The 527,981-nt window shown below is 40.9% G+C and overlaps 35 protein-coding genes across 68 annotated transcripts; 24 read left to right on the plus strand and 11 right to left on the minus strand.

Moving 5' to 3' along the window:
- Nucleotides 1-1,046: 1,046 nt before the first annotated feature.
- On the plus strand, nucleotides 1,047-19,168 carry xirp2b (xin actin binding repeat containing 2b). 2 transcript variants are annotated; one of them, XM_085765970.1, is made up of 9 exons: nucleotides 1,047-1,203; nucleotides 3,778-3,939; nucleotides 4,530-4,658; nucleotides 5,299-5,382; nucleotides 5,634-5,691; nucleotides 5,794-5,882; nucleotides 6,673-16,297; nucleotides 17,434-17,564; nucleotides 17,717-19,168. In XM_085765970.1, the coding sequence occupies exons 2-8, from the start codon at nucleotides 3,889-3,891 to the stop codon at nucleotides 17,523-17,525; spliced, it is 10,128 nt and encodes a 3,375-aa protein (XP_085622096.1). In that variant the 5' UTR covers nucleotides 1,047-1,203; nucleotides 3,778-3,888; the 3' UTR covers nucleotides 17,526-17,564; nucleotides 17,717-19,168. The 2 variants fall into 2 exon arrangements, with proteins under 2 accessions (XP_085622096.1, XP_085622097.1); XM_085765971.1 differs by lacking the exon at nucleotides 4,530-4,658.
- A 1,207-nt stretch (nucleotides 19,169-20,375) lies between these two features.
- b3galt1b (UDP-Gal:betaGlcNAc beta 1,3-galactosyltransferase, polypeptide 1b) lies at nucleotides 20,376-68,697 on the plus strand. The gene is made up of 2 exons (XM_085764356.1): nucleotides 20,376-20,487; nucleotides 66,041-68,697. The coding sequence occupies exon 2, from the start codon at nucleotides 66,276-66,278 to the stop codon at nucleotides 67,260-67,262; it is 987 nt and encodes a 328-aa protein (XP_085620482.1). The 5' UTR covers nucleotides 20,376-20,487; nucleotides 66,041-66,275; the 3' UTR covers nucleotides 67,263-68,697.
- Nucleotides 68,698-68,977: 280 nt separating this feature from the next.
- Nucleotides 68,978-92,826, minus strand: stk39 (serine threonine kinase 39). Of its 3 annotated transcripts, XM_085764354.1 has the most exons (19): nucleotides 92,419-92,766; nucleotides 90,551-90,663; nucleotides 90,160-90,268; nucleotides 89,469-89,607; nucleotides 88,886-88,941; nucleotides 87,728-87,837; nucleotides 87,362-87,463; nucleotides 86,872-87,005; nucleotides 86,677-86,725; nucleotides 86,105-86,170; nucleotides 83,988-84,059; nucleotides 82,939-83,061; nucleotides 82,329-82,358; nucleotides 81,826-81,882; nucleotides 81,030-81,091; nucleotides 75,156-75,208; nucleotides 74,886-74,954; nucleotides 74,445-74,509; nucleotides 69,753-70,538 (listed from the first exon to the last, which is right to left on the minus strand). In XM_085764354.1, exons 1-19 carry the CDS (start codon nucleotides 92,522-92,524, stop codon nucleotides 70,464-70,466), a joined length of 1,590 nt encoding a protein of 529 aa, XP_085620480.1. In that variant the 5' UTR covers nucleotides 92,525-92,766; the 3' UTR covers nucleotides 69,753-70,463. The 3 variants fall into 3 exon arrangements, with proteins under 3 accessions (XP_085620478.1, XP_085620479.1, XP_085620480.1); XM_085764352.1 differs by lacking the exon at nucleotides 83,988-84,059 and having other exon boundaries at nucleotides 68,978-70,538; nucleotides 92,419-92,826; XM_085764353.1 differs by lacking the exons at nucleotides 81,826-81,882; nucleotides 83,988-84,059 and having other exon boundaries at nucleotides 68,978-70,538; nucleotides 92,419-92,775.
- A 1,774-nt stretch (nucleotides 92,827-94,600) lies between these two features.
- Nucleotides 94,601-111,311, plus strand: cers6 (ceramide synthase 6). Its single transcript, XM_085765670.1, has 11 exons — nucleotides 94,601-95,036; nucleotides 95,877-95,982; nucleotides 96,087-96,217; nucleotides 101,895-101,952; nucleotides 104,139-104,189; nucleotides 104,317-104,409; nucleotides 106,803-106,931; nucleotides 107,208-107,314; nucleotides 108,813-108,969; nucleotides 109,149-109,172; nucleotides 110,349-111,311. Exons 1-11 carry the CDS (start codon nucleotides 94,867-94,869, stop codon nucleotides 110,505-110,507), a joined length of 1,185 nt encoding a protein of 394 aa, XP_085621796.1. The 5' UTR covers nucleotides 94,601-94,866; the 3' UTR covers nucleotides 110,508-111,311.
- A 1,057-nt stretch (nucleotides 111,312-112,368) lies between these two features.
- On the plus strand, nucleotides 112,369-118,401 carry nostrin (nitric oxide synthase trafficking). Of its 2 annotated transcripts, none has more exons than XM_085764650.1 (16): nucleotides 112,369-112,688; nucleotides 112,896-112,981; nucleotides 113,083-113,166; nucleotides 113,383-113,445; nucleotides 113,546-113,627; nucleotides 113,702-113,764; nucleotides 114,616-114,714; nucleotides 114,821-114,946; nucleotides 115,498-115,596; nucleotides 115,674-115,799; nucleotides 116,274-116,382; nucleotides 116,529-116,617; nucleotides 116,728-116,853; nucleotides 117,402-117,660; nucleotides 117,759-117,848; nucleotides 117,936-118,401. In XM_085764650.1, the coding sequence occupies exons 1-16, from the start codon at nucleotides 112,593-112,595 to the stop codon at nucleotides 118,070-118,072; spliced, it is 1,734 nt and encodes a 577-aa protein (XP_085620776.1). In that variant the 5' UTR covers nucleotides 112,369-112,592; the 3' UTR covers nucleotides 118,073-118,401. The 2 variants fall into 2 exon arrangements, with proteins under 2 accessions (XP_085620776.1, XP_085620777.1); XM_085764651.1 differs by having other exon boundaries at nucleotides 112,651-112,692; nucleotides 117,936-118,162.
- spc25 (SPC25 component of NDC80 kinetochore complex) lies at nucleotides 118,395-123,334 on the minus strand. The gene is made up of 7 exons (XM_085764652.1): nucleotides 123,218-123,334; nucleotides 121,939-122,113; nucleotides 121,473-121,538; nucleotides 121,064-121,210; nucleotides 120,803-120,928; nucleotides 120,170-120,265; nucleotides 118,395-118,968 (listed from the first exon to the last, which is right to left on the minus strand). The coding sequence occupies exons 2-7, from the start codon at nucleotides 122,090-122,092 to the stop codon at nucleotides 118,844-118,846; spliced, it is 714 nt and encodes a 237-aa protein (XP_085620778.1). The 5' UTR covers nucleotides 122,093-122,113; nucleotides 123,218-123,334; the 3' UTR covers nucleotides 118,395-118,843.
- Nucleotides 123,335-124,029: 695 nt separating this feature from the next.
- On the plus strand, nucleotides 124,030-126,005 carry LOC146964980 (glucose-6-phosphatase 2-like). Its single transcript, XM_085764379.1, has 5 exons — nucleotides 124,030-124,447; nucleotides 124,530-124,639; nucleotides 124,711-124,825; nucleotides 124,909-125,030; nucleotides 125,124-126,005. Exons 1-5 carry the CDS (start codon nucleotides 124,230-124,232, stop codon nucleotides 125,633-125,635), a joined length of 1,077 nt encoding a protein of 358 aa, XP_085620505.1. The 5' UTR covers nucleotides 124,030-124,229; the 3' UTR covers nucleotides 125,636-126,005.
- Nucleotides 126,006-126,561: 556 nt separating this feature from the next.
- abcb11a (ATP-binding cassette, sub-family B (MDR/TAP), member 11a) lies at nucleotides 126,562-135,107 on the minus strand. The gene is made up of 25 exons (XM_085764525.1): nucleotides 134,783-135,107; nucleotides 134,443-134,687; nucleotides 134,262-134,346; nucleotides 134,032-134,165; nucleotides 133,763-133,934; nucleotides 133,287-133,411; nucleotides 133,013-133,187; nucleotides 132,809-132,922; nucleotides 132,580-132,690; nucleotides 132,367-132,492; nucleotides 132,083-132,286; nucleotides 131,809-131,979; nucleotides 131,522-131,711; nucleotides 130,697-130,778; nucleotides 130,486-130,594; nucleotides 130,231-130,395; nucleotides 130,036-130,140; nucleotides 129,775-129,936; nucleotides 129,482-129,685; nucleotides 129,123-129,364; nucleotides 128,847-129,003; nucleotides 128,557-128,754; nucleotides 128,242-128,448; nucleotides 127,443-127,589; nucleotides 126,562-127,373 (listed from the first exon to the last, which is right to left on the minus strand). The coding sequence occupies exons 2-25, from the start codon at nucleotides 134,658-134,660 to the stop codon at nucleotides 127,173-127,175; spliced, it is 3,804 nt and encodes a 1,267-aa protein (XP_085620651.1). The 5' UTR covers nucleotides 134,661-134,687; nucleotides 134,783-135,107; the 3' UTR covers nucleotides 126,562-127,172.
- A 4,618-nt stretch (nucleotides 135,108-139,725) lies between these two features.
- On the plus strand, nucleotides 139,726-143,342 carry dhrs9 (dehydrogenase/reductase (SDR family) member 9). Its single transcript, XM_085764237.1, has 5 exons — nucleotides 139,726-139,811; nucleotides 141,086-141,402; nucleotides 141,484-141,742; nucleotides 141,829-141,992; nucleotides 142,179-143,342. The coding sequence occupies exons 2-5, from the start codon at nucleotides 141,090-141,092 to the stop codon at nucleotides 142,400-142,402; spliced, it is 960 nt and encodes a 319-aa protein (XP_085620363.1). The 5' UTR covers nucleotides 139,726-139,811; nucleotides 141,086-141,089; the 3' UTR covers nucleotides 142,403-143,342.
- rdh1 (retinol dehydrogenase 1) lies at nucleotides 142,890-148,549 on the plus strand. Its single transcript, XM_085764235.1, has 6 exons — nucleotides 142,890-143,057; nucleotides 144,240-144,275; nucleotides 144,409-144,739; nucleotides 146,014-146,272; nucleotides 147,047-147,210; nucleotides 147,299-148,549. Exons 1-6 carry the CDS (start codon nucleotides 143,055-143,057, stop codon nucleotides 147,523-147,525), a joined length of 1,020 nt encoding a protein of 339 aa, XP_085620361.1. The 5' UTR covers nucleotides 142,890-143,054; the 3' UTR covers nucleotides 147,526-148,549.
- On the minus strand, nucleotides 147,623-194,237 carry lrp2a (low density lipoprotein receptor-related protein 2a). 7 transcript variants are annotated; one of them, XM_085764229.1, is made up of 81 exons: nucleotides 193,913-194,237; nucleotides 189,037-189,144; nucleotides 188,431-188,553; nucleotides 187,937-188,053; nucleotides 187,416-187,526; nucleotides 187,197-187,310; nucleotides 186,957-187,073; nucleotides 186,217-186,360; nucleotides 185,992-186,111; nucleotides 185,336-185,464; nucleotides 184,701-184,870; nucleotides 183,143-183,366; nucleotides 182,480-182,686; nucleotides 182,126-182,328; nucleotides 181,778-181,918; nucleotides 181,413-181,616; nucleotides 180,626-180,818; nucleotides 179,798-179,923; nucleotides 179,497-179,627; nucleotides 179,171-179,308; nucleotides 178,800-179,081; nucleotides 178,431-178,670; nucleotides 177,976-178,095; nucleotides 177,329-177,445; nucleotides 176,786-177,166; nucleotides 176,421-176,435; nucleotides 175,777-176,025; nucleotides 174,949-175,160; nucleotides 174,644-174,828; nucleotides 174,314-174,542; nucleotides 173,983-174,160; nucleotides 173,639-173,767; nucleotides 172,637-172,803; nucleotides 172,248-172,391; nucleotides 171,947-172,056; nucleotides 171,390-171,567; nucleotides 171,067-171,280; nucleotides 170,719-170,958; nucleotides 170,364-170,552; nucleotides 169,078-170,010; nucleotides 168,813-168,978; nucleotides 168,320-168,478; nucleotides 167,910-168,199; nucleotides 167,603-167,803; nucleotides 167,351-167,377; nucleotides 167,209-167,244; nucleotides 166,863-167,105; nucleotides 166,649-166,774; nucleotides 165,830-165,949; nucleotides 165,069-165,200; nucleotides 164,212-164,413; nucleotides 163,813-164,108; nucleotides 162,587-163,253; nucleotides 160,835-161,005; nucleotides 160,513-160,736; nucleotides 160,156-160,333; nucleotides 159,414-159,610; nucleotides 159,011-159,256; nucleotides 158,665-158,793; nucleotides 156,224-156,343; nucleotides 155,445-155,561; nucleotides 154,942-155,058; nucleotides 154,699-154,836; nucleotides 154,475-154,597; nucleotides 154,209-154,337; nucleotides 153,796-153,927; nucleotides 153,541-153,672; nucleotides 153,273-153,416; nucleotides 153,011-153,176; nucleotides 152,792-152,920; nucleotides 152,448-152,671; nucleotides 152,142-152,321; nucleotides 151,767-151,886; nucleotides 151,488-151,578; nucleotides 151,254-151,321; nucleotides 150,418-150,535; nucleotides 150,198-150,318; nucleotides 149,896-150,006; nucleotides 149,033-149,152; nucleotides 148,863-148,931; nucleotides 147,623-148,763 (listed from the first exon to the last, which is right to left on the minus strand). In XM_085764229.1, the coding sequence occupies exons 1-81, from the start codon at nucleotides 194,184-194,186 to the stop codon at nucleotides 148,590-148,592; spliced, it is 14,259 nt and encodes a 4,752-aa protein (XP_085620355.1). In that variant the 5' UTR covers nucleotides 194,187-194,237; the 3' UTR covers nucleotides 147,623-148,589. The 7 variants fall into 7 exon arrangements, with proteins under 7 accessions (XP_085620355.1, XP_085620359.1, XP_085620356.1 ...); XM_085764233.1 differs by having other exon boundaries at nucleotides 148,863-148,934; nucleotides 193,913-194,227; XM_085764230.1 differs by lacking the exon at nucleotides 176,421-176,435 and having other exon boundaries at nucleotides 148,863-148,934; nucleotides 193,913-194,236.
- A 575-nt stretch (nucleotides 194,238-194,812) lies between these two features.
- On the plus strand, nucleotides 194,813-197,510 carry LOC146964985 (coiled-coil domain-containing protein 89). The gene is made up of 7 exons (XM_085764238.1): nucleotides 194,813-194,961; nucleotides 195,834-196,306; nucleotides 196,574-196,725; nucleotides 196,813-196,949; nucleotides 197,043-197,119; nucleotides 197,207-197,306; nucleotides 197,403-197,510. Exons 1-7 carry the CDS (start codon nucleotides 194,923-194,925, stop codon nucleotides 197,487-197,489), a joined length of 1,065 nt encoding a protein of 354 aa, XP_085620364.1. The 5' UTR covers nucleotides 194,813-194,922; the 3' UTR covers nucleotides 197,490-197,510.
- Nucleotides 197,511-197,634: 124 nt separating this feature from the next.
- LOC146964986 (ATP synthase F(1) complex catalytic subunit beta, mitochondrial-like) lies at nucleotides 197,635-200,869 on the minus strand. The gene is made up of 10 exons (XM_085764239.1): nucleotides 200,737-200,869; nucleotides 200,092-200,265; nucleotides 199,809-199,983; nucleotides 199,362-199,483; nucleotides 199,079-199,263; nucleotides 198,781-198,939; nucleotides 198,549-198,671; nucleotides 198,243-198,455; nucleotides 197,967-198,168; nucleotides 197,635-197,876 (listed from the first exon to the last, which is right to left on the minus strand). Exons 1-10 carry the CDS (start codon nucleotides 200,840-200,842, stop codon nucleotides 197,779-197,781), a joined length of 1,557 nt encoding a protein of 518 aa, XP_085620365.1. The 5' UTR covers nucleotides 200,843-200,869; the 3' UTR covers nucleotides 197,635-197,778.
- Nucleotides 200,870-205,744: 4,875 nt separating this feature from the next.
- Nucleotides 205,745-224,381, plus strand: col28a2a (collagen, type XXVIII, alpha 2a). Its single transcript, XM_085764240.1, has 35 exons — nucleotides 205,745-205,900; nucleotides 206,206-206,780; nucleotides 207,329-207,349; nucleotides 207,494-207,553; nucleotides 208,684-208,737; nucleotides 209,664-209,708; nucleotides 209,794-209,820; nucleotides 209,905-209,949; nucleotides 210,057-210,101; nucleotides 210,258-210,311; nucleotides 211,325-211,393; nucleotides 211,532-211,600; nucleotides 211,754-211,822; nucleotides 213,414-213,482; nucleotides 213,896-213,964; nucleotides 214,092-214,160; nucleotides 214,428-214,496; nucleotides 214,598-214,669; nucleotides 214,833-214,901; nucleotides 214,991-215,062; nucleotides 215,283-215,351; nucleotides 215,475-215,543; nucleotides 215,643-215,711; nucleotides 215,806-215,874; nucleotides 215,962-216,030; nucleotides 216,171-216,245; nucleotides 216,465-216,527; nucleotides 216,617-216,697; nucleotides 217,067-217,102; nucleotides 217,187-217,223; nucleotides 217,843-218,400; nucleotides 222,339-222,718; nucleotides 222,838-223,102; nucleotides 223,532-223,723; nucleotides 223,810-224,381. The coding sequence occupies exons 1-35, from the start codon at nucleotides 205,756-205,758 to the stop codon at nucleotides 223,815-223,817; spliced, it is 3,807 nt and encodes a 1,268-aa protein (XP_085620366.1). The 5' UTR covers nucleotides 205,745-205,755; the 3' UTR covers nucleotides 223,818-224,381.
- Nucleotides 224,382-226,934: 2,553 nt separating this feature from the next.
- On the plus strand, nucleotides 226,935-230,466 carry bbs5 (Bardet-Biedl syndrome 5). Its single transcript, XM_085765555.1, has 12 exons — nucleotides 226,935-227,085; nucleotides 227,264-227,346; nucleotides 227,438-227,503; nucleotides 227,935-227,984; nucleotides 228,273-228,400; nucleotides 228,502-228,637; nucleotides 228,851-228,946; nucleotides 229,247-229,309; nucleotides 229,420-229,554; nucleotides 229,727-229,810; nucleotides 230,030-230,053; nucleotides 230,132-230,466. Exons 1-12 carry the CDS (start codon nucleotides 227,024-227,026, stop codon nucleotides 230,231-230,233), a joined length of 1,029 nt encoding a protein of 342 aa, XP_085621681.1. The 5' UTR covers nucleotides 226,935-227,023; the 3' UTR covers nucleotides 230,234-230,466.
- A 592-nt stretch (nucleotides 230,467-231,058) lies between these two features.
- On the plus strand, nucleotides 231,059-233,929 carry klhl41a (kelch-like family member 41a). Its single transcript, XM_085765547.1, has 6 exons — nucleotides 231,059-232,226; nucleotides 232,306-232,463; nucleotides 232,568-232,675; nucleotides 232,774-232,959; nucleotides 233,434-233,580; nucleotides 233,697-233,929. The coding sequence occupies exons 1-6, from the start codon at nucleotides 231,141-231,143 to the stop codon at nucleotides 233,806-233,808; spliced, it is 1,797 nt and encodes a 598-aa protein (XP_085621673.1). The 5' UTR covers nucleotides 231,059-231,140; the 3' UTR covers nucleotides 233,809-233,929.
- An 809-nt stretch (nucleotides 233,930-234,738) lies between these two features.
- Nucleotides 234,739-242,077, minus strand: fastkd1 (FAST kinase domains 1). The gene is made up of 15 exons (XM_085765544.1): nucleotides 241,735-242,077; nucleotides 241,095-241,599; nucleotides 240,940-241,008; nucleotides 239,915-240,040; nucleotides 239,435-239,833; nucleotides 239,222-239,332; nucleotides 237,219-237,350; nucleotides 236,632-237,118; nucleotides 236,436-236,550; nucleotides 236,222-236,350; nucleotides 235,957-236,088; nucleotides 235,761-235,874; nucleotides 235,389-235,533; nucleotides 235,172-235,286; nucleotides 234,739-235,065 (listed from the first exon to the last, which is right to left on the minus strand). The coding sequence occupies exons 2-15, from the start codon at nucleotides 241,427-241,429 to the stop codon at nucleotides 234,970-234,972; spliced, it is 2,505 nt and encodes an 834-aa protein (XP_085621670.1). The 5' UTR covers nucleotides 241,430-241,599; nucleotides 241,735-242,077; the 3' UTR covers nucleotides 234,739-234,969.
- Nucleotides 242,078-242,703: 626 nt separating this feature from the next.
- ppig (peptidylprolyl isomerase G (cyclophilin G)) lies at nucleotides 242,704-248,161 on the plus strand. The gene is made up of 13 exons (XM_085765546.1): nucleotides 242,704-242,840; nucleotides 243,307-243,390; nucleotides 243,733-243,807; nucleotides 243,900-244,007; nucleotides 244,123-244,167; nucleotides 244,253-244,340; nucleotides 244,459-244,488; nucleotides 244,597-244,736; nucleotides 244,829-245,006; nucleotides 245,102-245,290; nucleotides 245,396-245,486; nucleotides 245,614-245,753; nucleotides 246,070-248,161. The coding sequence occupies exons 2-13, from the start codon at nucleotides 243,330-243,332 to the stop codon at nucleotides 247,043-247,045; spliced, it is 2,121 nt and encodes a 706-aa protein (XP_085621672.1). The 5' UTR covers nucleotides 242,704-242,840; nucleotides 243,307-243,329; the 3' UTR covers nucleotides 247,046-248,161.
- A 685-nt stretch (nucleotides 248,162-248,846) lies between these two features.
- On the minus strand, nucleotides 248,847-252,657 carry cfap210 (cilia and flagella associated protein 210). 2 transcript variants are annotated; one of them, XM_085765552.1, is made up of 9 exons: nucleotides 252,467-252,642; nucleotides 251,296-251,504; nucleotides 251,000-251,173; nucleotides 250,716-250,921; nucleotides 250,360-250,516; nucleotides 250,140-250,279; nucleotides 249,864-250,056; nucleotides 249,604-249,768; nucleotides 248,847-249,489 (listed from the first exon to the last, which is right to left on the minus strand). In XM_085765552.1, the coding sequence occupies exons 1-9, from the start codon at nucleotides 252,528-252,530 to the stop codon at nucleotides 249,133-249,135; spliced, it is 1,665 nt and encodes a 554-aa protein (XP_085621678.1). In that variant the 5' UTR covers nucleotides 252,531-252,642; the 3' UTR covers nucleotides 248,847-249,132. The 2 variants fall into 2 exon arrangements, with proteins under 2 accessions (XP_085621678.1, XP_085621677.1); XM_085765551.1 differs by having other exon boundaries at nucleotides 248,980-249,489; nucleotides 251,296-251,495; nucleotides 252,467-252,657.
- A 1,557-nt stretch (nucleotides 252,658-254,214) lies between these two features.
- Nucleotides 254,215-260,809, plus strand: phgdh (phosphoglycerate dehydrogenase). Its single transcript, XM_085765553.1, has 12 exons — nucleotides 254,215-254,489; nucleotides 255,631-255,782; nucleotides 255,878-255,943; nucleotides 256,039-256,093; nucleotides 256,287-256,385; nucleotides 256,495-256,627; nucleotides 256,754-256,902; nucleotides 257,295-257,447; nucleotides 258,852-258,990; nucleotides 259,203-259,330; nucleotides 259,418-259,640; nucleotides 260,388-260,809. The coding sequence occupies exons 1-12, from the start codon at nucleotides 254,352-254,354 to the stop codon at nucleotides 260,540-260,542; spliced, it is 1,590 nt and encodes a 529-aa protein (XP_085621679.1). The 5' UTR covers nucleotides 254,215-254,351; the 3' UTR covers nucleotides 260,543-260,809.
- A 594-nt stretch (nucleotides 260,810-261,403) lies between these two features.
- Nucleotides 261,404-266,158, plus strand: klhl23 (kelch-like family member 23). Of its 3 annotated transcripts, none has more exons than XM_085765548.1 (4): nucleotides 261,404-261,560; nucleotides 262,670-263,902; nucleotides 264,790-264,942; nucleotides 265,041-266,152. In XM_085765548.1, exons 2-4 carry the CDS (start codon nucleotides 262,678-262,680, stop codon nucleotides 265,349-265,351), a joined length of 1,689 nt encoding a protein of 562 aa, XP_085621674.1. In that variant the 5' UTR covers nucleotides 261,404-261,560; nucleotides 262,670-262,677; the 3' UTR covers nucleotides 265,352-266,152. The 3 variants fall into 3 exon arrangements, with proteins under 3 accessions (XP_085621674.1, XP_085621676.1, XP_085621675.1); XM_085765550.1 differs by lacking the exon at nucleotides 261,404-261,560 and adding an exon at nucleotides 261,944-262,104; XM_085765549.1 differs by lacking the exon at nucleotides 261,404-261,560 and adding an exon at nucleotides 262,310-262,448 and having other exon boundaries at nucleotides 265,041-266,158.
- Nucleotides 266,159-267,032: 874 nt separating this feature from the next.
- Nucleotides 267,033-272,134, plus strand: ssb (small RNA binding exonuclease protection factor La). Its single transcript, XM_085764323.1, has 12 exons — nucleotides 267,033-267,108; nucleotides 268,257-268,320; nucleotides 268,405-268,508; nucleotides 269,536-269,710; nucleotides 269,880-269,987; nucleotides 270,084-270,187; nucleotides 270,552-270,623; nucleotides 270,711-270,753; nucleotides 270,854-270,994; nucleotides 271,089-271,275; nucleotides 271,371-271,493; nucleotides 271,590-272,134. Exons 2-12 carry the CDS (start codon nucleotides 268,264-268,266, stop codon nucleotides 271,667-271,669), a joined length of 1,194 nt encoding a protein of 397 aa, XP_085620449.1. The 5' UTR covers nucleotides 267,033-267,108; nucleotides 268,257-268,263; the 3' UTR covers nucleotides 271,670-272,134.
- On the minus strand, nucleotides 271,690-273,952 carry mettl5 (methyltransferase 5, N6-adenosine). Its single transcript, XM_085764324.1, has 7 exons — nucleotides 273,762-273,952; nucleotides 273,556-273,670; nucleotides 273,070-273,254; nucleotides 272,481-272,563; nucleotides 272,349-272,400; nucleotides 272,225-272,274; nucleotides 271,690-271,806 (listed from the first exon to the last, which is right to left on the minus strand). Exons 1-7 carry the CDS (start codon nucleotides 273,859-273,861, stop codon nucleotides 271,765-271,767), a joined length of 627 nt encoding a protein of 208 aa, XP_085620450.1. The 5' UTR covers nucleotides 273,862-273,952; the 3' UTR covers nucleotides 271,690-271,764.
- Nucleotides 273,953-274,459: 507 nt separating this feature from the next.
- ubr3 (ubiquitin protein ligase E3 component n-recognin 3) lies at nucleotides 274,460-314,142 on the plus strand. 4 transcript variants are annotated; one of them, XM_085765382.1, is made up of 40 exons: nucleotides 274,516-275,224; nucleotides 276,671-276,810; nucleotides 277,144-277,296; nucleotides 277,669-277,824; nucleotides 279,979-280,019; nucleotides 280,162-280,228; nucleotides 280,311-280,441; nucleotides 280,623-280,851; nucleotides 281,987-282,166; nucleotides 283,106-283,239; nucleotides 283,401-283,487; nucleotides 283,572-283,637; nucleotides 283,731-283,820; nucleotides 283,918-284,046; nucleotides 284,200-284,252; nucleotides 284,361-284,494; nucleotides 284,847-284,932; nucleotides 285,017-285,158; nucleotides 286,240-286,336; nucleotides 287,350-287,491; nucleotides 287,766-287,870; nucleotides 287,946-288,116; nucleotides 289,313-289,345; nucleotides 290,170-290,615; nucleotides 292,027-292,115; nucleotides 294,052-294,201; nucleotides 295,184-295,317; nucleotides 295,786-295,896; nucleotides 296,193-296,393; nucleotides 297,386-297,522; nucleotides 301,173-301,258; nucleotides 304,458-304,563; nucleotides 306,332-306,432; nucleotides 307,576-307,700; nucleotides 309,688-309,795; nucleotides 310,036-310,161; nucleotides 310,305-310,484; nucleotides 311,133-311,342; nucleotides 311,483-311,622; nucleotides 312,112-314,142. In XM_085765382.1, exons 1-40 carry the CDS (start codon nucleotides 274,791-274,793, stop codon nucleotides 312,227-312,229), a joined length of 5,568 nt encoding a protein of 1,855 aa, XP_085621508.1. In that variant the 5' UTR covers nucleotides 274,516-274,790; the 3' UTR covers nucleotides 312,230-314,142. The 4 variants fall into 4 exon arrangements, with proteins under 4 accessions (XP_085621510.1, XP_085621508.1, XP_085621509.1 ...); XM_085765383.1 differs by having other exon boundaries at nucleotides 306,335-306,432; XM_085765384.1 differs by lacking the exon at nucleotides 289,313-289,345 and having other exon boundaries at nucleotides 274,460-275,224.
- A 1,377-nt stretch (nucleotides 314,143-315,519) lies between these two features.
- On the plus strand, nucleotides 315,520-379,885 carry myo3b (myosin IIIB). 8 transcript variants are annotated; one of them, XM_085765521.1, is made up of 37 exons: nucleotides 315,520-315,543; nucleotides 320,437-320,620; nucleotides 321,232-321,252; nucleotides 321,946-322,080; nucleotides 323,484-323,588; nucleotides 323,865-323,964; nucleotides 324,629-324,705; nucleotides 325,422-325,567; nucleotides 330,965-331,030; nucleotides 333,022-333,177; nucleotides 335,930-336,014; nucleotides 336,103-336,219; nucleotides 336,655-336,759; nucleotides 337,076-337,159; nucleotides 337,280-337,482; nucleotides 337,559-337,657; nucleotides 337,740-337,854; nucleotides 337,950-338,076; nucleotides 338,697-338,907; nucleotides 339,722-339,869; nucleotides 341,102-341,255; nucleotides 341,428-341,516; nucleotides 341,726-341,855; nucleotides 349,335-349,414; nucleotides 350,242-350,262; nucleotides 351,425-351,502; nucleotides 352,951-353,156; nucleotides 354,941-355,052; nucleotides 355,303-355,465; nucleotides 355,929-356,009; nucleotides 357,483-357,579; nucleotides 359,037-359,091; nucleotides 360,003-360,126; nucleotides 369,854-369,954; nucleotides 370,332-370,378; nucleotides 370,787-370,940; nucleotides 379,753-379,885. In XM_085765521.1, exons 2-36 carry the CDS (start codon nucleotides 320,474-320,476, stop codon nucleotides 370,917-370,919), a joined length of 3,918 nt encoding a protein of 1,305 aa, XP_085621647.1. In that variant the 5' UTR covers nucleotides 315,520-315,543; nucleotides 320,437-320,473; the 3' UTR covers nucleotides 370,920-370,940; nucleotides 379,753-379,885. The 8 variants fall into 8 exon arrangements, with proteins under 8 accessions (XP_085621647.1, XP_085621653.1, XP_085621651.1 ...); XM_085765522.1 differs by lacking the exon at nucleotides 315,520-315,543 and adding an exon at nucleotides 319,852-320,004; XM_085765527.1 differs by lacking the exon at nucleotides 355,929-356,009.
- Nucleotides 379,886-383,047: 3,162 nt separating this feature from the next.
- sp5a (Sp5 transcription factor a) lies at nucleotides 383,048-385,948 on the plus strand. The gene is made up of 2 exons (XM_085765269.1): nucleotides 383,048-384,018; nucleotides 384,417-385,948. The coding sequence occupies exons 1-2, from the start codon at nucleotides 383,968-383,970 to the stop codon at nucleotides 385,491-385,493; spliced, it is 1,128 nt and encodes a 375-aa protein (XP_085621395.1). The 5' UTR covers nucleotides 383,048-383,967; the 3' UTR covers nucleotides 385,494-385,948.
- A 9,715-nt stretch (nucleotides 385,949-395,663) lies between these two features.
- LOC146965000 (glutamate decarboxylase 1) lies at nucleotides 395,664-409,670 on the plus strand. 2 transcript variants are annotated; one of them, XM_085764659.1, is made up of 17 exons: nucleotides 395,664-396,069; nucleotides 396,914-397,153; nucleotides 398,857-398,919; nucleotides 400,046-400,201; nucleotides 400,619-400,861; nucleotides 401,021-401,111; nucleotides 404,813-404,925; nucleotides 405,495-405,610; nucleotides 405,721-405,800; nucleotides 405,887-405,941; nucleotides 406,375-406,491; nucleotides 406,644-406,708; nucleotides 408,049-408,127; nucleotides 408,221-408,370; nucleotides 408,471-408,578; nucleotides 408,902-408,991; nucleotides 409,162-409,670. In XM_085764659.1, the coding sequence occupies exons 2-17, from the start codon at nucleotides 397,033-397,035 to the stop codon at nucleotides 409,333-409,335; spliced, it is 1,821 nt and encodes a 606-aa protein (XP_085620785.1). In that variant the 5' UTR covers nucleotides 395,664-396,069; nucleotides 396,914-397,032; the 3' UTR covers nucleotides 409,336-409,670. The 2 variants fall into 2 exon arrangements, with proteins under 2 accessions (XP_085620785.1, XP_085620787.1); XM_085764661.1 differs by having other exon boundaries at nucleotides 396,021-396,069; nucleotides 397,019-397,153.
- A 7,584-nt stretch (nucleotides 409,671-417,254) lies between these two features.
- On the plus strand, nucleotides 417,255-422,920 carry LOC146965001 (Golgi reassembly-stacking protein 2-like). The gene is made up of 10 exons (XM_085765562.1): nucleotides 417,255-417,461; nucleotides 419,060-419,140; nucleotides 419,236-419,439; nucleotides 419,763-419,849; nucleotides 419,944-420,074; nucleotides 420,530-420,662; nucleotides 420,775-420,907; nucleotides 421,061-421,144; nucleotides 421,248-421,361; nucleotides 422,086-422,920. Exons 1-10 carry the CDS (start codon nucleotides 417,399-417,401, stop codon nucleotides 422,316-422,318), a joined length of 1,263 nt encoding a protein of 420 aa, XP_085621688.1. The 5' UTR covers nucleotides 417,255-417,398; the 3' UTR covers nucleotides 422,319-422,920.
- Nucleotides 422,921-423,119: 199 nt separating this feature from the next.
- tlk1a (tousled-like kinase 1a) lies at nucleotides 423,120-436,740 on the minus strand. 5 transcript variants are annotated; one of them, XM_085765557.1, is made up of 23 exons: nucleotides 436,711-436,729; nucleotides 436,641-436,679; nucleotides 431,583-431,704; nucleotides 431,400-431,471; nucleotides 430,162-430,200; nucleotides 429,564-429,639; nucleotides 429,419-429,462; nucleotides 429,117-429,212; nucleotides 428,939-429,025; nucleotides 428,728-428,820; nucleotides 428,436-428,546; nucleotides 428,212-428,348; nucleotides 427,393-427,581; nucleotides 427,213-427,279; nucleotides 426,619-426,716; nucleotides 426,313-426,394; nucleotides 426,110-426,201; nucleotides 425,883-425,972; nucleotides 425,606-425,775; nucleotides 425,387-425,522; nucleotides 424,821-424,932; nucleotides 424,627-424,734; nucleotides 423,120-424,201 (listed from the first exon to the last, which is right to left on the minus strand). In XM_085765557.1, the coding sequence occupies exons 3-23, from the start codon at nucleotides 431,697-431,699 to the stop codon at nucleotides 424,031-424,033; spliced, it is 2,187 nt and encodes a 728-aa protein (XP_085621683.1). In that variant the 5' UTR covers nucleotides 431,700-431,704; nucleotides 436,641-436,679; nucleotides 436,711-436,729; the 3' UTR covers nucleotides 423,120-424,030. The 5 variants fall into 5 exon arrangements, with proteins under 5 accessions (XP_085621683.1, XP_085621686.1, XP_085621684.1 ...); XM_085765560.1 differs by having other exon boundaries at nucleotides 436,651-436,740; XM_085765558.1 differs by having other exon boundaries at nucleotides 436,641-436,740.
- Nucleotides 436,741-437,521: 781 nt separating this feature from the next.
- mettl8 (methyltransferase 8, methylcytidine) lies at nucleotides 437,522-445,323 on the minus strand. 2 transcript variants are annotated; one of them, XM_085765566.1, is made up of 10 exons: nucleotides 445,151-445,323; nucleotides 442,457-442,604; nucleotides 442,052-442,143; nucleotides 441,617-441,954; nucleotides 441,408-441,457; nucleotides 440,383-440,443; nucleotides 438,611-438,750; nucleotides 438,151-438,257; nucleotides 437,988-438,053; nucleotides 437,522-437,884 (listed from the first exon to the last, which is right to left on the minus strand). In XM_085765566.1, the coding sequence occupies exons 2-10, from the start codon at nucleotides 442,597-442,599 to the stop codon at nucleotides 437,730-437,732; spliced, it is 1,152 nt and encodes a 383-aa protein (XP_085621692.1). In that variant the 5' UTR covers nucleotides 442,600-442,604; nucleotides 445,151-445,323; the 3' UTR covers nucleotides 437,522-437,729. The 2 variants fall into 2 exon arrangements, with proteins under 2 accessions (XP_085621692.1, XP_085621691.1); XM_085765565.1 differs by lacking the exon at nucleotides 445,151-445,323 and having other exon boundaries at nucleotides 442,457-442,731.
- Nucleotides 444,853-451,082, plus strand: dcaf17 (ddb1 and cul4 associated factor 17). Its single transcript, XM_085765564.1, has 14 exons — nucleotides 444,853-445,393; nucleotides 445,502-445,605; nucleotides 446,100-446,190; nucleotides 446,275-446,411; nucleotides 446,496-446,574; nucleotides 446,824-446,913; nucleotides 447,001-447,108; nucleotides 447,315-447,417; nucleotides 447,755-447,897; nucleotides 448,893-449,002; nucleotides 449,139-449,226; nucleotides 449,452-449,535; nucleotides 450,465-450,620; nucleotides 450,708-451,082. The coding sequence occupies exons 1-14, from the start codon at nucleotides 445,262-445,264 to the stop codon at nucleotides 450,813-450,815; spliced, it is 1,533 nt and encodes a 510-aa protein (XP_085621690.1). The 5' UTR covers nucleotides 444,853-445,261; the 3' UTR covers nucleotides 450,816-451,082.
- A 1,082-nt stretch (nucleotides 451,083-452,164) lies between these two features.
- cybrd1 (cytochrome b reductase 1) lies at nucleotides 452,165-454,471 on the plus strand. Its single transcript, XM_085765705.1, has 4 exons — nucleotides 452,165-452,446; nucleotides 453,194-453,402; nucleotides 453,561-453,715; nucleotides 453,819-454,471. The coding sequence occupies exons 1-4, from the start codon at nucleotides 452,260-452,262 to the stop codon at nucleotides 454,087-454,089; spliced, it is 822 nt and encodes a 273-aa protein (XP_085621831.1). The 5' UTR covers nucleotides 452,165-452,259; the 3' UTR covers nucleotides 454,090-454,471.
- Nucleotides 454,472-454,630: 159 nt separating this feature from the next.
- Nucleotides 454,631-476,748, plus strand: dync1i2a (dynein, cytoplasmic 1, intermediate chain 2a). 3 transcript variants are annotated; one of them, XM_085765702.1, is made up of 17 exons: nucleotides 454,631-454,707; nucleotides 455,776-455,893; nucleotides 459,890-460,007; nucleotides 461,340-461,427; nucleotides 462,511-462,600; nucleotides 462,931-463,046; nucleotides 467,615-467,701; nucleotides 467,922-468,084; nucleotides 468,187-468,286; nucleotides 469,104-469,229; nucleotides 471,899-472,045; nucleotides 472,143-472,256; nucleotides 472,867-473,000; nucleotides 474,080-474,224; nucleotides 475,114-475,254; nucleotides 475,421-475,546; nucleotides 475,803-476,748. In XM_085765702.1, exons 2-17 carry the CDS (start codon nucleotides 455,786-455,788, stop codon nucleotides 475,914-475,916), a joined length of 1,917 nt encoding a protein of 638 aa, XP_085621828.1. In that variant the 5' UTR covers nucleotides 454,631-454,707; nucleotides 455,776-455,785; the 3' UTR covers nucleotides 475,917-476,748. The 3 variants fall into 3 exon arrangements, with proteins under 3 accessions (XP_085621828.1, XP_085621829.1, XP_085621830.1); XM_085765703.1 differs by having other exon boundaries at nucleotides 462,511-462,570; XM_085765704.1 differs by lacking the exon at nucleotides 462,511-462,600.
- Nucleotides 476,698-496,027, minus strand: LOC146965007 (electrogenic aspartate/glutamate antiporter SLC25A12, mitochondrial-like). 3 transcript variants are annotated; one of them, XM_085765699.1, is made up of 18 exons: nucleotides 495,987-496,027; nucleotides 495,385-495,438; nucleotides 493,319-493,461; nucleotides 491,643-491,758; nucleotides 490,713-490,852; nucleotides 489,295-489,441; nucleotides 488,929-489,067; nucleotides 487,920-488,013; nucleotides 486,179-486,263; nucleotides 484,813-484,894; nucleotides 483,553-483,711; nucleotides 482,491-482,543; nucleotides 482,195-482,275; nucleotides 479,868-480,008; nucleotides 478,094-478,232; nucleotides 477,617-477,775; nucleotides 477,389-477,479; nucleotides 476,698-477,289 (listed from the first exon to the last, which is right to left on the minus strand). In XM_085765699.1, exons 1-18 carry the CDS (start codon nucleotides 495,996-495,998, stop codon nucleotides 477,082-477,084), a joined length of 2,043 nt encoding a protein of 680 aa, XP_085621825.1. In that variant the 5' UTR covers nucleotides 495,999-496,027; the 3' UTR covers nucleotides 476,698-477,081. The 3 variants fall into 3 exon arrangements, with proteins under 3 accessions (XP_085621825.1, XP_085621827.1, XP_085621826.1); XM_085765701.1 differs by having other exon boundaries at nucleotides 495,883-496,027; XM_085765700.1 differs by having other exon boundaries at nucleotides 495,777-496,027.
- Nucleotides 496,028-498,554: 2,527 nt separating this feature from the next.
- On the plus strand, nucleotides 498,555-511,918 carry hat1 (histone acetyltransferase 1). Its single transcript, XM_085765706.1, has 11 exons — nucleotides 498,555-498,617; nucleotides 499,719-499,790; nucleotides 499,911-499,986; nucleotides 501,608-501,728; nucleotides 506,043-506,219; nucleotides 506,388-506,509; nucleotides 507,099-507,203; nucleotides 507,581-507,687; nucleotides 508,281-508,432; nucleotides 509,294-509,410; nucleotides 511,209-511,918. Exons 1-11 carry the CDS (start codon nucleotides 498,611-498,613, stop codon nucleotides 511,377-511,379), a joined length of 1,227 nt encoding a protein of 408 aa, XP_085621832.1. The 5' UTR covers nucleotides 498,555-498,610; the 3' UTR covers nucleotides 511,380-511,918.
- The last annotated feature ends 16,063 nt before the right edge of the window (nucleotides 511,919-527,981 follow it).

Here is a 527,981-nt window from a genome sequence, read left to right on the forward strand (position 1 = left end):
CTCTCTGTGTGCCTTAACTCTGCTGTGACTCAGAGGGACCAGCATCAGGCTGAATAAAGAGCAGGGTCATGATGAAAAAGAACATGAGACTGCAAAACGCACACATATGTGTGTGTGTTTTTTTTACTTTTTTTTTTTTTTTTTACTAATCTTCAACCTTGACAGAAAAATAATTGCCTTTCATTACAAATAGCCCAGCTGCTTAAATATTAAAAGGCCCAGAGTAAATACGGCATCATATTAATCTATATTTGAAATAATCAGGAAAACAGGTCAACAGGATCTTTCCACTCCAGTGTGTGGGTTTAGTGGGAGCAGGAATCCTGGAGTGTCTCTTTAAAGCAGGTGGTATGCAGGTATGAGTTACACATGCTGCAGATGAACAGGGTTGTGTAGATGCCGGGCAGACATGTCTGCTCATCAAACACCCACCCAGCTTCCACGAGATACCAGAGTCAGGCTGGCGCCACTGTCTCCAGCTGGGCTAAACAAGATGAGCTGGCTTGCTCTTCCACACTCAGAGGTGTCTCTTGTCGTATTTACGCCCACCCCCCAACCTCCTCCCCTTAACCCTCCGTCTCTTCAACAAATAGCATTACATCACTGACCCCGTTTCAGACCCCATGCAAAGCGCAGCACATGGGCAATTACATTTCACCACCATTTACTGTCACTCGAGTTTGCACCTGCCCGACACCCACTTGCAGTACTTTTGGATTAACAGAGGCAGTGAATAATGAGAGATTCTCAGAGTATTTATTGTGGATTTGTATGTGCATAATTTGGCATATCATGACAGGCGGTGACAGCTGCTGGAGTGTGCAGTGCACTCTGATGGAGGGCGTGATGATGAAACCAGGGTGACCTGATTTATTGGTACACAAGCGTCTGCAGTGGAGTCACAGGAAGTATTTCCATATAGATTTTCTGGGGACTTGACATGGGAGGCACAGAGGCCTTACTCTCTAAAAAAAAACACCCCAGGCCCATCTTTCACAAGTGGGCGGAGGGTCTAAAATAAAATCAGCTGCCACTGTCTGCTCGTTGGACAGAGGTGGACACATACAACTGGAGCTGGTCTCCAACGCTGACTGGGATTTGCTTTTGGCTTGAAACGACCCTGCAGGCCGGGGGTGCAGTGGCCTCACTGTGGGATTCTACCTGCTGAGTTCTTTTTTCTTTTTTACAATTCACCATATCCTGGTAGGTAATTGTTAATTAGTGGAGCATTGTTTGTGTTTTTGTGTTGAGTGTAATTTTATGAAGAAAAAAAAAGGATATTTATGTTAATAATTCTGCATGTCAAGGAAATGGTGACACATTACAACATTTCTTTTTGAAACCTTCAGAGAAAGACATGGAAGACTAGCAGTGAATACTTGAGTGTACATTTAAATTCATTAACATTGTCATCCCACTGAGTGCACTTCAACTAAAAGAAAACAGGAATAAAATATAAATCTTATGTCCGTCCTGCGGGAAAATAAACTGTGACTGAAACACCAAATTAACTGATTTTTGGGGCCTGAGGAGAGATTGGATTTATTCTTCATTCATTTCAAATAGATGGAGTGGTGTTTGTGCAGAGGCCAGTTACCTCTAGGTGTTATCTCGCTCCACTTCCATGATGCCAGGAAAGCCATGAAATGAGTAATACTGAAGAGTAATTACAAATAAAGACATGAACATAAGGTTATCAATGCAGGGAATCTGAGAGCTGCTGGAAAGGAAAGCCTTGACCTCCCAGCTTTCCTCTTTATTTCACTGAGAAACACGACCCTTCATGGTTAAGTTTAAAATAGGCTTGATTTATTTTTGCAGGTACATGGCGCCTACATTACTTCACTTTCTTGTTATTTGAGCTCCCACCCCAACCTGACATGTCATGAGATAGCCTCAGACTGTTGACAGGTTTTTTGGGGCCGCAAATTTTAGTTCCTGCCACAATAGTTTAGAGTCCGTGAGTCTCTGCCCTTAAGACCTGAAATGGAGCATGCCACAGTGCACTGCAGTTTTCCAGTGGTGAAATTTTGCTGCTGCTGAAACACAAAATTTTAACCAAAAGATAAAAGTTACTAAATCTCTCTAATTTTAAAGAGTTGTGTAATGCTAAGTCCTTTCTCTGGTCTTTATGATTGGACTGGTTTTCATAGACATACCCATCATTCCCCTTAGGCTAAAATAGATCATTGTAGTTGACAGCTAAGCTACAAATCAAAAGTAGCCAGTAGGAAAAGTAAAGTAATACACAAGTGAAAAACTGCTATCAGCGCTGCAATAAACCAATAGCTGTTACTTTTTCCATGGTATTTCAACAGCATTGCAAGCACAAAAGGTTTATAAGGCCATGCTTTAGTTAATATTTCAATAGCTCATCACTTGCAGCTCTCTAACTCAAAGAACTGATTACAAATTTGGACTTTTTTGATCTTTTGATTTGGTGGTTCATTCACTCTGTAGTTTAATATTTGTTTCTGTCCCAGTGCTGCCAAAAATAATATTACAGATGTGAAATATCATCTCATGCTGGCAGTCTGATAGCTTCTGCTTAACGACATGAGCTGAATATACACGCAGTTTCAAAAAGGGTTAATTCACCACAGAGCAGAGCAGAGATGAAGATTTTCCTCTAAAGCTTTTAGTCTTCAGAGTAACAGATCGTGTTATAAGGTTTTGATGTTGTACTTTCCAAACATCAAACATTGTAGATTCATATTTCAGATGTGAGTACTGAAATTCACAAAAATGTTGTTTCAGCAGCAACCGGTCAGCTATCAAGTCAGTTTATTATCTCTGTGTTTGTAGCACATTAAAATCCTCTCTAGGTTAACGATAATGTTTTTTCGGTTCTGGACTGCTGAAGCTGCTCCAGACTGTAATGAAGTGTAATTATGCCTAAAATTGAAAGGCAAATCCAAATCACAAATAATCCCACTTCCTCCTTGATGATCACCTGAACCTTGATTGGAAAAATATTATTATTTTTATTATTATTATTTATATTTTATACTTTTGGGTGTTTTAGTTGACATTTTGATATCCGTAAGAATGATGATATTTCTTAGCATCAAGTGCCATCTCAGTATAGTTTTACAAACTGCCGGGAAATGCTGGCAAGAACAGGTTGTTTTGTTTTCATCTCTGAGCCTCTCTTCTGATTGGCTGGCTGCTGAATGACGGGCACGGGTACAGTATTATCAAAGCTCACCAGTAAATCAAAATGCTGATGGTCAGTCAGCCCTCAAGTGAGTTTCAGATGTTAAAGTTTGGCCCAGACTTACACAGCTCACACTGCTGTAAATTAACTAACCCTTTTTAATAAACCCAGCACATCCTGTGAGACAGTGAATGTCAGGAGACAGGTGTGTAACTGATTTAAATTATGTCCCTGTGGAGTATTTCAAGAGATACTATTCAGATGAATTTCACCTAGGGGATGAATAAAGTATATACCTCTCAACAAGAGCACTACCTGCACTGTTGTAGCACCTTGAAACAGATGTCATAAATTTGATAGGTGAATTCAAATGCTTTTATTAACAGACTGGCGCTACCCTGTGCTTTTAGTTTGAAAATCCTGTTATTGATAGCCTGCATAAAGATAGGTTAATATGATTCATATCAATCACATTATACTAAAACAGAACATAAAGGGCTCTGAGACACTTATAGCAGTCTACACCACTGCTAACTCCTAATAATTAGATGACATATACAGTACTAACACACATAGAAAAAGCATATTCTTTAACAGTTTATTGGATATTTGTGCTGCAGCTGCTGGCAGTGCAGGTTTAACAGAGGCAGGACTTCCTGAAAGCTTTAAACCAGAGGAACCGGATTCACTCTGTGGACTCAGAGGTCATCCCACTGACCAACTGTGAGGCCATGTACCAGGCAGCTGTCTCCACGCGCGCAGACAACACCATCCCCAGCAGGGTACTTAAGCTTGTGCATGGACATACAGTATATATTACAGCCACAACATGTAGCTTACAGTACCCACCAGGGCTGCCTGCACTGTAAAGAACAGTTGTGTAATTAGAGGGAAACTTTCTTACAATTTGTTTTAATGGTTTGTTTGCGAGCTCAGAGGGCTGAGGGTTGAACAGTAGCTGAGCTGTGGTATTTTCACCATTATTGTTGGTGTTGTCATACAGTTATTAGTGGAAGTGATGACAGTTTTGCAGCCGGGAAAAGGGGGTCAGCCATCTTGCACATATACATATATAAATAGAGAGGAAACATGAGACTACCCTCATAGGGCAGAGTATAAAGGGAGGCTGCAGAAAACATAAAATATTGTTGACTCTATTTTTGAATTTCAAACTATTTCATAAGCAGAATATTATGTGAGTTTGTGTTTGTTTGCAGAGAGGGGGGAAACAGACTGCATATAGCATTAGCTTCATGTTTTACAGTGACCTGTACTGCATGCATACAACGAAGAATAGCCCTGTGAAGCAGCCGTTTGATTTCAGGTCATGTAGGAAGTGAGAGGCAGCTAATGATATTTCCTGCTTCATTAGGTCATGGAGGAGTCGGAGGTCTGTTCCCTGCCTGGGGGACTTGCCAGTGTAAGGAAACAATTTCAGACTCAGGAAACATCAACATCACACAATGTAACCCAGTTCCATTTCCAGCAGAGAACTGTGCAGGTACACATTCGAACATGGGATATGCCCTTTAACAGGCTAATGCTGTGAGCATGAAAGAGATGATTGTGGCTAAATGACAGTAATGTTTCTCCTGGCCTGAGTCTGTTTTGTTTTGTTTTTCAGCATGGGGGCGGGGGCTCCTATTACATCTTATTGCACCAATAACATAGAGGGGTGCTTGCATTTATGTTACAGACATTGCTTGAGTTTTCTAACAGCTTTCATAAAAACCTCTAGGGTGCTTGTCTAACACTAATACTGTAGCTCCATTGGATAGAACTTACTAAAGTGATGAAGAATTCATTACTCTATGCTTGGTACAGTGTGAGTGATCAACTTGGCATATTCGTTCCTCTAAGTGTGATTAGTCATTTTAAACTGCAGCAGGCAATCTGGTCCAGCATCTTCTCTACATGGTGTTGAGGCGTGTACTATAAAGCTTTGGCTGGTGGAGTAAATTGGAATGAAGCAAACTCACATCTGTGGCTATGATGAGGCAAAGTGGGGGAAGGTCTGTGTGCGGTGAAATGACGCGGAAAGAGAGAGAGAGAGAGAGTCATTTGTGCGAGTGCCTGGTGTTTGTGGCAGGTAGCCCACACATTCCTGCTGCGTTTGACAACCACTGTCTTCATCTTCACAGGAAATGTCTAACTCAGAGGTGACAGTGTTGAGCAGCAGCATCGTCCCAGGCAGCCAGCAGCTAAACTTCAACCAAGAAACGATGGTACCCAACACATCCCTGTCGCTGTGTCTCTGCAGGCAGGCAGGCAGGCTTCGCTAATGAGCTAAACGCTTTAATTGCCTGTTGAGCAAAAAACTGTATCTGATTGCAATCAATCACATTTGTGTAATTAATGTTTGTTTAGTAGTCATTGACATGGCTGAGATTAGAAACATTACATTTGATAAGAACATGTGCAGTCTATGTGTAACGTCGCTCCATCCATTTCTTTTTACCCTATCCTTCACCAACAGGTGTCGTACAGCAACAACAACCTGGCATCCAGTTATGAAAACCATCAGAATGAAACAGGTACAGCAGTGTTTAGATATTCCTTATTCTCTGCCATATACACTGTAATTGCCTAACAAGTTTAAAGTGTCCCTTTCTACTATTGTCTTTTCCTGCTTTTAGAAGAGGAATTTCCCAGGTACACTACAAAAGAACTGAGGGATCGCTTTGAAAGAACAATAGAGGAGGCTGCTCCACACAAACCAATCAAGGTAAACATTTCTGCTTCACTTGACTCAGACATTTAATTTGGTTGAACTGTGAATCAAGACATATAAAAGTTATAATCCATAAGATTTTAGTCCTGGTTGATATGGTGGTTTGTGATTTAATATTACAGCAGGCACTGTGGAACAGTTGTTTTTTAACAGAACAACAACAGAAGAGCAAATAGTGTATCTGTTTACAGTGCAGCCAAATGTACACATTGTTTTACCAACTAAGGTTATCGAACATAATTGAAACTGAAACAGTGAAGATTGACCTTGCTGGGTGGGCCTGGAGGCGTGTAGTGCGCTTGCAACTTTTCATCTATCAGTTCACTGTCTGCTCTTTACTGTTTCATTTCCTCCTGTAATATCTTAAACTGATCCACTGTTCAAAAGGGTTAGGGTTATATGATAGCGGTAAGATTAAATCACAAGCAGTAACCCTGGATCACATACAGTACATGCATCGATTCCTCCCTTGTCGGCAGTTTAAATCCAACATGGGAATGGTCGACAATAAATGACCGCTGCGAAATGCATTGTCTATTTTCATGAAACTCTCAGGGATTATTACTTAAATCTATCCAGTGATTTATTTGTTCACAGTACGATTAACCTTGGATTGATATGTCATTTTCTATGTAAAGTTTTTCATCGTTTATGGCACCATTTTCACACTTTATCTGCAATAGTTTCAACAAGGTGAATCGTAATGCACATACTGTAAATGCCACAGTGTAATGTGATAGTTATAATTATTTACCCATGAATATCATTTTCGTTCCTTAAAAAGATTGGACGTGACATCAGTCAATCCAAGTGGTCCTCAAATATGACACAAAATAACAGAGTGACGAGTGAGATCTTTGAGGCATCCGCTGCTGAGGTCACAGAAGTCACAACAGCCGCAGAGATGGATTATGAGGACTTTCCACCCCCACCGGCTGATGATTCTGACTATCTCCCACCCCCACCCCCTGATTTACTACAAGAACCATTAGAGAGTCAAAATGTTCCAGTAAACGATTATTCACCTGAGCCTCCAGTCCCGGCAAACCCCTCCAAATACCCACTCAACAAAGAGGCTTACTTCAAGCAGAAGAGTATGAATGAGCTAAAACGCCTTTACAAGCACATTCATCCTGAAGTCCGCAGGAATATTGAGAAAGAGTACACTACAGTAGACTACAGTGACAGCACTGAAACTGAGACTAACCACTTGGAGAGCCAAGAGTACATGTATGAGGATGATGGTGCTAGTCCCGATGAGCTCTATGATGAAGAATATGTGGAATGGGAAGAGATTCTCCCAGGTGAGGTGCAGGCAATGCGTTGGATGTTTGAAAATAAACCTTTGGACACCATCAGAGATGAAACTCCTGAGGAAGATGACGACAGCAAGAGGATAACTCAACAGGAAGTAATTCTTGGAAAAGACGTGAGGCGCACAGCTTGGATGTTTGAGACCAAGCCGATGGATGCGCTGGGTCCACAAAACACCAACTCGACAGAATATAAGAACAAAATCAACAAATTCAACAAAGGAGATGTCCGCGCAGCTGCGTGGTTGTTTGAAAACCAAACTATGGACACTCTAAACAAAATGCATAAAGAGGAGGATTTAACAAAAGAGGTTGTGTTCACAGAAGAGGATGGAAATGCCACTATCTATATGATTGACAATCAGTACATGGAGAGCCTTGGGCACACTGAGACCATGGATGAGAGCCACCTGCTCAGTCTAAGGGCAGTGTTAGAGGAAATTAATGGAGAAGTGAAAACTATCACAAGTACATTTGACACTCAGTTTAAATGCATCATTATGGGACAGTCCAGCCAAATGCTGGAGATTAAGTCTGTGCGCAAAATTGAAACTGAACTGGAAAACTCCATCGCCTCACGTTGGCTTTTCGATACCCAACCTCTGGATATGACAGACAGAGAGCCTACAGCTTTGAAACTTGTGTGCAGCCTTTCCATGGAGGACAGCAATAAAGGAGACTGGGGCAGGTGGTTGTTTGAGATAAAGACATTGAATTCGCTCGATGAGTGGGAAAGCTCACAGATGGAGAGGAAAGAGATCATCGGAGCGGATGTGCGCAAGCACTGCTTAGTTTTTGAAACACAGCCAATGGATTCTCTGAAGGATGACTCCAATGCCAGACCTCAGTCTCTTGAAGAAATTATTGGAGGAAATGTTAGATCTGCAAGGCACTTTTTCGAAAGCAGCCCTCAAACAGCCAGAAAGAATTGCCCTGAGGTTGGAAAACTTAAAAAGGTAACAGTAAATGAAGACATAAAAGGAGATGTGAGGCACCAAAAGTGGCGCTTTGAGAGTCAACCTCTGGAGCACATTAGAGAGGAGAAGAAAGAAGTTACACGAACCGTTAATATTGAGGATGACCTCACACAGGAGGATGGCACAAGCTGCAGAGCTGATGTTCGGAAAAATTGCTGGGTATTTGAGACACAGTCAATGGATACTTTAAAAGATGATTCAAATACTCGCCCATTGACGAAAGAAGATATTATTTCAGGAAATGTGAGATCAGCCAGAAATTATTTTGAAACAGTTCCAGCCGAGGAGTTGAAAGAGCTTGCAGAGGTGGGAAAGCTGAAAAAAACAGTAGCACTTGATGAGGAAAAGGGTGACGTGAGACATCAGAAATGGCGATTTGAAAGCCAGCCTCTGGAGCAGATCAGAGAGGAAAAGAAGGAAGTCGTCCGAACAATCGACCTGGAAGAGATTGATAAAGTGGACGTCTCAAACTACAAGCACATATTTGAGAGCACTGATGTAAGCAGGTGGGATGAGTCTCAAAAGATTCTCATAGAGGGTGTAACATCTGGTTCTGTGAGTTCAAATAAAAACCTGTTTGAGTCTACGCCACTTTATGCCATGCAAGACAGCTCAGGCCACTTCCATGCGGTGAGAACAGTGCGGCGTGAGGAGGTCGTAAAGGGAGATGTGACAACCTGCAAGTGGATGTTTGAAACACGACCAATCGACCAGTTTGATGAAAGCATGAATGAATACCAAATTATCAAGGGTATCTCCAAACAAGAAATTGAATCTGGTGATGTGAAAACCGCAAAGTGGTTGTTTGAAACGCAGCCTCTTGATGCTATCAAGTACTTCAGCAACATCGAAGATGAAGAAAACGTGGAGATGCGCACAGCTACTGATGTCATGAAGGGTGATGTGAAGACCTGCAAGTGGTTATTTGAGACGAAGCCGATGGACGTCCTGTATGAAAAGGTGGAGCTGAAGGGTGACGATGAATCTGAAGAAGAAACACATAAGGGAGATGTCAAAACCTGCACGTGGCTCTTTGAAACACAAGCGCTTGATACTATCCACGACGAGACAGAGACCGTTCTGAAAACATGCACAGTGAATCAAGAGGACATTAGAGGAAAGGATGTCAGAACGGCTCGTTTTCTCTTTGAGACGGAGAAACTGGAGAACCTCACTGGGGAGGAGACAGACGCTTTCAAGTGTGTCACAGAGATAGACATCGCGTCTGGAGATGTGTCAAGAATGAAGTATATTTTTGAAAACCAAACATCCGATATCATGACTTCTACATCTGAGGAACTGATGCAAAAGCTCAAGAGAGTTCAGACTGAGGATATTCAAAAAGGGAATGTGGGGAACTGCAAGTGGCGCTTTGAGAACCAGTCTATTGATACGATACACGATAGCCAGGATGAATCCATGAGTAGCCGCACAGTGAGCGATGTGCAAGGAGGGGATGTAGATAAGAGCCGTTTCATTTTTGAGACATTCTCCTTGGACGAAATTCACGAGGAGTCCTCAGAGACAGAGAGAGAGCTGATGAAAATGCAAAAAATTGTCCGTGATGAAGATGAGAAAGGCGATGTGAGGAATTACACAATGATGTTTGAAACTCAGCCCCTTTATGCAATTCAGGACAAAGAGGGCCATTACCACGAGGTCACCACTGTCACCAGTGAGGAGGTCACACGAGGCGATGTAGTAGGAGCCCGTTGGTTGTTTGAAACCAAGCCTCTTGACGCCATCAAGGACACAGATGAAGTTTACATAATCAAATCTGTCACGCAGGAGGACATGCAAAAAGGAGATGTCACCTCCGCTAAGTGGAAATTTGAGACGCAGCCTCTCGATAGGATTGCTGAGGAAAAGAAGGTTTTGATTAAAACGGTTGAGGATATTCAAGGAGGCAATGTTAGGATGAATAAAAATCGTTTTGAGTCTGATGCCCTCGCAGAGGAATCTGTTAGAACGGTTAATGTGAGTGAAATCCAAAAAGGTGATGTTAGGACTGCGAAATGGAGATTTGAAACGCAGTCCATCGATCAAATAAGAAGCATGAGCTCTGAAAATCTGATTGAAATGGTTAAACAGGAGGAGGTTGCAAAGGGTGATGTTAAACATTCAGTCTGGCTCTTTGAGGAAAATCCTCTCGACCACATTAAAGAGGTTGATGAGGATGAGGATGCGGATGAGGATACAACCATCACTCAAGAGGAGATTCCCAAAGCAGATGTAAAGACAACAACATGGCTATTTGAGACAACACCATTTGACAACTTCAACGAGTCAAAAACAGAGAGGACTGAAATCTTGGGCAAAAGTGTCAAGGGAACGCTTGAGGAGCTTTATAGTCAGCAAATGGTGAATTCGAAAGGAATTCTCATCGAAGCTGATGAAATTGGCGATGTTAGGATGGCAAAATACCAGTTAATGAACAAGCAGGCTCCAGAGATACAGCGTGAGGAAGTCATCAGGGGGGATCTGCAGACTATTATGATGAACCTACTGAACAGACATGAAAGAAATGAGCGGCAGGTAGTCATAGATTCAGAGGAGAAGGGTAATATCACCTCAACGGTGCAGCAACTATTCAACCAAGAGAGAGACAGCAGTGTTGAAAGGGAGGAAATATTACGAGGTGATATTCAGGAAGCTATAAACAATCTTTTCAACAGTGATGGTTCAGCGAAACATGGGATACTAATCCAGGAGGATGAAAAAGGAGACGTACGGATGACACTATATTCCCTTCTCAATAAGCAGGAGAATGTCAATGTTGAAAAAGAAGACATAGTGAGAGGGGATATAAAGAGTGCTCTTCTAAGATTGTCCGGCTCAGACACAACTGATCAGACAGCGAGGATAAAGGTAGATGACATTGAGAAAGGAAATGTCAATTTTTACTCCACATGCATTGAATCTGGGGCACTAGATTACCTTAAACAACTTCATTCAGAACACGATGACGAGACTGCAGCTGACACAGCAGAGAAGGAGAAGATTGTCGGAGGTGACATCAAGGGCACCAAGCTCATCCTCTGTCATAATCAAACGCAAATCGAGCGTACAGTAGAGGATGTCATACCTGGTGACGTTCACAACACAGTTAAAGTCTTCATGTCTGAGCCAACGGTCTCATTAGAGGGGCTCCAAAAGGAGGAGATAGTCAAGGGTGATTTAAGAGCTGCTTTGAATTCATTGTCTGAATCAGTGAATCAGACAGTTGCTGTAGAGAAAGAGGAGGTGGTGAAAGGCAACATACCGAAAACCCTGCGGTGTCTGGAGAAGGCTCAGAAGTGCTACAAAGAGGTGGAGAAGCCAGATATCGTCCCAGGAAATATCAAAGGGGCTCTGAGATCTCTTGAGAAATCATCAACTTCCAGAGTTGGCACTGTTGTTGAGGATTTAGTTGCTGGAGATGTGAGGGCCACTTTAAAATCCCTGGAGCAGGCAAAGCACGCGGTGAGAGAAGTTGAAAAGGAAGAAATAGTGAAGGGTGATATTCACACTGCATTGCAAAACCTCCACGATGCCTCCAGTGAGAGGAAAATGTGTCAACAGGAAATAGATGTGCAGGGAGACGTCAGAGGAACAATTCAGCTCTTCATGGAGGCTCCACCGTCACCAAGGATGCAGAGGAGCCCGAGCCTTGAGCGTGACATCAAGGGTGATGTCAAGATGTCAATTAAGTCATTGTATGAGACACAGGAGCAGAGCCAGCTTGAGAAAGAAGAAGTGATAAAGGGTGATGTTAAAGGCACTATCAAATCACTGTTGGAGACAGCACAGCGTGAAACTCCTAAAGTTAGACACGGAGCATACAGAAGAGTTCGAGTCAAGCAGAGCCCTCCGGTTAAAAACCTCACTGTTGATGCGCAGAGGAACATACAAAAGATAAAAACAGCTAATTTGGTTGAAACATCAAAAGAAAATCACTCCGTCTGTAATGAAACCAACACTGTTGCAGTTAAGTCGTGCACCGTGAAGCAGTCTGCTCAGCAATCATCCACCGTGGTGCAACATAAAACTATCACCCAAAACCACGGCATCAAAACAGTGAAGACAGAGTTTCGTAATCTGAAGTCCAACCCAAAGGGAATGATAAAACGAGATAAAACCCAAGTGAAAACTGATGTTTACATCGTGAAACCACAAGGAGCGGAGACAGATTTGCCTCTTCCACCTCCACCTCCACCAGTGGTAGACACTGACTTTCTTCCTCCTCCCCCTCCCACTCCTCCTCCTCCTCCTGATTCTGACATTGATCACCTTCCTCCTCCGCCTCCACCGCTCACCGGCGAGCAGGACTTCCTCCCACCTCCTCCCTCTCAACAAGAACTGGAGACTATGCCAGCACAGACAATTCATACTTCACCAGCCCAGGCAAAAAAGATGACAGTGAAAAAAGTGAAAGCTCCGGCTCTACACCCGGTCCCGAAACTGGAGCCTAAAGTGGACCTGGTTCAAACAGTAAAGGTGGCGGTGGCGTCAGAGAAAGTGGTAGAAATGAGTCAAAACAAAGTGAAAACGACAACACACACATCAAAGAATATGTCACGTGAAATCCCTCCACCGCCTGAGTCACCACAACCAGCAAGGAAAGTTTACAGCTCTCCTGTGAAATTCACCCCTCCTTCCTCTCCTACTCCCAACACGAGAGGGAAAATGAGCAAATTTATTACTCCTCTGATAAAAGCAGAAGAAACCTATCGGAAGCTGAGGGAGGAAAACACACCCCCAACCACTCCGACTCCCCCGTACATACATGACTCATTTACGACGGCTGTTGAAATGATTTCCACTAAAGACACAGAGCAGTCAACAAGGAATATGTCAGCAATCACACAGCAGGGTAGTGAAAATATTCTTCATTCAAACTTACTACCGTGTGATTTATCCAAGCACGTTGTTAGTACCACCCAAGGCAATATCTGTACCAGTCATGAGACAAAGCTCAGCGATTCAATGATGATATCCAGTGCTACACAGCAAATTGTCTCTAATAAGACTTCCAAGGTTATCTCCAGTCAAAAGACTGCATCTGTGTCAGCTGTTCGACAACAGATGCAGACGACAACACAGAAAACTGTTTCTGTTTCCTCTGAACAGTCTGCTGCATCTGTCATTACTGACAAAGTCCAGATCTTAACAACTGATGCTGCAAAAGCAGAGGACATGACTGCTGATAGAAAGAAAGAATCTAAACATCAGAAAACGAAGGGCGTCAACAAATCTGAGGATAAAAAGAAAGACGAAATACATTCGGATAAAATCCCTATTCAAATCCTGAAAACTGAAACGGACGTCGCCACTGAGGAGAACGAAAAAACAAGCAAATCACAATCGGAACAGAACAGAAATACAAAGGATGATACAGCAACCGAATTTAGCAAAAGCCTTCCCATCCAGTCCTCTAAAAAGGAAAATGTCACTTCAGACAAAAATAAAAAGGAATCCAAATCGCCACAGCGTGATAACAAAAAGAAACACGATCATTCTCCTACCAAGAGCCAAGAGAAAGCGTCTGATAAGCCACAGCCAACAGAAAAGGAAACTGCCAATACAAATGGGAAACCAGGCAAATCAAACCAAAAGGGGAAAAAGAATAAACAGGAAAAGCAAGTAGAAGCAAAAATGTCCAGTGAGAGTGAGAAACAGAGTGTTACAAAAGATCTGAAGGTGGAAGTGATTGAAACTGCTGAGGTGAAAGTGATCAGTGAACCCAAAGAAGGAAAGACAGAGTTAAAACAAGGGATTAAGGAAGTTACTCCCGCTCCTGCTACTGCCTCGGCACCTGCTGTTCCCGAGATTATAACTGGCAGCCAAGTCGAAACTCCAACTCCCACGAAGAAGAAAAAGAAGTCCAAAAAGTCTAAAGGTGGTGCACAGTCAGGTCAAGCTAAAGATATTTCCACAGAATCGAAGACAGAAGCTACAGAAACCATTACAATAACATCTGGAAAATCCCATCAAACGCAGGAAACAATTTCAGTTTCTCAAATTCAAAAAAGTTTAAAAGAAGAGCACATTCAAGTCAAGAGAGAGGTCATTACCACAGAAGGCAAAGACCATCAGCAGCAGAAAGGAGCTCAAAAGCATGAGAAGGCATCTCACAAGAAGAAAGGAGTGGCAGCTATTCAGCAGAGCACAGAAGAAACAAGAGAAAAAAGTAGGAGCGTCCCCATTACAGTGACAGGCGAGTCAGAACAAACTCAGCTGGTCAAGTCCACAGCAGGGAGAACAGAGGACTCTCAGAGCCAAGAGGTCCAAGTGTCAATCTCTCACATCACAGAGACACAAAGAGTTTCAGAAAAAACTGATTCTGAATCTTTGAAGACTTTGCTCGACACAATCCCCAAGTGGCTCATAAGTCCAGAGAGAGAATGTGAACTGGCGGGATCTGCAGTGGAGAGCAACGTACAGAAGAATGAAGAAATGACCTCATGTGTGAGCGAACTCGTCGAAGCTGAACTAATGCATCAGGAGGATAATGAGACAGTGGAGAAGCACGAATGTGAGGCGGTTTCTGAGAAAAGCATCTCTGGTGGGGCCACAGCAAAGATATCTAAGATCAGTATTGGTTCAGCCAGAGTTGAGAACCAAGTAAAGAAAAAGTCCTCTAAAGAAAGAAGGAAGGATGAAGTGAGTCAGTCTAAGTCTGTTGATCTCCGGGCGCCTTCGCCATCCCTGAGGATGCGCTCTCCATCGCCAACATTTATTACCATCGAATCCACAAGAAGAACCGACTCCCCCCAGAGGGTGACTCCATCGCCTACCCTGCTGCACCGGCCGCCCACACCTCCCACACCACCACCACGCAGGTGTGACACCCCGACGTCGCGCCTCACTAGAATCACACCTTCTCCGACCTTTGACCGCGCTGAAAATTTGGCTCGACTCAAGGACACGACGGCAAAGCTCTCACGCGGAGTCACACCACCGCCACTTCTTACTCCCCAGCAGATCTCAGAGAAGAAATCGGAGATTGTGGAGTCGCCTGCATCATTCCATCGCCAAATCAAAATCTCGTCACAAGCTGCGGAGGCTTCGGGTTCGGGGACGTCGCTTGTGACAGAGAAATCCGAAAACAGTTTATCTGCGGAGGCTCATCAGACACATGTAGGAGAAGATCAAGCTAAAATATCTGAGAGTTCGAATGCAAATGAAATACAAAGTAAGTCGCCATTGTGTCAAGATGACCCAGATATTGTTGATGCTTTAGATGTTTCTGAGCTATCATCTACATCTGTCAAAGAAAAGAGAGAGTTTTTTGAAGAGGCGCGAAAGGCTGAAATTAATAAGACCTATGTGCGAAAGGAGCCCATTGCAATCCCTGAAAGACTGGGCCCAGACATGGAAGAGTGTGAGGAGGAAAATAAGAACAAAGAAACGGATGAAGTTCCCAAGGCAGACATGTCTAGTCTTGTAAACAAATTTGAATCACCAGAAGAGAAAATATATACCAGAAAAGAGCTTATCCCACTCGTGGAGCGGCTTCATGACGACGCTGAAAGCGCAGATTGTGACAAAGAGAAAGTAGACATCAGGGAACAGGGAATGCCAACTTTTGACATCCAGGCTATTAAAAATGTTTTTGAACTGGGTGAGCAGAGTTCCTCATTCAGAGAGGAGAAAAAGGATCAGGAGGAGCCCGTGTCAAGCCTGAGTGAAACAACAGCAGACACTTCAAAGAGGGAAAGTCCTCAAGAGACAAAGGGAGGCTCACGGCAGAGCACCCCCCTCCCTTTGCAGAAAAATGAGATAGAAACTGTGCCAGCAGAACCATCAGGCTTCTCTGAAACCAAATCAATCACAGAGAATTTCTCAAATGTTGATGAGTTTGGTAACAAGGTCACTGGAACAAGGACAACTGTCACCGAGCACTCTGAGAGTGTGTCAAGCCAGCCAGCTCCGTTTTCCTACGCAGATGCAGTCAAAAGAAAAGCTGCGGCAGTGAAGCAAACAGAAACATACGATGACGACGCCACCGAGAATCTGCTGAGGAATTTCCACAAAACGTGGACGGAGAGCGAGATGGTTTTCAAAAGTCTGGGCTACACCATCTCTGAAGAGTCGACATCACAAGTTGTGTTGCAGCAGACGGAGATTGTTTCATCTGGTAAAAACTGCACAGCATGAAACAACAAAACTAATGGCATGGACTGTGGACGGGTGTTATTTGAATAAAAACTAGTTTGTGCTGTGTTGCAAAAGCTGAATTTCTAATTACTGCATTATGTAGATTATGTAAGCTTTTCTGTAAAACAACAAGCGCTGGTACTAACAACATGTCTTTAGTCTTTAGCTGCTCTGTCAGGCCACACTTCTGCTTTTGGCTACAGTAAATGCAAATATGAACATTAATATACTTGCAATGTAATGCCAGCATACAGATGTACAGTATAATAAGGTATTGTGTAGGATTTTAACATGCTTACATTTACTTATTACTGTAGCACTAAACACAAAGTATGTTGGGGCTGATTGGGGACGTTGTGAAATAAATAATCTGACCTGAAAGTTGCAGTGGTGGAGAAGTGAAGTGAGAGATTCAAACTGCTAACATTGCTAAAATTAAAAGTAAAAGTCAGGCCAGGTTTTTAACAAAATCTTATCTTTGCACATTTGAGTTTGCATCAACTTCACTAACAGTGAACATGACATGCACTTGAAAGCTTTTTGAGGGGGAAAGGAAGAGAGTAAACTTTGAGTTTCTTCATTAATCTGAAGTTTTTGTATATTGATTGTGACAAGGATGATGTCATTCTCAACAGAATTGCCCTAATTGGTCTAATTGGTCATGATAAACACTGACCGTGCACTGTAGTTTCAAGAGGTTGTCAATTAGCTCAGAGAATGAAGCCAGCATGTAATGTATCTTTCCAATGGGGAAATTACAGTATACAGTCTGCAGGCTGGAGGTTTGCAAACACGGCCATGCTGCAGCTGAGAGATGCCTGTGCAGTGTGTTTGTGCATGAATGAAACAAAAACCTGAGGAATAATATCAACCATCCCCTCTGACGACCATTGTCAGGTTTAAATAAATGAATGAGCTTGTCACATCACCTTTTCAAATGCAAACATAAGCTATTGTATGGCTTTGTATTAGGAAGATTATCCATAATAAAAACTGGAAGAAAATCTGTTGCTCATTGTTGCATTGTGAGACAGCCCAAAAGAAAACGCTTTTCATACTGGATGAATGAAAAAAAAAAAAAATCCTCACAATTTACATTTTATCTCTTTCAAACAGGTGCGAGTCCCGAAGTCGGAGCTCTGCACAGTATGTTGGAGGAGAGCTTATCCGATGGATGCTCTGATAGTGGACAAAAAAAAGTACCATAAATCCTGTTTCTGCTGTGAGCACTGCAGAAATAAATTAAGGTAAATATGCCACTAATGTGGATTCTTTGAACATTGCAATAGTAATTAGTTAATGTCTTGCTGTTTTGGTGAAAGCATAATTGTTTTTTTTTTAAAGGCCTGTTTTATATGTGTTGCGGCTCTGAAAAGAAGATTACTCTCTTGTCTTACAGCCTAGGAAATTACGTCTCTCTCCATGGACACTTCTACTGTCCTCACCATTACAAACAACTCCTCAAGTCCAAAGGGAATAATGATAATGGATTTGGGCAGAAACCTCCCTCAGGAAGTGGTGGACCTTTCCCCTCAGATGAGAAACTTGAATGGAGATATTCCATGAGTAGCATAAGTTCGGTAGACAAAACCCACGGTAGTGAAAACAAAATTACAAAAACATTTGATGAAAGCAAACCACAGTCTAACAAAATGTCTGTAGTTTGGCCCCCACAGGCCGATCCCCCCAAGAAAGCTTTTAAAATAGAAGAAGACATTCAGCTAACTAAACCGCAGTGGCCCCCTCCAGACAATTCCCCCAAGTCACCAAAGCACCAACACAGAAAGGCCGTTCCCAGAAGTGTCCTTTGAAATCAATCCACCCAAAAACACACAGCTAAGTCAAATAAATCCAGAGAAGAGGCACGCAAGAAGGAATGGTAGAATGAAAATACTACCAAAGAGCTGTCCTGTTGGTTCATTTGAGGAAGTGCTCGGTTGAAAGTCAGTGAGTGAAAAAAGGAACGTGACAAGTGAGGATATAGAAAGAGCAAACTGTATATAATTGTAAATATTGTGGAAAAGCAGGTTGTAAGAGTATTAAAGAGAGATTTGGATTGATGTGGACAAAGTGTGGAAAATGGATGTAGACTCGAAGTAGCGTGCCTTGAACTGACCGGTTTTTCCCATGTGTCATTTTTCCATCCACTGCATTTTATACTACTTCCTTTACTTATTTGGCACAAAATGATTGGATTCATTTTAACCATGCTACAAAAAATGTTCCTTTAACTTGCCAAATTAAATTTAGCAAGTGAGAGGGACAATATGATGATTAAAATGAATATATTGTGGGGCCTAATAATAATTCTTAATCTACAGTTTTAGTTTACAGTTCAGAATAAAGTGACAACTGAATGTCTTGCTCACAAATCCCATTAAGTATAGTGATGTAGTGATTGTATAGCATAGTCACATATTGTACCCTCAAATGTAATTTGGCTGAGTTTCTTTTTCACCCCTTCAGTTTTATTCTAGCATTAATTGGTTCAGTTAGTTTTTTCCTACGGCATGTCAGTGCTGTTCTGCTGTTGTATTATTTTGTCAGGACATTTATTTTCAACATTTTTGCGTTTGTTTTTTTAGCACCTGGTGTGCAGACTACTAAAACCATCTTGGAAGTATTTTATTTATATTAAAAGTATATAATATAAACATGTGAATTGGTGATAATCATGTTTGTTTTGGACATTTGTATCCTATTTTAAACACCAACTATTTTGCAATATTTTGTAGATTAGACAGTTATACCTTGCTTTGTACAAGAAAACGCCTGATTCCGTCATGCTGTCAGGCTGGTTCACTCACTTTATTGCTGATCTAAGAGCAATAAAATGTTGAATTTCATCGTTTCCATTTGTCTCTTTGAAAGTCTATGGCCTACTTTAAGTCTGGCACCTGTGTTGCTGTTTGTGTCACTGAATCTCCATTGCATCCACATCAAACACACAGAAGAAGTACTGCCCCAGAGCTTGTCAGGTACACATCTCATAGACGCTGCCTACAGTAGACAGGGTCAGGTCAGCAGATCCCTTTCACACCGTCAGTATAATCTCCTTTAGAAGCTATCCCTACCTCAGGGGGATTTTGGAGCTCTATCTGCAGGCGTAGCCTACAGTAGACCAGACAACCACATCCATGTGAAGAAAAAAAAGAAAAGAAATGGAAATTGAGCATTAAAAGAAAGGCAGGTGAGCAACAATTTGGTTACATGAAGCCGTGTGATACGGCAGCACAGGACCGGAAGTCTTAAATAAAATTTTACAGCCAGTCTAAAATAAGCTTATGACCAAATGTGGCTACTCATCCTCTTACTGCCCCTCACTGTGTGGACTACTGCGACCTTAGCTTACAGTCTGCTGAGTGTGACCAACTTCACAACTGCAACACAGCAGATGCATTTTAATTTCAACATGGTCAAATTATAATCTTTACACATTAAATATGAATTATGAATGTAGGCAGATTATTGTGTGATTTTCCTTACATGTTACTTTAATTACCCAATATAGACCTACTGGAAGTGGACACATTTTAACAGTATTATATTACTGTATTTACAGTGTTTTAACTTTCTAGTTTCATCCTTAACATTTCTTTTTCTAAATCTCATAATGGCCTACTCATATTGTAAATGTTATTGGTAATCAACTTTTTTTTAGCAGTCTCACATCTTTAGTCTTGCATATAGTGAGTTTTAGAGGAAGAGACGAGACATTGCAACCTGAAAAAAAAAACAGCATAAAATCATATAAAAGAAACAGCAGAATACCTCAGTACCTGTGCAGCCGCTCAGTGCACACTCTTTGAACAGGTCTATTTTATCTGCGCGTAATTCTCCAGCAGGAGAGCGCAGGAGCGAAATGCGAGCTGCGGTGTGTGTGGAAACAGTTTTGCAGGAGTTAACTGAGATTCTCTCACAGCGTCAATCTACCTTGCTACTTCTGTCCGTATGCGCTCCGCACTTTCTCTCTTTGAGCGGATTGGTGAGGGATCTATCGGATTACACTCCGATTGGTCGCCGGTGTCACGTCAGACAGCTTGCACTACCATCATGCTGCTTCCTCCCCTCCCCAGTCGAAATAACTGTGCTGGAGAGGATGCTGGAGCAGAGCAGCAGCAGCGAAACATCAGGACCACAAGTCTGAGTGGGATGGAGACACTGAGTGCGGTAGGCATTTACAACAATGCTTTTTTTCTCTCTCTCTCTCTTTCCCGTGCGACGTGGCGTGTGTGGTGCATGGTTTAGCGTGGTTTGTGGTGTGGGGGAAGGTTCTACTTTTGGGTAATTTCTGCAGTGTTATTAGATTTCGCCTGTCCTTAGATAATAATCTGTCCTTCCTAATTTCCGTGCGCTTCCGTCCGTCCGGTTTTCGGGTTGTGGAGCTTTGATCTGTGCTTTAGCCCGTTCCGGTTTCACCTGTCTGGCTCTTTGGAGATGCGGCTACTTTGGCTCACTCACTGATCTCCGTCCTATTTGGCAAGGGCTGTCACCTCTGCACTTCTGCTCAGAAATGCGTAGGCTGTCCAGGACGATGGGTGGTGCAGATGGCCAAGTTACACTGTAGCCTATCAAACTTTAAACACATGTATTTATATAGACTATCTGAATGTGTGTGTTTTTCCCCTCCCTCATCTCTTGCATAGAGCTATACTACATCTAAGAGCATGTCTGAATTTCAAAGGGCAGTGTATATTCGATCTCTGATCAGCAATGAAGTAACACTCATAAGCTATGGATAACAGGAATATTTCTTTGGGTCAAGGGGCAGCCTGTAAAATAATTCTTTATCATTACAAGTATGATTCTATGATTGAATAGCTGCTAAATGATGGTGAGTGAGTCAGACTTGTGACAAGGGGTGTCCAGTTGCAACAGCAGCCTGAATCGAAGACTGAAAATGAAGCAGCTCCTCTGAGGTCTTAAAAATCTCTTGTGAGTGTAATAAGTTTTCAGTAGTCATAGAAACTGTGGGAGCATGTTTTTCTTGTCCTTACTATTCATTGTGGAAGGCCCCACAATTTTCTTTTTCCATTTCATTTCTGCTAGGGCAGAAAGAGCTACTGTGCTACTATTGTGCTGATATGTGAAAAAGATGAGTTAAAACATGCAGATGGATGGAAATCTGGAAATCTGCCTAAAGTGTTCAAATACAATGTACTTGTTCCTTTACTGTTAAAACTCATTTTAGTGAAACACATAATCCCCAAATTCACTTTTAGCACCTCCAAGATAAGTAATTACATAATTTCAGAATCAGAATCAGAATACTTTTTGATTTGATATATGTTTTAAATTTTACTTTATTTTTGTAAATTTGAGATACTATTTTACCTCCAGTGTAGCAAACACTGTGGTGGAGATCATCTAAAACGGTTCAAAGCCAAGATGAGCGAGTTGCCTTGAGGACCTGTGTTTCTTCTCTCTGTCATTACTAGGACATTTTAGATCATTATCTGGATCAAACACTAATCCTCTTTCTTGTTCAACCACATGATGGTTTCCATTACATGTCCATCTGCCAGGACAGTATGTAAAGATTTGTGCCATGAGTGCCTGTCTGTCTGAAAGCATCGTTTTTCATTTTGTTTGCTGCTGATCTTGCTCACACCATAACTGGGGCTCTGTGTCTGTGCCCTGCTTACTGTGACTGCTCTCACTAATCACATTTCTGCAAGGTGTAATTAGTCGAGGGAGTCTAAAGCCTTAATCCTTGGTTTAAGTGTACAGTATTGCTTAGTCAGTGTTGCCTCCAATGTTACACAGGGCTTACAATCGGCATTTATGTAAATTTTGTTTAAGTATCAGGGTCCTGAACACATTTTAAATAAATAACCACGACACAGGTCTGTGTGAAATCTAAATGGAAAAAATAGACAAACACATGTTATAAGTGAAACCTATGTGGAGTTTTACAAACATGATTTTTATTTTATTTTTTTTTAATTCATGTTTAAACATGGTTCTATTCTTGGCATCATGTTACACAGTGCACCCTCTATGTTTAGGGCTATAAATTATGACCATTGTATCAAGTCGAGATAATAGCACTATATTTACTTGCAAAACATCCTGGGCTCAGGCTTGTTAATAATAGGCTGACATGTGCACAGCTTCTTTCTGACTGTATTTCTGCCATTCTCACTCCCTCTCTAAAAGCTCAACACATTATTTACTCAGAAATGTATAACTCTTAAATAATGGCAATAGACCCATAGAAATGGCAGCAACTTCAACAGAACTTACTCTCTCCCCTCTCATAATGCAGCCTGCCCACAGTGGTTTTATCATTAATAATTAGAGCAGAGATCCATTAGAAACAGCTGAGGTTAAGCTGTATATCGCAATGCAAAATACTGACGGAGGAATTTTATTTGCTTTGTCAGGATTAAAGAACTTAGATGGCTACAAGAGCAGTGAAGAGATACAAGGGGCAATAGCCTTAACATCAGGACTCATAAGATGTGACCAAAACCCTCATGCATATAGTAGGTGTACAAAAGTCTGAGACCAGTTTCCTATTGTAAGTGAATGGGAAAATAACACAGGGTACAGATAGAATACAGTATATCCCAAGTCACATATACTAGGCCTATACTTGATGATAAAACTCTTCTCAGGTTGAACAGTGTACAGGTACAAAACAGCCAAATAATTCAACTTTACATATTCAAAAGAATCACAACCATGTTACCTGTAAACCTGTGTACTTGTTACAGGTAAGACAAAACCGACACAGTAGGAAAACAAAGGTACTGCATACAGCTCCAAATCCCGAGGGGGGGAACTCTGCCAGGTGTATGCTCATATAGCTGAGTGCAAACATCACTCAGCTGTGATGTTTGCCCCACAATATAATACAAGATTATTCAAGTGTGTGTGCTGGAATTTCCTTCACCTGTAAGTTCACCATAGTCCTGAGAGACGAGGTCTAATAATCGCACCGAGTAACTGAAAATACCTGTGAGATTGTACAGAACATGCAGCTTTTTGTTTAGTCATTCATCATTGAAGCAGCAGAGATGGTTTAGCATTCAAGACGTTACAGTATTTTAAGGTGATTTGCTGAGTGCAGCTCATCTCCCTGCCCACTGTGTGGTGGGCTCATGCAGAAACTGAGCAATTTAGTTGAAATGTTGTGGTTTGTGTCTATTATTTATGAGAACTGAGGTACAAGTGTCATTAATGACTGGAAATAAGCAGATTTTATTTAATTTCATGCCACAACCACAAGATGTTTGTGATTGCTATGGTGATTATCGGTGCATGCAGCAATGGTTACTTGCTTCAGTTATAACAATGATAATGATGGTCTGATCTCTCATGATACAATATTGATTACCAGGTATCATCACGGCAACGCTGTCCATTGTGTTTCTGAGTGTTTCTGTAGGTTCTCTGCCTTTTCTAGTAGTTTGATCTATGTCAGTTCATGGCTGTAGGACAGTGATGATGTGCTTCTATTACTGTTGTGTGTGAGAGTGTGAAAAAAGCACTACACTACTATAAAACCCCTTTAACAACTAAAATCTCTCCATAATACAGTCAATTACTACAGTATTCCCCCTTTTGCCTTTTTAGCACCGCGTTTGCAGTTGGACTGAAATCGTGGTGTATTGAAGAAGATTTCCTTGCAACATGTATCATATACGAAGCAATTGTCTTGCATCTTATAATCAGCCCATCTAATGTGCAAAGAGCAGCAGTAGATCACATGACTCAAGGGTTAACGGCGGCTTTTTCCATCAGATTTAATGTATCATAGATACTGAGAGCATGATCTGTCCACACTGGTTTTACGATCCTTGGTGACGTTCAATTATAAACTGTGTTGGCGCACCCTGCTATTTGGTAGCTAGCTCAGTATCTAAATTAGGGCTACAACTAAAGACTGATTAATTATTTTATTTTAAAAATGTTTTAAACTATGAATCTACCAGGGGTGGAAAGAGTACCAAAAAAATCTACTCAAGTAAAAGTACAGTTACCTTGATGAAATTTTACTCAAGTAAAAGTAAAAGTACTGGTGTAAAAATCTACTCAAGTAAAAGTAAAAAGTAGTTCATTTAAAATTTACTCAGAGTAAAAGTTACTTAGTTACTTTTTTTTTTTTTGGGGGGGGGGGGGTATAATGGCCAGAGATTGGCCTCACATTCTCCGTGCATGTCTCTGTGTTCCAAACTTGTCCCTTCTCCATCGATACACTGGTCTCCATCATCTTTTAGCTCCTGTGGCACCAACTTGATTCTGACCTTCTGACACTGCAGTTGTCCAGAGCCAATCAGATGGACAGTTACAGTTACTGGCACTAAGGTTGTCACGATCATGATCATGATACTAAAATTTTCAACTCAATATCGATATTAAAGAAAATATTCGATACTCAATACCATTTTCAATACGGATAAAAAAAGAAAAGAAAAATCTTTCTCTCCCTCTTTCACTCACACACACCTGTTTTTTTACTGTCTTTCCTGTCTGCTCTCAAGGAGGGGAGGAAGGAGGAGGGGGGGGGGGGGGGGGGGGGTTTACTGTAGGTTCTCTCTCTCTTGCCTCTTTACTGTAACTGCTCTGAAGCAGTGGGCTGCTTGTCTGTTCCTCTGAGCATGGCCATGGATCTGACTGGGCTCATTACATTTAACTCAACGGGGGGACCGCCGGTCCGGCCTTCAGCCCCGGTGTGTCTGGCACGGTCACCATAAACGTAGCCGAAATAGAATGGACATGCCTGATAACGTTGTCTTTAATCATTAACGTCAGCTTTTTTAACCGCTAGCTGTGGCTAATGGGCTAATATAAGACGACAAACATAGCGACGAGCCCTGTTATGCACAAACTCACGTAGCGGTGAGGGGAAAGAGGTGTGTAACCTGCCTGCATAGATGACCTGCCTGCTGCTGTGTGCGTCTGTGAAGGGGGAGAAATCGAGGGCTTGGGCTTGTACTCGATGGCGGCGTAGCTACTTTTGACAACCCACAGAGTTATATATTTTTTACTTTGTAACTTAAGCTATTTAAAATGTAACTAAGTACATTTCTTCCAACAATATGTACTCAAGTAAAAGTAAAAGTACTGATTTTAAAAATTACTCAAAAAAGTACAAGTACACAAAAAAGCTACTTAATTACAGTAACTTGAGTAAATGTAACTAGTTACTTTCCACCCCTGGAATCTACTGTCAAAAAATAAACAGACTGATTTTTCAGGGGACATCTTTATTCACATGTCAAACTAATGATGGAATATATTGTATGCTACAGGCAGGTTTAACATAATCTATGTTCTAAATTTGACTAGAATATATCAGATACGCTTGAACTTCTCTTCAGTGTTTTGCTCTTCTTGCTCTCTCCCTTTCACAGACACACTCCCCCACCCATCCATATGTGACGTAGATGAGGAGGTGTGTGCGTGTTTATGTCTGTGTGTAGGCCTTAAGTATGTGTGTGTTTGTATCTGGAACGAAGGGAACTGGGGCCAGAGAGCGAAAAAAAGAAAAAGAAAAAAGAAAAGCACTAAAGCAAGTTTATAAATGCATTTTAATAAACAATAACTGAAGATGAAGAGAGACGAATGGCTTCCCGGCACACTGTCTGCTTTGCAGCAGTTGCAGGTTTGTGTTTCTACATAAAGTTTTCCATAACAAACACAGGCGGAGAGAGTGAGTGAGAGAGAGCATGAGCATGGCTAAAATACTGCCCTTCACTTGTTCAATTATTAACATAATACAGTTATAACCAACATCAGGTTTCTGCTGCTTGTGGTCTCCTCTGTCTCTCCATGCAGTTCGTAAAATGGTTAAAGGTACAAGTTATATATTTTTTAATGTCAATGCCACATTCATAAAAAGTCCAGACGCCGAAACTACAGTTCTTATATAATGTTGCTGGTATCATGTCAGGATGACTATCAATAAATGTTTTCCTGTCTGTTTCCGCTGGGAAACGTTCATCATACTGTATGTAGGCGAGATGTACATACAAAAGTATGAGAGTGCTTCTTAATGCTTTTATGATGAAGAACTTAACATAATGAGTTCAAGATATCATATATACTATATATTTTATTTATATATTATACACCATATCACCCAGCCCTTATCTAAAATGGTATACAGTGTTACATTATGCTGTACTACAAGACTGTGTTACATTTCTAGGATAAGATCAACAGCTGCTATTGGCTCTTTGGACTGGCATCTTTATCAGTGATAAGAAACAAGCAGAGAGGCACTTGTTAGACTGATGATCAGATGGTGACCCGCTGTCTGATGAAACTGAAAGAGGGATTAAATGTTTAATGATAGTAGGACGTGTTGGATATTTGGAATGGATGGCTGTAACAGAGCTGTTGAACATGGAGGTTGTACAGTTTTTGCTGATTATGGAGAAAACCATGGTGTTGGGAATAAGGAAGACTTCAGTGTCTAATGTCCTATAAGACCTGGGGAAGGAGAGGTAAGGATAGGATTTACTGTATTGAGGATGGACACGTTGGCTTAACCTAATAGAAGAGGAATATAGAGTGATGTAGTTTTTACATATGCAGTGTTTGATTCTGGTCCATTTGCATGCAAGCCTCTTCCTCTCACCACTGAGAAACACTTGAAGAGTTTTTCCTCCAGGGAAGACTCACAAAATTGTGACTATTAGACCTTATTCACCTCAAATAATCAGATTGGCATTCAAAATGTGATAATCCGTTGTCTGTGTTTTGAGGGACCCCAGGCAGTCACAGCCCCCAGCCCAGTTTTTATTCAGGGGACCGACTGCAACATACTCAAACTGTCAGGATCTGCCCAGGAGAATAAATTATCAGTTAAATTTTCCTTAATTGTGACATATTTTATAACCAATGTTTTTGTCCTATTTACTTTATACAGGAATACAGAGACTGTAATATATTTTGGTGCTGTTTTAGCACCAAAATAGCGCTGTGTTTCAAGGCTTTCAGAACAATTATATTGTTAGAGCAGCATTTAGCCTCACATAAATGGCATCATCTTCTTTAATTTTAAAAATCTGGGACCTTATGTCTTGTGTACACCCTCTTCACCCTCTGAATATCTTCAGTTATCAATCAGCCTGATACAACAGACCAACTCTGAATTGAATTTGCAGTTACAATGCAATTTCAAATAGCAGCGTGAAACACTGGCTCGTCTAAACATTGACAGTTGTGTTGTAGCTATATACATTAATTCAAGTACTGATGTGAAAAACATAATCACAGAGTGCTGGACATTTTTCAGCTCTGTCCCATCTGTTCAAACACAAAGACTGAAGAAATGCATTTTACACTCTGACACTGTGGAACAATTCCACAGCCCATGACTGGTTTCAAGCTACCTTATTAGAGGAATGAGTGAACTAGGGCCTCTTGAAGTTTGACTTGATTTCCCCAGTGACCAGCAGACCAAACCATTTTTATTGCTGTGACAAAAAAGGCCCCAGACAAGTTCTGCAGAAGCCATGACCCTCAAATCGCAAAGACGAGAAGTTTGAGGCACACAGTGCTATAACACCAGTTCTGCTTCTGATATGAGATAAGTCTTGACTTGTATCATTTAATTCTAATTTGAATGCCACTACTTCTATGAAAAACAATGCTATTTTCAGAGCAGTAATTTGATCGGTGTGTATCTGCAGCTATTTTGGGCTGGGCAGAATTTGCTTATGGATATTTCCGGTGGACTCAGCACAGTGAGACAGGCTCCAGTCTACCATAACTGAGCTGCGTTGTAATCCTTTAACATATATATGCTCTCTGAGTGACAGTCTGTTTCAGCCAGCTGAGCAACGTCGTAGTCTTCAACAGCCTCCACACTCAACTCAAACCTGACTTTTTTTCCTCACAGTTCTGCATTTCAGAGTGCCTTAAAAGAAAGAGGAAGAAAAGAAAGACTAACAAATTGTTCTCTGAAAAATCTTTCTTTTTTTCTTCTTTTTTTTTTACAAACAAACTGCTCTCTAAAACTGTCTTCAATGCTTTAGCAGATTCACTGTGACATGTTGCTTTTCATACAGAATTGTTGTGATCCTGTAGGTAGTGTGCCTGAGGCAAAATGTACATGTGTGAGTGGGTGGTGGACAGATTTTTGACCACAATCTTTCCCTTCTCCTAACCATCATTTATTTACCATAACCTCCACCTTTTCCTGACCTCAACTACATCACCATTGGCATGTACAAAGACAGGAAATTGAAAAATGCCTCTATATTTTCCAATTCATTTTCTGCAGGGTTAAATCTGAGTTTGATAGGAGTTTTCACACGATTTTGGGAACACAGACATTACAGTTCTAGTCAGTAAAGTCAGTTTGTAGCAGGGACGTCTGGTTCTTGTTGCCTTGTATGGGATCAACACTGAATGTTTAGGAATGATCTAGTTATAATTACAGTGGGCTTCTATTAGTTTAGAAAGCTATAAAGGCAAAGTATCATCTGACACAGTGTGTGATTTGTTAAGTCATGGGGTAAATTAGCTCTCTGTTTGCCAGCACGAACAAGTCCCTCTGGAGTTATGTCCCCTCATATAAACTCCCACTGAAGCCCAAGTGCTGTAGACTCTCTCAGGGCTCACACAGTATTCAGTTAAATATGCAGCATGGCACACTAGTGTCCAAATCAGCCAGTTTAACACTTTCATTCATTATATTCTCCCGCTCAACCTGATCTCCAGAGCTCGTCCTGATCTTTTGCCGTAGCCTTTTCAGAGCAAAATTGTTTGCACACAGTTCTCATTTGTTAACATACTAGTATTCTTCCGGATTACGGCATTTCTTTATTCTCATTCAATAAACAGTCTCAACAAAATGTTCTCATATGCCATTTCCCACTGTTACATCTTTATCGTCACAGGGCAAAATAAAGGAAACACAGTGCACGCATATTGTTATATTGTTAAGTAAGCCACCATTTGATCTGTGCCTGTGCAACATATTGCATAAAAGAGTGTATAGCTTCATGTGGAGAGATCTAATTATTTTAAAAATGTTTTCCTGGTTTAGAAAGTACTCTAATGAAATGTTGTCCTGAAAGTAGGTATTTTACAGTTACACTTGCTACAGCAGATACTTGGGCATCTAATCTCATTATAGACAATGTGCATTAAGATGATATACAGTATTTCACCTGTTATTCTACCAGTGGTTGGACAAATGTATTACTGGCCATCTGTGAAAATAAAAAGTGTTAACAGCTATAATCAGAGGTGTGCTTATGTGTGTGTGGCAATTATGAAACAGGTGCAAAATGTTTTAGCTCAGTTGATGGGCAGTGAAACATGACAAACAAGTTACACAATGCAGGGCTGGTGCAAAATGTAGCAGGACCTCATGCATAATGCAAATGCCACATTTATATGGGCAAAACAGCAGAACAGCACAGAGATAGAGCTGAGTGTATGTGCTTACTTGCATGACAAATGACAGGAATAGATAAGCCCAGGTGCAACTAGAAAATGATCTAGTAGGTGAAGTCCATCAGACACTGGCAGTGCAGTGATCTGTGGAGCTGTTTGTCTTGACCTCAAGTCAAAAGCAGTTGCGTCTTAAAAACATCCATTTGCATTGCGGAAAGAGGTGGTGCCCTGCTGTATACATATTTATAGCTGTGTCATCCACTGCTCACTCTGCCAAAATGGCTAATAGACAAACAAAGCTGCCTATAAGAAGACAAAGTAGAACCTGTCAGGATAGGATCCATTTTCTTTGCCTGTTATGTGTGGTTGTCTGATGTGTGTCCCAATATTTACATTACTATAGCCACTGCTGCTGTTAAGCCTTGTGTCTATGCTGTGTGCTGCACTATGACCATAGTTGTCAACTACTGAATCCCCTTCACTTGATCCAGGGCAGTTATCACTGCTGAGAAGAGAAGCCTGTGTTCTCAGTGCTCTCTCTCCCTCCCTCTCAGAGCTACACAGTAACAGGACAGCCTGTGAAGGTGACACTGTAGCACCTTGGACGGAGCAAAGCACAGCCTGTCTGGAATTGATATTCCTCAAAACCCCCAGCCAATATCTGAAGTGGAGGCTTGGTTGTGCCTGCAGAAAATGTACAAGGCACAGGTGAGGAAGATGACAAGCATTTCAGTCTTGCAACATACAACGTGATGTGTTTTAAGTGCAACATTATTTCTGATTCTGATTTCTCTGTGTTGTTGTACAAGGGGATGAGTGTCTTGGATCTATAAATCTCAACAGCACTGGAGCTGTCAATGCTTGATGTAGATCTTTCAGTTGAAACTTGAGCTCCTTGTGCTCACTCTCACTTGTTATTTTCAGTGTGCATGTGCAGAGTTGTGGGAATTCATATAGGATTTTCTTTCGCAATATAAAAAGTCTTCCACCTTATCATTTCAGTAATTGCACATGCTGTGTTTCTGTATGACATAATGACGCTCTCAGAGTTTCTGTAGCAGTCTAACTTACAGTCTGGCAGTGTTTTCCTTCAGAGGAGAGAAAAAGTCAGCTTCTTTGCAGCTGGGTACTAGGCTACATCTGGTCAGTTACTGTACAGTATGTAAGTACGGAGATCCCACCAGCATCAGTTTTGCCTCTAAAGAATGAAGGGGCTCTCCAGCTGGACAGACTTAATAAGAAAACCTGATTGAAAGCAGCTGAGACAAGGGATGTTATTGATTTGTTGAGGAGATAGTAGTATTGTAATGTCAGGTGTCTGAGAAAGATAGTACTTAAACTTGAGTGTGAAAGAAAAAAGACAAAGCGGAAGTTGAAATAAATTAGACCAGCTGAAGGAAACCAGCATATTCTCTATTTGCCTCTTGGCGGTGTATTCATCAGCCAGTCAGCACACAACGAAGTGCAAAAAAACACTGAACAAGATTTTAACAAGAGATGACGGAGGAATTTGACAGAGGACGGTAAATAGACATGGTTCCAGTGGTTTATTTGCAGCAATATCAGCACAAGATTAAAGACCTTGTCTGGTCTGCTGAAAGCTGAACTGAAGCATTTGGATGAAAGAATTGCAGACAGAGTAAAAATGCGGCTTTTATTTTACCTCTAGTGTAAAGTAGCTCTAAAATATCCTGTGTAAATAGAATATTTCCGAGTTGAATGCAGCTTCGCAGCTATTACGGGGCATGATTGCCCGACCAGCCTGTGGTGTTATAAAAAGCTTTTCCTACAGGCCAGACTCTTGTACTATAGGCAGCAGAAAAACAACTTTGACAGATCACTGAACATATTCAGCACATTAAAATGTAAGAAAGAAAAAAAAAACACACACAAGTCTGAGGTCACTTGGGAAACGGCTTTAAAAGCTATTTGATAGGGAAAACCAAAAAGGAGCCAAAGTCAAAACTGTGCACATACAGTATTCCTTCGTGGACATCAGCACCCAGGAAGATTTACTACAGAGTTCCATCAAACATGACTGGACTGTAAATAATTGTGTGCATTTAAGATATATCAACTCCAGTAGGCTGGTTTGGGTTAGTTTATGGTTAGATAAACAGATAATCTACTGTCATATTTGTTTTTATGACTTTGTGCCATGCATGCTATATTAATAATATCAGCTACAGTCTTTGCGATAGGGTTAAGGTATGGGTGTAAGAGAGGTACTCCATATTTGTTTGTTCATGTTTTGGTCAGCATTGCAGGAGAAAACATCCATTATCCCTTAATTTTGCAACTATGGATGCCAGCAGCTTGTAATTTGTTTGAACTCTTGAGTGCAAGCCCATTGGGGAAAGCATTTTCAGTTTCCTGTCCACAACAGAATACAAATAGACCTGTTTTGCACAGTGCCACGTCTGTGTAAAAGCTCACTTCATTTTAGTCATTGTCTTATTAGAAGAACCCTTGCGATAGGCTGCAGTCTTTTAGGATGATAATTCAAACAATGCTAAGTACATTTAGTGCACATCCTCTCCATCTCTGCTTCAACTGACACAATTATTAAGTTTTCCATTTCTGAATATTCTGGTCTGCAGTGTTGTCATTTCTTCAACCTGCCTTTGTGTGTTGTTGAGAAGGAGAGAGTGCAGTTAAAGGTTTGATTGAAAATTGATTTTCAGTAGATGGGGAAATGTGGAATAGTACAGAGTAACGCTGTATATCCTGACACGGACATCTCAGTGTATCATGCCAATAGTTTCTGTCGCTGATTTGTTTCACCTCAATCACAAAATCCCAGCGTAGTTTCATACATATGTATTACATGCATAATATAAATATTGATATGTGTGTTAAGGTCCATATGTTTGCTAATATTACAGTGTGTGTATGTGTATGTGTGTGTGTGTGTGTAATGGTCAGCATGTATATGGCCTTCTTTAAAAGGAAAGTGCACACATCATGCTGCTATAAGTAGTAACAGCCATAGTGTGATACAAAACTTCCCAGATGATGTAATGGGACAGCAAGTTTGCCCAGCTCACCTATAATGAGCATCCACCTGCTTCAGCTTCCTCATTAGCATGGCCCTGTGTCTACCCGTGCGGTGACCAAGTCATTGTGTGTGTACCAAGCCAAGACATCAGCCCCTTGATGTCCCCAGGTATCCAGCTTTCAGACAATTGAAGAAAAGAAATGAAGAAAGTTGAAACCAAAGCTTTGTGCAATTAAAATACTACGAATGTTACACACACAAAAAAACCCACAAATAAAAACAACTTGAATTAACACTACAAATAATGCAGGGAAAATATTTCAGTCAATGTTAAGACATTTTTACTTACGCACCTCTCAATTTCATTAAATGGTAAATAATTCAATTAGATTCTGTAAGGATAATTTGATTGTTTTAAGGTGACGTTTAGGTGTTGGTGTCATGCATATTTAAAGACAATCAGGTTAGATACTCTACACAGGAAATTCAGAGCCCAAGCACAATGTAACTGCATTAGCAGGGTCATATAGTATGGGAACACCAAGCCTATTGCAACATGCTCCAAATGGAGAAGAGGTACAGTAGGGCGACTGAAGAAGCTCGGCAGAGGGGGAATTTTCCAACACAACAATGAGGAAGTTGTGGAAAGACAGTAAAAAAGGAAAAGAACAAAAAACAAAAGAAATATTACCTGGCCAAGTGAATTCAATGGAGCATCTTTGGAATATTTTAAAAGAGAAGGTAGAGCAGGGAAAACCCCTTCGGCAAAGAGCAGCTGAAAAGAATCACCTGCAAAGAACGGTAGAACGTCTCTCCATAGATTTGTTGAAGACTGGCGTCATTCATGCCCAGGAGGATTGAACCTGTCATCAAACATGAAGGCTGATAGTCGAAATATAGAAAAAGAAAATAGAATGAAATAATGGAATCTCATCATGAAAGGTAAAAACAGATAAAACTGTATTAAATGGACAGGTTATGTAATATTTTAGTCATATTGACAAGGGCTTGTATTCAGCGTCACTTTGTACTTTATTATACATTACTTTTTATTCCTAACAGCACAGTGCTATATATCTTCAGACATTACATTAGCATGTCACAACAATCCACCAGCTTCATTCAAGTGAAAGTCTGACAAAAGGAACAAGACGTACACATTCAACGTTCCTATGCCATCGCTTCTCGTGAGTGTCCTCTCTCTAATGATGTCTGACAGGGACAGGTTGAAAGATAAAGGTTAATCACTCTGTGTGTAAGTGCTCAAGGACCCAAATCCTTTCTGCAGAGGCGTCCTTTGTATTCTGAAGGAGTACCTGCAGCTCCTCGTTTCCCTCTGTAATTGCTTTGAAGAAGGGCAATGTTTCAGGACAAAATATAGATAAAGGATATTTTGTTGGGTTTGTGACGGCCTCCTCATTAAAGCCTTTTCTCTCAAGTATTCCCACTCTCTCATCTGTTTTGTTCATTCAGTAATTCCCCTAACAACAGGGGCTGCAAGTATAACTTATTATTTTTCTATATTTATTTATATACATGAAATAATAATTAAGCTATAGAATGTCATGAAATAAGATGTTCAGTATAAGATCTTAACAAAACAGCATTCTTAGCTTCAAACCTTTTCAAAATAAAGTTAGTAAATGATAAAGAAGAATAAAGTACACTGAAATCTCTTAATGCAAACAAGACATACATCTCTGTCGACTAAATTACCTACATGCAGAGGCAATCTCAGGTGTCAGTGAGAGGAAAAAGGTAAATTATTGGTCCTTTATCAGAGGTGGGTTTAGGACTCTCACTGCAATCCATCATTTGCGTCGCACAGCGCTCCAAACAAATGTGTTTTTACTGCTCACATTTTGTGCAGTGTGATGCACCCAATAATTGCTCTCTTTGATTTATTACGATTAAATGTAGTCTGTCATGAAAGTCTTTGTTTTGTTTGAACTGGAAAAAATACTAAAGTAGAACAGCGTTCAGTCGAGTGCTTTCTTTAGCCAAAGCTAAAGACTAAAGAATGTGATGTGTTTTTTCTTCCTAGTGACCTGACGTGACAAAACATGACATTTTAGTCTTTCGTTTTCATGGAAGAAAGCAACTACTACTGATTGCCATTTATTGTGGCTCTATTTATTGTCTTCAATACACAAGACAGCTCATTGGTTTTATAACCTGTTGTTAAGTGAGATAATAATATCAGAATCAAACAGCTCTACAGCTATATGCTGGTGTCAGATACACTTATACTTACTATTAATTATGTTCAACCCTGTGTGTAATGTGGATTCAGAATTTCCTCCCACCAGATCAGGATCATTATCTGGACTCATAGATCTCAACACCATAAATTTGTTTTACATCAAGGCCCATGTATCATTTCCAGAGGAACTGACAAAAATGCTGAAAAATGCCTTATACAGTACAAGAAAGTAGAAAAAAGAAAAAGAAAATCCCTCCTTTAAGTTGGCACCAAACTTGGTGAAGGGCTGTGCATTTCATTATCAACATGATTTTCAGCAACATGTTATTTGAACAAGCAAGTCGAAGTAAACAAATAACTGTAACTGTAGATCCATGTATATAGTACACTACAGTGTGTTTTTCTGAGATATGAAGCTCTCGGGGCATATTATTGCTCATGAGCTTTTGTCTTAATTGCAGTACAGCCTCGCAGAAACATGAATAAATTCATCCTAAACAAAGCATGAGCTGCATTTCTCTCTAATATTCCAACTTCTTTTGTTTTGTTTTTGTTGGTTTTGTTTTTATTTTGCAATCTGGACACACAGTTTGGAATAAAACATTTTGTGAGATGAAAGGGAGATATCGTGAAAGCATCCATTTACACCTCAAGGAACTGACTTAAAGCAAACCTGCCAGCCATCGCTCAGATTGTGATGTTGAAAAGTGCCATAAAAGATATTAAGTCTCCGGTTTGCACATTGCGGCGTACGCAGAGGAGCCTGTAGCTATATTTCCTATTTTTCACACTAATCAGCTGACAGGATGACACTGTATAGGTTTGGATGTTGCAAGACGGATTTTTCTTTTTTTCGTTTTTGAAGATCTTCTGCAGCGTCTTGCATATGCTGTACTCTCCAATTTGTCTCATGACTGAACTACATAAAATCTGCCAAGACATTATTACAGACAGTAACTATGATGAATCCAGTTCTGTAATTACTCTGCAGTTCTCTTTCATTCACCATCGACTGTCAGCACCAGTTATCATCTGCATAATGTGACACTGTTTTGGACAACGTATAGTGGCTCTATAGAGGATTGTGGAAGCATTAATTGTATAATCATAATTTACCAAAGCAATCTTTCATCACTTTGTGTCCGCCTCGCCTTGAATAACAGGGAAAATCTGAGAGTCTGACAGGTTAAAGATTTGGTTTATGATTTTGTTGAGGTCAAATTATCAGTGAAAAAGGCCACCACTCATCCGTAGGCAAAATACTTCTACTAAAAGAGGTGCTGGAGCTGAACTATGAAACTTAGAAAACAACAAAATAGCAACCGTGCACTCAAAACACAGTGCATATATCAATTTATTGCAAGCTTTCAGTCATTGTGACCTTCTTCAGGCATACAAGACAAGTGAATGTAGCTGAACATACTGTAGGGGTTATGTACAGCTGCATTCCCTCATGTACAGCTACATTCACTTGTCTTGTATGCCTCAAGAATGTCACAGTGACCGAAAGCTTGCAATAAATTGATATATGAACAGTGTTTTGAGTGTGTGGTTGCTATTTTGTTGATTTTTTTAGGTGAAATAGGTGAAATTATAAAAATGCATTATGCACTATGTGCATTTATACTCCAGGGATAATATTAAAAGTTATTGAAGCCATCTCTCTCTGCTCTGAGATTCATTTATAAAGATGTTGGCTTGGACAGCTCCATCTGCCTTTCAGTGATTGTTTTTGGCTTGTTTAATAAACCTACTAACACAGTAAACCTCCCTATTGGCAGATAATAGATTCAATAGAAATGGAACTAAAGCAAGTCTAACAACATGTGTAGCAGTCCGTTGTTTTGGCAGACTTCATTGGAGCATTTTATATTGTGGAGAGTTGGGGAAAAAAACAGTAGATCTAAAACTTACTCCTTTATGTTTTTTTTGTTTGTTTGTTTTTGATTCAGTCCAGGATGTGAAAGTGACAACATGTGGTTATGCATGGAGTTTACAGTATGTGCAGGACTGTTTCTTGGCGGGCAACCAGCTTTATCTCCAGGAAGTCACTTCAGCTGGACAAGAAATAGTCACACACACACACACACAACACCACATAAACCAAACCGTTTTTACATAGCTCACCCAAAAAAGGAGTTGGAGGACCACTTATTTGGGAGATGCCACTCCAAACACCGCATGTTTACTCCAACAGATCTTGTCCAGGTTTAATGCCTCTCTCCCCTGCAGGTGGAGGAAATTGATTTTGTTTTTAACAGCACCAACAACTGTGGGTGACAGACAGTGCTGGGAATGTATTCTCTTACTGAGCAGTTTGAATAGTACGGTCTATCTACACCAACAAAGTGGCCATGTTCCTTTTGGCAGTGACGATCTGACACCAACAGTGGCTTCATTTTTTAGGATGGTCCAGACAGGATTGTTCACAGAGCTGATGCTACCATCACAGATAATATGTACCTTGATCCAGCTGTGTGAGGAGGGAGGGATTGTTTGGTGTGAGGTAGAGTCTGTCTTTCATTGTAGCGAGCAGAAAGATAGAGCGCCAGAGAATATGGATTGAGTTGTGTTCATGTCTGGGCCAAGTGTTGTGTAGAGCTGGAGAGATGAGTGTAGAGGCTCAATAGCACAGTGACTGGACCTGAATCAACAAGGTCTCGTTTTTTCATAAATTTGTCCATTTGTGGTTAAGTTAGCCTAGGTACAGTAACACAACTTAGGGTAACCTACTGCCAATGGAGGATAAATAAATATGATACAGTATATTGTCACACTGCTGTTAAAGGTAGGGTTGGAGATCCTGGAAAACCGGTTCTAGCAGGCCACATTTTCAAAGTGGAAGTGAAAAGTCCAAGCCTCTTTCCTCAGACTTCTCTCTAAAGCCACGCCTCCAGAGCTCAGGAGCACGCAGCGCTTGTACAGCATTGGGTTCACATCAAGGTGAAGCCTCGCTACACATGGTAGTACCGCAGAAAGCCGCGTAGCTCAAATTAGGATTACCATGGGTCGCCTTCGCGGTACGACACTGCGCAGCATCGCAAACTTTCCCCATTGACCCAATCATGTCTTCTTCTGACTTCCTGCATGAGTATACAGCATCATATTACAGTAGCCTATACATTGTTTCACTAGTTAGGAAAACGTTTAAACAAACAACACCAATGGTGATGTAGGGTTGTGCCGATTGGCGATCCAATCGTCTATCGGCGATTGTATCACTCGGCGATGTCGTTTTCTTGGCGATTTTACACACTCGCTACTTTTTTATTGATCTAATGCGCAATCTGTTTGTTTTGTTTTAATGAAGCCGCTCCTCTCGCTGCTTCCAACAGATACTCTGTCATATGACAGTGTTTCACCAATCAAATGCAGCCACTGGCGACGTCCAATCAGACGGAGCCAGGTAGTCATATGACCGCACACAAAATCTCTGTGGTAAACAGGGTGGCCACTCCGCCTCAAATTTGAGGAAACACGTTTAGCTGGTGTTGTGGCTGTGACTAGGCTGCCGACGCCAGCCCTGTTACTGTATGTCACAGCCCGACGAGGTGTTCACTAATGCCACAAATAAATTACGTCCGCCAGAATAGATTTTTCGGCTTTCGGCAACACAATAGCGTTCCGTTCATTGATCATAGTGCTCTTTCTCCGTTGTTAGCCCTCACACACACAGAGAGAGAGAGAAGCGCGCATGCATGACAGCAGGGCACGGTAAAAGCGATACTCATACGCCGCCGCGCCCCCCCCCCCCCCCCCCCCCCCCCCCCCCAGTCGAACGAACACGTGGAACGGCCGCCGCCAACCCCCCCCCCGGACCCCGGCGATAGATAGGTCTATCGGCGATCTCCAGGGAGGGCGATTGGGACGATCTGAGAATGTCAAAATCGCCCAACACTTGTTGGGATTATCTTTTCCAGCCATGATAATATTATCACAACAGAATGTAATAGTGTCTGAGCTTGACAAGAACAGATTGACAGGTAAATTTGCTGTCAATTAAAACTGTGAAGAATAATAAATGGGTAAATAAGGGAGTAAACAGAGTGAAATAGAAATAAGCATGCTAATTGAATTTGATGCACCAACTCAGACTGTTATCTCGTTAAAATCCACAATGCATGCATTTGTGTCGAGTAACTCTTTTTATAAAAGAAAATGCCCATTCTATGAGAGACTGAAAAAGGTTTGTACCCACTTATGGTATATTCAGTATATCATGCTCTCAGTGCTGCAAAACTACAATACAACATAAAATACACAAAGTCCCAGAGTAAATTAAATACATAATTGGCCATAAATAGACAGTAGATGTTGGCAGATTGTCTGGTCATTGTGACTGACCCTGGCTTGAGAAACATCCAGACTGAGTGAGTACAGCCTGAATAGAAAACAATCTGCCAAACAATCTGTCCTCGAGGACTCAAGGAGAGTTGGAAACAGAGTGGTACTTCCTTTTTACACTAAACAGAATCCAAATTAACTTCAGCATTAATTACAAATATATATAGAAACCTGCTGTTTTGTCTCTTCTTGGGAACATTAGTTGCTCATTCTGTGATTACACATCTAGCTGCTGGATTGAATGCCTTCCTCTGAGCGAGGAGGCAGATTCTCACAATTTAATTCACTGTAAAATGTTCTAATAAATAGTTTTTGTAATAACTTTGTGCCGTTATTTGATTTCATTTTTATTTTGGACGGATCCTACCTGCCCCAAATTACTCTTTGCATAGTCACCAATTTCAAAGCCAGCATTTCATATTTATCAGCTGAATACATCCAACCATATGCCAGGTCAGAGTCACAGTGTCTCTAGAGGATCTTAAATTCTCTGTGCACAGTGGAAGTATATTTTAGCTGTCCCTGTGGGCAAGCTCAGATGTGCAGCCAAACTGCCAAATGAAAACAAATGGCTGTGTGTATTTTCAAGTTCAAAGAATGTTTCAGTCAATTCTGGCTCTTTAAAGGAATAGAAAGTACATTTAAGTGGAAATACACTAGTTTGTTGCCTTGACTCATCATCATCATCATGAAGTTAATGTTGATTGTGCTTTGTAAGGACTGAAATGACACCGACCATGTTTGTAATTATAAGGCTCAGTTTCACTATGCAACCCTGAGTATGAAATCTACTGGGAAAATGAAGGCTTGCACAAAAGTATTGCATCTGCTATTGTGAAGCCGAAACAGGAAGAGGATAGTGTAACCAGCCATAGATGATGGAACAACCAGAGTAACTGTAGAAGTTTACCTGGCAACAGGGAGAGAGCTCAGTTTTCACAGGAGGTGAAGACAAAGAAAATAACCCAAGGTCCAAAAAAAAAAAGCTTTCACCCAACGGAGAGAGCTCTGAGACCTGAGAGGTCTCAAAACCGATATTCAGTTGGCAGTGTTATTCTGCCTTTATCCGCACCGAGATCATTGTTTTTAATTGGGTTTCCTATGGTCGTGTCATTCATTGGACAGCTTGGCTGATAGTGGTAACCATGTTGCTAACACGTATTAAATGATGACAATTTTACTTCACCTCTCCACTGGCATCATTCTCTCTCATTCAAAGCGTTGATCATTTGATGTTTTGTATTGAAAGTAGGCTCCAAGGAAAATGGAAAGCAACTCTGTCTTTTTGGCATTGGGTGTGGAGGAGACACGTGCTTATTTAGAAACATGTTCATATCTTACATGGTCTGAGTTTTGATTTTCTGCACAGTGGTGTGCCTGTATTTGTTCTCTTTTTAAGCCACACAGCAGCATTGTCTTTCATTTCTGACATAAAACCACATTTCTCTGAACCTGAAGCATTGGCATTTGATGAATAGCACACTGTTATTCTGTTCTGCATGTTATTTCTCTTGGCAATGGTTCTGTGGGCCCCTCTTTTTTTTAAAGTCTGAAACTTTCTTTTGCCCTGCTGTGATGGATATAGATTTTATTCTTCCGTGCCAGCACACCCAGACTTATGGACTTTTTACATGGCAAAATATCAAAGATTTGTTTATTTGGAAGAAGGTGAGCAAAGGTGAAAGAGATACTGTACCCTCACTTTGCCAAAATGTTTATTGTAAAGCCAGCCACTATTGACACTGTAAATATACACAGCTTATGTGCTAAATAATCACACATCCTTTTACAAATACATGTAATACAACATTTACAAATAAATGCTATGCGTTTTATTTGAGGGAAAAGTCTGATGACTTAATTTCATGGCAAGTCATCTTATAGCTGCTTAGTCATTTCACTCAAAACAACAGACAGGCATTTTATGGTGACGCTAGAGGAAATGTTAGAGGATCACAAAAGACTTAACCATTTGTTTTCTGGGAAACATGAATGACTATAACACATTTCATTATCATCCATTAATGAAATGAGTCTGAATCACTACCAGGAAATGACAGTGAGCCTTAAAGGGGCTGATAGGCTGATAGAGCTGGAATAACTACTGTAAGCTAAGCCTGTGCATATTCTCATTCATCCAGGTCATAGTTATCTCAAAGAAATTTCAATCGAACGCAACTGGACTTGGTTATTTGTCTTGGAAGATGTTTCACCTGTCATCCAAGAGGCTTCATCAGTTCCTGCTCGCATCTGACCAGGCTGGGACTGGTCCCTGGTTACTGTAATCTAACCAGTCGGTGGCTAGCTCATAGCCTAGTACTAATATTGAACTATAAATTTATAGATTTACATACATTATAATGATCTTTAATTTATGAAATCCATTAAAATTAAATGGATTTATGCAGTTATGTTTTCATAGGTACTTAATGCCGGCTCCTTTTAGGTTCTCTCTCTCTAGCTTTGTCTCTGGATGTGGCTGTGGGTCAAAGCATTCAGTCATCATAAAGGGCATCCAGAGGTCATGTCACTGCAGACCTTTCACAGAGTTTAATGTGTGTTGCATTTGGAAACAGCTGTTGGCTCAGCATATTAACAATTTTTTTTGTGTGCTGTGTTTTCATGTCCTTGGTGCTAGAAATGTGGTATTATGGTAATTTACTCTCTATTTGCACGCCACTTAGCAGACTGAGGCTCCCAGCCAAAATGGCTTAGTGGACGCATATTATTACTGTGTATGCACTTTTGACTTAAAGCATAATAGCCACAATTCCCAACAGCTGACAGCACCAAATATCAGCAGCAGAAGGTTTATACATCAACTAGGCTGAAAATATAAATAAAGCGCAGAGATCTATTCATGGGTTCTGTCACTTTCAATTTGAGTTGAAGGCATTGTGTGCGTTTGTGCCTTTATATTTCAGGTGAAAGAAAATAGAATAGAACACATGGATTTGGTGCAACATTTACCACGTCTTTCTCCACTTTTCTTTTCATTCATCATCTTAGGCTACTGTGTCCACAGCACTTCAGATGGCGCACGTGTTCTCTCTGATGATGTGAACATAAATCACCTTCATTCGCTACATCACAGAGAATAAAGACAGTATTGATTTTACTTAAAATTGTGTAGCTTGCGGTTGTTTTTCATGACGGAAGTGACACACTGCATTTGCTGATATCAACTATAGAAATCAAAACTCTTATCTGTTTTATTTTTCTGAATATCCTTGGAGAATTAGTTTGAATGTTGGATCTCCGCTATGGAAGTCATCGTCTTTTTAAAAGCAGAAGAGCTCCTCAGCAGTTTCATTAATAAGGTTTTTGCCTTGAAAAAGTATACGTGGAAGGTTCTTCGTGACTATTAATCTCAATTTCTTAACAATATGTATAGTTTTGTATTTTATCTCTTGCAGTCATACATCTGAATTCTCCATTTACTTTCCACTCTCTGAAACAGTCTTTGTCACTTCACGTGGCACTGATGTAGCTACTGTGTCAGAGCAGGTGAAACTTTCTTTTTTTTTTTTTTTTTGGGGGGGGGTCTCTCTAGAGACACATGTTGGCTTTCGCCATCCTGCACCTGTAATAGGAGCCCTGGAGCTGCATATTTCCCATTAGCCCTCCCCATGCCCTGCTTCCAGTGGTGCTGAGTCTCTCAAACACTCCCTGTTGGCTCTCTGCGTCATGCTTGCACAAACACATGCCCTGGTTGCATGATGCAACACTTTAGAGGTACGTACCAGGATTTTTAGAGGGGTAGCAAGAAAAGCTGGATAATCACCATGTGTGTCCCACTTTTGATCTACCTTCTTTTTATCTACCTTCATTTGATGATCAATGGAGAGACTAAAGGTCTGAGTCTGTGACAGAGGGACTCATGGTGGCCAGCAGTAATTGTGTTTGCCTCTGTTTTAACTTGTATCATAAATTATCCAGAGTGCTGTGCTGATGAAAAGAGGCTAGAGGCTAGAAGAGGCAGATTTTTACAACTGGGACAAGCAGAGGAAATGGGCTTTTCCTTCAGTTCTGTGTGTTGACTCTGGATCCCAACATATTGAATTTGAATGCATATTTCATGACACAGCTTTGGGAGAGAGGCAGAAGGGGAGCGCGATGAATCGAAGAGAACCTGCGCTTTTTGAGAGGCGCACACACACAGAGAGACACGGCGCATTATCGCAAAAGAAACTTGCAGCTTGCATTTTCACGTGCTGTGTGATTGTGTCTGTGTGTGGGAGCATATGATAATACAAAAAAAAAAGAAAAACACTTCTGTGTGGCCTCTCTGTACATGTGTGGGTGCACAATGTGACATCAGACTCTGCATTCACACTTCATTTCTTTGTCTAGTTGTTTAACACAAGTGCAGCGCAATACAACTGGTCAAGAACATGTGTCACAGTGAAGTGTTTTAGAAGACGGTTTGGTGATCCTCTTCACATAGGATTCAGGCAGATGTGTCTATGGGGTTGAGGGGAAAGCTGCAGCCTGTCAGATAATGAGACAAAAATGCCAGATTCCCCTGCATAATGAATCATCATTAATGCTGATGTTACTACCGAAGGGAAAGGCAGCGGTGACAGAGAGGTTATGTTTGACTGTTTACATTTACTGTGGTTGTGCATTTGAAGCGATGACGAGAGGAAAATCTTTACGACGGTGTGCAGAGATGAGCAAACTCTAGTCTGTAGAATGGAAGCTTAATTACTTCCTGTCACGTGTGCCTGTCCCGCAGCTGCTTTAACACACATCTTCCAATACGTCAATGCCTGACTTTATAAACCACACATTAAGAGACCCCCTATTAACCTGGAGATGAGAGTCATTAGGAACATGTCTGGTACACTGAATAAATAACCTTTTTGCCTTTACTATTCCCAGCATGCATATAAAATGAATAACAGCCAGACAGGCAAAGTGAAGTTATCTGTAGCATACTGTGTTGAGCAAATGTTACACTACCTCACAGTGTTTTAAAACTGCACTGTGACATTAGACTGAAGCAACCTCTGCACCGTTAACGCCCACCATTATCAGTATCTTGCTTTATTCTTCCATTAAAGCCTCTAGGTCTTTCAATTTTAATCTATTTGTGTACCAGATGAGCAGCAGCCAAACAACTCCTGCACCAGGAAGCATCTGCCTTGTGGAAAAAGTGTTTTGAAAAATCACTGCCAACTTCAAAGATGATGTCTGATTCTCCCATATGACCGCAGGGGTGGGATCCATTTCATACACAGTGGAAAAGCACATGGTCCATTTTGCCACCCGAGCTGTGATGAGGCAGGTCGCACAGTGCTTTCACGGCCATCTGGACAAAATAACCCACCAACTCTTCAACAGTGGAGTACACAGAGGCTACGGATGTATATTGTTCATTTAGCATTGAATATAGAAATTAAATATAGATACAATATTACTGTAGAAGGATAAGGATATACCACTAATAAGAGGATTTGTTCATTTGAAAATGATTTGACCCTCTGGATAAGGTAAAACTTTCTGTACTCCATCGTCTATTGAGCGAAACAGTTTAAAAAAGAACGAATTGTGCAGTGGAGCTTAGCTTTAGCAGAGAACTGAAGTCACGCTTGCATTCATTTTTTTCACAGCAGACATTTTGATTTGCCCTATAGCAGGAAAAACCACAGGTGAAACAAATTTCGCTAACAACAGCTTAATTCCATAAAGTGACCCAGTAAGCTGTGACAGCTAGTGTGACAGAGAGAATGCGTGAACGGTGCCAAAACTGTGAAACTATAGCTCACCTAAATGGAAAACATGGCCATTATTGATGATATCAATTACACCTGTGCTTTTACCACTGCGTGACAAAAAGCTCTGTTATATTTATGTCGAACAATCACCAGCTCATTCATAAGCTCGGCCACAAGCTGGCTAATAAGGTGCAATCATATTCATACAGTGCACAGCGCAGCCATTACAACCTGACAAACCAGATTTCACTTCCCATTTCACTTCGGCCTCCTCCCGACACGGAGCTGTCGACTTGGTGCTCATCTGATTTAACTCTGACACAAAAAATTCGCAACGCTCGCCAATGTCCAGCCAGTTTGAGAGACACAGTGCAATTGACCTTTCATTCAGGAAACGCTGATTGCCAATGGGTTTCTTTTAGAGCTGCATGGTTAAAATACTACAAGCAGCAGAGATGGAGGGAGGGGGGAGGGAGGCTGCAGTTAGCGCAAAGGCAGCCACGGAGGTTAATGACAGTAAAGTGTTTGATTAGAAGCTGCACAATTAACAACTCTGTGGACTGCTGTCATTTACTCTGTTTATGGTCACAATCCTACCCCTGTTGATACCTTCAACTTTTTCCTGCCGCAGCTCCTCGCACCACATCATCTTCCTGATGAGCTGAGATTTTGGTTTTAGTTGACTTCACTAAGATTAAATGTGGTTGTTATGGAGGGATTAGTCCTCCCAGCAGAGCCCTTTCTACCAAATCTAACTGTGCCACCACTGCTATAAACCATCACAACAGTGGCATAAGCATCTATGAATGTTTATCTTATAGTGTTAAGTACTGGGATAGGGAGCTCTTTCATAATTTTGACATGGTTGTGGCATCATAATGGACACAAATCTATAGTACTATCATGATGTGGGGTGCTGGCATAGAAGTGTAATTTTAATCACATGTGCCATACTCACTGCTATAATGTATGATCATGACTTATCTCAGACAACAAGGTGGTCCATGTACTGTACGTTTGGCATTAATTCATTCTGTACACTCCCAGTCTTGTCATGGCACATCAACGCGTCCTGCAAGCATTAGCATTCAGGTGCATGTGGTTTCAAAAGATTCCTGCAGTATCTGTCCATGTGCATTCACAGTTGTGTATCTGAGGCCTTGTTTGGGAAGTTGTGAGCTCAGAGACTCGCTACTCACTACATTGTTTTGATGTTCTACAGCCCTACACTAACGATAATACAGCGATATTATTCATCATACAGCCAATGAGGACAGACACTTCTTGTCAATGCTTAAATTTCATTTGAGGAGATAAAAGCTGAGATACTTCAACAAATATTTTTTCGTTCTGTTCTGCATGTCTATAGCAAACTATTTTGTAAGGACGAAATACTTGACATTGCAGAGTTAGAAAAGCTCATTCAACTGACTCACACTGAACAGATTTTATTTCGTAAATACAGAGAATGTGCAGAGGTATTTGATTTCCAGGCTCTGACCTTCTCACTCTTCATAAGCAAACACCAAACTCTGTAGAAAAAAGAAAACATTCCTTAAGCTAATACACAATATGCACACTACAACTGTCTCCTACAGAGCAAGTCTGCAGGGATCCATGTTGGAGACCCCCCTTCCAAAACAATAACACATTCGAGAAATGCACCTCAATGAATTCATCTCCTAGCGTGCACGAAGCAATATGAAGGCGTCATAATGTACATGCAGCAGCAGCAGTGTGCATTCAGAAATTATCAGCCAGCAGAGGACAAGACATAAGAGATCAGCTTCAGTGCAGTAAAACAGCCAGCAGCACTGACAGTATTAAATCTTATTGATTTCCATGTTTGTGTTGCCAAGCACAGGAACACCAACGGAGCCAAGACAACACTTTAACTAACTATTATACTTAATTACTTAACTTTGCGAAGATGTGACATTAACAAGCCGCTGGCAGAATAGAAGTATTTTCGATTTGGCTTCAAGTGTAGCTATATTTAAGGCAGGCAGGCTGACATGACAAAAGGACATCAGCAAATGTTGACAGCAGGGGGAACATCATAAAACATTGTTGTTTCCAACTCAGACTCAGGCTGAGGCAACATGATGTGGCTGGTTAGCAACAGCTAGTTTTTGGGAAAGCTTAGTGACTGTTGTGGCGAGTTTTACATTCCCACTGACCTAGTATAGATATAGATATAGATATAGATATAGATATAGATATAGATATAGATACACTCTACTACTTGTGGAAAATTTGGTTATGCCTTATTACAAGGAGAATACTAATGTCAGTAAATTTCCACCACACACTAGATAATCAAAGTTTGCAGACAAGGTGCATCCTGTTGAAAATAATATCCATGACTAATCTAAATGTTTTGAACACCTGTTTTCCCACCTCATGAGATGTTTATTTGGTGGTTCTGTAGGAAACAGAGGAAATGATAGTTTCCGTCATTCAGCATCAGGGAAGATTGTGACTTTCACACTCTTTGCTCTGTTTTTTGATTGCAGTGGTGCAGTGACAGGCGCTATAGAAATGACCCATAATTCCCATCTACTGTAGCCCTCATTGTTCCTGTGGCGACTGCTTCCTGTTTCATCTTGTTCTGAAATGAAACTCGAAAGGCATTTGGGGAGTGACACTCTTTTTTTTTTTCTTTTGGACTGCATGCTGTTTTATTTCTAGTGCAAGTAAAAATGTTTGGCTTCAGCTATAAATTCAAAACATGGGAGACGTCATTAAGAGATTACTGGCTTTAGGTTGTTTGGGACATTTCTTTCTCAACAAGTTACAATCAGGTTGTCAAGGGGATCTTCACTCTGAGGATGATGCAGCTTCCTCATTTTGTCTACATTTCACATTTCACTCAGCTCATCCCTTTCTGTCGCACAAACCAACACAAAATCATCTTTACTCATCCAGTGCTGACGTTTTCATTTTGCATGTCTTCATTGCAGATGATTTTTGTGCAAAAGGAACATTTTAAGATGGCAAACTGATAGCTGGTTTTATGGCTTCTAGCAGTAAAAAAAGACGCATTTCTCTCTTTTTTTGCCTTTTAATCATGAGTAATTCACAAGCTCATTGAGTGCCTTCCAGTCTCCCACACATCAAAGCTCCAATAGGTATCTTGGAGATTACTGAAGTGTACTTTGCATTTCTGTTTTTTTATACGGGAAGCACTATTTCCTACATTGCTCACTACTTCTGAGGAGAGGTATGATGAGGAAAAACACCTTCAAATAGGTCAGCAGAGAGACCAATCAGCCGCATCACCATCTGTCCCTCTAATGACTACCTGGCTGCTCTGTGATGTGACACGGTTGGCTGGAGAGGCTCCTTAGCAAACATCTTCTCATTAAGTCTGTGCATTTCTTCTCAACTCTGTGCAACGGCTGGCACGTGATCAGGCCCAACACACAAAAATGTACATTTATTGTGTCCCTTCCTCAACCGGAAAGAAGGAGGTAATGACTTTTTAGTATGTATACAATTTAAAAAGGCACAGCATCTTTATTGCCTTCAGTTCATTTAATAAAATTGGAATACATTCCTGAACTGCAATCTCATTACCTTCAGATGACAATTTTTGCCAACACAGATTATGATCTGCTTCAAGATTTTTATTATCTGTTCTTTTCTTACAATGTTATTTTACCTATTAAATTAACCTATATCTATTTTATTGACTGATTGTGAGTCTGAGTTGTATTGACATGCAAGAAGAAAGTATTTTTTATCAGTTCTTATTATATAAGGTACACTACCTTACTACGCTAAACTATTAGCTGATGTATGTATATCTAATACACAACTGCTGCAATAAAACCTAGCTTTTTACACTTGTAATATTTTGTTTTGTTCAAGAAAAAAACGTTTAGGAGATTAAAGTTTAAGGTTCTTTCACATTGTGTGATGTAATAGCCTACTGGTGGGCGTTTCTATTATTTTGTCTACTCTCAAGGATAAAATGAGAAGGACGCAATGTTAGTAGAACGATTAAACAAGGCTTAATAAACAGAATGTGTCCTGCTGAAGAAATAATTCATGGCCTTGTCTATGGCAGCGGGCGATAAGAGCTTTTCATATATAGGTACAAAGGTTCACATTAAAAGCTGATAGATCTCAGTAAACCTTTCAGGCCGGTTATTAGACGATTCTGCTCCTTTCCTGTCAGTATTGCCATAGCAACACACCTTTAACTATAATGAACATAATGAAGATGTAGGCAGATCCAAGCATTTTATCTGAACATACTGTACTGACTAGATGATTTTGTTAAGATTTTTCCAAGCCACTTCGTCATGATGCTCCCAACTTTTTGGAGGCGATGACCAAAGTCTCTGCCTTGTCCTTGGCACTAACATGAATGCAGGGATAGGACATTAAGTTCTAAACGTAAAGTGAAAGAGAACAACTAAAAGTTGGACTTCTTTCCCCTGCAGTGTAACATTTATTCATGTCAGAGAAAAGGCCCAAAGTTTGGTCCTTGAGGACCTTGGAGTTGCAGAGGCTGATTATTCTGCTGCTGGCTGTTGAGGCCAAGAGAGACATCGAGGTCCTTCCTTGTTTTGTTGCGGGTTTCATCTGGGTGCTGCATTTTCTTCCCCCTACTTATTAGTAAAATATTTCTCTTGAATAATAAATTGCTTGTGGTGGTGGTTCCCACTGGGACAAATCCATTCATGGGGTCCAAAATCCATGGCAGCACTCCTGTGTATCAAAATATCAGACATATTTTAGATGCTAGCCCAGTAAGTCCTAGTTTACCTCTGCTGCATGACTGACAGTGTGTGACTGACTGGTGTTGCTGCACGATGGACGATTAGTTGTCGTGTTAGTTTGGTATTGAAATCCATTTTTTGTCCATGATAATGACTAGCATGCAAACGATACATGTTTGTTTCTGAGGTGGAAAAGTTTGAGTGAATAATTTTGCCGTTGATGGAAGACATGTCAAAGCTTAGCTGAGGCTGATAATGTCTGGGAGCCTATGTGCCAGGGCCGATGCCCGGATAGCTCCAATCCAATTTATCCGCTGGCTGTGTGCTAATGCCAGGAATCCAGGGCACTCTCTGTAACACTGAACACATCACTCAAAGTTGTGTTTGCCTGACATTTGAGAACTGCTTCGTACATGTGCAGTTGGCATTTTGTGTAAGATAATCTGCATAATAACTTCTATCCAGAAGCTCCGAAAAGCCTCACCTGTGTCATTATTTTCTTTATTTGAAGCAGGGGGTCCAGAGTTAAATCTTCAAAATCTTCAAAGGGTGTCAGTCATGTTTGGAATAAATTATAAGGCCTGCAAAACACCCCTCTCTACTCCACTTTATTCACTCAGATTCACAGGATAAAGCTGCTGTTATAGTGTGTTTTTCTTATTGTTAACTAATCTCATGCGTAGCCTAAAACCAATGATGTTGAGTAATTTCTTAAAACTACTAAGCAGTGTAAATGTTAATCAAAACATAAACAAATTCACATTTTGTGGCTTAGTTGGTAAATTTGGCATTTGTGGTAGAGAAAATGATAGGAAGTCTTGAGTCAAATGAAACTACAGTGCCCATGTCCACAGTAATGAAGGAACATGTCATTGTTAATGTGTTTTTTGATCATTTTTTGACTAAAACTGATGTGTCTGCCACAGAAGAATAGGCTACATCAGGCTCTGACTACACAGGGAAAACTAGTCAGTAGAATCAGTTCACTGCCGCAAGTGGACTAGACATGGACTACAGAGTACTGAGGGCTTATCATTTAATTGGTCAAACTACTCAGCATTTATCCAGTAGACAGTAAATAGGAATTAAAGGGTGAATAGCTTGCAAATATAGTTCCAAGTCCCCACAGTTATTCAAATAGCCTCGAGACTTTGTATAATATAATACCAGCTCACTATAGAAGCTCTGCAGCTCAGTTGGGGGAAAAAGTGCAATAAATGTTTGGAATGTGAAAGAAAATCTTACCTTAAAGCTACAGCAGTACGTGCACATGTCTGTTTAGGACTGAAATGCTTTGTCGCTCTGGAACAGACCAGTCAGTCAAGTAGAGTCCTCGTTATTCCATACTCTGTCATATGCATCAAACTCATTTAGGGGCCAGAGCTCTAAACCCCTGCTGTGGTTTACACACTTGTATATCAATTCATCGGGTCTTCACTTAATCCTGGAGTTTGATTGCATAAATCTGTTGTACTGTATATGGTGGTGACCTGCCATCTGGTTGGCAGCATTTCCTGCAGTACTGTCAGCCCTGTAGGGATAATTTGCTAAGACAATGTAACCTGTGGTCACAACTGTGGCATACAGAAGAGGACATGGTGTCTCATCAAAACATTTCAGAAAAAAATCTTCTTTTTTTCTGTTGGAGGGACAGTGACCAGGGCTGTAAAGAGGAATCAGAGGTTTAGAGTTTGATTGCTGCTCTGTGCAGTGTCACATCCTGTTTAATTTAGTGTCTTGGCCTCAGTAATGAGGGCCCTTCACATCATATTACTTGGGACAAGACACAGAAACACACAGGACAGGACTGGATCCACAGGACACAGGAAAAAAGGAGACACTGTCGTTACCATCCCGCTGACAGTATTTTCTTTAGAAGTGAGTCGCTTAGGTTTTCCACACTCTTCCTTGGAGATTATTCTTGAATATACCACAACAAAGGAAATACTTCAATTTCTTGTGGACTTGTTGAATGTCTTTTGAAATAAAGAGCCACACTTTTGAGGGAAAGTCCAGGGAAACTACAGCATCCCTCTGTACTTCTGTAACATCTTTGTAAACACTGCAAAATGCACTTCCACTATCTAAAACAGCAACTTAAAAGACTGCAAATAAGATATTTTTTCTTCTTTTTACTCAGGGATGCATGAACAAATAAATTCCATTTTGAGGGATAAAATGATCAATGAAAAGAAGGTTGTGCTTCCATTTTTTCAAGCACAGTAATGGCTGTTTGTTGCTTTGTCTGCCAGACACATTTAAGCTCAGTTTTTGAGTGTCTCTGCTCCCTGTGGGGTAGTTTACTGCGAGGAATCATTTGTTGGACAGCACATAGAAATATGCCTCTGGTCCAAACAGTAAATGGTCACTGCCGGAAACATTTATATGGAAAAATCACTCATTTCTGCGAGGAACGCCTGAAGAGTTCATGGACAATTCTGAGAAGATGAGTGTAGCGGAGAGACGGAAGTGTGGGAGAAAAAGTCAAACAAATTCTTTTTAAACCGTCAGGAGCAGCAGGAGCCTCAGACATGTGTATTGATGTTCGATTGAGAATAGAGATGAGCCTATACATGTATAGGATATCTAGGACTTAGGATACTTAACAGCTTTCCTAGAACCTATAGAGAGACATATATTAGCCACTGCTCTTAGGTTTACATGTAAGTGACTGTAACACTCCTGACAACTACCTAAACACCTAGGGCCCTAGTTTGCTGGCGCAGCGCAGGTGGCGCAAGGTAGCGCAGCCGGTCTAATGCAAGTTTCGACCAGCGCAGCCTAGCGCAAAGTCAGATTGGAAGATTGGCAGATCGCGCTGCGCTGAGATAGGCGTGGCCGCGCAGCAGGGGGAGGCGTCACAGATTCAGCTTGGCGCAGTGGAAGTTTTGTCCGAAAATGTCCCGCCGAGGTTGCGCTGAAAGCTCGCCACCTCCAACCAGGTCTAGTCTCAGCGCAGGGCGGAGCGCAGCAGGTGCAGTGGAAGTTTGGCTGACTGACGTGCAGTGCACACACGTCACCAAGACCTCACAGGCAGATCTCCACAGTTCCAGACACATTTCAATGCAATAAATATCCACAATAACCACTATTTAATGCAACTAACGGAATCAACACGTGAATTTATATCTATATAGATTGTCCCGTCACATCTGACGTCAGATCAAAGCAGAGATCAAAGGCTGTGGCACGCGCAATGGAAACTCCACCTGAATTAACACAGCAGGGACGAACTGGCACTGAAAAGCAGCTGTGGATGTCCCAAAAGCAGGACTGAGGGTGGATGACTGCATGTCGCTGCCGTGTTGAGATACCACTCTGCCCTTGTGATGATCGCTTTATTTATTTATTTATTTATTTATTTACTTATTAATTCATTAGCGGAGAGCGACCGCGTCGTCACGCAGCCGTAATGAAAAACAAAACACAAATCTTCATCTCTCTTAGTCCACCACAACAGCCTCGGTATCAGATAGTCAGTATATAGCCTACTACAGTATACTCAGCATCTCTATCACAGAAAAAAAAGAGAAAAAAAGAGACGGACAGAGAGAGAGAGAGAGAGAGAGAGAGAGAGAGAGAGGGAGAGAGAGAGAGGGAGAGAGAGAGCGCGAGTCCTTTACGCTGATTTAATCCACATGGTCTGTGTTTATGTTGTGATTAGTGTACACCTGTCATCTTGCTTACATAGGGTTTGAATAAATGTGAGTTTATTTATTAGTGTATTAGTTGTTTCTTACATTGGGCAGGGGTTCTCAGTATATCAGATCAAACCTGGTTAAGTATATTAGTAAACTCATTATTGGTCACTCTGAGCTCGGACCTCCGGACCAAAACAGCTGTTTCCTCCTGGGAGAGGTTCGGCCTCTGGCGTCGCTGTTTCCTCCGTCCATGTCCAAGTATAAAATGACAAACTTGCAGCGCGCATCACCCGCGCGCAGTTAAAGGTGAGGAGAGGAGCTCCTTTGATTGGTGAAGATCTGACTCGGCTGTGTCAAACCCACTCCACGCCTTTCTCTCCTCCTCCTGTCTCCCTCCCGCCCTCTCTCCTCCCTCTTCACCGTTTGCGCCGGTGGGAGGGACGAGGGGAGGGGCTGCGCTGGTCTAAGTCTGACTGCGCGGCCCAGCAAACTTGCGAAATGGACCTGGGCCACACCCCGTTGGCGTGGCGAAGCTGCGCTGATGCTAGACTTCACCTGGTCGACGAAACTAGGGCCCCTAAAGTATAGCAACCTCTTTCCCTTCATTACAGACCTCTAAATATGTTAATATCAATCACCTTTTCTCCTTTTTTTGGAGACATTACTTCAGCCAGAAGTTTTGAGACTATTGAGCTCTACACATTACACAATCTCTACATCTTTTTCTATCAGCAAAACTAGCACAGTCGTTACTGGTACCTAAAAGTATCTATCTATCTATCTATCTATCTATCTATCTATCTATCTATCTATCTATCTATCTATCTATCTATCTATCTATCTATCTATCTATCTATCTATCTATCTATCTATCTATCTATCTACTGTATCTATCTATCTATCTATCTATCTGGTACAATCAGATCAACATTCAGATTGTTAATTACATCATACACCGCTCAGCGGTAACATTCATAACATTATGACTATTATTGTGTTGCTCCCCCTTTTGCTGCCAAATACACAACAAATTGTGATGTGCACTGTGTATTCTGACACCTTTCTATCAGAACCAGCATTAACTTCTTCAGGAATTTGAGCAACAGTAGCTTGTCTGTTGGATCGGACCATACGGGCCAGCCTTTGCTCTCCACGTATATCAATGAGCCTTGGCAGCCCTGGACCCTGTTCCTGTGACCACATTTGATAGATACTGACCACTGCAGACTGGGAACACCCCACAAAAGCTGCAGTTTTTGAGATGTTCTGACCCAGTTTCTAGCCATCACAGTTTGGCCCTTGTCAAACTCGCTCAAATCCTTTCGCTTGCTAATTTTTCCTGCGTTTTACACATCAACTTTGAGGACAAAATGTTGCCTAATCCAAACACTAACAGGTGCCATGATAAAGTGTTATTCAGTGTTATTCACTTCACCTGTCAATGGTCATGATGCCTGATCGGTGTATACTCCAGTTTTGTCTTATTTCCGTTTTTACTATAGAGATACAGATTATGATTCTAAATTAGCGATCTCATGTTTTAATTAGCAGTTAATGAACAGATCAATTATCCACTGTTTTCAGCTGTACAGAGATACAGTATGTAGGCAATACCACATTTTAGTTCTTAGAGGGGTTGATCTGATTGATGCAGGCCAGTGGACTTCATCATTTCACGAAGCTTTCCTAACTCAAGCACTTTAATTAACTGTATCATTATTATGTGGGGATATTTCCATCGAATCAGCTATATGAAGGCCATGTGTAATAAATTGCATAATCCTTTTTTACACTCTTCAGAGTGTTATAAATTGAGAAATGAGTATTAGTCATCAGCTTGTTTTGTCACTTGGTAGACAGTTGCTGTGTTATGCTGGTAATAAGGAAGAAGTTTTATTTTATTTCTCACACTTCTTGACACTTTTCCAGCACTTCTGTCCAATAACTATCCATCAGGCCGGCAGCGTGGAATGATAATCCATGTCTGGGATATTTCACAGACTTCAGACTCTCAATCCAGGATTAATAAAGAAAAGTTTAAAAGTAGCTCTTGCAGGCTGTGATTGTTTTTCCAAAGTAGCTCATCAAAAAATTGCAGAGGTGGCTGATTGTCTCCTTAATGGGCATCAAGGTGGGCATTTTTATTCTGCGAGCATGCAGTTTGCAACACAAGGTGCCATTGGGGAAGGGCCGGGGAGAAAAAAAAAGAGTAGTGGATATCTGGCAGCGTCTGTTGAGGTATGAAGAATGCAGCCATCATCTCAGCAGGGTGCCAGCTTCCTGTTTGTCTGCAGATCTGCTTTGAAAACATCCAGCTCCCCCTACTTCAGGGCTAATACTTTTCAGACACATGTGATGGCAGCAAGGCGACACGGTCCACAACTGTAACAGAATCTAGATTGACTCTACCTGTCAACTACCAGTGAAACCGGCAAATTAATCTCTATGTTTCACCCCTAGTGACGTATTTACACACTCTGCTGTGCCCAGGATTAAAATTAACAACAACAGTTTTACCAGCAAGTCGTAAATAGGATCACCTCCTCTTCAAAACTGCATGTTCTGTTTGTCCTCAGGTGATGAACAATTGAATGTATTTTAATTAGGAACCCAATCCTGTTCAAAGTATAACATAACAAACACATAGCATGTTTATGGAGGAAGAGTCTTGGGTACGGATGATATTGCTTAATGTTTATTCCACCATGCAGTTTTTTAAATCTGTTTCTCCAGTTCGAGGATCAAAAGTTGGAGACATACAGTACTTAAAGTTGTTTGAATAAATTACACTGAGTTCTTAAAACATCAAATTTGCCCCTCAATGCCCTACAGTCTTTACATTACAGATTCCATGGATTTACATATTCTTGTTTTTGTCAGCGACTGTTATACTTCTGTGGCAGACATAATCAACAATTGTGATACTAGTAGTTTAATTGTAATGGTGTTGGTGTAACGGAGGGTCCGGGTGCACTCACTCACCCATAAAAGACGTGCAAACCCGATGCCAAGCGATCATTGATCTCTTGGCAAAACGGTTAGCATCGTCGCCGCCGTGCGGGAGACCAGGGTTCGAACCCCACCTGGGGCAGTCCGTACCGAAACACAACGCAGAGGGCCAGACATGGGCTACATTGGGATTTCAAACAACATTAGACGGCATTAGTTATAATTAGGTATACCTGATAAACTGGCAGTTCAAGCAATTTCCAATTAAAGAACAATACAAAAATGCAGGCATAACTATAAGCACTGTAAATATGTCCTGTCATGTCATTTATGTTACCATAATAGTATTAAAATTTGTATCAAAGGCAACAATGTTTTTTAACCGTCCTTAACCATGTGATGTGATCGAGTGCCCTAAATCATAACCACGACAAAAGCAGAAGTTGTAGCTTACAAATAAACATTTCCTGACAGTCCAGAAACACATTTAATGTTTCTTCTTTATGTTGATCTAAATTATGTTGTGTTTATATATATATATATATATATATATATATATATATATATATATATATATATATATACAGTATATATATATATAAATTATGATATTTACTCTGCAGGTCTGTCATGTCTTCTTGTGGTTGGCAAGTTATGACTGGACAATCACTGCTTAGTCACTTCTATCTAATTTCTTACATTTTACTGCACCCTCTAGTTAATTAAAATTAGCCATGCAGTGCCTTTATATTACAGTATATGATTATGAACTGCCATTTCCTCTTGATTTAAAGTATAATTGTGCTTGTGATAATGAAACCTGAATGACTCTCCACCATCAACCCCTGTGTAGGATTATTTTACACTTCACTTCCTCAAGGAAAAACTGTTTGTACCTATTATAAATCTAATCCTGCATTTTCTGGTACACTGTACAGCAGAAAGCGGTCTTCCACCCAAGCATATGTGTTGAAGAGCAGCATTCAGATAGCCTATCAACATTTATACATTGTATTCATTTTCTGTAAGACGTGGTGACACTCAAGGGAGTAAAGTGCGATTTTAGTTTTATGTTTTTCAATCTATCAAAAGTTTTCATTCAGCCTAATGTAGCTTTACTCATTTAATTGCTGTATAGATTTTTTCCCCCAGTGTTTGGTTTGATATTATAGCAGAATGCTATTCAGATCAAGCCCTAAGAATAAAATATGTAAATGACAATATTCCCCTAATGTTTCAGCCAGGGAGCAATATAAAGGACAGGAGTCTATGGAAAATGGAGAAACTGATCCTTTTCATCTGGTTTCAGATTTCACACCTCAGAGGCGAGCTCTCACTGATGCAGAACATTATTAAACTGCTAATGTGGGTAGGTTATGCTGTGTATAGCCACCATGTCTCTATCAGAAGATTGTAACCTCATGTTGTTGTGTCAAGGACTGGAAAAGAAGCAACATCTTGAGCCCGAGCGCCCCCTGGCCAGGGGGCAGCCTGAGGTGCGTGCAGTATAGACGATCTCTCCACACGCTAGGAAGCTCCAATACTAACATTTAGCATACCAAAATGATGGAGAGAAACTCAGCTAAAACTTTAAAAGCCCATGCCAAGCATTGTCACCTAAACACAACACAGCTCAAACCCCAAGCAATTATATGGGCATGTAACAAGAACGCAAAAACAACGCAGATCCACTTTTGTGCTTCTTCTCATTTCACCACCTCATGCTAACCTATGCTAACCAAACAAACGACATGTCATATGAAAGCAGAGACTCTGCTGATTACAAAAGTGCATCTTACCTTTGCGGTTTTGTGGTCAAAAGTTATATTCCAGCTCGAAAAAACGCTGCTAGTTTATTAGCTTGTTGTTTTGTCATGCATAGCCCTATGTGCATAGCAAACACCCTGGCTGTTTAGAAACATACCAAGGGGTGAAGTGAAGTGTGTCCTCTTGACGATCTTTGGGGTTGTTTCGGCACTGTCATTACTGCGCCGCATAACTGTGCAAACGGCGCGAAAACGACCCCCGCGAATCACACACAGGAAGTTGCGTTTGTTTATGTTTGCTCGACTTGGATTTTCAAAACAATGGCAAACGGAAAAAAGGAAAGAGTTTCAGCAGAAGAGGTTGGAGATGGTGGGGCCAATGTGACCCTGACCTAACCCTTGGCAAGGACAAAAACTGTTTTGTGGAGTGGCATGGTGCTAAAACCAAACCTGTCCCTAGGGGGCAGCACTGAAATGATGTCTGTATAGTATAAAGGCTGGGTGAATTTTCAAAATGACTCAAAAACAGTTGTATTTGGATGCAATGAATAACCATAGTTAACCATTAGTGATTTTGAATTAGTGAAATATAATTATATAATAAATATTTCCTGTCTGGTACCTGAGAAAGGTCAAATTCCGCCTGGACATAGGCCTGTGTTAAAACAGATGTAAAATTGCTTAGGTTCATTTTTTTTAGCATCTACTTTTACACAGTTAATGATCAGATATCACTTTACTACTTTCAAGGCCAATTAGGATAATATTCATCATTCAAAGGTAATTTTCCTAATGTGATTTTTGATTAGGCGGGGATACAAATTTTACATTTTCTACTGTGTTCCAAATGAATTTATGTTGATACAGTAACACATATCTTGATTCTGACACTTATGTAGAAATCTCACAAGTCTTAGCTTTCTTTTGAGACCAAGATTATTTATACAGCCATTGTAGTTGTGAAGATACTCTATTTAGTTTGAGTAAGTAATTCCGGACAGGAAGCAGCAAAAATAGGCCTCGTATGGAAGAGGTTAAATGAAAAATAATTTCATATTCATAGATATTGACAAGTTCAATGAAGGAAGTAAAGTTTGAAGAAGTTGTAACTTCAAGAAGTAACTTTCTAGTGATTATTTTATGTGTGTTTGTAAAAACCATCTCAGAAACCAAAGTATAACATTTTATTATGCCATGATATATCTGGAGGGTACATAAATATAGAGTAAGAAATGTATAATTTGTATAAGTAGAGACTATTTGTCAATTCTTCATTCAATATTCTTTTAAAAATGTAACGAATTCATATGAAATGTTATATAATCCTCCTTGTCATTTATTGGAGGTCGTTTTCATTTCATTTCAGCAGTTCTTATTGTAAAATGTCCTTTTTCTAAAGTCAATTGTTATTTCACAAAGACATTTTTCCTATGACTGTTCAATTTCATGATGATAGTTTGCAGTGCACCACAGAGTCTCGACAGACAAAGCAGCAGCCATTCATACAAGTGGGTGTTGCTTCAGTCTGAATTAGTGGACAAAAACTTTGGAGGTCACTGAATTGATTCCACTTTCATTTATACAACATCTTGGGTACCCATGGCAACTAGGGGAAATAGACCTACTGTATCAAAGAGTAACGGGCACAGCTCAGAAAAAAGTAAATAATGATGCACAGTAAGTGTCTCTCCAGTCTAATACGTGAAAGGGATGTGTGGCATTACTCAGAGGAAGTGTGTGTTTACTCAGTTGATATACTGACGCAATCTGTGCGTCTAGAACAACAGATCTTATGGTGCACAATGGTCTTTCTGGAGTGGAGCATTTGTGCAGACAGAGTGATGTGCAAGCTTTACAGCCTTGTTTGTGGGTAAGGGATCTGGCACTATAGTTGAGAAAATGTCTTTCCAACTGGGCTTTTTGTTTGATTTATGTTTTCTAATAGGGCACCGGCAAGATTGGTTCATAAAATGTAGACAGGTTCAAGTAAATGTTATGAAAAACATCTTTTAATAGCTCTGAAACTGTGCAGACGGTCACTTTCCTTTCTTCTTCAAGGTCACTTCAATCTCAGCTATAAGCTTGCAAATGTGGCCCTCAGCAACACAGTGCTGAGCAGGGGGATTTGAGACTTTGCCACTCGCTGTGTTTCAATTTTCGAATTTGCATATCATTTTTCCACACATCTACACTCCGTCAGGCGATCTAGTCATCAGTGTTTCATGTCACTCAAAGACATGCATGCTGTGGGCGCGACCCATGCTAAGATCTGCATCTTAAATAGAGACTCTGCGAACAAGAGTCAACAGGAATCCAAAATCTCATACATTGCATTGATCACCAAATGCTGCAGAGGTGTTTCCATGAAAACAGCATGGTGCAGCTACACTCTGGTCGTCATGCAGGGAGCAAATGCAAGGTGTGTGTCATTAAAAAGAATATTTTTAACTAAATTCATGCCAGTAGTGTGTTGTGTGATTAAATATATAACCAGCAATATTCAAAGTGTGTGTGTCAAATAAAAGCTACGGTAATCAATTCGAGTTTTTTTGGCACATGGCGCTCCCCAGTAAGCTTTGTATCGGGCAGTTAATTCAATCAGGTAATCTATTAGTTCAGAGAGGCTGCTATTGGTTAAACACTTAAGAGACCTGTCTATACATGGTCAGGGGCCCATGAATCAAAACATTTTTGTTGTGTGCAGAGGAGGGCATAATGGCTGTTTTTAGAAACCGGTCCTCCAAACAGTCAACCCAGAGGCTTAGAGAAAGAAATGTCACATCCTGATGAATGGCTGTCTTTGTGCTTTGTTCCCTCTGCAAGTTTACCTCTTGGTATATAATAAATCATGATAAATGAGGTCTCTGTTGGTAGCATGGGATAATTATGCCCCCGTTTAATTCCCTACCCTGCCGTGTTTTGTACTTTGCTTCATGTCCTGCAAGTCCAGTGCTCAGAGGTCTGACCATTTGCACCTGTCCCCCTCCTTACAGACTGCATTTTACCATATTTTACTATCCTTTCTGCTAGTCACCAGCCCAGTCCTGGTCACACGGAGCAGGGGATTTTATGACCGAGTCTCAGTGTGACATCCAGCATTATGGAGGCTGATTGGAATAATAGCTCTGCAAAGGTCTGGCAGCCAGCCTGCAGGTTCTCCCCAATGTTACAGCCAGCTAACCATATCGAGGCTTCAACACACACACACATACACACACACACACACACACATACACACACACACACAGACAGAGAGAACCAGAGGCTGTCTGAGTTTTACCAGGTGGTGGATATGAGTTGACAACAAAAGTCACTGCCAGGTGCACATTTAATGAGCCGTTTAACAAATTGGGGTCAAAAGAGCATTTTCCTTTTTTGTTTGATGGATTTCTGACAGATGGTTTACATATTTCAAGTTCAGTACTCCAAAACAAATGCATTGACCCAGTAGTGGAGGGTTGTTAAACATTATCATCTCGACAGCCATGCTGAGTCTAACCCATCTAGGTCGGAGTTACTTTTATCAACACCATTACACCAAAAACGCATTTGGAAAAAAATCTTTGCTGTATTTGATGGTTTTGAGGTCAGATGTTACTTGGGAAACTGTTTCTCAGTGAAGGGGCAGCAGAGCAGAAAGCATCGTTATGCCGAATCTTTTCCACAGTTCAACCTGAACATCAGTAAATGGCAACCCCTTTAGCACCCTCTCATGCCCCCTGTATTTTCTATATTATCTCAGTGCTTTAAAAGAGCTATTTGTGGGTTTTGCTACAGTATTTCCACATGGGCAAAGTTTGCATTAACAGCTCTACATCAGTCTAGAAGAAATGTTGCATACTTTTCATTCCCATTATTCGGGAACTGTCTCAAGCATGTAGCTGAGAAGCATGTAGCTGAGAAAAGAATTTCAGTAATTAATTGTTAAATTAAAAAACAAAATTTGTTAATTCCACGCTCATGTGATGTTGATCTAATAATAATTAGCATTAAATAACTATTAAATGATATGTGATGGAATCTAAACTCAAAATTTAAATTAATCTTTTGATGTGTTCATGCATGTTTTACCATTGATTTATCAATTTAACAACCCACCCTGGAAGAAAAAAAAATCTAAAGTGGTATCTAAAAATTGGCAAGTGTGTAGTTAGCATGCTTACCAGCTAACCACAGCCCTTTCCATCTCAGTTTACAGCAGTGAGTCACAGATAGATTCCCATCCTCCCTGAAGACATAGCACTTTTCAGAGAGTGTATTCTAACCTATTTTATTATCAAGACACAGATGGCTGAAGTTCTACAAGTGACATCTCCACCACCTTCAGAAAACTGACAAATATCCCCACAAGGACTGATGTGCTGTCACACAGTCCAGTGGCAAAGAGGCCCGTTTAATATCTCAATGTGTAAAACAAAACACACACACAAACATTTCATGTTGACTATTTATCGTGCGCTTTCTGTCACTTTGTTCAAGCTTCAATTTGTCAGCACATGAGAAACAGCTGTTTTCAGACAGCGGTGCAACAGGACATTAAGTAATCCACTTCAGTTTTGCTTCTACGCACAGAGCGTCCCCAGTTCATTCTGAACTTCTTCATGACAGACGTTCGCAAGCTGTAAAATGCATTTTCCTCTGTATCAGTCAGAGTCAGGGACACATTTAGTAGTCTGTTTAATCTGGTGGTGGAGACGCACATGAGACCCAGATGAGAAGTGTTTGTTCTGAAAAGCCACTGGAGGTTATGTTTTACAGACTGCCAGCCAAATGCACTGTCACATAAACTTTGCCTCAGTTGTGTCTCATAATTTTTATTTTTTTGCTTCCGGTGTGAAAACTGAGTTTTCAAAGTGACAATGTGGGACACAGTGATTGCTTGCTACCAGCTGGCCCTGGTTTCTGTGCACATCGCCATGTTGTACACATGTACACACAGCATGTGGCTTACGTTTGTGTAAGTTTTTTTTTTGTTACCGTGTTACTAATCTAAAAGCAAACAGCCATTGCTTGTTCCGTCCCTGTTATTCCGTCTCCCCTCCACCTGACCCTCCTCCCTCCTCTGCTATTATAACATATTGGCGTCTGTGTTTCTCTTGCACCTGAGTAAACTGTTGTTAATAACGATCGTTTGCTTTTCCAAATCCTATGAGATCTAACAGTAATTTCGCAGGAAGAGAGTTCGGATATTGTGAGCAAGTACTCTCAACATAAGAGTTTTACTGAAAGACTCGAGGGGAAAAATGGTTCAGCAGAAAATAGACTGAGAAGCAACACAATTTGTAAGACAGTCTCAAACTGATCATCTACTGCCAGAAAATCTATTCTGGAGCCAACACAAATAAACAGTATAGATGCTGTCACAATGTAAGATAGGACAGTATGTTTTTCATTAAAAGGTGTATGATTAGAGAAAAGCACTGTTCTAAGTGTGTGCATGTCTCTTGTTGCTAATGTCATGTCCTTTAGTCTAACAGGTTACCTTTGTGTACAATGTTGGTATATGCTGCAGGTAATTGCACTCCATGCGTCAATTCAAATCATGTTATTATGGCTTCATTTGTCTGCTCAAAGTGGATTTCGCTACTCTTCAGCTTTGAAGATCGATATGCAGACTTTTATTGCATTATGGCCATTCCCTTGTGAAGTGCATCGTCTGATCTGCCGTCACAGGATGAGGAAGAAAAGTCACTGGGTGCTTCAAAAGCCGGGATACATGATCTGCATGCTAACGTGCCACTGTAGGTGCTCAGCCACCTGTGCAAAGCCACAAACAAACGCTGCGCCGGTCTCCGTGCTGCAGAATGACTGTTCAAGAAACAGACATGCCAAATTTCTGTCAGCTCAGAGGCAGACAGTGCAGCAATGCAGCACTGAACAAACTGGGGGGAAGGAAAAAAAATAAAACACCCCAGGGGAGAAGCATATCATGGCACGGTGTTCCCTTTGTGCCACCATATCACACTGTCATGCAGAATGCTGCCAACCCCACAGCTCCTTTGTGCCACAGAACAAGAGCTTCTTCCCTTTTTTTTGGTTTGAGTTTAAAAGGGTATTTGTCTCCTCTTGTAAAATGTCAGCCTGCGCATGAGAACCATGTATCGAATGGTGACAATGTGTTTGCATTTTTTACATTGTGACTCAAAGCATTTAACTGAGTAATGATTTAACAGAAATAAGGAAAATGAACACATTAAAGTGCTGTATTTAAGTACAAATTTGAGGTACCACTTCCATTTCTATCAATCAAAGTTAAATATTATACTTTCTGCTACACAACACTTGATTGACTTCACTTGATTTACTTGATCATGAAGAAATTAAACCAACGATGTTCAGTCTTTAAAGGGACAACGAGGAGTTTGTTTTTTGTTATAAAAAAGTCTCATATTAATGTGGATGAATCTAGGTTACCAACACTTGTTAATGGGTCCATTTTCGATAAATATATCGTTTTGTCTTTATTGTTATTTTGTTATTATTATTAGCGGTCGGCTCGCCCAGCATTTCCGGACGCTGCCTGGTGGGTCTTGGGAATAACATATGGTCGGAACTATGACGGTATCTGATCGTCTTTGAACCTCCGACTTTCATTCTTGATTAATGAAAACATTCTTGGCAAATGTTTTCGCTTTCGTCCGTCTTGCGCCGGTCCTAGAATTTCACCGTGCGCGCGGAGGCTCATGGGAAATGTAGTGTGAAAACACTTTGCTTTCCAAAACTCCTCGTTGTCCCTTTAAAATTGCCTCCAATTTAATCAACTACAATAGTGAAGTAAAGACATTAAAGCAGAAGTAAGCGGAATATTTATGTTAATATAAGTCTTAAATAGTTATATCTTCCGACGGCAATCACTTATATAGAGTGTTGGGTCCGAAACACGGGTCTGTCAGTCACTCTGCTCTGCTGTAAGCTGAGGAGAAAAATTTCCTTGTATCCTACAACCTTTATCCAATGAGGAGAGAGAACGGCATAAAGGGGCAGTCCTCTCTGTGTGTGCAGCCAAGGGATGCGCGTGAATGTGGTGACGTAGGAACAAGGGAGGGGACTGCTAACTCCATCTGCTGACAGGAAGTTAGCCAAAACGACCGGATCACTTACTTCTGCTTTAAGTATAGACATTAATGTATCAGATATGAAAATATAATATATGATATAACTCACAGGGTCTGTTTTTCTCCATTGAAGCAAAAACCTTTTTAGAAGAAAATGCTGCAGTTTTTCGCAATGCTCTGAAGAAACCATCTGCAGGATGTTGCTGTTGTTGTTACTGTGTGTCCCTCATTTTTTATTAAAATAAACTTCATTATGAACATAACCATTGAATATTCAGTGTTGCTTATCACTCAGTGTTAGACCAAAAAAAAAAGAAAAAGAAAATGTGAATAATCACACAGCACATTTGGCCTGTTGCAAACCAGGGATGCAGTAATGTGCACAATCCTCACATCACAATTCATGTTGCCAGTGAATAATAACTAAACCTCTGCAATGAATAATATAAATGTGTCTGACAATGAGTCACTTCTGCTAAACGGCTAATGGCACCGCGGTCTTCCCCACATGTTTTCTCCAGTGATGAAACTTATTAGATATTGATTTCATCAGAGTCCTCTCCTTTCTATCTTTCTTTTTTTTCTTTCTATCTACTGGACTCACTCAGATGGAACAAATTAATTTTAGAAATTGAAATTGTGATTATATATTTTTTTGATCCCATCATCCAAATGATAAGTTTGATACAGAGAGTGCAATATTTTCCAGAGTGTTGGTTATTTATTGTGTACATGTAATATTATTCATGCAGCATTTCCTCATCCATTTAACTTGTAGCTGATAGTCAAGTGGATTTAATTCACGTTATATCCACTGACAACTGTATTGGTTTTTGAAAAAAAAAACTGTGATGGTTTCTTTCATGACTGACTCAAACACCTGTCTTATGTATACTGTATATACACCTGCTGTGTGTGTTTATATTCATGTCATTCCTCTCTCTCTCTCTTTCAGATATAAATGGAGAAGCTCCAGTGTCCCCAGGAGAAACTGGACATCCATACCACTTTAAAGTGCTTTGCATTGAAACAGAAACAGCATCACTTCTCTCTAAAGTAATCCATTACCGACAATTAATGTCAAACTGCACAGTGGCGCAGCTTAATGCTGCCTTGCTGGGTGAAACATTGCTAATGGAAAGAAAGCCTTACATGATCCAGCTCATCAAAATACACCTAAATGCAGCATAATGCCTTCAAAAGTGTCATGTTTATACCTGCTGACAGTGGTCTGCTGGGCGAGTGCTCTCTGGTACCTGAGTATATCTCGTCCGACGTCCACTTATGTCAGCCACATGTCTGTGTCCATACGGAAGACTGTGAAACCTCACAAGAACGTCACCTTCACCAACATCCGCACCCGCCCCCTCAACCCACACACCTTTGAATTTGTGATCAACGAGCCGAAGAAGTGCGAAAGCGTCACTCCCTTCCTGGTAATCCTCATCAGCACCACTCACAAGGAGTTTGACGCCCGCCAAGCCATCCGGGAGACGTGGGGGGATGAGAGCACCTTCAGCGACATCCGCATCCTCACCGTCTTTCTGCTGGGCATCAACACCGACGCTGTCCTCAACCAGATGGTGGAGCAGGAGAGTCAGATCTTTCATGATATAGTGGTGGAGAACTTTATTGATTCTTACCACAACCTCACCCTCAAGACCATGATGGGCATGCGCTGGGTGGCCACCTTCTGCCCCAAGGCGCAGTACGTCATGAAGACAGACAGTGACATCTTCGTCAACATGGACAATCTGATATACAAGCTCCTCAAGCCCACCACCAAGCCCAGAAGAAGGTATTTCACCGGCTATGTGATAAACGGTGGTCCTATTAGAGATATGCGCAGTAAGTGGTACATGTCCAGAGACTTGTACCCTGAGAACAAATACCCTCCCTTCTGCTCCGGCACAGGCTACGTGTTCTCAGCAGATGTAGCTGAGCTAATCTACAAGACTTCATTACACACAAGACTGTTGCACCTGGAGGATGTCTATGTGGGATTGTGTTTGCGTAAGCTGGGTATACACCCTTATCAGAACAGTGGTTTTAATCACTGGAAAATGGCCTACAGTCTTTGCAGGTACAGGCGGGTTATCACCGTCCACCAGATCTCCCCGGAGGAGATGCACCGCATTTGGAATGACATGTCCAGCAAGAAGCACCTGAGATGTTAGGGGACCACTGAACAACAACAAAACTTTTCTTTTCTTTTCTTTTTTTTTATTTGCCTTTTGTCCTTTTTCAGTCCTCATCATTTACACACTGATTAATGTAAAAAAAAAAAGCATTGAAGGCTGCTGCAAGTCTCTATTTCATGACAGATGTTTTCATTAACACCATCTCTGTCTTTTTCTGCTGATTACACCTCATGATTGTTAATGAATGCATGGGGCTTGTAGAGCGCCTATTCTCACGCATAATTAAAATGTGGTGTTGTTATTGACAGTAATTTTGTTCTTGTGTTCCAGCTCCAGTGCGACCACATTATTGTTTAGAAGCATTAAATCAGTGAGTGTCATCCATTTGAACAGCGTGGCCTAATGGGCAGGGACAGGTTCAAGCTCTCACACTTACAAACCTTCTCCCCCTACTGAAGTGTCCTTGAGCAAGACACTGAACCTCTACAGCTCCATGGCTGCTGACTCGGCACCCTGATATTATTAGCCAAAAGAGAAGTTCTGTGCAGGAAAGTATTAAGTAACAAATCACTACATCGCAGCTATAATGTTATACATTTTATTGTATACTATTCACAAATGAAAGAAGAGTTCCTAGGCAACAAGAATGCAAATATTAATCTTTTCCAGCAACAAATCAGCTTGTCTGTTGAGATAAAACTACATTTACACTCGCGCTGCTCTGCCCCTCTTTGCATCCTTCTTACAGTATAATGCAAAGTCAAATACAAAGCTTACAATTAGACTCTTTATATTATAAATTTCCAATCTCCTAGAGATATAACTGGTCATTTTCAATTGGTCATTTTGCCCCAGTATAGGTAATAATGAAACCACATGGCAGAAATCACCGGATGCTTCTTTAAAGACTTTGCCTGATGACGTTCTTGTTTACATATAGTCATCATAATCTCATTGCCTCTTCTGTCTGAAATACTCAGATGTATATTTTGGGTTGGTTTTTTTGTTGTTGTTTGTTTTCTTTTTCTTTTTCTTTTTTTTTTAGATGCACTTTGAAATTTTCAGACTTGAGGAAGACTAATTGAGTCTCTCAGCTTCGAGCTTCTCATTACTCCTGCTGCTTATGTTCGCTGTATGTCAGCAGCTCCTCCACACATCAAGAGAAACACAGTCGTGCAACTGTAGGTGAAACTATTACTGACTGGATGTATTATCATGTGTATCTGGCGTATCAGACTGAAGCACTGCTACTGACATCACGAAAAAAAAAGTTTTTGTTTCTCAGAAATTGAGGCTTTCAATAGCCACCAGTTTCCTTTTCTTTTCTTTTTTTCAGAGGTTTTGTAGTATTATAAGCTAATGTGACATTTACTGTGAAAGCATCTATCCCGCAAGGGGTTGTTGTTATATATTGTATGTTTTTTATATTAAAAAACAAATACTTGAATAATTAAAGTTATATTACTGCTTTTACTTGTTGCCTTTTTCAGTTCTCTAAGCTATCGTCATGTTGGTTTGTTCCTTATGGGATTATTAAAAATGATGTTATGTGTGTACATGTGACATATTTGGTCACACACATGTTAAATGACAGGTTGAGGATGAAGGATTAAATGCAGTATGTCTTGCACAACTAGAAGTCAGCAAGTCAACAAATTCACTCTCTAATGTCACTTGCACAGTGCGATCCAGCTAAAGTTTTCTAACATTAGCAACCTTAGTATTTAAGTTCATATTAAATACTCAACACCTTTTTTTTTTTAATAATAGCAATTCTTCTTTATTTGTTGCTCCTCGTCAGAAATTTGACATCAGCAGATTACAGAGAGGGAACAGGGGGTAATATGCTGAAATGGTACACGTACTGTACATAGAAAACACAATAAATTACTTCTTAAAATAAAGAATTTAGTAGAAGTTAATATTTACCACCTCAATACTGAAAAATAATTTCGAGCTACTGGACTTGTTTGAACAAACAAATGGCTCGTCACCCTTTCAATAGATGCCTTTTGGTTTCATCCTCAGATGCATTGTCATACAGTACATTTTAGTAACTACTATGTTTTTTTGGGAACAAAAAAAAATCTCTTTGTAGTGCAGCAGGACAGAGCAAGAAGATTTAACTGTTGTGTTTTTTTTGTTTATTAGCCTGGCATCTGAAAACACATTTACCAGAGCAGATTACATTATAAGTACAGGTTCCGTTATGTTGTATGAGTCTGGTGACGAAAGCACACGAGTTAACTTGTCTCCAGGGGCTAAGCATCAGCTTGTCAGGGGGAGCACACACTCAGCCCAAAAAAGTGCATTGTAGCCTGTCTCATTAAGATACTTCACGTGAACTGTGCCATTGCTGGAGTAATACATTTGTGAAATGGAAATCAGCAGGTCCTGCTCTTTGTGTGGTCTCACTCTTTGACTACTTTCTTAGGCACAGAAAAATGAACAAGGCACCTCTAGCATTTTTTGAAGCATTAACACTGTCGAGAGCAGCAAATTATACACAGTAACGTCCAGGTCTCGTTTTGTTTTTCTGCACACTCAAGCAAATGTTTCCCTTCTTGTCAATGTCAAACAGGTCTTGACACAGAAATACAACTCATTTTTCTTTTTAGACATTCATTATGTTATTATGAAAATGTGCTTGTCCCCATAAATTCACTAAGTCTTACATTCTGGGTGGGTTTGGTGAGGTGTGAGTCAAAGCAAATTTGTTTTTACTGTGGCAACAAAACAGCATGAGAGAAAAAAAATATATAATATATTTTCTCATTTCAATAAATAATGAGAGCTTTTGCTGAACACAGAGGTAATGAGATGTAAAATAAAAACGAGTGAAAGAAATAAAATAAATAAAACATTCAAAGCTACATCTTAATCATCTTCTTTCACCACCTGAGTACATCTTTAGGTTCCTGGGCTGTATCCTGATCCCGGTCTGTGCACTGGGCGGTGGAATGTTGTTAAGGTTAAAGGTCAGAGGGGGCAGTGAGCAGGGAGGTCTGTGCTAAGGGAGTGAAGGCGAGGGGGGGCGGAGGCATAGCTTGGACACGTGGGAGGTGAAAGGGAGTGAGGGAGCAGGGAGGAGGTGGAGGAGGTGGGGAGGTTGGGTGAGTTTTCGAGGGGGGGAGGTGTTGGGGGAAGATGTTGCAGGAGGTGGTGGTGGTGTGTTCCTCAGTCTGTCTGCCCTGAACTGTCTCCCTTGTCTCACCTGCTTCAGGCACGAAGAGAGCATCAGCTAACGCTCAGCTGTGCAAAGCCGATCAGCTTCACCTCGTCCGGGATCTCCGTGTCGTCGCAGTTGGACGCCTAAGCAAAAGGAGTAAAGACATCAAGAGCGTCAGCGGGAAGGAACAGGTTGCATCCTGATACTCGGATCTCCATCAGAGGGAACTGATGGTGTAAAATCTCATGAACAGCTGCAGGACAACACCCTGGATTAATCAGGCGATTGAAAATATGGCTCTTTATTTCACAAACCGAAGCTGCTTAGTATTATTCTCATAACTCTGAAAACAACATTCAGGCACAAAATCTATTCACTTAAGAAGAAAGTTATCCAGGTTCAGACAGACAGCTGTGTGCATAGGTTAAAAAGACGACCATAAGAATACACTGTCTGTAGGTGAGATGATCTCTCCCCATATCAATAACTCAGGTATTGGTTCACATCAAAAACTGATCGGACACTGCCGCCCTCTTCTGTCTTTTTCCTTTAAAAATATAAACACCACTATGTCCTAACTTTGACCCATTTTGGGGGGGGCAGGTAGAAATCACTATCTTTCAAAGTTGATAGGTCTGACTTGTTAGAAAACACAATTTAATCAATTACATCTCCAGCAGAGATATGTTAAGTTGGAGTTATGTTTCTGGTCAATATTAATTCTGGTCTGGTACGTCTCTGTCAGTATGTTGCCACAAACGACTGCTCCTACATTTCATCTATTATTAAATAATTTGATAATAAATGAAATGCCGATTACATTATTTAGGGGTGTGCAAATGTTAATTGTGTTCTTCTGAAAAGTTTAGAAAATGAAAAGTGATTTCATAAAGACTTTAAGTAAGAAAGTGGTTGGTCACATCTGGACAATAATAATCTGTTTTTAAATTAGGTCATTATTGGTGCCAATGCTGCTGCAGTGTTTGAGATAACAAATCCGCAGCAGTTCAGGAGAAAAGAAAAACTAAAATGGAAATGAAAAGATTCATTTGCAGTTGTAAAAATGGAATAAAACAACCATCCTCTCCATTTCTCTTTTGACCAGGGGCTGTTTTTCATGGTTTAGACAAGCGCTGTGGTTGTGATGCAACTAAAGCAAACCTACAGCATACAGTGGTATATTTAACAATAGTTAGTGTTAGTTTAACTTGTACAGAGTGAGAAAGTTTAGTGCAGAAGAACTTGAGTGACGTGTCTGGAGACCTGACATTAACCCCATGCAACAGCAGTTACATGATTTTGGAGCACTGAATCACAGTCATGCCTTTTCAGCGTCAGTGGCCGACCTTACTACTGCTCTTGTAGCTGAAGCGGACCAAAATCAACAGGGTTAACAAATCTGCTGGAAATGTTTCCTAGAAGAGTTGGCTCTATTACAGTGTTATATTAATGTTTTGGAATTAGATGTTAGCCAATCACATATGAGCGATATTATAAGGATTATGGTCATATTTAGGTGTCCGTATACTGTGTTGACCATGAATTCTACAATCCCTCGGATGAACAGCTCTCACTGACAAAACACAATATTTATTGCACAGACAGTTCAACCTTCCAGGAACTCATCTCATCCCAATTTCTACGCTGCTCAGATGCTATTCACTGGGGCCAGGTTAGAGGCAGTGAGCATTTAGATTTGTCAGTGTTCGCTGAAAACCTCAGAGACTTCTTTTTCATTCAGCTATTCTCACCTAGACTCAGTATGAATGGGTGACCTAACCTCCCGTCCTCCAACAATTCACACCTGATTGGAGACAGAAACTCCATCTCCCGGGGGTCTGAAAGCCCTGCAGCTATCTGATCAACACGGTGGGGCCGTTATTAAAACAGGTCACTTTTTGTGAGCTCACAGAGTCTATAGTGACCTCTTGTTCGGTGAAGCCATAAAGCTGCTCGAGTGCCACCCACGCTATAAACTGTCTGCGTAAAAAGATATGAATTGTTCCCTTAGTGAGGGTAATTATTCTCACTCACTGGGTTTTGTGACACTGCTGCTCATAACTCTTGGTTTAGAAAGAGGGGGGCTGAGCCACAGTGAGGATTTTACACTCCCTGCAGTAGAGTAGAGTTAATATATGGAAATGTAAGCATACGCATATATCTACATGCCCAAAACTGCCCTCACTCTGGCTCTCCAGAGATCCATCCACCTGCAACACTGAGAAGCTGCTGATAAAGCAAACATGGCAACAACAACAAAAAAGGTCAGTGTGTAGCTATAACACTGTGACCCAAATCACAGATGTTGTTTAGCCACAACAGAAATGTCAATAAAACAGAATTTACATATTTTTGTAAAATTCTGAGATTGCACTATTGATTTATTAATAAATGCCAGTGTTTCTCTAATAGCCAGGCAGAGGTGACTCCTTAAAGTGGCACATGCTGAATGTATCATGCAGTTACTCTCTGTCTGCTGTGATTTCAGATAAAGTAATTAAATGAGCCGGGATCACACGCAGACATTACTGTACTCAAAACAAGTGACCCACAGGTGAACCGTGCAACACGCAGATAAATAAACAGCTTCCAGCTGCTTTTGTTATGATTTAACAAGGTGCATCACCGAGCGACGCCTGCAGCAAGAAAACAGCGGTGGTGCTGTTGGTTGGAAACTGTCTTTGACCTTTAAGTGTTTTCTTCATGCTGGAGATGAAGAGAGGCTGTCGGGAATCATGACACTTATCTCCATGAATGGGGCACAAAACAAAGTCAGACAATACAAGAAACAACAATAAAAACTAACAAATGGAAGCTCTGGTGCGAGGCTCATTCTTTCTGATGCGGAGCTGCTCAGCCGTAAAACATTTCAATTACATTACTACTTTTAATATCGGTTTCCTGCGGGCAGTAGCTATGTAGCAGTATTACACAGGGGAAAACAAACAGCACAAAAATACACATTGGATCACACTCACTAGTGGCAGATACTCAATCCTGGGGCTAAATGTGATGTGAAAATCCATTTTTATCAATTTGTCAAAACTGTATGAACAAGAAGCTTGTTTATAACATAACACATATTAAATATGGATCAACACAATAGTCTATGTGAATCATTTGTATTTAAATTTGCAATGGCTATTATAAATTCAGTGTCACTTTATTCTGAGCACAAACAAAACAGTTGAAATTAAAGTATGTAACAGTGAAATGAAAACATATTATTCTAAAAGTTTTTTGTGTGTTTGTTTTTAGATTTTTTTAGTTTATTATTATAGTTCTCATATATTATTCATTAGTGCTTTATAAAGTATAAAGCTTGAACATCTCTACAGTTCAATGACAACTGATTCTCACCTAAGTACGTTGGGGTGGGGGAAGAAAATCTATGCAGCATCACAATATTTTATGTTGCAATATTGTGTCAATACACTAACACACAAGTATTGATCTTTGATTATGTAAATTGCAAATCCAAATCAATTACTAGAGTACTTTTTATGACTGTGGCCAGTCTGTTTGATAGTTCTGTTTTGCAAGACTAAAAATTATTTGAAGTGAGATCAGATAAACTAAGAAATTTATGTTGACAAAATTTTCTTTTTGGGATATATTTTGTAGTTACAAAGTCATAAATCACAAAGTATCACAATATGTTGTTGCAACAGTCAAGATCCCGCAAAATGTTTACAACTGCAATAGTATCATAGTGACAGTGAGTACATGCTGTGTGAAATATGGATAAAATTATGATGTGACATTGTGAACATTAAAAAACAAAGAATATTGGTATTTGATGAAAGTTCTGTGTTGGTAGTTCTTCAGCCATTTAGTAACATCTCGAATCTCCTTCACCTTCTCAACACTGTAATAAATTCTCAATGACAGACAGCCAGCCCATGTTGGAACAGTTTGGTTTGTTTGTGGCCTTTCTAATAACTCCAGCTGTCACACTACGAACTGGACCTTTCATCAGTAAGCTGTTTGCGGCTGGGCACGACAAACCCCTGAGGCTTTCGTCGGCTATCAATCATCTGGAAACTCACCAGCTTGAAGGTCAATACTTTGTAGGTAGTCGGGTCATCTACAATCTTCTGAAGGTTGGCAGCAACTGTAACAGTCACAAAAATAAACAAACAAGTTTTGTAACATGCACAGTGCATTTCAGGACATGTCAATAACACAAGAAAGCAATACTTTAGGAAATCAGTTCCTAAAGAAAGCAGCATTTAAGGTTATTGTTAGATTATCTTATCATGTAAAATCAGGTGCAATGTACTGTATTTAAGAAAAACAAGACATTTCTAGATTAAATTTGACTTATGTCAGGTTCTAGGGGCCAAATGAAATAAATGTCTGTCTGTGATTATAGCACTTTTAGTAACATCCTATCACTAACACACCATTAAGTAATGTTTTACAGTAAACGGCTTTGGGTAGGTATTCAAACAACACAATATTACGAGAACAGAGAGGTGTAACATTACCAACAACCACATCGTGTCCGTTGACCAGACCAGCCGAGAACAGTTCCTGGGAAACGCCATCAGCCGTGTCTGGTGAGGGAATAACATGACAAATATTGGGCCTGCAACAATCCACTTACCAGGTAATTGTGTTAGATATTGAATTAGATACTGTCATGAGCATCCCCATTCACACACACTGCCATTAGCCATTACACACATAACAACTCGCACAGCCTGAAGCTGTTATCACAAAGCGTATAGAGCACATTCAGATCAATTTAAGCTTACCTCGCCCTGGAGTGAATTCAAACCGGATGTCATTCAGCTCCTTTCTAGAGTTCCTGAAAGGAGAGACAAGTGGGTGTGTTTGCACATGGTAGTTAACAAAATGATGTTGTAGCTCCCTCATAAAAGCGGAAAATACATGACTGAATGGTTGTGTGCAGCAGACATGAAAATGACTTAAGTGACGTATAGGGGAAGTGAAGGTGGACAAGCAGCACAGATGGTGTGTGAACACTGGAGGAACAGCTTCACTGAGCTTGTCAAACATGGATGAAAATGAGGATGAAATTGATGTCTTAAAAACTAAATTAATTGATTTTTTTTTTTTTTTACTTTGAGCTTATTTACTAACATCAGCATTTATTTTGAGCAGCATTTGTGTTCACTTGCTAAACAATAGTCCAATATTCCCCTCACTTTTTTTTTTAGCTCAATTTTGTTCTCCACCATCTCCCTAGAGAAATCTCTGGCTATTTATCTGCTCAGTGCTGCGTTACACTCACCAACTGTTGGCTAAGTTTGTTGCTCAAAGCCAACCAGGCTTTTTAGAGATTTTCTTGCAGCAAACAATAACCAAACTGTAATGTTTTAGACAGGAGGTGAAAAACACTCAAGTAATTTTTGATTCATTGTTTAATATAAATGTAAATCTTCTTTCCACAAGTAAAAGAAAAATAATTAGATGCATGCTGTAGGTCATATAAAAATAATGAACATTCGAATGAATAAAATTTTGTCTGTTTGAAAACATGCTTTAAAAAACATACTGAGGCACAGTATGGACTTGTTCATTAAAATGTTTTGGGTTTTATTAACTCAAAACACAGTGCTTCAATTTGACGTGATACATATCCTCAACCCTCGAGTGCAGTAAAATGGATAATAAAATAAGCATGTATACATCCAGTTCATTCAATAGCATTAATAAAATGTGCCCTACAGCGACTTTGCAGAAACAACCTGCATTCATTTGCATCACATGCATTTGAAATCTGTCTTCGATATTTATGTGACAGAGGAGTTGCCCCCGAACAACTACAGTAGGAGAGTAATTACCTTCAACAAGGAGGTTATTGTTTCCTTTGTTTTGTTTTGTACCAATTATTGGCCAAATCTGGGTAAAGGGGGGTTGATTTGGTTGCTTTTTCTTTTCTTTTCCTCCCTTAAGAGGCTGTGGTTAAGTGGAGGATGGGGTGTAAGTTGAAGACCATCCTGGGTGACCCCCAACACCCTCTACACAAAACCCTCTCAGGTCAGAGGAGCAGCTGCAGTAAAAGGCTCATCTCCCTGACCTGCAGAACTGAAAGATTTAAGAGATCGTTTGTTCCTGCTGCAATCGTTTTATATAACACTTGTTAAAATGTTTTTTGTGATCATCTTTTTTGTGTCATTGTTGTGTGAGCTACTGGACTAACTTGAATTTCCCTGCTAGGGATGAATAAAGTATTCTCTATTCTCTATTCTATTCTATCTCTTAAGGTCGCCACACTGGGCATTTAGCACCATTTTCTCTCAATGTTCGAAGTAGTGTTGTGCATTGGCAGTGTTATGCATTTGTGGTCTTGTTAAACCAATAACAAGACTAGCACACAAATGAGGATTCAATATCAATGTGAGTCAACTTCAATTTCAGATTTACAGCCAAAACAAACCAAATAAAAAAAGCTTCTGATAGGTAGACTTGAACAACAACATCTCCATTCCCTGCAGCGGGGGCGGAGGGGACAAACTGCCAAGCCGGTCGAGTCAACATGTGTCAGAGGATCGTAACCTTGCCCAAATAAAATGTGCCTCAACTCTGCCTCCTCCATGGATAAACAACAGTGGGTAGGGAGCACCGTCTGACAGACTACCTCAGCGCCACGTGGGATGAGCCTTTATATAGAAGACTTTCACATGACACGTTAAAGTTAATATTACCTTGTTACTGTAAATAGGGCTCTGACGTCCTCATGTTTTCACAGTTGCATTAACATTTCACCCACCATCATCTACACCCTATGTGTTTGACATGCTGTGAGCTAACCAGCGCATGTGAAATGTATATAATCCCACTGGACGGCTGAATGGCAGCTTCATGACACATTATTTTTGACAGACTGTTTAAAAACAAGTCTATCATTCCATAGGAGCTCACAAAATATTTAGTGACATGAATAGGAAAGCGATCTCCAGAGCAATTCATTCAAATTGATTCCAGAGTTTTTGTCAGTAAATCATCATATTGTTGAGTTACTGACAGGAAGTGAGGAAAATGTTCAACACATGATGAGGCCAAGGCCAACAAACAACAGATGTCCTACAGTGTTATAACATACACTCATAGTGACTGACAGGCAGCCACTAAACAAGACTTCACAGTGATAATTGGAAAATGAGTCACTGCTATGATGATACTGTGAAAATAGCCAAAGCTCAAATCTTAACAGTGCACATGGGCTGGATGCACATAAAAGAGAATTCAGGCAATCACTTTTATGTAGTGGTTAAATATGAGGTTCAGATATCACACAGAAAACAGTGTGTTAGTAAAAAAAAAAAAAAAAAAAAAACGTTTTGAAAATGTCACAACTACACCTACCTGGTAAAGATTTTTTTTTTTTCTAATAATTTCTGAATGGCTTCCTGGAGCAAATTGTCTTACTTGGCTTTAATTATAAGGAAATTGAAATAGCATTCAGTGTGACTCTGCAGACAAATTAATTAATTCTAAATTATTGCTAGTGTACCCTGAAGCGTCCTTTAGGCAAAGCACATTAGGTCACCTGAATAATACATATTAAATGTTTACAATACTTACAATGTTAAATTCAATGATAAGGTTTCCGTTGAGTTTTTTCTTTCAAGGAAATGAATTCCTATGTTCCCTATAATGTCTACAAAATTAATGAATCATTTTAAGCCAACTTCCTTGGATTTTGATTTTAATTAGGGGGCTTTAAAATAGAGCATTACATAATTATGTTACTTGTAATTGATTCATCTCTCTTTTTTTTTTACTTTGGCTAGTCTATTATTCATTTAGTCTATATAAATGTGAGGAAATCTGTAAATGTTTCTGAGCCCAGCTGACAGCCTCGCAGTTCTGGTTTTGCCCGACTAAAATTCTTAAACCTAAAAATATATAATAGGCCAAACGGAGAGAGCTGCTGACAGACTAGTGACTAGTTAAAAAAAACACGTTGACATGGAGATGTCACCTCAGGACCCTGTTTAGTGAATCAGTTTGCATCTGTGCTATTTGAGCTATTTGAGCTTCAATGACAAAGCACCAACAGCCAAGTATATCATGCAAAGTCTTAACGTCCTCTTTAAACTACTGACAATGCCTTTCTCAGGAGTCCTGCCTTTATGAAAAAAGGAAAGGAAGAAAAAAGATTGAACAAGTTCCAAACAAAATGTTGACATAAATCCAATCATGCTGCTGCTTTTCCCTTGTCACTGCCACTGAGGGGATCGCATTACCATAAACTCATACTAATCAGCTGTAACTCATTTATTAGTAGAGAGCGGAGACCAATTAGCTGTTTATTTTGTTCTTTCAAATGTAATGACACTGATGGATTATTATTTTACCATTACTGTATTAAAACTATTACAAATTGTAAAAGCCATTGTAAATGTATCCATCATGGTATAATTTTGTACCTGAGAACAAACAGTCAGATCCAGGGTTATTTAACTGCTTCTTGTCGACAATGAGGACTAATGAGAAACTACTGGATTGCTCATTTTAGCCAGCCAGCTTTAAAATGGTAAATGGTCACTTCAGACAAATGACCTTGACTTAGTTAAAAACCACTCTCATTATTGGTGAATTTGAGCTATCTGAAAGAAAACCTCACTGATAATTCAGTTAACAGATCCTTATTTAAAATATAAAATATTTTAGACACATGAAAATCCATCAAAATGTACCATACATCTAATATTCCAGATAAATCCTTCATTTTAATCACCCTGCTTTAGAAATACTGCTTCTTATGCAGGTCTCATACTATTCGGGAGGACCATAAATATCTCTTCTGCCCCCAAAACATAGGAACACAGCCAAAGAAAAGCCCAAAATATGAATGCAGCAGCCTCTCATCGTATAATACCCTCCGTGCTGATTCACTTTAAAACATACCAGCCAAATCCTTCTCAACACAAAAAAAGTCAATTTTCTCCAAATGAAACATTCCCTAGGGAAAACATTGCTGCAAACCTGTTTGCTCGCTCTTATTCAAAAGAAAGCAAAATGCTGCTAAAACTTGATTCTAAGTCAGTGTTAACACCATCTGTTCAGATGGGGAGAGATTTGGCCTATTATAGAGCATTTGAAGGATACACTGTACACAAAGAGGAGCTTGATGTTATTCATCCTTTCAAAGGGTTCCTTATATCTCGCTGCTACATCAAATAAAATGTCAGCTTTCTGTCAAGTATATCTTTTATAGTTACGGAAAATATAAAACAAAATACAAAATTCTCATCGTCAACACATCTTCCCCTTTAATACTGAAAGGTCTAGGTAATCCACCAGGGCAGAGAGGAGCATCTAAACCTTTGGATTTCTGTGGATAAAAAAAATACTGTTAAGCTTTTGGACTTACATCTCAGAAAGCATCCACCACATGTGTATATCTCTAATACTGAATACTTGAGCTGAAAAACCAGAGAGAGGACCTGATGCAGCGGCCACATTAAACACAGTCAGCACAGTTCTCTGTAAAGGGCATTCATTCATGTAGTGCACGACTCTGCTTTAACACATTTTCACAAGCGTCTTCTTTAAGTTACCAGGACCATTCAAAGCTACATATGTCATAACTGTACAAATGATAACCAGATTAAATCGGTTTGTCGAATTGGGAGCTAGAAAACGCACAGACTGATCAAACATCACTAAACCCAAGAGCAAATTGTGAAACTGAGGAAAAGAAAAAGCCCAAACTGTCAAAACTCTCTGTCTGTTCCCTCTCTGTTGTCGCTGCCAGGTTAGAAAAATGACTCTTTACCATCCACATAAACAGTTTGCCACCTCCTGTTGTGTCCAGACCACTCTGCTTTGTTAGTCAGCACAGACGGAAATGGTTGTCTGTGCTATGCTGGACGCCTGGGGAGGAACCTTCAGATGCCTGTTCAACCAAGAGTATGCTCTGCAACCAGCTCATCTGGGAGCTACAGGCAGACTTTCAACTGGCCAAATACACACCATTGTCTGTCTGCTGCCATCTCTTAAACTACACCACCCCCACCCAGTTCTCTCTTTCTTCCCACTTGTGTGTTTGCATTCTGAGTAACAATGAGACGAGAAGTAAACTCCATACAAATACTGAGCAAGTCCAGTGCATTTTCTGATCATATCTACTGTAAAAGGTGCTAATTCTGTTGTTTTCAAACAGGGAGTATCCTATATTGATGGCATTACTCTGAATCTTTATCAATATGACGATGTGCTTAGAAACAGCACTGTGTGAAAGAGACAGGAGGTGCTACAAGTCCAAACAGTCTAAGGCAGAGGAGCAATTTGTGGATGGCAGCCAGAGACCCAGTGGAGCGTTAACACCCTCCTCCCTAAGACACAACCGGTGAGACAGAGTGAGATGACAGGGTCCACGGACCAAACCCCTCTGACGCAGATAAATATCGGTCATTATGTGTATTAGTAGGGTGCACGTTGAGCATAAAGTGGAGAGATGATGATGATGAATCCAGAAATGTAGCTGTACTCTGAAAAATCTGCTTCACATTTCTGCTTTTTTGCTCCATGGAAACAGAGAGATCTCAACACTGCTTTTTGACCCCTCCCCTCCCCGTGCTGCCTTTTCTTCTTAAAATTGCCTGATGTGCCAGCCTATGATGGAGGACATTATCTGAAAACATCAGTCTCACCTTAGCCGTAGTACCATGTTCACAGCACCTTGAATGTATGGTGTATCCACATATGGTTCAACCTGAATGAGAGAAGAGGAAAAAATCATCTGATGGTGAGTTGTTTTTCATCTTGTGTAAAAAAAAGATGCGAAGGTCGGGCAACAGAAATGAGCTTTGCAATAAACAAGAAGAAAAAAATAAACCACAGGTGCATATTTAGTGACCACACACTCGCCCACATGGGTGATAGTGTCAGAAAAATGTCTCCAATTTATTGCAGCAGCGGGGAAAAGTTATGAGGGGAAAAAGGAAAAGGGACGATACATTAAGGAGTATTGTGAAAGAATCTATCAACATTATCAATACCATATTACAAATTGGCTTTTTTTTTTTCTACAGCGAGAAATGGATTTTGGGGGTAAGAAACGACTGCTGAGTAGCTGTCAGAGTTAATTCCCGACAGGAGCACAAGACTACACCTCAAACTGCTTTGGCTCATTTTCAAAATGACAATAGCCTTAGAAAATGGGTTACAATGGCAGAGAGTCTTTAGATGAGATACACCCAGGCTATGAGCTGGCATTGTCAGGCAGACAGCCATTTACTCTGAGTTATTACTGCTGAGAGCATCCCTCCTGGAGAAGCAGCACACACACACACACACACACACACACACACAGATGCATCCACCCACGGACACACGCACACATGTACAGTTATGCACATGCATACACGTACACAAACACCAAGACAATCAGTGCGGCATCAAGGTCACTGAATCGTGACAAATGAGTGCTGCTGCTGAATCCCTCACCTCGGGATGCTGAATAGACAACCCTTCAATAGGAACATTGTTGGCATTCTCCTCATTCTAGGAGGAACAAAATGAGAGGCATAATTGCACAAATGCTATTACATCCTCGGTAAATATCAAAGAGCTCATCTTATAGAGACAACACAGGAAAGTCAATTCACAATAATCAACGAGAAGAAATTTAGTGGCCTCGTCTGACAGTTTAAAACAGGTGCTTGGCTGTTTTCATTTAAAAAAAATAATAATAATTTAAAAGAAAATGTTGGTGAAACAACATTCATAATTGAGTTCATGATTCTTAAACAAGCTTCAGCCTGAGTGGGCCAGTTAATTGCATTTCCAAAAATGCCCCTATGCCAAGTTATCAAATCGTACAGCAGCAGAGAGGATAAAGCCTGTGTGTGTTTATGTGTGTGTGTGTCCATGACAACTCGTTTGCACCAAAATGCTCAACTTTTTTACTGCATGTTAGAGTTTGTGTACGAGAGGGAGGACTAACTTACATCTTTGGCCTCATCTTTGACCCTTCGTGACTGGAGGGAAAAATCAAACACACATTTACATTTTCATACTCATGAGTGCAACACAACAATAATGATTTTTTTCCGAGATAATTTACAGGAAATTAACAACACATCCTAATGAGAATACTAGAAGCAACATTTTATTTTTTAAATCATTACTTTTGGTGACATATTATTTATTGCATCACACATTAAAGCGGGGTATCTTTATCAAAGAGCCCTTTGATCATAGCTGTCTACTTCCTCCTGCCTCAAATCCTTGCAGCTATCTTCCAGCTCATTAAAGCGACCTCATGACAGGCTCTCTCAGAGATAAGCCATCTGTTATCCAAAAAGCTAACTGATCAGGGAGGGAAGGAATGTACCGGGTCAAAGACATGAGGGGAAGTTACACAACGGTTTGATTTACAGCCTAGACATGACATGCAACAATAGCAACAAACACCTCCGTAACTGGTGAATTCTCAGTTTCTATACTCGAGAATAATCTCCAACAGGCATCACAAAAGTTGTTACTGATATACACATGTGAAGCGTTTGAAGAGTGAGTGCCCCCTGCTGTGGAGGGCCTCTGTGGCGTCTCACCTACCCTGCCCTGATTGACCGCCGCCTTGCCCTCCTCGCTGCCCTCGTCCAGCTCGTCATCGCTCCACTCCCAGTCGCCGTCCTCTGTCTTGTGCAAGTGGCCGCTGGAGCCCGGGACCCTCCTCACCTGGACCACGACAACACACAAGCCGGCACACTCAATATCAGTGACATCATTCAGATTTTTTTTTCCAATTGAATATGTAGGTGCATTGAGCTGTAACCATGAATCCATTCAGTTTTATGGTTTGTTAGATCACTCCTTGCTGACATGTGATGAAAAGCATTAAGCCACATTCAAGTCATTTAGCCAGTTGAATACGTCTGGTATGTCAATGTGTTGTTGCTATTACGAGAAAAAAGTCTTAGTTATTGAAAGATCCTTTTGATGTTGCAAAAAGGTTTTTTCACATTGTCATTTATAAGTAATTCATTTATTGCTACTGTAATTTATTGCTTAAAATGTCTTACAATTAACTAACATTGACAATTTTTATTGATAGATACTATGAATAAATTTCATCTGGACAGCAAAATCCTCCATACAAAAATATTTTCATCTCTGATGAAGACCATGAAAGAATATTTAATCTTATTTTTGTATTTCTTTTTTAAGTTATGTATACACTAGCTGCTCAGTGCTCCTATGGAAACCTTAAGGTTCAATAAAAGTATTACAATCCATTTAGAGGGCACAGCCGGGGCACAGCGCAGTGAGTAAAAGGAAAACATTGTAAATCATATGGAAAGGCAACATAAGAGAGATATCCAATGCCATTTAAACCTGGTTAAACACCAGTGGTAATATAACTGTGAATGTAACCAGCATAACAAAGCACATAATTATGGCCCTGGTAAAAGCCTGTAATTTGTTGCACTTCCACATCCTGGCAGAGCGTGTAAGACATGCAACACACGACTAGTCCAGCAGCGAGGTGAGGTGAGGCATAAGAGCACCACAGCGTTACAGAAGAGACAGCACACAGAAGTATAGGCCACTACCACCATTGTTCTCCTCAGCTCTAGACAAGGTCAAAGTTGAAGAAGCACTACCCTTCTGCTGGTGTCAGGTTTATTTTCCAAACCTGACATAGAACCAAGGCTCCCCCGCTTCTGTTCAGAGTCCTTGAGCAGAACAGACACAGATCAATGCACTCTGCAGCCATACATGATAACCTGACCAACATTCACACACACACACACACACACACACACACATATACACGAAAAGACGCCAAATACAGAACCACCCACTGTAAATGTACAGAAACACGTGGGAACAGAAACATCTGACAGAAACATCTCATATACGGATGTAAAAAATCAGCCATTGCACAGATAAAACCGCTTCACACTCGGGTAAAATGCTCTGCGTCTTGAAATCAGGCTTCAGAAAACGCCCATGCAGAACTCCAATCAGTATCCTATCATTGCTTGTGCAGTGGACCATACATTTGAACTCAATATCAATCCCCTTCTACTTCCCCACGGTTCATTATGTAACAAATCAATGAGAGCAGCCCGTTACCTTGGCTGTAAACCACTAATGTCTAATCTTTCAACAATATTCTTATCCAGCTGCTCTATTGTGGGTGTCAGTGTGCCCTCTGCTGGCTACTCAACGCTACATGTACTCTACAGAATGACTCTGCATGTAATCTGTTTTAGATTCATATTTCAAATAAGTCTTTTTGGTGACAGCTGAACAGAGAATCTGCCAACTGCTTTTCATTAGTGAGAGTATTTTCAAGGAGAAGCTACGTCCCCTGTTAAAGCCCATTTAAAACAGTAAAAAGTTTTATACCAGTTGCTTGGCTTAAAGTCTCATCTCCTAAATCCCCATAGTGTTTGTTTCCTTGGAGATGGATAGCATGTGTTAACCATGACCATAGAAAGTAAAAGAAAACTCTACAGAAACACAACATGAACGACCAGGAGCAGAAGGACAAAAGAAAGCTATTCACACTCTTCCAGTGCACAGAGGCTGACAGAGGTGGGCTGGTTGTATGAGGAGGAGTTGAATAGAAGGTTTGGACATACCTGTGCAAGATTTTAAGGTGAGTAAGGACACAGTAGTGTTCCTATAAAGTGGTCACAGCATCCTGAGATGACTCTCTCTGCAGTATTGCTTGTCTCTGCAAGCTCTGTTTGCTGAGCGTATAACGTAGACGATTCTTTGAGTCAAATCAGCAAAAAAAAAAAAAGGCCAAGGACACTGCCTCTGAACATTTCATCCACTCAGAGTATCGGGTGAATCAGGCTGTATAGGCTCTGCATGCGGTCTAATTTTACACTTTTAACAGGAATCCACGCGTAAAAACACATGAAAGAGCATTACACAAAGTGCCTGTATTTCCATTAATATTTATCATTTGGCAAACGTCTTGCTGTGAAATGCTGTAACGCTGCAGCTCATTTAAGGCCCATTTCGCATAATTTGTGTTGGAGCTGTACCGGCTAAACCTAATAGAGGAAATTCATGTAGCGTATTAGCAATGGGTGCCCTTTCAGTCAGAGTTATGTGTACTACAGTTACCACATTAACCATCAACAAACCTCAACAGCACACACTACTCCCACCATGGGTGCCCTCCTCTTTATTGATACCCTGCCGTGTTCGTGCGTAATGTTCACGTCATACACAGTAACGGCCCCGCTCTCCACCATGCCCTCCATTTGCTCCCAACTATGTCAGTGAATTTCCACCCCTCCGCTCAGCCACTGTGCCTTTCAGCAATAGCCCTCTGTTCCCATTTCTGTCCTGGCCATCCAGGCGGAGTGCTATGTGAAGCCAATATCAGCTGTGCCTGAAAATCACATTTCCTCCTAATGAACTGCAAACAACTGAGCAAGCAAAGTGAACAATATTGTGTTCATTTCTGACACCAAATGTTAACAATTCATTTAATCCGTCTAAGTTCGTCTTGAGTGTGCCACACGCAGAGAGCTGCGCACAACTTGAGTACATCTACACCATTTGACTCTGCAGTGGCCCTTATTTTTAAATCATATGCACAACATGACGGGGTTGAGGTGCTGCAGAGAGTCAGAGTGAATAGCTTGTGTTGACTGTAAATGCAACAATCAGTCAATCCCAGCCCTCTGCCATAATTTGTTAATGTTTAGTCAATAACAGAGTTATTTTACAGGTGGAGTTTGTGTAAACATACCTTCTTAGCTCGCTGAGAAATCTTTGGTGCACGACACAAGAGCTTTTCAACTAGATATTCTCTGTTCTGCAAGAGAAGAATCAAAATATGAATCACAGCATCATTGAAACACAGTGAACTAACATGATAGAAACATGGTAATGAGTCACAAAGAGCTCACAGAGAGCTTTAATGGCAGCCCTCAGAAAAAGTTGTAACGTTATTTTTCTTTACAACGGAAACAATACAGTGAGCTTCTCGCACGTGTTCGTACTGAAATTTACACGATACAAATAATTGCACTATCCTGAACATTTAGGAACACACTTTTAAATAATCACTATCTTTAAATACTGAAAATACTATGCTTTTAACTCTAAAACATCCAAAGACTCTGAATCAATGTGTCACAGAGGAATCAACTTCAACCAGATGAGGATGGAGAAATGAATTTGAGATTATGAGATTCCAAGAATATATGACCACAGTAAACAAATCAGAAAATATTAAGATATAGGGCATAACAGAGGCAGAGCAGAGATAACAAAACCAAACAAAGAGCATGAGTCAGACATGTGAGATGAAACAAATACCTTGGCCTTCTGGAAGAATTTACACTTCAAAAGCTCTGCGGCTGTCGGCCTGGAGATAAAGAAAAGTACCATTGTTGGAAAACATATCTCAGCACAGCACTCGCAGAATGTTAATAAGTTTTTTTTTATTGATCACAAATTGCATCAGCGCTCCTCACTGAAATATTTGGCTGATATATGGAAAGCAGAGCTAACCTTTTGGCAGGATCCTTCTGAAGGCACATAGTTATTAGCTTTCTAAACGATTTGCCGTATTTTTTTAGCATTTCCTTGTCCTCCACACCCGTCTCTAGAGTGGGTGGATCGTTCTGTAGGGTAAGCATTAAAACCTGTAAAGACAGGAAAAACAGTCAGAGCTGCTCACAAAACCCAAATAGTGTAGATGAGGAAAAGAAACTCAAAGCAGGAAACTGAAGCAGCAACGTTGTGAAAACTAAAAGTAACTAGTTCCTTTAGATTAAAGGTTGAGTCTTTTTATTAGTTGGGTGGTTAGAGCGAAAGCAAAAGTGAAAAATGTATTTTCTTGCAAATAAAGAGACAGACTTTAAGGGAATGGTTATTGAGACATTTATAGGACCCTGTTTTCTTCTTGTCTGTTCCAGTGCCAGTGAAAAATACAAGTGCCGCTCTGATTAGGACACCACACTGATCAAATAACACCCAAACACACATGCAGAGGACTCACCTTCATAGGAGGGTAGCGGTGATAGGGTGCAGAGCCCGTTGCTAACTCTATGGCTGTAATTCCAAAACTCCATATGTCTGCTTTGAAATCGTAGCCTCGTACCTGTGGACACAGAGTTACAATCATCTGTAACGTCACAGGATGACGCTCAAGTTTTACGCTCAAGTTTTAAGTTAATGTCATAATCCATGTGGTTAAACAAAGGACAACAGATTTATAATCAAATTAATTAGTTGTGGAATCATGTCAGATAACGCATTAGCACATGCCCCACGCAAGCAAACTCTGGCGAATGCATACTATACAGGACATTAAGTAGCCCTACTAAATGTTTACTATACCTTGTATGGACTGAGACACACTCACCTGTTCCATCACCTCTGGTGCCATCCAGCACGGTGTGCCAACAAAGGTCTTTCGTACTTTGTTTCTTGTCATATCCCCTCCTGTAGCCAGGAATGCGCTTACCCCAAAATCTAAAAGAAAATGATAAGTAACGCACCATTAAAACCTATTGTAATATGAAAAAATATGGGTTGCGATAATGTATGTTGTACTGAATTTGTCCTCTGGTAGGGCTTTTTTAATACGCTCAGATTCTGGGTTAAACCACTTTTCCACTGACCTGTTGCTGTGGGTAAAACATCTATGTCAAAACTGTCACATTATAAATGCAAAACCAAAAATATTGTATAAATTTTGGGTAAGCTAAGAAGGATATTTGCTGTAAACATCAGTCTGTTTGTGCTACTTAGATTCTTCTGATCTGTGTCTTTAGTGATACACTACTTTTTCACAGGAAATTGCTCCACCTGTTCAAGTAGCAAAAGCACAAGTGGTGTTAGTAATTTCATTAAGTCTGCCAGAAATTACAGTGATAACATGATGCTGAGTAGAGATTCTGACAGAGAAAATACATTATGCCCCATCTGGTGAAAAGAGCTGCTGGGAGTGTCAGTGAACTGCTAATTAAATGACTGCAAAAGCCTCAATCAGTAGCAGCAACTGCCAAATGAAATATTGTTAACACAGACATCACACAACCAATTCAGCTCACTGACTAATTGATAAAAGCAGTAATAGTTTATCTTTTTGTATCTGATTCCACTTCATAATGTATTCCTCCAAGTAGGTACAAGCATCTCATTTTTATACAGTGACGTGTTAAAATGTCTTACACAGAAAGCATCTGTTGTAAAATATGTAAAAAAAAATAAAAAATAAAATGTATGGTTTGCATCCAGTTATTAGTCCTCACTATTAGACTAAACTGGTAGATCAACTAGCTTTAAAAAGCAGCCAGTTTCAGTGTAGGGACTGAATAATTAGATATGGAGTTATTCATCAGGCTCATGTCAGTGCTGCTTGATATATGATGACAGAAAAGTGTAAACATGCATTACCATTCCTCTTCAACTGATACAATCTATGGATTATATGCCATAATCTCAGCGTTTAGTTTCAAACCAAAGGGAGGCTTAAGAAAGTTCAGCATTACAACTTGCGGCCCCATGTTCAACACACCTGCAATCTGAACAGATCCGTCCTCTCCCAGTAGTATGTTCCCAGCTTTCACATCCCTGAGGTCAACAAAACACAGAGTCACACACCAAAGTCATGTGGAGCAGCATTGATTCTTCCGTTCGTGTGAATCTGTCCCACCGCCCACCATTATCTGGCCCTCTGCCCAAAGGGGGCCGGCTCTCACTGACCTTGAAACCCCGGAAGTTTACACATCTGGAGGTCAATATATATAATTACGTGAACAGTTTTCATTTTCATTTTTTATACTTTTAAGCCAGTTTATAAAATCTTATCCAGGGCACCTGACAATGCAGTCATTACATTACTATATTATAAGTTTCTCAATTCTCATATTATCTAATATAATAATATAATAGTGAGTGGATGTGTGTCTAGTGAGTGGATGTGTGTTGTGTGTGTGGGTGCCACTGTGCTGAGCCCCCCCCTTTTCTAGTGCTTTTTGGGTGCTATATATTTTCCTGCTATGCTATGTATTCTCCTCTGTGGTATGTATACAATGACAATAAAGAAACTTTGAACTTTGAACTTAATTAAAAATAAAGTCACAACAGCAACGCGTTACCTGTGAATTTGTCCATTTCTGTGCAGATAGTCCAGGCCCTCTAGGACTTCTTTTAATATAGTTGCAATGATGGGCTCATCTAGAGCTCGGTTTTTGTCCTCGTCTTTGCTTGTGTGCTTAATAATGTCCAGCATAGAGCCTGAAAAATACACCACAGGAAGACAGAAACACTGGGTTCATTTGGCACATTTTACAGGCACAAGACAAATGAGCTGCACGGTGCAGTCATGATCAATATCTGCAAGTGCAATCTATTTCAGCATCTGATAATTGTTTGTTCAGCAGTTAACCATGACAGGTACATGGCAGCACAATGAAGTAACATCACTGCTTCTCTTTCTTCATGGGGGACACTCGATGAACAAAGGTGCATCATCAGACTGCAGATGTTATTTATAATGGCAGGAAACCAAGAGTGCGTTAAACCCTCTCAATAATTGATTATGATATACAGTTTGATTATTTTTTTATGCAGTTTGTTATGTATGACTGTGCTATTATTTTCATTAGCGACGATTGAAGTGTAAGTCAGTTGTAACTCAGGTAGGTGTTAACCTAGTTTCCAGCAGATCAAAGCACAGACATGAAAAAGGGCATTTACAGTGTATCATCATCACATTCACTGAGTGCCCATGCATTATTAAGACAGAGGCGGGATTAGGTTCCGCGCAGGTTGGGAGGTGAAGCTTACCTCCACTCAGAAGCTTCATGACTAACCAAAGTTCATCCTTGACCACAAACGAGGTGTAGTAGGTGACAACGTTGGGATGGTAGCACTGGCTCATTGCCTGAATTTCTTTCTGTTGTGGGGGAGAAATGACAGGACATGTCACTTTTTTTATAACTTGATTTTCAACAATAGAGAGGGTGGTATATTAACATACACGCTTATGCAGCAAATTATCCAATGAAACAACCTGCAAAGTGCGTTATAAACATATATTTCTCATTGATAAAAGATATCAATACCAGCGTGCATTAGAGGTGAAGTGGTAGTAGTAGTAGTAGTAGTAAGGCATGAGCGAGGTACAAAAACACTGCGCACACATGCTGTGAAAATAGCCCGTATTTATTGTACTCACCAACAGCTCATCCATGCTGGTCTGGCATTTTTCCAGGTTGATTCTCTTTATGGCCACACGCTCCTGTCTGGGGGTACAGAGGGCCGCCTGCACCACAGCTGTGGCCCCGCTGCCTGGAATCACAGCCACAACAGAGCAGTGACAAAGTAGACCGGAGCAAAGAGAGACACTCCACTCAGACACACAGAGCTGGAAGACAACTTTTATTTTGTTAAATGAAACATCACGGCTTTAGGCTTCGCGGCCTTTCTCTCTCCTCGTGTGTGTTTTCGTGTGTTTATGTTATGGGTATTCATCCTTCATGTGTGCTGGCTGAAACATTGGACACACACCATGGCATAAGCTGACTTGAAGTACGTACAGCGCCTTTTTTCTTCTTCCTCCTCTCTTTCTTCCACCCCCTCCACATGATGGCTTGTTTACTTGGTTCATTACAAATCAGGCTTCACGCTGGAGTAGTGATGTTGTTCACACCACCAAGCCGTGACACACAACATATTGCTCGCCAACTGTTAGCGGCAGATAAGGAGTGAAGAACGCGTGAGATTGGACTGTTCGCCAGTTGTTTATGAGATCAGAGGGGGGGGGTCTCACTAGGTCTCCACAGTCAGCAGCAAGCAGCTGTGGTGTTACCTCTTATCAACAGTGATACAACTTATCAGCTCATCTGCACAGTACAGGCGTTTGCCAAAATTTTCTGGCAGCTTCCTTTGGTGACTTACAATATATTTAAGATTTCCATTGTTGTTTTATTGAATAATTGATATAATGATTGACAACAACAATAAATTAAGTCTTTCTTGACTTGTGCAGATAAAGTTTAAAGAAGGTTTGAAGTTTTTTAAATGTCCAAAGGAAAAAAAAACGTTAAAAAACTCAAAAAAGAAGAAAGAAAAAAAAAACTACAACCAATATCCCGAGTCTGCATAGTAGTAGTGCAAGAAAACACACATTCAGTGGGTTTACCCTAATGATAACATGCACAATACAGTCACCATTGCTTAACAAGTGAGCATGTCTAAGTTCACTGTCTGTAATGTGTCAATCAGCATTTTCACAGAATATTTATCACCAACTCACTTGTTTTATTTAAACGTTGTTTGTGAGTTGTGGTTTGTTGGTTGGACATAATGGTCAAATTCAGAGTTTTTCCTGACAGTTAACTAAATGATTACTAGAGCAAAAATAAATCAATAGATTAATCAATAGTGAAAAGTGTTATAGTGGCAGTCCTGGTGGAAAGTAAGCCTCTTACTTTTTTAGTGTGAGTTATTCAAATTACCACATTGAATAGGCTATAAATAATAATAATAATAGCTGTGTGGTCATCAAAGTATTTTTCTGACACTGGTCAGTGGTCACTTTAAAAATGTGATCAGCTATCCAAATCCGTCTGTGTGTGTGTGACCACAGACAACACAACTAGCAGTGATGTCTCTCCACGACCACCACAGCATCTGTGATTTCAGTCATGTCTGATGAACTGTACACGTGCCATGAGCTGGCATCGCTGGAGTAGGTCTCTATTTATCCATCCGAGCCGCCGAAAAAACGCACTTGGGGAATGTGACATTTCCAACACCTCCCTCCCCAGCGCAGCGGCGGCGGCGGCGGCGGCAGCAGCAACCTGTATTTCAGCCTCACCTCAGCCTCGTCTGAGTCACTGACACATCTGCCGCTACAGACCGGTAGTCTCTAAAATGTGCCTGTTAACATCCGCATTGCAAAGCATTGCAGGAGGCTACTGCACACACACGAGAGAGGAGAAAAAAGCCGGTAGGCCCTCGTCGTCATTGCCAGCTGATAACCCCATGCCTCCCCATGACCACAGTGAGCGGCCAGGACGCAGCTCCCTCCCCGGTACTAACCTATGACTTCCTGCAGCTCGTACGACTCCCTGGTAATTGGCCAGCTGGTTGTCAGCGCCGGTTGCGGGTGGTGGACAGGAGCCGGAGATTCGCCTTGATCCGCCATGATGATGATGATGATGCGCTAGTTAGCAGCCTCACAGATACAGAGAGGGAGAGAGAGAGAGAGAGGGAGAGATGGGGGGGACGGGGAGGGAGGGAGAGAGAGAGATGAAGAGAGAGAGAGAGAGAGAGAGGGAGAGGGAGGGAGAGAGAGAGAGAGAGAGACAGAGAGAGAGAGAGAGAGTCAAATTTGACCTCACCTCCTCGGTACAAGTGTCAGCTGGCAGCTGCAGCAGCACAACTACCGCTAGCGATGAGCACAACCCGGAAAATAACGGACCACAGACACATGCGCGCATTCACGCGCATTCTCAAACGCATAGGCTACACACTATAGGCTACACGCGACACACAAGTTGACTACACACAGTGGCTGAAAATGAACAGGAAGACATTTATTGACATGACTAATATGAACTAGTGAGGCGGAGAGAGGCTTCAGTTCATATCTGACAGTGTTTTCGTGTGTGTGTAATAATGTAGCGACAGTATTAGATGACTGTGTGTTGGTTGGTTTATTATCATGTAAAACGACTTGACAGCTGCTTTGTGTGATACAGTGTGACACGAGTGGCTGGCGGCGCTTCAATGTGTCACATGCAGTCAGAGGTGCAGATGATGTTGTCAACGCTGTCCAGTAGATGGCGCCATCACATCTTCATCCAGACTGGTGACAGACGACTGGAGGACAAAGACAGCACACTGAAGAACTGCTCATATGAACATTATTTATCATAAACGATTATAGATCAGTATTTATCCCTATTATAAAGGTTAATTGTGGTTGTAATTTTCACAGTGATATGTTTTGAGAAGATATACATTTTATCTATCACGAATAAATCACATTGTCACATTTCATGAGAAGATAGGTAAGGATAATATTCCAGTTTCAGGGGCAATTGTGTGTTTTTTTGGACTATGATGAGAAATGACATCTCCAGCTGTAGGATGTTGTGACTGCAAATAATTGAGAGCATGATCAATAATTATATAATCACAGCTGCTTTCCCATGTGATTGATTTTAATTTATGGCCTATTTTTTGTCTTTTTTATGGCCTAATCTGTAAATATTCCTCTTGGTTTATCTTTCATAAAACTAGTGTGCCATTTATTATGTTGGCTAATACAATGGTCACATGGCATAAAGTCTGTAAATATATATATGTATAATGTTTAGTGCTCATGAACATTGGATTACTAGTTTACACCTAAACTAATGCAGTCCAGGAATTCTGCTTTATTATGCTATTTTTTGTACTTAGATTTTTGGAAAATGTTTCATTTGCAGCCATATTTATTTGCATTGTTTAATAGTAGGACATGTTTCTAACTTTTTACTGATATAAATGTACTGGAAAGAAAATTAGAAATATTTTTTTTTTCTATAGATTATAATTTAATGTTTTAAATACCAGGATTTTACATCTCTAGTTCTCTTGTTGTTTTTGTGTTGTTGTCGTGGATTATTGCTGTCATTTTGTTTTTACCTATTTTTATTTCATTTAATCTGTACAAGCACAGATTGTTAAATGGAGCGCCATGGAAATAAAGTTTATTATCATCATTATTCATATTATTACTGAGAGAAGCCTTGTGTTTCTTTGGCTTAAAAGGGGGCAGTGACAACTTCATTTATCAAGTGTTACAAAGTGAGATTAATATCTAGTGATTACTTCATCAAACCTGTCAGTAGGTGGCACAGTTTACCAAGCACACGCAGCCTTCAAGCCCATTCCTACATTGTTGCTATTTTATTTGTGCATAGTCTACATTCCCCTGTTTTACCAATATTGATTAACGATCAGTTGAGGTTTGACTGTAATAAATACTTATAGATAACAGGTGAAATGTTGTACAGCAGCAACAGTGACTGATTCCTGCCGCAATATAACAGCAGCATTTTTTCAATAACATAAACAAACGCAATAAACAAAACATCCTTTTCCACCACGATGGGAACCCACTCCCACTTTCAGGTTGGGCTGTGTTACTACTCTAAAAAGGGGGGGGTGGGGGGGGGGGGATGTGTGGTGGGGGAGGGAGGGGGGCTGATGCAAAATAAAAGTGTTTTACCTTGATCACACCGTGGTGTAGCCCGGCACAGCGTACACCGACCGTGCTGCATGACATTTCAACGCACCAATCAGTCGCGGAGGAGCTGATTGAGTCTACTTCCCTACAGTGGAATAGCTGAGGGGAAGCGGACGGACGGCGATCGCACACGGATATCTAATCATCAGCCCCAGTCCGCGCGGTCAGATCGCCGGCGAGAGACCTCCGAGATACAGCGGGCCATCGATTGATCTTCCAACCCCGGTCACAGTGTCTGCTTGCAGGGCGAGATGGCCGGTATTTTGGCGTGGTTTTGGAACGAGAGGTTCTGGCTCCCCCATAATGTAACCTGGGCTGACTTAAAAAACACAGATGAGGCTACGTTCCCGCAAGCCGAGGACCTCTATCTGGCGTGTCCTTTAGCGTTCTGCATCTTTATGATACGACTGGTTTTCGAAAGGTGGGTCTAAAGCACACATATATAATAGCGACGATAATGCTGATGATAATAATAACCCAGGTGGCCGCGATACTGCTTGTTATTATGTCGATGAAATTGTTCCGTTGGATGATGCAGCAGCAGCAGCACAGCCCCTCTGTCCATGGTCGTCAGTCTGTTACCTAAACAATGGCATCTTATCTGGTTAGCCCACAAATCACCGGGGCTGATCATCCTTCTTTCGGCAGGCCTGCAGCATTACGCGCTGTCTGCATTTGATGCATCTGTCAGTGCACACGCTGTGCAGCCAAGTTACCCTGTACCTGCCCCAACGCCGGCTACAGCTCTCTCAGCCCAAACCCAAATACCACTAAATCACTAAAGATGAAAACAGGGTGTTTTTTGTTGCCCTAGTTGCAATGGGTGCATGTTGAATCACTATACATTCGACTGTTATTGTACATGAGCAATACAGTAAGGCACAGAGTCATGATGGTCACAGCATCCTTCCTCAAGCATATGTGGGTCAGGAGTCTCTTTAGGGCATGTAGTGACTGAGGCCTTAAATTTCCCAATGAGTTGAACCCTTCTCAAGTAGTAATGTTGATTAAAAAGTGAATCTAATATTAGCCTATAGGTGTTGAGTCCATGTGGTGCTGTGTATATCTTATTCATGTCCCCATTTGGTAACTCAGATGTGCTGATGCACATGAGTAGGTGCAAATAACTGCTACTCACTGAGGATTTATGGCCATGGGGATGATTGAATGTCTCCCTAAATGTGACTAATGCCCCCTATAATTCACCTCAATGATGCTGCCTCTGTTTTGACAGAATGGTGTCCTGATCTTTTACTTGCAGGTTTATTGCAAAGCCATGTGCGATGGGCCTGAAGATCCAAGCCAACGGGCCACAGAAAGCACAACCCAACGCCATCCTGGAGAAGGTTTTCACTGCTATAACCAAGGTGGAGCATGGGTTCGCCTCGTTCTTGTTTACGTGCTGTCATACCTTTGTCTTTTGTGCTATGAATCAAAACTGCATCTAACACAAGAGAGTTTGTCTCGCCAGCACCCAGATGAGAAGAGGCTGGAGGGCCTGTCCAAGCAGCTCGACTGGGATGTGCGGACCATCCAGCGCTGGTTCAGACAGCGGCGCAACCAGGAGAAGCCCAGCACTCTCGCTCGATTCTGCGAAAGCATGTAAGGCAAATTACATTTAACACCACAACGCACACACCTAACTTACAGACTGTAGCTAAATCCAATCCATCACCCTGCCCATCATGTCTGCTTTATTGCTGTTTTGTATAATGTGGATTTATTGTTGGTTGGCAGTGCCATTCAAAGTGAAGACTGATTTAAATAGACTGCAGTGCATTAACACTTATCAATAACTAAACCATGACAGTAGTGAAAGCAGACACTGATGGTGCAGTTAAAGACAACTTTTCCCCAGCAGGTTCATTTTCATACTGTATGGAAATTAACGTTGCTCAGTGGCACACATCCCCAAACATGTTTTCCTGTAAATGGCAGCAGCAAACGACAGCTCATTTAGTTATTGCTTACTACAGTATATACACATGTGAAAAAGGGCCTCTTCACATTGATTAATGTGTCAGACCACTTGTCTAAACCCAAAAATATTCAGTTTGGAATCAAATAAAACAGTCATCACATCAGGAAGTTGTAATGTTGGTATTATTTGTTTTAAAAATGCCAGAAACTATTTATCAGAATAGTTAAACTGTTTTTTTATTTATTCAATTACTCATCAAGTGTTGATTGTTGCTCTTTAAATTATTTTTAATAATCACACATAAAATAAGCAGAAATGCCTCTATAGTCCAATACCTGCCATTTAAGCAGCTACTGCAGATGTGCTTTGTTTCCGTCTGATAACATGGCTCATGAAGATTGCAACATGAACGCTGGTGCTGCTGTGGGATAATAGTCAAATGTGTCCCAGTGCGAACCAACAAACCCACTCAGGCTGTAATAGAGAACTGGCTAATCTGCAGTGTGGAGGGTTTGCCATCAGGGAGATTGTAGTTACTTAGCAGTGTGATGTTAAAGGCCAATGAGCGAGTGTGGCTGTCAGAGCACAGTCATGTCTGACACCAGTAGAGCCAATCTGGCAGTTTGAGACACGGGGAGCCTCACATCTTCTGATCTGCCCGCGGCTGCTGTTCACTCAGGAGGACAGTGTCGGCTGATTAGACCACTGGACTCCTATTAGAAACTTTGGAGAGGAATCTGAAAATGCAAACCTGTTTCCTTGTTTTCACATGAGGAGAAGGTGGATCCGTGCTCCTCTCAGAACATGTATGGGCTTTCTGAACATGCATAAATAATAAGGCCTTCATTGCGCCAAAGCTGTTATCTCCATACAGCGCGATTGACTGCGGACGACATTGGGCTTTGCAACAGTTTGGCCAGGTTGTCTGTCTCAGTTGCTTACGATGCAATTCTCCAAACAGGGTTGGCTTCGGTCCTTTTAGCAGCGATTGTGCTCTAATTAGGCCCTCATGCACAGCTGTTGCAGACTGATAGCATTCTTTGTCTCTCAGTTGTCAGGATGGCTGATCTGTTGTCTGTTCTTTTCATTATGCTGACAATATGTAGCAGACACATTTGCTCAGGGAATAATGAAGACTCTGCATGGAGTTTGTTTACCAGCTATTGTTATTGCCTCTCTCTTTTCCCCAGATATACAGCAAAAAAAAAAACCACTCCAACAAGTACAAGTGTGTTTTTTTTGTGTGTGTGCTAGTAAACCCAACTCTACAGTAACCTCTGTCTCTCACAACAGAAACTGAAGTCTTTCCAAAGATTTCTTACAACAGATGTTCTGCAGTCGGAGAAAGAAACAGGTCTAGAAACAAACAGAAACAGGCTTGAGTAGTATTATTTCACCACAGACATATGAATTGTATTTGAAAGAGACCAAATTAAGATGGAGCAGTATTTGCAGTGTAGTTTTACCTGTGAATCCCTCCTCTCTTCAGTGTTCATTGGTTAGGACAGGCTGAGGCAGGATCACGCTTTGATGTCCTCAGTGGCCCCACTTGTCTCATCTCATCTTCATCTGTCCTTTCTCTTCTCCACTTTCACACTAAGAACAAAGAAAGTGTCACAAGCAGAAAATAATGCAATTCACAGCTTCTTAAGACAGAGACCGGGTATTTCCGTGAAAAGACTTTGTATCATTACATAGTTTTTTTTGTTTGTTTTTTTTGCTTTCTACCTTTGGTCTTTGATGTATGCTAGAATGTTTTGGGGAAATATGCTTATCCCATTTCTTGCTTTAGATGAGGAGATTGATACCACTCTTGTATCTGTGCAGTGAATTAGAAACTAGTGCCACCAGCACCTTAGCTTAGAGCAAAGTCTGCAAACAGCTGGCCTGGTTCTGTCCAAAGGTAACAAAATACATCTAACAACTCACTAATTAACACATTATATCTTACCTGTTTTAACCAAACCAAGAGAAGAAGTATAAAAGCAGTAAGCTGTGGCTGTGAGGAGTTATTTGCTGCAGTCTTTCTTGGCAGGGCTCGGTGACTTGCCTGATGTCACTGTGATGATAAGTCTGCCAAAAGTAATTATGCATGAGCAAGAAATAGCCGCGGATATATTGAGATATATTGCATAAAATATCAGAGTACTTGGCAAAATGTTTATCTAAGTTTTTTTCTGTAGTTTTCTTTTTTTTTTTTTTGAAGTGGCTGGTCATTGCAAAAAAAAAAAAAAAAAATCACATTCATAATTAAAAATGAACACCCACATTATGTGATGCTCTTTTGAATCATCCATTCCTCAAACCAGGTATAAAAACAAAGTCTGCAGTAGATTCTTAAAATGAATTCAGGTACTTAACCTCTGCAGAAATATTCTATTTATAGCAGCTGAGATCAGCAATATCCTCATTACTGCTCCTCCTCTGACCAATGTGTGTGATTTTCATACCTTTTCAACCAACAGACCTCCCTAGAAGAAGCTCAGCAGCAGACATCAAGCTGACAGTTAATAAGCATGTTTGTGCTCGACACATGCTTCCACTCATCCTGAGAGATGAGCCACATACACGTGTTCTTGAGAGACAGACACACCCCTGTTTTTCTTTTGAAAATTAGTCGCAGTCTTCTGGTAGGAACCACATCAGATAACTAGCTATTAAGAAGCTTTTTCATGTGGGCAATTGGAAGTCATCTGCCTAGTAATCAGACTGAATTATACAAATATACAAAGGTGAAAAGGATAGCTATTACTGCCTGAAGTGTAATAGAGGTGTTACTGCTGATTTAACAGCAAACGTGGAATATATATCACGGCTTTCTCACAACTGAATTTTGATTAAAGCCTCATGACTGATTATTGTTGAACCATCTGGAGGTAAACAGAAGCAGTCAGCTGGTGCTTAGACTACCCACCTGGAAAAGTGTCAGTGTTGAATTAAATAAGCCAGCATGGCCTTTTTTTATAATTTTATCCCAAAGCTAGGTGCTACACTCCGACTAAAGCCAACCCTGTTACTTAGTTTTTGATCGAATCAAAGCCGCCCCACTACAATTATTCCCTCCCTCAGGCAATGTCCTGTCTAAACAGGTACATTTAGCCTAATGGGAATCAGTGGATCTGTCTCAGTTTAAAACTCACAGTGTCATCAGATATCATGAATGATTCATGAATGTATAATCAAGCTGTTATGAAAGGATGGTGGGACTGTATGTGTCCTTATTTATACAACCTTATTCTTATCATGTCATATAAATCAGAGTTTGGTACCACAGTTACTAACCAGCATCAATTAATTACAACTATGTTTGACTAGTGGCTGATACATTGTGAGCAGAAAATAAACAATGACCTTTAAATAATTAAATGAAAAACAACCAGTCTTTACCGACATAACTCATAATTGCAAAAAAGCCATCTGTTCCTGACTTCAGAAAAAAATCTATTCACAGGAAGCTGTGTGAGTCACTGTGATTGTACATATATAGCAGCGATTCAGCAGCACTTGAAAAAGACTCTTGCGTGCTTGATGAAGCAGTTGCCATGCAACAGTTTTCACCGCATGCCAGGTAGACTTGTCCAGTTAATTTGGCTTTACAATACTGTTGATCAAGCATAAAAAAGCAGTTAATGACAGCCTCAACGGGCCACATGATAACATGTTAATCATTTCTCCTCTCAGAGTAACAACTGAATATCTGGAACAGGAATCCACATGATAGACTTGCTCTGTCAGATGTGACTAAACTGAGGAGCTGATATGGATTTTTCCTGCTCTCTTTTTAAGTGTTCATGTCGTGTTGTGCTTGGAGGCCGTGGCTGTCAAAATGTGTTTGATTTGAGGTCAGCTGGAAAACAAACGCACGGCACAACCTGCAGTGCCTCATCTCACATGACAAGCTGTACAGCTTCTGTCACAGCCACAGGAGCGAGTAGTGGCTGTTTTCCACACATGTCAGAGGGATCTGGCTGTGTTTTGTTCCTCTTCAACATTTTTACTTTATGAAACTATCACACTGTATCCAGATGTGTTTCTTATACACATACAGTATATCCCTTAGAGCATATGCTTCACTGGGAACAACATTAAATCTAATTGGTGACAAATTTGTCAAATTCTGTGACAGCTCGAGAATGCACAACAGGAGGTCTCTTATTCAAGCCTTGCAGTCAAAGTAGCTTTTGTTCCCTGCATAAAGATATTTGCTTTTGTCTGATGCAACTTACAGAGTTATGCAGAAAGGGACTTGCTAGTTAGCCAGTCTTAAATCCTTCCTCCCAGTTGCTGACTGCTATGAGTTGGATATATATATTCACATCTCCCTGCTCAGCAAGGCTTTGATCACTGAAGTGTCAGCTGAAGCAGATTCTTCTTTGCCTGTAAGCTCAGACCTCATGATCACTTTCCCTACTATTGTGTAGCTGTGGTTACTGTAAATGGTGTGCAGGGTTATATAAAGCACAGAGTAGGCTGGGCTGGGACTGGACACAGTGAGTGTCTCATCTTTCCCTCCGGACTTCACCAATGTGAAGTCGGTGATGTCCCATTTTTCGTGAGTCACACTAGACTGCAGATGTGGAAAAGTAAAGAGGACCTCACACCACTTTGTGTGCTGCAGTGTTCTGCAAATGACAGCAAGTAAAATCGTATTTAGAACATGTCATACCAGGTGGAAACACAATGTGAAACACTAAACATGGATGAACAAGGAAGTTGCAACCACAAAAAGTGTAGTGTAGTCAGAGGGTTCAGATTATTGTGGGACATATATATATTGCATGTCATCAGCATAGTTATGGTATGACACATTTTGTTTTTGAATGAGTTGACCCAGTCCCAAGAACTACAAATGAAACAACAGTGGGCCTAAAATAGTCATAAAACTATAAGTAGTATACAGTAAGTTGCATCAGCTTTCACATCCCCTGGTGATGTTTATGTTTTGGATTGTTCTGTATTGTTGGATTAGAGGATGTGGTGCAGCCCCATTATTTTCCAGTAATTGGTCTGAGGACATAGAAACACTTTTCTTCTCTCTCTAATCGTGTAAAGCTTTAGTTAGATTCCGGAAAAAATGCAAAAACAAAGAGGAAAAGAAAAAGCCAATTACACGGAGAAAATGTAAACTGCAAACACAGTGCTTGTCTGAGGGGTAATGTCGTTCACCATTGCAATGTGGAGTATCGCCATGGCCTCACAAAACCATTTAGGAGCACCCAAATATACCCCAGATACCATAAAGCAAATTATTCAGTTTGCAAAAAGAAGGATACGTTTGTGGATCAACCCATGGGAGAGAGAATTAAGTGTCATTGTATGTTATTGTATATATTGAACATTCTTCTTTATTTCTTTCAGGTGGAGGTTCACCTTCTATCTATACATATTTACCTACGGAGTGCGTTTCCTTAAAAAGGTGAGTTTTACTTAGACAATTGAGCAACAGCCTTCAACCAGTCATGACTGCTGAAGTTAGTGTGACTCATTGAGGTCTGAGGCCATTTTCTGCAGAATAGTGTGTGGACATCCACGGGCAGCATGAAAATCCTGTGGTTTATGAACAGGACGTCATGGGACTGGGAGACACAATGGAAGTTATGTTGCAAGGGACCAAGTTTACGAAGTGAATTTGCATTACAGCCCAGGACAAGTAGTGTTTTTTAAAGAATGGATCTCAGAAGGCTCTTTTGAAGTAAAGAGGAAACTACTGACAAATAAAGCACTTGTGCTAAAAAAAAAAAAAAACGGTGGTGGGTGGAGTCTATTTCTAGATGTCATGTTTTCCCATGTCAACAATTAATTGAAATGGCACATGATAGTGCCTGCTTGCTAAATCATAATGACTTCACAGAGATGAGTTTATTTTTATCTCCTGGCAGCTACTGTATATTGTAAACTTTACATAAATTACAAAAAGTGTCATTGTTCAGGAAATGAGTAAAAGTGCGGTGTAGGGCTAAGTTGCTGAATGGCTAAAGTAGCTCTCCTTATGCCAACAGTGACAGTGTTAACGGGTGCCCGGTGGTTAGAGAGCACGTCCCATGTAGGCATAGGCTATGCCTGAAGTGCTGATCGTTGGTTCAACTCCCGGCTCCAGTCTCTTTCCCTGCTTTCCTGTCTGTCCTATCAAATCTAGGCAACAAAAAAAAAAAAAACACCCAAATGAAGTGCATAATAAATTTGACTGAAAGATTTGAAAAAATCTTGATTGCATTGTAGTTAAATGACTTTAAGGCTTTGATATTGGTGACATTTGGTAGTACCAGATGTTTGAAAGTCACCGTGCTTTCCATTTAGCACATGGTTCATAAGATAGCAGGCAGTAACAGTATTGTATGTTTCTAAAAAATATTTAACATTATTTGCCTACTATGAGTAGCCTACTTACCAACCAACTCCAGTGCTGATGCCATTGCCTAGTATTTTACACAGCTCTTCCCCCGTGTGGGTTAGCAATTGCAGCTAACATTCTACAGTATGCTAAATTGCCTTGTATACATAATTGCAACTCCATATTAAACTTTATCACTTATAAAACACTCTTAACCTTCCAAATTTTGGCTAATATTCACTTGGTTCATCTTGTTAAAGTCCCCCCACGTTTCCATACTAAGTTTATTACAGGAGATGCTGGAAGTGTTAGCTATAGTTACTTACTTAGAGAAACCAGTAACCTTGTGCAAGTTCAGAAACGATGGTCATTTTTCCGAATGAGCCAGTTAAATACTGAAATCTGTGGCTGAGATGAATTAATATATTTCATGCATATATTCATGAAAATCCATAATTTAGCGTAATCACCAGAGCAATAGTTGAGATAGCAGAAAGAGGAAAATCTCTCAAAGAAACAAGTTGCATGACATAGCACTTTGTGAAAATAGTTCATTCCTTGGCAGTCCCTGCTGCTGGCTGCGTTCGCCGTGGGGTTTATTAATAGAGCAGGTCTGGAGATGTAAACTCACACAGAGCGATGGGTCACTGTTTGCTCATAACACAGTCTTTAGTATAACAGTTACCATTTCACTTTTCATCCTGATATCATGTCTTCACTCAGGCCTGAACCCCTGTGGCTCCTTGGTAATCCTGCTTCCCTTTTTACATTCAAATGTGCACCGTAAAATAAATATCTTATACATTCAGAGTTCAATAAACCACATTGATTTCGTTCAGAATCCATCAAGGGAATGATGCATTTTGCAGTGGTTACATTGATATCTGTGTGTTAAATATTGAACTCCAGCGGTATGTGTGGGAGCACAGTAGCACTGCTTTTATATTGTAGTTAATGAACCCTGCTCTTTTTATGTTTTATTGAAATGCTTTACAACTTTGTGTGAAATACACTTTTTCGGTTTGTTTTGGGTCATTGACAACATTGTCTTATTTTTATAAAACATAGCCTTCTGTCAGGGTCGGGATGAAATATTTCATTGTTTTTCATAGAGCTTTTGAACTGAACTAAAACAGTACTGTCTTATGTAATCAAGTCTTCTCATGTTTTATATTTCAAATATAAAATGCTATGAAATAATCTCACACTTGTTTCATAGCTATAGGTTAAAATGCTCTGATTTTAAGCTGCTGTCTTTGTTTTTTCCTCAGACTCCGTGGTTATGGAACACTAAAGAGTGCTGGTACAACTACCCCTACCAGGTGAAAGTCTTTTAACAAAGCCATTTTCATCCATCCTCAGTAATCATGATACAACTAGACAAATTGCATCACCAACACTCCTTCTCAAATATTTATTTTAACCCTGTTGCTTTGTTTGTTCATGCAGCCACTGACTGTGGACATCCATTATTACTATATACTGGAGCTGTCTTTCTACCTGTCCTTACTATTTTCGCAATTCACAGACATCAGGAGGAAGGTAAGAACAACTGCAAGTCACACCAAGACATCTCTAATAACATGGATCATTGAATGTTTGGTGAAAGATTCACTGCAGAGCAAAAAGTGACATTATTAGTCAATTTTAGACAACTTTGTTCTGTTCCTGCCACTGCAGTATAACAAGGCAATGGCATCATTATCCTTTTCTCACTGTCTCTTTTCCGTCACCATGACTCTGTAAGGTTTTTGCATATGAACATTTGCTTTCTGCCTCAGTGTATTCTCACTGGTGTGTGAAATAACAAAACATTGCGAGGCTGAAAAAGGATTAGCAGTTTGTCCAACATTCAGAAATTGGATTTGCTGTCAAACTTCATAAAAAACTTTTCTCAAACTCTCAGAAACCATTGGCCGGTTTAGAGATTGTTGATTTAATTGAACGTTTTTACGTAATCCACTTAGCAAAATTCTGTACTTTTATATGGGTGGCGCCATTTAATACACAGGTATATTATGGAAAAAAAATTGATATTCCAGTGGTAGGAAAACTAATAGAGAGGGCACTGTTTTTCTAATACTGAATAAATAGAACAAAATAATTCACATCCACTTGTTACATGTACTTATGTATTCATTCTGTATTATGTCCACCATACTATAAACAAGGTTTGAAAGGTCTGTGTTGGTCAGTGTTTGTAAGAGCTGAGGTTAAGTGTCAGTTTGTGCAAACATTCAAAATGGGAAACAACAAAAAGACCCAAATCTAACTTCAGCTCACATTCTTGTTTTATATAGGTGTCTATATAAATGGCGACACATGGTTAATTAAATATCAATTTGCATGCCTTCCAGCCATGCTCTTACTCCTGTCTCCTCTCCAGTCCAGCTCTGCCCTCTCCACAACACACTCCACTCACTGCACTCACAGCAGCAGCTCCCATGATGCCATGCTGTGTATGCCTTCACTCTGTCATCTTCTTTGTTGACTGTTGGCATGTTGTCTGTTTTTGTTTCTCCTTTCAGTTTTTTCATGCACAGTACTACACTGAGGAGGTCCTCTGCACCCCCTGCCAATTCCAGTATGTTCTCCCCTGCACACTCTTGCCTTGCTTTCATTCTGTATCTCGCACCATTTGCTCTTCCTTCTCATCCTCCTTCTCATTCTTTCACTAGTCTGGACTGGGTCTGGCTGCTTTGAGCCGAGACATTTCATTAGCTTAAGATGTGCTGGAAGAATGCTTCCCCATGCCACCTGTCTGCATCCGTAGTCACCTGGAGCTCCGCTCAAGCAAATCTCAAACCCAATGGTTCATACCAAGACGTGACCATATAATAATAGGACGGCTCATATATTTTTATAAAGTGATTGTTATAGTTAGAACAGCAGTGGGATATAATACCCAGGTACTGTAGTGCTGTACTTAACTTCCTATTGTAGCGATATATCATGCATACTTTATGCTTTCATTCCACTACAGTTCAGATTGAGGTATTATATCTTCAACTGCACTGATATTTATAGTAGGCTAGCTAGTTCCTTTACAAATTAGGATTTTACATACAAAACAAATGACAAGCTTATGAATAAAGATAATTATTAAAGACTATGTACTACGCCTGATCATTTACATCAATAAAATGCTGCTGATTTATTTTACACTAGTAATAATAATCTAACATAGAGTACAATATATAATAGTGTGACAGTGACTGGGGGCATTTTTCTGCGGTCCTATTAATACTTTAAGTAATAATCCAGTAATAGAAATGTTAATACTTTTTCAAAACATTTTCAATGCAGCGCTTCTGCTTGTGGTATTTTACTTCAGTAACTCATCTGCATGTTCCTCCTTGAGACAGTGATTTATTATTTGACAGAATGACACAGAGACAGTTTCAACAACATAGTGTGTTCAAGAAAGCTCAGACATTGAGGATGTACATGCTATTTCTATATGCAATGATTAATCATAGCCTTTCTTAGATATCTTTTCAATTGTGTTGCCAATCACAGTGACACATGATAACCGTGCCTCAACAAAACAGAGATCGCATTTTGAAAGACATGGGTCCACGCAATAATCACATGCGCAGCTACTAGCTTGAGCGAAGCACATTTCAAGGACATGAAAAAATAAACATGGAGTGCTTCTTCTGCTCCACTGTGTTGTACAATGCCTCCCAAAATTCAGCTGATATTATTCAGCAGTGGCAGCCTTGCCATTTTGAAAATACACAATTTTCATCAGCGTAAAAACACAAGGCCACTGTGTGCGCACACAGTAGTCAAGTCCCTTTTAGTTTGTCTTTTTTTTTGCACTTTACTAGAAGCTCCGGATATGTCCTGCATGCAGTGACTCAAACAGCCATGAAGCAGTATTCAAAGTGCCTTGTATAGTTGTGACATTTCCTTGGCAACTGTGTCCTCAGGATTTCCTGATCATGTTCCTGCACCACGTGGCAACAATCTCCCTCATCACCTTCTCCTACGTGAACAATATGGCACGAGTGGGGACTCTGGTCATGTGTCTCCACGATGCAGCTGACGTGCTGATAGAGGTGAGGATGGGCAGAAGAATTAAATGTTATACAGTAGATGGACAGATAGACACGTAGAGGGAAAGCTGACTGGATGTGTGGGTGGGTTGTTTTGACATCTTTATCTATATTTAAATCCAACTCTCATATGATGAGCATTGCATCAGTTTGTATCATACAGGTACATACATTGTTGCTGGAAACAAGAACTCTTTTAAATCTAATGCTGCCAGAAATGTTTGAAGCAGTTGTTTACAAGATAAAATGTGATTAATTGTATGTTTTTTCTCCCCTCAGGCTGCCAAAATGGCAAATTATGCCAAATGTCAGATTCTGTGCAACCTCCTGTTTGCAATGTTTGCAATTCTCTTCATAAGTTCCAGACTGGGAGTTTACCCCGTCTGGTAAGTGCAACTCTCCTGTGTACCATCATTAGCATCCTGCTGGTGGCTGGCTTTAGTTAACTCATGTTAACCCACCACCTACAGTACTGTTTGCACACACTGCAGTGCATAGAGACATGTAGGGTCTTAAAAGATCTGTGCAGTAGATGTCTGAGTTGTTTTGCACATGTTGGCACGCCGCAGTGTTTTTTTTATTAACTACGGTACTTTCTCTGTAACAGCTTGCAGTTCAGACACATCTCTGTGAATTTTGTTGCTAAGAAATTGTTACTATGGATACAGCAGCTTTTACTTCCCAAAGAAAGCCATACAAGTGGAGCGCAGATCATTATGCTTATTGCTTTATCATTGAAAACAGTGCCTAGAGTTTCAGCTGACACACATGACGATTATTTTGGTTGTGTTGCATGTTTTTTGGTTTTTAAATTCTTATTGCATTTATTAAACATTATAAATTGTAGCCAATCTTTCAGAAAGATGTCTGTGCCAGAGAACAGAGGCAGGTTTAAATATTTTAAAACATTTATTTTGGCCTTGTTTGGTCAGACATTTAAAAGTCTAACAGCAGCTGGTGAATTACAGTTATAATGGGCAATTCTGATGAGCAGAGTTAGCCTACTGCTAATCAGTTTTAGTCCTTTAAAGTGTGAATAACAGTCATCTTAAAGTCATCAGCAGCTGTGTTATCTTTTCCTTCAGGAGTGAAGGGAGATGTGATTTAGTTTCTAAATAAGGCGCAGTGTTGTTGGCTGCTTTTCCATGAGAAACCATTGATAATTGATCAGCACAAAAAAGCTATTTTGAGGCATCTAGATCCAAGTTTGTTGTCTTAAACAAGTAGGCCAGTCATGAAGAAGCATTTGAGAAACACAGAGGTTTTCGGATTAGTTTATGTAACCCCTGAGAAGATTTTCTTTTGTTTTTTTTAAGTCATCAATCTGCTGTTGTCTGCCTTTGTTGCCACTGTATCATATGATGATCCAGCACCACATTTTAGTCAGCACCCACCACAGCAGTAGTAAAGTTGTCATTACTGCAAAACTGTTGCCATGGCTCTCAGTATCTGGAGTATGATTCACTCACAGCCATTTGCAAGAATTGGCCCAGGGATAAATTTATCACATGTACTTTTGATCGTATGTCATCAAGCCAAGCACGGCATCGCTTTTTCTACTCCATTAGCCGTTTTTTATGAGAACGTCTAGACTTATTGCCGAACTATAAACAAAACACTATTTCAAATACACATCTATTTGTGCTATAAACACATCATTAAAGGTGCTCCACGAAAGACAAAGAGCTGGAGCAAGGCCCAAATCATTTCTTTTCCCTGGCTACTGTTGGCATTGCTTTTTTATATACAATATCCCCCCACCCCACCCCACCCTACCCTACCCCACCCCACCCTCAACTCAAAGTAAGTGCTTTTAATCCTTGTGTTTTCCTAATTAAAATGTGGAGTTAATTATTTCTCTCCCCTCCTCTGTGGCTATGAAAGGATTTTAAATACCACCTTGTTTGAGAGTTGGGAGATTGTAGGGCCCTACCCGTCCTGGTGGGTCTTCAACCTGCTTCTGATCCTGCTGCAGCTTCTTCACTCCTTCTGGTCCTACCTCATAGTGAAGACGGCGTGCCGAGCCATATCTAAAGGAAAGGTGAGTCACCACAAACACACACAAACTCACACCTCCTCTTTTGAGTCTCTCCACATAAATTCTTCCATTTGTACCTGTCCTTGTATAACAGTGTGTTTAGCTGCTGCTACATCTATAAATAGGTTTAAGTGTGTTTGACTTGTTCTTTCTGTTCTCTATGTTCACCTGCAAACCTCGAGGTGGGAAAGTGGAATCCTTTACATGTAAGTAGTAGAGTTCAATCAACATGGTGCACGTTGCATTTAGTCTGATGTCATGTCTCTAGCAGCCATGTATAATCATTTGCATTCCTCATTGTCCTGACTGTCAATCAGCCCTAACCTAATCAGTGTATGTTTAGCCACACTAGCAGCATGGCTTCATGGATGGCGATGTCAGTCAGTGGGATGCTCCATTGCTTTGGTGCAGACTAAAATATCTCAACAAATATTGGAGGGACTGCCATGACATCTGGGTCCCCTCAGGAGGAAATGTAATAACGTTAGTGATGTTCTGGCTTCTTCTGTGATGCCGATATCAGGCCTTTTTTTTTTAAATTCATAATAAAATACTTGCAAAATTGAAGACATTTCCACAAGCCTCAGCTGTAGTTTGTGCTTAGTGCTCTTTAGCCAGTGTTAGCATACTAACATGTTAAATAAGTAATGCTGACAGTTGCATTTAGCTTAGAGTTCAGCAGACTCTTAGTCTTGTTAAAATCTTCCATCTCATCAGTGTTTAATGGTGTTATCGGTAATTATTTGTCAATTTATTCATGAATCCTGAATTGCTTATTACACTTGGATAAATTGACACCTGGCGTGATAAATTATGTAATCTGTGGTGCTAAAAAGATTATGTGATGCTCGGAAAATGAATTGCCAAGAAGTCTGGTAAACAATTAATCATTTATACACACAAGGACTGCCAAACATTCACAGGTAGCAGCCTCAGAAATATGAGGATTATCTGCTGTTCTTGGTTTTATTTCAGTCTAAATGGAGCATCTATGGCTTTAAACCTGCTTGTAGGATAAATAAGATCTACCTCTGGAAAGATCAAATGGGCATTTCCTTTATTTTCTTATATTTTACAAACTAAACAGTTGAGCTACCGATCAGAAAAAAACTAATCAAGATTAATCAGCACTGTAAATAAACATTAGCTACAGCCCAAATAATGTTTTGTTTAGATGTCTCCATATTTAAAGTCTGCAAATTGCAAATTGATTTTATGGCTTTTGCAGCTTGTTGCTTCACATTGATTGGCAGAACAGTTCCCTGTTTGATATGCAAAAGCCAATTTGCGATGCCGCCATGCATGACTGCCACAGATAATGACACAGACAAGAATTTTAATGAGAAAAATCTCATCTGCGACCATCACTCTTCCTGCCGCAGGTGTCTAAAGACGATCGCAGCGACATCGAGTCCAGCTCTGATGAGGACGACAGCCCCCCACCCAATCAGAAGCACCACAACAGTGCCACCAACGGGACCAATAAAAGTCACGGGACCAACGGCTACCTGACAGGAGCCCCCTACCCTGACGAACACTGACTAAGCTGATATCACAACACTGGAGCCATGTTACAGACACCATCCATCAATTTGTGTGCTTGCGCGTGTGTGTGTGTATTTGAGTGTGTGTTGAAGACTTGAACAACATCGCCTGTCTGGTACTGGAAGTTCTTTCAAGATATAAGTGAATGCAGATTTGGTACCAGTTTGATTCTTTACTAATTTCCTCGCGCAGTTTAGTCATCTTCATCTATATATTTGCATCAAACTGCACTCAGTGAGTTATCAAAGCACTCCTATCGGTACAGCCCACTCTCTGTTTAGCCAATGAAAGCATTCCACTTTATGGTGTAAGCATGCTACTTTAACATACAGTAGTCTGGCATACTGGGGGTGTGTTATCCTTATGTTTAAGTCTTTCTATGTTATTTATTTTTTATAAATATGTTTGCAGATGGTAGTTGGACATCTACTCTACTTTGCTGTCATCTTGAACAACGACGCAGCTGTTATTTTTTTTCACACCACACATCACGACAAGTATTAGCAAAGTGCTGCAGACCTGGGTTTACTTTCAATGCTACACCCCCAAAGATTTGCCAATAAACGATGACTGAGTTTGTCTTCACTCACAAATGGATTGTAATGTGTGAAGTTTACTCACATTAAAAAAGAAAAAAACAAACGTTCTCCACTCAAACTGTATGAGATGTCAATAACAGTATTATGTGTGCGCATCAGATATGGCTAGATGCTGTATTCCCTATTAAAGCATTTTGTTAAGTATTCTGGTACATTTCTGGTAAGCATTTCATTAAAGGCCATTTGCTGTCTTACATGGCAGACTTGCGTTGTTTTAATTATTCAATAAAAAAAAAAAGTACATGAAGACTGCAAAAATGTGTGGGTATGTTTAATATGCTTAACCACAAAACCTATTTGTCAAACTGTGGTGGTGAATGATAATTTTAAAAAGAAGGAATTGCTTTTGGAAACAAACATTTAAGTGCTATAAATCATGATTCGACATTGATTATTCATGAATAAACATGTGACAATTTGCACTAGGTCTTTTTGCCATAATACTGTACATTTTTATGTGTAACGGCAACAAAAGCGATGGCATAAACAATGAAATTAATCATGGATAAATTCCATGTATGCTGCTTTGTTTTCAGGGTGTAGGCTGTCTCAAAAGACCTGAGCCATTGCTAATGTTATTAGAGGCACATTTTCCTACTATGATAAGCACAAAAGATGTGTTTTACAAATAAATGATCACATAAACAGTCCATTGACCTAGTCTAAAAGTTCATCACCAGTGGAACCATTTTGTTTTAAAGAAGCCTTTGTGCAGGGTTTACTGATCACTTTGTGGCCAGAATTGAACCAGGGGCATTGCAATTATGTTACACACCCTTAGGAGCGACTATAATGATCGGCCATAATTTTTTTCATAATTGATCTGAGAAAGGGGAACTTCAAGAGATGGATCCACAGATGATTATCTTGGTTCCCCTCAGTTCTATGTTGCATTTTAGCACCTTTCAACTTTTTGTTTATTTTCACAACTCTTGTGGTGTCATTTTCATCCACGTTTTTTTTTGTGTGAATTAGTTCATAAAAGAAAACATTATACACTACCTGCTCAGCATGCAACAGCAGACGGACTAGTCTAGCAACTGCCTGGTGAACACAGTTTCACATTGAAGAACTTAAGAACCAGATTTCCCCCCTCAGGACTAGACTGAGATGGAAACAAAGATAAAGTGTTAGATTTCCATTTATCTGACAGGCACCAAAAAGACAAATGCATGCTTCATGCTGGTCTGTGTTTTCTTTATGTGTAAATAAACAACTGTTTAAACTATTCATAAAGGGTTACCTATTACAAAGTGGCACTTGCGATTGCCTCACATAACTCCACAGCCAGGCTCTAAGTGACAGATAGGAGCATGAATGGACGTTTTGTTTTGTGTTTGTATCTTTCCCTGTTTTTACACCTGTGCCAGACCAACTTGCCATCCAGGTTCAGTTTATATTTGTAGTTCCTTTTTTTTTTGTTCCCTCACTCTGGAATTTTCCTTTGTGTAGCGCACCGACAAAAGCTCAGGTGATTTCCGCATGAGTGACTTTGGGAGGAGGGTGGTCAAAGTTCCAGGTGCAAAGTCAACAAACCACCACAGTCTTAAGATGAGGGATCCTATCAGCACCTGCTCTGTGAGTATGTCTGCTTTTTAAAAAAAAAAAAAAAAAGAAATCATTGCAATGGAATAAAAGTAATGTTTTATATAGAATTTTGTTGGATTAGAAAAGATCTGAAGCTTCAAGAAGCACATCAAACTCTGTATCTGTTTAAACTCAGTCGAATCAGACTGTTATTGCTCCAAGGCAGAAATCTCACTGAGCCTTTTCACTGTCTTTCAGTACAATCAACTGTATCAAAATGTGAAGCGATTTTCAAAAACTGGGGAGTACTTCTGCAAAGAACTGATGACAGTTTTTCAGCAAAGGTAGGTTGGGCACAGTTACGGCTTTCACACTCAGTTTTAATGACTACAGAAGTTATTGTTTGACTTAGTTATCGTCCCTTTGTGCAACCTTTTCCTGTCAGGGCTGAACTGGAACACACTTATGCTAAAGGACTGCGAAAACTTGCTGGCAAGCTGATCAAGGCCTCCAAAGAAATGTCAAACAAGTAAGGGACGGTAGTACATTTTTAATTGCCCACCTTTTTTTTTTGTCTGTTTGGTGTTTTATGTATCATCTCCCTGGGGGCTAAGTGCCATGTGTTGTACAGAAATAATGGTATCATGGCAAACAACATGCACTGAGCAGGTTAGACATGAGCAAAACATAGTGTCAAGCTAATTAGCCCACAGCTCTAACCTTTTCCTGCTGGCTCCCCACTCAGTTCCACCTACAGCGCCTGGTGTCATGTGTCAGATGAGATGTACTCAAGAGCCGACGCCCACAGGTAGTTTTCAGTCAGAGTACACCTCATAACTGTGTCTGACTGCAGATTACACACATATAAGGGAGACCTGGAGTTAAACATGGCGTTGTTCTCATTTCAGGTCATTAGGAAATGCATTTCAACAAGAAGCAACTCTGGAAATCCGACAAGTGTTGGACGAGCATAATAAGAGGAAGAGGCCTGTATGTCATTCATTCTTTATTTTTTAATCTCAGCTCCAGCCTCCATTCATGAAATGTTTCTAACCTTTCCTCAGCTTGACAGTGCAATTGAAAGAACAGGTAAACTTGTTACCGTCAACTGGACTGAGCAACTCAAGGTAAAGGATCTACTCCAAAATAAAACAAGTAGTTCAAATGGTATGGATTTAGATGTCGTGGAGCTGCTGTAGAGACAATATATATGATCATGTTAATCAATAGATCCTTAATCTAAAATAATATCACACACAACCTATAGAGTGCATCTGTGACTTTAGAAAGGTATCTGCATACAGCATCGCAAAGTATTTATCAGCTTTAATAATGCTTCATGTTGTATTAAAACAGTGACAAGACAATGCAGGTAGGATCTAAACACAAGGTCAACAACTCTTCTGCATGACAGGCAGTAAAGTCTGTCACAAAGGCATTACAATCAGCCATCACTGCACTTTCTGCTCATCATATTTCAGAAAGCACCATAATGTTCATGTCTTTATAACCTTTTCCTATAAAATGGTCAGACTGATCCTGAGCCATTGCGATATTTGAAGCAGTAGAAGTACTTAGCGTAAAGCATATCATCTATGCTGCCTTACAAAAGTGAGATAAGGTGGGATAAAGTGAAAATAAAGAAATGTCAAACATTAAATAGGTTAACAAGCAGTTGTAATTAAATAAACATCAAACTGTTACTCCTTCTGTATGTAGATAAGTGTGTGTCATTTTCTTGTGTAACAGCTTTTGAATCTGGCAGATCAAAGTTGGGATAAAAATAACCTAACTTCTATCAAACGTGCCATGAGTTTAAAAAACTTAAATCACCAGAGAAAACTTGACAAATCCAGAGAATACAAAATACTATTGAAATTAGCTCTATGGCTGTAGTTAAGTGTTGAATCTAATCTAATGTTTACCTATTTTTCTTATGCTATCATGAATGATTTCTTCTACTTCATTTCTACAACAGTTCAAGAAGAAATTGGTGGGACTGACGAGAGAACATGAGGCTCTATTCAACTTTGTCGAGAACAACAAACAGATTTGCACAGAAAAGGAAAAACAAAAGGTACGGTTCATCACTTGTATTTTTTAACACCCTGGGAGAGAATGGATGCCGTCTAAAAACATCAACCTGCTTACTAGAAATGCTTTTTTCCTGTTCTTGACAACAGATGCTTAACAGGCTGAGTAAATCAGCAGAGATGCAGGCGCGGGTGGATGAGGAGTACTTTAATATCAACATCGAGGGTCATCAGATGAGACTCAAGTGGGAAAACACACTGAAAAACTGCTACCAGGTGCTGGAGAACGCTTTGGTGGTTCCCGTTTTGTTGGAATTCAGCTGTTCCTCTTATCCAGAGTGGCTTTTTTTGTAAAGTGAAGAGCTACAGTAGGAGCACGGTGTGACTTGCTCAAGGACACCTCATTTATGACAAGAGCTGAACCAGTGAGCTTTTGTTTTTCAGAAAATGGTTTATAAGCACCAGGTCGCGCAAGTGCTCTGTTTGGTGCAGCAAATAATGTATTCTGCATAGCAAACTCATTCTATCCATACACGTATTTCTAATAGCTGCAAATATATAAACTTTGTTCAAGGACGTTTTCTGTAGGACACTGAGCTGCTGGTCTGTAATCTTTTAGTTGCTGTACAATCCGTGTCACAACGACCTTGTTTTCCCCGGTGTTCCTTATTCTAATTTCGCCTCAGGTTTGTAACAATAATCCAACAGGAGGTGATATAGTATCAGGGTATTACATGCTCCACAGCGTGAATGACAAGGCCCAGGATCTGGATAAGGATTGAATGTGCGTACAGAAAGTGTCATATTGCTACTTTCTGCTTTTTCAGATCATACAGGAGCTGGAGAAACAGCGTATTGAAGTTCTGTGCAACATTTTGAATAGATACAACCTCCACATGTCAAGTTGTGGGCAAACCCTCAAACATGTAAGTCATATTGACATTCATCTAAACTAAATCCAGTGATAGATATCCTAACTAATATATATATGTGCTTCTTTTAGGGCCAAAGACAGATAGAACAGTTGGTCCAAAGGGTGGATATGGAAAAAGACATCCAAATCCTGGTGGAGGAGAACAGAACAACAGCTGAAGATAACAAAGCTGAGTTTCTGATGGCCGACTATTTTGTGAGTTTGAAGTTTTACTCTCAGAATCTGCTTTTGCATTTTGAAGAGAAATTTGACTGCAGGCCACAGACTCACTCAGTGACTCAGACAGCCACAGACATACCCAGTCATCTCTGCATGGGGTGTCTCTTTGATGAGAGCGTGGAAGCTGCACGTAGCAAAAATGTACTTGTCATTCTGCGACATAGCCTGACACGACTGCTGGGTTTTTTAATTTTTTTTACTGCATTCTAATACCTTATATATTCACATGTTACAAATTCATGGCACTCAGGTCTAACTTGGAACAATGACAGTATAAGCTCAAGTGAATTCACCAGATGTAGTAAAGGTTATATAGTGCATGCAAAAATGCTGTGCAATGAGGACAATAAGATGTTATTAAAGTTTTCTTGAAATACTCTATCAACACTAATATCGCAGCCATTGGTGTGATTTTAATAAAGTCATATTATATGTTTTCTGGTAAATCAGGAGGAGGACAGCAAATCACTGATGGGAAAAGATCGAAGACGAGAGGCAATCAAACTCAAACTCCAGCGTCTGGAGGACAGCATCACAAAAACAAAGAAAGACTGTGAAGGTTAGCAGCCTATCCATTTAAATTAAATGATAATATTTCATGGAGATGGAAAATTTGTCTTTCAGTTTAACTTGTGATTCATAATAGACTATGAAATTAAAGTAATTCAATTTGTTTCTATTACACCTTTGGCATTTTTGTTGCAGGAATTCAAAAACTGATAAAAATGTACGCTGAAAATCCTTCATTCTCAAACCAAAAGAACCTAGAAGAAACTGAACAGCAGCTTGATGAGGTAAACAGTATTCAGGGCGGTAGAAGGGATAGAGACTGGTGTATACACAGGTGAATATTTACTCATCACAGGTCATTTGAATTAGATACGTTTCATCTTTTTTCCTGTAGAGTACTCTCAAACTGGAACTGCTCGAGGCAACTCACTACAAACTCTCTGCATCATTGTCTGAATTAGAGGGAAAACCCAGGTCCTTTCACCGATTTAGTGACAGCATTGTGAAATGGAAAGATAAGGTAAGACTGCATATGTGTCACCTTCAGGACAGGCCGTATGGGAATATTATGTGGTAGCTTATTTTGGTTAGAACTATGTGTTTGTGATTGTTGTGTCCCTGGTTTGTATTTGCACATCAAAAGTCCTGATGGGGATATAAATAATGAAGCTCTACTTCAGCATTAAAGCAGGTCTACTGGAACTATAGTGTGGTGGTGGACTGGTTGTTTTGGACAAATTGTGAGGAATCATCTGCTTATTGTGACAGTCTTTAAAACAAATTTTGTAACAGAGTTGTGGTAGTTCCCCTAAGTACCCCTCCATAAACACAACATAACTATTATTTTCTACTGTATAGGCTATATCTTCTTATTTTACATTACCTCTGGGTCTGTAATGTTACACATTTTTGCTAATTATCAGAATAGTTGCTGTTTCATTCCCTATCAATTTGTTTTTTCAGCTCTGACTGACACCAGCTGCACAATTTAGCTGTAGTATGTTTACTTTCTTAAGAGAAATAATGTAATGATGATCAATCCCAAAATCTATTATTATTTCTATTCAGGACTGCGAGCACAGCGTTGTTCAGCTGACCCGTCAAGTCAAACTCAGGAGGACACCGTTCAGATCCCGCCAGTCACTGAGAGCTTCCATCATTTACAAAGGGCCGGCTCAGTTTGTGACACAACAGTCTGTGGAGATGTCAGCAGGTGCCAGGGACCGGATCCCCTCCGCAGCTTCAACACATGAAACTGAAGCTATAGATTCACCCGACAGCGCTGTTAATGAAGCCTTATCTCACACAGATGATGACAAAAGACAGAGTAAGACATTTTAAGAGTGCACACAGATTTATTTTTGATAACTACATTTTCTGATATGAAAAATATGTTATGTTTTGAAAAATATCTATACTTTGCAGGTCAAACATCAGAGATGAGCAGTATAGGAAAATGCAAAGCCCTATACAGCTTCACACCTGAACAGGATGATGAACTGACATTGAAAGAAGGTAAATTGCAACTCAGTTACAGATTATTTCGAAGAGCAGCATTAGATTAGGTTTTAACTAATATAATGGTCTGTTTGTGTTTCACAGGCGATCTCCTAGACATTTACACAAAAGAGGAGAATGGATGGTGGTTTGGTAAACTTAATGGAAAGATAGGCCATTTCCCGTCAGCCTATGTCGAGGAGTTGCCTGTTTTGAACAGTGTCAAATCATCCGATGCCTGACAACAAAATCAGCAAAAATATAAATCACCCTGAATCAACAAGATTAGTAATTTCTGTGCTGCCAAACAATGAAATGCCAAGGGATGAAAGTCACTGATGGGATTTGTGGCTTTGGAATAGTTAATAAAAACAACAGCACTCAGTTCAACTGTCAAGATTAGATTTTTGTCATTTGTCACTTTTTTTTTTGTACTGTACTTTGTATTTGTATAGCTAATATTCATACCAAAGAACAAAGTCAAACACATTAAGATTTTAATGAAATTCATTTTCTGATATTATGTTATGACTAACATAAATTAAAATGGAGCTCAGGGAAATAAAACTGTAAACTGTGCATCAAATTGTTAATAAAATGAAAAAATATATACATATGTGTGAATGATTAATTATTAATTTATCTTTACTTTTGAAGAACATCTGGACACAGGTAGCAAAACTCATGGTTTGAAACAATGACAAATTCAATGTTAAGTAAAGCTCCAAACAAGCACATATAAGACATCAGTAATAATGCATTTAGATTAGAAATTTATTAATATAACATGCTAATTACTGCCAACAAAGTTGTATTGTAAATCCATAAGTCTGTATACATATTGGTCTTTACAATTAGTTCTGTCAGATAATGTGTTGGTTACAGGGCTGTGATTACACATTAAAAACTGCTGCTGTACATTTTAAATGATTAAGAGGAATATGAACAGAACCAACAGAACATGTCCTTCTTTCTTACATTAGTCCACACCGCAGCAAGAACTTCTTCCAACCTCAGCGGCGAGCCAGAGAGATAAACTCCTTCCTTATGCTTGCTAGGAATGCTGCTAAGTTATTGGTCTCCTGAAGTCGGCTTTCCAAGACTGGCAAACACTCAAGTGCAGGATCACTAGACACAACTGGGGAAATTAAAGATTTAGTCGCAATGCCTCTTGTGGGATATTTTTGTCAATAGCAAGTTTGAATCAACCAATCAATCTGTTTTTCTGTTTGTTTTAACTTCATTCCCTCACCCATTTGTTCAAACTGAAAATGTTAATGTTTACAAACAAGTGACAAATACATAGTTGTATTTTTAAGACTAAATTATTTCCTGAAGGTACTTAAGATTTTAGCAAATGTTTTTCAAAAAGGAGTAGATGCTAAATTTTTAAGGGCAGCTTTCAGTCATGGACTAATACACATCCGGTGCATTAATGGGTATTTACAGTAGAGTGTTCATTTTGATGAGAATGATGGCACACTGCAGGAACATTTTTTGACAACAGTGAATCTCTATGAAACAGAGAAATAAGCTACAACAGGCTTTAGATCAGAGATACTTCATGCACAGTTCCCAGCCTTAATGCGACTTGCCATGCTTTAATCTGCAACCCGCATGGCAGCAAATGATAAAGCAGGAACAGCTACAAACACTTGACCTATCCTGGCTCACACTATCCACTTCTATATTGCCAGTTTTGGCTCTATGGAGCACCACCATGGCACAAGAAAACTGTCACAGTTTTTAAAAAATTAAAGGAAAAGCAAGCAGAGGATACTTAGATCCAACCCTTTGTCCTATTATTACACCCAGCAAAAGAAGTAAAAGCATAACACGAGTGCCAGTTTCAGGTTGATGCAGTTGTCATTTTCATGTCCAGTGGCCACCTTGTTTAAATAGCAAATACACTTGCACCCAGCTGAGTGTCCGTGTGCATGTTGGTCATAAAACCAGGTGTGGTCAGGTGCATTGTTGTCCCATTGCCTGGGCAATTAAAAATGGTTATGCAACTGACCGACAAAAACTTGGTCTGAAGTCAGAGGAACAATATTTCACTGTTATTTTAAGGGTGCATTATCGAGGGCACATAGAAACTGTTTTTGATCTCAAAGTAAAAGTGGGTGTCCTACTGACTGTAGAAAAAATAGTAAAGGTAACTGGTTTAGATACATAAACAATATGTTTAACAACTGATTTGTTTCTCTGGTAGACAAAGGTAGACAAACTGTTGTCATAGGTTTGTTTGGGGAGCTAAATTTCATTACACTACATAAAAGATTTGTTAGTACGGGGCAATTTTGTGCGACAGTGTGAGTGTTTCTGCATTTTTAACTTACTTTGGTAAGATCCTCCGTCAATCCCCATCGTAACAACATAGGCGCTGTCCAGGTCTGATGGGTTGATATTCCGAAAAATAAACTGCAGCTTCTCACCTTTAAACGGGAAACAAACACATTGTGTAAATTCCTCAGTTATATTTACTTCAACTTAGAAGACAAGACAAATACATGAATTTATTAAAATGTAGTATAGCCATTTCTCCTATGTAATCTTTGCTAGTGCTCTACTATAGATTTGACGTGCAACAAAACTAGTCTGCACAGCATAAATTGCTGATCAGTTGTATTTCTAATTAAACCACCTTGTGTTGGTTTATCAGTGGGATTACGCCATGACTGAGCAGCCTGAGGCAGCTAAAAAAAAAAACTGAGCTATACAGGAATTGTACCTCATAAAGTTATCATATCAATTGTCATTAATGCATAACTACAGTACCAGACATAAGAAAGTATGTAAATGTACATATTAGTTTGGTTTCGTTTAGTTTATTTCGGTCAATACATATCATTAAAAGAAAAGTAACAAACCAGAAAGAAAAAAGTAAATAAAGAAAAATAACAATAATCAGAGTAAACAATAAGTAAACAGAAAAAGAAAATTTAAGAACATTTTATTAGTGTTTGACATACCTTTTACCAGTTGTGTTTTGCTGAGGATTGTTCTTATCTCCAACCCCAAATGATCCTGAAAGACGCCTCTGGCTTTCTGGAGATTTCTCAGTCTGTCCTTGTTTGCTTTATTTTGAGACTTGATTACTGAAAGAAAGGAAATTTACTAAAACAGCTGCATTCAACAGTAACAAATTAATTCTTTCATCTACAGTGTAGATGAAAGAATTAAAAAATGAGTGGTGTAGATTCTACACCAATTTAATTAAATTTTCAACTTACAGTCTTTTCTCTTGGCTTGGTCTTCTTTAAGTCTCTCTATCTTCTGAATAATGTCATCTTTCTGCATCTCCTTCTGCTGAATCTCAGATAACACTTCAGAAATGGCGTGTTGTTTCTCTTTCAGTGATGAATTTTTGTGTTCCGAGTCTGGGGAAACAAACATTGCAACAGTCCAAGTCTATCACATAAACAATGGAGCTTTTGAAGCTGCATTACAAACTTTCATCCCAAAAAACAAGTATAGGTCTATAAAACTAGATGAATTATTCAGCACAATACAGTTTAGCGCTGGTACAAAAATACAGAGGGTGTAGGGCTGATACCAACTGTATCAGTCGTGTTAAGTTTATATATAGCACACTATATAAGGCACAAATGCAGTGGTTTGCAGACAGATGCTGAAACTCACCTCTTTTGAATGTTTGCATCGTCTCAAACAGAATCTCATCATCCTTAGATTTCTTTAAACATGCATCTGCACCAAAGGAAAATATCGATAAATATCCAAACACAACAGCAACTCTTATATCAACTAAAACAACTGCATAAACTGATAGTCAAGGCCCTCAGCACTGATTTGCTGAGTCACACTCACTATCATAAAATACTTCAAACTTGTAAACACTTTCCTGTTAAATTGGAAACGAAGACACTTGTCACACTGACACTGTGGGCCTACCGTTTAGCCATAAATAGCATCCTTATTATGAATAAACAATGGCATACATTTACTCAGTGGTGTTTCTCCAGTTTTATGTAAGAACTTGGCCACTTGCAGCCATGCGTCACAGTGATTAAGAGGGCTGTCTGCACTCTTCCCTGTAACTGTGACCAACACCAAATTAAGCAATATAACACACATAAATTCAACTTACCAAGTGCTGTTTTGACAAATTGTCTATGGGACTGGCACAGCTCTGTGGTAGTATCCATTATCTCCCCAAATGTTTTAAGCTGTTTGTTGTGGATCTCCTCCATTGCACTGGTGAACCTGACACTCATGTTTGGATCAGTGATGGACGTCATCATGATGTTCAGATGTTAGACAATCTGTAATAAGAAACAAGAGACAGCACAATGCCAATGTGAACTTAGAAGAAAACACGGCTCTTTTTTGTGATTTCCCCCATTTAATGGCTGATAGGAACAGGCCAAAGTTTGAGCTTAGGTCCAGTGCCCCAAACTGCTGATCACAGCAGTTAGTGTAAATTAAAAGATGAGCGCATCTGGCTACAACAAAGTTAGGTGGTCAATAAATTATCTACTTCTACATTTGATTACATATAAACTTGCAAACATGTATGGTAACATTTATGCATAGGCAGCTTACCAGAAGGCAAATTACACCAAAAAAGAATTGGTAATTCAAGTTTCATCACAAAAAACAATACATCTCTTTAGCTTATTATTATAATGAAGTTGAAAAGCAAAAATAGTGAGCAATCATTAAGACATAAAGGTTAACTTCAAGATCAATCAATCAAGTTTATTTATAAAGCACATTTAAAATCAACCCAAGTTACAGCTAATGATTAGTTAATGCTGTCAGTTATTTTTCAAGCAAAACTGCCTAAATCTGGGGGGTTTAGAGATTCTCAAATGCGATACACTGCTACATTATCTCAGTCTTATACAAAAGTGAGGCCCAATACATTTCTCTACTCTACTCTATTTGGCTCTTGTGAGGCTGGTCAAAATCATATCAACAAACGGGATTCAGCACATCCGTCTCCATGACAATCGAACACGAACTCTGTCGTCTGAACAGTTGTGGTTCGGTTCACTAACGTTACGTCATGTCACGTCTCGCTCTGCAGAGGGTTAATGTTGTTAGTCTGGTTGCTTAGTATGACAACGACTGGGGCTGGTTTTGTTACGTTACTCCGCACTAATTAACTTACACAGTGGCGAGGTCACAGACAGCTGCAGTAACGTTACTCGTACAGAGCATCACTCAGTGACCTTTCAGTTCACAGCTTGACTAGCGTGAACCCAAAGTGGAAACATTAGCAGGTTGACGCTAACGTTAGCTTGGAAACATGAGCAGGTCGTTAGCCGGAGATAAGTTAACATGCGCCACGAATTAAACCAAGTGTACCACTGACTGACTTATGAGGGGAAAACACATCGTTTACATGTCGGCTCAATACTTACACCTCTCGCAGTGCTGTCTTTAAACGCCTCCTTTTGCTTTGTGTCCTGCAACTCACACGGTCGTTATTTTCAAAAATCGGCGGTATGAGCTGCAGGGGCGGGGTCCGCTACCGGAAATGGCGTCGGATTATTTTCTTCCGCTTACAAGTGAAGTCAACTGTCTAAAAACAGTCAGCTTTTGTAACTCATAGGCGCCGTGTTTTCCCTGCTTTCATTTGACTGTAAATTTGTTTCTTCTAAAAAGCAGCTACGTGTCTCCCAAACGTTAAAATACAAAAGATGAGCGTCTTATATGATCACAATGTTAAAAATTTATCCCCATGTCTTTATTTGAGACACCACCGTGTGGTGAGTTTTGGAAAGTTCAGGTGGGTCCATGAGGAGGCCTCATGTGAGACTGTGCATGGTCCCAACCAGCCAGGCACCTCAGCACCAAGTTGAAAGATAATTTGTAGCAGTATTATATCATTGCCAGTGTTATGTAAGCGGATGGTCGCAAGATGATTGTAGTTTAGTGGAAAGAAAAACAAAAAAAACTAATGATCGGCTCCAGTCAGTATGCTCAGCTGTGGATGCCAGATGGGCTGTGTTTTTCAGTTGCAATATTATGGGTAGCCCGTTTTGTTGCTACGTTCACAGAGAATGAGAATATTAATGAGGCTGAAAGGTTACGCAGGGCACTGTCCCTTTCAGTGTGTACAATGGCTAATATTTAACAATTGTAAAAGCAATGGTCTGTAAAAGATCTAATGGCTCCACAGTCTGGGTGTAAACAGTTTTTGTAACATGTCTTAAAATGCTGAGCCCTCATGACAAGGGAACACATTATTTTATTTCTCGTGAGTCCAAATAGAAGAGCTTGAAGTTGTTGCCATGGTTCTGCCGAATGATTTATGATGCCAGGTTGAGATATAAAGCTATCTGAGGTGCGAAGAGGGTTCACGGTGCTTTTACTGGTGCAGAAAGTGGCTGTTGCACTTGGTTAGAGAGGCACACAGAAAAGGAGCTTCAGATGGATTTTGTGCACAGCAGCGGGGTGCTGGTTATTCAGCACCTGCAAAGCAACTACAGGGAATGTCACGACTTCCTCAACTTCATGTCCACTGTGGGTGACCCTCGTAATATTTTCTCTGTTTATTTTCCTGTCTGGTTCCATCTGAGTCACAATGTTGGCACCAAGATGATATGGGTGGCCGTTATTGGAGACTGGTTCAATCTTATTTTCAAATGGTAAGCCAACTTTCAGGTTAATTTTTTAACATTTTGAGTGTTCTATGTGTTATCATTGATCTGGTGCCTGTTTTTTTTTTAGGATCCTGTTTGGCCAGCGACCTTACTGGTGGGTCCAAGAAACTCACTTCTACCACAACAATTCATTCCCACATTTGGAGCAGTTTTCCATCACGTGTGAAACAGGACCAGGTTTGTGTCATGTATGCAATATGTACTAACAAATATAAAAGTGGCGCTGATGCTGATGTTTCTGTCTGCAGGTAGTCCTTCTGGTCATGCTATGGGTTCATCTTGTGTGTGGTATGTGATGATTACATCTGCTCTCCACTTCACGGGGCCTTCATCCACTGCCACATCTGTCCAGAGTTTTCAGAGGTGGGCAGTCACATTGAACCATATCAAGTTTTTATGCACTTTTCATCATTAGTGGTCGCACATAAAAATGTCTATCCTTTCAGGTTTCGTCTTCTGAAGTCTGCTCTGTGGATGGTGTTTTGGGTCATTCAGATAAATGTTTGCATCTCCAGGGTTTTTATTGCAACACATTTCCCTCATCAGGTTATCCTCGGCCTTTTAGCAGGTGAGTTCCACCTTGTATTCACAACCAGACAGCGAGTTGTATGTTGCTGTAGTTTACATTAAACTTTTTTTTTTTTTTTTTTACATCTTTCAGGTATGCTGGTTGCTGAGGTGTTTGATCACATCCCATCAGTCTGCACTGCTAGTTTGAAAGTGTACCTCCAAACCAATGTTTTTCTTTTTTCTTTTGCTGTTTGCTTTTACCTACTCCTCAAACTGATGGACATTGACCTTCTGTGGTCAGTTACTAAAGCCAAGAAGTGGTGCACTAACCCGGACTGGATCCACCTCGACACCACCCCTTTTGCAGGTCTTTTTAGAAACCTTGGAGCCTTGTTTGGTCTGGGCCTGGCTGTAAACTCTGAGATGTTCACTCAGAGCTGTAAGGGCAAGAACGGCTACAAAACCAGATTTAAACTCATGTGTGTGACAGCAACTCTCACTTGTCTACAGCTGTACGATCTCATCAAAATCCCCACGCACACTGAGTTCCTGTTTTACATACTGTCCTTCTGCAAGAGTGCTTCAGTACCTCTTGGTGTGGTTGCTGTTATTCCTTACTGTGTTAATTTATTGATAGGAGATGACGACAGGAAGCTGGCTTAGATTATGGGGGAATTTTTAAAGATTCATCACGTTGCTTTTCAACTAGCATTTAAGGATAGAAAATGGGTTAATTCCTGTCACCAGACAAACAGATATACATGTATCACCTGTCAGACGGTCAACCAAAGTTATTGCACAGTCTAATAAGCACTGAAACTGCAATATATGTTGAAACAAGTTATCCTACTAGTTAAATGATAAAATATTTCACGTGGTCTATTTGCGATGTACATAACCAAGTATAAGTAGAGTACTTCTCTTTTTTGTGTTAGTTTTATATGTACAGTATAACCAATTGCATGAGTGTATATGTGAATCATAAATATGACATGGAAGATTGTTGTAAATAAACATATTAAGATTTTTATCAATCAAGAATTCAGTTTTCTTATTACATTATTGTCGTTTGGGTGAGAATTTTGCCCAAATTGTTTTTTCCTACAAATATGCTCAATATATATATATTTAGCAAAACCTTATCATGGTTATATGATGTAAAATATTTTTCAACATTTAGATTGTACTGTGATATAAAAACAATAACTCAAGATTATGGTAAAATAGCCAGTCTTGGAAAACATAACAGCAGCTCAACAACATATTCAGTTTTTTTGCCACATCCAATACTGTATGTGCTGTACATCAATGTATGTACATCCCGCTCTGTCCAAATCCCATGATTTTTACAGCTTGGCTTCCCAGGCAAATTCAGATATAAATCAGCCAAATGTAATGAGGTAGAACAAAGTCTCTGCTGTATTAGGCAGTTTAGTTAAAATCACCAGGAGAACCTATTTCCTCATCTTTTCCCACTGTCTCTCGTTGCTAAGCATTCAGTGGCACCTGAAGCCTGGCACTAAATGATGTAACTGTCCTAAGTGCCCAGGCTACTTGCTACTGTAAGCCATGTTTGAAGAAACATCTGTGTGTGGGTACTTTATTATCTTGGTGCTAAGAGCAAACCAACGTTGGACCACTCAGCAGACAAAACTGTAGCAACTAAGACCATAATCACATACGTTAAGTAAAATAATAAAATAAAAAAAGACAAACATTTGTTAACAAATCAGAAATTGGAAAGCAAATGCATTTTATTTACATATGTTTTTGTTCGAATAAGGACTTTTGACATGGATCCTTTGGATTTCTCAAAAATTGTATGGTACAATTTTCCACAAATTATGCAAAGAAAGAACAATTCAAGACAGTGATCTCAGTCCAACTATAGAAAAAACTCATAAACAAATAAAAACACAATAAATTCTTCCTCCACATTATTCACAATAAACCACATACCGGTAATTACAAAAAAACACATTATTCTTACCAGAAGATGAGAACAAATTGTGTTCTATATATTCTAACCGGGGAAAAGAGTATAATTTCTTTTCATTGTGTGAAGATGCAGGATGAATTTAGTGTCTGTGTCTGTGTCTTACTGTCTGTCTCAGTGTGAATTCATTAAATGACACAACATTGATCCAATGTACAGTAAAGCCTACACAATAATCATTGACAATATGCTCATGATAGGTGCCTAGCTGATAGAAGCACCTGTTGTAACCAGTTTGTAATAGGCACCCCTCTTGGCCATCAGTTTATCATGTGTGCCTTGCTCTATGACAACTCCCTGAGACATCACTGCAATGATGTCAGCGGTCTGGATAGTAGATAGCCGGTGAGCAATGACGATGCAGGTTCGTCCTTTTCTTGCCTCGTCCAAAGCAGATTGGACAGTCTGTGGAAAAAGAAAGCTTTGTCAAAACTTTGTTTTGTGTTTAACTTATTAGAAGTAGAAATGTATCACCTTTTCACTCTCTGTGTCCAGGGCAGAGGTTGCCTCGTCTAAGAGCAGGATCTTGGGGTTCCTGACAATGGCCCGGGCGATGGCAATACGTTGTTTCTGCCCTCTTGACAACTGGGATCCCTGAGCACCGACCTGAGTCTCATATTTCTATACGTTTGTAAATGTATAGAGAGAAGTGGAGAAAGCCAAAGGTCAAAAGGTCAGCCATTGTGAGCTTATGGAAGAATTTCATTGTGGTGCCAAATACAAGTCATCTGATAAAGTTTCCATGACACAGGCCATGCAAATATGCTCAGTATTCAGCTGACAGTTAAGATTAAATGTAATACTTTAACTAGAAAACAGCGGCTGACAGAATGACCTGACCTCAGGCTCCAAGTGATGTTCAGGAGCTTTTACAAGTGTCAGATGATCAGAATCAGGAGATTATGGAGACATCTACTGAGCATTACTAGGATATTCCACCAATGTTGGCTTTAAACTGACTCTGACTAAAACCTGAAACATCCAAAACAGCTACTAAATGCAGCTTTGGAGGTGAAAGTGTTGTCTGTTATATTGTTAGAGCAACTCATTATGAGTCAGCTCTATCAACTCTAATGGGTTATCATGGTCAAATTAGCTTCTTTTAAAATTATGCTTGCTTTAATTTGTATTTTTGGCTGTAGTCTCTGCATATGGGGCACCTGCTTAAATTGTGTTTTAAACTAAGAGATTGACTCACGAAATGAAATACATGCCAAGGTATTAATAGCAATTCTACCAAGAACAACTGATGAACTGAAGTACTTTTACTTACATCTGGTAGCGTCATCACAAAGTCATGAAGGTAGGCTTTCTTAGCAGCTTCTACAATCTCTTCCATGCTGACAATATGTGTGTTATCTCCATACTGTATGTTCTCTGCGATACTGCAGTCAAACAGCACTGGCTCTTGGGACACAATGCCAATCTGAGCTCTTAAGAAGGGCACATTGACCGTGTGAGATGGGCGACCATCAATCAACTGAAAATGAAAGATGACAAAATGAAAGATGACAGTGTGAATGTCTTTGAAATAAGATTAAACTTGTTCTGTGGTGACCACAATGGATTCTTACATTGATCTACTCACCACTTGACCCTCGTCTGGGTCGTAAAACCTTTCCAACAGTTGAACACTGGTGCTTTTCCCACAGCCACTGCTCCCAACAAACGCCAAAGTCTGACCAGGTTTCACAGACACAACCAAGTCATTCAAAACCTGGGTATCCGGCCGCGTTGGATAAGTGAACTTGCAGTGGAGGAATTCTATTTTACCTTTGAACATATCCTAAAGATGGATAACAAGTCTTAATCATTTCACCATAACAAAATTACATCATACTATGCACGATTCCATCTTATTCACTGAATTGAACAAACCCATTTCTCTCCGTCTTTAAGGGTTTTGCTGTTTGCAGGAACTCTGTCCAATAGTTTGAAAAACTGTGCAGCAGCAGTTTTGGCCTTGGCATAATCTGGGGTGAAGGAGGAAGCTTTGCCCAGTGCTGTCCCACTGATTACTATAGATGAAATCACTCTGGAGGAACACAAACAAATGATGTGATCGGTTGATGTTCGGTAATCACATCACAAAACACAAAATAGAAATCTGCAAAAGTCTGATTTCTCTAGAGGAAGAATCTTTTTTTTACCAACCTGAAAACAATCATGTATTGTAGCCCCTCAGAGCTAACCAAATACCCTCCATATCTAAATGAAGCAGCATATGCCATGAAGATAACACACTGAGCAAACCCAAAACAGATGCCATAGATGTTGGCTCTCTTTTTGGCAGATTTATATGGAGGCTCAAGTTTCTGCTCATATAATTCCACAAATGAGCTCTCTTTGGCAATGCCCGCAATTGTCCTGATGTTGGCAAGAGCTTCGCTGGATACCTGGGGGAGAGAGCGCAGATCTCGTGTAGTCTGTGACTTTTACAGAGACTTTGACAGATTTTAAGGGCTGTTAAGTTGTACAGTAAATGTTCACATAGTAGGGGAAGAGGAGCTTACCCGCCCTGCTGCTTCCATGGCCTTTTTGTCTTCATTTGCAAAACCTGTCAGCATTTTGGCTTGGAATACCCCAGATAACCCGATGAATGGCAGGAAGCACATAATTATCAAAGTTAACTTCCAGCTGTAGTAGAAGGCAATGATGAAAGATGCTCCAATGCTGGTCAAAGAGTTAACAATCATGCCAATCTGAGAGCCTGTTGCCTGCAAAAGTTACATCACATATGAAACAACTAGACCAGAACTATGTGTTAGAAATAATGTGACATAATGCCTGTAAATGTGCTCCTTACCCCCTGGACCATGGAGGCATCAGTAGCCAGTCTGGTGGTCAGAGCTCCTGGACTGTTTAGCGGGTCATCAAACCAGCCAATCTCTTGTCTCAACATGGCCTGGAAGCCCATTTTCCTCAGACGACGGGTCAGTAGCTCCCCAGACTTGGCAAAAGCAAAGCCCTGGGATATAAAATCTGAGTCAGTTTGAAATTGAGTCCTTTCTTATTCTTTTCATTCTTTGTCTGATTATACATATTAACTAAAAATGCTGATGCCCACCTGTAAAAACTGCGAGAAGAAACTAATCACAGCCACAAGGCAGAACAGAACACATATCCCATTGATTTGTTCTCTCTGTTCCTTCAAGTCACGGATGGCAAAAGTCTGCAAACACAATGTAAATCATTAAACAGGCTACCTAAACCAGTAACAATACAGACTAAATCCATCATAAGCCTTGGGAGGAGCTCTTACACCAAGAATTTGGCTGAATAAGATAGCATATATGGGGCTGACAGAGCCGTTGACACCGGCTCCCAGCGAGCCCGCCAGCATGTAAGGCCACTCTGGTTGGTTGTACTTAAGGATGCGTAGTACTGGGGCAGGCTCTACATGTTCATCTTCATTATCTTCACATTTCTGTTAAAAAAATATGCATTAGATTTATTTGCTTCCTACTGGACAAATGGCAATTAAGTTGATGCATTAGAAAACCAATGAGGGAAGTACATATTCCAGCGTGTTCCTCATGTTCGAAACGATCCCGAGGCTGCCTGGTAATGCATCAGGGACAGAATCATTTGACAATGTGCTCTGAGATCGCAGCCGAACAGTGCTCCTACAAGAGTGATATTAAGAGCATTACATTATTTTAATGTTGATATAATGTTTTTTTCCCTACATTTTCTGGTGCAGTCTCTTTCAGCTGGATTTACTGTACCTTTTACTGGATCTGATGCTATCACGGCTAAAGTGCCTCACTTTCAGATCAAAGTCGTCTTCCTGAGCTTCACTCACTCCATCTGGTGGAAAAAGATAACAAATCAATACAACTTTAATACGAGCACTGGAGCTTCCACTGCTCTCCAACACAGACACAGGAACAACGATCAAACGCACTCTGACGGACTGCCCAGTGCCTCCTGCTGAGTGCTTTGAAATGTGCTTTTTCAACCTATAGGGTGAATTGAACTGTGACAGGGAGGAATTAGCGAGTATAGTTAAGGTTAGGGAGTTTTGTCTTTCACAGAACCTGCGTTTACAGTACTTGTTTTCTTTCTTTCATACATAGAGACTCAACAGGTCTTTTCACAATAGGGATTTTTGATTTGTCATAGCAGAAAAATCACAAGTGTGATTATAATCACATTAATAATCTTGTATACTAGTTTTTGTCACTATTTACTAAAACACTGATAAAATAAATAAAAAATCTGTGCTTCTTTCAAAATGTCACAAATTAAAAGGCATACTATTATAGTCTTCAACAATGCCAGGTTTTGCCCTAACATGCCACAAAGCTGTGACTTTAGGTCATCCAGAAATGTTTAACTTTAACACCAAAACAAGTCTCACAGAGGACACATGTACAACACTAACTGACTCTGTCTGACAGAAAATGTTGTGCTGAGTTGTTATCTTTACTAACTGAACTTGTTCATACATTTCTGGTTGGTATTTTCTTCTTGTGTTTATGCTGACAGCCTGGCTAGAAAATGCTTGGAACATGGTTAAGTAAAACTAATGCACTCTGTATCAATCTTACCATTTTTTGTGCTGGATGTGCCTTGGTTCTGCAGGGTGACCAGGGTGAAGTAGACACCTCTCTTTTCCAGTAGCTCACTGTGTGTCCCTCTCTCAACAGCCTGTCCATGCTCAAAACCAATGATGACATCTGCATTTCTAATGGTGGACAGACGGTGGGCTATAGAAATCGTTGTCCTGCCCATGTGCACCTGCACATATTCCAGTTATTAGGGCCTCATTCCACAAAACAACAATGTGTTAATCAAGTAAAGAAATGTGTTGCGTTTCTGTAGCATAGTGACTCACCTTATCCAGAGCTTCCTGGACAACAGCTTCACTTTCATTGTCCAGCGCAGATGTGGCCATATCCAGCAGTAAGATCTTGGGGTTTCGGACCAGAGCTCGAGCAATGGCAATTCTCTGTTTCTGTCCTCCACTCATTTGTCCTCCACCTTCACCCACCATTGTATCAAATTTCTGGAAGATATGTCACTTATTGGCCTCCTGGTTGGTTTCATTGATTGAGTTTTGGCAGTTTCAGAATATCACCATAAAATATAGTCATAATATGTTAACATACCTGTGGCAGTTCCATTATAAAATTATAGGCATTAGCCCCTTTGGTTGCCTGGATGATTTCTTCCATTGTAACTCCAGGTCGACCAAAGCGGATGTTTTCAGCTATGGTTGTAGCAAACAGAACTGGCTCCTGCTCGACAATACCAATGAGAGAGCGGAGCCACTGGATGTTTAAAGTGCGGATGTCATGGCCATCCAAAGTCACCTGAGAAGGAGAATCATATATGTGAAAAAGCCTTCAAATGTCTACGGATGTTGTGTGTCGTTGTGCAGGTTCTTGGTTACCATTCCTCCTGCTGGGTCATAAAACCTCTGGATGAGCTGGACTGTGGTGCTCTTTCCTGCTCCGCTCGGACCAACGAAAGCAGTGGTTTCTCCTGCTTTAACCTGCATGCTCAGGTCATTTAAAATCTGAAAACATAGTTAGTTTTTCATCAGTCAGTTTAATCTAGAGAACTGAGACATGAACATTAAGAACTGCAAAGCAAAGACAATTACCGTGACTTCAGGCCGGGATGGGTAGAAAAAAGTGACATTATGGAACTCAATGTCACCTTTAACTTTGTCTAATTTGTGACCTTCTTGTGAGAAACAATCAATTTCTGGTTCCTGTGAATGCAACAGAACAGAACTTTATTCTAATGGTGAAGAATCTGTCTCTTATAACAGACGGTTTCCAATCTGGATTGTATCTGCAATAAAGTCTTGAATAGCATACTGATTTTACCCGATCAATTGTGTCAAAGATGGTCTTTGCAGCTGCACGACCTGAGGCAAAGGCTTCCAAACATGGTGAGGCTTGACCAAGGTTCATTGCTGCCATGAGTACTCCAAAAAACACCTGCAAACAAACACCGCACACACATGATCAAACAACTGCCACGGTCTCTGAAATATTGAGTATGGGTTAAATGCAGTGAAATGTACATACCTGAATAAGGCTACCAGGTGACAGTTCTTTGGTCTCGATGACCAATTTAGATCCGTACCAAAAGGCCAGAGCGTAACAAAGGAAAATGATGAACCAAAGGTATCCCTGAAACACTCCTATGATTGTGCCTTTTTTCACACCCCAGGTCTGAGCCTCCACAAGGTTTCGGTCATATCTGTCCAAAATTCACCAAGTTTTTAATCCCATTCCTAACACAGAGTTAGGAATTCCCGAATTCATTGTCAACTTGTGATGTTAGAAAATGAAAAAATACCTTTCAGCTTCTTTTCCTTCTCCACCAAACGCTGCCACTGTTCTGATGGATGACAGGACCTCATCAGCCACTGCTCCCGCCTTAGCGTAAGCCTTCAGCTCTTGTCCTGTCAGTCTGGCCACGGCCTTCAGGAAGGAATCAAAAAATACACAAAACATTAAAAAAACATGTAGGCTATTGCCCGTCCATAAAAAAGTCACACACTTTAATATTTCCTTGGACCACCTTGAGCTTTATATACAGCACACATTCGCTGTGGCATCGTTTCAATAAGCTTTTGCAATGTCACATCTTGTTTTTTTACAATTTGATTTCACCAAACATTTAAGTGACCACATTTCTTCCTTGAAGATGGTGGTTCACCACTATCCTTCCAGTTTTTAATAATGCTTTGAACAGTTCTTAACCTAATTTTAGTAGTAGTTTTTTTTGGACGGGCAGTGTATAATTCATTCATTAAAACATAACCTACGTACCACAGCCATCAGGCCAGCAGCTATACCAATCAGCGGGCTCACAGCTATGACCACCAAAGTCAGCTTCCACCCACCAATGAATCCAACCATGAACCCAAACACAAATGTGGAGAGCCTCTCAATGAAGATAGACACTTGGTCGGCGATTGCATTGTTGATCTTGTTGATATCACTGTGAAAGAAAGAAGTCAGCAGCACTTCTCACTGTAAAACATTCTCCAAGTCACATTGTCTCACTGATCTGCAGCAGAAACAGTTGTCCAACTCACTCTGAAATCCTTGTGTTCAGTTCACCAACAGAGTTGCAGTCAAACCATCCAATCTCCATTTGCATTACTTTTCGGAAATAAGTCTTCCGGATTCTCTGAGTTTGTCTTGCAGCCGCGTACACCCACAGAACAATCTGCATTGAGGTACAAAATTAACTCTGCGAAAAGATATAATGTACCACACTGTTGGGAGACATAGGGGTAGCTAACAATTAAATAAAAAATCTTACTTGAAAATAACTAAGACAAAGAACTCCTAATCCAATTCCAATATAATAATATGAAAACATGGTCATCTGTGCTTCAATGTCCACTCTGCCGAGAGAGTAAAGTAGTTACAACACAACAACAACAACAACAGCTCTAACACACTGTCACAACAATCACATCAACAATAAACTGATGACTCACCCACAGTAAAGTCCACTGCTGTTTTCAGCTGTTTCATAAATGGAGCCATTGATCCAATAAATGGTGTTGTTGCTGCAAGTCTTGTTTGGGTCTTTCAGTTCCTGAACCTCAAGCTCATAAGCCACAAATGTGTCTGTCATCTTGCCATAAACCAGAAGCATGAGAGGCGAAGCTGCACCATGAATGAGGGCGCACAAGCCCCCCACTACCATCATCATAGTGTCTTTCCAGGTGGCGAATCGAAACTACAACATGGAATTTGTGGATTAAAACGACAACGTGCAATAGTTGATGAAGATAATGAGTGGAATAATGTTGAATTGTATGGGTGGATGTTTACCAGTTGAAAGTATCCAACACTGAGTGTGTTTTCTTTTTCTTTGTCATCTCTGCAAAATGTTTAATTCACATCTTAAATAAATAGCTGTAGATATATATTGTTGTCTGAACCATAGAATATTATGGGTAAGGTCAAGTCTCTTAATACAAACTTACCCATCTTGATTTTCTGGAGGAGAAGCGTAAAATTATATTTAGATTTGCCTGTTTAGATTATGATCATATAAAACATTGTTGTATTAGTTTTATAGAAATAAGATCACTTAGCCTACCTTCTGGTTTTGTTGATTCCGTCATGTTTGTTTTCATATCCAGTTTGGCGACTGGTGGAAGAAAGGGTAGAAAAGGTATCTTACAAGTTAATTTTCAATTTGTAAGTTATCGATCAAGTTAAAAAATGGTGAATTCACTGACGCCACAGACAGGCACAAAAGCATGACACATTCTGTTAACTTGTGCCTGATAACTGTCCATACTGAGAGTTTAAACATGTACTATTTAAGGTTTGAGGAAAGAATGTATTTGTTCAGGTGAAAGATTTACATTTGTTCATCAGGCATGCAACATGGACATAAGATATATGGGAGAAAATTACAGCTTTTCTCAACTTACTGAACCAATGTCAAAAAATCGTAATCATCCTTACCGGATCCTGGTTGAGTATTAATGCAGCAACAGTTTGGAAGAAAAGCAAAAGTGTACTGTACCTGGAGCTCTCTCAATAAATCTCTGGTTTCCTCAGATTTCCACCAGCAACACTGAGGCTCATCAGAGAAAATTCCTATCTTGTTTGCAGGTAATATATGTGCCCCTCCTCAGCCATTATCTACACCTCCATTAGACTGATAAGGGTCGCACCACCAGTACAACCTTTACTAGTCTGCATTTGTAAGGCAAAATTCAAACACTTGGCCAAGTCAATACACACCGATTGTTATTTATCACACCATAACATCTTAGTTTTACCATTATACAATGAGACATTTGTGAAAAAAGAAAAAAAAAAAAGTGAATTTTTCAGCACTTCTCACACAAAATGTGAGAAAAAAAATTTGGCACAAAATTTAGCATGAATGTGTTGTTATCACAAGTGGCTGTAAAATGGGTGAATGACCGCAAGGCCATTAGTTATGGTCAGGTGCTGTCTCAATAACACTCCATCTTTACATCAAGCTGTGGATGTAAAAAGCTTGTTTCCAAGTAATTTGAATAGTTATGTGAAACATTCTTCATTATCCAATTTACTGTTTACTATGTACAGTATAAAGGCCCCAGTTAGATTAGATATGTGACACAATTTTACACCTCACTTTTTTAAGGGGTATACATTTCAGATTGTGGTGATTTCTTTCTCTTTTTTAAGCAAAGGTAGCCTACTATTACTTTTATTTGAAAAACAAGACACAGGGCAGTCTCCTACACGGCAGCTAAAAAAAACAGCGGGGCGATAGGTCTATTCAGTTTGAGGTTTGTTCTTCATCTATGTTGAAGAGTATGACCTGCCATTGTGACAAGATTCACAAAGTAGCCTACATTATGTTTGGGTTTAAGATCAATAAAAAGTCAACAAAAAAAAGTTTGGCACATGTATTTCATAACACCGTAATTTTTTTAAACAGCCAACATCATGGAGCGTTCTTACTATATGACTATAGAAACATTCGTATGAACATAAAGCAAATAAATAGCTTTCTAATAGTGGAAATGAAGAAACATTTACATTATAAGCAGCTGTTTGAGGGGGTTAATGCCCGCTAGAACAAGTAGTAATAGTGACCCGAGTTCGGAATTTGCTCCTTTTTTACAACCAGTTATTATTCACAACACAGATGATTGATAATACCACAGGAGGGAGGGAGGGGGCTCCAGTCAATGACACTCTGTGATAAAGAAAAAAAATCTGTCTGTTCTTCTACAGCTCATAAACCTCATAAGCTGAGGCCCGGGCTATCTGGCATGGAGAAGCCTGCACTCATTCGTGATAAAATGTGGGAGAGGACAGAATTCAAGTATATGAAACCATATCTCATTTTGGTGATACGTAACTGGCATTGTGGTAACTTTTGGCTGCAAAAAATAGTACACTATGTGTTTCACTAAAAGTGTTGTAGATTATATTTTAAACAATGATAAACCATCAACAGCTGTTTTCTTTGGTGTCAGAGAACCAAGTAGTGTTCCTTTATATGTAATCTGAGTTTTCTTTTTCTGTGTTTTGGTATCTGGTGGTTGGACAACCCATGCATGTTGGTCCATGCACATGTCCGCATTAGCACACGTGAGTCCGTCCAACATTCGTCTTCCACACGTCAGATGGCACAGTGCAGTAGCAGAGCCAGTCTATTGACAATATTCAATATTAGAAGTTCTCTGGCAGTAGGCAAAGAAGACCTTCCAGGTTTTCCTCCACTGAAGATGTGATATAGTGAATAAAGTTATTTGGCCTTTTTTAATTATAAACCCAAGTTTCAAATTAATTTTGTCATGTTTTAAATGCAATGACAATCAAGAATCAATCTAACATGCTGTTACTCATATTTCGAATCTGTTCAGCAAATCGGCTTGCTGCCAGTTTTGTTGTGGTTGATATGCCAGTGGTTGTGGCTGGAAGTTATGCTTCTTGTTTTGTGTTTAGTGAAACATTCACTGGACCTCCCTACACATTGTAAAGGGGTGTGCATGGCAGGTGAGGGTAGTGGCCAAACTAAGGCCAGAGGAGACATCTGCTCTGCTCTGAGATGCCAGTGGTCTAGTGCAACATCTAGTGGCAGTGAGGATTACTTACTTCTAAAGGAGTTGGTTACTTTGGGAATTACATAATTTTTTGCTGAAAATTAGGAAATTGTTAGTGGAGTTGACTTGACGGTAGCCTAGAGAGAAAAAGAAAAAGAAAAAAAATCATAATCCACCTACTGGTATCATCAAGTGATTCAAATTAAATGTATTATTACCAGCACCTCACATTTTGTATCCTGCAGGGTTGTGTGATCTTAGGTATAGACAGATCTAAAGAGATAAATTCTTACTTTACTGTTTGACTTTAGTATTTATTGTTTTTTTTTTTTACTATATCTTGTGTCCATGCTGCATGCCTGTTGAATAAATTTAAATCTTTCACCTGAACAAATACATTCTTTCCTCAAACCTTAAATAGCCTAATATATGTTTAAACTCTCAGTGTGGACAGTTATCAGGCACAAGTCAACAGAATGTGTCATGCTTTTGTGCCTGTCTGTGGCGTCATGGAATTCACCATTTATTAACCTGATCGATAACTTACAAATTGAAAATTAACTTGTAAGTTAACTTTTTTAGATTTAACTTTTGAGTTGTTTACATATTGAATCTGAAATGTAGCTCCATTCAGTCGCCAAACTGAATATGAAAACAAGCGTGACAGAATCAACAAAACCAGAAGGTAAGTGATCTTATTTCACATACGAAACTAATACAACAATGTTTTATATCATAATCTAAACAGTTAAATCTAAATGGGGGGTAATCGGAGGGTATTGGAGTGTAAAGGGTGGAGGTTAGAAGAGCGGAGGGACTTGTTGTTCTTCTATTCCTCCATTGTCCTTCTTTCTCTTCTTCTCCTCCATTTCTTTTTTCTGTTGTTCTTGTCTTTCTCTCCTCTCTCTCTTCTAATTCTGTTCTCTCTCCTCTTTCTCTTTTCTGCCTTGTTCTTTTCTTTTTATCTTCTCCCTCTTCTCATTTTTCTCTCTCCTCTCCTCTCCCTCTTCTCGTTTTTCTCTCTCTCATCCTTTTCTTTCTTCTCCTGCATATTCTGCTCCTTCATCTCCTCTTTGAGCCTCTTCTCTTTCTCCTTCTTCATCTTTGCTGTCTCCTTATCGGTTTTGGAGACCACTTCCTGAAGCTCAGTGTTTTCACTGGTCAGGCGCTGCATGTCCTCCTCCATCCTTCAGGTCTGTAACAGCCAGTGTCTCTCCTTGTTGAGCCAGCTCTCCTCCATGTCTATTCTCTTTTAGGGCAGCTCCTCTTTCTCTCTCTTCTCCTGTGCAAGTCTTTCCTGCAGGGCGTTGACTTTGGCCTCGCTGTCAGACTCAATATCCTGGAGCTTGGTCTTCGTCCTGGAGTTCCTGCGTGCACTCCCGGTTCTTTTCTTCCAGTGTTATATTTTCAATCCTAGCACTGGTGAAACTGGGAAAAGGGGACCTCCATCACTTTAATCTTCTCTTCCTTCTCTTGGAGCTCTGCCCTCTCCTCCTTGGCTGTCATTTGGTTGATTGTAAATAACACATGGCACAAGGCAGGCCATTGCTGAACTCCATCTTACATTCAGGGATTCTCGTGGTGTGGAGGAATAAATGGTCAGTTATCAAGCAGCAGCAGCAGAATTAGCTGCTACTTTTAGTCATCATAGGCCTACATCATTTATTGTTATGAAACACACACCTTCTCACCCACCGGGTTGGATCAAAGGAACAACCCGTATAGCTACTCTGAGTCATATGGTAAAACCCAAGCCTTGGGTCAAACCAACAGACTGTTGAGTTTTCTGTCTTGTGGTTACCCAACAATTTCAAGGAAACATTTAAAAAAAGAAAAGAAAAGAAAAGAAGCATGTGTAACATTAGGCCTATTTGCAATTAAAAAAACAACAACAACTAGGCCTATGTTTTCATGAATGTATCTGTAGGCTATGTTACTAAAAACCACTTGGTATGAGTACTTACACATTCATAGTTTGATCCTATTTATGTAGGTAGAAAAAACTAATTTCGCATAACTGAAATTATAGGCTAAATGTCTGCGGTCGAGTCACGTCTGACCTTTACCTTACTTACCACGGGACATCCGGCAGGTGGCGCTCCGCCCACGTCATGATCTCCACGGCAACAGAGCCAGAGGAGGCGGCCGACGGACGTTCCCGGAAGTGGGAACAGGTTTGGTCTTAACGCGGGGCAGGTTTACCGCCTCCTCCTCTCCGGGATGTTACCTCTTTTGGAGGTTCACCACCTGCAGTGAAAGACAGACACCAGTCCTCGCCGTGACCGCAGAAAACACACGTAAGTTTATTCTCCGTGCTCTAACCGAGGAGTTGAGCTCGGCTCGGCTCGGCTCGGCTCGGTCCAGATACGGACCTTCGTGAACTTTGTTGATCCTTTTCACCCGGGAGTGGGCGTTCATTGTCAACAGTCAGACTATTCACATGTTTTTTTTTTTCTTTTAAGAGAGAGACTTGTGTGGTTGGCCTCAGCAGAAAGCACAGACTTTATAGCTTGGTAATTCATCCCTCTTGTCAAATGAAGTTTATTCTTTCAAAGCCTGAGGCCACTTCAGACGTTCAGTCTGGGAGACCAATCTTCATAAAAACCGGTGTGAGAACTATGTGATCAGCTGATAAACCTGCTGCAGCTACTCCAAGGGTGGCCTACATTCCTGGTTTCCACGGGTGCATTCAAACCCACCCTATAGAGAAATGGTTTCAAACTGTGTCGAAGTTTACTAAAGTGAAATGCTATAGCTTACATTAATTGGACAGCACATCAAACACACATTAAAAAATAATAAACCACTGTAGCTATATGGAGAGATGAATGCTAATCACTCAAATATTTCTTGGATCTAATTCTTCAAATATTTTAGGATGTTTCTGAGATGGATGATCAATATGGGCATTATCTCTTACTGGTGTAAGTAAAACGTAAAAAAAAATATATAGGCTATAGGCTATATTACAAGGATCTGACTGAAACGTGTTCAACTCTCTAAGGACTAAAGCTGGGACCCACAAAACACTGGTCAGACCAATATTGGATGAATATTTGGATGCTTGCTTACAAAGATATATATATATATATATATATATATATATATATATATATATATATATATATATATATATATATATATATATATATATATATATTTTTTTTTTTTTTTTTTTTTTTTTTTAAAAGAGCAGATTAACAGTTAAAAAATTAAATTAAATAAAAACAAACAGGTAAGTAGAGGTTATAATCACTAAACCTGAAAGTTGCCTGATGTGGTCTCCAGTTCCTCCTTTCTCCTTTTGCATAAGCAATAATGTAACTTATATTCAAACACAGTCAATATTGGGGTTGAAATAAATACTTATATCCAAAGTGGACTCCCAATCTTGGAAAAATCTCCAGACAAATGGGCCTGTGCAGCATCATCAGTAAAAACAACATTTTATTGGTGGTTTTTGAGTGGCTTGGTCTTTTCAGAGGTTTTAGAGTAGCTGTCTTTTCCCTATTTTGTTGCTCTATTTGACTATTTGTTGTTCTCCAATCACATGTCTCCTCTTGTGCCCTAGGAAAATGTTCCTGTATATCCTTGGGCTGGTGGCTCTTTGGTTCATCTATCGCTGGTTCAAGGAACTCAAAAGGGTTTCCAACAAGGAAGATAAATATGTCTACATCACCGGCTGTGACTCCGGGTTCGGGAACCTCCTCGCAAGACACCTGGACAAGCTGGGCTTCCGCGTGGTCGCAGCCTGTTACACCGAGAAGGGCGAGGATGAGCTGAAGAAGAGCTCGTCCGACAGACTGACGACGATGCACCTGGACGTCACCAGCTCTGAAAGCGTCGCCAAAGTAACAGATATGATCAAGACTTTGGTCGGAGAGAAGGGTGAGTGGGTTTGTTTTATTACATTTTATTTGTTATTCTCACCATTAAGAGATCTTACAACACTTTGTGGATTTTCTTCAGGCCTGTGGGCTGTCGTGAACAACGCTGGAGTCGCTGTGCCATCCGGCCCCTCCGACTGGCTCACCATAGACGATCATAAATTCATGCTGGCTGTCAATCTGTTCGGAGTGATAGATGTGACACTGAGCGTCCTCCCTCTCATCAAGAAGGCCAAAGGCAGGGTTGTGAACGTTGCCAGCGTGTTTGGGCGAATCAGCCCGTTCGGCGGACCGTACTGCGTGTCCAAATACGGAGTGGAGTCCTTCAATGACAGTTTGCGGTGAGAGGTGACATCAACTTTTTCATTGCTGGATATAAACTGACACTGTGTGTTCCTAACTTTCAGCGGTTCACTTTGTGTTGCAGTTTGGACATGGCACCATTTGGAGTAAAGGTCCTCTGCATTGAGCCGGGGTTCTTCAGAACAAATGTGACTGATACAGGGATACTGAAGAATAACTTGAAGAACCTGTGGGACAAACTTCCTCAGGACATAAAGGATGACTACGGAGTAGGTTTCCTTGATAAAGGTGAGTTGCAGCAAAATCCAAGATGACGGTGTCTGTCCCTGACAGTAACTTGGTATTTTACCAAACATGGATCTTCTCACAGTAAATTATGCAGAAATTATTTGGAAGTAGAAACGTTATGTTAAAGAGTTGCCCTAATGGAAATGACTGCATATAAACCATGTGCGTTACATGTTTCTCTTTCAGGCTACAAACTGATGGATGAGAAGTTCAAGCTGTTCACGGACTCGGACCTGATGAAGGTGGTCGGCTGTATGGAGCATGCCGTCTCCGCCGTTCATCCTCGTACTCGCTACTCTCCAGGATGGGACGCAAAATTTATCTGGCTACCTCTTTCATACATGCCAACCTGCATCGTGGATCGCATTTTCCTTAGCGATAGCCCCAAACCCGAAATATCTGTGCTGTAATTTAGGTCAGATTCTTTATGCAAAGGTAACTTGTATGTCAGCATTAATAGTGTCACATGAACATATTCTGTATTATAAAATGTGGTTAACAGGCATCCAGACATCATGCCTGCCTAATCATTATAACATGTCAGTTGATGGCCCCTGATCACAGACAATTGAATTTGCCGCTAGTCATCTTGAACACAGTGTCACACCCCCTGTTAACTAGTAAAGTTTTTGTTCTCGATGGACTTTGGCTCCACCGCAGCGGTTTCAAACCTGCATGTCTGATCATTAACGTTCTTCTCTTCTTGATATCAAATACAGCACAGTGTTTTCTCTTCAACCTTTGGTCTACATTGTTGTGTTGTCAGAGTGCATTTGAGGTTAAAAAGGAAAAGGAAAAAAAAAAAACAGTTTTCAGACCAGGGGTCGCGTAACCTGGTGTAGTTTATTACGCAATCTCAGGCTGGTGAAACAGTTTGACCTGCTGTTACATCCACAATGGACCTTGACTCTGCAGACACACTGAAGTGAGTCCACAGAAACTTAAGCACAACTTCTCCTGGAGCGTCCAGTTGTTGACTGAGAAAGGATCGCCACTGCTTTACCTTATAGTATCTCATTTTCCTCAAGTCGCATCTAAAGGTTTCTCTGAAGAATTGTAGCCATGGTATGTGTGCAATATTATTATCATTATGCATGTTACATATTTTGAAATGGAATTAACTTTGGCTTTGATGTCTACGGGGATTACCCAAGTTCTGGTATATTTAAATTAACTTGTTATTTTAACCTGTTATTTTTCTTGATTCGACATAAATTTGTACCAGAAATGAACAGTGACAGACAAACATGGACAGATTGAGCGGCTTTGCAGTTGTGTACACCTAAATGAAATCTGATGCCATCTGGTGGTCAAGTAAAACAAATACATTAAAGGTTAAGTTCAACCAAATCTTTCTCACCTTACTTTGGTTCTACCTCGCCTGTGAGGTCTATCATTTTTACTACCGAGATGCAACACAATGGAGATAAATGAGTTTTTAATGGTGTTGAACGCAACACAAAGTGTAATTTCCTGGAATGACTTGAGCGGTTGATCTCTTTACCACTTTGCTAGTTGTGTTGCCTGTGGTCGGAAGAAGTATTTAGAAACTGCAGTACCCCATGGCAAGTTACTCTACAGCTAAAAAGATCCTGAAGTGATCAGGTAAAAAGGCCCTTTTGTAAAATATAATAATTTTTTATTATTTGATGAATATTGTTGATAGATTCATGTAAAACTGCATTTAGTCTTGGTTGAGGTGGAGTTCGTAGGAGCCAAAACCTGATGTTGAATTGCCCTGTCATTTCAGCTGATGGTCTGTAAATGCTTATTCAGTAATGAGGGGTAATGCAGAGTTTTCAACCTTGGGGTCGGGACCCCACATTGGGTCCCCTGAAATTCAAATGGGGTCACTTGAAATGTCTGGTATTTGATACTCAAAAAAATTACTGATAATTTTTTTTTTAAACTAATTATTATTCTTTTTAAAATTATGATTTAAAACACCACACACAATCTTAAACAACAGTATTCTATACTTTCACTTTCAATATAAATCGAGTTCAAATAAAATGCAGCATTATGAAAATATCTGAGCTGGCGCATCTTGATTGACGGCGTGGGGTCGCAGAAATGTGTGATGTCAAAATGGGGTCACAAGCCAAAAAAGGTTGAGAACCGCTGGTAGAAGTGTGTAGCCACATAGATGCCCTTTGTGTATTTACCTAACATGAATCTTCAGTGTGTGTGTGTGTGGAAGTCTAATGTTTTCAACTGAAGAAACTCACCTCAGGTCTCTCCACTCAGGTGTTTACTGACAATCTAATGACATCCTTACTAGAGGTGAGTAGATTTCTCTTTCTGTTGGCACGAATTGCAATACACACCCCTAGTTCCACCACTTTGATGTGATAAATTGCATTCAGATGTTTGTTTTAGTCAAATTGTGACTTAAAGGTGTGTTTGTGTGTTTTAGGTCATCCTGTCACACCTGGTCTTAACCTCTACTTTGCTTCTGCTCGCTCTCGCTGCCATCCGATGGCGCATCAGAGACTCCTACAAGGTTGGCGGCTTCAGCCAGAAGCACGTCTTCATCACAGGCTGTGACAGCGGCTTCGGCAATCTGCTGGCCAGGCAGCTGGACGGAAAAGGTTTCCACGTCATAGCCGCTTGTCTGACGGAGAAAGGTGCAGCAGATCTGGCAGCAGAAGCCTCTCCCAGACTGAAGACCCTCCTGCTGAATGTTACAGACAGTGAGAGCATCAAGAGGGCGGTGGAGTTTGTGAGACGAGAGGTCGGAGAGCGAGGTGAGCCGGGCGGACAGCAGGGGGTACGCACAGATAGGGTGCCAGTCAGAGTGAGGCACCGGAGGAGATAAGGCAACCTGGACCATCCCATCATCAACCCATCATCCTCCTACTGATAGCATGTAACAGCCAGAAACACAGTAAAGCTTCTGCAGTGCAGACATAAATCTGTAATACAGATTGATAAAAAGGTTTATCCTGACTTCATTCTAAACGTCTTAGGAGCTTTTTAAACCTCACTTAATTTGTAGACTGGATTTAACCTCCCTATTTCTCACTGTCTCAATCCTACGGTGGCCCAGACAGCTTCAGTCTGTAGTCCACAGTATTCTCTATATAACAACATTACACAAGCAAAGTCTTAGTCCATCACTCCATTAGGATCTTGGACAAACTTCATTTAGGCTCTCATTTGGTTTCTGCTGAGATTGGTGCCTTTCAACTTTTAATCATAAATCAAATTTTGTCACTTTTCAGAATCATACTTTATGTGGTTAAAGAGCCAAAATAAAAAGGGGAAACCGTAACAATGATAACTCAAGGACATAGGAAATGTGCAAGAAGATTCAGTGGAAATACTATGTTGAAATTTCTTTATTTGGATAAACCCTTTGAGATGTATCATCTCGTTTTCGAGGAGGTCCAATACCAATCATTTATATCTTAGTGGGACAGAAAATGTAGGTGAAAATACCTAAATTCCTGTGGCTGCAGCCTCTAATGAAACACTTTAATGTTTTTCTCATAGATGATAAATCATTGATCTTTTATGGGTTTTGACTGTTGTTCAACAGTTAATTGTGATAAGAACTTAAAGATTGATTATAAAGCTTATTAGTTACAGCCTAATGTAAATACCACGCTTAATTTACCGAGGGTGTGGGGCTCCACTTTGGAAAGATAAAGGAGCTCATTTGGATAAAATATACTGATTTTAAAAAAGCACAAGGAATCAAGGAGAGTCAAATTAAACATAACCATATTTCATGATAATACACTTGATTTACAGCTTTTGAGTAACTGAGCAATTCCCAACAGAAGATAGCAAATTATTCAAATATCTTTTCTTAATTAAAAAAAAAAACTTTTAACAAACCATTTTCATTCATTTTCATTTCATTTCTCACACACATGCACCTGAACATACAGAGACATCATTTCTGATATTTAAGAAGATGACATATATAAACACTCACTTATGAACAGAAGAGAAATAAAGATGAGATGCTGCTGTCAGTGGTAATAAGTAACTGCCATGTCTCTTTCCTCTCAAGGTCTGTGGGGGCTAGTCAATAATGCCGGCAGGTCCACACCCATCGGCCCGCCAGAATGGATGCAGTTGGAGGATTTTACAAAAGTTTTGGATGTGAATCTGATTGGAGTTATTGATGTGACTCTTCAGTTCCTGCCGCTGCTGAAGAAAGCCCAGGGCAGGGTGGTAAATGTGGCCAGTATCCTGGGCAGACTGTCTCTCACCGGTGGAGGATACTGCCTGTCCAAGTTTGGAGTGGAAGCCTTTTCTGACAGCCTCAGGTACAGGAGCATGGAATAATCCTAGGTTAAAATATTGCTGTAAAAGGGTTAGAAGAACCAAAGATAACCTGTAGAGCAGAGTAGATCCTACTCTACAAGGGGCAACTTCGTATAAATAAAAACTGCTGTCATTGTCACTTAAAACCTTTTAGAAAAATGAGTAATTAGAAGAGGTCAGAAATCAAACAGGCCAAATTACATTGTGTTTGCAAGGATGGAATAAAGGACTCCACCCTGATGAAAGAAAAACAGTCGATGTCTTAAGTCACAGAGAGTCCGTTAAAAATAATTTTCAGCTTTTCCTTTGGCTTTGACAGTGGTTTTACAAAACACACCATATTATTTACTGTAAGAATTTCCTTTTACACTAGTTTCACAGTGAATGTTAAGAAAGAAAGACTAACCATTTCTGAACTTAATTCAAATATAAAAACGTAATTATTAAAACAACAACAACAATCTTTGGTTTATCAAATACTTAAGAAATAAAATTAAAAAATATATATATATATATAGTTACTGCCTTTAGGTTGGCCCAGTGGTTCCCAACATAGGGGTCAGGCCCCTCTCTAGGATCCATTTGGGTGGCTAATAATTCTTCTGTGAAGTACTTGAGCAAACCTACGAGTAAATGTTATTTACATCTACTGTATTCATTCATATAAAAAATAGCAAATTTGTAAATAAACATCATGTAAAACTACTTTTAAAGGAAAAATGGAGTGTCTTTCTGATACTCCTCTCTAGACCTTAATATCTGCTTCTTCTGTCCAGGAGGGACATGCAGCACTTTGGTATCAAAGTGAGTATCATCGAGCCTGGTTTCTTCAAGACAGCAGTGACTCGACTGGATCTGATTGAAGCTGACCTGAGGAGGCTGTGGACTCGCCTCCCTCAAGACGTCAAAGCCTCATATGGAGCCACATATTTTGACGAATGTGAGTGGAAGAAGCATAGTTGATTTCATTCGGAATCAGTGTCGAGTGAATATCCTAAGATTCCTCTCTTCTCTTTCCTCCACAACAGATGTGAAAGCTCAAAGTTTCTCCATGGGGATCTTGTGCAGTGCAGATATCTCCAAGGTGACCAGGTGCATGGAGCACGCGCTGACCGCTTCTTTCCCTCGTATGCGTTATGGTGCAGGCTGGGATGCCAAGCTCTTTTGGATCCCTCTGTCCTACCTGCCTTCATTTGTTTCAGACTTTGTTGTCGGTGTGCTTCTCCCTTCGCCTAAAGACGAGAGGAACATCTAGCAGATAACTTCTGCCTCTGTAAATACAGTTTGTGTGATTGCTTTTTACTGTCAGCAAAGAAAATATATTATAAAATGAAACATATTGTGACGACTGCGTTACAAAATAGGAAATTTATTCATTCATCTCTCAGCAGCAGCAATTTAAACCACATGGGCAAGTTCTGGATGATCACAGGTACAGTTTTTATTTGTCCACATTATGATACAAAATAAATCATTTATGAAAAGAATTTATTCAGTGTTTGTTTTTATAAAACAATTCTACATCCTGCTTCCTCAGGTCACGTGTTGATCCTTAAAGATAATCGACTACATTAATTCATCTCCATGACACAGACATGGGCACGTTCAAGTATTGCTCCAAACTATTTTGGCCATTTAATCCAATATCATTACTTAAAGAAATGATCATGTTGATTCAAAGAAGTGAGGGAGCGTAGGTAGAGGTTAAGTACGGTGAGTATGCTTTGCACAAATAATTTAGCTCATGTATCTGTTTATACTGAAGCAGATGTGAGTTTAAGTCCAATTACTTTTGTCTTGATTTAATTTTCCAGCCCTGAAATGAGGTATATAAACATGAAAGATGAAGTAAATACATCTTCAGTTTTGTTCAGTGGAAAAAAACGTCATTATCCAACATATTTCTCTAATAACCCTTCGATCATACCAGCACTGTACATTCAGAATGCAGATCACCTTTTACATGTGTTACTGTGTTTATGTTGAACTATTCATAGGATCTATTTCAAAGATATTTCCTGACAAAATCTTACTGTTCAAATTTACAAATATACAACATATTTATTAACATTTCTATCAGCAGCTTCAGTGCAAAGATATACATATTGTACATCAGAATAAAGAAAAAAAACATTAACACAAGAATTGGCATAAGAAATGTCAGAAGGCATAGTCACAGAAGATGTCTTTCTTCATTCTATAGAAATGTATTTCTCTTTTCTAAAACAATTTGAGTTTTGTACACAGGCTGCATAAAAAAATAAATTCTGTGCAAAGTGTGTTTTTTTTTTTTCTCGATTCCCATCTGTGAGAGAGGGGTTATACGTCACTGTCCTCTTTAACGAGGTTGGCCGTGTCTTTGAAACTGTCCTCGGTTGGCGAAAAGGTGCTGGGACGATCCCTCTTGTGAGGTTTGGCAGGGGGGGCAAACGGAGAGGGTTCAGGGGCAGAAGAGCTGTCCCCACTGCTGCCTACAGGCTTTTCATCCTTCATCTGTCAAGTAAAGCAAAATATAAAGCAAAAGATTAAAAAAAAAAACTTCATTATTTTAAAACTCATACAGTAGGCTATCTAAAAAATGTCCAAACTCACCTCTGAGTATGAAGGGTTTTCAAACGTGGTGCTTGGCTTTAATTTTCGTTTGAATAAGTTCCACTTTGACTCCTGCAAACAACCACAGACAGTGAGGTCACACTTAACTCAAGTAACTCTTTTTCTGTTGTTTTAAAAGGGGTCCACAGTGTTTTAAAAGGGACACACACCTGAACAGGTTTGGTGCTGGTGACAGAGGAGGTGTTTACAATGCCCACATTGTGATCCCCACGATACGCCGGGTTCACAAAGTTGTTCTCCAGCTGTTCACCGCTCACGTTAACAGTGACCTGATTAAAAGGAGAACATTTCAGATGTCACACCAACTAACCGCGTTCTGCCACGTTCAGCAGAGCTCACCCGCTTAACTCTAACTGTGAGGGGCAAATGAAATATTGAGTCAATGATCAAGAGGCACTTTCACTACACAGTGTCCTTGTAGGTCTGGGAACGATTATCTTAAAAAAGAAAAACAATATTGGACCAATCAATAGATGTGTCTGTGTAGAATCAAAGAGGAGCTGAAAAGAGACAGTAGTCATTAGCAGCAAATAAATTTCCCTTTTGTTCATAAAATATTAGGAATGATGAAACCGGCCCACACACTTTGATGCTAACACTGAACAATCTTCTGTTCAATTCAAAAATTAAAAACCTCTGATTCTATTGTGAAATTGTATTTCTGACCATGGGAAACATACACACAACATTATATCTGGAAAAAAAAATCTATAAAAGTCAGTGAACTGTTTTGTTTGTTTTTTTTTACCCACAGTCTTTTCATTCACTATGTTTGTGATCAGCTCATGGTGTTCGTTGACCTCAGAGACCTGCTCACCTACAGACTCTGGTGAAATGGCTTAAAAATGACTTAAAACTAAAAAAGCATGATGGAAGTTTAAGCATGTGCAGTGTGTGATTTACAGGAATAATTGGTGTTATTTGGTGCCATGCAATTCATTGTGCAAAGGTCTGTCTGAATGGGCATGACAGAAAAACAAAACAGATAACTTATTAATTCAGGTGTGAGTACCTGTGTGGCATGAATGACAGCTGGAGCCCCGGACACCCCAGGAGCGGTGGCATATAATGGGTTCTCAAATGTGATTGGCTGCCTCCCAGCTTCCATGGCAAAGTTATCATCCTATGGGGATATTGATAGGAAAGTTTTAAAGTTAAGATTAAACCTAAAAAGACCATAATCATATGTTAATCATTCACAGTTGATGCTGAAACAAGCAGTTTAAAAAGCAAAACCAAACTAAATGCTGACAGCACATTTTTAATAACGGAGGAGATTATTAATTACTAATATAGGATCCTTCCTGGACTCACCATCTGCATGGCCGTGTCAATGAATGACACTCCAATGTGTGTCGGCCCGAGATCAACATTATCACCCGAACGAAACGTCACCCCATTCCCAGTCTCACCAGACTTCACCAGGCTGCTGAGGCTGGACAAAAACAAAAAAAAACCCACTCCAAACTTTGATCTAAACACTCAAGTGTGAGTTTCTGTAGAAGCAGGAGTCAAAAGACGAGAGCTGACGTACCTGGGTAGTTTGGGCATGGAGGGGATGAAGGATCCTGTTCGTTTGTAGTTGAGGAAAACCCCGACAGCCAAAGCTCCAGTGATCAGGATGATGATAGCAGCCAGTAAGACAGCAACAGCTAAACACACAAACATGGGAAATACTCAGTTGTGTGATTATGAGATACGAGGAACAAAGAGCTGTCCTCAAACATTCCCAGTGATATTATTGCTGACTTGTCTCACACTGTTAATGACCTCTGGATGACCTGTTGCTTAAGTTAAACAGTGATCAGCTGTTGTATTTATTGAGCAAAACTGTGTTGGCCAGTCAACATCTTCAGTTTGTGCTGATCCAGACTGTTTTCTACGCTGTTGCCTGGAACAGCCGCTGGTAAGATAAACAAGAAGACTGACTTCATCACTTTTGGCCTTGATCAATGTCAGTAAAGCTAGCAGATCATGACCGTTAGTGTGCAGCAGCTCCCACACGTCAACCAGTGCATGTGTGAAGGACTCCCTCAGATTGTTATTTAGTCACCTTTAAACTATAGAAAAAACCAAAGTAGACACGCACATCACTCCAACGAGGGCAGGTGCTGAGTGCAAACAATAAGCAAATTAAAGAAAACAAAGGTACTCGCAACTCTGCAGGACTCAGCGTATAAATGTACTGTGACGTACGTTTCGAGCAGTAAGGATATGCTCTTCGTCAGACTTCGTTGCGAGTACCTTTGTTTTCTTAAATCACCTTTAAACTATTCCATTCTGAAAAATCACGTAAGTCTTAAAGAGGATTTATGAACTCTGAATGAGAATCAATAAATCAAAGGATAGATAATCGAAGAAGCACCGTACCTGTTCCAGCTGGAGCTCCCCTTGATTTCCCCATCTCACAGAAGCTGCCCACATAACCGTATGGACATCTAAACAAAATAACCACAACAAATATTTAATACTTGGGTAAATCTTAATGGGAAAACAGCACATTACAAATATATACGTATATATAAACAAATTGATTAGAAATGATAAGGTTTGACTGATGGACAATCATTGGCTGGTGTACATGGCACCTGCAGCTACACTCACTTGCACTTGGGCAGACCACCTTCATCAGTGTAGCAGGTTCCACCATTCATGCATCTACATGCAAGGGGCATTGCAACAGGTGCCTCAATGGCTGCAGGAGCAGAAGCCGGCCATACACAGAGTCAGAATCAGAAACAACAACATCACAGTCTCACAAAACCATACAGGAGCAGCCAGGCACGTGGGGGAGAATGGGCTGATGAATGTAAAAGGATGATGCAACACAACAGGTAACACAAGACCATAGTCTGTACATGCAGCCAGACTGTCGTTGTTTACCTGCATCACATTTGTTGGAGTCAAAATCGGCCTGAGAGGAGCCCTGTGGGCAGGTGCAGGTGTACCCACCAGGCCTGAGGAGACAGAGGTGGCTGCACACGTTCTTACAGGGGTTCGGCACTGAAGACGACAAAACACAAGGAATTACAAACACTGATATATTTGGTTGAATGAGAAGAGCATTGTGACATTCTCAACCTGTTTTATCTGTCATATGTTGACTGTAACTCATTACAAGGACAAGATCCTCTTGAAAACAAGATATCGGTCCTTCCAGGTTAAATACAGGTTAGACTGAAAACTCATACAACATGTATGGTATTTGCTTTCTTAATTAACTTACAAACATGACAAGAATTCCTTCTGTGCTCTGACCTGACAGGTTGTGCCGGTGCTCCTGGTAAATGCGAACTTGAGTCAGCCAGGGGTTGATGGTGAGAACCTTGACTTTGTTTCCTTTCCCAAACTTATTCGTCTTCCACACTTCACCTTTCTCTTTTGTTGTCCAATACACATGCCCCTCAAAGACATCCAGACTGTAGGGATGTCCAATATCTGGAACAGGAAAAAAAAACAGTCCTTGGCTTTCATGCATCTCATACTCTTACTTGTTAATCGACAAATACATAAAAAGTCTGAATGTATCAGTGCCCTCTCTGCACTGTCTCTTAGTGTTCTGACCTCCTGATATGACGATCTTCCTGTCTGTGCCGTCAGGCTTCATCGATTCAATGATGTTTTCTTTTGAGTCGCACCAGTAGATCCTATTTCCATTCACATAGTCCAGTGCCAGTCCAGTAGGCCAGCCCAGATCCTCCTCCTTCACCAGCACCTCTCTGTGTTGACCGTCCATCCACGCTGACTCTATTCTGGGTTTCCTGCCCCAGTCTGTCCAGTACATCATTCTGCCATGCAGAAGAAATGACAAACATTTTTCACCATGAGATAAAGAATCTTTATGTAACTTAAAGGAATAAAGTTTGTCAGTGACAGATTTTCAATATTAGATTTCAAAAGCCTCCTACCCCAGTGATGGATTTACAACAATAGCAGCAGGCTGGTCAAGGTCATTGTGGATCAACCACTTCCTGTACCGCCCATCCAGTTTGGCCACTTCAATTCGATTGGTCCCTGAATCTGTCCAATAAATGTGCCTGAGAAAGGTTTGATGAGCACATCGTGAGCAGATAAGAGAAACTTTGAGAGACCTTTACAAATAAGAAATCATAATCCTGGTGAATTACCCGCCAACCCAGTCCACAGCAATGCCGTCAGGATTAGCGATGTATCTCAGGCTCAGATCCACCTCTTTCACTGGGTTGTTGCCGTGATCGTTGAATGTGGTCATATAGGCACGTTTGATGGAGCCGAACTGAGAGCCGCGACCCAGAACTGTCCAATACACAATACCTACGGCACATTTTGGGGATAAGGGTCATTCAAATCTGTTGTTTGTATATGAATGGTAACCACACACTATTAAAGACTTTACAGCAATGGTCTTACTGAGGCCTTGTCCTTCTGGATCCCACAGGTAGTCCAAGGCTTGAATGTGCTCGGCGTTGTCCACATAGTCTGAATACTCCTCGGACGACAGGTTGAAGCGTCGGATGCGAACGTTGTCCGGCAAAAGCAGCACCGGTGCATTTCCTGTATAGATATTGAGGTGTGGTGAAAGCTGTGAGTAATTTCAATTCAGGGTCTGGCTTTAATGAGAAATAAAAGAGAGCATTTGCAAAGAATTTTCTCTTTTGAACGAACGCCAAGCTCTTACCCTGGGCAGCACACTCAGTCCCATGTGGCTCACCAAACGAGTGAAAGCCCTCAGCACAGAAGCACTCGTAGCTGCCCTTTGTGTTCTTGCACTCCTGAGGACACGTCCCATACACTTCACACTCATCCACATCTTTACCCAAGAGGAGGAGAAATTGAAAAAAAAAATTGAGAGGAAAACATTAATTGAAGGTAGAAAACTACTTCTGTGTTGGTGTTTAAACTGAGTACATGACTGACTAACTCTCTTGTTTACCTTCACAGGTGTGTTTTTCTGTTGCTCTGGGCTTGTAGCCAGGCCTGCAGGAGCAGAGGAAGCCTCCCTCTGTCAGGTCAGTACAGTTGTGTTCACAGATGTTGTCACTGCACACGTGCCCACTGCCATGGTCTGACACCAGCAAATTAAAAAACACAAAATGAGAGTTAAACTTCATTAAGGCAACTGTATTATGTGCTGTTATTATTCTATCCGCTAGTTTGATGAGTTAAGTTGGCCAGGACAGCCAAAATAGCATCGCATGAAACTCACTAAATACACACCATGACTAGACTGGATTTTATTTTTCATTTTGCTGGTTACACTTAAATCATCGGCTGTTTGGGGAAATGAATATACTAAACAATACATTGGATTTTTTTTTTTTTACTAATAAACACTTTTCTACTTACGGCAGCCGAGCTCATCTGACTGGTCTCCACAGTCGTCATAATCATCACAGGCATACTCTAGAGGGATGCATTGTCCATTACTGCATTTGTACTCATTATCTGTGCAGGGGCCATGTGTGGGGCTTTGGCCTAGAGAAAGAGAGAGAGAGAGAGAGAGATACACCAACTTAAGAGAAGCTGTCGATGCATTTGATTATGCTCAGAAATAGTTTATATAGCTGCAGTTTAAGGAGGTAAGTGCAACACAGGGACGTCACCACACTCACAGTTTTCCTGTCTCTCATCAGAGCCGTCACCACAGTCGTCAACCGAGTTACACAGCTCATGGCTGTAGATGCAACGGTTGTTTTCACAGCGGAAACGGAACGGGGTCTCGCACTGGATGTCCACTGTGGATGAACAGAAACAGTCAGAGGGAGAGACATGTATACTCTCGAGAACTCGACAAAATGCAACAAGTGCTGGACTTGTGAGTGTTTATGTTACTCACAGCAGAGGTGAAGCTCCTCGTCTGAATTGTCTCCACAGTCATTGTCTCCATCACATTTCCACTGAGGCTGAACACATACGTGGTTTTTGCACTCAAACAGGAAGGGGGGGCAGTATGTGCCGTTGGGAAAGCGGGTCGCTGAAAGTCAAAGTCGTTCTGTCAAACTAAATCTGTGATTCACATCCAATCAGCCCAACCATAATGAAACTGCATTAGGTAAAACATTAGAGGAGTGCCACTCACGGCATGACATCTCATCGGTGTAGTCCAGGCAGTCCGCGTTGCCATCACATTGGAAACGCTCAGCGATACAGTGTCCACTACCACACTGGAAGTATCCAGGATGACAAGTCCGCAACTCTGCAACACAGCCAAACAATGATCATTTGGGACACATTTTACGATAAAGATACTTTTAGTTGAACAAAAGACAGTTAGACAGAGTTAGTCTCACATCACCTTATATCCCCAGAATGTCGTCTTTGCTCCTACATCATCCCTGAGTCTTTGGATAATATCGTTATTTCATAACAACATTTAGGTGATCTGCACTCTGCCAGTGCCACTTGGAACAAATCCTGCAGCTGCCCCAGATGAATAAACTCTTTGAGTAAATACCTACTGCTGGTCCTGTCTGTCTGCACTAGCCTTCAAAACTTGAAGTTTTATTGCTTCTTTGTTTAGTGCCGCCCTCTGTTACTGACAAACAGCCAGAGCCTGAGCCAAAACAAAGAACCTCCACTTACCACAGTCCCTTTCATCGGAGTTGTCCTCACAGTCGTTGTCATGGTCACAGACCCAACGGTCGGGAATGCAGCGCAGATTATCACAACGAAACTCGCTCTCTGTGCATGCGCGTGGAGCTGAGGGAAAACATCAAAACAAGGAATTTCAGTGCAGAATTAGAGAAACGTAAAACTCAATTATGTAGTTGTTTTATTAGAAACACGTTAGTCAGACACTTGAAGCCTCTCTTCTGTTCAATACATTTCTTAGACTTGCAAAACTATATTAGCATTACTTTCTTCAATATTATGACATAAAAAACACATGTGCAGCCAAGTTCACATCACCACAGCAACAAGAGCAGCAGCACCGCCATGATTTAACCTGAGTCGCCGTTTCTCCTTTGAGAAGCTACATTATCCCTATTAACTGGCATGTTCTCAGACGTGTTTAAATTCTCCAGGGCAAGGGGCGACAGACTCCCTTACTCCCTCTTTCTGACACTCTGAGGACAGCCTGTTTCTCCAGCAGCTGATAAGGCTACCTCTCTCAGCACTCCACTGTTGGTAGAAGTGTCGAGCCTCTTACAAAATCTTCCTGCTGTCTGATTAAATCATAGCATGACTAGTCTTTGTTATCCAAACTCCCTTTTTCGTTTGGGCAGCTTACATAAAACTGAGCAGATGTCCCATAATAAGCCTGCTTAAAAGACACTTAGGCCACATCAAAACAACTGTCAGTGCTCACACTGAACCCTCAAACACTACAGAGAGACTTTATCGGTGATAACAGCACTCACTGCAGCTGCGTTCGTCAGAGTTGTCCCCGCAGTCATCGTCCCCGTCACACCTCCATCTAAGTGGGACGCAGCGGTGGTTGTCACAGCGGAAGTCTCCATCAGGATCACAGGTCAATTCATCTGAAAAAGAGCCAGGCACATGAATAAAGATGCTCTTTTAAACCATTGTGTGCAATGGTATGGTTTTAACTTAATGTGAAACAGATTGGCTATGTGGCCTTTGCGTCCCTTTTTTCAGGAGGAAGAAAGGTTTGTAACAAAAAAATGAACCATACTTCTACCATAGCATTGCAAAATTCCTATGAGGCAAGACTCGAGAGGATGAGACTGTTTTTAGCAATTCCAGTTACACCTGATCCTACAATAAAATATTTGGGGAAAAAACAAGTTTAGGAGTATAATCTACTGTATATAAACTACTAATGCCTGGTTTCATAAACTCCTCATTAGACACTGATAAACTGACATAGTACACTACCAATTTTTTGCACTCAGGATTTAATTTTTTTAGGATCTTGTTATTTTTTTAGGCCATAAATGGCATTAACACAACACAATCCAACAGCACTGCAAACTACAACCTGACCATACACCACAGTTTTTACAAAAAGATTACATTAAGCAGGAAGGATTTGTAGCAGGACTAATAAGGTGACAATTTAGAGCATATTTAAAAAGTTCATATAGTTCAGCTCCATCTCTTGGCCAAAGTGAAGCCAATTCTCAGTCGGCAGGACCGCGAGAAGGCAATCCATGCATTCATCAGTTCAAGATTGGACTACTGCAATGCCCTTTACGTTGGCCTCGGCCAGTCTTCAATTTCACATCTCCAACTTGTACAGAACGCTGCTGCCCGATTTTTAACAAGCACGTCCAGACATGAACACATTACCCCTGTGCTGTCGTCACTCCACCGGCTTCCAGTTCATATTAGAATTGATTTCTGTTGTTTGTTTTTAACGCCATTAATGGCCTGGCTCCCTCCTGCTTGTCAGAGATTTTAACTATCTGCGATTGCGGCAGAGCTCTGCGTTCTTCGGGTCCGCCTCTGTTAGAGGTCCCAAGGTCGAGATACAAACAGTGGGGTGACCGTTCTTTTGCTGTCGCTGCTCCCAGACTGTGGAACAGTGATCTCAGCCTTTTTAAATCGAAGCTGAAGTCCCACTTTTTTAGGTTGGCATTCAATTCTGACGAGGGCACTCCTGTTTTTAGGTGTACTCATTTTGTCTGTTCTATTTTATGTACTTCTTTTATACCCTGCAGCACTGAAGCACTTTGGGTACCTTTCGGCTATTGTAAAGGGCCATACAAATCAAATTTGATTGATTGATTGATTGATTGATTGATTGATTGATTGATTGATTGGTTGATTGATTGATTGATTGATTGATTGATTGATTGATTGATTGATTGATTGATTGATTGATTGATTGATATACATTAGCTTGTTCTCACTAAGATATAACATAATAACCTTTAAATGTCCAATTGAAGAACAAAAACCCAATCACTGTTTTCTTCAACGCATCGTCAGAGATGAGGAAAGACAAGATGTTCCCGCAGATAAATGTATCGGTAACAGCTGCACAACAGTCGAGATTTAGGTCTTTTAACTAATAATGAAAATGTCAGTTTGATATGAAAGGCATCTTGTTTTTTTAATTAAACTGCAATAGCTGCTGAGGAGGGAGAGGAGGGAGAGGAGCATGCCTAAGACAGATGGGTGACCTCTCTCCAGTATGTGTCTGTGGAGGATAAGACTACAGGAGATGAGAAGCACAGAGGGGAGAGGAGTGGAGCAGAGCTGGTCTGAGCCGTCTCTACCACACAGTGCTGGGGGTCAGAGATAGCTGGTCCTGCCCTCGTAGCCCTCCACCTGGCTCATCTACAGCTACATTCTTACAGGAAGATTAGCACGGATCTCCCCTCCAGCGCGGGCATGGCACTAATGGAGTGAGAGCCTCTGATAAGACACGGGAGGGCTGCGGTGAGTGTGTTTGGATTGTAGCAAATTACAAAGAGGCTTGTATGAACCCTGCACCCCACGCAAGGACAGAGCAGCTACACACACACACACACACACACACCTACTCACATACATGTACCGCTGGACAGCTCATATATCTGTGGTGCTCTCCGAGAGTGGCAAATTGTGGGGGAGGGTGAGTGGTGAGACCCTCTCCATCAGCACCTCCCACTACCTCACTATGTAATGTTCCACAGGAGGCTGAGGAGGAGGCTAATTGCCCTTCACTCACTTTTTGAATACGTGTTTCCACACTGTAATTCTTTTTTAATCTCCTCCAGAGTCATCTAACCACCAGTAAACACCAAACATTACTAAATCAACCACTAGAGCTTTAACATGAGGTCTAATAGTGTGATAATAACAGTCTTCAAATTACAGGACCTCATTTGGATGTTTTGTCAGAGAGACTCACCACAGCCCTGCTCGTCGCTGTTGTCTCTGCAGTCGTTGTGGCCATTGCAAACGGACCACAGGGGCACACAGCGGTAGTTGGTCTTGCAGTCAAACTCTGTGTGGTTGTCACATCGATACGCTGGCCCCACTGTGGAGAAAACACAATTTTCAAAGACAGGCTATAAGGACAGAGGGTAGAGCAGTTTTTGAAATATCAAAATCCTTGGAGAGTCACACTCCATCCAGCTGCTGATTCGAGGTGCAGCTTCGACAGAGGTTAAGGTATGACTGTAATGCAAATTAGGAAAACAGGACATGTATCACAATGAAATATCAGGAAGTAGAGTAAACTGTATTTTACTTACTGCACTCCTCTAATGGTTCATCAGAGTTGTCACCGCAGTCATCATCCACATCGCATTTCCAGCTCTGGGGGATGCAGCGTCCGTTACGACACTTGAACTGTCCAGGGCGACAGGTCCTGGTGGAGCAGTGGGCGGGGTCTTCATCAGACTGATCACCACAGTCATCCTCACCGTCACACTGCCACGACTCTGGGATGCAACGCTTATTTGCACATTGCCACTGGTGGCTTTCGCACTCATGTGTAGCTAGAAAGAAAATAAATTCACAATGAAGCCAAGAGAAAGACTGAAATGTCAAAAAAGACACAATTTCTTGTAAAAAAAAAAAAAAAAAAAACTGTATGAGCGGCACAAAAGATAAAATAATATTTCACTGAATAACAATGCAAATGAGACAACCTACCGCACAACACGGGGTCTTCGTCTGAGCCGTCATGACAGTCCTGGTTGCTGTTGCAAAGGAAGTGTGGACTCGTGCAGTTTCCATCGTTGCACTGAAACTGTCCGAGTCTGCAGTGTCGATTCGGGCAGGTGGAGGGTTCATCTGAGCCATCTCTGCAGTCCCTCTGACCGTCACATTTCCACCAGATAGGAATACAACTGTTGAGGTAGGAATGAAGATGAGCAATTTGAATTGGTAGAGATGAGCACTCAGTTCCTCTCAGCACCTAACTGTGGGCATGTAGCATGTCGATCAATTCATTACCTCATGAATTTACAAACACACTTGCCAAGAAGATCTTGAGTCTCTACTGACCCCATCGCTGCATTGTCTATGCACAATACATGTCATCAAAGAAACAGCAGGTGGCGCTGTTCTTTCAGTGCAAAGAGAATGTACTGTATCTACTGTATTCTTCAGTGTTTTGAAGTGACATAAAAACTTAACAGTCCATGTAAATGCTGCTATCAGAATATTTTCACTTACACTAGTAAACAATAACAAAAAATATAATGCATTTATAATGCGATGTTGAAAGCAGCAATGTTTTTGTTTTTGACTGCAAAGCTAATTATGAGAAATGTCTTCCTAATTTTGAATGACAATATTAACAAAACCACTGCAGCTAACAATCTCCACAATAATAAAAAAAAACATATTTCTAAAATGATGCACATCACATACTGAAGAATAAGTGACAGACCGTTCATTGTTAGCACATCTGTACTGGGTGCTGGTGCACATGGGAAGGCATCGGGTCACGCCTCCTATCTGGACGGTCAGGAAATGATCGGGGCACTCGCAGGTGTATGCTCGCCCCCCGTGACGGATCAGGCACAGGTGAGAGCAGCCTCCATTGTTCACCGCACAGGGATTGTTTACTGTCAAAAGGACAATGACAGTCAGGAAATCTCAGTACAGCACCGCTGGGCAAACACAGGCCAGGCACTGTTCAGCTAATAGTAAATACCTGGACTTAAATCAACTTTGGTTGGACAAAAAAACTATTTGCTGGCAAAAGTTGGATTCTGACCATCAGATCCTGAGATGTTTGACTCACCAATAGGCTGTCTATAAGGATGGCAGACATGGATGTCGAATGGCCTGTGTGTGGTGTTTGTCAGGGCCTGACGACCTGAGCCGTCGTATTTGTTGCCTTTCTCCACCGTGCGTGTGTTCCAGTCAGTCCAGTACACGCTGTCCTCAAACACAGTCAGGGCGAATGGGTGTGGCAAATTTCCATCATACACTGTGTGTCTGTGTTGACCATCCAGGTCTGAGAACCTGAAGAAGAAGAAAAAAAAAAAAAAAGTCAAAGCCTCAAAGTGGTCACTGCACTATAGGCTGAAAGAGTGTGGTCATCTCTCAACTAATGTACTTACTCAATGTAGTTGAGATGGGCATCAGACCAGTAGAGCATGTCGTTGGTGTAGTCAATCGTGATCCCGTTGGGCCACTCTATCTTGGTGGTAATGATGGCTGCTTTGTTATTTCCATCCATTCCAACGCGCCCTATAAAGGCTTTGTCTCCCCAGTCTGTCCAGTATACATATCTAACAGAACCCAAAAAACATCACATTAGATCACATGGTATCTACATACTGTATATGTGAGAACATAATGTTTCCTCATGTGATATGTTATATATTATTATATAACGGTAATTATTAGACTTCAGTAGGTACTTCCATAAATTGTTAATCATTCCATAAATTATTGTCATCCAATAATAAATTAATAATAGCTGACTATTAACTCATTGAGTGCCAACCACGTAATTTCTCGTTTTTCGTTCCCATGCGTTGAGTGCCAAAAACGAAATTTTTCGTTTTTTGCTTTTTTTTTAAATTATGAAAATAGACACTTTAATACACATTATATGTAAATTTGGGGACTCTACGACGAGGAGAACTGAAATAGATGACGATCAAAGTCACATGACAGCTCATGATCTGGAAGTTTTTATCATAACTCAGCTTCTGCAAACGGAGTTCTGCATGCAGATGCAGCGCAGCTGCGCCGCAGCTGCTCTGCTCTCACCCGCGAGGCTGCAGCAGCTGGGAGCTGAACCAGGAAGCTCTCAGCCGACAGTCCCGCCCGGTCTTCATCTGGAGCAACACCGTGTCCTCCCCAAAGTCCTCCCGCGGTAAAATCTGATGGTCTCTGGGTCAAAGCAGACCGGCACCACCGACCCGTACCACAGAAGGACCGCGACCACCGGCGGGACCGGTGTTCGCGAGCCGCTGTGGCCGGCAGAGCCTCACGTTCCGCGGCGAGAGGCTGTGACACGGCACGGTGCGTCTGTGTTATTGTTGTTTAGTGGCGCCCCCCCCGCCCCCGATGGTGGTTTTGTGAATAGAACAACAATTGTTGTGTATATTTATCTTATACGAGCCCTTTGATCCAGAAATGCGAGTGTGAGAAGAGCGACAGGCACAAACAGCGCACCTTTCATAAAAGACGCTCTATCTCCTTTTCTAGAAAAAAAGGAGGGATTTTGGTGAAACCCAGCCATGTTTAGCTTGACTTTTCTCAGGAACGGAGGCACGTAGAAACAAACGGTTTGTGGCCATTTGAAGGATAAAGTTAAACCTTTCAAATGAGCCACAGTATGTGTTGGTGGCAATAATATAGAATACACTATGGCTCTAAAATAAAAAGTCAAATATGGTCTAATTTGCCGGTACACTTGACTAAAACTTTGGAAAGGAGCGCGGCACTCAATGAGTTAACTTCCTTCTTCCTTCGTTTCCTAGAAAGTTACTACATCTGAACTGCACAACAGTCTTTGACTTTTTACAGAACTTTGCATCTATTCTTCCTAAAAAAAATGTTGTTTTTTCAAACAATTTACATAGCTCTTTCCTTGGTAGCTATTGACAGATTTAAGACCAGAAAAATTAAGTGTTTCCATAAACATCAACAATGTCAAAATTGACAATATAAAGTCAAACATGAAGAATAATTCCAACTATGAGACTGCTTATTATTTCAACAATTGCTCTACATGCTCTAAATGTCTTCCAACATATACTGACACTGACATAATGAGATAAATAGAGAATATAGGCAATAACACCAGCCTTGCCAATATGTCAGTCTATTACCAGATTTGATTCATATACAGTACTCACCCATATTTGGGATGCAACACAATGGCTCTGGGGTTTTCAAAGCAATAAGTACTGTTGTCATCCACACAGTGTTCAGCAAGTTTCTTCACAAATCGGCCATCCAGTTCAGATACTTTGAGACAATCCAAGAAGCTGTCCACCCAGTACAGTTTCCTTGCTATCCAGTCCACTGCAAGGCCCTCTCCGTGTAAAACTCCATTGACCACCACCTCTCTGTTACTGCCGTTGAACGACATCCTCTCTATCACTCGGCGGCTCACGTCAATCCAATAGAGGCGCTTGTCAACACGATCAAAGTCCAGGGCCACCACACTGGTCAGGCCCTGCAGGATCAGAGAGTAGGCCTGCCCGTCCGTCGACAGGTTCCTCAGGTAGTAGCGGTTGCTGAAGATGAGGTAGGGTGAGATGTTGCTGTTCTGACGGCAGCTGCGGCCGTCTGGCTCTCGCAGGAATCCCGGTGCACACTTACACACGTACGAGCCGACGGTGTTCTCACAGACCTGGCTGCAAACGCTCGGGGTCTCTGCACACTCGTTGATGTCATCGCACGTCGCGCTGTCAGACATGAGGCGGTAGCCGGGACGACAGGTGCAGATGAAGCTGGTGGGTGTGTCGGTGCAGTTGTGATCACAGTGATGGATGGATGGGTCTGTGCACTCGTTGATACCTGCAGTCACAGAGGGATCAGAGCAACGATGATTTTTTAATATCATCAACACTTTGTCAGGATAAGATACTCATTAAAAAGATAGTAAGTGACATCATTTGTGTTTTTGTTTTTATTTTAACTATTAAATAGCTTTTTTTTCACATTTTCTGATTTTTCCGGTCGTGGGTGAGGGATCCCTCCTCTGTTGCTCAGCCTGAGGTTTATCCAGTTGTTAAGGGTTTTATTGGTTGTTTTTCCTCATGATGTTGTAATGATGCTATTGAGACAAGCTGCTTGTAAAAATGGACTATACAAATAAAATTGCCTTGCCTTGCCTTTTACTATACATATGGGATTCCCAGACATAATTATAATCCTAGTTTTTAATTTTGAATGTTATCTGTGCAGTAAAAATGCTCCATCTACAAAGTACATAAAATCTCCCCTGTCACTTCTTTGACATTTCCTCTAGAGGGAGCATGTACCAGCTGAGCAAACCCCAACTGCAGACACACACCACCTGCTGAAGGGGCAAAAGTTTATTTTTTTCCACAGCACAATTTCTCTTCGCACTCACCGCATCCTTTCTCATCACTGTTGTCGGAGCAGTCGTCGTTCCTGTCGCACACCTGGGCCAGGGAGATGCAGTGTCCATTGTCACATCTGAACTCTCCCGGGGGGCAGGTCGGTGCTGGCGTGTGGCACATGTGCTCCAGCTCATCAGACTCATCACCACAGTCGTTGTCCCCGTCGCAGACGAAGTCGTGCGACACGCAGCGGCCGTTCTGGCAGGTGAACTGGTGTTGCTGGCAGGCCGTGTAGGTGCAGCCCTGCTCGTCACTGCTGTCCCCGCAGTCATTACGTCGATCACACCTGAGTTTTTTAGAAGACAGGTCACAAAACATTAACTCCATTTCCAGAGACACTGATGGCAGATGACGTTATTCATGTCACCAAATAAAAACCTCTCTCAAACCTGTAGGAACTCCGTATGCAGAGGCCGTTGCTACAGGAGAACTCATTGACGCCACAGGATCTGCGTGTGCAGTTTTGATGCTCATCCAATGCATCTGCACAGTCTGCGTCTCCATCACACACCCAGTCGCGTGGGATGCATTTCCTCTGCGGTGGCTGGTTGTTCACACAGGTGAACTCTGAACTTGAGCATGTGCGATTGGCTGAAGAAAAATAACAACAACCAACAAAATCAATCAAAAATCAGGCAGGGGGGGATTTAAAAGAAGTTAAATAATGATAGTGATGACCAAATGTCAACCTGCATTTTTGGCAAGCCAAACATTCCAAACTGTATTTCAAAACACGCAGCCATGACCTCAAATTCTTTATCCATCTAGTCTGATTGATTCACATTGTTTGAAGTGAGTCTCCTACAGGGGCTCAGGCCGTACTGAAAACCATAGCTTCAGGCATCTTACTGTTAAAGCACACATTGGTGAGACATAAGAGTCTTGATCCTCCCTGAGCCAGGAAGCCAGAGAAAGGAGACATGCACAAAGTAACGAGTGAGGCAGGAGAAATCAGGAATGTCAGCTCCTTGGACTGGAGACCTTCTACAGGAGACTAAGATGCTGGAAAGTGACTGCCAATGTCTCCTCCATAACACTCCCCCAGTGGTGTGTATCCTAATCCATTACAGTCCTGAATAATGGCAGGATGAAGGAATCAGGAGGGGGGCAAAGTGGTAGGAAACAAGAGGATGTCCTACGAGGGGAGGAGATGAAGCACCGGGAAGATGCACAAGAGGATGGAAAAACACAGAGAAAATGAGGGAGAAGTGCAAAATAACAGAAGTGGCGATGAAAGGATGCATACCACAGTTGTGCCTCTGGTCTTCGTCACTCATGTCACCGCAGTCATTGTCACCATCACAGATCCAGGATGAGGCAATACACCTGCCATCGTCACAACGGAACTGGTCTGTGTTGCAGGTCCTGAGTTGTGTGGCTGCAGAGACAAAACATATAACATTAGACTGTTGACCATATCGCTGCACTGCCAACAGTCTAATGTCGACAATGAACAAACAAACAAATAAATTGTTGCCACTGTGTAATGTATGACAACTGACTTACATCCAATATTAATGCAAATCCTTAAAAAAAAAACTTTACCCTTTTGTAATTACCACTTATCTCAAGTACTTCCCCCCACTGCTTTGCAGCTGATAAAGAAGGCACAATACAACACTGGCAAAGCTTTCAAAATAGTCATGGCAGCCCCACATTCCCATGCATGGTGAGCTGTCTAAACAAAAGCCAAAGTGAGGCTCTGTAACCCCTGGTGGACAAAGGGAGGGGGAGGTGCTGTTTGTCAGAGGACACTGATGGGCGTCACCACAGAGGAATGCAACACACAATAGGAGGCCTGACTGACCACATCGTCAACAAAGAAATACACCAGTGACTCGCACTCCTCGCCGCATCACTCACAGCACTCACACCCAGCTCACAGATGCAGATTGGCCGACAGACACAGACACACAATAACCGAGCAGCTGATAATGGCATGCGGGGGGCGGACACACAAAGGCAACAGGCCCGTTTTTGGGGGTGAGAGAGTTGTGGGACACTCACTGCAGGAGAGGGGCTCATCAGAGCCGTCGGCACAGTCAGCGCCTCCATCACAGTACCAGTGGGAGGGGATGCAGCGTCCGCTGGAGCAACGGAACTCAGTCTGGGAACATGTGGATGCAGCTATGCAGAGGATGCAAAAAGGCATGAGGTCACTTGGAGGATGTGGGGACAAGGCAAACATCCTGACTCTTTTTTTCTCATATTCACACATCTATATTTATTCATCTGGGAGATGCTTTAGCAACTTACAAGTGAAGGTTCAACACTGAGGTTCAGTTATTTCTAATAAGTTGAGGCCAGTAAAATTTGCAAATTTAAGTTGAGTTAAAGACACTGCAATATGTAATGTTCAAAATTACTTCTGATTACAGACTGCTGTGGGGTAAATCCAAAATATTTTTAACTAAATGAATCCTGTTCTGATGAATGTGAGGGGCGATATGATGTAATGCTATTTCCTTTAACATACAAGACTATGTCCAAAATCTCTCTGCATTATCGATCCATTGATCTAACTCCCAGTGAAAGTTATTTGGTGTTAATTATGTCGGGAATACAGATTGAGTGAACAAAGGAGTGACACTGATGTACACTAGCAGGAATAACACAGGTGTTACTCGTAACATTAACGAAGGCTTTGTTCTGTGTGAGCCATTCACAAAAGCAGGACCCTGGCACACTACAACTGCATGCGACGATGATTACAGTTATTACTAACACCTGTGCAGTTTCTGGAATGATGTCTCCGAACAAAAAAATGCCTGTTCAGGCCCTAACTAAATTAGTATCAGAGAAACAGGAAAAACATAACGTTCTCACCACAATGTGTCGGGCTTTCGTCACTCATGTCCCCACAGTCATTATCTCCATCACACAGGTAGGAACGTGGGATACAGATGTTGGTGGACTGGCATTTTGTGTGCTCTGGCTGGCATGTTCTCTCCGCTGAGATGATTACAATTAGACCATATTCACTACAGGCAATCATTTTTCACCTGAAGATTTACCTCTGTTTAATTTATGACAAACTTACGGCAGTTTTGTTCATCCGAGGTGCCGTTGTCGTAGCAGTTGTTGATGCCATTGCAAACATAGTCCTTTGCAATACAGCGCCCATTGTTGCAGGTGAACTCCGTGTTGGGGTCACACGGCCTGAAGAGACAGCCCTCCTCGTCACTATTATCTCCACAGTCGTCATAGTGGTCGCAGCGATAGTGGTAGGGCACGCAACGCCCGTTGCCACAGGTGAACACCGTGGGCTCACAGGTGTGGAAGGCTGCCAATCAGAATCAAGAACAGGTCAGGAAAGAGAAAGCCACTAGAGAGCACGGTCAGGAGAAAGTGGGATGATGCATAGATGCAGCAGACACTCATTTTACCTGACAATGCAATAAAGGATGACAGCACCTGTGGGACTGCATGCAAAGATACAAGCACATTGATTCACGTGTTAGTGTTGATTTGTGTTGCACTTAGAGAGAGGGAGCATGTTAATGGAAATTTAATTGCAAACATACACACCAACAAAGTTGAAGTCAGGTTTAGAGCCTAAGAGAGAATTGATTAGAACAAAAAAGCTTAGTTAGTGTTAGTGAAGGTACAAGAAATAGACTTGGGTTTAATAGAAGAGAGAGGAGAGTTCTGGTTCAGATCACGCCTTCTATGAGAGCTACTGTCACTACTATCAATCAATAGAGAATTTTGGATGAATCAATTGAAAATAAAATGAAGTAGAAACACGGGTAAGCAACACAGCAAAGAGAAGGTCCCTACCACAGACTCTCTCCAACTCATCGCTGCCGTCTCCACAGTCGTTGTCATTGTCACATTTCCACTGAGCACGAATACAACGGCCGTTCATGCAGGTAAACTGGCCCGGCTGGCAGCGAGTCCCATTATCAGGGATACAGTGCTTGTTGTCCGCCAGGTACCAGCGACCCTCAGACGGACACTGACACTCAGCTCCATTGGGTCCTGACAAGATTTTAGCAGATTAGCAGTTTATACATTTAGGTGTATTTTTCAAATTACTGCACTAAAATAATATCATGTTGATTTGACAATGACAAACTGTGTGTACCTGGGGTACAGATGTGGCTGCAGCCTCCATTAAACTGCTGGCAGGGGCTGTCACACTGCTGCTGCTTCCTGCTGGCCAGAACATGGATGTCCATTGGCCGAGAAGGAAGGTTCTGGATCATGACCCTCATATCCGACCCATCGTGCTTGTTGGCGCGATAGATGCTGCGTGTGTTCCAGTCAGTCCAGTAGATGAACTGGCCAAACATGGTCATAGCGAAGGGGTATATGGCTGTGCTGACAATGACTTCCCGATTGGCCCCCGTGAGGGAGGATCGCTCAATCTTCTGCCTGATTGTAGAGCAAAAATATAAAACTGTTAGACAGCTTAAGAATATGAAGACGATATAATAAACACAACTAAGTACATATTTCGTGCATATTTCAGGAGTGGAATTTTTCTGATCTTACAAGCTGGCGTCCGCCCAATACAGCCTCTCTTCCTCATAGTCCAGGGTGAGTCCATTGGGCCACACAAGGCTGCTGTTTACAACCTCGGTTCGGAAATTTCCGCCTAAGGTGGCACGCTCAATCTTTGCATGGGTTCCCCAGTCTGTCCAATACATGTACCTATAAAACAAGGAAGCATTTTTTTCTCTAAGTTTCCTCTGTAAACTATTTTACACCTTTATTCAAAGTGGAGAGGACATAAGGTGACAGGAAAACAATGGGTAAGGGTTAGGGTTAGAGAGAGAGAGAGAGAGAGATGGAGATTGACATGTAACCAAGGTTTAGTGATGCCCCTCAGTTTTAAGAGGTTTTGGATAAAAGCATCTGTCATCTGAGTAAATGTAATTGTAAAGATCCCCGGCTGGTGGGTGCCCTTAACCATCCATGAGGTATTTAATTCTAAATCCCAGTTTAATCTAATGATCAAAGAGATTGTATGCTGTGTTAGTCTCACCCCCTGCAGGGATCCAACATGATGGCCCTTGGTCTAGACACATGGGCAATGATCGTCCTCTGAGAGCCGTCCACAGACATGGAGCTGATGCTCTGGTTAACATAGTCACTGTAGTAAATTCTTCTGTTTATCCAGTCATAAGCCACGCCATCAGGAGCCCCGAGATCTGGAAAAACAGAGAGCAGAGCACAAAACATTAGTAATATCGCTGATCTGACATCCATACAACACCTAACACAACTAAAAGTGCGAGTTCAACTCCTACCTGAAGCCACCACTACAGGTGCTGAGGTGGGAGCGGACAGGCTGATGTAGCTGATCTTGCTTGCTCCTGCACCTGAGCTCTGCGTGAAGTAGATCCTCCTATCTGTGAGGTCGAAATCCAGTGCCACCGAAGTCCGTGGCACATTGACCACAGGGAAAGGCAATGCGTGGTCGTCAGGGTCGAGGCGCAGGCTGCGCACGGTGCTTTCGGTCGTGTAGATGAGATAATCGTCCCTTGACACAACACAGTTTTCATTATCTGCTGCGAGATTCCCAAAAGCGCAGCTGCACTTCTTGTTCTGGTTGCTTGTGCCAGAACCTGGAAGGGCGAAGCAGAAATGGGCGCAGCCTCCGTTGGCCTCCATGCAGGGGTTGTAGTTGAGCTCCTGAGCAGCGACGGGTTGGGTGCGCTGGTTGAAGATGGTGACATCTCTAAGCATGTTGACGTTGTCTCTGATGACAACAGGCTGCTCTGTGCTACCAGGCTCTTTGCTCGCTTGAAAAACCTTCTTGAGGTTTCTGTCCACCCAAATGATGCTACTCTCAAACACTGTGATTCCGTAAGGCGTTGGGTAGCGGCTGCCATACCTGACTATCTCTGTCTCCCCTCCTTGAGGGTTCACTCGGGCAATCATATCCAGGGAGTCATCCACCCAGTAGACATAGCCGGTTTGCCAATCCAGAGCCAGACCTCGTGGAGTGATAATGCCAGATGATACTAAAACTGTGCGATTGGTTCCATCCAACAGCGCTCGCTCGATTTTTGGGTTCTGACCATAATCGGCCCAGAACAAGTACCTGTTCCTGGGGTCTACAACAATGTGGCGCGGCATGTCCACTTGAGTCTTCAGGAGCACCCTGCGGAAAGTGGTGTTCAGCCGGAGCACCTCCACGTACGTCTCAGTCAGGAAAGCATTGGTGAAATACAAGTTCCCTGAGGACAGAACCCAGGAAGCTTCGTGTCAGTGGCATCACATATTGGTACATCATCAAGAATATGAGATTATCAGTCACAAACTGTAAACTATGATAGATGATACAGATCTTTTGTCGTATCTTCAGTTACAGTGTTGCAGTTACACATAGGAAAGAAGCATACAGATTTTCCTGCCTGTAGATGTAGTATCTTTTTTTTTGTAATCATCTAGCTATTTAAATCTCCTCTCTTTTCACCAAACGTATGTGAATTTCAAGATGCATCACAGAGGGCACCACATGAACAGATATCATTTGCTGTTGTTTGTTGACGTAATTACACATTTGTAATTAAAACTAACACCAGCATACCTGCAGCCCAGTCCACAGCAATGCCTCGTATCCCGTTGCGTCCTATTCCAGATGTCACAATGCTACGTAATCCTGAGCCATCTGGCTTAATGCGTCTGACCCCGTTCTGAGTCGCCACGGTGCTGCTGAAGTCGCACCAGTAGATAAAGCCAGAGGCCATGTGTACATCAATGTGTAAAGCATTACGTCCTGAAAGAGGATAACAGGATAAAAGGTCATGAACTGTTGATTTTCAGTTGCTTAGTAAGTCAGTTATTCTGTTCACCATTGCAATTTCAGACAGAGTTAATCAGCATTTTAGAGCAACTGTAACTTTATCATTGCTAATAATACAGTATATAAGATAATCACTGACCTCTCCCAGCCACAGGCACCATGGCTTCAGAGTGGTCCGACCCTTCTAGACTGAAGCCCTTAATTGCAGACAAGGTAGAGATGACAACATAGGACTGGTAGGGAGCACAGGTCCTGTTGTCAGCATGGAGTTTAAAACCTGTGGCACACGCACACGTGAAGAGACCCTGCGGCCGGGGCAGGCACAGCTGCTCACACGCTCCAACATTGTTGGTGCAGCCGTTGGAAGTACCTGCAGAGGCTGAGGTCGTGGAGAGAACACAGTGAGACGAACTAACCAAACAACAGTGGACAGTGAACGAGAACTGTCTGTAACTTTTTTTGATGATGCTTTCCTTGCGTTACTCACTCTCTCTGTAATGCACTTTCAGAACCCTGAGACCAGAAACGTTGTCTCGCAGCACAACCTTGTTGGCACCTGTGGACTTGTCCACACGCTCTATGACCTCAAAGTCGCGGTCGGTGAAGTAGAGGTAGTTTTGATGGACAGCCACCCCCCAGGGGTGAGACAGGCCTGTCACTATGGTGATGCGGTTAGCCCCATCTGGATCACCACGTTCAATCTGTCCAGGCAGGAAGTAAAATTCATTACCTACAGTACATCAATATTAAGGTAAATATCATTGTATACTTGTGAAAACATTTGAGAATGAACCAAAGGTGAAGACCCACCATGCCGGTGCTTGTTACAGCCCAGTAAAGCTTATTTTCTTGGATGTCTATGGTGAGGAACTCAATGTGATCGAGGTTGTTGGTGAACAGTGTGACAGGGTTTAAGCCGTCCATGTCTGCAGATGCCACCTTGGCAGGAATGCCACTCTCTGTTCCCTGATCTGTCCAGTAGAGTTTGCTTCAAAGAAACACAAAATTGTTTTCAGTTGAGTCACGGATCTGCTGTCTCTGTTGGGTTATACAGTGGCTTTTCAAAAATTTTCAGTAAGTTAGAGAAGTTTCTCAGTGATGAGGTCATGAACCAAAATAAGTGAGTTGAAAATGAATTGCAATGTTTTCAAAGGAGAATGAAAATGGATCTTTTTATGAATCATTTGATTGTTGCTTGATTGTGCTTTATTGTACAGTGCTGGGGTCTGAGAGTGCAGCAGTGTGGTATTCAGTAACACTGGTCAAGTTCTCTCTAGAGGCAGAGCAGGTGGCGATGAGGGGGCTGTTAGGGCTCAGTAGCTGTGGGGATGAGGGACGGTGCCAGGACTGTGTTAAATGGGGCTTACCCACGTGCTGGGTCCAGTGCAATGCCAACAGGATTGCCAGCGCCAGTTGGAGAGCCGTTATTTGTAATTAGAGTTTTCCGGTACTGTACCTCCCCTCTCAACTTCAAAACCTGACCGGGCACAAACACAAACAGATGCATTTATTGTTCGGCATAAATTTGCTGTGACACACCGGTACACTTTATCCCATATTTTTGCTATTGTGACTAATAACAATAAAAGATTGATTGGAATGATGCCGTGGGAAGCCAGTAATTACTGTTAAAAACAACAACACAGGGCAAAGTATTATTTGCCTCACCTCAATCGACTGTGTGGCTGGATTGGTGTAGTACAGGTTCTCTGTTAACCAGTCCAAGGCGAGGCCGACGGGAGAGCCCAGGATGGCAGCAGGGGCAAACTCTGTCCTGTTAGTACCGTCGGATTTCACCCTATGGATCTCACCCTAGTGAGGAGAGGAAGACAGACTGATTTCAATATCATGTTTTGATGCATTTTTTACTGTTATTTCTTTTACCAAAAGTTTTTAATTAAGTTCTGACGTCCATAGTTACATGATATGTACCAGTATTTATTTTATTGTAGCACAAGTCTCTGCCCAACAAATAACTTCCCTGTCTACTGTCGCATGTTATGAAACTAGACTAAGAGCTAGGAAATGAGAAATAGTGTTTTTGGACACTAACTTACCGGGTGCTCCACCCAGTATATGGTCTGCTCTTTGTCATCAAAGTCAACATCATAGCCGTTCAGAAGCCCAGCAACAGGGACCATAGCATCATTACTCTTGTCATCTGGATTCAAGGAAATTCCATAAATGATACTGTCTCGTACAACCACCAGGAAAGGATCCTCAACTACAAGTAAGAGAGAGAAAACAGAAAGCAGTCAATAAACAGTGAAACAAGCAAACATGTGTTGTGTGTCATGTAATTTCTGATCAAAAGAATTTTGAATTTTCCTTAAGGCTCTAAATGATTTACTAGTTTAAAATGACAAACGTAATTCTGAAACTGAGCTCAGAAAGCATTTCTCCTGGATGTCAGCTTGGTAATCCAAAACTAACAGCTGCTTTCAGTGTATGATACGTGGTGCCATACACGAAGCACAAGATGACAGGCCTTTATCTATACAGAGGATTGACTGGTGAAAGTTGGTTCCACAATCTGATTTGCTTTGTCATCAGAGATTAGAATCGATGAATGGTTGTGGGGCATTTTCATTCTTGGATAATCGTTGGCCTCAGGGGGAGACTGTGTTCTGCTTGACTTGAATGGGCTGAAACCTGAGATGAGTTAAGCTGTTGACCTAAGGGGGACTCCTTGGACCTTGAATTAAAGGTCCCTTGTCTTCTTAAGACCTTGAAAGACACGCTCATATGATTCTCAATATTTATGACTGGAACAGCAGTTTATAACAGAATCTAAATGGGAGACTGTTGACAAGTGCCTGGATCGATGTATAATACGGGTTAAATGTTTTCAAAGATTTCTCTTCTTCGCAACATTGAAATGGCCACAAATAAAGCACCATTATGTCTGAGAAGGCAAGTTTTCTCTTTTACAACAACGGCCACAGCTCACAGGATGAAAACATAATGAGTGCATCAACTTATCACCCTGCATCTGACCTGACTTCCTTTCTCATCAAACTGAGTGATGAGTGTTTTCCTCCATTTGGCAGGATGCATACCTCTAGTGCAGGTGATTTGGTCAGCTGCCAGTGTCCAGCCTGAGGGGCAGGCACAGGAGTAATACCTTGGTCCCACGGCAGAAAGCAGGCAGATATGAGTACAGGCGCTCCTCAGGCACTGATTTTCACCTACAAATTGTCAAACCACACAGATACACACGAGGTCACATGCAATATCTGTAACAAGTATGAGAAAACAGTCTTCCCTGCTTCTGTGGGATTGTGCCTAAATGTATTTCCAAATTCAGTTGCATATTTATTTATCAACCAAATGTAGTCAGGTGGGCAAAACAGCGAATACTGATGGAGCAGAGATTGGTTCATGTTCGCTATCTTCGCCATACCTGCTGGCTGCCTGGCTGGGTGTGCTGCCACCAGACCCATGGGCTGAGGGAGGTTGAACAGCATCACTGTTTGGTTCTCCCCATGCCACTTATGGGCTCGCATCACTCGGTTGATGTATCTGTCGGTCCAATACACAAAATCCTCAAAAATGGTAATTGCGTGGGGGTGTTGCAGTACCTTTTCATAGAGAGCAGCAAAAGAAAAAAAGTGTGTCTTACACATACAATTCACAAGGAAATTGCTTGTGCTCTGTTAACCTTTAGATTTTTAACATAAATGCAGACAATTAAGAAAACTTTTAAGAATAAAATCTGCCTTCTATACACTCACCAGGTCACTTGCCAGGACTTGCTTTCGGTTGTTGCCATTATAATCGCAATAGTCAATGAAATCCAAGTAGGCATCAGCAAAGTACAGCAAATTGTTTGGGTAGTCTATGGTCAGACCGTTGGGCCAGTACAGCTTCTCGCTTACAATTACAGTCCTCAATTTTCCGTCCATGCTGGCCTTCTCAATGCGGGGGTTCCTCCCCCAGTCTGTCCAGAACATTAAGTGAGCACTGCAAAACAAACGGCCAACAGCTTAGTTGATGAAAAACAGAGACACATTGCACTATGAGACACACAAATATCAATGATTGATGATCTGAAAATCACTGACCTGTCTCTTGGGTCCAGCACCAGGGCTCGAGGATTGGTGACATTTTGACTAACTAATACAGTCCGATGGGTGCCATCCAGCTTAGACACTTCAATAGTCTCCAAGACATAGTCAGTCCAGTACAGGTTCCTGCCCACCCAGTCCACAGCAAGACTTTCAGTCACAGTCACTCCACTGTCAAACACCTGTTTGCAGGGGAATCATTCTTAGTCAAAGTTTACTTAGGATGCTGTCTACATGTATGGCTCAAAAAATGCATAATCACAAATATTTACATAGTATAACAAATGGAGCTGACAACTCACCACAGTTCTGTCGCTGCCATTTTTGTGAGCACTCCAGATTCTGTCCTGGCTGGTGTCTGACCAGTACACACGGTCAGTGACCGAGTCAAAATCTAGGGCCACAATGTTGCGTCCATCTCGAACCACTGAGCGAATGACGTTGGGCTGAGCCGTTATGTCATCTTGCACAATCTGATTTCGACTGGCCACGAGCAAAAAGGCCTGACGGGAATCTGTAAACAGACATCAAATCTCAGCTGCCTATTTTTCATGTCCTTTCTCATGCTAATAAGAACACTTATCAGCTTTCACATGTTTACCAAAACTATACAACAGGATTGTTAAATAGATCCTACTCGCATGGCAATCCTTGGGGAATGTGCTTTTGTCCAAAATAATGACCTATTGTATTGCAAAGCCTTTCAGCAGGTTATCTGTGTGGAAGAGGAGCTGATGTCAGGCACGCTCCTCATAAACAGTCCTTTGTTGGTGATTATGTCCTAATTATACCAGTGATGGCCAGTGAGTGACACATATGTTATTTGTCTTATCTAAAGAAATCAGAGCAGCAAAGAGAGACAAGGGAGAAGAAAGACAGTGTGTCAGTCTCGTCGTCTGGGGGCCTGGCTCCCCGCTTTAATAGCTCATTCCTGCCCCGCAGCCAGAACAGGAGAGAAAACTGATATATGTGCTGTATAGGCGAATCCTGTTGACATCCAAATCACAGTATGCACTAATAATGTACCTATTCCCTTTTTTATTGTATCACAAAATTATAGGTTCTTATTTACAACTACCAAGGGAGCAGGCATGTTCCCTGTACAAAAGGTCGACATAATCCCTCCTCACCTGAGGCCTTGCAGGTACGCTGATCTGCTTCCAAAGTGTAGCCATCCTGGCAGTGGCAGCGGAAAGAGCCTCTCTCATTAAAGCAGTGCTGGCTACAAAGTCCGGGGGGATTACATTCATCTATATCCTGGCAGGTTTTGGAGTCATTGCTCAGCTGATAACCCACAGGGCACGTGCACTGGGCCCCAAACGGCCCCTGGATGCAGCCGTGAGTGCAGCCTGCGTTGTTGTCGGAGCAGCTCTCCTGATCTAAGTTGAAAGCAGACAGAGCAGAATTCAATAACAAAAACTGGAGATCGCAAATTAAACCAAGCAAATGATGAATTCATACGATATACGTAAGTAGAGAAGCTGGAGATCATGTCACTAATATGCACGCTGCACAAATGATAATGAACGACAGCACTAACTACTTTTATTAAGTGTCCTTAGCATTGCTATGTAACTGCTTTTAATGCATATTTACATGACATTTCATGGTACAATAAGCACACACATTCTAATACCAACAAAATTTTCCTGTCGATTATGCTTTGAAACAAATCTATGGCTATTATAACAGTTAATAGAGACATTGTTCGTGTTGAAAATTTGATTAAAACTACTTGCAGCATTTCTACCAATGATTGAGAGTTTGTTCCTACCTGGCAAAGGCTCATCTGAAAGTTGTGAGAAAGGCAAGAAAGGAAAATCATATATCATTCCCAGGTTAATACAGGTCAAATCATCAGTCACACATGCATGATTCTAACACAGAGACAAACAGATAAAATCGAACACAAATTTTCTGTGAAACGAAGCCACTCCTGTTTATAGAGTACAAGAACTACAAAAATGTTGTTGCATAAAACAAAATCAGTTTGATCCTGTTTATCATGTGATGTGAAAATGTAATTGAATTTGAGGGGACCAACAAACTTGGAAATTTAATTAAATAATCAAGTCTTTCTGGTAAACAAAGACCATGTTCCATGCTGCCTCAGGTGACAAAAGCAGAGAACAGACTTACTGCAGAGAGGAGACTCGTCAGCACCGTTGGGGCAGTCGGGAGTGTTGTCACACACTGTGGTGAGGTTGATGCACACGCTGTGGCCAGGGCACTGCCACTGCCAGCTCGGACATCGGAAAGGTGGCGTGGGGCAATCCCGTTCGTCGCTCATGTCCCTGCAGTCGTTGTCCCCGTCACAGATCCAGCTACGTAACACGCAGTTTCCATTATCGCAGCGGAATAGTGAGGAAGGGCAGGTGCGAGGTGGACAGGCGTGGTGCTCGTCGCTGCCGTCCTCGCAGTCTGGGTGACCATCGCACGCCCAGGTGGAGGGGACACAGCTGCCATCCGACTGGCACTGGAACTCAGTCTCATGATGGCACATACCTGGAGGCCTTGTAGCTGAAATACATTAGTAAAACACCACAGACAAACAGAATGTAAGCATAGGCCAAAATGAATACAAATTCAAACATATTAGCAACCTCCTTGCACATGATAATTCAAGGCTGAGTTATGGTTCAGTAATTTAGCCTATGAGGAAGAATGCATTTTAATACTTACGACAGTTTTGCTCATCTGAGCGATCACTGCAATCAAAGACTCCATCACAGCGGTAGTAGGAGTTGATACACTGGTGACCACTGGAGCACTTGAACTCATTCACAGTGCAGTTGTAGACTGAAAAATCCAGTTGAGTATGTTAATGCTGATATTCCATATTTCTGCGGTGTATGTATGCTAAGCTCCACTGTTGTGCAACACAAGTAATGAGATCAATACGCTAAGAGGCTTAGCAAATGCTTGTTGAATTTTACAGAGCATTCAATTGACCTCTACAACTTTTTCAGCATGTTAAGCTAGTAAAAACAGAGAGCTGCTTAAAGTATGGATGACTGGACAAATGAATGGATTCCCCTTTGGGAAAAGAGCAGATGTGCACTGCGATATGTCACAATTAGAGACCCGGCTAAAGAAAGGTTTTCACTTTGGTCATGGGAATGTCTACATGGTCATGAGATCTGATGCAAATAGGGCTTATCAGCAATTTGAAGTGATTTTATTAGTTATTGAAATATGAACAGAGTAAAATATAAATAGTTTTTAAAATTAGATCAACTAACACATTTGTTTGAGAAAGAAACTTCAGAAGATGAGACCAGCGACTATATTATAACTACATATACAGGGAACACGACTGCGGTACTCACTGCATCCCTGCTCATCTGCTCCATCCACACAATCTCTGTCCCCATCACAGACGTAGTTGGGATCTATACAGCGGTGGTCTGGACACTGAAACTGTCCTGGATAGCATGTGTTTCCCAGATCTGTCAATACAAATGTTTGAATTAAGTCTTAATCAATTTTTTAAAGTGACTATTAGCTAGCTTTTATCACCATATTTTTATGATTCATGTAATTTCATCAATCAAAAACCCACTGAATTCATGCATACATGCTAAATACATATTTAATTCCCTCTGTGGACATTATGTGTTTTGTTTACTTCCAATCATATTTGCTTGTGGTTGGCTTCTTGAAACAGAGTTCTGTCAGTGTAATGAATCTGGGTTTCTGCCAATTCTGAGTTCAGATTTGCCAAAACAAGTCCTTAAGCTAATTCAATCAATTTTAAGCCATTGGCCTCTACACGGATACTCACGGCAGTCAGCCTCATCTGAACTGTCCCCACAGTCATTATCAGTGTCACAGCGCCAGGTATGTGGGATGCAGCGGCGGTTGGAACAGGTAAACTGATTGGCGGGGCACGTTCCAGGCACCTGTGTAGGACAGTTGTTCTCATCGCTGTTATCGAAACAGTCGTTGTGCCCATCACAGCGCCATCCTGCGGGCACACAGCGCTGATTGGCACAGGTGAATGCAGAGGGGGAGCAAGTGGTGTCTGAAAAAGAAAAGGAGATAATTTTACACATCATAGTACTGATGTGTATTCAGCCATGCCATAAAACTCTTTTTTGCTCTGGTCAAGTCAGGACAGTACAATCAAGTGGATTTACAAAAAGGCCATTACTGTTAATTCCACAGTTGACTTCGTCAGTGTTGTCATGGCAGTCGTCAACACCATCGCATCTGTAGCTGTTTGGGACACATTTGCCGTTGCCACAGGAGAAGGAGTTGGCTCCGCACTGCAGTGTGGGGGGCTCATTGGAGGGGTCCTCCACACACGTCTGTTGGTTGGGCGACAGCTTCATGCCATATGGGCAGCCACACACCCGCTGTGAGTCTGGGGCTGGGAAGCAAAAGTGGCTGCAGTCTCCGTTAGGATTTGTCTGCCTGTTGCAGAGGTTGGAACCTGAGAGAGGGAGCAGGGGGTAAATACCAGGAATATGACTAACAAGTGTAAAACTGATGAGTAGCATTATGAGAAGAGCAGTGACTGACCGATCTGAGAGTTGGAGTTGAAAGACTTGACGTGCATAATGTGGCTGATTCCTCTTCTGATAACCACCATCTCCCCACCATCAGTCTTGCGCACACGTACAATACCACCAAGACGCCAGTCAGTGAAATATGCGTAGCCTTCACGGGACACAAACAATAGAGCACAAACTCAGTTATTTTATCATACATCACCTCCTGGCAACAGTAAAGGCACTTTTGACATTTAGAAAGTCAATTTTAGTGCACTGAACTCCCTCCTTATTTAGATCAAAAACATTGTTCTGTACAGGAAGTTTATAACTTGTTGTTTATGCAAGAATTATCACCTTCAAAAATGGTGAGACCAAAGGGATGGGACATCTGTGTGATGCGGTCCAATGAAACCCTGTTCTTTCCATCAAAACTGCTGTGCTCAATTTTGTCAAAGAAGGCGTCCACCCAATAGAGACGCATTGAGCTGGGTGGAGAAAAAGGAGGAGGCAGGGGAAAGAAAAAATAAGCACTCACCCAACTACTCACATACAAGGTCATTTAAATATGAATTATGAATAAAAAAGAAACATTAAATAATCTTCTGTGTAATAAAGAAGGTGTTTTCGGCACATGGCTGTAGGACACTGGACTCACCTCCAGTCAATAGCTAGGCCATTTGGCCAGCCAAGAGTAGTGTTTACAATAGACAGGGCATGTGACCCGTCACCCCATGCCCTCATAATCTTGGCTGGTCGGTACCAGTCAGTCCAAAAGATATACCTGTCAAAGCAAAACAAACAAGGATCAGTGTCATATTTCATAGAAAATCTACCTACTCTGATTATTTTGAAATATCTACCACAAAAACCCTGTTTATTTAGATTTATTTTTGTATTCTTCTACTTTATAGAGCTTTTCAGTTTAAGCCAACTTCTTAGTGTTTGCTACAATACTGCCCTTCACGCTGAACTAATCTCAGCTGTTGGACACAGAGGCCTTATGACTTTGAGGCTGTTGGGAATAACAGCTTGTTCTAAATAAGGATTCCTTTTATCAGGTGGGGGCTTAATTTGAGGACATTTTATGAATGGCTGAGTACATCTTACAGTGTGTAGCCAGATTTCACTTCCATTAAAAGTAAAGAAACATACAAACGATTAATATCATAACCTCTTGTATATTTTCCATCGATATTCAAACGATATTCTAAAAAAATATTTTCACAGATTTAACTTCAGAGTATTCAGTATGCATTACATAGGTTGTAACCTAACCTAAAGCTCTTTTTCTCAGATATACTGGGGTAGTATCATGGTCTGATGATTACTAGTATTGCCCTATTCAATACACCTTAAAAGCACAGTTTTAAAGGTGGTGTGCATTGCCCACATAATCTACTTCTGAACAAGAGGGAAAGAAAATGTAAATATTTGTTTTGGAGCCACAGTCGAAAAACTACAATCATTTTCTTATTTTGTTTACCCGATGAGAGGGTGCACCACTATGGCCCTCGGGTTGTTGAGGTTACGTATGATGGCTCTCCTGGACTTATCAGCCAGCCTCATGACAGATATGCTCCTGTATCGTGGGTCAGTCCAGTAGAGGTTTTTTGAAATCCAGTCGTAAGCCAGGTCCTCCACTCCATCCACTCTATTGGCTGCCAGTACCTCCCTGCCTGTGCAGATCAAAGGAGTCAGACCACCGTTTACCACAGAGATGAAAGAGGAACACATTTAAATAAATAGGCTGTCAGCTTGCATTTTCACCATGCGGCCTGGGCAGAAAAAACGAGAGCAGCTCCAAAAACAACATCACTGATCAGAGCAGTGGTGTTTCTGCTTGTGGATTATCACATTAGTAACTGCTTTTCCTTATTAATGCAATAATTTAGAAACTAAATACCAAAACTGCTTGGTAAAACAACCCTCATTAGTCTGCTCTAGCCATTTCAGGTGTTTAGTTTGAGATGAACGTTGATTATGAGATCCATTTCCACTGTCAATTCACTCCCCCATTGTACCAGTCGGCCCCATCAGGCACTCCCTTAACTCCCTGTATAAGCCTGGCTGAATCACATGGTACAGCTCGCTGCTAGGAAAGAAATTATCCAAGGATGTAAGCACAGAGAAAAAATTGGAAACATTTTAACTGCTGATAGTTTGTCATACTCCAAAACATATTTTTCCTTGTACTAATATGCTGAAGAAACACTGTGATTACATAAGGATATTCTAAAAAGTTCTTCTACGCCAACAGACACGATGCTCACCAGTCCCATTCACTTTCTGTTTGTAGATAATATCTTTGGCTGTGTCTGAGAAGAAGATGGCATCATCTTCAGCACTAAAATCCACCCCAACGAAGTAGGAGGGTGATCCAGTGACAGGCAGGATGATGTCTTCCTGAGAGGAGAGGTTGAAGGGGATGCCTCTTACCGCCAGCTGGCTGGAGAAGAGCAGAAACTGCCTGACAGCTGCAAATAAGATATCAGAAGACCTTTTTAAACAATACCACGGCAAAGATATTAAGCCTCACAAAAACATCATGACAAAACAAAAATGGAGAGTTGATGATGAAACTATTGTTGGTTGCTTTACAGGTGAGTTAAATACAAAAATAACAAGGTCTGTTTACCCAAGCATCGCTTTCCATCAGCATGTAGGTCATAGCCAATGCGACATTTGCAGCGGTAACCCAGCCCTCCATTGTCACTCCTGTGACTCAGAACACAGATCTGCTCACATCCGCCTCTATCAACACCGCAAGGGTTCGACACTGGAGACAACACAAAAAATTCCCCTTAACTGACATACTTACAGGAAATAAATTACAGATTGTGACTGCAGCTTTGACTGTGGCTATTTGTTGCTGGATAAGTAAAATACACTGTAAACACTAAATGGCACAACTGTAGTATGAACAGTGTGGACTACGAGATGTGTGAGCAGTCAGTAAATGTGACTCAGTGATGGGGGGGCTTACCATGTGGCTGTTTAAGCTGATGAATCACTGCTACACCATGTGGAGTCTGGGATGAACTGTAAACAACCTGAGGATTGCTGTCAGTGAACTTGTTGGCTTTCATCACAGCCATCTTGGTCCAGTCCGTGAAATAGACATTGTGTTCAAACAGACTGATGCCGAAGGGATGTGGGATCACAGAACCTCCATGGACCACTGTTTTTCTGATAAAGAAATTGGTGATGACACTGATTTATTAGAATATGAACGCATTCATCCTTCTCCTTATTTACCCTGAAGGTTTATTCTTGGGATTTAGCTTTTATGATTGTAGCAAATTTATTTCTTTTGAGGAATAATGTACGACATATTTACCTGTGAAGGCCATCGTATGTTGCAGTTTCAATGTAGTCGTAGCGACTGTCAACCCAATAGATGCGTTTGGCCTCTATGTCCAGTGTGATACCAGCTGGCCAGCCCAGTTTATTGCCTATGATCCCATAACGGTTCGTGCCATCCATGAAAGCCCGCTCCAGGCCCGGTTGTCCATTGAGTGCCTCCCAATCAGAGAAGAACATGTACCTGTGAAAGAGGGGGAAACATTTAATCCAATAGGACTGTTACATGAGGACCGCAATATACAGCTGAAGCCAGGAATAACATTACATGTATTGACCTAAGGAAAAACATACAAGTCATCCCTTTTTTAATTAAGTATCCGATGCACCACATAATGTCTCCAGGTGGGTGGCACTGCAACTCACCGGGCAGCTGTACATTAATTTACGATATGTAATTCCTGTAGCCACCTGGCTCTCGTCCTCCCCCCTTGAACTATACTATTGGATTACAATGAGGGTCATCACTTACATTGCTCCTCACTAATCCACCCAGGGCAATCTCCTAATCTCACACACACACACACACACACACACACACACACAACCCCCCTATTTTTCCGTGCCGATGGAGCACAACAGATACTGTATGTGGAGATTGGGAATAGATGAATGGACAGAAGCTGGAAGATGTGTTTACCCGACAGTCGGGTCCACTGCCAGTCCTCTCGGGTTTCCGAGGTTTTCGGTGATGAGCGTGACCCGGTTACTTCCATCAAAGTCCACCATGTCGATCCTGTTGACGCTAGCCTCCACCACATACAGTTTATTGTTCACCCAGTCCACGGCCAGGTTCTCAGGGTAGTCAACTGATATGTTTAAAACCACCTGCACGTCGGAACCGTCCATATCCACAGAAAACACCTGTAGACAAAAGATGCCATTGTTGTCAGAAAATTAGCCCGTAGGTGGCCACTGCGTCCAGAAATAAAGGGAAAATATTAAAGGGCAGCTTTTTATCAAGTGTATCATTTTACAATACTTACATACATACATACATACAGTACATACATACATACATACAGGTAGATTGGAAGTGTTACTGGCTGCTGTAATTGCAATCCATATGACCTCCTTGATTGATTTCAGTGTTAGTCATGGGAGATAGATCCACAGTCCTTGTTTGGTGTTAAAATGACTTCCAAAGTTTATCTATCTTAAAATCTGCATCTTTTTTTTTAAAGCAAAAAACCTCTTTGAGAATGAGCAGTCCAAACAGGAACAGGAGAAACAATGACAAGGGACAAAAACTCTTTTACTGGACAAATGTGCATGATTAATGGTTTGAAATGTAAAAGTAACAATAAAAAAAACACATTTATTATAGCACATTTTGTTAAATCTGTAACCTAGTTTTCTGAACCTGCCTCTATACTGATACTGAGATGGCACTAGTTTCTCACACCGGATGCCTTGGCACCATGCAGTTGGTCAGAGGGGCACTACTCTTAGCAGCTCTGCTTCTCTTCTTTTGAAACAAGATCCAGAGGTCTAAAAAGCAGGATTTTCAACTGGCCTGTTTAAAGAGAAACTGAAGATGTGGAAATAGCCTGACTGTTTAACCTTTCCCATTACATTCACATGCCCTGTTTGTGCTCTCCCTACTTTTAATCTGACATGCTGCCATGGAGGTGGCTGATAGACATAGATGCTTAGTCAGAGATGTATCCTAGTCTTTCAGCCCAGTGGCTGCAGTTCAAACCATTGAGAGGCCAAGGCATAAACTGAACAAAGACTTTTTAGATGGCCAAAGAATGCATATAGATGGACAGTGCCACTGAAAACAAATACAGCATGATTACTTTGAACAAGATCGAGTTACAAAAATTGCACCCTGGTATGTGAACATCATACCAGCCTATCAGACAGGTTTCAAGATTAGGCCATTTGGATTCCATTCCACATCTACTTCCCGTTCATTATGACCCAGCCACAAAGGAGCCAATCCCATTATTATAGTATCCACATTGCTGATATTTTAAATGATAACACAGAGAATTTGGTCCTGGCCAGCTCCAGTCTACAAAAAGAAATTGTTCTACTCCCCATAAATTGTCACCATGGGACTGTGCACTGCTCTGAGGAGGTAATATTATTTGTCTTATTTGTTTATTTTATCTCCTTTAGCTGATGCTGTAACATTCAACTGTTGTGACTTACACAGTGATATATATATAGTATACACTGTTTAAAAATACCTTATTCTGAATGGTATCAGTCCAGAAGATCCTATGGAGATTATAATGGAAGTCCACTCCAACTGCAACCCCTCTGTGCTGTGAATGAATCAGAGTGCGCAGATTGTTGCCATGGATGTCACCTATTAGCAGGTCTCTGCCGTTAGAATATATTAAGGAGGGAACTCCGGCTGCAGGAGAAAAGAACATAAAAACAAGTCTCAAAACATGAAATAAAGAAATCCTCATCTTTGAAATGTTCAGAGCTTGATTTGTATTGAAACAGAGGTTTTGAAATACTCATGCTCAACTAAAAGATCACTGGGAAATTTACAGAATAATGAAGGTAGGGGGATTTCTAGCCATTATCATTTCACACTCTCTTTGCTAAAGCTAAAATCAAAGAGGTCAGCCTCTCAGTCAACACTCTTTCTATGTTCAGCAGGCAAGAGACTAACTAAAACAACATTTGGTACGCAGCAATGCACCACAAAGAGGCACAGACGCTCAGTGGAGCAGCCACAGAGGTCGGCAGAAAGGAAAGGGGGGGGTCTATGCTAATGGGCCTCATTCAGGTGATTTATTCTTACAATGAAAATCTGAGCATACTGTATGTAAAACACACTGTTCAGACAGAGAGAGAGAATGACACTCACTTGAGATGTCAGCTCTGCAGTATCGGTGCTGCTCCAGCGTGTAGCCCTCTCGGCAGCTGCAGCGATGGGAACCTAAGCGGTCTTCACACAGCTGGTCGCACACTCCCCACATCGAGCAGTCGTCAAAGTCTTCAGCATGAAATCAAAACCAAAGCAGATGAGGATTATAAAACAATTTGTTCTGTTTGAGTCATATTACACCTTCAAAAGTTTTTTTTAAAGAGACAACATAAAAGGACAAAGAGGTGCAAGTCAATGATACTTCCTGAACAGTCTGAACAGCGTGCCTCATTCTCTGGGTCCAGCAGATTTTATATGCCCAGCTGTAAACCTGATTTGAGTTGTTAAGTCTCTGGGCAAAGACTCTGGACACATTGCAAGTGTAAATGGAAACATGCACAAAGTATTTGGGCAGCCTATACTTTTCATGTCTTGTGATTGAGGACCTATTTTGTTCCACTCTTACGTAGAAAACCCCAAATAAAAGTTATTAAAGGACTGACCTACTGCCATAGTTAATGCTCAACAAAAGCATAAAACTTTTTATTACTTGGGAACGTGCCAAGCATCCCTATTTATCCTTGTCATTGTCTCCATATACAGAAATTCTCCAATATTGTGCTATGCTGCAGTTAAATTTTAGGAAGGTTAAATACCTATACATGAGCGACTATTGTTGCTGCTGACAACATATCCAGAAGGACAAGAACAGGTTCCTCCTTCAGGAGAGGCATGACAACGATGTTCACAGCTTAGAGAGGCACATCTCCAGATACCTGTTCCAACACACAAACCAGAATCACGAGGACAAGTGTGGCACAGGTTTTGTAATATATCAGATGTTCTAATATGTAACTGCCACTAGTTTTGTTGGTACTCACTGCAGTTGCGGCCAGCAGTGGTGTTAGTTTCATCCTCTCCATCGGGACAGTGAGCTGTTCCATCACACAGGTGATCCATGGGGATACACAGGCCGGAGGACGGACAGGGCCACTCTCCTGGGTAACACTCTCTCGGCACATTATCTGTAGAAAAACCCCAAAACCATCTTTGTCTGTGGTTGGCTCGCACATAGAAAAGAAAATCCAAAAAGCAGCTCAGCAGAGTTTTAAATGCGTCAGACTGTTGGGAAGTGAAATATATTCATTCAGTGGGCGAGGTGTGTATTAGGGACAGGCAGCCTCCACAGGAATGTGTAGCTGATCTTAAGAAAATTGTAACTGGGACTTCATTGTCAGGGAAATTACTGTCACTTTAAATCGATGCAGGGGAGTGGAGCTTGGAGGGGGTCACATGGGGGCTCAGAGGGCTTCTGCAGCCCATCCTCTAAAAACACACACTCTTCACAGCCGTGTGAAGGAATTCTAAAGCCCTTTGGGGGGCTGCGCAATCTTGTGTCACAAAGAGGCATTTGAATAACACACTTAAAGGAGCACAGGCATAGCGTCTTGCTATCCAGAACCGACCATGGTGACTGGAGATGAATCAGGCTCACGCAGAGAGCTCCAGTTGTAACCAATTCTGGTGTTGTTTAGCTGGCCAAATATCTAACATTACTGATTTCCAGCAGTGAAAATAAAGTACATTTATGAGAACTGGTTTGTAACGATCATATCCATACCACAGCCTTTCTCATCAGCGTTGTCCTCGCAATCATCCTCTCCATCACAAACCCAGACTTGATGGATACAGCGACCACTGGGGCAGGTGAAGTAATTCCCTCTACATGTAGGGTATGCTGCAGGTGAGATAAGACACTAAGTTACATGTTTATCTATCTGGGCAAAGATAAGTGTCATTAGACTCACAATGAGGTTAGATTAAAACAAAAAAAGAGGATATGGAGACAAGGCCTACATACTGCAATTTAGCTCGTCACTTCTGTCCCCACAGTCGTCATCATGGTCACACACATAGCGTTGAGGAATACACACTCCGTTACGACACTGAAACAGGCCCGTGTTGCAGTGCTGTGCTAAAGAAAACACAAAACAGTCGAAGTAGACAAAAAGAACCATTTAATTGTGTGTTTTTCTTTAGGCTTGAGAATGCCTGTTTTAGAAATTGACTGGTTTCTTACTGCAATTTGCCTCATCAGAGCCGTCACGACAGTCAAGTATCTGATCACATCGCTGTGTCCGGTTGTAACAGGCCCCATTAGCACATCTCAGTTGTGTACACTCAGGGTAATCTGAAAGATTAAATCATCATCAGGGAAATGCTCTGCATTCAAATCAGCCTGACAACCGTTTTCCTTTCAGCTCATGTGAAAAGCTCGGCGAATGGGAAGGATAAGAGACTCAAATTTAACGCCACCACCATAACAACAGCAGTCGCCACAGCATTCTTTATGCAATTGTGAGATTACCACAGTGTGTAGTGTTGTGAGTCTACCATGTCGGCACAATAATGGCATAGCAGCTGAACTTCAGCTTGACTAATCCACCAAGGAATCTGCAATCAACCTCTGACAACAAGAAGCATATTGTGGCCCATTCTGTCAGTCAGCGAGCCTCTTAATCTTAACAAATTGATTAAAATGCCACAGGAGCCTGAGATAAAAACTAAAAAAAAGGGGAAACCACCCCAGAGAAGACTTACGGCAGTTTCTCTCGTCAGATCCATCTGAGCAGTCCGCGAGACGGTCACATCGGTATTCTCCTGGGATGCACGCCCCATTACTGCAGCTGAACTGGCCGCTAGTGCATGTCCTTCCAGCTGAGGACAGGTTGGAGAATTGCTTAGCAGCACGTGAGAATCTTTGAGCCACACATGTATTATATGTAGTTGCAGTCTGATTTACTTAACCTAATATAACTTAACTCCGTAGCCTTTGAGAGGCTAATTTCTTGAAGATTTTTTTCAAAAATACAGACCTTAATAAGAGTAACAAAGTTTAATTTGTATCAAAATTGTGTTAAAAATGACTACAGTTGGTGTATTGTAATGGTGCAGTGCAACCCTAAAAATCAGCATCCATGTATTTCAGTTAAAACCAGTGATTTCATTGTTTCATCTCGGTGTGATATTGAGGTCTACGTGTCTATTAGAAATACAGAGGTTTGGGTGGTTAAATGACTGTAACATGTACTCACGACAGTGTTGCCTCTCATCTGAGCCATCCTCACAGTCCTCCTCATCATCGCACACCCACACATCTGGGATACACTCGCCGTCACTCAAGCATTGGAAATGACTGTCATCACATGTTACCTGAGCTGTGGGAACACACACAGAGCATTTCATTTTCTGAAAGAGTTGAAATCCTCTGTTGCTGAGTTAATATGCTCAGTTTCACTTTGCTTAACGCTATTTCAGCAACTTACTCATACTTAACCAACTCATTTCATGCTACTTTATATACTTAGTCCAACACAACTCTGAGGAAGAAATACCGGTACATATAATATACTAACTGAGACCTTCATAAAATATAATCAGTTAATCATTTATAATAAACTGTTATAGATTACAGACTTAAAGAGGAGTACTTATAATTTTGAGATTTAAAGTCTAATTAGCCAGTAATACACTTGTTTATTTTCTGAAGTAAAATTGAGTAATTCTAAGTAAATGATCTGAATGCTTTTTCTCCTCTGCTGTAATTCAGGTTGGAATGACACATACATAAAGTATCATAAATGCTCCAACCCTCTGAGATAATACATTGGCATAAAGGTGTGAAACAAGAAATAACTCACGACAGTCGTGCTCATCAGAGTCATCCACACAGTCTGATGTCCCGTCACAGTGCCAATCCCCTGGGATACAACGGCCTGTCCCACAGCGGAACTGCCCCAGTTCACATCCTACACACAGTGATCGTTTAGAGTAGTTCAGTACATTTCTAGCTTTTTTGTGCATTAAATTATTTTTTTCCAGATATAATTTTTCATTTTGCCATTTTAATGTTGATAAAAATAAATTTGTTGTGGTATTAGCACTTTGTACAAAAACCTGTCATTAAATAATTCTCTAAAAAGAGGTTTTATAAATTCTTGAATATTCTAGATTTAACTCAGAAATGAAAAAACATGGCATAAGGGGGCAGGGATGTCTTCCACTGACGAAGCATGTTGTTAAGTGCATTGACAAGCCTTGGAGACAAGCGTGCCAGCCATCCTCCCGACAGTTACACAACCTTTACCGCACTCATCCTGAGCCTCCTTTTGATGTTCTCACTGAGTGGCATCTGTAGAGATAAGGTACCACCACTCTACCTTCCCTGACATTTTCCAGGAGCGATTGATTCAGGCAGCATAGTTTAGTGGCAGAGCACTCCATCAGCCCCGTCCAAATAGGAATGTGCAAATTTGATTGTCTCTCTGACAGCCTGATTTATGGTGCATGCTGTTCCTGTCCGATCTGAAATGTAATTGGAATAAATAGTGGTACTGGGTGGTACCGCAACCATTTCAACCCAAATTTTTCATGAGAAGAGCTGTGAGGTGGTGATTGCTGGTGCATGCTTGGGGTCGGTGGTCTGTCTCTGCCCTGCCTTAGCCGGCACTTTGGAAACATTCTTCCCTCTTGTTCAAAATCAACAGCCTGTTGACAGACTGGGACAACATATCTGAAATCAAATCTGCTTGCTATAGCGATATAATTCCCACAGCACCTTGCAGCTAAGACTTAGAGATATATACAAAAGTGTAATCCCCACAGGTGTGTTTATCTGAGCAACTATGTAAGTAAACAGTAAAAAATGTATTGTCTATCTGTGCTGAGAGTCAAGGGTTTATCATCAAGAATGTCTGTCTCTGATAAATTAAAACCAACATACTGCTTTAGAGGCTCAATATTTAACTCCTGTGGGACCTATGAGGAAGAAAACTGTTTTTTCCTGCTCAGTTTACTAATGATAAAATTGCTCACAACCTGCTCAAAGGGAGCCTTTGTTGCAAGTCAGTGATCCCAGCATCATCTATACTATAGCATGGCAGCAGGGACAAGTGTTGCATACAGTATAACAATGGCTAAGAGATGTGCCCTATTAAACAGAAACACTATATTTCCCCTTAAAATGAACGGCTTGCTTAATACATTTAAGTATTGAATGACGGCAATATTGTATGGGTAATTACATATTAAATAGAAAGCTCTCAAATAAATATTATATCAGAATCAAAAATGTGAATAACAGCTTAACTAGTTAACGTCTGCTTTAGAAAAGACCAAGATGTTTATAGTTGCCATACATTCAGACCTGGGCTGACAACTTAAAACCATGCACGCCAAAGGAGAAACCAATCCGCTAGCTAGAGGCTTTCAAATGCAGGCAGTGTTCCCTGACAGTATTACTTCTGGGAAAGGTGACAGATACTCTGAAGCTGAACCTTTCAACAGCACTATCTTGTGTGGGGTTCCTCTTACATTCTGAGAAGGACATCGTCTTTGTAACTTTTCCTTAACCCTCAAATTTCTCTGTCCTCATCCTGACAAAGTTGTAAATTTGCCTGGGACCCGAACGGTGCAAATCTGTTAATAAAAATGTTTAGTCTAAAGGCGTGATGTCGAGTGCTTTTTTTTTTGTTAGTGTTTCCCCTCCACTTTCTTGCCTTGTCTTTTCTAATTAGCAACTTAAACCCACAGCAGGAGAGAGCGCTGCACTACCCATGTGGGAAGATAAGGACACCCTACTACAGACCAACAAAGAGGAGCAGTAGAGGAATTTTCATTAGAATGAACCCCCCCAAACGCCTTAAACCCCACTGTGAAATTACAATGGCACAAAAAAGGTGCCAGCAGGGATGCAGACTCATAACTGGAAGTGTCACCCTAAAAAAAAAGCCACTTTGTAGATGGACAGTGGAAAGCAGAGTACAGTAAAACTCGTTTCCTGAGATTAGTTAAACAAAAGTGAAACATAGGCTCGCCTCTCATGGCCACCCACGACGAAAACACCTGTACACTAACTGCCCAAACTCTCTGAACCTCCCTGTTGTCCCGTGGAGGGGAGATGTCTTCAGGCTTTCGTCAATATCGTCTTGTTTTGACGCAGCCCTCTGCAGTCACTGAGAACGGCTGCTGGCAGCATGAGACGTTGGACCCGTCCATGCAGTCAGAGCGAAGTGCTGCTGCCTATTTCATATGGAAATCAATGCGGCAGAATGCAGTCAATTGCCAAACAAGTGACTTTGGCTCTTACTTCTACAGACAAAACAGTGAAAAACCCAAGGGGCTTTGGCAGTGGCATGGGAGCAAAGGGAAGAAATAAATAGAGTGAGGGATAAAGCCTCGGTCTGGTTGGAATTGAGGAATACTCAGCATGATTATTTAGATCACGCTTTAACAAAGGCGTGACTGAAACAAATCATAAATTAAGTTGACACAGGCCCTGGACAACTTATTTTTCCTCTGTACAGTGAGTCACAGCGCACTACCTGGAAGTTGGAGGCTCAACTTCATCCTCAGTGTCTGTAACCTACACTGAGGGAGCTGCAGGAAAAAGAAAGGATTTGCGCTTGATTTGTGCCAACTGTGTTCTTGTTTCTAACGCTGTGTTACTGTTGCACAAGGATTTAGGCTTCGACACCGGAAAGAAGCCGGCATGTGTGAGCTTTAACATGCACATGTTGCCCAAGTTAGCGTGTCTTTAAGAATTTAACGTCTTTAACAGGCTAAAACTACGAAACAGTGTGGTCAAATCCGTGACAGAGCAGCGCTGCACCTGACCAAACTACAAGCATACTAACAAATATGCTGTGTGTTTCACTTATTCTTTTTGTTCTTTTAATCTTTAACATCATTAGAGTTCTTCCTGTGCACTTTACATGTTATTTGGACATCAGCAGTCAATGATTAAGAGAGAAAAACAACACAATTTACTGACAAAATATGTCTGGAACAGCAAAAAATGGCAGAGGCTAGTTAATATAATGTCAGTAGGTCGTTAACAAACCAGCACCATGAAATCCCTCCCGACTGTCACATTAGCTATTATTGCAAGTGTAAGCATTCTGCAGCAGTGTCAAGGATAAGGCCTGGATAATGTGTTACAGAAGGGTGAGGATGAGACAATTATCAAACTTCAGGATTTTTGTAGGGGATCAAGTAGAGATTAGTGACACCCTGCCCCCTCAGAGTAAAACTACATAAATAAACCATTACTAATCTTTTCAGTACTGTATATTCTTAAGTGTCACATCTTTTCATTTGATTTACATTTCACCGGATAGGAATTCAGGAAGCTCCCGACATGATTATATTGAGGTTTTCCTACAACATGTTATGTTATTATAACTTCAGGTTAAAGGTGAGTGGTTGAACATTATCATAACCTGTATGACTCCATATAATTTTAGGTAAGCATTTGACATTAGTGTTGGTTAATTACAACAGATTAGTGCTAATAATCAACAGGAATATGCTGACAAAGTCTACTTAGACACTTAGGTTTTAGCCAAGTCATCATCTTATTCATTTCAGTTGCCATCAGCAAATATCAGCTGCAAGTACTGAGACTGCTGCGATTCAAAGGAAATGCCAAGTGATTTTTTTTTTCTTTTACAGATGCCACAGTCTCAGCATCAACATGGTTATATTGTCTTTTTAGGCATGCAGAGTTCACCTTTTTTTGTTTTGTGTGTCTGTTAGCCAGTGCGGAAATAGGCCCAGGATGTTTCATAATAAATACATAAAGAAAGCTGTAGCTGCGACTCATTTCTCTTGAATACAGTTTCTTTTCTTTACTTCAAACTGCTCCTTAGGTAGAAATGGTTCCATTCTGCAGCACCTGCAGTGTAATTAGTTGCTTGATTCACACTAAGGAGCTTACGTACTAAGGGTTGAGCAAAAAGAAAGCAGATTACAATTTGAGAAGTAGGATCTAGTTGGGCTACAAACACAAGAGACAAACTCAAGACTGTCATGTAAAATAAGACCAGTATCCGAGCATTTTGTGTGTCTCTGTCTTACACTCGGGGCCGGGGGAGGGAATAAAGTTCTTCCTCGAGCTGCAATCAAGTTTGAATCAGCGGTCTACGGCGTAAAATCGAATGAGATTTGTACCAGTAGCTCTCAGTCCTCACAGATTGTCTGCAAGTCACATGCTCTTTTCTGTTACCTAGCAACAGTAAAGCTCAGGCAAAAGTTCCTCAAGAGAACTTCCAATCTGTCTGAGGAAGGCTTTGTGCTCAACCTTTAAAGTAATACTATGTGCTGAAACATCCAGCCCCACAGCCACAATTACTGTACCTAATGGACACTTTTAAAAAATCACTGGAAGCTACAGAGTCAGTCCATTAAAAAGGAGGCTTTTTGTGATGATCAACAAGGTTATTTTCATGTGTTCAGTTGATTCAGCATCTTTAATTTTCATCAGATCTTGAACCTTACTCACTGGATGGATATTTTGGTCTTAGCTTTGGAAAGAAAATACTATTTTAATTCAGAAAAAAAATCAGCTAACTGCACAGTAAGTGGTTTGTTTTGATTGAGCAACAAGTGCAATGGGTGAATCACTAGTAGCTCAACAGCTCTACAGTTCCCCCAATGAATCATTCAACTGCCAGGAAGAAAAAGAAAGAAAGTAGGAGGCATAAAAAAATAAATAAAATAAAAAATTAGACCACTTACCCTCAGAGTTGACCCATCTAACACCGCACATGAAGACGAGAATGAGTTTAAGTAGCAGTGCTCTCCACATTCTGGCTGGTCCGTCCAGCTCCGCTGTGCAGATGGAGGAGCTGTAGGGACTGGGACTGGGATGCTGTTGCTTTCCTCTGTCTGTCTTTCTTGGCCCGCTAGTTGATGAAAAGGGGCGTGCACAAAGGCCAGGACGGCCGCTCCCCCAACCCAGCCTCGGCCCTCTGAATAAATCCCCTTGGCCCTGGAACCTGCATAATGCCATGAGAGTCCGGCTGGTCCGGGGTGCCACTGATTTTTCACTCGCCCATGTCTTTCAGTGGTTGCTTGCTGTGGAGCTTTAAGAAAAATAAATAAATAATGACAGGAAAGCAAAATTTTTAAACTAACTAACGTTTTGAATGAAGGTGTCTAACAAGACCTATGTGTAGGCTACAACTAGCCTTGGTACATAACTTTACACACCCAGACAAGGTTTTATGTACACCTAATAATAATTGATAGCTTGTATAACGTGTTATCAAACGCATATTTTGTTATTAAAGTGTGTAATAAAAGGTTAAAATGTTGCCAACTGCTATAAAGTTGGATTCACCAGGTCCAATTGGTTCAATAGACCATGTGCCCGAAGATTTAGCCTAAATCGACGAAAAAGCTAGCTCTAAATTTGAAATGCTACCTTCTAAAAATGACATTTCGCCACACTTAAACTGAGTAGCTAATTATGTGCCATAATGACACAGGTTTAAAAGCTCTTGCACCGTGATAATTAGAGATGGGGTATTTATTTACCTCAGTGGTCAGTGGCTGATAGGAAGCCAAACACCGCCATCTTGAGGCCGAGCACCGGAACCGACATTCCTCCTCCTCGCGCCGTTGCTGTTGTTGCCATTAGCGACCGAGCAACTGAAGTTCAGAAAATACTTCCTACGAAGTAAAGAAGTGGAAGTGAGAAAGGAGTAAAAATAACAAGAACAACCGGGAATAAGCCGTCACCCATCATGTCGACCCCACCGAGAAACGCGGCAAACACGACAGAGGTAGGCTGCTGCTGTAGGCTACGATGTAAAAGTTAATGATGTCAGCAGTAAATCAGTGCGTGTCTACTCTCAGCCAATGAGTCACTAGAAATATGTTGAGTAGACATTTAATGTCACGTTTCATACTGTCACAACTGTCACAAGCATTTTAATCCAAGGTTACCTTGGATTAAAATGTTTTTGAAGACAAAATAGAACCATCTATCAACTGCCCAGTAAATGTAGCCTATATCAAGACACGCCAAACTATAGTTATTGTCTGGTTTGTCAGCCTCTCACATATTCATATTTTTTCTGAGATACTTCATCCTAAATTTGGGAGGTTTTGACTTTTGGCCAGTCAATCTGAATGTAGCCCATGTTGTAATTTGACCATCTTGGAAGGAATCAGTAACTTCATAAAACTCAGTGATACATACTGTAGCCTAAATGTTTCCCAATGACAGGGACTGCCTGCCTTGCCTACATTAAGCTAGGCTAATTATGCATAATTGTATACATAATATATTTTTTAACAAGTATCTTGTAACTTTTTATATTGTCTACCTCTTTTTACGTTTTACATATGATGCAAATATGTTGTGTATGATTTTTAAGGAGGGAGAGGGGCTTCCTGCAAAAGTGATTTGAGGTTATGCTTTTACTGTCCAGACCAAAGTGGATTGGTTAGGCTGTTAAACTGGCTTATTAGCTCATTTATGCTTTTTGTTTTGTTTTTTGTTGTTTTTTATGTAAAAACAGTCCTCTTGGTTCAAAGCTTTCTAAATATTGATATCAGTGTCACCCTAAAAAATATATATATCAAGCTCTAGTTTTATGCTGACAGAAATCCATGTCATGTTTTAACACTGGACATGTCCCCTTGTCACCAGCATATGGACATGATCCAGAAGTCAGTGGACAAACTTCTCAGCTTTTCTCCAGAGGATGCCACAGAGACAGAAATGCTGCGATCAAGGATAGATGAACAGTCGAATCTAATTCTCATGTTGAAAGAGAAAGCAGATGAGATGCTTTTGCGATGGCGAGCCCAGCAAAAAATTAACACAGAGCTGGAGAGTAGTTTAATGGATTGTCAGAAAGAACTGGATGACAAATTAAAGAAAGTAGAGTTATTAGAGGAGAGAACGGTGTATTTAGCCAATCTCAATAAAAGTATAATTACTTTCATGGAGGAATACAAAAATGAGAATGTCCAGTTAAAGATAGAAAACAAACAGCTACAGTCAGAAAATGATTCACTTTTCTCCCAAAAATTACAAGATAAAGAAGTGTGTGTGCAAAAACTGATGCAAGATATCAAACTTCTGACAGAGCATTATACAAATAAAGAAAATGAATATCGGTAAGTTTTGTTTTGTTACTATGATTGATCAATAGTGTCGATTTAGTGAATTCAAAGTTTTAAATTGATCACAGTAATTGCTTGACTCAGGTATCAATATAAAGTGCAGTGCAATCACTGGTTTAAGCTTAGTAAATCAGAGGATTCACTGTGTCTGTTGAATTGTAAATTTAATTCAATGTGAATGAAGTGCCTTAGGTACTATAGTTGTTGGCCATAATAGTTTACACTGATCATTATGAAACTGTGTTTTACATCAATGCATAGGGAGAAATTAGCTGGATACGAGTCAAACCTCCTGGAACAGAGAAATCAGCATCAAGCTAAGGAGGCATTGCTACTTGATCAATTACATGATGCACAGCAACAATTACATGATGCACAGCAACAGCAAAGAGATGCTGCATCTGAGTTCAAAAGTGGGTAGTCAACATTTTATCATTGTCTCAAGTGTTATGAAATACAATCACTTGTAAACTTTGTGGCCTTTTTTTCCTCTCAATTAGATATGAAGCTGAAGCTAGGAAAGGCAGAGGAAAAGCATGCCTTGAATGAGCTCAACGCAAGAAAAAACATAGCAAGCCTCACCAAAAAGAAGGACGAACTATTATCTCTGTCTATAGAGAGGGGGAGAGTTATACAGGTAGTCAAATAATTTGCTTTCTTCACTGAAAAGCACAGCTCTGCAGAGTATGAACCAGCAACTTCATGTTTGTACAAATGGTCTAATATACAGGAGAAACAAGGAGAAATCCAGCAGCTGGAGAGGAAATGGAGAGAAGAGAAAAAATCTCGGGCTGAAGCAGAGGATAGGTAAAATCATGCATCAACAGCCATCCTCATTGCACTGCTACGTATAACAAGTAAGAAGCATCTCATTTGTCCTCCACTTTGCCTCAGGTTTGAACGGGAAGCACAAGCTGTCAACGCAGATGTAAATGTGAAGTCTCTCCAGTGTGCCCTTGATGAATCCGCAAGGAAGTATGAGAAGCTTGTAAAGGTTTGTTGAAATCTACAGTATAGAGAAGTTAACTTGACAGTGGTCTCTATAGTTAAGTACACTGGCAATATGTTTTCCTTTCCAATCATTTCACAGGATTTCGAAGCCTTCAAAGAACACAGCGCCAGTCTCCTCGCACAAGAGAGGGAGCTGAATAAGAAAATTCGCCACATGATAGGCTAAACCAAAGTTAAACCAAACTTTGTCATTTTGTTCTTACGAAGGAATAGACAGTAAGAGAAATTATGTGTGTTTTGTATTAATAAAAATGCTCAAGAAGAGCTCAAAGAAAAAAGGAAAAACCATGACAAAAAAATAAATTATAATGTTTTTAATTTTCTTCTCCACCTTTCCAGAGAAATGGTACCACAACACAACATACTTAGCATGACATGTCAGAAGTTCCTCAAATAGAAATCGTACTGTACAAATATTTATCTCATAAAACCTTCCAACCTTGCAGATAAATCATTTATGAATGTTCTTCTGCTAGTTTCTCGGCCTTCTGGACCACTTCTTCAATTGGACCCACCATGTAGAAAGCCTGCTCTGGCAGGGCATCATATTCACCTGAAAGAGAGAAAAGAATAGCCATTTCCATCAAATCCCCATTAAATCCACCCCATTCAGTTGCATTTTAGCTTTTGTACAGAACCATACCTCCTAAAATGCTCTGGAAGCCACTGATCGTCTCCTTGAGAGGCACCAGCTTGCCCATGTGGCCAGTAAAGACCTCAGCTACCTGGAAGGGCTGCGACAAGAAACGCTGGATCTTGCGAGCACGAGCTACAGTCAGCTTGTCTTCCTCAGACAATTCATCCATACCCAGGATAGCAATGATATCCTGCAGTGATTTGTAGTCCTAAAAACGAAAAGTTTAACTGTTAAGCAAATTGTTGACAACCAAAATGTGTTAGTATCCAGCACAAGACTTACCTGAAGAATCTTTTGTACACCACGAGCAACATCATAGTGTTCACTCCCAACAATGTTGGGGTCCATGATACGGGACGTGGAATCCAGGGGGTCCACAGCAGGATAAATACCAAGCTCAGCAATGGCACGCGACAACACAGTTGTTGCATCCAAGTGAGCAAAGGTTGTGGCTGGAGCAGGGTCAGTTAAGTCATCAGCAGGTACATAGATGGCCTGTAACACGATTAACAATTTTAGCATGCGTAATACAGAAAAACAAAGGGTGTGCCACTGCCAATATGTGGTTAGGGTTTTGTGTCTTCTCACTTGTACAGAGGTGATGGAACCCTTCTTAGTGGTGGTAATTCTTTCCTGCATTGTACCCATATCAGTGGCCAGGGTAGGCTGGTACCCCACAGCAGAGGGGATACGACCCAACAGGGCAGACACCTGAGGAAAAATTACAAAACGTTCAGACACAAGATTAATATGCATACAAATCTATTTTGTTGATGAAACCTTCAAATAATGGAAAAAAAACTGGTCTGGTGCTGTGAACCTCTGATCCAGCCTGGGTGAACCTGAAGATGTTGTCAATGAAGAGCAGCACGTCCTGTCCCTCCTGATCGCGGAAGTATTCAGCAACAGTTAGACCAGTAAGAGCAACTCTGGCACGGGCACCTGGGGGCTCGTTCATCTGACCGTAGACCAGTGCCACCTAAGGATGCAAAGACCCAAAAACTTTAGCATGAATCAACACAGAATGAACAAGAATCTCATCAAAACTGAAAGATTTCATTTTACATTGTGGGCTATGCCATCCACTAACAAATAAGCATGTTTTTTTTAATTTTTACCTTTGAGGTGGTGTCTTTCAGGTTAATGACACCGGACTCAATCATTTCATGGTACAAGTCGTTTCCCTCACGGGTTCGCTCTCCCACTCCGGCAAACACGGAGTAACCACCATGAGCTTTGGCTACATTGTTGATCAGCTCCATAATTAATACAGTCTTGCCAACACCAGCGCCACCAAACAGACCTAAAGGAATACAAAATGTGAAATAATGAATTATCAATATAAACGCGTATGGAAATTGAGAGAGAGAAAAAAAAAAGGGTGTAATATGGTCCACCAACCAATCTTGCCACCCTTAGCATAGGGGGCCAGCAGATCTACCACTTTGATGCCAGTGACCAGGATCTCCTGCTCCACACTCATGTCTGTGAACTCAGGGGCTTCAGCGTGAATAGGAGCGGTCCTGTGAGATAACAAGGGTCATGATTAACTAAAAAGGCTATATTTTTCTTTTCAATAAATCCCAAGAAAAAAACTAAACCACCTAAGTAAATTCACCCCATCAAATATGTACTCCTTGCTGCAATTTGTCTCAAAACTGTTTTAGTAAATTACTTTTATTAAAAACTAATACTATATTTTTGCAGAGCATTGTTGTAAAATTACATCTCAAGCCAGAATGCTATACAGACTGACTAGAACAGTGTTGGTTTTGGTATATCAATGATTTTGTTAACGTTACAAAAAATATAGAATATATCCAGCACTGTGATCTTGTCAATACTTACTGTTTGGTGCTAATTGGCCCCCTCTCATCAATGGGTTCTCCAATGACATTCATGATCCTCCCCAAGGTCTCAGGGCCCACAGGGATCCTGATGGGGGCTCCAGTGTCCAGAACCTTTTGACCACGTACCAGACCCTCTGTACCGTCCATGGCAATAGTCCTGACTGTATTTTCACCTGGAGACAAAAACAAAAACATGAGAGACATTAAAGACAATGGTTTAGAGTTTAAGATGGGCAACCAAACACTTATTTGTTGAAAACCAAGGACTCAAACCAACTCACCCAAATGCTGTGCCACCTCCAGCACCAGCCTGCTGTCACGTCCGGCCACTTCCAGTGCATTGAGAATAGGAGGGAGGCCTTCATCAAACTGAACGTCCACCACAGCACCAATCACAGCCACTATGCGGCCATTGGCTATTGCAGCCTGAGCAGCTGGGGCGGCATAACCCCTGCCTGGAAGGACAATGACAAGAAAAAGACAACATTAAACTTAATTTCATAAAGACAGCAGCACCTGGATCTGAAATTTTTTATAAAATCTTGTGTCATTGGAAAGGACTATCCTATCATCTGGGTGTTTCATGTTAGCGCTAACTTTATGTTTCAATGTTTACTGTGACTCACAGACTACATTGTGTCAAACTCTTGACATGTACTGATTGGGAAAGGTCATTGGTTAGACAAGTAAACCGAGGCATGACTTAACGCTACAAGGTCCGACTGAAGGAACAATATGACCACATGACCTCTTACATTATCACTTAGCAGCTTTTATTGAAGAAAAATCCCTGTTGAATGTAGTTGTAAAGTTGAGGCCTGACCTACCTAGCTAGCATGCATGCATTTGTATTGCAGACAAGTCATGGGGCATGCAGTGTCACCTAATGCTGTCAGTCGAGCCATGTTTAAAAAGTATGCACTTACTCAAATTAAGGGCTGCATGTCTCGCACTGATCGTCTTTAAAGAGTTAATCCCAGGCTTAAAAGCCTGCAGAGCCCCGCTGCAGCAACGTCCCACTGCACCCAACATGGTTAAGATGGCTGAAGGTGAAGGCACACTGGCAAGCAGCGACTGGCGATGTTTTTATAGCAGAGCACAACCAACCAGCGCATGCGCACTGCACCGCGTCGTAGTGTTGTCCCCTCACAAACCACAGGAGGGCAGCAAACACCCACCTGCAGCTTTCCTCAGTAGATTTACTTCAGCGCCATCAAAATCTAGTAGGCCTACTTTGTAAACTGCAAAGAGGTGGGTGGACCCCATCATCGGCTATCAGGCAAAGCCAGCTGAAATGACAGACATGGACACGTGCAGCAAAGGACAGGAAGTCTCGGTCTTGAAGAGAGCAATCCATCCTGCAACAGCAGCAGCATGGTGCTCAAAGGTAACCCTGACCCTTTGTCACACAGCCAGTGGCGTGCACAGACTTTTTGAAGGGCAGGGGCGAAAAGGAAAAAAAGGGGCACCTAATAGCGCGTCCTCGCCACTGAAGAGGGCACTTTAGCACGCGTTTTGGTTTCCCTGAAGGCACTTTAACACGTGTTTTAGCTCCCAAGAGGCCACTTTAGCACATGTTTTGGCTCCTAGATGTGGCTCCTAGAGGGCACTTTCAGGGCTGCCAAGTTTCAGAAAATGACAAGAGTGAGACTGTAGCGACATGGTGCGTTTGGCCGGCGACCATAGGTCGGCGGCGAAAAAATGTTGGCCTTTTTTAACATTGATTTGGCCTGTTTTAATATCGATACCTTAAGACTAAAAAAACGTCGATTTGGCCTGTTTTAACACGTGTTTTGGCCCCCAAGAGGGCACTTTAGCACACGTTTTGGCTCCTAGAGAGCACTTTAGCACGCATTTTGGCTTCCAAGGGGGCACTTTAACACGTGTTTTGGCTCCCAAGAGGGCACTTTAGCACACGTTTTGGTTCCTAGATGTGGCTCCTAGAGGGCACTTTCAGGGCTGCCAAGTTTCAGAAAATGACAAGAGTCAGACTGTAGTGACATGGTGCGTTTGGCCGGCGACCACAGGTTGGCGGCGAAAAAAATTTGGCCTTTTTAAACGTTGATTTGGCCTGTTTTATAATATCAATACCTTAAGACTAAAAAACATCGATGTGGCCTGTTTTAACACGTGTTTTGGCTCCCAAGAGGGCACTTTAGCACACGTTTTGGCTTCCAAGGGCACTTTAACATGTGTTTTGGCTTCCAAGAGGGCACTTTAACATGTGTTTTGGCTCCTAGAGGGCACTTTAGCACACGTTTTGGCTACCATGAGGGCACTTTAGCACACGTTTTGGCTCCTAGAGGGCACTTAAGCACGCGTTTTGGCTCCCAAGAGGGCACTTAAGCACGCGTTTCAGCTCCTAGAGGGCACTTTAGCACGCATTGTGGCTCCTAGAGGGCTCTTTAGCACACGTTTTGGCTCCTAGAGGGCACTTTAGCACACGTTTTGGCTCCTAGAGGGCACTTTAGCACACGTTTTGGCCCCCATGAGGGCACTTGAGCGCACGTTTTAGCTCCTAGAGGGCACTTTAACACACGTTTTGCCCCCCATGAGGACACTTTAGCACGTGTTTTGGCTTCCAAGAGGGCACTTTAACGCGCGTTTTGGCTCCCAGGGGGCACTTTAGCACGCGTTTTTCAACAATTGGGCCACGAGGGGGGGCGACCGCCCCCCCTGCCCCCCCCCCTGTGCACGCCACTGCACACAGCAGTGGTTAAGAGTGAGAGTTGAGACAAGTGGGTTGTGGGACATGGAGGCATTTTGAACCAGCTCTATTATACAAACCAGTGAAGCCAAATACTAGGCTGTTGTCCTGCCATCTTCCCAAGAGCCTCAGCCAGTGTTTTGGTGAAGGACTTAGGTTGGCTGAGGTAGGACAAGTCATCCACTTAACCAGAAGTTCATTGGTTTGTATGTCTCCTAAATAATGAACCACAAACTGATGGCTGTTCTACCAGTGCATGAGTTTTCATGATCATGATGTAGCCTACAGTATGTGTGAGTCAAATGTGTGAAGCGGAAATTATTGCAAAGTGCACTCAGTGGTCTCTAAGAATAGGAAAGTGCTATGTAAGTGCTATCCTTTTACCATTGAATCCATATGTCCAGCAAATCCTAAATTACACTCTTGTGGACTGCAAAACAAGCCTTACACACAAAGCCATTGTACTATAATGCAAATCCAAGCATTAAAAGTTCTTTAAGTTTTGCTGGAGAGCAAATAGATAACCTTAAATACCCAGCCTGCCGTCATCTTATCTAGCCAAGGCCTGTACTGCAAAGCCAGAGGCCAGGCAGCTGTGAGCATTTGGTTTAGAAGTTACAAGATGACCGTGAATTGAGCCTCTACCGCCCCCCTGAGATCACTATGACAAACTTCAACATGGACCTTATGCTTTGGTTTAATTAACTCCCATCTCTCTATGACAGTTTATAGTGTCCAGGGAGGGTGCTGTGGATGAAGCCAAAGAGCACCAGACGCCTACTGGCAGCCAATGGCGAACAACATGGCTGAGATACTTGTAGGCAGATCAACTACCAGATTGCTTAAGGATATGGAATCCGAGGCCAGGCCCAACATCAAGCCATCAAAGACCTCTCTGGAGTTGCTAAAAAGGTCGCGCCAGTGGCAAGGGATTAAGATGAGAGGAAAACACCTAGGTTACAAAACAACAAGAGTATGTGAAGAATATGTGAAGGTGAGTAGACCAAAACCAACCAATTGAAACCCCTAAGGTGACATTGACACAACAACAGTAAGATCTCAAGGTACATCCAAAGAAGGCATCAAATCACCTAGTCCTGAATGGTTGATTGATCTGCCAATCTTTTTCCCATGCCATTTTATATGACCTATAAACCCGTCATTAGTGCTTTTACCACACTTAAACACAAATAATTGTCTTCTTCTGTAATCACTGGTAGACACAAACACAATGAGGAACATGAACAAACACACTCAATCAGTCATAAACCTGTGAAAGTCAACGTGCCTTAACAGTCATTTTAGACGTATAAATGTCGCTGCTATATAGAAACACTATGTTTGGTTGTCATTCATCATAAAACAATGTGACGGGTTGTATTTTGCCAAGCCATCATTCAGTGCAACATTCCTTTGTGTCAGAGAGTCTCCTCTAATTACTTCTTGCCTGGAGCTTTGGAATACAAAGCTTCTTCACCTCAAGCACAGCAGGCAAAAGGCTCCATGAATCCTTAGCCAGTCTGCACAGGACCAGACCTATCTTTAAACCACATCAGGAGGAGTATGCCAAAAGGTCACCTCTACTAGTGAATGGTCAGATGGTCATCTGTTAGGGTCTGGAAGGTGAAGTGCCACCTGCAGGTTTCAGTAATTTATTTTCTGAAAGATATATTGCCATGTCATGCATCTTCTCATTGAAACCCTCATAGGGCATAGGATATTTAAATTAAAACAAAATAAGTAACAGCAGAACATGCACTCATTGGTTTAGGTTATTGTGTAGCTGTCCCTATACTTGTACATTCATGATGTGTCATATTCCCTCTAAGAAACTTCATCTTTCCATCTCAAGTGTTTTCCACAATAATTGTCATCCTTACATTATTCAGATCCATTTCTTATCCAAACAAAACTTGCTCATAGAACTCTGTGGACCATTACAGAGATATTGCAGACCATTTGTCCTTTGCCAACCACAGTCTAGTGGGAATGCTGTGATAATTCATTTAATTCCTTTGTTTCCTAGTATCTCTACACTATTTCTCATGGTTTGGTCATTTGAAAATTAATTCAGATTTTTTTTTTTTTTTTTTTAGACCTTTAACCCCTTTTCCTCAGGCAGAACTGTTATGGTCATTCCTATGTCCAGGGTGTAGACCAAAGGTGACCAGGCATTTTCCATCAGGGTCTCTGGCCTTTAAAACATCCTACCTGAATTTGCTGGCATCAATGCACTTTTATATCACCTCTTTACATTCCTTTTAACCCAAATGTATTGCAATGTCACCTAAGTGCTATTTTATTACATTGTAACTTCACTCTAGTAATATTCAGATCATTTTCACACGTTCACAGTTGTTTCATTAACAAAATGACCTCTTATATCAGCTGTTAAAAGTGTATGCTAGCATTAAATCATATCAATCATATGTGAAGAAATTCCACTCTTCCTTTTTATATGCAATTAAATCATCAAAACAAACAGCTTTTAATCTATGTTATCTGAGCCTTCAAGTAAAGCTCAACCCCATCATAGACATGTTATCCTCCAGTGTAAATAATAAGCTGAACTGAATGGTCAATCTAATTGTAGTGTATTGTATGCAAAAAAAAAAAAAAAGTTAGTGCAGGTAGTGGTTAGGCTTTAAAATTTGAAACATGACACAAAATTATAATACACTATACTCTGAAGTAGATTGTACTACCCATGGTAATTAAAACACCACATTTAGTAAACACGCACAATGTTGTTTCACTGTTGCACCCACCCATATCTCCAGCCCCCCCACCCCCCACCCCACAATGCCCTGAGGGCAGAGCTGGAGTCTTGGCAAGGTTCCACAGGATCTGCCTCCCTATAAAGGAGAGGTGAGCTTCCTGGGGTCTCTCACTCTCGGCTCCCCAGAATGACTGACACTGCTGCTGCTGCTGCTGCTGCTGTTGCTGCTGCTACGGGATCAATGAGCTAACTGGAGCCCGCTGCACTCTGGTCCTCTGCTGCTCCTGCTGCCTTTTCCAACTCTATCTTTTGGGCTGCACTGAAATACTAGATTTGCAGTTTTTTCAGGGGAGGTTGGTAATTAGGATGTTTATTAATACATAATTTTGACATTCAACCTAAACTGTTGTACTGTTTACTGATGCAGCTAATCATAATCTGATGCATCAAGAACTTTTATGGATTGTAACACTGAATGATTTTGAATTGTTGTTGTTTTTCTCTGTAGCCGGGGCAAGGATGTTTCAACACTTGAAGTCGGTGCTGCTGGTCACAGCGCTGACCAGTGTATGGGCCCAAGACTTTTATGATGAGAGGAAAACGAGCAAAAAATTCAGGAGCAAACCTCTGTCACCTCTTTCTGCAAATATTCATGATGGACAAGGTAAGAATGACAATATCTCAGAAACAAAATGTTGCTTTTCCAGTCTTCATAGAGCTCATCATATTGCTAATATTTGTGTGCATGCTTTCCTTAATTTTGACTGACATATGTCTGATTGTGCAATTTTACTACATAAATTACTGCAAACCTCCTTTGTGTGAAGACTTAGATTTGTAAGAAGAAGAAAAAAGACAGCTTTTGACATCAATTGAGTAGTCATTTATTTATCCAGTTTAGTCATAAGACTTGTAAAATGTGTTACAATGGCAATTCAAAGTCTTTCGTCTCATTGTTTGTGCACACAGCAATGCTAGATGAGGCCTGTGGCTTGGAGCTCTCCTTTCTCTTGGACAGCTCTGAGAGTGCTAAGGACAACCATGATCAGGAAAAGCAGTTTGCTATGGACGTGGTGAAAATACTCCAGGGGTTCCAGCTGCCAAACGGCCGCTTCTTGAGTTTGAGGGTGGCTCTGCTGCAGTACAGCAGTCATGTCATCACAGAGCAAACCTTCAGAGACTGGAGGGGCGTAGAGAACTTCAGGACCCAGATAGCTCCCATTGTCTACATCGGACACGGCACCTACACCACCTACGCCATCACCAACATGACCAGGATCTACCTGGAGGAATCCAATCCCGGCAGCATCAAAGTGGCCGTGCTGCTTACAGATGGCATCTCTCACCCGAGGAACCCTGACATATTCTCCGCCGTCGCCGATGCCAAGAACCAAGGTATTAAATTCTTCACTCTGGGCATCACCCGGACAGCCAACGAGCCAGCCAACGTAGACCAGCTCCGTCTGCTCGCCAGCTCTCCCGCTGCCAAGTTCCTCCACAACTTACAGGACGAAGACATAGTCGGAAAAATCGTCACTGAGATTGTGAGTATAATACCTTGTCTTTCAGCGGACAGCATTGAGAAAGAAAAGGGATGCATTTGCTTTGAATGAGCATCTATTCAGGGTTTCAACATGGACAGGCTTGTTCAAGTATTTGTATAGAGATGGAATGATGACAATGCATCAGCGAGACAAATGAAAGAATGTGAATGACAGCTCTGGGTTTAAGCTTTTCTCCACAGCTTTACACCCCCCAAAAAACTAGTCAACATCTGTATGCGGTCTCATCCTGTCCATTGGGATTTCTTTTCATTTTTTGTCTCTTTTGGGAAAGACCATTTGTCTTGCTCTGTCACAAGATGCAACTTGTCATTCTTAAAGAATTTGAAAACTTGACGTATGTGCTGACATATTCAGGAATTGTCTATATCACCTTTTTCCTTCCATTTTTAAATATTGTTTATACTCCACTGCCTGGCCCCAACACATTCACATCTCTAAGCAATGGATGTACGAACATCATAAGCATCTGCAATATCTTATATGATGTAATCTAATTATATCAACTTTTGTTTTCTTTCTTTCTTCAGACTGGCTTGGCTGATGAAGGAGTGAGTATTATTACAAACAGACAACTTATTTATAGCTATTTGACATTTAATAATGTGTAATTGGGTGGAGGTGCTCACTTTGACTATATAGGATTACATTCATGACAGCCTAGCAAAATTAGATGTTCTTTTTTTTTGTTAAAGTGCCCTGTGGCGCAGAGATGTGCTTGCGAGAAAGGAGAGAGGGGACCCAGTGGGCCTGCGGTAAGTATTTAGCCTCAGACTTTTCAAAACATCCCACAACTAAAGAAATGATTTCCTTTGAAGTGTCACGGTGGTTTGTCAGAAAGAAGGATTCCTGAAATCTGGTTCCGACAAATCTGACATGAGCCTGATATTTTCAGCATGGTAATTGTGTAGTTTTCAACAATTGGATAATTGTTTGCTTTTCCCTGTCAGTATATAGCTTGCAGGCGTTTTCACAAGCAGAGTAAGTGGACAGGTGGTCCTGTCCCACATTCTTAAAGCATACCTATGGCAACAGGGAAAGGAGAGGAGACAGTGTGGTGTGTTAATCCCAGAGAAATATGTTTGTTGTGTGCCCTTTCTCAGCCAGTTACTGTGCATTTCTCATGTAACGTAAGATGTTCCCCATGGAAACCAGAGGCACCACATTTAACGCTCTTCTTTTCTTTAAAACTAGACCTTTGACCATAATAAATCCAACATCCAACCCCTAGCGCTGCAAGGTCAGTGACACAGTGATATGGGGTGTGGGAGTGCAGCATGGAGCACCAGACATTACACATCACTTCTGTGTGATGCTTGACAAAGAAGAAGAAGACGATCCCCTCTAGACATCCACTTGCACTTTTAGACGTATATGCAAACTTCCAGTCAGTCCCCCCTGTCTATCTCGGATGTCAGATGTCAGAGGTAATGTGAGGCTTTTCCAGCGACCTGGCAGATAATCACGTTGCTGACAGACAGCTGCGTGGTCATTAACCAGGTGCTTTTTCCTTAGAGAGATTCTTCAAATTCTTACGCTCAGACTAAGAGGCTCTCATAATTGCGCTCATTAGTTTAATGGTCACAAACTAGCGATTTCTGGCGGATAGCAACAGACACACGCTGTCCAGGTGCATCTCAAGACAACGACTCCTGGCTCTGTGGACAAGACGCCTCATGTCCACCTATGTCTTCAGCTGTCAAATCAATAAGCAAGCACACATATAAGACTCATTCAGAAATTAGCCCAGTGACTTTTTCCCCTCTGTTGCAAACAATCTCTGTCTAGGAAATAAAAGAAACTTGCAAACAGTGTACATGGACTGGAGGGCAAAAATCTTAGGAGAAGAAATTAATCTTAACACGTATTTTGTTTCATTCCTCAGGGGAAGAAAGGTCGCTCCGGAGACGATGGAGCCCCAGGCCTTAGAGGGCAAAAGGTGTGTGTTTTTTGATGGACATAATGTACTATGACTCTTTGACCTTGAGGGCTCTTTCAGGTGTTATATAATCCTTCCTGTGCTGCTCATCTAAAGTCTATATGTGTCTTTTGGAGGAAGTTGTTAGGGTTCTCACACTGGGACATCCAGTTTATGTAAACTATGAAGGTAATTGGTAATATTTTCAGCAACTGTCAAACAATGACTATTTATGTGGAAGCCCATTGTAAACAGTACAATTAGTTCATCTGGTCTTCTGTTTGTATGATTATCAATACATGCAGGTAATTTAAAACAGATTAATACATATTTAGTAATGACATTGTTAAATATTTGATTCTATATTTAAGACCACAATATTTCTGCTGAATTCTCAGTGATCTCCAATATTGATGCATTGATACAACCCCTATTACTGTTACATTGGCAACATATATGTATACGTACCTTCCCCTGAAGATAGGTGCGTGTTACTAAGTGGTAATCAAATCCTTTGAGACTGCTTTATAGGTGGTTTGACTGATCCATGAGTTCTGGTCAGGTTTTTAGTAGATATGCATATGTATCAGTCGCTGTCCTGCAATGTGCATAAGCCTCTACTTAAAAGTTCAACAAATAAACAGACCTTACTGAGAGTTACCTGAAAAGAGATCATAGTGTGTTTGTTGGCTTTGATTGAGTGTAACGTTGTACATCTTTGTTTCTACAATAGCTAAGAATGGACAAAATAAACACAGTTTTTCATTTTCATGTTCTGACATAACCTTAAGGCCAAAAAAAGGTCCCATATACCTTTTAAGGGAGAGGTGAGGAATGGTATTCAGTTGGTTGCAATCTGAAGCCTCACCACTAGAGGGTGTCTACTTAACTATTCTTCAGACAAAGTGATATCGATGTAATGAAACGGTGTTATCCTGTCACATCAGGGCGAAGCAGGATTAAGTGGACTACCTGGACGAGAGGGTGCTGAGGTATGTTGTACTTGTCTATGACCGAAATAAAGAAAATATTCATTCTTGTTTGTCCAACATCACATTTTTTTTATTTTAATTGCAGGGGAAACCTGGCTACAAAGGAGAGCAGGTATGGCATTTCAGGCTAATACAATGATTATATTTTATGTCACTGGATGCAGTTTAATCTGCAACACTTGTGATGTCTACATAGGGTGAGAGGGGTGAGTGCGGCACTCCAGGAATCAAAGGAGACAGGGTACGACTGCACAGCTGACACTAAACACACTGAAAATATATGCTCACAATTTGAGCATACTGTATTTAATGCTAATGTCTTTCTATTCCTGATGCATTGTGCTCCAGGGTCTTGAGGGTCCAGTTGGTGGAAGAGGACTCAGAGGTCTGCAGGTTAGTAATAATCCATGTGACTACAGGTCTTGTTTTTGGATATTTCAAGGCTTCATATTGTTTCTTCATACCGAGTGATACCGAAACTCACATACTCAATTAATGATCTGTTTCTGGGTGTTTCAACATTAATGGCTGCATGTTGTCTCTGCCCAGGGGTTACCAGGACCACATGGAGACCATGGACCAGAAGGCCCTCAGGGAAAGCAGGTCAGCCCCTTTTGAACCACTCTCACCTACCTCGTTGCGCACATCTGCTGTGACCTTTATGTTTCCTTTTAAATTAGTGTAAACTAGAGGTTGGAAGTTTTACTACCCCAGACTTAACCATACAGCAGAGAGGGCTGTTTGTCTGGTAATAGACCCCTACGTGAACATTTGGCAATGACCCAATAGTCTTCTCCATCATTACTGTTATTTTCTGGCACGGGGATGAACCACCAGCACTAAAAAATCACATTCTGCATAGGGCTTGTATCTTTTTTTCTGAAAACAGACTAGGAAGTGCCTACAGCACTGTCAGCCTCTCCAACAAGATCTGCAGTTAATAATCTACACAGAGAATCAGTGTATGCTCGATGTCTCACCATGTGAGGACATGTAGGCGGCATTTGCAAAGATTGACAGCAGTCTTGGTGGTCCCTGTGTGGTGAGACCTCTGTATTTCTATAATGTGTATTTATGTACAGTATGTACCTATTCTATTCTATTATTTCTATAGAAAAATGCATATTTAAATGTAAATTCTTACTTATTAATCCTGACAATCAAATCAGCACATGTGAGACAAGATCATTGTTAGAGAAATCATCCAGGTTAAATTCACATTCACAAATGGGATATAGAAACTATTGTGTTAAAACAGGTGAAAGGACTATGGTATATCACATGTCTTTATTGTCAGGCTCTTCATTTGTGTTTTTTTTACCTTTAGATAAAAGCTACTTCAACCTCAAGAATCTTTGATCTTCCAACAGTTATTTGTGTTTGATGTTTCTTAAACTCTGAGATGTTCTTGGAGCTTAAGATTTGCTCATATTTGTCCTGACATGCAAGTAGAGATCAAAAATCTCACCAACTTTACAGTAAACACAAAGGATTTAGTTCAAAGGATCATCTTATCCTTTCAGAGAAAGCCGGTTCAAGTCAAGACGTTTAAAAGATAAGTAATTTAAAGGACAATGCAAAATTAATGACGAGTGTTATTATGTTTGTGATCACAGGGTGAACGTGGCCCATCTGGGCCTCCAGGAATTCAGGGGGAAACTGGTATTGGGCTCCCTGGACCAAAAGTGGGTCTTTCTATGATTCAACCTATAATACTTTATTGTACTTGCTTTATTGTACTAACCCTAACTGTGATTATTTGAATGGTAGCCTACGTTTCTTTTCGCTGCTGTTATCCACTAATATACAACATCGATCTGCAGGGCGACATGGGGTTCCAGGGCAGATCAGGTCCTCCAGGTCCTCCAGGAGTGGGTGAACCTGGACTTCCTGTAAGTTTAGAGCAAACTGTGCTATGGCACATTTTTGGGTAGTTTTGTGTGTGTAATATTTGTGTCAGTGACTTGTGTGACATGTTAAGAAAGTCCATATACTTGAACACTGTTTGTTTGGGTGACATATTGCTACTTTGGCTTTGTTTACAGGGACCTCAAGGACCACAAGGTGTTCAAGGGGAAAAAGGACCCCATGGTGAAGGGTTCCCCGGACCAAAGGTATTATTTTGAGTGTGTCAAGACTTGAACACGCTGTACGTTGTTTTGCCACAGTTCTTAAGAAGAATAAAGTTAAGACCCCTCTATCACTTATACTGTTGACACGCCCTTTTGTAAGGTATTTAACCCCCTGTTTAGCTAAGGGATAAATGTGTGGAACCACACAGTGCTGCTGGAAATGCATTCAAAGCCTATTATAAAATAAAACGGAAGTCTGTGTTGATCATTTACAGGAAAGCAAAGAGCGGTGGGAATAACATGCTCAAAACCTACTTGCACAAATATTGCATGAATCAGATGTTAAGATTAAGATCTACTTTATATATCCCAGGCTCGGAAATTATTGTGTCACAGCAGCAAGCATAACATTAGAAAAATAAGACAATAAAATTGAAACAATTTTAGTAAAAATATATACATAACTTAAGAAAAAGTATTCATAAATGAGAAGAAATCTCAATATCCTAGGGGTTAGATCCTAAGGGGATACTGGCTACAAATGTGTATCGCTGCCATTTCTAGTAGACATAATTCTCAGGCCTGAAAATAACACAAAAGCGCTCTGACATTGCTGATGTTCGAGTGTATGTTTCAGTCTAGTTGTGTATGTAACAGGGGCATTCTGCAGTTCATGGTCTGCATCTGTCAAAAGCAGATCTCGCTCTGTTCTAACTGACTGACTTGCAGCTCAGGTGTTCATTCAAGCATTAATACTCTCTGTGATGATATGTAAAGCCTGTGAAAACTATATCTCTTACCACATGCTGCAACATGCTGTACTATGGAACATACACTTTGCAACACTCCATCTCTAAAGGGAGAAAGCTGGGATTCAACCGAGGGTTTAACATCTCATAAAAGACTGGGTGTAACTATAATGATAATATATGGCTTACAATGTAACATGTGCTTGGAGATTAATAGTGACAACAGATTTTACTGTACGGAAACAAAATATAACCACAATGAAGTGAGATTATGATACTTAAAAAAGAATAAAGACCCTCCCACGACAGAACTTGTGGGAAAATGTGACGATGGGAGGAGTTTATTTATGAGGTGGTAAGGATTAGTATGCACACTATTATTTGTTAAAGGAAGCTCATGGAAAAAGAATGCAGAAAATGTCCTCAGGCAATTACACATCTGTGCCACACTGGCTGTTATAACTTTCATCCCTCTGCCGACTTCTACCTCTTGTATGAGCGATATGTCATAGGTTATGAAATCCTCTCTCCTCCACTCACTAACATGAAGTTAATATGATCAGGTTTGGAATATCTGTTTCGTTTCACATAGATGTTGGTCATACTGCTCCTATCAGTACCGCCCAAAACTTTATTATTCCTTCGTAGTGGAAAAGGTCAATGAATCTTTCAGCCATGAAGGAAGGAGAAAAAAACAGTACCATTCCTGCAGAATAGGATCATTTGGTATCAATCATAAGAGGCGTACAGGAGCCAACATGCTCCTGTTCCATGGTGTCTTCAGTGAGAACAATGCAAATTTGGCTGTGGCCCAATCTCAAGTGGTGTTGTGATGTAACTGATAATAATGAAACTGACACTGATGGATTGATTTTGTTCCTCAGGGTGATCGGGGGCTCGCAGGACCAAGGGGACCAAGAGGACAGCAGGGAGTAGGAATCAAAGGAGAAAGGGTGGGTGATAGATTTATCATCTAAGAAAGAAAATTCACTTCAACATACACTTCACAGTTCCTCCCTGAGAGTTTTTCTCTGCTATGTTGGAAAAGTCTATATGAACACAATTTAATTCCTGACGTATTTCAGTTTGATATAATCAAACATCATCACCAACAACAACAACCTTCTAGCTCAGAGCAGTATGTGATGGGCTGTAGTTTAATAATCTAATTTAAATCTTAAGAGAACTTGGCTGTAATGCAAAAAGGTACAATGCAAGATCTGAGGTGTTAGGAGTGCACAGGTGGGAGATGATCAGAAGGTGGGGGATGGTCAGGTATCTGCAGTAACTGTTCTGTCATTCAGTTTCTATTGTCATATATAGAACAAATGTCTGTGCTGACTTGTCTATGCTGTTTTTCTTTCAGGGTGATCTGGGGCCTCAAGGTGTTCCAGGGCCAACTGGACCGACTGGAGCGGGCATACAGGGAGAAAAGGTCAGTAGGATATTGATAGATATACCTAAATGTTAATAAAGTCATGTATCTAATTTCTCTGTCACACCCCATGTGCAACTGTAACACATCCTGCATTGATAACCCTCCAATCTTAATTATTGCTTAGGGAACTGAGGGTCCAAGAGGGCCACCAGGAGTCAGGGGTCTTCCAGGAGAAGGTTTACCTGGACCTAAGGTTTGTTCACAGAGAGCACCACCTATTATAGACTAAGATTTTGATTCCATTTGATTTTTTATATTGATGTAAAATTGATCTTATGCACAGGTTTAATGTAATCAGGGTCTGATATTGTGTTTGATATCATAATCAATATAAATTAATGGTAAAGTGTTCTAACAACATGGCAAACAAGTCCAGGACACACAACCAGTTCCAAATAAATAATTGAAAAAGTACCTCAATTTGTAAGGTACCAAGTTAAAAAACTAATCCTGTTCCCAGGGAGACCAAGGATTGCCAGGAGAGCAGGGAGGTCCAGGAGACAGAGGCATTGGTGAGCCTGGTTCAAAGGTAAACCAGCTGTGATGAGAAACAATTTAATTGTGGTCCTGGTACCAGTGTTAATGTATTGAATCCATCAAAAATGAAATAACACTTTTCTGCTATTGCAGGGAGAGCCTGGATCAGCTGGTCTGGGTGGTCTGCCTGGTCTTCCTGGAGAGGATGGAGCTCCAGGGCAGAAGGTAGAGTGCATAATGCCAACTCTGTGAAAAACTTCCTATGTGTAACCCAGGTTCCTCCTATAATCTGAACCATAGCTCCCTTTCTTACTTCCACTGGCTTACAATGAAAAAGTACTTCCAGTATCTCTTCTCTATAGAGTCTCTTCTGCCTTTTCTCTCTTAGGGTGAGCCCGGTCTGCCAGGTTTAAGAGGTTCTGAGGGAGCACAAGGGATTGGCACTCAAGGAGAGAAGGTATGTTAGATGATGTCCTTGTGTGTACTTCACATTGTTTATCGGATCAAACATTAATCAGATGCTGTGTGGTCTTTACCTCCGCCCAGGGGGACCAGGGTCTGAGGGGTATCCGTGGGTTACATGGGCCTCCAGGTATTTCAGGACCCTCAGGACCAAAGGTAAGAATTAATGGAAGAAAAGGCTCTTGTTCCCAACCTCATTCCATTAATTCAACAATGAACATGCTGCTGTTGAAGATTTATGCCATACTAATCCAACCGGTGAACAGAGCCCAAAAAAAAAAAAAGTCATTTACAGGGTTTTGGCAGATAGAGTATTGTTACAATAGTGAAGAGCACCAATTGCATCGTAAATCTCTGGATGACCCTTTCTTGTCAGGGCGAACGTGGGATACCAGGCCAGCTGGGCATGCCAGGGCAGCCAGGACGCTCCATATCAGGTGCAAAGGTAAATAAACCCATCATCAGTGTTGGCAGGTAGTAGTACACTGCCAGTGAGTGTGATGCCATGTATTGCATCAAAATATTGTTGCTGCTAAGAATCACTGTGACTTTATTGTTTTGTCTCCAGGGTGATTTAGGTCCTGCTGGGCCTCCTGGTCCTGTTGGGGAAACAGGCCACGGACTACCTGGTCCAAAGGTAAACACGGCCATTTAAATTTTAGATAGATATAATATAAGTTTGTACAGGCTGCGTTATGTTGTGGGTTTTCATCACTGTGTTTGGTCTCTGAACTAGGGTGATCGTGGTTATCCAGGTTTACCAGGTCCATATGGTCCAAAGGGTGAAGGCATTCCTGGCCCTGTGGTTTGTATTACCGATTAGAAATCCTACCTTTCAGTAGTCAGTAACATCCTGTTCAAGCTGGTTCAGTCTCATCAAATCTCTGCACTTTTTTCAGGGTCCTCCAGGCATGCCAGGCTTATCAGGAGAACCTGGCCCAGAAGGAATAGGAATACCTGGTCCTAAGGTCATTGTCTACATGTTTTTTGTCTCTGTGTTTGTGTGCATATCGTGACATATCATAGTTCATTTCATAATATCATGTTTGTTCCAGGGTGACATTGGCTTCAGAGGATTGCCAGGTTTGCCCGGCCCACCAGGAGAGGGTTTACAAGGACCATCAGTAAGACATTACTAATCTGAATCAAAGCTAATAACTGAACAAATGATCCATTAACTAATTAATTAATTTGTAAGGTTGAAGATTGCACTATGCAAGTATCTGATCACTTACTAAATGCTCTTTTAAACATTTGTATTAAGGGTAGTGTTGGAAGACCCGGACCTCCTGGGCCAAGTGGACCTCAAGGAGAAGGTGTTCAAGGCCCAAAGGCAAATGTTACCATCATTATCTTCATGATGAAATTTAATTTGCATTTGTACTATTTTGTCTACAGCAACAGTAAAAGCTCTGTGATGCAATTATTAGGTGCTGTTACATGCTACAGAATTGCCTCACAACAGCTGCAGGACAAATCATAATTTATGATCTTTCAAAAGTTTGGATGTATCCCTCCTGTGTGCCTCAACTAAGAGTACCTATAATTTCAGGGAGAGCCAGGATCTCAAGGTATGACCGGGCCTAGAGGGCCTCAAGGAGAAGGGTTTCCTGGCTCTAAGGTGAGGAATTCAGATGTATTTTTTCCAGAATTTTATTGATATGTGATTAACTGGTCTCTGAATGATAACGTTCTCTTTCCTTGCCACAGGGTGATCGTGGATTACAGGGTGAGAGGGGTATGAAAGGTTTAAAGGGAGACTTGGGAGATCATGGAGTCCCTGGTGAATCAGTGAGTAAAACAGACATTTCATTCATTGGTCCTCATGTCAATAATCAGCCACCCCAGATAGTTCATAAGATGTTATCAAGAAGTTTTAAAACTTAGTCTGCATGGCAAAATCCAGAAGGTGTTATTCATGAGGGACTGTTGTCTTACGATGACTGTCTCAGTTCCACCTCCTTGTAAAAAGTATTGAGTAAATTGAAATTGAATGTTGCAAAGTCTCTTCAAGCATTGATACTTTTCATATTCTGGAGAAAGAAGTTGAAAGAAGTATGTGTCTAGTGTGCGTCAGAAGGTATGCAGCCAAAACAGATGAGTTGTTTGATACATTGGTAATAAAAAGTGACATTGTTTTCAACTTTTCTCCAATCCTAGGGGAGGCCAGGAGCTAAGGGAGAACCAGGCCTTACAGTGAGTTCCTCAGTCAAACAAACAGTTGAGTTTTCAGTAAAATGTTGTGATATTATACTAATGTTAATGTTCCATATTTTTCAGAGAGAAGACATCATTAAGCTGATCAAAGAAATCTGTGGTAGGAACACCAGTCAAGTTTATTTTATTAGTAGTGTTTTGAAGACACTCGTACACCTTTTTGTGACAGTTTAGGGTCCAGTCACTATGCCTCCAATTGATCATGTGCCCTGGCTACTTGGCCAAAGGGATGTTCCTTTGGGTGACTGGCAAGCGTGCATGACTATTACCTGGGAGGTGTCGGTTCAATCCCCGCCCGGGCCCTCTTCACCTTGCCTCATTTTGTAAGTCTGGTCTGAATTCTGGCAGAAGGATTTTGTGTAAGCTTCAGGTTTTTAAGCCTTGATGGCAGTGGTGGATGTTGTTGATGTGTCTGTGACTGTGTCTAAAATATCTTAACCAATGGATCAATTACCATAGAACTTTGTATTGTCATTCATGGGCCCCAGAGAATCAACCCTATCAACTTTAGTAACTCTCTGACTTTGCCACTGATAATTTGGTTTACAACCAAACTAATGACTAATTCTCATCTGCCTCAGCTGCATTTGTTCAGTGCTAATTACATCATTTTAGCAGCAAACAAGCTCATCTTAAGATGGTAAATATTGTGTAGACCCTCTCTAAGATAGAAAAGGCTTTGTACAAATGCTAAAACCTATGTACCTTGTTTCTTTCAGGATGTGGTGTCAAGTGCAAGGAAAGGCCCATGGAGCTTGTGTTTGTCATCGACAGTTCAGAAAGTGTCGGCCCTGAGAACTTTGAAATCATCAAAGACTTTGTCACACGGTTGGTGGACCGCACCACAGTTGGCCGCAATGCCACAAGAATCGGACTGGTTCTCTACAGTCTGGACGTCCATTTGGAGTTCAACTTGGTTCGTTACATGACCAAACAGGATGTCAAGCAGGCAATCAGGAAAATGCCTTACATGGGTGAGGGCACATACACTGGCACCGCCATCCGCAAGGCAACTCAGGAGGCTTTCTACAGCGCTCGGCCTGGAGTCAGAAAAGTAGCCATCGTCATCACTGACGGTCAGACCGACAAACGAGAGCCTGTCAAACTTGACTTAGCTGTGAGGGAGGCTCATGCTGCAAACATTGAGATGTACGCCCTTGGGATCGTCAATTCTTCCGATCCTACCCAGACTGAGTTCCTGCGAGAACTCAACCTCATTGCCTCTGACCCCGACACTGAACACATGTACCTTATTGATGACTTCAACACGCTACCAGGTGATAATCACAGTCCGATCTTATGAACATCATGCTTCAGCAGCATGTTTCATGAAAAAGTTTATAAATAGCTTATTATTAATAGTGGGGCGGATTAGCTAAACAATCGTTCACTTTGTGATAAAAGCATGAAATTTGGTGGATGTGTTGGTGAATATGTTTCAAACAAATCTGGATATTGGGCCACCTCAAAAGCGCCCCCTAGTGGCCGTGGCAGCCATTTGTTATGCGAATAAATGAATGATTAATATAAACTGCCCTTTTAATAATACCAACTGGTGATGTATTGTATATTGTTGGAAAGCCTGATTAGTCACCTTTACAACGAGGTGCAGCTTGTAAGGATCGTGCATTCATGGAATGAGCAACGGGGCTAAACGTGTGGGTAGCGCACCCCAAAAATGTGCATCCCCTGTGGGGCAGATTAGCTCAATAAATCACAAGAATTGTTTATTTTGTGGTAGAAGCACAACATTTGGTGGATGTGTTTGTGGATATGTTTCAAACATTTTTGGTTTTTAAGGACCCTTAAGATGTCTACTTAAGATTTTTGCTTGTTTCCTGGGTCAACTAATGTTCCATGGGGGTTTTTTGCCGGTCATTTTGAATTTATGTCCGCACGAATGGCGAAAACGCCAATTTTCATAACTCCTAAACCAGACATCATACAAAGACAAATGAACACACTTTTTCATATAATTATGACACCAGGAATCAAATGGAAAGGTCACTGAGATGGTAAAACCACTCTTTATCAGAGAAAAATGAACTCTCGTGTAGTATTTTAGTATAAATAAATTGGTCGCTCCAACACATATGGGTCATTCCATGAAATTGGTAACTTTGCAACTTTGAAAAGTTAAAATTTAAACTATATTTAATTGCTATGTTTTAAGTAGCCAGGAATCAAAGAAAGTTTAAAATTACAAGAAATTATGTATTGTCATCTCAGGCTGTGGAATTTAATATTTTATTATAGTTTTAATGTTTTCCTAATCTTGTCAACCCTGTTACCGACATAAACTTTACAATATACAGTATTTCTAATTAGAGATTATTGAGAATATTTTCTATATATAGTCTATATAGTCTATAATGGTAACAGTTGAAATTCAATTTTTTAAAACCATTTTTTATCAAATTAATGACAACAACAGGGTTGAAGTTATGGTAACAGGGTTGACAAGAGTAATAGATGACAGGACACACATTCTATTGTCACTGCAAAGGTAACAGGGTTGACAGTAACAGGGTTGACTATTTCAAGCTAATTTGCCCATTGCTAGCTGAAATAAATGCTAGCTAAAGGGCAAACTGTGTACTTTGAAAGGTAATTACCTGTAGATATCGATTATATTATGAGAAATAGAAAATTGTTTAGACTTATATGTTAAAAAGTGGTAACAGGGTTGACGTTATATGCTTGTCCCCCCCGGTCCAACCTTGAAAAAACATCAAAAATAGCACATAAGAGATGAGAGAAAGCTACTTATTACTGAGCTGTTAGCATCCTGGGTAAGAGATGATGCAAACTCCTGTCAATCATGTCAAATCTGGGATGTACCATTGTTTTTCAAGGGTTTTTTGGTTAGGGTAACAGGGTTGACATAAAATCAGGGGACACCGATAAATTGGTAAATATTTATAATAATTAATATAAATTATTACCAAAAATTTCATGGAATGACCCATATAGTTGTGTTGCTCATTGGGGTAGCGCACCCCAAAAATGTGCATCCCCTGTGGGGCAGATTAGCTCAATAAATCACAAGAATTGTTTATTTTGTGGTAGAAGCACAACATTTGGTGGATGTGTTTGTGGATATGTTTCAAACATTTTTGGTTTTTAAGGACCCTTAAGATGTCTACTTAAGATTTTTGCTTGTTTCCTGGGTCAACTAATGTTCCATGGGGGTTTTTTGCCGGTCATTTTGAATTTATGTCCGCACGAATGGCGAAAACGCCAATTTTCATAACGCCTAAACCAGACATCATACAAAGACAAATGAACACACTTTTTCATATAATTATGACACCAGGAATCAAATGGAAAGGTCACTGAGATGGTAAAACCACTCTTTATCAGAGAAAAATGAACTCTCGTGTAGTATTTTAGCATAAATTACTCAAAAAAAAGTTCGGAAATGTTTTTTCAGTCCATAATTTCTCCCTTTTAATAATTCCGGTTGGTGCTGTCTTTTAGACCGATGGAAAGCCTGATTAGTCACCTTTCCAACAAGGTACAACTTGTAAGGGTTGTGCATTCATGGAATGAGCAACACAACTATATGGGTCATTCCATGAAATTTTTGGTAATAATTTATATTAATTATTATAAATATTTACCAATTTATCGGTGTCCCCTGATTTTATGTCAACCCTGTTACCCTAACCAAAAAACCCTTGAAAAACAATGGTACATCCCAGATTTGACATGATTGACAGGAGTTTGCATCATCTCTTACCCAGGATGCTAACAGCTCAGTAATAAGTAGCTTTCTCTCATCTCTTATGTGCTATTTTTGATGTTTTTTCAAGGTTGGACCGGGGGGACAAGCATATAACGTCAACCCTGTTACCACTTTTTAACATATAAGTCTAAACAATTTTCTATTTCTCATAATATAATCGATATCTACAGGTAATTACCTTTCAAAGTACACAGTTTGCCCTTTAGCTAGCATTTATTTCAGCTAGCAATGGGCAAATTAGCTTGAAATAGTCAACCCTGTTACTGTCAACCCTGTTACCTTTGCAGTGACAATAGAATGTGTGTCCTGTCATCTATTACTCTTGTCAACCCTGTTACCATAACTTCAACCCTGTTGTTGTCATTAATTTGATAAAAAATGGTTTTAAAAAATTGAATTTCAACTGTTACCATTATAGACTATATAGACTATATATAGAAAATATTCTCAATAATCTCTAATTAGAAATACTGTATATTGTAAAGTTTATGTCGGTAACAGGGTTGACAAGATTAGGAAAACATTAAAACTATAATAAAATATTAAATTCCACAGCCTGAGATGACAATACATAATTTCTTGTAATTTTAAACTTTCTTTGATTCCTGGCTACTTAAAACATAGCAATTAAATATAGTTTAAATTTTAACTTTTCAAAGTTGCAAAGTTACCAATTTCATGGAATGACCCATATGTGTTGGAGCGACCAATTTATTTATACTAAAATACTACACGAGAGTTCATTTTTCTCTGATAAAGAGTGGTTTTACCATCTCAGTGACCTTTCCATTTGATTCCTGGTGTCATAATTATATGAAAAAGTGTGTTCATTTGTCTTTGTATGATGTCTGGTTTAGGAGTTATGAAAATTGGCGTTTTCGCCATTCGTGCGGACATAAATTCAAAATGACCGGCAAAAAACCCCCATGGAACATTAGTTGACCCAGGAAACAAGCAAAAATCTTAAGTAGACATCTTAAGGGTCCTTAAAAACCAAAAATGTTTGAAACATATCCACAAACACATCCACCAAATGTTGTGCTTCTACCACAAAATAAACAATTCTTGTGATTTATTGAGCTAATCTGCCCCACAGGGGATGCACATTTTTGGGGTGCGCTACCCACACGTTTAGCCCCGTTGCTCATTCCATGAATGCACGATCCTTACAAGCTGCACCTCGTTGTAAAGGTGACTAATCAGGCTTTCCAACAATATACAATACATCACCAGTTGGTATTATTAAAAGGGCAGTTTATATTAATCATTCATTTATTCGCATAACAAATGGCTGCCACGGCCACTAGGGGGCGCTTTTGAGGTGGCCCAATATCCAGATTTGTTTGAAACATATTCACCAACACATCCACCAAATTTCATGCTTTTATCACAAAGTGAACGATTGGTGTAAAATATTGAGCTAATCCGCCCCACTATAACCAATCTCTTGATTTCTTTTTTTTCCAGCATTGGAGTCTAAACTGGTCAATCAGTTCTGTGAAGATGAAAATGGTGCACTTATTTACAATCGTATCACAAATGGACACATGAACGGCAACAATGGTCATGGTGTTAATGGAAACAATGGCCATGTAGAGAATACAAATGGATATAATAGTAATACTTATGGAAACAATGGCTATGGTAATAATGGTAACACTTACGGTTATGGAAACAATGGATATGGCAATAATGGTAATTCTTATGGTTATGGAAACAATGGCTATGGGAACACTGGGAATGGAAACGATTACAAAGAGGAAGACCAAAATGAGAGACGCACCATCAATAGAGGCAGAGGGGACACGTTCACACTTCCCATCAGTGCTGATCCACTCCCCATTCAGGTCTTTACTAAAAACACTATTTTTGTTTTATTTAAGACTTTTAAGTAACTATTTTCTCTATTTTTGGTGCAGAATTCATCACCTCACTGATAAATTTTCATTTTGTCGTCTTAATCTAGGTAGTGGAAGATGATGATGGCGAGGATTTAGACATCAGAGCACACATTCGTGGCAGTAGCACTGTGGCAGTAGTCAACAAAACAACATTGGTATCAGCTGTGAGAGAAAGCTCTGTCTCCAGTGAGGCAGGCTCATCACCTTCATCATCTTCTTCAACTTCAGTCTCAACTTCAGTCTCATCTTCAACATCTTCGTCAACACGGGATTCAGTTTTATCCAACTCTAATCAGTTGCAGCGAGTGGTGAATCCTGTCCTACCTGAAGGTGAGTGCTGCATCCCAACTCAATACACAACTTAGTCAAATACAGACATGCTAGATATAGACAACTACGAGGGTGTCATTCTCTTTGTCTATTGTGCCATTGTACTTTGTACTTTATACTAAAACCCTGATTGGCTGTTTATGAGGCACACTTTGCAAAAACGAATGCAATCTAATACAACAGTCCTACAAAAGATCCCACCAACATGAAAGTGGTCAACCAGCCATTCTGAACAGGACTGTTTTGAGAGTATGAAAAGATCCTTGGGGTATTTTGACCAAAGCATGCCATGTCTTCAAGACACCTGGGAACTATTTTAATTTTTGAAAAGGGGGCATAATATGTCTCCTTTAACACAATGTTAATAATAACGTGACCAGTGAGTGTATATTATACAGTATAGATTAAAAACACAAATTTCTCCTTCAGAAGCCCCTGTTATTGATCCCCGCTGTAAGCTCATCCTGGATCAAGGCACCTGCAGAGACTACATCATCCGCTGGTACTATGACAAGCAGGCCAACGCCTGTGCACAGTTTTGGTATGGAGGTTGTGGTGGAAATGACAACCGTTTCGAAACAGAGGATGAATGCAAAGACAATTGTGTACTGTTCAGATCAGGTATGTTTTGAAGATTTTTTGTAAAGCAAAAATACATTTTCTCATTTTATTCACCTTTTCTGATTATTTTACTTTCCCGTTCACAGGTGAATAAAAAGGAGAAGAAGCAGATCAGAACAAGGACTTTTCTGCTCTCCTGTGTGCTAATTTGTTATTCAAATGTGATGCAATCTGTCACTCGTGTTCAGAAAATATAATGCACTTTTCTAACACTTAAATAGCAAAGCTGTGTTAAATAGTCCTGACAAACTAATCAAATCCTGAGAAACTGCCAAAACGTGACTCTTTAAGCCACTGAGCTCCAGAAAAAGTGACAATATACCTCAAAGAAAAAGGAGAAATGTGTTTAGTAGACCAGAAGAAATCCTTGATTCCGGGTTTGACCTATGCGGGGTTTAAACTCTCAACTTCAGGGAATGTGTTACAATTAATATGAACCTATACATCATTTACCATATAGATCATATACCTCTGTGAGCCATGAACTTTACATACACTGAATATATTTCTAGCAAGACAGCAGCAGAGTTGTTTGTTTACGTGGTGTCGATATAATTTGCTGAAATATGCTCTGAGTACCTTTGTGTACGCTCTGTCTGTTGTTGTTATAATAAATCAGTCCTTACCTGGAAGCTGTAATAAACAGCCATGCCTGTGTGGACACTGCCCCCAGGGGTGTGCTGTGAATGTCACGTTATGATGAAGATTTAGGCACTCTGCAGTCTATCCATCAAAGGCCAGTCTATTTTGGCTGTGTGTGTATATCTAGATACAAGTTTTGTATGTTTTGTAATAATAAAATGTAAAATAATGGTGATTGACTGTTTTTGCGTGTTTGTTAATCAAAGTAACAAAAAAGAAATTATGGAGAAAATATTTGTTGTTTTTTATGTGTGACAAATACTGTAATACAACTTAATTTTCTTTATCATGTGAAGTATACTGAGTATTGCCTTTGTATGTGAATTGTGCTATATAACCTACACCACTCCTTACTCCGTCCATGCGTAACATCTTAACGGTATTTTTGGCACGCCTGCCTTTAATAACACACTAATTAGGAGCCCCTTTGGATTTAATAGTTTGCTTCAGGGTATTCCTCTTCACATTCACAGGAAGAAGAAAGACAGCATGTTTCAAATTTTGTTTTATAGCACATTAGTGCCTGATAGACAGATGTTTCTCAAAGCAAACACCAGAAAGAAAAACTTCTTTGAGCAATATGGCCAGAGGCGGGGCTTTCATGGAAAATTAGAGAACTGTCCAGAAGAACAAGAGAGAAAAGAAAGAGGAGAGAGAACAGAGAAAGAAAAGAACAAGAGAAAAAAGAAAGGGAGGAGAGGAAGAGAAAAACTGAGAATGGAGGAAGAGAAGAATAACAAGCCCCTCCCCTAAAATCCCCTCGCCCCTTCTAACCACCCTCTACCCTTTACCCTGCAATACCCTGCCCTCTGCCATCCGATTACCCCAAACATAACACTGTAGTAGCCTATATGCTTTTGGTTTGAACGCACAGTGCAAAGTACAAAACCATAGCTTCAACACTGCCATCTACTGGGTGGAAATGTGTAGAGTGTGTGTGAATCATGAGCTGTTTGTGGATCTGAGTGGATTTCAAAAAGAATGTCTCAAAATTGCGTCAATGAGGAAATCGCATGTGCAAAATCCCCTCGAAAATGAGATGCTACATGTCAAGGGGCTATCCCTCAATAAATTCAATTCAATTCAAACACGCAAGGAATATTTGCAGATCAGCCTCTGTGCATTTACAGGTAGCCTATTGAGACAAATTTAACCCCATACATAGGTCACTTACCAGGTGATGCCAGTTTAGTCGGTGGATCGTGTTAAAGTAGCAGTTACCTGTTTTATCCAAACTTAAAGCAGAAGCAAGCGGAATGTTTGTGTTAATATAAATCTTAAATAGTTATCTTCCGACAGCAATATGGAGCGTTTGGTCCGAAACACGGGTCTGTCAGTCACTCTGCTCTGCTGTAAGCCGAGGAGAAAACTTTCCTTGTATCCTACAACCTTTATCCAATGAGGAGAGAGAACGGCATAAAGGGGCGGTCCCAAGGGGGCAGTTGCCGGTCTGAGAAATGAAGCTCACGTCCGCGTTCAAAAAACTGCAATCCCCTCGGCTGTCGCTGGGGGCTGGCTCCAGAAGGGAGCAACTCCAATTGAGCCCCATGTTAAAATAGCCGATTTTACAGCTTAAAAAAACATATTTACAGCCTGGTACATTTTATTTTTTTGGTCTTAACCGCCGCACATACTCTGAGGGGGGTGAATTTTTTTTAAAACTCTACCGTTTTACTATTATTAGGTTTAAAATTCTGGCCAATTAGGGCGCGGAAACGTTGAGTGACAGGTCCGGAGACCGCTGCTTCGAGGCCAGTGGGCGGGTTCTCGGACGGCTAACCGCCGCAGCTCTCCAAATATGGCAAGTAAAATCCAACATGACGCAGTTCAAACCCCCGTAGTAGCGGCACAAAACAGACTCCCCCAAACCGATGGGTGACGTCACGGGTGCTACGTCCATTCTTTTTACAGTCTATGGGCGGTCCTCTCTGTGTGTGCAGCAAAGGGATGCGCGTGCATGTAGTGACGTAGTGACGTAGGGACGAGCTAACTCCATCGGCTTGCCAAAACGACCGGATCGCTTACTTCTGCTTTAACATAGCCTACACAAATCAAAAAGATACTATAATACATCCATGACACAAATCTAGATTTTCAGGCAAGAAGCCAAATTTTCTGGAACTGTCTGCATATGTTAAACAATATATCTCCTCAATATGTTTGTGAAAATAAAAAAGCTGTTAAAACATATGATCAAGTTGTAAGCTTTACAAAATATTCATTTAAAAGGTTTTTTTTTTGTTATCACCCTTAAAGCCCCTGGCGTGTTTATGATTGTTTGTGTATCATTGTTTACACTTACCCTTTGTAGGCTATTCATCCGTGTGTGTAGGCCTACCTAATACAATACATCCATGATGAGGCCTACTCCTGTGCTGTTGTCAGCAGGAGCAGCGGGAAAAGAAAGAAAAAGAAGCAGTTCCTTATTGTGCCAGTGGACGGCAGCAGCGCTCTCCACCGGGCGCAGTCTGCCTGAAAGACGACGCAGATGAAGACCCGCCGCTGGTTGCCACGGTGATTGTGACGCTGGCTTCTTCAGATTAGCCAGCAGCAGCAGCAGCAGCAGCAGCAGAGATAGTAGATATTTAGCTGGAAGCTAAACCAGCAGCAGGAGATTAACGCTGCAAAACTAACAAAAGAAAGTGGTAACCTGCGATCATGGCGTCTGTTTTAGATGCTCTGTGGGAAGACAGAGATGTTAGATTCGACATCACCGCACAGTAAGTAACGCTGAATTAGTTTGGGATGATTTCACCATCGTAGAAACTGGTTAGCTCCTGTTAGCCTGTTGCTAACGTTAATACTTGGCTGTGGTTTGTGTTTAACCTTGAAAAAAGGGCATCTTTGGATGTTAGATTTGCAATATGGTAAATCACTTTCGTCCTCTTAATGTGACAGGCAGATGAAAACTCGTCCAGGAGAGGTGCTCATAGATTGTCTGGACTCCATAGAAGACACGAAAGGAAACAACGGAGACAGAGGTAAGTTGTTAGTTCACACTATCTGGGCAAAGTGTGTGTGGCTGGATTGTAAGACTGTTGATAATTGATGATCATCATTTTTTGTTTGTAGGACGGCTGTTAGTAACAAACCTGAGGATCATTTGGCACTCTCTGGCCCTGCCAAGAGTCAATCTGTGTGAGTACTCCTGCATGGTTAAATCCATTTATTGCCACAAGCTGATTATTTCTCCCCGGAAAGTGTTTGTATGAAATTATTCAAAGGTCAGCATTGTAGGTTTAATTGCTTTCGTGTGCATCCTTTTATATTAATAAACCAATTTGGTCAACTGTAGCTCATCACAGCTTTATTGTAGTAGTCTCCCCAGTCCCCATTACCATTCATTCATCACTGTCAATTAATACGTTTGAAGGTTCATATTCATAAGTTGTTATGTTACAGAATAACAATCTATTCAGAGTGCCTTTTATTTTAAGTGCTCACAGTAGCCAGTGCACAGCAACAAAATACAGTGTCATGATGATTGCAAGAGGTGATGTGTGAAACTATGTACAAAAATAATAATAATAATAAAAATACAGTGACTTAAATCTGCTTATTTGTTTTAGCTGTGGGTTACAACTCAATTATTAACATCACAACAAGGACAGCTAATTCAGTAAGTACATTATTACATTGTTTTTTCTTCTATGTTTCTGACTAGTAGTCAGAAAGACTATTACGAGTGTTGTTGTTGTTGTTGTTGTTGTTGTTGTTGTTCAATGTTTTCCATAATGATACTGCACCTCTTATATTAAAAAGGTTTGTATTTTGTCTTTTTTTTTTTTTAAGTGGAAAGATTTTGTAGACTATGCAAGAAAACAGCAAACAAAGGCTCTGCTGGTTCACTGTGGTAATTAATATATATAATGAGTAATAATTAAAGTCTTTCATATTTTTTTTCCAGAAATTGAGAGGCCAAACTGAAGCACTTTACATACTGACAAAGTCCAACAACACAAGATTTGAGTTCATTTTCACAAATGTGGTTCCGGGAAGTCCACGACTCTTTACTTCTGTCATTGCTGTACACAGGTAAAACAATGCAGAGGAAATCTTCTATTCTTTGTTTGTGTTCCATTGACAATATGACTTCATAATAGTAAATATTTTACATATGTTTTGTTTTGTTGCAGGGCATATGAGACGTCTAAAATGTACAGGGACCTGAAACTGCGAGCTGCTCTCATTCAAAATAAGCAGCTGAGGCTTTTACCCCGGGAGCAAGTTTATGATAAAATTAATGGAGTGTGGAATTTATCCAGTGATCAGGTATTGATGTTCTCCATGAAATGTGTCTGTTGTGTCATTTCCTAATGTACACATGAATGCAGTGCAGTGAGATATTTAAATGCAAAATATCAAATTACTCCTCCATTAAATTCATTAAATTGTTCTTGAGAAGACCACATCCAGTGCATGGAGTCAGAACAGCTGCAGCATGAGTAAATTGTATTGACTCCATGTTTGTTTTCTTTCTTTCAGGGTAATCTGGGGACTTTCTTTATCACAAATGTTCGGATTGTGTGGCATGCCAATATGAACGAGAGTTTCAATGTCAGCATTCCTTACCTCCAGATTGTAAGTGTAATACACTACATAACAATAATAATGATGATAAAGATGCTATCCTCTGGCTGCTTGACTTAACTAAATGAGCAAATTGCAGTGTTACAAACATATTTGCTGTTTTGACGGGTTGTAATTTACAGCATTCAGTTATTTGCAGTTTGAGTCCAAAATTTGTATATATCAACATGTGAAGTAATTAAAATTGAGGGTGATTGACTTCAGTCACCAATACCACTGAATCCTCACACATGACTTTTCTTCTAATGATTTGGTCTCTTTTGTTTTTTCAATCCCCTTTTCCCCCAAAAGTGGTCAATCAGAATAAGAGACTCAAAGTTTGGCTTGGCTTTGGTGATAGAGAGTTCACGTCAGGTAACATGTTTTGTTTGATGGGCTGATGAATATTTATTCTAGTAACAGCAGTTCCTTATCTGATTTGTTTTCTGGAAATCTAGACATATCCCCTGTCTTTTTGGTTTTAGAGTGGTGGCTATGTGCTGGGATTTAAGATTGACCCTGTGGATAAGCTTCAAGATGCACTGAAGGAAATCAACTCTCTGCATAAGGTCTACTCTGCCAACCCTATCTTTGGAGTGGACTATGAAATGGAAGAAAAGGTGGGAATATGAGACACTTCAACAGTGAACAAATAGACATCAAAAATAGTAACAGCTGATTTCTTCCACCTGGGTTACTATTAATATTTATGAATACTTCTCTATAGCTGCACTATCACTAGTCCAGTTGATCCTGTTGTCATAGCGTTGTTTGTCCCAACAATGATTGTAGCCCCAGCCGCTGGAAGAGCTCACAGTGGAGCAGCCTCCTGATGATGTGGAAATTGAGCCTGATGAGCAGACAGATGCCTTCACCGTGAGTGTTTCCACTGGCCACTGTCACACTCCTCTGGGTGTCAGTGGCTTAGTTTTCAGACTCTCAGAATAGCTGTTTGCTAATGCCCGTCAGCACAATGAACAAACATGAATTTTTGTTGCCTAGTGCTTATGTTTGTCGGAGTGGTGCTCTTCTGACAATAACCTATAACGGCTCATAAAATGTTTCAATGACTTGTTTGTGTTTGCTTTCTTTCAGGCCTACTTTGCTGATGGCAACAAGGTAAATTCTCACAACTAATGAGTTTAATTCTCAAGTATTTTGTACAGTTTGTGAAACTTGTTTATTGTCATTCCAAAGCAACAAGACCGGGAGCCGGTGTTCTCTGAGGAACTGGGCCTCGCCGTTGAGAAGCTGAAGGATGGCTTCACGCTTAATGGACTGTGGGAAGTCATGGGCTGAGATAAATGAAATGTACATTTACATGGTGTAACTATTCAAGAAATAATATATGTATTTATAGCTCAGGTTAAAAGTTGTATAGCTGATGCAAACATACTTTTTTATAAGAAGAGAACATTGTTACAGATTGATTGTGCGGTACGTTGTAAAAAGCATATTTTCTTTTAGCAAATAGATTGTGAAATTAAATGCAGTTTGTACTGTTATAAGTCAAATAAATGTATTTGAATAGATATTGGAGAGTACTTCTCATATATACAGAACCAAATGATCCCAGTAAAAAATAGTACAAGGTGCTAAACTATGTTAAAGATGTTAAAAGAGGACAAACTGTCACCTCCTGTGGTAGCAGCTGTTCAGTGACCCTGTCTGCTTGTTAGGTAACACCCCTTTAGTTGTACTCACACACTAATGCTGAATCACACAGGAAATAGTCATTACTATCAATGAATAGTGACTCACTCCACATGTAGAAGTTACTAGAATATACACACAGTAAAGCAACTGGTGCTGCTACCTTTGTGTGTGTTAAGAGAGCTGTGTTTTTTTTATTACATCCTTCGCTGTACTTTTTGTGTGAATTTATTGTCACAATGTTGCATAAATGGGAGTAAATGAAATGAAAAGATCAGAGGTTATTTTTGTTTGGCCGTAAAACAATGTCGGTACTAATCACTGGGGTGACAAGGCCATCACAGTTGTTTCTACTCTGTGACAGCTGTGTGAGCTCACCGACTTGGCCAACCTGAATTCTTCATGGATGGGATGGTTGGCTATATTTAGAGGGGCACAGTTATATTGAAGTGGCTTCAGACCTGACTCCCTATAGTTCTCTGTGTGTTCACCAGCTCGGACGGTCAGTCAAGAACTGCCTCACCTTCATTCACTTCCTGTCCTCAAAGAAAGAATGGATCCCCAAGGCATGAGGGAAGATCTCCGTCTTTTTCAGAGCACTTTGCTGCAGGATGGACTCAAGGAGCTTCTGAATGAGAATAAGTTGATTGACTGTATCCTAAAGGTTGGGGACAAAAGCATCCCCTGCCATCGGCTCATCCTGGCAGCATGTAGTCCTTATTTCCGGGAGCTTTACTTCGCAGAGGATGGCAAGGAAATGGACCAAACAGAGGTTACTCTGGAGAACCTGGACCCAAACCTTATGGAGTTGATTGTGAATTACATGTACTCGGCAGAAATTGACATCAACGACAATAATGTCCAAGATATTTTGGCTGTTGCCAATCGCTTCCAGATCCCCTCAGTGTTCACAGTGTGTGTGAATTACCTGCAGAAGAAGCTGTCCAGGAAAAACTGTCTTGCCATCTACAGGCTGGGACTGATGCTGAACTGTGCCAGACTGGCAATGGCAGCTCGCGATTACGTTGCGGATCGGTTTGAGACCATATCCAAAGATGAGGACTTTTTAGAGCTCGCTCCACCAGAACTATTCGCAGTTATCGGAGCAGATGGATTGAATGTAGAAAAAGAGGAGCTGGTGTTCGAGGTGCTCATGAAGTGGATCAGGAAAGACAAAGATAAGCGTGTAAAATCTTTAGGGGAGGCCTTTGACTGTATCCGCTTCCGTTTGCTCCCAGAGAAGTACTTCAAGGAAAAGGTAGAGAAAGACGACCTGATCAAGGCCGACCCTGAGCTCCTCAAGAAGCTCAAAGTCATCAAGGAGGCCTTTGCAGGGAAGCTGCCAGAAAGCAAAAAGGGACAAGGTGATGAGGAAGGAGAAGAGGGCAAGTTACCTGGCTACCTGAATGACACCCGCAGATATGGCATGTACGCCAGAGACATGCTGCTGATGATCAACGACACTGCTGCTGTGGCCTATGACGGCCCGGAAAATGAGTGCTTCCTCGCTGGGATGTCTGAGCAGATCCCCAGGAACCATGTCAGTCTGACATCAAAGAAGAACAACCTGTACGTGTTGGGAGGACTCTTTGTTGATGACGAGGACAAAGAACACCCACTGCAATGTTACTTCTACCAGGTAGGAGAAAGCTCTGTTGAATATCCAGAAAATGAATTTCCTCTCTTTGTTTTTGAACCTATTTTACTGTGCCCCTCAGTTGGACACTCTTGCTTCTGAATGGATCGCTCTGCCACCGATGCCCTCCCCCAGGTGTCTGTTCGCTATGGGGGAATGTGAAAATCTCATCTTTGTTGTAGCAGGAAAAGATTTGCAGTCTGATGAGTCACATGACACTGTTATGTGCTATGACACTGAGTGAGTTTGACACATCGACCATCTGGATATTAATTCCCTCGGTTCATATTGAAAGCGTTCATGTGGTTGAACACATTCTCTGTTTGCTTTATCTGCCCCTGTAGGAAAATGAAGTGGAGTGAGACAAAAAAGTTGCCCTTGAAAATCCATGGCCACTGTGTGGTCTCTGAGAACGGGCTGGTGTACTCTATCGGAGGCAAAACAGATGAAAAGTAAGACTGCGACGATGGAACATTTAATATGAACTCGAAATATGATTGTCATAGTTTGTCAACCCTACCTCTGACTCATTTTTGTCTTGATTGTAAAGTAAAACAACCAACAAGATGTTTGCATACAACCACAAGAGGTCAGAGTGGAAGGAGGTAGCCGCCATGAAGACACCCAGGTCCATGTTTGGAGCAGTTATCCACAAAGGGAAGATTATTGTGGCTGGAGGAGTCAATGAAGAAGGCCTCATCGGTACATGTGAGGCCTATGACTTCGGAACCAACAAGTATGTACCTTTATTTCTATGTTAACTATACACCAATTTACAAAGTATATTCTTGTTGTTTTTACTAAGACATACTTTCCATCAAATGTGTTTACTGTGATATTTTTTGTATATATCTCGTATCAGTTTTTTTTGTCAAATATCCATTAAATTTGGCAGTTGTTTAACTCTGAGGTTGCTAAAGTTTGAGCTTATGACCACTCATCACAGGTTATGACGAAGCAGTTCACACTTATAGATTTCTTCAGGATTTGTAGAGTCTTAAAGAGATGAAAGTTTCAATTTGTGCTTCATCAAAAACCTTTTTCTTTTCTTTTTTTTAATTTGTCTTTCATTAACTTATTTACAAACAGCAATATGGTGATGGCAGTGAGTTCCCATATTAAATCCATATTGAGAGAGAAGTCAATGAACAATTTAAGGACCAACTAATGCAGATATCATAATCATCAAGCTGAATATATCTTGTTGCAGGTGGTCACCCTTCACAGAGTTTCCCCAGGAGAGGAGTTCAGTTAACCTGGTGAGCAGTGGAGGGCTGCTGTACGTTGTGGGAGGCTTCGCCATAGTGGAGAATGAGAACAAGGAGTGTGCGCCCAGTGAAATCATTGACATTTGGCAGTATGTGTTACATTTGTTGCATTTTACAGTATAATTATGGGATTTCAGTTCCAGATTTCACTCTCCTTGCACTTTTTCAACTGTCTAACGCAGTAACATTTTAATTCTCTTACCAGGTATGAAGATGACAAGAAGCAGTGGAGTGGTATGATCAAGGAGATGCGTTACGCAGCTGGAGCCTCGTGTGTGTCCATGCGTCTGAACACAGCCAAAATGCCCAGACTGTGAGGACAGTTCATGTGTTCTCAAAGAGTTGTATCTACAACAGTGGTTCCCAACCTTTTTTGGCTCAGGACCCCATTTTGACATCACAAATTTCTAGCCGACCCGTTGATCAAGATGCGCCCGCTCAGATATTTTTATATGCTGCATTTTATTTGAACTCGACTTATATTCGAGAAAGTGAAAGTATAGAATACAGTAAGATTGTGTGAATAATAATTACTTTTTTTTTTATCAATTACTAGACATTTCAGGCGACCCCATTTTAATTCCAGGTGACCCCATGTGGGGTCCCGACCCCAAGGTTGAAAAACACTGATCTACGAGCTTCTATAAAGTAGCTGATTGTTTATCATTTTGTCATGAGACACGTCTCCTTTGCCTGTATTGAGTTTTTGTTTTAATAAAATGTATCTTGACAACAATTTGAATTTGGACCAGAAATTGTTGCTTCTTCAGATCCTATTCATGACACGTAAATCTTATTGAAGCCAACAGGTTTTAGGTTACACATTTAGATTTTCTTTTGTCAGTCTACAAATGTTTCTCTACCATGCAGCTACAATGTCGAGTTTGTAACTCATCGCCACTGCCCATAAGATATTCAAGTACAATAGTAAGGACCTGAAGCTCTGGGCATATGCCTGACGAACTTCAACATCTTCAATCACTATTCATTCCAACGTTCATGCGGAAAAGCTCTTCAATCAGTGAAAACATTTGAACAAGTACATATGTGAATTTCTATCACCGTACTAAGAGAACAGGCCTACCAGCTCATGTTCTGATCCACTAACATACACCTCAACTCCTGTTGATGGACGTCTCAACTTTATCATTTACAAACCACCACACCACACCATACCTTCAGTTGTAACACATCACACTGACACTGACAGTAAAGTCATTATTGTTAGATGTGTACAAAACATAATGCAACACTTTAGCTTTTATTCAAATAAAAAATATTTAATACAAAAGCACATGATATACAATCTCACTTAACATGAACGAGGTAGATTCATGTCAATTTTAGGCTCTATGACGAAAATATAAGGAGCACTTGAATCTTTGCAATCAGTCGCTCTGTTGAAAGAGTCTTTCAAACTAGGCTGGAAGCTCAGTGCCAAATGTAACATTTCCTATACCATTCAATAAATAATGTCTTCAAGAAGAAAGCTCTCTAAATATCTTCTTCTTCAGATATTCCTTCCAGGCATCGTGTGTTGAAAGCTCCATAGAGTTCCATTCAAAATGAGGGATCTGTTGTTAACAGCAAAAACACACGTATTATTTCACTGTCAGCATTTTTACATAAAATTACACTGACATTTATTAAGACACAAGACACAATACTGGGTCTTCCTACCTGAACAATGCGATATCCCAGAATTTCAAGGTGTCTTTTTCTCATCAGGGTTTCACCTTTTATGTGATGAGAGTTTTTACAGAAGCACTTTGAATCCAGGAAGTCCACAGCAACTCTGAGACATATGTAGAAACAAAACATCATTATACTTAATTTCTTAGTGGTCTGGTTATTCATTTTCAAAATTCAGGTTGTGTTTGTGTATTTGTGTGGCTACCGCTGAGCTCCGGGTGGCAGCTCATCCTTGATGTCTTCCAGTGAGCTCGTCCCCCAGTGAACCGTCCCCCTGTCTGAGATTTGCAGTGTGCTCGAGGAGCTGTAAGGCAGCGGCTGTAGGTGTGCGTCCAGAGTGCATTCAAAGTCTGAAAGGACAAAACGTGGTCATAACACACCTCTATCGTTTGCATCATGCCCCACTACACCATAATTTCATTAAACAGAAATGTCATGAATCTGTATGTTAGCAAACTGAAACAGATGTGAATAAATTATGGATAAAAACAAACCACTGTATGAGCATGAACATGCTGTCAGAATGGAATAGAAAAGGTTTGATAAAATATTAGTGAAATTATTCACCACTACTCACCTATGGTGTAAAAATACGGAGTGACAACTGCTACTCGGACACAGTTAATGCCACCTAGAACTTCACCCAGCATTTTGTGTATCTGCTGCTGTACAGAACTTGCAATGGTGTTCCCTGAAGAGAAATGACAGTCAATTGTATGAATTGATTTCATTCTAACACTTATAGACCCTTGGATATTTGTGCACCTCATTACCTTTCCTTTGCAGCTGCTGGCAGTAGCGCTCATGAAACCAGGGCACCTGGAACTCAGGACATTCGAGACATACGGCACGATTGAGCTCCATGAGGCGCAGCCTGGTCCGCATGTTGAGGGCGTCAGGTAGAGCTGGAAGTAGTAATGTGAACAGTTACATAAATATAATTCAGTTAAGTGTTTCCATCCCTAGGTGAATATTTTGCCACAGAAACAAGGGGGGACGTGTATTTTTAATCCAACTCTACACCAAATGGAGACTCACTTTCCAGCTGAGAATCTAGCTTTCCTAGAAAGTCGATACTGAAGATTTCTCTGACCAGTTCCTCCGGAAAACAGTCAGCCACGGCCAGGGAGTACGCCAGGAGAACTAGCAGATGTGGGTCGAAGGAGCCTGCACATACATGGAGAGATGTTATGCATTAATGTGATCTTAAAATAAGAGGAAAAAAAAGTCTAGAAACTGACTCTTCACTTACTGATGTGAGGAGTGAAGCGCTGAATACAAGCATCATACAACTCGTCTGCTTGTGCAGGATCATAATTCAGGACAGAAAATGGTAGCAGGGTGGCATATGTGGCTGAGTAGTGAATCTTAAAATGGATACAGGAAAATAATTGGTTAATATATTTAGTTATTCCAGGCTGAACATGTTGTGTTGTCTCTTGAAGCACCTTGTCAATGTCTTTAATGGCCACGCTGGCGATGCGGTCCATCAGAGGAGGGCAGAGGTGATTCATCCGGGTTAAGAAGAGGGACAACTCTGTTACACTGGTCCAGTTTATCTGGTCCATCATCCTCTGCAGCATCGCCAACGTCTCCTCCAGCAGCATTTCTTCGTACCACTCCCCTGAGATGTACTTGAGTTCCTCCAGCACCAAATCCAGGCGGTCGGCCGTTCGCAGCCTTTCGAGGCCGCAGCGGTTCAGAGTCTGCAGCAGGCGTACGTACTTACTGGGAGTGTTGTGGCGGTAGGACGGGTCGTTCCGTATCCACTTGGCGATGGCGAAGGAAATGGTGTTGAGGTCGTTGAGGTTGCACTGCGTCACCACGGACTCGACCCGAGACGTCACCGCCTCCTCGAGCCGCGGGCAGGGCAGCATGGACAGAACACGGGTCAGCATGGTCACCTCGTAGGGGAAGACGCTGCGCTGCAAAAAGCTGCAAAGTAATAGATAGATAGATAGAATGTGTAATGTGTAATCAGTCAGTCAATATCTTATTCAATCAATATGCGTGAAAGGCTCAAATAAACACTTACTTGACCAAAATGCCTCTTAGTTTGGTGAAGAGTTCAGGGTTCTGGTACTGCAGCAGATAAAGGGCCTGGGTGATTCGAGCCACCTCCACTGGTTTATACGCATGAAGGTTCCTCTGGATCACTGATCCGATTCTGGAAAATAGTTTAGTAATGATTACATTTCACTAAATATTTAACAAGGGATTTTGACATGGAGCATTTTCAATGTCAGGAATGAACTTCCAATCTCAGCCTTTAAGATGACACATGTGGAAAGTGCCCAGAAACTTATGGCACTTTTCCACTACACAGTCAGGGCACGGCACGGCTCAGTTTTAGTCAGGTGCAAATATGACTTGACCCTAAAAAAATTCTAACAAAAGGTTTCTCAGTTGTTTTTTATAGTATTAGATGTCCTTAATAACATACTAAAAGTTTACCAAAATTTGACCACTAGAAAGGTGTTATTTTCAAGATGGCGTCCAAGATGGATAGGAAGCCTGAGGAGACACCACAGGTGAATAGGGTCAAATTTTTAACTAACAGATATCACCATGAAACTTCCCAAGTTTATCACTTACATTAAGACAAATATTTTTTGTATTACAAGTTTTGTCAAATTGTATGCTGAGTAGTGAATCTTAAAATGGATACAGGGAAAAAAAACTACTCATACTACTCATACAATATTCAATTCAAGTTGGTCGTGTTTTTAGGAGTAAAATGTTGTATAAATCAGGCTATGAATGATATATCAACAATCCCCTCTGTAAAAACCTTCAGAATATAGAAAGGGATCAAACTGGAAGGTTTGGTGTCTGTAAGTGCTGCTGAAGTGGAGATTTCGGGCTCTTATACAACATTTTACTCCTAAAAACACGACCAACTTGAATTTTTAGGGCTGCTAGTATTTTCTCATTTACAGAGTGATAAAGAGAGATATCCAAAATCCCCTCTGTAAAAACTTCTGACTCTAGTGTGTCAACAAAATAAAACAAGAATTTTGAAAGTGGCTTTTATCCATTGTTCAGATTTCAGATATGCAAATTAGTGCATATTTAAAGAGATATTGCCTAATTTACATATTTAAACACACAATTTGACAAAACTTGTAATACAAAAAATATTTGTCTTAATGTAAGTGATAAACTTGGGAAGTTTCATAGTGATATCTGTTAGTTAAAAATTTTACCCTATTCACCTGTGGTGTCTCCTCAGGCTTCCTATCCATCTTGGACGCCATCTTGAAAATAACACCTTTTTAGTGGTCAAATTTTGGTAAACTTTTAGTATGTTATTAAGGACATCTAATACTATAAAAAACAGCTGAGAAACCTTTTGTTAGAATTTTTTTAGGGTTAGGTGTTTTTTTTTCATATATGCACCCGCCTATTTGGTGCTTTTCCATTACAGCCGAGTTCTTCATGGTACCTCCTCAGCGGGGGCAGGGTCGTCTCATCACGGCGGCTACGGCCGCGTTGTCTCGCTCTCTTTTTTCAATCCTCTCTCCAAACTCACTCGTCTGCACCCCGATTACAGACCACAGCGTGGTTTTCCACACAGCAGTCATTTAACTCACATGGAAGAGTAACAACAGTCTCAGCACAGATCAGTTTTTAGAATTAGCGGGTTTGATTCTTGTGTCGGAAGGAACGTGACTGACGGCATGTTCTAGTATCGCCAGAGACGTTCTAGGTATCGCTTCGGCTCGCTTGGAACCAGGGCTGAGGCGTTACCAAAAAAGTACCAGGTACCAGGTACTAGGGGCTAGTGGAAAAGCAAAAAAAAAAGAGTAGAGCCGCGCCATGCCGTGCCGTGCTAGTGGAAAACCGCCAATAGAAACATGAAGATCTCCCAATACATAAAAACAGGACAGCTCGATCTGCCGAAAAGAAGCTTTCAACCTCTACCTCAAAAATGTTTGTTTTGTTTTTCTGGTAATGCAATTTCTTGTAACTACTCAGCTGACATACTGGCAATGTTAATATATCTGCAATAAATTGATATATGAGATATAAACCCACTTGTTCAGTAAGCTAAGGTTCCTGCTATGAATTTCCTCCAGTGCTTCGGCTACAGCCAGAGCCTGGTGTGCATTGAGCTCATCCGCCAGCAGGAAGGCAGTGTTCTCCAACCTGGGAGAAAAGACACAACAAAGCAGACCAGTCAGACTCAAGGACAGATGTACAGAGCTAGATTTATATTAATGTTTTTCCTCCACTAATAAAGACACAGACCCTTCTCTGATCTCCGGACTGGCCATGGGAGCCAGAGCAACAAACAGTTTGCAGAAGGAGAAAGGATCGGTGCTTGAATCAATCAGCTCGATCAGTCTTTGTTTCACAGCCAGCCTGAAGTCACAGTTGTTGAACTGCAGGGACTGATACAGCCCCATGATAATGCTGATATTTTCCGCGTCCATCCTGGGAATATTACACAAGATGATCCGGTTGCACTTCTCCAGCAGAGGCCGGTGGCTGTACTTGATGTTGCGCAGGAACTGCACCACTCTCCGGGGATTGTTGTAGTGTGAGGGATCCATGTTGTCCAGGAGCTGATCCACCCTGCTAATGATGACGTCCCGCAGCCGAGGAGACACCAGGGACGAAATGCTAATCATCAGTGTAGTTAGGACCCTGAGAAAACAACACCACTGCATAAATGCACAATATAAAGATGCTATGCTTAAATGTGATCAAATCTGTATTATGACCAACCTGGCATCATCAATAGACGACAGTCTCTGATCCACAATACTGGTGATGCGTCCCATTAGAGGACTGTGTTGAAGGTGCTGATCACTTAGACAAATAGAAAACTTGGACAAGGATGCCATTGAAAATCTACAAGAAAATAGAAACAATTGTGAAGCAATTAGATTAACAATCAATAAATCTATTAATGCAAAGGTAAGTGACACGTTTGATACTGAATGATGAAATCCATGATGGTTTCAGCCTCTATGGTGTGAGGATTAGCTGCTTGTCTCTGTTTTGTATCACTGTGAATTTAATATTTTGGGGTTTAGCACCGACTTGGCTTTTGAGCTTTTATAGCTTTTAGCTCATTTTGTAATTTCACTATTCACAATCTCTTTTAGTCCAAAAAAAAAAAAAACCTACTCCATTCACTGAAAAAAGATTAACTACTAAGTACTGACTTATTAAAGCAGAAGTAAGCGATCCGGTCGTTTTCGCTAATGCTGCGTTCCAGGTAGGCTTTTGAAACCGTAAATTACAGCTTCAAGTCACAACTTACGACTTTGTAGCATTTCAGGCAACCCACTCGTGTTTTTCCGACCTATTTTACCTGTGAAAGTGCACTATAACGGCCACTCGTAACTTCCGACCCGTGAAGTCGCATCAGATCGAACTGGTATGACTTCACAGGTCGGAAAAACACGAGTTACGAGTTTCCTTGAACGCACCATAACAGTCCTCGTCCCTACGTCACCACATTCACGGCGTCCCTTGGCTGCACACACAGCCCTGCATGCCGTTCTCTCTCCTCATTGGATAAAAACTGTAGGATACGAGAAATGTTTTCTCCTCGGCTCAGAGCAGAGCAGAGTGACTGACAGACCCGTGTTTCGGTCCAAACACTCTATGTAAGTGATTGCTGACGGAAGATATAACTATTTAAGACTAATATTAACACAAATATATCACTTACTTCTGCTTTAATTAAATCGCATTTGTTTAAAAACAAATATGAAATAACAAAAAACAATTTAATGCCATACCCATCTATTCTTCTCCAGGCTTCTGAGACCAGCTGTTGAACAAGAGAGTCATGTGGATCCACGTTCAGCCTGAGGACAATGATTCAGTAAATTGTTGTTACAAGTCTATAATTGAACGTATTCTTTGAGTTGATGATGCCTGTGTTTTAATGTACCTGAGGAAACTGTAAAGCATGTCCACCAACATAAAATCATCCATGAGAGCTATTTTGTTCTCAGCCAAAACCCGGAGGGTCAAGAACTGTGGGTGACCCTTGATGAGCTGCACGGTCCTGAGCAGCTGAGGCTTTTCTCTCTGAAACTGCCACAGCATCCCCACGGCAGAGCTGACGTGGTTCACTGTGAGCTTGGCCTTGTTCTTGCCCACCACATCAAACACATGGTCCTCAGTCGGGCAAATCCGCAGCTGCTCCAGAACCTGGTCTCGGACCGCTGTCCCTCCATGAAGGAGCCTACGAAGGCTGGAGTTCACACCCCGGAGCCGAAACATAATCACAGACCAGTGCTCAGGATGAAGTGTGCCCTGAGGTCTTCATTGTCCACTGTCCACCTCAATGTCTAAATATCAAGCAGGTTCAGCCAACTAGTAGCCTATCACAGCCACCAAATGACAGTCCAGAGGTGGAAGGTGTTTGGAGCTCCTGTAGGAACCTCTGTCACCTAAGAAAACACACAAAAACACACATCAACTCAACTTGCATCCTAACTGCATGACTTTAAGTCTTGTTGTTTTAATGCATTGGAAAAGCAAACACCTGACATGTCAGTGAACGCAGCTCAGCGTGAGATGCTCACCTCAGACACTTTCATCTCTCCAGAAAGTTGCAGAGAAACAGTCAGAAACCTCAGAAACCTCCTGCGTCCTTCCTGTGGTGCTCCATCAGACAGCGGACAACCAGGAGCTCAGTTCAATTTTCTGACGCGGTTTTCACGTGGATGAAGAAACAGTCACTTGAAATGACTGAAATGACCGCACTGCCCTTGGAAGCCCGGGTCCTAGCTAGATTTCGGCAGATTATAGAGTTTAAACACTGTATATCTTAGAAAAAGAGAAGACTGCCACTAAAATCTCCCATTCAAAGTCAAAATTGCCTAGCATGTGCGCTGTAATGTTTCACTTCCGTAGCAAGTGACATAAGGAGAACTGGTACTTTGAAACCCTGGGTTTTGTCCTTCAGGCAAAAATTCATTCACCCCGGGAGATGAAGGCTAGGAGTTGGTCTGGTGTTCTTTGAAGTGTTTACTGAACATAAACTACCTTCTGTCATCTTGCTGCATCAATTTTGTAATTATAGATTTGTTTATTTCACCAACAAATACTAAAGTTATATAAAAAAGAAATAAAGAAAAGAATATATGAGATATATGAGAGACGGTGGGATTTTTTTTTTTTTTTTTAAAGCTACATGAGGTTTGTCCCCCCTTTGTGAAAAACAATACATTTGATATACTGTATGAATAAATATGAGCCAGGTCAAACTAAGTACTCAATCACCTATAATAACTAGAAGGAAAAAAATCACATTTGCACATAAAAACCATAGGGGTCCTCCCCGTGTTGACTATTGACCTATCACTATACTTTCATATTCAAGGATGTTGTAGTAGCTACTGTAAACATTGTGGCGCATCCATTATGCTTTCCTCGTTTTTTTTAATGACATGAAACCTCATGCTGAGAAAACGTCGTGTTCTTACAGACAAATCTCAGGGTGGTAAACTGCCCTTGTACCTGCTGCTGCGTGCACCGCTGCGTTGACTGGCGCACGAGCCTCGACATACGTTGACGTCCTCGCCGCGCCATCTTTGGAAACACTGAAGCTCAACACTGAATGAAACTTCGTCTTCGTCGTTTGTTACGAGCCGCCCGCTGCTGTGGAATAACATCCTCGTCTTTCCAGGTGATGTTGGGTCACACTGTGGACATTGTAGCGACGTGTGTGTGTAGTTAATGAACTGAAACGCTTCTCGTTGTTTGGCAGCGCTGCTCTATTATGCTATGTGACCGGGGGTTAGCCGAGCCTGCTAATGCTAACAGCAGGCCTGACGATGAGGAGATCGATACTGCTGCGTGAAACTGTAAAGGTTTATTACAGAGACCGCACGCTGTGCACACTGGGGCACATTAAAGACTTTATTTAAGCGTTTCGTTAATTAGATTAGATTAATTCACAAATTAACTAACGCTTGCTCGCGCAGTGGTGTTTATAATCCAGCTGTGTCTGTAACGTTTCTGGTACACTTGCTAAATTGATTGAAAACTCTACATCTTGATCACTTCTATGTGCAACAAATGGATTTCAGCAGGTTTGTAAGAAAGCTGGTTTCGCCCGTAACATGGGGGGATGTGTTGTTTCTCGTCTACAGGTGTGGGATCAGTGGAGGTGGTCATGGGGATCAAGGTTCAGCGCCCTCGGTGCTTCCTTGACATCGGGATCAGTAATGTGCTCGGTAAGAATCAAACCTCATCTTTCTGCTATGATGCATCAATGAGCTAGAGGTTAAATAGGTAGACTAATTTGATAGATATGCACTGTAGGTTTGCATTGCAATCCCCATCTTCATGAGGGTTGTAAGAGTTTATGATATTTGGTGTATCATCATTGGTATGAATTGGTGCTGCATACATTTGTTTGTGTAATACAATAGACTCTGCTCCAGAATGGTGGATCAGCATCCCTCTAATTTGTTTAAACGAAACCTGATCATTGAATGTACTGTCCTTGATACACTGACAATTCACCACAATTTGAAGTAAAAAAAAAATGAATTAAACTTGGTGTTTCTTCGCAGTTGGAAGAGTTATAGTGGAGTTGTTCTCCGACGTTTGTCCCAAAACATGTGAAAACTTCAGATGCCTCTGTACAGGTATTTGATGCATTTCCACTTCAATAATTTGGTAGCAGTCTTTTTTTTTGTTATTTTCAAACTTAAATCATAATTACTGTTGTTTCATCCAGGCGAGAAAGGAGTTGGTAAAGGAACTATGAAGCCCCTACACTACAAAGGATGTCTGTTCCATCGAGTTGTAAAAGACTTCATGATTCAAGGGGGAGACTTCAGTGAAGGTGAGTAAAAGAAAGTTGAAGGTTATGAATGGTGCATATAACTTAAAATGAATGTGATTGCAAGCATGTCCCAACCTCTTTTCCTGCTTCACCTCTTTGTTCTTTGATATCTTAGGCAATGGGAGAGGAGGTGAATCCATCTATGGAGGCTTTTTTGAAGGTACAGACCTCTGTCAGAGCTGTCAGTTGTTATCCAAACTAGTATTGGCTTCAAGCTGACGGTACATTCTTGTCCTTTTCCCCAGATGAAAGCTTTGCAATGAAACACAACAAGGAGTACCTGCTGTCTATGGCCAATAGGGGTAAAGATACAAATGGATCCCAGTTTTTCATGTAAGCATTAAGTCTACATTTATAACAATGTGGTATATACTTAGTTATTTTTATCACCGGCAAAGTCTCTAAATAATGATGTGCTTTTTTTCTTGAATGGCTTGCCGGGACACTTCAGAACAACAAAACCATCACCACATCTGGATGGGTAATTGCTGCTTGGTTTCATCTGAAAATCTATTTGATTGCACAGTGCACAATCTACACAATATATTGGCGTCCCTTAAACCCCACAGCACTTTCTTTTTTTTCTCAGTGTCCATGTGGTTTTTGGTCACGTGATCTCTGGCCAAGAGGTTGTTCAAACCATGGAGAACCAGAAAACGGATCCTAACAGCAGACCATACGCTGATGTGAAGGTTTTGAACTGTGGCGAGTTGATCCCCAAATCTAAAGGTTGGTTTGTGTGCAAAGCATTCGATTGTTTTCACAATTAGTTTCATTTTATGCATCTTGTAAAGCATTGCATGTAACTCTTTATCTCACAGCAAAGAAAGAAGCAAAAAAGAGAGAGCGAGCCTCCCCCAGTTCCAGCAGTAGCTCGAGTGACTCTGACAGCTCCTCAGATTCCTCCTCTGATTCTGAAGAATCTGAGAAAGAATCCAAGAAGCGCAAAAAGAAGGCGAAAAAGCTGAAAAAGAAACAGAAGAAGAAGGAAAAGAAAAGGTACCTTTTTTTTATTCATTGTTTTTACTTAAGATTTTCACTGAAACACCAACATGGTAGCTTGACTGTGAACTTGATGCTTTATGGTTTAACAGTTCAGAAGCCGAAAGTGGTGCTGAAGAGAAAGAACAAGAGGAGGTGGTCACGTCTACTGTACGACCTGAAGAAATACCGGCCATCCCAGAGAACAGATTCCTCATGAGGAGAAGTCCCCAGGCTGTCCAGAAGGCAAAGGAGGAGGCTGAAAAAGATAAGAGACCTAAAGAGGAAAGGCCAAGAGAGAGGTTAGTCTGCTTGAAAAGTGTGCATTATATTATCTGTCCTCTGTGTTATACTGCACATAATTGTCACCATCCATTAATTTTCGTCACTTCTTTTCCCCCTCCCAGCACTGGCACAACATATAACTCTCAGTCAGCATATCATAGAAGACTGGTGATGACACGATCAGGCAGAAAAATAAAAGGCAGAGGGCCGAGGGTAAGTGCAATAATGTGAAAGTAAAAGTTTGTCCCAGCATATACGAGACTGGAATATATCAGTCTCTGAAAAGATGCTTTCAAATGTATTTCGAGTAAGTGAATGATTTGTCCTCTCTCCCATCCAGAGATACCGCACTCCATCACGCTCTCGTTCAAGGTCCAGGGATCGTTTTCGACGCAGTGAAACTCCTCCACACTGGCGTCAGGAGCTGCAGCGACAGAGGATGAGGGCAGTCACTGGAGAGCGCTGGATTAAGGGCGACAGGTAAGATGCTCCAACTTTAATTTATAGAAGGATTATGAAAATACACTGTACGTGGTCCTCCTTTTTTGGAAAAGGAAGTTATAAGTAATGATGTTTGTCTGTAATCATGGATCATTTATCTCCTTGATTGGAGATAGTGAAAATATTCTGATTAATGAGCAAATTCAATACTTTTTTATTTCTTTCTTTTTTTTTTAACAGTTTTTTTATTGAACCTTTTATTACCCACATTATTGAATGTATCATGTTGCCTGATGTTGACTTATTCTGTCTGAAGTAATGTTTACTTAAAAACATTTTTCTGTATTTTTTAAAGAGGTGACATGAATGAGGGCAAAGACGAGGCGGCTAAAGCTCCGAGAAGAGAGAGGCGGTCCTCAAGCACGAAGCACGAAAAAACTGCTGAGGATAAAAAAGACAAGAAAGCTCGGTCACACAGATCCAAGAGCAGAGATGACGATGCTGCAGAGAAGGATGAGAAGCACAGCAAACACAAGGCAAAGAAACAAGATAAATCTAAAAGTCCCAGTAAAAGCAGGGAAAAAAGTAGGAGATCCAAAAGCAGAGATAAAGGTCATAAGCACAAAAGTGACGACAGGAGAGGCCGGTCAAGAAGCAAAGACCGTAGTGTTCCTAAGAAAGACAAGGAATCAGAATCCGATCATAGTAAAGATAGAAATAAACGTCAAGAGTCTGAGAAAAAGCATAACGAGGACACAAAGGGAAATGGTGAGAGGACTAGGACAAAGTCAAAAAGTAAAGAAAGATCAACTACAAAAGATGGACGCAGATCAAGTAGCAGAAACAGGGACAGAGGAGCAACTGCAGCATCAAAAGACAAAGAAGAAAAACGAGAAAAAGACAAGGAAAGGGGCAGGGAGCGCAGCAAGAGCCAGGAGAGACGGTGCAACAGCGACAGGGAGAGTAGGAGGCGGGGATCATCTAGGGATAAGGAACGTCGAACAAGAAGTCCAGACAGAAGTAAGACCAGGGACTCGCACAGAAGCAGGCGCTCCAGAAGCAAGAGTAACAAAAGAGACCACAGCAAAGATCGATCATCTCATAGAAAAGACAGCCAAAGGAGAAGACGTAGTAGCAGTTCTGATAGTGACAGAAATGAGAAAAGAAAGAGTCAGAGGAGCCCCGATTCCAAAAGAAGAGCTAATAGTACCTCTAGATCCAAAGACAGAAGAAGTCCAGCCAGACCAAGACCAGACAGTACAAAGGGCAAAGACAAAAACGATAGCAAGAGAAATAAATCGAGCTCTAGCTCCAGCTCTGACAGCGACTGAGCCTGTGATGATGTCCTAAAGAAATGGGTTGGGATTTCTGTCCCACTTTTATACCCATTACTCATGTAATATGCAGCAACAGCTTCCTATCTAGAGTGAGAGATATTCATGTTTCTCATTCATTGCAGAAACTGTGATAACCCTGATAAGAAACATGAAAGAGAAAAAGCAGTAAAACTATAAACGAGAGATAAGAGGGGAAGAGATATCGAGAGCAGAGAGGATTAAGCTTAGCAGGATACAAAAAAAAACTGTAAACATTGAAATCAAATCCACAGTTTCAAACTGCAGCGTCACATGATCCCCTCCTGAAGTGGGGACTGTATTTGGGCTCTGAATGTGGATTTGTTCCCCATTAACACTGTAACACTTGATCGGAGCTGTAGCTGCATAGACAGATTAGAGAAAAGGGTTTGTATCTGAAAAAGAAATTCACAGACAGTGTCCACTGCCCTGCAGTTACGATAAAAGGACCGGGTTTTCTTTTAATTGTACATGAACACAGGAAGTCAGTTTAAAACAGTTTCTTTTGTTGTTTCTTTGGTAAATTATATTTTGGCTTAACAGCTCAAATTTCTGACAATTTGTTTAAAAAAAAAATATGAAGAAAAAATAATTTCAGATTTTACTGCAACAGATCCGCTCCTTTTTAAAAGTCTTTTCCCCTCGGGAGGTTTTCTACTGAAATTTGTTTTCATATTATTTAATACAGTTGGTTTGTGGGGATAAAGACTGCTTCTAACTGGCAAAGTCTGATGTTTACCTGCCAAGTTATTTTTTACAAAAACTACAAATCTGGAAGATGACACTCAATTTCTTGAATGCATGCATATCCTAGATGGAAAATGAACATTGTGAGGTTTTTTTTTTTGTACATCCACAACCTTACTGTAATCCTGTTTTCTTTTGAGATAACTCTGGATTGTTTTTGAAAGAAGAAATGTCACTGTCATGCTGTAAGTACAACATAAAACCAATTTGTATAAACTGTTTTGTGGAAGTTGGTTTTAAGAGGAACTCATCTACAGTATTGATTCAATTAAAACGCTCAGTTTGGATTTTAATCGGTTGTTTTAATATTCTGTAAATGCTGTTATAATCAGAACACAAACAAAATCACAGTTTTATACATAACAGGCCTAAACATTATTAGCATCCAATATTATCGTGACAAACAGTGATTTATATTTTCATAGTAACTTAACACTGTTAACCAGGGTCCACGTTTTCAGCCCAGACAAGTCTCTTCTCTGGTTGGTGCAGCTGATGTGAAGCATCCACAGAAAACATTGTTGTGTGATTGGTTAGTTTTGTGAATTTCAACCTTGAGGGAGGTCTCTCTGAACATCACAGAAGTTTTTTTTGCAGTGTTGGTAATAAACTGTTGACTTCAACCTTCAGAAGCCTAACAACATACATACTGAATAAAATGAACAATTTAAAGAACATATCTAAAAGTTAGTGTCTGAAATCACTCAGTGTTTACTCCTGCAAAGGTAAATGTACTACATGAGTGTATATCACAAACAATAGTTGACTAAAAGGAAATTAAATACTGTTCAGCATCCATTACTTGGTGACTTAACCCTCACTATCAGTTAACCTTCACAAATGGAAACAAAATGTCTTTGTAACATTGTTTTCCCAGATCTTCTCCTTTGTGCAATGCATTGTGGGAGAATAGCATCTGACACATGTCTCTTTTTGTGTATTCTGACTGGTTTGAGTTGGGTTTTCTAATGTGTGGACGTCACATAAATCCCTGCTAAGAATTTGCCTGTAGCATAGATTTGGGACGCACTGTTCAGTCTCCACAATATGGACACATCATATTTTGTTTGTTTTGGGCATTTTTCTGCCTGAATATATTAAAACAAAGAGAGAGGGATGGTAACTACAGCCAACAAGGTCCCGGGCTGAACTTGAACCATTCTGGTTTATGGTGAGTGTGTTGGTAGTCAACAATGGAGCGATTTCAGACACAGACTTTGTGAAGCTATTTTAAGAATGTAATTAAAACATTCAGTATGTTCAAAGATGCTGAATTCAGGGAAACGTGTGGATAAAATCTTCCTGCTGGGGAAGAACTAAGACCACATAAACCCAAGTCTCCTCTTTGCTTCTTGAATATCTACAGCCTCATTGAGCTTTTTAATGTTCTGCGTGACACCAGAGGCATGTTTAGGCATCCGAGCGCCACTAGAGTTCTGAACTTGGTAACTGGACCTGACTCCGCTGAAAGGAGGACCGAGCCCTCCGCCAATCCCCTCCCTCACAGCTCTGCAAAGTGGATACACGTTCCTCTGAGCGTCCCCTGTCGCGCTGATGACATGCTGTGAGTACTGCTGAAACTGCTTCTCCTCCTCGGCCATGAGCTGTGCGTTCTGTGCCATGAACTCCTGTTCCTCTCTTCTCAGCTGCTGATCTCTGGCCATGTTTGTAGCCTGTGTATGAAAAAGCTTCAGTTATAACTGTCACAAATTCACCAGCACAGAACAAAGGGCTCATAACTGTGAATGCTCTGTCTGTAATGATGATGAGCTGTGGTGTTACCGTACCATTTGTGCAGCATGGAAGTCTCGTAGTTTTCTCTTGTCCTCTCTGATCCTCTGAGCCTTCAGCTGTTGTTTCTCAGAAAATATCCTGTCAGCCTCTTTCTTGGCCTTGAGCGTGTCCTGGGCAGTCTGCTGCGCTACTTTGTCCCTCTGCTCCTTCTCTTGTCTCTGGTGAAACAGTTTGTTATATTGAGAGATTTAATTTGCCACAGTAATTTGATTTGGTGAGGTGCCATCGATCGCAGAATCTGAACCTGAGTTACCATTATTTCTCGTTGAGCGGCAATGGACTTTGACATGGCCATCTTCTTCTCCTCCTCCTCCCACCGCTGTTGGGCCTGTATGGCTTCCCGCTCAGCGACAGCCCTCGCAATCCTCTGCTCCTCACTGACACTTTTATCCTCCTTTTCCACTATCAGTTTGTCCATGATCTTCTCTCTCTGCACCTGGGCCTCTCTGAAGAATAAAAACACTCAGCAATTTTAATCATTAACATTAGAGATGCCAAGGAAACTAAATGGAGATACTCTGGGTTTTACCTCAACAACTCAGCTTCTTTCTCTCTCCTTAACTTCATCATTTTTTGTTTGGCAGAGAGGAAAACTTTCCTTTGCTCCTCTTCAGCCTCCTGTTTTAGTGCATCTGCTGCTCTTATAACATCTCTATTTGCCAGATGTTCCTGCAAATACAGAGTACACAACAATAAACCTATATACCAGATAATAAGGATACAAATACCACGTAACTTTGCAACTCTACCAGGTGAGCTCGCATGACATTTCTCTTGTGCTCTGCTTGTCTTTCGTCCTCTCTTCTTTGCTCGTGCAGATAAAGTTCTCGAAGGCGGTGGATTTCCTCTCCTTCCTTCTTGCTCTCGGCCTTTTGACGCTCTCTCGCCAACTCATTTTCCTTAATCCTAAAGAAACATATGACAAAATATTCACACACAAGCCTATTTCTCAGGCTCTCACTGTTTGTAACAACCAGGAACAGTAAAGGCTTCAGCAGAAATTTAAATCATCCAGTTGATAAAAAACAAAAGCAATGCATATAATTGGAATAGAGAGACCAGTACAACTGTAGCCTGCTGAAATCTGGTCTGATGTGGGACTTACTTGTTTTTCAGGTCTTCTGCAACAGTCAGTCTCTCAAATTTCTTCTGACGTGCTTTCTCCTGCTCCTGCCTCCGAACATCGTCCTCTTTGCTCTTCACTTTATGCAGGAAATCTTTGTCCACATCTTTAGAGGCGCTCTTTATTCTCTGCTTCAGTTCAATCTGGGCCTCCCTCTCCTTCAGCACCTCTGTCAGCAAGAGCGCACGCTGTGGGCGTAGTAAAAAATAACTTGTTATATGACGGTATCAGTGTATAAAAAGCCTAACAGTAATGCTGACACCTACATGTAGTCGTTTGACTTGGTCTGTTTGATAATACAGCTGAGTCTTGGCTTTTTCAATAGCCTCTTTACGCGTCTGTTCTCGGTATTGGGCCTCTTCTATATCGATCAGTTTCCTTTTCTCCTCCTCGATCTGCTCCCGAATCTTCTTTGCCTCCAGCTTCTTTTGCCTTTGCCCCTTCAATAAATATGAAAACCAGAAGTAAGTTAAGCTTTGGTTTTCCTGCAGGATATTGTGTTTTTTGAAACCTCTTTAGCACATCTGGAAACAATACACAAAACCCAGCACAGGCAACTTACAGCAAGCGTATTGGACCACAGTTTCACCGCCTCTTTTGATTGCAGGTGCAGGGCCTCTCTCCGGCTGGCTGCCTCTCTCAGCCTCTCAGTCTCTTTATTGACCTGGTTCAGTTCGTCTTGAATCCTCAGCCATTCAGCCTTGGGTAAGACCTTGACTTGTCGGAGATCAGGTGGCTGGATCCTCCTGCTGGCTAACTCTGCTGAAGGTGCTGTTTAAAAAGGGAGGGAGTTAGCCACAGTATCTTATGGGAACTGAATAATTAAGCACCATGAAAGTTAATAATGCATGTAGATGAGGACTGTGAAGATGATGAAGACCCTTACAAAATGTAATATACATATGATTCCTTCAAAGTAAAAGGTGAACCTGTTGACATGTGCCAAAACTGGTTTATGTTTGTATAAGCAGGGCCATAGTTACCACTAAACACAGAGGATGTGTCCTCCATATGGTTTACATCCTCTCTGGCATTTTAATGACTGGAGCAGTTTACATTCTCTAGTTTTTAACCGAATCGTTTATTATTACAAGTCATAACTCATACATTTACATTGAGATGATACATAGCCAACAGAGTGACCCCCTCATCATCAACCTTTTTCATTTCATGTCTTTTCTCTAAATGAGTCTATCTGAGATAATATAATTGACCCTTTGATTACCAAAAAAGAAAAGACAGCCAATCATTATGTGCCACTGTATTAAGTTCTGTAATCTCTGCAAATTGTGTGTTAGCTATGATTCTTCAGTGTTTTCCCAGCTGTAGACTACAATTGTGCAAAACCTTTCCTCAAAAGCACGGCTTTTTGAAGTTGTAATCAGTTTATTAACTTAGTCTACATTTTAAATAGATCTGTTTTCACCAGAGAACATGTTTTAGGAGGCTAGTAAAATGCAAACCCAGGTCAGATGTGATTGAAACACTGGCCATGTCTTTGCCATAAGAGGTAATAACTAGATGTCAGATACTTCTAGAGAGGCCATTACAAACAAGAAACAGTTTACACGGTTGTGCAAGAAGGTTGTATGCCATGACATTTAAATGTTAAATGTTGTCAGAGCTACTCTGACATTTTCTAGTGAGTCAGTTGGTCATGTTTCCTGTGAGACAAATCAAACAGTTAAGTTATCTCTAGAAACCTCAAACCTTCAATAAGCTAGAGCTCTCACCACTTTTACTGGACCTTCTCCGTCGGCCGAGCTGAACCACCGACGCCATTTGTGTTTGGTACATTCGCTATGGTTTAAAGAAAGAAAAAGTGGCTGCTTTAACGAAAAAAAGCGGCCTGTCCAAGAAAGTTTTTGTGGAGCAAACGTTACACACACTACCGTGCCAGTCTGCGTGTGTTGCGCTGTATCCAGGCAACGGCTGGACCAATCTGAGGAACTTCCGGTGATTGACGACAGGTGCCGCTGTGGGTCAAGCGACAACTGTCGATTCACTCCTACGCACTAACATTACCAGAGATACTGGTAAATGTGTGTTTGTTTATTTGATACAATAAAAAAAAATTGAAATCTTACATCTTTATTTTATTCTAATAAAACAATATTCCTCCAAAAAAAATTCCTACAAGGGATTCAGGAGTCAGTACAAGTCACAATGATCAATGCTTTTTTAATTCTCAACTTCTTTTTTAAACTCACCCCTGTACCAATTGTCTGCATTATAATAGCTGTGGGTGTGATAGAGGTGTTTTAAGATGTAGCTAATGTAAAAATGTTGTGATTAAAATATTCAATTGAGTCTAATAAGATTTTCCAATTTAAAGGTTGAACAACCAAGATGATTTTGTTACATTATATTTTCACCTCCTCCGCCATTGGAAAAAAAACTAAGTTTTGACACAATAAATTTTTACTGCACTGGAAAGTCCTAACTTTAAATGTGGAAAAGTTCTCATGAAATCCGAAGGTCAGTAAATCATTTTAGATTGCACTGTTGAATCTATTGCAGGAAATCTGGGTCTTAGTATAACAAAGGGTTAACAAATAGGACAACATATGAAACTGGCCTGATGGGTCCCTTATGTCATTAAAATGAGTCTAAGTGCGCCACTGAAGAATCAACTTCTATAATTAAAGCATTAAAGTGGGTCCCACATTATGATCATCACTGTCTTGAGACCATGTCTTGACTTGAAGAGTGACTTGAATACTGAGCCAACTCTGATATAAGAGGACTGCATGTCATGTGCAGCCTAATAAGTCAGGTGATGCACAGTGTCTCTTGAATTAAGACTGAAAAAAAAGAAACTTGCCTGACCTTAAATGTTGAATGGTTGACAGACTGTTGTTTCTTTATGTCTGCTGTATTTTAACATCTAAGCTCTCAACTTCATTATAATTCCGATCATAAAATCATGTATTTTATGATTCCCAATACTTGTAATACTTCCCATTGTACTTTTAACTCCACTACATTAGTTTGACAGCTTGGGGTGCAGTTTACCTAAAGTTTTGACAGTAAAAGTTTTCCCACGCCCTGGCCAACTCAAAATTTTGTTGATATTTGCAAAAAAGAAATAAATACAATTCTTGCAGCAGATGGCAAAAAAAAAATTTGACTCTTCAAACTTTAATACACTAGGTCTATAGCTTTTTATTTCATGAGCCCCAGACAACTGGAAAAAAAAAAGTCTGCAAAGATGAGCAGGAGGAGCAAGTCTCCAGGTGACATAATTGAAACTGTAATAATATGAATTAGTTTGATGTTAATATACAAATTAACCAACTTTGTGTAGGCTACTTTTATACTCTTTTGCTGATGCTCATGTAGATTACTAATGTAACATTTTAACACACAAACAGTGAAAACTTCTTCCATGGCTGACATATCCAGCCGGCCTCCTGTCTGGATGCAGCTGCGTCAGAGACTGCACGGGGAGGCGGGTTTTCCTTAGAAAGGGGGCTGTCCCAGATCCGAGATAACCATTCAAAACCTACAGAGGGAAAAGCAACTCCCCATGTCCATCATCACCTCACCCCGGCATCTACCATTTACCACAAGTTAGCCCCACCGCGAAAGAGCCAAGCCGAAGAACAAACTGCCAAGATGGCCCCGATCTCCATCAAAAGTGTCCTGATCAGTGAGAGCGTGGACCCCCGCTGCAGGAGGCTGCTGGAGGAAAATGGCATCCGAGTGACGGAGAAGCAGAACATGAAGAAGGATGAATTACTGGCGGAGATAAAGGTAAAGGAGAGCAGCCCGTGTTGCACAATTGCTTTCACGTGCAGGTTGTCTTTTTCTTTTCATCTTGCGCAACATGCATTTTTTTTTAAATAGTCGCTTTAGTTTCGGTCTGTCTACAAGTTCCAGTGATTTTGTCGCTGCACTTGTCTTGGGGAAGAAGTGAAAAAGGCAGCGATGTGTTTCTTTTTCTTTTTCCTTATTTCTCACACAAAGTTTAATAAATGGTGTGTGCACTTCGATGCGACCCTCTGATTTCATGCTGTGTGTGTGTGTGTGTGTGTATGAATCGCATGTAAAGGGGTGCTTGCTGATTTTTGTGGTTTAGTACCGCCCCTTGTGAAGCTGATGCAACTCATCTCCGAGTTTACCGGCTCCCCCATCACAGCCACTTTACACACACCGGCAGCTATTATCACAGCCGGTGTGAGTGTGTCTATGTGTGTGAGTAACAGAAGCAAATATTTGCTTTCCACAGATTAGACTTGTCATATTGGAAACAATAGGGTTGCATTTCTCAAACAACCTAAATGGATAGTAGTGTGCAGTGTGCAGTTCTTCAAGGCCACATTATGTCATGCCTTTTGGTCCCTGAGGGCAAAAATGAAGCCCTCGTGGCCGCCACCACCTTCTTAACCTCATTTTTTCTGTGCTTTTACATTTCCAAAGTATACTTTATTGGTATGTAACCGACTGATTGAGTGATGAAGTTATCACCAGTCAGCTGAATGCCACATGACATAGAGATATCACCACTGGTCAGAACTGTTTCCCTACTAGTTATTGGTCTCTGAAAGGTCATTCGGTGCCAAGAAGCGGTGTTGCAAAGTAAGTGTCTTTTTGTGATTAGCTAAACTGACTTTTTCAACTGCGGAAGCAACTCTTTCGCACCCACAAAAAAGCACCTAACATCAAATCTAGCAACTCTTTCGATGCACATTTGCTACTTTCCATAGAAGAGCGTTGCAGGATTGCCCGATTTGGAGGAGGTCAGGCTTCCTCCCACAGAAGTCACTGCTCTTAAGGCTCTTTTCATGTCATGTTCATTCCTTACCAAAATCTTGGTATAAATCAAAGTCTCACAAAGTCACTGATGCTGTGAATCTGTGCAGAGAGTAACATTGTACCTTTCTCACCCTCCCAGGACTACGATGGCCTTGTGGTTAGATCTGCAACCAAGGTGACAGCTGATGTTATCAATGCTGCTGATAATCTCAGAATCATTGGGAGAGCCGGGACTGGGGTGGACAATGTGGACGTTGATGCTGCCACCAAAAAGGGTATAATTGTCATGAAGTAAGTCTTCACTCTTTGTTTTTGCATAAATTTGACTTGTACAGGTTCAGTGTAACTTACAGTATAGTCCAGTAACCGTCGACTCTTCTTTGCAGCACACCGAGCGGTAACACCATCAGTGCTGCAGAGCTGACATGTGCCTTACTGATGAGCCTCTCAAGGCAAGATGAGTCATGTCTTCATTTTGTTATATACGTTTATTCATTATGATTGCATGTTTGAAACTTAATAAATAAACATGTTTTCTTTTTTTCAGAAATGTGCCTCAAGCTGCAATGTCGATGAAGCAAGGGAACTGGGATCGCAAAAAGGTAAGCAGAGGGGTTTGGTTTGCCCCCGTCTGCTGTTCGAGGGACTGTTTGCAGTTGGCACACAAAGCAAATTTGCCATTGCATGGTCGACTCCATTGTTCATCCGGTCGGCACTAATCTGATGCGACACTCAGATCTGTGCAGTTTTGCATTTGGTGGTCAGGGTCTTTTGTTTTTGTTTCTAATTTTACAGTTCATGGGTGCAGAGCTGTACGGCAAAGTGCTCGGGATCGTTGGACTCGGGAGAATAGGAAAAGAAGTCGCCTCTCGAATGCAATCGTTCGGCATGAGGGTGAGTGAAGAGATTACAGGACAAGACCGTACTCGCACTTCTCAGGTTTTAATAGCTCTATGATGTTAAGATTTAATGATCATGTTTATAAATCATTTTTTCTCTTCAGACTATTGGCTATGATCCAATCACTCCACCTGAGGTGTCAGCCAGCTGGGGGGTGGAGCAGATGAGTCTGGAGAAGCTTTGGCCCCAGTGTGACTATATTACTGTCCACACTCCCTTAATGCCCTCTACTGTGGGTGAGTTGTGTTCAGATCCTGCCCACTGAGCAGCCTTATACATGAGATCCTGGCTGATCACATGACTGTTGCAGCTTGAACATGCACATTGTAGAACTTGCTTTTTTTTTTGCGTGTGTGTCCAAGGTCTACTTAATGATGAAACATTTGGAAAATGCAAGAAGGGAGTGAAAGTTGTGAACTGTGCTCGAGGGGGCATAATTGATGAGGACGCTCTCCTCAGAGCGTTGGAGTCTGGACAGTGTGGAGGAGCAGGACTGGACGTCTTTGTGGAGGCAAGTTTTGTCATCCGTCATCACACAGTAATCTGACTACAACCGACTGCAACAACGTCAGGCTGCTTTTATATATTAAAGGTTGTGTTGGAGATCTTATTCTGGATCATTCTTTCCTAAACTGCTCGAAATCCTCCTAACACTTGATTGTAAATAAAGGCTTTTTCACAAAAATGAAAAAAACACTTGCCTGGGGAACGAACAAGCTTTAAAAAACACCATCCAATCACGTACAATGTCACGTTGTAGTCAATTGGATCATGATGTGTCATGATCCAATGTGTGATTTTCCAGGATCTCCAACCCTACCTTTAAGAGGTGTCTTTACATCACTCTTGAATGACTATAATGGAGATGTCATAGTTTATATATGTGTTTATGTTTGGCCCCAGGAGCCACCTAAGAACCGCTCACTGGTGGACCATCCCAATGTGATCAGCTGTCCTCACCTGGGAGCCAGTACCAAGGAGGCCCAGGCTCGCTGTGGGGAGGACATCGCTCTGCAGATTGTGGACATGGTGAAGGGCAAGAATTTGGTTGGAGCAGTAAGTTGAAGTCGATGCTCAGTGTGATTTTTGTAAGATGTATGAATGCTTGAGGAAATACTTCGCAATTTGGGCACAGTCACGTGACATCCATCGCACACACTCTGTGTCAAAGCCTACGTATATCCAGGTGAGACTGTGTCCTGAAATGTGCTGTTTTCTGTTGCACTCAGTATCTTAGCATGTGTCACACCATCTCATAAGGTAATTATATTCATTCTGAACAACACACTGTAACTTGGGTATTAATGATTGTGATAATCCTCTCTCCTCTGCATGAGTTTTACTCAGTAAAAATGTCAGCAGGTCTTGACATTCATCTGTTTCCAAGGTCAGCAGTCAAACTTTCAATCTTAAAATCAGTGCCTCCCATATGAATCAGTTGTCTTCCATATGATTAACTCAGTGATTGCCATGGTTACAACTCTATTTGCCTTTTTATTAAAAGTGCTCATGTGAGATGACTTCTTCCAGCATCAACATATTGCAGGTGATCACTTATTCATGGGATATGTGTTTGAGCAGTCTTCCGAAATGCACTGAGTGCAATAGATTAATGGAACCTAAGTATTATTATTCATACATTCCCCTGTATTTTAATGCTGTACTTTAGTTCCACATATGGTCAGAACCATAAGTGGTGTTGGTGCATGAATGTGGGGCTCTCCCTTATGGAAGTGCAGGGGAGCTGCTTATATGAAACATGAAACATTTGATGTATAGTTTATTGTGGTTATAACAACAGTGGATCATTAGGGCTCTCTAAGGCTGCACAATGGATCACAATGCAATCTGAATCACAAACCAAATCACTGGAGTTGAATAAAATGTGACACAACATTGTTATGCATTTTTAGTGCTACGTATACTGTAAGTGTTGAGTTGCTATAGCGACACCCTCGCTATCAGATCATATTCTCAAGACATGAAGGGATGTGTTTGTTTGGAACAAGACCAACAAAAATCACAGCATCATATTTTTGAGTGAAAATGAATAGCAAATTGGAATTGTAATGTAATAATATATTTTTTCACATTGTGCGGCCCTAGATATCACAATAATCTGCGTGTTCTTATCTAGTTATGATTATATCCCTAAGAGGCATTTGTATCTGAAAATGAGTTCATTTATTGGCTTCACTCTAAAATATGATGATGAGTCGGCTAAATGTCAATATCCTGTTGGTTGTTGCTAGGCAACAGGCCCAGATAATCTTTAAACTAGCTTTTAAGAACCAAAAAATCCACACTGCATCAAACCATCAACAATGTAATCAATTCAACTAGCAATGAAGAAGAAGAAAAGTGGCTGAATTATGCAAAGTGCGGAAGAATCTGCATTTAAAATCTGATCACATTCAGTTCACTAACACTGAATCCATATATTTTCTTTTTTTTCTGTAGGTAAATGCTCAGGTTCTTGCCAGCACTTTCTCCCAGGAGTCTCAACCTCTGATTAAACTGGGAGAAGCCGTTGGAGCTGTTTTGCAGTCATGCACAAACTCTGAGAAACCTTTCAGCCAAGTTCAAATCACCACCCACGGTAAAACTACTGGTCGAACTAGTTTGCTTTCGAATTCATGCCACTGAATGGGGGAAGATGGGAGGTTATGTGGGGTCTTTCTCCCCCTAGTGGTGTAACAGTGAAAATGGCACAATATTTGATCCATTCTATGTATGTCTTGGCAGTTGACTATTTTGTTAATGTGTTTCACTAATGGCAGCTAATATTATGAACCGTTTTCTTTAAACCAGGTGATTGCATGAAATCCTCCACTGGTTACATGACGGCAGCGGTGCTGGTGGGTCTGATGAATCATGAATCTGGCTGCTGCCCCAACCTCATCAATGCACTGAGTCTTGCCAAGGAAACTGGAATCATGGTACTACCTCACCTCAATGTGTCAAATACATTTGTGTGTCTGTGTATCCTAACAGAATAATTTCACATATGTGACTTGAACTTTCAGGTAAACCAGGCCCACTGCGCCTCTGAAGGGGGAAGCGGTGGCGTGTGCCGGGTGGAGGCCAAGGCCAGTGGCTCCAGCTACAAAGCCAGTGGTTCAGTTCAAGGTGGTGTGCCAGTGCTGCTGGAGCTCAGTGACAGTGCCTTCAGACAACCAGTCTCTCTCACTGGGAACCTACTTTTCTTCAAAGCCTCTGCCGGCCCTCAGCTCCTGTCCTCAGTGGCCGGTGAGAAACTTTACGATGGTGCTTGAACACATTTGATTTGTTTAAGGGAAATACCTGAAGTCCAACTGAATAAGACTAGGGCTAATAGATAGAAACCATTTTGTTTCTTTGGCTTGTTTTGGATGGATTTTTAAGGAAAACCTGTTTGTTTTTTGAGTCGGTCATAAGTAGTAGCAAAGAAATGACACCATACACTGCAAAAACTCAAAATCTTTCCAAGAATATTTGTCTTATTTCTTGTCAAAATGTCTCATTTCTAGTCAAAACTAATCTCTTTCCACTTAAAATAATACTCATCACATTTAAAAAAGTAGCTTGTTTTTAGATCATTTTCACTTGTTTCAAACAAATTTTCACTTAAAATAAGTAGAAAAATCTGCCAGTGAACGCAAGTTTTTTTGTGCTTGTAATAAGAAAGAAAAACTTGCCCCACTATCAGATTATTTCAAGTGAAAAAATGTTTGAAAAAAGTCGAAAAGTGTCTAAAAACAAGCTACTTTTTAAAAATGTGATGAGTCTTATTTTAAGTATAATGAGATTGTTTTGACTAAAAATAAGACAAATATTCTTGGTAAGATTTTGAGTTTTTGCAGTGCATGACGATTGGATGCATGTTAAGATGATTGTTTATTGTAAGCAGGACTCAAAGGAAAACATGACCAACAAAACCTGACTAACAAGTGAATAACATTTTTGTCTGCTTTGAATTCACATCATATTTTCCCCCTTTGATTGTTCTTTGTTTAGGAGTGCTGGCCTCAGAGGGAGTGGAGATCGAGTCCTTCAGTGCTCCCTCAGACCGCTCTGGGGATCTGTGGTACTGCATGGGGGTGTCCTCTCTCCTGCGAGACCTCGGTGCCTTGAAGCCTTTGGTGAAGGAGGCAGCACAACTCGCCATTTAAACGACAGCAGCAAAGCGTGCACAGTGCTCGGCATAACGTTCAGTATCTGAAAAACATTACACGTTCCAGAGTGTCTAATATAACTGGTTTTTAGAGTTTACAGCTAACAACTTGTTGAGGAGTTGAACTCTTGTAGTTTGATACTTGTATTTTGATAACATTCCAGCGTTTAGACGGTTCATTTAGTGAAACGAAATTAAATGTTTAAATTGTTGTTCAGTTTCATAACAATATGTAAAATAAAATGCCCTTACTAAAAAAAGAAAAGGTGAAATAACGATTATTTTATTTTGTTAAATGAGATTTGACTCAGATTTTTTTTGAGAAGATTTATATCATTTCTAGAGTCCAGGTTTCAGGTTGACATTACATTGTACGGGGCAACACAATAGGCAAACATAATGGAGTAATAACGTAACTGACATCTGGTTCATAGGTTGTTTTGTTTTTTTAATGCAAAACAAGCTCATAAAATATGATGCATCATCCAATAAAAACACCCACCAGTAGGGACCCTAATCTAGCCAATACAACCAAGGTCAGTCATTTGGAAGTATTGTCCTCAAATGTTGCTCATTTCCAAATTTGATTTTGGTAATTTACTTGTAGTAGCTAGTTGTGTGTTAAGTTCTTCCTGCTTGAAATTCATGTTTATGGAGTCAATTTTGTTTTTCCACTCTGTAAAAATATAACAAACAGACACATTAGCAGCCGCATGTTCTCTCAGGAATCAATGGTATTATTTTACTATTATTACTCTACTATTTACATATTTTACTGTATATATAGTGTAGATGCATAGTGTGTAAGTAGGTGGAGCTAGTTACACACTTAGCCTATAGTTTAGTCTAGTGTTGTTGCTTTTTGTTCTTTAAACCAGAATAATAATTCTGACTCCTTTTATAATTATTTAAATGAAAACAGGAAAAGTTGAGATATCTCTTTGGTCACAGCCTTGCTCACAGTCAACTGAAGGGGGCTCAGCTAAACACCACCTTGTGGGGGTCGTCAGAAAAGGGTAAGGATTAATCTTTAACAAGCTATGTCTTTTATTTCATCAATTCAATCATGTTTTTGATGGTATAGCCTAGCCCTAGGCTAAAATCAGTTGAAGGCAGTAAAAGGTGAGTGTGTTTTTATCAGAAATTCCCAAGTAAAAGCATATTTCCTCCACGACTAAAAAAAACGAGAGTGAAGCAGCTCCTATAAGTCATATCTCTGAGATCATGTGCAGGAGTGAATATTGTGCACTGTGCAGTTAATCCCTTGGATTAGGTTAAAGCCGTCTTTACCGCACTGGAACTGGGTTCACAAACACCATGGCAACGACAAGAATTGGAGTGGAGGGTCGGGGGGTGGTGGTGGTGGTCTGTGAATAGTGAACAGTGCAATGGCTCCTTCTTGTGCAGCATGTAGGACGATGCTCATTTGTATAAGATTTGTATTCTGTCGCTGCTGCGTCTCCTCCTCCTCCTCCTCCTCCTCCTCCTCCTCCTCCTGCTGTCCCTGTTGGATTCACTAATGCGCCGAGCGTGAGCGCATCACGAGACGTGCGGATGGAGGTGAGTCTATATTTAGGCTCAAGGCGCTGGGTGATTCCCTGTGAATGGGTGTTTGGAGTTTGTTTTTTTTTCTCATCAAGGACCTGCTGGTGGGGAGAGGGAGAGAGCTGTAGCGGAGGAGGGGGAGGAGGAGGAGTAGGAGGAGGAGGAGGGGAGGGTGGTTGGAGGTGGGGGTGGGTTGCTGCTGCACACACACAAATACCAAAATAGGACAGAGCTGCCTGCGACTGTCCTGCAGGAGCTATATTGAGGTTTCATGTGTTTTTGGAGACGAGCGCGCAGCCATCCAGCAGGCGAGTGTCAGTGTTGATGAGCGCCGGTTATTCATGGATAGAGGATAAGCGGTAAGCCTGTAGTTTGGTGTAGTGTAGTAGCTGTAGTGTAGTGTATCTCCACTTGTAGTAAAGCGGTAGATAAAGGGATAATTGCGTCACTATAAGACTGTAATTAATTATAAATGGGAATGTGAGGTCACGATTTTGCTTTGCTCCCCCCCCAGCACAATAGGTGGATTACTGACATGTTTGCGTGTGTGTGTGTGTGTGTGTGTGTGTGTGTTTTCCAGATAGCATCATGTCACATAAAGAAGGTGAAGTCTACACGTATGACTTCTGTGACGGGGACCATGCAGCAGAGCTCCTGGATGCTCTCAGGCGGTTTTACATCAGCGGCCTCTTCACCGACGTCTCCCTCCAATGTGGCGAGTCCGGACAGGTGTTCCACTGCCACAGGGCGCTGCTGTCGGCCCGCAGCTCCTATTTTAAAGTCATGTTCACAGCTGACATGAGGGAGAGGTCAAACAGCGTCATCAAGCTGGCCGGGGTGGACTGCGCGGTCCTGGGCGCCCTGGTGAACTACGTGTACACGGCGCAGGTGCGCATCACCGAGGGCAACGTGCAGAGCCTGCTGGAGGCTGCGGACCTCCTGCAGTTCAACTCCGTCAAACAGGCCTGCGAGGAGTTTCTCATCCGCCTCCTGGACGTGGATAACTGCCTGGGGATGCACGCTTTTGCTCAGCTGCACCTCTGTCCCGGACTGGAGAGGGAGGCCCAGAGAGTGATGCTGAGCAGGTTCCCGGAGCTCGTGCAGCAGGAGGAGTTCCTGGAGCTGGACCATGAGAGGACGAGGTCGGTTCTGGCCGCTCAGACCCTCACCGTGCAGAGGGATGATGTGCTGATAGATGCTGTGGCCAAGTGGGTGACCCATGACTTGGATAGCCGTGTGCACCATGCTGCAGACTTGCTGCACTCCATCCACCTGGACCTGGATGAGAGTTACTTCAAAGCTACTTTAGAGGTGCACAGGCAACGCCTCGTGAGCTGTGAGGGGAAATTCAAGTCTATGATAATTCAAGCTTTAAGGTCCAATGGCAAAGAGGTATCTGCAAGTAGAAAAATGTCCTCCAGCATGTACATCATCGGAGGATACTACTGGCACCCTCTTTGTGAAGTGCACATCTGGGATCCTATCAGTGACACATGGGTGCAGGGGAAAGACATGCCTGATCACGCAAGGGAGAGTTACAGCGTCACTTTACTTGGGGCAAATATCTACGTGACAGGAGGCTACAGGACAAACACAGTCGAGGCCCTGGATACTGTTTCGATCTATAACTGCGACTATGATGAATGGACAGAGGGTTGCCCCATGGTGACAGCCAGGTACTACCACTGCTCTGTGGCCCTGCATGGCTGCATTTATGCCATTGGAGGCTACAGAGGAGGAGCTCCAGAGCGAGAGACTGAGTTTTATGATCCCTTGAAAAAGAAATGGTTTCCTGTGGCGAATATGATCCAAGGTATGCAAAATATTACAAATTCATCATAATCACAATCATTACGAATCAAGGTCCATGTAGCCTAGCTAGTTCTTATGGGGCATCTGATCACATCCAATCTACATTGATAGGTGGAGTTTGCCCTGGTACGACCTGAAACTGTAGATGTTCATGTTCTGAGATGTTCACTTATTTGTTGGTTTAAGAGCTAAAGTTCACTCTGATCTTTCTAATCTCCTGATGAAGAAAGAGTTACACTATGACTAAGAGCTCCCATTCCCGCCTCTAAATAGACCTTACAGTGAGATTGTCCCCAAAAAACTCTGATCTTATAGGCTCTTTTGTTGACCTAAGGAACAGCAGTTTGAAAAAAAATCTTTAAAACAAAGTTCACTCACTATTCTTCTCTCTGAGCAGTCAGACACGTCTCGGCTCCTTCATCAGCAGATGGAGTTTGCTCAGTTGCCATGGACTCTGAATTTAGATCTAGCAGCGGAAATGAAAAGTGGGTCAAAATGATGTATGTTCTTCATTATTTTCTTTTACAACTTAAGGCTAAGCTGCTAATTATTAGTTTCTCGAAGCACCACCACAGAGAATTATCATCCAACTTGACTGTTCTCCTCATGCCTATAGAGAGTTTTTAGCAGCTTTCAGCCCTCAATAGTTGGTGAATATAGTGGAGCATACATGTAGCAGATTAACTCAGGTGTTTGTGGTGAGCAAAGCAAAACAAATCACTAAAAGTACTGTGTTTGGTGAATGATTTGCTCACCATATCAACTTTAAAAGCTGATGACGTGGCAGTGATTATTGTGCTGCCCTCAAGCAAAATCAATTAATCCATGTTAATTTGCATACATTAGTTATTGATTAAATGACACACATAACCTCTGTCCCCTTCGAAGGTGTAGGAAATGCCACTGCTTCTGTAATGGGAGATAAAATCTATGTGACCGGAGGCCACTATGGATACAGAGGAAGCTGCACCTATGATAAAATCCAGGTCTACAGGACAGATGTCAATGAGTGGAGTATCGTCACAATAAGTCCCCATCCAGGTATGAGAAAGAAAAGAAAAAAAATCAAAATCAAAATGTGAAAAACAGTGATATCATCTGAATAAAGTTTTCTGATTCAAAATCTTCTGTATTTTCAGAGTACGGGCTGAGCTCCGTTTCCCTTAACAACAAGCTGTATTTGGTGGGCGGACAGACGACCATCGCAGACTGCTACGACACAGAGCGAGACGAGTGGAGACCAATATCAGTGATGAAGGAGAGGAGGATGGAATGTGGGGCTGGGATAATAAATGGATGTATTTATGTAACAGGGGGATATTCCTACTCCAAAGGGACTTATCTGCAGAGCATCGAGAAGTACGACCCAGAGCTGGACACGTGGGAGATAGTGGGGACTCTTCCCAGCCCGGCCAGATCACATGGGTGTGTTTGTGTTCACGGAGTTTAGTGTCAGAATCCGTATCACATATGTGTATTTCTTGTAATTTTGTGCCAAATGAATCAAATGGTGAAGTATTCTAGGTTTCTGCCTTTAGAGAATGACTAATTTGATAAACGGTGCACATACTGAAAACAAACATGTACACTGCACATACCTCAGGGCTGTCACAATTTATAATTTTTATGTAATTTTTTGTAGGTCATTGTTGTAATAGATTTAAAGGACAGACTGAAAAGAGGAAGAGCTTGACTACTTTGAGTATGATCGAAGTTCACATTAGAAATATGCAGAGCAGCTTAAACCAATGATGCACTTGGACACTCCAAACAAAAAAAAGCTTAGGCTATTCTCTTTTTTTCAATAAACTGCACCACATGGCTGCTGATGTTTTCTTACAGTGCAGTGCATTGAACTCTCAGGGCCACGGTAGTGTGATTATTTTTGAGAATGTATTACTGTATGTGGTGTTATAGGCTACTTTATTGTGTTCTATTGTTTCTAATAATTTGTCTACCCCATTTCCTGTATATCAATGATGGAAGGGGTCAAAACAAACACCTTTCCAAAGTAATTGCCAAGAGAAATAAACATTAAACCTTTTGTGAAGGGAGCATTTGAGAATTAGAATCCAAAAAAGTTAATTGTAATTTAATGGTGAGGCAAATTAATAACACTTGTCAACAATAAGCTAATTCAAAGTGTTTCACGTCACAAGCCACATTCACTTATTAAGACAATTTGTAGAAATCAGTGGTTTAGAATTATGACATAAATGAGAAGAAGATACAGTAATGTAAACACAGAATTAAACAAAGAATAATAATTAATGTGTTTCTGTTTTTTTGAGGGACGCTTGTACCCTATAGTGGGTTCAGTGCTGCATATGAGTCAAAGCTGTGGTACAGTGACACCCTGAGGAGGATGGCTGGTTAGAAATGACAGAAATACCACTGAGATGGAAGGACAGCACGTAGGCAACATCACATACTAGATTATTCTACAATGGCGTAAGCATCCTACAGTAAGTGCTGTTGAGGTATGCTGGGATCATGAACAAAAGCCAGTATACAGAGTTTTGGTCATGATCAATCAGTGTTAATCAATACAGCCGAAGGAGCCACAGATTTATCCAGATGGCTCTAAAGATCCTAAACCAGGTCGAACAGTTCAGTCTATACGTGACTGGAAAACATGTGAATGTGGAAGCAGTATGTTTAGCAGAAATACTGTATCTTTGAGATAGAGAAAGAGAAAGGCATCAAAGAAAACACCTAGATTAGGAGACAAAAATATTGTCACTAGGGTATCAAGTGTGACAAGGTATTTAATACATTAACAAACTAGATCAACAGAATCTTAGAAATAGGATCATTAGTTATTTTTTAATTTAATTACAATTTGGTTTGGTTAATGTCTTTTCTTTTCTTTTTTGTTTGGTATAAATACAGTGTATGATTATGATTATTGTGATTATTATACTGGGTCTTCAGTGGGTGGAGGTAATGCACAACAAAGCAATTTGCCACGAATAGGGCACAGGGTGTTGAGGCTGCGGAGCTGTGGCCTACATCACATATAGGCTACCTGGCACTCACATGGTCGTCCTGCAGCCAGGGGAAGCTATTGCACAAGCGTGTGGACGAGTCCTTTTTGGTCCTCGGTGTTTTCCGTAGCACGCAGTTCCGAATCCACAACGTGCGAGCAGCGAAGTGAATACTTTTGATTCAGAAGAAGTGCTGTAAACGTCGACCTAAGACAAGAATGTAAGTTTAAGTTTTCACTGCTGGTGGAAAAATGCCTTAATATTGTCTTTATGATACCTGGTAAATGTGCTTTTTTCCCTCTCCAGGACAACAGTACTGCACAGTCTGTAGTGTGGCGTGATTGAACGGCATGCTGTTGCTAGAAAATAGTCAAAGAAAGTGTAAATGATTAAGATAACTTTTATACGCACGAATAATTTGTGCATGGTTAAACATTACACAGAGTAAACCTTGAACTTGTATCGCGTCTAGACCCAAAAGGCTGGTTTTGACTCGCGTGCTGCTGCATGCAGGCTAAGCTAGCATGTTAGCTATGAAGCTAACTGCATGAAGCAGCATGACATCAGAAGAAATGATGACTGACAACTGCTCATGTCGCAAAAGCTTCATTTCACGTTTGTATTAAATTGTCTTGTAAGATTTTGTTTATTTGGCCCACAACGCCCAAGATGGTGACCAGCTGACTAATGTTGTTTCCTAGAGCCGCGTCTTACCATTCAATTGCATCATATTATTATTATTATTAAATGTCAAATTACAGAATACATAGTGCAGATCTCTAGATTGTCGAAAGAGTCTGTTCACTCAAATCTAAATAAAGAGATCAAATCCCACATGGTATCTGGTCTTCATGTACTTCCGTTTTAACTTGCAATTTTTTTTAGATTTGTTTTATGGCGTCTTTAAATAAAGTGGAAAAGGAAAACATAGGTTGCTTTGCTCACACTTGAAAAAAAATCAGCTGTATCAAAACCTATCAAGGACCCTTTATTCTTTTTAAATGCAATTTTTTTTAATTGCAAAGTAAAAAAAATAAAATAAAAATAAATCCAATAGCCATGTAATTTATGAAGTATATAAATGAATCTAAAGGTAGTGACTTTAAATTGTTTCATTTGGCCAACCAGCAGCCCAGAACACACACAACTGTTCGATTTGCATCGATAGAAATCAGAAAAAACTATTTAAAAAAATCTCCACATTTGAGAAGCTTCAACCCATGAATGACACTCAGATTAATTACTTAAGCCGTTTGGTTAAGAGCATTGTGGATGATGTGTGTTGTTTCAGTCCTTTGATTTACATCAAATTGTATCCATAGAAGAGTGAGAATAAAGATGTGATATTCTGGTTCCTGTTTTCTACAGAACAATCATGGCAGAAAATCAAGAGATGTCTCCTGTTGAAATCAAAGTGGCACGGCAAATAGAGGTAATTCTGACACTGATTTATAGTCTACATTTTTCAATAAGTTATGTTAGACTTGTAAATAATGAGTCTTTTTGTTACCTCTAGTACTATTTCGGAGATCACAATCTTATGAGGGACAAGTTCCTCAAAGAGCAACTGCAGCAGGATGACGGCTGGGTGACCTTGGAGACGATGCTAAAATTCAACAGGTTTGTTAATCCTCTTTATTTTTGTATTCTCTCTTTAGACTGCTGCAAAATGATTATTACTAGGCATTCAATAATGTGTTTCCTTTGCACGAGCTCCATATTATTCTTCAGAATGTGCAACACACACTAGGCAGGTCATACAACAAAAGATATGTATTGGTAAACAGTCTGCGGTGATGTCCAGCAGTAGCCTATATTTCATACTCTTTTTTTAATTTTTTTTTATCTATATCATCATTTATCAAACCTGTTTTCACTCTGATGGTTGTTGCTCTTTGCTATTGTCACCATCAGCCTCAAGGGATCAGTGTGAATCAGTCCTTGCAGTAGGCCTCCACTTATTTTGCTGGTCACTTATCAAAATATGTATCTTATAATAGTGTGGTCTTTAAACTTAAAACAGCTGCCAAGTGATAAGAAACATCTCACAGACTGTGTGGAATTAAATCCAGTTCTTAGCAGCTCATGAGACTATATTTGCTTGATGTCACTGACTCAGGTGTCACCAGCACAACAGTGATGAATCCAATAGTGAAGCTTCAATAACAAAGGGGGGGAAAATCAGCTAAAAGAAGTGGGTCACAAAATGGTCACAGCTGACAGAACAAAGGAGAATAAACAATAATGACTAATCACTTGGTCTCACTTGGTCAATCTGGTGTGTGACTCATAACAGGCAGGGCAAGACCAGTGCATGTCCTCACCAGGACGGTGAAGTGAACTTGTTGCCAGGTCACTTTTAGCTACATCATTTGGACTCGGACGTCTTTCTATTAACAGCTCAGCACAACCGGCTGCATATTTGGAACCTGTTCTAGTCAGAAGTCGGTGTGAGTCAGCAATCTTTTTATCAAGCCTCGGTCTTTGAATGGCAGTGGAGCAATAATTTAGAGGTCTGCTGCATTTGTAGCAGTGAATGTCCATGTAGGTCATATATACTGTAACTTACACACACTCTTGAAGCAACTCTTGAATTATACCTCTATGTCCTGTTCAGAGTGTCTGATGACATTATTTCTCTTTCCAGACTGAAGTCTATAACCTCAGAGACCAGCGTCATCGTTTCAGCTCTCCAGAAATCAAAGACTGGTCTCTTGGAAGTCAGTGAAGACAAGACAAAAATCAGAAGATCCGCAGACAAACCTTTACCCGAACTGAATGATGATTACAAAGACGCTGTCAAAAACAAGTCTGTGTACATTGTAAGTGTGTGAAGCCACTCCCATGCACACCAATATATAGAACTCTGACGAAGAAAAAATATATTTGTTGTTACTTTGTTGTGCAGTAACTATTTTCAAACTTTACACTTTGCTGCTGCTATGTCAAGGATCGGTATAAATCTGTCTCCTCTAATCTTTTGTCCTCTAGAAAGGTTTTCCTCTCGAGACAACTCTTGATGAGATTCAGGAGTGGTTGAATGAGACAAGCACCATAGAAAACATTCAATTGAGGAGAAACCTGCAAAGACAGTTCAAGGTATAATATGTCTTTGGCAACATTTAGAAGATAAATGTTTTTTCCTGTGTTTCTGGGACGATATCTGATTTATTTTTCTCCCTCCTATCTGGACAGGGATCGATCTTCATTTGTTTTGACACGGAAGAGTCGGCCAAACAGTTCCTTGAGCGATCAGACATCAAATCATTCAAAGACAATGAGATGCTCGTGTTATCAAGGTGAGTTGTGGTGTTAACAAATGCTGTGATTGTAGTGCAACTGATGCATTCAAGCTCATCATTTACATTTAACAGCACCCTTTTAAAAAACTCACTTTATCACCTTAAATTTATAACGATTTGAAAGAAAATTTGCCAAAGGCTTTAGTCACCATACAGGTCCAGAGCATAAAATACTATCCGGGAAAATTTGAGGAATGAAGAATTAGAAGAATGACTTGACAGACTGTTCACTTTCTAGAAAAGACTTCTGAAGTCTTTGGCATAAAATATCCAATCTGAGTTCAAGGAGCTACAGATGGCTGCACAGATGCCTTCATTATTTCTGCATAGAATAATCATAAGATGGCTGCTCTGCTTTCAGGGAAGACTACCATGCAAAGAAAGCAGGGGAGCGAAAACAGTTCAAAGCAGAGTCAAAAGCTAAAGCTAAACAGTAAGTACATGAGCACTGCCCTTTTTTCCATAACAATGTATGTTTTGTGAAAATACAATGAATGACAAAAAAAATTCTGTTATTTAGAGACAAGGAGCAACTGCAGAAGCATGCAGAAGATAAAGAAATGGTAAGATCTCTTTTAGGTTGTTATCAGTTTCTGTCACTGGGATGACCTCACACATACATGATGGTGTTGCCAAAATAATAATTTGTAATTTGTGTTGTAGGGCCTGCTTTTGAATGAACAGACAGGTTGCCTGTTGAAGTTTTCAGGAGAGCTTGAAGATGTCTCCAGAGAGGACTTTCATGAATTGTTCTCGGGGCATGGAAAGATAAAGTGGGTCGACTTCACAAGAGGGGCCAAAGAGGTGAATAAAAATCTCCACCCTCCCCCAAGTCTTAAAACTCAGGGTGAGGACATGTGATGAGTAACATCTTCTATTTTTTTTTACCTCCAACAAGGGCACCCTGCTTTTTGACGGAAACGCAAAGGAGGCATTCGACAAGGCCAAAGAAGCAAACGGAGAGGAGCTGAAGGTCAAAAACAACAGCGTTACCTGGCAAGTGCTGGAGGGAGATGAGGAGAAAGAGATGCTGAAGAAGATCATCGAAGCTCAGCAGGAATCATTCAACAGGTCCAAAGGCAGAGGTAAAAACTACCTTCAAACAGAATCATTCAGCTATCACGGATTATCAGCGGTTCATAGTATTTATTAGTACTGATGCATCTCGTCTGCATTAAAGGTGGCAGAGGAAGATCAGGCGGCCGAGGAAGAGGAGGACGAAGGGGAAGAGGTGGCAGAGATCATGGCAGAACTCACTACCAAGGCAAAAAGACTAAATTTGATAGCGATGATGAGGATGATGGTAAGCTCAGTAACCTCAGAGCCTCATAATTTGGCCGAATGGCATGGGATTTATTCACTAACATTTTTTTAATCTTTTTTTTTTTTTTTTCTCCAGCCCCTGCAGCCCCAAAGAGAGAACGAGAAGACGCCGATGGGCCTGCAGCAAAGGTCGCCAAAACCGAAAATGGATCATAATCACGAGGTCACATGGAGAATTTTTCTTTTGTGGAAACATTTATTATATACAGTGAAAAATGCAGAGACATATTAAATCCATTCCAGAGAAAACTTCAGGCTTCAGAGAATCGTAGGAAGTCCACCTGGATGTCAACCTAGAGAACAAATTGCAATGCTTGGCATCAGTTTTCAGCCTTTTAAGTCCCTGTATTATATTGTGCCTCCCACATTGATTATGTACCTATGTTTCTCTTAAGATGTTTTGGTTTTATCATTCAAAAATTAGGACAGTAATTTAATTTCACCGGGACATTTTAGTTGCTTTTGTAAGACCAGTGTGACATCTAGAATCTGTGTGCCACTATGTGTGTTTCTTCTTTCTTTGTGTTGTAGAATTTCTACATTGAGTGACGAGAATATCCGCTTTGCTAATTTTTTAAGTTTGCATATGTGAATAGCAAATAAACATTTATAAAAGTTCAATTGTTTTTAGATGTGTTTCATTTTACGCATGTGGGGGTTTCTGCTGGAAAACATGTATGTTTTGTGTGAGACGGTAGTGTATGAGCTTACTGATTTCTTTTTGTGGAACTTGTAAGACGCTGGCAAGTCGTATCTTAGTTCTGTAAAGAAAGAAACTTGTCAGATTGTCAATTATTTCAATCGTAAAGAATGCGTAATGTGTTTTTTTTCTTACCTGCTACGACTTCCATCTTGACTCCCCAATCATGAGCCTTCTTTTGTATATGCTGTAATCAGGTCATAACCATTAGGACTTGAGCTTTGTTTTCACTGTCATTGACATGGTGGTGAGGGAACCTGAACTCACCTCTCGTGTTGATGTTTTATGAAGTGAGTACACTGCTGTCTTTGCCATCGTTAAAGCTGCCCTGAGGAACTTCATGTCCATTCCTTGGAAAAAAAAAGAATAAAAGTAACGAGTAACTGTATTGACACATGACAAGCTTTTGGAGGTCTCTAATGTCTAGTTCATGTCATGAGAGTTCCTTTGATTGGTACTTTATAATATAATTCATGTCAATCCAGGTCATAACTGACTGGGAAAACTATATGTAACACTTCACTAGATAATACTGATGCCTCAAAAGAAAACAAATTTCGAGTCCACAGTTGAATGTAGACAAATTTAATGAAGGTCACTGTAAAAATATTGGTGTTAAAGTTTTTAAAATCAGATTCTGTAATGCAGTTGTGGTCTGGTGCCATGGAGTTATAAACTTTGGAATTGGCAACAGCACATCCACCATGGGTGTATATACCAGGCAATGATGGTTTAAGGTGGAGCTACTGAATTGCATTGATTTACGCAGAATGCTGTACAAGTCAGAACATGACACACACATTGTGGATTTGCATTACTAAATAACCAGAGCAGCTCCTTTAGATCAGGCACTCACCTTGGTTGTGTTTGGTCCCAAACGGCGGATTCATTATTACAGTGTCAAACTTCTTGGCATAAGCATCCTGCTCCAGGGAGCACAGGTCACACTGGACCAGGTCCACGGTAGAAATCTCAAATTCCTCCACATTTCTTCGGAATATGTCCAGTGCGTCGTCGTCAATGTCGAAACCGACGCACAAACTGCAGAAGAGATCGAGATGAAAAGGCATTAAAGATGTATGTGTGTAAATTGGCACCCAAAAAAACAAATTTTGAATGAATTCAAAATAGAAACCCGATATTACATGCAACTACTACACAACATGAGAGACAGAAAAGCTATAACAACTCTGGACTATTACAATTGTTAATTGTCTGTTTATTGCATGTATGTGTATTAATAAAAGGGCCAAAAATTAAAAAGGGAAAAAAAGAAAAAGATAAAGGGATGAGAGAGAGGTGGGGAAAAAAGAGAGAAATAATGTGATGATGACGCTCTCACCCTGCATCGAGCATCGCAGCTCCGATGCTGAGGACGCCGCAGCCACATCCCAGATCCGCCACTAGTTTACCCTCAATGTCATCGAAGGTATTGTGGATTGTGTAAAGCATGCATGCTACAGGCAGAGGGAAATAAACACATGAGTTAATGAGAGCAGTGTACGCTAACTACATAAACTTCTCAAATAATATCACATGCCCCCACACCTGCGATATGAGGACTGGTTGGATATTGTTCAAGAAGGATTTTCGGCTCTTCAAACACGTCCACTTGCTGAAGGCAACTCTCTAACTCTTTAAGTTTCATCACTAAACGAGGTGCTGTCTCACATCTATATTTTGGGCATGGTTGAAGACGACTTCCGCAGTGGAGTGTGCACCAACCAAAACAATCCGACCCGGTATGAGAGACAGTAGTTCCTCCCTTGAAAACTAGTTGCTCCCTTAAAAAAAATAAAATGAATTAACTAAAAATAAAATGAATATTCTATAATGATTACAAATAATAATTATAATAATAAAATCGATATTTATTTATAAATCACTTTTAATACAAATGTGCAGCACAAAGTGCTTTACATTATTAAAAAGCAATGCCATCACACACGCACACAGTAGGACAAGCCTGTAATAATAATAATAATATGATGATGTAATAATTTATGACGTTAGTGCTAGGATATGGCCAGAGACGTTTGCTATGGCCCTCTCTCACAGCATTACATTGCCTTACTGCACAAAGAGAATATTTTCATCTTATCTTATTTATCAGTCCGATGATGGTGGTATGGTGGTTGTGGGACGCACATATTACAGTATATAACTTAGATGTATATTATTATATTGTCTATGGTGGGACAGGCCCATTGGCTGGATATAAACGGGAGGGTCCCAAACGAGGCTATCAGTTGCTTAGAAACCAGAAAACAAAACAGCTCCGAGGAGGTGACCTTATAAACTAAGCTGTTTAAACAAGCAAACCACCACAGACGCTGCTGCAAGAAAAACCAATACGAGGCTCTGTGGGATCAAATACTTGAATGAGATTTATATGTGTTCATTTTACACTCAGCGCAAATCAATATTGGAAATCCGCCAGCAGCTAACAACGAACCACGTAAAGCCAAAGCGCCGTTGTCGTGCCGAGAAGAGACACTGCCTGTCGTATCGCGAGAAAGTCCGAGAACATGGACCCAAGACAACAAAAATAAATTTGTGGACAACAAGCCAGAGTGCATGATGGCGGCGTCGTTGCTGCGCCGGGACAAGAAAAGCACTGCCGCCCACTTGAAGGCAGACTTAAACCGGACTGACAACAGCACCGGGCTCCGGCAACTCCAGGAGCTGCTCGACGCGGTGCTAAATCCCGAAAAACCAGCGGCCGACACGGAGGCGCTGGACTGGTGTAAATGTCTGATCGCAGGAGGCGAAGGTTTCGAGGAGTTCTGCAAAACGGTCCGGTCCTATGACAACGCGACTCTGTGCGGCTTGGTCTGGACCGCTAATTTCGTGGCATATCGATGCCGGACCTGTGGCATCTCTCCGTGCATGTCGCTGTGTGCCGAGTGCTTCAATAACGGAGACCACACGGGCCATGATTTCAACATGTTCAGGAGCCAGGCTGGCGGGGCCTGTGACTGTGGAGACAGTAATGTCATGCGAGAGAGTGGGTAAGTCCGAGCTAGCTGTGGGCTAAGCTGCTATGCTAGTAGCCTCTGTCGTTTTTTTTTGACAGGTCCCGGTGGGGAAAGGAAATTAAATTGACTCGGCTAGGTAGCCTCTGTCAGTTTCCAAATATCTCTGCCTGAGACGTGTTTATATGTCACGGCCAACCTGCCACAGTTATGACCGTGGCTTTGCTGCTGTCATTTGTTAATAGGAAACCCACGGTTCAGGAGGAGAGTTAGCCTGACTTGCTAACCATAACAGCAATTGTAATGCTGCTCGCTGCCCTAATTGGAGCTTACACCAGGTCGTTATTGCACCGATATCAAACTGGTTAGGTTTGCTCCAGGTGTGTTTGTTTATGGAAACATCGTGTCATGGAGATGGGCCTTGATGCTGTGTAGCTGCTAATGTGAAACACAGCTGTATAACTAATCACAGCTTCATCTCCCTCTCCCTCAAATTATTCTTACTGACGATGGTGTGGTGGTGGTGATAATGTGTTCCTCCCTAAATGCTAAATTAATGCACACTACAGTTACTGAATAATATTTTGTTTGAACACTTACATGACGTGGGTCAGAGTGTCAGTAGCTCCACTTACTGCTTTTACGAGCTTGACTGTTTTGTCTGTGCCAATACAGTCTTGAGCAAGAGATGTAGTAGCATGTGTGTTGCAATGATTCACACTCACATATGTGCAGAGATAAAAAAAAAAAATCAAAACCAGCTGTAATACAACACAACCCACTATTCAACTATAATTATAGATGTTGCATCTCTAGCGAGCTTCCTGGTTAGTCAGGACAGTCACACCCATTTTCTTGGACAGTCATACCTAGTTTCTCGTTTCACCTGTTAAAACAATTTAAACTGCACTTGTCTTCACAACATCTACAGTATATCCCCGTTGGAGCTAGATATGCTAACACAAAGAGATTATATTGTGCGTCTCCTGACAGATATCATGATTTCATTTGGAATGGTAATTTCTGGATTTAATTTTCATTGAAATAAAGATGACGTGGTTGTTGTTGTTGGAGCTTGTTACCAGCATCTTCCTTCAGGTCTGCAGGATGTAATTTATCTGTGAAGCACCACAATGCTTATTGTTTTAACAATACATAACAATGTCAGGACACATTTGACCTTTGTCAGCAGTGCCTGCTCTTGGTATGATGTGGGTTTAATTGTATTTTGATTAATTGTGTAGTCCTACCCTCTGTCTTCATTTGATTGTTGTTGCAGTGGTTTTAACTTGTCAGACCTGTGTTATTTCTATTTTAATCAATTTCAGGTATAGGGCTAAATAAAATGTACTTATAACTTTCATTCTCAATAAAAAAATAAAATAAGAATGAGTGATATAGAAAGAGAGACATGGCTATGTAGATGTCTGTGAGGTCTGCAATGCCAACATATGTTAACTTTTTTTTTTTTTTTTTACACAGATTTTGCAGACGACATCGGTTGAGAACAGGGGAAAATGTTCCCTCAATACCTCGAGACCTTCTCTTGATGTCTGAGATGGTTCTTCCTCGTTTTATCCTCTGTATCATCCAGTATCTGAGGGATGGATACATCGAACCAGGTGAAAACAGTCAGAACATCAATCTTCTCTTTTTTAAAGACGTGACATCATAATTCTCATTCCCCAATTTGAACAAGAATGGTAATTGTGAAAAATTACTTAAATAATATCCCTGTCTTTCAGGAAAAGAAAGTACCAAACATACGTCACCTTTAAGTCCCCTTCTATTTTTGAGCTTTTACATAAGGTGTGACTCTCCTGTTGCATATCAAATGCAAACAGGGCCACCTGTGCAGTCTGGATACGACTGATGTTATACAACTGTTTACATCCACAATTACGTTCACAAAGTGCAGGGTCTCATGACTTTTATCTGTTATCTTGCTTTACCAGACACCTCAACTGAGAGAGATCTACAGAAAGTCTTGCAGCAGCTGGAGCCTCAAATCTCTTTCCTGGAGGAGCTCACAAAGATGGGAGGAGCAATGAGGACTGTACTGACAAAGATCTTGACCAATCAGCAAACATTCAAGGAGTTGAGCATGGGTAAATATCTCCACCAGTGTTTGCAACGTGCGTTGATAATTGTCTAGAATTACCGTTCCACACAAATCTTACTAGTTCCTTTCCTTGTGGCCATGGGGCCTTATGTAACTGTACTATTCTGTCTTTATTCATCATAACCTAAGTCAGTTCCTAAAAACATCAAAATAGGAAATAAAAAAAAACACATACCAAAATTTCATATGACTGCGGGAAGAGGGAAACGTTTTGGTGTGCATCTCTAAGTCAGGTTCCAGTTTTTTTGTCCCCCAATTCTTCAAATTTGGTTTCAATTAAGTTTTCTTCATCCTCAGATATAAACATTACTGTAGTAGTTGTTGACGTAGCGCACAATATTTTGCTTTAACGTTGCAGGCCAAGAGGAGAATTTGTACGCTAAAAAGAACTATGACAAATACTTGTCAGCGTTAAAGAATTCGGGTCTGGTGTCTGTGGAGGAGAAATCCCAAGGTGCCACTGCTGATGTCACGGTTGGTGCTGAAGGAGGTGCTGGAGCAATGGTACTCCTGGGTAAGATAACCATAACACTTGATATGAAGTATATTTTCATTAAGCTTCTGTCAACTATTGAAATTGTCCTTTAAATTCTTGATAAACTGCAGGAGTCAAAGTCTACATGTGAAGGAATCATAATGTCAGGTTTTTGCAACAAGCAAACAGGAACTGAAACATAAAACATATATATAATAAATAAATAAAAGAAATCAAATAGTTGGCTTTGAATTATACAACTTTGTCTTATAAAACAACACAGTTAATAAACTTGCAATAACTGCTTTCTCTGACCCTCTTCACACACCTGAGGTGTTGCATCATGACTATTCAAATGAATCTTCATATATGGTATCATTTGGTTTAGCTAAAGAGATAACATTTATCATTGAACAGTAAGTGACCTTATTACCTGAGATTATCTCCTCTCCAACTCTAACTCTCCTCCTCTAGCTCCTCAGGAGCTTTAGAGTTGGAACATGCCACACCTTAGTACTGTACTGCTTGAATACTAATAGCTAATTTAGTCCAGGCAATTTAGCTCATTTTGGACCCAAAAATAGAACTAATTGTCACAGAAGGTTTTTCACCATACATCATTTCTATGAGGTGTCTAGAACAACATACTAAAAGTCCTAAGAAATCCTAGTTGGGGAAATATGTTTAATTTGCATCATTATTTACAGTATAAAGTCTATGGTGCCGACCACAATACACCCCAATGGGGCTATTTTTTCCCTTTACTCCTATCACAATGAAACTTTACATGATGAAAGTATCCATGAAATGTAACATTTTTTGTATTACAAGTTTCTTTGAAAATGAATTTGAATATGCAAATGAGCCTTACACTAATCAAATATGCCCAAAATACACCCGAATAGGCTTCTTTTTTTCCTTTACTCCTACCACAATGAAACTTTACACAATGAAAGTAGACATTAAAAGTAACATTTTTTGTATTACAAGTTTCTTGGAAAATGAATTTGAATATGCAAATGAGCAATACACTAATGGAATATGCCCAAAATACACCTGAATAGGCTTATTTTCTTCCTTTGCTCCTACCACAATCACACTTATAAAACTTACTCACACAATAAAAGTATACATGGAAAGTAACATTTCTGTATTTCAAGTTTCTTGGAAAATTAATTTTAAATATGTAAATGAGCTCAACACTAATTGACTTATGGTCAAGAAGCCATAAAGCCACAAGCAGCAACAGGGGCCAAATAACTTAGTTCTTAGTCCCGCTCATATGTTGTTGAACATAACAGCATATTTAATATAACATCACACACAGTCGTTGAAACGACTTTGATGAATTCTGACTTTCTTCTGATGTTCTCTGCAAACTGGGAGGAAAGTCGTTAGGTAAGGCTTGTTCGCTAATAAAAAAAAAAGAATTTAGAAAGCAACTGGAGACAAGACTGTGCAATCAATTCTTAAGGTCAATATAGGTCTTTTAAGTGTGGCAAGTGACATGTGTGTATGCATAAGTCAAGTGTGGCAAGTGACAGCACTCAGTGCATAGGTTAACTTATTGAATGGACATGAATGTGTTAGTTATTTGGCCCCTGTTGCTGCTTGCGGCTTTATGGCTTCTTGGCCATAAGTCAATTAGTGTTGAGCTCATTTACATATTTAAAATTAATTTTCCAAGAAACTTGAAATACAGAAATGTTACTTTCCATGTATACTTTTCATGTATACTTTTATTGTGTGAGTAAGTTTTATAAGTGTGATTGTGGTAGGAGCAAAGGAAGAAAATAAGCCTATTCAGGTGTATTTTTGGGCATATTTGATTAGTTCAGGCTTATTTGCATATTCAAATTCATTTTCAAAGAAACTTGTAATACAAAAAATGTTACATTTCATGGATACTTTCATTGTGTAAAGTTTCATTGTGATAGGAGTAAAGGGAAAAAATAGCCCCATTGGGGTGTATTGTTGTCGGCACCATAGACTTTATACAGTAAATAATGATGAGAATTAAACATATTTCCCCAACTAGGATTTCTTAGGACTTTTAGTATGTTGTTCTAGACACCTCATAGAAATGATGTATGGTGAAAAACCTTCTGTGACAATTAGTCTGTCGTAAAGCGCTATTTTGCCTGGACTAATTGTCAATGGTAGATAAATGTTGTGTTTTTCCTTTTTCTTTAGGTTCCACTGCACCAGGGAGCCCAGATGAGTCCAGTAAAGAGGTACAGTATTTGTGCATGCATTATGACTCCAATAATTATTGAACTAATATATTGATCAAAATGAACTGATTTACAGTTACAGCAAATATGTTTTCAGACCCATTTAATGGTATTTGTGTCTGTACTCTTTGTTTCCTTGCAGGAAGACCAAGATGCAGGGCAATCTGTTGGTCAGAGGAAGAGGGTTAAGCTGAGCAGCAGTACCAAAGGTAAATGTAAAGACAATGTCATGCATCAAGAAGACGTGTTACCTGAGGTGCCATTTTCATTATGTGTCTTTTCTGCCTGCAGACCCTAGTATTATTGACTCTCTAAAGCATAAATGCTTTCTGGAGGAGTTGCTGTTTTGGACAATAAAATACGAGTTTCCTCAGAAGATGGTTACCTTCTTACTTAACATGTTGCCAGATCAAGATTACAAGGTACACCTTTCTTGTTATATAATACAATGTGACTAAATACAATCCATTATCCCTTATAATCATGACACAGGTTTAGTTAACTGAAATGAATCTTGCAAGCTGAATCTTCCTCCTTAAATGGGACGACATTGTAATATTAAGCTTTTAATGTGTTGTGCTTTTTTTTCTTCCTCTTTGTCAGATCACCTTTACAAAAACATTTGTTCAGCATTATGCATTCATCATGAAAACGCTGATGAAGAGCCACGAGTCGGACACCATGTCCAACCGCATTGTACATATTAGTGTGCAGCTGTTCAGCAACGAGGAGCTGGCTCGACATGTGACAGAGGAGTGTCAGCTTCTGGACATCATGGTCACAGTCCTCCTCTACATGATGGAGAGTTGCCTTATCAAAAGTGAACTTCAAGGTAAGTCGTCCAAATGTGCTGGATTCAGCACAGCTGATCACACTTCCAACAGTTTTGGTAAAGAATGAAGCAGCCGGTTGTGGTGAGGCTGACGTTTGCATCACACTATCTCTTTAGCAATATGCACGGGGAAACAAACAAACAAAACATTGAGTTTAAAGATGGAACTTTTATGTAACATATCAACATATAAAATTGTATGCAGCTATTCAAAAGACCCCATGTTTCCGACTGGGTGAGGAGGCATAGATGACAAGGTGGTCATTATTTTTTTGTGGTTCCTCATTAGATCTGTATTCATTCAAACTGAACATATTTTTTTGTTTTACAAAAAATGGCATAGAAAGTATATAAAGTGTTGAAATAACGAAAAAAAATTAACAATTTCCCTCAAAAGAAGCAAATGCAACTTCTAATGTTGCTTTGCATCAATCATTACTCATTCTCATTGCAGATAATACATGCACCCATATTTCTTCCCCTTCTCATTTTTACTGTCTCTGGGTGAAATACTCTTGAATTTTTCCTTTTGAGTGCAGTCCTTTTTATCCCGCCGTGCCAAAGATAGCCAGGCCTGGAGGTATATTTTTGGGTTGTCCATCTGTCCATACATCACTACACGTGTCCCTTTCTTGCGAATGTGACATTTCTCTCACTTGAGGGAATTTCCTCAAATTTGGTTCAAACAGTCTGTTGGACACAAAGACGGAGGGAGTGGATGTTGATGGTGAAAGGTGGAGATCTCTGTGTTCTCATAAAACAAGCTTTTGGACACAACTCTTTAATTACACTTTAATGCTAATTATGACACAGTTCAACGCAAATGTCTAATAAGATAAAAAAAAAAAGTGATGAAGTTTATATCCAAATGGCCAATAGCCACAGTGATGTCATAAGGTTTTGCAAAAACGCGTCTGGTCACTATTCAATGCTCTAATTTATCTTGGCTGGTTAGCAGAGGAACAGTTCTGTGAGGTGGTAATTCTAGTTTTTAATCTTGCATCTTTATTTGGCAAATGTACTGTCTGCTGTTTCTTATTTGTTCCTTTTGATATTTTGCCTTTTAAATAAGTAAATGCAATATTAACCAAAATATCCTCAACTTCATATGCCATTTTCTTTTTGTTTTTTCCAGATGAAGAAAACAGTCGTCATGTTGTGGTGAACTGCAGCGAAGCACTGCTGAAGAACAACACCTACTGGCCATTAGTTAGTGATTTTATTAACATCCTCTCACACCAAAGTGTAGCAAAAAAGTTCCTGGAGGACCATTCGCTGTTGATGCTGTGGATGAGCTTCGTGTCATTTTTTCAGGGTAAGTCATTATTTGATATGGTATGTGATGGTAAATTGACAGCACTTTTGTGCTATTTTATTTTATTTTTTTAACGTGAGTGGGACGAAGCACTTCACAATACCTCTCAATCACACATTTGCACACACACATTCATGCACGGATGGTAGCAGCGTTTGGCGTTACTTGTATTCGCTGGAACTTGGATGATAACTGTATAAATTGGGACAGATGATAATGGAAGAGGTGTTGCTCTTGGATCTCACAGCATCACTTGTGTTTATCTTCCCCAATGTTATTTATGTCTTGATTAGCACTGGCTCACTTGAACCCCACATGTTCAGTTATGACAGTGCAGTTTAGACATTTTCCAACTGCTCGACTATCAATATCTCTGTCATATGTGATGCTAACTCAACAGTTGATGTAAATCATATCTCAGTTATTCTTTATATACCAACAATATGATACCAAGACAAAGGCATATCTCGTCTGTCCTATTCTAAAAATACTACCTGGTAGTGAATGTGTGTGACGCTTTGTCACTGAATTAGAATTGTGGACAGTGCTGCTCGTTCGCCATGTGCACTCGACCACCATCCTAAAAATAAGACTCACCCCTGCACAGTGGACCTGAGTATCCTCTTGCAGAAGTTATTTGCACAGTGTCACCATTGCATTCTATGCATGTCTGCTGCACTACTTTTGCATTAAATTCTCCTGGTTTATAGAGAGGACCTGGCTATCATCGTTGTATTTGCTAATTTATGAATATCTACTCATGCATACAGACATTTTAATAGATGCATGAATATGAATATGGAAGAAGTCTCCAACGAAATTTCAAATACAAAAGTCCCATTCTTTGTGGCCCTTTTTAATGAATAACTTGCCGTATGTTAGTGGAAGCCATGTAATGTATTTGTCTAACTTTTTTTTAACCATTTCCTGCTGTGACAGGTATGAACCTGAATAAGCGGGAGTTGAATGAACACGTGGAGTTTGAGTCTCAGACGTACTATGCTGCATTTGCAGCAGAGCTGGAGGCCTGTGCACAACCAATGTGGGGTCTCCTAACACACTGCAAAGTCAAAGTAAGTCCCGTCGTTACTATGAGACCGCTCTCTCACTCAGCTCCTGTGTGCATTCCTGATGATCTTGATTAATGGAAGATGCATCTCAGGCTTCCTGTGCTGCATGCATTAACTGTATAACCCCATATGAATTTTTAACATGTTCAACTGTCTTTCAACAGGAGACACAAGAATATACTAAAACTGTGGTACGCTACTGTTTGGAGACCCTTCAGATCTGGTTTGATGCCATTGGCTTCATTGATGAGGTGAATTGAAAAACACAAACAAAAGACTGAACATATAAACAAGCATTCCTTTCCTGTTTTTCATGTCTTATATCTCTCCCACAGCCTGCTCCAAATCAAGTGACATTTCACCTGCCACTGCATCGCTACTATGCCATGTTTCTCAGCAAGGTATGACAGAGGCTCTCATCTCTTAAGACTTAACTGTGTTGTGTGTGTGTTTTTATACATTTGAAATTTCATTGTTTGGTTGAAAATTCTCAGGCTATAAAGTGCCAAGGCCTGGACCTGGACAGCCTCCTGCCTGACCAAGAGATGCTGATGAAGATCATGGTGCATCCACTCCAAATCCAGGTATGTCACTTAAGGGCAAATGAACAGATTCACAATTTTGTGTTCACTTGTAAATGTCTGTGGCCTTGTGTTTATGAAAACCTTGCGTTGTCTGCAGGCATGCCTGTCAGAGATCCACAGCAACATGTGGGTCAGGAATGGTCTACAGATCAAGGGACAGGCTATGACATACGTGCAGTCACACTTCTGCAACTCCATGATTGACCCTGACATCTATCTGCTCCAGGTTAGGGTTATTCATTATGTTGTGCGTTATGTATTTGGCATACAGGCTAATTTACGTGTGCAGTAACTACACTGCTGGATCACACATAGTGCTCAGGTTTTACATTTGCTTTTGTCCTTACATCCTTTTATTCATATGTATCTTACTTTACAGGTTTGTGCATCAAGGCTGGATCCTGACTACTTCATCTCAAGTGTTTTTGAGAGGTGAGCTGTCTTATACATATAATTTTTCTGCTACTGCGTAATTTAAATGAACTTGCGCAAAGTTTAGTGGCAGTGCAATCATTTTGTTCACCATTTTCTGCCACACAGGTTTAAGGTGGTCGACTTGTTGACAATGGCGTCTCAGCATCAGAATGCCGTGTTAGACTCAGAGCAGGAGAGGCCGATGCTTGAAGGAGCCCTGACCTTCCTGGTCATACTGACCAGCCTTCGCATCCATTTGGGTAAGTGATACAATAAAGGATCCATACAATAATGGTTAACAAAGTTAAATGAACACATTATATTTGTCCATCACAACCTAAACATTACCATGTGAACATCCATTAAGACTGGCATTTTGTGACTGTATTAGTTTAAATGACACTGACCTAACTCTTGTCCATAATATCTCCACTAAAGACAGGAAACAGTATTATTGAGAGGGAAACTCTTGCCTAAACTGACTGAAACCGTAACATGATATTTGCTTAAACACAACCTGCCCTCGCAGTTCACCTATTGGTATTCAGTGTAGGACTGTTCTCCTTGTCAGTTTGTCCTTAGATTCACTCTTATTTTAATTCTCTCCAACAGGGATGACGGATGATGAGATCCTTCGGGCTGAGATGGTCTCACAGTTGTGTATGAATGACCGTACACACAGCACACTACTAGATCTTGTATCCTTCAGTACTTAACAAAGACATCAAACAACAGTGGTACTTAATCTTTCAGGACATTTTTTTCCTTAAGTGTTTTTATAGATTCCTGAGAATCCCAACCCAAAGAGTGGCATCATACCAGGGAGTTGTAGTTTTGAAGAGATGCTCTCAGCTGTGGCCGACTTCAAAGCACCGGTGTTTGAACCTGGAGGCTCTATGCAGCAGGGCATGTACACACCTAAAGGTAGGATGATTTAGTAACAGACCATTTCAACAAGGGATGAATGAATTGTGTCATGGGGAATATCTTTATCTTTACATAGAATTGTATGTGTTGATATGTGTTAAGGGGTTTGATTTGAATCTGGAAACCAAAAATAATCTGATGGTTTCTGGGTGATGGTTTTAGTTACCAGTTGTTCAAAACTCAGTGAGACATTGCCCTTTCATATAGTCTGAAGTGGTAAGTAAGAGTGTTATAGGAGTGTTGCTTTTTGTGTATCATCTGCACAACAATTTATCCCAGGGGGACAACATCGAGATGGAGATTTTACTGCCCTCCACTGGACAACTGTAGTGCTAACAGTAACAGTGACTGCAGAGAAGGGGGATAAATGGCAGGCAGCCCTGTGATTTTTATTTGTGTTGTCAAAATGATGAAAGTGTTTTTTCTGAATTTACAGCATGATTGTGTCTTTGTGTCTTCTTAAGTTGCAGTGTGTCAAGCTCTCCTGGTTACTGTAGAACTGGGCATTTCAGTTGGGTAAAAATGGATTGAATAGATATTGATGCAATGTCCCATTTAATATTAAACCATTCACAGGGCTCTAGTATTTTAATTTGAACAGAGAGCCTATACAGAAATATGGTCCCAACATGATTAGTACCGTAATTTAACTGTTGTAAGTAAAATTGTGTAGAACTAGCATAGATGAGTAAATTCAAAAAAATGTTCTATATTTGTGCCTAGGGACAATAAAATAATTTTGCTCTCCAGTGTGAAGAGCAATATCTTTTTATATCCTGACAGATACAGTAATGTGTTTAAGTAAATATGGCAAATCTGGCATATAATGGAAACAAATGTTTACTCAATCCCCTCTTTAAAAGGACGATATCCTAGACAACCTACTGTCAGAGTAAATGTCTCTTCAAATCTCTTTCAAATTAATATCTGCTATGTAATTTTTTTTTTTTTGCATCAACCAACCACTTGGGGTCAGACTTACACCACTTACATAGAGAAGGTGAAGCCAAGAAGAAAGTGAATCAATGTCACTTTGTGCCAGAGGTTGAAACACATTTCTCTCCCTTCTCTCAATTAGCGGAGGTGTGGGAAAAGGAGTTTGACCCCATCATGGTTGTTCTCAGAACAGTCTACCGGCGTGACGTCCAGTCTGCAATGGACAGATACTCAGCATTGTAAGTCAACACTGTTGCCTTCATTTCCCCCTAAATAAATGGCTATGTGTTTACATTAGAACAGTGGTTATCATAGTAAAACCTCATCGCATCATGTTTTTCTGCAGTACTACGTTCTTTTGTTGGCGTGTTTATATTCAGTCATCCCTGACAAAGCCAACCTGAATCATGCTGTATTGAGTGTCGCAGGGTCCCCTCTCTCACCTGGCCCTAAAGGGACATGATAAGAAAGGTCAGGTCTGCTGGCCGCCAGAGGTGCTTCCAATTAGGTAGCTGTCGAGAAAAATCAATTTATTTCAGCCTAAATCGTAATAGAATTGAGGAAATCTTTCTTGTTTGATCGTGGTGCGGACGTCTCCTAAGACAAACATGTCAGTGGAGGTGGAGAAGGAGATACTTAGGGGTTAATTTTCTTTAAGGTCACTGGCCGTGTGGGGGATGCTAATTATAGTGAAGGGCCCCTCACAGAGTGTATCAGTGTTTTAAATGGTACAGCACTTGGGAAGATAATCCTTTTTATAATGGGATTTCTTTTGGCCATTTTTGGTGTTAATGTAATTGAAAGTGTGGATAGGGCACTGGTAGTGAACTGCACTTCTTTCACACACAGCATATACTGTACATTATTCTATGGGTAATACTTGTCTGTCTTGATGGAACAGAACCATATTTCTCCTTAAAACACATTGAAGCTGCCATTGCCACCTTCAGAGTCTGATACCAGCCTCATGTTGCTCATTCACACTGTTTGCATTTGATGGATGGCCTGTCAAACTGGCCTTGGTTTTATATAATAATGAGCCCATCATCACTAATAGAGTGTGCGGCCGTGCTTCCTATCCGCTATTCTGTTACATAGACTGAGATCTTTTGTCCAGAGAATTACTCTGAATGATGTTGGGTGTCACTTTGTCAGCCTCTTATTACTCCAATTGTTATACTTGTGGTGTGGTAATTGCTGATGTTTTCTAATACTATATATTTATTTTATTGTTGATGATGATTTCTTCTAGTCTAAAGCAGTCTGGTATTCACACCGGCAACCCATGGCCACCTTACAAGGAGAGGACGCCCCTGCACCCATGTTACAAAGGCCTAATCAAGCTGCTGCACTGCAAGACGCTGCACATTGTGATTTTCACTCTCCTTTACAAGGTGAACCTTTCAACATCTATTCATATGATAATGTGGTCTCAGTTTAGCGCTTTAGCTTAATCAGAAGTGCCACTGTAATGTCTTGGCAATTAATTGGCACTGACATGTTACATAATACCTGTACGATTCAGGCCTGACAAAATACAGAAGGAGCAGCACTAAATGAACAGACCACACTGTGAAGCTTTGCATCATTATCATTCAAGCTGTTTTCATCAACGGAGAACTGGTGATAAACTTGCAGACGATTCCTATGTGTTCTTCTATGTTTAAGATATGGATGGATCATCAGAACATGTCTGAGCATGTGCTGTGCATGGTGCTGTACCTGATCGAGCTCGGGTTGGACAACCAAGTTCAAGAAAATAAGGAGGACGAGGTGAGTTCCAGCCAGTCTTTTCACTGTGTGGACTGCACACCAGCATCCTATATAATGTATATCTTACACCCCCAGGAGCCTTGCATTGAGGAGCACTGCCATGATAGCTGGTTCCCCGGCACCAATCTCCTCTCCAATCTGCACCATGTCATCAACTTTGTGAGGGTTCGGGTTCCTGAGACAGCCCCTGAAGTGAAAAGAGAGGCCCCTCCCAGCACCAGCACTGAAGCGTCCTCTTACGGCCAGGTAAAAGAAAGTAATTACAGCACCAATAACTACAACACAGTGTTTTCTGGCTGGAGAAGAAATCTGAACACCGTGCTCAGGCCTAGACCATTTGTCTGGTTACCCAAGCTCAAAAGACGGTGACTATTAGACTTGGACTCGTCAGGTGGCCAAAAATACACTCTAGGGGGATGACAGTGTTGTGGTACATCTGCTGGATGGTATTAGGAGGCAATTGACTACTTTTAGATTAGCTATAAAGTGTTGGTAAGCATAGGGCATGCCAGGCCTGTGTTGCTGACAATTTTGTTTTTGTGTCTTTTTGTCCTCCACCAGCTAATGAACCAGCGCAGTGACAGCTGGATGTGGTTTCCACGATTAGGCACATATCATGGCACGTGTAGCTTATGCCCACTTAAATCAATAGCTCTGTGTGGCAAATAAACAAAAATAACAACAACAGATTCATGAACAATAAAATTCTATAGACAGATTTCACACAGTTTGTAGTGGGTGTATTGTGTGCACCGGTAAAAGCTGTGTAAAGATTGAATCAAAGTTACCATCACCCTCATCTGACTTTTCCATCCTCTTCACTATGTAACAAGCGTCATGCTGGCTCAGCTGAATGAGGTGCAGCCACAGATACAGTCTTGTTTTTGGCTTCCAGCTAGAAAAAAACTCCATGTAAAACCACCATCTAGCAATGTAAATAACTTTTTTTTTAACATTTTGGTTTTTGTGGAGATTAAATAAATGAGATTTGAAGTATTAATTAGTGAGCTTTATAGAGTTGCTAGTGTGCTCAGCTAACTGGATCCTGGCTTCATTTATTAGTACCATTAACAAGAAATAAAGCAAGCACATTTGCAAAAATGTTAAACTACTGCTTTAAATAATTCACTAGCTTTGCAAGTACTAATTAAAATAGGCCTTCCCTACTCTTTGCAGTGCAGTGACCTAACATGAATACTTAATACAGTACATTAATCAGAAAAAAATGCAAGTTAAACTTTCTGGGTTTATTTTTAAGTTAAGAGTAACAACAACCTTTCAAGACTTATATTGCACATGTTTGGTTTGTTTTCAGATGTTGTTTGAGCTCTGCCCTGCCATGAGTAGGCTTTATTTATCACTTGACACTGTTTGTGTGTGGTTCCTTCGTGTTCCATATCGTCTTTATTGTTGTCGCTCATTTTGCTGTACTCGCTCCACAGAATTCCAGGCGTCTTTCAGGGAATTGGAGAGAGGTAGTTGTCCTGCACCCATTTCTATAGAAAAAGGCTGATGGCTCTGCCACCAGCAGATGCATTTTTCCAATTTATCCTTTGTTATGAAAGAATTTCTGTGCACGTGTGTGTGTGTGTGTGTGTTTTGTGCTTTTGGAAGGAGGTCTGCCTTGGTGTGGTATGGCGTGTGTATAATGTCATGCTTCAGCAGTTCCCCTCCCTCTTGACTGCTGAAACTAATTACGTGTGTAATGCAGGTTTGAGTAAACGCTTTTTAACTGCACGTCAGTATGATTGATGTTGCCTTGACTGGGCTATATGATGTATGTTTATTTAACAGTGCAGCTCTGGGCCTTTTTTGTCAGGTCAGGTCAGGACAATCTTTCAGATGACTTGTGTGATTTTATGTCAGTACGATTAGAATTTTCCTAGGAATTTGGTTGTTCTGAGCACTACTGAAAGTATTCATGAGATGTCAGCTGAAATTTTATAATGGACAGTATTGTCCCTGTCTGACTATAGCAAGGAAGCAACTCTCCAATCCATCACATTATTTGTGTTTTTTGGAGACGATGTTTGTGCTAACAGACATGTCTGTCAAAATGCCCAGATAAAGGTGAAATTCAGTATGATGTTGGTCCCAAGTTTTTCTCGTATCTTTTGGTTGTGTATCGTGGTGATGCAGTGTGGGCTTGATACTTGATATATATCAAGGGCTGTAAGATGAGTTTATGTGTGTGGGGCTGTGGGTTCATAGAACATGGCAGTCACACACACACACAGGTGTTTCATACAAAATATCCACATGATATTTAATGAAAATGAATAAATGTGTGCTTTCCTAGAACCTGCGTGAAGCTCAGGTGTTCAGTCTTGTGGCGGAGCGTCGGAGGAAGTTCCAGGAGATAATCAACCGCAGCAACACCGAAGCCACCCAGGTCGTCCGGCCCAAGAGCTCCTCCACACGCTGGGTCCCACCAGGCACCCAGCCACAGCTGGTGACGGAGATCCTGGAGATCAGAGAAAGCATGCTGTCACTGCTCATCAAGCTCCACCAAAAGCTATCGTCCAAGCAGAACTCTCTGTCGGCGTCCTGGCTGGAGGACATGGACACGAGCCGTCACGCTCACGGAGACGGCATCACCGCCATTGAGCGCATACTCACCAAGGCAGCCACACGCAGCTGCCAAATCAAGCGTAGCATCCAAGACATTTGTGGAAAGGTGTGTCCTCCAGTGCCACCAAAGAAGAACAGTCCCACTGACAAAAAGACCATGGATAAAGAAGAGAGGTAATGTAGTCTGTAGCTCCATTTTGCATTTGATATTATTATTGTTGTAGCTGTTGCCCTTTGATATTATCCTCATGCAGCTTTTTAAAAAGGATGATGCATCACTACTGTGTGTATTAATCTAATCTAATCAAGACATAATCTTTGATTTTGTTTATAAGACTACAAGAATCTTACAGTTGAATTGCAACAACAGCTCAAAGCAGGTCATGTGGGCAAGGACACAGAATGTTTATCTGCTCACACTGCTTTGTTCTCTATCTATCTGCTGCAAAGAAGAGGCTTGAGTCAAAGTGACTGCAAATCAAAGGGTGTTATAATTAATTACTGTTACAGTTAGTCTCAGCCTGTCACATTATATCATTTAAACTGCTGTACAAATCACAGTGGGGCATCAGATGTGCTGAGTGACAAAATACAAATGTTCTCTATGTCATCGTTAACATGCAGCCGAGGCAGCTGCCAATGAAGCCTGTTTTGAGAGCTACATTTTCATGGTTTTAATTAACCTCTCAACATATTAAATATCTGCCTACTATCTTCTTTAGTAAGACAATAATACCTACGCACTCCTGTTTTTCCATGTACAGTCAAACTCTGTGGGTTTTTGCCTTTTCACCTCAAATTCACCCACCAGTCTGTGTCTTCCATTTCCCTCCTGTAATGATGATGGAATGGGCTATAACCATTTGATAATGGCCTGCTTTTGGGGTTGGCTTCACCCCGCAGACAAAGGTAAAGGTAGAATCGAATCCCATTCACACAAACTCGGTTTCCATGGCAACAGCCAGGCAGCAGTGCGGTCAGCGGCGGTGAGGAGTGAGAAGCCGCTGCCCATTCCTCAGGCTGGTTGTCGGCACCCCTGAAGCCATCAGTGAAAATTATTGAGCTGTGACGCTCCTGTCTGCATTTATTTATGTCCTCTTATTAGGGACTTAATTTGCAGTCAGCTCTCGCCCCGTAAGTCTGCCGAGTGGGGGCTCAACCCACCACATTAGTTTAATAACCACCTTTTCAAACTTTCACATCACAGCTTTGTTGAAATCAGACATGTAACAGCGTCCCACGACACTGAGGAATGTGCTGCACATGCTCTGGGTGATCAGGGGACACATGCACTGCACAACAGACACTTAATCCCAGGACACTGTGCTGTGTTTGTTAGGTGGATGGGCAGTAATTAATTATCTTGCATAGAGCAGGTGGTTGCTAGGAGCTTGTATGAAATGAAATCCCTGTTTTCACTTACAGAGTGAAGCTTCTCTCATTGAATTATTCAGTTGTTTCAGTACAGGTTGAAATTACTTTTAAAAGACAGCAGACTTATATGCAAAAAATATCATTTTCATTTGGTTTTGAGTTGTTGTTCACATACATTTAAAAATCTTTCTCTCATTGTTCTTCATTTCAGACGTCAAAGGGCAAGAGAGAGACAGCAGAAACTGCTTGCTGAATTTGCCTCCAGGCAGAAGAGCTTCATGGAAACTGCTATGGATGTTGGTAAGAAAAGGCCAGTTCACCTGTTTTTGCAGAGCAGCTGCAGTGCATGTGCTTGTACAATCTTTACTTGCATAAAGTGTGTCTATCCGGTATCCTCTTCTCACTTCCCTCAACTCTGGTGAATTTGATAACACACATTGTTTTTGCCTGGTCACAAACTGTGAGTGCTCACTCACGTCTGAAATGTTCTAAAATAAACAAATTTCTTTGGGCAGTCTTTTATTCACGAGAGAGCTCGTTCTTTGAATAAACCAGCAGCACGGGCTAAAAATAAAGAATGAAAATCTACAATGAGCACTGTTCTGGATATGTTTTCCTTCAGCAAGATCTGACTCTGCACTGTTGTACCATGCACAGCTACAACATCCAGTCTGATAGAGTCTGCTTATCAAACTGGGTCTGTTCTGACAGTGGCGTACATGACCTTTTCATAAAAGCATAAAACACATTAACATTTTTTGTGTGAAGGACATCTTGCTACCGTAGCGCTTGCAGAAACACGCTGTTGGCTAAACCTATCATTGCTATTCCTTTCTCACTGGGGCAAGGTGACAGCGGGCCACCTCGTGCTTATGGGGTCTGGAGGCCTGTTAGGAGGCACTGAGAGGAGAGTGCTCCTGTGGGATTGTGAGTGGTTGCTGGCTGAGGGCACATAGGATCAAAGCACTAATAGTGGGTTGGACTCCCAAGGCCCACCCTGACGCAGCATGGTTAGTGAGTGAATAATAGCTGCTGTGATCAGATGGACCGTTCTGGAAGGTCTGTAGTCTGACCTCTGCCTGTACACTTCTTCCTGAGCAGTAACTTAAGTTGCTTTACTTCAAGCTTACTGCTGGCATTATCATGACAGTGAAAGATCAGTCAACCTCAATCTTATATCATAATCTTAATAATTTTTTTCAACAATAATAATTTGGCAATATTTTCTTCAATAAGTGTGAGATCGAGTGCCATTCTCCAGCACCAAGTTCTGGTAACTCTGAATTTGGAGCAGTATTACATTTGAAGCAGCTGAACTTGCTGTGTGGTTTTGAGGTCATCCCTGAAACCAAACTTTGATAGAGAAGAAAACAAAGTTCACTTAAAAACCTTGGAAATATATTTCTCATCGTAAGAGTAGCATACTTTGTGTCTTACGTGGACACTGGTGAGCGTGCATACAATCCTTAAAGGAGCAATCAGAAGTTTATGCATGAAGCAGCATCACACCAACACATTGTGTCCTTGCCATCCTACCTTGTGAATGTGCGCGTGTGTGTATGTGTGAGCATGCGCACCCAATGGTGGCTCTGTGCACCGAGACGGCCTGAGGCTAAAGCTGTAGTGTTGACATCTAATGCAAACAGCTTTCATTTCCCCAGGAACACGGTGACCTCTCCTGAGAACATATTCTTTTCAAAAAGCAATAAATCAATTTCCTACACAGCTTGACATTTCTCCACAATACTTACTGATCAAATTGAACATGGTTCTTAACATTTAAAACTAATTTCACATCAGTAATTAATTTCTGGTGTTGTGCCAATCATGCAGATGAGGAAAGCAGTGAGTGGATTTCCTTACTTTCCCAGTATTGATGTATGGAAGTTACGCACCTCACTGCCCATTCTGGCTGTGTGAACCCATTCTTCTTCCCGAAGTATGTTTTTTGGACTCTGGTCTCCTGGCCAAAATTATTTGCAACAGTGAATTTTTAGTATATAATTCAGAATATGATCAGAATTATTTCTGAATTAACCAGTTTTGTACAAGGAGAATAAAATATTCAAGAACACTGAACCAAAATGAATACGTGAATAAATTAAATGGTATAAATTGAAAAAATACAAAACACAAAATGTACCCCTGGCCACACAAATTAAAACCTCTCAGATTTGTCCAATTGTTACAGTTTTTTTTTACGGTATTAACAATGTTATATGACCATTTGTGACAGAATCCCCTGAAACGGAGGCGGCCATGGATCTAGGAGCATCTGAAGTGATGGAGTCTGAGGTTCTTTATGACTGTGTGATCTGTGGTCAGAGTGGACCTTCCACTGAGGACCGTCCCACTGGCCTAGTGGTTCTTCTCCAGGCATCCTCAGGTATGGCACTTCCCAGCATCCTTGAGTTTGCTGTGTAATTAACTTTCCCAGTGATATGTTTGGAAGAGATTGATCAAGAAAGTTTTGAGAAGATGTATAAATATCTATCAAGAATGAATCACACATGATGAATATATACCATGTTTCGTGTGTGTGTGTGTGTGTGTGTGTGTGTATATACTGTGTGTGTGTGTATATACTGTGTGTGTTATATATATATATATATATATATATATATATATATATATATATAAAATTCTCAGGAGGAGTCCTTCGTAGACAGTCACATCTTTGTCCTTATGGGCAGTTATTCGTGGCACCTTTGATCCACCATATTGTGAATCAGAGTTTTAATAGGCGATTTTAACTATGGTTTTAATTAGGTCATTTATCATTCATGTTGATCCCTGCTCTCTTGTACATGGAGCCTTCTGTTGTAAGAGGTAATTTCTTTTCCATTTTTGTGGACAGGGCGGATCACTCACTGTCATCCATAAATGGCAGGTTTGATTAATGATTAGTCACACTGTGAAAAGGTTCAGAAGGCTCTGACCTCAATGTCACAGAACGTCTTGTCCAACAGCAGGTCCATTCATTACGTTCTCCATTCTGACAACCAGAGACCATTATCAGTTAAATTTTGACATTGTCCTGTTGTGTAGTAAATTAATTGTTTTGCATTATGGCAAAAAAAGTATAATCATGTAAATTTGAAGGCTGGATGGTAACAAAGCATACTCAGTGAATTGTTTTTTATCAAGCGAAACAGCTTCTAACCTACAACTTGGAAAATGTGTTGCCTCTAGATTGTTTGACATCTAAATGTTTAATCAAACAATTAATGGATGAGGGAAAATATAATGATTTGAAAAACACAGCCCTAAGACAGAAACTCTGATCGCAATCCCTGACTTTTTCATGTTGACGCTGAATAAGTCAGACTGATCATTACCCACCACTGATCTCTGCAATTGTCTTTCAGTGCTTGGGCATCGCTGCAAAAACAAAGAGGCTAAGAAGCTGCCAACGAGCGACGAAGAGCACATCTACCCTGCGGACACGTGTGGAGTGGCTCATGATGTCAGGCTCACGCTCATGCAACGGTTCTTCAAAGATGTGGGTGTATTGCAAAAAATATTACACCAGAGAGAAAAACCTCAACGTGCTTAGAGCATTTTGAGGCATATGGATTTCTGTGTGTAAATTGGCAGCTTCAGCAGCTCTCATCCTGTCTATGAATCTCTTGACACTGAGGTTACATGCATGTCATAAAATCACTTTGGACTAAACCTATTAAGCTTAGTTGAACTGACAATTAACTTTATATATAACTAAATACAGTGCTGTGTATTAATTTTGTAGTCTGGTTCTTAGTTAAATTCCTCATAAGAAAGCAGAATCACATTAGCTGATTTATATTCACTTTGTTGTATGGTGTTTGCTAATTCAGATATATATTTATTTCATAAAAATCCATTAATTCATCAGCACCACAAAATAAACAAAAAGGTGCAGGAGGTTGAATGCTTGAAGGCTGGTTTTCATCCTCTAATTGATGTGATTTTTCTCTTTTGAACTCTGCAGAGTTCTTGTCTGCAGTCTGTGTCAATAGGTTGGGATGGGGGCGTGTACGTCCAGACCTGTGGACACACTCTGCATATAGATTGCCACAAGTCATACATGGAGTCTCTGAGGGTAAGAGAGAGCCTGGATGTTGTAAACTGATGAGCACGTTGACAGAAAATTCAATACCCAATTTTGTCAACAACTGATTAAGCATTCAAGTTATTAGTAAAGTGAGTTTGCCTGACACAATCTTATTCCAGCTACTTAAATGCAAGTTGTTTCTTCACTTCATTTTTGTGTCATTATTATTGAAGCACTTGACATTTTCAAAATGTGCCATTCTTCTTCTTTTAAGTCTTTAAGAGTGTGGAAGGCATAGGTCAGATTTAACTTTCATGTGTCATGATTTTTTTCTTCTTCTCCAGAATGACCAGGTCCTCCAGGGTTTCTCTGTTGACAAGGGTGAATTCACGTGCCCACTCTGTCGACAGTTTGCCAATAGTGTCCTTCCCTGTCGCCCCGGGCGGTCCACAGAGGCTGGTGCGTGGCACTCTCCCACAAACAAGAAGCTGTGTGTGCTTGTAAAGGAGGTCGAAGATCTTCAGGAGAAACTTGGCCTTTTCCCTGTAAGTTTTACAAATCCATCCAGCTATTACTACAAGCATCTTGAATGTTTTACACAGCTGTGCTACAAACACAGTCAACTTATCAGTGGCTGGTGGGAACATAGACAGTGATTATAATTAGCACAAATAATCAGATTATGCCAAATCAAAGGGGGTGTTGACTGCTGATGCAGATGGAAACAAGGTGGTTAATTCCTTTAGGAATTCAGAAACAACCTCCTGTTTCATCAAGCACCTGCCATTGTTTACACGTCACTGATTCAGCAGTTCAATTCTGTTTCTGATCTTAGGAGATACATGTCATTTTAAAATGTAAATTGTATTTATTTATTTATTTATTTCGTACATGTTAATTGAATCAGACTTCATCACACACAATTTCAGTTACACAATACAAGCACATGACCGAAAGGGAAAACGGGAGAAGCATAAAGCTTATCAGGTCCCGCCCCGATTACCATTCAGAATACATTAAATTCATCACAATTTTGTAATTTATAGCTCTCATGTTTATCACAATGCTTTATGCTGTTTTTTGCTTGCAAATGATGTGTAGCTGAGCAGAGTTTTGATGAAAGGGGTTAATGTCTATATGAGCTCATCTATACTGCTCAGGGCAGATAGTGGAACCATCTGCTCTTTGATGAGCCATTACATTACGTATTGATTATTATAGGTGTTTGAGTCAGACGTTTTGATGCCTATGGCTAATGGCAGCTTTATCCTGCAGGAGAAGAATGACGTTTAGAAAAAGGCATAAAGAACACAATCGGTTTACAAAGGGACACACATAGAAAAACTGTTTCCTTTCAGAAAAACTTGGTTAAAGTTTTATTGTTATAAAAATCAGTGTGTCATTTAATGATTGAGTTTATTGTGAATCATTATTACTACATACCTGCAATTTTCTCTCATTTTGCATCTTGTGCAGGTTTGCTTCCCAAAGTTCCTCCTAAAGTCTAAATTTATTTTAATCTCTTTTTTTTTCAAAGACGGAGTCCAATTTAAGTAAAGAGATGGAGTTGGTAATCAAAGACATCAAGAACACCACTCAGAAGAAATACATGGACTACGGCAGAAACCCTGGTTCCCCTGACAACGATTTCCTCTTCATGTACTCGGTGGCAAGGTAAGAGCAAAGTCACACTGTAATTAGATAGGGCTCAGCTAATAGAATCCCCTATAGCATGGTTATGTAAATTATTATGTCATACACAAACCTATATTCTTAGGGCTATGAATGTCTGCTGAGTCTTCTGACCACCTGATCCACATGGTGGCGTGAGTGTGACCCCGGGAGTCTTCTTAAAGGGGCGACAGCCCGAGATAATTGGTCAGAATTGCTGGTTGCTTGGAGGGTGTGCCCTGCTCTCACACTGCTTACATTCCCTGAGAGATGTGAAGGTATGACAGGGAAATATAAGAGAAGGCTCGCTGTCATACCTTGTTTTTAGGAGGAGAGAGGCAGATTGTGTTGTGGTTGTGGAAGCATAGACTAAATCGTCAGTCTTGTAAGGATACCTGAGAGATGATGTGGTTTGGCCCTGAAGTCTGTGTGCAGCTTTCGGACCAGGGTTTGTGCTTCGTCACTGATTCTCTTTGTAATTTCCATAGACAGTATCCTCCAGCACATCTGAGAAGTGCTGTTCTGATGTAATTCTTCTTCTGCATCAGAAAGACCTCCAACTTTTCGTCAGGGTGATTAGACTATGAGTTGTGAGTGAGGTGCTGCCCCATGAGAAGGAGTTAAAGTTTTTCTCGACAGATTGGTACAGACTGTTGTGGTGAAGAGGTAACGGAGCCTGAAGCAAAAGCTCTTTGTTTATCGCTTGATCTGGCCCTCACCTATGTTCATGAGCTGTGGGAGTAGCTTTGCTTGGAGTCTTCGTTTTGCGTTAAGTAGAGCTGCAGCCTCTATGTCTTATTTGGAGAAAGCTGATGTTAGTTGAGCCTTGACATGCACACGTATGTGGAGATGTTCCAGGCACATGATCCAACTGTGAGGTGACTGGGACAAACCCAGAGCTACGAAGAGAAATCTTATTTGCCATTTGGTGTTGGAGCTGGAGGATGCATTTGTGGAAAAGACTGTTTTGGCTGCGTGACTTACCCCGCTGCTGGTAACAAACCAGACCTGGATAAGTGGCTGGAAATGAATAGATGGAATAATAAAACAAATGGGTCACATATACAAGTGATTTAATGTCCTTCTTAACCATCCCATAACTGTTGTGGGTGTGGCAAATAGTGGCATTAATCAAGAATATTCATTCACACAATGTCCTGTTTGTTTTTTTAGGATCTTGAGAATTTGTGTGTGTGTGTGTGTCTGTTGTCAGAGTTATGAGCAATGACTGGGTCGTATTGGGTTATCTCTGAGTGATTCGGTGTGGCCACTGACCTCTAAGTCTACAGCACGTCGACTTGGAGGTCCTCTTCTCTCGGCACCACCATTCACACTTTTACACTCACGTACACACCACTGACTGTTGAGTCCAGTGGAATAAATGTCAGCTTGCTCTTCCACTTGACTTCACCAGGTCCTCATCTTGAATAACAGAAAAACGACAGTAGTGTCCTCTCTTCAGCGTGAGAGTCTCACTTTGTAGGTTTTTTACTCCTGAAAGGATCCTTGAACTGGAACTGAAATTCGATACTGCAGTTGTTGTATAGTCCTTGTATCAAGTATATGGATTACTTTGCCTTTTTTTCTAAGTTGTTCAGAGAGCTGTGAAGGTGTTTGATTTGTTTTCTTCATATTTCTCATTAAGTTGTTGTATTGCTCCTGGAATTGGTAGCAAGAACTGTGCTGCTTTTTTTTTTTTTTTAGCGGCATCAGCAGGTTTGTCACTTTAGGCCACAATAAAGTTGTTTCAAGTTCTGCTTTATCTTCACTTATTGGGTCTGACCAAGTGTTGGATTTATTACTCCCACTGTGGCTGAATTTCAGTGGTCTTTCTCAACCTTGCTGAATCCCAGTTGGAATTTTTTTTCTTGGGGTGGACTACCCACTTTCGGATGTAAAACGCATTGGATGCTACTGTAAAGTCCTAGGTATATTCTGGCCAGAATCTAAATTACATGTCAGAGTCCCACCCATCCTTCATCAAACAGCCTAAATATACAAGCTTAGGGGGAAAAATGACATGGTCTCTTTCTCAGGTTTTTGTATCCGCTCAAAAGATTGGTCACAGGTATGAGAAATGACTGGCCCCGAGTTCACCTTGGGGTCTCTAACTCCACACCACTCCCACTCCCACTCCAAAAACTCTCGCCCTTCCTAGAGCGTAACTATTCAGACCTTTTGCCCACCCAATGCCGTGATTCCCTCAGCCCTCCACCCTGAACAGAAAGATCCCCTGAGTGCGTCTGGGTGCCTGTTGGCTCTCTGAAGTTCAATGAACAACGCAAATTGCCTGAGGAGTGGAAAATTCCTCTGTCACAGGGGCGCTCTTATCAGCAAAAGCCAGATGGAGCTTCACCGTGGCTGCATTATCTATGTGAAATTGCTTTTTCTCCCAGGAAACCCAAGGATTTGCCCCCACCTTCCCAGCCCATAGAAAGAAATGGCCAGTGGCAGGATGAAAACAGGCTGAGATCAGTCTTATTTTAGTAATTCCTATCTGTACTCACCATCTATACACTTTGTTAAAGGTTTTAGTTTATTTTTTCACTGTTATGTATTGGGGAATTAAAATTCAGGAGTAAAATGTGTTTGGATATGCATGGGAAATGCACACTGGGGATTATGCATGAACTGTGGTTGGAACAGCTTTTATGCTAATGGTCCAGCTTGTGCAAAATCAGTCTTGGAAAGCTGTCATTTATTTGATACGGAACTGCTGCTGCAAAACGGGCACACTGAACGGCAAATGGCTTGACTAGGCAACATCTTTCATCTTCCTAATCAAACTGGTAAAAGATGCAGGCTACGCAACCAAAAGCTGAATATGATGATGCTCAGCCATACCAGATACAGTACCCACACTCTCTCTCTCACACAGGTATGCTCTCTGCTGTAGTGGCTGGCTCAAAAGGGACACTGCACCCAAAATTTATGTTTTTTTTTATATAACCTGCAATACATTGCAAAGAACCTTTGTACTGGCTTTTTGTTTTTAGAGACAAAAAGTCAAGTCAATGTCACAAATCACAAATTCACTCTAAGGGGCTGTACAATCTGTATAGCATACCATGCTCTCTATCCTAAGATCCTTAGAGTGTACAAATGTACCATTTGTGGGTCAATGAAAGTGGTTATAGACCTGCTTTAGAACAACGGTAAACTTTTATATGAATTAATAAACATCTCTTTAAAGAAACAGTCGATACAATGCTGAAATACTGCTAAATAACCATTTTCAAAGACCTCTCCTCGTAATGCTGCCTCTTACTTGGCGAACAGTTCTACACACTGGCTGATGATGCAGATTCACTGTACCTGCATGTGCAGCCACAATGTGAAAGATGCTGTGTGTCAACTAATGTGATTTTTAACCAATGGAAAGCAAGGGATTCTTCTAATGTCACATTCTGCTGAAGCCAGTACAATGTTGAGACCAGACCCACAGCGTAGCGTTACATGACATGGTTGTGCATTTCTGGTTTGATCTTGAGTTTTAATCTAAAACGTTAACATAGCTGATACTAAACTACATTTGTATAAATAAAATTAGGAAGTGTTGCTTCTTTGTAATCAATAAGATCATGCTTTATCGTTGCAGAGTTCCCATGTTCATACATGTACTATGTACTAATGTTTGGGCTCTGTCTCTTCAGGACCAACCTGGAGTTGGAGCTTGTGCATCGGGGAGGAAACTTGTGTTCTGGTGGCGCCAGTGCAGCTGCCAAACGCTCATGTCTCAGTAAGTACTCACCCCCACACGTCCTCATCTTTTATCATACTATGGTATGGTAATTTAAACCAAGCCAGCTAATATAAAGTATGTTGAATCTGATATTTTTAGTCAGTTGGAATGCCTTTGGTCTAATTTGTCCCATGGGATCATTAAATTGAATTTTCTATTGAGACATAAATGAAAAAACAGGTAAGATTTTATAAACTGTCTATTTTTACATCACACCATGTGTACTTCATGTATCAGTATTAGAATGAACAGTGCTGACAGTATAGTCATTCAACAGCAACAATTAGATTAGAAATTAAGGACATTTAGTAAACTAAGTGACTAATTCCTAAATGACCAATTTCAATTCCCTTTTCCGCCACTAGTATTCACATGTGTCTCGTCACGTTATACTGTATATAATGTAACAGAAACGTTAGTTTAGGTTCAAAATAAAAGCAGAACCCTTTTTAATCAATCAGTGTCTGTGGGTTGTCTGTGACCTGCAGTTTTTTCACAGATTAAAGAAAAGAAGAAAAAAAGATGGTGGTTTACTCTGTTAACACAGGTGGCACTCTTCTATGTTATACAGTTAACAATGAACCATTAAAAAAAACTGGTGGCGATTAACAACAGGCCAGGACAGATGCTGTCACAGGTGAGCTGTCGGGGGCAGTCAGGGTAAATGAAGCAGGCAAATGCTGTTTTAGCTGTTTTTGTCACAACCGACAAGGACTTGTGTCTAGGTGACGATGAAAGCTATGATCTTAAATTAAACCTTAATAAAAACAGAACATGAACCACCACCACCAACATTTTTAATAATTGCTTAAGTATTTGTAGATGAAGTTACAGAATAGAGCAATTGAAAGTACATTACATGTCAGGTTTGTTGTTGAGACTACATCTTTGTATTTGTTCTCACTCTCTGTTTAATTATTCTATCAAAGTTGTGACTGCTGCAGTCAGACGACCTGCCATCCTTGAGTGGCTTGAAGAGAGATTTCACACGGGAGGTTTGCCATTTTTGAGCTACATTAACCATGTAGTCGTGCTGACAGCCAAATTTACTCAGCTGCAGTACATTAGTGTTTGCTCCTCTTAGGGAAATGGATCTGAAAGAAAACGGCAGACGTGTGCTAACTGTGACAGCCCATGGGGTTCCTAAGCCGGTTCCCCCGCAGGCACTTGTTCCCTTGAACTGATGAGGATACGATGGACTAGGAACCTGCAGTTCCCTTGAAATAGGCTAAATCTAGAGAGTCCAGTCTCTGAATAGTTTGTCCTTGGTTTATTTAACTGCAAATATTTGAATTAATCTTGGGGACTTGGGTGGGGGGTGGTGCTGTTCAGGGAGTTTACAGCTAAATCACATTGACCTCAGCAGTGCAGACTTGCAGTTCTTGTTGAGTGTTGACAGCTGTATTTGGTTTATTCGACACACCTCATTTTTTGTGTGTCTGGTGTGAGTTTACATGTAGACGTCATGCTGCATCATGCGCTCCAAGAGGATTCATGTAATCAAATATGTGCGATGAGAAGCGAGAACTGTGAAAATACCTATTTTCTAGCCGAGTGTATGGAGACCAAAATGTACACCACCTGACCGAAGATGTAAGTAAAATAGAAATACCAAACAACACAAAGTCGATGATCACAACAGCTGATCATGATCATCATGCATTGTGACATGGGAAACGGCGAACACTGATTAATATATATTAAACTGTGAGAGCTGCTTCCATGCAGGCATGTTGCTCAGTCAGGTGGATCAGAGCGAATGAAAGGCTTGTTAGCAGTGTCGCCTTTCAGAAACCAGGCAAATGGTCTTCAGAGCAGCCTTTTAGCTACATGGTGTTGACTCATCTCATAGCTGAGGACACATCGAATTACCCTGGAAGCTTTTTTTTTCTTTCTGTCTCACCATCTCTTCTTTTCCTTTGTTCCTGTTCTCTCACAGCAGTCTTGGTAGTGTAGGAAGCAGAATAATGTGGTTTATTGTTAGATTTGTTGCTTTCTCAGAGGAGCCTAACCTTTTTAGGACGTATTCACCACACAAGATACTCCCTCTAAACTAAACTGAAGTACATGATCACATGGGAAAACAGGCGATTTCACTTTAATTTGGGTTGACAGGACAGCCCAGATTTTCTTCACCTCTCTTCTATTTCTTATTTACCCCTCTCCCACCCTTGTCTTGCCTCTCTTGGGTTAATTCCCTGTAAGAGATTAGTGGTAGTGAGGGAAGAGAGGAAACAAGCCACACAGAAGACAAATGGGATGCAACCAACGACCGTCACAGACACCTTGCTTTAAAAAAAAAAAGCTGCATCCATGATAGCCTGTGGAGGGCAGTATTGCTCTACATATTGATAGTTCACACGGCTCAAATTGCAGAGCTGATAATTGGAAGCACTTTGCTGCATTACAGTATCATAATTTGCTGTAAAACAAAATCAAATAAGATTAGTGTTGCTCATTGGAAAAGGTTTAGGTCGCACAGAAGGTGGTAGCGTTCACCTAAAGATGAGAGTGAATGGAACAGATTGGTTTAGTGGCACCGGTTCCAAATTTGGTTTATATGCAATTTAAATCTATTACTCTGACGCAATTTTAATTTCTGGCTTCAAGATGACTTGGATCAAGTTCACAGTTTGTAAAAGTAGGTTGATTTATTCCTGGGCCATTAAGAGAAATTTTCCACTTGGAAATACATTGCAACAACCCCAACATGCTAACACACGTTGGGGTCGTTGCTGTAGTGTCATGGATTTTGAAAAAGTTGTTGCACGTTTGCTCTACAAGACAAAGGCTTTAGAGGTTTTGAACTGTCCTGCTATTTAAAGCAAGTGTGTGTCTACATGTGTGTGTGTGTGTGTTTGTGTGTGTGTGTGTGCGCAGGAGGAGGTGGTGGTGGGGGGCTCTCTTCATGTTCCATTAGTTTCACAACTAACAGGTGTGACCTGACCAAATACTTGCTCGAGGCTATCGAGCGCTACCATGCATCCATCTGGCCTGGCCTGGTTTTATCTGAGCCAAACCATTAGCCTGCAGTTGGTTCAAGTCAACTGCTTTCATCATTTGATCTGCACTGGCTGCTGGTGGGGTGTGACAATGGACACGGAGATAAACAGACACTTGCTGGTTTTTGTTCCCGCGAGGGCTTGTTGGAACATAACAATGATGCTGTTTTGTTCCCCCCCCCTCCTCTTTTCAGATCAGCTGTTCCATGTGCTGGCCATGCACATGCGTCTGTACAGCATCGATTCAGCCTACAACCCCTGGACTAAGCTGACTCAGATCACACAAAGCAAAGAGGCAGAGTGAGTGACTTTCTCCCCTTAAGTACCGTTGCAAACAGTAAATCTATAAATCTGTTCATACGTCGGACACTCACCTCCCCAGTCTCTACTTGTCCTCCCCTCTCATAAACATGCAATCAAAGCGCCACTTTGTCCTCTCTTTAAACGCCACCATTTCCTCCTGCAGCCCCCCCCCCCCCCTTAAAGCTTTTCCTCCACACAAAGACGAGCTAAAAACAGAAAAGGGAACATGCGTGGTTTCCATAGATACCAATAATTGCTGCATCTGGCAAATTACCGGGCACTCCACAGAGAGCAAAAACGACCCTGTCAAATTCACTGTGCCGAGAACAACTGCACCACACCAAGACCATACCAGCAGTACGCCATGTCAGATCCCAGCTGTCCACCTGGCTCCAACTGAAACCGGCTTTAACAAAACACAAAAGGAACGGTTTCAACCTCAGCACACGCTGCCTTTTTTCTTTCGTGAATCACTCCTGTACGTTGGGCCATGCTGTTTCGTGTGCAGAAGGGGTTTTGGTTGTCAGATGTAGTTGCAGCACTTAACGGTACAAAATGAGCTTTGACAACCTTTCCTCCCTGTTAGCGTTGTAAGACAGCTTTTAGACCTGTTACTACCAAAGTGCTCATAGCTATACAGTATTCTCAAAGGGGCCATTTGCTGTTTAAAAATACTTTGTCAGGGTTTCAGGGGGGAGCACTGTCATTGACACCCTTAGGCAGTCAACCTGATCCAGCCTAGTTAAATAGGACAGAGAGAGATGTTTCTACATAAATGCAAAACATGGCTCTGGTCTTTTATTTTATTAAATAGGCCACAGAGGAATGCATATAGATTTTCCCCTGTGCAAGTATTGTTTGTATACAGTGGTCTTTGCAGGGTTGAACACTCTGTCCTCTGAGGCTTTCCTCTGATGCACAGTAGAATTAACTGGTGAGTGCTCTGGTAATGGAAGGTATTATTCTTTAAGTGCAGTTCCCAGCATTCAAAACCCCCGAGGCCTTTCAAGAGGAGAGTGGAGATTGGAGCCGCACTGAATTGTCAACAGTACAGGAGACATTTAAATGGAGATGGCACACAATATGAATATGTAACTAGGGCTGAAGGAAGTCGGTCTGGAAATGCAAGTAGTGGGCCTTTCCAAGCCGGGTGTTTGTTAAGCAAATTTAAAACTATATTCACAGCAAGACCTTTGCTCTCGTACCTTTTTCAAACATGGAGCATGTGACGGAGCCGTCTCGGTCGAGCTGTTATCATCCATACCTACGTGACTGTTACCTTGCTGTCATTCAAAGAGGACAGGAGGTTTATCACAAACGCTCACATGATCTTTGATTCTTGGCACAAGAGGAAGCAGAGACGTGACTAGAAAATATTATGATATCAAGAAGAGTGTTTTTCTTTTTACTCACAAACTGCATCATGCTTTTAAATTTAAATGATTTCTATAGACCGATCTGATTGAGAAGAGTCTCGTCTTTCACCTAACTCTTTTATAGCATCTCCTCATTCCCCTCATCAGACATGATAATAATGTCAAGCTGCTATAACAGTAATGTGATGGGCAGTTAACTTTAATGGTTATGCAAAAGTAGTGTGGCCAGTATTTACTGTCTTTATAATGGATGTATAATTTCAGTCATAGTGTACCTCTGTTTTTACTACATGAATATATAACCTGCATTTGGTAACTGAATACATGTTTCTGGTGTTTTTTTTCCCACCACCCCCTGATTAAAGAAGTCTCTTGTGCTTGCTTCACAGTAGCTTTGATGAAGAGAGACCCGAGGTGCCCATGCTGTGTCGAGATGTCCCGTCCCTCCTGATTATCTTTGTGTTAACGATGCCGCAGCCTCTGAGAAAAGGTACAAATTCTCCGTCTGACTGCATCACGGCGCTGGTCAAGAGCGGGGGAGTTGCTCGGCGGCTGCTTCACAACAAGGACAACCCCATTATCAGTCATAATCAGGCCTGAGAGCTGGAAAGAAGCATTTCACATCTCTTATCTGTGCCCCTGTTGCTGCTATTTGGCTGCAAGAGACATGACCCTGGTTGATGGGAGGGCTGCACCTCCTTCATGTGCCCTTCATCTGTGGCTTGTTGCTGCACCTCCTCCATCTTAGTCCTTAAAAGGTGGCGGGGGGCAGAGGACCACCTAAAGACCCGGCACAGCACCCTACAGTCACGTTCAATGAGAGAAATGCTGCAGCAGGCAGATCATGCTGTTGATAACTGAATTAGCTTGACCACTGGCAGAGGCTGTTAGGAGCAATAGATGTATTGGAAAGAACAGCTTTTGATTGAAACCATTAACATTATAGTTGGATATTACATGCTATCATACATCATATTTAATAAGAATTGTTGGATCGATCAAGGTTGCGTTCCGTAATAGCATGTTGTACATCATGGCTACAGGTTATATAATGTTTATGTAGTTAAAAGAAAAGCAACATTAATGAAGTCTTGTATTCATTTTTCATTACAACAGGATGAAAGAGGCACATAAATGAAGCAGGGTTATGCCTAATTTACATGCACAAAACGTAATGCAGCTTACAACAACCTCTGTCTTAAATTACATTATCTTTTTTTCAGAAGAGAAAGAAAAAGGGTGAGACAGAATGATTGGTCAGTGAAAGGTTCTTAGCAGGGGATGGCCTCCTTTTTTGAATTCTGCGTGCACTGTGTGTTGCCTGTGTTGACACTTGTCACAGTCACTAGGACATTGGTGCCGTCAGCAGTCCTTTGCCGTGGAAGAAAACAAATGACACTCTGTTCTTTTCAGGACCGATCTTAAAAAATCTTTCAGGCTGAATTTTCCACCTGAAATGCTCTGCTAATTATCCCGCGTGCTGTTCAGCCAGACTTCTATACAGAGCTGAGGGACTGAATACAATGCTGCTTTGAATACCTGCCAACCTCCTTAAACCAGCATTTTTTTTTAATGTGAGTTATCTTCTTTTTAATTGAAAGTATACAAAATGTCACTGTGTCTTCCTGTGTAGAACACTTTACCTGTGTGGTCAAGATGCTGTACAACCTGCAGTTCACCCAGGCTCTGGCTGCACTGTCAACCAGGTTCAGCCCAGAGGAAAGGCAGGCCTGGGGCACATCTGGAGCACTCAAGAAGGTAAAAGTGAAATCACATGACGGTAATAATAACAACATGCTTGTGCTTCCCGACTCTATATTTCCTGGTATCAAACACAGGCCTTTTTTCCTTTTATCTTTCTGATCTGCAATGATCAGAGGCTTTAATGTTATAACTCAGGTTGTGACCTCTGATAGACATGTAATGTAATTTGTAAGTTCATGGCTTAAGTTGTTTGAATCTTTATTCTCTATTTTTGGGACTTTTCTTATGTCCGGGTTTGTACTTACTTCTTGTTGCTTTGATGTCCCCTTCCTGAGTGATTTGCCTTCACAAGCCTGTGTAGTCTGTGCATTCCTAATCAGCATGTTGAACCTAAAACAGCACTGTCTTGTTTTTATGTGAACTAAATATTTTGTGTTTACATTCAGTTTTCTTATAGATTTGAAATCTATATTGTTTACATCCATGTTAACTCACCTGCGCTCTTCTTCTCTGCCTTGATTGACACAGTGCCACTGTCGCATTTCTTCAGTGCATTACAATACCTATAGATAAGTCTGAATGTGTGAAACGTGTGTGCGTATGGTGCACATACATGTCCAAGAGGCAAACAAAACCTGGACGGGATCATTGAAAAATTGGTTTGAAAGAAACCTTAAATCAGGATGTTTTAAATATAAATTGGTCCCAAACAAACAACATGCTCACAATATGAAAGTAATATAACCCAATATAAAACTAAAAACTTTTTCTGAAAATAGATATTTTCTACCATTGTATTTCTTCTGATTGTCCATAGAACCACAGTAGGTCCACAACCACAGTAAATCATTGTATATGAGTATTGAGATTAATTAAGCCCTTTCCGATTTCATTTATGTGTTCTCCACACTCGACAGTATCGATCTTCATTATCTGGAGAAAAAAAAAGTGTGATTGCTGAAGAGTGTTGCATTAATTGGCAATCTGTCTTCACTCTGTTAAATCGCTGTATGAGGGAGTGGCTGGCTCGAATGTCAAAAGACAAATAGCTGAAACCTTCTCCCTTAAGGATGTTTCCATCCATAATGGATCAGTATCGTCCCACTACACCGTCATGAACAGCAGAGGAGGAATTCACAAGATGGATTTCAAATCCAAGATGAGAAAAAACATCCATATTTAGCAGAACTCTGTTGTAATTAAATTGAGGTTGTTAAAAAAGATAGAGTCTGAGCAAAGATCAGAGCCTAAAGGAAGGAAATCCATGGAGTTGAAATTCCTCCCCTATAAATCTATGACAAAGGACAGAGGCAAGATAAGACTGCTGTTTTATATTCTACCACCTTCAGCTTGATAAATGCTCACAGCTTTTCCTCTTTATAAAATACTAGCCAGGCCAGTGGAATTTTTTATCAGAACACACGTTTAGTAATGTCTCAACCACTTGTCAGATGTTATATTATATTGAAAGAATTACCGTCCGCTAGTTATTATGCATAAGTCATTATATTCTACGGTGAACTAGTTCTAGGAAGAGACATGTGAATTAGTCTCTGTCTGAGTTATATATCTGGACATGTGAGCTTCTTGTACTCATGAAATCTGAAAATGTCTTGGGAGACTTTAGACCACCACGTTAGGCAGTGAAGAAATATCTTTGGAAGAGCGATGTTTATCCCTCCAGTCGACGGCCTCATCCTTAATGTCATCTCTTACGTCTAAGTGGGAAAAGAAGTGTCACTGTGCACAATACTAGACTTTTTTTTGGGGGGGGGGGGGCTTCATTGTTTGGTCTGCTTATTCTTTGCTTGCTTGCATTGGGAGGAAACATAAACATATGCAATGTTTTTATCCAGCTAAAAACTGCATTAATTCAATGAGATCCTTTCATTTCAATCAAAAGTGGCACTTGGTAACTTGAAGCTTATATCTGTTGACCCACAGAAAAGATTATAGAGTGTAACAGGCCAGTGTTGGCCATTTGATTTTTCATGTCATCTATATTCTGACATTCACCTTTTTGATTCTTCTTCTGCTACAGAACACTGCAAATGCTGAGAAGTCTTTTGAAGCGCTGCTCAGTCACGTTATCAGTGAGCTCTCAAAAGACGAGAGTGTCTACAAGGTGAACACTGAAGAAACATCAATGGTGAGACATTAAAATGACTCTTCTAGCACTTGAGAACATAAGTGCCTACAGGACGTCTCTCGTTCTCTCTCTCTCTCCTCGCCTTTTTTCTCTGCTGCTCTTTTTCAATGAGATGGCCGTTACCCTGAGAGACAGAGGTCTAATACCTTTGCCGATCTCCAGGGGAGATGTATATCACAGTATTATCAGTGAGCTGTTGGCTGTTTATTGATCAAGTGTTGCTACGGTTTCCCTCTCCAGCTGAGCTCCAGTGTGTGGTCCCCACAGTCTATTGAGTTTAGCCTTCAGCAGTTCTGCCTGCCCTTCCTTCGCCTCTCCTGCCTCCTGCAGCACCACCTCTACGGAGACAACCTAACTGGCTGCTTGGTATGTTATACCATTTCACCCCATACACATGTCGCATCTCACTTTACATGAAGTCTGATGTGACTTAGACACCGTGTGAATCTTGGATGTCAGCGAAAAACCAAGTGAAGTCATCAGCCGTCGTCTTGTTGTTGTGTTCTCAGGAGGAGGAGGAGTTCTCGTCCTTGGCTGTGTGTCTGGGGCTCTTACCTTCGGCCCCTCAGCCTTCCAACACCGTGCACAGTGCCTCATGTCTGGAGTGGGCGGTCGGCGCCTTTGACTTGGTGACACAGTGGTGTGCTGAGGTTACAGGGCTCTCTCAGATGGAGGCTGAGCAATCATTGGTACGTGTGTGAAATGTGCAAACTTAAAAAAAACAAACAGTCAAAACAATTGAGAATGAGAATTGAGAAATCAAAATGAGAATCGATTAACAGTTCAGAATACATGAGCATGTCAAAAGAGAAGTTTCTCAATTTCTTTTTAATGGCCTTCCACTTTCCCTCTCGGAGCAATCTGAAAATGCAAGGTGCATACTTTGAGTTTGACGTCCTGTGAATGATTTATGTAACTAAACTGCTATCGACACTTTGAATTTAGCGGCAGCCTTGATTGACAAGGTCCATAGCCGTTACCGTCTGAGGAGAGTGACTGCACTACTAACCATGTGTCTCATACCCTCATCATTCAGTACTGCTTTTATCTTGGATGTTACACATCATTTGGTGAAATTTGGAGTGTCCTGCATGTAAATTTCCATTGAATCCTTAACATAGGTCACTGTTTATTACATTTTATTGCTGAAAAGGGGTTAAAGTAGATTAAACAAACAAGAAAGCACAGTCAATTGTATATTTCACTGTTTTTATTAAGTTGTTTTTTGAAGTTTAAAGCTGAGGGAGGAGAAGGGAAGAGTTCCAGGACAAAATGTATTCATGACCGTGGTGCACAATAAAGCTGTGTCCTGAATATGTCTTTCTTCTCCTCTGAAGACTTTGCTTGTCCAGGACCCTCAGTGGGCAGCCCCTCGCCTCCTGCAGCTCCCTGACAACTACAATATCATCTTCCAGTACTATCACAGGAAGGCCTGCACTGCCTGCAAAAAGGTGCCAAAAGACCCTGCACTCTGCCTCGTTTGTGGCGCCTTCGTCTGTCTTAAAGGCGTGTGTTGCAAACAGCAGGGTATCTGTGAATGTGTTTTGGTAAGTGCTTCAAAAGCGGGGCCGTACTGTTATTATTATTATTACTGTGTATGTAAATGACTGACTCCCACAGATCACAGCTTCGTGACAGTGTTGTGGTCAGTTTTTGTCAAAGCTTATTTGATGCTTGTCGTTTGCAGCACTCCCAACATTGTGGCGCAGCTACAGGCATCTTTCTACTGATAAATGCCTCAGTCATCATCATCATCCGTGGACATCGCTTCTGCCTGTGGGGTTCTGTTTACCTTGATGCCCATGGAGAGGAGGACCGCGATTTACGGTACGAAACATCGCACATGACCATAACAACACAATAGTGCAGTGAGCTCTATATGGTTCAAACGCTGTGATTCTCCTGTACTTTCATTATACACACTTGTCTAGGGCATACATTTCTTTAGATTGAGAATGGATACAAATAAATCTTTTATTATTTTACAGTTCATATATTGATAAAATAACAATAATCAGCTACAGGTGGCATACAGAGTTGTGCACAGCTTCTATAGTTAATATCTATATCCATAGATATAGATAGAGGGACAATCTGTATGAACCCTATATGAATAAGGTTTTGTTTTGTTTTGTTTTTTGAGTATACACACTAACACTTTTTGGTACATTTTACGTTTTTCAAATACAAACATACAACCTACTCCAAACCGTCTCAGTAATTGGTTTGAATTTTGAACACAGCTTTTTGAAATACTTGTTGCTGCAGTGAAAAACACAACTCTCACTCCTGTTTTCCCCTCTGGCCTTTCTCCAGCCGCGGCAAGCCTCTCTTCTTATGTGAGGAGAGGTATCGAGTGTTGGAGCAACAGTGGGTTTCACACACCTTTGATCACATCAATAAGCGTTGGGGGCCTCACTATAATGGACTCTAAGATCTTCCAAAGTCCACTGAAAAAACAGCAACCCGTGACAAAGAAGATTTTTTTTTTTCCTGGCTTACAGAATGTGTCTGCCTCGATCAAAGTATTCGGGAACTCTTAACGTGATAAACAAAAACATCCAGCGAGGGTTTTGCTGCCACAGCCTTGGTTTATGTGAAGTTTGGTGTACAATCATACCTAAAGATTAACACGTGTGTGTGTTTAAGTGATTTATTGTGTGGTTTTCAACAGGGAAAAAAAAACAGAATTCGGTAAGATCAAATTATAAAGCACAACTTTGCCCAGAATTTCAATTGGTTTGGAACAGGCTTTTAAAGCCTGTCGCATTTATTTGGGTTTAAAATATATATATATATCAAGTGCTGAATGTCCCTGCAAAGTTTGATTACTTTTTGCACCATTTATGATGTTAATGCATATCCCTTTTATTTATCTAAATGTGCTCTGCTGTGCTGGCATGAGTTTCAACTCCTGATGAGTGCAGCACTGTTGTTGCAATGTGCACTCATTGTCTGCTGACATGTGATGGTAGGCAGGACAAGTCCACCCATCAACACACTAGAGTTTTTTTGCAAACAAGCAAAGACTCTTTTTATGGGTCTAGTTGCAATCCATCCTCAGGAATTTTTTTTTGTTTGTTTTTTGCTGTTTAAAAATACGTTTTAGATATTTAAATAAATGCTGCTGCTCATTGTTCAAGTAAGTAATTTTAACTTTTGTGAAGATTTTTTTTTTTCTAAGGTTGTGCTTTGAGTTTACAGTAGATGGCTGGGAATGTGACTCAAACTCACTTTAATGTTTAAGGAGGTATGCGGTCACCTCATTTCGCTCACTACAGCTCATGTAGTCCTGCCCTATCTGCGCTTTTTTTTTTTTTTTTTGCTTCTGGTTGGCTCTGAAGAAAAAAAGAAACTAAAAAGCCAACTCTGAAGACAGCTGAAAATACAAGTGGTCTAAAATTTCACTGTGCTGCTCCACAAAAAAAAGAGAAATAACAAAAAACCCAATATCCAACACATAATTTAAACAGTATAATTTGAAAGGAACGTCATTGCACAGATTTGGTGTGTCCTGCTGCACTGGCAAAGCTGAACGCCACATGAGAGCTGAGATCTTATATCAGTTCTGTTGAAGACATGAAACCCTATGGAATGTCGAGGGGAAAAAAAATGCCAATACTCTACATGTTTCTGTGCTGTCAGAAGTTTTTTTTTTCCTATTTGCTTTTGATTGTCGAGTCCTAACTGCAGTACAGAACTTTTATTGTGATGACTATCCCTTAATCATGCATCATCTAGTTGTGATTTATAGTTGCATTCCAACATTACAAGATTATCAAACTTGAGTATCTGCTATACACTGTGCATGACATCCTTCAAGCCACCATTATTTAAGTGTCTTAGCTACTTAATTTTCTGGTTTTTGTCATTCTTTTTTCTTTTTTTCAAAAGAGAGGAAATATATCCAGCCGTGCCTGCAAGATTTATGTTGTTTTTTTTTCCGAGTGATAAACAGCACACCTCTGATATCCCTCTGATGTCTGGTTTTGCAATGCTGGGCCACGTCGTCGCTGCATCGAGAAAATCTTTAAGGAACAAGCTAACACTTGAAAAAAAAACTTCCTCTTGAATTCATGCATGCTGCTTTTCTGTTTACTGAGTTTCTCCTCTCTTTTTTTTGTTATTTTGCAGTACCCACTTTGTAAATGACCGCAACCAAATAGCCAATGAGTAATGGGTGTAAATTCTAACTGAAAGCTCTTGTGTGTTCTCCTGTATGAATGAAGAGAGAATACAGTATATTACTGTAGGTGCTGACTCAAACTTTCTGAGTTTGACCAGAAAGTGTGACTTGGACATTTAATGCAAAATGTAACATATGTGAATAAAATATAAACACACTGATATGTGTCTTCTTTTTTTTTTTCTTCTTTTGCCACATTTGTTTAGTATGTAGATATTATTATTATTATTATTATTATTATTATTATTATTATTATTCACCATATTGGCGTCCTAGTACTGTGCTCCTGACAAAGTCTCTTTTTAGCTATGACACTCAATGTCTTTTGCAAAAGAAAAGTCAATAACCTTCACATTTACCTTTTTACGACATCGGAAACAGACAATACAACAATTTTGTATCCACAAAACCAGTGTCATTTTCAGCAGGTGTAATCGATGTCATTTCCAAGAATCCTGACTGACACATGGCTGCCACAGATTTCATGATACTATTGATTCAGCTCCATAAAACTCAAATATTACCTTTATACAATGGCCTTTTCTGCAGTGTAAAAGCCACTGAGTCGAGTTGTGTTGCTTAAATGTGGCTGTTAGGATACAGACATCCACCTCAAACTGTGCTCACCGGGGGTCTCAGTTCACTGGACCACATATCTGAAGCAGCAGACACCTTCCGAAGACTTATCCTGTGACCTTTTGAACGAATAATGATACTACACAAGAATACAACTTGTGTAAAAAAAAATTTTGTTGCAGCATCTTTTTCAAAATGCCACAAGCCTGAAGCACTAGTACTGTACCAACCACTGAGACCATGTTTGCCAGCTGACACTAAGGTGAAATTATGGGTCGTAAAAACTCCTAAAAAGTAATTTCTTTAAAATGCTGTTCAAGTTTATTAAATAGTTCACTGCCCTTTACTGGTCTCAGATATCTCTCACCACCATGTGACTGAGTTTTCTGGGTAATTGGGTTGAAATTTCATAAACAAAGAGAGGCCCTATGGGTAATGGCCGATGGCCGCACAAAAGCCTCTGTTTTCTGCCAATTAGACCAAAAGAAACAGGCTTCTCGCACGGACCGGAGGAGGAGGAATGCTTTTCTCCGGCTGAAACCACCGACACTGTGCCGCAGGTTCCCCGCTGAGATGTGCGGTGCTGCGGGGCGAGCGTCGTTTCCCTCATTTCCCTCCATGTCCAGGTTGGTTATCAGCGGCATGAATAGGCCATTGAGGCTTGTGTAAAGTGTTACAGGTCAGTTAATAGCTTCCGGCCTGCAGGACAACATGCTCAGGTGTCTGCGCTGTTAATAATTAAAGTCCTCCGCTGCAGAGGAAACGGGGAAATCAGTTCGGACATGTCGCTATGGACGGTAAGCTGCATGTAAAGAGTTGGTTAAAGCCAATGCTGTGAGATTTGTGTGCAACTTTGAAGCCTTGACTTTGTTCATCACCAATATCATGAGATGGATGCAAGAGCAGTGCAGTGACCAGCTGCTGTGTGACACACTCTCCTGTTTTACAGATTTTAGAGATGGAAACACGGGGGCAGCAAAGTCAAGGTAGGACTCCTGTTTCCTCATCTTAATGCTGGCACACTACGTAGGCCTTCACTGTGGTGTGTGTGTGTGTGTGTGTGTGTGTGTGTGTGTGTGTGTGTGTGTGTGTGTGTGTGTGTGTGTGTGTGTGTGTGTGTGTGTGTGTGTGTGTGTGTGATAATTGGCAGCACAGTATACAGTAGCTGTGCTTTAGCAACTTTAGCAACACATTAGTAAATCTGCATTAAAGAGAAGTTGAAAATACATCCAATACACATGACAAAGTACATGAGTTTAATACAAGAAGGGGGGATTAGTGGGTCAGCACAAAATGTGACAGATTTTTTTTATTTAAACATATTATGATAATGATATGTAGTATTATATATAGTATCATTGGAAGTATTTTACCACTAATTTTGGTCTCACAGTCTCATCTTGTCCATAAAATGTATATCCCAATAGTTAACACACTGTACAATAACACCAAAAATGTTCTCTAATCAGTAAATTTTGATAACTGTTGCATTTCAGAATAATAAGGTTATGATTGAAACAAGCTGTATAAAAGTAACTGCCTGTCACAAGTCTGCAGTGGTCATTTTGTCAAGATGGTAAATTGAAGACAAACATGTATTTGAAATGATGCAAATTAAAATAAGTTCAACATTAGATTTCATTGAAAATGCTGTTGATTGACCTTTATTGGTTGTTTGCACAAACAGTGGTGTTGCACTCCACAATATTGTTCTGCATCACATCACAGTTGCTGCTGAAACAGCTGTGATTTGATGACATAAATTACTTTTAAATTTTTTTTTAATATTTTCTTTTGTTGTTGTTAATAAGGTTAATTGTTGATTGAATGAGTGCCCATCTCAGATTCCAGTCATTTTAGTTTGAAAGATGTGCTGCTGCTTCTGGTTGCGTGTGGCTTTGGTCAAACAGGGTTAGAACAAGGGCACAGGGCCTTAGGTCTGACTCGTGGCAACTTGAGGTTTACTGCAAAGCCTCTTGATATCCCCTTAAAAGGGATTATAGTTCAGAGGTTTTTTTCTCTCTCTCCACAGACTTACCAAAGGGTTTACCAAGTGAGGTTCCCGAAAGGCTTTACCAGAGAGGGTGGGATTGTGTGAGTTTGATGGAAGCAGAAAATTAGATTACTCACTTTTACTTAGCACTGTTTCTGGTGACAAAGATGATGCCTGTGCTGCAGCTGGTCACATCATCTAAAGCTTTTACCACCTCCAACCATTTCTGAACCTCGGTTCACACGGTGTAAATGCAAATGCTGGGATGTAATTTAACTACAGAAGCATCTGCATTTAGTCTTATCACAAAGTGACACATAGCAATACACACATCTCAGGGTTCCAGTCATTTCTATTTGCAGTTACAGTAGATTTTTAATAAACAACATGACAAAGCCACAGAGAGGCACCGAGAAACAGCTCGAACGGTCTTTTTTCATGTATGCTGACAGAGTTTGGTAAACAAAAGGTAACCTGAGCATTGCATCTAGGAGCAGTGGTGTCCTGTTCTGAAGTACTTGTGCAGCATTTGTGTATCTCGTGACCATTTAAAAGAGCAGCATTTGGGTTTTGTCTTTGTTCTGTTGCATACAAAACATATTCCAGATATGCCCAACATCTGCTCAGTTTTATATGGTCTCGGACATTAAAGCTGTGGTTCTTTTATGTATATGTGATAGTACAAGGCTGTCATGTAAACAAACACGTTAGCTAAACCATCAGAAAAACATTCAAAACCTTATGTTTCTCTGAATTCAGTGATTTCCAACCTTAAATTATATTATGTATGTGTAAGTCCCCTCCTCACGGCTTGCATATACCGTATATATATATATTAATATATATGAATAACCAGCTTATCCAAAGCTTAATAATTCTTTTCAGGTTGCTTTACACTTTTTAGATGTCTGGAGTCTTGCAATTAAGAGGAATATAAAAGAAAAGCATCACAATGTAAACATACTGTGTATAAAAAATAAATATGTTATTTGTCCTTAGTACTTTTTTTTCCAAATAGATTAAACCTGACATTTTTGTTAGTAGTTCACCCAATATTGTAAAAATGAATTATCCATACAGTATGCCAAGTAAGTTAAGATAGAAAAAGAAAAATCAGCTTCAGCTTTAAAATATGTGGGAAAAACAGAAAATCTGCCTGTTCCTGTTGGTGTGACTGTCTTCTACTGTTTTGGATCTCTGGGGCTTAGAACATGGCGACAGGAAAATCCAGTGTTGTTTTTCAGGTGGAGGACTGTCCTTTTTTTTGCATTTAGGCTTATGAAGATGTAAATACCTTGTTCAAATAGCCAGATCAATGAGTATAAAAAGTGTAAATGGTGGAATTCCCTGATCAGGTATGGGCGTATATTTGGACTTAATTGAAAGATTGATCCTGCAGCAGCCACAGAAGCAAAAGGAGAAATGTTTATTACATCTTTGCCACTGACATTCAACAGGCTGAGATGTCAGAAGTCATCAGATGAAGCAGCAACAGCTGAATGTTTGAGTAACGCCGTGTTCAGAGGGGAGACGGGCGTAAGTCATGTGACCTAGCAACCACCATGAGCTTCCTGGTAACCTGTGTGCAACCTGAGATGCTTCATATCAGTCACCATTATGAGTGGATACATCTGCCACTTGAATATTTAACACAGCCACAGATCAGGTTGCAGATTACCGGTGAATTATTAATCTCCATAGTTTAGCGTGAATTAGCCCGGAACATTTTGGTTGCGAAGGAGAGAAAGAAACACTTTCACAGAAGCAGGTATGTAGGATGATTCATGGCTTTATGATCTCAGCTTTACTGATCTTTGGACACTTGTTTGAATATGAATAGACAAAGTTGTGCACATGCCCACATTATAGTCATTTGTGTATAGCTGCAGGTTGCAGACTGTTAGTTTGAGAGACTGTTATATTTAGACATTTAATATTTTTTTGATGATCCATGATGACGTGGGGATTGTTTGTGCCAAGACAGTCAATGTACAATCTGATGAACTCAGGTTTCAGATTCAGGCTGCACTTTTGCCTTGAATGTGCTTTTTTTGAAAGCTTTTACAGAACAAGGTAGTTGTTCTAGATAGCCATTAGCTCTTAAAATGTATTGTTCATTCAACTATATTTGTCTCTGTAAATAGATAATAATCCTCACATGGCTTGCAGCTGCACAAGTGACTTAAACTTTCAAGTCGCAGGAAAATGTCGGCATTGTAGAGCAGGTATCTGGTGCTGCCGGTCATTAGAGAGGAATATGAGCCATCTGTTACAGCTTCTGCAACAGGTGACTGGTGATGTGTTCAATGCACAGTGCAGACACATGTTACGGAGCAGAAAGACAGTAACAAATGACAAGTAAACAGGTTTGAACCTTGTTGATTAATAAAGCAGACGTGATTCATTATTCATGGTCATTTTAACATGGGCAATTAACTTTGGAACAATCAATGATTGATTATTAGACTAAAGACAACCGGACTTTTATATATTAGTATTCACGTGTGTGATATAAGAAGGTATGATTGCAAAAGGTGTTTGGTGAGTGCTATCACATGCTGCTGCTTGAAGGACATGATGAAGGATATCAGTTCAATCTCTGTGCTGCACGTTTGAGCGTCTCCACACAAAAGTGGTATATCCATCTGATATCAGCCTGTGTGCATAGCCATCCATAAATCTGTCCTTGCATGTGAGTTGCCAACTTGCCACATCCCCTGTGGATTAACATCATTCAATGTTTCTCACATCAATCTCGAAAAAAAAAAAAAGACTTCCCCTTCCTTCCCTCAGGGTCATGCAACCTCTATGATGCATAACACGTTTATGACGAGTGGAGCAGCAGCGAAACTGCACACAAACATTCCTCTCCATCATGTTTATCTGGAATATATGTCATTTCCCAAAAATAGGGACGCATGTATCCCACTGTGGAAATATCATCTCCCAATCCATCACGTCAGTGGGTTTCAGCTGTTTTGACACTTAATGCTTTGCATCATTGGTCTTACATGTTGTATTTGGTCACAGAAACATCACTTGTAGACTTAAAGGATGATTTATGTTGGCCCTTTGCGTCGCTGTTGATCGTCAGTCTTTATAACTGTGTCACAAGGGCTCACGACATTTTCTAAAACACTTTACGTAATAATCATTTTTCAAAGACTGTTTGTGTGGAGGTGTGGCGCCGATTCACTGCTCATCCAGGACGGCACTTGTCAAGCTAATCTTCTGTCCAATCCGATTGATCTGGAGGAGATTGTACTTCTTAGTGGGCAGTGACAAGGTCCCCGTGGCGAGAGCTAATTCAGTATCCGTGTGTGAAATGCCACTTGTTGCCTTTCCTCTCGAGGGAACAATTGCTGTTGCTACTGGTGTTTTTATGTTCACAAGAGACTCCTTAGCTGTACTTTTTCTCAGCCTCCATGAGTCAGAAGAAAATAACATTTGCCATGTAAGTAGAGTACTGTTGCCCCCACCTACAGCTGTCTGTTTTGGCTTTGATTTCTCCTGCTGTAAACCTGTTAAGTGTCTCCCTAGGTGGATATAGTCGTTAGGCTGAGCTGAATGAGAAGGCCTTTGGGAACAAATGTACCTCGGTGCACAGTTCATACATTTTAATTACCTGCCTCTCTGTGAGTTTTAACTGTAAGACAATGTGTTTTTCTGTCTTGCAGTGAGAGTGTAAAAGTCTGTCCGGTCTGCTGTGAGGATTGACTCTTTATTCTCAAGAAGATTTCTGTTTCAAGAATTTACGTATTAGAAAAGGATTAACATTTACCTTTGTTTATATAAACCTGGTAATCACGGCAAAGTATTTAAGCAAGGACTAAAGGCCGTGTGGATGTGAGAACATCATTGATCTGGTGTTGTGTTTATCTTCCAGGGGGTCACTGTATGGAGTGTATCCCTACAAGTCCAGCATGATTGGCCTGCAGAGCCTGGGTGATCCATCAGGGAACTGGGATATAGTGGAGACCATCGGCAAGGGAACATATGGCAAAGTCTACAGAGTAACAAACAAGAAAGATGGAAGTGAGGCAGCAGTGAAAGTGCTGGACCCAATCAATGTAAGTCAGATTGAAGCTTGTTTACTGTGGAAACCTTTGCAGAATTCAAAACAACTCTGACTACTGCATGTTGACTACTTTCAGTTGCCTATTGACTATATATAAACCATTACAAGTTTAATTACAGAAACTGTTATTTATATGCAGAAATATCATGCTGTTTCACCTTACACTCGGTTCAACAGCATAATAACCATCATCCCATGCTGTAGTGAGAGAGAAGTTGAGTGAATGGGTAATTCAGAACCAGCTAGTGCTTCTATATAAGTGGTATGTTAATCTAATGTAGCACCTTTTAAGTTAATATAATCTATGAGAGCATCAGACAGTTATTTGAAGCAATGGTTCCCTACCTTTCTCTCTTGTAGCCCCTTAGATTGAACCCACTGCATGGGTCATGTTCAAAACAACTAAAATGATGCCTGACATGTTTCCCCCCTCTTTCTGTTTCCATCCAGTTATCCTAACCCTTACTATTCTTTGTATTGGAGAGGGAGTGCACCCAACTATGAAGTTTTTATTATTTTTTTTATGACTACAAGAACGCATGAGACTAAAATCTTTATGTTTTTCTTCATAACTCTGTGACTATGACTCTATGACTGTCTCAGCATTCAAGCCATTCAAACAGAGTAAGTTACAAGTACTTTTTCCTCCTCTCTATCTTGATGCAGTTGTACTTCACGCTCACGTTCCAGTGATATATATCACTGTCTCTTCTTTTCATTTACCTCCTGTCATGTTTAGTCTTACACACCCTTTCAGGAAAGTGTAGCTCTTGCATTGGCTGTACCATATCTGTACATCTGTTCATTTGTCTGAGTGATAAGCGGGCTGCAGACTCTGCATTGGCTCTGCATTGTGCTAGAGAGACTTGGGCTGAGGCGTGCGTGCGATTGTGTCAGTGGAACAATCCCCATCCTGCCAGTGCTGCTATCCACCATGATGCTCCGCTGATGCTCATGAAGATGAAGTGGCCTCCTCTCCCATCCCTCTCCCTGATTAGACTGCTGACACTCAGACATCCAGGAAGAGGAATTCAGCCTCTCTGACTGTAGCTCTTCTCCCCCCTTGGAGATTTACTTTGATAGAAATGTGCTTCCAGAAATAGTTTAGCACCCAAGCCCACCCCTTCCTTTTGCTAGAGTTTATAAACCTATCTTTAGGAGTCTAATTATAGTTAACTTACTACATGATTTTCGGCCGTGCTTCAAAATAAAATGCAAGCTTTTGTTATGTGTCGCTGTATTCTCTTCACATTTGCCCAGCTACCTGTCTTGCAGTTCTTTATTCCAAGTTTTCTTGTTTTCTGGTGCTGCTCAAAGGACGTGGATGAGGAGATAGAGGCAGAATACAGCATACTGAGGTCCCTGTCCAACCATCCTAATGTGGTTAAGTTTTTCGGCATGTTCTACAAATCAGACAACCTGTCAGGCGGACAGCTGTGGCTGGTACTGGAGGTAAGCTTCATAATTTTGTTTTTTTCTTTCTCACTATTTCATTTTGGTGGTTTTCCCATTTACATCTTTTGATGTTTCTGTTCAATAAAACAACTATAATATGATGGAGCCTTTAGACCCATGGTTCTCACTGTGGGGTCACTGGGGTTGTTTTTCCACCAAAAACAGGAATACTTTATTTTCACTATAATTTTATTATAACATATAAGAATAACTTTAGTCATTGGTTTCAAACACTTTATGTAACAAAAGCAAAAGTTGTATCAGATGATATTAACCCTTTAAATTAAATTAAATTAAGTTGGTGTTAGTGGTCAAATTTGTGGCCTTTTGGTGAAAAGGTTTGAGAACCACTTCAAAAAAACAAAGTGCTTTTTAAAGGGGAAGTGAGGCAATCAGCCAAGTTAACATAATTCATTAAATGGATTTTCAGTGTACTTTTTAGCGTATAGCTTAACTAACACACAAAACGTAACTGAACAAGTTAAATACATGGTCACTCAGAGAGAAGCAGGTTAGAAGAAGACAATGCACTTACTTATTTTGTCCACGGTGCGCAGCTTGCACATGTGCAGTTCACTCATGTCACCTGAGCTGCTCCTCCTCTCAGTCCATTGGCAACACAGGACTACAGACCAAACAGAAACTAACTTAAAGGTTTGTCCAATCGTTGGAGCTTTTATTCTAGAAAAATAAGCATGTTAGAGGTTGATAAATATAATGACGTCCTTGTTAGGTTGGCAACAGTTGGTGGGACAGATACCTTATTTTGGCTAGCAGCATGGAGCAATAAGTTGGCCCCTGTTTTGTTTGTGTGAACCTGACCAGTAGTTAGACAATGTTGTGAGGATATTTTACTTCACCTTAAACCACCTCAGTCTACTCCAAACAAAGCTAAATGAAACTAGCCATGTCAACAGGGAGCTGAGACACCAAGCAAGACATTAGCTCTGTGCCTGCAAGTGGCGGGACAGAGGAAGACTGTTAGCTCATGTCTGACTGAGGTCCATGTAAACAGTCTAGGTTTGAAAATGTTTGTTAAAAACCAGCTTTGCAAAATGTCTGACGAGGAAGAGAAGGCATTAACACGTTATTACGGCTGAAAACATATCAGCATGACTGAATTGTTTGTGATTTCACAGAGTACCTCTAACTCATAACCTCATGTCAAAAATGCTGCACATTTGTGTCTGTTTACACCTCTCAGAGTTTGTGATTGCTTAAATGAAACCTTTTTTTTCTCCAATATACTGCATACTGTGTGGAGTATTGAAATATGCTTCAGTTTGCCACAGCTACCACCTGAATGTTGATGCTGTTGCGCTGCGAGCTCCCCCCATGAATCATAATCTGGAGTGGTGAAAGATGGACGAGTCACTGGAGTTTCTCTGTCTCCCTCCCAGCTGTGCAATGGCGGCTCTGTCACAGAACTCATCAAAGGCTTGCTGATGCGAGGCCAGCGTCTGCAGGAGCCCGTTATCTCATACATCTTATACAGTGCCCTCTTGGTAAGATGGCCCAGCTGCAAAGCTGCTAATGTCAGGGAGAGGGTGGGATGCAAACATGCATTAGAGACTGTGCCGGGATTTATTCTCAGCAGGGAAAGTGTGGCAGGCGGTCATAATTGTCTCTCTGTCTTAACAGCTGTGGGAGTTCTTTTATATAGTTTGTACCCCTCAGCTTTTAATGCATCATATTTAAATGTGTACTAATGACTAATGACTCATAATGTGACTGTGATTCATGCTCAACACCTTGTGCTTCTCTGTCCTCTAACTTACAAGGGTCTGCAGCACCTGCACAACAACCGAATCATCCATCGTGATGTCAAAGGCAACAACATCCTCCTGACAACTGAGGGAGGAGTCAAACTGGTTGACTTTGGTAAAGGCCTTTTAAAAGGGGCATTCTGGACAATTCATGGGCTGCTAGTAAGGGACAAAAGTATCGGTGTTTGAGAAAATAACCTGTCAGGTTTATCTTTTCTCTGAAGTGTATAGTTAAATGACTCATTTTTGCTTTTTGACTGATATATGGGAAGTGTCAGCAGCACATCCCTGCAACATTGTTTGTGAAGGGGAACATGAGCACAGGATAAATCATTTAATGTGCTCCACACTTTAGTCCCTTGCTCACCATAACATCTTTTTATTTCATGGACCGTAGCCCTAACCCAAGGCTATTATTGCTCATTTAAATTGCGTTATTTGATCCTTTGCATATTAAAAGAAAACTGTTATGGCAAATGACTTTGAGTCACCCCCAGGCATGTTTATGTCCTCTGTGTCATGGAGATGAAGTGGACTCATGCTGATAAAAATCTGTCCTACATAATTTGAAATGATTATAGCCCATTATTATTACTACTTGGCAGGTTGCCACACTAAATTATATGCCAGGATTCATTGATTAATTCAAACGTTTGGTCTCTGATATAAATTCTACTTTTATTCTTTCATCCTTTCTGATAAACATCCTAATATCTAAATCTCAATTATTATAAGTGGTGAAGGAATTTTATTTATGTTATTTGTTTATCCATTTTTAGGTGTTTCAGCTCAACTGACCAGTGCACGATTACGGAGGAACACATCAGTCGGGACGCCGTTTTGGATGGCTCCGGAGGTCAGTGTCCACACTCGGCTTAACACACACATGTTCATAATGCAGCAGTAAAATGGCACACATGTTTCAGAGCCTTTGGAACATTTTAAATGAGCAAAGTAGATCTTACTGTGCTGCAAAGAGAGAGAAAATAGAGAGAGGGAGCCTCAGTTATTTCTGTGTGACTCTCCCCTGTGTCATTGTGTATTCCCCTCCACAGGCACAGCTCTTGAGGTCGCCTCAAGGTTAATAGCTGGGAGTCTGTGGCCCCTCAGCTTACTCTTTGGCAGAAATGAGGTGCCATGATTGGTCTGGTAGGGAGGGACCTCAGGGGCAATTAGAATAAACTCAGCTATAAAATGTAGTGTCTGTTATAATTATTGATTGTTGAAAAGAGAAGCTCATACCACTGACCACTTCACTGATCAACCTGTCAGTGTTTAAATTGTCCATAAATATAGATGTCTGTAAAAGAGAGATGAGAAAGAGAGAGGAAGGAGCATGCAGCCTAATGATCCTTTTTAACAAAAACACGTTTACATATAATTCATTTAAGGTGATTTTGATAAAATGCTCATGAATTTGACATAATATTCAGGTAAATTCTGATATTCAGCAGGGGAAAGGTGAATTAAATGCACTTCACTGGCACATTTCCTCATGTGCTTTGAGGGGGGAAAACTGTATTTTGTTCTAAATTCAATGTTTAGATGGTCACTGTGGTGTCATGTTCCCAGGTCATAGCCTGTGAACAGCAGTATGATTACTCCTACGACGCCCGTTGTGATGTGTGGTCGCTCGGCATCACTGCCATCGAGCTGGCAGACGGAGATCCCCCACTGGCTGAGATGCATCCAGTTAAAGCCCTCTTCAAGATCCCACGGTGAGTCCACTAGAGGGCGCTCCTACCACACAGCTGGAGGCAGCCCTCACAAGCCCTCTGTCAGGTAGACAATGACAAACTGAATTTGACAGTAGAGGTGATAAAAGGCAAAATGACATTGGCTCTCCTGGCAAAATGATTTATCGTTGTTATGACTTGGTATTTAGAAAATGAAAAGTGGACTGGATCTCTATTGCTTGATCCACGTTCCTTTCTCCCATTCTGTTTGTCTGTTTGCCATTGTTTCCTACCTGAGAGGCGGCATCTGCTGAATAATCAGTGTTAGAATTCTTCATCATCAAAAAATGTCGAGTATGGCCTACTGCAAAACTACAACAAATTAATGCAGCGATTCAGTCTGTAAAAATATTCACTGCTGGAGACAGTGTGCGTCTGATGATCATTTGAGAGCTTGGTGGCTACACGCGGTTGACCTTTTGTTATCAGCCCAATCGTGCAATTATCTCTCAGTTAGGTAGAGATATGCCCTTCTGATTGCAATTTGCATTGGTGATTAGCTCCATTCACACTGAGATGAGGCTGTCACCTCCTTCCCGTCACAATGTTATCTCCTCCCTGCCAAGCCAGAGGAGGAGCGTGGATGGCTTGTTTGGCTGAAATTATGGGAGCTGACGCAGTTTGTCATCAGCACCAAATTCAGCCAGAATATAAAAATAATAACAGGAGAAGGGACAGCTAAAAGCAGGACCCCTTGCTAAATGGAAGCATGGTTTTAGTAGGCATGCACTTAATGACACATGACTGATTTTTTAAAAATGAACAGGGATGAGTGGCTTCTGTCAAGCAGCAAGCATGTCTCCTTATCAAACTGCAGCCGTAATAAGAGAGGGCATATGCGTTCCCCTTGTGAATGTCCAATCCCATTTCATTACTGCGGATTTGTAATAGTCTTTGACTTTGGGGATAACTAGGACGTTAATAGAATTGGACATGTATCTACGGCCGACATTCCTCCATCTCTGTTCCAATCAAAATAGATATTTTGCCCTTTTTGTGTGAATCGGGACCCGAAAGGCCGAGCAGGTGTGGCATAAATCACAGTGAATGTGTTGAACCATGAAATGATTCTGTTAACATGTCGTTTATCTCAAATATATTTTCCCATCACTGCGGCAAGGCAGACAAAATCATGAGGAAAACGTGCGGTAAATTATGACTCCTGTATGAATTACTTTCTAAATAGGGAAACGTATTTCACCTTTGGGTCGTCAGTGGTGTTGAGAGTGATTCATGATGAAATCACAGAGATTAATTTTCACAGGTTTCATTGATTGCAAAGATCTACTTTTTTTCAATTTAATATGTCACAAATCATTAACAGAGGAGCATTTTCTGAAGTATTGTCCTTGAGTAGGTTATGTTTTATGAAATCCATATAAGCACTAAAACATGCAATGAGCATTTTCATCATTCTCATATTTTACAGTTGCACACAGTAATACGTTTCCAAGCTAAAGGTTTCACTATCGTGTTGTTAATCTTGTATGTATCATCTACCTTATCGTTCCCCTTCCGTGAAACACATTTAGATAGTGAAATACAAGAAAAATGCACCTCAGCTGCGGTTGATGTTCTAGATTTCCTTAATATGTTTGAGGATCTGTCGTTTCATTATTTCACCTGTGTGTGTGATACCTTCATTCTTCTTTCCTTTCTGTCTTTTTCTGGGAAGGCCATTGTAAGCTCTCGCTGGATTCTCTCTCTCTTGCCGGGCTTTAGATTTAGTGGTTCCTGGTGAAGGGCCATATAAACACCCAGTGCTATCAACACTTTGACCACAGGGACCAGCAGCAGATAGCCATTATGTCACAGTTTTGGTTGTGCAAGTGGAAACATGCACCGGTGGAAATGATTCTTGTCCCAGCAGGCTATAAACGATAAGAGAAGCTCTGATATCTGTCAGAGGGGGGAAGCTGATGAGCTCCATGAATTAGGGTCACCTTGGTGCGTGCTCTGTTTGTGCTTCAGAAATATCTGATACTCAATGAGCTGTGTCACACCGTTGATCCGTACATGTGCTAGAATCTCAGGTAGCTCATAATGATATTATCTATAAGCTTCAGTGATTTTGATTTTAAGTTGAACCAAACGCTTTTGAGAGTTTACTCTGTGTTATGAAATTAATTGAATGTGTTACAGGGTGTTTGACAGGTATGTTATGTCCACGGTGACCATGAATAAAGGTAATGGAGCATGTCAGAGGGTAAAGTTATAAAGTCATCGACTGCAAAATTAATTACAGATGCTCAAGACAAAGGTGGTGTGTGATATTTAATATGCTCAGAGGTTAATTCTTTAAGCCAATGTTCTGTCCCCTAGAGTGTCTATTTAAAGTTAAACCAAAGTGTGTGTAAAGGTTGAAATGAAATGGGCAAAAGATGTCCAAGGTTGTATTTATTCGTCTAGATCGGTGTCAACATTAGCCACATATTTAATAGAACTTGTATCTGTCAGGAGTAGAGACCAAGAATGGCTGCGATAGAAGTAAATGATGGCTTGTCAGAGGCAGCAAAGGCTAATCACATCGTGAAACAGGGAGTGAATTTCAGACCTGTGCTAGTAAGAGACAGCTCTTCCTGGAAAAAGAGTTAAAATATGTGGAGTAGAACAGCCAAGGGTGAGGGCTATCAACACAGCTTCTAGTGTTTCTGTCTCAGGATTCAATCTTTCAAGTGGTGAAAAATCTGGTTTGCCATGGACTTAAGTTGTGTCCTGCTTTTTTGTTGAATAAGATGTGAAATTAGTGCATTGCTTAACAGTACAAGTAGTAATGTAATAATTATTGAACATTTGTTTGCATTTAATTTCTAGTTTTGATCTTGGAGAGGTTATGGTACTTTCCGTTTGCCATTGATAGCAGCTCATCTTGTGAAGTTAAACTTTGAGCTAAATGCTCAAAACAAATAAAGACATTGTTTTTTGATTATTGCCTTATACAGGAGGATAGGGCAGAGTTATTGGGGTTTCATCACCAGCATTGAATTTAAATTTCTTCAATATTTGTGAATAGATTCAGGTCTGGATCTTTGATTTGATTTACTGGACACTTAATGAAAGAAACACATACAATCCCACATCCCACTAACAAAGGAAAGAATTGACAGCATGACATTCCAATAAAACTGGATGAGGATAAAAACACAGAAAAGTCCAAGACTTATTTCCACTGTGGTCAGCAAGACAATCCTACAGTAGCAACAACAACAGATGCAGCAGAAACAATCCTTTAACAGTCCCTTTAAAATACATATTATGATACATAAAACACAAAAAAACTGCAAAGATTAATCAACATGGCTCCACTGAACGTAGATGTTAGATTGATGCAAAATCATTTATCCATCAACAAAACCAAAACATTTTAGTTTTGGATGACTATCATTAATTACCTGTCAGCTTTTCAGTCTGTCATGGATGGATGTCAAATGTAATGCTGAAATTGTGAAAACCAGTCATTATTTAAAATGACTCAGATAAACTGGATTTTTAAAACATTTTATATACATATATATAAAGTCTGTACTGTAGACAGAGTAAAGACAGTGCATACTTTAAAGTCACAGTTTTCCCATCATCAGACACTGATGCAGTCTCTTGACCCCCGACCAGAGATTTCCGGCTGGTTGGATGATTTTGCAGTCAAGAGTAAAGGCTGTAACATCTCCATCCTTGATGCAGTTATTATTTCACAGCTCTGCGTGGCGTTCAGGACTGCAGCATTTGGTGATGTGGCCGCGAAAGACATGATAAATGTGGCAGTAGTTCCCCGTGTCCATGCATGTGTGCTCAAGGAAGTGCTAGTGCTCCGGCTGAGGTGATGGATGAGTAGAAATTTTAAGCAGGTGGTCCATTCTCTGTATAAATCTTTATTTTGGGCCCTCCTGCTCATTCTTTGTTAAGGTTGTCTTCGGGCCACTGTGTTTCTGCCTTGAGAGCCCAGTGCCCTCTACAATGCCCTACAAGACGTACAGGAAAAGGTACATCACAGCTCACTCTGGGTACCCCTCACATTTTACCACAACCAATTCTTAATTCTTTATTTCATGTGGAAAAACAGAGCTCTATATAAAGACTGTAAGTAAGCCATGATGAGCATTGATGATGCTGCCTTTAATTGTCCAACTGAGAAACTACTTGAATGAAAAATAACAGTGTTTTACATCATATGGAAAGTGGTGGAATTATAAATTCTGCATTTGCTTATTCAAACATTGCATTTGCCTGATTTTTGTCTTCCTTCGTGGTTTAGTTACAGCCGTCAAATACTGTTGACACCTCTGTGATTTTTGCCTCAAACCACTCTGAGGAACATCTGACAGTACAAGCGCTGCCTCCTGCTAGATTTGAGTAAGCCATTTGTGTTTACAATATGAGCCAGCAATCTCACAAATAGTGAAAGGGAAAAAAAAACTGCCCGAATTTGCTAAGCACAATGAGCACACTTGACAGTGTTATCGGCAGGGCTGCTATATTGACTTTGTAATGTATAAGCAGTATGGTACAACATCAAGGCGAGAACGTGTCTTCAGGCTCATATTAGAGGTTGCATTGAAGCAGTCAGTTACTGGCTTTGATCTGCACTTTGGAAAGGATTGCCTGCCTGAATCCTTATCAAAGACTCGACGAACTTAGTACTGCGGTACATGACAGATTTTGTACCCCAACATCCTCCCCTCCCTTTTCAGAAAACGGGTAATAAAAAGACATTAAATATACTGTAGTTTAATGTGCAGCTGCATCCACCTCTGGGTTTGTTGTGATAAGCGAAATGAAAGTGTTCTAATTTTTATATTTCATTTGTCAGTCTGATGGCTTTGTGAGGCAGCACACGTGAGCTAATTAATGCAGTTAATAAATATCTCGGCCAGGTCTGTCACTGTTTCCATGACAGTGACGAAAGGCTCAGCCTCCAGCTGTCAGACTGGCAGCTCCCGGAGAAGATGACTGTGCTCAGGCCCGTCCAGCCTTGGCTCCTCACACAGATCTGCCTCCTGTCATCATATGCACTTGAAAAGTGTTACTCTCATTATAGATGGCCTCCGTAAATGCTGCTGACAGAGGTATAACCACCTCCCATAACTTTTGGCTCCCAATGGCAGATGTTTGCTGCCAGACAGTGGAGGAGCTGTTATCATTTGTCACTTTTTCTGTGGCTGCCACAGACCTGGACCCCGACCAGCTCGTCCTCAGACCAAGAACCTCTCACAGGAGGCTGACGGTCACTCTCTGCTTGCCAGTGATCGTTTATCAACTAACTCAGCAGACAAGCTCAACATGTTCAATTTGCAGTGATCGTGTCATTTAAAAAGCATGCGATAAAGTTACTGTTTTTCACATTTTATGCTGACTTTTGTGTGTTTTGCGATTTTGTTTCAGAAATCCCTCCCCCACATTACGAATTCCAGATCAGTGGTGCAGAAGTTTCAGCCATTTCATCGGCCAGTAAGTGTCCTCCAACTTGCAAGTTGTCAGCATTTGTTGTCTCTCTCGCAGTTACTTCCCAGAAAGGGTTGTGAAAGCACACAGTGGATGGAAACACTTAATGTTAAAAAAAAAACCCTGCAACCTCCTGATTTTTTCCCCCGAATGACAAAGAAACCTTCAGTTTGAATTGATTAAAATCAAACACATAAATGTAAAAGTACTCTTGTCATAAAATATTAAGAAATAAGTGACAACAAATATTTTATTTAGCATTTATAAAGTCTGAAATGACCAAACATACACTGGAGTAAAAGACTAACAGGAAGAATAACTGAGCATCAGCCATAAGACGTTGTCAGCAGACATGAATGTGCATGTAAACACGGAGGGAATTGAAATTGATATTTTATAGCGAGATTCTATCAACCCCCTTGTCTTTCTGTTCATTAACTTTCATTAGTATAAATCTGCCACAGAGGAACAAACTAATTCACCTGAGTTATCAGTTCTATCTAAAGGTCCAGATAACTTATCATTTCCTCCGCTGTGCAAAGCTAATAATGTCAGGGGTGGCTTGTAATGGTTGCTCAGAATATACAACCTTAATATCTACTGCACTGAGGTGTGTGAGCCGAAACCGTAATGAGAAAATAAAATTCAATTTGTTCGGCGAATTATTTGTGTGTGGGCATAGTTTCTGGTGAACATTTATGCTGCAGGTTTGCACAGAAATGCAATCACTGAAAAGACAAACAGACCATCTGCCTATTGGCTTTTTTTGTGTGTCACTCTGAGTTATTGATTGATCTGGACAGTGTCAAGGCAAATTACCCCTTAAACCAACCAACGTACATGCTAGTGATGTTAGTTTTTATATTTTTTACAGTGTCATTGCAAGGGTTTTCATTGGATACTTTTTGAATTGCAGCTCTTTAATCTGGGTTAATGGATTGTGTGATATCATATCAGAATTAATCTCCCCTAACAAAGCCCACCAGAGTTCAATGTGGGGAGCCTGGACAATGTTATCATGGTTTGCAGGCTGTTTGTGAAGCCTATTCAGCCCTGTCAGGCCTGTATATGTGTGTGCAGGGGGGAGAAGTGGTGTATGGGGGTTACCAGGATAATAAATCCATCACCAGTCTGCACTTATGAAGCCAAAGAGCCGACTCCTGTGACAAAGTGGCCTGCCGTGCAGCATCCCGCCAGCACAGCCCTGCTAATAGCAGCAACCTCTGCTTAATGTCCTGACGCTAATGAATTCACGGAATTAACTTTCAGAGCCGAACAAACTGATAAAAGAAACAGAATTTCAGTGTAGATTAGGTGGTAGGAATTAGATTTGCTGTTTTTCTGCAGTTGTTGGTGTTGTAGCGCTTAGACAAACACACACAAATCAGCTGCTTCGAGTCTTTAGTAGGTGAATGAAAACAGTAAAAAGGTGGATTGTTGATGCATGTGCTTTTGTGAGTTCAGGTGAGGATGTCAGGACTTTTTGTCTCGTAATATATCCTAACAATCACAAACAAAAGCCTGATTTCATTGTGTTGTGTTGTCGCAGTCGTTATTGTCAGAGCATTTGTGCAACAAGCAAACTGCTGAAGTGTAGCCAGCCGCCAGCCTGTAACACAAAGTGACATCACCTACTGGCAAACACTGCACCGAACAGATAGGACGTACCGCTGTGCCATAGCAGGGCTTGTTTGGACTGGGAGCCATGGTGACAGTGGCCATGTCGTACCCAGACAGAGAGTGACAGATTAGTGACCCAGACTTTAAAACACTTGCGAGGAGCTCCCTGCTGGTGTGAGTGTCTGTCAGAGCTGATCCAGACAAATCAGCTTTCTACAATGTTGAGGTAAAGCCTCTCTCATTTGATGAGTGGTAAATGAGAATGTAGGATGCGTTTGTCTTGTTTGAAGGTTTCATCTGTGTATTTACTGATGGTAAAAAAAAAAAAAAAAAGTACGGAAGTGAAGTAATGGTGTGATATTTTTGTGTTTTTGAAGATGCCTGATAAAGGATTTTGAGGCGCGTCCATCTGTGACCCACCTTCTGGAGCATCCCTTCATCAAGCAGGCCCACGGCAAAGAAGTCGCACTCCGTCAGCAGTTGGCTGCTCTCATCCAGGACCAGCAAGAAGCGGGCTGCAAAACCAAAACCAAGTAAGTCTCTGGAAATGAAATGCAAAACCCAAATAATTCACCGTGATGACAGGGCTTATTAGCCTTATGTGTGCACTGTCATTGGTTATCTGTGCTGCTGCAGATAGATAGCCGTTGACTGAGTGAGTGGTTAATGTTTTTTTCTGTCCAGTAGGGGGCAGGGTCTCATCTTCTTACACTCGAGCATAGAAATGATGATGAGCCCCAGTAATGGACATTACAGTATGTGATTAAAGAGAAGTTAGGGGAGTGTGACTAATTCAGAAGGAGTGATTGTGCTGACTAACCTTAGATTAATAAATGCCACTTAGACCAGAGGATGTGGCAGTCTTCTGATGGGGGAACCCTTAAAACAAAACATTTCCCACCTGCCTGATTAGATCATTGACAGAGTTAATGAATTTTAGACTGATTTTGTGTTGAAAAGAGGTGGGATCTCAGTTGTGCAGACTTCATTATGCTTATATTCAAAGGAGCTGTGTGTATGTGTGAACATATCATAATAGCAGCTACAATATAGTTTCATAATGGATAGGTGGATAGATAGATAGATGTAGCTCACACTTCTATCTGTGAATGACAGCACAAAAAGTCTCCTGTTATTTACGGGGGGAAATACTGACTTTGGCAATGTTTAATCTTCATTATAAAGCAGTTCGCTGAACCTGCCCTTGACTGGGAGTCTTGATGTTGTGCCAGCTCTGTTTACTCCCAAGAGTGTGCAGAGTCGTTGCCTGAGCCTGATCCCGAATTCCTGTCCACAGTGAAAGTGGATAATGGGATTAGGAGCTTGTAGGGCGAGAACTGGGCTCGCCTGGTTTAGTCTCTCATGCCACAGATCAGCACACAATGACTCCAGATAAGAATAAAGACATAGAGAACTTAAAAGTAGCTGCCGTAGGTGGAATTGTGTGATTTACTTCAAAGCAGGAGAGAGGTAGAGACGCGAGGTCTCAGGTCCTCCTCTAAAGGGACCTGATGATGAGTATTCACTTTATAGGGACCACATATTGAGTCTTTCCACTATATTCAGAATACAGAATGAAGACAAAGGCAAGGAAACAATTCAAACCCTGAAGCATCAACATTGTTATTCAAATGATATAATTGATTATTTATTATAATAGAATATAGATAAATCTTATGAATTAGATATTTTCCTAGTTTTGGGGACTGAGAAGTTACCACATAGCATTGGATGCTTTTTTTTAAATAGCTTTTCATAATTTAAACAAGGCAGGTGTAAGGAAGTCCTATGAACAGATCCAAACCAGCCATTTGTCATCTAGCGTTTTACAACCTCTGTGACACCCAGGACCGAAACAGTTCTTTCCTGATCAACACACAAATCATGAGAAAAAGATTGCAAATATACATTTTATAAAATAAAACACAATTTCTTAGCAAACATGACTCAAACATGTATGTCACATTTACTGGGGACCACTTACAGCCACGGATGAATACACAGCCGGTACACAGGAAAAATTAACAAAATTTAAACAGGTTGCAAAACAGAAACTTGACTCTTTTTTTTCTCTTCTTTTCCTTTTTCATTGAGATTAGTTTTTAGTAAATATTTAGACACAGTTATTGGCAGGTGCAGCTGTTGCACAAAAACTAGCTTGATAATATACAATATATTTGTAGATTGTAGAGTAGAGGGGGAAGATATCGTCGTCATATCTGGCAGTTGTTTAAAATTGTAACAGTAATGATTTAAGCTGAGGATGTTTAATTCATTTTGCAAAAATAACAATATATCTTCACAAACACTGTATTGATAAGTTGCGACTAAATCACAAAACAACAAAGCTTATATTAACAAAATGTCCCATTCATTCTAAACTACACAGGCTTTGAAAGATATATATTTATACTGAGAGATGAATTGAATAGTCAGAATAAGTTTGACATAGCACTGGACTCCCTTGATGTGTTATTTTTGGAAGCCACGCTGCAGTTTATAATACTAGACTGACATCGTGTTGACATAAGCTGATTTCATTGAAAATGGTTGCAGATGTTTCTTAGCAACAAATGTACACATTACTCAAGTCTTTATTGGTGCTGCAACTAAAGAACTGAATGACCAGTTTTAAACCAGTTTGTAACTTAGTTATAGATTTCAAATCGCAGGTGCAAACTGGTGAGTATTTAAAGCAGCAGAGCAGTGTTTGTGAAACTGACTCAAGGTAAACTACCGTGCTCATGTTCCTGGTAATGACACTTAGTGTGGGAGTGCGTCTCATTGACATGTTTTTCATGAGGTCTTTGGCAGAGGAGTAAGCTGTGTTTGGCTTTGGCTCATACACGTTAGCAGGAGGAATTCATTGTTGTTGTTTTTGTGTCTTTTCATTTGATGGCAGTCAAACAGGTACAGAATGCACCTATATGAATAGTATATGCATGCACAGTAAACTGCTGTCTACTGCACATACTATTCATATAGGTGCAGAAAGCAGTAGACACTCAGACACAGTGGTCGTTTTCTTTCTTTCACACACTCTCTGGTGTCCCCTGAGGTTTCCCATTGAGCCAGCCAGCTAATGTTGACCTCTACCCACTGTGGCTCATTGGAGAGTGATAGGTCAAAACACGGATGAAGTGCGATCACAGTGTCTGATAATAGGAGATGTGTCCCCTGGGAGAGCTTTAAGGGCTTCACACCCAGCCAGTCAAACTGCTGTTTCTCATTCGGTGGTCACGTTACAGCTTTCTGAGGCATTATCATGTCCTTGGCTTCATACAGGCACGAACGGATCAATACTCGTAAAACCCTCATAATAGAGAGCTGTCCCGATGATGATCTGGTAAACCTGGAGTTCTTAGATGAGGTAAGATTTAATGTGTTTATCTCATCACGCATCGATCGCTCCAACATGCAATGTTGTTGATGCCATGTGGGGTTTTTTTCCCTTGTAGGAGACAATAATCAGCCACCTCCAAAAGAGGTACGATGAGCTGCAGGTGTACACTTACGTTGGCGACATCCTCATCGCTCTCAACCCTTTCCAGAACCTCAGCATCTACTCTCCCCAGGTTGGTTTTTCGACCAGTCACACAAATGTTCCCAGTGGTTTCACCGTCACAGTGGAAATTAATGATTGCTTGGAAGTTATGCCACTGGTCCTGCTGTTGTGAATGTAGATAATATACTGTACATGTGTAAAAACAACACAGAAGTCTGACCTAATCATTTCAACTCAAACTTAAGTTTCATATTTTTTTGTTTCAGGCTTTTTTCCAATTTATTCACTTTTTCTTACCCAATATTGAATATTTCCACATACCAGATGTGCATACTCTATGCTCATCACAGAAGAACCTCATCTGTAAACTGTAATAAATGTTTTTTTCCTATGCTGGAGCACAAAACTGATTTTAACATATAGTATGTGAAAATTATTTTAAGCTGATCTGCTCCTGCGAATGATCCGTTTTTGACTAGTCTTATGTATCCATGTCTTCTCCTAGTTCTCTAAGCTGTACCACGGTGTGAAGCGGGCTGACAACCCTCCACACATCTTCGCCTCTGCAGATGCAGCCTATCAAGGCATGGTGACTTTCTGCAAAGATCAGGTATTCTGCTGAAAAATAATTTCATAAAAAGGCAATGATTATGAACATTTCTACAGAAAATCTGGTTAAAAATATTTTCCAGGAATGTTCTTTTTGTACTATTTGTACTTGATTCCTCAACCTCTGTGGGTTGAATGCACACGGTAGTGGCTTTGGACACTTAATAAATAGTGTCTGACAAGCAGCCAGGTCACTTTTCAAGAAGAAATGTATTTTCCCATAAGACTTTGACCTGGATAAGGAAAATGTAGGCTATGTAATGTGAATATACATTGTTTGATGTTTTTGTCACTACATTTGTTTCCTTTTGCCTTAGTGCATCATAATCAGTGGGGAGAGTGGTGCTGGAAAAACAGAGAGTGCTCACTTGATTGTTCAGCATCTTACCTTCTTGGGAAAGGTACAGCAGTGCGCTCATTCTCTCACTGTTAAACCTGTAAAAAAAAAAAATACGGCATTAACTACAAACTATGTTGAAATCACACTGTTGTTTGTTTAAGCAACATTTTTTTATTCCTAGGCAAACAATCGGACATTGCGTGAGAAGATCTTGCAGGTGAATCCTCTGGTTGAGGCCTTCGGAAACGCCTGCACAGCTATTAATGACAACTCTAGTCGCTTTGGGAAATACCTGGAGATGAAGTTCACACCGACTGGAGCCGTCATCGGGGCCAAGATATCTGAGTATCTGCTGGAGAAGTCAAGGGTCATCAAACAGGCCATGTATGTTAGCTCATTCATTTTCCCATTCGATCTGCATTGATCCTACTTCTAACTGCTCTGTTTGCTTCCCTTTAAGGGGAGAGAAAAACTTCCACATATTTTATTACATGTACGCTGGACTCTACCACCAGAAAAAGCTGAAGACCTACAGGCTACCAGACAGAACGCCTCCCAGGTCGGTGCTGCAATTCTTTGACGTGTTCATTGAGATTCTGCCGTCTTTCACTGACTTTGACAACGATCATCTGCATCTGCAGGTACATCGACAGTCAGCACCGGAAAGTGATGCAAGACATTGTCTCCAGCAAACTGTACAAGGAGCAGTTTGATGCAATTCAGGAGTGCTTCCGAAACATCGGCTTTACTGAAGAGGTGTTCAAAAAATACTTACCGAGCTGTGCTGTTCCACTGTTACGTTTGTTGCCTTCGAGTGCTGTCTTGCTTATAATTTTCTACTTTCTTTTCAGGAAGTCACCTCTGTTTACAGAATTCTCTCGGCCATTTTGAACACAGGCAATATTGAATTTGCTGCCATCACGTCCCAACATCAGACCGATAAGAGTGAAGTGCCTAACGCAGAGGCCTTAGAGAATGGTGAGCTATGTTATGTGTGTTGTAGGAGTCAGCAAAACTCTGGTTTTAGCCATAGAAACAGGTAGGTTTAATGGTCTCCCTAAAGAGTGAAGAGATTGTTATGTGATTTAAGGGAGATATTAAAAGAAAGTCTATTTTTTATGCTTTACTCCCCCCTGTGTGATGATTTACTCACACTCAAACTGTACTCTCTAGTAAAATATTTTCAGGTTGGATGATTTTTGGTTTTGAGAAAGGAACCTTTTTATGGTAGATTTTTATCTGTAGAGCATGAGAGAGGGAGAGGGAGAGACGTGTGTTATTTCTTTTATGCTGGATAATATCTTACATTCTTTTATGACACATGTTTCACTATAGAAATAGTACTGTATATTGGATGTCTTACAAGCTTGTGTGGGTTGGGTACTTTTATGTGCATAAGAAATATTGAAAAACTTTTTGTGTGCAAGTGAAAGCATGATGTTTCCAAAAGCACAGATCCCCTTCCCCATTTACATAAAAATGCGAAGAGGCAAAAGCATCCACGATGAAAGAAACCTGCAGTTGATTTCTGTGCTAATGAATAAAGCAGATGAGCTCTTCATTATCACGCTGATCTACTCTCTCCTCTGTTGTCTCAGCTGCATCTCTCCTCAGCATCGGCCCTGAGGAGCTGCAGGAGGCCCTGACCTCTCAGTGTGTGGTCACCAGAGGGGAGACCATCATCCGCACCAACACCGTGGACAAAGCCGTCGACGTCCGAGACGCCATGTCCAAAGCCTTGTACGGACGCCTCTTCAGCTGGATCGTCAACCGCATCAACTCCCTGCTGCAGCCTGACATGAATATCTGGTGAGTGTGTGTGCCGGTGATAAACATCTGTCCAGACGTCCACTGTTGCTCTCTTTTTTTCTTCAACGTCTCAAGCGATCGTGCAGAGTTTCTGCAAAGCTCCGATGACCTTTACGGAGGCCTGTAGAGGTAGATGCAAACATGCAGAGGAGAATATCAATGGGCAAGCACAAGTCAAGCAAAAGGAGAGAAAAAAAGTTTTAATAAATTTTTGATACTGAGTTGCGTGCAGAGAAAATAATGTTCAGATGATTAAAAAGACTTCAGAGAGACTGCAAAGAGGCTGTTCATTGATCCGAAAGAATTCCTTTATAAATATGGGCGTCAACTGTCAAAGAGTCGTGTCTGAGATGTACAAAAGCCAGAGTTCCTGTCTGCATTCCAGTCATCTTTACCATTTCCTTATTGCCATTAATCACCCGTAGCACAGGCTAAAGGTGACCTCTACGTACAGTGGTTAATGACTGATCACAAAAATCATGAAATGCAGTAGCTTTGAGCACTGAATATGAAATGTTGAGTGTGAAGTCTCCATGCTGTGTTGTAGGAATGTGTATTGTTTGTAAGGGGTTTTAAAAGAATGACTCAAGGTTAAATCAATAAACACTGAAATAAAACCATTTAAGGAGCTCAGATCTTTTGAAAGCTGAAGTTTATGATTTCTCATCAGACTAGACCATCCAGACCAGAAGCTATATTTGGGTTGAACTTGGATTATCATAAAAGTTTTATCAATTAATACGGCTGCTGGGGATTTGCTTGTTCTGCTACATAGAAGAATTAAGTTTGTTTGTCCCCTTTTTCTCCTTTGAAGTGCCGCAGAGAGCAGCATGAATGTGGGAATCCTGGACATCTTTGGATTTGAGAATTTCAAAAAGAACTCTTTTGAACAATTGTGCATCAACATCGCAAATGAGCAGATCCAGTTTTACTTCAACCAGCACATATTTGCCCTCGAACAGGTGAGTTTCGCGTACAGAAAGAGGGCATTAATGATATATTTGTGTGGTATTTATCATGCTTAAGATGCCATTGTAGTATTCAACACACATTCTTCAGCAACAGCTTTTATTGAGCAAAACAACATACTGTTATGGAAATCAGTAATTTTCATATTATTTGTGTGGTTTTACATCTATCAGGGCAGAGACAACTCTCAACATGAACATTTTGCTTGTAGCCAGGCTGTGATGTGTAAAGGATTGTTTATACTGTTGTGCACCACCAAATTACTCTCTTAATTGATTTAATGAAGTTGTTTACCCTGAAGTGCGAGAAGTCTTTATTTTCCTTGATGGAAATGAATAGACATTAATCAAGAACCATTTTGCCATAATGCTTTTTAGTCTGTGTTAACTCGGCAACAGTCTGTCTAAAAGGAAAAGAACGCAAGGGGATTTTTAAAATATATATATCTTGTTTCATTACATGCAAATGCAATCTGCCTTACATTAGAATACAAATAGCAAAAACACATGACAAGAAGAACATCATAAGAAAGAAATAAAAAAACATTTGTTAAGGCAGAATTACACTCAAACGCATTAGAACTGCTGATTCATTTACATTTTACAGCACTGTACACCATTGAACTATTTTTGGAAGCAACATTTGCCCCTTTACACATTAATTACAGCAATGATCTTTGAAAATAAGGCCTCAAGCTCATGGAAAAGTTTCTCTTCTACAAAGAAGTGCCAGCTGCCCCTGATGTAGGGCTGGTGCTCAGTGGAAAAGGGGTTTTTATTTGGTGTGGATGTCTTCAGTCTCGCTGTACACAGAAACTGATTATTCTGAGTTAATGACTTAAACATGAGGAGGGTTTAGATCCATTGGTTCCACTTTATTAGTAAAATATATATTTAAACCAACTTTTTGATCTGAAATTAAATAGATGCAATAATATGATATGACTCTGGGTTATTTGCAAATTGAAATAAATTATGAATAAGTAAGTGACTATTTGTTAGTTCAGCGCTGTTCTGTTTTATGCATTCAGTAAAAGACTCTATTATGCTGTAAACTTCACCCATAGACACACACAGTCCGTCGCAGCTGTTTGGTTTTGTTGATTAGAAACTTTATTTTTTTTTTACCCCACACATGCACAAATCATATTTAGCCCAGATTGTTTAATTGGGTCATTTAGTGAAATCATTAACTGGATTGTTCTACATTCGCTGGGTTTAATTAGATGGAGTACCAGAGCGAGGGAGTGGATGCCAGCCTGGTGGAGTACGAGGACAACAGGCCCATCCTGGACATGTTCCTGCAGAAGCCCATGGGCCTGCTGTCCCTGCTGGACGAGGAGAGCCGCTTCCCACAGGCCACTGAGCAGACCTTAGTGGGTAAGAGTGGAACTGCACCTGCCAAACACTCGCAGCGAACAAACACAAGTCACGAGAACAGAATTTAACAGGATGTCATAGGATGTCACAGTGTCTCTTTTCAATGTTGATCCTCCTCTCACCAAGTATAATGGATCTTTTTGTGTTGTATCTTTTCATTTCTTGTCGACAGATAAGTTTGAGGACAACCTGCGCTGCAAATATTTCACCATACCAAAACGTGTGGAGCTTTGTTTTGGAATTCAGCATTATGCAGGAAAGGTATCAAATAAGTCTTTGGATCTAAAAATAATTCATCTACAGTTTTACCTACATTTTTCATATCATGACATACATCAGTATCAGAAAACATAATGCATTCAGTTATGTTATCTACCCTAATAAAAAAAAAAAAAAACTCAACTGATTGTTTTCTTAAATTCGGCAGAAACCTCAGACTTTCTTCTGTGTTTTTTTGTCCTCCTCAACAGGTAATGTACAACGTGAATGGATTCTTGGAGAAAAACAGAGACACGCTTCCTGCAGACATCGTTGTGGTGCTGAGAACATCAGAGAACAAACTCCTGCAGCAGCTGTTTTCCAGCCCCTTAACTAAAACAGGTATGCTTCTATAGGCATCAATAATAAAAAAAAAAACACCGCAGTTAAAAAAAACATCTCGAGCCCTGACACCAACAGAAGCATTATTCTTCCGCTTACCACAACCAAATGGAGAGGGAAACTTTTCTTTGAGACAAACTATTGTTAACAATGCCTGGTTCTGACTGTATTACTCTGTGAATTGTGCTGGTGTCTACTGCTTCCATAAACGCTCAGGTAAGTGGGCTTCTTAAAGACGCGGCTCGCAGGCATCTCCTGGTCCCCCTTCATTTCAAGGCTCTGTGTGCCGTGCTTGGATAAATCTGCAGTCTCCATTATCTCTTGAGAGGCTCAGCTCTCTGCACGGCGCTCTGTTTTTATTTTCACTAAGCTGTCCCTCTTGGTTTCCCACTGCTGAATGCTATCTACAGATTGTGGGTGCAGTGGGATATTTTTATGATAAGGTTTCTAAATACCCAGGGGATGAAGAAACAGTATTTAGAGAACACAAAAGCAACTCTTCCCACCTCTTTTCTGTTGGTTAAATGAAGGTAGTAATGTGCTCGTCATTAGCCGCGGCTGAGGCCTCCTGGTCACTTGACTTAGCTGAAATGCTAATAGATGTGTTAAATTATCAGATTCCCACTTCCTTCTTTATTTCGGCTAAGCCACATTATGTGATTCACTTCCTTTTTAGGGACCTGTAAATGCCTGCTTTCTCTCCCAGTGGCATTAAAATGAGGCTTCAATTCACAAAAGGCACCTTAGCTGAAACTCCAGTAGAAATGTGTGATGTGTCTGTAAACTCCAATTGCAGGTTGTGCACAGGGGAGCCTTCAGCCACTTCTTTCTGCAATTAACGGCTGCAGAGGAGTACACTCCATAAAAACAAATTTGGTGAACACTTAATTTCAGTGCACAAAAGCACTGAACGGAAGCTAAGATGTGCTGTAATGTTTATTGCTGCTGACATAATGTCAGTTTGGTCTAAAAGCTTCTTTATTTCCTTTTGTTCCACTGCACTTTTGTCTGTCCTGCCATTCAGACTGTTGGATCGAGTTAATGTGATGATTTATCAGAGAAATAAACTATTCCTGTGTTGTGCGGTTTTAACCTTTTTATCCTTAAGAGCTTTGCCCACGCTCGCAGTCGGCATATAGATTCTTTTCCAAGTTCATTTAGAGCAAGTTGGTCTCCAATACGCGTCTCTGTTATTTCTTTGGAGTTGGAGGTCCAATTTTCTTATTGCAGTTTTGTGAAACTGCAGATCATCTCATTAGATAAAAGCTATGAAGCACTCCAACTCCAGCTTATCATTCTGGAAAAGATGGAGCGCCGTTTACAGTGAGATAGAGTATAGCATAAGAAAATTATAAATCTATTCTTCAGGGTAAAATTTGTGGGGGGATTTAATTTGCATTTTAGTTCACATTATAGATTCACTGTTATCTGTGAAATTACCATTATCTGGGGGGATCTGATGGAAATCTGTTTTGCACCAGGGTGGTTTCACACTCTGGGTCTCCTCCTCAAAGTGTCACCACTAGGGGACACCCTTGTAGACCTGCAGCCTGACACTGTGATGGAAGTAAAATAATGGCTCTGGGATGTCAAACCACACACACACACACACACACACACACACACACACACACACACACACACATGCAAAGGATGTTAATACCTCAGCTGGGACACATATCACAGAAACAATCCCGCTAAACCTGATGTTGTTCTTTTACTTTATATTTAGCTAAAAACGACCACACCGTTCAACATTTGTGTAATATCTCATGTGACCCAATACCTGCTTTATTTTTTCGTCCACACTCCAGATTGGAAATGAGAGTGTCTGAGTAACGATGCGGTTCATGTTTTGAGAACAGTAGGAAACTAGGAAGGCCCCAGAAAGTAAAAAGCTCCCAGGCGGTGAATAGTGAGGCCACTTGAGCCCTGCAGAATGTGGGTCCTTGAGACTTGGACATGTGGTGGTGTTTTGTCAGAGGAAATGGGATGTATTTGCATGGACAAATTCCTCAGAGCCAGGGCCTTTCCCAGATCAGGGGGATCACAGTGTTTGAATTGGCTGGGTTCAGTCAGGCCTACCAGGGCCTGAGCAGCCTGTGGTCATATGCATGGGTCTGTGTGTGTGTGTGTGTGTGTGTGTGTGTGTGTGTGTGTGTGTGTGTGTGTGTAGCCTCGGGGCTGCCGGGCCCTGCTGCTTGTACCACAGCACATCTGCACATACACCCTATACCTCCAGACTGCCGGTCCTTTGTGAGAGAACAATGAAAATGGAGTGATGTGCTTCCCTTTGAAATGGTTAAGTTCGCAGATAGTGTAGTATAAAGACATATTTTCTTCCTTTATTCTTGCATATTGAAATGCACCATTTATCTTTGCCAGGGTTTTAACGCTATAACATGTGGAACCTGCACTGTGTTGATATAATTTCAGAATTATTAAGCAAGTCGGCTGAGAATTTGAATTATTAAACTTGCATCCAGAGCTGATGGTGGAGCTGTAGGTACACCTCGCACAGTAGCAGACAGTCTATGAGGAGCACTTGTTCCTGTTGGCCTGGATCATTGTGGCCTGACATGAGTGGTCAGTGGAAGTAGAATAAAACTCAGGCAGACCTGAGCTGACCCACCTCAGACCACACCACTTACCTGTGCGTGATGGTTACCTTACTGAACCTCTGTTTGCTTGCTGACACGTGTGTGTCCACACACTGCCTGCTGCTGTGGACATGCCCCTGCCAGTTTTATCTTTCCAGACTCAGTTTGTGTTTGATAATGTCAGTCAATGAAAGGATGTTTGATTTTATTAAGAGTAAATAGTTGTTACCAGAAAGGAGTCATATGGTTTTTGTTTTCTCTTGTTAAGAAAGAGCAAGTGAGAGCAGAGAAAACTACTGCCTTTCACCTAAGGCTCTGTTAACTTATTGATTTAATATAATTATGGCCTACATTACATTACAATTCAGCTATTTCTATATAGAACACAACGCCTTCAATTTCTCCTTTAATATCATGCAATGGTTAAAATGATTTTTTTCCTAATTGTTGGTCGGCCCCAAATTTTTTCTGGTTAATTTATCCCCAGATGAACACAGTGGTCAAATTTAGAACTAGTCTGTGAGACGCTTATAACAACAAATAGGGTTAGTCCACAAAATGAGCGGCCTGGCATGATCGGAGTCGGTGTCCTGGGATGAAGTCAAAGACAGTCCATCCCTGACCTACGGTAGCACGTGGTGTTTCCTCTGATTTTAGCAAGAAGTCGTCTTTCATTTAACATCTTAACAAATGCCACTGGAAGAAAAAAAATGTTATCAGGCCGAAAATAGTGAGATTGGATTCGTGCTGTAGTTGTGACAGTTTTCTGTCAATGCTTTGAAAAGCCTGTCTAAAGCAGACAACCATGACACCGATACGTCTCATTTGGAGAAGTTACTGAATGTAGGTTTACTGTATACTTATACTGTACTTAAAATGCTTATACTCCCATCCATCTGTACATTGTATATACCGCTTATAAGGGCTGTATTGCATGGCCCTACATTGTGCTAGGGCTACCGATCTCCACCACTGTTTGCAGTTTTTTTTTTTTTTTTTGGCTTTATTTGATAGTACATAGTGAGATAGACAGGAAAGGGGGAGGCAGAGAGAGGGGGAATGACATGCAGGAAAGGTCTGCCCGACGCGGGATTCGAACCGGGGACGCCTGCGTTGACGACTGTAGCCTCTACATGGGGCGGCCGCTTAAACCACTGTGCCACGCACTGACCCACTGCTTGCGGTTTTGTGTAGTGTTTATAATGCTGAGCCACTGAAGAGGCTCAAACTGATCTGTGTCTTCAAACTTCAGTATCATGTCTCTTTCTGCCATAAATTTCAATCTTCAGTAAAGTCTTGTTCATATTTTACAGTGGCACAAGTCAAGTGCTCCTATGTGACACTATTTTAGGAGATCTGAGGTTATAAGGTCAAGCTCATCATGTGTGTGGAACAATTTACATCTTTAGTTTTTTACATCTTCACTTGAAGCCACAGTTGCCGGTCTCTTGTGCATCTCACTCCGTCTCCCGTCTTGTAAGGAGATGCTCCTGTGTAGGAATGACAGGCTTCTCCCAGAGATATGACACATTCGGCTCTTTGTTCTTTCCCAGCAGAAGCCTTTTTCATCCCAGTGGGCAGATACCACAGTCTTTTCACCAGACTTCCACACACTTTTGCTATCAAGAGAGACACTCACCAAGTAATACTTTTGTTCATTTTCTCTCCTAATCGGGGTATTGGAGAATTTTTTGAGTCAGCAGTGGGATTTCTGATGGCCCCGCACATCAATAGTGAGGAGCCGGTCCTCCTAAGTCACATGGTACAACATCCTTTGATAAATGCAACACAGTGTTGTGTCACTAAAAGCCAATTACACCATGCTTTTTATGATTGATCTGCTCTGACAGTAGTGGATGGCATTTAAATCAACAGCCCCCGGAGCCATCTCTAGGCATAAACGGTGGTGGTTATGGAGGGTGGGGAGGGTGGCGGGGGGTTATGGGTGCTTTAATCTCATTTGCTTGGTTGCTGAGTTGAGTTTCTAGATCACATGTTTTCAAAAAGAGAGCGGGAGAGTGGCGGAGATATCCAGCAAGCCTCTGCTCACTCAGCTCGGGAAAGGCTGCTCTCTCTTACAACTTTGATTGTCCCCCGTGTCGACAGCTCGATCCACAGCTTCTGAAGTACAAGGCGCACACTGGCACTCATAAAAGCGTGTAGGGAGGTGTCATATTGAACGCGGGATTGCTTTTTAATCCCAAGCACATTGACTATTCTTGTCAATAGAACCCCAATACAACTGCCAGCTTGAGCTTTTTTTTCTCCTACAGGATTCTTGCTGGGCTTAATTTTCAAAGTGAACGCACAGATGCCAAGGAAGGCTTTTTCTCCCCCCTGCACCATCACTACACACACACTCATACACACACACACACACACACACACACACACACACACACACCACATTGCCTCTCTGTGTTTGTCCTGGGAATCCATGCCAAGAGCAACATGCATGAAGCAGAAACGAACAGTGGGACGCTCCTCCGCCGCCTGTTTCTCAAGACTGAATGACCTGATGGAAAGTATTCCCTTCACCTGTCCGCCTCTTTCAGTTATTAATACTTTACATTAAAACTCCTCTCTCGTTTTATTTCCATCATTTCAGAGCACTGACAAAAGTACAAACTCCCTCTCGCTCTAACAAAAATCATATGTGACCTTTTTCTTTTGCTGAATCCACTGTCAAAGAACAAATTTCCCCTTTCTTGCTTGTGTCTGTGCTTGAATAATTATTATCCACATCATTAGACAAGTTCCCCACTGTATCTAAATTAGAAGGTCTTCTTTCAGGCCGGACATCACAGGTGTTCCCTTGGTTTCATGTCTCAGGAGGCGGATATCTTTGAGGATACTGACTATTAACCCATGCTCTAATCATCTAGTCAGGAGGGGATATGAAACCCGCCAGAAGAATGAATTAATACGACCCACTAAGGAATACACGAAGAAAGCAGTGAGTGTCCATTTGCAAGGCTTAGGTACAACTGTCATAGTTTCTCTCATCGCGGCGCAGCCCCTTCATCTCCCCTTGATGGTGTCATGGAAGTGAGAGGCGTGAAAGCACAGTGACACTCCACGAGCCCGTTCCACTCGCAGCCGCTAATTCATCATGACAAATGTGCTCAGATGATCTGGCCCAGCAGCACTAATGGGGAGAGGAGAGAGCGCACTTCATTTGCACAAGACCCACTCCAATTAATCCATCCAGCTTTACTCTGGGCTAATTGGAGCAGGGCCCTCCCTGCCTGTGTGCTGGTAATATACCCGACACAGTTTAACGGCTCCTGTTCTCAAAGATCATACTTTTTGTGTGTGTGTGTGTGTGTGTATGTGTGTTTCTTTGTGTAGATTGTGCCGAAGGGCCGTTTGAGGTTGTAAAATCTGTGTCCCCTTGATGCTAAACATAAGGCCCTCTCACAAACATGTTTATAACGCGCAGTAAACTGATCGCATTTCCACGTTACCAATATTTTACATTTTTCCTTTCTGCTGTTTCAAGCGTCAGATTCTCGATCTGCGATTACTTTTACAAAAACATGTACAAGTGCAAATTTTACAGAGCATCTAGAATTTTGTTTGTTTGCCAAACGCAAGATGTATTAATAACTGAATAAATGAGTAGATAAATAAATAAAAATTAGCAGATAACTGTCAAATGCTAAAAGCAGCATCACTACGAGCTTAAAAGACTCTTTTGATGTGCTCTCACATCATATGTTTTGGGTTGTTTTGACTACAGCAGAGTATGTCTGTCTGTGTGTGTGTGTGTGTGTGTGTGTGTGGGTGGGGGGGGTGCTCGAGTGTAAGTGTGCGCATAAGTGTGTGTGTGTGTGTGTTTGTTTGTCCCATGAGACACCACATTGCTTCAGCTCACTGCAAAACCTTTGGCACAAATACGACATTCTTTGTCTAAAGTTAGAAGTGGTCTGGCTGGTAATTAATCCATCATAAATTGATTTTGATCTCTCCAGTGTTTGATTGATGCTTCTAATACACACTTGCTAGCGCAGACTTCAGAGTCCTGTGAGAAAGGCAGGCGCTGATCCGGTGTCTAAGTGTGTGGCTCGCTGTCAGACCATGTCCTTAACAACTGACGCGAGTCTTGAAATTATATAGGGGAAGCCGACTACATATTTGCATTTTTCGAAGTTCGCCTGTGTGCGGTGGAAAATCTAGAACAATTGTTGGCCTGTCACTTCAGCTTTATCTTAAAAAACTTACAAAGGTTTTCCTCCTTGCCATACACGGCTGCTTGGGTAAGGCTGCCTCCTGTGTCTGCAGACATATTTTTCTAAAGGTGTGTGTGGCACATCTGTGCAGCTATTGTTTATTCATGGAGTAAACCCTTTGAAATGTGTTAAGATACTTCCCACTCATTATAAAAATCCTGCCACCCATGGATTAGGACTTTGATGTCACCAATCCTGCTTCAAAGGCGTCTTTCACTGCTATTAATCACAGTTTAGCCTCTGAAGATATAGCCAGAGAAAACATTTGGACATCTTGTGCAGAAACTTTGAAATGTTCAGACTGTCTTGCATATGCTATGTTCATATCCTCTCCGCTGTGTGTGGGGCTGTTGGACTGCTGTGCACGCAGCTGCACTCCTGAGTCCGCGGGATTCGGCTCAGATTTGGGCTCTCTCTGAACCGTCTTTTATACTGTGCTGCGTTATGAACACTACTGTTAATACAGCACCGCTCTAAAGTGTTAGTCGTTCACCTTGTTCGCCTTTTGGTTTTGTATGTTGACAAAGAGCATCACCCCATAGTTCACTCTTGGCTATCATCGTGTCTTCATTTCACAGAGCAGCTTTAAACAAGTCCTGATGTTACTACTTATGAGTATCTCATGGTTGTGGTTTTGTTTCAAACAGGAAATCTGGCGACGTCCAGGGCCAGGGTCACCGCAGCCTCCAGATCTCTGCCACCTCAGCTCGGTTCAGGACGTACCAAGGTGAGGCTTGTGCTCCTGTGGCACAAATCATCACATCTGAGAGCATATTGTTTTTTATTTGTTGCTCACAGGCATTGCACCATAAGAAACCCAGTAAAAACCTGTGCTGTGGAGCATGGCCACATTAATTGAGTACCCTGTTATGTTTGCTGCCTTGCTTGTGGTGATGCAGCATCGCCATCTGGCATTTGGTGTCTACGACTTTAAAAGTAGTTTCTCAGACTGGCAAACTATTGTTGCTTTTAATGAGCAAGAAAGTATTTTAAAATTAAAGGTTTATTTTTGTAAATAACACAAAAGCACAAAGGCAGAAAAGTACATCTACATGCTTCATTCAGTAAGAGGCCATGATGGTTTTCCACAGTCATTCTTCATGTCGTAGCAACTCTTAAAGGGGCATTTTGAAAATGTCTGCCTCCTATAATGTTTCTTAATCATGTTCTGAAGAACTCAGGTTCTGCATGCAGAGTATATTTGGGTACCTTTGTATGGTGTCACACACACTTTGCTGTATTTTAGAAGCAGTTCCCCCAAAAGTCTCTTTAATAGCAGTGACTCTTTCACCTCTGGACACACGCTTCATTTCACCATATGTGTTTCTACCTTACTTAAAGGATCATATCAAAGTATCTGTGAGATGTCATTTCTAGTGGAAGTGACAGTATCTTTGTTGAATCACTAGCTCTGTGTAAAGGCAAAAAGAAATCTTATATACAGCAAAACCTCTCAAAGATAAAGATGAATTTCAGCCTTTTTACTTCTTGTCTATCCCTTTCTCTCTCTTCCTTTCTTTGCATGTCATTCCTCTACATGTGTCGTTCTCAAAGTCTCCCAAATACCTATTGAAGGTAAGACTTCAGTTGAAGTTTCTGAATCTAGATTCACTTTTCCTGAATCACAGACGTGTTATATATTACAAGCGGTCACTGAAAGTACATGATGTGAACTGAACATCATCGTATTCATAGTGAAACTATGTTTCACTGACTCTGAATCATGTGCAGCTTCACTCTTCCAACATCAATCACGGTCTGTTTTTGGAAAATGTAAATCATTTCTTTTGAACTATTTTTTCACACAGCCACAATTCAGCGTTATTAATGTAAACAAAGTCTCTGTGATGTATCTTTTTAGAGTATAGAAATACTTAACATGAGACAAACACTGGCCATAATTTGGGGAGAAAATAACAGTAGCAAAACAGTTCTACTTTGTTGAACTTCTCTGTTATTCCTTGAACAAGGACGTCTTCATAACAACTCAGCCTGATTGATGTAATATGTATGCAGTCATGTTCTCAATCAGAGTCGGGGAGAAGTTGACAGAAAGTGACATTAAAAGTTACCAGTACAACCAGATTAAAGTAGTATGGCAGTTGTTAGGATAGTGGAAGTTAAATCCCAGATAAGGGTTTGTACTTCTCTATGATCTGCTTTCAGAATAGCCAAGTGTCAAAGCGTCCACTTCCCCTGATCGTGTGCCTCAGAATATTTGACGTACCTTTCTTTCTCCGCGCAAGGATAAAATAAAATCTTAAGATATGCACTTTGCTATGTAGACTTACCATAAAATATCTATTGCATCATTAATTTTGATGAAGCCATGAATTGCGTAGGCCATTAAAAAGCTTATATTGTGTCCTCGTTAATCTGTCGTCGTCAGGATGACTGTCTGCTTGGTGACGGCTAGTCTCATTACTCAGAATGCTCTGCAATCTTCCCATGCCCCACAGCAGTGCAGAACTATTCTCCAGATTGTTAGCTATAAGTGTTTATGGGGCTGCGTTATACAGACGGCACAGTTAGTACAGCTGTGTGTTCCCAACTGGCCCATTTAGGAGAAAGAGACCTGCTGTAATAATACCTTTATCTCTGCAGAGCCCACTGAGGACATCAGGTTGCAAATAAATGGCATCTCATTTGAATCTGCTGCGTTTTCAGTCGTACTCCCGAGCCTGCGTCTGCTGCTGTCTGTGGGTGCAGCGTGTTCAGTGTGAATGTTTGTGTTCAGGTGGACACCATGGAGATGATGCGTCACCCTGATGAAACCACCAGCATGAGAAGACAGACTGTGGCCTCCTATTTCCGTGTAGGTGTTTTTCCCTTTCTTGCTACGAGCAACTGTCTCACAACAGGCGACCATTTATTATGAACTGTACTTTTCTATTTTTAACTAAAATACTTATTTGTGTTGGCACAAGCAAACTGTAATACAATTTTATTCACATTTGGTAGTTGCACTAATATCAAAAATATCTTCTTATTGGAACATTATACTAACAAATGATATTATTGTTGTTGGTTAAAAAGTATAGGCAAGTATGAAAATGAGAAAACTGCCAATGTTTATACTTGAAACACAGAGTTAAGTCTTCACACAATCTCTCTAGCTTGCAAACATTTTCTAAGAATAAAAATTTCTCTAATACAGATTAAATCTAAGAAAAAATGTGACACTTGACAGCGACTGTTTAGGTTTGGCAGAGCACCTAAAACTTTATTATTTATTTCCAAGCTTCAAACGATCTTGTTTGTAGCTCATACAAATTTGATTAACATTAAGCTGCTGTACCTAGTTGAGCAGATCCAATGATCATAGCAAGTATAATCCTTCTTGGTGGAAACATAAATAATTTTATATCACATCATTTCCTCCTGACAGAATTGAAGATATTCTGAAAAATCTTGGTAGATTTAGCACTACTCAATGCATCAACACATTTTGCACCCTGTGCTCAACAGTAGCACTGGCCTGATGCACTGATAAATCATTTTTCAGTTGATTGCTAATTTGCTGTTATTGTAACTCTGTCCTCCATGAAGGTTTTTCACGATACAAGGTTTAGGTAGGTCAGAAGTGATTAATTATACAGAGGCACTGGGGTGCTTTTAATGTGAAAGACACTGAAGATGTGATGCCTTTGCATCAGGAAACATCAGAAACACAGCGAACGACTTCTTGAGGACAACAGAAAAAAGGAGGCTTCTTACCAAATTAAGATCAAGTTTACTTTGCTGATATAAAAACCTGTGCCTGTGTTCATTTACTCAAAGTGGCTGCTAGAAGCTGTCAGCGACAAATGTCTGATGAAGTCACTGGTGAATAAGAAGTTGGTGGAGAGCAACAGAGCCAAAAAAAGAATAGTGGGTGAATAAGCTATACTTGGCTAACACATTGGCCATGAGGATTTTATATGGTGATGATGTGTTTGATATTTGGGTTTGTTAGATGTGTGTACAGCTGGTTCTGCTGCCTCCAAGGTGAAAAAATCTTTTATTTACATTTTTTATGTGAGAAAAGTCTCTGCCCAATCCTGTTGAGCGTGATTAAGACTGTCAATTATTATTCAGCTTAAACTCTGTTATCAAACACACATCTACGTCGGGACAAAGCCGGATTCTCTTTGAAGTGCAAATCATCATCGCTGAACTTGCACCGCCAGACTTAGATAATGTGAATTCATACGTTAACTGCTCTCTGGTTTTCTCAACTCGCCTCTGCCTGCTGTTTATTGTTGTCTCGTCGTGTGTCTGCAGTACTCCTTGATGGACTTGCTGTCTAAGATGGTGGTGGGTCAGCCACACTTTGTGCGCTGCATCAAACCCAACGATGACAGGCAGGCGCTGCGCTTCTTCAAGGAGAGGGTGATGGTGCAGCTGCGCTACACAGGCATCCTGGAGACGGTGAACATCCGCCGGCAAGGCTACTCCCACCGCATCCTGTTTGAGGAGTTTGTCAACAGGTAAGAGCAGCGTCGAAGAGAGGCAGCACCTCCACTCTGCAGCGCGCACACACACACATGCTGAGTGCTGACACAACCCCAGAGATAGTGCAGAACAAGCGAGCCATGCTCTGTATCACACAAAAACACGGGTTGGTTAATTAGATAGGGGTACAAGTTGAGCAGAGCAAGAGGCTGACTAATTGGCAGTCATTAGTGATAGTGCAAGACTAAATCCTACAGCTCTTTTAACTGGGTGGATACTACAGTCTGGAAAATATGGATGAAATTCAAACAGGGAGGAACTGTGATTATAAGGGGTGATGCATTTTAATGGATTTCCTTTTACTATTCATAAAGAGTTTGTTCTTTAACTCAGTGACCTGGAAAAGCTCAAGTGCAGTCTCCTCGTCCCATTGGTATACATTAGAACACAATTAAAACAAGATTTCATCATTAGGGGAACTTTATGTAAGGGTGTTGTTTTTGTTTTTAAAAATGTGGGACATGATCTGATAACTGCTAATAAGTGCTACACACTCCTGTTCGACTGTCCAACCCCAGGTTTAAGAAGCGCATACCATACCATCCTCTACCTACAAAATACACACACTCAGGCGAGTCTGTGGGAAACTTATGTTTGATCAATTTTCCTTTGAAAAATATTCCAGCCACCTCTAATGTGCAGACTATAAGATGATATAAAATGTAATTAACTTGTGCTTGTGGCCCGTAGGAGGAAAAAAAAGCTTTAAGATGGCTGCTTGGTGTTAATGCTTAAGGGAAACTTCATTCTGTTGAACTAAAACTTTGAATGGTCACATGGTTTTTCCCTCACACTCCACTTCTGCTTCCACTTTTAAGGAGTGATTACTGAAATTGCATCATTCACCCAAGCTGATGATTTTATTGTTTTCTCAGCAACAGCTCTGCATGAAGTGTGTGAATGTGAGGGTGTATTACCACTTCTGACTATATTTCAACCTTGCTATCGAATCCATATCATCCCACCTGAGCCTGGTAGAAGTCGTACAGATAGACTTGAACGGCTAAACTGCACCTTTAGTGAAAACTGATTTAAATTTGTGCTCTCATATCAAAGGCTCGTCTGATGTTTCCAAGCAGTGCTTTGTATTTACCATCAAAGAAATAACAGGTATCAACAGGAATTAGAATGAAAGGCTGTAGACTGAGGCGGGGAAGGGAGTTCAAAGAAGTTTTTCTTCTCGTTGTTGTTCTTGTTTTTGACCAGCACCAGAACACAAGAGATGAACCAGTAGTTTTGGAGCCTTGATGTCCCTGAGCAAACAGTTAGAGCCACTTTGTCCTATGCTGGTATTTTGTAAACTACAACAAGGGGATCAGTGGATGGATCCAGACAATGTCAGCGATAAAACGTGCCGTGGAGCTGATGCACACTGATAGGCTTGGGCTGATGGGCATCTTCTATGGCCGCTGAAATAAGAGACGATGATCCATTCAAAAGAGCTCAAACAAAGGGCCTCTGTTGAAGACTCGCGTCTTAGTCAGGCACTTTTTTTTTTTTTTTCTCAGACTGAGCGGGCCAGCTATAGTGCTTCTAATAACACTTTGAATATATGGAGTGTATAAGGTGTTAAGATTTGTTACTACTCTCTCCATGTGAACAGGTAAATATATATTGTGTGTGTGTAATTCATTTAATAATATAACCAAAGAGTCTTTATTAAAGTCTTATTAAACCTATTAACCCAGCTCTGTTACTCTGCTGTGAATGTACTATACCTACATTGAAAAAAAATGATGTATTGTTCCTCATTTCACAGATATTACTACCTTGCATTTCGGGCTCACCAGATGCCTGAGACCAGCAAAGAAAACGCTGTTGCCATACTGGAGCGGGCAAAACTAGAAGGCTGGGTGCTGGGGAAGACAAAGGTAACGTAATAACACCAAAGACAAGTGAAAGAGTGAAGAAATCCTTTTTTGTTTACCTTTGTGATAAGACGTTTTTGTTGAAATGAAAATGTAGACATGACAGAATGGCAGCAGACAATATAGATATAAAGATGTGAAAGGAGTTGCATAAATCTTACCGAACCTAAACCCATGTATAGCACATAACTGTCCAATCCTGTGGCGTGACTGTACAAAGACCTGTGCAATGACAGCAGCGTATTCCTGTCAGGTCTTCCTGAGGTACTACCACGTGGAGCAGCTAAACCTGCTTCTGAGAGAGGTGATAGCTCGGGTGGTGGTGATGCAAGCGTACACTAAAGGCTGGCTGGCTGCCCGACGCTACCGTAAAGAGAAGGAGAAGAGAAACCACGGCGCCGTCATCATCCAGTCAGGTACACTGGTATTAATTAAACAGTAAACAGAGGAGAGGGATTATTCTAATTCGAGTCAAACTTAAAATGCAACTCAAAATTCTGTTCTGGTTCTGGTGTATTTTTTTATCCTGTAAAGATGAAACAGGTGCAAATTTGATGCGAGTCTGACCACCGGGTTTCTTAATGACTTCTAGTCTATTATGCACCGGCAAGTCTTCATAAAAGAGATGAATCTGATAACCACAGCTTGACCTACGAGGGTTAAGAGCAATGCTTCAGAGCAGACAATAAGACCTCAGAGAGTTCAAAGGGATCCATCCCTCTGCCACCTGGTTTAGCAGTGTTTTGAAGTGGGATCTTGTGTAGTATATGCAGTCTATTTTGTTTCACAGAGGTAGGTCAGCAATCTCTCTCCCTCACACACACACTCACACTCACACACACACACACAAACACCCAGTGTTTCTTTCTCTTCCTCTAGCCTGGAGGGGCCATGTTGCCCGGCAGAACCTCAAGCAAATAAAAAAGGAGCGGGAAGAGGCCGCAGTCCGCATACAGTCAGGTAAAGAAATGTTCGTATTTTCTTCTGAAGGTCTTCAAACATTCAAATGAAGACCTCTGGAATTCCTCACGCAGCCCCGTGTCCGGGGGAAATGCATGCCACTTTTTCATACGCTCTGAAAAGGAAAAGGGATAAAGGCCTGAAAAACCTTACGTCTTTGTGAAACACCTTTTTGATCTCAATGAGTGGCCTACGAAACAGTAATAATTAATTAATAATGCATAAAGAAAAGCTTTTGAAAGTTTGGGCAGCATTTGGTCCCCATGTTTCAGAAGAACAGTGCATACTGAGATCCTTTTTTCCTTTCATCTCTTTCCCAGTAAAGGCAAGAGAGGGGCTTATCCCTTCTGTTTCCTCACGACTTCCTCTCTCAAATTCCTGGCCTATTACACAGCTCTCACATACCAGAAACAAGATGCCTTTTTATACTGTCAACCTTTTCATCTGAAATGTAAATTAATTCTTACTCAGTGTGCCTTGACGAAGATCAAAGTGGGCACATTAACCTTCCCGGGTCCCCCCCCCACCACCACCCCTCCTTGGAGCCTCTCACTGGAGGACAAGGGAGGGTGCCAAAAGGGGCAGGAGAGAGGAGGGCAGGGGGAGGAGATTTGGCATTGTTTCCCCTGGCTCCCCTAAGGGCTGCCCTCATCTGGCACATGGAGCATCTCAGTCGCCTGCACACCTTGTGTAAATGTCCTCCATTAAAACCCTTGTAAATAACGCTGCAGAATGGGTAAACATGGTTTTGGTGTGAGGAAAGCCGCTCTGTTGCCGCTGTCTTTCTCTTTAGAGAAGTGTGTTTGTGTGTGGCCGCTGGGGGTTTAGAGAGGAGGAGGAGGAGAGAGTGGGGTGGTGGTGGGGGGGACCTGAACCTGACATAAGTGGGGCCTCAGCCCCCCGGCGGAGCACTCCAGCACATTCACATTGTGTGTTCTCTGCAGCTTATAGCCTTTGAGGTGGACTACATTTGCATTCTGAAAATAAACAGATGCCTTTCAAATGTATGAGCCTGGTGGCTTCTCAGATCTCAGCGGGGCCTGGGGGACATGCTCACCATCGATCAGATTAGACCATGCAAAATAGAACCATGGCTCAACAATGTACTTGAGCTTTCTTTTCCTGTGCATATAATTTTACAAGGAAAACACAAAGCCCGTTGACGGAGTAAATCAGCAGGCTCCGTTTACCATCCATCTGAGCTCAGTATGTTTCAGTAATCACACAATGTTTTCCCACTGCTGCACTACACTCCTTATATGGATGCTAAACACATTTCACTTCCTCCCAGCAAATGCAGTGTATTTTAATACAAAGCATTGTCAACGCTTTGATAAATTGTGTTAATTACAACAATTACACGTGGTAACTGCCTTGGTGGAATATATGTATGTTGTTGTGATGGATTGCAGAGCGATGAACATGGTTCTTCTGACCATGTGCGAGTGTGTCTGACATACATATCCTGTGCAGCTTACAGGGGCCATCAAGTGCGTCGGGACCACGGACCCCAGAGGCACAGATGTCACCCTGAGGCTGGAGGAAAGACCACCAAGGAGGAACATACAAGGTGAGCTTTGACATCTCTCGGCCTTTAGGGTCTGCTCTTATCGAAAGAATATTCTCCTGCACGTTTCATTTTTTTTTTCTTATTTCATTATTGTCTCTCCTTACGGCACAGACAATAGTCTTCAAATGTGGCAGAAAATGAGACCACCATTAGAGACGACTTATTGAGCAAGAGGTCTCACATTCCTGTCACTCATCTTTCCTCCTGCTGTTCTTTTTGCCCTATAATGTACTGTTGTTTCAAGCAGAGGAGAAAGCTCCGCCTTACGCACCACCTCTTTCAGTTTTTATAAATGTAATAAATATCTTTCCACCAAGATAGCACACTTGTCTGACCACAAATGGGGTTGGGCGCTTCACTGGTCTCCAGATGTATGAGCGGAGGACTTTGTGTTTATTCAGCATATGGGCAGGCCAGTCATTAAGAAAGTATGCGCTATGCGGGAGCGCAGCCACTGACTGAACAGCAGCACACGTGGTGAGGATGGCGGCTTTTAGCGAAAAGCTTCACCACAACTCACACATATCAGTGATTAGACAAATTCTCTAATGTAAGATTTGGGAGTACAGACTAATGTACTAACATGTATTTGAGAGGGGGCAAACTCCTGAAGGATTCTTTTAATGTGCAGTGGCAAAAGCACAGAACACAAGGAAATTACAATGACGACAAATTTGATGAGTATGAGCAACATGTTTAGAAATGCATTGCGTAAACCACGTTAAAGAAATTGCTCTTAAATCTTGCGGGTGACTTTTTGGTCAACGCTGTGCATCTCTCTCTAGACACACACTCCAAAATACTAGATTTACACATCTGAAAATGTTATGCTTGTTATATACTCAAACCAAGCGCAGCCTCATCTGGGATTTTTCTCTCCATGTTTACAATCATATTCCTTGGTGAGAAAAACTTCAAACCTCCACTTAACAATTCTGTTTAATCAGTGTTGGAATCTCTCCATATAGATTTATTTTGACATGATCTGGCCCATTTTCCTCCTGTAAGATCTATGTTCTCACCTACATGCTGTTCTTTTCCCTTTTGATATCCCTCCTCTCTGCCACGCATGAATTCTGTTTGCATCCAAACAGCAGAGGCTCCAGTTGCATCACCAAGTCCAAACTGGATGAGATTTTGTTTTTCTTGACTCGAAGCATGACTGCGACTGGTGTACAGCTTTGTGTTTGCAGATGTGGTTTCTTTACAGTTTTTTTTAATTATGCAGCAGCAATGAGAGATCACACAGAAACATACCTCTGTCTTGCTGTCTGCAAATTGCATAATCATAGACCAGAGCTGTTTTTACCTCTAAACAAGGAGACAAATACAAAGCATCCTTCCGTAGTTCTGTCCGTGCTGGGGTTTTTTTATATCTTTATATAGTTCATACATATTTGTGTGTCATTATTTGATATTTACGTTCGCTGTACTTATAATGTGTCTTACTTTTACAGGTCCAACAGTCCACAAAGCAAAGAGGCACACACAGATCACATGCAGAGAGGAAATGTAAGTAACAGAATATCAATGAGCATTTTCTTAGTCCCGACTTTAGCCGTGTATGTAAAATGCTGCTACTCTACAAAGCAGCTTTAACCCAGATTATTCTTTGGGAATTTTTGAGTCCTTGAGACAAAAGAGTTCTCTTGCTCCAACCTCCATCTCAGCGGAGAAGACAGGGTGGTACGGGAACGAGAGAATCAAAAGGCTGGAAATTCACGGCTGAGAATAAATGCTCGCTCTTCCCTGAGGTGATTTGTCTTTGCGCTCCTCTTTCTACAGATGTTAGACCCCTTTTTTAGTAAAGACCTGAGGTTCTTTGGTAGCACTTTGATATCCTGCTCGGATTCAATATGTGAAATAGAAGAGCCACTCCGTGACTTGGAGCACATCACAGTCTTTGAAGTCTGATCCAATTTTTGCTGCTCACCATTTGATGTTGAAAGGATGAAATGAGGAAAATGTACAGTTTTGCCAGTAACTCTGCTGAGCATATGTAAGATTAAAAAAGCAAAATCCTTTGGAGGATGTACTTAGAAATGTTAAGCAGATTAATACTTTCCTATAGCTCTTTTATTCAAAGATAAAATTAAATATGAGAGGAAGTCTGTATGTGCTGTTTTTTACCCTCACAATTAAGTCTGTGTGGTGCTGTTTGCTAGGAGGTAGGGCTACTAAAGGGGGATATGCAATTGCATTAGCATTTGATTAACATTGCAAAGCACATTAATGGGTTTGAATTATATGAGTGCCAAATTGTAAATTGTAAATAAATGAATACAGCAGCATCTACATGACTAAATTGAAAAAAAAGAAAAAGAAAAAAAAAACATTACGGAGCTTGCTTTAACTTGAGTCTATTTATCCAGTGCTTTCATTGACATTGCTCTTCTGGGTGTGTTTACGCCTCCTCTTTCAAGGTTGGCCCCGACAGCCGAGACAGACAAGTGAAAGACTTCAAGAGAGACAAAGGCAGAGCAGAAGACAGTGTAGCGAAGCCTTGCAGGGAGACAGCTAGACTGCGAGACATGCAGTGTAAACAAGGTAAGCCCAAGCACAGAGCTGGCGGGTGCAGGTAATTACACAAAGAGACAGCAGAAATCCTGCTTTAATGGATAAAGTGCCATTTTTAATGCGGGACCCCTTTCAACCTTTCATCCCAGCCAATCCTCTGCTGCCATTCTTTGTTGACAGCAGAGCGAGAGAAGCATTATGGGTGTTCATTTCTGCGGTATTTTAATAACCCAGGTCAGCTCATCATAAACGTCTCATGGCAAGTGGGGGGGCTTTCGAGGTGGCACGAGCACTTCAAAGCTTTCATTCTCCTGCACGGCGAGCCCTTCACTAAGGATCTCATCAATGACTCTAATAGACCTGCACAGTAACGGTGACAAGAAAATACACAAACCCTGATTTGTTGAACATATGTTTGGTTTGCTTTTTGCCCCAGGCAATGAATTACATTAATTCCTGCTGCCTGGAAGGCTGAGTGGGTGGCTGCACAGGGGGCCTCCGATTACGGCCGTCACCCAGCCCACCGCTAGGGTAGCCTGGGTAATGGGGGCCCGGCCCTTCATTAATGTTATTAGAGGGGTATGAGGTAAGAGACGGAGGTGGAATAGTGTTTAGCGGCACGGCTGAGAGATTACGGGGATTAGACATGATAATGTAACACAGACAGGCTCTCCAGCGGGCCTGGGATTAGTGTCAGCACACCACAGCAGGTCTGGGTTAGATAGCGGCTAATTCGGTAATGCTGCATACAGGTGACCCCTGCTCCCAGGCATCACTGCTGCTGAAGGGAGGCAATGTTTGATGAATTTATAATGTCAGAGTGATTTTGGGGGGAAACGTTGCAGTAAATGGTGGTACGAGGGTAGGGGTTTGAGAAAGATGTGTGTTTTGTCCTGCGTCACTGGAGCTTCCATTTTCTAACACAAAGGTTTGGAATTGAAACAGCTGAATGGTTTTCTTTCTTTTATTATTATTATTATTCCTTTGCTGCTCGAAATCCAGAGATGAATATATAGGATCTTCCTTAACAGACACATTCCTGTGCATATAGGAACCACTTTAGTCAAAATGATGTTCAATAGCTAAAATATTTAATGGCTGTATTACAATAATGGAGCCTCTCAACTGTGATATTAATTACAGTGATCCACTGTAGCCTCCAATTCACTGCTTAAAGCGGTAGTGTGGATATGAGATATGAGCAGTTGTCCTTCTCAGGTTGTTAAATTTGACTGATATTTAGAGGCCTGAAGAGATGAAAATATCCAGTGGAAACATGTGAAAAAAATAAACAAGTTTTTCTTTTGTCTCCCTTTTATTCATAACTAGTAATTGTATCCAGCCTGGAGTCATTTAAATCTCCAGTAACAAACAACTTGCATGATTTTACAAAACACTCAGAACAAATTGAAAACTGGAAATATTCTCTGGCAGTGTGTTTCAGCACCATTGCACTTAAAATCCCAGCAAAAATGATCCAGTGCATTTTCTTGGGGGGAGGGGGAGGGGGGTCCCAACCCCAGGTGTTGGAACAGGTGACCCTGTGCAGCCTAAAGCTTTTGTAGTTGAGACTTATTGATAACATTTATTGAAAGGAGTCAAACGCTGGCCCTTGGGTACATTAATTCGTACCTGACATCATATCTGACAGTTCAGTTATATAAATGTCCTGACCAAGAAATTCTCCTCTCCTTCAGCCATAGGCTTTACTAACGCTTTAGATATTTTGTGTGTGTGGCGAGCACACAGATTTTCAGGTATTCATCGAGCCCCTTTTCCTGCCTCATTTATGTTCCAAGGTCTGCTTGTGGCTCTGACTTCTTTCAGGAAACCCTATTTGAATATGTTGAGGGAGGCCATGGTGGCTCAGGCACCCAGGGCACACTTTGATCCCCGCAGATCTGAGGGCTTTTTTTTTTTTTTTCATCCCGAGATTGAGCGAGTCATGGAAGCCTTGCCCTGCCAGATGTTTGGAGACCAGGCTCCTTCCTGTGTCTCATCCTGCTGTCGCCTCTGGTGATCGCATCGGTTCTCTCGAGCCGGAGCTCGACCTGGAGTGTTTCAGGACACCAGTGGAGAAAAACAGAAAATTAGCCATGGAAATTGAATTACCCCACCCCTCCAGACTAACACACACTCGCACACACTCCACACCCTGCTCCCATTAATGCCAAAACACCGGGGCGTGACCTGGAAGCTCTCAGTCTGTTTGACGGACGTTGGGTCTTTTCTAAGTGATTTAACAAAGCCTGGTGTTGCAAGTGAAGACATTAGAAGTTTGTTTTTTTCCTTAATGTGCAACACAAAGCAGATAATTCGGAGAGATGTCTGTTTTACTACAAATCTGACACCAGGCTAGGCGACTATTCACACTCTTTAGCAAAAATACCCGCAGTGCTGCATTTTATGGTGGGAAGAAAGCATTAAGGCACTTTGTACTCCAGGCGTTCTCAGATGTCTGTTACAGCAACCTTTGATTTCCCCATGTTTTGTAAGTGAAAAAGTTACCCATACACAGTGTACTCGTGTAAGCTGCACACTCAAGACGATGGCACCTCTCGTCACCTGTCAGCCTGAATATTAATACAACATGTTTGGAAATGAGTCACAGAGGCGTGTTGCAGAGAGAAAGCCTTTGCTAGCAAGCAGCAGATATGATCAGAGTGCTGCTTATGCTCCTCAGCGTGGTAAACAGGATGGTGCCGAGGATCAGTCAGAGCTGACTTTATGGTTCATGAAAGCTGAGCTACTTATGTTAACAGGCTTTTTGAAGATTATAGTTGTGGTAAACATACATGTCAAGAGAGAGACAGTGATAAAGTGGAGGCACAACACAGAGACCAATTACCTCTGCGCCTTGGAAGATAGTTAACCTGGTCGTTTGAAGGGATGAGACGGGGAGAAGAAAGAGAAAAATACTTGAAGTTTATGTTGACTTATTGGTTATAGTGATGTATCCCCGGTGTGCAACGTGGTACAGTCAATAAGAATTGATTTTGTTTGTCGCCCTGAGCTCTCTCTGTGGTTTACAGCCACAGCTGGGAGAGCTTATTGGAAACGTGGATGCCGTTTTGCCCGCACTGAGGTCAAACCCACACCCACCAGTACATCTCACTTTCTTCTCTCGTTCCCTCCCTCGGCTCTTAAACATCTTCCCACAAGGTCTGCAGCCACCAGGTGCTGCTCCGCAACCCATCACCACCACCACCACCACCACCACCACCAAAGCAGCAGCAGCAGCATCACCGTATCAACATGCATCTGCCAGACAAATGATCCACCCTCTCCGTGTTCGCTAGACAAATACTCTCCCTCCCTCTCGCTGTCTCTCAGCCTTTTGATTTATCTGTCTGTCTCCGCATATCGCCGCGTCTCCACCGGATGCCTTCAGTTTTAGGCAAATTACAGGCTCGACGTAGCGGCAGCAGAGATTTGGAAGGGATAGGAAAGACTCAACTTAACGGAAGGAGTTGCCTCTGTCTGACGCTACCTACGTAATCCTCTTAATGTCAGTGGGAGTAGTTAACAGGATGTACTTCCAAACTACTCATCATCACAATTCCAACAGAATAATCTCCTCAGACGTTAAATCAAGGTGGAAAATGATACTCCAAGTTCTCTGTAATTTCGCACATGTGGATTGAGTCATTTGATGTAGTTCAACAAAGTTTTCCAAATACGATACAAAACCACATTAGTTTGTCATTGTTGTTGACAAAATGCAGTTTTATATATTTGAATAAACCGTGTTTTATCTTAACTTGGAAAAGCTTACTGCCATTAGTTTGCATATTTAATCCATTTTTGGCTCGGGCTCCTTGTCACTCACGTCTCCCTCCTCACTACTTAACTTTTTACTCATCGTGCTAGGTCACAGTTGTAGAATGCATGTATTATGTCTCTTGACAAATGATTGACTTCCACAAAGTTTAGATTTTTTTTCTCCACGCAAACATTTCTTTAGGAGTCAAAGTTCCAAATCTGCTGTCACGGGAAATGATTGATTTCAGTGTGAAAAATTGCTTGTAAGTAACAACATCCTCTGCTTGCATTAGTGAAAACAGATGCAGGAACCACTCTTTTTTTTCCAACATTATCTGCAGGACTTGACCAGTTTGTCTTATAATTCAAAGCACATGAGTTGCTATTTAAGTATGATGTCCAAAATGACAAAAGTGGTACTAAAACTCAGGAACCCTGAAATGTTCTGGAAAGGCTCTTCAACATCAGATATCTGTTTAGGGTCTTTGTTTGCAACTGAGGAGAAATGTCTGTGTTAGTGAGCACACACTGCGCATCTGTGTGTGTGTTTGTGCACGTTTGTATTGCATGTGTCTGGTGTTATACGTGCCTGCGCGCATGTGTGCATGTGTGTGCGCATGCGTGTCAGAGGAGGCGGTTGTGAGGTAAAGAGAGGGGTCTGGGTTGCACATGCCTCATTTAGACATCAAAGGCCCCTGCTGATGATTTTTCCTTATAATCCATGCCTTTTGGTGCCTCTGCTCCCTCCATCTGAATAAACAAAGCCCAAGTGGTTCACTGTGGTCTGGGAGAAGTCAGGTGATTGCAGCACGTGATTTTGGAAGTAAATCGATACATCTCTAATTTATTCCACTAAAAATCCCTTTTAGCAGCTCTTTTATGTTGTTTCTGAGGAGCATTCTGATTTTCAAGGGATTTCAAAGTGGTATTTAGAGATGTAATACGAGTCATCTGCTGCTCTTTGAAAATGAAAGAAATACCTATCTCAAAAAGAATTCCAGCCCTTTTATATCTCAAGAAGCAAACTTGTACAATATGTAAGTCTCTCACCAAGACCAGCAAACTCTGCTTGGCTTTCTTTTGATAGGGAGAAATCAATATTGTATGAACCGCTCTGCCTCTGTATTCCCAGTCGACCATTATGCCTCCCCACCCCAAACAGCAGACATTACCCACGATCATTTAGCAAACCCCCAATGTGAGCCACTGTCTGACCCCTTCCCAGCGCTGACTGCTCATGTCCAAGCTGCTCTCCCATGCCAGAAGCCAGTTTGGCAGCCTCCCTGCCTGTAATATATCTGCAGGAGCAGCATTCCTCTGGGGCTGGCCTGGATCAAATGGCAGTGATTTCCCAAACAGAGGCACAGAGATGGGAGGCCTGACCCATCCTCTGATCTGCTACACGCTCTAATAGCTGCAGGTCAGAATGGATAAATGGTGATGTTGGACCCCCGTGTGTCGTGTTTTGGGTCTCCAGATCTCCAGATCGGGCTGAACGATTTTAGGAAAACATCAAAATTACGTTTTTCCTCCCCAACTTGCTCTGCGATTACATTTTAAATTGCATTCTTTGGACTTAACTGATGCCTGCATTTATGCTCAAAATACACAAAATATAATTCTATCAAGCAATAATGTAAAAACAAACTTGAAAAATTGTTGCTTATGAGATAATGCTGTTGTTTGATGGGCTGTAGAATATGCAAAAAAAAACTAACTAATATAATATAAATATAAACATAATGCGATTATTTTGGACAATATTGAGATTGTGAGTCACATTTTCACGATCAATTCATGAGGATGAAAAAAATTGTCACTAAGTTAATACAGTTCACACTGAGGGAAATATGGATATGTGAACCAAATGTTGTCGTGATCCACCCAGTTCATTTCTTGAGATGTTTCAGTCTGGACAAGGCGTTGGACCCACCTACTGACAGACAAACATGGACTAGTTAGAGCCACGCCACTTAGCATGAATAAAAAAAGATACAGAGTGGTGTTTTTTCCCGTCAAACCTGTATTTGAAACTACTTTTGGCAAACTCTCAGAATGAATGTCTGACTAGAGCTGAATAATTTTACCATCGGCTGTTGTGAATATAATCTGTGATTTGCTTGAACTTTTCTTTGCTATGATACTCAGGATGTTTGTCAGATTTAAGATTGCTGCACTTGGGATTTAAAAAAGGAACTATTTCAGATGGTGAAAAAACAATAAATCATTCAGTCCTACAACAGATCCTGGGACAACAGGATATTAGATACTTTCATGCCTGCACTGAATGCACGGGTCAGTGCATTTTTTTTTATGTTTGTAGAATTTCTATTTTTTAAGATAGTCAAAACACATGTTTAGTTGAACACATAAACCGACTCTATTCAGTCTATTTTACTGCCTCATTCAGTTTTGAAACTTGGTTCAAGGCCGTCAGAATCCATTATTTGTGATTGAGCGCTTTGATGCAGTTACAGGGGAATTAAACATTTGCTATCAAACCTATTTCTGCATCATTAGCTCAACAATGTCCTACATACAGACATTGTTTTTTTTGTTTTTTTTTAAAGAGGCACAACTGTGTATATGTGCTGGATTATTCAATCTGTCATCAATATAACATACAGCAGCTCCTGTGGTTTCACAAAGCTGAGCAGCAAAGTGTTGGATAGTTTAAGTGATTCTGATGCAGCCAAACGAAGCTACTAGTTTAGAGGAAACACACACAGCCATTTATTTCACAGCTTATTTTTAAAGCTACATTAGATCTATGCAAATACCCTCAAATACTCAGGGGTAACAAGGATTCACACAGTGGACGGTTAGCACCTCTGAGGCATGGATAGATAAGATTCACGGTAAAAGTTAGCTAATATCTCAGAACTGACAGGAACTTTCTGGGCATTTACAAAGTGTGACTTTAGTAAACCCGTGCTGGTTTGAATAACATCAAGAAAACCGAGGAAAGATGGGGGGAAGGGGGAGGCTGCTCTTTGATGTATAGGGATTGAGATGTGATGAGGTCTGTTCAAAGTAAGTACAAAGTAGTGTTAAGATGGAAAAAGCAAATGCAGCTTTAGTCAAGGTAGAGAAGCCGAGGTAGCAAGAGATGATGAAGAAATGTCCTGTCTCAAGAAGATGAAACGTTATCTAACATTAAATATAGACGCTTTCTTGTAAAGGTGTCTCAGCTTTAAAACATGGTTGTGTAACCTAGAAATTTTCAAACCCTGTGTGTGGTGCATAAGGAAGAACGTTGTAGCCTAATTTTCTTATGTTTGAATAATCAGGTTATCACAGCGCTCATTATCTTTAGTAAGACATCAATAACACTTCACTGTCTGTGGTGTAATGAATAATTCATCCTTTAGTACTACACACTGTTATGAACAATCAGGGAAAACAGCGTAACACAGCCAAAGATTCGGTCATCTGCTGGAGGAGAAGCAGCCGAGAGTAGAGAAGTCATTCAGTGGGTGGGAATCTGAATGTATGAATCGCTTATTACTCCGTTTAACAGATTACCCTCCATTTCAGTAGGAGAGTGAAAATCTACACCTAGAGACCTGTTAGATCTGCTGAGTCAGAGAGGGATTTTGGCTGCACTGTTTATAGGCCAACGAATCGATGTCATTTAACTTTAAAGGAGCAGTTTGCTAAAATTCAATTCAGATTTACTTCAATTGTGTTTGGGAGATATTGAAAAATGATATGGCTAGAAAAAGATGGTTCCATGGATTTCTGGGAAGAAAAAAAAAACCTCACCACTTTTCCTGCATCTACAGAGCTGTCCTTTCATCTCCTCTCAGGAGGCTTAACAGCCATTCACACTTGGCCTAATGTGACAACAAGAAACGACTGTCGTTGCCACTTGGCCTCAGGTGATTCCCAATGGCTCTAACGACTGTCGTTACAGCAACCAGGACCAACTAATGAACCAAGTGACACCAGTGTTCTTGATAATGACCCCACAGAGACTGTATAATACCTTGGTCTCCTCACTCGTCCGTCAGAACTAATGTGGCCTTTTGGATCAGAGGTGAAACATCCTCAAGTAGCCTATCTACAACCAAGTCTTGGTTACATTTTTCTTGGCCATCAAGTTGTGGTTACACTTGGAGTTAAACAAGATATAACTAGTTGGTTTTCAAGCTTTGAATGCACTGATGGTTTTACTTTTGGGGAGAGCCAGGCTAATGGATCTCTTTTGTTTTCACTCTCTAGGCTAAGCTAAGCTAAGCTAAGCTAACCAAACCAGCTACGCAGCTTTACAGTTGAATAGGACATTTGTCAATCCTCTTATGTTTCAATTTCAATTTATTTAGGAAAGCCCCTTGAGATGCACCATCTCGTTTTCGAGGGGTTCCCATGTTATCTAACTCCAATAATTATAATTTGCTAATGTCAAATTATGCCAAGAACTGAACATGTGTGTTAAATTATTCTACATTGAGCTTGTTTGACCAGCACTTGAGTGGAATAAACTCTGGCGTGAAGAGGATTTCTACCTCTCATTAGTTTCTTTGACATCTTGGATAATTTCAGTAGCAGTGCATTAGATCCTGCCTTCTGACCCTGATCTTGTATATCGGCACATAATTAACTCCACACCAGCAAAGTTCAGCGTAGCTAATCTGCTTTTACTCATGTGGTCCAGAAAAGTGTCTTGAACAGTAAAAAACTGCTCCCTCTAAAAGACCACTATCAACAAGGCTCATTAAACTTTGCTTCAGGAGACAAGCCTCCCACAACAACTCCACTGACTGATTCTGCACTCACAAGATACATCAGTATTCACTATAACTCCTCACTGAGATAAATGTTACATGCATTCAGTGTCATGTCTCACCTAACACATACCGTTATGATAATAATATTTTATGCACAAACCTGGCCAAATACTAATTTCCATGTTTTGAAACCTCCATCTATTATTCATGCAATATATTTACCATACATATCAACCGAGACATTATATAAATTAGATCATCAGCACTTGTAGATGTTGCCCCACTTTTTTGTGTCATCAGTGTGTAGTCACAGCTTTAACTTTCGGGTGACTGTCGACAAACAGTTGGAGCATCTTTCTACCTCAGTACGTTGTGTTTCTCCGACAGAGAAACTCACTAGTCCCATTATTTGTCAGGATGGTCACTGCTGTTTTTGTGAATGGTGCTTCTTACTGTTTATTTTCTGTTGTTGCTACAGTGCGAGCCTGGCAACATCTGAGAAACAGTCAGTGCGTTTACATGCACGGCTAACTCGAGCTATCCTCATAGCTCGAGTTGGGGCGTCTCATCGGAATTCTGTCCATGTCCCAGTTTACATGCAACGGGGAAAATCGAACAGTTGACGGAAACATGTCCACCTCCTCATCACTGGGTGGCGATAGGCGTCGTTTCATCAGGTTAATACGGGTCAGATTAAGTCGCACACATGCAGAAGAAAATCGGTTTCCAATCACATTATCTGTGTGTTTTAGTCGTGTCTCGAGAAGTCCAGTCTTAGTCAGACTAACGCGTTTACATGCACTTCAGTTGTCCAGTTACAACTGGATTAAGCTAATTGAGGAATTATTTTTCTCCTTATGTGGGTTTTAAGTGAAAATGCTTGATTAGTCAGAAGTGAATCCGATACCACACACCAAACGTCTCACCTCTCGCCTCTTCCAGTGGAGCTGTTTGGCAAACTTACATGTCGTCTGCTGTGCACCTGTGAGGGGAGATGCAATTAGATGTGGTTCATGTGTGGATGAGTGCAATGTTAATCTGTTATTGAGTCAGCTCATCAATTAAATTACATAATCTCTCCCAAGTAGATTTAAAATGTGTTTTTTTCCATTTTGTCACACAAGGGTTCAGATTAAAAAATTCGAGGGCAGAATCTGTTTACTGCTGCTGTTGTCACCGTCAGTATCATTTTGGGTCTTGTTTTTTTGTTGTTGTTTTTTTTCCCACTTGGTTGGATCAGTGCCCTAATTTTTCCTCTGTTGCAGGTCCAGTGATGAAGCTGCAGCAGAGAACTCCTCGCCGGCGGGGCCAGCAGCCCAAGCTGCTCAACAGCCCTGAAGACAGCCTGTACTACAACCAGCTAAATGTGAGTTCAAAGTGCCGATAAAGGCCTTTGTCTGACTTTGGTTCCACATGATAATACAATTAAACCTACCTGTGCCAGACCCTGGAGCCCCACCCCCACGCTTCTCTGCCTCTTGTCTTGAACATGTGCTTATGCTCTTTATCTGTTGCTTTCATGTCAGGATGTCTGCCTTCACGGTGAATAATTGATGTGGTTTATCAAAGCTGAGCAAGATGCATGCTTCATCAGACTCACTTGAGCCCTTTGATCAGAAAAAATTATGCTGTGACTTCTGATATTATCAGCATCTGCTCGCATTCAACACAAAATCACTTTGAATTAAAAATTAATGACTCTCTGCTCATCTTTTGACTGTGTGCTCTTGGCCCTTTCCTCAGAGAACTCTGGATTACCAGGGGAGCAAGAGGAAGCCGAGAAAACTTGGGTAAATAACTGCTTTCCTACTTACAGCAACTCTAAACAGAGCAGGCCCTTTGTGGAATAGGAGAATCCAGAAATGGAGTTGTTTTCTTATAATGTAAATGGAGAGCCGAAAATAACAGGCTTTTTATGAGCAGTTGCTCTGCGTCATTAGAGAGGGGGTTACATATTAAGGCTTTGTCAGCATGCTAATTTTAATTGTCGAAGGTCTGACTTGTATTTGTACTATAAATCACATCCTGGTTCAGATCAGTGTGCTTAAGAGGACGTCTGAACACCACATCGCTGCATCTGCAAATATTGTTTTTATTTTGCAGACGTCTATTTTATCCCTTCATGAAAACTCGTGAAAATCACTGCTTTGAATCACAGGAACTTTTCACTACTTTTCTTTTCTTCTTTCACATCACAGTCAAATCAAAGTGCTGGATGGAGAGGATGAGTACTACAAATTACTGTCAACTGTAGAGTCAATCCCTGAGGAAGACTACGCGACCGCCCCCTCTCCCGCCCTTTCTAGTGGGCCTCTCGTCAGTCAGAGCTGAGCCTTACAACCATGTCAACCGGTAAGACAGACGCACCAGACATGTAGACAGACACTCCAAAGAACATCCTCAGTGTTGGATGTGCTTTGGTATGTGGAGCAAGTAGCAGCAGTGCAAAAATAAGCGACCTGTACAGGCGATGCCCGCAGCTGTAAATCCAAAGTGTTTACAGGAGCGACTCACTCATCAGTGATATTATGATTAACACTTTTTTAGAAGGATTCTGCCTATTTCTGTGTAGGAAAGTAAATCCTGGCATTTTCTCCTTTTCCGTGAAGCCATTTGTAGCCATAATGCTCAATAATAGCTCGAGATGTTGAATTTAGCGGGATGACGTCTTACAGGTCTCGGTTATTAGTCTGTTTTTCTAGTCTTGTACTTGGACTTTCTGCTATTGTGCTTCAGTATTTTCCATGATGCTTTTTTCAGGGTCTTGAGTCCTCTACTACATACAAGAAAATAAATTATATAGACGTTGCATCAATGGATAAATAAATAATAGCACATGTAACACAAAGTATATATCATCATGCTGTGTACTCAGTGGGGGTGTGTGGTGGGTGGAGTGGGGGAGGTTAGAAAACATTTTGCAAAGTCACAATTCCACAATTAAACCTTGAAATGCTTATATATCGAGTATTGAAGCACAGCACAAGATCTACAGTTAATAACCACTCTTATCATGTATTAATAATTGTATTGATTGATTTTTCAGTCTATCAAATGTCAGGAATACTGACAAAGATATGAGACAAACATTTTGACCATGATTTTCAATTTATAATGAAGCAAACTGTAGAAAATTAAGCAAATCCTTGTGTTTTTAACAGTTTGGTGTTTCAGCTTGACAAATGACATGCTCATTAAAATGATCATTCGTTAGTTTCTGCTGATTTACTAATGGATGAATTGACCTATTACTGAGGCAGTGCTCTGAATTTACAATGAGGAGCCCCTTGTCTTGCCCTCTGTTTCTAAACCCAGTGGTGTTAACCTGACGTGAGAACATCTACCTATTTCCGAGTATTACATCTATTGTCTAAGACGGATCCAGAGACAGATCCTTCTGAAACCCAAAACCCTCCTGACGAGTCCCACTGCGAGCTGCCTGTAGTTAGAGGGGCTTTGTGCTGTAGTGCTGGAATCACCATACATAGCCTCACAGAGGCAGAGCTAGACCTCACTTTGAATTTCACCCTAAATACAGGAATTTTCTTTTAAGATGTGAAGTGTCGGAAATGCAGGGCTGGCGAGTTGATTTGTAGAGCTTTTTTTTTTTTCTTTTCAATTTGCATATCATTTACTGCATCTCCCTTTGTTGACACCCGAGGGCCTGAGAGGAGATTTTGATCTTAATAGGAAGAGTAGGGTGGTATGACTGAGGATCTCATCCTCCTTATACTCAGCAGGGAAAACATTAGAGCTCTGCCTAGACAGCGAGACCAGCTTGACTTAGGTTCAGGTTCACAGGAATCCTGGTGGGTTTAAAGAGACCCAAAGTGATCATCAAATACCTCGACCCAGTTCTAGGGAGGTCAGACTCGGGTTGAACCACTGACTCATCAACTAAACATCAGTGGTCATGCACTTAATTTCTTCTATTTATCCTGTGATATGTAGGGCATTTATTTTAGAGACTATTTCTACATTTGATATAAATAAAACACAGCACAAATGAGTTCATCAGTTTGTTTAGTTTGCCAGCAAAGTAGTTTTAAACCTGGGATTTCCCAACCATAACTATGTTGTTTGTTGTTGTAAACAACCACATTGCTTGTAGTATGGTTAGTTCATCTTGTCTAAGATACACAACCTCTGCACAGTGGTGAGACTGTTTATTTAAGTAAAACTAGTAATCAAGTGATTTAAAAATACCACTGTAGTACGCTACTCGCACAAAGATTTGCATTCAAATCTAGTTCAAGTAAAGAAAATGAAACTGTCTCCAGCTCATTATCTTATAGTCTTATTATTGGTGACCAATGTTTAACAGCTAATAAAACTGTTGGGCAGTTTATTCAGTGACAATGTATTGAATACTATCTAATACTAAGGTCATAGATTTGTAAATATTCATCTTCACCTGCAATCTAGAAAGAATTTACACATAAGTTCAGTACTTGAATAATTACACTTTCCACTGCTGCTCTTACAAGACTGTGAAAAGATGTAACACACAGCACCAGCATCAGCCAATATTTAATGAAATGACAAAGACAAAATAGAAATCTGCTGATTCCATAACTACAAATTAACTCACATAATTAAGCTGCAACAACAACAAAAAAAGCCACAGTCTTTGTAATTTATTGTCATATGTAAATCGACAGAAAATTCAAAAGTAATACCCCAGACCACTGGCAGTGTTATAATGTGGTGTCACAGTTAGTTCAGAAGCATTTCACCTCCGGTCGTAGCCACAGATCCTGCAATAATTAAAATCCTCGTTGTGCATTACTCCCTTGCTGGGATAGTTGGTTCCTCTGAAGAGCAGTCTGAAATAGGTCACCCCAGCACCCTGTAGTGCATCTTAAAAGTACACTGAATCAATTAAGTGTGATCATGCTCCCTTGATTATTTTGGCCCTGTTTTACCACGGAGAGGAATTTCAAATAGGCTCACTAGCTTGAATAACAAGGTTGGACTGTGGTGACAAATGGTGCCAGAGTGGGTGTTTCTTCCCCTGTTTTTCTCTGCCAAATTAACTCCCTGGCTGATTGCCTGCTTTAGCATATGAGAGGAGGTGAGCGGAGGTGTGTACGTAATTGCCTTAGTTAGCTGATTATGTGTTGCAAAAGGAAAATGTTATGAAATACTGTCATCACTCTCATGTAAGACGCTCTGACCTAATGAACTGGTGCTCCTGTCTCCCTGGCCTGTTGGTCTTTGGTCTTCTCTCAGGTCTGCAGAAAGGGACAGACTCTGTGTCAAGTCAGCTTTCAGGGCCCGACACCTGTGTTTTCTTTAATGTGTCTTCATAAATCCAGCTCCCTCTTGTTTTTCCTCATTAAATCTGACAACATCTGGTGCGTGAGAGAGGACTCTTTTAATGTGGCTTACGTTACTGCTGGTGTTATTCTTGCCATTTTAGCTATTTGCTTCATGTGCTGCACTTTCATTAGAGCTACATCCAAGGCAGTGCCGAAATACTGTTATCCAAAGTTTTAAACCACCTTTATGAAAATCGCTCAAGCTCCAGCCTCAACAAATGATGAAAAGCTTTTATTTTCCAAAGAAGTATACTTACCTTTTCACCTAATAGTGATGTCTCACTTCAAAGAGAGCTTGCGATTAGGCCAACATTGTCCTGTTTCTATATCCTTTGAGTTCAAAGGGAGAGTTTGAATACCAGTATTTCATGTGCAGCCTTTTCAAATACTGTTTTAATGCAGTTTACGTGCTTTTGATATCCAGATGTGTCAGATTTTCACCACAGTCGAATATATCACACTTTATTATGATTGCATAGCACAGAGTTTTGCATAACTAAAGAATTAATGTCAAGTCTTGTTCCCTAATAGTTTTTGTTCTTACAAACTTCAAGGACAGAGGACGAACAGACGCCTAAAATAGCGACAAACTCAGCATTGTGATGCTCTTTGCTGGCTAATGATTGGTGCCAAAGAAAGCGACATACATGAGCGTCAACCAGATGTCAGATGTGTGTTGAGGGCTCTGAGCAAAAGAACATTCCCTAAAGACGGCATTAATAAAGAAACTGGTCGAGCCGGGCGGAGACAGAGAGAGTAAGAGGCATAGAGGAAGAAGGAGATAAAAGAGTCTGTTGAGTAGATACATCAAAGGTCTGTTAATGACAAGGGATGCCATTAGGGTTACAGTGGCTTTTGTTTCAGCTTCCTCACACCTGCAGTTTGTTGAGGGCACTCTATGCACTGTTTTGTTGTCTAACATTTGCATGAATGTAAAATGCATGCATGAGGAGATGAGAGTTTGTTCCCGGCTGCTAATCTTAGAGGTGACCAAATGTTTTGGTCAGAATTACAGCTTCCTTCTCATTCGCGGGGAAGACTTGTAACCATTCATTTCCCTCCCACTGCAAAGGAGGATAAAGCCAGGAAAGGCTTACATAGAACAATAGAAACAGTATGGAAAAGCTGTTATCCTGTACGCCATGAAATTTACTGACTTAAAAGTTTTCTTGGTGCCTCCGGTGCTGGAATGGGATTTGACAAATCAGAGCGTGAAATTGTGATTAGCCTCTCTGTTTGTAGACGGACTGGGGGCACTAGCAGACTTGGCATGGCCAAAGGTGTAACCTGTTTTGTTTTGCCCCAGCACTGCTTTCCCAGATGGTGGGACCAGCTGCCACTGAATAAACGCTGGACGAGTAACAGTGTGAGAATTACTACGGCCGTGTTTCAGTTTGGGATGCGTAACAGAAAGCTTGTCATTTTGCCACTGCCAGGAGGTGCAGGGACGAATCACCTGGTGCTCAAACACACAACCTCTTCATCGAGGTCAGAATTAAACAGCGTGTGGTATCGACTGTTTTTAAAGATACGATATGTTCTGACTTCGCCAACATTAGCATCAGCAGCTGTTTACAAAAGAAGCCTGGGCAGTGCCGCTTCTTCAGCCTCATTTATTAGACTGAGGTTAGAGAGGCCGCTGTCGCCCCCTGTGGTTCAAAGTGGTATGACAAGATGGAATGGGGCGGGGCTAACTGGTTAGCATTGTAACTTTGACGTAATGTCAAAACAGTCAATTTTACACATACCATTGATCGTTTTATTTAATTACCACTGCCAGACAGGTTATATTTTCATCTGAGCCAGTTTATTTGTTTATCTTTCAGCAGGATTAGGGAAGTTTGCCCGAAGAAGGTCATGTGACCGAAACATCACCAAAATTAAAATATTTGTGCAAGTTACACAGTGTGCGGGATTCCTCTAAGTTTTGATCAGCTGGTCCCGTTCCAACACACTTGTAAAAACAGATGTGTGAAGACGTCCTTCACTTTGAAGCTGGATTAGGGAAAAATACTTTCATTAAAGGGATAGTTCACCCAAAATTCAAATTTCACTCATTATCTACTCACCCCAGTGGCGAGCGGCGACCTTTTACTGTGGTCATGCTGAAGTGTCAATACCATGCGCGCCCGTAAGGAGGGTATTTTTTTATTAATAAAAAAATATGATAGGCTATGGTTTAACTACAACAGTGGAAACCGCTTATAGTGATCACATTGGTCCAGAGTCCATTCGATCACTATAAGCGGTTGATTACTAAAATCGAATTGTTATTTCACTTATTTTTTTATGCAGAACATCATCACAAATGCCAGTTGTATAGTTTTTCAATGAGAAAAATGTAACGAAATGGTCGTCAGCGCGATCATTTCGTCAGCTCCAAACTCACCCGTCTGCACCTCGATCGCAGACCACAGCTGGTTTTCCACACAGCATCATTTACGTGACACGTCTCAGTAACGTTACAGATCATAGGTACAGATCCGCGGGCGCTGCTGGTGTGTTTTTAAAATAAGCAAACTACTCTAGGCTAGTAGCGCCGCAGATTTCTCATTCCCCGCCTTGTTTGACTGAGAGTGTTTCGAGATGGTTTTCATGAATGAACAGGCAATACGTCACTGTCAGACCGGACCCGTCGGGCTGTATGAGTTTCACTTTACCTCTCTCTCTCTCTATCTCTCACTCTCTCTCTCTCACTCTCTCTCTCTCTCTCCGCCAATAACGGACACGAGCGCTATGCGGAGATGAACGGAACGGGCAAAAAAGCCAAAAATCTATTCCTGACGACACTTGAAATTATAGTTTTCTTTTCCTCAAAAGTTCTCTGCGAAAACGGCACTGAACGCACAGACTGGACCAGGCTACACGATGAAATGAACCACTGACAGTTTCCCGCTGAACAATTCAAAGTCAGTTTTGCGCATGCGCGCTGGCAGATAAGCTGCTTCACTGACAGCTTTTTTGCCATTCAAAATGCTCATCTACAGTAAACACAGCCTCTAGCAGTAACTGTACTACTCGGTGTCACAGTGCGCATGCGCGAAATAAGCTGTCAGCTTTCCAGCTTTTCGCAAGCAAAACGGGACAGATTAGGCACGGATTTAAGACCAAAACAGTAGAACTAAGGTATTGTATAATTGAACACGCTGCCAGATTAATATTTTCAATTATTTTTATTGAAGGGCTTGGGCATGCACTGCATTTATAGCTTATTATGACCGCTCGCCCATGACTCACCCTCATGTCGACTAAGGGCTGGGAGAAGTTTCAGAGTCCTCCGTGCCTTCTCTGAGTTACAGCGGGCTCGGCACAGCACTGCATGTCCATATGACGGTTGCGAACGGAGCTCACTTTTCTTTGTCCAAAAAGACACACCAAAAAACATCCAAATACCTCCATAGTGCTCGTCTGTTGCCCCTCTTGTATTGAAGCCCCAACATGAGAAATTGTTCCGAAAAAAAAAAAAAAGTATATGTTTTAAGCTTGTTTGTAGCAGAAGCTCCCAGCACTGCTCTTCCTGGTCCGTCCAAATCTTGCACGATTTGCATTGACACCCAGTTCACGGCTCCGCAAATCGCGTGAGATTCCAGCAGAGCAACACTGGGAGCTTCCGCTACAAACAAGCTTAAAATATAGACTTATTTAATTTTTTTCGGAACAATTTCTCATGTCAGGGCTTCAATACAAGAGGGACATTACAGACGAGCACTATGGAGGTATTTGGTTGGTTTTTGGTGTGTCTTTTTTGGACGAAGAAAAGTGAGCTCCGTTCGCAACCGTCATATGGACATGCAGTGCTGCACGGAGCCCTGCTGTAACTCAGAGAAGGCACGGAGGACTCTGAAACTTCTCCCAGCCCTTAGTCGACATGAGGGTGAGTAGATAATGAGTGAAATTTGAATTTTGGGTGAACTATCCCTTTAACATAGACATTTTGTCAATTACTCAGGAAATAATGTACAAATAGCACCTTTAAAAAACATCCAACAACTTATTTGTTTCTCTTTATTTGCATAGTTGTGAAGTGGCAGTATTTGTTTTTTAATTATTTTCCCTCAGATAATCTACACTTTGAGACTACTACATACTGTCTGCACGCGCTCATATATTTCTCTCCTTTCAGCTTTATTATTCATCGACATGGGCAGCACAATACTTAAAGGCATGTTTAGTCAATTATTCAGTATTTAAAGGGACAACGAGGAGTTTCTATTCGGTTAGAAAGAAGTCTCACATTAATGTGGATGAATCTACGTTACCCACACTTGTTAATGGCTCCATTTTCGATAAATATATCGTTCTGTCTCTTTCGTTATTTTGTTATTATTAGTGGTGGCGGAAATGCTGGTCGAGCCGACCATGAGAATAACGCAGCCAAATCGCCGTTTATGGTCGGAACTACGACGGTATGTGAACCTCTTTGAACCTCTGACTTTAATTATTGATGAATGAAAACATGAGTCCGTCTTGCGCCGGTCAAAGAATTTTACGGTGCGCGCGGAGGCTCATAAATGTAGTGTGAAAACGCTTCGCTTTTCCAAAACTCCTCGTTGTCCCTTTAAGAAGTTGTTTATATCAGTGTTGGGATGAAGATAAATTTTTCCACAGTTCATTTCACTCCCCCAATGTTTCCATTGCTTCCACAAGAGGAACAAGGATCTTCTTGTTGTGTGAAAAGACGTTACAAACCTGAACAGATTAAAAAAACTGAAACATCAATATCATTTTGATAAGATTTACATTCCCGCTTCTTTCTTTCCTTCTTTCTTGTGTTTGGTGCCAAGACCAAACAATCTGTTGCGTGCAATTCAAGTATTTATAGATGTTATTATTTGACACATGTAGCTAAGTGTCTTGCTCGAACACTCAGGAGCGATTACACATAGAATATCACTTAAGTATAGAGATTTATTCACAATATTTCCAAACTGTTGTTCAGCTGCACAACAATTGAATATCTAAGTATCTCTCTAAGTATCTCAGGCTGCAACCCAGTGTGTCATCATTAAGGTGGAGAGTTTCCCTCTTTAAGGCTGGATTAAGGCATCCAGGGTGGGCCGAGGGAAGGTAAATTGACCTGTCCCGCCTTCCGTGACCCCGGGCTAACCCCGCACATTGCCAAGGCTTTGCTCTTTGCTCTTGAATATGCAGAGGTCCCCGGCTTCATGGGCTCACGAGAGAGAAAAAAGAGTTGTATCGCATTGCAGGGAAAATTAGTGAGACCAAAGTTGGAGTTTCTGTGTGTTGGGGGCTGCGAACAATGGCAGCTTTCTGTCAGACAGCAACTTCAAAGGTCTGCTGAGTGACTGCTCTGAGTTATACTTTGTTGTAGATCACTGAGGAAATTCACAGATGTTTTCTCATACGAGACACCATTATAGCGGCTCAAGTACCCAGTAGCCTCGAGCGTCTCTCCCTCTCCCTCTCTCTCCCACACACTCGAGCTCACTCTCGCTCTCACACATGCATCCCCTCTCAACCCCTCACCCTCTCCCTTGCCCACCCCCCCATCCAGAGTCTCTGATATCTCTCGTATGAGACAGATATGGAACCTGTTTTCGCTCCAACTGTCCAGAGAATATGGAAAGTTAAAAAGGGTTTCGTGTTGTGGCGTTGCCCCTCGACTCTGTCAAATCCATAGAGCCTCACCCTCAGCTCCCTCCAGATGTCAAAATCACACGCAGCTCCACTCTCTCACAGACATTTGGGGTCAATGCAACAAGCTGCACATCATTCAAAGCGAACAATGTAATCTGAAAATTGAGCAATGAACATGAATTTGAGGTATTTTGATTGTGTTGTGAAATTCAAATACCAACATAGCTTTTCTCTCTCTTCTGCAGATTCCCCTTTTCACCACTGAACTGGACCAAAACAAACTGCTTCTCAACAACACACGTGACATTTATTGTAAATTTCTATTTATTTATAGTAAGTTGCTGTTTTATATGAGACAAATAAATGTGTTTAAACTACCAGTTTTTGATTATTAGCATTTTTCCTTGTAATTAATGATTGCTTTTACAGCTCATGCAAAACTTTGAACAAAAACAAATTTCTGATAAATACAAAAATAGACTTCAGCCACATGAAGCCAGCTTCTATGACCAGGTTAGATTTGTTTAGTATCTGTGCATCTTACTTTCAACAATGTAAAAACTGGGTTTTAACACAGCTTTTCTTACTGGTTTCAACATCTATTTTTGTTTGCACATCCTGTTAAACTAATAGTATTATAAAAATAATGTGCCCCCTAGTCTTTACAGGAATAACTGTTACCTGTTGAACTTTAATCCAGGGCTTCATTTTGGTTTAAATTTGTATTTCTGATCAAGAGAGAAATATGGTACGCACACTCACTTATTCATTTTATTGTTGTCTAAGATTTTCATTTTTTGTAGATTATAAGAGTTCTTAAATGACTATTTTACTTGTACCTTTTAAATCTTCTGCAGGTCCCTTATATGCAGCTTCATACAAGTCTGCACCTGTGAACAGTGTTTGTGTTGCTCGACTCTCTGCTTTATGCTTTAAAGTGCTGTATGAAGAACACGAATGGCACTGACTGATACCATGTTCAAACCTCAGAGAATACAGACAGAAAACTATTGCAGTGGGTGTTCCTCTGAGTTAATTTTCCCATCAAATGCCAGAGGGAAATCTTCTTTAAGCCAAACCGCTGCTGAGGTGACCCTGTGAAACTTCAGGCATGGCCATAAGAAGGTAAAGGTTTGGAGCAAGTAAATTACCTCGGGGACTGGACATTGTGTCAAGCACACAGTCATGAATTTCTTACAAACTATATCAAAGTCCTGCTCAGGCAAATCCATCCCTCAGCTGGATTCCCATTGAGATGCATTAAAATGTAAGAACTCGCATTTAGGGCTCAACCGAGTATCTCAAAGGAAGACACCAATAATTTGGTAATGCTGGTGGTTCGCAAAAATTAATGCAGTTGTCACATATGGCTGAAATTTCTCTAGCATGACAGCTCACATGTAAAGCTGATTTATGTGGAAATCCACCCAAAATCTGAATAAATTCTTCCTCTTTTAATGTCCACCAGTCACTGCTGCTGTTCAGAATCATAGAGAAATGAATTCTGTTTTGGGGTGGTTGTCCCTTTACTTCAACAGTTGTCTGGTTGGACATAAGAGAGCAGATTACAACGTTTGACATTTATCTGAAATTTAAACCTGGAGGCAAAAAGTAAGTGACGGCACTTTGCTGCACAGATACAAACTTTTGTAGTACATTATGAAAATGTTTAGTACTGTGACGTCTGAGGTGAACACTAACTTTATAATTGTTTTTCACTCACCCACCTTTTCCTCAGTCAATGTGAGGGTCTAAGGGCAGAGGATGTTGTTATGATGCCATGTAAAGCTCTTTGAGACAAACTGTTTGTAAAAATGGGCTATACAAATAAAATTGCCTTGCCTGTATCTCAAAACGCACAAAGTGAAGCAGTAAGTGCAATTCACAGGAAAATTGTGGGTCTAATGCTTTTTGTAGGATTTCCTTAATAAAGGGTTTACAAGTTATTAATTGTCAATAATTCATTTACTTGTGCTTTATAAAACGGCTGTAAGCAGTTAATAAGAATGACAGGTGTTGCCATAATTCATCACTGATTCATTTGTATTAAAACCCCTTCTTAATGACATACTAATACAGAAAATGGGAAACCCAGGCGTGTCTATTAATATATTAGCAATAGCTGTAACAAAAATGATTTGCTAATTGAAAGGATAAAAATCAGTTGAGGAGGTTTTGACAACCTGACAGTTCACTTTCTGTAATGATCTGTAAAATATGCAAGTAAATCATTTAATACTGATTAACAGATTAGTTACAATTAATAGGCACAAGTTTTGGGTCACCAGAATGTGGACAGTGTCTGATCCTCTCTGTCTCTTAATGATTAAGTCATAAATCTCGAACTTTTTCTGTTTCTTTTTCAGATCCTACCAAACCATGAAATCTGTATGTTGAGTCATTGATAAAATGTTTTCCTTTACAAAAATCCATCTTAATGATGAATTAAAGAGATGAAAAGATGAAAGAAGTGTCACGCTGACAGAAGATAAATAACAACTTGGTGACCCCAAACTTGTTTTTAATATGGCTTCTAATTGATGTGCACGCAATGATTTATTAACCATTCATAAAGCAATTAGTTACAACTTGTAAATGGTTTGCAAAGGAAGGAGGGGCCAATATTTATTGATCATTAAAAAAAAAAAAAAACTTTCATACATAGCCTATATTGCACTCGTGTATAATGTGACATCTGTGGGGATGATTTTCAGGAGCGACAAAAGCACACAAACACACACAGACACACACACACACACACACACACACACTCTTTGTGTAAACATGTTTAATTTGGCTCAGAATTCAAAGCAGTGACCTCCCTGTTTTCTGCACATTTTTGCGAGCTGAACTCTTTAAGCTTCGTCACCAACAGCTGCCATAACTTGATGTAAACAAGGTTTAATCTCCACTGTTTTTTTTCCTATATCAGTCAACGGTGCGACTACAGCACTCCTGTAGCCAGTTTTGTATTTTAACATGGCTCCAGTGCAGCCCAGCAGGGCTCCCCCTTTCCCTCATGACTGTGTATAAAGCCGTGGGAGAGGACTGGGAACATTAATCCCTTCAAAGGAACAGATCTAATTCAAAATCTGCCGCTCCAAACTAGTTGAGAGGACAGTGATTGTTTCTGCAGGGAAGCCAGATAAAGATCAGAGAGTTGATATAGAAAACTACAACTTCCATTTCCACTCCTCTGCCACAAAAGTTTGGATATTATCTTATGAAAACTGCATACTTTTGCCTTCATTAACTGTTCTGAAACAAAAAAGGGGACAAAATATGATATGTGAGTTTAGTCTTTGTTTTAAACTCCCCTCGTAGTACAAATACCTCTGTTTGATTTGGATTCTGCGGTGCATGAAATCCTGTCTTTTCCCTGAACGTGAACTTCCTCCCCAGACATATGACAAGTTCATAAAGAAACATAATAGAGACATCACTACCCACAAAGTGCTGCCATTGTCACCTGATTTAAGACAGAGGTTTCCCCCTATGTGGCTTAACTAACATTCATTTGAATTAGCTACTGTATTAGTATTTTTTCTTCAGGCTCTCAGCTTGACAGGGTGTAAATTTTAATGCTCATCAAAGTGGGAGAGAAAAAAAATCTAAATTAGGAGTAAGTTCTGATAAAACAACTGATTGAAATGAGTGAAGGAGAAAGAAGTATTTAAATAATTCAGAGAGGGCATAATTAAGTGTTTAATGCTGTGTTGTAGTTCAAAGGCACAACAAAGAAATTTTAATTCAAATTAGAAATGTAAAAGAGACACAGATTCTTCAGAGATGAGAACTTTGTGTTGAGTCACTTGATTTGGTCTCTTTCCTCCATCAAGCAGTTGAGGCAACGCTCTTGGAGATCTCCAGAGATAACAATGTCACATTGTCACATAGGGTTCTGCTACAAATCCTTAATTACAAAAAGAGGATCAGATGACTACAGCATCCAATACCGGGGTCTCCAGGCGGCATGGGGGTCTTTGATCAAGAAAATCCAATTATTTGTGTATATACATTTCCCACATAGTGATTACTTCATTAATTGTCCCGCCTTTATCTCCTCCCTTCCCATCCCCCCTAATAATCAGCTCCTTTATCCAGACCAACAAACACACCATAGGAGCTTTGTGGATTCAAAGGATTTGCTTTCCCCTCTCAAAGAGCCGCTATTCTTTGATGATTGGGCAGCGGCAAACTTCAAAGTAATAAATCTTATTTCTGACTGGCTGGCGGCCCACCAAAGTCCTTATCAAATTCTAAGAAGTGATCCCTCACTCTTCAGATAGACCAAGGATATCTCCGAGAGAGGAAGCACTGGAGAGTGAAGACCTGCTCCACCAGATATTTTTTAACTGCGAATGCTCACATTTTATCTAAATTAGTGCGGGGCTTCTTTTTTTTATTTTTTTTATAGTTTTTATTTTGTTCCCGTCGCGAGGGGAGCGAGGACGTTTACCATGGCAGCAGTAGCGGTTCTGCGGAATGAGACTCTCCAGGCTTTTCTTCAGGTTTGTGCAGCAACTTTCTGTTTACTTTCACCACTTTGATAACTTCTAAACTTACTGTACACACGTCCGAGTCGATTTACGTCTATTTGTTTAGCCCTGTGTGCTCTGTTGTTGTGTAAAAAAAAAAAAAAAAAAAACTGCAGCTGCTGTCCTACAATTTAATTACTAACGCTAATGATTCCTGCTGCGACATAACGTGTCAACTTTTATGACACGTTCAGGTTCAGGATCGATTTCAGTGCAGATGAGACTCAAAACCGTTGTGACAAATCATTTCAGCGTGTTTTGGCGTCTGAAGAATAAAAAAGGCAGCGTATATATATATATTTTTACAACCTGGGTTTGTGTTGAGTGATGATTGTAACATAGAGGGGAAAATGTGTGTGTCTGTTCTCCAGGATCGCACTCCAAACTCTTCTCCAGAGAACTGTAAGCACTCTCCGCTGGCTCTCCTGGCTGCCACTTGTAACCGGATCGGGCATCACCACGGATCCAACCCGACAGATTTCCTCCAGGTCCCTTACGACCCGACTCTTGGCTCCCCATCGCGTTTATTTCACCCGTGGACTAACGAGGGGAACCCTCAGAGCAGCCTGGGCACCAACTCCACTTTCGGACTATCCTCCAAGCCCCAGCTGACCGCGCACATCCAGACCTCCTTCAGCTCGCACCACGAACTGCCCCTCACCCCCCCGGCGGACCCGTCCTACCCCTATGACTTCTCCCCGGTGAAGATGTTACCTTGCTCCATGCAGTCCCTGCAGTCCACCTGCCCTCCCACCTACGTCCCCGCCGTCAGTTACGCAGCCCCGACTCCCATCCCGCCCGCTATGCCAAGTTTTGTCACGGGACCCTCCGGCCTCGTGCACCAGCAGCAGAGACAGTTGTCCCCAAACTCTGGAGAGGATATTCCGTGGTGGAGCCTGCAGCAGGGGAACCACGTCAGCCACTCTTCCTCCCTCGGTCACCACCGCTTCCAGCTGCAGAGGGGCTTGGTGCTGGGACATACGGACTTTGCGCAGTACCAGACGCAGATCGCCGCTCTGCTGCACACCAAGTCCCCTCTCGCGACGGCGCGGCGGTGCAGGAGGTGCAGGTGTCCCAACTGCCAGTCCTCCACGTCCAGCGACGAGCCCGGGAAGAAGAAGCAGCACATTTGTCACATACCGGGTTGCGGGAAAGTTTACGGGAAAACTTCTCACCTCAAAGCGCACCTGAGGTGGCACTCTGGAGAGCGGCCGTTTGTGTGCAACTGGCTGTTCTGTGGCAAGAGTTTCACCAGGTCGGACGAGCTGCAGAGACACCTGAGGACTCACACGGGGGAGAAGCGCTTTGTTTGCCCGGACTGCTGCAAGAGGTTCATGAGGAGTGACCACTTGGCAAAACATGTCAAAACTCACCAGAACAAAAAGAGCAAGTGCCACGACAAGACACTCGACCACGTCAAAAGGGAGGACACGAGGAATATGTTGTAACCCACTTTATAGTCATTTTAAAACAGTAGAAATCACTATAGTGCAATACAGTCAGTCCTACATTAGTTAAAGTACACAGTGAGCTGCATTGGGTATTTTGTTTATTCTGTTGGTTGGTTTCTTACATCCTGACAATAGTTTCTAACCTTGCTGGTCTGTGTAGCACATTTTTGTATAAAGTTTCATAAGTTAATTTGGGACCATGGAGAAGTTATAGCTCATGAGTTTGAATTCATTGTCGATATCATATCAAGGAAGACAAGTTTTCAACTTGTGTTTTGATCATTGTCTTCGGTGGAAGATTTCACTCCCCTGTAAATTATATTTAATAGCTTTTGTTGAATGAAAGTGTCGTTTTTTGCTCCATATGGGGTGTTTTTAAGCATGCTCTTGAAAAGATCTGCTATTGTTGATATGACCCAAATACTGTGTGAGAATAAAGATTATAACATTTTTCCTCATCTCAGAAGAATTCATTTAATCTCCCTCAGTTATATGAGTGATGAGACGGTCAGGCTTTATTTGTAAAGAAACTGAACACACTGTTACCTTAAATAATGTGTGTGTGCATGTGTGTGTGCTTTGTAAACTGTTGTCAAAAGTTTTACAACGGTAAACATTTCATCCTTTTACAAAATATTTTATGGAGTAAAATTTAAAATCAAGTGATGTGAGTACATGATGTTGTCCCTTACAGTTAAAATGTGTTTCCAGCTTTGGATGAGAGTCAGAAAGGAGCAATTTATTTATCATAGAAAACTGCTGATCATTCTGAAAATGAAAAAGCATGTTGATGACGATTTTAGCAAATAATTACAGCTACCACTTGTTGTGTTTCATATGGCGTTTCACAAAAGCCAAGCCAAACATTTAACATTAGGCGATGAGGTGACTTGGGTCGAACAGCTCTGCACTACATTGGAAAATCTTTGTGCCGTCAAAAAATTTACAAAACAGTATTAAACTGTCAAATTGATCTGTGCACATTTGGCTACAAACTGCGTAGAAACTGGTATGATGTATAAAAGAGATTCCTCTCTGTCCAACTCTGTCTGCTCAAGATGACCTGAGCGCTTCATATTCTAAAACATAAGTTTAGTGAACTCCTCTGTGCCTTTTCACTATGGAGCTTTTCACTTAAACACATTAAGAGAGCTGATATTAAAATGTTGCTTCTTTCTGTAGGAAAATATATTTTTTAAGCCCAAAAGCAGAATTAATAAAATGAAATATCACACACATTCACATTCACTTCACATACGTTTTTTTTTTCTCTACCATTAGAATAAAATGAAGGGTTGTTTTAATTTGTTAATGGCCTCTAATAGAAGTGGTCTGTTTGTTTCGGCATTACACATTGAGTTGTGAGGACTAAACAGTGACACCGTAGGCTGAGATGAGACCCATTAACAGAGAAACATTTTTGCCTTTTAGCTGGAACATGTCCAGATTCATGTTATACACTGGACGTGCAGATTTTTTTCCTCTGTCTGAGTCACTCAGCATCTTAATGGACAGTTGACAACAGTCCACATGAAGCCTTTTAGATCAAGAGAGTCTGTCTGGGTGGACATATATAATCACATTTATAAGGCAGATTCTGACATGCTAACTCTTCCATTAAGTGTCATGTTAATATTAATCACTGCTCCACCACATGATAGGAATTTGCTGTGAAGTGCCTTGCTCAACGGTACGTCGGCGTGATACAACAGTGTGTTGTGCTTATGCTACTAGTTATAGAGTGTTTCACCAGGATTTCCCTGTGGTGACTGGAGGATTTAAAGTGTTGACTTGATGTCTTGGGACAAAAAAACAAACAAAACGAAACCCTTGAATTTCTGACCTTAGAGGCTCTTCCCTCCATGACACTAATCAACCCAACGAGGCGACAAACTCCTCAGCATCTAATAGATGTGAAGGAGAACAGAGCAGACAGTAGGCGCTGCCCGCAGCAGCCAGCAGCCACACAGTCGTCCTGTCTGTCTTATGTGGGATCACTGAAAATGTCAGTGTGAAGACAACAAGCGCTGCCATTCATTGGAATTTTGAACTGTCAGTTTCTGCCTCAACAGCTCCCCCTTTTGTAAGACAAATACAAATATCTTCCCCCCCAAAAAAATTGAACTCAACAGCTCAGGTCCAGACTGGAGACTTAATCATTCTGTTGGATGTTACGTGTAAAGATTAATGAACAAAGTAAACACATAAAAGTTCATTTATTAAAAAATGCAATTAAGACTTTGTTAGGTGTGCCCAAATAACAGCCAGAAAATCTCCTAGTTTCTTAACTTCGCCTGATAAAATCAAGCGAGTTGAAACAAAAGAGATGCCTCTTCACCAAAACTCAACCTGCAGAATTTGAAGCTGTTACGATAAGTGCTGCAAAGTGACCAGTTGGTCAGTTGGCTACCTTTTGTCGCATTACGTCTCATGAGTGACAATGTTTATCTGATTTTCCCTCTTAAATTTACTCATAAATAAATAAAAACAATTACTTACACTAGACAACATTTACAATAACAACTTATCATGTAGCTAAAGGTTCATTTCCATCAATAATATCTTCAAATAGCAGCCAATCAGGACTTTTTCAGTGATCATCAAATGAAAAACAGTTTTCATCTTTTTCTCCGGCACTTGAAAGCCCTTCAGTTACGTACAGTAGATATGACGGTCTGCTGCTTTGTGTACTTGGTGAGAGATCTGCCAGTGAGATTGTGAGAGTTGTATCCAGTTTCACCAAATCCAAAGACCGACCAATCTGTGTGAATATTAATATACATTCAGCACAAAAGAGGAGGAATGAAGGGGGAAAGACTGTGCAGTATAAGAAGAGATTTGACCATTTGAACTGTAAAGTCTTTATCCAAATTTCATGATCCTATTATAAAAATGATGCCTATAGATGGATGTGTTGAATGCACCCAGCCTGGCTGCTCCCACAGCCATTGTGACGCTCTGATTTGGCTTCATTGTCCGAGACAGAGGCACTTTTCTTTTTCACTGCAGGAGGCCATAATACTTAACTGTTCATTGAAAAGGGGATATTATACGTTGTGGTTTTAATTTATATTCCAAAAATGAGTGAAAGATTTAAGAACTTTATTCTTTTACCTAATGCCTTTCTTTATGTTATATAATCTTTACTACAATTGAAAGAAAAGCATGATTATCTTTATTAACAAAAGCATTATTTCAGACTAAATGATTATTCCTAATTATCTTATTCTGCATGTCTGTCTATTCAGGGGAACACTTATGCTAAACTCCTTTTTGCATTCAAGCAGAGGCAGTTCATAAAATGACACAAAACACACAACAATTAAACTGTTAACCAATTTTAGGGCATTTTAAAGAATGTATTTATCAATTACTATAAGTTTTGTAAGGTGTCAATAACTGGTTTAAAAACAAAAAGTTAATGACTATCATATAAAACTGTCGACTACTTATGAATTTAACACATTTATATGTATGATATTTGTTATATTTAATATGACCGCTTGAATTATCTTTAGTTATTTATTGATTGAGTATTTTTACCTCTCCATGACAAATGACATCTACAGATGAAGGCCACAGGATGCAGCTAAAAGATCCAGAAGTATAGTAACTGGACCACCGGTTGAGACTTTAATACTTTAAGAGGACTTGTTTCTAGTTATACTGTAACTGTATTATAATGTGTTATAAACAATTCATTAAGGGCTCGTATACTTGCAGAATGGAGGGGGTCAAAACAGTGGTTAGATAAAATGTGAAATAATCATTATCACCAAATGGCATTGATAGTGACAGAGCTTAATGAAGTTTATTTTTTACATTTGTGATTTAGAGCTGCGATAGTATCCTGAACCACTAGTTTTAGAAATCATATTTAGAAATGAGATCTAGACCTTAAAATAAAAAATTAAAGAGTTCACAGTGATGTGAGCTTTGGGGATCAGATTCAGTCGGCAGTGGGACAGGTTTTTTTCTTTTTTTTTTCCTTGAGACATGAACCTATTCACTGTAGCTTTGGCTCCACAGACGCTGTCAAAATAAAATGACTGGCAGGCAGTAGCATGAATTAAATCCCTGATGTCAACAACTCTTCTATACCCTATGGAAGATACTTGTGATGCTTCATATTTTGCAGCTGCTGTTAAATTCAGTCAGGCAAGTGAAAGTAGTTTGTGTGGACATTTGATAAATGAATATTGAATCTGTTGGCTGCAGCCAGACTGAGAGAGAAACGTATCTCATCAATGCGTCTGTGCCTTTAAAGCCCCTGAAAACATGATGTAATTCTGATGTATTTCTCTATAACATTAAATATTCATCACAAAATCAGCAACAATCAAAGTTCAAATTTGGGCAAAAACATCATTAGGTATTCTTAGTTCTCCTTCATCCAGGATTTGATCCACTTTGACTGACACAAACCAAACAACCCGCCTCAAAACAGCGAGAAGAGCGCAAACCGTTACAAAAGACACAGAAAATGTTTCATGTTAAACAACAAAAACTGAACTCAGTCAGAAGATTCTGGGTTCAACTAAGACCACATATAGTTCGCAGCAAGAAGCTGATTGAGGAAGCATATGTTTAAGTCCTCTAAACTAACAATGACATGAAGTAAGAAGATATTAACTATTGGAGTCGGAACTGGCAACTGTGGTCAAAACACAATTTGTTTTCCATTGGATTGAATTTAATGTGTAGTATAAAGCAACGACATCAGATCAAACAGTCTGGACTAGCTGTATATGTTTGATTTGATTTGATTTGATCAACTTTATTAATCCCAGAGGGCAATTCTGTTCGGCAGTCCACCAAGAACAATACAAACTCATCCACAACAATACAACAATACAAACTCAGCAATACAAACTCATCCACATTCGTACCTACATACATACGCACAGGTGCCTGTTTGTGTTTACAATATGTCAGTGGAAGCAAAAGATGCCACCTTTGTCTCCCATTATGTGTCTGGAGTCCTTTGTACAACCTGTGTCCTGTTGCTTGAAAAAAAAAGCCATGTCACTCGTAAAACATGCTTTTTTTATCAGATGAATCAGATGCTGGACTAGAGGTGATGAGAGCACAGACAAATTCATCTTTACCACTGAACTGACTAACACTGATTCACCAGTCACCAAGTAAATCAGTAGCCTTTAGCTGTGGAGCTCCCCTCACTGGTGACAGAGAGCATCATTGTCCGCTCAGCATAGGCCTACTTTACTTTCTAATTAAAGCATTAATAACATAACATTTCATCTGCAGACTAATTTAAAACTTGATAGGCTGTGATTGATGGTTAACCTATTACATAAAAGAAAACATATAGGCCTATGTTTACATTGTCATTGAATAACTCTGGGCTTGGTGCTTGGTTATCCTGAGTTTGTTTTGGTGAAAACTTAGTGTTAGCTTTACAGAAAACATGAAAACTCCTTCTTCAACATATTTTCTCATTTAATTTGGAAGACATGTTGCCACAGAACTGAGGACACTGAACGCATCATGAAGCATAATGAGTTCACTTAACGTCACTGAGGTGTATATGAACAATAATATAATTCCTTCATTTAAAGTAAACATACTTTGAACTCAAAAACAACTGTGAATCAATGAAGTGATTTGTAGTTTCCCCCTTTTACCACCTGGATCAATACTGTATATAAATGAACAGGTAGCTGCTTCCTGGTACCTGAGACCAGCTCTTCTGTGCTTCTGTGTATACAGCTGTGAGACCCATGCCATGACACTACACTCAGTGGTTAGGACAACACAACAGATTTATTCAGTCAAAAAACAATAAGCTTCCTATTATTGCAGTGTAATGCAGATGACCTAATATTGCATCTCATCCCATTTTGCAGAGCACAACTGCAGGAGAAATGAAATCCCTGTTGTTCTTGATTTAATGTTGCAGACATGTGTTACTGTAAAGACAGAGATCATTGCTTTATAATTTCGTGAAGATTTATATTTCATTGTTAAATAATTCCTCTGATTGTAACAAGGCATTTTGAGTAATTTACATTTTTATGAGAAAATTAAAGGATTGTACTTTTGCATATTTTAATTGGCTTTTAAGGGGGAACATGGGGTATTGGGGTATTTAAACCATGAAAAATGGTTAAATTGGATTCTAACTTTGACTTTTTATTTCTTGACATATAAAAGTGTTGTGATAAAGATGAAATTTCATGCCAGTTCTGATTAAAATGGCGAGTTTTGAATGGAGATTTATGGGTGAGGGGTCAGACGGAGTAGTCTCACGCTGGGCCCCATGTTTTATACATCAGTACATAGTGATTAAAGTGTAATTAAAACGTGATTTTTCCTCATAACTGATTTCCATCTCTTTATTGAATACATAAATATGTTTAGATGCAGATAAGCATTTACATAGCTTCACAGTGTACACCCAGTAATACAACGCAGTGCGAGTACTTGAACCAGCTACTCCCCATGGATGTGTTTTCATCCCTGGAGCACTCAGGATCCAACCTTGTTTACACTTTGTCCTTGACCCTCTTTGAGTTTAAACCTTATTTAGAAGTTATATTTTTTTTTTTTAACTTAATTTTAACAAGGAACATCTCTGACTTTTAAAGCTGAAATGCCTGGATTGTGTTCCTATATGCCTGGGTCATTCTCTCTACAGTAACATGAAATCGCTCTTTCCTTGTCAACAAATAAGGGAATGCAGCTGTGCACAAGTACTCCAGCTGCTACAGTTACACTACTGTAGTTACTGCAGCCTGTACAAACTACAAATACTACAGCTATTACAACCACTGTCACATGATTGTGATGTGATGACTTGATCCAGCCCTTATGTAACCCGTGTTTGTTACTGCAATAACCTACCAACATCGAGAGGGAATTCCTTGAATTTTGCGCGAACATTCACAGAGTGAGGTCAAAAGGCAAGATTACATTAAAGCAGAAGTAAGCGATCCGGTCGTTTTGGCTAACTTCTTATCAGTGGATGGAGTTAGCGGTCCTCGCCCTCGTCCCTACGTCACCGCATGCTCGCGCATCCCTTGGGTGCACACACAGAGAGGACCGCCCCTTTATGCCGTTCTCTCTCCTCATTGGATATGGGTTGTAGGATACAAGGAAAGTTTTCTCCTCGGCTTACAGCAGAGCAGAGTGACTGACAGACCCGTGTTTCAGACCAAACACTCTATATAAGTGATTGCTGTCGGAAGATATAACTATTTAAGACTTATATTAACACAAACATTCCGCTTACTTCTGCTTTAATTTCAGAAAAAAGTTTTGGTTTGTCAGTGACAATGACATGACAATGCCCTGGACCATTGAGGATTGTTTTAAATTTGGCAAATTGATCTGATTGGTTAGTTTGTACTTTTTTAGCAATGTTCTGATTGATTGGTTTTTTAGCTGTATTCTCATTGGTTTATTTGTAGTCGTATTCTACGTAGTAACTACATAGGGGTTTCGCTTAAAATTTTGCTGAAATTCACTCATTCACCCATTAGATTCTGGTGGTCAAATGTGACCTCACAAAGGGCAGTTATAAGTGAGTGTTGATATAATATTGGAAACTCTTCAAGGGAACAATATGGTGCAAATTGCCACTTGTGCAGAAGGATTAATGGATACAGCTCTGGTTCTCAAAGGTCAAAAACCAATATAACTGTGATTTCAAAAACACATTTTTGGCCAGAGATTTAGACAAAATTCACACCAAGACTAAGATTTTTTGTTTTTGGAGGTGGGAGACAAGGGGGCTTTGTCATGGACCCATGGCCCCAGCTCCTCTAAAAATCTGGCTACGGACCTGACATGTTCACAGAAGATTGCTGCTGATGGTATCACAGCTTTGGCTGCTTTAACAAGATCAAACAGGGGTTTTTCACACGGTGCAACGTTAGCCCATTTTATTCTTAATCCTCAGCTCTGAGCTCTGGGTTAAGAGTCAAACGTCACCAGCATGCGTCTTCTCTCAGCAGGCGCCTCTTTGCTGGAGGCAGAGTTTTTGAATAGTTGCCTAAATGGGCTGGTTTTGGAATATAACTTTGATATTAGTGATCACAAAGACTCTGTGCCACATGAATTAAATGTATTCATTTGTTTTTGCAAATTCCCTTGTGAAGCATTATTATTATTACTCAAGGCAGACTCATTGTGTTTGTGCAAAGCTCTTACAACAGCACACAGGGATATGAGCAAGTCCAGGCGATGTTCTTTCCCTTGAGGAGATTTCAGATCTCTCTCCCAGATCTCTCAGTCGCTGGCAACTCAGACAGTTACACCTGCTCACATTAGAGTTTATTCACACTTCTGTCACAAATACAGGAACAGTCTCACTCACCCCCCTCTTCTCTCCCTCCCTCTCCCACTCACACACACTCTCTCGGTTTGGATAATACCCCATCTTGTGGACAGTTTCATGAAGCCACTGTTGAAAAATCAACCCCACCCCCTCTCCCTTTTGTTTTTATGTCTTTTGTTGTATCTTTTTTTTTTTACTCCCCTATTTTGCAACCGAGAGACAAAAATCATAAAATCTGCTTATGTGTCAGTGTCCTCATGGGAGTGAAAATGTGTACAATATACGTGTGATGAGGAGAAATGCATTTGTTGCATTGACTATTGATTGTACAAAGGGTTGGAGTTTTCTCTTTGGTAGTTCATTTTTCAAAGGCACAATATAAACAGATATCATAGAGATTTAGAGAATAGATCCACACATTTTCTGGTCTAATACAAACACTCACCAACCCCTTTGTTCATTGATATCAATTAATGTATAATGATTTCCTGGTCACTAATCATTCCTGAGGTCTATATCAGCTGTTTCCCATGAATTCCCACATTTCTAGGACAAAACTCTCTCTTTGTGTTTCTACTCAGGGAAACCAGAGCCACAGTAACTTTGGAAGATGCATTTGATTTAAGTGACACAAACTGGTGAGGCCTCATATTAGCTTTTCCTGGACATTAAATATTTTTTTCACAGAAACACGACTGTTGATTTTCTCTAATTGCTTACTGTACATCAGGGAGGGATCTCTTCAAGACCAATTACGAAGAGGAGGATCAATTAGTCAAACCATCCAGTTCTCCTTCAGTCCATATGGGCAGATGGGTCTGTGCATTGAGATGGATTGACCTTGTCCTGTGCTGTAGAGGGGCCCGGTGTTAAAAACTAGCCTTAATGATCCATTTTGGCATCTAATATTATACTTATATGGTGCCTAATGCAAAATGACTGACTGAATTAGGGGGTCAACGGGGCCCTATAGTTCAGTTTTGGCCCCTATACTGCAGCTCAGAGGAGTCAGGACCAGACAGCAGAAACACTGGAGCTGTCCAGTGCTGAAAAAACACTGCAGTCTCCTGATGAGTAAATCCCACTGTGTGTGTTTGTTATTGAGGGGATATCATCTTTGATCAGATTCACACTGATCCATCACCAGAGTGGAACAAATCTCCTGAGTGGTTGATTCCTGTCCACGTCCACGCATGTCCCCGTGTTCATGCATGATGATGACATGTTCCAGATTAATGGGTCGGTGTATAATTAGTTTCATGAAGTAGGCTATTTCTGGAATGGCCCATTTGTGCAACGCTCCTGCAGGAGTCATTCTTGGTTTCTCACTGCCACCTTGTGGATTTGAGGTGATTTTTTCCCCCTCTCTCCTCTCACTGTGTCCTGATGTCGCAACAAGCTCCATTTTTAGCAGCAAACACCAGTGTGTCAGCAAAGAAAAGTAGGAACATAAGATGCTACAGTGACAGGTGAATATACTAGATTTTAATATCATGATAGCATTAAGATCTTCCAGTGTTTGTCAGTGATCTGTCTGTGTGATGCCAGGATGACAAAACCATCCACGTGATTGGAGAAGGGAGAAATAATTAAATAAATAAAAACAATTACATGAGTGTTTAGGTTCATGATTCCCCACTGTTGTCATCTTGTTTTTTTCCACTAGAACAAAACCAGTGGCCCAACACCTCCACCTCCACCACCTCCACCACCCCCTCCCCTCTTCGATCCCCAATCCCTCCTCACGTAATGTGTTGCTCATATCATCAAACTTCCAAGTCCACCTTCGTGACCAGGATTCAAACCAGAGCTGTGTAGACACCGGACACCGGACACAATCATCACTTCTACAAAAAAGAAAAAAAAAGAAAAGAAAGAAAGTCACACTTGAGGGGCTGAGAGCGGCGCCGTTCAGTGTCCAGCCTGCAGACTGGCTGCAGACGGGTCTGCTCCACCAACATGCAGCAGCACCGGTGGAGGTAGAGGCTCCCGTCTCCCGTGACTCATTCGTGCGCAATGACAATAAACAGACAAGGCTTATCGCTCTGAATGTCAGCAAACCATAGGCACTTCAACTAAAACAAGGTCACCTTGATTTGGATCTAGTGGAGAGCTCTGGTTTTTCTTCTTCTTTTTGGAGTGGACCAAAAAAAGCGCAGCAGCAGCAGCATCCTCCTCTCTCCTCCAGGACTTAATTTTGGTGCTAAATTCACTTTGTTCGTTTTCTTTTTCCGCCTTGGACTGCACCTGTTCACCTGCATACTCATCAACCCGGTAAGTGGCTTTTATTCATTTCTACCAAATCAGAAAGGGGAAAAAAGAATGAACTCCTTTATTGTCATTGGAGAAGCTCTAACAGGTGTTTTAGACGGTTTACTCCCTGTAACAGAAGAGGTCAGGGGATTGAATCTGTGAATTGAAATGTGCGTGGAAACTGTTGGATGCTGTTTGTGCTCGTGTCTGGTGTTTATAGAGGGAGGCACGTCTTCTTTGTGACTTTAACCTGCATCACTGTCAACAACGCAATATATTCACCTTGAGCTCATATTTGACTGGCAAGTTTGTGAGGGACGGTGGTGATCATTTAGGCCAAATTAATGTGCTGTCTGTGCACTTTTTTCAAATTCAAAATAGGCCTATAAACCAATTCCCAGGCGCTGGTCCGTTGTCGTCTTTTTTCTTTTTGTTTTTTACACAGCCATAAGCTATAGAACAATTAGGTACTTGCCATTTATCATGAGGATGATCATGACACATATAAGCAGCTCTGTGATCACCATCATCCATCCAGAGCAGGATCAAGACATGCTTAAGTAATGCGCTCCTGTCAGTGGGTGTTAAATGGTTAAATTAGGAGCACTGATGGTTTTCTTCTTTGTGAATCAATAGATGCGATTGAACTTGTCATCCACTAGATTTTTTTTTTCTTTAAAAATAATAATATATAGTCTTTATATCTTGAGGCGACCACATGGATCTCAACTTGTGAGACAGATATAGTGTCCTTGTCTACAGGTCTGTGTGTCGCCAAGTTGAGCATCTCTTTCAGGGTTAAAGCGCAGGGAGGGACATTTATTTTGAAATACTGCACATTCCTGTGGGGTTTCTGTCTCCCCAGTGAGCCTCACTTTCCCATCTCGGATAGTCCAAAAAAAAAAATCGGGGTGAGTAAAAGAGAGAGAGAAAAGTGAGCAGGCTTTTTGAGGTGAGGACTTTGGCACAGGGTCTCTAGGAGCCATGGCGGCGTCTGCACCCTCCTCCTCCTCCTCCTCCTCCAACACCACCACCACCACCGGCGGCGGCGGCGGCGGCGGCGAACCGGATCCTAACTCGACAAATTTACGACCACCGGGCTCAAGTAAGGTTCCATCACGGATAAAAAATGCTGCTTCACGTGTGCTATTTACTTTGTGGGCAACGCCATTAATCATCTCCATCGAGGATGAGAGAGAGAGAGAGAGAGAGAGAGAGAGAGAGAGAGAGAGAGAGAGACATTTGACAAAAGCTTCCTTCGCCACAAATCACCGCTGCATTTCATCCCCCCCGGTAGCTACGGACCTCCGGGCGTCAGACAGACGGAAGCTGTTGTCTAAACTGATGTGCTCCACTAACATCACACTGAGGGCAATTAGCCTGAGGCTGCACCACCATCTTACCATAATTGTGACAAAATGCTACGAAAATGCATTATATTTATATGTGATTATGATTATTATTATTGTATGTATTAATTATAATAGGCCAATAAAAATAATCATAATAATGCTGTGTTAATTGCTGTGCATTCATATTTTTCTTTTTCTTCTTCTTTTCCCATGGTTTGGCTAAAATGTGCTCTGGCAGAATAAAGTGCCTGCATGGAGAAAAAAGAAGAAAAAAAAAATGAAAATTGCCCCTCAAGTGCCTGTTAATTCACCCATACATTAAATTGCCCCTAATGGCACACTTAAGTATTGAAGCCCTGGAGAAGGGGCCCTGTAGTGGAGACCAGAGTCCTTTCAATTGTCAGCTGATGGTGCCACAACAACAAGCCTGGTTCTGTCAGCGAATACACATTTGAATTGATGTCACAGGTGTAGCAGCCATCAGCTTGAAAAAATTAAAATCTGCATGTATTTATATTTCTATTGAGTGAATATTGCTTCTCACCATGATGTGATGAAAAGCACTGATTTATAGTGCTGTCGGGCTCCATGCAGAAATATTAGCCCTCGAGCTGCAGAATGTAGCCATAGTATAATCTGTGCACATCTGCTCCTTTTTCTTCCTTTGTTTTCCATTTTCTCTTCTATAGTTTTTCCCTTTTCTTACCCATCTAATTTCCTCTGACCTGAACAGAGAAAAAAAAAGAGAGGAAGAAAAGAGAAAATCATTGGGAGGACTGAGTTAAAGTGCGTCCACTGAGCTGAGCAGGGCAATGATTTCTCTAATGATCCAAAGCAAGGGTTAAATTGGGATGTGGGGAATGGGATTGCCCCCCCAACACGCACCCGTCCCCCACCCTCATCCTCACCCTCCTCCTCCTCCCACGCCCACTCTCCTGCCCTCCCCTCCTCCCCTAAATTACTGCTTTTGAGGATTTGGTCTATGCTTCTCCATCCAAGGTGCCCCATCCCCTCTCTGGCTGGAAGCCCTTGATAACGCAGTAATTCTCTATCTGTCACCGGGCAGCCGGCTCATGTCTACTGATGCTCCCATTTGAACCAGCATCTTTTCCACTCACTTTAGATCTTTTAAGGCTGGCGTGCATCTCCCAAACGGCTAATTAATTTTAAGTCCCCGCCGAGGTCATGAACGGTTAGGCCCTACATAGAGAGGAAATATAGGCTAATCCAGATCCAAGAGTCCGGGGGTGTGCGACTAAATGTTCAAATAATCCCCAGACACCAAAACACCCTCGGTAGCTATTTTTGTTTCACCATGCCACATCACTCGACCCCATGCTTGTCATGTATTTTCAGCATTCATTAGTGCAAGATAAATAATATGCACTGCAGGATTTTTACGCATCTCTAAGGCCATCTAATGATTATTATTATGTTCAATAAAAATTATTTCCAGGCTATGATGCTTGGTGTGGAGTTGCTCACGGATGTACTAGAAAATTGGGAATGAAGATATGTGGTAAGTTCAAAATTTTTCGTTTATTTTGCAGTAAATTACACAAAAGCATGAATTGACAGGGAGAGATATAATCTGTTGGTTTCAGTGTCCAGACGCACTGATGGTCCGCATCACTTTACCCGCGGCTCAGTGGAAAACAACGCGAATTTCTGGACGAATATGATTTTTTTTTTTAATGCCATCCAAACAAAAAGGAACCATTTAGATATTAATCCCATTATCATAGCTGATTACTGATCTCGGTAATTAATCTGAACAAAAAAGGCCCCAAAAGCATCAATGCAGCTCTGCAGCTGGGGTGGTGATGGAATAAAAGAACAAATTATAGAGGGTGGATTTTCCCACTTTGAGACATTGTTTCAGTGTCAGACAATAATAGTAAACCAAGGGCGGACTGACATCCTCCATAATGGTGAATGTCATGCATCAGCGCGCAGCAGTTTTTTCTATTTTTGACCGACACGTTCTGCTGGTTTCATTAAGGCCATTTCATTAATTACACAGGATTATAAATAAAGATGTTAAATACCATACATATATAGAAAGAAAATAATGTTGTTGTTTTCTTACAAGACGCTTGTTGCACATTTTCCAGATGGGATTTCTCAATTTTTATTTTTATTTTTTACTATATTCTCCCTTGCAGGTTTTTTATTGATCAATGTTCATCTCTTAGGCTTCCTCCGCGGCCCACTCCACTGTGTCTGTGGGCTGTGTTGATATCGCACTACTTGTGATGTTTCCTGCGCATCGGAGGAGCTTTAATAAGAATTTACAGCCGCTACATGACAGCGATGTGCTTTTTTTTTTTTTTTTTTTTTGCTTGGCTGGAGTTTGGTGCTGATGTCACCGAGTGTACAACCTCCCACGGAGCCCTCCGCCCATAAATAGGACTCCAAGGATGGGACCTTTTCCTCATAGACACACACACACAGGCTACACACATACACACACACAGAGAGATAAAGATAACGTGCGGTGTAGATCTTCGGAGACACAGGGGATAAAAGTCAGAAATGGGAGTGTAGAACTATTAGTGGAAACAGTAGAAGAAAAAAAAAAGCTCTTAACATGTATGGGAAGTATAACCACTCCATGGACTCCTCTTCTTCTTGTAACCGTTTAGGATTTTTGCAGAAGAACAACAGTTTGGAGGAGAGGAGCAGGGTGGTGAGCTCCTTCAAGGAGCGCGCGGCCAAGAACCTGCTGTCCTGCGACAACAGCGGCGGAGAGGCGCGTTTCAGACGCACGGAGACGGATTTCTCCAATCTGTTCGCCAGAGGTGAGTGAGACGGGGAGGATGGCTGCACATTAATGGCAGTCTCCATTTCAGATAACATATGATGCATTTAACATCAGATATGAAATAAAATGTAAAAATGTGTAAAGATTTTTATCTGGATTATAATAACTAAACGTGCAAATTGTGAAAAAATAAATAAATCAGTGCTTATAATGAATAATATTCTTTTAAGACTAATTCATTTGGTTGTGCATGGACAGGCCTATTAATTCCTTCAGGCTTAAAAAAAAAAAAAAAACTGTTGGAAGTTGCACAAAATAAATGAGTAAAAGTAATTATCAGCCTGCTGAGAAACCCAGAGGTCACCATGGAATTCAGCAGCTATGTGAGAAAGACCTGTAAAAACTCCCACAGCATGAAAGGACTCTTTTAAGTGAACACCTTTTTATTTTGTAGATCTGTTGCCTGCCAAAAATGGAGAGGAGCAAACCATGCAGTTCCTCCTGGAGGTGGTGGAAATCCTCACCAGCTACGTCCGGAAGACCTTTGACCGATCCACCAAGGTGCTGGACTTCCACCACCCCCATCAGCTGCTGGAGGGCATGGAGGGCTTCAACCTGGAGCTCTCGGACCAGCCCGAGTCCCTGGAGCAGATCCTGGTGGACTGTAGGGACACCCTGAAATATGGAGTGAGGACAGGTGAGAGGCCGCAGAGGGGCCGCATCAGCCTCCACCAATCAATAACTCTCATTAGCTTACATGCCAGTGTAATGATTACAGATAAGGCTTTTCTCACTCACTGATGATGAATTGTTTTCTGGGGATTATGTTGCTTTGTTGTCTCTCTATCAATGGCAGGTCACCCCAGGTTCTTTAACCAGCTGTCCACTGGATTAGACATCGTTGGGTTGGCAGGAGAGTGGCTCACCTCTACAGCCAACACTAACATGTGAGTACCGTGACAGTGACACAGAGGCAGTTCTTTAAATAATCTTTGTCCTCCATAAATACAGTCATGCAGATAATGACTGAGATGAAAGTAATAAGCATTAGATCCAGACTGGGGGGTGATTAGGGTCATTTGATTTTACTCTTTAAAAAGCTTATTTGTACTCTCCATTTGTCAATGGACTAGAGGAGGAGAGGCTTTCAGTTAGATGAACGCTTCAAGTGACGCACAGTAATTACTGTCTTTGGCTGAAGAATACCCTTCATGTTCTAATAGACTGTCAATCAGGCGAGAAAATAAAAAGGCACAAAACGAAGACATTTGTGAAGCTACTCCCCCGCAGTATTGTCGATGTTGGCCTCGGCACAGACTGTGGTCACATAATTCAGCCCTGCAGGCAAACTAAATTGCATATTGATTCGCATTCACAGTTTACATGGTGTCTTTGTTTCATGTAATGCTAGTTCCTGTGACATAACAATGCCAGGAGGGGAGAGAGAAAAAAAGCCTCTTCCTCTCAGACCATCTGTACACATATGACCAACCAACTGCGACCCAGCTATGACTTGAATGTACACTGAAGATACATCTTTATACTTCAGACCTGTACAGGAGCTCTGCAATACATCACATCTTTCTTTAACTCAATACAGAGCTTTTATCAATACTATTTCCAGAGTTATACTTATTATTATAACTAATAATATTACTATACTACTACTACTACTATATGCCATATGCTGCTCCCGATTTAAACAGATGGTTGAGTAAAACTTACTGCAGGGCTGTTGCATACGATTGCATATGTGTATCTCATGAAGCTACTGAACAATGGTGATGAAATAAGGAGGTGAAACTTGCAGGAGAACTGGGGCCTCCTGGTGACCATGTAGTCAAAGGTACATTTATAACAGAGACTCATTCGCACCATGTTTCCACCCATTCCTTTTACCATAAACAATCATTTAAGTGTGAATTGCTGAAAAATTCTTCGTCATTAAACCGGTCACGTGTCCGCAATTATTCTATTATTACAGCTCTTATAAATGCAACACACAACAACACAGTTGAACAATGTGGACAAGATTATAATGCAGATGGAAACATTTCTATTATGCTCATGAATTTATGTATAAATGGTTGGAAGACATCGTCAAACAGGCTCTGTTCCAGTGCGCTCTTGTAAAAGGGTTGTAAGTAACTATCCAATTCATCAGTGTTTAATGAATCTGTAACTAATGCTTTATGAATCAGTTATAAGCCATTCAGAAAAAATGTTGTGTAAAATGCTTTTGACTGGTAAGTCTTTACGGATATGAATTCCTTTATTAATCCCCAAAGGGAAATTCATTTGTCTGTCAGCTCATCTACCATTTGCAGAAGACTTAAAAAGTCTGATGGCTGTGGGTATAAAAGATCTTCTGTATCTCTCTGTCCTGCAACAAAGAACCACCATCGTTACTTCTTTTGTCCATCAAGGTCCGTGTTGTTCAGGATGGCCTCCACCATCCTCATTGTGTATCTCTCCACCACTTCCCCCAGAGAGTCCATCCTTACTCCGATCACAGAGCCAGCCTCCTTGACAAGCTTATCCAGCCTCCTTGCCCGCTTTTTCCCCAAACTTCCTCCCCAGCAGACTGCAGCATAGAATAAAACACTTGCCACCACAGACTGATAAAACATCTGTAGCATCTTACTACGGATGTTTAGGGATCTGAGCTCTTTTCTCTGCCCCTTTTTGTAGAGTGCATCTGTGTTGAGGGACCAGTCCACACCTAGGTATTTATTTTCAGGGGCTTGGACCTACCGAAATCCATGATAATTTCCTTTGTCTTTGAGGTGTTCAGGATGAGGCCGTTGTTGTGACTCCAGTCACTGAAGGCTTTTATCAAATCCCTGTATTCGGATTCCTGTCCATTCCTAATATGCCACAATAGCAGTGTCATCCGAGTATTTCTGGATGTGGCAGGACTCAGAGTTATATTTAAAGTCTGCTGTGTACAGTGTGAACAGGAATGGAGCCAGGACAGTCCCCTGTGGAGCCCCTGTGCTGCTCATTAATGTCCCAGAAAAGCAGTCTGTCCTGTCTGTCAGGTAGTATGTGATCCAGGAGACAAAGGAAGAATCCACTCCCATCTCTAAAAGCTTGTTTTTGAGTATGGTGCATGGGTTGGATGGTATTAAATGTGCTTGAAAAATCAAAAATCATAACTCTTACATAAGCGACAGATTCCAACATGTTGTTTATGACCAATCTTCGAGAAAAAGTTGTGCAAAGGATATGGACTTAATTTGATTTATTTGAAACTTATTTTATTTGAAACTTATTAATAAGAAATTATAAGAACATTATTAACAAATAGAAATAATTTAGACCAACAAAAAGTATTTCTGACCACCTTGCAACCCCAATTTATCTTCTCAGTGTCTTAAAACTGATCTAAGAACCAATGGCAAATAATTTTCTAACCACTGATAAAATTTGTAAAAGCTTAAAACACAATTCAAGTTTCACACAATTTTAAACCTTTATTACAAGTCTGTGTTGAAATTCTTAAACCTAATATCAACAGTCCTGTTTGTCATGGACCTTTTCCTTCTTGCTGGTTCAGCCATCAGTTTGTGATCCACAAAGGCGTTTTCTGTTGTTGGCAACATCACAGGGAATGACTTGAACCACAGGGTGGAGGCTGCTTACATACTTGTAATTTACCTTTATTAATAACTCCATCATCCTAATTACCCCTGGCAGATATTGACTGACACTAATAGACTGACAGTCACATCCAGGTCTTACATAATCAGAATGAGTGAACGTTGTCTGCATGAATGAATGCAGCGAAATTAATGTGCAACATCGGCAAAGTGTCATCTGACTTGTTTATTTTTTCCCCTCTATATAAGCACCTTGTGTCTATATGCTAAAGATGCTGTGGGGCACAATGCGGCATTCTGTTATGTTCCACTGATTCATTTACGTTCTTTGCATGAATAGACAGATACTTATGTAATTAGAAGCATATTGGTCTGGAGAAGATGGATGAGCCTGTCTGTGCTGTAATTCCAAATCGACTCCTCTCTGAGGCAGAGGGGACTTTAATGTACTTTGATGATATGGAATAAAAATTATATACTGTACTTCAAGAGGAGAAAATGTGAAGAAAAGTCCTGCAATGGGAAGATTGAAGGACAACTTTTTATTGTGAGCTTCCGCAGGTTATTTTTCTCTTTCTGTAATGTTTACAATATACATCAATTGTTAAAGTTGGAATATTTATTGGGTTAATCTCACTTTCTGCAAAAACGTGCTCCTCGTGTGATACCCATGAGCCTGAGACTGCGTGGTCTCTGTTTTCTGTGTCATTTCCCTGCAGCAACAACAAGATGATGTTGTCACTGAAGTGTGCAGAAGGCTGTATCTGCTCCATCCATATAGAGAGACGGCAACATGCTCAGAGACCGTGCTGTAGCATTATAGCATACAAATGCCTGTTGTTAAATATCATTGTATTTCATATTGATCCCATCAGTCTCCCCAACTGCCTTTAGGTGTAATTGAGTTTAGTTTGCAGTGAGAAAATTGTATTACTCATATACAATTGTTCAATTAACATGCAACTGTGGTAAAGATTTCACATATGCCATTGGCAGAAGGATTCACTTGGCTTTTTTCTACCTTTTGTTTTTTTGGTTTGTTCCAGGTTTACCTATGAGATCGCCCCTGTCTTTGTACTAATGGAGCAGTTGACACTGAAAAAGATGAGAGAAATCATTGGCTGGCCTGATAGAGAGGGTGATGGAATATTTTCTCCAGGTAAGAGCCAAATCTCTGAGCCAATTTGTCGAGGCGCTACGCCTCTGAATTTGTAGATTTCACAGCTCAAAGATCTTATCTTGGTTCGAGCTGTGGAGGATGAACTTTTACTACTACTAAGACTACTAGGCTACTACTACTACTTGAGGAAAAGTATCAAGACTTCCACTTCAGTTTTACAGGCTAAAGTTATGTACTATAGAAGTTCCTAGGTGCTGGCATCAAAATATCACAACAGCCACATTATGCAGAATGGTTTTCAGAATACAGTACATTACCCCACTGCAATTATTGACACATTAAACATGTAGCCCACATACTTTTATTGGTGCAGTTGGTAAAGGTGAGGCTTGTTTAAACTAATTTATATCTTTTATTGATATATATTGTATTATTGCATCATCCGAATGTGACTAAAGCTGTGAAATAAATCTAACAGCATAAAAGTCATAGTTGTACATGTGTAACTGGGAGGTACTAAGAATAAAAACTGCACCTTCAAGTAAACTTATGTAATGTATTTAATGAAAACACTAAATGTACTCAGTTTCTTTCCACTTTCTCTGCAGGAGGAGCAATCTCCAACATGTACAGTGTGATGATTGCCAGATACAAGTACTTCCCTGAGGTCAAAACCAAAGGCATGGCAGCTGCTCCCAGACTGGTCCTCTTCACCTCAGAGCATGTCAGTCCTACACCGTAGCAGTGACACAGAGTTTAACAAGAATCACAGTATCATCGGCAAATGTTTAATTTCCCTTTAAGCATGTGACTGATCTACGTCTGTTCCTGCAGAGCCACTATTCGATCAAGAAAGCCAGTGCAGCTCTGGGCTTTGGGACAGAAAACCTGATCCTTCTGAAGACAGACGAGAGGTTTGTTTGATACTTAACCCGCAACATGCACGCATCCTGGTACAACGGCAAATATCTGGAATAGTAAATGCTTTCTTCTTTTCCAGAGGGAGAGTCATTCCTGCCGATTTGGAAGCCAAAGTAATAGAGGCCAAGCGAAAGGTGAATGTCAGCAACAGTGACTCAGACATCTTCCCCATTAATTTATTTATTTGCTTCTGTCAGTGGCTCCATACACTGAAAAACACTCACTGGTTTTTAGATGTAAGGAATGAAACACTTTATTTTGCCAGAACAGGAAAGTTATTTCAATCAGGTTAATGCTTCTGTGTCCTCACATGTGACGCTGTCCTGGTCTTAAGTACCTCTCCTGGAAGTAATGCTTCAAAGGCAAAGTGATGTGTAGACTAGAAGAAATTGGAAAGCAATTACGCCCCAACAATAGGCACAGACAGGAAGAGTGCATTATTTGAGAAATGTGTTTTAGCCCATCTCTTTGATGTCAACAATCGCTGGGAAAGAAGCAGCGTAACAACTTGAATTCAGCCCAGCCAACGTCTCCTTTTCTTTAACCTCCAGTGTTTTTTGTTTGCAGGGGTATGTTCCGATGTTTGTGAACGCTACCGCTGGTACCACCGTCTACGGAGCCTTTGATCCCATCAATGAAATTGCAGACATCTGTGAAAAGTACAATATGTGGCTCCATGTGGATGTAAGAGAATATTGCTGATCTTATATTTTAAAAAACACGTGATATCCCCTGTGAAGCTATTGTTAAGCCAGTGTAATAAGTACTGGCCAATGGTAATTACTACAAGGAGTTAATAAAGTACTGCTGTAATAAATATGTTGTGTCCTGTGCAGGGTGCTTGGGGAGGAGGTTTGCTGATGTCCAGAAAACACAGACACAAGCTGAATGGAGTGGAGAGGTAAGAGAAAAGCACTACTGTTTTTTTTAAGCACATCGAGTTGAGTTTAATTGTCACAGACAGTAAAAATGGTTGTCTTTTGTCATGTAGCTTCTTAAAGTCTGAAAATAATTATCAACTGGATGATGGAAGGTTTGAAAAGACATTTTCATAAATGCCGTTTGAGTTGCATCATAAGAAATGTAGAATATGGTGGTTTGAATCTTGGTATAGGAGATCACTGTTATTATTTTTCTCAGTCACTGCAAATGCATAAAAAGAACAAAAATATCCTGTCGCCCGAACCGCATTTTTTTCCTGAAGGCCACCATTGTTTAAATGATGGCTGTAAAATCATTGACAACACACCTCAAATTGGAAATAAGGTCAATTTGTACTCTCTTATTGTGATTTTTAAATGTTTTATTCCCACCCATAAACTACAGTCACAGTGTGTGATTCACTTATCAGCAAACACAAATGCTCGCAATATTGTAGCTTACCTCAAAACAATGGAAGCTGACTCAAGGGACAGCTTGACAACCACACTTGTCTGTAGCTAGCTCAAACAAGTTACTTTGCAAAAATACCTGGATTACCCACAATGCACCAGTGCACAGGTCCAACAAAAGCCTTTGTCAACAACAATGATAGATGCAACTGCTATCTTACAAACACATCAGCCTGCTGCAACCACAAGAGGGCAGCGAATGACAAGATGAACACAAACGATTCAAACGCAAACACAAAAACGCAAACACAAACGAAGCAGTTCTGAGATGTAAAGAGAGATATCGCTCTCACTTCAATGTTGTTCTAATTGATGTCATATTTAACTTTAACTGGGATGCCGTATAGCTCAGTGGGCTGAGCAGGTGCCCCATATGCAGAGGCTACAGTCCTCGCTGCAACCGGCCTTGGTTGGAATCCCGAATCTGTTGGCCCTTTGCCGCATGTCATTCCCCCTCTCTCTGGCTCCCCATTTCATGTCTCTCTCAACTATCCTATCAATTAAACGCAAAAATCCCCCCAAAATATACTTGAGAATATATTTAACTTTAACTGGTAAAGTCCTGCTAACCTTTGGTGCTGAATCTACATGAGAGTAAAATAATCATTTGCAGGAATGCCGCTTTAAAATCATGGCCAGAAAAATGTAAAATCAGAAATCTGTAGTCAGCTCAAATGACCACAGGTATTTCAAACTGTGCCTTTCAAAAGCCTCACACATGGATATTGGAATGAAATTGCAAATGTCAATGTATTTCTCAGATCACCACTTCTGTTCCCTGACTTTACACACACACACACGCAAGCACACGCATTACGCAGCTGCCTTTACTGTTTCAATATCTGTACAGAGCCAACTCAGTCACCTGGAACCCTCATAAGATGATGGGAGTGCCGCTGCAGTGTTCTGCCATTCTGGTCAGGGAGAGGGTGAGAAAGCTTTTCACTTTCACTGCTGCACATTCGGCCACAGCACGTGCCGTCGTGTACACAAATGATCACAAATTGTTGTTTCCATTGCAGGGATTACTACAAGGCTGCAACTCCATGTGTGCTGGCTACCTCTTCCAGCCAGACAAACAGTACGATGTCACATACGACACAGGCGACAAGGCCATTCAGTGTGGCCGCCACGTTGATATCTTTAAATTCTGGCTCATGTGGAAGGCAAAGGTACTTACACTCCTCACCTCTATCAATAATGCTGCAATATCCAGAATGTGATGATAATAACTCTCACTTTTTCTTTGTTTCAATTCAATCTACCTAAAAGGGAACAGTAGGATTTGAGCAGCATATCGACAAATGCCTGGATCTGTCAGCGTACCTCTACAATAAGATAAAAAGCAGGGAGGGCTTCGAGATGGTGTTCAATGGAGAGGTGAGATTGTTATGGCAAACAGATTGCAAATATATTTCAAATGAACGCATATTCACTGTACTAAAGCTGTTAAATAAACATGAATCAGATTTCACTGGATACTTAAGTCTTTAGTTTACTTATCTGAGCTTTTCTGCTCTGCACAACTCCCAGCTTTTGCTCATTGATGAACAGCTGCAACAGTGCATTTAGTATCTTAACTTGGTTTTAGGATTGATTGGGTCATTATGCATCGCTGACGCGTTGACAAGAAAAGCTGAAATTTCAGAAGGCGCTTGATATCGACGCTCATTACAAATGTTGTTCCCATTTCCCCTTATCAGCCGCAGCACACCAACGTCTGCTTCTGGTACATTCCACCGAGCCTGCGAGGCCTGCCTGATGGTGAAGAGAGGCGGGAGAGGTTGCACAAGGTATTGACTCATTAATCTGCTTTTTAAGCTTTGTTTCTTCCTACCTCGCCCTCTTTAGTAACTGCTCAGATTCAGGGATTCATTAAGGAAAATAAAACACAACTGAGTGTTTGTATATATTTGTGGTTTGCAGAGTTTGGATGGTAACAATCTATGTCTACCCACAACAGGTGGCCCCAAAGATCAAGGCCATGATGATGGAGTCTGGGACCACGATGGTGGGCTACCAGCCGCAAGGAGACAAGGTCAACTTCTTCCGCATGGTCATCTCAAACCCTGCTGCTACCAGGTCAGACATCGACTTCCTGATTGAGGAGATCGAGCGACTGGGCCATGACTTATAAGAGCCACAGCTGTATCGTAAACCCACCCACCCTAAAATATCTGTCTTTTCTGACTCTGAGGAGCCCAGAGCTTGGCTTTCCGTTCGTCTCATACAGACATTGAGATTTTTTGCTTACAGGTAATTTCTGACAATGCACAACAAATAATAATACGCCCTGTGTGTCTCTTCTCTGTCTCTTCTGTCTTTAGCAATGACGTATATTTAAAAGATTTACACAACAAATTATCCGAGTGATGACACAAGTCTAAGCTTGAGAGAATCACACAAGCGCACTTGTGTTCTTGGTAAACCAGATGTGAAGTGTGGAACAAACATATATTGTCAATGTGATGAGTATAACAGATAAGATAAGATAAGATATACTTTATTGTCCCAGAGGGAAATTCATTGTGGGCAGAAGTGCAGACAGAGACTGTTTCGCCATACAGCAGTTTCTGCAGTTTGTTTCTTTTCATGTAAATATGAGAAAGCAAGAAGTCCTGAGCACTTGGAGTGATTCTGTCATACAGCAGCGATAAAAATTTCATTTTACCGTTAAATACCGTCAATATAGAGACCAATATTAAAAACAAAATGTGATCACAATATTTTTTCACAACTAACAGAGCACAAAGTAGGAAACTTACAGCGCACACACATATACCAATTTGACTACTGGTGCTCCTGTGTCACCTATGTAATTATCAAGCCAGATGCACCGCCATATTGTAACCTAGCTGTTACTTTCCTTTGGTATTATATAAGTGGGAATATATAACACAGTCATTGTAACAGTCACTGTACTTGAGTGCTGTGTTTTTAGAGATTTTTGTGTAGATTGTGTATAGTATTGTTACATTGCCTTTGTGCCAAATGTGTCCACGTTTTACAGTGAGAAAATCCTATATGTAAATCAACCATACAGTATAATATGAAATAGAATTATGACTTTATTTATATTGAGAGATTATAATTGTGAATAGGTTATCTGCTATTCTGTTCCATTTGTAATGTATCCTCCTTCATATTTTAAAACTGCTGTATTTTATCATAATGTGTCACAATCACAAAGTCTTTTAGTGTATTTGTGAACCAAAGAAGGGTTGAGTTACATTTATGAACACATACACAGCCCTTATTTCTCCCTTATGGATGAATTCAGATGTTTATAATAAGAATATTTAACTTATCACCCTTAACGTTAGTGCAATCTATGTTGTGAAACTGTGCAAAGTCATTGTGATTCACTGGCTCAATATTGTCCAGACACTTGGCTACTAGATGTGGGAGGCTTGACCGGCAGTGCAGCTCCTGCTGGATAAAAAGCACAATGCTAAACCATGATCATGGGGCAGCTTATTTAGGGACATATGATTGTCTGTATAATGTGTTCAGTGGAGTAAAACTATAATATGCAATTTTTGTTTTGTCTTAACATGCTCGCTGTAGGCACACGTTTATGTTGAGAAAAACAATGTGAGAAACTGGAACTATTTATTATTACTAATAATTTTTGCTTGAACAATGAAATGCACAATGGGATTTATTGAACAACTGTACATTCCTGGATTAGCAGGGAAATGTCCTCCCATGTTGAATTCAATGTAGGCACTTTAACTTCCCATCTTTTTCAGAGTATTACTGTTGTATTCACAGCGCTAATAAAGACATGAGCTCTCCAACATCTATGGGCACAATTTTTGCAGTTTGTAAAAAAGAAAAAAGGACCTTTAAACTTAACAAAATAAATATATGTGGTGAACGACACTGATGTGAGAGCATCTTGGAAACCTTTCAGTCTTTGCTTTCATCTGACACTGCCTTTACTCCTTCACTGCTGCTACATAATGATAATTATGATGATAATAATAAATGCTTTCTTTTGTCAAAAACTGGGCTTGCACACTGGAATTGAAAACACAAAGATGACTATAAAACACTGTTAATACACCAAACAAATGTTTCATGTTTGATATATTATATGGGCAATGCATGAGTGTATATATATGTATCTATATAGACTACTCACATGAGTTGATATTTTGTATTGTGCCGTGTGAAAAAGTGCTGTCAACAGATTACAGAGCATAAAAAATATTTTTCCCTAGCTTTTTTGAAACTCGAATTATGAATGATTATGAGTGGAAAAAACTGACAAAGAGCATCAAGGTGGTGACAGCCACAGACTTTCTCTGTACTTATATTCAACATATAGACAGATACTGTATATGCAAATTAAATTCAGTACCTGGAGAAAAAGAAGTACAGTAACGTGGTCTCTATAAATTCCCGTAGTAAATGGTAAATGTGCATGTTTTCCATATAGAATTTTTTTTATCTTTCTTTTTTCCCATACAACCTTTCAATCCACCTGGCTGTCACCAACCACTGGTCAGATTAATCACCCTGAAGGGACTTTTTATTGGCTGATCATCACACAGCTGAGATTTCACTCCACTCCTCTCATTACTCACACTTTTAAGGTATTTATCATAAAATGCATTAGACTGTGCTCTCTTAACATTTTTTTTCCTGAGGAGGCTATTCCGAGGCTCTGCCTGGCTGCGTTTTATTTTCGACACAGCTGTAGAGGGACTGGCTGTTTCAGAGGCTCACCTCCCATCCTCCACCAGGCAGACGCTGTTTCTTTGTTTCATGGTTGAGTGCAGCGATCATTACAGACTCCAGTGTCACTGGCTGCTTTGTAAAGTTACATGGAACAGAGGATTAAAGGAATAACCACACATAATGGGGTAAGAGAGAAGACAACCATTGACTTCTAGCTATAAGAGAGGGTATTTTTTCTCTGTCCTTTATCAATATATTTATTTATTTATTTTTGTCAGTATAACTGGGGGTTAAACGTGCCAAAGCGTAATGACATGGCCAATTTAGTAGCAGGTGTGGGAGAATCTCACGATGATTAAAATGCAAATAAAATCAGGCCTCCAGGTCCTGTAGTTTGTCACAGTCTAGTGACTCTGGACATGAATGAATGGCCACCCAAAGTAAGTTCATACAAATACCAGTCTATTAAAAACAATGAACAAAAAGGGTTCATCATTAGATTACAATGGTAAATTCAGTTGGGAAACACAAGGCTGTAGCTGGTTTAAGGCTATAGAATCAATATTTAGCAGTATTTCATCAACAATCAGTGGCGCCATCAATTTTACTTAGGAGCATAATTAAACTTTGATCAAGAAGAGATCAGGTCAATAAAATGATGGGGAGCTGGAGCTGCTCTGTTTTTGCAGTAGCCTCTGTCTCTGGAGGGTGAGTGGGCTGGCTCTGAACACCAGACTGTAAAACACTTAATGTCTGTCTCTGCACTATGGTCTGTTCACCCTCCATTTCACACCTGGCACACACACACACAAACTCAGACACATTTGGATTCAGCACTCATTTTAATGCTGCAAATGAAACAAAGACTCATTAGGTGCACTACCTTTGCACCCAAGTGTTGAATCTATTTCACTTAAGTAAATTCATATTTTCATTTTTGTTTTATTTGTGAGCACTCTGAGGCCGAGACAAAGTTTCCTTTTACACACAATAGGTCGCTCAGCCATCTATCCCTTCTTAGTTGTGTTACTCCCCCCTCTCTCTCTCTTATACATCTATGAATCTTGTCAGTGGTGCCAAATATATCTCCCGCCTCTGGGAATCACTGCCACATTAGCTTCCTGATAGATACTGACATTCCCATTGTGTAAGGCAAGTTTAATGAAATGATGATGATGATGATGATGATATTGACTGCGGGCTGCTTGCCAGCCCTTCCCCCCCTCCTTCTCTCCAGACACCATTCGTGCACATGTGCTGCTAATTCAGCCTGAAAACAATCTTTAAAAAGAAAAATTGCCTTTAGTTTTATTCTACTTAAATATAATTATGTGTTCTTGTTATTTAAAACGTGTGAATTTGCCTCCACAATTTGTTTGTTTTGCTCTCAAATTCAAGCCAAAGAGCAGGCATGCTTGACATTAAAAAACAGTGATAACAGAATCAATTGTAGCACCTTAAAGCCTCTCTCTTCTAAAGTAATTATAATGGGTTACACTTATCTAAATAGCCTCCTCTTATTGACTGCGCGTCCACATCTTGATTAATCTTGGCAGAAAGTAAATTTTAAGCAGGAGATAAATAGTCCACAGACTGTAATGTGCCCATCTCCATGGCTGGGGAGTGTAAACCTAATGTGGTGCTTGTTAAAGTTGAAAGGCTGCTAGTAAATGTCTCTGTTGGACATTTTCTAAAGGAATAAGCATGAGCCCAGGAGCAATTACACTGCAGCTAAACAAGTATCTGTGTGCTGATAGATATCACGCATGCTAAATGAATGAAACAACCCGTAGCACATAGGATCCTGTGCTGTAGTAGTAGTGTTTGAGTATATGCTCTGCTGTTCTCCACACTGAGACGTTTTTTCCTGCCTGAATAGAAACCATAGGTCAGGGCGGGACAGGGAACATGTGTCTGATGCTGCTGAAATTAAAATGATAAACAACAACAATAATGATGTGATAACTGCTTGTACCGGTGTTTGACTCTGCTGCTCCGTCATCTTAACACAGGCTTTTCTAATTCACTTAGTGTTCTATCTCTGCCTCCCAGCATAACAGACTACATAATGTCAGGTATTTATTACACAACCCTTTCATCCCACAAAAAAATGACCCCTCGCAGACACACGACATTAAGCAACTAACCCTGACAACAACAGCTTATGATGTTTGTAGTTGTGGCTTTGCTTACTCTGTGGAAATGTGCGCAGACTTGCAGATATTCATCAAATTATGGACATTTTAATTCCACTTCTTTGTTAATGTCTCCCTCGTCTCCTCAGTCTTGGTATATGTGGTACAAACGCCCGAACAAGCATCCAATGCACTTCTTTGCAGCTTAAGCTGTAAATTCCTTGTAAAACTGAAGAAGTATAAATCAGAGAGACCTATCCAGAACAGTGATCGCAGAGTTTTAAAGCGTCAGCAGGCTTCTGCTGAAATACAGAGTTTATTTATCTGCTCCTTGAGAGAGCAAGTGTCACCATGTAACATATATTTCTCACTTGTAGTAAATAATGGATATAAAGATCTGTTACAGTGGGACAATGATGAAAGGGCCACAACTAAGGACTGTTTCTATTATTGACTACTTCTGATTATTATTTTCTCAAAATTCTGCCCATAAAATATAGAATAGCAGAAAATAGTGGAAAAGTGTTATTGTCCAAAGAACATCATGAAATATGCAATGTGCAGCACTCCCAACAACCAAGATTTTCAGTTTACAATAAAGACAGGAGAAAACTGCAGCTCTGTTGACTTGAAAATGACATAGACTAATCATTAAACTATTTACTAATCACCTCAACTGTGTATGTATACACTGATATTACTATCTGTGATAAATAATGCTAAACAAGGATACAGATCCTTATATATTTTTATATTTTCAAAAAAGTATGTTAGATTGAAATAATATCAACTAATATATTGACTGATCGGGGTAGTAAGCAATCAATGAGTACCAACTATCTCATTAACAATCTGGCAATATATGACAATTTGTGAACATTTTCACAGCTTCTGTGCTCATAAACATTGTAAATGGTATAGTACACATAAAGATGTGCTATATCAGTATTATGAATGTGATTTTTGGGGACTCATATCAAATCATTTGGATTTTAAAGAACACACTTCTTATTTCATTTCTGTAAAAAAAAAATAAAAAAAATTTAAAGGTCATAGACGTTTGTTGACTGTCAGAAGTGGTTTCAGATACAATTTCTCATCATTTCACACATTTTAAGCAAGAGACAAAGTGTAAAATAATAATTGCAGAGAAATATGGATTATAGCGTTGGCTCTGTTAGTGCCACCGTCTTTCAGTGGATCGTGCAGAGCGAGACAAAGAAGGTGAGCTCTATGTCAGTGGACGCACAGACTGACAGGATAACTGATGATTGATGAGGAGAATCATGATGCTGAGCAAGTTTATTTCAAATTATTTGATAAGAGCTGCTGCACTACAGAGATATCCAATTACATATACATTAATCTACTCCTCCAGCACAATGTTCTGTATAGCATTATCCTTATTATCACTGTTTGATCACAGAGACTATTTTATTCTCTCGCATCTTCCCTGGCTCTTGTCTCTGCTCTGATTGTACGATCGAAACCAAAGCAGCTGGTCTCTGAATGAAAACTAAACAGGTTTTAAAGTAAAGCTGAGATTTTCACAAGTATTGTTGAGTTAATAGTCATGGGGACAAGGTGTTACTGGCTAAGATGGTCATCATTCATTTTTCAGAACTGTGTACAAAGTTTAGCCTGTAAACAGTACACAACTCATGGCTACACACAACATACTCACAGCACTGCGGCATTAGGGATTATTCATTGGAAGGATCTGTTCAGGTCTTTTGCATAAAAAGTATGAACATTACAAGGTGACTTCCAAAGTCCAATTCAGTTTTACCCAAGAAGTACTTGCAGCAAATTACTTGCACTTAAAAAGTCCTCATTATAAAGAACATTCACTTGAATGATTGATTTGCCTTAGTGCAGCCAGGTAGGGTTCACTCAGACTGTATCATTAATGTATATAATACAATATAATGCAGAATTTAATCGTCAATTAGCTTAAGATTCAGTTGTAAAAAAGGACCATATTTTGTACCAAATTGTTGTGGCGTGACAGTGTTGAGAGGAGATACCAGCAAATCAAAATTGTAAAATGCATGCGTAAAATGTGCCTATAGCATTGATGAGAAACTTCACACTGGGATTGACTTCGACTAGAGGATGTAACTTGAAATTTGACTTAGCAATAAAAAAAGTACCCGAGTGTCCATAAACCTTCAATTTGAATTAATAAGGTCCAGTGACTGATTTGCAGGTCTTCGAAAGATTAAGGAGACTGGGCTTCTTATAACAGGCGATGCAGGTAACAGGTTTTAGTGTTCAGTGAAACTAAAACAAAAATAGTGCATTGTGTTCTTCACCTCTAGTTTAACATCAACTTGCCAGCAAATAACCCACGTGCTGGTGGGTTAATTTACATTAGGTTCTCTGTGAGTCTGCTAACAATGAGAAATTTGTATCATTTGACCTGTGTCTGTTTATTTGTCAGAAGGGTCACCAAAATAACGATCTGATATCACTAAACTTGGTGCTGGGGTATGGGTCAGGGAAGAAACAAGTAAAATGTGGTGCATCTGGATCAGGTATGTAGAATGATATGTCCTTCTAGTTATGGCAGGGTTGTCAAACGTGTGGTCTGTGGGCCAAACCCAGCCCGACAGAAGGTCCAATCTGGCCCCTGGGATGAATTTGCCAAGTGTGAAAACTAGACGACAGAAGAGGCATAATATTGTTGAAATTGCACAGACTTTTCTCATTAAATTTCATGATGTTCATAACGTTTTGTAAAAGGATAGTTCACTACCTTAACATGTAGCCTAGTTATACTTCTTTGCACTAGATGCAACAAACAAAGCAAAATTTAGAGTTCTCATAGGTCATTATAGGCCTAGGCTACTGTTATTTTACTAGTCCGGCCCACTTGAGATCAAATTGCACTGTAATAGGCTGATGTGGCCTCTGAACAAAAATGAGTTTGACACCCCTGAGTTATGGTGATACCTCATCAACACAAATTTATTCAAGACTATGCACCATGTGAGGCCCAACACTTCATTTTGACTCATCTTAGTTTAAATTTTAACTCCTCGAGGCAGTTAATAACAGCTGCAGCAGAAGAAGAAAAACAACAACTCTGGACTTAAATTCTTGAACAATCTCTAAACCTGCATGAACATTTACCTAGGTGTTGGTTTTAAAGCGAGTCAAGGTGTTGCAGTGGATAGACAGACAGAGGTCTGCAGCAGCAGCAGCATCAGCAGCAGCACCGCACTACAGCGGAAATGCTGAGAGCCCGGAGGAACAGCAGGAAACACGGAACTGTCGCTGACATGATCTGGAGGAGAGTCGTGTGCCGCTGAACCAGCAGCAGACACATCCAGCCAGCCCAGCCCAGCCCAGCCCTCACGCCCGCAGTCAGGGGGACATGGGCGGCTCTCAGAGCGTCGAGATACCCGGCGGAGGGACGGAGGGCTACCACGTCCTCAGGGTGAGACACAACAACTTCTCATGTCCGGCTGAAACGCAGCAGCATATATATCCAGTGTATCGGTGGTGGTGGTGGTCCCCTCTCCTCTGCTGTGTGTTGGTGCGGAGCCACGGAGAGGAGGGGGAGGACCTCGTCAGCTCCCCAGTGTTTTAACTCTGCAGCTGTGATGTTTATAATGTTAACATGAACTCACTGGCGGTTGTCATGTTACCGGGTGACGTCACCAACAGCAGCTCGGTTAGCTCGCTAACGTTAGCCGCTGTCAACGCCTAATAACTGCCGAAATATTTGAAATAACGCTCGTCTGTGTGAAGCGGAGCCGCTGTAGTTGCTGTTTGCGTCTCTTCACTCGTTTAATTTAATGTTTTATCATTTACAGTGGGTCTGGTTATTACTAGCTAAGCCGTCTGGACTTTATTAAACTCTAGTTGGCATTTCACGTCGTGACAGGAAGGAAGGATCCTGTTTCGTATTTAATCTGAATTCATATGAATGACTTCTTGTGTGGCGCATTAGTGTTCGCGCATGCGCAGTAACAACCGAAAGCTGGATTTCTACATCCATGCTGCTGATCATCATCACCGCCTCCTCCTCTTCCAGGATCCATGGCTGTCTGGTAAAACCGGTGTAGCCGCTGTGTGACCACTAAAAACAGGGTGTTAACCTCTTTTCTTCTGCACAGTTGTAGGCAAAAGGTGTGGGGAAATTACATATTTTGTTGATTTTGACATCTGAAAACATCTGTTATGTTTTATTTTCTTAATCCAAAAAGACAACATGCCATCTTCTACATCTGAAACACTATACCATTTATTACAGATAGATAAGGGTCAGCAGGTCTTTATGGAGTTCTACATAATTAGCATATAGATAGCATACAGCAATAGGAAAGTAAATGGGATTTTAAGCAGTGAGGATGATTGATGCAAATCACCAGCCACATCCCTTATTCCAACAAATATATGATCCCATTTTGTCCATCTTGCAAGTGTCTAAATCATGCTTCGGTCTCAGTAGGAGAGTTGGCCTTTCTCTCTCACAAATGATTTCAAGATTGTTATCTACATTTGCCACTGTTGTGAAAAAAACAAACATTAAGTTATTTTAGTATGAAGGTGACCAAGAACCTGATGGCCACTGTGGCTTTATAGTAGATAAAAGCACAGGAGTATAATATAAGCTACAGTCAGATGAATTTGGGGTTCAGGGTTGTCACTGAGTTGGACGTTTTGGCCACAAGCTGCTGCATGTCATCTTATATGAAACTGCGAAACACATCTACTTCAGTGCTACTATCAAAGCACATTTTTTGGTACCTTCCTGTAATGTTTCTATTTCCATTTATATCTGCACTTTTAAGAAATATTTAAGAAAATTAAGAATTTACTAAAATATGTTATCAGTCATAGGGATGTTTACTTTAAATTCATTTTGCTGTACGAGTACACTTTTTTATATGGGCATTTTACCTGTAATGGAGCATCTTAGCTTTGTTCCACTGGTATTATTACTTAAGATAAGGTTTGAATTCTTCTTCACACACATTTCACTAAGCGTCTCATCATTTTATCCCGTTTCTATGATGCTCTTTTGCACAGGTGCAAGAGAATTCCCCTGGTCATCGGGCGGGACTGGAGCCATTCTTTGATTTTATCATTTCCATTTGTGACACAAGACTGGTAAGTTTACTGTAAATAAAAATTTAAAAAATAACTTCCTGGAGCTGCTGGCCACATGAATGAGTGACAGATTATTTTAATGTTATCTATCGTAGAACAAAGACAACGACACCCTAAAAGAGCTGCTGAAGATGAGCGTGGAGAGGCCCGTTAAGATGCTGTTATACAGCAGCAAGACGATGGCGGTGAGGGAAACAACCGTCACGCCCAGCAACATGTGGGGCGGCCAGGGGCTTCTGGGCGTCAGCATTCGCTTCTGCAGCTTTGAAGGAACCAATGAAAATGTTTGGCATGTCTTGGTGAGTGATGGAGGAATAAAATAATGGGTAACACTTTATTGTAAGTACACACTATTAAGCATTAATAAATACTGAATTATTAATTAAAACGCATGAATACTCATTAGTATGTAGTTTATGAATACAGTTAGTGCTTATCAATGATGAGTAAAACATTTTCAACTGTGTTTATAAACTACAAACAAATTAATATTCATGTGTTATAAATGATGAATTCAGTATTTAATGCTTAACTAATGCTTAATAGTGTGTACTTATTATAAAGTGTTACCAATTAATGTTGTGTAATTTGATGGACTTATGTCTGTAAATGTTTTTTACAGGAAGTAGAACCAAACTCACCTGCAGCTCTGGCTGGTTTGAGGGCCTACGATGACTACATCATAGGGGCCGACAGCGTCATGAATGAGGTACTTTGCTTTGCAGGCAGGTCGTAATGTTGATATAAAAAAAAGTGGCAAAGTGCTTTAAGTGCTTTGCTGTGCTTTTCTGCTCTGTGAACAGAGCGAGGATCTGTTCTCGCTCATTGAAAGCCATGAAGGGAAGGAGCTGAAGCTGTACGTCTACAACACGGGCACGGACAACTGCCGCGAGGTGCTCATCACTCCGAACTGTGACTGGGGCGGAGAGGGCAGGTAATATGACAGGCAACAAGGAGATCTCCGTGTTTCCCTATTGGTTGTTACTCTTTCGAAATGAATGAGTACAGACAGTTTCTATTATGGGGACTATTGTTGTTACCAACTTGGCACATTGGAGGCTTTTTTTCCCCAATAAGACTTAACTAACCTAACCAGTAGGATCAATAGTTTATATCAAAAAGAGGCCATCTGAACTAAGCATTCGCCCTGTCAACTTCTGCAGTTGTTAATCAAGGCTCCACTCACTTTTCTGAGGAAATACAGTGGTTGAAACTACTGTGGATCCCAAAAGGAGGCTGTGTGCTATGTGAGAAACAAAATACAATATAAACAGTAAACATATTCCGTCGCCTCTAGCCTTCTGAATGAAGATAGCCAAAAATCACAGTCTTTTTCGTTACATCTGCATTGATTGCCCTCACTGCATTGCTGTTCTTCTCACTCTTCAGTCTAGGATGTGGGATTGGCTATGGCTACCTGCACAGGATACCTACGCTGCCATTCACAGAGGGCAAGAAGATAAGTTTCCCTCCACAAAGTCCTAATGAACTCAATCCTTCACCTAAAGACGGATTCACAGAGGTAGCTCAGCGTTTACAGTATTTGCATCCAAAGGGAAAATCATTACTTTGACGTCATCTGGCGCTCACACCTAGTGAACATTTTACTGAGATGAAGTGATTTTGGTCACCAGGTCCATCTCTCTGCTGTCGTTCCAACCGTTCCGGTTGCTGTGTCTTCCTCTGCATCGACTGGATTAGAGCAGTCTCTCACCGGTCTGTCGGTCAGCTCTGATCCAACCGCTGCATTAAACAGTCTGCAGACAGGTACGCCATCACTTCCGGCTGTTTGAATTGATGAGGCTGACTGAACTGTAATATGGGTAGATAAAGTGAAACACACGAGGAAATTTCTAAATTTTGCCGATCAAATACCCCCTTTACAGCTGTCAGGATAAAGTAACTCAAGTTTTGTTTCAGGAGTCACTACAGTGCCAGTTCCCAGCCATTTGTCCCCCTCACAAAGCCCTCCCCTCTCCGTCAGCTCTGCTCCAACAATACCAGGTAAGTCAGCATTATTTGTGAGACTTATAGCTCTACAGGGCTGATACCCAAAGCCAAACTTGTTATTTGACAGACCTAACATCATCTTATACATGTTGCACAGGCCTAATGCCCCTACATGGAGGTCTTCCACCATTGCCTAATTTACCAAACCTCAACATCCCCATGCCAAACATGGGCCAAGTGTTTGCACATGGAGTTGGATTACAACATGCAGGTATTGTCTTGTTCTTTGGAGGGTGCTTGGGCTAGTTGTAAATAATCTTAAACTTTAAGTCTGGTATAAGTCTCCACTTGTCTTGCTATAAACAAATCCTATGAACACACTGAAATCATGGATGAATTGATTTTTACTAACAACTGCATGTGTAGTCCATTGTTGTCCAGAAACTATTAAAACATATCAGTGGACCTGGACATGTTTTTAAAAATGTGTCTTTCATTGGAAAAAGGTTCGAGTTTCGGGCAAAGAGCCACAGACTTCATTCAGGATGTATTATGAGACACTGACTCATTGTTGGGTTTGGGTTTAGATGAGATTTTAAAAGGATAGGTTTTACAATTTTTCAAGTCTGTGTTATGAATGTCAAATCGCTTCTTTATACTGCACATACTGGGCCACATGCAAAAAAAATAAGTTATTGTTTTATGTAGTTCAGCATCCATACAGCTAGAGTTAGCTATTGTTCAATGAACAGTATAAAATTCCTTTGTTCAACAGCAATGGAGGGATAGTAAGAAGGGAACTTTGTTGTTAGGATCATATCTATATAACTGCTGAGGCCTGATTAATTTAAGATAAACAAGTTAGAATTGAAAACGTGGCAACCAATCCTCCACTGTTGGTCTTCTTCAAAAAATTAAATGGAAAAGAAATCACTAAAAGCGTTCATTAAAAACAAAAAAATGTAGGTGACAGCTGTTTGTGTTGTGCTCCACAGCTCTACCACTTCCTCCTCTCAACCTCCCCGGTGTGGTGCCTGGTGTCAGTCTGCCTCCATCTGATCTTATTCTTCCCCCCATCACCACTAAATCAGCTTCAGCTGTTACACAAAATACCACAACTCCCGCTTCCACCATCCAAATGAACAGGTCACTGACCAAAACCCCAACCCCAACATCAATGGCTACCTCTGAATCAATAAATATCACTATGTCTGCAGACCCATCTTAGCAGAGAGCACCATTTAAGGTTGTCAGCCTGCTCTCAAGTCTTTACACGATATAGACAGTCTGTTAGCTGCACTGCTCAGTTGACAAGTCGCTCCTACAGTGTACGGATTGATGTACGAATGCTCCAGTATTTTAAGGACACTGGAATTACGCTGCTGGTTTTCCCACGTGCTGCAAAACTCAAGTTTTCCTGAGAACTAGGTGTCAAAAGAAAATGATCCAGGCAGTGGCAGATATTCAACCTCAAAAGAAGATTGTTGATAGACAGTGGAAGAAAAAATACAATCATTTCAGCAGAGATACAACAGCAGGGCAAGTTTTTAAAAATAATTCATAACTCAGTCATAGTAAAATGTTATTTAACAAACTATGTGGACTTTTTGAACAAGTGTGCAATATGTGGGAAACAGGGTGTTTCTCAAATGTAAAGAAAAGTATCTTTGCATTTTATTTGGGGGTCAAACTGCTTAATCCCCTGTAGTGTACTACTGAGGCTCCTTGAGATAAGCAGGTTTGCTTTCTGCTGTAGTGATTTAAATATTTAACGGTTTTGGTTTTGTACAAATAATTTGTTTATTAAGACATTGATTAAACTAAGGTTTTTTTCCCCGTATCTCAGCCTCTGTTTTTATTTCCATGCATGCTGATGCAGTACCACACAAAGCCACAAAGGGTCAGTATAATCTCAGAAAATGGAGGTTATTGCTGATTAACTGTTACCTAAAATTTTTCAGGAGTGTGTGTCATGATCAGGCAATGAACATGTATGGTTACTGAAGATATTCTACAATACCATTCACTGGGAGAAAAGGTTTCCTGGCATTTATTATTCACTCTCAGCAGAACTGTACAATTTTGTACCCGAAGTGGAACATACAGCCCTTGTAAAAAGTAAGAGCAACAAAGCAGCAAAATGAAACCACTCCAGGAAACTAGTTTTACATTGGGGAAATTTTTAACTTTGTACATGTTACTGCTGCAGCTCAAAATTTGAAAATTCACCTGTACAGCATATACAGTTTCCAATTCATCTGTTAATTAATATTCCTGCATAGGATTTTATACATTGTCATTTTTCTACATTTGGTTAGCTTGTGCATTAAACGTAAGTATGCTGCCCCAACCTACATGTCACTAGATGCCACTTGTATGCTACACATTACATTCTCTTGGCTAAGAAACTCAAATTAAAGCCTAACATTTGTGAAAAACAAAAACATTGAGCCAAATGAATAGTGAAATCTTTGTAGTTCTACTGAACAATGACTGTCCCCCTCCTCACAGTATATTAACTTCTAGCAGCTGAATCATTTGCACCCTGGCAGGACCATATTATTTAATCTAAACAGTGGGCTGCCAAGTCTCCCGTTGGCCCTTTAAGGCTTAATCCATCTGCAACTTCTGAACAGAGTGAGCAGTCACATTTTCTTCAAGGTTCGTCTTCAGTTTCAGTGCTTTTTGTCGGACCCTCAAAAGATCCTTTTACCCATGTCCTTTTGGAAACATCCCTTCACTGTCCCTCCATTGATCTAGCCCTGGTAAACAAGAAGAAGCCTGGCACAGGTCAGAGGATATCGGCCGAGATCTCCCCACCTGTGTCCTGCTCCTCCTCCTTCAGGCTGCTGCTTGTGCCATCAGCTTCGCGCCTCTGAGGAGCGCTGCAGGCGTAGAGCAACTTGGTCAGTTTGCCTTTCTGTCAAAAGTTCAAGGCCGTCAGTATGAGATGATACTGGAGGAGGCTGGTCCTGAGCCAGTGGCACTCATCTGCAGATTTCCAGAGGAGCTTGACCTCCGCATGTGAGGGAGCAGGTAGGGGTCGCTTCCCAGCTGGTGAACATCGATCCGGTCCTCCTTCCTGTACGCCAGGCACCGCCTAATGAAGGCCTGTAGGGGGGCATCAGTAAAATTTCCAAGTCGGTCAGCACTGTTTGGTTATTTTAGGACAGATTCCCTTTATAATACAAGACTTTTCTTTCTTTCTTTTTAAAAAAATAATAAATTAATACATTTTATTTAGAAAGCGCCTTTTAAGCCACTAAAGGACACTTTACAGAGGTGTGCATCAGATAAAATCATCAATAAACAACATCCAAACACAAGAAACATACAATAAACAACATTCAAAACATCAGTAAAAAATAAATAAATAAATAAAAAGAGCTAATATTAAATGTACAATAATGAATAAAACTGTGCAAAATGAAGGGAATGTTTGAGTTAGGGGTGGTGGAGTGGGTGAGCAATTTTAAACAGGTGGGTTTTGAGTCTTGTTTTGAAAACAGGGAGATATAATATTCAACTTCACTTACTTTTGCTTCATTACTAGCAACAGGCTTGACAGGAAACTGGACATCTGTAGCTTTGAGAATGGTGTTCTCCTGCAGGATGTCCTGTTGTGACTGATTGTGGCCAAAAGGCTAAAAGGAGGAGAAGCAGTTGTATGTTAAATTACAACAACAACAAACAAAAAAGGGAAGATTCTGTACAGTATGTCCCTCCTTACCTTCCGTCCATACAGACACTGGAAAAAGATGACACCGACAGACCACACATCCACCTTGTTGGAGATCTTTGGAGGTTCTTTACCCACCACGAAGCATTCAGGAGGCAGATACCTGGTCCAGATAAACACACAGTTTAGTGTCTGACTGTCCGTGCTGGCTGCCTGTTTTCATTTGATCACATTTACCCAAGTACTGTATTGTGTGGTTTGTGTTACCCTAGCATCTCTTTTTATGCTCCTTTGTACTTTTAGTCCATTACATTGATCTGACACCATACTAGATTTATATATAAAAACACTGTATGATCAGTTCATTAATTGCCCAGTGCTAAATAAATATCTCAACCCGACTCAACCTACAAACTGCAATGTTAGACTGTTGCTAATGTCCATCTGCATTTCCCTCTTTATTTACAGAGCTTCTCATTTGTACCATTTCCTTGCAATAGACGACTTTCTATAGTGTGCGTTTGATGCTTTTCATGAAGGGAATGACGTGAATACTTCCTCTAACAATGAACACGCTCTGATATGAGATGAATGTAAATGTGGATCAGTTTTCTCACCAATAGGTCCCTGCACCCTGTGATGTCAGGTCCATCCCGTCCACGCCGTAGTTGTCATCGTCCATGATCTTGGACAAACCAAAGTCAGTGATTTTGATTTCCCCACAGGCCGTGCCATCCACCAACAAGATGTTGCCTGGAAAGCAAAAGACAATTAGTGAGGATTGTACGTTAGTGATGTGGTAAGTGTCATAAGTTTCCCCGGAGAGGCGTGTTTACCTGGCTTAAGGTCGTAGTGAATGATGGGGGGTTTGATATCATTCAGGTATTTTAGTGCATTCACTATCTGCATGACGATGGACCGTGCCTCCTTCTCAGACATTAGCTTATGCTGCTTCAAGTAGAAATCCAAGTCGTTGCCTTCGCAGTACTCCATAACGGTGCAAAACCTATCGAGTGGAAAACAGAGTTACTGAGAGTCACTGCCCAAATCTATCCAAGGAATCAACCGAGGAGTGCTGTAAATGCATGAAACCGAATGCATCGAGAGACTAACGTGTCTGTGTCCAGTGAGAAGTAGTCGTAGAGTTTCACGATTCGGGGATGGTCCAGCTCCTTGTGTATTCGGTACTCTCGACATGCGTGCCTGCAGAGAGAGGATTAAGTCTTAATGCTTCCATTACAAACCAAAGCAGGTAGATGCGTGTTCTCTATTTTGCACAGGCAGCACTAATCACAGCATAATGAGGGTGAGGTTACAGATTTTCACATGGGGCTACGTACTTGTGATAATTCTCCTTTTTCTCTTCTCTCCAGTTCTTATTAAGTTGGTGGATTTTCACAGCAGCATATCGTTGCTCAATCAAGTCAAAAGCCTGAACGACACACAAACAAAACATTGGCTTAAACCTGGAAAGAAACAACTGCAAAGATCTCTTTATTTTAACACCTATGGCATCAACATTTATGTTTATGTCACGACTTACCTTGTAAACTTCACTAAAGCCACCTCTCCCTAGAAGGTGCAGGAGCAGATAGCGTTCATTTAACGTTGGGTGATCTTTAAATCTTTTAATGGAGAAAAGAAAAGAAAAGAAAATTACAAATGTAGTCCCAAATATCAATAAAAGAAAAGCTTCACCTTCACCTTTGCTGTGTTACAACCCATGTGTTAGGAGACAAGTCAAGGGCCACAGTGTTACTTAATATCATCGATGTCAGTGCTGGCCTTGTGTGTACATCATGTTCCAGTGTCGATGCAGTAGCTGTCAGAGATATCGATTCAGACTCACTGTGAGCTGTCTTCGTTATTTATTCTTTTCAGCTCCCGAATGTGAAGGTTGCGCACTCTCTCCAGACGCTCCAGCTCCGCCTGGATCTCGGCTTCTTCCTATAAATGATTCAAGCACACAAACACACAAATGCACAGAAGGAACTTCAGAGTACTGACTACAAGGAGAGGAGCTCATCAAAACCCACTTGCACACAGCTGACTAGTTCTGTATTAAATATTAACGGCTGACTGGGTACGGAGTCTGTCAGGAGCTGTCGGTGATGCTTATTCATCGGGAAAACAATGAGTACATCGACAAACTACAGGCTCACTCAATCCTTGGGGTGATTCACACAATAGTAACAGTGGTTCAGCTCAGGAAGCAGGAAAATCGGCTTGAATGTGTTCAATTATTTTTATACTGAAGACAAAGATTTGCTACAGTTAATTATTTACTGACTCAGATTTGATTTTAAATTCTCGTGTGCGAATACGCCCTCTATGCAGCCTGTATGATGGGTCCTAACAAAACTGAGCAACTCAAGAAATAGTCATACACTCGTCTGTCCAATTGTCTATTTTTAAAATGTTTGCCAGGTTCAACAATACAAACCTTCTTGAGATGTCCAAGTCGCAGTTTGAAGATCTCTTCCTGTTCATGGTACTCTGCTAGTGTCAGCCTTCGCACGGTGAGAGAAATATGGGAACAGTCATGTTAAACAGTGTCATACAGTGTCACTACCTGGGACACGGCTACTATAATATCTATGATTAACATGAGGGTGGGACTTACAGCTGAGGTAGGCTGGGTTTTAGAAAGGGATCACTTTCTGCTCCATTCACTGCCTTGGTTTTGCGTTGCTTTGGCTCTGAGTTTGTGGTTGGTGCTTGGGAGTTGCTGGAGGATGGAGGTTTCCTCTTGGCTAGAAGTTTCCTTTGCCTCTCGATGTCCTCTCTCTGTTGGTTTATCGATTCTTGTTGCCTGTTGATGGAAACACAATTTTCATTTCTATACTCGTCTTCCATCCACAGTCATGACAAAAAATCGTCATCTGCACCACTGCATCAAAAGCCTGAATTTCAGACTGAAGCAAAGGTTTGAAATGATAAAAGCTACATCGTTGCTCTTAGGACTGTGTTTTAAGTTGAATCAGATCCACCAGTTTGGGCCGATGCTGAAAATATCCTCAATGTGAGGCTTTGCTGTGTTCATAGGTCTTCAACCAAATTACTCCACAGTCCTGCTCATGTACAACCGTTAACATTGTGGGACATTGGGGTGAGGGAGGACAGGCAGAGGAAGAGAGAGGGATGAGATTTGAACCCATGGCCACTGCTGAACCAACTTTCCTGTCATCTATCTTGTTCATCCAGGAAGAAGAGAAAAAAAATATTCTCACAGTCAAAGAAATGTGCTATGATCAAAAGTGCTTTTTGTTTTTCAATGAAAACAGCAAAAGAAATCTGATGATAATTTAACTGACAACATGGGGATCGTTGGCTGAGATCAGATTGACTGTACAAGGCAAAACTAGTTACAATAATAGTAATAAAGCCACTACCACCACCACTAACAACTATAAAATGAAAAATACCAATGAAAGATTCTTACTTCACAAGGTTTTGGAAGGCATAGCCGTCTGTCCATTGTTCTGTGAACGAGGCTCCATGTCTCACTGTAGTGAAATGGCCTAAACGTAGTCTGTCCTGCATGCTCTTCTCCCGACAGGCCTGCTTCTCTTGGGTGCTCTGCAGAACCATCAGAAATATTCAGTTTGCAAGCAGGTTTAGGAGACTAGTAAATATTGAGTGGTTAGGAAAAACAATACAATTTACCTTTTCTATAAGCAACTTCTTGCTCATGGTGATGCATTTATTCAAGCGTTCTTTGTACTTTTCAAGTAATTTCTGTTGTTCATCTATCTGTCTCCTGAGATCACAGTTTGCCTATGAGGAAGAAAACAGTCAGGGAAATTATATCATACTCCCCATCCACTAAATATTTACGAATCTTTTAAAAAAAATTGTTTTTGACAGAGAAAAAAAGTATTTTTTATGATTAAACATTAAATTAACATCACAAACAAGGCTGGCCTTTCTGCAAGGTAGTATAGTGAGAAAAACTTACCCTTAGTAAATCATCTATTCTTCCCTCCTTCTTCTCAAGGTCTAAATTCTTAGTGCTTTCAAGGGCAGCCAATTTCAACACTGTAAGGTCAGTCTAGAGTGAAAAACAACAAAATAAATTGTTTAAAAACTTGCTCAGCAATTTAAAACACATTTAGGAGTGACTACAAAAATGCTTTGGTGACTTGCCTATCGACAGTCATTTAACATACCTGAACAAATTTGACTGCTAGTTGCTTTGGATGTGTGACATGGTCCCCAAAAGACAGACTAGTCGGAGATGAGCTATTTTGTCTAACCTGCAACAGAGGACACAGAATTTCTTTTATGACAGGGCAATGCCAAATAGAGCAGCAAAAGAGATTTTTTGAGTAAAAGTGTTGTACTAACAGCAGTGCCCTGAGTGGAGTAGGAATGTGAGTTCTGGGGAGAGCGAATCATTGGTGGGAGACCTCTCACAGGACTGGACCCATTTCCTCCCTGGAACTAAAAGGTAAAGAGAGGACAAGTGACATCATTGCATTTGGTAACAGCAGACCTGCCAGAGGCTCCTTTTATAATCGCACGGTTGTTATTTTAGAGACAGGAAATAGATTATGCCACAGATGTTGAACAAAGGCTGATAAAGCACACATTATTCTCACCACACTTCATTTCAGTGTGAAATATCTGACACCGAGCTGACAACTTACATCAAAATAATCACTTATTTTGGGTCCTCGCACAATTGATTTTCCTGCAAAGCAAAAAGAAGAAAGTTTGGATTTATTAAAATGTTTAAAAAGAAAAATAGTAATTGCCAACTTACTACATGTGTTCAGCTCAAAAGACACTCGCCTTGGCTGCTCTCTGATTGGATCTCAGGTTTCCTTTTTCTGCCTCTGGTTGTTTCTGACTGTTTCTTCTCAGGGGTCTGAAAAATAAATTTTCACAAGTTTTACAAAATTATAACGACCCAACAAAGCTGCTTTGCGCCTTCATCGCGGCTGGGGGCTGCTTCTGTGTCATTTACAAAGTGGGAAGTGACTCATTCCCATTGGATAATCCTGATAAATAATCATGATCTCTATATGAGCAAAACTGCCCCTGATGAGTTGAGCTGTAACAATTACCACGTTCATTTTGACTTCTGTGGTTGCTCTCATTGCTGTTTCATATCAGGTTTGTTCTTGTAGCAATAATCAAATTTTGGTTGTAATCCTGTGCAATTTCTATCATGTCAGAGCCACTAACAGTAGATGTACAGTTGGTTTTGGTCCATTGTGATTAATTTGACTGTATTTTATTTCTTAAAAGACTTGGAATATTTCACCTGACAATATTTTTAGTTTTCTTTTTCTCCTCCGTGTGTATTTGACATCATCAGTTAACTCAGAAAAGGGTTAGGGTTGGTTTATATTGGCAACAACATTTTCAGAGATGATCAAATACCTACCGAATAAGCAGGAGAACTGCCCCTTTTCACATCTGAACTCTATGAATGAAAAAGGAGAGTTTTAGGTAAATTATGACAAATCACACTCGAGTAACCAGTAGATTCTGTTGACACAGTCAGACAGTGAAAGTCCCTTTATTACATCAGTACTTAAATATGAATGTGTAATAACAATGGGAAGCATAAAACAGGGATGCAGATAATGTCCTGAGCAATTACAGCCTGAACAGTCAATTCTTTTTTTCTGTATTTTAAAAATCAAATTCAATGTATGAATAGGAATTTGTAAATCAAAATCCCAATTATGCTAGAAATGCTGCAAACGTGCGGTGCTGCAGCCTTAAAAAAAAAAGGACATTTACAGAGACAATGGCAGTGCTAGAGAACATGGCAGGGGGCTGCAGTGGTGTGGGTGTGCTGCCTGCTACAGTGAAAATTAAGCACGAACATGGGAATCCTGTCTGGAGGCTTAGTAAATGCCAGGATGCAGCATGGTGGCTGCCATTCAATGCTTTGCCAATGCAGCAATCTCACTGAAATGAATGAGATGCAGGAAAAATGAATGCGGTCCTGAGATTGAGGAGGTCTGTTCCAGTTAACACCACAGATGGAGGATCCCTTAGTCATGACTCATGGAGCCAAATAACCAAGTAGTTGATTTAGGAAATCTATCGGCGACTTATACAGCAGATGATGGGGTTTCATAATTGCAAACCAACACTTATGCCCTTACCACAAAAAATGAGGACTGTATAACAGGATAGCCATTTTTTAAACTATAGCTGTCATAACAGGAACTAATTTGCATGAGCCATCACACTAGATCAGCACAATGACTGTTTAGCTCATTACATGTATATTAAGAACCCCAAATAGTTCATGGTTCTGTGTTTATATGAACAATGTTATTGTCACAACCAGTGGGTTATTTCTAATCATGGTATCTTTAAAAAAGGCACAGATTAACATGTATACTCTCATTCTATGACTGAGTTTCTATCAGACACAACAACCCAGCTGTGTAGTGAGACGATCTGTGTTTCAGCTGAGGAAAACTCACTAATTGGTCTGTGCTCTGTAGAGGTAGGCAAGAATGTGGCAGAGCTGCTCTAAAAGCAAACTATACTGTACACACACACACACACACACACGTACCATCTTACTCAAGGAAGCCAGGGGTAATTATGCTGATAGCTGCAAAAAGGCTTCTAAATAACACAAAACATGTGGATCTGTACCTCTGACTCCTTGTCACTTGAAGATCCCAGGCTTCCAAAACTGTGATTTGAACATTCATTATTGGTCAAACCCTGGGGGAAAAAGGGGGGATAGGATCAAGTGTCAGAATTCAAAAATTAGTATTTTCATCAATTTTGCTGTGCCAACATTGTGATAACCAACACTGCTAAATATTCACTCACTTTGGTTCCCCCGCTTGTGCTGCCGGTGCTGCCCCCTGTGCTGCCACTGACCCCGCCCATAAAGCGCGCCTCCAGTAACTCCTGTCTCCTGGGGTCCAGGCTGTGCAGCTCCTCCATAGTGCCTGGGAGGATTAGAAACAAGTCACAGTTATATGTGAGTTATTCAAAGAGCAGCTACACTGAAGCTTTTTGAGTGCCCACTCAAGAGCACAACAGCAATGAGCTTGAGAGCCGTGATAACCGACTGTGACTGACTTCTGGTCTGAAACCCTGACAGGTGATAATATTTTAGTCTAGACCAGAAATATAGGCCAATAGCAAATTTATGCCCATTCCCTAGTGGCATTCCCAAGACAGACTTCACTCTACATTTGTATAGAACTGGGCAGATAAGCAAGATTTATTTTGTTTACTAAATGTCGGCATTACCAGACGTGCTACCCGCAACTCAATACTACCATCATCACCAACAACAACAAAGATAAAAATAATCTTATAGCTCAAAATGCAGAGAACAAACAGTCCTTCCTAACAGTATTAAGAGGCATTTCTGTGCCACAGCTCCATTACCAAGAGAGTCCAAGACCAATGTTTCGACTGCTAGGCAATGATGAATACGGTGCTCCTGTGGGACTGTTATGTGAGCTCCCTAGGCTCCAGTGTTGCTGCAGACTCAGAGGGGTCTGCCCACTAAACCTGTGCTTTAATGAGACAACCATTTTGAATTTATACGGCACTATGGAGCATAGAGTGGGTAGGGATTTTAAATACATCTCAGCGAAGGAGAAAAACCCGAGAAACACTTTTACCCCGCAAATCCACACATACAGTTACATTATTAAATATCTAATATTTTTAAGACTGAAGTACAAAGAGATTTTGCTGCTTGTTTTGTGGATGACACTGAATTAAGAGACATTTAATAAAATAATGCACATTCATCATGCAGCATTTGCATTAGTCATCTAGAAAAACTAACAGCAACATATGTGTAGGTGAATGAGAAGCCGGGAAGGCAAAATGTAACATGTGGAAGACGGTACGCTATCAAATCACCCAGTGCCCTTCGAAGATAAATGTGACTTCAACTAATTTTGAGGCGGGGGGAACATTAGTGCATTTCAGTAGTGCTGCAGGGAACAGACACAGAAACAAGATAGTGGCAGAGATAAAGATCTTGTTAAGATATGAGGGAACAGAAAAAACAATAAAACAAAGTTGCCCAAGTTGTGTATTTGTGTGAAACTGAATCACATATGGAGACTTGTATTAAGTCAAAACTAAATGACTTCAACTTCCTTTTTCAACATATGCAAATAAATGAATACAACCTCTCATACACACAGCAAGTTTCACATCTCAAAGCAATCTTCAACCATCTCGGAGATACAGTGATTTTGGATTTAATTTGGGACCGCAGTTGTACTGTTCAATTGACTGTGAATAATACAAAACAAGCAGAAAGAATAACCAAATCAAAATGCGATTCGTCATATCTGACTGACGCAAAAAAGCTCATTATATCAATTGATACAAAAGCTTCTGTACAGTTACATCCTACAATGCAGCGGTTAGGATTAGAGCTGGGCTGTTATGAAAACCAGCATTTACAACCTCTCAGACCTCACCTTGCTCTCGTTAGTGAACACATCCCCATACATACATATAGCCTATAATCAATCACATGATTAAGCACCGTCCAATTGACGTTGGTCCACGTTCACTCAAGTGATGCAGACAGAAGAGATGACATGAGCACAAACAACGAGCCTCGACCCAAGTATTTAATGCCTTGAGAGAATGCAGTGTCTGCTGTTTGAGCACATTTTGGCCTCAGTAAGATGACACTGAAGAAAAGTCAAATGCAGACACAGCAGAAAAATAATTTCAGCTACCAGAGGTTAACACCACCAACTGTTTAAATTAAGCAACCGCAACACCAAGTAAGGATGGTTCGAAAGAGAGAAAGACCCACAAGAACCAAAGCAATTGTGATATTGATTTGAAGTCAAAGGTCCTAGTAGCCAGTAAGGGACACTTTTAAGTGTGCAACATGAAACTTCAGTAATGTGGTCCGACAGGCAGGACTCCTGTAATAATACCAAACATGTCCAAAACAAAAAGTATGAAATCTCCAGCTCATCAATGCCATCCACAAAAAAAGTATCAACTTGTATCTTGCTCCAGCAATGAAACTATTAAGATACTGATGAACAGTAACTATGATTAATGAGAACAAAGGTTACAAAAAAAGTAAAATGTGTGACAGACCAACTTGTTTGTCACATCTTTGTTTTAGCATGATTAGAATTGGTGTTGCCCTGTAAACAGGCCCCTGATGAATGTGGTTTTCTAAAACCACATTTCATGATATTATAATCATTACCAATTACAGTTGGCACATGATATGAAGCCAAGCACTAAAAAACAATGAAGTGGGAAGTCTAGCAACAGACAAGGAAGGGAAATGTGCGCCACATTCAGTACTTGCTCAAAGACTTGAGCATACACATACAAACAATGCATGAAAATCTGTGATCTACATGCAAGTCATGACTAGACGAATAACAATGATGTGGTTTATCGGACGACAGTTCCCCTGGATTAAGATGTATCGTTCCACTGCCAAACTAAACGCTTTACCGTTTGCGTCTTCAGTCATTAGCGACACTAATATACATTTCAACCACAGCAGGAAACAAAACCAAAAAAAACAACTGTTAAAACTGCCCTGTTTCAGGAGCTTGACAGTGTAAACTAATCTTTGCTTTTGCTCTTTCTATGGTAACACCTGAAATCTCATCTCAGTTACTGCCCTCCTGTGCTTAGAGACTGTTGTTTAGGTTAAACAAATGTTGACAGGACCCATATCAATAATGAGGCAGCCAGTCCATTTCCCCTTACTCAGAGAAAACAAAATATTCTTGTCACATTTCCCATGATGAGTCTATGACTTCTAATCTTATCTATTTTGCTGAATAAGTTATCTACCGCAGTTACCGGTATCTATCTTTTCAGCTACAGTATAGATGCTGCATGTGTAGTGTGCCCAACTTGGAGAGCAAAGAGCAAAGCTAATGTCGTCTTAATAACTACTAAGACTATTTTGCAGTACATATACAAAATATTTTGCCTTGTAATCCTGTTGAGTATGACTGAAGTGGTGAGTAAACAACTAGTGTTTTAAGTGTTGTTTCATCAAAACTTCAACATAAGCACTGCAACATTAACCAGAAGCTGTAGTTGTAGCAGTTAAACAACCACTGTCAAATTTTAAAACATTGTACCAATAGAAAACCATAAATTGTTACGAAAAGCTGTGGCTTTCCTGCTGCCGTTTTTAGGTGCAATTTAAAGTTTGCTTGTGCACAAACATATCTCAGCGCTCACCCTGAATGTTGATACCATTTTCACGTCATAAAGGCTTATCAGCTGCGGTCTGGCCCCACTCAAGGATTTCCCTTTGTTTTAAAACATGGCTTTGGTGCATAACTATTATCTATATTCAAGCCCCTGCAGGAACAAGTGGGTGAACCCTTACAACTCTTGCTGTGGATGTCATTTTAACTCCATGCAGCAGAGTGACCACCTGTTAATGGCAGACAAGTCTCTGGGAAGTCTTAAAAATCTCTGGCATAGGATGGGTTGGATTACTTCCATTCAAGGCCAATTAGAGCTTCAAAAACACAATGTATTAGCCTCCCTATTTTAAAAATATTCAAGTGTCATACTGATGAGGGCAGCCATGACTGGTTTATCTCGATCATTGCATGTTACACTGATAACACAATAGAAATGTATGGGCTACAATGAATACACCAAACAAAGTAAAAAAGTTCACCATCATTACAACATCCTGTTAAAACCGCTGTGGGTGCAAGAAAGCTTTTTAGCTATTATATCTGACAAATACATAAGGTCACCTACATTTACCAAATACAGATCAGTTATTTAATTGTGTGTGTTAGAGAGAGAGAGAGAAAGAGTGAGAGAGACAGTGTGTGTATGTGCTAGCATGCTGCATGGTCCCTTCATTTTTTGTTGGGGCATCTAGCGTTTACATCAACACTTAGATCTTTAAATAAGTGATACTAAAAAGGTCAGACAAGGCTTTCTACCACCCAATGCTGTAGCATCTATAGCAAAAGGCCATGTTAAAGACAATACCTACACTTCATGTTAGATGCACACTGTCATGTTTGAAGCCGATATATTGAGGGGGATCAGTCACACATGCACGGATACTATGAACATCAGAGTGGTGGGGGAAACAACACAATCAATACAGAAATTACAGCTCTTAGTGCGATGCACACCTAACACACTGCTCGCTACTAATCCCGTGATATATCGTTAACCATCATCAGACATTTCTCTGCTTGCATTCACTGATCCATTTCAACATTTTTCGGTAACTTGACTCGTGTTTGCTCCTCTTACGGCAGCATGCCTACCGAAAGATGCACCGACCACAGCGGTAGCCTTTCTGCTCTGGTTAAGGTTTATCGCCATTATGCACGCATTTGCCCTCAGGTTACTGCACTGGCCTGAGCACAGAGAGACGGTCCTGAGTCTTCGGTGCTACGAGCTAGCCAAACAGGCTCAATGGACTTTGGAGCTGACGCGTTACTGTAACGTTTAGCTAGCGAGGAGCAGGTTTCGCCACCAAGATTTTGCTCGGTCATTTTTAACACGATTTTCTTTCGTGCTTCGCAAAATGACCCGAACGAGCGATTAGAAGAGACATAAACGTCTTAAAACGTGTAACGATACCTTCCCGGGCCTTCACCACTGCCGTGGTATGTTGCTGAAAACACAGTCCGTGTTGGGGACGTGGAGAGCTGGGACCAAAGATGGCGTCCCCTCCAAACTTCCACTACTTTGGACACTCATCAAGCTACTTTTCGTTGTGTAGGTACGGCAGCGCACAAGGTTAATCTGTCACACAGACTGTGAAATTAACCGACTGGCGTTGCCACAGTTGTTTTCACATGGGCACAGCCACCGCCGCTGAGTGAAATGCTTAATAATTATCAGGGTTTTTTTCAGGACACAAACCTCTTCACACCTCAGCAGAGCGTCCTGGCTCCGGGGCCACCTCTCTCTCTCTCTCTCTCTCTCTTTCTCTCCTCTCCGTCTTCAAGCGGTGGTTGTCTATGAAACGTCACGCATCGTGTGCAAAATTCTTATCGCGAGGGCGATGCATGTTTTTCTGTGGCAACATGAAGATGAAACATGTAGAAAAATAAACTTGTGAATAATAAATAACACATAAACCATTCATCGGTTTACGTAAAGTACAAGCACTGGACATTATGATGTTCAAAGCTCAAATAAATGACATTTAGTTTAGAAAGTTATATATTTTACATTTTCTGCAAAAAAAAAAAAAAGTAGCCTACAATAAGTTGATTTATGATCAACAGAATCATCAAAACAAATTATCTCAACAGTTGGGCATGTTAAGTATTCATGGTAATAATTTGAATTTGAGTCTAAATTTTAGAAACTGAGTAAAAGTTTTAAAATTGTCAGACAAAAAATAATAAGACACCTATTATCTAATGAGTTAAGCATAATAGAAATAAACATAGTCCAGCAAATTAGATTTTTGACAACATTTTTAAATGATACCAACATTTTGATTTACACAATTAGTGAACATTTGGTAATGATGATAATACTCATGGTAATAACTGTGACTACAAGTCAGATTTTCAATACTTCAATACAATAAAAATTTTGACTTAAATGTCCAAAATGAATAGACAGGAATTATTCTAGAGGCATAACAACAATTCAGATAATCGTAGTGTTATGTTTTATATTGTGAGTCTGAGTACTGAGAGATTCTCTTCCTTGACTGGCATTGTATGTAGCCTAACTTAAACAACAAAAACAACTTATTATTTTTTTAATAACACTGTTTTCAGTCTGACGCATGTTCACTGTATTCCTTCCTTATTTCCTTTCTATAGTATAAAAAACAGAGGACACCCAGGCTCTGTTTAACAGTATGTTTTTAAAGTTTATTTCAAACTGTTTTGTTCACATACATTTTGGTAGAAAAAAATAAATAATTTAACACACACACACACACAAGTATAAAGGCTCATAGCTCTGAATAAGGCTGTGCGTGATGAGGTGCTAAGATGGTGGAGGTGGGTATGATTTCCTGTACTTGCTCTGCATCCAAACCCGATGCATTACAACTTTCTTCCCCCTGTTCACCTGTAGTCGCCTGTCCTCGAGGTTCTGAATTTCTTCCAGTCCAGCACTGGAGAATAAATCATGAACCTCTTCTGTGAAGAAATATCCAAAAACACAGTAAGGATGGTGTCAGGATTCCTGGACTATATTTGTAACATATATATTCCTAAATCCTCAAATTAATCTCAGTAATACCTTTTGTGAAAAAATAAACACAGGTTCCATCTCCACGTGTGTAGAAATTCTCAGATAAGCAGCGTCCTGATTGAAAACAAAGATTAGATTAAAAGATTAAAGATTTAAAGTTTTACACTGAATAAACAACAAATTAAATGTATTTTACTATTTGAAGGCTCACCCTTCTTAAACCTGAGTTGTGAGAAGTCATATCTCCCATAATCACGGAAGAGGAATATCCCTCCATGTTTCAAATATGTAGATAGTCCCTTCACGACTCCCTGCACTCTGTCAATGAAATATCAATTAATGGAACAATAATGTTGTATAATTTGATTACTACTGAAGATTCACTACCCAGACATAATGCAGGATGTATGGGATTGCAAATCATTTTAGCCTCAAAAAATATAATAAACAGCTAAACAAGCAAAGTAGACAGATAGATAATAATTAGATTACACTCTGTGGAACAATACAGTCTGCATTTGGTTTAATATGTTTGGGTTTTGTAATGACATTCAGACAAAGCCAGGGGAAAGTGAAGCTGGGTTAGTGAGGTTATGTGGGTTGGGGGCGGGGAATGGCAGGTGATAAATGACATCAGGCTCCGCTGTCTTTGTGTTGTAACCTTCACCTACCGCTCTGGATGAATGGAGGAGAGCACAAAGACTGCTAGAATAACATCCAGGCTCTGTGGAGGAAAGGGAAACGAGGCCATCTCCTCGCAAAGGTCATGGACAAAGGCATGGCAGACAGAGTCATCGTAGTCTGGATGGTCCTGTGTGAGGAACATAAAGTAGGCTGTAAGTACAGTGTACATAAAAGTTAGTAAATAGCATAATATTAATCATTCAAGAAAAATACAAGTTAAAAATCTAATTTTTTTTATCATCAAATAATATGGGGGATGATCTGTCAGAGTTGGGTAACAGATTTATTTCTGTCTACATAAAGCCATAAGACTTTTTATTCATCCCACACTTTGAAATTTGGCTGTTTTTTGTTTTTTTAAAAAGAAAAAAGGGGAGAAATATGCAAATATAAATATATAAAATGAACACATAAAACAAAAGAGAGAGAGACATTTTGTAAAGTTATGTACCAAATTATTTCAAGAGTATTTACAGTTATGTACAAAAACTGAATAAAAATTATATTTACAACAATGTTGATTGTTGTGAGGCAGAAAAAGCAATTGCACAGATAGGGTAAGGTGTGCAGTCTGTACACAAAAACTGTAGTGGTGCGTGGACATAAATAAATAAATAAATAAAACTGTAAACTGTATAAATACAGCCTAATTAGGCAATTTCATATGGTTTATTTGTAGTTTGAATTGTCAGGCCTCTTACCCTCAAGTTATTAATCTGTCTCATGCAATTACTTTAAATGTATTAAATCCATCTCTTCCTCATGAATGGTTCATTGTCAACTGTGGCTTGATAAAGAACAAATACATTAAAGATGTTTTTGGGTTGTTTCTAATACTAATTAAATGGTACCATGTGATGATTTCCATGTTGGTTATCATGTGCTTAAATGATGATGTCATCTCTTGTGTAGGCCTACAACTAAACTTGCATTCATCATGTGAATATTTCTTCTTACTTTGCTAAGCTATACTCCTTCTGAAGTTTTTTATTCATGATTTTCCTCTCGATAATGTCTCATATTTGGAAACAAAATTTCCCACAGATGAATTTAAACAGCCTTGACTGGAATCCATTTGCTCTTATAAGACACACCTACTGTGATCACTCTTTGACATTTCAGTTTTATGCTCTCACTCTAATGAGTTATTTCTACTGGCAGCTGTGGGCATTCAGCAGCAGAAAATGAAAAGAAATACATGCGATTACTGCGGGATACAAAGATGTTCAGTAGAATTAACATAAGTTTCAATGAGGTCTTTGTCAAGACCAAAACCAAAAGATAATTCACATTTAATTCACATTTAAAGCTGTGCAGACATATAATCTACCATTATCTTGTGTTATATTCTTCATTGATTGAACTTCAGCTACTATGCAGAGTTGTACGTGCACATTTTATTAGGGAAATATGATAATGACAATGAAATGTAATTGAAAACATAATTCTGTAAAAGCGGAAAATTTTATATTAACCACAGATTTACTATGCATAAACTGAGGGTATTCCTTCATCAATGTTTTCTTTCTGAATATTTCACCAGTCTATGATATAGGGCAACATAATCTAATATGACTGTTAACACCTTCAGCATATTTTACAGGTATACTATAAGGACGAAGCTAAGGTGATATTTCATATATTTTCATACAGCATACGGGTTATATAAATCAGTATTGCAATGTAAAAATGTAGTGACCAATATTCAGGCTTTTGAATATTGTGTATATTCAGGCCAAGCAATATTAGAAATGTTTACCTTGACCAGCTGAATGGCACGTGGGGAGAAGTCACAGCAGTATAGAAATGCATCTGTTTCTCTGTGAAATAGAAAAGCCACTTTAACAACCCCTAAATCATCATATGTGCAGATAATAAATATTTGATGAAGCAATTTCGTGGCTCTAAAAAACACTTTACACTATACACAGAGCAAAAAAAACAAATTCAAAGTCTGTCTGCCTAGGAAAAACAAATGGAGGGCATATTGCAGACACTGGAAGTGAGAAGAGTTTAAGGCAACTCTGGCAATTTTAAAGTAAACTCTCATCATTATTCTAATGTAGTCTTGACCCAGAAACTGATTTTAGAGCTGGTGTCTTGCCAGCCCTTGCTTCAAGGTCTCCAGGAATCCTTGTCTAAAGAGGCACAATGGCACCATACAGACCTTTTCCTCTGCAGACATTTTGACATGACACCCACCATAACAAGCCAAAATAGCTGCTGTGAAAAAGACCCATTTAGAAGTATTTCATAATCGCACCTCTTTTAACAACCCTGTCTATACTAGTCAACCCATTTCTCATATCTGCTGTAGCTTGTGTTCCAAATTCGGATACAAAGAGTGGAGAGTTATATTTTTTTTTTTACATATAAATCACAATATCAGTTTTAAGCCCTTCTAATGTTTGATTTTCTAATGCTTCAAGTGTGTGAACCTTTCAAGCGAACAGAGTGAACTGGGAGACCAGAGTGGTTCACTGCTGCTTCTCTGACATAAAATATACTGACAAACCAAATTTTCCCACACCAACTAAACAACGTCTATTGATCATTAAGGTGGTGGTTCTGATGTAGCGTAAGGATGTCAGCTGTTTAAACTAACAGCACAAAGACAAACATTGTTTGTTTGATGGGTATTTTGGAAATACTATAAATCATTGTGCTAGCTTGGGATATGTAGCTGAATATCATGGCATGCACATTCAAACAAGCTTTAAAATTGTAATCTTTTTGTATGTGGAATATCTTGCAATGTGTGGAATATGTAAAATATGTACTTACTTTATAGAATTCACAATGGGGAATACACTGTTACCAACCCCACATCCAACCTGTGAAAGGAAAATATATTTTGTTTTTAATTCTGCCTATAGGAACATGGCAAAGCAAAGCTGTCAATGTGGTTATTTAACACTAAGTAAAGTAAATTATATATTTTTCTTGCACACAATTGTCTATATTAAAACAATTAAAAGCAGATCTCTGAAAACCTCAAAGATCCTAAAAGATGCATGTTGTCCAGGGAAAGAAGAAGTCTGTGTGGCATCCTCATTTTTTTGGAGTGATGGTCCTTGACAATTAGCAGCATGTCTGTGATGGGGAGAGGTGCCACTGTGTTGATGCTGTATGGTCTCAGAGTCCATGGTGGATCCACTGCGTGGCAGAATTTCTCGCTGCTGATCACCTTGATGCCCGGCTTGGAGGTTTGTTCCCGAGGGAAGTAGCTCTGGAAATTCTAAAAACAGCCACCTGCGATCTTTGAAGAACTTATTCTGGTGCATCTCATAAAACTTGTCCCAGTACTGATGAGCATCTGTGTCAAAAGTACCTGTGAGGAGGGAATTGAGGAGCAGTTTAACCACTGTATTGTCATTAAACCTAATCAAATCTAGCTTGGAAGATATTTTGCAGTAATATATGCTTGCCTTGTTCATTTAAAGGAATCTGTACACAGGAATTTTCTTGTGCTTTCTGCTGTGCATTTTCCTTGTCCTCTTCTGTCCACTGTACATGATCCCTACAACGTAAAACAAAGTAGTGAATCACAAACTATCCGATTAGGGAACTATCTCATTTTCTCCCTTACCAAATATTTTTCAGTGTCTCTAAACATATGCTTCATATATTCAATTATATAAAAACTACAACATACAAATCCGCACTGTTTATCAAAGTTAATGAAAAGGCTCCTGTATGAAGCCTAAATTTTAAATCCCTTACACACAATATTCAGATGACTGACAAATAAAATGAGCCTTAATGAGCTGTTCAGCAATAATAAACCAATATGAGTTATTATTATTATTATATAATAATAGTACAGCACGAACCACATGTTGTGCTTAAAGACGTCATCAGGATTGGTCAGAGTCCGTGAACCCAGTGGAGCTGAAGGTCTTCCCCCAGTGCCTTTCAGTCTTGTGCTGAAAACTTTAGCCACGTTGGCTACACAGAAGCTCCGCAGTTTATGCATTTACTCTGTAAAAGGGCAGCAAGAGTTTAAATACCTTTTATAATGCTTTGACTGAGCACCTACGGCTATTAAGATTCATGAAAGCTGCAGCTGTTGTAATCTTTTGTCAATACTCTGCTGTGACTGTATGTTATTTTTCTTTTCCATGTGTATTTTACTTTTAAAAATCAATGTTCAGTTTAATATTAATACATTTCCATAAAAATACTATTCATAAATGATTTTCAAAAAAAGTCCAGAAATTACATTAAAATAACAAAAGACTGCTACACAGAACTATACTAAATATATTTTCATAAGAAGACAGAGGTCCCAGTGTGCTCAGCCAAGGGTTAAGATCAGCATTAATGGTTTTTATAATCTTGGTTTTGTGGAGAACAAGTTTCATTTAGAGTTTAATTACTCCATGTACAGTGACCCGAGGAGTTGCTATTCAAACCAACACTAAGGAACTTTTCAACCTTCATAAAATATTTTCATAACTTTTGTGATGATACATCGACTTACAACAGGTTGAATGACCCCTCTGTCATGGCCTGAGGGGGTCTGTGTTGCCTTCACTGGCATAAGCAACTTTGAGGAGCATGGTAGGAACCCTGCTCTCACTTTACTTTCACTTTCACTTTTGCGAGTCACAACAAGGAGGGAACAGGCAAAACGGCACTTTAGCAATGGATTATGTTTGTGTTTTCACTTTGAAATGATCCACTGGAAACAGAAACTTAGTTTTGATGTCTTCTGTTAATTTTAATGCAGGATATTTACAGGGCTTCACGCTAGTGTTCATGGGAAATGGAGTCTTCCTTCAGGCAAAACACTACCGCTTTGGTCCACAGGTGCCGCCAAACTCAACCAAAACTGAAAGTTCTTTAGTACTGCTTTAAAATGATGAAGTTGAGGAATCCTGATTTGTTTTGGTTATCCAAAGATTATACATTGAAAGAGGCATTTTAACATGGAGGCTTTTGTGTTGGCAAGATTAATAGCGCGGTAAGACTGATTCCTTGTGTCCTCGCTATTTACTGTTGTGTAAATTGGAACTTTTGATTTTTTTCTTCTCTGAAATTATGCAACTGTACAAAACTGTTATATAACTAACTTTCTTTCAGAAAACTGAATGGTTGTTTTTGTGACTTAAGAATGCAGTGATGATCAATATAAAAATGAAAGGCATGTTATAACAAACATCTTGGGGGTATAATGAAATTAATGGAAAAGGAAAATATGGACAAGGCTAAATAGTCTAATTTAAGTGTTAATTATTGTTATGCAGATGGAAGACAACATCTTTTTTATAAGTGTACGTAAGAAAACTGAGTCTTATTCTTAGAAACCTCTTTATCATACTGATTCACAGCTGAGACAGTTATCATAAACTCATTCAGTGAAGCCAAACTCAACTGATCCTTATTTTAAAGTGTTGTGAAACCTCAAAGTTACCAAAGATACCAAATACATAAGACTGAATTTTGGAGAAATCTGTTGAAATTGAAATTCATCATTGTGAGAAGAGGAAAGGAGTGATGGCAATGAAACTATGTAAAAAGAGGTTGGGCAGACCTCAAAAATCCACCATGAATGAACAACTGCAGGAAACATTAGATGAAAGGCACAATTTTAGCCAGGTTTAAACTCCACTTCCAATCTGTAGGTAAATCTCCAACATGTGGTGTGTGTGCAAGACAGCAAAGACATAAAAGTGGAGTGATGCGAGGAAGAATGTATAGATAAGTGGTAAGAAAAAACTCAAACTGGATACAACGAAGAACATTTATCAGCTGTGATGTCAGCCTGGGTTTTTGTTAATGCCACAAGTCCTCGTTTTGTTTTGTAGCCTACTTTTGGCTATTTACTTTGTGTAAATACAATTATCCACTGAGTTATGTTGATTTGAGAGCTGGAACAAGCTGGAACAAGCTATAACAGAGTATAGAACATATAATGAAAGTGAATGGCACAGTAGACTATGCATTATTTACATGGTAGGCCTATGTTATGTTGTGTGTCTGATATTTCACTTTTAAACATAGCTATATCTATTCACTTCTTTGTGAGAAAGATCATTTCCTGCCCTGCATGAAGTGAAGAGACTAAGGCAGTTCAATACTTTTTGTCCCGATGATGGGATGAAACAGCACAGTATTGTATGTGTTTACGTTTACAGTGTGAATGTTAATGCAGGAGGGGGGCGCTCGAGCATCAAGATGAATTCCGCGTGCGCGTGTTTTATTTTCTTCATAGAAGAAGGCGCTCGTGAGGACTACAAATACGGAGCAACATTAGCCGCTAACTAACGTCAACGCTGGTCAAAGTAGGAAGTTATCGTCCTCCTGCTTGAAGTCGCCGGTGTCCCTTAGTTGTTTGTCACTTCTGAACAACTTTGCTGTTTCACTCGGTCAGTCACAGCGGGTTAGTTGCGTGTTTTAGAGTGAAGTTATTAGCGACATGTCGATGCTAATGCTAACGCTAACGGACTGGCCCCGCCGAACACATGCGGCTTAAAACGGTGCTAACGCTGTCAGAAGAACCGGGGAAAGCAAGCAGCTCTCACCTGGCTCTGGCTGTGGCTGTGGCTGTGGTTTCCGGCGGCTCCACTCAGGCTGTTGTCGGCTCCAGGCGGCATGCTACCGGACCGACCTCTGGAAGACAGTAGTGCCGCCTGATGATGGCGCCGCTGCGGAGGAAGAGGAGCCTGAACTCCGCCGAGCTGCTGATCCGGAGGAGCAGAGGTGTCACCGATGCTGGGACTCTGATCAGACACAACATGAAAGTCCTGAGACACATCCTCCTCCAGGTATAATAAGAGAAGAAGACTCTCCAGGAGCTAACAAGTTAACAAAGTTAATGTTTTTCCATACATCTCAACTTTTTTTTGTTTGTTTGTTATGTTTTTGCACTGTAGGAAAACAGGAATTTCAGGAAAGTATGGAGCAAGACCTCAAAATCAACTATCATGTATGAAAATGGTAAAATCTACTTTGAAAATTACCAGAACTGCTACAGTTGGTGAGTATAAATTACAACATCTTTTAATATGCCCATAAAAACATGAGTCAATTGCTGCACACTCTCGATGTTCATTGTGAAGTTTAGGCTACACATTTCAAGAAAACTGTATTAGTTGCCCACCTGTATAATCCATTAGAGCATATTAATTTACCTTTTTATTTCATTAGCAGTGTGACAGAGAAGTTTATTATTGTAATTGTAAACCAATATGGCATGATGATTCAGCCGAGTCACTGGACCTAAGATATTATACTTGGACACATTGCATATAGACAAAAGTTGTTATCCCATGTTCATTGATCTTTATGAGTTGATGCTAATTGTAGCATTATAATATGGTGCAAAAGGAGGAGATGAGTTGGAATTCTTTTTTGAAACAATTGAGAGATGAATTATATTGTTTATTAGGCCTACGTGCACCAGTTTTATCCCATACAGATACAGTTTATGTTGACATAGAAATAAGTCTTTTTTTTTTTTTTTGCTTTCAGTGTCCATTCAGAGCCTCACATTTTGTACAAACTGCCTAAAAGGTCTAAACTGGAAAAATTTGAAGATGCCTTGCTGTGTCAGAGCCCACTTGTAAGTGAAAGCATTAGTTGATATCTGAGCATTGAACTTGCAATGAATGAACACATTTTAACAACTCAACTTTCTTTTTGACAGGATAAAACACTGGCCTCTCCCTCTGATCATAAACCCAGCCTCGTGGCTTTGACAGCCAATAACTGGCTGTATCGCCTTTCAGCTGATACGGGAGAAGAGCTGCAACGAGTTTACCTCTCTTCAAACCACAAGTTCAAGTACTGTCAAGGCTTTGACTTCTATGATCTTTGAGTGGAGGTTTTCATTTTCATTTTAGTTGAAAAACCTTTATGTTTTCAAAGGTATCTTGGCTGGGAGGTTACTCAAGAGATGCTGTATGTTAAATCTGTGCAAAACAAGGAAACACCATTAGCACGACAGGTAAGATAAACAATTGTTTTTTATTCAGCTTAATACCTTGTTTTAGAGTGACAGCACACTTTAAAGGACCTTTCTGTAAATTGAATTTCTTTAATGAATTTTTAGGGGTGTTTGCCAAAGCCAAGGAAAACAAACATGGCAATTTGCAAAAACATGATAAAACTCAGTAGTCAGGGGCTCCAACTAATGATTTCCATCATGAGCTGTCAACTCTTACAGAAATGTTCCTGTATTTCTTTTATTGCACAGGCTGGTATCACTCAGAATACAGTGATGCACTTGGCCATCTTTCAAGTCTTCCCCTTGCAAATTGTGGGCTCAATGGAGATCAACAAAAAGGCATGTAGATTCATTTGTTGTAGTTAATCAAATGTTTCCACAGGAGTGATATGTTATTACTTATATATGTAAATCTTACTCTTTCAGGTATTTGGAAATGGTGTTACTGACGTTGTTCTGTCTCAAGGTGTCCTTGCTGTGTCCTACAGCAACAAGTCTGTGAAGCTGTACAGTTTTAAACACATTGTGGACAGGGTATGTATTTTCTGTCCTGAAAAAGCACTGCATTGTTGTATACTACTGCATGCAATCAGAATGTATAAATTACTGTCAGAAATATTCTTTGAAGAAATTATACTTGTGAATATTCGATATTTTCTCATTATTTTTGCATTATATAGCTGTTTACTTATCTGTTTATCTTATGAAAATGAGAAAATCCTGTGATTGTTCTGTTTCAGTACATGACAGAGAAGTTGGTGCTTGGAGAGCAGAGTTCTCTTCTTGGAGGCAAACCAGTGGGAGAGGCTCCGTTTGGTATCCCCGTAAATATCCAGATCACAGGTTGGTGTGTTTGATGGTTAAACTGTATCTTTGTGTTAAAGTTACACAGTAAAACTAATTTGGGGTGCTGTAGTTGGGTGGTTAGAAAGCCCTTGCCACTATTCTGGTCCTTGTGCAGGAGATCATTTCGTTTACATTAATGATTATTCACTGTGTGCCTGTTGCCCCATTCTCCCCCCCCCATTTCCTGTCATACCGCCACTGTTCTATCTAATAAAGGCACAAATGCTAAAGAAAAAGAAAAAATCAACCAACTTATTTGTCCACTGTGAGGATGAATGCTTTTGTCCCTGTAACAAAATAAGCACGAGTTGTCTTTGTTTATCTTACTGCACAGATTGCCCTCCTGTACTTTTTGAGGTGTCGTGCTCAAGCAACGGTGTCCAGATCGGAGGCTACCCATGGCACTACATCTACACCCCACCATATAAAAGACACAAGGGGACCTACCACATCTGTTCGCTCAAGGATAGCACTATGGTAAATTTAAAGAATTCTCTTTCAGCATATAATATAACATATTTCACTAACTGGTAATTTCAGTATAAAAGGAAACGCATGCTTGGCTGTAGTAGTTTCCCTCAGTCTTGTAGTGGGATTGTCTAAACAGCCACCAAATTCATCAGAGACAAATTGAAAGTGTCAGGATAAGAAGGGCCACAGATGTTTCTGACAGTCGCTGTATTCAGCTGCTGAACAGAGCAGGATGTGACCAAATCTGTTCAAGCCACTCAAAGACCCTCAAAATGGTCCAAGTATGTTTTGTTGCAGATCTTTGTTGTGTCTGTGTCACACACGATTCTTGTTTTCTTTTCTATTCAGATTGTTCAAGGTTTTCTTTTGCTTTTTTTGTTTAATTTTTGACAACAGTGTTACTCGGATGTATCTTACCTGAAACAATTTCAATTTCAGCAACCAAGGTTGCATAATAAATTGTGTGGAAAGACATTAAACCACACTTGAGCTGCCACATTTTCCAAAACACAAGAACACAGTTTTATTTGCTCTGATTATACTGATGTACGTGGGATACACCAAAATACTGCATGAGCATAATAGTATAATAATTAAATACAGTGGTAGTGTTATTTTGAAATGGTATGCAGAGTACACCGTGAGCAGTCATCTTATTAAATTCCCACCTCAAAGTTTAAAAGCTCCAACAGAAGCATCATTTTACATAACCACCTTCGAGTCAACACAATTGTTAAAGGGATAGTTCAGGCTGTTTTTAGAACGGCGGAGCAGAGCTGCGAGCTGCTCAGAGCTACGCTACAGAGGCTAAAGGGATTTCTTGGTTTCCCTCATTAAACTCATCGAATACACAATCCACAAACTCCAAAACGCTCTCGTGGACAAGTTGTGAACTGCACATTCACCACGCTACGAGATAATAATGGAACGTTACGAGACTATCCCTTTAGGATGTAGTTAATTGCCTGTGTAATTGTTACATTTTAATTTTATGACCTTAGGCAACAAATGGAATACAAAACATGAACTGCGACTCTCTGGAGAGTGATGGGATTTTTTTCCACCCTGACGACTCGGGAAGAATCATCCATGTTGGACCGACCACCATAAAGTGAGAACTAGGGTCAGGAAAAAATGATCACAAATACCAATCCAATAATACGTAGTCAACAGAGGTTTAAAGGCTTCTCTATGTGTTATGTTTCATAAGGAAAGTGTTTTTACTTTGTTGTTTTTTCTCTTTGAAGTGTGCTTAAAATCCTTGGTGAGCTGAACTGTAGTTTGCCGTCAAAGGTGGTTGAGGATTTCTCAATGGTGACTCATCGGGACAGTAATGTGAGTATGTTGCTTCTCACCATGTGCTTGGCAGACTTACTTTACCCTCATCATGATTCATCCTTGTGTATTTACTGCTTTGTCACTCTGACGTTGGAGGTAAATCTAAAGCAGTAACCCAGTCTGTCTAGAACAGAAGCACAAAGGCACAGTGTAGAGATGGACTGCACATTTATTTCCATAATCACAGAAAACTGAACGTTTCTGTTTTCCCAACCTCTACAGCGTTCCTCACAAGTCACTGTCACGTCATCAGGACGCACAGTGAAGAAAAGATTTAATCAGCTGGATGATGACCCAGATCAAGAGGTACCAACATATACAGACTTGAAAAACATAAAAAAAATGGACATTCACACAACAAGTTCAAGCAATTCTGGTCTTATGAGCTGTTTTAGGATAAATTTAAATGCATGTGCTGCATTGGATTATATGTTTTATTATTATTATGATGATGAAAATAATCATAGTTGATTAAAATATACATATATATTTACTTTATTTCAGACACATGTTAGGTCCATAAAGACGAGACAATTAAACAAAAAAAACAAACAGTAAAACAATTGTAAAAGATCCTACAGAGACCAGTGTGCCAGTGTTTAGTGGTATAAGACCAGCTGTATACCGATAGCAGCTTAATTAATGGCGTTATAATGGCGTTTTTGGACTTGTCCAAATGAAACATGTCTTAGTAGAGCTCCGAGGGTGGGCACACTGCAATTTACAAATAGCTGACTTGCACTGTGCCACGAAGCAGCAGCGTATATAATAATAAAAATATCTTTTTAAAATACCGGAATAACGTGTTTGATAAGAGGAGGTGGATTTTATTCCATTATCAAATGTCTTTCTGTGGTGCTTATTTATCGTCTTTCAGTCGGAAATGGAAATGTTCCATTTGTCTTGGACAGACATCCATCAGTCTGCTAAGTCTTCGGGCCACTCTATGTATGTTTACACATGAGGACAAGTTACCTGGAGCATCGTTACTAGGAAAAACATCAAGCCATTGGTGACTAAAATCACCACCTACGATACAGAGAACCACAAAGTTTAAACTGAGGACTCATGAGAAAATCAAACATCACTGTTTCACCTGTAACCATGCCAGACAGTGTTGCACTGATTGCACCCTGAAAACCCCAGTAAGCTCATATAAACAAGCTCAACCACTGGAGGTCAGTAAAAAAAGACCTCAACAAAGACTTTATGGTGACAGTAATGTGGTCTTACAGACTTTCCGTTTGGTGGAATATGAAGATGAGCTGGACCTCTTGGCCGTTGTGCTAACGAACGGTGAGGAGGGAGAAGGACGGGCTTACATCCGACTGCATGACAACCAGAGTGGGAAGTTACAGCGGACAATCAATCTGGTTGAACCGTGGGACGAGGTGAGTAACGTCTCATGAATAAATCAGTGTTGGGCTCAAGTGTCTGTCTATGGGGAATTAATTTGTGCTCATATTGTTTGTTTGTAGACCTATCGACATGAGCTGTTCTTTGACAGAGATACGATTGTTCATATTGAACAGAAGAACGCCAACTTCTGCTGCCATGTGTATAAACTCAAGGTCACCAGAAAATGAGCAGTGCAATTAAAGCTGGAGTAAAACATTGATAGTTTTTTATGTTTTGTAAATATTTGTCAATTTGTGTCTTTATGCAGTTTTGTATAATTATGTTATATTTTATCTCTGGATCAGTGTGTCATTATTTCTTCTGTGTAAATCAAACTTGAAAATCAAGTTGGTTATTGAAATCACTGTATTATTGTTTGGAAGACTTGACTGTGTCACATTTTTTCCACTGATAACCTGAAATTAAAATGTAGATTTTTTTACTACTCACTCTCTGTTTCTGCTTCATTCTGTTTTTGCATCATTCACATCCAAATATTAATACATATGAGTTGCGAGTGCGACCATCATAAATACAGCATATAGTAAACATTGTGACTAGCTATTCATTTGAAAATATGGGATTTTTGCACAAAGCTACAGTTGAACCAACTGGCAGTATGTTATATTTTCAATCAGTTTCTCATTGTGAGCAATGGATCCTACGTGAAGACTTTATTTTATATAGTCTGTGGCTGTATGTCATTGTTCCCAGGCTTGTCTGGTGAAACGACACCCACACAGTTCGATGAAGCAGGGGCCTTTCTCGCTGTAATGATTTCCCAGCTGGACATTCATCCACATTGCAAATGTTTGCAGTGTCACATTTCACAAACAATTGTTGCTTGCAGATTTCCGGATTAAAATGACTCCTTTGAGGCTTTTGCTTCCTCGTGCATACGTCACAGTGTTTTGTCTCTGCAAATTGCAGGTTGCAGCATAAGTGATGATTTTAAATGTTGAGCTACTGTTAAATAATATAGAATTAATGTTTTCATCCAAACTCAAACTTGTGTACAACATTTTAAAGAAGCAAAAATAAAGCAAGTAAAAATATGAATGAAGAGTTCCTCATCAATGTGTAGCTGCTGCTGTTGCAAAAACATGTGCAACTAATGTGAAGTGTATCCTCTAATACGTAGAAAGTTGCTTTAGTTATGACTTTGATTATTACAGATAAATATTTTCAGTTTTCAGGTCATTTTGCACATTAAACACTCTGAATTGCTCGGAGTGAATTGTTGAACCTGCTGGTTTAACTTTATAATCATCAGATGCAGTTGGTGTCCACGTTGATATAAATGATAAATGATGAGTGATAACATAATAGAAACATCTGTCAATATTTATAAAACCACGGGCTCAAACTGTAGACAGGAAAAGTCACACAGCTGTTAACTGTCTCTGACTCAGCACAAAAAAATTCAAACATCTCTTTTTTTTTTTCTCTCCTACCTTGTGAAGTTACAAAACGTGTTTCCTCCAAACATCAGCCTCGCTCTGGGTCATGTGACCGTGGTCAGTGCGACTCACCAGCAGCAGCCACTTGAAGTTGATGTGAGTGCGATAGTGCCAGTGAGCGCAGCGCCGGTGAAGTCTCCTCCTCGTCCTCCTGGTCCACACGTTGGTCGCGATGGAGAGTTACAGACATTTCCTGGTCGCTCTCTCTGCAGCCGGAGCCGTCGGCCTCGTCTCCGTCATATTCGTGCTAAGATGGGTCCTTCATTTCAAGGGAGGTTTAGCCTGGGATGGAGGATCGGCCGAGTTCAACTGGCACCCGGTCCTTATTGTCACCGGGTTTATTTTCTTGCAAGGAGTGGGTGAGAAGACTTTCTTTTTCTTTCTTGAAATATGGTGGGACAGGACAGGCAGACGGTCTGTGGGGGTGTTGTGTAAAAAAAAAAATGGAAAAAATGTCAACAACCAGAGGAAGTTATTGCTCAGGGCCAAGTTACACAAGACTTGAGGGAGGCTGCTGCTGATCACTGGGGAGGATTATAATGTTGTCCACCAGCTGAACTTTCACTTTCACTGGTCAGACAAAATCTTGTGAGTTTAGGGTTTCTACTTTTACGCTACTTCTTCTTTAGTATTACCAGGAACACAATACTAAGGAAATAGGCCAGTCTATTTTTACTGCACTACATGACATAGACTACTTTTTTAGATTTTGCACATGGACATGATACATTGTGAGATAAGCGATGACTGGTTGTACCTATAGGTGTTTGTCATGTGGATGATACTGTACAGACCTCATGACTTAACAAATGGGCTGTCCTGCACAAAAACCACATTTATCATATTTTTTGTTGTGCATTTTATTAACATATTTTGCCAGCAATAGCCAACTTAAAAAAGGAGTTTTTCTTGTGACATAGTACTTTGTTATGACCCATGTAGGCTATGTAGACTTCACATTGTTTAAAAGACCTGAGAACTGGACATCAACATGTGCCTGCCATGTATTAAAATGTGTCTTAACTATAAAAAGGGTTATTATCTTGAAATATGAATCACCCTTGCATTGAGATCTGGTTTATTTACCATGAATGACTCTCTTGCAGCCATCATCATCTACAGACTCCCCTGGACCTGGCAGTGGAGCAAACTAACGATGAAGTTCATCCACGCAGGCTTGAACCTGGTCGCCTTCGTGTTTGCTGTTATATCTCTGGTGGCAGTTTTTGACTTCCACAATGGTGCCAAAATCCCCAACATGTACAGTTTGCACAGCTGGCTTGGTCTGATAGCTGTGATCCTGTACTGTCTGCAGGTAAATAGATTATTCTTTTGTATACTGAGACTGAGAGGAAACCAAAGCACACATTCCCCTCTCTCTCTCTCTCTGTTGTTATCTAAAGTGCTCAGTGAATAAGAGTCTTGATTAGCGCAGTATCTGACAAGTGCATTTTTCTCTCCTTCAATGAGCAGCTTGTTCTTGGAGTTGGCATGTACTTGATACCAGTAACACCTGTATCCTGGAGAGCAGCGTTCATGCCCCTCCACATCTACAGTGGCCTTTTTCTCTTTACCAGTGTGATAGCTGTAGCACTGATGGGCATCACTGAGAAACTCATTTTTGGCCTGTAAGTATTTTTTTTTAAAAAAGACTCACAATGCTCTATAAAACATATGTGCAATGTTAATAATTTCTGAATATTATTTTCTTTTTTGTGCTTTATGAAAAAGGAGCGACCCAAAGTATAAGGACTCCCCCCCAGAGGCAGTGTTTGTAAATGTCCTGGGAGTCCTCCTGGTGGTTTTTGGAGCTCTGGTTCTCTGGATTGCCACTCGAACCTCTTGGAAACGCCCAAGTGACCCAACCATGCATACTCTACATTCCAATGGGGGAGGTGAGGACAACAGCAAAGTTGGTCCAGCCTTGTCTCAGCTGTCTGATGAAGCTGATGCTGAGGCCTCTGGGGATGTGAGGAGGAGGAGCAACAAATTAGATGATTAGTCCGACTGATTACAGAACAACTGAATTAAAGGTGGCCCGGCCTACAGTGCTTGAATGTATGTTCACAGTCTACACTGGTCAGAGAAAGTTAAAAATGTGTTGATCCCTGCATACATAATTGTCTTTCTTGCACTATATCATTTTGTTTATTTTGAACCTATTATTGCTTTCTCTCAAATGTATTCTTGTAAGTGCATGTAAATAATAAGCTGCTTTATAAAGATTTTCAGATAATTAAGTAGAAATATTCTTACTGACATATAATGTACAAATTATCATGACAGATTTTATAATTCATTTGTATTCTGGCATAATGGTTTTTGGATCATGTTCAGAGCCTACCCACATTTTACAATAAATATTTTTTTTGCAAGTTCTAACTAATGTTGTTTACTCAGTTAATACGATTATAATCTAATTACTGGCTTTCCAGGTTTAATTGGCTATTGTGAGGTTTTAGAAAGCTCTCAAGTGCTCATGCTTGACCTCAGATGGCAGCAGCAGTGCACAGCCACGCAAAAGCCAAATGTCAAATTTTGACACTTCCCGGCTCCTGTAGTTGGGTTGGCAAGTTGTTTTGGCTGTGTGTGTGGTGTCAGGTCGAAAACCTGCTTCAAGGTTGGTTATTTGCACATTAAGAGTCACTTTAACTACAAATATACACATCTGTAGGACTTAATTTGCATCTGTTGCTGTAGTTGTTGCCCGACTTGTTTTTATTATGTGTGCGATCAGTGCAACCGAAAGCTAACCGCTAACAAATAAAAGCTAATGCTACACTACTTCCACTTATAGGTAACGTGTTGAATGGTTAAAAATGACGTTTTCTTTTCGATGTGAAACGCTTTGTAACAAGGTAGACTACACCAAACTCCATGCTGTATTAACAATTATGTGTTTTTTTTACAACAACGGTGGCATTCATAACATGTAAGGCTAACGCTAGCGGCGACCGAGGCCGATTGGGTGCGAGCGAGATTTTTCAATGAAGCTCCGTCGTGATTGGTATAAAAAAACATTAAAAACATCGTGTGAATTTGAACCATGTTTGTAGTTTAAAGAGCGTACATAACATCTTCTTGGTGGATGGGAGTAAATGAGAGGGGATAGACCAACCCACTATGCTAAGCTAACCCGGTGAACTGTCGACACCGCTGCAGGGTGCGGCTCCCTGTCCGTCTGTCCGTCTGTGTGTGTGTTGGCTCTCTGACAATGACTGGTCAACACTGGTGTGGTTTGTCACGGCGTGTAGCAGAGAGGTGAGGCTGTCCGTCGGTCTGTCTGAGCCACCCGGACAGCTAACACGGATAACTTTATCTCAGCTGCAGAGAGGAGGAGGGAAAGCTCAATTCAATTGGACACTCAGTCAGGACTGTCTCACCTGCATCCTGAAGCTGGTACATAATATCAAGGTGGTGCTGAAGCTGAGAGCATCATCAGGGGATGGATGGGTGTTTGTTTTTTTTATATATATAGAAACCTGCTTTCAACGCACTGCCTTTATTTTTTTCCGCCAGTGCACTGTACAAATAAATGCAGGGAGGCAACTTGATGCCAGGGGGCTTTTATTAAACACACTTTAGACTTATAACCTAGAGAGGATTCAGCTTCAAAAAATACAATATTTTTCAATGTATTCTTTGTATAAGGCGAAGATAAACAAGAAATATGTTGTTTTGTTCACAGCTGTGGCATTATGTCGGACAAGAGTGAGCTGAAAGCAGAGCTTGAAAGGAAGAAGCAACGCTTGGCACAAATCAGAGAGGAGAAGAAAAGGAAGGAGGAGGAGCGCAAGAAGAAAGAGGTATGTGTAAGTCTTTGTAAATGTTTTGAATATTCACTGATATTGAAGGGGGAAAAAAGGAATATGGAGAAGAAACGCATTCAAAACCATTAATGGCTCAGTGTGAGTGAAAGCCGTTACTCAATTCAAATGCAAATTCTGTCCCTGCACTTAATTCTAGTGAGTTTCTGGAGTCCAGATGCAGAAAGAAATCACTCATAGCCACTATTTGCATATGTATCAAATGTAGTTTAGAGCTCAAGAAAACTTGAAAATTATGGTCATGTTGACAGATATATACAGAATGTACCAAGGCCTTACAGAAAGACTTGGTATATCGATCTTAGCATCAGAAACATTGTTTTATTAGTAAGTAATTTATACTTGGTTTGTGTTTGTGAAACCACCTTGAATGAGATATAGACATACATTTAGATAATTGAATTAGCATAATTAGATGTGAACTTACATTATTTTATATCACGATTGTCTCAAGGGTTTCACACTGGTGCTATTTACACACACTGCACTGTATGTCTGTGTGCTGTGTAGACAGTGCGTTTCATATTGATGATCTAGGCTGTCAAAACAAAGTCAACAAGGGAAAACGTTTTTTTTGTGTGCGTTGATTGACAGTAAGTTGAGTGAATGAAAATTCTTAATTTTGGTATGATGTGATGACAACAGCACAATGCTACTATCGTGTATTATCCACCTGGGTCAGTTATCAAGTGTCCATGAGTTGTTTTCTATAACGTGCCACAATGCCAGGTAGCACACACTCTCACACACTCTCTGTTAGTGCCTCCAATGTGCCACAATTTGGTCTGGAGCTGGTCGAGACATTCACACCTCCAGCAGGCAACTTGGTGTTCAAAGGCATTATATAGACCAGATTTTGGATATATTCTTTTTCTATAGATTTGTCTTCTATATACATTTTCTATATGGTGTTTTGTATACATTGGCAAGAATAACTAGGTGAAACCGATAGGATAAATACCTCAAATATGGTCAGATCCTCATCCAAGTGACAGTTACTGTATGAACAAACACAATCTACTAATATCATGCAAATCACCATATATTCTTGTGCGTAAAATATTATTAAAACACTCACAGTGTGGGTTGCAAGAAAGTATGTGAACCCCTTGGCTAATAGCATTAACAAAAGCTTATTAAAGTCTGGGGGAGTCGTCAACCCGGAGTCGAGAGAGTGAAACAAGATTTGAGATGTGTTAGAGCTTCTTTGAAAGCGATTTAAAAAGTACTCAAACGTTTTTTTTGAGGTGGTTGTGTATTCCAAGAATTGTCTGCGTTTGTGAACCAGGCCAACAAAACAAGAGATCTTGGAAGACGTAAGATCAAGAATAGGTGATTTGCATAAAGCTGAAAGAGTTACAAAGTCATCTCAGTTACAGTGTCCAGCTAAGAGGCAGAACGATCAGTAATGAGACAAAGAAGTTCAGAGTAACGGCTAAGGGTTTTAAAGGGATAGTTCAACATTTTGGCAAATTGGCCCATTGCCATAATCGCTATAGTCATAGCAGTAGGTTCATTACCTTTAATTGTAGGTGTAAGCTACTTTCAGTACGGTGGAGCGCAGCAGCTGGCTGCTCAGAGCTACGCTATGGAGGCTAACGGAATTTCTTGGTTTCCCTCATTAAACTCATCAAATTCAACATCCCAAAACTCCACAGCGCTTTTGTAGACAAGTTGTGACCTGCACAACCACCACGCTATGAGATAATGACGGAACGATACGAAACGGAGCCGTTTTCGAGGTAAATACAGGGTAAATACGGAGACTGCTTGCTGAAAAACTGTCCCTGAACGCAACGCGCATCAGCGGTTTTGTATGTATTTACCTCGAAAACGACTCCGTTTCGTATCGTTCCGTCATTATCTCATAGCGTGGTGGTTGTGCAGGTCACAACTTGTCTACAAAAGCGCTGTGGAGTTTTGGGATTTTGTATTTGATGAGTTTAATGAGGGAAACCAAGAAATTCCGTTAGCCTCCATAGCGTAGCTCTGAGCAGCCAGCTGCTGCGCTCCGCTGTACTAAAAATAGCTTACACCTACAATTAAAGGTAACAAACCTACTGCTATGACTATAGCAATTATGGCAATGGGCCAATTTGCCAAAATGTTGAACTATCCCTTTAAGGAATCATCTCTATTTTCTTCTGAGTCTACCATATTGAATAAAGCATGCTGTCCGTCCGTGTGTGGACACCACAGAAGACGGCTGTTGCTCTTCAAAGAAACATCGCTGCAGCGCTGACGTTTACCAAAGAGCACCATGCCGCTCCACAACACTACATGGTAGATGTTTTATGAACTGAATGAACCTAAGCTTGAATCATTTGGTGAGACGATGGAGCACAATCACTCTCAACACAAAAACATTATCCTCAAGTACGGTGGAGGGGGATAGGGAGGAATCTGAGGTGATGCCAGAGAAGAAGAACCAGAGTCCTGGATGTCTTATGCTGAAGGAGTTTATTTACTTGATCAAGGAGAACAGAAGGGTTGTCAACACAACATAAATGTGTGATGCCACCTCAGATCTGAGGGTCAAACAGCAAAGCTCAGATTCTTGATACTAGAAAGGTGGACAGTGCCTGCAAAGGGGAGGGGAGATGCACTAACATCCTATTGGCTGCTGGCCTGGGCATAAACATTAAGATAAAGATTCACACCAGCCAGGAGATGGGAGAGCAACAATAGTTTCTCTTCCCCCACGCAATAGTGTTATCCAGTGACGACGACTGTTATCATCTAGCGCTAGTTGTGTCTGCAAACCGCCGGAAAGTGAGATTTAAGACGGCAGAGAGGGACCGTGGCCATGGCATGTTCCTCAGAGAGAAAGTAAGGCAGATAACTGTCTCCAACAGTAATCTAACAGAAAAATCCTCTAATTCATAGCTCTCCACCATAATGATAGAGGGATTGACCATTAACTACACAAACTATATAGAAAAGTGTCATTCTTCTCTAACAGAGGGAGCATCATGATGTGAGGCTGCTTTGTTGCATCTGGGCCTGGACAGTTTGCCGTAATCAAGGAGAAAATGAATTCCTAAGTTTATCAAGATGTCTTACAGGATGATGTCAGGGCGACTGTCCACCTGCGGCTGCTCAGTACTAACTGGTGGATGCAGCGAACCAGTCAGACTAGACCATAGCCCAGTAGAGATGCTGTGAAGAGACATCCTGAGAATATCTGCTCTTGGAAAAATGGTCCAAAATTCCCCTTGAACATTGTGCAGGTCTGATCAGCAGCTGCTGGAAGAGCTGGTCATTGGTGCCTGAAGATGTTTGACCAGTTATAAAATCCAAAGTGTTCACCTACTTATTCCAACACCAGAATGAACATTTTACGGTTTTGTTCAATAAAGACCAATGATTATACATATATGTATGTATGAGATTAATGTTGAGACGCTGTCTACATTTGTGCCTCAGATGAAACTCGGATCAATCAATGCAGAAAGCAGAGTTCACATATTTTTCCTTGCTGCTGACTCCGTCTTCTTTCACTCTGCATCTTCTGCTCTGTGGTGCTGTAGTTGACATACAATCTGGCTCTGCAGCGAATGCAAATTAGTCAGGTAATAAGTCAGAATTTGAGGATGTGCTGAAGTCTCTCAGTGCAGTAATCAGGAATCTGGTGTCATGAAAAAAACATTTTTAGCAAGATGTTAGTTACTGAAACTATTTTATTTTGTAGTTTTTAAGTTGTCTTCTTATTCACTGATGTTAATTTCTGAGAGCCTTATTGGAAATGAGTTGATTGAAACTATACAACGGTCCACAGTTGTGGAATTTTTTTTTTTTTTTCATAATTAAATTGGGATTCATCATCTTTGTTTTATCATTGAATTTGTCCTTTTCTCTAAAATATTTTGGTGGATAAAAGTATAGAACAGATGTTGACTGCCTGTGATCATAGCGATGTAATGTGGATATTTAGAGATCGTATTATTGATGGATGATGCATTCTTACGTTTCCAGGCAGACCAGTTGAAAGATACAGCGCAGCACCAGGATGACTCTGACCTGGAGAAGAAGAGGCGTGAAGCTGATGCGCTGCTACAGAGTATGGGCATAACCTCAGAGGGTCCCGTTGTTGGTATGTTTCATTTTACCTGTTGATTGTACTTACATAGTTACCTAGGTCTCTGCTCTTAAACCATATAAACATACTCTTTATTTGCCTATATGATGTTTGTATCTATGTATGTGTTATTTAGAAAAAATGCAAAGGTTCATTTTAAGTATAAACTGTATTGAAACTCAGTAACCAGCTTAGGAAGTGTTGCCATCTTAATACAAAGCCCTCCAAAGTCGAACAAAGCCGTAGGAAAATGACCTAAAACGTACAGATTTGTTATGTGCAATGTTCTTTATCGGCCAACTCTGCCTTGTGACGCCAATATGAGAGATTATGTGATCATGTTAAAGGCCAGACTGAGCTCAGACAGTTCAGAAGCAGGTAAACAATGAGAGGTAAAGTTTAACTGCAATGTCTATTCAACCAAATTTTTAGTGTAATTAGTCAAATTAGTGTGTCCCTGTCAGATTAATAGCGCCCAAGTACACAGCGAAATTCAAAATCTGTCTCTGTTCTTGAGTCTATTGTCCATTTCACCGTTTTTAGGGGTCGCCACCTGCAGATTTATTAGCAGACACTTCACTAAGTAAATGTCACAAAGAAAAAAATTAAAACACTGAGGCCAAGTAGAAAGAGGAAAAACATGTTTTCATTTTATTCTTGCAGGTTTTCACAGCACAGTTTCCTCACAGGAGCTTTTGAATAAAAGTAAATCAGTCTCACTTTTGATAATATTCCACAAAAATGTCTGTAAACACTAGAACAATACAAGTACCCTGATAAAGGAAGCAAATATTTGTAAAATAATACTCGTATCCCCCAGGACAACCCTACAGTAATACAGTCTCTGCAGAGCTGGCTTTTTGGAGCATTTTCATGTTTTAACCAATAGGTGGCAGAAGAGATCCACACAAAAATCTTCAAGACCTCAAACATGAAGACAAATTAGTAACAGTTGTGACAAAAACCATCATGTTTTTTGCATTTATGTAATAGTCTGTCTGTTCTGCTTATTTATGCAGTTCTTGAGATTAAATCAAGTATTTTTTGCAATAAAGACGCATAATTGTGTTTTTTAATGCCTTGTTCCTGAATGTGTGTTTATCTTTCTGCAGCTTTATGTTTGTTTTTTTGTTCTTACCTTGTTTTGCTACTAGATTCAAACTTTAAAAAATATGCTCAGTAATATTGTTCCCATCAGGAAATCTGCCTCCAACAGTTGATAACATTTGTCCAACATTCGCAGTAACAAAGCTGCCACTGCTGCGTGATTGTATTTGTACTGTGTATTGTGTAAAGCTCAGCATCTTTACATTGTAACAAATTATTATTGTCTGTCTCGTTATGTAGTCCCTCCTCCCACGTCTCCGACTGCCAAATCGGCAGGCACGCCAAGTGAGGCAGGGAGCCAGGACTCTGATGGAGCCGTGGGACCCAGGTACACACACGCACACACTAATACACAGGCACAAGGCACATTAACACTGAGTCAAAAAACAACTTGATCTTTATTTGTAATAAATAAGGCTTATTTCTTAAGGGCAAGATGTTAAAAGGTGTTTTACTGAACCTCACTCATCTTAAATCTCCTCAAACAGCTTTGTTTGTGCTCTTTTTGTGCTCATTTATGCTCATGCCATCAAGCAAATGTTTCCAGTGTCCTCGCCACAGCTTCTCGAAGCCACTTAAAATGCAAATGTTGCACAGCAATTTAGTTAAGAAGTGTTTTTAAAAAATGCCTTAATGAGGTTTAGATCTGTTTTTGCTTGGTAAGCTTCGCATCGCCTTAAACTCTGCGTAAAGGTAATGAACGTATGTAGAGGCTGATTATACAAACCGAGCTGAAACTTTTCACAAAGTCTCATGCCATTACAGTGAATGATGAGGAGTTTATGCCAACTGAGTGCATGTTTATTTAATTTGTGTGCCATTGAATTAGGACGATCCTAAATTAACAATAAAACAGCGGGCTGCTGTGATGCCTGGGGGACTTCTTAACCCCTAATTAGAGCCCCTTCACTGGGCTGAAATCCAAGCTCCCCCAGTGTCCCATCAGGCCCAGGGAGCTGTTCCCCCTACGTGTTGACTCATTTCCCTCACCAGCATGGCCATTTCCTACACACATGGAGGTCATGTTTTCTCCCTGAGGGTTCTCTCTCCCTCCTTGCCTCTCTGTCCATACAACACTCAGAGCCTTGTCGGTGACACAGTTCAGGCTGTATCAGCCCTGCAGGCTGCACATTACACCCTGTGTCATCCCACTCAGAGGGCCTGTGTCCATTCATTTTTAGCAGATACACTCTTACATCCTTTGTTGTGTTGTGAAGACAGATTCAATGCTTGATTTGACCTGGAAAATCCAGCTTTAAGTGTGTTTTGATAACATGCAAGTGTGTCTGATTTGAGGCCTTAGATCCGATCAGCATGTTGTGTTGCCATACAGCTAACTATATTTCCTCTCCTCATTTGTGCTTGCCTGTTTCTCTCACTAATGCCGCCTTGTTGCCGTGACACTAACCAGGACTCTGCACTGGGACTCTGACCCGTCCACTCTTCAACTTCACTCTGATTCTGAGCTGGGGTACTGGACACTCTCTTCTCTCCTTTCCTGGTCATTTTCCCTTCTCTCAATCTATGGCATGATTGTGTTTGAGAGTCATTATGCAGTTAAAAAAAAAAAGTCAAGTCATGCATGCAAGAGTGGTCAGATGAAACCTTTTTTTAATGAATTCACACTGGTTGTTAAACTAATCTGAAACCTTTGCCATCTCATGATACACTCATTTATTTGCCCTTGAGGAGGTGAGAATCAATCAATCAAAAACAGATGAGAAAACTTGTAGTGATAGCATTGATTTGTATGTTTTTTTCTTCTTCTCGTTAAATCATTTATTGTTTCATAGTGATGTTGTGCAAAGTGTGAGTTGTTTTGTACTTGTAGGCGAGGGACGCCAAAGCTGGGAATGGCCAAAGTCACACAAGTGGACTTCCCTCCACGTGAAACTGTGACCTACACAAAAGAGACCCAGACACCTGCCACGACCCAGCAAAAAGAAGGTGACTCTCACATAAAGTCGTTACAGGTTAACCTTGGAAAAACACAAACTGCTCTGCGCTTGAATATCTGAATACACAGAGATGCTTTTTGGTCCATTAAAATGTATGGCTTCTTGGCTCCTTGGCTAACAGATGTTGTGTTGTGCTGCATGAGGAGTGCACCATTTCTTCACAGGGGTATTGCGGGGTGTATGAATGCACAAGTGGCTACCGGAAATGAACAACAAGTGGGAGAGATTTGATTTTACCAAGCTCTGAGATGAAAGTAAAGGGGGGAAGAATGGGGGGCCCAGGAAACATAAGAAGTCAGAGCAGAGATTACATTCAGACAAACTCTGCTCCCCTGAGCCTAGTACGCAGCTCTACAACCAAACCCCGCTTCGGTATAATTAATGAGCAAGATGAGAAAACCAGTGACAGGAAGGAGAATTGCGATCGAGGGGGAAGATATGAAGCGCCGTGCATACGACTGCTGACTGCCTCTGAAGCATGTCGATATGTATGTAATTGCTGCGCCGAAGCTTTCATGTGGTTGGACAAAGAGAATATCGGGGGGCTACTACTAACATCCACATGTTGAACACATGTTCCATAAAATATGCAATATTTGTGGGTGTGCTGCTCGTTCGGGGTCGATTTATGTAATGACAGATGGTGAATGACGCGCTCCACTGAAATCCTGATTAGGATTTTCTTTTTCTTCCTTTTTCTTATTCTTATTTTATTCTATTTTTATCACATATCAGAGAGCCAGTCACGGAAATGACAAAACCTCAAATTAGAGCTACGGGAACAAGTCTTGTCTTTTTAGCTCTTTTCACAATTTACTTGCATCAGCTAACACATCTCTTTAAAACATCCTTGAAAGCCTGGTTAGGATTTTAAACAGTGTACTGATTGTCAGTTGCCTCCGATCAGGTGATGTGTAGAAAATTCTGAGGTGGCGTGCGGCGCGAAGGAAGACGAAATTGTGTGATTTTGTGGAAAACTATGAGCAGAACTAGTGAAGGATGAAGAGCATCCCTCTGTTCCTTGTCGCTCTTTACTCTGGACTCTACCGGGCATTGTAAAACTGTGTTAAACAACGATGGTTTCTGCCAGCTGTTCAACGCGAGGCCCCCCTTCCCCTCTCTGCCACTATGTAATCATTTCATCAACTCCCTCGCTTCCCTGTCTTCTCTCTTCACCGAACAGGCACATAACAAAACACACTCAGTGACATTGTGCATTTTCACACCATCACTTCTGGCACTCAATGAGACGGCATCCCCTTTCCCAGCTTGCTCCCCCTCGGCACATTTTTTTTTTTTTTTGATGTGTGGGGTGGCGTCGGGGCCTGTTCTGTGATTGAGCGATTTATCATGTTGTCAAAAGGAGGCAACGGCGCAGCACTCTCAAGGTCAGCGGGCGGTGGCATTAGAGGGAGCGGCGGCCGTGCCCCGGCTGCTGCAAACCGAGGGTTCCCACAGTGTCGGCAAGACACCTCCGAGAAAGGAGTTTAAGATTTAATTTTTCTTTTTTTTAGTTTTACACCACCTGCCCTATCGACCCCTGAACAGTCAAGGAGAGTGCATCTTCATTTTTTACATTATGGACAGTAGTAGTGCGTCGTACAGCGCCATCTTTGTTGGCCTAGTGTGGTGCCCTGAAATCTCATCCCAGGTGTCCACACCTCTATAAAGATGACTTTTATTTTAACATTTGTTCACCTTTATTCACCAACACATAGTTTTTTGATAATGTTAATTCATTGATACAACCCACAGATTGAACGTGTGTGGCGCGGCCGCTACAGTATTTCCGACTACACCAATAGTAGGTAATGCAGCATCAGTATGCACTCCTCAACAAGAGGCTGTAATTATGGAGTAAGATATTGTTGGAGGTTGAGGGGAGCTGAGGGGTGTGTGTGTGAGTGTGTGTGTGTGTGTGTTGAGTGGTTGGTCCGCTACGCCGTTTCAAAAGGCTTGTTAGGAATAGGTACGTGGAGCAGTTTAGTAAATCTAATATTTAATTGAATGTGATTGTTTTAATCACTCTGAATTCAGAAGCGGGTTAAAACTTTTAATCACAAAAGCCCTTAATGGCCTTCTTGTTTCAAGTGCCACTTGTAATTGTGGTCAGCTTTTATGCACTTGATGATTAGAACTGTGAAATATCTATTGTGCCCCACTGTCGTAGCGCAGCTAATAATTTTCAAAGGAAAAAATTCATATATCTGTTTTCTTTTTTTTTCCTGCCTCAGTTGTATGGTTTCAGTTTTTACACCTTTATGACCTGGCTTTTGTTTTTACTTTCACTGAACAAGAGGACGAGTGCAGGTTTGTGTGTCATCTGTGAGGTCCTGGTTTTGGGATTTCTCCCTAGCATGGGCATGTTGGTGACCAGTCGACCTCATGTGTGTAACCGCAGATAGACTCCTGGTTCATGGTGATATCATACGGACAAAAGCTGATGGCTCATGTGTCTTTGTTTTTATTCACCTTGCAGCGCTTTGAAATGTGTCACAGCTACATATGCTCACCCAGGACAACTCCTGCAATTTTGATAACTAGTGCTTGAAGTACTCTATTTTAGGAAACAAAAATGACATGTTTGTGCTGCGGTGTGTTTACGCCGGTAGGAGTTTTGTCTTGTGGGGTTTTTTGTCATGTGCCTTTATCTGGCCTGACACAGACGAAGAAGACAGACGTGATCTTTTGGGACATATAGAAAGTGGAAGACACCTGCAAATGTCATTTTAGTTTTTTATCATTGTACATCACTGGCTGCATGCTGTGTTTGCATTAATATATTGTCCATTGACGAAGACCTTTGATTACCCCCCCCCCCCCCCCCCCCCTCTCCTGTCCGGCTTCACACACCCCCCCCAGAAAAGCTTTTATTTCTTAAGTGGTACAAAAGCCATAATTGGGCCTGCTTTGAGAGGAGGTGTCAGTGTATGGGACATTGGTGATTCGGGTGAATTCTGTTAAATGCAACCCCAACCCCCCTCCCACCTTCCCCCTCTCTTTTTCCTCCATCACCCACCCTCGCTAGGCGCTACTGCCCCCCCCCGCTCTACACATCCCCAGCGGGGTCACCAGGATCACTAGCTTTTCTCCAAATGGCCATTTTGGCTGGCAGGTGCATTATACCCTTTATTTTCAGATTGTCTATCCGCTCCTAATGCCTGGCAGGTTGATTGCTCTGGCTGCCTCGCCACGGAAAGGGCTGACGAGCACGGCCGGGACTAGCTGAAAGACAGTGATTACTGTTTTCCTTTAAGCCTGATTGAGGCCCTTGAAAGGAAAGATTTTAACCTTCTCCTGTTGGTTGCAGAGTATGGCCTTACATTGAAATGGCTTGTGTCATCAACCCAGTTCTGTAAACTCATCAGTGCACCCAATAACCTTCTTCCCCCAAACCTCCATCCGAGAACGGGGATAAATCACTTTATGGACAAAGTGACAGATGACATTATCATTTAGATTATCTCAGTAGGAAGGAAATTCTGGCATGTGGTGCTGTCATCCTAGATTAAATATAAGGTTCATATCAAGATAAATGCTGGCAGGAACCAGACAAGTATTTCCCCCTCTGCTCATGAATCTGTTTTGTCCTGCTTTTGCTACCTTTTTTTTTTTTTTTTTTTTTTACATTGAAAGCATAAGCTATATACTGTCTCTAAGAGATGTGTTTTGAAAAAGCATGTTCATCTCCTTTGAGGTAGAACCGGTGTGCAGTTTGCCAGCTGGTCGGGCCTGTATTTTGTTGTACATTCTCTGAGGTTGAATAGGAGTTGCGGGACCTCCTGCTAGGATGGTAATTGCATAGGCTTGCCGTTCAGGGAGAAGCTTGTCTCGGGGCAATCAGGCGGAAAACCTCTGTGCCATCCCCATGCCACCTCTGAAGAGCACAAGACAATCCCAGCATCACCATCTGCTTTTTGCACCATGCCGTCATCTGGTCAGACCAATAGTACGGGCCCCGGGCAGCTGCTCCACACCCTCTGCCCCGCTGCCCCGTGGCCTAGAAGGGGGCAAACCTGCTACTGGGGGGACACAGAGGAAACAGCTACACTGACAACTCAACTCTCCATTGAATGGCTAGAGTCTCATTAACAGTTGGGAAAGACAGGGGTCCCTATGACAACAAGACACCCGCTGCGCTGTGTCCCTTTAACACAAACGACAAACTTCCCTGCTTTAGAGCAGCAGGTTCTTTTTGAAAGGCGACATTGTGCTGACAAACCAAACAAATGCAAGGCAGCCATACAAAATCAGTCAATTGCTGTGCCCATAATCACCGGGTGAAGCTTTTTTATTGAAAGCAGAAAATAATAGAGATGGAAGACGTAGTGACTAAAAAGTATATGAAACGTCTGTATGGAGGCATGATTGTCTGGTTTGGGGAAGTTGTTACTTCGAATTTGGTTTTTAATCCGTTTATGTCTGAGCTTTCCACAGAACCAATCTCATAAACAAAATCCTCTTCTTTTTTACAGTGATATGCTGATTCAAAGAGATTTACAGCGTCGCTCAGCGAGTTCTCCAGTGTTAAACAGGTTTCACTTTTTTCATCAACAGAGGAAGAAGAAGAGGAAGAAATTGCTCCTCCTCAACTGGTGGCCGAGACGCCGACCGAGAAACCAGACCAGAAGGAGGAGGAGGAAGGTACTTCACCATCAGTGACCACGTATAATTGACACACTCGGCGGAAACTGTGCCACTTCAGTTTCTCGAGGAATTTTTTACAATTTCACGTACAACAGCCGATGAGTACAAAGAGGTTTCTGTTCCTGTAAAGCATCACATATCTATAATAGCCACGAGCAGCTGAAATCCTCACTATGTTTCTCTTTGTGTGTGTGTGTGTGTTTTATTCTCTGTGCAGCACCCCCCCACGAGCTAACTGAGGAGGAAAAACTCCAGATCCTGCACTCGGAGGAGTTTGTGAATTTCTTTGACCACAGCACTCGCATTATTGAGCGGGCTCTATCAGAGCATGTGGACCTCTTCTTCGACTACAGTGGCCGTGACCTGGAGGAGAAGGAGGGGTAATAATTGGACAAGCTAGTGTTGTTAAAGGACTTGTAATTGTTTTTTTTTTTTTGAAGAAGTGTTTTTTTATTGATTTGTGGTGCTTTGTTTTCCCGCAGTGAAATCCAGGCCGGAGCGAAGCTCTCCCTCAACAGGCAGTTCATGGATGAGCGCTGGTCCAAACATCGTGTCGTCACCTGTCTCGACTGGTCCCCCCAGGTAATTTTCTTTCTACAACTCACTCATAATTAAACGCAGGACACCGGTTAGACGGAAAATGAGAATCTCAACAGTAGACTTATAGTGTTTATGCGATAAAATGGAACCAATAGGTGTTGTGCGTTGCTAAATGCCTGTTAAAACAATTTAACCCGGAGCAGCCATAATGCTTTATGATTACATAGCTTGAGTTTGACAGCATTTACTTTTAGCCACAAGTCCCTCAGGAAAAAGTAAGTTATGTCCCACACAAATTGTCACTTAGTCAGAGGCCGTAATGATTTGTTTCCTCTGGTGTCCAAGGTCATTTAATGCATGATCATGCAACAACTCCTGACAGTGATTGAACACCAGCTCTTTGTTCACAGAGCTCACTGCTGTTTAGAGCCATGTCCACACCCAACGTGATTTTAAATGATGTATCCACCCACAGACTGTAAATCTCTAGATCAAGTAATAGAAGGAGCAGAGGTTAATTATTTATTTACATCTGGATGATCTCTCTGTTTCTGTTTCTACACTCCCTGGCACTTCGGTCGACTGAGATTTTAAAATATTCTCATTGAGCTGTTGTTTTCTTATGACTGCCCTCGGGAATGCAACTTTTGGTTCAGATTATTAAAGGAAATAAAATCGTGTTTTACCAAAGTTTTTCAGGGGGTGGGGGCGATTTAAACAAACCATAAATCTTGAGGAAAGGTTTACTCAGTCTTTAAGGCATTCAGACGCAAACAAGGCTCGTCCACATGGAGCCAAGCCTGGGGGCCACGTCTGCCTCCCCCTGACATCCTTTTTTCTTTCTTTCTTCTGTCACCAGTATCCTGAACTCCTGGTTGCCTCATACAACAACAACGAGGACGCTCCTCACGAGCCAGACGGGGTGGCATTAGTGTGGAACATGAAGTACAAGAAATCTACGCCGGAGTACGTCTTCCACTGTCAGGTACCCAAAGCAAAGTCTCTCAAACGCTGCTGCTGCTGCTTCTTCCTCCTCCTCCTCCCGCTCCTCCCCATCGTCCTCACGGGTGGCTTCTTCCATGACAAGCATGGAGCGCCGCCAAAACCCAACCCTCCCTCTTCTCCTCCCTCGCCCACCCCCCACCCTCCACACCCACACACACACACACACACACACATACATACCCCTTCATCCACATTGTGAGTTCACCGTGCTGGCATCCACCTTCACCACATCTATCCACAAACACATGTTCGTGAGGCGCCGGAGAAGACCTGTGGCGCAGGAGTTGAATGGAATCCGAGCAGTGCTGCAGGATTAAGTGTGTGGGGCAGGGCTGGTTATCATGTGCATCTAAACAAGGGCCCTGTGTTCAGACGAGCGAGCTGGGAGAGCAGCAGCAGAGCCTCCTCCGTTTCTGCCCAGCCTTATTATAATGCCTGCCCCGAGGCTCCTTCAGCAAGACAAGTTGAGTAGAACCACATGTCGTTGCCTCCAGAGCGGATGTAGATGCAGGCGCGCTGCTCAGATGAATAAAACTGAACAGAAGTGTGAAGGCAATTTTCTTCGTGCCTCCAAGTCGGCACGAAATGAAAGTTTCCTCAACAAGGCATCACATTTTTTAGTTGGAAAGAGAAAAAGAAAGTCCCTCCAGACAAGATATTGAGTTTAAGTTGCAGTAGGTGGAGCAGAGAGAGTGTGTATGCACCTGAAAGCTAGAATCAAAATCATAATCCCAAAATAAATAATATTTCTCTTGACTAGTTTGACCACTTTGGTTTTGTTTACAGAGTAAGAAAACAGACCTGAGGGGAGTAAGATGTGTTTGGGAGCATACGTAGAACAGTTTTTTAGCTTTTGATACGAAGCAGAAGAACAGTAGATCCGTGTTGATGCTCACCATCGTCTGATTACTGGCAACTTTAAAGATCACAAGTGTTGCTGATATAAAGCTTTGCAGTATTTTGCAGCCAGTTCGCCAGACAGTGATTTAATACAGTTCTGCCTTGCGGTCAGTTACCTCAGTGGAAAATAGAGTTATTATTACCACTGCCAGGGAGGTTATGTTTTTACCCGTGTCTGTTTATTTGTCAGCAGGAAAACAGAAAAAAGGACTGAACTGATTTAATCCCAAATTGGAGGGAGGGCTGGGGTGATGGGGGGGGCAAGGGAGGAACACCTAAGTTTTTGCTCAATTTTGGCTACGTTCACACACTGCAGGTCTTAATGCTCAATTCGGAATTTTTTTGCTCAAATACGATTTTTTGTCACATCAAATCCACCTTAGCTGTTCACACTGCGGTCGCATTGGAAAAAATCGGATCTGAATCTGATCCAGTACTACCACATTTGAAAGTGGCCTGAATCAGATTCAGAAATGTCAGATTCAGTGCAACTTGTGCTGTTCACACTGTCAAAAGCAAATTGGATATGGGTCACATTTGAGCCTTTGTGGCATATTCAGATCAATTACTATGAATTTGATTTTCTTTTCTTTTTTTGCGGGCCAGCAATTCTCCTACTAATCTCCTCTAACCCCAGCTGAATGAACGAAAATCCTCCTTCGAGAACTCTTTTTTTCTTTTTACTGGTGTCCACCTACCATCCTCATATCTGATGATACAACCACAAATCAATCATTGATCTTTGGCTCAAGGTGTTGTTGTGGTACCAATACACGTCTGAGCTACCCGATGTTCAGACATGGTGTTTCTATGACTTAGCTCATCAGACATCCCAAACAGTGTGGGTGCAGATCAGGGAGGCCGTTCGTTCCCATGGCGCCCATCTAGGTTTCTCCATTGTTGCCCACATGAGCGTCTCCAGGTGGAGCCACCCACAGACTCTATAAAGAGAGTCCATCCCTTCTCCAGGAGTTATGCTCCCTGTTGTGCATAGAGTTCAGCCCAACTACATCCCATTGGTGCTGCTCCATCAGGCTCCTTCCCTGCCACACAGGTGACATCCCATCATCCCGTGTCCCTATAGGACCAGGCCTCAGACGGGGAGTCGGTGCGCCTCGGCTGCTGCCTTTTCCTGCAGCCCGGTCTGTTTCACACTTCGCCCTGAAGTCCGTCCCAGCAGGTGGTGGATGTGGTTTCTCTATAATGCACCAAAGGGATCACACATTAATCCATCCATCCATTTTTCGGTGGTAGGAGGGTTAACCAAGGCAGCTCAGACCTCCCGCTCCCTAGCAACATTTTCCAGGGGATCCTGTGGTGTTCCCGACCCAGATGAGATGTATAATTTCATAAACCATTGCAGCTGGCTCCTTGTGGGATGTTCAGAAAGCTCTTTACCCCTGTGTGTAAGGCTGAGCCCAGACAGCCTGCAGAGGAATCTCATCTCAGCCACTTCCTAATATCATAATCTCATTATTTCAGACACCACAGAGCTCATGAACATAGATCAGAAGGTCCAGAAAATGCATAAATGTCACAGTCAACTTGTGTATAATGTTAAAGGATTTAACAGATTTGTAGTTTTTTAGGCCATATTTTTTCTAGATTGTATATTATTGATCCAGGGATGAGCCTTAAAGTGTGTGTGCATTCTGGTTGATTGAACTTGGTGTGATGTCACTACAAACATTCATCTTTTTATTACCAGGTTAAACTAAATATCATGCCACTGTCTCCTCTCTCTGACAGTCTGCTGTTATGTCGGCCGCATTTGCCAAGTTCCACCCTAACGTCGTGGTGGGGGGCACGTACTCGGGCCAGATCGTACTGTGGGACAACAGGAGCAACAAGCGAACCCCGGTGCAGCGGACCCCCCTGTCTGCGGCAGCGCATACGGTGCAGTGAACCGCCGACACAACTGGAATCGTATTTAATTTTTAATTTAAATGCAGCAGAAGATTATTAAAAAAATCTCCCTCCTTTCTCTTCGCAGCACCCAGTTTACTGTGTGAATGTGGTGGGCACCCAGAACGCCCACAACCTGATTAGCATCTCCACCGATGGAAAGATGTGCTCATGGAGTCTGGACATGCTTTCACAGCCACAGGTAACACATCTATTGCACGTGCGTGTTTGTGTGTGTGTGTGTGTGTGTGTGTGTGTGTGTGTGTGTGTGTGGGTAGGGGTGGCATTTTTTTTTATTCATGGTTTGGTCAGAGGAGGATTTTCTGACTGTAATAAACAATTTTGGATCAAAGATTTTACGATAAAGTTTAATTGCTATGTTAATTCTTCATCACCTCTTTTTTAAAGACTGGGGCTTAGTTTTTACATTTTGTGTACTTTCTGTCTCTTCAGTTTCACATTCCACACACTTCCTGTCCCTCCCGTTCGTGCTAAATGTCAAACATTTTGGCCGAATCCTACGTTTTAGCATTCCAGTTTGGTATTTCCCCCGGCTTTACCCTCATTTCTTCTACAACTCATTTTTCACTTTCAAGGAAATTAACTTTGCTAGCTGTGTCATTTCATCCGTGCTGCCAAGACCTTGATGTCAGACGTCAATTTTTTTTATAAAGTGCTAGTTGAATTTAGATTATGCATTAATAAACTGTCAAGAGATTTTTATAGGTTGTGCTTGGCAGAGTGTGTGTTAATATAAGGCCTGAGCCGGGACCTCGTTACGGATGTTGTTCCATGTTCCCTCCCCTCCACAGGACAGCATGGAGCTGGTGTTCAAGCAGTCCAAAGCCGTAGCTGTCACCTCCATGTCTTTCCCTCTCGGAGATGTCAACAATTTCGTGGTGGGCAGCGAGGACGGCTCTGTCTACATGTCGTGTCGTCATGGAAGGTGCGTTCATAAGCAACCGCGGTCCCCAGCGTCCCTCGCAAAAGACCGCCAGGAAACTAAGGCGTCTTGTTAGGCCCACCTAGGACCATGTGTCAAATAAATATAGCCCACTCACTTCCCCGTGCAACGCAAATCCAACACTCGACGTCCTGCTGTTTGAGGTTTCACTCCTGCCCAGTCATCCTGTTTTTCTTTTCCACTTGTCAGTTGTGTTTGTAAAGGTCGTTCAACATAAACAGGGCACACATGCAGGGGAAACAAATCATTTTTTCCCTGTCCTATTTTTTTTTTTCTTCGTCCGAGTGTGTGTATGTGTGTGCGGCGTGCGCGTCTCTGGGTGAGAGAGTTTGTTTACAGTCGGTCGTCCTGGGGAGAATTAAAACTGCAGTTCATCCCCACAATGTTCTCATTTAAGAGACCGGAGCTCGTCTCACAGCGGAGAGTCCTCGGCAGAGAGACGTGGGCTTAAATCAGAGACTGCCACTGAGTCAGTGTGCAAGCTCCTCGCTAAATGTCCTGCAGTATGCCCGGAGACCACAGAGAGGGGATAGCTGCTACGTTTCGCACAGCAGAATCACCTCTGTAATTGGGGGAATAATTTTCCACCTCATTTACAATGGTATGATACTCTCATCGCAGTTAATAATGCATAAGCATCACTCACGCTGAGTATTTACCTCTCTTCGTTAATTATCAGAGCCTCAGTTGGTAACAGCTCTGCAACATGTGGTTGAGGGGTTGCACGCTCTTTTGCCACCCTGCTGGTAATCACATGATATAAGTAAATGATTAATGTGAATACATCCAGCAGAGGTCTGAGCCTGTTGCTTTCTTTCACGCTTAATGTACTGCACAGACGATTAAAAAGCTAAGAGAACAAACTGTTGATCCTTTGAATTTTCATTGTAGGTTTCCTTCGTGCCCTGTACATAAATGCATATTCAAACACAATTACAAACGAAGGTCATTACTCAACATCTGCTGCTTTAAAAAATGAAATTTGTCACGCTCGGTGTAATCTGTCAGTGTGTTTTGCACTTAACTCCCTCCCTCCCTCTTCATCTGTGTGTGCTCCACAGCAAAGCGGGCATTAGTGAGATGTTTGAGGGCCATCACGGGCCCATCACTGGGATCCACTGCCACACAGCTGCAGGACCCCTGGACTTCTCCCACCTCTTCGTTACCTCCTCCTTCGACTGGACTGTCAAGCTGTGGAGCACCAAGGTACGAGCTTTGAGTGTAGTTTAATTTTGTCTGGTTGAAAAGATCCAACTGACTGTGAGGAAAGTTCAGGACAGTAATTTGTTGTTGTATGTTTTATGTTTATTTGCCTGTGTCACATACTTTATAGTTCGAAGGGTATTGATTAAACTGTGAGACAGTTGTCCTGACAACCAGAAGAGTCACTGTACTGAATCCTGTTTATTCATTAAAGTCGTTTTACAATCTAATTCGTAAAACAGATAAATACTTGGCAGCAAATAACAATGGCAGTTTTAAATTAAGTATTAATAATGTTAATAATGACATTTTATTGTATAAGAGCACCATTCACATTGTAATATGTGACATTATATGATTAAGTAAAAACTCCAAAGCAACACTGCTGCTACTACACAACAGATTAAAGAGCACTGACCAGTGAGCCATCCTTTCCTTCCACTTTAAATTGGAGCTCATAAGGAAAACGACACATACAGGAGATGGGTTTCGCCAAAGAACAGATCAAACAGACAAGAACTGTGAGCCACAGCTTGAGCCTCGCAACCTGCTGCTGCTTGATTATTAGCTAATAGATTCAAGCTTATACTCCCTGTTGACCATCTAAGCAGGTCTACTCACCCATGCTAACATCCAGCCGTGGTTATTACCTTGGTTTAGCTATGACTAATGCAGCTGCTAATAGCAGGTGTTTATTCATGAAGCTATCTGACAATATGCACAGCGTCCAACATGAGTAACGTTGGTAAAAACTCAAATTTTAAATATATTTTATATATGTATATAACCCATAGTGGTACCATTGTATTCATTTGAGGCACATATGTAGCCAAAACTAAACTAATGTAAAATAAAATGATTTGAAATGTCTTTTTAATCTCTCCCCCTGCAGAACAACAAGCCCCTGTACTCGTTTGAAGATAACTCTGATTACGTATACGATGTCATGTGGTCTCCGACTCACCCCGCTCTGTTTGCTTGTGTGGACGGAGTTGGACATCTGGACCTGTGGAACCTCAACAACGACACCGAGGTACGGTAGTCAACTAAAAGCACGAGCGTTTTCTTTGACCCTTTCAAAGGAAACAAGAATTTAGCGTATCCAGTGAAGAGAGCCTCATTCAAATTTTAATTACAGATGAGGAAGCAGAGCATGTTCCCACTGCTCTGATTGTAATTCCACCGTGTTGTTGTTTCAGGTCCCCACCGCCAGCGTCACAGTAGAGGGCAACCCGGCCCTCAACCGGGTCAGATGGGCTCCTTCTGGCAAAGAAATCGCTGTGGGAGACTCTGATGGACGAGTTCGCGTGTACGAAGTGGGAGAGGTGAGCAGACATGACTTTGCTTTTCACCACTGCGTCTCTGATTGTTCTGTTCTGCCAGTTAAGTGTTGTTGTAGACGTGATTCAGCCTCTTACCTGCTGTAATTTCTATTTTTGTGATTAATTGCACAACAATGGGCAGTTCAGGATATTGAGGACTGAACTGAAAAATAGGGACATCGACCACCACATTGTCCTGTGATCTTGTGCTGCTCCAGAAGACGGCGTTTAAAATCCGTGCCTCTGTTTCGTCCCACAGCAAATCGCGGTTCCGCGCAACGACGAGTGGACCCGTTTTGTCCGCACGCTGGCGGAGATCAACGAGAACAGGGATGATGCGGAGGAGCTGGCAGCTCAGCGTCTGGCCGCCTGATGCAGTCTCTCCAGAGACACAACGTACAAGGGACCAGCGGCGCACTTATTAATAGCGGCCCCGTTTTTGATCGGAGGGAAATGGACGTCTTTTGATTTCTTATTCTTTCTTAGTTGGACAACTCTGCCTTTCTCAGTTAGTTGGACCGTCACCAGTCTTCCTTGGATTAACACAAGCGACAGGGCTATCGACCTCAGACACTAACATGAAGCCATGCTCGTGAACGTACAGCCGTCGTCCTTTTCTCCAACCTGATGCCTTAAAGTTTAGTTTTGACTGTAAAAATCCTTAGCTGTCTTTTATTTACAGCATGTTAACATCAGCCTTAATTTTGAGTTAAGTCTCTCAAGCCAAATACTGTACGTGCTCCACTCCACATATTCATGAGACGCACTCATAGCTGCTCTCCATCTCCACAAAGTTGAACTGAAGCAATCACATCTTTAAACACCCAGGGAATGTAAACATCTCGCAGCTGTAGCCCATGTTGTCATCTCTCTTCCTTTAGACTTGATGACATAAATATTCACTTGTTTGTACAATACTGAAATGTCCAAAAATCCAAATGTCTTTCTACTTCTATAGCACGCCAGTTTCCACTCTAATCAGTGCGGCTGGTTAGACTTGGGATAGTTGGGATATCCTCTATGCTGTCAACTGCTCAGTGGTTTCCAGGTCTGTCATGTGTGTTGATAGGATCTGAACAGAGATGGTTTGTTTCCTGAAGAATCTCAAATCTATGTGTCAAAGGTGAGAATGTACTTTTCACACAGTAGAAACAAACAGTTTGAATGATTTATTTCAATAAAATACAATAAATACATTTAAATTATTTCCCAAGTCCCTGGTCTTGATTTCAAAATAAACACTTTTGAAAACATCTGTACATCCTCATGTCTCTGAAATGTAACCGACACATGCACACCAAAGCTTGTCGCACGCCAGAAAAACCACCAGTAACAATCTTTTTTCGTAATGCCATAATGTCCCTCTGTAGAGAAGTCCAATATGTACAATAGAGTTGTGCAAGCTACGCAAAGAAAAACAAGAAAGCCATACTCATGCAGCATTCAAAGTAAGACAACCGGCTCAAATGCGCTGAATTGAATCGTGGTTCAATAAAACCATTATGGAGGAAACGTTAACGACAGGAGCGAGCGGCGCTTTACGAGGCCTGTGGCTCCGTTTTGGACTCCGCTGGTTTGATTGTCGCCTCTCCAGAAGGCTTGAACTTGGGCAGGTGAAGGCCAAACTTTCTCTCCACGCCGGCGAAGGTTGCAGCCGCCAGACGGTAGCCCCCCACGTGGTCCGCAGTCACAGTGGGAAGGTCGTGGACGGTGGGTTTGTGAGTGGGCTCGGAGCCAGCAGGACGGCTGAGGAAGAGAGTCGAGATTAGGGCTGGAGAGGAGAAACCCACTTCATGGTATTAATGAGCGATTCATTCTGGTTGAAAACGGGGTCAAAGCACTTACTGTCCTCCAAAGTCAACGTAGAACCATCTCTGCAGTAGTTCATAGGTCACCAGGGTAACGCCGAACTGTGGTGAGGATCTGAAGACGCGAGCTAATGGGAGAAGGTTTGAAAATTACAATGTGGGATTTAATATTTCTCCAGTGGCTTCCAGACAATTACAGCCACCACAGCGAGCCTCATTTCCCAGTCATGAAACCACTCGGGACTATGAGTGTGTGCGCGTTTACCTGCTGCGCCCTTCCAAAACGCCCTGAAACCTTCCTCCTTGAGGATCTTCTGGAAGCAGTCGATGACTCCGTTGTACGTCGTCTGGCCTGCTCGGGCCGCCACCTGGAGCCTGGTCTTGATGACATCAGCAGGGGTCACCAGCGAAGCCGCCGGCACACCTTAGGAGTGATTTTCACAACAAACGTAATGAAGCACTTTCACTATGCACAGATGGTGTCACATTCTGACATCCCATCACATCCCATCACACACACAGGCGCTGAAATGGCTCGAGCTGTATTGAGTAATATGACAAAAGCAATATATATATACACAGGCAGGCTATTGTGAGGTTCAGCGCATGGAGGAAACGACAAACTGTGAGGAAGCCGAAATGTATTCGTTGGAGCAGATAATGTAACAGATGGCTGAATAAAAACACAACATGTTGCAGTTTTGGATGTCCAGAGACCCTGAGCGTTCCAGATGTGCGTTACCTGCAATGGCTCCAGCAGTGAGCAGCTGCAGTGCCCCCAGCTGCCCATCCTCGTCCGCCAGCTTCGCCTTGGTGTGGGCATAAACAGGGAAGTAGATGGCAGAGAAGGGGATGTCACGTAGGAAGCAGGCTTTGGCTCCCTGACAGAAAAAATAAATATATCATTTTATAAAACATACAGTATATACAACATACCAGGGCTTCTACATGGGCAGAGGAAGTGGCTCAGTCCTGGGAGTTGTCTTGTTCAACCTACAGGGGGGCTTTAGTGTTGATGATGGAGCCAAAGAGCCCCGGGCAGCGCTGCAGCCTCCAGAGAGAAATCCATCTCTCTCTCTCACACACACACATACACACACACACACATACACACACACAGACACACTCATCACCAACATGAACCCCAGTGCGCTGGCTGCCTCTACCAAGAGGAAGTCAGCATTTTTTTTTAACAAGCCACACACTGTCTGCAACTCATTAAAATATTGAGTATGAACACATGAGTCCAGCTGTAAGTAAACCCACAAGGATCTGGATATAAGCAGTAGCAAAGTATAATCCCTCACTAATTTGCTGCCGGTTGTTGGCCACAGTTTCTTTTGCATGTTGAACACTGTTTTGGAAAATTGCAAGCAGTGAGCAAAAGCACTGTTTGATGTTCACATTTCTGATCCTGATCTCCATTATGTCTATGCACACATTCAACTGGTTGTTCAAATGCATTAGTATTTCATCTCTGTATTGTTATGGGGTGTGGGGATTAAATAATTTTAATATACGTTAGAGGAAATTAAAGTATATTCATTCAAGTTTTCTATTTTTGCTCAGGTGTTTTTATTTGTTACCTTGTTAACCTTGTTACCTGTTTCACTTCATGTAAAAGGGAAATATTACTTGTTTGTACTCACCTGTACTTAGTGTGAATTGCTGCTACATTTGTGTGATTTGTTATTTTGCATAAAAATGCATGTCATCAATTATACAAATCAAATCAGTTATGAATTAAACAGGTCAACAGTAAAGCAAAAATTAACTCCATGTTTGCCAGTGACCACATTAAAATGCTTTTTATAGTTAATGCAGCATTTACAATTGTCTATGATGCATAAATTACTTCTTGTTGCAGCAACAGGAGATCAACCAGCGACTAAACTTAACAAAAACTATTTGGTTGCACCTTAATTGCAGTTGGTCTTTGATCTCTATATTTTGGCTGCTGTTTGGACAAAATGAGACATCATCTTGTTGGCTACCTTGACAGTGTGCAAATATATTCTGATGTCTATCGTGATTTATTTTTCACTCGTTTGCGTCCAAGAAAGGAGAATTTGTTTCTTTACTTGACCTCTAATATAGATTTCAAATGACATTTGTATAGATGTAAATTCTGTTTTTTGTTCAGTTTTTTACGTTATTTTCCAATTTGTGCTTGTATTCATCCGAGTTGCCAAAAACTCCAGTCAGACTCTGCTGTTGCTGAAAATGTCGATCTTTTTGGGTTGAAATAAACATATCATAGTTATGAATGTGTCGCTTTCCATTCTCTTTTTTGATATCCGCCTGTGAGCCTGCACCTCATGACAATGGGTTTGTGTCTCCCCTCAGTTTGTTATGAAATCATTTTCCAGCAACTTTGTTACATAAACTAAAGTGAACAACAAATAAACTCCTCATGTTGTTGATATTATATCTCGGGAACTTTGGAGCGCCTTTCACTGCCCTTGTATGACAGAGGTTGATGATGTGGAAGACGTCATGCAGAGGTGCTGACCTACCTTGTAGAGGCCAAAGAAGCCCAGGTCTCTCACAACGTTCAGAGCACTGACCCTGGGCCCCGTAGTGATCTCTCCAGCCACCTGCAGACGGATCTTAACAATCTCCAGAGGATTGGTGAAAATCACCTGGGAGCCTCCAGCCTGCAGGACACAACAAGGAAAAAGAAACAGCTGAAGAGCAGTTTATATGTGGAGATCTAGATCCCTGCGATAAGCGAGGTTACACATCTGAGGGATGCACTCAGGGTGAAAACGGTAATGATGTGTAAGCGTTTTTTTATAGTCGTAATTTTCAAATTATCTCTGTAAACTTCAGCAGAAAAGATAAATTTTTTTTGTCTGATCTGATTTGTCAGAGGATGGCCTTGACAGGAGGAGGAAAAAGCAGGCATTGATGAAACAACAATGGGGGTCAGAGCAGAGCAGGCGCGGGGTGAAGAGGAGCCAAAGCTCATGGTTGGGAAGCCCTGACCCTGGCACCAGCCCTCTGCCCCCTCACTTCCCCCGAGGCATCTCCTGTGGCAGGGCAAGCAGCCCCAGCCCGGCCTCGCCCCGCACACTTCCCCAATTCACCCCCATTCCCAAGGGAGAGCGCTGAGTCACCCGGGCGGCTCGGGGTCCTGGAGAGTAAAGCCCCGAAGGCACAGCACCCTCTGACTCAGGCACATTTATCACACTCCCGAATCTAATCAGGCCCCAGGATGGCTGCTGGTGACATTCAGGGCAGGGGTCTTATCTGTAAACATCCGAGCAAAAGGTCTACAAAGTGCTCTGGCACATTTAGTCATTTTCAAAGTAGACGGGGAATATCCGCCGCTCTGAAGATTGATGCACTCGTCCCCTCTCTTTTATCTTCTTCAGTTCTCTCTTCTCATGGCAGCGATAATCTAACAAGCCACCAGATTAACAATAAACATTCATAAAATAACATGAAGATGTGGGACAGTCGATATAAAGCACATGAATAAACTGGCGACGGCCATAGATGGGGGATATTCTTAGCCGTTCCAAATGTGTAGTGGAAACATCCTCATTGTCCCGTGTTGGAGACCTGTGCTGCGACCACACCTCAGATATGTACCGCGTTGTCAGACTCAATCACGCTGAGCTCGGCCCCGCTTCATCCAGGACCCTCCAGGGCCTCTTCCTCCAATTACACCCTGACAGGGGTCACGACCCCGCAGACCCCGCTCCGCTGCGAGCAACCTGCGGGCTCTGCTCCACGGCCTGCCTGTTTCGTTTCACCACAGCCAGTGGAAAGGCAGAGCGGAAGAATTATATCTTTAATCCACTGCTGCACTAAAAGTATCTTGTGAGTCAAAATACAAAAAATACAAAAAATTTAACTTTTATATTTCAGGCAACCCACGAGCTGACCCGGGAATAACAACAATGCATCCCACACACACACACATAAATGAGTTATAATTACAGTGCAATTTTTTAAAATGAGAACCATATGTTGATAAATTGAGTGAGATGAAATTCAAATGAAACTAAAATTTTAAATAAATGACCACTATAACTCAAAATAACAATTTGACATTTCCCCATAATTATAATCCAAAATACAATCCAAAAACACAACGGTCCACATGCTCTGGCCTAAACAGGGGAGTAATATATTTGATATCAACATCATGTACTGTGTTTGATTAAAATACCTCAACCAACTACAATATCAAAGTCCTACTTACACATGAATCAATCCATTATTATAATCCAGAAATAAAATGTGCATTAAAAAGTATGGATTATAAGTACTTTTACTTTATGCACACTTCGCTATAAAAGAAAGTATGTACTTTTACTGAAGTGACATTCTCAGTGAAAGATGTAATGGTGTATTTTTATACTGTAGTATCAGGTCTGAATACTTGCACTGCTGTACATAATCACTAGTTTTTACCTGCACCAGACATCCAACCCTGCAGGTACTGAAACATTATATCATGCTACTGAACATCCAAATCAACAGAGTGTGAATAGGTGTGTGTTGGCAGCAATATGCTTTACATCTAAAATGTTTTCATAAGTGAACTGCTACATATGCCTCAGTGAGCAAGCAAATTGGTCATACACAAAGATTTCTGCTACAAGATGTCATAGTTACTTTGGCGGGTAACAAATTTGTGTATTTTAGTAAACTACGTTAAGTGAACAGTGTCACACAATGAAACAAACTAAATAATTGTTCATATTATATATTATATATCTCTATACTCTGCATGGATTACTTTCAGTCATACACATTCTGTGTTATTTCACTTGGTTTTGAGTTCATCACCCACAGACTGAATTCAAAGGATCACTTAAGTAATGCTTACACATCCACCAGCCAGAATCTCCGCAGCCAGGGGGATGGTGTCATCTTCTGTGGTGAACTTGTCTCTGACAAAATCATTCATCTGAAAAAAAAGGGAAGAAGACATCAGGAAAAAAAAGGCAGATGAGACACAATCTCAATCTTGATAGCAGGGGCATTAATGTTAACTTGTGGTTTCAGTCACATCTTGATTGCGAAGGCTGCGTTTCTTCTATGCTCTATGCATGTTTTTCATTCACAGTGAATCATTCAGAGCAACTTTTTGAACACTCTAAGCTACACAGTGGAATGACTTGCCGTGAGTTTGATAGCTTTCTCCGGGGCAACGCCAATGAGCTGCGGGAGGAGACCTGCAAAATATTATTCATAGATACCATTAGAATACCTGAGAGAGAGAAAAGAGAGAGAGAGACAAAGTCTGGCTCGAAATGAATGCACATTTTTTATCTTTGCTGTATGAATACATCCACTGACAGCTAGAACAATATAAGCTGCAGGGTTCTTGTGTGTGTAAAACAAACCCATAAATATTTACAGATGTGGCTGATACATCTGATGCACCAAAACACAAAGGTCCCATTGAAATTGAACAAAAGTCCAAAAAATATGACACTGCTGGTGAATATGGGATCAACATTGTTGAGGCTTGATCCCACTGTTGGTGGGGAACAGAGAGAGAGCTGTGTGGCCACGGACAAGATCGAGGAGGGGGAGGCGGGGGGGGGCTGGGTGCTACGGTGGCGATAGCCGCCATACTGTTTCACCGCCTGTCCTTCATCAAGCCAGATAAACTTCTGAAGGAGCTGCTGAGTGAACGCTGCTGGTATGCAGCCAGAAAACAGCCGAGCGTGTCTGTCTCTAAGTCAATCACCCTCTTATCATGTGCAAGAGAGAAGGAGGGGGGGGTGGGGGGGTTTGGTGGGAGGCAGATCTGAGCAACAAAGAGCTGCAGTTGTGGAGGTAGCAGTAGATGGCAGTCTTGACTTCCCTCATAGTATGAACAGCCTGAGGGTAGAAGTGTTGTATATCACAAGCCTTCAGCACCACGATCACCGCCTGGACAGAGGCAGATCAGACACTGCTACTACATGGATTCTTCTGGTCATTTTCCTTGGGGAGCTTTCCCTGGTATTGAGATAATGAAAACGCGACCCCTGGGTGTTGCTTTATTCTGCTGCTGAACAGGGAGGGCAAAGGTTTCTGGTATCAATTAGCAAACCATGCTGCTGATAATAGCACACTGACAAATCCTGATGCCTTCCCATCAGATGGTTTGTTTTGCAAAGACACCCCCCATGTTGACCTGCAACGTAGAGCTCGGGTCCTTTTATGCGCTGTGAAACCTGTGAAGGGTTTTACCTCTGTAGAATCCAAAGAAGCCCTCGTACCGCAGCACCTTCTTCGCACAGTCGAAGCTGTTCTTGTACATCAGCTCTCCTACAAAGGAGCCTGTGGAGCGCTGGTTCTGCATGCGCGTCTTCACCAGGTCGATGGGGTACACAGCCGTGGCACCAGTGGCTACAAAACACACATATTTTTCACCGATTGAAGTCTTTATTCTGTATTTCTACAAACAATGACTTACCAACAATTGTGACTGAACACCTGAAAAACATATTTACATAGGTACATAATATGACACATTTTACTAGTTAGTACAGTTATCTTAGACACATACTTAACACTGAGGATTAGGTTTGAAAAGCAGCTCAGTCATTGACAAAATACTTGATAAACATACTTTGATTGATCCAAATGATTAATCAACTAATCATTTCTCTGCTCTAAAACTGATTTTAAAGCTCGAAGACAGTGATCCATAAAAGCACCTTGTCACCCTTATTCCTTCCTATGCTTAATGCCATTACGCCGATATGTTTATGGGCAGGTTGTTAAATGATCGCTGGAAAATAAACAGACCCGTGTCTGTGTGTAAACTAATAAAAAGCAGTTATTACAGTAGGAAGTCTGGTAACTGTGGGAAAACTGTTTGGGAAGGCAAGACTGCAGGTAGTTGCACTCAACTCCTGTTCGCAGCTCTACTTGCCATGTCCTGCCTGACATCAAAAGGCTGCTGTAATGACTCTTCTCTCAAACATACAGACTCATTCAGCACAGAGGGTGATAAACAGCTCATCACACTATGGCAGTTTCACCATATGCCTGTTATGATATACATCTCTTTCTATACTTCCCCCACCCCTGTCTGAACTGCCTACTGGTGAGCAAGGATTGATACGTTTCTGTGTGCCTGGGGAGCGCACGCACGCACGCCACGCACGCACACACACACACACACACACACACACACACAGAATCAGAGTGTGTTCCTGTGTGAGGGGCAGTTGTGTCAGAGGTTCGTTGTATCCGCTCCTTCCAGTGTAATTAGACGGAGATTCCAGAGAGTGCGGTTCCGGAAGATTTGTGTCATTCCAAAGCTCCGACTCCAACGACAGCCTGGAGCCACCGATGGCACGGCAGCACAAAGCCGGAGCCTCACATCACAGCCCCTCTCCTTGCAGCACAATGGCCGGCCCCGGGGCCTCGGCGCGCCAGTCTGGCCCGGCTTAGGTTACCCCTCGGGCGGGCCGGGGGCTCTGCGGCAGACATGTCACTCACCTCCAGCGATTGAGCCCAGAGTAAACCTGTAGGCAGACTCTGCAACCTGGAGATAGATGGGCCGATGCGTTTCGTGACCGTGCTGTATAGGAGAAAAAGACACCAGTGGTCAAATGAATCTGGAGGAAAAACCGGGGGGGGGGGGGGGGGGGGGTCAGAACACCAAGCATGAATCGACTGGTTATTAAACTATAGCGAACTAGATACATTGTGGAAAGAAAAATGCGAAAAGCAAAGGAATGTGGACATGTCATATAACGTCTGATTCATCATCAGAGTATTAAATGTCACAGACAGACCAGCTTTGATACAGTAAACGACTGTGTGAATCTGTGGCCGGGTTTTCCACACATGCAACATGTGGCGGGCTACGAGCTAAAGGTCGTCTTTTATTTTTACAACAAAGTATAATTTCTCTCTTATCTGCTTGATCTCCGTATCAGTGTTTGATGTTAAAAACGGAGCCCCTTTGTTTTCACTGTGGTGCAGGGGAACAGATTAGCCCTACAAGCCTTTTCCATGTCCAGATAAGTATCTACATGAATATTGCACAGTCAGAGTGAGACTCTGTTAAAGCGTGTGTGTGTGTGTGTGTGTGTGTGTGTGTGTGTGTGTGTGTGTGTGTGTGTGTGTGTGTGTGTGTGTGCAGGTTGAGGCCGTGAGTAACTTCTCCCAGACCAGATGAGAAGGGAGCAGAGCAGATCCCTCTTTTCCACTTCCCAGATGCTTCCACCGAGGGTTGCATGCTAACAAGATCGAGGTCTTGATCAAAGGGTTTAAACAATTAGCCTACTTCCACTAAAGGGCAGGCCTGAGAATTGCAGCCCCCCACCCCAAAGGAATCAAATTCCAGACCTCTGAGCACGAGTCCCAGGAGCACGAGTGGCCTGAAAGCTCTGACCACAGCCTGAGATAGAGCCGTGTTATCCGGTGGAGGCAGGAACTATTTTGTGCTCCCACATCCACCTTGACTCCCACTCCCCTTCTGCCATTAGCAGACTTTGCTAAAGGCTCCTAAAACTCCTCAAGGCTCACACTGATAAAAGCCTCTTATTAGCTTCTCAGATGTGTGATTGCGGCTGATCCGTATGTGCAGCCGTACTGAATAAAATGGGGGAGAGTCTTTCATGGAGAGACGCAAAAAATCCATTCGTGTTCTATAGCTATAATTGGTGTACTTTTATCTGCGAGTTTAAGTAATGTACTTCACAAGGGAAGAAAAACATGGGCACTCTGCTAATTCAGTGTCTGAGCATTCTCTTTTTTTTCTCGCTCCTTTCTGAGAAGGAAGCAAAGGGAGAGGGGGAAAAGGCTTTGATAAAAGGGACTAGGATGTGAGGTGTATTAGTGGAGTCAATCAGGGTACCTGTCTCTGGGCTTCTGCTAGGTGGTATGGCATGGCTCCTTCCTCCAGTGGAGCTATCCTCTCAATGTCTGCGTGGTTCAGCCGCCTTAACACACAGGGAGGGAGGGAGTTAGGCCAGGAAAAAGCAGAGAGCCCAGCATCTACTGTGAGCAGCAGCCAGTGATGTAAGATTTTCCACAGACCTTTTTACTGGCTTTAACTTGAAGTTACTGCAACTTTAATTTAATCTTATATAAACCACAGACAAACAAAGCTGGATCCGTGCCCGTGGCCCCAACAAGTAAATGAAAGCGTTTTGTAACTCTGTGCTTGAGACGCAAATATTCCCCACTGGCCTGACGCTTCATAAAGTTTATCTTCATGCTTTATGTTTGTCTTGTAAATCAGCCAGTAGAGCAACTGTTGTTAAACTGAATAAGCAGTAACTTTATCTTTACAGCCAATAAACAGTCCAGTAACATATTAAAAAAAAGACGTTTTGTATAAATGTTTTGAATACACATTCTGGATTTGAGGAGCAGCAGCAGAACCTACCTGGGTGACTGCATCGATGGAAAAACTAAAGTCTGTTTACAAATGTATTTATGTCTTTAATACGCCTTTAAAAACGTCTTTTAAACTGACCCCACACCCACAGCATATTTATTTCAGCGCAATAATAGCTATAAGTCTGACCTCTAATCCTTTTTCAGGGTGATGCTGAGAAACTGGTCCATGCATTTGTCACCTCTAGGCTGGACTATTGTAGCTCTCTTTTGTCAGGATGAGACAGAGACCACATCTCTCCTGTTTTAGCCTCACTTCATTGGCTTATTGTACGATAGAGAATAGACTTCAAAATCCTTCTACTGACTTAAAATGCTCTTAATGACAAAGCTCAATCTTAAAGACCTCATTGTTCCTTATTGACCTAGTACAGTACACTGCGCTCCCAGAAAGCAGGTCTGTTAGTGACTCCTTGTATCTCTAAAAACAGACTGGGAGCCAGAGCCTTGAGTAACCAGCTCCTCTACTGTGGAACCAGCTCTCTCCGTGGGTCAGAGAGTCAGACACTCTCTCCACCTTTAAGTCCAGCTTTAAAACCTTCCTCTATGACAGAGTTTTTCGTTAAGGCTGCCTACCAGTGCTCCCATTAAGCCGGTCTGCTCTCCCTCCTGTCCCTGTATATGGCCCAGCCTTCCCACCACTGCTGTTTTCATCAGCTCTTCCTTGACTGAACAATCCCCATTTATTCCATATTCCATGTTGTAAACTGTTTTCTTGTCCGTACACATCATCTACTGCACGTCGTCTGCCCGTCCTGGGTGAGGGATCCCTCCTCTGTTGCTCACCCTGAGGCTTTTATCCCGTTTTTTCCCTGTTAAGGGTTTTCTTGTGAGGGTCTAAGGCTATGTAAAGCAATAGCAAATAAATAAAACATATTAACTTGTTTTGCCTTGCCTTACCTAATCATGTTGGCAAAGTCTTGCTAGGAACCTCAAATGTATTAAATTAGTAACAGCTCAAAATATTTTAACAAGTTATGAAAAATACTTCACTATTGTAATATATACATATATAAAAGAAGGAAATACAACTATAACTACAATACAGCCTATTTTCTTTTCTTCTTTCTTTCTTTCTTTTCTTTTTTTTTTTTTTTACATTTTTATTGATAGTCTATTTTGAGACATATATGAGATACTGTGTAGAAAGACCAAAGTTATTTTATTCTAGATAAAACATGAAGTGAGAATCTTACCCAGAATGGGAGTGAAGACCAGAGAGCTGGTACAGGATGTCAATCTCCATCGGAGTGACTTGACCAAACTTATTGGCACCGTGAACAAACTCCTCTGCAAAGCAGCACAGAGAGGAGGAAATTAAATGATGCCAACACGACTCCAGGCACTGTAGCGTCAAAACATTAAAGTCAAACATTAAAGTCAAACATAAAACGGAGAGGTTAGCTATGTCAGGTACTATCTACAGTGGTCTGGTATTAAATAGTATTTGCAAATACTGTTCCTTGCTTATTTGAGTTTTTGCTAAACAGGATATTTAAAAAAACAAACAAAAAAAGAAACACGAAATCAAGTCTGTAAGGTGCTTTACCTCCTTACCCGGCAGTACCCCCAATGTCACTCTTTTATATGTGCTTTATGTTCACTTCTGCTGAGAAGCCCCATTACCATCAGGTGGTCTTTTTCAAAGGAAACTGAATGGTAGTTGTTGAAGAAAGGAAAAGAGTTGGTTATTCACTTCAGCCACAAAGACCTTCGTGTCAGGTCCAAGGATTGCAACCTATAGTTACAAGCCTGCTTCTTTGATCTCGAGTACTGCGATGATATGCTTTTCTGTGACTGACAGCTGACATGAGTGTTGGCTTTTGCACCCATATTTTTGATAATACAAATAACAAGAATGATTTGCAAATACTATTTGTCCATAGTTTTTGCTTTACAAGGAGAAAACACTATGGAAAGAAATTAAAAGGAACAGTCTACAGCTTGGGTGGAAAACACAATTAGGAGCAGATGTGACTGACAGTACGACTATCTGTTGCAGGTCTACATGTACAGGATGATCTGATTACCAGTTTAGAAATGTTCATTACCTTTGTAATTTAGTGCTACAGTAAATGTTCCCTGTGTGTTCACTCACACCACTCTGTCAAGAAAGTTAAAATGTGATTGAACAGCTACATAAGAAACACACATTTCTGTTTCATTGGTGTCAAGAGGAGACCCGACAGTGTGTCTCATGTTTACCTTTGGTAACAAGTGTGTCTCTGTGTGTGCCGGCGACGGTGCTGTAAACCTTGCGCACCAGCTCCATGCTGTTGAGGAGGGCGTTGAAGGCATTGAAGTAGGAGAAGCTCACCATGTGGGAGGTGCTCCCTCCTGCAGCCTGGACAAATATCCAAAGTCTGTCATTCCCTCTGTGCAGGAGGACTTCACATGACTCTACTGTATTCTTTTAAACGTCCCTAAGCCTGCTAAATGACAGCAGCTCTTTGAAAAATGAAATACAAACACAGATGTCGAAGATAATTGTAGCCACTGAATCCAAACCGTTCATGCTTCTTAATAAAAAAAAATGTTCACAACTGCTGAAGGACTTTTTCTACAACTCACTGAAACCAGATTCTCCTCGACAAATGGAGTCAGCATGTGGTGTCTGATGGTGGCCATGATGTCGCTGAAGTCCAAGGCAGTGATGGTGCCACTTTTGTTCTTATCTTTTTGTGCAAAAGCCTGGCGGGCGTGCTCCAGCTGTAGCTCCTGCAGCAACACACAGAGGAAAAACATACACAAACCTTCAGCTCACAAAAGGACTGAAGGAGCGTGTGCCTGAGATGGGGAGAATCGCATTACAAGTGAGAGGTGAAATTGAACTTTTGAGGAAGAAAGAATAATAATATCAGTGTTGGACAGACGTGAGAGTCATCAGATGTGACAGTGTCAGACGCTGGCTTTTCTAATCACCACTGTCTCTCTGGAGACTAATGGAAACCATGTCCTGAGAAGCCTGATCCCAGAGCCGAGCCAAGAGTCTGGTGAGACAGTCGGCAGGTGTGTCCGCAGGAAGATGATTCAGTATGACAACCATGCAATCAGAAAGGGATGCAGGAGGAGGCTGACCCCGGGTCAGTATGTACTGTCAAGACTCATCGCATATAACCAGAGGATCACAGAGCACTGTCACTGCAATATTCAGCTGTTACTTCATCTTTACACACTGGCTCTGATAACCTAATCAGTGGATTGTTGCTGGAGATTAATTCTCACAATGTTTGCTGATTATATTGTTGAAAACTCGTGATGATACTTTGTTGCCTCACAAAACACCGTACTCTGCCAAGCTCAAAAATCTTCAAACTCATCTGCAGTCAGCAGTCAAGGCCACATTCTGCAACAGCCACAAGGTGGCAGAGCCGAGACTGTTTGAAAAAAAACACACTCAAATCTACACATAGACTTGTCCTCGTGCTTTAAGTAATAACGAGTTAAAAGAAATGAAATGTGCTTGGACATGACAGAAAAACAACACAATAATAGTGACAGAAGTAAATTAAAACCTCCACACAAAGGGGTCTTTGGTGCAGCGGTGGGAAGCCCCAGTCAAGTATGATAAACCACAAACTGGTCTGAGGGATCCCACACTGCAGTGGAGCCACAACGCAGCCTGTCTAACTCTCGGACCACCCAGCTTCTGCCTAAGACCACAGTCCTTGACTCCAACCCAGGTTCCTCCCTGACCGTGCCGCTTCTCTGAAGTCTCAATGAGATACAGGCAACAACCAATAAAGCAAAACAACAGCATTAAGTGTCTCAGTGACACACTGGGCTACTGCAAACCACGCGAACAACCAGAGAGATGAAACAGTGAAGATGAAACATCCAAAACATGTGAGTCAGTCTTTATGCTGAAGTGATCCAACCAGCTTTCATATATGCATAAAGGCACGGGAGTGAGACTTCTAAAAATGTCACACTGTTGCTTTCATTGTAAATGTTGGACTTGTGCTTTTCTGTGATGCAAAAATGCATACCTGCAGAAACTGTGTGAACTCTGTATAGCTGAGGTTCTTGTTTCTTTCATGGCCGAAGTGTAGCCTGATGAACTCACAGTCCCAGTTGAAGGGAATGTGGTGATGAACTGCGGTCTGGCTGAAGATGTCACGTACATTCTCTGGAAGAGCGAGACATGAGTGAGCAGTGACAAGAGACAGAGGGAAAAACATGCAAGATGCAACTATAATGTCCATCTCACATCCTCATTCCATTTGTCAAGAACCTTGTTAAAGTAGAGGAAAGAGTCCATTTGGACTGTGCTGCTGAATGGGCTGTTTGACAGTCTCTTTCCTTTTACATTTTGACGGTTTTGAGTCCATCCAGGAAATTTTCTGTATAAGCACTGCTCTCAATTTCAGTCAGCTTTATGGAGGCCCATTGCACAGAAAAAGCAAAGCAGCAGCTCCCTTTGTATGACTCTGCACCTCTTGGTTTATGACATGCTGGATTCATTTCTCTTCTTGTCAGATGGAGCTGGTTATAATGTGATGTTCCACACAACTCGCTTTCTGTCCTGCCTTGGGATGAGACTTTAAAAATACAAGCTGCTGGCATATCTAATACTTTGTAGGCTCCAAAAGAGCCAGAAATTGAAAAAATGTGGTTAGTGCTGCATTTATTGACAACACATGCTTTGGTAATAATAGTACATGCAACCCTGAACATTCACTGTTACACTCAAACTCACCTTAAGCCCCCTGTCTTGCAGAAGGTTTTTGGTACTTTCCAGCATTAGTATGAATAATCTATTGAAACTACATCAAGACGCATCTTGAATACTTTACATACATTCTCTATGAGGTCAGCATTCACACTCTGTATACATCACATAATGCAAGGTATCCTGTAATATGTATATACAGTACACACCCACACCAGCATGCTGACTTTAAGCACCTTGTACATACCGAATGAGATATTCCCCGATCCATTCTTGTCGAACAACTGAAAGGCAACTATGAACAGGGCATCCGGGGCACATAGAACTGATTCAAAGGCCAGAAACTCCTGGAACGAGATCAGTCTGTTTGGACAAGAAAGAAAAAGTGCTATCTGAATAAAGAACATATATACAGTATCTTTGGCAAATGACAAAAGCTCCAATAATATCACAATCTATCATCCTGCCAGTTAAATGGATGAGAGAAAAACACACAATACTGATAAGGCTACTGACTAAGGATAAGAGAAGTGATGTAAAACTAAATCTATTTTTTTTAGCAAAGCTTCGAAGTTCACTCTTTCCCTTGGCAAGCTGATAAAAAAAAAAAAAAATTATTTCAAAGTGCATTTAGTAGCCGTCCTGGAGCTTTCAGCTTTCACCATATCATATGATCATTGGTAAGTTCAAGTAAGTTTGCCCAGTTGAAATGGAAATGCATCCTGGGCCCTTTAAGAACTTCTCATCCAGCTTCAAAAGTTCTTCATATTGGTTTTTATAAGACAAATGTTAATTTATCAGACATCATTGATAATAATTAACTATGGACTTCACCTTTAAAACATACAAAGAGGAGATTTTAACATGCTTAGAAAAAGTGTATTTGAATATCTGTCTTGGACCCTGGTGTGACTATTCTTTAGCTATTTATGAAGCATTTATGAGTTTAATTGCTGCTCTTTTATGTACAACAATGATCAGGTAGTTCAGATATATTTTGGCTTATCTTATCAATGGCATTAAATAAACGGTAGGATTAAAATTAGCTGATAAAGATGGTTATTTACTCCGCAAACATCATTGGGATCAATCATTAACAGTCCCTCTGGCACCTACACATGGTTTTATTTGATGGTGCACTGCCCCAACTAAATCTACAGAATATCTAGTCAATTAAACAGGTGGGGCACCTGGAAGAAAAACAATAACACACAGGTAGTGAGAATTCAGAATCAAAGTGGCTATTAGGTTAATTGCTGCCTGTGCTGCCTTTGAGGAATTAAAGTTATATTATTAACAACCTGTTGCAACAGGAGTACACGGTTTGCTTTGTTGTAAATTAAAGCTTAATTTTAGCTGTTTCTAAATAATGGGTGCCTTGAGGATTTAACATTTTTAGACAGAAGCAGTCACTTTATTGGTTCAAAGATTTTTTTTTACAGGTTTTGCTTTTGTGATATTTAGCGCAGGAATATATCAACAGAGGAAGCAGCAATATAATGTAAGTACACACTTGCACATAACCCTCGCGCAGCAGCTAATAAAGAATTGTTGTGTATGTCTGTCAGTTCACACTGACGTGCTTGTTGTCTTTGTGTCATAACTGCCACTCATGTACTGTGGTATTGTGCTGACATCCTATAATCTGAAATTTCACTTGTAATTTACGTTGCGCTCAGGACAAGCTGAGGAAGTGTAAACAGCACAGAAATATCATTTTCAATAGACAAATAAAAGCAAACGGGTGATTTGAGTCCACAAAGGGGTTTGGAGCTAACACTGGGGATAAAAGGCACAACCTACAAAACATTTGTTGAGAAAATTCAGACATATGTAAGAAAAACTAGCAATCTACAAATATTAACATATCCCAGCATAACAGAGGACCTCCGCAGCAACCTCCTCAGTATCACTGTAACTCACCCGTCTTTAGTGGTGTCAGCCACTCCAGCTATCAGGTCCACAGTTTTGGGGTTATGTTGAGGCTGTGTATGCAGACCCAGGTACTTCTGTACAAAGTCCCTGGGGGTCATATAATGCTCTCCATCCTCCACAACACTGGCATACTGCAAAGGAGAGAGACAGATGTAGATGTACTGTAGACCATGTAGACTTTGAATGTAGACTGAGAATATTAAAGTGTTGTTTACTGAAAGAAACTCATGTGGAGACTGAATACAAAACAACCAGTAGGTGAGGAATGAACAAGGCTGAGTTACTGTGGCTTTCTCAATTGGTATCTCTTTTCTGAGTGACTATACCATGTTTATATTCACTTTTCTGTGCTAGCACATATGGTCTTCAGTGGCCCTCCACTGTAAACTTAAACATATACAATACTGGTGCTGTTTCATCCCATCAGGACAAAAAGGATTGGACTGCCTATAGTCTCTTTCAAATCACTGTCTTCCTTTCACTTCATGCAGAAAACTATCTTTCTCCCAAAGAAGTGAATACATAGCTATATATAAAAGGTGAAATATCTGACACACAACATAACATACCATGTACATAATGCATACTGTACCATTTGCTTGTTCTACAGTGTCCTTTATTTATTCAGGAACATACAGCTGGTCCATGCTCACAGTTACACAGAGTCACACCTGGAAGCTGCCCAGGACAATCTTTTGGCCACTGAGCAGCTACAATGGAGCATTTAGGGCTTCTCCACCCAAATGTATACAGTCTGTCTGATGTTTGAAACAAGACTTTTCAATCACAAGCCTGCTTATAAAACTTGCAAGCCACCAATACCAACAATCGAGGTGAGCAATGTCATTATTTCAACTAATTTACTGAAATAAATGGCTGAAAAATTGAGGCACCTAATGCAAAAATCCTACAGGTCTAATATAACCAGTTCCTCTCATTGATTTGCAATAGTCTTAAATAGCCACAGACCACAGCTCCTGTCTTAAAGAGGTACCTCCCTGTATAGCAGGACAGTACGGGGGAATCTCTGTTGTTGTGTGTTGTTGTTGTGTCGTGTTATATCGTCATCTTGCACAAACCTAACTTTAACTGATAAAATACATCAACGATCAATGATCTTCAAGTATTGTGTTTCAACTTCACATGACTGAAGCACAACAAGCACGGCTAACGCAGCAGTGTGCTAAACCTGAGATCTCAGTCGGGCTTTAAGACGTAAGTTCATTTTTAGCTCCTGGTTGGGTTTCACGTTGGAACAGAGATAGCTCTGGAAGCACAAGCGCCACATGAACTGGCAAGAGAAAGGCCACACTTGTGGGTCTGAGCCAAGCTCAGATAGAGAGAGCATGAGATAAACAGAGAAGGAGTGTGGGAGGAGACCTTCACGCCAAGTGTTTTCAAGGCTACAATTCATTGCACTCTGCTGAATTAATGTTTTAAGTGAAAATATTAATTCCAAGCAATTTATTGCCACATTTCAACATCACATGATTGTGTATCCATTCACCCTCACAGTAGGCCTCAAGTAGTTCTTAATCAAATTATACAGGCAGTCAGAATGAGCTTCCAGTAATTAACTCTTCCACCTGTATGCATCACAAATTGCGCAGCCCTCTTATAGCAGAGTCAAGAGATGTGGGGGGACCATAAGGCGACTGGAACTCACAGCCTCTACTTTCAGGTACAAGTTTACACTCCAAGACCTGGGTAAAAAAAAAAAAAAAAACCTATACACTAATGACATGGATTTGTATCTTTGAGGGGTAATGGAGAGAGTACGATGATGAGATATTCAGTGACATGATCAAAACACACACTACAGACACATATGAAGTCAAAGTAGGAGAGATTCTCTCTTGAAGCTGGTCCAAAATTAGTCGAAGCATTTGTCTGACCTTTCCTAAACTATGTATCCCAGTGGACACCACATAGAAACTTACTGGCTGACTGCAACATGGTAGTGGACTTGTAATTTGCAGGTTCTGCTTGTATCTGTATGTTGCCATGTAAGTTAATGCACCAAATGTTTAAACTCCTGTGAGTGACAGTCTTACCTTCAGAAATATAGTCTTCAAGTCAGTGGGGTCGGCTCTTTTTGTTGTTTGGACCTATAACACACAAGTTTGAATTTACTATAATAAAAAGTTCACATTCAGAATATCATGATTACATCTACACAACAGCATGCTACTCTACTATAGGTTCAATCAGTTTATCAATAAAAAAATAAACTTCAAGCTGTCACTGTTCAGCTTTGATTTTTACGCAGTCAGCTCAGCAGGATCGATCCCAGGCGACTGTAAAAAAAAAGAAAAAAAGAAAAAGGAACTAGGCTTCAACACCCTGCATTTGCAAATAACCGTGCTGCGATCCTTTTCAGTGCACATAAAACCGCTTCAAGTCAAATAGTCTCTGATTTGGAAATGCAACAGAGGAAAGAAATTACAGCTGTCTGCGAGGCCGGCCGGCAGAGATGCGCCTATGTAAAGATGCAGGATTAAAATAAAGGGGGACTCCGCCGCATTTTTTTTAGACAGAAGCTTTAAACCCACGCGTCCGCCCAGACAAGCTGCCCTCCGTGTCCGACATCGGTTCCTTCACAGCCACTTTACTGCCTTTAAAATTAATATGTGATAAGAAATATTGACGGAGTCACCTTGACCGCCATGCTGGGTGTGACGTCAGCTGCAGAGGACTGGCGCAGGCGCTGGGCATCGGGACGACAGCGGACACGACAGGACGGACACTGAAATATATTTAGCCAAGTATTGTCCTTTTCTGTCTGCAGGGCGGTGTGTCAGCTGAGGAGCCGCTCGGAGAGGTGCTCCGGGGCAGAGCACGAAGAAAGTTGGTGTGTGACATGTGTTACAGCATTTCCTGTCTGCTCGGGTTCAGGCGAGGACACGGGGGACTGGGCTGCTGGGATGCAGCCTGCAGACAAGATACAACCAACTAGTACAGCAGCAAGAGGCAGTAACATCCACTGTTACATATACTACAGCTGCACATGCTGCAAGATTAATATGTATACGTTACAGTAACATTAACAGCAAATATACAGCTACATGACATAATAGTCTAGCAATATGCAAAAACATATACCTAGGCTACAGTAACACACCACACGCAGCAATGTTAACATATGCATAAACATACAGGAACATATCTGCTACATATGCAGCAACTTACTGTAGGCTAACATATGCATAAACATACAGGAACATGCACAGCACAACAATATGCTGCACCATACAGTAACACATGCAGCAACATGCACTCCAACATATTGCAGTAACATACTACATCATGCAACATGCAGTAGCCTTTAATGTGTAGCCTGCCTACAACATATAACAGTAATATGTACTGCAATACAGCAATACCTTTTTTTTTAATCATTTGAAACTGCATGTGTAGCTTCAGAAAACAAATGGCGTAGGCCCAGTGTGTAGTGCTGCAGCTAATATTATTTTATTATAGGCTAATACATTTGTTTTTCATTTTCATTTATAAACTATTAAAAATATATGAGCTAAAAAGATTTTCATTGCATTTTTTTTCCCACAGCCCACAGTTGGTTCTCTCATGCAACCAAAACTTAACAACCCAGAGATATTCAGTTTACAGCGATGAGAGAAAATTGACTGCAGACACAATCTAACATTATTGAGCTGAAGCCACACAAGGTTCAGCAAAACCTCCTAGGCTGAACTATATTTCATGAGGCAATTGATGTAAGTACAATTATTGTATTACAGCTATCAGATAAGTCTAATGGAGTAGAAGTGTATTGTTTAGTAAAGGTAAAGGCTCACATATTAATGTCTCATCTTCCATTTCACAAATTTTGGTTGTTATTCAGGACAGCATCTGGGTTAAAGGTTAAAGTTTTTATATCTAGAGTAAAAAGCATGCTGTGCTGTATAAGTATGTGTTTTCACAGTGGTAAGGTGAATATGTTTCAAGCCGTTAGATCGCTTACCTAACCATGCTGCCAACACAGACACCAAAACATTTGGGTTATCTGGCAGACACTTTTGTCCAAATCGACTAACAATTTTGCCATATACACATGAAGAGCAATTTAGGGTTCAGTGTCTTCTCAAAGAGCTGCTGGGGATCAAACCACCAACCATATGATTAATGGCTAGGCTGCTCTACCACTTGAGCTACTGCTGCTTACCTGCATGTCACACACCCATCCCACTGACCAAGCCAATTCAGACACACACTCTTGATTTTTTGTGAGAAAAATCTACCTGGGATTGGCTGTAACAAAACATAAACAGGATGACATTGTATTTCAACACTGTGTGACATCCTCTTTTTTGTTGGGGCTTCTCGTTCCCTGCATTTCCTAAAAAAAAAAAAAAGAAAGGAGAAAAAAAGTCTAAATGACAGTAGTTTTAAGTTCAGAGATCAAGCAGCATGTTCTGCCTCCATGCAGACACAATTTGTTACCTAAGGATTTATAAAAGGTATGGTATTGTTCAGGAAAGGGATAATCTAGTGCTGACAGTGTAGTAGAGGTAAAATTACAGTGGCTTAAACATGACTGGGTCGGTCATTCATTGGTGCACCTGAAGGACAGAATAGCTGAGGCTGGGATGATAGCACAGCATTACCAGGGCTCAGACGGATGTTCAGAATTGCACTTTCCCCCAGAGAGTCGATTTCTGTTTATTTTATTGTGATATCCCTGTAGTCTCACCTTACCCCTTTTTGAATGACACATTTATTTTTTCTCTCTCACAAATATAGGCCTATCCAAATCAGGCAGGAGTTAGCCTATTATTTAGAATTATGTTGTTTAACCCACATTTGTTTAACTAATAGCAATTATACAGATGGGTTCCCTTTAAGTTCATCCTATTTTTTTATTATTAAAAAATAGGCACCGAAAATCAATGCTTTTAATAAGCAAAAACCATAGACTGTATAAAACAAACAAAAAAAACTAACTTATCTGTAATAACTGTGCTCTGCTGCATCAAACTAATGATCCTAGTTGCAGCCATAAATATAAACCGTTTTCTATGAGAAAATGTGAATTTTCTACATATTCAACTCCCCTCCCTGTGTATTTAGTAATTATTTTGGTGAAAAGCGTCGAACTTACCCACATGACAGAGTTCGTGTTGTAATTGAACTACAGGAGCCACACTAGGAGAAAAAAAAAAAAAACTACATCCTGTTTCCACGGAAACAGAAGGACCCGGAAGTCGTTTCGATTCCGCGGGTCTTTTGGGACAACACAGCTCGGCACAACACAGTGCAGAAATGGCGGGTAAGTGGCTAAATGCTCTCATGCCTTCATCATCTTGCATTTAATTTAATGCGTTATCACCGACAAACGGAGGTTACTCCTGCTGCAAGCCCATCGGGGTTGTGAATCGGCTTGTGCTTTGTTGAAAACACAGCGAGCTAAGATAGCTAGCGTTACATTGCAAAGGCAGCAGCAGCAGCAGCAGCAGCGAGGGCCTGGCTGCTAACGACAGGAGCATGCTACCAGGCTGTCATGACAGAGAGTCTGTCTGTGTGTGTTTATGAAACGCTTTGACTCCAACTTGAATGCGTATTTTCAACGTGGAGATGCATACAGTGTTTCCATGTTAACGCGTTTTCACCCATGACTTGTTGTTAACTTACTATGTGCAGCACAGCTGACGTTACCTCATCTGATAGAAAACACTGACTGCCTCACACTGGAGGCTCCCTTGCTGTCCACGAGAGAATGGCAAACAGAATTAAAAGTATTTCCGTGTATTCCCCCGAAAAACTAACATTTATACTGTGAGGTTCACTTTATCAAAACACATCAGCATCCCCTCTGGATCCCTGGTGAGCAAAGATGGGGCTAATGCTACTATGGATGGAGAGGACATTAGTTTGAGACTATAAACATTGCATTTGGTCAGCTTGGGTTGTTCTCCTGCATTATTCATACAGTATAGCTACAATGATTGGTCAATAAATCAATTAAGCAACAGCTAGTTATTATTTACTATTTTATTACTTTAAATACATTTATTTATGTATTTTCCATCAAAAAGGTCAGCCATTAAATCAGATTATTTTTCTTTGTTTTACATAACTTTAAACTGGATATTGCATTTCAGATAAAAGCAAACTATATTACCTATCAATGTTTTCTGATAGTCTGCAGAACTGATTGAAAATTTGATCAGAAGAATAACTGATAACATACAGACGGGATGAAGTTTTGAATTAATTTTGTTTTAGCAAAGTCATCTCTACTGACAAGTTATAAGTGTGTTGATTGACCAATAGCTTTAGCAACTAGTCATTGCAGCTCTGCTCTCAGGATGAAATGGAGGGGGAAAAAATGGGTCTTTCAATTAATAATTATAAAAAACTGTTTCCTTAGGAGTGAATGCCATGGAGAAAAAACTGGCTGAATACAAGTGTGACACCAATGAAGCTATATGCTTGAAGCTTGGTATGTATGATGACCTGTGTGTGTATATACACACACACACACACACACACACACACACACACACAGTAGCATCATTTTTTTCTATTCAATTAAATGAACCTCATCTTCTTTTCATTTCAGTTCGCTTTCCAGAGGATGTTGAGGATGATGGCACCACATTCCACCCTGAGTACAGCCACCAATTATTCGGAGATGAGTGAGTATTTATTTAATTAATTATTTATGTATGTATGTATTTATGTATTTGGATACATTGCTTGTTATAATGACAAAAAATAGCATACTTAACATTGATACAAATATTGTATTCAGTCCCGTGAGCTGCTGGATGTTACCTGTGTAATTATCAGCCTTTTAGGAGCAATGTCACCTAGTGTCATTTGCCAAAGTTTGAATTGAAAGTTTCAAAAGTCTGACTGAAAAGAGTCATTTGGCACTGATCACACTTAAACTAACTTACATCAAGGATAGCCACACAAGGCTAACACCCTAACTAACTTCACCTCTGTATTTAGCGCTCATACAATAGTTTGATGTGTTCACTTCTATTGACTCAAACTTGAGCCTGTAAAGTGATGGCTCAAAAATAATTCTGATGTCATAGTAGTAGATAAACATTTCTGTAAACCTTATAAACCAGCAGATAAGCCCTCTACTTTTGTTAACCAGTGTTCTTATTATTGGTCAGAAACAGTGGGGGAGGAGTTTTTTTTAACGGTGCTGTTGTCACTGGAAGATTCAATATGTGTTGTCATTTCGCTGATCTGTTTATGCAGATTATGTTTTTGCATTAGAAAGCCTGGCTGTCGTCTATTATTTATTTTGATTTTGATAAGTTGTGTTATACTTTCCTATATGGCAGAGACTATTATGTTAGCTAGACACAGGGCACTCAGTACTAGTGGAATCAGTATGTTTCTTGTTTACAGACATTTTTAATCTAGTTGATAAATGAGTGTTGGCTATCTATCAGCGAGTAAAATGAGTATGTGATCCTCTGTATGGAGGCAGATGCTTCTGTTATTATTGCACTCAGGGTTTCCTTTCATTTCTCAGCCATATGTATGTTTCAGTCATGATTTATTTGTATGTTGTATTTTCATCTGAAGCCTCAATGGTAAATCTAACTTCATGCTTTACTTATGTAATACTTTCTCTCAGTCTGTCCTAATAGAGGACATGAAGTGAAGTTTGCAGCCAATACACAAGGGGCTTTTGCATGTGGACGTGAACAGTGGCCTAAAAGCTGAAGAGTCCCTTTATTGTCCTACTTTGGTACAGAAAAGAGATATTGCCATTGATCATGAGCGAGACTAACTTGTTGACAGTGACACCTGTGTCTGCATGTAGGCTTACAGCAGCGTGTCGTTGTGCTCTAAATTGCATTTCCAAATTAGTCAAAACTAGGATTGGTTATTTTTGCACTTGCTGCAATCAGCTCAAAAGGAACTCAGTAATTGGGGCATTAATTATTGCAGCAAGTGTAATTGCTAGTAAAGCTCAATCACAGAGTTGCATAATGATGATGAAATCTATTTTTCTATAAACTGCCAATGACGTGATGGTAAGAGACACAATGCAACAGGGTGAAATGGTCGGACCCTATAAACATTCATCATTCACCCGGGCGTATGTTCAATAAATGTAATTGTATAAGAATAATCAGATATTTGATTTGTGCCCTCTTAAAATGAATTCATTGTACACTGCACATGGCATGAAACAACTCTTCTACTGGTTTTTCCCCTGTCCTTGTTTTCAACAATGTGTGTAAATAAATAACAAAGACTTAATACATAATTTCACTTTGTGTGCAGTGAGGTGGCCTTCGGATACAAAGGTCTTCAGATACAGATCTTCTACACCTCTGGAAACCTGAGCACCCTCTTCAAAGTGAAATACACCTCAAAAGTTACCGAGACGTTTGATTGTGTGGAGGTAGGACATGCACTTCTTCATTCTTAATTAATTTAGAAGCTGTAGCACTGTTTAGTGCCACTAGTAGTGCTGTGGCAAGATCACTGCTCTCTGAGCTTGTGTTAGCCATTTTCTGGTGTTGTTGTGATAGCGATTGATAACTATGCTGTGCTGACTGTTAATTGTCATGAAATATGCCCTTAAATACGCACAAACCTCAGGGTGTTGTGAAAACACCCTGCCCCCTGCTGAAATGTTTCGTTATTTTCCAAAGGTTTTTCCATCATGCATGGAAGTGGGGGGATTTCAGAAAACAAGTATTGTCTAGTTGTGGTGCAATTTAAGAGATGCTGAATCACTAAATAATGAAACAGCTACTAAATGAGTGTTTGGGGCGATGGTTGTTCATCTTTAAAACAACCCTGATACAATCACCTCTCTGTGTGATGATTTCTAGTTACACAGACACAAGTCAAGTGAAGCACGGAGCGACTAAAAACCCAGATATTTTACTCAGGAGTTGGCTGTTGTGTGCAAACTAAAGCATAACAGTGGGTGAATGTTGGATTTTCCATCATCCGGTGACTGATAAACAGGAATGCAGTGGGAGGCTGATATTGCTCAATGTCTGCTGCATGTAGAAAGTAATTTGTTTGCTGCAAGCGTAACAGAAAATGAGGAATAACAATCAAGGAGAATACACAAGACAATTTCAATCTACTATGAGATCAATGATTAGTTGAAAGTTGAAAAATATATTGCTCAGCTTGAGTTTGCTGTCTGTTTATGGAAGAAGTAACTGAATGGGGTTATCATCATGGGGGCTATGGACTTTCTAAAGGGGCTACAAGTTGCCATGGCTGAGAGACACTGCATTAGACAGTTGTTGCCTGAGTTTTGCTAAGTGGAAGATGACGCTATGGTTTGAGACCTGAATTTAGCTTTTTGAATAGCATACTAAAAATATTAAATCGGGCATAATCCATGCACTACACATCGGCAGAAACACACCAACCCTTGACACCAGTATGGTATAATACAGCCCTGTGATAAAATCTTCCCTTTCTTCACAAAGGTTATTATGTTCAGCTTTTGTTGAAGCTGTTGTAAAGATGTTTCGCTTCATCTTAATGATCAGTTTGGAGCCTGCAGTTTGTGATGGTGTTGGATTGTATTACATTAAATGAGTGGTGTTTTTAATATTTTGCCCTAAGTATTATAATATCTACAGCCTGTAGGTCGCTGCACAGTGATTCTCCATTGAAAAATTGTATATATTGTCAGCAACATGAAGAAAACAAAAAGACTTTTGATGCATTTTGATATGTGGTTGAGAAAATGTTAGTTTTTGATGCCCAGAGTCACACATAATTTGTGTTTTTTGAAAACTAACAGCAGGTGATGGCAAAAGTGAAAATTGCAAGGATTTAGTTTTATTAGTCACACATGCTGAAAATCTGTAACAACACTTCAAAATGCAGAACAATAGATGCCCTTGTTAATCTGAAGTTTAGTGTATCAAACTGTAACTTTGATAGACAAATACTAGAAAGCTTTACTGAGTAGCTGCCAAGATTATTGTGAGACCGAGCGACTGCGATCAATTTTTTTTTTTTTTAAGTGGAGTAGATAGACCTCTTTTTGTGTTTGGTCTGTGGCAGTTCCTTTTTTTCTTCACCTACTGAAGTTACTCAGAGCCTCTCTGGGTGGTGACATTATTCCTGTAAGAAATCTCCAGTTTTGTTAGAGTAAATCCCATCCCAACATGGCCCCCCGTGTCCGTACACTAATCCTACTCCTCCCCGTCGGAAGACAAGGGTTTTAAGCAGTTTTGGACGTGGGGTCTAAACATGAGACATTGATTTTCAGAGTTTTGTGTGATTGAATCAGCAGGAGGAGTAATGTGACACAGTTGGACATCTTGTATATACATTTCCAGGAGGGAATTGTTGTTTGAGCTATTGACAATCAAAATCTTTGCAGGTGAATATCTCTAAACTGATTCTAAATAGGGGTTTTTCTTTTTTTTGTGACAGAAACACCCAGTTTATAATGATTCATTTATTAATTACTCAGTTACTTGATAATTAGTTTCAGTCTTTCTCTGAGAGAACCATTCCTTGGTATGTATACATTTCTGCCTTTTTAGTAATTGCCAGGACTAAGAATTTACATATGAACAGTGAGTGTTTGGACAAAAACAGACAGTAAAACGAAATACTGGTCCTGTTTTCTCCTTCAACGAGACCAGACGAAGGGACACTGGCAGCTTTGAATATTTCCTGAAGTCGTCAATGCAGCAAACGTGCAGAATGAGTACAAGAATTAGACAGCCAGGGCCCCTATTGAGGTCAGATGATTGAACTACGGGACATCTGTCCTGTCTGGAGACAGCAGGGGGGCCCAGACTGGACAATGTTGCCTTCAACTGGTGGCACTACTAGGAGCAATGGGGTAACCTATGAACCCAACAGGATTTGGTGTTTCTGCAGATGGTCTGAAACGCTCATGGTTCTTCTTTCACATAGTGGCGATGAGCATCACATCACTTTCATCTCTGGCAAGTCCAAAAAAAGAAAAAGGAAAAAAAAAACGGCAACCAATTCGGTGTTTTTAAAACGTAAAGAGGAGCCATTAGACTTTTAGGGAACATAGTTTGAAGCTGATATTCAAACTGAAACGTGATGGCTGGCTTCCTGTCTCTGTGTGCCACTACTTAGTGTTCAGCGTTGACCCCTGAGTGTTCACCTTGTTAAGGGTTTGAGTGCAGCTGGTGTAGAGGTAGAGAGTGAGGGGAGCAGCATAGTTCAGGCTGCATCTGAAGAGTGTTTGTCTCTGAGTGCATGTGGATGGTCGGGGTGCGGTGCAGCTGGTGACAGAAGAGAGCAGGAGACGAGAGGAGGCAAAGATGGAGTTTATGCAGCTGCCACGTTGGTACAAGACTCTCATCAAAAATCACCTTGTCGCCTTTAAATCAGCCAAAAAAACCACGCAGCGCTGGACTTCTCACAGAGAAATTCCTCATATTAGCACCAGACTCTTTGTGCACACGAGCTGGATGATGCAGCTAAATGTGTTGTATGTTGATGTGTGAAGATGCTCTTTGTTTAAAATGTAAGATCAGTACAGTAGAAAAAATTATAAACAGAAAATCTACTGTGACTCTTGAATGGCGTATGGTCTTCTTTGGAGTAGATTAAAGAGATTAAATAACAACACAACAAATTAGATAGTTTGTACTCCCTTTGTGCTTATTGTTAGAAATCAAAGACATTAACAAAATGCTCTAAAGGTAGATTGTTAAGTTATATTCATGCCAAACTAAGGCATCTATTCTGGAAGGCTGTGCAATTTAGTGTCTAGTATGTAGGAGAGTGCCCAGAATAAAGGGATTTGTTTGTCCATGGCCTTTTAAGTATGCTCCTTGTTCCTTAGAAATGTGGCTGAACAATTACAATGGTTAAGAGGCATTCAGCTGCAGGTGCATTACTTCCAGTTAGATATTAGCTGATGTCTGAAAGCGGGGAATTAGCAGTATGTTGTATTAGCCTTTTGTAGTGCATTTTGCTCAGACCTTCTTCATTTCCCAGTTTTCAATGCTGAGCAGCAAGGGTCTCTGTGCCGACATAATGGCCATCACACATGTAAATGGTGTGAAAGGGCTGCTTAGCAAAGTGTTCTCATGTCAATCCTTGTGGAAATGGATACAATGCAAACATTACAGCTGAACTAACCACACGTTGCACTGAGTAAAAAGTCCAAGGGTAGGGCCCCTTTGTCTCTGGGGCTCTTTGAAAACGCAGGGGCAAATTCATTTGATTGGGTTCACTTGGCAGGATTAGAGGAGAGGCCTCTATTATGGATGCCCAAAGGTTTGTTAAGTTGAGATCAATTCATAAGATTTTATTTCCCAGTGAGAAGCAGAGATGCGTTTATTGTGGCAACTTCATCACATATTCATGGCTTAACATAAGTAGTAAATGTACTGATTTAAGTGGTCTTTTCACTGGGGAGGGTGCTACCGTGGTCTCTGCTCAGCTGACAGTTTTAATTGCCTAATGGTTTTCCTTTCATTGGCACAAAACATGCATGCTCCCAGTTTTATCTTACAGGTTATTTTGCATTTTTGCTGACTTGTTCCTAATTTAAGAACACACATTTCTAGCAGCAAGAAATCTGTTTTACATATTTTATGTATATGTAAAAAAAAATATATATATATATATTGATATACATCGCTGGTAGCATTTATGTAGAAATATCTTTCAATCATAGACTAGATTGTCCTTTATCAACGTGATCCATTACTAAACTCATTCATGTTGTGTCATCCAGCCCGATGATGTCGAAGGGAAGATACGGGAGATCATTCCCGCTGGGTTCACCTGCAACACTGACGACTTCATCTCACTGCTGGAGAAGGAGGCCAATTTCAAGCCGTTCGGCACCCTGCTTCACACGTACACGGTCCACAACGAGGAGGCAGGAGAGCTCACGTACCAGATCCACAAGGTACCAAAGTGGCACACAGCCTCACCATAGCAATTCAGGAAGTCTTTTAGGTTTTATCTTCAGTTTAAAAAATAAAAAAAAACTGTTGTCGTTGGTCTTGAGATTAAAGGGGAATAGATTTAACTGGAAACCAATTAAACATTTCTCTTTTCCATTTTCCCCCCTCAGGCTGATATTACCTGTCCGGGATTCCAAGAGTACCACGAGCGCCTGCAGACCTTCCTCATGTGGTTCATTGAGACTGCCAGTTTCATCGATGCAGATGACGATCGTTGGGACTTCTTTCTTGTGTGAGTGCCCTTCTTAATTGACATCAACCCCCCCACCACCACCGCCGCCCCTCTTGCACCCACCCCTACACTAAAGCCTTTATTGTGTCATTGAAAGACAAAGCCCCCCTTTGAGGCGCTTGTGACCAATTACCAGGCCAGTTTGATTATATTTCCCCCGTAGGAGAATTGTTGATCAGGCAAGAGCTTCCTTTGTGCCAGAAGCCCTTTTCAGATTTTTCAGGGGCAAGAGCTGAATTGAATACTGTTGTCTTTTGAAACACTGAACAATGTCTTAACAGTAAAAAGAGCCTCTGCCAGTGTTTTCTTTACCCTGGCACCTATTAATACTGACAATTGGGAAAATGGACTGAAGTGATTTTGAGGAGCTCAGTCCCTCCTCCAACCCCTTCTCTTCCTCTAAGTTGTAGTACTCCAATTAAGTACATAATGTATTCAGGTTGTAGCAGGTGTACCAATCGGGGCCTGGCTGCTCTAACATGCTGACGTTGGGGGGCGAAGGGTGGGCACGAGAACAGAGGGGCTAAAATGGTCACTGGATGGGAGTGTGCCTGTAATTGACCTGTTTGCCTTTGTGTTTTATCTGCAGATTTGAAAAGTACAATAAAGATGGGGAGACTCTCTACGCAACTGTTGGTTACATGACAGTTTATAATTACTACGTGTACCCAGACAAAACCCGACCACGTGTAAGGTAATTGCTGGGGCAGCACGTGCCTTCCTATTCTTTTGTATGAAAAAGGAGTGGAAAATTATACATTTCTTTATCCTCTTCCCAAAGAGCCCAAATTACTGGCTTATATAGCCAACTATTCAACCAGTTTTTGTTTCATTACCAAACCAGGGTGATTTGTATGTGAAAACAACTTTATAGATAAGCTTTTGATGTGATTTGATTTGTTGCATTGATGGATCAGTATATTATTTCCTGCTTCCAATCCGACTTTCTGTTAATGCTCAGAATAACTACCGAGTTCCCTTAAATTTGTTTTTCTGAGTGAGTGGTGTTCAACAAACCTGTTTCCTCACTGGTTTCATGTTTGCATCTCTTTCTGCCCTTTAACTAAACAGCCAAATGTTGATCCTGCCTCCGTTTCAAGGAGAGGGTCACGGGGCTCAGCTTCTGGAGGCGGTTCACAGATTTTATTGCAGTCTGCCCAAAGTACAAGACATCACAGGTGAGCATATGATTAAAAAAAAAACATTTATTGTGTTAAAGAAGGCGTGGATAAACATTTAATCTAAAATCCTTGCGTCACCTATGAACAGATTGAATGATTTTTCTGTAAAGTTGGTGGATCCAGGGGGTGAGTTAATTTGCAGGGCTGGCTGGCGTGTATACCAGAATGTGCTGTGGCTCTATTGAAACTAGTTGGATCGAAGCAGTTGCCTTTCACAGAGACAGAGGATGAATACCAAAGAGGCATCCCAGCTCTTTTCCTTTCAGAGAGGAATCCTTTTCAAGAAAGAACTTTAAAATTTAGCAGCTGAATAGGCAGAAGGTTCACGGTTCGACTGGAGTGATATTTTGTTCACTGTTGTCTACAACAACTGCTCAACTAACTTCTCAAAAATGTTTTGAAAAGAAATAAAATGTTTTGTTGTTGTTGTTGTTGTTGTTGTTGTAGGTTTAAAAGTCTTTTCCCTGTCCCCAACACACACACGTTTACACTCTGACCGCAGTACTGACAATAACAACAGCACTACATTGTGTCATGTAGCACCGAGCAACACCGTAAACTAACTGTAATTGTATTTTGATTGTTTCCAGCTGAAGACCCCTCTGAGAACTATGTGAAGCTGAGAGACTACGTGTTGGTCAAACTCTGTCAAGGCCTCCCGTCCTTCGCTGTCGACAAGCTGCACCTCGGCTTCTCAGCGGACATGATCAAAGAGGCGCAAGACAAGCTGAAAATCAACAAGGTGCTGCACGAGGCTGAGTCTGATAATTGTTTCTCATGAATTAATCTGCTCTGAGTATGTCGGGAGGAGAAAAAAAAGCTGAAGGTGGCATCTTAATCTGTTTTTGTCTTGTTTGACCATCAGTCCAAAACCCCCAGAGCAGAGAAGCAACAGATCCCTACATATAACAAGTTGGAAGCAGCTAATCTGTAGCATTTTAGCTTGATAAATAAATTGTTAATAACTTTAATTAATTAATTGTTGTTGGTCACAGTCCCAGCATTTAGGCTTTAGAGCGTCACAGTGTGAATGGATGTAAAGGTAGCTGGCCTTCAGGGCTACAAAATGAAAATGTGGAGTTTTGACATATTTATAAGGCCTCTAACAGCTGGTATAGTTCACCATCTCACTCACTGTACTATATAATGCAGCCTTTTCATGTATTATGACACCTGCAACCCCAATCCAGACCAGATTCTTTCTTATTTTAAAACGGAGCATAGTTTTTCCTGATTTATGCACCTGTTTACTTTTACTCCAAGATTAATTCACCCCTTGTTATTTGGTAAAATAAGAACGTTGAGTTTTCCCGTGCGTCACAACTCTGTTTGCTACTTGTGCTTAATACTTGTAGAGTCTGTGTTGGGTCATTTAGCGCGGAATCTCTGACGTAAATGGACAAAGTGGTGACTTTTCTTCAGCAAAGTTTGCTCCTTTTGGCTTGGAGACACAGGCCTGATTTATTATATGTCCCAAATAGTTTGACTTCCTGTAAGTCATTTTGCTTGGGAAGCATGTTGCATTCTTTTGCATATTACATTGATAATGATTGCATGAAACATTGCATTTGAAGTATGTTTGTTTCCCCCCTTTCTTTCACAGAAGCATGCGAGGCGAGTGTACGAAATCCTACGTCTGAGAGCAACAGACATGAGTGACGAAGACAAAGCGAGAGAGTACCGTCTGGAGGTGAAGAAGAGGCTGTTTGGACCGTACAGGGTGAGATTTCAGTCGCCACAGCTTTGGTTTTGTACAGTTTGGGCCAGTGTGGAGAAGGATCTGAATTTCAACTTGTCTTGTACCTTTTGTATCGGCATAACATTCAGTGTCGGAAGCAAGACGGCTCAGGTGGAGCACACGTTTGATTGGCTTACAGCGCTGCATTGTCACTGTTTATTATGTTACCTTTATAAAACAGGAGAAAAAAATTGATCTTTAGTCCCATGAAAATGGATAGATTATTAGTGCCATATTGTCACAGCCACAATAGGGCGCACCAGGCAGCAGTGCTTTTGCTGCTGCTGGAGCTTTTTCCATTCAGGCACGAGTCATTAGTCAGGATTTGCATTTCTTTGAGAGAAATAATTTTCATGAAAGTGTGAAGAATTATTTCAAAAAGCTGCTACTATTCATAGTTCTGTAGCTTTTGCTACAGCAGAGCTTTTTGAACTTCATCAGAAAAACTGTGCAATTTTATCAAATTGCCTTGTGTTATTTTCCCATGTTTTTCTGGGCAAGTTTCCGAGATGTAGTGTAACTTAAGCCCGGTGAACAGAATATCATGAGCCTCTGTGGTTCAGTTCCACCAAGGTGGACAGTGAGAAATAGTATCTATATCTGTGTGCACCAGAATAAGACTCTTCATCCTGTTTGCTTGTGACATTTTATATTTTAGCAGCTCGCTGAGACTTTGCATGCCAGCCATTAGAGAATTTGCTGACAGCGGGGTAACCACATGTCTCAAAAAAGGCCGAATCTGACACGGAAAAGACCTGTGTGGTGAAGAGGGAAGTAGGAATTCTTTGGGAGAGTGGCAGGGAAAGATCTGGTGGCCAGATGCAGACCGGTTTTCCTTCCCCGAGGAGATTTAGCATGTAGTTAGTTGAATGGCAGAGGCCGCTGCTCTGTGAAAGTGAGAGAGATTATACATTTCTGCTCTTTCCCCCAATTCCCCACTGACCACGTCTGCATGCATATGCATGCAAACAGCAGACTGCATTGGACTGAATGTGAATGTGTACTTGTCTTTCCATGAGTGGAACTTCTAAGCTCTCTGGTTTGACCACAGAAGTTTATGCCAAACTGTAGGAAGTTAGCACTTAAGGTATATCAATTATAATGCATTCAGTTATTATTCATTGTCAACAAATAAGTTACTAATTTATTCAAAGGTCATTAATAGGTCATAAGTGTGTCAACTTCATTGGCTGGTCTAGACCCTCATCTTGGATACAGGATTTGTTTCGCCTTTTTCAATTTGCTCTTTCACTCATCATGAAGACTCCTTAATGGACTGGCCCATAACCAACGGTCTAGTGATACTAAGTGGTATCGCCTGTGTAGCCAAACCCACATCATGTAGCTTAATGTTGGTTGCTGTAGACCTTAAACGCATCACTGACTGGCAGATTCCTACATCACAATTTACATGGGCCCTGTAGTTTATTTTGAGTCAATCCCACATTCTTCTGCCGCCCAGAAGAGCATCAGATGTCTGTTAAAATCTTTTGAAAATCTATTTGCAACATTTATAAAAAACAGTGTCCAGTTTGTTTAATTTATTTTTTCCCACAACCACACCAATCTAATGAGGACATTTATTTTAATTACTATGGCGTTTCTTTCTTGTAGTGCATTTAGCATATACCCTTGATCAAATTTTGTAGACTGTCATTTGACCATTTTTGAAGTTATTGTTAATATTGTTAATTAGCTTACGGTGCTGCTGCGGGGGGTAAAAAGACTTTTAAGAACCTAAATGATAAAACCGTGTGTTGGTTTTCTTTATGTTGCGCAGAAAAATCAGAGGGAGCTGGCAAAGATGAGGAAGTGCCTGCGGCCGGAGGAGCTGGTGTCCCACATGGGTCAGATGGATACTCAGACGCAGCACGAGGAGCTGGAGAAGAGCTATCAGGTCGTGGTGGAGGACTACAGGAGGATCATTGAGAGGCTGGCCACGCAGGCCTGATCAGACTGGGAGACACTGCCGGCCCGGAGCCCACCCTCTCAACATACAGGTGTTCTTACCCTGTCTGTACAAAGCCCACATCATCACAGACTTTAGCTGCAACCGAGACGAAACTCTCCTGATTTGACAAAGTCACTGTTTTAATTCAAGAGTGTTACAAATGTATAGTAACTGGTGTAGCAGTGATAGGTTGCAACGGAAAATGCCTGTCTGTTTCCCAGCTGATGTTGATCCAGTAGAGGAGGAGAATAGTGCAGCTGGAGGGTGAGACTTCCTGTTTGTCTCGACGTGTTTAAATCACATTGTGTGAGATTAAATGACATGTAATATTTCACAGGTGATAGGAGGTCCACTACCACTGCAGAGAAACCCTGCTTCTTCTCCATCATAGACATTTTTTAAAGATCTTTTTGTCAGTTCCCAATGTGTTTTGAAGCACTTCATATTGAAAATTAAAAACTGGTTTTGTATATTGCTCAATTGGAGTGATTCTTATTGTAGAGAAGAAAATAAAACTGAGAAATTCTTGTTTTTTCACATTTAGGTTTTCATTCACTTTAATATTTTGAGATCATACCTTCTTCTAATTTGGACACAATACTGAAAATAATTCTGAGATTTTACAGAAAAGATGAGACACACAAACAAGGTCAACAGAAAAAAAACAGTAAAAAACAAAATCAGTGTTCACAGTTTTTGCACTTCATTCTTTGGGAAACACGAATGTTTGTACCACATAACATCCAACAATTGTTGAGATTTCTCAATAATCACAAAGATCAACCACCATGCCAGACATCAGATGATCACCAACAGCATTATCCTCTGGGGAGCCCGAATGCCCGAACAAATTTCACAACAATCTAGCAGTTTTTGAGATGTTAGTTTATAGTACGGTATATCAGGGTATATCAGAGGACGGACCAACAGAGCCATGCAGCTAAACCATAAGGGCCAAATTTAGCTTTTAGGGCCCAAATGAATCCACTTTTTACTTGGTAGTTTGATTTGTCCCTCAGGCCCCTAGAACCTGTTCAGTGCTCTGGAGCTCAATCGGTTATCTGATAAAGCAGTTAGTTGGCTGGCAAAATGAATTGCAACAGTTTTAATGATTGATCATTTGTGGATAGTTTTCTAAGGCAAAATTCCAACTCGAGTAATAGAAAGGCAACATTTTAAGTGTGATTGTAAATGTGAAGAGTGCTTTATTCTCTTCTGGGAATAATGATGGACATATTGTCTGTTTCTTTATGGCATTTTATGGACTGACTACACTAATGTAATTGTCAGCCCTAATATAATGATGATGAAGATAATTGATAATTGCCTGAGGTTTTTCTGTGTGTCAGTTTTTTACGATGATAGTAAAAAGTCGAATCATATTTTGTCTTTATAGAGCACTTTTCAAAATCCAGATTACAAAGTCTTTCCCAGGGCGGCAAAATAAAACAGACACAAATGTTTTTGTTTTTTTATTCCACATGTTCTTCTTTCTCAAAACCTGGCACCTAGATTACCCATGATACACCTCAGCAACACAACAGCTTGAAGAAAACCCGACCAGAGGTAAGTACATGTACATGTGCTGCAATTTCAGTTGTAGCATTTTGCACCTCAAGAGAAGTGTATTTGTGTATGTAAAAATATATGTAGTACAAGTTTTTTTTAAGCTTGACTCAAGATGGGCTTTTTAGTGCTTCCATTTCTTACATTCAAATGATATATGAATGCAGTATTAGTACATCTGTAATTATAACTTGAATATGTTGATCTATATTGTTACTTTAAGTATCTTTTGATGGAAATACTTGAATACTTTTACTTGATGTTTGACCCACTACTAATTGGGAGGTTGTCGGTTTGATTCTTGACTCGTCCAGTCAAAATGTCCTCAGTCAAGATAGCTGAGCTCAAATTGCTGATGTGTGTGTCGACAGTGTGACAGAGAGGGTGAATGAGGCTTGTAGTGTAAAGCACTTTGAGTGGTCCATAAGACTAGAAAAGTGCCATAAAAATGTCTGTTGACCATTTCCTGCACTTCCTGGTGACATGACGGATTCACCCACCAATAGACACGTATGTGGAGACTCTGGTCGTTTTATCTGTTCTCTGAGGGACATTTCCTACGAGATTAAATTGTTCTTGATACATTTTCCAACATTTCTTATCTTAACTTAAACCCATTATAAACCATCTTAAATCTATCTATGTATAATGTTATTATGAACCCATCCTCCATAAACACTATCTAGATGCCAGATTAACCCCAGGCCTCTCTATAATCTAGTTTGAGAATAAAAGATGTTGTGTTTAATAGATAAAACGCTGATAAAGAAATCAACACACTAGGAGAATTGAAGACTTGAACCATGTTGTCGTCTTTATCTGTCAAGTCCAAAATCAGACCATCATGGGAACTGTATTTTCTAAAGTTATAACGTTTATCAGTTTATTATTCTCTCTGATCCAGAATCAAATCAATAAATCAGAATTATTGCACTATACAAAATGCTTGGGGTATATTTCCTTTAGCATTTCTGGCTATTTTTATTTCCTCCCTGAACCTAACTCTCAAACTTGATGAGAAAATGCAGAGAAAACTGTAGGAACTAAACATTTCATCACTTGCATGTCCCTGTACATGCAGCCTATATGTAAGGGAGACAATACACGGATAGTGATGTAGAATTTAAAATGTTTGAAGTGGCCCTGTTGACCTCATTTATGCATTCCCCACATTGTGGTGTATGTATTTTAGCCATTATAGGGCTGTAATACTGTCCAGGCTCCCTCTTACGCAGCTAATGCAACTTCTGATTGCCACTGATGTTGAGTGTTAGACTAATGAGTATTATGGTTTTCAATTGAAAACCTTTATGCCACTGTATTGCCCCCGCTTGTGCAGATCACTATGATGAATACCCATCATACTTTATGATACTTTAGCACATCGTCACTAAATGAAGGCTGCCGGGTCAATTTTCAATTTTTTCCCTCTCCACTCGAAACAAGACAAAACCTTGGAACCCTTCACATCTCTAATTCAGATTGATTGAATCCACTCGTGGCCACAAGGGGCCTCATCTCACTGTAGTTTTTGCTGCTTTGAGAGCACATTTCGCGTTTGCACTGCACAGACTCAGCCGACTGACCCGTTAGTGGGAAGTGGCATTATTGTTTGGTAGGCTCGCGAGTTTATGTGCTGCCTCATTAATTCCACCAGCAGTACGTGGCTGTTAAATAGAGCCATCGACGGGTTTTCATGCAGCAACGTTGACGCAGCTACTCCTCTCTTCCCATATCTGGATGGATGAGGCTCGTGTGGACGATCTGCAGGCCTCTGTGCAGTTGTCAGGAGGTTGTGGAAGTCCTTTTGCTCCTTCAGACCACACAGTGGAGTTTACAGAAGCTTAATTATCCCCCCAAACAGTTCACACACTGAGTATATCCTGGGCCCTCGAGTCCCAATGCACCTGTGGGTAAAAAAAAACTCCCAAGTGTAAAGGATATCCTTTTTATTTAAAGGAAAAATTTGACATTTTGGAAAAATGCCAATTGCCAAGAAGTAAACCAGTCTCAAAACAACCAGCCCTAGCTATTGGAAGTTCAGTTGTTGATTTTGTGTTTTTACCCTTAAGTTTTTGTAGGGATTAAACACACATGATAAGTTAAATAATCAGCTGTAGAGGGTGTGGTAGGTGGATGTAGTTCATTCTGGACAGAGTCAGGCTAACTCGCCCTCCCCCCGTTTCCTGTATTTGTGCTAAGCTAAACTTTGCTATCCAAATGCTGGAAGCTGCTTCATATGAAACCTACAGACACATGAAAGGTATCAGCCTTCTCATCTAACTAACTTGCAGAAAGAAAGTTTCTTGTCTTTTTTTTATTGCCAATCAACCCTTAGATCAGAACAGATGACAAAGCTGTTGCATCGTGGGCCTTGATTGTGACGTAGAGTCCATCTCTGTGTTAAAATTGGTTTCTTCTCGCAATTAAGCTGTCACAGTAGTACATGTAAAGACTCTGAGCTATGTAAGATGTCAGGTTTTCAGGCCTATACATAAAACAAAGCTGCATCAAGACTGTGAAGTGCAATATTCAACATTTCTATCTTATAGCTTATTCCCCCTCTGCAGTTGATCAGCCATTCAAGTGCAGGGAATTGAAAATCTTAAGAAGGCAGGGCACTTTCTCTCGGAGTCGAGGCTATTACAGTGGATCCAGCAGTGGGGCCTCAGTCGCTGTGCTTTTGTGAGGGGGACACAGTCTGTCCATTATGTTGTGTCACAGAGTGGAGATGTGGGAGGTTGATTTATGTCTGAAACTCTCATGGGTTTCAGTCTCCCCTCTCTCACTTTTCATATTTTAAAAGAAAGGAGTAAAAAAAATAAAAGGAAGAAGAAGGGAGGAACATCCATTAATGCTCACTTTCCCCTCTTCACGTTTTAACATGTTTAATCATGCAAATAATTGAGCGTGCATTAAAGCAGGCAGAAAGGCTTAATGCCATTATCCTGTGAAATGACAACAACAGTATCAAGCTTGTCTTGAACTATTTGGTTTCACCTGTTGGCATTTCTGCTACTGTTACCTTATGGCGCCTCCACCTCTCTCCCCGCTGAGGCAGACAGTCAGGGGGTTTTGGACGCGAGCCCAGCCGGACTGAGGGACCCGATGAACATGATACCTGTGTGGAGGAGCTCCAGCGTCTTAGCCTGCAGGTTCCCAGGAGAGAGCCAGGCAGAGGAAAGTTGGACTCCCCACCCTCCCCTCTCCTCCCCTCCGCTCTCTCCCCGTCCCCACCACACCACACCCTCCCACCGCCGCTGCTTTTCTTATCGTGTTCCCATTTCTTTTGTGCTCCTTGGTTACCCACATACCCTGGGGCTGAGCCCTTGTGAGCCCCCTTCTTCACTGTCAGTGAACCTGGCCAGTCCCTTTTTCTCCGCTAAATGGCTCCTCTTTAAGATAATGTTTGATGCGCTGACAGGCCGAGCCAAAACAGTGTAAAAGAAACCGAGTTTGACATCTTTTAATTGTGCGTCAGAAAGCAGAGATTGTGGTTTCTTGGACTGCTTTCAGATCATGCTGCTGATATGGTAATTTGCTCAAGTGAAGGATGTGATGAAAGTGCTGGTGTTGATAGTTTAGCAGCAGAAGTCCCTGGAGTCCAGTCTGCTGGTTCCCCTCTCCCTCCTTGAACATGACATGGTTTCCCTAGAAGTGCATAAATCTAAACAGGGTTTGTTTGGACAAATCACCTTTGGAATCAGCAAAAATTAAAAAAAAAAATACAAAAAAAACAGCAGCAACAATGGAAAAGGTCTCAGTTACCACAGAATATGTTTTCACGCAGGAAACCTTTAGTCTCCCTCAATAAACACACAAGTGATCATTCTGGTTTAGGACAAATGGCAGATGTGCATGTAATGAATAAGTTCTGCTAGTGCAAGTTCTTTTTTTCTTCCAATATTCATGGTAATTGATTTCCATCTGTGTACGATGAGAGCTTGTGGTTGTGATTACATCTGTTGGCTAAATCATTTGGGATGATGGTGCACTTCATATCGTGCGTGTATTTTAAGGATCTCCATTCAGATGGCATGAAAATAGATCAGCTAGTGAACATAAAGCGCTGGACTTTGTTACTGTGATTGACAGTTAGGGAACAGCCACTTGACGACATGTGTTATTTTTGTCACAACACAAGTGATGCATGTTTGTAGAAATTATCCTTTCCTTCACTACAACCCCGATTAGGATGATGTAGCTCACACTGGAAAACGTTCCTCTTTCTTTCTTTCTTTCTTTCTTTCTTTTAATTGATTTGAACAAATGCAAATGACCCCGTGCCTCTTGAGTCACCATACTACATGTAATCATCGATGACGGGAACCTGCTGTGACGTTTGATTTTCATTTATTCCACATGCAGTGCTGAAATATGACATAACATCTACCGGGGAGTACGGCTGTTTGTTGGAAATCTGTTAGAGGACTAATTTTTTAGTGTGTGCTTTAAATAAAAAAGGAGTTGTGAGTAATTACCGGGTGGAAAGAATGGGAAACATTCATACATCAATGCACAGCACGGAGGATTTAATTGTGAAGTTATTTCTGCAAAATAAATCAACAGAAAACATTGACAGTGGGCTTTACGTTTTGATCTGCACATCAATGACCTTCTTGACTAAGCTGTTATTTCTCAAGACTGACGTTTCTTGCAGTGCAGGGCCTGCCTGTGTATTAATCTCTTAAATGAGCCATGCTGTGTGGAGCTGGGTGAACATGTGCTTTTCTCGATGTAGTTTCCTTATTAAAACCGTCCCATTAGGCTGTAATTAGTGCTATCTGAGGCCGGGACGGAGCCGTTGCGGGTAAGGGGGAGGGTGAGGCGGGGGAGCGAGAAGTCAGACTGAGATGGTATCGGGGGGCCGAGGAGACAGGAAGCCTCTGTGTAATCTTGTCAGGTTGGAGATCGGAGCTGCGATCAAGCCGACTGGACTGAACTGTGCTTGTCTGCTGCTGTTACTGTAGCTTCACAGGGAGTGCACTGAGCTGCAGCGAGCTGAGCTTATCTGTGCTGTTTGCACAGGAGCCACAGTCTCACCTGGGTGTTTACACGTTGGATCCTTTTCAACTTTTGTACACAAAGTGAGCACAGTGTTACGATCAGTGTATACATTGAGTATCAAAGGGGATCGGTGACAAGTTCATGTCAAAAATAAGAACTCAGGGCAACAAGGGAACGGTGGTTTTTGTAGAATAACACCAGTAGTAGCAAAACATGTGAAGACAGGCTGAGTTTGTGGAGGGGAAAAAACCAGTCCTGGCAGATTATGTAGCAGTTTTAAACACATTTCAACTGTAAACCGGGATCATAAGACGTTATTAAACTGTTATTTGGCTGTGGGGCAAACAGACAGGAAACACAATCCTTTTAATACTGAATGATTGAGGTAGTAATAGATGTAGACAACAGTGGTATGAAGACCTCAAAGGAGGAGCGATTTTGTTCTTGAGTCCACTGATGACAAACTCACACAATCAGTAGCAAAGTCCTCTCTCAGTGGAATTAAACAAGTCCATATGAAGTGTGTTTTTACTACACTAACACAGTAAACGGATATGTCGGTGGGGGCGCATGCAATGTAGAGCAGAATGAGAAATGCTCAGTAAACCTTAACTGTACACAAGAATCAAGGGATAGTGAGAAGACTGCTATTACATTACACACATGTCACTCACAATAGGATAACAAAACACTCCCAGGACCTCGGTCTGAAACACTGCAAAAGCTCTCACAGTGTTTTTTTCCAGCTGAACCCAAGCTTACTAAGTAAATAGGAATGCTGCACGCAGACACACACTGACATTTGCCAGATGCTTGGTGCTAATTAGGGCCAAGTATTCCCCCTCGTACAGAGTGTGTGAGAAACCATAAGTGCACCGCTGGCCGACCTGCAAGACCTGAGCGGGGCGGAGTTCCCTGTTTGTGCTCGGCTCATAACAAACTCAGGATTGTTATCCCAAGCAGAAATTTGTTGTTTCTGTTTTTGCACAAGGAGGTTCACATAGTTTTCTTTGATGTTCATTTCTGACTAAGATCTTTGTTAATCAGGAATCCAAATAGTGTGAATGTGGGCATTAACATCTGGTATCGCCGAGGGTTTCCCAGAAGCTGCAAGTTAAATAACAGGTTTTACTTCGAGTCTTGACTTTGTCATTGAAGATACTGAGATTCTTGTGGGTCGGAGTTGGTCGTGTGTGTGTGGGGGGGGGGGACACAGGTGCTGAGAGCCATGTTGCTATTTTCTCCCAGTTCACCACTGACACATGATCCTTCTTCAGGTGTGATATTCATCGTTTATCATCTAGACTCCATGTTGCCACCTACAAGCCTCCAGATATATAATCTACACACCGTACCCACACGACTGTCCCTCCCTCCTGCATCATCACCCACTTTTCCAACAGTCACCCACCCCCCACCCCCCCAAAAAACCCCTTGGTGGTGGTGCACTAAAGCAGGAAGTGAAAGGAGCTCCAGCCACCCACAGACCCCCTCCCCTCCCCCCCGTTCACCTTGCTCTCCCAGGCTGCAACATGGCTCTGTGTCCTGGCTCCTGTCCAGGTTCTGGTGCTGTGATGGGAGGGTCACGGTTTGTGTCTGACCTCGGGCCTGCATGTTGGATTTTGTTATTATTAGCACTCCATGCCCCCCCGCCCCGGGCAGGCGGTCCCAAAAGCAGGAGGAACTGCCGAGCTCTGGAGAGGCTCTGGACCTGGAGAACAGCTGTGTGGGTTAGAGGCTGCGGGGGCCCCCGCTGTCCCCTGAGACCACCGCTGCACCAGCCCGCCAGGAGGTACAGCTGTTTTTTATACAACCCTCTGGTACACGGCTGCACAGCAGGACTGAGGCGCGTTTACAGGATACACTGACTGTCTAATGTACAGAGAGCAGGCACATTGTCAGGAGGCTTGTAATATAATGCAATACTTGCAAATTATGGCACAATAGAGAACCCAAACCCCTAAAATTACCTTCAGATTTAAGATGTGCCATATGACATCTCATGTAGTAACAGGTGCTCCTGTCAATGTGTGAACGTGCTGAATTTATAGATATATTTGTGAACGCATGTGTTTCTCCCATGATGCATATGTTGCAGACTTCAGTTGCTTTATGAAAGAATTACAGCCACAGGAGGGCAAAGGGTGTTTAAAAGCCTACCTTACCTCTCTCTGCCGTCTTAATTCTGCCTATTCTTGGCAGTTCTGGAGGGGGGCCTTCTAACTGTGTAAATAGCTCTGGAAATTGCGTGTGGCCTTTGACTGTCTGTGTAATTGCAAGCCTCTTGCAGTATTTTGCTTGGCAGTCTGAGAGGTTAACCCCTGAGGGCTTGAGGCCCGAAGCTCTCCGTCTGACTGGCAGAGGGCTCCTCAAAGCCCCACTTGTTCACCTCGCAGCCTGGGCAGCTCTAAGCCGCTGCCGATCCTCTTCTGGACGAGAGAGAGGGAGAGTGGGAGGCTGCTGCATTCAGCCGGGGCTGAGCTCTGCAGGGTGAAGCCTGGAGTGCTGCAGACTCACACAGACAGGCCAACCCCAGGCTGCCTGCTTGCACCTGGACAGTCAGTAGCACTCGTCAGCTTTGTCACCTCTGCAAGAGAGCACCAGCACTAAACTCTGCTTTCAAACCATAATCTGATTATACAAAGGCTGCTCCAGTACATGGATGATCAGCTCCCCCAAAACCTTTTAATGCATATTCCCATGAAACTATAAATACGGGCTGCTCCTGTCGTTAATTATATGCAGATGGATGCACTTAGTTTGGTTATACTGGATGAGTGTTTGATGCAATATTGCCCTTTAATGTCAATTTACCAGTTAATACAATGTATCAATCCTACTTTAGAAAAAGGCTCATTACGAAGCTGCAAAATACATTTGTCAGCTCTGAAAACAATGAAGAGAGACAGAGATTATGAAAATAAATGTTCGGTATTCAAACGCAGCCAAAAATAATGTCATGATAAATTGATTTGATCTTAATTCTGCACATTAATTTTGTATTTTGTTGGATTTCACATACACGACACTATTTGTTTTGAATGTCTTCGTCTCTGTGGTGCTGAGGGGTCAAGTTGGGGATTTTGCACAGAGGGTGAAATCTAACCTGTCTGCTGTGATGGATGATGTAGCTGTATGAAATGGTCTGTAAAGATGCAGCCTCTTTCGGAGTCGCAGCAGAAACTAGAGAAAAGACAACATGCGTAGTTTCCTCCCTGGATTCCCACATTGTTCTCGCCAGCTCTGCTCCCCCTGGGCCTTGAGAACGAGTCTCTGTACACCCCAGACAAAAGTACACAGGCAGAAAAGAAATATCAAGGCACAAAAGCTCTTTATGTAATGCTGTCAAGTTGCATTGATTTTTTTTCCCCCTGTATATTTGACAGACAACATAAAATCGTTGCTTCATGTCATGTCAAGCTGGGCCTCGGAGATCGCATCGGCTCTTCCAGTATCACTCAATTCTTTGGTAGAAATGTTTCTTGGACAAGGCATCGTGAGGCGATGTTGACTGTGAGTAATGCGTTTGTGTGAGCTCAGAATATGTTTGTTGCCTTTACACAGTGACACATATATAGGAGAAAAAGAAAAAACTGTTCCACAGAGAGTCAACCTCAAATTAGTTTTGTGACTTAATGCCACAAGGGAGTGTGTGGTAGGCTACAGTTTTGTTTCATCAATGGGGCAGTGGATGGATGGATTCGAGGGGCTGGTGCAGGACTCGGGTGCTGGTTTGTCTCTCTAGGTTTTTGAGGTGGAGGATCAGCAGCTGTGTAATCAGACCTGGCTCTGACCCTACCTGTCCGGACGTTCCTCCGCATCCTCCATCATGTCCACGTGTCACGCAGTCACTGATGAACCGGTGCTGGTCGCGTGCAACCTCTCAGCTGCTCCGACCTGCAGTGTGATTTAGTGAGCATATTCAACTGCCGGCAGTGTAGGAAGTGCTGGTGAATACAGTGCATTATTCTTTTCCCCTCACATCCATTATGTCTTTATTTAAACTCCCAGTGATTCGCTGTTGACTTCTGCCCACTCAAGCTTAACACAGACAACGACATCATCATAAATACAACTCTTGGAGGGTTTTCACATCGTAGCTATGCCATTGACTAGTTATTATCCATTACATTTATCTGAGAGCTACTCGCACTTTATATGAATTTGGATCAAACATAACACAAAACATAGATGTAGCTACGATTCAACAGAAGTAGGCCTATAAAATAGTTAGGCTACATTTAGCCTTACCCTAACCCGACAGGAATAATTGGGAAATTATAATTAAAAAAACAAAAAACTATTATTAAAGTGAAATTACATCAATGCAACAATAATTGTAGGCCAGTGCTAGGGAGATTTTTTTAATAGCTAGCAGGAGTTTAGTTAGATTTTTCTTTTCCTTTTTGACTTGATTTAACAACAGACTTAATAAAACCATTTAGTTGTGCAGGATAAGTGAATTAGCCAAAGCCAGAAGTTAGTTTGCCGGATGTTTTTCTTGTAGATAACAATGAGTGAAAAATAATGTAGGGTTTAACCATTTAACCATAGCTAGGACTTGCTATAACTTCTTGGTCAGCTAGCTTCCTTGCTAATAGCTACGGTAGATGTTTTAATGGTGACTCTGGTCTTTAATCTAGTTTGAACCAGTTTTCTTTCTTGACTTTGTATGGCCGTACAGTTTGGATGATTAGCATTAACAATACTTTAAGAACACCTAGGAGACATAGAAACAAACATTTAATCTGATCTGATTTCTTTCTTTCTGCTGGCCTTTTTCTTTTTCTTTTTTTTTTTTGATCACGTTACATTTGTCATGATGCAAAAATGAAAACTTACCAATAAATTGCAATTAATGTTTTAGGCTGGATGACCCAGTCTGGATAAAGAGTAGTCTGTGTTTTATACTTAAAGTACATTTTCATGCTGTTTCGTTCTTCTTTTTTTTTACTGAAATAAGATTGATTCATAACTTTTACTAACAAAGTACTTTCATGTTGAAATATTGCTACTTTTTCCTCTTCGTGTGAGGCATCTGAGTCCTTGTCCCAGCACAGCTCTCTGCTGAAGAACCACATTATCTGCTGACTTTGTTTATGTGACGCTCTGGGCTGAATGTGGCACCACAGAAGAAGCAGCCAGTGTCAGGCATGTGGATGCTCGGTGGTCCCTGTTGAGAACACTAAGGTCTGTATTTGCGCTCCTCTTGCTGAGGATAACAGCCTCTCCAGCCCAGGTTAGGAGAGGGGCTCCCTGCAGCTGCTGTCTCTGAGGCTGATTAGTGTGGTGATGAGCGAATGAGGGCCAGGGGAGCCACGCACACACACTCTGAAAGGGTTAAGCTGCCGGTTAGGGAGGAGACCTGCTCTGTGTCCAGGATGTTGAGTGCCGCAGAGCGATGGTGTGCTGTTACACTGCATGAGGCCTCGGCTCCACTTGGATTCTGATTGGGCCTGTAAGATCTCTGCCAACCCCCTCCTCCCTGAGGGTTTCTCTCTCCACATCCTCCCTGCTGATTATCACCACTGCCAGAGCTGACTCTTGCACTCCAGCTGCTGTCCACACTGTGGCTCTGGGGCTAATTTAACCAGGCTGCATGGAGGGAGAAAACGTATTCACACAGACCGGGAGAAGCCGAGCTGTTGCACAGCAAAGCTCCTCCCAGGCTTCAGCTTGTTGCCCTCTGCAGAAACCTCCATCAACCACTGCTGCCACTCACTACAAAAAGAGCCACGCTGCTAACACTACATGCCTTTCCATCAGGTTTTCCTCCCAGTGGACTGTTTAAACAATATCCAGAGCTACAAATGCTCAGAAGAAGGTCACAGTCCTCTGTACTTGGAAAAAGTTAATCAGTGCAAAACAGACAGCGAGAGATTTCTCTGCCGACCAGCATGTGTTGCGCTCTGCAGGTGTTTCCTGTGAGCTAACCCAGGGCCGAGTTCTGCCATCGCCGTCCGAGGGGTGACTCTTGACCGTCATCCTCAATGTGAAACTCAATCCATAAGCTGTTAATGTAAAACATACCTACAGTATCAAGAGCTACTGTATATCAAAGCTTTGTGTGTTTCCATCCACCAAGAGTAACCAAGGGGAATGGCTTGATTTGAGTTTTTTTTAATATTTATGTCTTTTGTGTGTAGTTTGTGTATTTCCCTGACCTGCTATTTCTGCATTTAGGGAATTGTGAGTCATTGTTATTTGATAAAAGTTGAATTATCTTCACAAATATCGAAAAATAGAGCTCCCAAAACATTTATTTGACTTTGTGAGGCTGTGAGGGAGGAAAACATAGTTATTGACTAGTGGAACAAGTGACTTAGCAGCAGGATGAGAGGTGGATTGTGAAGGAGACAGTAATCAGAATGAGGACTTGCCTTAAGGTTTAGCAAATTAAAAAAGAAAAAAACAATAACAAAGGAGATTTGAAACTTGTATCTGGTAGAAAATGTTCCTTTACAATGAAACTGCAGATAGATTTTCAATCTAAAAATACATGCTTTTCATGGGAAATATTAGGGTTTATATTTGGATTTAATTCTATATGACAGTCAACAATTCAAACAATATGCTCACCATAAACATTAGATCTATCCCATGCCCTGGCATACATCCATAAGACACTTGGACCCATGCCAGCAGCTCTTGCAGTAAAAGTCTTGTCTTACTTGTGAGTCGCTGCCAGAGCAGCATTATATGAGTGTTGATGGGGAGAGTCCTCTGTCAGCCCGCGGGGGCTCTGGTGTCTCTGCGCTGGGCTGTCCTGGGTCGCACAATTGGACAGAGAGGGCAAGACGCTGCGCCTCAATCCCAGTCCCCCCACCCCAGCCCCTCCATGTTAAATGGGAGCATTGTGACTGCAGACCTGCTCTCATCTTCATGTACACTTTCTTTTTTCTTCTCCTTTTCGCAGTACATAATGACCCCAGACTATGTGACGACAGGCATTGTATCCGAGTGGGCGACCACATAGAAATTAAAGATTCAGAGGCAGCTGCGGGTCTTTTTTTTTTTTTTTTCTGCTGCTGCGTGGTGTCACCGGCTCCAGAGATATTTAAGGTGTGTGGGTAGAGGTGTGTGCATGTGTGTGTCTGTTGTAATATTTATCAAATCACCTTTCATGTCCTCACTCACTGTGTCGGGCCAAGTGGTAACAATTGATTAAATCAAATTTCTGCCCAGAGCAAGAATTCAATTATGACATTAGACCTGTAATCTGATGCATTCCTTTGTTCAGAGGAACTCTGGAAATTGTCATTATGAAAGTATATCCATAATTTGAGTACCTGTAATTTTACTTATTTATATCATTTCTGACATGTTAGGTGTTGCTGCATTTCTAATGCATGTGAAGGCATTACAATATTAGATGTCTAATGTGGTTTCAATATGCATTTTCTCAACAGGTGCATGGTTACTCATACATTAAAGACACAAGAGACAGCAGGGAGGAAGCAGCCTGCATCCTTTATTTCAAGTCTCAGATGTTTCACATGAGATGTTCAGTAAAAAAAATTCCATTTAAACATTTTTCTTCTTTTCCCTCCACACAATTTCCCCTCCATCAGTCTTTGCAGCGAACAATGCGGTCACACGACACCTGGCAGGTATTTAATCTCTTGTAGTCATTTTATCTGGGAATCCCCCTTATTTTCCAAATATGAAGAGCAATTTAGAAATCAAACCCAGCTGCAGTGATCGCTGGCAGAGGAGTTATAAGAAGATCCTTTTTTTCCCCCCTCCCTTTTTCTTTTTCTTCATTTAACTAAAATGCTTTGAGAACTCACACAGTGAACACACAGCACACAGTGCACGACAAGATAAGTCCTGGAACACTTCCACACACACAGGGAAGATGTTTTCTCTTCAAGAAAGGTGATTGGTGTCTCATACGCTGCGATGAAAAACAATACAAATTACAGACAGGCAGGTTATATGTGGGTTTATATCACATACAAAGTGTCCTAATGAGAAATACATGTTATCCAAGAGATCTCTGTCAAAATGTCTTCACTATTTATTGTTAGTTATATATTTTGAAGGCGAAAAAAATCATATTTAGCTTACACCCATTTGCAGCTTCTGTTTGAGTATGAATTCAGCACTTTGTACCAGCTTCAGTGATCACGCTGCAAAGTCAAACTGACCGCAGAGATAACATCTCAGGTCTCAGAAGGCAATTAAAAAGAAATTAACTCAAATTGTGGCTAATTTTGTGTTGTCTACTATTTTTCCGTGTTTATTTTGAACAAGCTCTCTTGGAAACTCCCTCTTTTTAATTGCACCAAATGCTTATTTTAGATTTCTTTCTTTTTTTTTATATTTATTTATTTATTTTTTACCAGTCTGCACTGGCCTGCACAATCCTACAGATACAATCAACAGTGATTTCACTGTGGCTATTTCTGCCTTCTTATACACACACTCACACAGACATATACAAGGATGTGGTGCATGTATAAATAATTCACATAGGTCAAGCTTTGATCCTCTGATAGAGCCTCTTGGATTGCCAGTAGTGGCAGGAAAACCAGTAGATTGAAAACGAGGAATGCATCAAGGGGTGTGCTGTTTACTTGTAGCACGGGCAGCTGGTTAGCCATCCCTCTGCCATTTTACACCCCCCTCCCTTGCTTTTCAATTCCAGCCAGACCCCAGGCTTGGCTACTAACTGGGGGCTGGAATATAGTGCACTCGGGATCAATGCGGCCCTGAGTGAAATGTCAACTGTGGCCCTGCGATGTGTCAGGCTGTGAGGGAGTTGTAATGGCTATTGATCCACTGTGCGCTTAATGCAGAGCTGCCCCGCCACAATGCGAGCCAGCTGCAGCAGAAAGATATATGTATGAGATGAGCTAAAACTGAGAAAATAGAAAAGAAAGAGCCCACAGTTTTGTCCCCCTCCTTTCATCCCTCCCTCTCTGGCTGCAGATTGATCTTCCTCTTCCTGCTGATTCTAACTGGGGTCTGTCATTATCTTACTCTGTCATTAGGGGCTCCATTGACAGCCTTGGCCTGTCTGTGTCACTCTATTGAGACAGCAACACTTTTCCCATGCAGCGTTCCCTACATTTATTAAAATCTGTGACAGCCTTGTCTTAGCTTTCTCCATAGATGGCTGCGCTTCAGGCAGCGGTGCAGCAGTGTAATTGGAACATGAGGCTCTCCGTCCCCGGCTAGTAATATCTGTGAGGTACAGCTGTAGGTCAGACTGGTTTATATCAGACTGCTGGCTATGAAGAACAAAGTCAGACCACCTCTGTCTGAGGGTCAGTGTAGTGTGTGCTCCTAGGGGCAATGGTATAGACCCTACATTTATACCCGCATCTGTAAATCACATGTGTATGATCATCTGAGTCTTTGCACTGCCATATTTTTCAGAATGTGAGGTAAGGGACTGTATGAAAATTAAGGAACAGGGGAGCTGAAAAAGACAGAGAGTTTATGTTTCCTAGCTTTCTAGAGAGCAGGGGCGCGTAAGTTAAATTTAATTTTGTTCTATAAAAATGCAAAAGATAATATTTAGATCTAAAAGACTGTTTGTGTACAGCTATGTCTATAGCTGTGATATTGTGTATTTACTCGCCTCATCAAAAGCAGGAATATATTCTAATGAGTATGAGACAGAAATGTTACAGGAGGCACCTTCACTTTAATCTATCACAGAAAACAGAACAATGGCAAAGTCAAACATGTTCACTATTAAGTGGCAATGACAACTCTTGGTTCACAAATGAATAATACTCAGAATATCCGATAAACAGGGCCCATCACTTTGTTATGTTTGCCAACATTTCTGCAAAGTGCTAATTCCACTCGTAGTGTTTGATTTGCTTGATGTGTGAAAATTATTAGGTGTAAACTCAAGAACACCATCTCAAACTCTTTGTCCAGTTTTAGTTATTATTGGCAGAGGGAGTTGTAATGGTGGTTTTTGAGATATTGAGGGGAAGATGTTCTGAGTCAACAAAATTTTAATGATGCTTGGGTGGTTCTTTGTTATACAGCCGCCCTTCTACCCCCCAA

The sequence above is a fragment of the Trachurus japonicus genome, chromosome 21 (genome assembly GCF_045865225.1).
Source record: "Trachurus japonicus isolate A0001 chromosome 21, Traja_1.0".
Taxonomy (NCBI): Eukaryota; Metazoa; Chordata; class Actinopteri; order Carangiformes; family Carangidae; genus Trachurus; species Trachurus japonicus.

Excerpts from the sequence above, each read along its gene's own strand:
- xirp2b (XM_085765970.1), top strand. The coding sequence starts at position 3,889 with ATGTACCAGGCAGCTGTCTCCACGCGCGCAGACAACACCATCCCCAGC. Across the intron at positions 4,659-5,298 it reads TCCAGCAGAGAACTGTGCAG|GAAATGTCTAACTCAGAGGT; the intron begins GTACACATTCGA and ends TCATCTTCACAG. Across the intron at positions 5,883-6,672 it reads CTCCACACAAACCAATCAAG|ATTGGACGTGACATCAGTCA; the intron begins GTAAACATTTCT and ends TTCCTTAAAAAG.
- b3galt1b (XM_085764356.1), top strand. The coding sequence starts at position 66,276 with ATGCCTTCAAAAGTGTCATGTTTATACCTGCTGACAGTGGTCTGCTGG.
- stk39 (XM_085764354.1), bottom strand. The coding sequence starts at position 92,524 with ATGGCGGATCAAGGCGAATCTCCGGCTCCTGTCCACCACCCGCAACCG. Across the intron at positions 90,664-92,418 it reads CGAGCTGCAGGAAGTCATAG|GCAGCGGGGCCACAGCTGTG; the intron begins GTTAGTACCGGG and ends CTGTGATTCCAG. Across the intron at positions 90,269-90,550 it reads CCAGCATGGATGAGCTGTTG|AAAGAAATTCAGGCAATGAG; the intron begins GTGAGTACAATA and ends CCCCCACAACAG.
- cers6 (XM_085765670.1), top strand. The coding sequence starts at position 94,867 with ATGGCCGGTATTTTGGCGTGGTTTTGGAACGAGAGGTTCTGGCTCCCC. Across the intron at positions 108,970-109,148 it reads GAGCCATATCTAAAGGAAAG|GTGGGAAAGTGGAATCCTTT; the intron begins GTGAGTCACCAC and ends GCAAACCTCGAG. Across the intron at positions 109,173-110,348 it reads GAAAGTGGAATCCTTTACAT|GTGTCTAAAGACGATCGCAG; the intron begins GTAAGTAGTAGA and ends TTCCTGCCGCAG.
- nostrin (XM_085764650.1), top strand. The coding sequence starts at position 112,593 with ATGAGTGACTTTGGGAGGAGGGTGGTCAAAGTTCCAGGTGCAAAGTCA. Across the intron at positions 112,982-113,082 it reads ATGACAGTTTTTCAGCAAAG|GGCTGAACTGGAACACACTT; the intron begins GTAGGTTGGGCA and ends TTTTCCTGTCAG. Across the intron at positions 113,446-113,545 it reads TCAAGAGCCGACGCCCACAG|GTCATTAGGAAATGCATTTC; the intron begins GTAGTTTTCAGT and ends TTCTCATTTCAG.
- spc25 (XM_085764652.1), bottom strand. The coding sequence starts at position 122,092 with ATGATGACGTCCATCACTGATCCAAACATGAGTGTCAGGTTCACCAGT. Across the intron at positions 121,211-121,472 it reads GATGCAAACATTCAAAAGAG|ACTCGGAACACAAAAATTCA; the intron begins GTGAGTTTCAGC and ends TTGTTTCCCCAG. Across the intron at positions 120,266-120,802 it reads CAAAACACAACTGGTAAAAG|GTGAGAAGCTGCAGTTTATT; the intron begins GTATGTCAAACA and ends TCCCGTTTAAAG.
- LOC146964980 (XM_085764379.1), top strand. The coding sequence starts at position 124,230 with ATGGATTTTGTGCACAGCAGCGGGGTGCTGGTTATTCAGCACCTGCAA. Across the intron at positions 124,448-124,529 it reads TTCAATCTTATTTTCAAATG|GATCCTGTTTGGCCAGCGAC; the intron begins GTAAGCCAACTT and ends TTTTTTTTTTAG. Across the intron at positions 124,640-124,710 it reads CACGTGTGAAACAGGACCAG|GTAGTCCTTCTGGTCATGCT; the intron begins GTTTGTGTCATG and ends TTCTGTCTGCAG.
- abcb11a (XM_085764525.1), bottom strand. The coding sequence starts at position 134,660 with ATGATGATGGTAGTGGGGGGCTTGTGCGCCCTCATTCATGGTGCAGCT. Across the intron at positions 129,365-129,481 it reads CCATGGAAGCAGCAGGGCGG|GTATCCAGCGAAGCTCTTGC; the intron begins GTAAGCTCCTCT and ends TCTCTCCCCCAG. Across the intron at positions 128,755-128,846 it reads TTAAAGACGGAGAGAAATGG|GATATGTTCAAAGGTAAAAT; the intron begins GTTTGTTCAATT and ends ATCCATCTTTAG.
- dhrs9 (XM_085764237.1), top strand. The coding sequence starts at position 141,090 with ATGTTCCTGTATATCCTTGGGCTGGTGGCTCTTTGGTTCATCTATCGC. Across the intron at positions 141,403-141,483 it reads GACTTTGGTCGGAGAGAAGG|GCCTGTGGGCTGTCGTGAAC; the intron begins GTGAGTGGGTTT and ends GATTTTCTTCAG. Across the intron at positions 141,743-141,828 it reads TCCTTCAATGACAGTTTGCG|TTTGGACATGGCACCATTTG; the intron begins GTGAGAGGTGAC and ends TTTGTGTTGCAG.
- rdh1 (XM_085764235.1), top strand. Across the intron at positions 146,273-147,046 it reads GCCTTTTCTGACAGCCTCAG|GAGGGACATGCAGCACTTTG; the intron begins GTACAGGAGCAT and ends TCTTCTGTCCAG. Across the intron at positions 147,211-147,298 it reads AGCCACATATTTTGACGAAT|ATGTGAAAGCTCAAAGTTTC; the intron begins GTGAGTGGAAGA and ends CCTCCACAACAG.
- lrp2a (XM_085764228.1), bottom strand. The coding sequence starts at position 194,186 with ATGGCATTATGCAGGTTCCAGGGCCAAGGGGATTTATTCAGAGGGCCG. Across the intron at positions 165,950-166,648 it reads CGAAAGCCCGACACATTGTG|CTGCATCCACATGTTCCCAG; the intron begins GTGAGAACGTTA and ends TCCTCTGCATAG. Across the intron at positions 163,254-163,812 it reads CAGTGATGAGAAAGGATGCG|GTATCAACGAGTGCACAGAC; the intron begins GTGAGTGCGAAG and ends CTGTGACTGCAG.
- LOC146964985 (XM_085764238.1), top strand. The coding sequence starts at position 194,923 with ATGTCGACCCCACCGAGAAACGCGGCAAACACGACAGAG. Across the intron at positions 196,950-197,042 it reads AGAGGGGGAGAGTTATACAG|GAGAAACAAGGAGAAATCCA; the intron begins GTAGTCAAATAA and ends TCTAATATACAG. Across the intron at positions 197,120-197,206 it reads CGGGCTGAAGCAGAGGATAG|GTTTGAACGGGAAGCACAAG; the intron begins GTAAAATCATGC and ends ACTTTGCCTCAG.
- LOC146964986 (XM_085764239.1), bottom strand. The coding sequence starts at position 200,842 with ATGTTGGGTGCAGTGGGACGTTGCTGCAGCGGGGCTCTGCAGGCTTTT. Across the intron at positions 199,484-199,808 it reads GGGCCAATTAGCACCAAACA|GACCGCTCCTATTCACGCTG; the intron begins GTAAGTATTGAC and ends GTTATCTCACAG. Across the intron at positions 198,672-198,780 it reads TCACCCAGGCTGGATCAGAG|GTGTCTGCCCTGTTGGGTCG; the intron begins GTTCACAGCACC and ends ATTTTTCCTCAG.
- col28a2a (XM_085764240.1), top strand. The coding sequence starts at position 205,756 with ATGTTTCAACACTTGAAGTCGGTGCTGCTGGTCACAGCGCTGACCAGT. Across the intron at positions 209,821-209,904 it reads CTGGCTACAAAGGAGAGCAG|GGTGAGAGGGGTGAGTGCGG; the intron begins GTATGGCATTTC and ends ATGTCTACATAG. Across the intron at positions 215,712-215,805 it reads AAGGCATTCCTGGCCCTGTG|GGTCCTCCAGGCATGCCAGG; the intron begins GTTTGTATTACC and ends CACTTTTTTCAG.
- bbs5 (XM_085765555.1), top strand. The coding sequence starts at position 227,024 with ATGGCGTCTGTTTTAGATGCTCTGTGGGAAGACAGAGATGTTAGATTC. Across the intron at positions 227,086-227,263 it reads AGATTCGACATCACCGCACA|GCAGATGAAAACTCGTCCAG; the intron begins GTAAGTAACGCT and ends TTAATGTGACAG. Across the intron at positions 228,401-228,501 it reads TCTGTCATTGCTGTACACAG|GGCATATGAGACGTCTAAAA; the intron begins GTAAAACAATGC and ends GTTTTGTTGCAG.
- klhl41a (XM_085765547.1), top strand. The coding sequence starts at position 231,141 with ATGGATCCCCAAGGCATGAGGGAAGATCTCCGTCTTTTTCAGAGCACT. Across the intron at positions 232,676-232,773 it reads GGAGGCAAAACAGATGAAAA|TAAAACAACCAACAAGATGT; the intron begins GTAAGACTGCGA and ends TTGATTGTAAAG. Across the intron at positions 233,581-233,696 it reads GAAATCATTGACATTTGGCA|GTATGAAGATGACAAGAAGC; the intron begins GTATGTGTTACA and ends TTCTCTTACCAG.
- fastkd1 (XM_085765544.1), bottom strand. The coding sequence starts at position 241,429 with ATGTTTCGGCTCCGGGGTGTGAACTCCAGCCTTCGTAGGCTCCTTCAT. Across the intron at positions 237,351-239,221 it reads AACCTTAGCTTACTGAACAA|AATCGGATCAGTGATCCAGA; the intron begins GTGGGTTTATAT and ends ACTATTTTCCAG. Across the intron at positions 235,534-235,760 it reads TCCGTATTTTTACACCATAG|ACTTTGAATGCACTCTGGAC; the intron begins GTGAGTAGTGGT and ends TTGTCCTTTCAG.
- ppig (XM_085765546.1), top strand. The coding sequence starts at position 243,330 with ATGGGGATCAAGGTTCAGCGCCCTCGGTGCTTCCTTGACATCGGGATC. Across the intron at positions 243,391-243,732 it reads CGGGATCAGTAATGTGCTCG|TTGGAAGAGTTATAGTGGAG; the intron begins GTAAGAATCAAA and ends GTTTCTTCGCAG. Across the intron at positions 245,291-245,395 it reads GAGGAAAGGCCAAGAGAGAG|CACTGGCACAACATATAACT; the intron begins GTTAGTCTGCTT and ends TCCCCCTCCCAG.
- cfap210 (XM_085765552.1), bottom strand. The coding sequence starts at position 252,530 with ATGTACCAAACACAAATGGCGTCGGTGGTTCAGCTCGGCCGACGGAGA. Across the intron at positions 251,505-252,466 it reads GAGAAGGTCCAGTAAAAGTG|CACCTTCAGCAGAGTTAGCC; the intron begins GTGAGAGCTCTA and ends CTTTTTAAACAG. Across the intron at positions 250,517-250,715 it reads GCAGAAGACCTGAAAAACAA|GATTAAGGAAAATGAGTTGG; the intron begins GTAAGTCCCACA and ends ATGTTTCTTTAG.
- phgdh (XM_085765553.1), top strand. The coding sequence starts at position 254,352 with ATGGCCCCGATCTCCATCAAAAGTGTCCTGATCAGTGAGAGCGTGGAC. Across the intron at positions 256,628-256,753 it reads CTTAATGCCCTCTACTGTGG|GTCTACTTAATGATGAAACA; the intron begins GTGAGTTGTGTT and ends TGTGTGTCCAAG. Across the intron at positions 256,903-257,294 it reads GACTGGACGTCTTTGTGGAG|GAGCCACCTAAGAACCGCTC; the intron begins GCAAGTTTTGTC and ends GTTTGGCCCCAG.
- klhl23 (XM_085765548.1), top strand. The coding sequence starts at position 262,678 with ATGTCACATAAAGAAGGTGAAGTCTACACGTATGACTTCTGTGACGGG. Across the intron at positions 263,903-264,789 it reads TGTGGCGAATATGATCCAAG|GTGTAGGAAATGCCACTGCT; the intron begins GTATGCAAAATA and ends TCCCCTTCGAAG. Across the intron at positions 264,943-265,040 it reads CACAATAAGTCCCCATCCAG|AGTACGGGCTGAGCTCCGTT; the intron begins GTATGAGAAAGA and ends CTGTATTTTCAG.
- ssb (XM_085764323.1), top strand. The coding sequence starts at position 268,264 with ATGGCAGAAAATCAAGAGATGTCTCCTGTTGAAATCAAAGTGGCACGG. Across the intron at positions 270,754-270,853 it reads ATGCAGAAGATAAAGAAATG|GGCCTGCTTTTGAATGAACA; the intron begins GTAAGATCTCTT and ends TTTGTGTTGTAG. Across the intron at positions 270,995-271,088 it reads TCACAAGAGGGGCCAAAGAG|GGCACCCTGCTTTTTGACGG; the intron begins GTGAATAAAAAT and ends ACCTCCAACAAG.
- mettl5 (XM_085764324.1), bottom strand. The coding sequence starts at position 273,861 with ATGAAACTTAAAGAGTTAGAGAGTTGCCTTCAGCAAGTGGACGTGTTT. Across the intron at positions 273,671-273,761 it reads AACCAGTCCTCATATCGCAG|CATGCATGCTTTACACAATC; the intron begins GTGTGGGGGCAT and ends CTCTGCCTGTAG. Across the intron at positions 271,807-272,224 it reads AGTTCCACAAAAAGAAATCA|GTTGACATCCAGGTGGACTT; the intron begins GTAAGCTCATAC and ends TTTGTTCTCTAG.
- ubr3 (XM_085765382.1), top strand. The coding sequence starts at position 274,791 with ATGATGGCGGCGTCGTTGCTGCGCCGGGACAAGAAAAGCACTGCCGCC. Across the intron at positions 284,047-284,199 it reads CTGACATCTATCTGCTCCAG|GTTTGTGCATCAAGGCTGGA; the intron begins GTTAGGGTTATT and ends CTTACTTTACAG. Across the intron at positions 284,253-284,360 it reads ATCTCAAGTGTTTTTGAGAG|GTTTAAGGTGGTCGACTTGT; the intron begins GTGAGCTGTCTT and ends TCTGCCACACAG.
- myo3b (XM_085765522.1), top strand. The coding sequence starts at position 319,976 with ATGAGTCAGAAGAAAATAACATTTGCCAT. Across the intron at positions 351,503-352,950 it reads CTGTGGCCTCCTATTTCCGT|TACTCCTTGATGGACTTGCT; the intron begins GTAGGTGTTTTT and ends GTGTGTCTGCAG. Across the intron at positions 369,955-370,331 it reads TGTACTACAACCAGCTAAAT|AGAACTCTGGATTACCAGGG; the intron begins GTGAGTTCAAAG and ends CCCTTTCCTCAG.
- sp5a (XM_085765269.1), top strand. The coding sequence starts at position 383,968 with ATGGCAGCAGTAGCGGTTCTGCGGAATGAGACTCTCCAGGCTTTTCTT. Across the intron at positions 384,019-384,416 it reads CTCTCCAGGCTTTTCTTCAG|GATCGCACTCCAAACTCTTC; the intron begins GTTTGTGCAGCA and ends TCTGTTCTCCAG.
- LOC146965000 (XM_085764659.1), top strand. The coding sequence starts at position 397,033 with ATGGCGGCGTCTGCACCCTCCTCCTCCTCCTCCTCCTCCAACACCACC. Across the intron at positions 400,202-400,618 it reads CTCCAATCTGTTCGCCAGAG|ATCTGTTGCCTGCCAAAAAT; the intron begins GTGAGTGAGACG and ends TTTATTTTGTAG. Across the intron at positions 408,128-408,220 it reads CCATTCTGGTCAGGGAGAGG|GGATTACTACAAGGCTGCAA; the intron begins GTGAGAAAGCTT and ends TTTCCATTGCAG.
- LOC146965001 (XM_085765562.1), top strand. The coding sequence starts at position 417,399 with ATGGGCGGCTCTCAGAGCGTCGAGATACCCGGCGGAGGGACGGAGGGC. Across the intron at positions 419,141-419,235 it reads CCATTTGTGACACAAGACTG|AACAAAGACAACGACACCCT; the intron begins GTAAGTTTACTG and ends TATCTATCGTAG. Across the intron at positions 420,663-420,774 it reads CTAAAGACGGATTCACAGAG|GTCCATCTCTCTGCTGTCGT; the intron begins GTAGCTCAGCGT and ends TTTGGTCACCAG.
- tlk1a (XM_085765560.1), bottom strand. The coding sequence starts at position 431,699 with ATGGAGGAGCTGCACAGCCTGGACCCCAGGAGACAGGAGTTACTGGAG. Across the intron at positions 428,547-428,727 it reads GAATAGATGATTTACTAAGG|GCAAACTGTGATCTCAGGAG; the intron begins GTAAGTTTTTCT and ends TCTTCCTCATAG. Across the intron at positions 425,523-425,605 it reads TCACTACGACCTTAAGCCAG|GCAACATCTTGTTGGTGGAT; the intron begins GTAAACACGCCT and ends TTTGCTTTCCAG.
- mettl8 (XM_085765566.1), bottom strand. The coding sequence starts at position 442,599 with ATGCATAAACTGCGGAGCTTCTGTGTAGCCAACGTGGCTAAAGTTTTC. Across the intron at positions 441,458-441,616 it reads CATCTTTTAGGATCTTTGAG|GTTGGATGTGGGGTTGGTAA; the intron begins GTTTTCAGAGAT and ends TTCCTTTCACAG. Across the intron at positions 438,054-438,150 it reads ACAACTCAGGTTTAAGAAGG|GACGCTGCTTATCTGAGAAT; the intron begins GTGAGCCTTCAA and ends GTTTTCAATCAG.
- dcaf17 (XM_085765564.1), top strand. The coding sequence starts at position 445,262 with ATGATGGCGCCGCTGCGGAGGAAGAGGAGCCTGAACTCCGCCGAGCTG. Across the intron at positions 445,606-446,099 it reads TACCAGAACTGCTACAGTTG|TGTCCATTCAGAGCCTCACA; the intron begins GTGAGTATAAAT and ends TTTTGCTTTCAG. Across the intron at positions 449,003-449,138 it reads GTTGGACCGACCACCATAAA|TGTGCTTAAAATCCTTGGTG; the intron begins GTGAGAACTAGG and ends TTCTCTTTGAAG.
- cybrd1 (XM_085765705.1), top strand. The coding sequence starts at position 452,260 with ATGGAGAGTTACAGACATTTCCTGGTCGCTCTCTCTGCAGCCGGAGCC. Across the intron at positions 453,403-453,560 it reads TGATCCTGTACTGTCTGCAG|CTTGTTCTTGGAGTTGGCAT; the intron begins GTAAATAGATTA and ends TTCAATGAGCAG. Across the intron at positions 453,716-453,818 it reads GAGAAACTCATTTTTGGCCT|GAGCGACCCAAAGTATAAGG; the intron begins GTAAGTATTTTT and ends TTTATGAAAAAG.
- dync1i2a (XM_085765702.1), top strand. The coding sequence starts at position 455,786 with ATGTCGGACAAGAGTGAGCTGAAAGCAGAGCTTGAAAGGAAGAAGCAA. Across the intron at positions 467,702-467,921 it reads CCAGAAGGAGGAGGAGGAAG|CACCCCCCCACGAGCTAACT; the intron begins GTACTTCACCAT and ends TTCTCTGTGCAG. Across the intron at positions 468,287-469,103 it reads GTCTCGACTGGTCCCCCCAG|TATCCTGAACTCCTGGTTGC; the intron begins GTAATTTTCTTT and ends TTCTGTCACCAG.
- LOC146965007 (XM_085765699.1), bottom strand. Across the intron at positions 486,264-487,919 it reads GGTCTTCACTCCCATTCTGG|GCGGCTGAACCACGCAGACA; the intron begins GTAAGATTCTCA and ends CTGTGTGTTAAG. Across the intron at positions 482,544-483,552 it reads CTTCTTTGGATTCTACAGAG|GTCTCCTCCCGCAGCTCATT; the intron begins GTAAAACCCTTC and ends AATATTTTGCAG.
- hat1 (XM_085765706.1), top strand. Across the intron at positions 499,987-501,607 it reads CACCAATTATTCGGAGATGA|TGAGGTGGCCTTCGGATACA; the intron begins GTGAGTATTTAT and ends CTTTGTGTGCAG. Across the intron at positions 508,433-509,293 it reads ACAAGCTGAAAATCAACAAG|AAGCATGCGAGGCGAGTGTA; the intron begins GTGCTGCACGAG and ends TTTCTTTCACAG.